The following is a 464893-nucleotide window of genomic DNA, read 5'->3' on the forward strand; positions in this document are numbered from 1 at the left end:
GGTTGGGGGAGTTTCTTGACATATTTCCTGAGAAGGGGAGTCCCCAGCTGGTGCCAGGAGCCCCTTCTTTCATGCATCTGGGGCTGCACTGCCTTAGCCTGAACTGTCCTCCCACCTCTCCAGAAGACAACAGAGGCTCTGAGGTGGGCTGGAATCAGCACAGGGGGCTTCAGTAAGGCACCCTGGAAGTTAAGGAGAAAGTCCCGCTGAGAAATGAGCTAGCTTCAGCACATTATAGGGACTCAATAAATATTTGTTGAATGAATAAAAGAATGAATTGTCTGCAAGCCCAGCCCAAGGGAGAGTCTGTAGATGCATTGCTTGTGGGGACTAAGGAAACACCCAAGGTCACTCAGAGTTGTCAGGGTGTACCTAGGGGCCTGAACATGACCGAAGAAAGCTGGAAGGCAAGCCACCCAAGCGTGTCCTGCCACCTGCTGAGGGCAGGTGGACACTTCCTCCAGCAGCCCTTCCCCAGGCCCCTGCGCTGGCTTAGCTGCCATGTGCCCATGGCTCCCTCTGCTTCACCACGGTAATAGTACACTGATCACGATGGATGGAAGTTATGCGTTCAATTGTCAGTCTTTCTCCAAAGACTGTGAACTCCATGAGGAGGGCAGGGAAACGCCTGTTTCGTTCACTTCCGTATGCTTACCACACAGCCGAGTGCCTGGCACTTAGTAGAAGCTCAATATAGATTCGTGGAATGGGTGAATGACTGTGTGGAATCTTCAAACAAAGTAGAACCAGAGGGCCAGAATTTGCCCATTCATCTCCAGCACTGTCCAGTGGCATGGGTAGCGTGACCTGTTCTAAACTATGAGTGGACAAGTTATCAGATTCCCCCTATAGCCAGGTGACAGTGGCCACCAAGATCAAACAACTAAGATCCCTTGCTTGGATACCATGCCTGCCAGGGAAACCTTTTGGTTGTACTTTGGTTCCTTCAGTGCAGAGAATGCACTGCCCAATTACTGGAGCATCTGGGGATGCCTGCAGGTACCTTTCTCTCTTTTAAATGACCCATGAACATTCTGGTCTACTGATTGGTCTAATGTGAGTTTTGTTCATGTGAATCAGTCTCCCCTGAGTCTGATTGACTTTTGATAATGACACTGGGTTTTCACACAGGTTATCTGGGTTAATTCCCATAGCAACCATGTGATGTAGGCATGTTACTCTCATTTTTCAGAGGAGGAAACAGGTTGACTAAAGTGAAATAACTCACCCAAGGTCACAAAGACCTGGATGGAAGAGGCAGGGATCTAATTTGGATATTATGGCTTCAAATCCTATGCTTAGTCCATATTATCACTTTAATCTTTGAACCTACAAAGTGAAGGATGGCAGTCACCTTATAAAACTCCACCTTTTAGACACTTTCAGCCTCCCCATCAGGTATATCTCCCAAGGTAACTTGGATGAAGATGGCAGAGGCCTCCAGAATATGTTCTGGGGCTGGGAACTTGTTCACTCTCCTCCCTAATCCTCCCTAATCCTTCTCCAACTGTCTCAGCAAAGTTCTGGGCAGGTAGATCTTGTATAATAGAGACAGAAAGCATAGATGAGCCACGAGGGTTCTCTGAAGTCACCAAGGGAGATAGGCAGGGCCCTCAGAGTCTGGGACAGTCATGGGAGGGAAGCCCAGGAAGGAGGAAGCCAGACCAGAGGCTGGAGAAGCAGAGGACAGGAGAGAGAGAGGCTGATGACTCAAAAGGGTATCTTGGATAGAATTAAACTATGGGACACAGTTAGGGCTGGTGGAGGGAAAACAAAGCTATGGAGAGATAGACAGACAGATGGCAGAAATGACAACACAGAGAAGAAGAGGCAGACTCAGAAACCAAGAGCAAGGGGCAAAGAGCACATCAACATCCTAGCAGCTCACAGTCTTGGTTTTTGTTAAATCATTGCCTGTTTTTCATGGTGAAGGCATTTAAGCATCAACCCTATACCTTTCTCTGGAGCGTATAGATTCTCCTTTGGTAACAACCTACTCCAGCCTCACCCCTAGAGTTGAAAACTGTATTCGTTCATCCATTCATTCATTCACTTAAAAACCACTATCCAGTGCCAGGATGCTGCCCTGGGGATACTGAGATCAATAAGGCCCAACCCCTGCCCTGAGAAGATCCCACTCTGGGGGGAAAGACAGGGAGGTGAAGAGACCATTGTCACATGGGAACACAGAGTGCCATGGCCATGCAGAGGAGGGGCTGAGGAGATGGGGTGGGGTTGGGAAAGGCTTTCCCCAGGAGAGGACATAGAAGGGACTATCACGTCCAGAGCCTGAGACCTGAGTTCTAAACTCCATGTGGCCACTCCCAGGAAGAAGTGGGATAGGGACAGTCCTGGAAGCACTATTTTTATAGGGAGAGTCCCAGCTTGTCCCCAAGAGTCTGACTCCCAACTCCATTCCAGGTTCTCTCCTTAAAGCCCATCCCTGAGTTCCCGTCTGACCAGAGCTCCAGCCCTATTCTTCAACACATCTTAGAGCGCGCGCGTGTACAAACACACATACACTCATACCAAACAGATTTTGGGGATTTACTGAGTTACGCAGATAAAGCCAAAGTATTGCTAAAGTTCCCTCCTGACACATGTCACCTTTGAGCTGGTCCAGTTAAGGAACAGCTAGTTTTCAGATTAGCAAACTGAGGCTAGACCCCAAGAAGGAGATGAATCCTGCCACATCTGGCCTTATCTGCACCTGCTGGCTTCTTGCACCTGTGTCCTGCATGGGGCCTGGGCCAAGGGTGTGGGCAGGATCATGTTTTGGGCAGAGCAGCCCAGTGGCTTAAGCAAACACCTCAAGGCTGGAGACAGAAAGATCTTCAGCACCTTGGCCTGCAGTGGCAGGATCTGACCTGGCCCTGTGGCTGCCAGTTTCCTGAGTGCACGGGATCTGGCCGGGCTGCAGAGATACCCAAGCAGAAGCCAGTTCTCACCTCTCTTCCCAGGGAAGCCAGGGGCTCAGTGCCCCAGCGATGAGCATCTTAGACCGGTCAGCAGACAGGGGAGGCGAGGTGAGTGGCAGTGACGCCAACCTGTGTTTGGGCTTTTAACTCAGAGAACCTGAGCTCCTGCCATGTGCCTGGCACTGTGCTAGGTACTGGTGACCAAGACCTATGAAAGCCAGTCCTCGGGAGGCTCAGACTCTGAAAAGAGTAGGCAGAGGGAGGCTTCCCAGAATACACACGGTCACAGGGCTGGGGGACAGCATTTTGGAAGGAACCTAAGGGTGGGCTCTGAAGGGTGGAGGGTAAGGACAGGAACTGTCTGGAGAAAGTCAGACCAGAGCTGGCCAAGACCCCCCAGCATCTGAGGCCAGAGGAACGGGAGTGTCGCTGAACCATAGAACTGGGAGAAGAAGAATGGGTCTTAGGGTTCTGAGTCACCTCCCTCATTCTACAGATGAGAGACCTGAGGCCCCAGAGACGGGAGGGACCTGCCCAAGGTCACCCAGAGAGGCAAGGTCAGAGCCAAGGCAGGACTCGACCCAGGACCCCAGCCTATCTCTCCAGCCTGGCCCTGAAGCCCGAACCAAGCTCTCTCTCCACAAAGCGGGTAGGAGATTACTTGGTGACCTCTCCCCCCTTCCTTCTCAGTATTGCTTGGTCACTCTCCAGAGACGCTGGATATCCAGAGTGCTGGCTGCAGAGGGACTGCCCTGCTCGTCGGGCACCAGCCACTTTGTTAAGGGAGAGGTTTGGGGGAAACAGGTCTACAGTGTCGGGCCTGGGAGCCCAGGGGATGCGGCTCCCAGCTGCACTGGTCCTGCAGCCTCCGCACGGAGATGATTCTGCTTAGAACCAGAAATTGGTGGACTGGGTGAAGGTGTTCAAGGCACTTCACGCTGCCCCGGGAATGCTGCAAACGAGGCTGGAGGTGAGGAGGGGGTGAGTTCCAGGCGATTCATGTTGACTGCAATTCTGGCTTCGGGCCCGTAAGCCAAGCACATATTAACCTGGTGTAGGGGCTGCCTCCAAGGGTGGGATATAGAGGAACTAAACCCCCAATTCTAGGAGAACTGAGATAGCTGGAGAAACATGGAATTGACAATCTTGGTTCCAGGGCTTTGCCCTAGCTCCAGGGTCTAGCTTGGGCAGCAAGAGAATTTGGTCAGAAGATGGAGTTCTGTTGACCTTGGAAAGTTATCGATAAAAATGATGCCTGCCCGTCTCCCCTTTCCTATCCCACATTCTCCAGGAGAGTAAAACTGGAAGGTATCTGTCACTCACCAGCCAATCCAGTCCTCCCAAATCTTCCTTCCCATCACCCCTGACCACACAGGCCTCTCTTCTCTAAGTGCTGACAGCTGTGCTCCCTGAACCCCAACCAGCCAAAGGTGAGGTGTTCTATGTCTTCTAGGTGTTGTCTCCCTAACAGCTCTTTTAAGTCAGTGACTGTGTCACATGTACTTGAGAAGCATCAGGACACAGTGGGAAGACCAAAGACTTTAGGCTGAGATCCTGACTCTGGGTTTGCTGGTCATGTGATCTCAGGCAACGTATTAACCTCTCTGAGGCTCAGTTTGTTCATCTGTAAAAGGGGACACATGGCAGAAAGGAAGTGCTTTTGTAAGGCAAGTTCCTTTCCTTCAGGCATGACCGCCCGGCCGTTCGCCCATCTCCATCATCTCTCCACCACCCACTGCTCTCAGCCCTTTGGCCACACCCCAGCCAGGTGACAACCTTTATCACCTTGGCACCATGAATGACCCTTGCTCCCTTGTCTCAAGAGCCAGGAGTGTTGAGCTCCTAATCACAGGCCTTGCCCTCCCAGTCTCCCAGGGATGCAGCCAAGTGGCAGAATAGGTTCAAGAAGGCTCTTCTCCCAGGTTGCTGTAACAGAGCGAAACCGTCAGGACATTTTCTGTACCTGGGCCTTGGAGCTCCCACCCCTGTGCCCCTCCTGCCTCTGGGAGGTGCCAAGTGGAGAGTGTGTGAGTGGGAATGTGGGTGTGTGTGTCCGTGATGTGGGTGTTTGTGTCTGTGATGTGGGTGTGTGTGTCCGTGATGTGGGGGCTGAACAAGAACAGGGATGCTTGCCTGAAAGGGAGTGGGACACCCTTGCTTTTGCTCCCTCCTCATCCCACACGTTCCCCAATGACCCTCTGCCTGTGGTGCTTTGCCTTGCCCTGCTGTAGCTGAGGGAGGGTGGGCTGGGGTGAGTCCCCTCACCCTCTGGGTCCTGGAGCCCTCCTGCCTAAGGAATAAACCAGACTCTCTAGGGCTGAATTGCACTCGGTGTGGGCAGCCCTTGCAAGAACAGAGTCTTGCAGCTGGGACTCCCCTCAGTTCATGTTGGAGAGAAGGGATGGTGGAGGAGAAGGTGTCTACTCTGAGTTTTTCCCCAGGGGCTGTGTTTGGGGGACAAGTCCAGAAAAGTATCCCCAAAGTAAGCCTCTTTTGCTGTGTTTTTTTCAACCCTCCAAGGTCAGGGCACCCAGCACCCTGATTCCTCCCTCTCCTTCCCCAGAACCACTCACAACAGGCTCAGGCAGAGGTAGGAGCATGGTCAGGGGTAGGTTTTCAGCCCTAAAGAAAGGGCTTGTCCATTCTGGGTGGGGGATTGGGACCAAGTCAGGGCTTCAGCCTGGGACACATTCGGGGTTTCTCAGCCTGGTCAGTCCTGACCAGCCTGAACCCCATTCTCCCTCTGGGAGTCAGGGGGGTGTGAGACGTTCATGGAGTTCCCTGAGAATGTGGCCCCAGTGTGACGGTGCAGGAGGGGACCAGGGGCCAGCCAGCTGGGACCTCAGCTGGGAGCACTTCTCTGGGTCTCCCAGCTTAACAGGCAGAGGTGGGTATGATGGAGGGTGGCTGAGTGGCTCTGGGGTCCAAGGCTCAAGCAGTACACATTGTTGCCCTGGAGTGCAGGGAACAGGCCACAGCATGAACGGGTTCTGTGGAATCCTCAGGACAACTCAGTTGGCTGGGGCTAGTTCCTGTCAGCCCTCCAGGGCTGCGCTCCGGCCTGGGCTGCTCACAGAGCCTCATTGTTCTCCAGGAGCCCCTTGAGCATTTAGCTTGTTTTGTCCTGCTGGTACATTCGTTGGCTGTGATTCCCACTGAAGACGTCTTCAGGGGCAGGGAGGGCGCCAGGCTTGCGGGCAGGACCTGGACTGCTCCACCGAGAAGGGAGCTCAGAGCAGTGGGGCCTCGTCGGCCTTCGATGTGACCCTTGGGGCTGTTTGCCAAGAGCAGCAGCAAGTCCGCCTGGATGTTCTGATGCCACTGCTGGCCCTGGCAAGGAGGCTGAGAGCAGACTCTGCCACCAGAGTGTCCTGGGATTGGCTCTGGCTCCCTAGGAATAAGCGGTGTGATTATGGGCAAGTTACAGAACCTCTCTGAGCTCTCAGTTTCCTCATCTTCAGAATGCGAGGAATAACAGCATGTACCTCAGAGTGATATCGGGAAGATTAAACAAGGTAACGCACGAAGTGCACTTAGCACAGGGTCTGGCAATTTCCAGAGGGCGCCCCCCCCCCCCCACCTTGTCCTTTCTCTTATACGCTGTCCCCATGCAGCTTGAAATGTTCTCCCTTCCCTTCTCAGTTCTCCAGGTCTTTCGGCTCAGACCACATCTCCTCCGTGAAGCCGGCCCTGTCTGCTCTGATTGCACTCACACTCCTGTAGTTCTCTCAGGTGATAACCGCAACGAGACACTTGACCACTTGACCAGGTGCTCTTAGGGATTTGGCTCTGATGGCTCACACGAGGCTACCTTCCTGGAGCGTAGGATTTGGGTGTTTTGCTTCTCTTGTGTCCTTCACAGACCAAAATCTACTAAGCCTATTAAAATGAGCGCTTACCTATTGACTGAGAGCCCATCCTGGGTCCTGCTCCAGGGCACTTATAGAAGAACCATCATTTATTGTGGTTTCAGCCTTGCTCTGTGAAGGTCCCAGGGTTCCAAAGAGGTGCTTCATTTGCAACCACACCCCACCAGCTGGTGAGCCCATAATACTGTGACTTACCCACATTTTGCCTGCTTGAACCCCCTCCCTCTGACTCAGGGCCTGAATCCCCTCCTGGGTTGCAGTTTCCTGTGGGTAGGCTTGGGAGTCTCCGGGGGTCTCTGGGTGGCTTTTTCTGCTCCAAACTCATCCCTGCTGTCTGTTGCCCCCTCACCATGGAGAGATGGCTCCTCCGGGGAGTTCTGCTCTGCGGCTTCCCGGAGCTCCTGCCTTCGAGGCTCCAGTGTCTCAGTGCACGCTGTGTCTGGCAGCCACTCCATGCGTCCCGCAGGAGCATGGGTGGTGGCTTCTCTCCAGTCTGTGTCACGTTGTGTTGGCCCAACCCTGGTGATGCCATGGTGCAGACTCTTAGCCCTCTACCACCAGAGCCAGCATTCCTGTGAGGCACACAGCAGCAAGCTGGGCTCCATTTCCCAGCCTCCCTCACAACGTGACTGAGCCCTCGCGGATGCAGCCTAGAATGAGGTGAGTGCCTTCCAGGTCTGGGCCTTAAGGTGCTGGGCGTGTCTTCTCCACGCTCTTTCCTCCACCAGCCATACTGGTGACCTAGCACCTACCATGCATGATGATAAAGGCCTGGCAAGTGGGGAAGGAACAGACGGAAGGGATCTGAGCTCATGAATGACCTCATGAAGCTGAGGGCTCCAGTAGCCTGCTCACCTTGAGACTGCTGTAGGAGAGAAGAACTCCTGTATTCTGCCATCCACTGTGCTGGGGTTCTCTCTCCACCACATGGCAGTTTAGTCTTTAACGTACACATAGGCCCCGAGTGTGATGAGAACACAGCCCCTTCAGCCTCTGCTTGGAGTCCCGCACCCTGTCTGTGTAAGGGCTGGATTGATCCCCAGGGCTTGGCTCAGAAGAGAGGATGTAGAGGCCCATTTCCTGGGTTCTCCTTCTCTGCCCCAGAGACTTGACCAAAGGAACTCTTCCTCTCCTGTAAATAGAGGACTGGAGGGCCTCTGATTCACCAGCTCATCAGACACACCCAGTCTCTGGATCCCAGTTTGGGGCAGCTGGGACTCCCAGCCCTGTGTTTCACCAACAGCAGAATCTTTTTTTCCCTTTCCCTTTCTCTCAATTATAGTTGATTTATAATGCTGTGTTAATTTCTGCTATACAGCAAAGTGATTCAGTTTTTTATATATATATATATATATATTCTTTTTTGTTTTCTTTTCCATTATGGTTTATCATAGGATATTGAATACAGTTCCCTGTGCTGTACAGTAGGACCTTGTTGTTTACCAATCCTATCTATAATAGTTTGCATTTGCTAATCCTAAACTCCCAATCCTTCCTTCCCCACCCCACCTCCCCCTTGGCAACCGTATGTCGGTTCTCTATGTCTCCAACAGCAGAATCTTTATAATTGATATCCCTAGTTAAGGAGAACCTCCTTGGACGAGGGCTCAGCCCTCCTGCTTGCCTCACCTCTGTCTCCTGCTTAGAATGAGAAGATGGGGGAGGGTTGGGAGTCTTTAGGGTCGAGAAAGAACCCTGTGGGTTGGTAGCTTCTAGTCTTGTAGTCTCCCTGGGACTAGCAAGTAGGTGAGAAATGGAGTTGTGTTACTAACTGAGATTAAGAAGAAATGGTGCTCGGGACTTCCCTGGTGGTGCAGTGGTTAAGAACCCGCCTGCCAATGCAGGGGACACGGGTTTGAGCCCTGGTCCAGGAAGATCCCACATGCCACGGAGCCACTAAGCCCATGAGCCACAACTACTGAGCCTGCACTCTAGAGCCTGCGAGCCACAACTACTGAGCCCATGTGCCACAACTACTGAAGCCCACGCGCCTAAAGCCTGTGCTCCGCAACAAGAGAAGCCACGGCAATGAGAAGCTCACAAACTGCAATGAAGAGTACCCCCCGTGTGTGGCACGCAAAGGTAACACATAGTGGAGTTCAAATTCAAATCCAAGCAGTCTGTCTTAGAAGTCAGTCCTCTAACTACTTCATAATATTAATTTGCTAATTATATTAGACTACAACATTCACAAGCAAGATAGGTATACACAAATGCCATATTTTGCTTGTTTTCCTTATCCTGTAAAATTATTACCATATGAATAATTAGTACCACCCTTTCTAATTTTCCTTCTAGTTTCCTCTAATTTTCTTTCTAATTTGTTCAAAATGAAACAAATGACAAATCAACTTATTTACAAAACAGAAACAGACTCACAGACATAGAAAACAAACTTATGGTTAGCAAAGGGGGAAGGGGAGGGGGAGGGATAAATTAGGAGTATGGGATTAATAGATACACACTGTACAGCACAGGGAACGATGTTCAGTGTCTTGTAATAACCTACGATGGAAAAGAATCTGAAGCTGCACACCTGAAACACAATATTGTAAATCAGCTATAGTTAAGTATAAAACAAAATAAAAAAATAAAGTGAGGTGCAGACATCAGGATCCATCTAGGCCAATACGTCAGTCAGCATCACATCATGAACAAGAGGTCAATATTTGTTGTAGTTATCTTTTTCTTTCGTGATAAGTTTTACACACAACGAAACGCACAAATCTCGTGTGCCAGAGATGAGTTCTGACAAACGCACATACCTGTGCAACTCAAATCCGTATCAAGCTGCAGCACATGGTGATGACTCCAGAAAGTCCCCTCAGGCCCCTTCCTAATAAGTACCACCCCCCCAAACCAAAACCAAACAACTCTTCTGATTTCTTTCTACCATAGATTAGTCTGGCCTTTCTGTAACTTTATTCACTAAATGAAATCATACAATAGGTACTCTTGGGAAGGCTTCTTTCCCTTAGCATAATGGGTCCTGCATTCTTTGTGAAACAGTCTGTTTTATACAAAGTCAGACTTTTTTCCTAACCACCAGAAAACAAGTCCCCAAATCTAATCTTCATTACCTGCAGGGACACCGTGTTTACAAAGGCATGATCAACATCTCAGCGCCCATTCTGTGTGTCCTTGAACGGCTAAAGGTGAATAGGGCTGCCCCCCACCCCCACCCCCTCCGGAGACCTGAGCGTGCGGTGGAGGGAGTGCAAGCTTTCTCAACCGCAGCCTCCTCCTGCGGCTGCGAAGGAGCTGCCCTGCCCTTTCGGGCACATCCACCCCTTACATCTTCCCACCCCAGGCACTGAGGACTCTGCCTTCTTCTCGTCCTCCCCCTCCTACCTAACCCACACCAGGAGGATCTGATAACCAGTCATTTACACTAGATAACTGATAGTCCGGTTACACTGTAACTGGACCGCCTTCCACCGAGGTGCTGCCTCTACCGGTATTGACTTGTTCCGACTTTTATCTCCGAATGGGGCCGACAGGCTCCCAGCCCTGTGCCTCTCCGACTTCCACCGAGGCTCCCTAAGGACAGGGAGTCCTGACCGCGTCCCCGCAGGGGCCGATGTGCTCAGTGGGCGCAGCGTCTTTAAATACATGCCAGAGATTTTTAGTCATTCTTAGAATTAATCACGGGTACAGCACGGAAACTCTGATGGGATACAGACAATGCTGTGATGGGAGAAAGATGCGCGGCGGGGCGCGGGGGCGGATTGATCTGTCGGGTGTCGGTTCCCGTCCTTCCCTGAGGGGAGGTGTGTCACTATCCAGAGCTGACATGTAAAAAATAGTCATACTAAATAAAGGTTTAAACATACTGAGAGACCTAAAGGCAGCTGCCAGAAGACTCAAAATAACAAAAGTTAGGAAAGGGGGGAGGGGGGACCCGAACAGGTTCAGGAGAAGTGTCAGGGAAGCATTGTGTGTTTCCTCAAAAGCTCATGTGAATGAGGCATCCCACTACCCCCTGTGTTGAGGTTTGTTTGTAATATGCGCCGCCCCACCCCGGCCCCCATCCCCGCCTAACACCCTGCAGAATCGCTGAGTAAACACAGGGCTCTGGGATCTGCCAGGTTTTCCCCTTGGCTTGCGTTCTCTGACTCCCCGACCCCTACCCCCAGGAGGCCCTGTGGTTGAGACTTGGGCAAAGGCGTTTCAGGCACTGGCGGGAAATGAGAAGTGGGATCCGAGGGACCCAGAAAACCACTCTAAGTCCATTCTCCTGGCCCTGAAGGGAAATTCAAGTTGGCCCTTTTATCAGGACGTTGGTTGTGGGAGAGTGTGCTAAGTGGGCTGGTCCCCTCTCTGCAAACCCCACTCCCATCCCCACCCCCTCCGCATCATAGCCTCTGCTTCTGGTGGGGGGGGGGGGGCTGAATGAGCTGTGGGAAATTTCTTTCTGAAACAAGTCCAGGTTCATCTCAGCATCAGGAGGTCACCAGGAAGGGACACAGAACTCCCTCCTCCCTCCAGTCCTTCCCTCTCAGACCTGGGCTCCCTTCCCCCTTCTGCCCTAACCCAGTGGTTCTTTCCCCCAGCCTCCACTCTCACTTTAACCACAGTTAGGTTTGTCCAACTTGGTTGTACTTTAGAACCACCCGGAGGGTTCAGAAAATAAATGTACAGATTCTTAGGCCTTGTTCCTAGATATTCAGAGTCTGGGGGGACATGGTCATGAGTATTTTGTAAACTATTCAAATACACAGCTAGGTAAGGGAAACCCCGCCTTACCCCTAATCTGCCCTTCTTCCCTCAATAGCCTCTCAAATATGTGTTTTGTCTCCTGGCACAAGTGATGTGATTTTGATCGGTAATGGATGATTTTTCACATCATCACTTCTAAAATCAAATATTCTCTGAAACATCCCTCTGTCTCCTGTGCTGCTTCCACCCTGATACTGAAACTTGTCATCTCTGTCATCAGCTGTGTCATTGAATAAGACATGTCTCTGTCTCCTGGAGCTGATCCTCATCTACTGAGGCTCTGAAGGCAGACCTCCCCTCAGGGGAGAGGGAGCAGTTCCACCCAGTTCTAACCAAAAGGGAAGTGATCATACTGGGGACTGGCTCTGAACCAAGCTCCTCCTCTGAACAGCTGACCTCTCTCATTCTTTTCTTGGGAGACTCTTCACAGTCCCCACTGGGAGGGGGGCATGGGTAAGGCACACCAACCCGTACCCCCCTGATCTGTCCCCAGGCATCCTCCCCCTTCTGAGCTCTTTAAGCAGGGGAACCAATAATACCAATTTGGTCTGAGATCTCTGCAGAGAAAATATGCACCACTAACAAACCTGCGTTAAGTTGCTGAGATCTAACCCGAGCCTAACCTTCCCAGGCATTTGTAGTAGGGGGGAAGAAAAAGGAGAAGCTATAGGAAGAGGATGAGCAGTACCTAAGCCTAAAATAAAATTCCAAACACCAGTGAAGGAGAGGTTATTCCGGACTGGAGACATTGTTGCAGCCCCTTCCTACAGACCCTGCTGAATGGATGAAGGAACTGTAAGTGTTTGTGTGTGTTTGAATGATATACCTGAGTTACAGCTTGCAATTTATTTCCTCCTTCTCTGGCAAAGGACAAATAGAGAAAGAGCCTACTAATACTGAGGGTGTTAAAAAAAAATGATGTCTATAGAAAACTCCTTTGAAAGGTCAGTAAGATCAAAAATATTTTTTTGTTGTAAATGACCTTGTTTAAAGAGCTTCAGGTATTTTGTCCTTCACTGGTCTAGCCCAGTTCCAGGCTAGGGAGTGAGGGAGTGAAACAGAGACAGGGGCCAAGAGAAACACCCCGATTAGGAGCCTAGAACCCCTCATGCTACCAGTGGAATCACCTCTCCGCCTGAGCTCAGCACGGCTCCCAGACTAAAGGAAAGTGGGAGCTTTAGCTGAGGGGCACCAGAGCCCCAGGGATCTGCTTGCTCCCTGGAGCTCTAGGTGGAATACATCAGCTCCAGCTGCCCTGAGCCTCCTCAGGAAAGGACTCACCCAGCTACTGAGCACTCCAGGTACTGCCTGCGGGCTAGAGTCAGACCCGCCGCTGTTCCAGGCCCTGGGGACTTTTGACAGCTCCCTGTAATTTCTTCTCCAATTTTACACTCCCCAAACACCGTGCTTTTTCAGATCTATCATACACAAAACATTCTTTCTTTGTGTGTTATTTTTTTCTGCTTATGAAAGTAATTCCTGCTCACTGTAAAAATTTCAAACAAAATGGTAATGTGCAAATAAGAAAGCAAAAGCCTCCATAATCTAATTTTCTGAGATAACCAGCCTTAGCAGTTGAGGATACACCCTTCCAGATCTTTCTCTAAGTGTACACAAACAGCTTACACACGCCATGCTATTTGTTTCCCCACACCTTTGCTCATGCTGTCTGCACCCTCTTCCTGGAATGCCCTTTCTTTTCTCTTGCCAGGCTTACCTTTACACACACTTCTGAATTCAGCCCACTTTCTCCATCTGTCATCCCCCACCCTGGACCAGGTGCCCCTCCCTGGGCTCCTAGAGCCCCTGCACAGCCTTATCAGAGCACCTACCACAGTGAATGGTCAAGTCCTTATTTATGTATCTGTCTCCCTCACTAGAATATAGGTTAATGGCCAAGAGGTGAGGACCAGGGAGGACCTCAGCCCCACTAGGAGCTCTGCTGACTGTCCTAGTCACTTGAGCATCCTCAGCGCCAGCACACTGCCTGGCACGTGCATGGCATTCAGTAGGTGTTTGTTGAATGAGCAAGTGAATGAATAAGTAGGTTCTGGGTCACAGCAGCTGTCCCTGCTATGGGACTTTTATGTACAGGTGGAGGACTACAGAGAGAGGCAACCACCCAAGAACAGAAGATCTCCATGTTGCCTGGTTCCAAGAGCTACCACTCACTAACTTACAGGGGCTCTGTAACTTTGGGGACGGTCTCCTCAGGATATTGTGAAGGTAAGACTTTAGGGAGTGAGGTTTCCTCCCACCTCCTATAATGGCCACTCTCCCACTCCCACTTAGGAGGCAAAGGGCCCTTTTCCCTTAAGCCCAATGAAACAAAAGCGTTCAGGTCTCTAATACAGCTTGCCATGAGGGGCTCCAAGGACAGAGCTCCAGACGTGTCAGTTGTGTGACCTTAGGCAGGTACCATAACTGCTCTGAGCCTCCTTCCACAACAGTAAAATTAGAAAGCTACTGATTATACCTACCTCACCGGTTAGAGGAGACTAAATAAAAGACAAATGTTAGAGTGCTTTGTACATTTCACAGCTCTTTAGCCTCTCTCCCTCCCAGTGGAGTTCCCAGTGAGACCAGAGTGCTAGGCAATCGGGACTTTTAGCTCTGTCCCTGTCTCCTGAGGTGACCTTGGGCCGGACACTCCTTGTTTCCTCAACTGTAAAGTGGAGGTGGGAGGGGCTGTGGGACCTGCTGGCCCCTAAGACTCCTTCCAGCTCTAACGTTCTGTGTGCTCTGAAAAGTGAAGTAAAGTAAAATGCCCCAGGTCCTCATAGCCGGTCCATTTGGCTGTAAGCACAAAGGTCTCTGCCAGCGGCCAGCACTACCAGGGAGGGTCTCTTTCTTTCTCCAAAACCCCCAAATAGGAATCGTGAACACTGATTGGCAGGCCACCAACTGGAATGCCCCCAGCCCTGAATTTCTGTGCTGGGCCACCCACCATGAGATCACCTGATACTATAAAATCCTCAGCTAGTTTCCAGGTCCCTAGAGAGGGAGTGATTTGGGGATGGTTTGTGTGATGTGTCTTTTATGACATTTGACTTCTTTGGAATCTGATCATTTAAGCTGGGATCAAACAGGCAAGTCGTAGAGTTTGCACCTGGGGAGCATGGGGTCTAGGTGGGGAGAGGAGACTGACAGGTGACCCTGATTTGGGGAGCAATAGAAGAACTCCTTGCAGGCTGGAGTTTGCAGGCTTTGGGAGATGCTTAGGGTTTGGGTGTGTACAGGGAAGGTGTGAGGGTGGTGTAGAGGGTAGGGTATCTGAGGAAGAGTGACGAGGCTGGGCTAGCTGAGGCTGAACAGGGGATGTCTAGTCAACAGAACGTGCATTTGACTGACCAAGCACTCATTTGATCCTCACAGGCACTCTGGAGGTGGGGATTATTAGTCCCACTTTACAGATGAAGAAACTGGGGCTCAGAAATGCCGGGAGGCTGCCCCAGCTCGCACCGCTAGTTAGCGGGCCAGGCCTCCCAACTCTAAATCCACCAGGCTGCCCAGAAGGCAGCTCCCCTCGGGTGCGGTGGGTTTGCACAGAGACTGACAGAATCAAGGGTGGATCGGGACTGTGGGACTGTGGTGAGGGTCCTGAGACCAATGGGGTGGAAGGGCGATGGTGGGGTGTTTGCTGCTCATCTGTGGGCTGGCGACCTGGAGGGGCAGTCAGGAAGCTCAGGAGCCTTGAGCTGGGCTGTCAGTTTCAGGGATCAGAATGACTCCAAAAGACAGAGAGGCAGAGACTGGAGGGATAACTGGACAGCCTTACAGGTCACCAAGGGGCCACTCACTCCGGGTGGAGGTAGGCCATTGCCCCATCCTCCCCCATCACCCAGCAACCAGACTTCATCAACGAGGCAGCCAGTCTCTGCCCCGTCGTTGCCCTGGGATGGAGGAAAACCTCTGTCACTGCAGAAGCTGCACAGCATTTCTTCTCCTCTGGGGGCTTTCCTGCTCCTCTCTCCTCTGGCTTCCTGATGCTCTGGGACCTGAGTTGGGGGCTGGTGCGAGAGGGTTTCCGTTTCCCAAGGTGGCCAGCTCCAAGATCCTGCTTCTGTTTGGCCCCCAGCTCGCCATCTGCCTCTTGCCTGGCATGGGCAGCAAGACTAGGTCTCTGCCTCCTTGTAGGAGCTGTCCACCTCTCATTCGACCCTTTGGTCTCCTGGGGAGATGGTCCATGAGCAGTATTCCTGGACCGTCAGCATCTGGGGGGCTTCCTAAAACGAAGCTGTTTGGGCGTCACCCTAGATCCTTGGAATCAGAATTTTTGAGGATGGGGCTTGGGACTCTGCATTCGAACAGGCTCTCTTGGGGGAGTTCTTAGGAATGGTAAAGGGAGAGAGCCGAGAGCCAGGGCATGCGATCATCACACTGTACCCTGCCAGGGAGGGACTCATCTCCCAGGATGCCGGGAAGGAGTCTGGGTTGGTGGCAGTTAGATAAGACCGGTTGAATGAGCAGAGTTTCAGAAACCCAGGCAGGGAGGCAATCCCCTGGCTGGAGGCCCTTGAAGCGGAAAATTGCTCTCACCTCCGGGTCCGTCCCCCCCGCACCCCAGGCTTCTTCACACAAGAGCTCTCTCCCTGGCAGAGCCCGCCAGGCACACTCAGGTTTGGGTCCAAGGAGGAAATTTGAGGAGGGCCTTGGAGATGGGCCAAGAGGAGAGCCAAGGAAGTGATGAAAGATATTTTTAGGATTACTTATTCCAGAGAAGGCTGAGGGGGCACCTTATCACCATCCAAGAACTTAGAGAGGCTTATTTATTAGACTCTTGACCCAGCAATCAGAGATTAAACGGCAGCTGAAAGGACTGAGGTGAGATGAGAGGAAGGGACCTGTGAGGTCCTGACACGGGTCCAGGAAGAGGCTGTGGAAGCTTCTATCCCGGTGTTTCCTGAGGACAGTTCATTCAGTCATTCCTCAGGTGTGTTTTGTTGTCTGCTGTATGCCTGGTGCTTGCTTAGCATAGGGGGAAGCCACGAGCAAGGACTTGTCCCCCTGAGCTGGAGGTCGAGTGGAGAGTCCCTTCTGTTTGGAAAGCCTTTCTCCTCGTGGAGCAAGCTTGCCCAGGGCAGACTCCTGGGTGGCGGTGCCCCATTCCCCGCCAACTACCCCCGTGCTCCTGCAGGGAAACATCTAGAGAGTTGACTGCTTGCCAGTTTTCAGGCATGCCGCCACATTTCCACAGGGGCCTCCTTCCATATGACTAAAGACCTGTCGGCAGGCTGAGCAGCCCAGGCTGCCCTCACCTCTGACAGTCCTGTTGGGGAAATCTCCTGTCTCAGAACCAGTGCCCCTGGGCCAACTTGCCAGGCCTGTCAGGTACCCTCCCTGAGCCCCTGCGGCTGCCAGAGTCACCTGGGCACTGCTGTCCACCGCTGGGCATCTGGGCTCCCAGACACCCCTGGTGAGTGATGGGCTCCATAGTTCAGCTTCCCTGGGGAGCCTGGTGAGATCAGGGGATTGCTTCTGCTTTGCTGTCCATCTCTCAATACATCAGCCATCCCACTATTTATTTTTCGAGGGTATCTATAGCCCAGCACTGCTAAGAGGGTGAGAGGGACACAGGAGAAACCTCTGTCGCTGACTCATAGGGTTGCCAGGGCTAATAGACATGAAGTAATGAGAGAATTTTATTCAAGTCCGAAACCACAAGGAAATGGGAGTAGAAACTTGGACACCTTAGGTCTTTGTCTAACTCCCTTTCCTGAATCACTGTTAACTTCTAGTAAGTTCCGGTTCCAGTGGAACCTCTCTAGGTTCTCCCTCTGTAAAAATGGGAGGGTGATCTCTGTGCTTCCTTGAAACAAAGTGAGGGTGTGTACGGGGACAGACAGGAACAATGGCTTGTGTTTATGGAGAGCTTGTGAGGTGCTGGAAGCAGTTCTCAATACTTTGTATAGTTAACTCAACTAAGCTTCTTAACAACAACCTTGTGAGGTAGCACTGTTATTATTTCTGTTTTACAGAGGAGGAAACTGAGGCAAAGAGAAATGAAGAACTTGCCCATTAAGTGGCTGGATTCAGCCCCTGGCCCGTCTGACCAGGCTTCTCACTTACAGTAACTGGGAGAGTGAAAGCAGGTAGAAAAGCAGGGCCAGCTGGCTTTCAGACTCCAGGGTTGCCTCCCGAGGTTCCCAAGAGGTGCACCTGCCACCTTCAGACCTGGAAGCAGGACCCCGTGTCTCCAACCCAGCACCTGTTCCTGGGTGACAGCTGGGTGCCAACCTGAAAAACTGCTCTGTTTCCTCTCGTGAGGCGGTCCCCTCACCCCGAGCCAAGGTCCTTCACATCCCTTCAAGTAACGCTCGTGTATCAACTCATTTGCCGTTTTCAGAGCATTCTCCCACTTCACCTTCCCAGTGTTATTCTTCCCATTTGCCAGATGAGGGGACTGAGGCTCTGGTGAGATCAGAGACTTGTACAGTGTCTCCTGGTTGGTGGACTCAGTCCAGTGCCCTTCACTAAATGGAGGAGTCTCCGTAGAAAGTACTGAGAGATTCTTGGTCCTTCCCTCCCCAGGCCCCTTTATGGGGCTAAAACACCATTTTAGTCAGAATTCTGAGGACTCAAGGACCAGGCATAGCCCACACTTGATTGAATTCACTCAATCATTCATTTATTCAGCCATATTTACTTGCCATGCTCTAAGAGCTGTGCCACATGAGGGCGCAATGATGAGCTGCCCTGGGGACCTCAGAGGTCTGGGTGATGGAGGGACAAGGGAAGCAGAGAGTGAGCAGGCAGTTATAATACCAGGTGCAAGTACTGAGGAAGGACACCTAAGTTTGGGAAGCAGGGATGGCTTCCTGGAGGAGGTGATGAGGCAAAATCTGAGGTGAGACCAGATGGATGAATAAAACTAGCCCCTGAAAATTAGGGTGGGGAGAGGGAGGGAAGAATGTTCCAGGCAGAGGTAAAGCATCTGGGAGGGCCCAATGGCAAAGGAGCGCATGGTGCACCTGCTATGTCCTCAGCTCCACCCGAGTGTCTCTCGCCCCAGATCTTTCCATTTCCCAACTGCCTGTGACCCCTTTCACCCCCAGAATGCCCAGCTCCCCACTTCCCCTCTGATGGGCAAGCCTGGGAGTGAGCACCATTGCGTCTGCCTGCCCACTGCCTTGCGCAGGGATGCCTGGTGTGAATGTGGATTATTTCCCTTTGGGGGTAACTGGAGAAGAAGCAGCAGGTGAGGCAGCGGGTATAGTATCGAGGAACATCCTGGCACTGGCTCTGTCCTGGAGACCCGTGGGAAGCCTTTGTCCCGATGGCCTGTAATGGGGTTTCAGGAGAGAGCTTCAATATTTGCAGCAAACAGTGGCACAAAGGATATGGAGGGCTGTTGTGGACTCTCCAAAGAGGAGCTAATCCTCAGGCAAGCCTCCTGGGCCAGAAGGGGTTCAAGTGCTGGGCGGGCTGCTGGGGGGTGTTGTCATTTATGAGCAATTGTAGGAGATAATAGCAGAGAGAGAGAGACAATCTCTATACAGATGGAGGGAGGTGGTGAGAGGCACTCCCCACAGGGAAAGAAGGGGACAGCACCTGTCCTGAAAGCTCAGGGCACAGGTGATACTCCCCCACCCCCACCCATCTGAGCTCTGTGCTTCCTCCAGGCGACCTGGGCTGCCCTGTCAGCTGTTCTTTGCCCAGGGGTCAGATGACTTTGGGGTGGGGGCTGTCAGCCAGGGCTCTCAGGCCTCTTTCTTCCCTTTCTTTCTCTCTAGCTCTCTCTCTGGGCCTCTTTTCGGTCCACTGCACATAGACAAGTCATTGCTTGGCTCCAGGGACCAAGGAAAGAAAACCAACTGTATTTGCATATCATTAGCATAAAGAAGCTCTATTTGCATAAGTCTGTTTTAAGCTCCTCCCTCCTTCAAAATTGCCCCATCATCTCTGAATATGGTACATAAATGTGCTGTCCAGCCACTAGGACAAGGGATGTCTTGGGGGCTGGGGGTTGGTAAAGGCTTTTTTCCTAGGTCCCTTCCAGGGATGCCTTGTGGCCTGAGTGGAGGGAAACAGAACCAAAGTAAGGCTTTGTGATGACCTAGAGGGGTGGGATAGGGAGGGTGGGAGGGAGGCTCAAGGGCGGGGGATATGGTGATATATGTATGCATATAGTTGATTCACTTTGTTGTACAGCAGAAACTAACACAACATTGTAAAGCAATTATACTCCAATGAAGATGTATTAAAAAAAAAAAGAAATCTGCAGTCTGGGAGTGCGAGAGGTTGGAAAACTCAAACCTGCAAGCTTTGCATCAGCACCGGGGGTTCTGCCAGGATCCCCTCACCCCAGACACCTCCAGGGGTACAAAGAGCTGAGATTGGAAATAGAGGAGGAAATGTGCCAGTACACTGATTTACATTACAATTCGCATAATCTTGTGTAATTTGCATGGGTGAGATTACTCAGTTGTCCAGAAATTTTCAAATTAGATCTTTTTGCTTCTTAAAATTCTTCCTTCTTGGAGTTTTCTTTCCTTTGCTTGTTGTCAGCTTCCTAAGATGTGGATCAGCTTCCTCTCCAGGAGGGAGAAGAGGACTGGGGAGGAGCATAGTAAAAGGGATGGGGTGGAGAAGACAGGCAGTGTAGACATCTGAACTGGAGAAAAGGGGTGGTGTAGACATCTGAGGCCTCTGCCAGGTCCCAGCAGTACCATCTCCCCTTTCTGTTGTCCCTACTCTGTGGGGATCTTCTTTCTACTCACAAATTCATGGGAGTAGAGCAGGGATGAGGCTGGGTTTGTCTGCCCATTTCCCAGAGGGCAGCCAAGGCTACACAATAAGAACCCAGAAGGCCTGACTCCCAGGCCACATTCTGGCCAAGACTGAACTGAATCTAGAAATCAACAGCCTTGCTCCTGGGGAGAAAGGGCTGGTTTTAAGAAGCATCCTCCTGACTGCTCCAGACAGCAGCAGATGGGTCCCCTCAGCCCTGGGGTTCTAGGCCACCTCTCTCTTCGGGGTAGGAAGGGAAAGGGGAAGAAACCTGATCCCTCTCACAGTGGCGCCCTGGAAATCTAGTGTTTTCCATTTACAGCCCATTATTAGTATACTGGATTGGCCAAAAAGCTCGTTTGGGTTTTCCCGTACGCTCTTACGAAAAACCTGAACAAACCTTTTGGCTAACCTGGTATATAAGATAAAGGAGGCTGAATTCTGCTGAAGCTCAGGCGAAGGGAAACACCTGCAAAAATCATTTGCTGAATGACTGTCCCTACTCCCTGCCTACGTCTGCCTTCCCTGACCTCTTCTCCCCTCTGTCTCTTGTCTTCTAAACATGTTTTTAAAAAAACATTGTTATAATTACTATTCACAAACTCCAATGCTATTTAAACTACTACTACTAATAATATCTCTTCTAAAACATAATCACATTCAGATCACATTACTCTTCTGCCTGGGAGCCTCTGTTAGTCCCCATGCTCCTTTCCACAGTCTATGAAGCCCTGCACGGTGCAGATCCAGCCTTCCTTTCTTACTTCACCTCTTACCACTGTCCCCTTTCTCATGACTCTTCAGGCCCCTGGCTGCCCTACAGCTTGGAGAACATTCCTAGCTCATTCACACCTCAGCTTCTTTTCTTTGTTGGCTCTTCCTCCAAGGTCTTCTGAAAGCCAGATTCTTTTTTTTTTTTTACATCTTTATTGGAGTATAATTGCTTTACAATGGTGTGTTAGCTTCTGCTTTATAACAAAGTGAATCAGTTATACATATACATATGTTCCCATATCTCTTCCCGCTTGTGTCTCCCTCCTTTTCATCGCTCAGGGCTCAGCTCTGCAGTCCTCTCCTCAGACAGGCCCTCCTTTGCCTCCCCATCTGGATAGGACTCCCAGAGTATCAAAGCTGTACCTCTCTTATTTATTTGATAACTTACCGGTTCTGTCTTCCATATGGGCAGATACCTCACCTGCCTCATCCATCTCCATGTCTCCAGCACATGCGTAAAGCACCTAGAACATTGCAGGTGCTCATTAAATATTTGCTGTGTGATGGATAATAACACCCAGTGACAGACTGGGGTTGGTGACAGATCATAGATTTGGAGTCAGAGAGATGCAAGTTCGCATCCTGGTTTTGTCACTCACTGGTGAATGGCCACGGGCAAGATACTCACCTCCCTGAGCCTCTGAGCCTCTTTCTGGGAACAGAGATAATAAGATATATTGAAGGTGAAGTGTGTGGCACTAGTAGGGGCTCATTAAATAGAGATTATTGATATGGATAATTACATCTTTGTTTCATACTTACTTTTCACATGAGTCTGTTCCTGCCCTCAAAAATTCAGTTTATTGAGAGACACAGTGACCTGCATGGCCAACTATGAAACAATGGTGAACATACTAAAACAGAGATATGAACCAAGTACCACAGGAACAGAGGAAATAACAACAAATTCCACAATCCCTGCATTGGAATAGCATTTTACAGTTTATGTACCATGTACACTTCTGTCAGTTATTTGATTGGCTCCTAGACTGTTGGAGTAGGCAAGGCCTCAGCAGCTCCATTTTACAATAAGAGATCAGAGGCTCAAAGAGATGACATCATTGGCCCATGGTCACACTATATCTCCTTGCCCTGCTATTTGTATTCCTCCAAAATTCATATGCTGAATCCTAACCCCCAAGTTGATGGTATTAGGAGGTGGACCCTTTGGGAGGTGATTAGGTCATGAGGGTGGAGCCTTCATGAATGGGATTAGTGCCCTTATAGAAGACACCCCAGAGAACAAGCTTGTCCCTTCCACCCTGTGAGGACACGGTAGGAAAGTGGCCATCTGCAACCCACAAGAGGGTCCTTAGCAGAACCTGACCATACTGGCCCCCTGGTCTTGGACTTTCAGCCTCGAGAACTGTGAGAAATAAATTTCTGTTGTTTATTAGCCACCTAGTCTAGTATTCTGTTACAATAGCCTGAACAGCCTCAGACACCCACTCTATCCTTCTTCCACTACACTCATTCCTCTGGACACCTTATGTGATTATCTTTGTATGTTCCATCTCCCAGGCTAGAATGCAAGCTCCATAACAGTCTGTTTTGTTCACTGCTCCATCCCTAGTTCCTAGAACAGTGCCTGACACATAGTAGTCACTCAGTAAATATGTATGGAATGAATGAATGGAAGATAGAAGAAAGAATTAGTGAAAGGCAGGTGTAGGCTTCAAACCTCTCAAGCAGGAGGCAGAATAGCTGGCTAAGAGCTCAGCTTCTGGAGCCTGACAGCCTGAGTTTAGATCTCAGCTTTGCCGCATACTAGTGTGCAACTTGGACAAGGGATTTAACCTCTCTGTGCCTCAGTTTCCCCATCTGTCTAATGGGGATGATAATATAACACCTAGTTCATAGGATTGTTGTGAGGACTAAATGAGTTAACATTCATAAAGTGCTCAGAACAGTGCCTGGTACATAAGAAGCCTCAAAATATATTTGGTAGCTTAAAAACAACCAACCAACGAAGGTATTTTGACTCCAAATCCAACATTCTCTCTCTACACCATGTTATGTAGAGCTGTATAGTTTCCAAATGACTAACATATTCATGATTTTATTTTATCTTTCTATCATTTTTCTATCCCTGTGAAACGACCAAGAAATAATGATATAATAATTTTTTTGGCTGTGCTGCAAGGCATGCAGGATCCTAGTTCCCCTACCAGGGAAACTGTGCCCCCTGCAACGGAAGCACAGGGTCTTAACCACTGGACCACCAGGGAAGTCCTCAAGAAATAATTATTGTCCCCATTTTACAGAGGAGAAAACTGAGGCTAGGCATAATGGCTCAAGACCACACAAAAGCTTGGTTAAAATAACCTTACTTCAAATCAATGATTCTGTCCATGATTCCACAGGTAACTAACTCTCTCCCCTAGATCTAGCCTGAAACAGGAAAAAAAATAAAATCAGAGACTGGCAGAGATTCTCAGAAGCCCTAAAAACATCAGTCTCTCCCATTTTCAGGATTTGGAAATCCACTTAATTTTTTCCAATCATGGGTTGTCGTATACAAAACAAATGTTGCTGAGACTTTAAGGGCAAGGAAATCTCCCACAGATTCAAGAGTGATGGATCCAAGGCTGCAAATGTCTGGGGAGCTCCCTGTTGACCAAAGGCCTCTCCTCCCCAAAAGCAGCTGTTATGGGCCCAAAACTGTGCCAGGTGCGTGGCATAGGGAGAATGCAGTGAGTTCTTCCCAAAGGTCCTCTCTTTGGTCCAGATTGGAGGGTGGAGACAGAATCTTCCTGGGGCTAAGCTTGTCAGCTGCCTGCTTTCAGATGCCCTGGGTAGGCATGAGGATTGGATTTTGTTTTAAGTGACCACAATGCTAACCAGGCAACTTGAGTCCCAGAAGTCACTGAGGGGAGAAGATGTGGAGGTACAAATAGGATGAATGAGTTTTTTGTTTGTTCTCTCACTTGTTTATTCATTGCATCCTCATTTATTGTGCCCTTAACCTACAATGGTGATCCCAGAATCCTACGTCTTTATTCACTTTATTATTTAAATAAGAGATTTAAACCAACACCCTTGCAATTCTTCCTGATCCAGTAATAACCACCATTTATTAAGCATCTACTACGAGCAGGCATAGCACATGCATAACCCTTCAAGGTAAGCATTATTATCCCCACATACAGATGAGACCGTGGAAGCTCTGAGAGGTCAGGTGACAGGCCCAAGGTCACACAGCTAAGAAAAGAAGGTCAGGATTCAAACCCAGGTGGGCCTGACGCCAAAGCTCAGGCTGTGGTTGAAATTTTAAAATTTGAATACTTGAGTCATTAAAAAGAATGCCTGTAACATACATCTAAGATGCAAGGTGTAATAATAAAATGACTGCCTGTGGCTCCACAACTCTATGGAGAAATAGAACATTCCCAGCATCGTCCAGGTGCCTTGTGTGTCTGGCCCCTATTGCATCCCTCTGCTTCCCCCCATTCCAACCCCCAATCAAGGTAACCACTGTCTAAATTTGGGGTCCATTAGTCCGTTGCTTGCATGCCTTTTGTTGCTTTGTGTTGTTTTACCACATGCATTTGTGATAAATAAGTATGAAGATAAACCGTTTAGTTTTGAACTTTACATAAACGGTTTACAGTATGTCTTCTATGGCTTGCTGTCTTCTATAAGCTTCTAAGATTCACCCAGTTGATATATGTGGCTTTATTTATTTCCACTGCTGTGAAATTCCATTGTTTGAATATACCACATTTTATATATCCAATTTCCTGTAGGATATCTAGGTTATTTCTAGTTTCTTTCTTTCTTTAAAAATTTTTTTGCTATTACAAACAATACTACAAAGAAAATTCTTTTTTTTAAATTGAAATATAGTTGGAACTTCCCTGTTGGTCCAGTGGTTAAGAATCCACCTTCCAATGCAGGAGATGTGGGTTCGATCCCTGGTTGGAAAACTAAGATTCCCCCATGCCGTGGGGCAGCTAAGCCCGCACACCGCAACTATTGAGCCCAGGTTCTCTGCAGCCTGCGTGCCACAACTAGAGAGAAGCCTGTGCGCCACAACTAGAGAGAAGCCTGCACTCCACAACGAAAGATCCCACGTGCTGCAACTAAGACCCGATGCAGACAAAAACAAAATGAATAAATAAATATTAAAAAAAATAAATTGACGTATAGTTGATTTACAATATTGTGTTAGTTTCAGGTGTACAGCAAAGTGATTTCGTTATATATGTGTATGTATATATCTATATCTATCTATCTATCTATATATATTATTCTTTTCCATTGTAGGTTATTACAAGATATTGAATGTAGTTCTCTGTGCTATACAGTAAACACTTGTTGTTTATCTATTTTATATATAGTCATATGTATCTGTTAATCCCATATTCTTAATTTATCCCTCCCCCTCCCCTTCCCTCTTTGGTAACCAGAAGTTTGTTTTCTATGTCTGTGAGTCTGTTTCTGTTTTGTAATTAAGTTCTCTTGTACTATTTTTTAGATTCCACATACAAGTGATATCATATAGTATTTGTTTTTCTCTGTCTGACTTACTTCACTTAGTATGATAATCTCTAATCCATCCATGTTGCTGCAGTTGGCATTATTTCACTCTTTTTTTAATGGCTGAGTAATATTCCATTGTATATATATACCACATCTTCTTTATCCATTCATCTGTTGATGGACACTTAGGTTGCTTCCATGTCTTGGCTATTGTAAATAGTGCTGTTATGAACTTTGGGGTGCATGTATCTTTTCCAATTATGTTTTTTACAGGATATATGCCCAGGAGTGGGATTGCTGGATCATATGGTAACTCTATTTCTAGTTTTTTAAGGATCCTCTATACTGTTCTCCATAACGGCTGCACCAATTTACATTCCCACCAACAATGTAAGAGGGTTCCTTTTTCTCCACACCCTCTCCAGCATTTATTATTTGTAGACTTCTTAATCATGGTCATTCTGACTGGAGTGAGGTGATACCTCATTGTAGTTTTGATTTGCATTTCTCTGATAATTAGTGATGTTGAGGATATTTTATGTGCCTGTTGGCCATATGTTATGTTATGTCCTCTTTGGAGAAATGTCCATTTAGGTCTTCTGCCCATGTTGTGATTGGGTCATTTGTTTTTTTGATATTGAGCTGTATGAACTGTTTGTATATTTTGGAAATTATGCCCTGTTGTCTCTTCATTTGCAAATATTTTCTCCCATTCCGTAGGTTGCCTTTTCATTTTGTTTATGGTTTCCTTTGCTGTGCAACAGCTTATAAGTTTGATTAGGTCCCATTTGTTTAGTTTTGCTTTTATGTCTTTTGCCTTGGGAGACTGACCTAAGAAAATATTGCTATGATTTATGTCAGAGAATGTTTGCCTATGTTCTCTCCTAGGAGCTTTATAGTGTCATGTCTTATATTTAAGTCTTTAAGCCATTTTGAGTTTATTTTTGTGTATGGTGTGAGGGAGTTTTGTAACTTCATTGATTTACATGTGGCTGTCCATCTTTCCCAGCACCACTTGCTGAAGAGACTGTCTTTTCTCCATTGTATATTCTTGCCTCCTTTGTCAAAGATTAGTTGACCATAGGTGTGTGGGTTTATTTCCAGGCTCCCTATTCTGTTCCATTGATCTATATGTGTTTTTGTGCCAATACCACGCTGTTTTGATTACTGTAACTTTGTAGTATTGTCTGAAGTCTGGGAGGGTTATGCCTCCAGCTTTGTTCTTTTTCCTCAGGATTGCTTTGGCAATTCTGGGTCTTTTGTGGTTCCATATAAGTTTGAGAATTATTTGTTCTAGTTCTGGGGAAATTGTCATGGATACTTCGATAGGGATCACATTAAATCTGTAGATTGCTTTGGGTAGTATAGTCATTTAAACTATATTAATTCTTCCAACACAAGAGCATGGGATACGCTCTTCCCATTTCACTGAATCTTTGTTGATTTCCTTTATCAATGTTTTATATATAGTTCTCAGCATATAAGTCTTTCACCTCCTTGGTTAGACTTATTCCTAAGAATTTTTTTTTTTATGCAATTTTAAACAGTATCTTTTTTTTTTTTTACTTTCTTTTTCTGACATTTCATTGCTAGTGTAAAGAAATGCCACAGATTTCTGTATATTAATCTTATATCCTGCTACCTTGCTGAATTCATTTATCAGTTTTAATAGTTTTTTGTGTGGAGTCTTTAGGGTTTTCTATATAGAGTATCATGTCATCTGCATATAATGAAAATTTTACCTCTTCCTTCTGATTTGGATATATCTTATTTCTTTTTCTTGTCTGATTGCTGTGGCTAGGACTTCAAATATTGTGTTGAATAGAAGTGGCGAGAGTGAGCAACATTATCTTGTTCCAGAATTTAGCAAGAAGGCTTTCAGCTTTTTACTGTTTAGTATTATGTTGACTGTGGGAGAAAATTCTTGATCATGACCTCTGGTGCACCAGCAAGGGTTGTGCATATGCAGGGTGGAATTGCAGGTTTGGAGGGCCTGTATGTGGTGCCTTACTCAATATATCCAAAAAAAATTGTACCAGTTTACTTTGGAGCCTATAAGCTAGAGTAGTGTCTTTCCAGGGGTCAGTGCTGGGTTTAGGAAAGGGGGTTCCAGGGTGTTGACAAACTGGTAAACCCTGAGATTAACCTTGGGAAATTCCTACCTCTAAGTGTGGTAATTCACAAAGGAGTGCACAGACTTGATAGTTTATCTCCAGAACTGAGCTTCTGATGTTGGAAATGATCGCTCAGTTACTAGTTAACATCCCAGGAGACAGGATCTCCAATAGGACACACGAGAACCAAGAGAACTTGAGATGATCTCACCACATCCCAGGGGACTTGGCATCTTGGCCAGAGCATGTGAGCTTGGAACATTTCTTAGTCGTGTACCCTCTGGTGGCAGAATCAAAGTTTGTCAGCCTTGGATTCAAGGCCATAGGATGGACTGACTGGAGGCAGCTAGGTCCTGGTTGGAGTTTTGCTTCTTTCCCTGCTTGTACTTTTTCCCACCAATATTAATTTTCCTTCTTTTAAATTATTGATTATGTAATAATTCAAAGAGTTCAAAATTCAAAGTATAAAATTATACAAGGAAGAGTCTTGCTCTCACTCTTGACTCCCACTTGCCCAGTCCCCCTCTGAAAGGTAATTGCTTTTATCCATTTTCCGTGCATCCTTCCAGAGTTTTCTTCATGTACAAGCAAAGATGAACATAAAATCTTATTTAAGCCTCCTGTTATGGAAGAGATAGCATATTATTCCCATGATTCTGCCATTGCCTTTTCACATAACAATGAATCTCAGCTATCTATTCCATGTCATTACATAGAACATTTTATTGTTATTAAAAAAATACCTATGCAGTATTCTATTCTATTCCACAGTATTTATTTATCATCCACTATGCACCAGTCTCTATGCTGAGTGCTGGGGTTAAAATGATTAATCAAAACAGGCCCACTTCAATAGAAGTTAATTTAAAAAAAAAACAAGCCCTGCCCTCAGGGACACTATAGTCTAAGGGCAAACAGACAAACAATTACGATAAAATACTGCAGGAGCTCTTCCTTCCAAAAATATTTCTCCAGTCCCAACCCTTGTCAGGCATTGCTCTGGGCATGAGGCAGACGGTGGTGAATAAAACCAATGAAAATCCCTGCCCCTAGTGGAGCTACTGTTCTGGCACTGTGATAAGGGGGGCTGGGGGGGCACATGGTGGGGTCCCTAACCTGGTCTTGGTATCAGGGAATCCTTACTGAAGGAAATGATGCTTTAGCTGATAACTAACAGCTAAGGAGGAATTGGCCTGGTGAAGGACCAGAGAGGGGCCAGAGTTCCCAACAGAGGTCCCCTGCCAGGCGGGGCGGGGAGGTGAGAGGCATCCCTGGGGACTGAGAGAAAGCCCTCCCTTTGCAGCGTCGAGAGAGACTGTGGCCAGAGCTGAGCCCTGACAAGCAGGCAGTGGCTGGCGGTGGTGGGCCCTTGTAGGTCACAAGAGGCACTTGTCCTGTGGAGGCCACTGCGATGGCTGCCACGAGGAGTGGTTAGGAAAGGGACAAGAGGGCAGGCAGGGGGCTCAAGGGGAGGGAAGTGTGGTTTAGGCAAGGCTTGCGATTGGCTGGACCCATTGGAGCAGAGGATGAGGGGAGAAGGAAATGAATTCAAGACAAGGACGAGGAGGTGTTGACAGGACATGGCGGGATGTGAGTGGCGGGAGAGGAAGCCTCAGTCTCCTCATCTGAAAAATGAGGCCAATGCCCTCCTCCGTGGGCTGTTGTGGGGGATTCACTGGTATGATGAGGGCTCTTGGCAGTGTTTCTGTCCCCTCACTGCCAGCACCCCTTCACCTGGTTTTTTGTTTGCTTCCCTCCAAGCCTATGAGCTTAGTTACAATTTTTCTGTACTTCAGCAAGGGAAAACTACTGTCTGATCTTCTAAGCCCTTGCTCCCCCCACGCCCCCAACAGGCATGCACAGAGTGCCCTGGTACAGGCCGCTGCCCTCTACTGGAACTAAACTTCCTGCCTTGCCAGCACACACTGCAGAGGGAGCCTCCAGGTGCGCACGCAGCAGGTCTGCTGTCGCAGCTGTGTCTGCCGTGCGCGGCAACTAGTTTTGGTGTTGTTGCCAGCGTGGCTGCTTTGAGGCTGCCCTTGGACTGTGCGCTCCTGGGAACAAGACCCCATTGTGGGCACCTGCCACGGGCCTGATTGTGGCATCTGCCTGTGGATGCTGCAGTGGGAGCCTCTGCTAAGCAAAGAGCAAATGCAGAAACAGCATTTCCCCAAATCCCCTTGGGCACTATGACGCCCAGTAGGGCCCGGCCAGGTTTATTTGGCGAGAAGATCTGGGTTTGTTTTTCTCCAAGCCGCATGGGCGTGTGCTGCCCAGAGCCCTGGCCTGGATTCTCTTGATTATTCACTAGCAGCCTGGAGCTGCCCCTCGGAGGAGGGCTGTAGTGGGTAGAGGAGCAGCCTGGTTGGAGCAGTCTTGTTAATCTAGGTCCTCTTCTCTGAAAGAATGCTGAGGACAGGGCCCTGGGACATGCTGCCCCACCCCTGCCCCCGCCAGGCTCTAGTGGGCTCCCTTTGGCCGGGAGTTGCAGCCCCACATCCTGCCTCTTTCTGCGAATACCTGCCCCTACTGGCTGGGAACCGAGGGTCAGTCTCAGACTCAGGAGTGGGGGAGGGGGTGTGGAGCGGCCCACAGTGTTTTGGCTCAGTTCCATTTGCCCTGGAGACTGGTCACTAGCATGTCCCCTAGTCTTGATAGGAGGGATGCTGTGGGCCTCAGGTCCCCACTCTCCACCCTGCATGTGAACATTCAGTCCTGGCTCCTGACTCTGGGGAAGATTCAGAATGCGTGGTTTGGGGCTGGTGTTGAATCTCCATGTGGCTTTTGCAAAGACAGAACCTTTTATCTCCAAGCGGCCCAGGTGGGCCTGGCCAGGGCTCTGTCATTCCGGAGGGCACTGAAAACATAGTGCTTACTCAGGCGCAGTTTCCTGGGTGTGTGCCCCCTGCGCTCAGAAGGACCCCACGTTTGGTTTAATGATCCAGTGTCACCGTCTCGGAACTCCTCGTGATTTTTGGCCAAGGGGTGGGGCATTTTCATTTTGGGTCCTGCCAATTACATCACTGTTCCTATTATACTCTTTGTTGTCTCTGTCTTCCCTTTTATTATCTTTTGAATTTTGAACTATGGGGATATTGAAAAAAAAAACTTTAAAAACTAAATACCACAAAAGATTAAAACGAAGAAAGACACACTTATTATTTGTTGTGCACGTTTAGAATGGTTCCTACGTCCATTGCAGCGCACGGGCTGCTGCATACACACCCACGCACCACACGTCCAATCCACAGTCCGACCGACTCCCAGGAGAGCCTGTGTGATGTGCAGGGTGCCACCCCCATGAAGGACACAGAGACAAAAGTGTGCTCCAGGCCACCTGCTCCTATGTCAGGTCCATGCTGCTGCCCAGGACAAGCAATTCTTACTTCACAGCTGGCTGGGAAGAAGGGGTTCCCCAGACTTTCTTACTGACTCCCACCTCATATCTTCAGTGTCAGATGACACTTGGAAGTCATAGGCTAACATCCCCAGCTCTGCTGGGAGCTCAGGGAAGAATACTTCTGTGTAGACAGGAGACTTCTGTGGTGGGCATGGACGTGGTCATGGGAGACCCTGCAGGGTCATCTTGCCTATTCCCTTCAGGTTGGGCTCTATCTGTGTTGTTTATCGCCAGAAGAAAAAGAAGATTATGGCTGTAGAGATTGCAGGGACAGAGACTCCATGGGCTTTCCAGGCCCCTCTTCTAGCATTTGTCACTGATGCAGATTTCTTGCCTGAATCACTGATGCTGCAGTTTTTGCTCGTCTCTCTGTAGGCTTAAGAAACTGGGATTTTCCTGCCCCACAAATCTCGAAGGGTTGGAAATGCCCAGAGCCCGAGAAGAAGCTGTGAGCATCTACACAGGAAATCTGCAGCTCTTCATGGGCCTGTGGAGCTTCCGCTTTCTGCTCTGCTGGAAGGAAAGGATCACTGCTGCCCTCTGTTGGTCAGTTGACAGAGACTCAAGGAGTCATCCAGAGGGCGGGGTCACCTTTGTTTTTCTCTGGGACAGCAGCTTTGAGTCCTCAGGTAAATTCACCTTTTCACTGTTCCTGGAACGCAAGTTTGTCCTCGACCTGGGGCCTTGGCCCTTGCTGCAACCTCTCCTCAGAATGTTCTTTGTCGAGTTCAGGTGGCAGCCCCTTTCTCATTCTCTAGCCTTTGAGTCAATGTCACCTCCCCAGGGAAGCCTTCATGGACTACTTTGTCTGAAACAGCACCCAACCCCACCCCCTGTCCCTCTCTATCCCATTACCTTGTTTCACTTTGTTCAAGCACTTACCTGCTATTTGAAAATACCTGTTTAAATTCTGTGTTTACTGCCTCTCTCCCTCGCCAGAATGTCAGATCCAGGAGAGCAAGGTTGGTTACATTTGTCACTGGACCTCAATGCATCGTACATAGTGGATACTCAAAAATACTTGTTGAAAGAATAGTAAATGTATCGCAACAAGAGCAACTGAGATTCAAGCAGAGGTTCTGGTCTTCAAAACCACACTGACGTGGGCAGGGCACATGCAACTCCCATTTGACAGATGAATAAGTTGAAGCTCAAAGAGAGTTATGGGAGTTGCCTGAGCACCAGCAGGGAGAAATGCACCAGTCCCCGGTGGGTTTTTCCTGCGCTCCCTCAGTCCTGCATTCTGGAGGGGACAAACAGGGGGTGTCCCAGGCCTGAACAGCTGCTGCCAGGGGTTGAGGTAGACCCTCACTCCCTGGCCCCGGTTACGAGGGAGCCTGAGCTGCACCCTTGTCCAAAGCTGTGCTGTGCCTCTTGGGGGTGGTGGTGGATGGGCTGAGGAAGGCCAGTCCATAGGAGAATATAACAGGACTGCAGAGAGAGCGGCCTGTCTGCAGAGATGTGCATTCTAGAGCAGGGGTGTGGCTGGGAAGGGAGTGTGGCAAGAAAGCTGGAGTCCGCGAGGGAATCGTGACTCTTCTGGGGTTTGGCTGTGACATCCGGAGTTTCATCCAGGCTCAAGGGCCCAGCCCCGGCCTCTCTACACTCAGCCTGAGGCAGGGCCGCCCTCTGGTTCTGGGTCCAGTGCAGATGCGAGGGATTCAGGGCTCTGGCCGCAGAGCCTGGACTGCCATCTGAGCTTGGGCGGGCAGTGGGGCTGGTGGGGGCCCAGGATGACCAGGCCCTGCGCGTGCTCTGTCCCTGGTTGTGCAGAGCGGGAGTCTGGAAAGTCAGCAGCAACTGCTCTTGGACTGGTCTTCTGGTGAGAGCTTGATGGAGTCTGTGAGGTAATTCTCCAAGACGCTTCGATACTGGAGAAGGAAAAGAGGAGTCAGCGTTCGCATCCTGGCAGGCAGAGCTCCACCTGCCCTCTATTTCTTTTTTTTTTCTTTTTTTTTTTTTTTTGCAGTATGCGGGCCTCTCACTGTTGTGGCCTCTCCCATCGTGGAGCACAGGCTCCGGACGCGCAGGCTCAGCGGCCATGGCTCATGGGCCCAGCCGCTCCGCGGCATGTGGGATCTTCCCGGACCGGGCCACGAACCTGCATCCCCTGCATCGGCAGGTGGACTCTCAACCACTGCGCCACCAGGGAAGCCCTTTGCTTCTTGTAGAGCCCCCATTTCTCACCCGCTCCCTGGTAGGGTGTCCGGGCCAGCAGAGCACCAGCTACCCTTAGTCAGCCGGGAGGATGGGCCTTGAGTAGCCCTCAGCAAATTCTTTGGAGCTATTAGAATTTTATTTGTTATATATATATTTTTTTTCATTAGGAAAGATTAGTGCTGGGGAGTCAGGGGCAGTGTCTCCCAATGAAAGCCTGTCCCTCTGGGGATGTCTCCACACCCCAGTTCCATCTTCCCCTCCGCGGGGGAGGATCCTAGCCCACTGCTGGCAGAGCCGGCCCAGCGCACCACAGGCCTTCCCCAGCCCCTCACCCTGAAAGAGCAGAGTCCTCCCCTGAGTTTCCTGAGGCTCCTTCCCCCAGCACTGCCCAGGTCTGCTGTGCGGGCTCGGGGCTGCACCGCCCGGGACGCCATCCAGTCCTCCAGCTGGCCCCATCTGCAGGGCCCACTCGCTCCACTGACACTCTGAGCCTCACAGGGAGAGATGAGGGGGAGTAAAGCATTGCTGTTTAAGTCCCTTTTTAAGCTGACTGATCCACTTCTCCCAGAAAGACAGGCTTTTGAAAAGATTCTCTTATTTTTTGTGTTTTCCTGGTCCCCCTCTCACCATAAACATCAAAGAGACCTTGCCTGGGATCAGGAACTCTCCCAGCTGGGTCTTTTGGACCCAGGGGGCAGGGCCTGTTGATTCATCACCCCTGAGTATGCCTCACCCTCACGTCCACAGAAGGCCCAGCTGGGATCATGAACAGAACCTGTGCCTTGTCCTCGATGCCAGGCTTTGGGAGGGAGAGTCTAAGCTGAGGGCTTTCTGAGCTGCTTTGCACTTTATTCGAGGAAAAAACAATGCTGCCTTTGAAGGTGTGAGAAACGCCCTCGTTCATTACACACCGGCAAAGCCTGAGGTCTTCATGCCCGCTCTCTTCACCCAATAAGAATCACATCCTCCCCAGGTCCAAGTCAGCCCTGAGCTCTTCCCATTTATGACATCATTTCACTCGATAATGGCATCATCTCCCTCCTCAGGTTTCCTGCAAACCTTCCAAGTCACTGGCAGTCCATTATTAGATTTCCTGTGTAATTCTTTTCTCCAGACCCCAGTCATCTTAGCAAGTATGTGCATGTCTAACTGTAAAGTAACACCATAGTGTCCTAATGGATCATTTCAGTGGGGATGTGACTGTGGGAGTCTGCCCCTCCAAGCCTGGTCACCTCATAGCCCTGACTTTAGATCCTACATCCTGAGGACCTCATAAAAGTCCTATAATTTCACTAAGCTTGCCTGCCTGTCAGCCTGCTTCCCTCCCGGATGTGGCAAGTGTGTCTTTCTCTAATTAATCCAAAAGGAACCGGCCTCCATGCTGCAGCTCACGCCGGGCCCCAGCAGGGATGGTATTGCCAACTTGGTAAGAGCAAAATCCCTTCATCCCAAATCCCCCAAAGCAGGTGGGTGTCCCTTCTTTGATTATGAGGGCATCCTTAATCATATTTTGGAATAACTAAATACCCTAATCCTTGAAAGTGGCCAGATTGGGAAACTAAAGTAACTAGCTACCTTCTCTCCTTTCAAAATGTAAACCGAGTACCTCTTCTGGTGCTCTACCTGTAAGCTGCTCTTTCCATCCAGAGCTCACTGCAGAACTCAGACATTCCAAGGAACCTCAAGGAACCCCAGATGCCATGTGCTCCATTGCCTCCTCCTCTTGTGACACTTTTGCTTTCCCCTCTCTTTTCTATCTTGGTCTATAGCATCACTAATCAATCATCCCTCCGTTTGCCAAGCTAGAAACCTCGGTATCAACCTCAACAGCTCCTGATTCCTTCTCTCCTACATTTGATCATCATCAATCCCTGACGGTTCTCCCTCCAAAGTCTCTTTAATCTACCCCGTCCTTGCCGTCTTCATCCTCTCATGCCTGGACCTTTCTGAATCACCCATCAAGCGCATCCTCCCTGCAGCATGAAACTTCCCTGCTGAAAGCCCTTAGCCATAGCTTTCATTTAAAAATAGCTACCTTTTATTTAATGCCTTCTCTGTGCTACCATATTATTTTATTTAGCCCTGGCAACAACCCCATGAGGAAGATACTATTACTTGTACTTTAAAGGGAAGGAAGTGATGGCTTAGGGGAGGCTGTATGACTTGTCAGGGACACAGTGAGTAAGAGGTAGAGCCAGGAAATAAGCCAGACCCACCTGGCTTCAGAGCCCAGCTCTTCCCACCCCAGGCTGCGGCTCCCTCCTTATTCTAGCAGCACCTCTCACATCTTCCTCTCCAAATACTCTGGGCTGGTGTGAATGAGCACATGACCTCCCTGGGAAGGAGGGGAGAGCTACTTGTAGGAAATGTCCTTGAAAACTCCTGTTTGATTTTAAAGTATAGATTTGGAAACTCCAGTTTCACCTTAAAAATCCGTGTGAGTTTTTACATTCAGTGCTCCAGTAATTATGTTCATTTTAGGGTGAAATGTTTCCCTTCCAGATTTATGAATAATAGAGACATTGCTGGAGGATGCGCCCTGCTGGCCTCCAGGCCCCTGTGTGCCCTGGGAGTCTGGTAGCGGGTCTAGAGGTCATGGGCCTACAGCATGAAGTCCAAGGTCTGGTTGGGGCTCACCAGGCCTTCATGGTCTGGTGCTGTTGGCATTGAGAGCCCCATCGCTCACTTCGGCCCAGCGGCCCCACTTCCCTCCATGCCACGGTTCTTCCTCTTACAGACGGAGCCCACAGTGGTCCCTCACGTGAGCCCTGTGGACTCACGCCTGGGCCTCTGCCATGCCCTTCTCTACGCCCTTCTGCGGCTCTTGCTTGTGCTTTCAACGGCCTACCGTGTCCCCCACGCAAACTGCATATGACCTTTCAACCTCCAACTCACACGTCACCTCTCTGGGCAGGCATCCTTGCCCGCCCTCGCCACCAGCACCTCTGAGTCACCTCGATGCCTTGGCCGTGTCCCCTCCCCGCCCCAGCCCATGGCACCTACCTCACTCCATGACAGTCTATCTGTTTTCTTTTTTCTTTTGTAAATCTATATGTTTTGTCTTTCCATTATGGCCTATTACAGGATATTGACTACAGTTCCCTGTGCCATACAATAGGACCTTGGTGTTTCTCCATTCTATATATACGAGTTTGCATCTGCTAGTCCCAAACTCGCAATCCTTCCCTCCCCTCCCCCCTCCCCCTTGGCAACCGCAAGCCTGTTCTCTCTGCATGACCTCCGGTTTTGGATGCCTTCCTCCTTTACCTGACCGTGGGGCCACTGAGGTCCACATCTCCAGCCCTAGCCTGACAACCCCAGAACGTTTATGGGATGGAATTATTTCCATCTTATGAGGAAATTGAGGCTCAGAGAAGTCATATGTCTTGCCCAGGGGTCCACTTGAAAGCATGAGGGCGGGATCAAACCCAGGTCAGTCCGACTGCGGGTATCACACCCGTGACCGCCAAACTTCTCATCGGTAAATTTCCCCCATCGTTGTGAGGGACTGACACGGGGTCGCCAATCCATTCTTTTGCCAAGTAAGGACAATGGAAAAAAAAAACAAGCAGACAAACTACCACCCACTCACATCACTGTGTCATAAAAGTGACACAGCAGGAAGGACATAGTTTCAAGAATGAAGGACACTCCTTCTCCAGAAAGGACAGTTGCTAACTACACACAGACACTGGCTGTGGGCTGAGGGAGCTTCCCCGTGACCGAGCACTTGGCAATCACTGCACTGTGTTTGTGGAGGATCAGTGATCACGTATCACGCCATGAGGTCAAACAGCATCCCTCACCTTCCAGGGACGGCATGAGCAGGCACACCTGTATCACCGACTGTGTGATAGAGCAGCACTTCTTGACCATGTGCTACAGATAGACACCCCTCTTCTCCCTTTTAACATGACACAGTGAGGGCTGGGGGCCAGGAGGGGAAGCATGAATAATAGCACATGGGGGCAAACTCTGAGATGCAGGCAACGGGGTGTAAGGGTGGCAAGCTCGAGCCCTCGCCCTGGACAGCTGCTAGGGGTGGCTGCTGTCCCTCTCCGTTGTGGACAACCCACAGGGCAGGGCCAGGCAGACCCGTGACAGCAGGCCCTTCCACAGAGGGGAGCCCTCCGACTACCCATCCTCATTCGCTCCTTTCCTCAATTCAGAATCACTGCCGTGATGAGCTTCTCCCCACTTCCAAGAAGCCCACCTTGATTGCATATGGCAGAATAATGAAACGTGCTGAGCCCCTCCCTGTGCAAATCTCTCACGGACCCTCTTCAGAGTTTCTGAACTCTATATCAGAATGGCATTAAAACCCTGCTAATACTTCCAGGTGACCTCCGATCTTCCTCTTCTCTCTCCCCCTTCTCTCCCCTGCAGTGTGGGCTGTGTGTCCCTCCTCTGGGGCCCCATCACCAGTCCTTGCCCACCATACAGTGCCTGCACTGCAGCCACTCCTGTGCCGATCTGTCTCCCTTATGAGAGCAAGGGACCTCGGAGCCCTGGACGGGACCTGACACACGTGACATACTCAACACATGCTTGTTGAGAGACTACACCAAGTGGTCTACATCTATCCATCATTTTGATTGGAGGATGTCAGCAACTCCTGCAGGCTTCCTTATTCCACTTGGACCAATACTTGGCACCTTGGGGCTTCTCCCCCGTCAGTGAGGACTGAACTAGAGCATTACTTCTCAAACTCTTACTAAATTAGAGTCTCCGGGGTGAGGTATCGAACTGTATTTTTTAGAAACTCCACAAATGGTAATCAGCCAGATTGAGGGACCACTGATGATGGAGTCTAAGGAAGCTTTATGCCTCTGGGATTCTGTGATTCCAGAATTGGAATACTGTTGAGCCCATTCAACAGCTGATTAATTAAGATGATGAGCAATCCTGTCCCACCCTCGTCCCTCCCAATATATACTTTTCTGGATGCTCCTGAGTTGCCCCATCCTAGGGGGCAGCTGGCAGCTGCCACTCACCCTTGACAGAGCCCGACTGGCCAGCATCTCGAAGGCTTGTACCACATTGATGTCATTCTTGGCACTGACTTCAAAATAGGGAATATCCTTCTCTTTACACCAGTCTTGGGCTACCTCCTGTGGCACCTGCATGAGGGGAAGAAATGATCACTGTTCCTGTGTCCCCATCTCCACCATCCCCACCATGATTATCACCATCATCACAGTCCCACCTTCCCCACCACCACTCTCATTTATTGAGAACCTTCCATGTGTCTGTAAGTTTACAGGTGTTATTATTATTTTTAAAATTAATTAGTTAATTAATTTATTTTTGGCTGCGTTGGGTCTTCGTTGCTGCGCGCAGGCTTTTCTCTAGTTGCAGCGAATGGGGGCTACTCTTCGTTGCGGTGTGTGGGCTTCTCACTGTGGTGGCTTCTCTCGTTGTGGAGGGCGGGCTCTAGGCACATGGGCTTCAGTAGTTGCGGCTCGCGGGCTCAGTAGTTGTGGTGCATGGGCTTAGTTGCTCCGTGGCATGTGGGATCTTCCTGGACCAGGGCTCGAGCCCATGTCCCCTGCATTGGCAGGCGGCTTCTTAACCACTGCGCCACCAGGGAAGCCCCACATGTTATTTTTTAACATAAGCCCATGAAGTAGCTATTGTTAGCTCCATTTTGCACATGAGGAGTCCAAGGACTGGAGTGTGTGGGGCTGAGCAGGGTTTGAATACAGGCCTGGAAGAATTAGAGCCCTCTGAACTATGCCATCTTCTTAAGGCCTACACTAGGAGCTTCTTCCTGCCATTGACTCCTTCCTCAGTCCCTTCAAAAGGAGGTGGACATAACAGACACTAGCCAGGGAGGGAGGACTTCCTTCTCCTGAGCTGGCTGACCAGGCCCATGCTGCTGGGCAGAGACTCAGGTCCCTGTTAACCCTTCTTCCTCAGGGTAGTCTTTGGAACAGTTGATAAGCTCCCACTCTGGGCCAGATACTAGGTTAGACATCTGATCATATTAACTCACTTAATCCTCTAACAACCTTGTGAAATGAGTCTTTTTAGCTTCACTTTATAGATAAGAACACTGAGCCTCAGAGAGGTTCAGCAGCTTGCCTCAGATCACACAGCTAAGGAAGGCAGAACTTGGATCCAGCCACAGCTCAGTGGTCCCATGGCATCTGCACTGCCCTCTTCAGGGCACTGCACAAGAATTCTGCTGGTCTGTCTCTCCCACCGGACTGCAGGTTTCTTGAACTCAGGGTCAGGACTTTTAGCTCTTGGCCTGGCACCATGAACCACTCAGTACAGGCTGAATGAATAAGGCTCTACCCAAATGCAAACGCCAACCACAGCTTGAGGATGTTACATTGGAGAATGCTCTGGCAGCCAGTGGGTTACTTCCAAAGACATTGGTTCCCGAGTTTAGTCTAATCAATTATTTTGGGGAAGAGGGAATGACCATATATTGATATTTGCTGTGCCTGATACTTTCTAACCATTATTTCACTTTAAGGGAGCCAAGGTTTTTCTCATGGAGAAAGAATCATTCTGCCACTTTCCTTGAACCCAGGGCAGCCAGGGGGAGATCTGAGACTGTTCCTTGTCACATTGTCTCCTGCAGGTTCTGGAAAGCCTAGCTTACTGGGATTCAAGGAACCATCACCGTCCCCCGTCTCTTTGGCCCTTGCTGTCCTGGCCTCAGCAGTGGCAGCAGGCCCCAGGGACTCATGGCTCTCTTTCACAAAGCCTCTGTTGTCCAGTGGCATTGCTCTGGTATTGTGAGGCTCGCTTCCTAAGACTGCAGGGTAGAAACTGGGGTAGCTAAGCAGCCTGCCCTTTGGGGAGCCCAGATGACACCTCTGGTCCCCCACACTCAGTCTCCCTGGAGCTGCTGCACTTCAGCAGAGCAGGGAGAGGGTCCAGGCCATGGTCTTGGCCTCTGATCTCTAAGATCCTCCTGCCTTTTGGGGCGAGGGGCCCCCGAACTGGCCACAACTGCTCTGTTCTGTGGAGCATAGACGTCCTTGATCTGGTGAACAACCAAGAAGCCTAACAGATCGGGGAAAATCCTGAACTATGTGGATGAAGAATCAAGGATGGCCAAGTTGCTGATTATTATTGTCCTTACTAGTAACACACAAATAAATAATCACTAGAAATTAACATGTTATAATAATACCCTGATGGCATCTTTGGAATCCCAAAGGTTTTGCATCTTTTAAAGTTCTTTAAAAGATCTTAGGGTGGGCTTCCCTGGTGGTGCAGTGGTTAAGAATCCAACTGCCAATGCAGGGGACACAGGTTCGATCCCTGGTCCAGGAAGATCCCACGTGCTGTGGAGTAACTAAGCCTGTGCGCCACAACTACTGAAGCCAGTGTGCCTAGAGCCCGTGCTCCGCAACAAGAGAAGACATGGCAATGAGAAGCCCGCGCACCGCAACGAAGAGTAGCCCCCGCTCGCCACGACTAGAGAAAGGCCACACGCAGCAATGAAGAGCCAATGCAGCCAAAAATAAATTTAAAGAAAGAAAGAAAAGGAAAAAAAGTTTAAAAAAAAGACTTTAGGGCAAGGACTGGACTTACCCTTCTTATTGCTCCCCCTTCTTTATATCCTACTGCCACCAGCTAATGAGCATTTTTCTGGGCACATCGTTGGTGCTCAGGAGTTGCAGTAAAAATGGAAGTAAATTGCAATGAAGTCAAGTGTCTCTGCTTCTCCAAGAGGCAGGGAGATTCTTCATATGCTATGGCATGAGAAGCTGAAGCTCAGACTGGTGCCCAAGGTCACCCAGAGACAAAGCTAGGAAGACAAGCCCACACCTACAGCCCGATGATCTCTCTGTCCCTTCTCAACCACTGACAGTGACTGGGCCTGCCCAGAGTCCGGTTATGACAGACGTTTTCTCTCACTTCTCCCCGATCATTCTCTGTCTGGTTTTTATGGAGTGATTAAATACACACTCTAGAATATCAGTTGAGATTGTGCTGCAAATTAACATTCCTTTTATATCCCTCACCTCTCCCACTCAACCTCAGAATGTCGCCCTGGGAAGAAAATGACCCACACAGCACTTTTCCCTTCCAATTCTAGTTACAGCTTCATGATTTTTAAAATCATCTTGTCTTCTTTTATTTATAAAATAACAGCTATTTATAATTTAGGCTCTGACTGTGGAAATAAACTCAGGGTGTCAGCCATGGGGACATGGGAAGTATGAAAATTTTGAAAGTGTTACTTCCATTGATTTTGTTTTGGCTGACAATATACTACTTTTTTTTTTTTTCGGTACGCGGGCCTCTCACTGTTGTGGCCTCTCCCGTTGCGGAGCACAGGCTCCGGACGCGCAGGCTCAGCAGCCATGGCTCACGGGCCCAGCCGCTCCGTGGCATGTGGGATCTTCCCAGACCGGGGCACGAACCCGTGTCCCCTGCATCAGCAGGTGGACTCAACCACTGAGCCACCAGGGAAGCCCTATACTACTTTTTAAAAATTAATTTATTTTTATTTTTGGCTGTTTTGGGTCTTTGTTGCTGTGCGTGGGCTTTCTCTAGTTGAGGTGAGCAGGGGCTACTCTTCTTTGTGGTGTGTGGGCTTCTCATTGTGGTTGCTTCTCTTGTTGCGGAGCACGGGCTCTAGGCGTGAGGGCTTCAGTAGTTGTGGCACGTGGGCTCAGTAGTTGTGGCTCGCGGGCTCTAGCACGCAGGCTCAGTAGTTGCGGTGCACGGGCTTAGTTGCTCCGTGGCATGTGGGATCTTCCCGGACCAGGGCTCCAACCTGTGTCCCCTGCATTGGCAGGTGGATTCTTAACCACTGCACCACCAGGGAAGTCCCGACAATATACTATTAACATTTTACTTTCCCTGTTACAATTTGGCTTGTTCATTAAAAGTCAGATGTTTGACAAAATTAGTCCACTTTGCAGACTTTTATTTATGATGCTTTTCCATCTCATATGCATTTAATTAATTAATTTGTTTGTTTGTTTGCCTTTGGCCACACCACATAGCATGTGAGATCTTAGTTCCCCAGTCAGGGATTGAATCTGTGCCCCCTGCAGTGGAAGCATGGAGTACTAACAACTGGACCGCCAGGGAATTCCCTAATGTGCATTTATTTTTGCGGTACGCGGGCCTCTCACTGTTGTGGCCTCTCCTGTTGCGGAGCACAGGCTCCAGATGTGCAGGCTCAGCGGCCATGGCTCACGGGCCCAGCCGCTCCGCGGCATGTGGGATCTTCCCAGACCGGGGCACGAACCCACGTCCCCTGCATCGGCAGGCGGACTCTCAACCACTGCGCCACCAGGGAAGCCCCTATTTATTATTTTTTCCTTTTTTCTTTTTCTTAACCTCTTTATTGGAGTATAATGCTTTACAATGGTGTGTTAGTTTCTGCTTTATAACAAAGTGAATCAGCTTTACATATACATATATCCCCATACTTCATATGCATTTAAAATGATCAATTGTGTGTGTTAAGATTAGTGTATGATACATCTTAAACCAATCAAAAATAACAAAGAAAACATAATCCCAATGTTATGAATCAGCAGTAAGTTAGAAACTGCCTGAGTGTAGAGCAAAGAATTCACGTCCTAGTGAATAAATTCCTTGCAGCATAGATGCTAGCAGAACTGTTCTTTCCAATAAACTAATTTTTTTTCACTTTTACCTTGTGTAGAAGGTGTAGGGGTTTTAAGAAAAATCTAAGTCAGTAATTTCTTTAAAATTATCCTGGTGAGGTATTGATTGATTGATTGTGGTAAAATATACATAAACATAAAATTTACCATTTTAACTATATTTAAGTGTACAGTTCAGTGGCATTAGTACATTCACATCTTTGTGTAACCATCACCACTGCTCATTTCCACAGCTTTTTCATCATCCCACATCTAGCATATATGTTTTAAATATTCATTTTCGTTTTGTTAAGTAGGAAGAGCTTCCCGATCTTCCCAGCCCACACCTTGGAGATATTAAATTAAGGAGGGTAACAGTCACTTCCATGTATTAAGATTGCCACGTGCTTTGTAGGCATCATTGCCTATAATCCTCATGAAATCTGAGTCTGGTCTCTATTTCACAAAGAAGCTGGAACTGGCCAAGGACACACACGAATTTGAGCCTGAATTTGAGCCCAGAGAAGGTGCCCCTTCCGGTGGCCCTTAGCTCTTATCCACTCAACCCTATGCAAGCGGGGAGCATCTCCAGCCTGGATCTCCAAGCCCAGGGTGTGCCTCTCAGCAACTGGCGGTGTCCCCTGCTGGGTCTGTGCCGTTTGAGGGCAGCCGCTTCCCAGCCTCACCTCTGGCTCCACGATCCTGGGTCTCTGGACTGAAGTCCCTCTGCTCTCCCCACTTCCAGTTCCTCCTCTCCACTTCCCTGTGCTCATTTCATGGCTGCGAGCACTTCCTTACCTCTGTTCCTCCTGCCTCCCTTCAAGCCCTTCCCTTGTCACCCTCTCCAGTGCGGGTTATTTCCACACCCTACTCAGTACAGACCCCAGAGACCTGGATGGGCTTGCCTGGGTCTTTGCTGCTTCTTTCAAACTTTTATTCTTCCTCTCTCTGCAGAACAAAGCTCATCTCCCTGCAGCTGGGATTGGACCCCCTCTACCCCTCTGAGTCGTCACCTATGCCTCCCATCCTGCCAGGTACCCCCTGGTTCACTGAACACTTGCAATCTCGTGAAGCTTCCTCTGCATGCAGCCCCCAACGCTCACGAGAGCCTCACACTTCCTTCCCCTGTAGCCGTCTTCACCTTCTCTCCACTCAGCCTCTCCTTCCCAGGCCCAGACCCAGGGCCTCCATTGTCTGGTCTCCTTTCCCCTCCCTCCTTCTGCCCTGTTCCTCAACCTCTGACAGCCTCCTGGTTCTTCAGCCTCTTCTTGTCTCTCCTCTTTCCTCCATGGGTTCTCAGTGAGTCCCCTTGCAGCTCTGTTCTTCAGCTGCTCTTGTCTGGAAAGACCTTCCATCAGGTCCCTGGCTTTTACCCCATGTACCACTGTTGCAGAAAAACACAACATAGACTCCACTTCAAACTCCTGGCCTCCTGAGCCCTTGGTGTCACCCATCAGTTCTGGTCTTTGTCCTTGACTAGCCCCTTCACCCGTTGCTCTGCCCATCAGCTCTGGTCTTTGTCCCTGACTAGCCCCTTCACCCGTTGCTCTGCCCATCAGCTCCGGTCTTTGTCCCTGACTAGCCCCTTCACCCGTTGCTCTGCCCATCAGCTCTGGTCTTTGTCCCTGACTAGCCCCTTCACCCGTTGCTCTGCCCATCAGTTCTGGTCTTTGTCCCTGACTAGCCCCTTCACCCGTTGCTCTGCCCATCAGCTCTGGTCTTTGTCCCTGACTAGCCCCTTCACCCGTTGCTCTGCCCATCAGTTCTGGTCTTTGTCCCTGACTAGCCCCTTCACCCGTTTCTCTGCAGAGTGACTGGCACAGCTTCACCATGATTCTTGAGACTCCTCCTGGGCTCCCTTCTCAACAGAAGATGGTGCCTCTTATTTCACTGAGGAAATGTCGGACTCTCAGTCTTGAACTCCCTTGACTGCCCACCCCACGACTTGCAGGTATGTGAAGCAAGATGTGAAATGGAAGCTTTGGCAGAGACACTACAGTGTGATCGATGCCAGGTATCTAGTTGGTTGGGAGACAGACCACCCCTGGGACCGTGCACATTTCCAAAGGTTCATGATCAAGAATCTGCTAGATGACTCTAACACCCCGGCATGGAATAAAAGGATTGAAAAGGAGGTTAGAAAGGATTTTTTTGGGGGGGCGGAGAGTTGTGTTGGGGGGACACCCCTCCCAAGAGGGAGACCATGTAAGGCCTCACCTCTGGCCAAAAGAGGCCACTTGGAAAGGTTAACATATGACCCCTGGAGCTTGGTGGCTACAGTGGATTGGTATCTGATTGCATCTGAGGGATTTAAGGCAAAAGGCAACAGGGCAGAGAGAGGACAGACTGCACTGAGAACGAATTACCCTTGGCCCTACAATGGAGCCAGAATGCATGGGTGTGCCTTATGAAAGAGAGGCAGGCTCCACAGAGAGCTAGCCAGCCTGGAGCTGTTGTAAACCCCATCAGGAAGAGTGTCTGCAGGAGGAGGGGACCCCATGGAGTGGAGGATGGCTCTTAAGCTCCTACATTAGGAGTTTAGGAAGAATATGCAAGACCCTTGTCAGGGGAGGTACAGTTAAATGTTCCCAGTGGAGGCTTCTTAGGACCCAAAGGAGTAACCCACCAAGAGACAGCTTGAAATACCTGTTGGGTCCGGAGAGCACAAACTATCTTAAGACAGTACCAGTCAAATAAGGGTGTTTTCGCTTCTCCTGACCTCTTATCCCTCTTTTTGCTTCATTCCTGATGGGGTCTGAAACCAAAATTATCCTGAGAAGGGGAGGAAGTGTGGACACATAAAGTTGGCAATGAGATGCCCCTCCTAGACCACAGTGTTCTCACTTGCAGCTGGCCCCAGTGGAAAGAAGAGAGACCTCTTGGCTGTGAATGAACTTAGGACTTTGATTCTTATTTGAGATTGGATATTTGTAATTAGAGAATTGACACTAAATTTGCAACCTGAAGTTACCATAGAATTGATGACTTCTAGATTTCTATTTCCAGCACAGACTTCTCCTTTGACGTTTCATTCTTATGTGTTCTAAAGCTTACTGGTCATTCCCAATTAGTTGTTCTCCAAGCTCCTCCAACTCAGCGTGTCAGAACCAAACTCCTCTCTCTCTCTGAACAAGAGGCTCTTCTTTATGGTGGTAATAGTTTAGTTGGAAGCACCACCGTCCATTCATCCACCCACCCATCCACCATTCCAAATGATGCCTCAGTTCTCCTATCACTTTTCTCCATTTGAACACTTGTGAAAATGTGGTTCAAATATGAACCCCATTTATTTTCTCTATTTGAAACACTAAGACAACTTGTTCAGATGCTCTTTTTGGTGTCCTTTGGGCTTTGTTTGGCACAAGAGCATCTTTTATAAATTGTCTACTTTTATTCTTTTCTCATTAGTAGGCAACGATGAACAGAGCTCTACTCAATGCCACTGCAGTGGTAAACACCTACATAAGTGTGGTCACCGCAGCCATGGAGCAAGCAGATCATTTGTCAAGTGGCTGGCCAGGTGATATAGAATATGCTTAAGCTAATAAGAAATAAATACTGTATTACTACTTCCCCAGAAAATTTGTAGTTTCAAGAATTCATAACTGCAGACCCCCTATCTGACCCTGGGTAGAAATACTGTTCTACAGGTTAATTCAAATCCCACCTGCCTACTTCTGATGCCTTCATTCTTCCATCCCCTGTCTCTAGACAAAATTGCCTTCGGCTCTCGGCTCACATCATTCTATTTCTTACCTTTGTTCTTGCTGTTTCTTCAGCCTGGAACCCATTTCCTTATAGGAAGCCCTTTCTATACTCTGGACTTAAGTAGATAGATGCCCTTTCACTGTGGTCCCCAAATATCCAAGGTGTATCTCTATGATTGCTTATGATTTATCTTATTGTATCATAAGTGTCTTTAAATTATCTGCATCCATTACTAGACTGTGAAATTCTTAAGGTAAGGACTCTGCCTGATTCAACTCTGTATGTGTGGGACTTAACTCAGTGCCTGGCATAGAGCCAGTCCTCACATGTTTGGTAAATGAATGAATGAATGAGTCAGCGGTACCTGTCGGTCTGCCAGATCGATCTTGTTCCCCAGCACCACCATGGGGTAGGACTGCTCCATTGGAATGGTTTTGGCCAGAACATCATCCCTCCAGGTTTCCAGGGCTTCAAAGGTCTCCAGGTCAGTGACATCAAAAGCCAGGATGCAGCCATCAGAGCCTTTGTAGAAGGTAGACACCATGGAGCGGAATCGCTCCTGTCCTCCTGTGTCCCAGATCTGGAGGGGAAGAACAGAGGCTCCATGGGGCTGTGATGAGTGGCTGAAGGTATGCCCAACGAGGTCACATCATGTCAAAGCTTCCTTTTCTGGGTAGGGGGCAGATAGCCCTGGCACAGGTGCACGAGGTCCTTTCACACATGGCCATCACACACCCTGTCACCCATGTACACTATAGAATCTCTGCAGTAATATTTAACATTCCAAGAGTACTTTCACATCTGAGTCCTCATTTTCCACCTGGGGCATCAGGACAGTCGTTGTTCTTCCACCTGATAGATTTGGACCTTGGGAGTGACTTGCCCAAGTCCACTTGGCAAGTTTTCCAGGGAACCTGAGCCTTAGGGTGGGGCCTCTTAATTCTGGATTAATGCTCTTCCTTCTAGATCAGGGATCAGTAAATTTTTCCGTAAAGGGACATATAGTAAATAACGTAGGCTTTGCAGACTATACACCGTCTGTTGCCACTACTCAATTCTGCTGTTGTACTGTGAAAGCAACTAAAGAGACCGTGAGTAAACAAATGGGCAGGGCTGTGTTCCAATAAAACTTTATTTTCAAAAGCAGATGGCAGACCAGATTTGGCCCATGAATTAAAGTTTTCTGATCTATGCTCTAGACTCTTCTAGCTCCTGGTGCACATTGCTGTGTGAGTGGCCGTCCAGGGAATGTGGGGTGATATTCAGGTGTGTATGTTGAAGAGGGAATGAGAGGACAGCTCACCTGTAGCTTCAAAGTTGTGTCATCCAGTATGATAATCTTGGAGAGGATGCTAGCTCCCAGTGTGGTCTGATAGTCCTCGTAAAATGTCTTGTGCACGAATCGGTGGAGGAGGGAAGTCTTTCCAACACTAAGGAAAAAACCCAGACACATGTGGAGACACACACACACACACACACACACACACACACACACACACATATCCATACCTTTCTCAACATCTTACCATGACCCTCTCACCACTGTCTCTCTCTGAGATTTTGAATTTCTAACATTTGCAGTTTGAGTAGCTTGCTAATACTAGGGAATGGACACAAGAAGCAGGGACCAAAGTGAGCAGAGAAGTTTGCAGAGAGCTGAGTGCCTCACAGCAAAGGTTCAGGTCTTTCCTGAATGTGGCAGGAGGTAGGAGGGCAGAGAGATGCTAAATGGCTTGCCTAATTCACACACCTAGTTACTGCAGAGTTAAGTGCAGAGCTGGGGTCAGAAACCAGGTAGCCTGACTCCCAGTCTCTTTCTCCCATCTCAGCTCCCTTCCCTGGGGTGGAATGCCCTCCCTGGTGCCACTCTGAATCAGAAAGGGACCCATGCAAGGTGGGAGCACATACAGGACGTCTCACTGTTCTTGGGTAGGGGCTTCTTCCCAACCCCCAGACCCCGAGCTGAACTTGGCTTACCCCAGGGCTCCGATGATGATGAGCTTGAGGTCCACCTTCTTCTGAGGATTCATGGAGGGGCTTCAGAGCCTGTAGGGAAACAGAAGTCATCTACATGCTGGCCAGAGTAACCCTGTGGCCATTGTCACTGGGGCTGGTCTCTACTTTCCCCTCGTCATGTGCAGAACTCTGTCCTGGGATCGGATGGGTTTGTTCTCCAAAAGAGGCGGATGACTCAGCAACCCTTACACACCCACCTCCTCACCCCCCCGGGGGTCTCTCTGAGGCTGGAAGGATGGTGGCCCCGCCCTGTAGGACAGGCACACCTCTTACCTTTCAGCTCTACCAACCCCGTGGAGCACCAAGGCTGGACTGGACTGAACAGAGGCCTCGCAGGCAGCCTGTGTTCCAAGCCTGGAGCCAGGGATGGAGGGAAGAGGAGATGGGGGTGGGACAAGGGGTCCATTGTTAGGACTGCTGAGAGGCTTTGGATGGAAGAGTGGCCTTCCTTCAGCCCGAGGTGTTGCTGCATTGGCAGAATCAAAAGGCTCTTCTCTAATGCAGCTGGTGGGGGTGTAACTGGTACATGTTTCTGGAAAGCTGCTTGGCAGTAAGTATTGAGAGCCTTAAACATGTCCCTGCCCTCCACTTCTAGGAATTTGTCCTAAAAACATAATCTGAAACGCAGGCAAAGCCTCTTGTTCAAGAATGTTCTTTCCCAGTGTCATTTATAAACATCCAACAATAAAGAAAAAAAAATCATGGCACACGATGAACTATTAAGCAGTCATTAAAATGGAGTTTGTGAGCATATTGTAATAACGTGGGAAAATGCTTACACCACAGGATCTAAATGAAAAACAGAAGACGCTAAACTGTACATACCATACCGCCCCCCCAAGCATTGAAATGAATTCCTACTTGCATGGAAAAAGATCTAGAAAGAAATATATAAAAAACATAAGTGGTTAATTCTGGGCGGTAGGAAACTATGATTTTAACTTTGTTCTCTATACTTTTTAGTACGTTCCAATTTTTTTTAACAACACACATGTAAAACATGTATTGTTCCTATAAGAGAAAAATACTTGTATGTCTGTTTTATACATATAAATTATATATGTATATCTATTGTGATTATTAACAAGATAAAGCAAAACTGTCTCAGGGAATTATGCTTAACTGGCTCCTTGGTTCTACCCTTACGCGCACACATATATATACTATTCCCAACTCCTGGGTCTTCTGACCTTGGATGCGGTAGATGCATTGAGTTAACCTTGATCTGACTCTGCCTGGTTGAGGTAGCAAAAGTTGGTCAGCTTGAACTTGCCTGGTACTGGGAAAAAGCTCTCAATTGGACGTCCTGAGGTTTTGGTTCTAATTCTCACTTTGCCACTGTGTGACCTTGGGCCAGTTACTTCCCCTCTTTGAGTCTTGGCTTTCCAACTAGAGGATGAGCCATCTGGGCCCCAAAGACCCAAGGCCCCTCCTGGTTGAAAAATGCTTTATCTACTGGAGTGTAACTGACTGGGCCACGAGAGCCTTGCCCAGGGCAAAAGACAAAGCAAATAGGAGCCCACTCCAGGGAGTCATCAGGGGAGAAAGAAAAGGGGGGAGTGATTACAGCAGAGAGAAAATGTCAAGTGCCCCGGCAGAGGCCCCAAGAAACTGCTGTGAGAATTCAGGGCTGGGGGAGAAGCTGCCAATCCAACTAGGCCCTGAGGAAATGACACAGGTAGTTGGGGGTGATATTTCCAAGGAGGAAATGAAATATCAAAGCTCTGGGAACAGGGGAGTGGAGAAGGTGGATGGTTTGCTTCAGGGAAGGGTGAGGCGAAGAGTGTGGAGAGAGAAAAGCCTAGAAAGGAAGCAAGATTAAGATGGGTCATGAATACAGACCAAGGATTCTGTCATTCATTTATTCATTCGTCAAACATTTCCCACACTTCAGACAGGCAGAGGAAGAGAATTCAAAGTATTAACAGGGGCTGGTATTTTGTAATGGGTGTCACCGCCCAGAAGGAAACCAGCCAAGGGAGAAGTGACTCAGAAGCTTCTGAAAGGCATGTGTCTCTAAGCATCAGTTACCAGTCGGGAAGGGGAGCAAGGGTGAGCTCTTTCCTAAAGGCTTGGGTACAACCCGCTAACTTAGCCTCAAAAGCCAATAGAGTGCCCTGGAAAGGGAGTCAGAACAAAAGGGAGGCAGGGGAAGTGGGAAGGGAACCAGCATTGGCTGAGCACCTGCAGGGGCTGCTCTGTAGGGCTTAGGAAATCATGAGCTATGAGATGAGTACAACGGGGGCTCAGAGAAGCCAAGTCACTCATAACTCACCTAAGGCCCCACAGGTAGTATACGGATGAGCTAATGTGTGAGTCAAAGGCCAGAGAAGGCTGCTCTGTGCCATGTTGCCCCCTGACGTCCTGAGTTTGAACCGTAGAATCTGTGTGCACAGGATCTAGGGCACTGGGCTCAGGTTTGGTGAACCCCAACAAAACCCTGGTAGAGCTGTAGGGGATCGAGAGAAAGGCAGCCAAAGGGACAAGAGCCACAGTGGAAGCCAAGGGAATGGGCTGCTGAACAGGAGCTGTCGTGTGTGGACTGACCACAGGGGTCAAAAGAGCATCCTGAGGCAGAGGGGAGCAGATTCACACGTTGCCATGCGGAGTTGTCAACGCTCACACTATAAGCTAAGGTTTACTCGCCTGGTGGTGTTGTAGAGCACTTTGCGAATATGCAAATAAACATATCATAGGGAGGTTAATAAATGGATACATTATTATACTACATTTAACACACATAGTACATTATTATAATGCATTTATGGCACTAATTAAGGGCTCAAGAAACGTTAGCACACAGAAATATCTTGTGGGATTGATACTACTCTTATCTCTGTTTTACCACTGAAGAAACAGGTGTTTAGAGAAGTTAAGTATGTAGTTCATCTCTAAAAGCACGGTCTGTAAGTGGCAGAACTGTGACTTGAATACAGGCCTGACTCCAGAGATCACGCTCTTAGCCGCTAGGTCCTATTTACCACCTTCTGTGAAACTAGAATGAGGATCACACACCCTGCCACTGGTGCCCCTGTCGGAGAGTCTTGGGGGCTGGATGGTTCGGGTTTGACATGGTGCAGCAGAGCTGGTGTGCGTATGAAGGGAAAGCTGGGGTTGAGGGCGGGGTAGGTGGAAAGTGCATGCGTATAACAGAGGATCGATATCCACTATGTGTAAAGCACTCTACAGACAATCAAAGACAACACAGAACATAAAAGCAGGCAAAGAATATGAATAAGTAACCAGTAGAGATCTTATAAATGATAAGTAGTAACCTTTGGGAGACACTTAAACTTACTAATTTTTAAGGACATGCAAAGTTAAAAAATACCACTTTTTTACCCACCAGAGTGGCAAAAATTCAAAAGATTGATGATAATATTTAGTGTTGACAAGTGGGTGGGGGAAAACTCTTGTTTACTGCTGATAGACTCTGAATTGGCACTGTCTTTTTTGGACAGCAGTTTGACAGTATCAAAATTTAATATGCATATACCCTAGATTCTAATTCTAGGAGTCTATCCAGCAGAAATACACATATGCTCAAACATACATTTTTACAGAGATAATTGCTGAAGAACATTGTAACCTAAGTGTCCATCAATAAAAGACCCTTGGCATAAATTATGATCCATACATACTCTGAAATACTAGGCAGTTTTTAAATGAGTGAAGTAATGAAGTGGAAAAATATGACAATTTAAGGGAAAAAAATCACTGAACATTTTGTATAGTATGATCCCAATTGTATAAAAACAACAACCCTGTGTGTGTGACTATATGTTTAATATTATATGTATGCTTGTCCTGCAATACATAGAAAGCTATGGATAGATACTAAATGATTAATAGGAGGTGGGGAAAGGTAGATTAGAGGCAAGGAGCTATTGTTTTATTCTATATATGCCTTGTGTTAAAATTTGTTACACAAGTCTAAGTTGTTATTGTAATTAAAAATATCGAATAGGGCTTCCTTGGTTTCTTAACAGCGGTTAAGAATCCGCCTGCCAATGTAGGGGACATGGGTTTGATTCCTGGTCCAGGAAGATCCCACATGCCACAGAGCAACTAAGCCCGTGAGCCACAACTACTGAAGCCCATGCGCCTAGAGCCCGTGCTCCGCAACAAGAGAGGTCACCGCAATGAGAAGCCCGTGCACCGCAACGAAGAGTAAACCCCGCTCGCCGCAACTAGAGAAAGACTGTGCACAGTAACGAAGACCCAATGTAGCCAAAAATAAATAAATAAATATTTTTTAAAAATAAAAAAAGCCTGGTGAGGATTTTTCAGTGTATGTGGCATGAACTCCAGTTTCCTAGCTTAAATTCCTGGAATTCCTCACTACGTCTAAAATATATACATATATATCAAATAAAGACAACATTTCTTTTTTTTTTTTTTTTTTTTTTGCAGTACGTGGGCCTCTCACTGTTGTGGCCTCTCCCGTTGCGGAGCACAGTCCCCGGATGCGCAGGCCCAGCGGCCATGGCTCACGGGCGCAGCCGCTCTGCGGCATGTGGGATCCTCCCAGACCGGGGCACGAACCCGTATCCCCTGCATCGGCAGGCGGACTCCCAACCACTGCGCCACCAGGGAAGCCCAACATTTCTTTATAAAGAGCAGGTGGAAGGATGGCAGCCCAAAGACATCTGAGTGTGACTTCCTGACAGGACAAGTCACTTTTGTGTCTGGGGCAGGAGAGAGAGGCTTCCTGGGACTCCGGAGTGATCATGAGTTTTGGAGTCAGAGTTTTCATCCCACCTCCATATATTTGTGACCTTGGGAGAGTTTCTTAACCTTGGTGAGTCTGTTCTCTTGTGGGTAAAATAGACATCACTCATGGCTGTGGCTGATTCTGCAGTGTGGCATGTGTCATGCTCTTAGAGCAAATTGGAAAGACCTGGTTAAACGGTTAAACACGGTGGGGGGCAGATACCTGATTTGTAGTGCCTGCTGCTTTCTGTGGTGTAAATACTCCCACCGTGGCTGATTTCAAGCTATCAGTGTGGATCATTCTCCAGTTCACTACAGAAGGACCCCAAAGTTCATCTAGTCCGACCTCCCCCCCAGTGCTTGAGCCACCTGCACCATATTCATGGAAAGATGGCCAGACTTGCCCCACAGAACTTGCCTCCACTAGGGGTGGATTTCTCCTGGAAGCCACAGAAAGAATGCTCAGTTCCTCTGCTACCTGCCAGCCCTCCTGAGATTTAAAGTCTTGGAGTTTTACTTGAGTCTTTTCTTCTCCAGATTCTTATAACTCACCTCAGCCTTTTCTCTGAGCCCCCTTCACACACCACTGCCCTAGTTCTTCCTCTGGCTGAGCCCTCAAAGTCTGCTGCCATGCAGATTCCCCTACACCCCGCCAGAAGGGCAGGGATTGGCTGGGGCTGTTATTTATAATAGCCTGTCTCTCTCTTCCCTTCTCCACCAGCTTGGTGTGTGTGGTTGACTCTGTTCCTTGCCATGCCTTCTCACAAGACATTCAGGATCAAGCAATTCCTGGCCAGGAAACAAAAACAGAATTGTCCCACTCTCCCAATGGATTTGCATGAAAACTGGTCATAAAATCAGGTACAACTCTAAGAGGAGATATTGGAGAAGAGCCAAGCTGGGTCTGTAAGGAATCACACACGAGACGGCCCACATATCGATGCTATATCAAGGTCGCTGGCATCTTACCATATCTAGCTGTCCACTGTCTGGACAGCAGGACATGTTCTATTGGGAAAAATGATTTTCCTCTTTGTTTCTATGCTTCTGCACTAGCAGGTTGGTTCAGTAGTAAATATGTGAGCCCTTTTGTTTGAAAAATAAAATAAAATAAAACAGCCTGGTCGTTGGTCCCAGGATAACTAGCAGCAAGAGGGTGACCAGGACTACATCACTGGCAATGGAGGGTGGCTTGAGGGTAGACACTGGATGGGCTCACCAGGGAACCACGTGCAGATTTCAGACTGTGGCTGAAGGTCTTTCTTGTATCATTTGGGCTCTGCCCTTGGCTGGGCTTTGGCAATGTCTGTACTTTTAAGCCTCCTTCCTCCCACTCAGCTGACTCAGATACTTTAAACCAGTGCATCCTCCTAGAGGCCAGACTGAGTCATCACCCGCCACTGTTAAATAACAGTGAAAAGCAGGTTTGCAATGCAAGGCCCCCCTTCAGCCGGCTCAGGTCTGAACAGAGCAGAGTCTGCCGGGGACTGTTCTCCACTGCACGTGGCTAACTCTTCTCCCCATCTTGCCTGGCAGGACTTCTAAGCCCTAGCCTTGCCCATCTGCCAAAGCTCAGTGTAGCTCAGTGCACAGGGAGTGAGAAAGATGGAGTTGATACCTCCCCAGGGCCCCCACCCCATGCAACACATTCTTTTTAAAGTCAGTCTTCTAAGAACTCTTGGACCTGCTGTGTTTTTACCTTCCCACTTTGCTTCTCTCTACCCTCCTGGCCCCAACCGGGACGCAGACACAACCTTCCGCCTAAAAGAGGTGTTGGGTGAGGTGTCATTTCTGCTGACGGGGGGAGGGATGAGAGGCAGTGAGCAGGGGGGCAGCTGAGATTTCTGAAGCAGGCAAAGCCTCCCCTCCTCAGACCATCTTACCCCACGTCACTGCCTCCCCTCTCTGCTCCCATGCTTTGGAAAATAACAAATGTATCCACCCTAAAACATAAATGGGATTTACAATCTTGAAGTAAGTTTGCCTTTGAAAAGAGGCTATCGGGGAGCATACGTCTTTATTGCCTCGCAGGAAGGCTTACAAGTCTGCCTCACCCACCCAAATCCTAGCAGGTTTAGACCTGCTCTCTCCGGGAAGTGTACCCACAGCCCTGGTTTCAGGAGGCTCAGCACTCCTGTTCTTTAAGTTCTCTGGGGGTATTAGTTCTATTTCCCCAAGTAGACTGTCAGTGCCCAGTGGGCAGGACAATCCCTCACACCTCTCAGTATCCCCCCAAAGAGTCTGACCCATGCCGGGAATACTGAGTCTTCAATAGTCATCTATCCATCCATCTTTCTGTCCATCCACCCATCCATTCATCTGTCCATCCGTCCATCAGTCTATCCATCCATCCAGCACATGGACTGCATGCCTACCACGCACTATGTAGGTCTGAGGATATAGGTAAGTTACTATCTCCATGTGACCTGTGGTGGGGGATTGATCTGTAAGTCCAAAGAAATTATTTTTATTAATATACAAAGCTAGCAACTATAGGACACTTTGCAGTTAAAAACATGCCATCATAGCCCAGTGGATTTCAGAGTCGGGAACAACTAGTTTGTGGCAAGCTGAGACTAACATCCGGGCCTGTCCAACGCTGTTCATTGGCTCCCCAAGCATCACAGAGGTGTGCTGAGAGGCGTAATTACAGTTTAGAACAAGAGGGACACTTTCCTACTCCAGGGGTTCCCCCTTCCCCGATGAGACCCTTGGGTTGACACGGTTCCATCCCAGAAGGTGCCCTGTCAAAGTGGTGAGGAGACTCTGGGTGCTAGCAGGACACAGCCCTGCTGAAGGGCTCCGGTCTCTGGTTGGCCCTTCTCTGACTGTGCCGGCAGCTGCATCGCTTTGCTGCTGACAGCCGGCCGTGCAGAGCCCCGAGCCGGGCCCCAACTCCCCTGGCTGGGCAGGGAGTCCTTTCTGCCTTGGCTCGCTGCCACCCCCTGGGAGTTACTCAGGCGTGGGTGTTCTTTGGGCTGGATCTAAACCCTGCAGCTGACAGATTCTAAGCCTCCCTTGCCTCCACTCCTCCCCACACCCCAAAACCCAAATACCTCTGGGGCTGCTGGAATAGACAGGAACCGAGCAAAGCTTCCAGGGCCCTTTCAGCCTCCGACGGCAGGCGGGGATTCCCTCTGGGTCGGGGTCTCCTCTTAGAGAGGCAGTCTCGGCCGGGTCAGAGGAAAAAGGCTTTGGGAGTAAAAAAGAGTTTGTTGAGGCTAAGCCACTTCCTTCTGAGTTTCCCTCCTCTCCCTCTCGTGCACAAACTTGGGAAAGCTGCAAAAGAGGCTGGGCTGGGGTGACCTCAGCCGTGTGGGTGGAGGGAGTGGGAGGGTGGGAAAGCCAGGCTTCCGAGCTGACTGGATTAGGGGCCCCTTGAGAATTTAGTTTACAGGGACTCTGGTCCTGGGGGCAGTGAGGCATAGGAGGCATGAGGGTGGGCCCTTGTGGGTCAGAGGGTCTGCAAGGTAACGTACCAGTGTGTGGGCACCATAAAAAGCCTCCGGCTGCTTTTAGGAACTTCTGCCTCTGTTGCTGGAAGCCGCCCAGGAAAGGGGCCCTTTTGTTGGTTGAATTATCAGACTTGCATGTGTAGTAGATTCCCTCCTGCCATCAGCCTGGTTGGGAGAGGCTCTAGTCCTCACACCTTGCCCTCACTTTAATACCGCACACACACAGCACATCTACACACACACACACAAACACACCACATCAACACACACACACACACACACACACACACACACAACCAGACTTGTGAGATGGGAGGCAAGTCCTGACATCTCCCTGTGCCTCTCAGATGAGAATGTGTGACCCAACCCGAAGTTCTTAGGAGACTACAGGAAGTTAAAATGTTAGTGTGAGGCAGATTTGAGCTGCCTGGAACTATGCCTTGGGTAACTATGGCTGGCGGATTAAACGGGAATAAAGTGAGTCTAGACACGGCCAGATGGATCTCTTTAAAGCTTATAATACATTTGATGCGCTCCTCCATTCCCACAGTCCTCCTGAGATGGGGTTTTTCCTCCTTGGAGTTCCATCCTTTAGTTTAATAATCCTCACCGTCAAAAAGTGCTTCCTTTTCTCCAATCTGAGTCTCTGACGCTGCTTCTTTGCTACTGTCTAGGTCTGTCTGGTCAGGTAGACTATACATTCCTCAAGGGTGGACTTAATATCCCTGAACCCACACTAGGCCACATGCAGTGCTAGATACAGGCCCTGGAGAGGAGTTTTTGGTGGAACAAAAGCTCCAGTTGAAGCTCATTTCTTTGTTTCACTAGCAAACATGCCTGGAGGGAGGGTGCAGTGATTTCCATGAAGTGTAGTATTGGACAGGATACTTTAATTTGGAAAAATTCTAGGACATATTCCACTTGGTTTACTTTGGAAAGGATGCCTCCATTCGCCCTCAGGACAACCACTGGTTTATGACAGCCAGTTTGCCCTTAATTTGGTGCCCTTTGGAATCCCCTGCCCCCCATTCTTCTGCTTTTCTGAGATCAGGTTTTAAATGAACGTGTGTGTGTGTGTGTGTGTGTGTGTGTGTGTGAGAGAGAGAGAGAGAGAGAGAGAGAGACAGAGACAGAGAGAGAGAGAGAGAGACAGAGAGAGACAGAGAGAGAGAGAGAGAGAGAGAGAGAGAGGGAGAGAGAGAGAGAGAGAGAGGGAGAGAGATGGGTATCTGTAGAGGTATAGAGGCACATTTGAGCCTCTTTCAGAGAACATGTAAATGTTACCATGGGCCCGATGGCTGCTGTGGGTGCTTTTGGGTAGGGGAAGTGAACTGTCCTCAGCTAGTCATTACAGCCTCTGAATATGGGACTGAAATTTATACTTTTAGGGGATGTTTGCAAACTACCCTTAACACCTTTGGAAGCCAAGTCACTAACCACCTTCAGGCTCTAGTCCCCACTTCCTCTGTCTGCATGGATCAAAAGTCAGCAACTTCCCTTCTCTTCCTCTGACACATGCTCCACTGGAAAATGGCGTCCAGCTTTACTCTGCAGGGGAGGCCCTGACACTGTGTTCATTGAAGTTCCTTCCTTTCTTCCCTCTTGCACACATCCATTCAATAATCTGAGTGTGTCAGACCCTTTGGGGGACACAAAATGGATACTTGTATTTTATCAGTGGAAATAAGACATGGTTCAAACTCACCTCTGGCCCTCACCACCGCCCTGCCAATGGTGCATTCTGAGCTGCCCTCAGTCTACCGCCTTGGGGGAGGTGCCTGTGTTTGCTGCAAATCTGTAGTCAGCTTGGAAACTCACCTCCTTGTATCTATTCCCCTTCTCTTTCTTCTCCACTTCCCTTTCCCCCTTTCTTACTTCCTTTGAATGGAACTTCCCAATAAAATGTTAAATATAAGCTTCTGACTCCGGCATTTAAAAAAAAATTTCCCCTTAAGGAAACAGGCCCAAGATAGGACTCCATAAATATTTGTTGGGTAAATGAATGAATTGTAGGACAAGAGGTCAGGCTAGATAGTGTAGGATGAGAAACAGAGATACAGGAGCTAATTTGAAAAGGTCATAAATTTACAGGTCATCTGCTTAGAGATGTTGACACAGGGGTTGTCTCCATTGGTTGCACTCAGCAGAGACACATCATCCCCGATGTGGGAGAGGGTAAGGAAATGGAGAGAGGAGAATGAGAGAGGGAGAAGAGGGCTGAGGCAGAACTCGAGACATACTCACATTTAAGAATCAGGAGAAAGGAAAGGATCCCAGCCAGAGGCCTGGTGAGGCAGAGACGACCAGTGTTCATTCAAGCCCCCTTACGCCGCCAGGCCACAGCTCGCTGCCATTTCCCACCCCCTATAGACAGGCATGGTCATGGACCACATTTTAGCAATGGACAGAATGGTGAACAAGACAGAGCCCCTGGTCCCATAGAGCTCAAGTCAAATGCATATAGAGAAGTGTCCCGCTGGTACTGGGCCTCTTTCAAACCTGGCCTGGGAAGACTTCTTATAGGAGCTGCCATACTCTATCCCTGTCCACAGGACAGTAGAATGACTCTGAGGTCCTAGGGGATGTGGGAACCACAAGGCAGACGGATCCCAGGGTTTTGAATCATCGACTCTTCACCTGGCCTCTCCATGAACGAGGAATACACTTTGATTGTGCTAAGGCACTGTGATTTGGGGGTTTCATTGTTATAGAAGCTAGTGTTATGTCATAACCTGGCAAGTGTTGAAAAGATGAGGGCAGATGTTGAAGCTGAGGAGAGGGGGCACACTATGGTCCTGAGGCCTGGACTTATAGCTCTAAACCCTGATGCGTTTTACACACCACAAATGTGTGGGGTGTTGGGTAAGTTCTCACATAGCTTCTCTCCCCTTACCATCCTCTTAAGCACAAGTTCTTCTTTTAAGGGTTTCCCAGCCAAAGTCACTGAGATATGCTTTGGGACTTTCCTTAGAGAAAAGAGCAGACTTCACAGTCCTGAGGCCACTGACTCTCACATGGGACAGTCATCCCAGCCCCCCTCTTACAGTGAGATGCACGTGCCAGAGTTCTTTAGCTGAGAACAGACACAGTAGGAAGGACAGAAGCAGGGTAGCCCTGCGACCTTGGCACTTGTGCCTGCCATGCACGGCTCAGCTCCAGGCGCCCCTCTGCCCTGTGGGGTCCCACTCAAGATTCCCATTCCCAGGAGAGAGAGTCTGACAGGTGTGACTTGAGGCCTGTGTCCTCCCCTGTAATGTCATGGGTGATGACGGGAACCCAGGAACCACCAGGAGAGGCCATAGGACTCAGAACAGGAGGGGAACAATTCCTCAAAGGAAGTGATGCCCGACACACAAAAACAGCAGCCTCCCCAGACTCCTTTGGCAAGGTCTTATCTCCATGTAGGAGCAGACATGAGGATGCTGTTTGAATCCTTTTGGGGGTCAGCAACCATTAACTTTTCAGCAGCTTATACATTTTTATTTTAACAAGTAAACATGATTAGGGGGACTGTTTAGAATCTACCTTTCATCCTTGCCTTTGAGATATCCTGAACTGGCAACTACCTGGGTGGGGGAGGAGGATGAATCAGAAGCAGTGGATTAGGAGCTGGGAGACATGAATTCTACCTTCATCTCTACTTTTTTTTTTTTTTTTTTGCGCTACGCGGGCCTCTCACTGTTGCGGCCTCTCCCGTTGCGGAGCACAGGCTCCGGACGCGCAGCCTCAGCGGGCATGGCTCACGGGCCCAGCCGCTCTGCGGCATGTGGGATCTTCCCGGACCGGGGCACGAACCCGTGTGCCCCGCATCAGCAGGCGGACTCTCAACCACTGCGCCACCAGGGAAGCCCCATCTCTACTTTTGAAAAATGGTTTCATTGTTTTATAACCCAATTTCCCCATCTACAAAACAGGGTAAGAAAACCTCCTCTGCCTAATTTACAGATTTGTTGTGAGGGAAAGAAGAGAAAAGAAAAGAAGAGAAAAGACAAGAAAAGAACAACAAAACACCGAAAACTCCTAAAAGGATTTTAAGAAGCCAAAAGTCAAATATAAGAGCAGTCAGTTAGCAGAGCATCTGTTACGGGTTAAATTGAGTTTCCCTAAAAGATAGGTTGAAGTCTGAACCCCTGTGCCTTAGAATGATCTTATTTGGAAATAGGGTGGCTGGATGTGCAATTAAAATTGAGATGAGTTCGTAGTGGGGTAGTATGGGGCTTTAATCTGATGTGACTGGTGTCCTTATAAGAGGGAAGAGTCACAGAGACAGAGACACACAGGGACGCATCATGGGATGACAGAGGCTGAGAGTGGAGTGATGCAGCTGCAAGCCGAGGAGTGCCGAGGATTCCAGCCAGAAGTCTGGAACAGGTGAGGAAAGTCTCTCCCCTACGATTTCAGAGGGAGCACGGCCTTGCTGACACATTGATCTGGGTCTTCTAGCCTCCAGAACTGTGAGACAATAGATTTCTGTTGTCTTAAGCCACTCAATTTGTGGTACTTGGTTATGGCAGCCCTAGGAAATGAATACAGCATCCTTTAACAACTCCCAGGGCACAGTGAAGCTTTGGCCAAACTTCTTGGTGCATCCCTGAGAGGTGGTGAGCTAGTATCAGACGTGGGACATGGGACACGGTCCTGGATTTCAGAGGTAATAACCACTGATGTGAAGGTCACAAAGAGTCAAGGTCAGTTGTGGAAAACCCAAAGCAGCTATTAGGGTTAAGTAGGTTTACACAGGCAGCAGGAGTTTAGTCCACACTGACTGAAAGCATCACTTCTGCCTTGAGGGACCAGAGTGCTCAGAGCAGAACTGGGTTCGGGCAGCCTTGGGACTGAGCCTGATTTCACTTCCTACAGATGTGATTGAAGCATCACTTTCATACTTCAGCCTCCACCACTCAGGCTCCTGGACCCCCAGGCTCTAGGTCAGCACATCAGGGTTGCTGCCCATGTCACCTTTGAAGAGAAAGTCTGCAGGGATGCCCTCTAAAGGTTGGCGCCCCGCCCTCACAGAGCTTGTGTTGTTGACCACTCCACTATGTTGCTTTTTTTTTTTTTTTTGCGGTACGCAGGCCTCTCACTGTTGTGGCCTCTCCCGTTGCGGAGCACAGGCTCCGGATGCGCAGGCTCAGCGGCCATGGCTCACGGGCCCAGCCGCTCCGTGGCATGTGGGATCTTCCCGATAGACTGAGGCACGAACCTGTGTCCCCTGCATCGGCAGGCAGACTCTCAACCACTGCGCCACCAGGGAAGCCCCACTATGCTGCTTTTGACTTAATTGCTTAAATATTGCTCTGAAAGCAATAATTTAGTTTAAAAAATGTGTATATATATAGGCAAAAAGAGAGTAAAAACAAAGCAAAAAAAGTGTGTGCATGTGTGTAGCTGTGAACTTCTTGGATCCTGATGCTTAGAGGGAAGGGGTGCTAACATTATGACCCAAGCGCTTCCATCCAGATAAGCTCAACTCTTCCCAAGAGCTCTGCAGGGAGAAAATCCCAGAGACACAAAGTAATTAGCCAAGGATGCCAGATTGGTGAGGGGTGGAGCACAGATGTGGATACAGGCTTAGGGTTAGGGTTAAGCCTGGTGTGTTTTCCACGACCTCTGCTGCCAGAAGTGACAGCCAGGGCTTGCCCCAGTTGTCTTGCAGGTCTTGGGGTGTCTCTCTTAGCACCTGGCACAGAACAAATATTTATTAAGAGAGGGTTTGATAAATAGATTGACACTGTGCTGAATGAGTTAGAAGAATGTACTGATGGGAAATCTACTGTTAAATGAGAAAAGAAAAAGGTTTCCTTACCAATAGCCATCTCTGATAACATATGCAAGGAAAAAGGTCTGCATAAGATAACTTCAGATTGATAGTAATGCTTATCTCTGAGGAGGAGGCTCATGGGGGACTTTCACATATTTTAGAGTAAGAAAAACGCTGAAGATATTTCCATTTTGAAAAGAGCAAAATTGAAAGGAAGGAAAAGAAAGACAAGTTGTTCCTAGTGGCAAAGGATGGTCCTTAGACCCAGATTCCCCATATCAGCTCACTTAGGATGGGCCCTGGTTCCCAAAGGTGAAAAGCATTTGTTCAGAGCCTCTCTCTCCCTCTCTCTTTCTCTCCAACCACACCCCTCCCATGTACTGTGAAATATTTTCATTTACAACAAACACATGAACACACGGCAAGGAACCAGAACTGTGGGAAAACGGGCCCAGAACATCTCTTTGTATTGAGGTCAAGTCAAAAGTTCACAGGAGCTAAATTGAAGGGACGCCCACTGGCTAAACGTGGGGTGATCTGAGCATTAAAAAATGGCAGGAAAGTTGAAACATACTCATTATTCTGAAAACTGGTAAATAAAGGGAAAGAAGCAGGTAATCTTGCCCTTCCTGTATGAGCTCTACCTCATAGTGGACAATAGTTAATGAAAGGGTTGTTTTTTATAGAAGAGTTCCAGCTAACAAATACAGGAGGAAAAATAGAATTAGAAAAATCCCTGTTTTCAGCCCCTAGTGTTAGTGTGGATCTAAGCGAGGATCATCAATGGCTGCTGAAACCTTTAGGTCAAACGCTGAAGGGAACGTTATCGTGGGTGGATGAGGCTGACAACTTGGGAACCCACCCATCAGTCCTAACGTTACAAATTGAGCGGCGCCCGGCATTATCTGTCCCCGATGGGACACAGTAGAGGTACCCAGCACCATTTATGAAGTGTTCCTTCCACGAAATAAGGCCTCTAGATCTAACTATCGTTTTATAGGAACAATGAACTCAGACAAACCTGTTACATGACAGCTCTGGATTTCAACCAGTGAAATTCAGAACGTGCAACTATGGATGAAAAGAGACATTTCAAACAAATGTACTTTGTGAACCTTGAATCCTGACACAAACAAGTCAACCATAAAAATGAACAAATAGGAAACATCTGAACACGGACAGCACATTTAAGAATACTGGTTTCTGGGGCTTCCCTGGTGGCGCAGTGGTTGAGAGTCCGCCTGCCGATGCAGGGGACACGGGTTCGTGCCCCGGTCCGGGAAGATCCCACATGCCGCGGAGCAGCTGGGCCCGTGAGCCATGGCTGCTGAGCCTGCGCGTCTGGAGCCTGTGCTTCGCAACGGGAGAGGCCACAACGGTGAGAGGCCCTCGTACAGCAAAAAAAAAAAAAAAAAAAAAAAAAAGAATACTGGTTTCCTACACAGGGAACTGTATTCAATATTCTGTGATAAATCATAATGGAAAAGAATATGAAAAAGAATATATATATATGTATAACTGAATCACTTTGTTGTACAGCAGAAATTAACACAACATTGTAAATCAACTATGCTTGAACAAAATTAACCAAAAAAAAAAAAAAAAAAAAAGAATACTGGTTTCCCTCACTATCTGAAAGTAGAAGTTTCCTATGAAACTATGCTAATGGACACACAAATTAAATCAAGATAAAGCTCAGATGCTCACAGATACAGTTCAAAGCTATGGAGGCTTGATGCCCAGATGCTGAGTGTAGTTCCCATGAAGGAGCTTGGTGGTACCACTCTCACTGCTTGGGTATGCCCTGCCTCTATAAAAGCTTGCTGTAAAACAAACACTGACTGCTTTTTTCGATTTCTGTCTTTTTTTCATAAGTGCAAAAATCCTCTTTGGATTCCTTTAGTTTAGGGAAAACAGGTACTAATGTAGGTCTTTCATAAAAGCAAACTGGTATAAAGTGAACTTTTGAAAAGCAGGGGATACCTGTATTAGAAGGGTTTATGGATAAATATTTGATGTGGTGATTTATGATGTGATGCTAAGAATTTTACTTCAAAATAATCCAGGTATGTGGGGCTGAAGAGAGGAGTAGCTGGTGAAACAGATAAAACAGGCCCTGCCATGTGTTGATGGGTTGTGGAAACTGAGTGGGGCTGCACAGGGATTTATTGTACTATAATTTTTACTTGTGCACATGTTTGGAAGTTTCCATAATAAAACATTAGCAAAAAGCGATAAAAAGTATGGGCATACAACTTAATTCTTCCATTATGATGTTGGTGGAGTTGGTGTGTATGTGGGTATATGAAGTATGTGTGTGAGTGTGTATGTGTGTGTTCTCATGCTCTGTTTCATTCTAATTTGGGTTGCAGCTCTGGAAAAACTGCATTCTATTGAAAAGAACTTTGACAGCTGTGGAGAATGTTCCAACCTAATAGGCCCAGGTGAATTTCCAGGGGGACTGGCACAGACACAAGGCCCCTGCTTAGGGGACTGCTGGGACCAGCCCCACATGGTTATTCCCATGGTCAAAGGCAGTAAAACTGTTTAATGATACATTGCTTAGGGTCCAGAAGGACCAAGCTGGAGGTTGGATGTCAGAATCTTGAAAGCCACTGATTAAGAACTTCATTCCATCCATGAATTTCTGGAATTGGAAAGAAGAATATAAATGACGTATAGGGAAAGAAGGAAGTAGTGCTGTCTAGAGGCTGTACTGTGTAGTAGTGGTAGCTATACCAAATGGCCTTGGACGGCCGCGTCACAATTTTGGCTGGTTGGTTCTTTCTTCCATTTCGTATACCTATACATGTTTACTCAAAAAAGTGTTTGCACAATTTCATATACGTGGGTCTTGGCTTCTAAGTTCTGCAATTTTGATAATTGTTCATCTGTTACACACCTCCACTCCTTACCACCATCTTAACGATTGGGAAAACTGAAACCTTGTTGCATGGCTGGAACAGCAAAAGGTTTGGCATTAGAAGATCTTGGCTTAAATTCTGGTTTCTTTAGTTTCTAGCAAAGCTCAACTTAATTTTTTAAGGGAGAGTATTTGCTCTGTAAGTGGCTAGCCACTGCTATTCTCCTGAGTTCTGGGAAGAATCATTCGAGTGGCTCCTTCAAGTTATAAGGCAAGTAGGTATCCCTTGATCCGTGAGAGGAGTATAACTGTCCCAACCTTATTTGGTTTGGTAAAGACTTGGGGTCTAACAGGCAGAAGTTGTCTTTCCAAAAACCATTTGAAATTTGAGGTTGCCGATGAGGGTTTGGGAAAATTCACTGAGAGCTTCAAGAGTCTTCCTGAGAGGAAGGTGACAAAAATGCAAAGTTATGACAGCATCCTTGATGGATTAAGGTGGCTCTGATTGAAAACCGCTAGCATAAAAGGACAATAGCACCATAATGGGTACAGGGAAGGGTGTGCATGTGAGCAGGGACTCACATAGTGTGAAGGGGAGAGAGTGTGGGGTGTTGGAGTGGGGAAAGGTGTATAGACTAATGAACTTAGCACAGTTGAAATGTGTAGCTTGTCCTCAGCATCATGTTCACAGTGGCAGCTCTACAATTCCTTTGTTGGAGGAGCTTAGGAGACTTGACATGAAGCTTGTGTTTTAAAGCAAAACATTTGTTTTCACTTGCATTGTCTGTTTATATTTGGTGGCTTTGGGAAGGGGTGAATGGAGATCAAGTTATGGGGGTAGGGAAAGCCCTCTGTCTACACCTTAGTGCTTCCATCCTGGTGCAGTCACCCTGATGCTGCAGGTGACTCTTGGGCAAAGTTGGTGTGTTAAAGTGTGTCGCCAAAGAAATGCGATATTGAAAATTTGGGATCATAGATTTCCAAAACACCTGGAAGTTCCCTTTCTACCTCACTCTCCAAACTTACCAATCGCCTGCAACAAGACATTTTCTTGTGTGAGGAGAATGTTAACTTGAATGTTAGAAGAGATATAACCTTATTCTGTATCCCCCTACCTCTAGCAGCTCATATCTTGAACCATTTAACTCTCTGAGTATCCTCATCTATCAAATGGGCTAATAATATCCCAATCTGACTTGGTGGTTGAAGAGATTAAGTTCTGTCAGTTGAAAAGTCCTACCTGACAATGTCAGAAAACCTCATTAAATGGCTTGTCCAAGGTTTGCTGCTGCTTCGTGGCAGAACAGGAAGTTAGAACCAGCCCAGTGGCGTTTCCGCCATCGGCAGTACCACCCCTCCCAAGGGGAATGCTTTCAGAGCTAGATAAGATGGGAGGAGGGCAAGGGGTAAAGGCACCCTGAGTACAGGCGACTGTTTGGAAAGGGGAAGTGGCAGCCGTGTGAGGATGGCCCTGTGACTTGCAGAATAAGGAAACAGTTCTCACCAGCAGGGTGTAGGCAGTTGGTTGGTTGGTGTGGGGGACCCCATTGATGGTGAAGGTGACATCCGGCAAGACACTGATGTTGACACACTCCAGAGTGTACAAAAATAGAACACAGAGGATCTATTCAGAGGCCTCCCAATTCCCCGTCCATGGGCTCTGCCCCAGTGGTCTGTGCAGTTGCTTGCTACCGCCTGGGGGGCCTGTGATGAGGGAGGTCCCTGGGTCCACAATGGCCTGCAGCCTTCGGAGAAGAACATCATGGTGCCTCCCACCTGGATTCTGAGGACAAAGGAAGCATCGTCAACTACTCCTACCTGTTCCTTCCCCTTTCTCCCCCTAAGCTTCCCTGGCACCCCAGCAGCTTTCACTCTCTGCTGGGTTCTCTAATCTGCTGAAGCACGTTAGTAATTTGCATTTTGGTCTCTCTTACCACATGAGTGTTTCTCTCTCTATATATATATATATTTTTTTTTTTTTTTGACTGAGATGCATAGCAGGAAATATATTTACTTCTTGACCCAGTACACACACACACATGCACACACACAGGCAGGAAATAAAAATTTCATGACACTGTACTTAACCTTAATATATGAAGTTCACTCTGATATTTTCTATTTTAGCTCATTTCATTAAAAAATGTAGGTCACGATCCCCTAAAATGATGTCGTGACCCATAAATGGGTAAATCCTTGCAGTCTGAAAAACCCTCAGTAGACAGTAAACATTGGAGCCTTTTTGGCTTTTGTATCTCTGTGCCTAGCACATGCCTGTCCCCTTGCAGGAACTTATCTTCAGCTGAATTGAAACTTGAATTACATTTCTTTGAATTCCTGCACTGTCTAGTACAGTGCTAGGTATGTGGCAGGAATCTAGTTCCACTTTCCCAGATTGCTCCGCCCCTCTGTGTGTGTGTGTGTGTGTGTGTGTGTGTAGACTCAATCAATGCCACCCCCTCCGTGAAACCCTTGAGGAGTTCTTCAGATAGAAGTGATCTTGCCCTTTCTGGTCTGGGCCACTTTGGTGGTCCATCTCATGGAGTACTGACCACCTTCTACTCTACATGGTAGAAGTTTGTGTATAGGTGTCATCTTCTGCAGTGATTTGTGAAGGCAAAATCTGAGTCCAATTCGCTTTTGCACCCCTGTGTCATTCAGCCCTTGCCTTACACGTTAATTAATGTTGAATGAGTAGTTGGCCGAGTGTTAGTATTTACTCTCTGTTGAATTGAAGATACACCACATGTACAAGAAAGGAAGCTGAGAGTTGGTACCATGTGTCTGCTGCCCCGTCCTGCCCCTCTGCTCAGCACCTCCATATTCTAGCCTCATGCAGCCAGCTCCCAGCATCCTCTCTCAGTGACCAGCAGTTTCATTCAGGTCAATTTAGTTAATCCAATTGCAGCTGAGCCTGTTATGAGTTCTTCCCTCATTCTGTAACTACTCTGTGGAGGATACTTACATGTCCACTGCAATCTGCCAGTAGACTTGTTTGGTGACTGAGACTCAATCTATGTTCCCAGAGAGATGGGAGTGGTCCTAACCTCTGAAAATCAGCTTGCTACCTGCACTACCTCCTGTGTCACTACATGGAAAGAAAGGCAGATTGTCAAGGAAGGGCCACTGGAAAACCTCAGGGGCGAGCCTCAGCCAGGCCCCTGCTTCTTGGTCTGGTCACTCACACCAACTACCTAGATAGACAGAAATATCAGCCTGCGTTTTGAGACCGGGGCTTCTGACTGCTGCAAGCTGATTAGACGGAGCCTCTTGGGCAAACAATAGAAACAACTCTGCTCAATGATTTGTGAATATCCTCCTGCTTCTTGGATAGAAGGGGTAAGGAGGTGAGAAACGGAGACCACAGATCTGATCAAGCAGAACTCATGCAGCACCAAGGCCAGGACCATCATGGGGTGTGCATTCACCACGCAACTTGAGGCACCCCCAAAGACTCCTTTGCCCCAAGTATCTTCTCCACTATTATGGTGGTGCCTGGAATTTCCACAGTATTCACTCTTCTGTGTTAGGCAAAGACGCTAATTGAACACGAAGTGACTTACTGGAGTTTGAATATTTATTAATATTGTGTTGATTTCTCAGAATATGTTCTGTCACCTAGCAGGATCCTGCAGAAATAGGACCTAAAACTGATTTGTTTTCAGGAGGAAAAGGATCAGAGAAAGACAAAACTTGGGGCCCTGTATGCAGGGCAGTAAAGGGGAAGGGAAGTGGATATCTGTGGGAATGCAAGGAAAACAGTTTTCAAGGCATGAGGGGGGAGGAGCTGATGTTTGTTGATGGCCTTTATGCAAGGCGCTGTGCTAGGAATTTTTCCTGCCTCATCTTATTCTCATGTCAGCCTAGTGTCCATTTGAGAAAAATGAGGCTCATGGAGATGAAGTAATGCAAGAGGGGGGATTTCTTTTTTTTTTTAATTAATTAATTTATTTTTGACTGTGTTGGGTCTTCATTGCTGCACGCAGGCTTTCTTTAGTTGTGGCGAGCGGGGGCTACTCTTTGTTCTGGTGCGCGGGCTTCTCATTGCAGTAGCTTCTCTTTGTTGTGGAACATGGGCTCTAGGCAAGCGGGCTTCAGTAGTTGCTGCACGTGGGCTCAGTAGTTGTGTCTTCCATGCTCTAGAGGGCAGACTCAGTAGTTGTGGCGCACGGGCTTAGTTGCTCTGCAGCATGTGGGATCTTCCTGGACCAGGGCTCGAACCCATGTCCCCTGCATTGCCAGGCGGATGCTTAACCACTGAGCCCCCAGGGAAGTCCCAAGAGGGGGGGATTTAAACCCAGGTCAGTCTGACTGCAAAGGCTTTGCTGTTTTCCACCACAATTCACATCTTTCCAGGCTGAAAGGGAGCAGGAAGCTCTGAAGGGAAGAAGCGAGGTGTCCAGACGCCTGCCCTCTTACTCACAGTTCCGTCCAGGCCTGGTCTCCACTGCAATCAGGCTGGAGAGGAAGCCATGTGATGGAGGAGATTCAAGGTTCTCCATGTGAGAGAGGAGAGCGAGAGAAATGCGCTTCTGCTGAAACAGGGTAAGCTCAGGCCAAGTTTCCTTGGGAAGGAGTCAGAGAGGTAAGAAATCTCCCTGACCCTCCCAGGACCCCAGGTAAACGTGTCCGAGGGCTGGTGAGTCTCATGACCTTTTCCAACCACAACATGCAATTTAAAAAATTGTATAATTGGCAAAGAACACATAAAATCGACCCTCTTAGCCATTTTTAAGTGTACAGTTCAGTAGTGTTAAGTATATTCACATGGTTGTGCAACCAATCCCCAGAGCCTTTTCATCCTATAAAATTGAAACTCTATACCCGTTCAATAACTTCCTGCTTGTTCCTTCCCCAGCCCCTGGCAGCCACCATTCTACTTTCTGTCTCTATGAATTCCACTGCTGTTAGAATTTTCTTCCTCTTTCAGGCTGAATAATTTTCTGTTGTATGCATATACTACATTTTGTTATTCCAGCCATTAATATGTAATTATTTTATCGTCAGCTAACATTTGAATTTTTTTCCCCCACCTCCTCTCACTAGAATTAAGCTTTTTGAGGGCAGGGACTGTCTTTCTTGTTCCATTGTGTTCCCAGTGCCTAGCAGCATGGTGAGCACATAATAGGGGCTTGATAAATATTTATTCACTGCATAAATGAATGTCCAGTCCCAGAGATTCTTTAATTACTCCAGTGTGGTATAGTTTACAAAGTCCTTTTTTCAACGACTTTGAGGCAAACCCCATTTTCTCAATATTCAGAGAGGGTAAGTGTTTTGCCCCAAATCACACAGCTGATACAAGACCAAGCAAGAGCTCCAACCCAGGTGTTGTGACTGCTAAGTCTAGACGTGTTGTTTCCCTATAGTCATAACCTTAACCTGGTGGGGCTGATGGGCCATTGTGTCGAACACTGGGGTCACCCTTTCAGCAGCCAAGCAGGGTTATCCCAGGCCCAGAATGCCATAAGACTCTGCATTCATAAAGGGCTGGTCAGTCTCTGTGACACTCTCTTCAAATTGCTGACCGACCTCAGTCAGTCCTTCTACCTAATGGTGGAGCCTGAAGGAAAATCACACAGATCTTTGGCAAACGGGCTCAGATTCTTGAAATCTTCTTCTCTCCTAAAGCTAATTCTTCCCCTACTCAATTTTCCTTGGTTAAAAGGATACAACAATTTTTGCCATGCTCCCATCCACTTAATTTTTTCTATGTAAACATTTTTTATTGAAGTATAATACAGAAATCACAAGTGTACAGTGTTTTCACAGACGTTACAACCCCATTGCCAGAAACCCCTTCAACTACCCTGCCAGTCATTGAGACTTTCCTCAAGAGTAACCCATCTCAAAAAAAAAGACAAAACAGCAAGATAACCCATCTCTTGGCTTTTAACAGCTTATACTGTTTTTGCCTATTTTTGAATTTTATATGAATGGAATCATATGGTATGAATTCTTTTTTATCTGGCTTTTGTCACTCAACATGATGTTATTGCATACTGTTGTAGAATTTTCATTGTCTTTAGTATTCCGTGGTATGAATATATCATCATTATTTATCCATTCTACCACTGATGGATATTTGGGGTGTCTCCTGTATTTGACTATTGCTAATAGAGCTGCTTGTACTTGTCTTTTGGTGAACATGTGTACTTATTACTGTTGGATATATGCCTAGGAGTAAAACTGCTAGATAATAGGGTTTGCAAGTGTTTTGCTTGAGTAAATACTGACAGTTTTCCAAAGTGATTGTATCAATTAACATTTCCAATATCAATGTTTTGAAAGGTCTAGTTGTTCCATATCCTCACCAATACCGGCTATTGCCTACCTTTTCCACTTTAGTCTTCTAGTGAATATGCAGTGGGCTACATTGAGGTTGTAATTTGTATTTCCAGATGACTAATAAAATTGGACATTTGGATATCCTCTTTTGTGAACTGGGTTATCTATAATTTTCTTATTGATTGGTAGGAGTTCTTTATTTATTCTGGAATAAAGTCCTTTGTTGGATATATGTACTACAAATATCTTCTCCCAGATTGTGACAGATATTTTTACTCTCTTAATGGTGCTTTCTGATGAACAGAAGATATGAATTTCAGTGTAGTCAAATCGATCAGTTTTCCCCCTTATAATTAGTAGTTTTTAAAAACTTGTTACAAAAATTTTTGCCTACCTTAAGGTCATGAAGACATCTTCCTACATTTTTTCTAAGAGCTTTATTGTTTTGCTTTTCACATTTATATATATCTACAATCTATTGGAAGTTTGATAATGTGTGAGTTAAGATCCATTTTTTCTTTATTAGAAGTCAGATTTATTGAGATATGATTTATACACAATAATTCACACTTTTAAGTGTACAGTTCAGTGATTTTTGAAACACAAATAGTTTCTGTTCGCTAATATTTTGCTTACAACTTTTGTGTCTACATTCATGAGAAAGAGACTGGTCTGTAATTTTCATTTCTTGTAATGTCCTTTTCAAGTTTGTTATTAAATTTATGCTGGTCTCATAAAATGAGTTATGAAGTGTCCCTTCTTTATCAATTATCTGGAAGAGTCTGTCTAAGATTGGTGCTATTTCTTCTTTAAATGTTTGAGGGAATTTACCAATGAGGCTACCTAGACCTGGAGTTTTCTTTGTGGAAAGGTTTTTAATAATAGAGTCGACGTTTAAATAGATACTGGAGTATCCATTCAATGTTAAATAGATATTGGAGTATTCATTTACTGTTAAATAGATATTGGAGTATTCATTCAATGTTTAAATAGATATTGGAGGGTTATATTTTCTAATTTTTTCTTGTGTCAGTTTTGACATGCTCTGTTTCTCAAGGCATTTGCCAATTTTAAAAACTTGTCAAATTTATCAAAATAAAATGATTCTTGATATCCTCTTATTATCATTTTAATGTCTGTAGCGTCTTTAGTAACATATTACTTTTTATTTCTAATATTGTTAAGTGTATTTTCTTGTTTTTTCTTGAACAGTTTTGCTAGAGGTTTACCAGTTTGATTAATCTTTGTAAAGAGTTCATTCCTGGCTTTGTTGATTTTCTCTATTGTATGACTTTTCTATTGTATGAATGTTCCACTCTTCTAGTTATTATTTCCTTCCTTCTACTTTCTTTGGGTTTGATTTGCTCTGCTTTGTGGTTCTCTTGTTTTTTAATTTGTTTGTTACTTGAAATAGTTGCTGAGACCATTGATTTTCAGCTTTTCTAATACTCACATTTCAGCCTGTAATTGTTTCTTGAAGGACTGCCTTAGGTGCACTCACAAATATTGACGTGTCATATCTTCATTATCTGTATCAGTCAAGGTTTTTAATAAGAGAAACAGAGTCATTAGGAGCTATATCTAGAAAGGATTATATTCTAGATATTTGACTCTATGCAATTGTAGGTCCTGGCTAACAGAGTACATTAGGATGTTGCTTCTGCCCTGGTGCTGCAGTGTCAAGTCTACAGTTTGGACAGTCAGCAAGGGAAGGCAGATGTCAAGTAGGAGAAGAAGGGTGAATTGAACCCTTAAGGTTGAAGGGGAACGGGAACCTGCACTGTTCTCTCACCGCCTCTAAGCCTCAGTGATGGGGGAGCCTGCAGCACAAGCTGACACTCTCTGTCACAGAGGCCACCACTGCTGTCACACATGCCAACACTTCCTAGCTCTGGAGTAGGAGGTAGGGGACCTGGATTAGGTCAGCTCTGCCATGACCAGCCAGCGATCTGGCAAGTCTCTTAACTGCTGCTGCGAGCTCTGCTTTCCGTCTCTGAAGCCCAAGAGGCAGATGGACTTGGAGCTTGGAGATAACTTGGGCCCTGCCTTGGGCTCCAAAAATGTTAAAAAGGACATCAAAAGGACTCGGGGACCAGCCCAGACCCTTGACCCCTGCCCCCAAGTGAACAAATCCTCTTTGGCATTTACCCACTTTCCAGGAATCCCTCCTCTTGACCTTTCATTGGGGAGAAAGTGTGAGCCAGAAGTGGCTGAAGTGGTGAGAATTCTGGTTAGCGCTGAGCCCTGCCGTGGTTTGCCCCTAATTGCCCATATGTGCCATCGGGACTGAAGATGGTCACTATGGAAACCTTACCCTGAGAGACTTCCTTCAGACCCTCCAGGCAAGCCCACTTCTATAGCACTGAGGCACAGAGAGGTTAAGTGACTGGCCCAAGAGCATGCACTTCACTCAGTGGCCAGGATAGGGACCCAGGCCTCCTGCCTTCCAGGCCAGTGATCTTTCTGCTACAGAATTACCATCATCATCACCATGATCCCTCCGTCCCCTCCCATCTTCCAGGCCAGTTAGTTCCCATATCCCCTTGCCTCTGTTTGTTGTGAGTGGAGGGTGTGGCTGGCTGACACGTGAGAAAAAGTTTGTTGGTCTGTGCAGCGGTGGCCACCCGGCCACTGACTAGATCAGAGACATCCTGGATGGTCTGCGAGGAGCTCCAGGCTCTGGCTGGATCTGGGAAGTTTGGCACAGATTAGAGGCAGGAACGTGGGAACGTTTGTCAGAACTAATGGGTCTGTTATCTCTGGAAACACCCGGAACCGCACCTGCCCCGGCTGCAGGTTTCTGATCCTCCCACGCTAGAACCAAATATTGTTGTGGACGATTTGAACACTTCCCCTAGGGAACAAGAGCCCTTGGGCACGTGGGTGATGGTGTGAGTTCGCATGTGTATGTATGTGTGTGTGTGTGTGTTCTTTACGAAAAGAGAGAGGGAAGAGCATTTGGGGTGAAATGGTACCATGTGGGCAAAAACAGGTCATAATACAGACAATGATCCGGTCTCTGCAGTCTGTCAGCACTGGGAGAGGGTCCTAGCGGGGGGAGAGAGAGAGAGAGAGAGAGAGAGAGACAGAGAGCGTGCAGCACCTCAGGCCTCACGGATGTGGATTGGAGGCTGCTTTGGAAGCAGAGGTTTTGGGTTACCAGAACATGTGAAAGCTGTTGAGGGTGACACTGTGCAGTCAACTTTTCTGGAGCTTCAGCTTCCAGAATGTAAATTAATAATAAGAGGCTGGTGGCTCAGCGCTCTGTGGCAATTGGCTTTAGCAGGGTTTGATAGTCCTGGAGACGGTGCGTCATTATGAGACATAAGCAGCACCTGCCCTCATGCTCAGCCGGCCCCTGACCACAGTGGGGCCAGCAACCCAGGATGCTCGTGGCCCTGGCTCTGCTGACATCAGCAGCTCAGCACGGACATGACCAACTGGAAAACGTCCCAACCTCGTTCTGCTCGATGTTGATGACTGGCGGGAAATATACTATGCGATGTGTAGTACAGCAGGAAGGGGGCCTGGATGGGGTGCCTGGACCCAGACTTGGCTCTGCCATTCACTCATATGACTTTGGATAGATCACTTTTCTCTAAATCCAGTTTCCTTGTCTGTAAAATGAAGAGGGTGGGTTGGGTGATACTACAAGGAACATGTTGGCGGCATAGGCTATGTGCCAGCCTCTGCCCTAAGGATCTTACAAGCATTAGCTCATTCAGTACTCACACCAGTCCTATCAGGTAAGTATTATTTTTAAGCCCATTTTACAGATGAGGTAACTGAATCACAGAGGGTTTAAGTAACTTGCATAATGTGCCATAACAAGGCTTCAAACCCAGGTTTTCCTGACTTTCAAGTTGATGGTCTGTACTAGATAATGTCTAGCGTTTGACATTCAAGAGTTTCTTCCTGGAAGAGAAAAACAGAGAGAGGATGGGAAGGAGGAGGAAAGGGGAAGAGAGGGAGAGAGACTAATTTCCTACATGGTGGAAATTTTGAGGCCTTTTAATTGTAAGAGAGAGGGGTGTGTGCAGGATGGAGTATGGTGGTAAGGAGCTGTGTGACGAGAAATCTTGTCATTGCTTACTTTTTGCAAGTGTTTCTGTTTCGTCTTCAAGGGACCTCTCAGCAGTATCATTATTGTATCGTTGACAGGTGCAAAAATTCTACCATGCATGCCTCTGCTTGTTACCCTCCCCCACTCAGACACTGAATTATGAAAATCAAAAGTTTATGGTGGTCGAACCATTTGTTTACTGCTATAAAGAGCATCTGGCACTGAATGTGTATTCTCTCCCATGGCTTGCTCTTCTTTTGTTTGGCAAAGCTTCTTGCTTTCACGCAGCTGGAAATAAGAAGGATCCAATGTCCCCAGCATCTCGCCATGTCAAGAATTCAATTAGTTTGAGTCATTTCCCAAACCGCTGTCAACTCCATTCTGGGAAATTGCCTTTCAGACCAGAAATTGTTGGGTGTATAGTCAGCAAAAGGCACAGGCGCGGGGGAAGTTTCCCACTGGAATATTGCATGTGCGTGTGCCTGTGCATGCGCGTGCACAGGTCCCTGTACTTATAAGCAGGAAGAGCAGATCATGTCTCAGATTTGCCAGAGAACAGGACACACACCAGCACCGCCAGCTTCTGTGCTTGTTACTGAGCCCAGACTTCAAAAGCAGGCAAAGCAGGGTTTGGATTTCAATGCTGCTACTTAGATGATTGTGTGACATTGGGGTAGTTTTGGAGTTTCAGACCCCTCTACTGTAGAAAAGGAAGAATGATTTCGTTGTTGGATGATGTGAGGATTCCAGGAGACCGTCCTTGGGGTGAGTGCTTTCTATGCGTCACCCAGCCCAGGGCTGGTACCCGGGCTAAACCATATGAACCGGGACAGGTACCCAACATTAACTAAATGCCATGCACTGCTCTAAGTGCTTTAAATATCTTCAGTCATGTAATCCTCTCAACCACCCCATAAGGTAAATAGTCCCAGAGAGATAAAGGAATTTGTCCAAGGCCATGCAGCTGGTAATGATGGAACCTGGCTTGAATCCAGGAAGTCTCACTATAGAGTCTGCGATCTTACACAACACTACTGTCTGGAGCATATGTGTATATTACTGTGCGTATTAACAGACTGAAATTCATTGTGAAGATCATCTACCCTTATGTGTATTGTAACTGTTGAAGAATGTTATCAAGGTTTCCACATGTCCTTAGTTTTTACTGTGTGATCAGGGGCTCAACCATTTAAAGTCTAGAAAATGAAAATTCTCCCTGATCCTTAGTTTCCTTATCTGTAAAATGGGAAAATGGGGATGTTAGGAAGATGAAATAAAAGCATTTGTGAAAATGCATGACACACAGTAAATGATCAATAAATACCTGCTAAAATTTTTATTATAAGGGAAGAGAGATTATGCTTAGGCAAACGTGACATAAATCTGATGCCTTCCTTTGTTATCTCCCTGGGTTTTCATTTTCGGATTTCTAATGACAGGGGCCTCACCTCGGCAGTACTCCTTTCTTGACTACTTTTATTTCCTCTACCAGGACTGGACTCTCTGAACCAGTTCCCATCCTGGAATTTCCCCAAGCACCCTCAGGGTAGGGTTTAGGCTGTAGCTAAATAGAATAAAGGCAGAATTTTAATCTCAGGGTCTTATTCGAAGTGAATTTGTCTCCACTCCTAAAAACTCTTACCTTGTTCCTGGTCCGTTAGATGTTTTGGAAACCCACAAGAGGAAAACACATATTAGAGATGCAATTAAGATGATGTCTAGGGCTTCCCTGGTGGCGCAGTGGTTGAGAGTCCGCCTGCCGATGCAGGAGACACAGGTTCGCGCCCCGGTCCGGGAGGATCTCACATGCCGCGGAGCGGCTGGGCCCATGAGCCATGGCCCCTGAGCCTGCGCGTCCGGAGCCTGTGCTCCGCAACGGGAGAGGACACAACAGTGAGAGGCCCGTGTACTGCAAAAAAAAAAAAAAAAAAAAAGATGATGTCTGTTCCATGGTCTTCATTTATGCCAGGTAAACTGTATTTGAACTACGTGCAGGCAGCTTTGTTTTAATCTGCTTGGCTACCTAGGTAGCTCCTTTAAAAATCTTATTGTTCAGATATTTAAGAGCCAAACTCGTTCCATTCCATTTAAAATGTTTTCATTTAGTCCTCCTCCTTTCCCCAGTTCCCTTCCTCTTATTCAATGAACTTTAAAACAAAAAATAAAACTGAGAACAGCACATGCATCTAGGAATTAAGAGTTTTGCCAGTGTTTCTTTGTGCTGTAAGCAAGCGAGCTTATTAGGTGTTATTTCCTTAATTTATGCCTGAAATCGAAAAGTATTTCTGACTTTCTCCATGGCCTGCTGTAACAAGTAGGAGTTTTTGGTTGTTTTTTTTTTTTTGCGGTACGCGGGCCTCTCACTGTTGTGGCCTCTCCCGTTGCGGAGCACAGGCTCCGGACGCGCAGGCTCAGCGACCATGGCTCATGGGCCCAGCCGTTCCGCGGCATGTGGGATCTTCCCGGACCGGGGCACGCACGCGCATCCGCTGCATCGGCAGGCGGACTCTCAACCACTGCGCCACCAGGGAAGCCCACAAGTAGGAGTTTTATACATAGATTACTTTCAGCATTGGGCACTGAATTAGGACTGTCCTCAAATCATTGCTTGGCCCTTCAAACAGCTTAGCTAAAAGGTGCTATTTTATTTAGTACTGCAAACTTCAAGTGATTCAAATATCTTGCTTTCTGAACGAAGATATATTTACAGTTCGTTCTGGGGGTTTTATGCCCAAGGAGGATTCTGCATTCCAGCATTAAATCCGCTTAATTTTAAAACTTTTATGAAAAGCAACAGCTGGAATATACTCCCAGTCTTAAAAATAAATGCCTGATTTAAAGCAAATAGGTTATGCTGAAGTATATAAAGTTTTATACTCTCTCAAAAATGGTATTATCTTTATTTGCTAGATTTTTAAAAGCTTTTAAGAGGGCTGTAACTGTTGCTGCTAGTATTTTGTTAGGGCTCTACCAGTATTTAGTTTTTACGTCATCCTAATGTATAGTTTCAAGTCTTACTAGACAATCTGAATTCCACTACATTTCTGTTTGGCTCCAACATTCCATTTAGCTTGACCAGTCTAATTTAAAATGTGTTTGTTGGAGGTCATTAATGTTACTTGTACAATGCTGTCATTATATGACATCCATACGAATTTTGGTGTATATCACATTGCATTCAATCTGCTGTAATTATGCTTAGAAATACTACAGTAACTAGATGCAGTGTGACTTTTTTCCATTAAGAGTAAGTCAGTGGCTTAAATGTCCTGCAAGGTGATATTTGCTAAAGTATCTAAACTTTTTTTGTTGTAACTGAATCATTTTTTAAAAATTTATAAAGCTGGAAATGATCAAATGCTGTTTTTTTCATTATCAACGGTGGTGTGTCGTTTTATGTATGTTCTTAATGCTTATGGACCCCTCCCAAAGTAGTTATTCAAAAAGAAAAAAAAAAGTTGTCTATTCCAGGACACCGAGATACTTGTCTGATCTTCCTTTGAGGTTTAGCAAGTTTCTTTTATCTGAGAGCCTCTAATTGGAGCTCCATCACTAAAGTCTTGGCAAACACCATTCATTTATCCACACAAAATCAGGACACCTAGTCTCATTGATCATATTTCAGAAACAAGAAACCCAAGGTCCTAAGGGAGCTCTTCCCTGAAAGGGCAAGATGCAAACTTAGGGAATGGAGGGCCTTCCGTACCAAACTCTCACATAGATGCGTCCACTGTGCTGTCCCCAGCCAGAGATGATAGTGGCTTGAAACGGACGGAGATGGAGTACTAGGAAAGAAGTGGAGATAGAACTCATAGGATGTGACACTGAATTGGATGGGGATGAAGGAAAGGAAGGATCTAGGATGACTCCTGGAATTTGTCCCACAGACACACTTAGTCCTGTGCAAAATGCTGCTAGTTCAAGGTTGTTGTTTTTTTTTTTTCCATTGAGAGTTGTTTGTGATAGGAAAGCTTGGGAATAAGCATCAAAAAGGGACTGTCTGAATAATTATGGTATATCTACTCAATGGAATGCTGTGGAACCAGAATAAAACAATGAAAAACTCCGAAGAAAAATCTCTAGTATATATCTTTGTGTTAAAAAATGTCTTAACAGTATGTACAGTATAGTACCATTGGTATATAATAAAAGGGGAAAAATACATCTAGTCCCATTTGCTTATATATGCAAAAATATCTCTGGAAGAGTACACCAAGAAGTTGGTAGCACTGGGTACTTTTGGGGAGGGGAACTAGGTGGGTGGGGGCAGCGTGAGAAGGAGTCTTGTCATTGTACATCATTTTGTATTTCTTGAATTTTGAATCATGTGACTATGTTACTTTCTTAGTTTTCTATTGCTGCTATAACAAATTACCACAAATGCAGTGGCTTAAAACAGCCCAAATTTATTATCATATAGTTTTGTATGTCAGAGGTTTGACCTGGGTTTCACTGGGTTAAAATCAAGGTGTTAGAAAGGTTGTGTTCCTTTCTGGAGGCTGTAGAGGAAAATCTGTTGCCTTACCTTTTCTAGCTTCTAGAGGCTGCCCATCTTCCTTGGCTCATGGCCAGCAATGTTGCATGTCTCCAATGTCCTTCCATAGTCATATCCCTCTGACCACAGCCAGAGGTCCTTTTTATTCTTTCCAGTTTTACTGAGATATAATCGACATACAGCACCGTATAAGTTTAAGGTGTACAGCACAATGATTTGACTTTCATACGTCATGAAATGATTACCACAGTAAGTTTAGTGAACATCCATCATATCATATAGATACAAAATTAAAGAAATAGAAAAAAATGTTTTCCTTGTGATGAGAACTCTTAGGATTTACTTACTCCTTAACTCCTTAACAACTTTCATGTGTAACATACAGCAGTGTTCGTTATATTTCTCATGTTGTACATTACACCCTAGTACTTATTTATCTTAGAGCTGGAAGTTTGTACCTTTTGACTGCCCTCATCCAATTCCCCCTCCAGCCACCCCTGTCTCTGGTAACCACAAATCTGATCTCTTTTTCTATCAGTTTGTTTGCTTGTTTTTGTAGTATAATTGACCTACAGCACGGTGCTAGTTCCTGTTACACAACATAGTGATTTGATATTTCTATACATTTCAAAATGATCACCACAATAAGTGTAGTTACCATTTGTCACCATACAAAGATATTACATTGTTATTGACTGTATTCCCCACACTGTACCTTTCATACCTGTGACTCATTTACCCTGCGACTGGAAATTTGTATCTCTTTATCTCCCTCACCTATTTCTCCTCTCCCCTTACCCATTCCCCTCTGGAAACCACCTGTTTGTTCTTTGTATCTATGACTCTGTTTCTATTTTATATTTGTTCATTTGTTTTGTTTTTTAGATTCCACATATAAGTGAAATCATACAGTATTTGTCTTTCTCTGACTTATTTCACTTAGCATAGTACCCTCTAGGTCCATCCATGTTGTTGCAAATGATTTCATTCTTGTTGAAATGTTGCAAAGTTTTCATTCTTTTTTATTGCTGAGTATATTTCATTGTATGTATACATACCACATCTTTTTTATACATTCATCTACTGATGGGCACTTAGGTTGCTTCCATATCCTGCTATTGTAAATAAAGCTGCAATGAACATAGGGGTGCATATATCTTTCTTAATTAGTGTTTTTGCTTTCTTTAGATAAATACCCAGGAGTGGAATCGATGGACTGTATGGTAGTTCTATTTTTAATTTTCTGAGGAATCTCCATACTGTTTTCCACATTGGCTGTCCCAATTTACATTCCTACCAACAGTGCACAAGCCTCCCCTTTTCTCCACATCCTCACCAACACTTGTTATTTGTTGTCTTTTTGATGATAGCGGTTCTGACAGGTGTGAGGTGACATCTCATCGTGGTTTTGATTTGCATTTCCCTAATGATTAGTGATGCTAAGCCAGCCAGAGATCCTTTTAAGCACTCCTGTGATTAGATTCAACCCTCCCAGACAATCCAGGATAATCTCTCCATCATAAGGTTCTTAATTTAACCCCACATGCAAAGTCCCTTTAGCCATGTAAGGTAACATTGGCAGATTTCAGGAATTTGAATATGGACATTTTTAAGGGCCATTATTCTGCCTATCATAATTACCTATTCCAAATATTTAAAAATGCAAAAAAGAAACAATTCCTAAACTTTTCGTTTGAGCTGTTGGAGGGGATAGTGGTGTCTTTTTCTGAGTACAGGATCAGGAGAGCAGAAACAAGTTGGGGGAGGTGGAGAATCAATGTCTTTTTTGCGGCATATTAATTTCGAGACGCTGGTAGCCTTTCCAGGGGTGATAATGAGGTTGACAGTTGAATTTATGCGTTTGGTGCTCTCATAGGATTTGTTGGGGCTGGAGATACAAATTTGCGAGATGTATAGAAGGTGGTTAAAGCCATGAAACTGGCCGAGAACTCCCAGGAGTGTGCTTGGATGGAGAAGAGTAGAGCCACAGGTGGGTGAAGGAGGAAGAAGGAGCAGATAGGGCTAAGAAGGAGCACAGGGATGATGCTGGAAAATACCACCTTACCCCCTCCCGGAGGCCTCCTCCCCGCTCCCTGGTTTATCTCCATCACCCTCCCGTGTCCATTTTGTTTGCAGGGATGAGCACAATCTGTAATTCTCTTTTTTTTTTTTTTTTTGAGGTACGCGGGCCTCTCGTTGTTGTGGCCTCTCCCGTTGCGGAGCACAGGCTCCGGACGCGCAGGCTCAGCGGCCATGGCTCACGGGCCCAGCCGCTCCGCGGTATGTGGGATCTTCCCGGACCGGGGCACGAACCCGCCTCCCCTGCATCGGCAGGCGGACTCTCAACCACTGCACCACCAGGGAAGCCCTGTAATTCTCTTTTATTGTTTGTTGATTGTGTGTCTCCCCCCACTGTCCTGCGAGCTTCAGGAGAGCAGGGCTCTGGCTGCCTGGATCACTGCTGTTTCTCCAGCACCTAACCCAGTGCTTGGCTCAGAGTAGGCACTCAATAAATATTTGTTGATTGAATGAGTGGATAAAAACAAACAAACCTAATCCATACATTTACCCCCAATCCATAAACAAAGAAGATGGCTCTAAAGTTTCAAAGTTAAGGAAAAAACAGTGCTGACCTTCTATATCCTCCACTGACTATTCCCCCTAGGTAGGCTTGCATAGCAGTTGTCTACAAGGTATGATTTTAAAATAACCAGGAAGATACCTCTGTTCCACCTGGTGTTGGCTTGCTTGAAATTCCACCATTGTCCACGTATTCCCTAGGGTAAGTCATTAGCTTCTTAGCATAGCACCTAGCACCCAGCAAGCACTCAATACATTTTAGCTATTCTTTTTATCTGGTCTTTTAGTGATGCAAATACCCCTGGAAAAGATGGCCAACTGAGTCATCATTAACTCCTTAGTAGGAATTAGTTTCTCAGCAGGAATAGTTAAGGAAGCACCTCAGGGTGGGAGCAGGGGTGGAATTGCAGAAAGGGAGAAAGGTTTCCAAAAAACCACTAGGGAATCTAAAGCAAATCTCAACTTGCGGTTTTGCTCAGGCCCACACCGACACAGCATGAAGATTGCTCCGCAAGCAGCGCCAGCCACTGGTGTTTCATTTCGGGGGGTGTGTTTCCCTCTGAGCCCAGCCAGGCAGTGGAGGAAATGAAGAGGCTCTCAAGGGAGGGGCAAGGGAAAGAGGCCAGCGTAGGGTGGTAGAGAGCAGGTGGTGAGAGCAGCTGCCTCTTCAGCATGGATGGCTTCTCCTGCTGCTGCTGCTTCTGGCCCAAGAGACAGGTAACCGGTTCAAGGAGGGCTGAGACTTTGCTTTCAGTTTCTTTCCTACTTGCCTGGAATCTGGGCTCAACAAGGATGAACTGGGTGCTATATAGCCTAAAGGGATTAGAGAACAAGACACCTCCCCCTTCCCTTAAACTGCTCCCTAGGGTGCTGTATGTCCCAAACCCCCAAATCAGATGCATAATCTGACAGCTGTTTATGTGGACAATGGGAAAGAATATTGTCCATGTGGTTAAGGTATGTCTAAGGCTCTTAGGAAAAGGATTGAGCTGCAGGTTTAGTGCCTAATGATAAGTATCTTGAGAACCTGCAGACAAACACATATTTTTGAATACAAATTTCCCCCATTTGTCCTAGATCCTAAACTAGACAGCAAGACCCTTGACGGCAGGAACCATGCTCTAGTCCTAGACCTCTTAACCCAGCACAGTGGCTGGCACATGGGCATTTGTCTACACCTGCGTGGTCCAATATGGTGAGCTCTTGAAAGGCGGCTAGTCTGAATTGAGATGTGCTGTAGGTGTAACGTGCATACTTATTTTGATGACTTAGTAAAAAAAACCCATAAAATATCTCATTCATAATTTTTATATGAGTACAAGTTGAAATGATCATATTTTGGATATATTGGGTTCAAAAAATATGTTATTAAGATGAATGCCATCTGTTTCTTTTTACTTTCTTTAATGTGGCTACTAGAACTTTTAGAATTACACACGTGGCTTGCATTATATTTCTGTTGGACGTCTCTGGTCTATCCTGCCCTGGCCTCCTTTCTCCCACCTTTTCCTGTTCTCCTCAACTCTCTAATCAGACTAGAGATGCCCTTCGTCCTGGACATCTAAAGCCCTCAGACTCTGTTATTGGCCAGAGTAGGATCTCCTGTGTATTTTTTATTTGTTAAGTTACTGATTACACTTTAGCAATGCTTTGTTCATGCATGTAGTCTGTAACCACCCCCTTTGTTCTAGGATAAAGGAATTCAGGTGGCAACAGATAGGAGGGGGACCAACTTTTATTAAGCACCAGGGCTACCAACTTCACAAATGTTAATCTCCTTTACATTTATTTTCATGACAGCTCTGTGTGGTGGGCATATTTACTTTTTCAGATAAATAAACTGAGGCTCAAAGGGCTCCTGTAAGTTGCCCAAGATTACCCACCTAGTAGGAGGTGCAGAGTCAGAACTTGAAACCTGGTGTGTTTCGCTCAAGAGCCAGTTCCCCACCCCCCCAACCCACCCACACCTCGACCAGTAGCACAGGCTTCATTTCTGCATCATTTGAAATGAGACTACAGGGGTTCCCCCATGCTTCTGTGGGTCCTGCCTGAACATGGAAGGGGCTCACTAACCCCTTGTGCAAGGAATGTGCCCAGGCCTGGGTCTCAGAACACCTGGGTGCGTCCTGGTCTTGGCGTGGCCCCTAACTTACTAAGTGGCTTAGGACAGGTAGCTTTCGCCTCTGTAAAACAAAGAGGACCTTCACGTCTGTGATCCCAGTTCTGACAGCTGGGGACACCGAATTATGCTGCCCTTGTCACTTCATCACTAATTGTTCACACCTGAAATTAGACGACTTTTTTCTATGTAAGATTTCTTTTCAACACTCTGAGAGCCTCTTACTTCCTCAAGTCCAAATTTGTGTTGAATATGCTGAAAACTAAATTCTAGACAAGGGGATCCACGTTGTGCGGGTGGGCAGAAACCTCAAGTTCGCTTTCAAGGATCAGGGGGCTTTTGATGTCCGCCCACACGGCAGGCACTTCCCAGAGGGGTTTCATGCTGGTGCGTGTCATGGGAATTTTGCTCTGGTATCATTGCTCTAATGACTAGAAATCCTCATTATCTGTTTAGCAGATCGGAGAGGAATGCCAATCTCTTCAAAACCTGCTTACTAATCCTCCCTGAAAAGCCGTTTTATGAGAGCGGCATGAAAGCTGGGACGCCCTGAGGAATGCTCTCTTTAGGCCTCTGACAGCAGCCTCTCTCCTTGTCAGAGCTGAATGGAAAGAGCAAATAAAGTCCAGCCTGGGGGCTCCTCCAGCTGCAGCTCTGATGCATCCACAGGAAGTTAAGCTCCCTAAGGCCACCCCCGCCCCCCAACTCAGGCCTTAAACCTTTTTATTCAATGCCCTCTGATTGCCGCCAAAGGCCTAGGAAGGCTAATTTTCCAAACGACTTGCTATTTCTTGTTCCCAGTCTCTGAAGGGTAAATTGAAGTGTCCTGAAGTAGTTAGTTCTTCTAAATGGATTTCAGGGTGAATATAATTTTTCTCTCTCCAACTTGGCAGAGCCCTAAATTAATTCACTGATAGTCTTTGAGACCTTGATGTTTGAAAAAAATGGGCCAGGGAATAAATCCTTCATCTAAACCCCTTTGAAACTTGGCTCTGGAGTTCCAAGGTGGGATGGGGAAAAGGGACAGAAAGAACTGCTAGTAAGGATTTCAAAACCTACTTCTTTCTTTTTTAAAATTTATTTAAAAAAATTTTTATACAGTTTTTAAAGGTTACTTTCCATTTACAGTTATTACAAAATATTGGCTCTAATCCCCGTGTTGTACAATATCTTTGAGCCCGTCTTACACCCAATAGTTTGTGCCTCCCACTCCCCTACCCTATCCTGCACCGCCCCCACTCTCTCCCCACTGGTAACCACTGGTTTGTTCTCTATATCTGTGAGTCTGCTTCTTTTTTGTTATATTCACTGGTTTGTTGAATTTTTTAGATTCCACATATAAGTGATATCATACAGTATTTGTCTTTCTCTGTCTGACTTATTTCACTTAGCATAATGGTTTCCAAGTCCAGCCATGCTTCTGCAAAGGCAAAATTTCGTTCTTTTTTATGTCCAAGTAGTATTCCACTGTATGTATATGTGTGTGTGTGTGTGTCTGTGTATCACATCTTCTTTACCCATTCATCTGCTGATGGACACTTAGGTTGCTTCCCTCTCCTGGCAATTGTAAATAAGGCTGCTGTGAACATTGGGGTGCATGTATCTTTTCGAAGTAGTAAAACCTATTTCTTTCTTAAATGTGATTATTAGCAACAAGTGACTATTATTCAACGCATTCCATGACTGCTAACTAGTCAGGGACCCTTGCCTAACATTGTGTGGCTGTAAATAAAATGAGGGAATGTTTTATATGAGCAAAAGTCCTGTTAATTTACTTCTGGAAAACAAACCACAAACTAGCTTTTTAAAAGATCTTTTCAGCGTGTTGACAATGGTGATGGTCAAGGCATTCTGCTACCTTCAAATTAAGTTTTTCTGTGAGAATCTGTAAGAAAAGACCACAAGTGGGTAACCTAAACTTGTAAGGCAGCAGCTTTGATGGGAAGAACAAGATAAAGATGTTTTTCAGTTTTGCTGAAGCTTGTTATTTGTACACCCCAAAAGACCACAACCTTCAGAGACAGGGAAAAAGCATCTGAAAAAACAAAGGCAAAAATGACAAAGCTTAATCTTAGCAAGGCTATAAGGGCACGTCATTACCCCAGGGAACAGTTTTACACTTTCAGAAACTGCAGAGGGAAATTGATGTGTGCTTTTAACTGGGTCAAGAGCCTTTTAAGGCAGGGAGCACACAGTAGGCACTCAATAAATGCCGAATAAATAGGACGTGGTGAGGGGTTGGCCCTTTGCTGACTTGTCATTCTCGGGCCCTCTTGCCTGCTCCTAAAGCTGCTGGAAGGGCTCTGTGTCCTCAGAGACAGAGAAGAAAGGAGTGGGGCACACACATGCCCATTCAGTGGCCCACAGAATGATGGGGCGACAGCCAAACACCTCTTCCTAAGGGCTCAGTGATGTCTCTATTTGGATGCATCTTGAAATCCTGACAGAGCAGGCTTGGCTGTAAGCTTGGCAGTACGCCCTTGGGTGTGCTGGGTGGGGGATGAAGATGAGGGAGGCAGTGAGAAGGGTGATGGAGAGCGGACATTGGCCATGAGGGTGATGCTGCAGGTGCTCCAGGGCCTTCAGAGGGGCCTGGTAGGATGCTGACACCCCGTCCCCAACAACACGTCAGGTGATGCAGCTAGTCCTTCCTCCAAGCTGCACAAATATAAAAAGAGCCAGGCGTGCCCCGGTCTGGGAGGATCCCACATGCCGCAGAGCGGCTGGGCCCGTGAGCCATGGCCGCTGAGCCTGCGCGTCCGGAGCCTGCGCTCCGCAACGGGAGAGGCCACAACAGTGAGAGCCAGTAAATCTGGCAGGAATGTCTGGAGGGTGATGGAGGGTGGAGGCCGGGAGGATCTGGGACTGGAACCTGAGTCCTCGCTCTGGCAGCAGATTCCTCCCAAGCCACCCACGGTGCTCTCCCTGGCTCCCTCCCTGGCTCCCTCTTTCACAGTGGCTCCTCCTCTGCATATGGCTTTGAATTTCAAAATGAGCTAAATATAAAGTGACTCCAGTGAGGCGCAGGCGCTGGGTGCACTAGATTAAGATGACATTTACTGAAATGTGTTTTAAAATAGATCCCAGGAAAATGGAGATGGTCTAACCCTTGCTCATCACATATCAAAATAGATTCCTGGAAGAAAAAACAGGTTCACTGCAAACTGCTTCACTGACCTACATTAGAAGTAGCAGACGTTACTAGAAAGAGGTCAGAGTGGCAAGATAAATTAGATCTCTGTTAGCTGCAAGGAGAGATGCTCCGTAAATAGAAGGGGAAAATTAGGGGTTGTGAAAAGAAGTTTTACTGTCAGGAGAATTTTTTGTTTTTCTCCTCCAGCTGCTGGGTTCACAGGCAGCTTCAGTTATGCCCAGGCTGCCTTTTGGCAATTCCATTTGCTTCTGCACACTTTGAAAGAACTATCTTCACTTTCCAAAGCTTCTGTTATCGTGGTACTGGAGGTCTTAGAGTTCTCAACCCACCCCCTCCCCCTCACTCTCCTAATTCCAATTCTCTCCTTTCATCATTAACCTCATGAGGGCCCCACGCACCGGAGAGTGGGAACAGCTCTCTCCCCTTCTATCTTTTCTCTCCTCTCCTCCCCACTTTCAGTACAATGTACGCTCACTGAAGAAAAATTAAAAAACGCAGAGGAGTAAGAAAGGAGACTATGAAAGTCACGAGGAATCTCACCACCCAGAGAAAATGATCATTGCCAATGATGTGGACGTGGAAAGATGGCCATAACATATTGCTAGGTGGGGAAATAAAGAATACACAGTGCATGCATGCAGACATGTACATATACAGTGTATTCATTTTAATGGAGAATATTTGACATTCTATTGTGTTATCTGCCTTTTGTTGACTCGACAGTATGATGTGAGCATCTTTCCCTATCAATAAATTTGTTTCCACAGATCACTTTAATGGTTAAATCTTATTCCACGTTATGGATATCCCACAACTGACACCACAATCCACCATCCCTAGGTTGTTTCTTCATCCCGAGGATGTTTCTTCACTGCTGCTCTTGTTAATGACTTGGCAGTCACCTGTCTTAACGTCCAAATCTCTGCACACTTCCTTGGCAATTTCCTCAGGATAAATTCCTCTAAGTGAATTTGCTGGGTCAGAGAAGTCTGGACATTTTCAGGGCTTTTTGATGCATACCACCAAGTTGTTCTTCACAAAGATTGTAACAACTTGCCTGCCTGACAGAACACTTGCCAAGGCTGAGCATTTTCATCCTTTTTTATTGTTTTGAAGATTTTTTGTTGTGGACCATTTTTTTAAAAGTCTTTGTTGAATTTGTTACAATATTGCTTCTGTTTTATGTTTTGATTCTTTGGTCGGAGGCATGTGGGATCTTAGCTCCCCGACCAGGGGACCCACACCCCCTGCATTGGAAGGCAAAGTCTTAACCACTGGACCGCCAGGGAAGTCCCTCATCCTTTTTTTTTTTTTTTTAAATGGTTTTAAATTGTTGCTTTAACTTTCTTTAATTATTAGTGAGATGGAACTTATTTAAAGATGTATGCATCTGGCCATTTGCATGCAGGTTTGTTCAAACATTTCTTGAGCATCAGCTAGGTGCTATGGCTGGGTTTACAGCAGTGTGCAATGATTGGTGAGTCAATGGCTCCTTTCGGGAAGGGTCTCAGTCTAGTGGGGAAGCCAGACAAAGTTACAGAAGATTTCAGCTGTGTGTGACAAGTGCTATGGTCTGAGATGTTGTGTGGGAGAGTCACCCAGCCTGGTAACCTTGAGGGGTGGGGAGTGGAGAAGGAAGACTTCCTGGAGGAGAGGACAGCTCAGTTTAGTCCTGATGGAAGAATAGGAGAAAGGGAAGGTGTCCAGGGGCCTATATACAGGCAAGGATGGACACAGCGTCTGGGGTAACTAAGAAGAGCAATTTGGTGGTAGCATCAAGTATAATAGGAACTACTAAGTGACAAGGCTGGAGGTGTGGGCAGCCAGATGGTGACAGGCTTCACATGCCTGTGTAAGGCCTTTGGACAATATTCTGGCAGTTGTTGGGAGACACTGACCCCTGGCAAGCAGATTTATGCACAATAATAATAATATGTGTGAGGCAACATGGTCCTAGAAGAGACCTGGATGCCTCACTGGCTGGCCTCTGCCCCAGTCACTTTATAACAAATCATGAGAAAGTGCAGGGTTTCTGCTGTCTCCTGTGGTAACTTTGTGGGAATAACAAAGAAGTGCCCCTTTCTCAAGAAAAGTCTTTTCAAGTTAGTAGATTATGTACTTCTCAGTAATAACAAAGCAAACAAAAGTTTATTCTCCATAAATTATATACACAAAATTATCGAATACAAAATAGTAGAAAATTAGTGTTTTTAGTCACAAACATTAGGAACGCAAAACCTCTGGAATATAACAATTTGTTGTAAGATAGTTTCAGTTGTAAAGTAATTTTCATGAAAACAAAAGTTTCTGTGGCAATGTCAATGCTTACTTGTTCCAATATCTTATTTTCCATAGAAATGGTCACTAGATTTGACACTCTTTCTTGTGATATCATGGGTGTTAAGTAGTTTTTAAATAATTTTAAATGTGAGAATCTACATTTTCCACTGGTGACTGATACTGCCAAGGTTATTGTATCCTGAGAGCTACCATGGTTTTAGTAAAATATGTCTAATATATTATCGATGCAAATATATTGATGCATTTCACATGAGTCAACTAGATTTTTCTTACATCAATGTCTCATCGTTATCACATTTCCTACCATGTTCCTCCATTTCAATCATGGTTTTTTTTTTTTTTTGCCATGCCACAAAGGCTTGTGGGATCTTAGTTCTCCGACCAGAGATAGAACCCATGCCCCCAGCAGTGGAATTGCAGAGTCCTAACTGCTGGATTGCCAGGGAGTTCCCTCAATTATGTATTTTTAATGGTTGTAGAAGTTCATATTTATCATAATTATTTTCAAATTACACATGTCATCTAGAATACTGCATCTTGTAAAGAGCTATTGCTGTTTCCAATATAGAAAAAAAATTGATTTTGATATTGATCTTTGTATTGTAAAAGGGCTGGTCCTGGGGTTCACAGTTAAAGTGAGTCTTCGCTTTCCTTTTTCTAATATTTTCTACTTTGGAGAAGGTGGCATCAATGTCAAAAGGCTACAATTTGTTTGGCATCAATAATATATATTTCATTAACTGTTTTATGAACCGGGTAAAACTTTGTGTTTTTTCAAAGTGCTTCTTTTTTTTATATTTTATTTATTTAAAATTTTTGGCTGCATCAGGTCTTTGTTGTGGCACGCAGGATCTTTCGTTGCGGCACGAGGGCTTCTCTCTAGTTGTGCCGTGCGGGCTCCAGAGTGCGTGGGCTCTGCAGTTTGTGGCATGCAGTCTCTCTCGTTGGGTGCGTGGGCTCAGTAGTTGTGGGGCATGGTCTTAGTTGCCCCGTGGCACGTGGGATCTTAGTTTCCCGACCAGGGATCAAAGCCGCGTCCCCTGCATTGGAAGGCAGATTCTTTACCACCGGAGCACCAGGAAAGTCCCTCAAAGTGCTTCTTAATCTGTAATGTTTTCAAATATATTGTGTACATTAACTTTTTTTTGGCTGTGTTGGGTCTTCATTGCTGCGCACGGGCTTTCTCTAGTTGCAGCGAGTGGGGACTCCTCTTCCTTGTGGTGGGCGGGCTTCTCATTGCTGTGGCTTCTCTTGTTGCAGAGCACGGGCTCTAGGTGCATGGGCTTCAGTAGTTGTGGTGCGTGGGCTCAGTAGTTGTGGCTCGCAGGCTCTAGAGCACAGGCTCAGTAATTATAGCACACGGGCTTAGTTGCTCCGTGGCATATGGGATCTTCCTGGATCAGGGCTTGAACCCGTGTCCCCTGCATTGGCAGACGGATTCTTTTCTTGTTTTGAATTTTATTTATTTATTTTATACAGCAGGTTCTTATTAGTTATCTATTTTATACATATTAGTGTATACATGTCAATCCCAATCTCCCAATTCATCACACCACCACCACCACCCCCTGCCGCTTTCCCCGCTTGGTGTCCATATGTTTGTTCTCTACATCTGTGTCTCAATTTCTGCCCTGAAAAACCGGTTCATCTGTACCATTTTTCTAGGTTCCACATATATGGCAGGCAGATTCTTAACCACTGCGCCACCAGGGAAGTTCCTGTACATTAACTTTTGATTTTTGCTTTTTTCATATTTATGTTGTCATAAATTTGTCATATGTTGTCATAAATTTTATGCCAAATTAGTGTTGAACAAATGTATTTTTAAAAATATTTTTTCAAAAGCATAGCTTTGGCTTGTGTTTTAGAATCTATATCTTTACTAATATCAATGATTTCTAAAAGACTTTTCCATACTGCCTCTAATTGAGTTTTTCCAGTCACACTGTTTTCAATTGACTTTTCCATCATTTATTTGACACTTGTCTCAAATTTATGTTTGATTACTCTGTTTTCAATACTCTCCAATGTTTCACTGAATTCCAACAGTTCTTGGATTATATAACAGGGTTTGGCAATGTCAAAAGAATTTTTTGCTATATTACTTTCTACTAGGTTTAAATAATGGGCGGGCTTAGAACTTTTGGGGTATCTTATGTTGAAATCCATTAAGTTTGTCATAAATTTTTTGTCATTGTTGTAACCCTGCCCCCTCAAATTGTTATTATGGCCTAGCTTCAGTGTTTTCTTGTTGGCGGTCTACTAAAAATCTACTAAAAATCTTCCTCCGGCTATAAAATTTACTGTGGAAAAAATTTCTTTAATGTTTTCATATTTGCATTTTGAAAATTTAAAAATCTAAAAATAACTGTTTCACATGGCTTACATCAAGAGATGTGCCGGGCTTCCCTGGTGTTGCAGTGGTTGAGAGTCCGCCTGCCGATGCAGGGGACACGGGTTCGTGCCCCGGTCTGGGAAGATCCCACATGCCGCGGAGCGGCTGGGCCCTTGAGCCATGGCCGCTGAGCCTGTGCGTCCGGAGCTTGTGCTCCCCAACGGGAGAGGCCACAACAGTGAGAGGCCCGCGTGCCGCAAAAAAAAAAAAAAAAAAGAAATGTGCCTTAGTTATTTAATTGTGTAACATTTAACATTTCTTACAATGTTCAAAACTATTTTGGTCAACAAATCTGCTATATTTTAATTATTCGAGTTTTGTTTTTCATTCACTAAATAATGTGTAATGTTATTTGGTGTTTGTATCCTGGATAAATGTTCTGCTTTATTGCTATTATTAATCTTCTATGATTTCTGCAAGTGGAGAAAAATCTCATTAGAATGCTCATACAGTATATGTATAACTGATTCACTTTGTTATAAAGCAGAAACTAACACACCATTGTAAAGCACTTATACTCCAATAAAGACGTAAAAAAAAAAAAAAGTACACATGCCATGTGGCCTCGGGAAGAGTTCATAATGTGACCCAAGAATAAAACAGCAAGTTAAGAGAACTGGTTTTAATTTAGAAGAGTGTCTTCAATTATCCACTTATATATATATATATATATATATATATATATATATATATATATATATATATATTTTTTTTTTACAGAGTAACTTTCTCTACCTTATTTCTAAGTACAAGAAAAGAGTATGGCATGTGATCCACAAAACCAGTATTGATACTATACTATCTGGAAAAGAAATGATAAAATGATGGTTTCAACACACACACACACACACACACACACACAAACGAATGCTCATACATTTTCTTGGATCATCCTCTGAATGCTAGATAATATCTTGCTAAAAGCATAATTGTGTTTATTATGTATTCAACAAGAGAATGTCAATATTTTCTTTATCATACAGAATCTGTTTTGCAGCATTAATAATTACATATTTTTCAAATCAGATTTGAAATTTGAATATATGATACTACTGTTAATGTTCATTTTAGATTCTTCATGATTACAAAAAATAATAGTGTTAAATGCTCTCAATCTTTGTGCTCTTTCTTATTTTCCAGTTGATTTTTTTCATTCTCAAATTGCTGGCAAAAGGTAGAATCCTTTGACTGAAGTGTAATAAGTAACCAGAACCTAGTGATTTTTTCCCTCACCATTTAGAAAAATTTGTGTCCGTTATATTGCCCTAAACTTCCAACCTGTGTTATCTTATGTAAAGTAAAAATTTCATACTTGACATGGGTAATTTTCAGCAAGAGTGCGCCTTTGTTTCACACTCAAACTACTTGGCCATATATTTGGGTTCTTTGCATTTTTTTCTAGTTTTCATTGAAATCTATCAGTCATGGTTGATGATGGAATGAAAACGTAAATTCACATCCTACTCACGTTTCTGTGACACATTCACTGAAACCTACGGCTCTGAACTTTTATTTTTATCTTTTTGGCATTTCACCTTTTCCTCCCCAAATTTATTCAACAATACAAAAGATGTTATTTCATTTCTTCTGTAGGCAGCTTTTCATTTTCTGTTTTTGGTTTGATATTTTTTTTCTTTCCAATATCATGGGAGCAATAACATATGAGCTTAGTATTTTATTTTAGAATGTGTAGCTTTAAAAAATATTATGTAGCAAGCTATGAAATGTAACTGCAGTTAATTTTTGTCATAAAGAAATTTCCTTTATACAGGGAGGAAAGAAATTTAATGGAATACTACTCAGCCAGAAAAAGAATGAAATCCTGCCTTTTGCAACAACACGAATGGACCTAGAGGGTATTATGCTAAGTGAGATACATCAGACAGAGAAAGACAAACACTGTATGGTTTCACTTATATGTGAAACCTAAAAAACAAAACAAATGAACAAACATAACAAAACAAAAATAGAGTCATAGATATAGAGGACAAATACATGGTTGTCAGAGGGGAGTGGGGTGAGGGAAGGAGAGAAATAGGTGAGAGAGATTAAGAGGTACAAACTTCCCGTTGCAAGGTAAATGAGTCACGGGAATGAAATGTACAGGGATTATGGTCAATAATTATGTAGTATCTTTGTATGGTGACAGAGGGTGACTAGACTTACTGTGATCATTTTGAAATGTATAGAAATATTGAATCACCATGTTGTGTAACAGGAACTAACATAGTGCTGTAAGTCAATTGCACTTCAAAAACAAACAAACTGATAGAAAAAGAGATCAGATTTATAGTTTCCAGAGACAGGGGTGGCTGGAGGGGGAATTGGATGAGGGCAGTCAAAAGGTACAAACTTCCAGCTCTAAGATAAATAAGTACTAGGGTGTAATGTACAACCTGAGAAATATAACGAACACTGCTGTATGTTACACATGAAAGTTGTTAAGGAGTTAAGGAGTAAGTAAATCCTAAGAGTTCTCATCACAAGGAAAACATTTTTTTCTGTTTCTTTAATTTTGTACCTATATGCGATGATGGATGTTCACTAAACTTACTAAACTTACTGTGGTAGTCATTTCATGACGTATGTAAGTCAAATCATTGTGCTGTACACCTTAAACGGTGCTGTATGTCGATTATATCTCAATAAAACTGAAAGAAAAAAATTCCTTTAACAACCGTAAACAGTAGCTCTCCTTTAATTCATTACATAACAATCTCTAATTTAGGAATATAAATAATTACTTTGTATATATGTAGTGATAAATGAACATCCATTACTACAAAAGTAAGTTATGTCATAATGAAAATCTGGTAGATTAAATTTGGAACTCTGAGCTACTGTTCAGGCAGACAATATGAATTATAGCACAAAATTTTAAATTTAGCCAATACACAAATACTTACAGAGGATTTTTAAAAATCTAGATAAAAATCAAAACAACAGTTGGAAAAGCAGCTCCTTGTTTGGAAACACTAGTCATTGTAGATGTTTTAAATTAACAATGTCTTCATCAACCTCATTCTGCTTTACTTACGAAGCAAATAAATGTTGACATTGTTAGAAAAAGTCTTTTTATTTCCATCTGTCAGAAAATTATCATAATAAATGGATTTTTGTTAGATAAGATATTTTATTGTTATTTTTCAGAAAATTATTGTAGTAAGAATATAAATCATCTACCTTTGGAATCAGTAGTCAAATAAAAATGTGGAAAAAATTCAAAATAATAACGATGTCTATGATGGGGATAGTCCCCTTGGATGTCATGCCCTTGAGCAATAAACAACCTGAACAACCCTCCTTGGCTACTCTAAACATTTCTGTGGCCATTACAGCTAATTAAGTGCTCCCATATACATAGAAACAGCCTGTGTAGGTAATGGAGGAAAGACTAAGGGATCCTGAGACCTGTGTTTGGATACTCATCATGAGGTTTGCTGTGACCTTGAGCAATTCACTCACCACTCCCTAGGGATCCTCTATCAGTTCATCTGCAAATGGGGATAAGTATGCCTAATCCTTCAAACTGCTACATGGAGGCCATGGGAGATGTTCCCAGTTCTGAGTAGTAAATGAAATCATGAGATGTGCATGGGGTTTCCATTTTGCACTTGATAAAATGTGCTTTCTTTAAAAATTGTATTGGGCTTCCCTGGTGGCACAGTGGTTGAGGGTCTGCCTGCCAATGCAGGGGACATGGGTTCGTGCCCCGGTCCGGGAGGATCCCACATGCCGCAGAGCAGCTGGGCCCGTGAGCCGTGGCCGCTGAGCCTGCGTGTCCGGAGCCTGTGCTCCACAACGGGAGAGCCCACAATGGTGAGAGGCCCGCGTACTGCAAAAATAAATAAATAAATAAATAAATTGTATTATGTTTTTCAAATCGAATGAAGTACATGTGCAGAGCCAGTAAAAGACAGTAATACCAATGAATTTGGAATCAGTTCCTGTTAAGTCACCTGTGGACAGCTGCTGGTTTCACATGTCCAGAGATGAGCTTCTGTAGGAGCGAGAGCCTGACATTCTGATTTTCTTAGGAAGCCAAATGTTAAGGCAATTGTTTGAAGCTTGCAGATAAGCCACCGTGCAAACTGAAAACCTAAAGGTGATCTTTACAGCAACCCCCAACCAATAAATGGCTCTGTAATAAACCTCAAGAGGACACAGAGTTTCTATTTTGAGAAATGAAATTTTGCAAAAACAAACAGAAAAGCAGTTAAAGTCCCAGAAATGGTGAGAATATTTACTTCAGAGGAAGCCAGGAGGAAATTTGGTTGAACATCCTCCCCGCTCTTTTCCTGATGGCCCCGCTTGATTACAACAGTACATTTGTGGCCAGCCTGGAAAAAAGGAGTGTGTCCAACCTTTCACTCACTCATTAAGCATTTACTGTGGGCCTGCTACATTCCAGGTACTGGCCTATGGGCTGGTATGAGTCAGATCAGGTGTGATCTCGGTCCACATGGGGCTCTTGAGGTCTCGTTTGTGAACTGTCTTCCCCACACCCTGTTTCCCCAGGTTCTGTCCCTCCTTCCTTCTGCCATCCTAGGTGACAGCTTCCCTTCATCCTCAGGTGTCCAGGATTCCTCCTCTTATGCGTGATTTCAGATGTTCACCGAGGGAAAAGTGACTGCATGTTCCAACTGCCCTATCTTTGCTCCTAGCACCCTGGTATGTCCAGAGTCTCAGCACTGCCTATAGAAAGGCTTCCTATCGTCCAGAATCAGCACAAATGCCACCTCCTCCATGCAGCCTTCCCTCATTGCCCAAGTTAGAAATGTTTTGTCTTTTGTTGGATGAATAGCCCTTTGTTGGTACATCATTTTAGCACTGACCACACATCTGCCTTTTCTTACAGCTGTTGGGGGTCAGTGGAGACCTTTTCTGCCAGATTGGACTGGAAGGACAGGGGATACCACTCTCCGAGCCCAGAGCTCATGTCTAATTCCTCTCTACCCCTGCAGCCTGCCTTATACTGCTGGATACATACCAAACACTAAAAACAATTTGGCTGGATTGGATTTTTTTCTTTGATTTTAGTTGCCCAGAATTAGCTTGATCAAACTCATCTGTTGGTGGCGCTCTGCCATCATGGGTTCATGCATAGCTCTTATGGTCTATATATTTAATATTTTTTGGTCTCCATACCTATTCCCCACCCCCTGCCCCCAACCACCCCACCCTGCCATTGATACACACTCTTGTTTTAATAAAATGCAACCTTCTAATGCATCTAAGTAACGATATTCGTGTAGGCTTGAACATTTGGCATTGTTTGGGATTGAACTTGCCGTTTGGCCAAGAGAATGAAACACTTCACTGGAGTTTTAGGCACCAGCAGCCAGGGTGGATTTGTTTGGGGGCAGGGCAGGTGACCCTTGGAATCCAAGGGGGAGGCAGTCAGCAGCTTGGTCTGGCACAGGATTTCTGCTTCCTCCCCCCGCTCCCTCCACCTCAGAACCTGTTCCCCCACATCCGGGCTCTGTCCTCTCTGGCAGAGCCTGTCTACAGCTGCCATGTTGCCAGCCAGGAGGCCCTAGAGAGTTCTCTCTTCCAAGAGATTACCTGTTCTCCTTGACATATACTGCCATTTGAGACGCCCATTTCTCTTTCTCCTGCGTCTTTTGGTTTGTGCTGCTTGATTACACCCTTGGTGAAGGGCCCCTCACCTACCCTGTGGTGAAGAAACTACTTAGCCCAGCAGTTCTCAAATTTTTTGGTCTCAGCGCCCCCTTATACTCTTAAAAATTATTAAGGAGGACTTCCCTAGTGGCGCGGTGGTTAAGAATCCGCCTGCCAACGCAGGGGACACGGGTTTGATCCCTGGTCCAGGAAGATCCCACATGCCGTGGAGCAACTAAGCCCTTGCATCACAACTACAGAGCCTGCGCTCTAGAGACCGTGAGCCACAACTGCTGAGCCCACGCATTGCAACTACTGAAGCCCGCATGCCTAGAGCCCATGCTCTGCAACAAAAGAAGCCACAGCAATGAGAAGCCCGTGCACCGCAACGAAGAGTAGCCCCGGCTTGCAGCAACTAGAGGCTGTCCGGGCGCAGCAACGAAGACACAACGCAGCCCAAAATAAATAAATTAATTAATTTTTAAAAATTATTAAGGAACCCAAAGAGCTATTGCTTATGTAGGCTATATCTATTTATATTTACCATATTAGGGATTAAAACTAAGACAATTTAAAGATATGTATTTAACTAATTTTTAAATGGTACTATAACTATTACATATTAATATAATTAACACGCTTTTATAAAAAATAACCATATTTTCCAAATCATGAAAAATTTAGTGAGAAGAAAGGTGCTGCTTTATGTTTTTGCCAATCTCCTTATTAATATCTGGCTTGATAAAAGAGAGCTAGATTCTCAGATCTGCTTCTGCATTCAGTCTTTTGCCATATCACACATCATGTAGCCTTTGGAAAACTCCACTGGACCTTGAGAAAGGCAGAGAGCGAAAATGGCAACTAGCATCTCAGCACTGTTATGAAAGAGTTTTGACCTCACCAAATCTCTGAAACGATCTCTGGAACCCCCAGGAGGTCCCTAGACCACACTTTGAGAACTGCCTGCCGCCTTAAAACATCGGTTTCTTGACGGCAAGGCCATTCCCTGTTCATCCTTATTTTAAGCAGACTATGGATTGGGACTCAGTAAATCTTGTTTGAAATATTGGAACTATCTGTGTCATTGAGAGTTATCCCACCCTCACAGTCACCCCGGCAAACACTCCACTTCATCAAGTGCTACTGCTGCGGATGGCATTTGGATTCTTACAGAAGGCAGCCTCCAGAGGTGATGCAATTCTGTCGAATACCCTCAGTGGTCTCAGATCTTTGTTCTTTTAGGAGCAGTTTGATGTTTGGAAATAGCCTAAGGCTATGTGGAGGGAAATCTTGTTAATTATTTGGGTAGTCAATTGGGTAGCACTACATTTTTGGAGTTCTAAAAAGTAACACTGACTTCTTAAAATTTGGATTGCAAAGCTACTTTAACAAGCATTCCCCTAATTCTACATGTATATTCACACATGTGCAAATGATGTTTGAATACGTTTAATAATTGCATCATCCTTTGAAGAGTAAAAATTAGAAACAAAATCTTAGTGCCCACAACTAGGAGACCAGTTCAATGAACCATGGGCATCCACGGAATAGAACACTTCGCAGCTGAAAAAAAGAATGAGAACGTTCTATACATATTGATTACAAATTAACTCTGAAGTATATTAAGTAAAAAGGGAAGAGACAGATCAATATATATAGTATGCTGTCATCCACAGGAAAAAAAAAAAACTGCATCATGTGTGTGTGTGTCTATATGCCTGTGTGTCTGTGTGTTTGCTCATGTATACGTAAGGTATACAGCAAACTGGGAATGCTGGTTGCCTCCAGGGAGAGGAACTAGCTGCTTGGGGTGAAGGGTAGAAAAGCAGCTTTTCAAGGATTATCCTTCTGTACCTTTTAAGTTTGAAACCATATGAATGTTACCTAATAACATAGAAACTTTTAGAAGCTGCAAACTGAAAAAATTATGACATTCCCTCCTTCTTCCAAAATTAAAAATAAAAACAATTCTTAACACTTACAAAGGCTGTACTCCATAAATGAGTTCTTAGAATTGCTTGAGCAATAGAATGATTATCAGAAAAAATACACAATGTACACAGGGGCATATGCAAAGAGGACGCTAGAAAAGGACGAGATACATTTGTGAAAAGAACTGGTCATTTTTATAGTCATGCCTTAATTTTTTCACCCTTGCCCTGTTTCACAAATAGGGAAACTGATTCCAGGGGGGCTTAATGACTCATCTATGTCATCTGGGCTCTGGGTTCCAACTCTCGCCTTGTTAGGGGATTTCCTGACAGTTCCTGCAAATCTCTGTGGGGATGTGGCAGTGAGTGGGGGACAGAGGATGATAGATCCTCTTTCATGTGGTCCTAAACACACCTCTCTCCTCACTTCCCACCCGAAACAGGGGCTGGAGGCCCAGGCAGGATACATGTGCCTCTGATGGTGGCTGGCAGGGCTACGTCAGCCTCACTCTCTTCCCCAGGGCTCCCCATGGGCCCAGGTGTAGCATCCTCCTCCAGGCTCTGCCAGGACATTGCTCTTGGTGTTCGGTTGGCATAATGCCTCTGTTTCCACAATTGGCACTTCCCAGATCAATTGTCACCTAATTGTCACACAATTTGGTTGGTTCAGATGACTGTGGGCTTTTGAAAATCGACTTCTCCTTCAAAGGATAAAGGTTTGTCATCAACTAAGGGATTCAAATCCTGTGGTGGAGACTCCCCACGGTTCTGACAGAACATGGTCAGGGTGCTCTGAAGGAGTTTTTGGCATATTTCATTCACTCAACTAGTGTATGTTGAACCTATTTGTTGGTGAGGCACTATTCTAGGCCCTGGGGATACAGTGATGAAAAGGTTTCTGTTCTTGTGGAGCTTACGTTCGTGTGATGAGAAACTGACAATAAACAAGCAAACAAATAGATGGTTGAGATAAATTCACATATTAATTAAGAGATCAGAGGGTGATGTGGCAGAGAGGTTGGGAAACCAACTTTGGACCGTGTGCTTGGGGAAGGCCAATCTGAAGATGACTTCTTTAAGAGGGAAATGCTATCTCAATGCCTTTTGAGGCCCTCCTTTCCAGCAGTGAGAGTCTAACATTCTCTGCACCCAACAGGTTCCCGTGGAGGGATGAAAGACAGGGAGGCGAAGAGAGGTTCCAGTTCCCTGGGCTTCCCAGTCTGCCGGCTGCTAAGTACCTCTGAGAAATTCTGCTTCCAGCTAACGAGGACCACCTATCCTGGGAACCTCGGTACATGGGACAAGAACCTCCTGGGTAGACCCCTTGGCAAGATGAATTGGACCAACTATAGGTTCCAGGATTCCAGAGCCAGTGGTGACGTCTTAGACAACACCACACAGTTGTTCAGCTTGGGTAAGATTAGCTGAAAGTGAGCCCTGGGCAAAGTGACTACTAATTACTGTTAAATAATTGTCTCACCATTTAGTTCTTTAAAAACCCTATGAATACTATGAATACTATGTATTGTTGAATACTATGTTGATATGTTGATATGTTGAATACTATTGTTGAATACTATGTCCATCTCACAGATGAGGAAAATGTGGCTCAAAGAGATTATGTGACTCTCTTAAGATCACACATTTAGAAGTACCTGAGACTGGGTGACGGGACCCTAAAGCTCAGGCTCTTTCATGATGTCATCCTTCATGCTTGTTCTCCTCACCCCCACCAACCCTCCTCTGCTTTTTTAGGGTAGGCTCTTGTCTTTCTGAGCCTAGGTGGACACCCTCATGCTGTCTGTCATCCTTGCTGAGAACAGGTGTGGCCTGTTCTCAGCAACCCCCAGCCAGCAACCCCCAGCCGGAGCCCCAGGCTCCTGTCTCATTGCTCCAGGCTTTTGGAGCACAAAACACCACAAAACACCAAGCCCTGTGACTTGGTACCTCATCTTGGGTAATTCCCTGCTGGTGCCATGGGCACTAGAAAGATCTGGTTTCCGAGTCCCCTCCCTACCCTTTGCCCAGAAGTTGGGCAGGAGCTGTTAAAGAAAAACTTAGTGAGGTCAGCTATCTTACTTGAAAGAAGGCAGAGAGGAAGTGAGCCACTGAGGTGCTTGACACAATTCCAACTGGCCTTAGTGCCCCAAGAGGCTGTAATTGGTACTTCCACTTTCAGATATTATGTATCATCAGTGGGTATTAAATTGCCCTAGTGATCCACTAGGTTCCCTCCACCCCACCCTAGCAGCAGTCTCTGCATTCGGGTGTCTGAGTAGCCAGCTCCCAAGGTGTGTCTGGAACGTGCCACCTGCTATAGGGGCTGAATCATTCACCTCCATTTTAAGAGGGAAGGAATAAGGAGAGGCCCGAGTGTAGGCAAGAGCGCTTCGGGTTTAGAATTGAAAACTCCAGTCCTGGCTCCAGCACTCAGCAGGGGCCAGTGGCTGACCCTAAAGATCTATACAGAAAGAGGGTTGGGTTAGAAATGTTTTAAGATTCCTTCTAACCCTGAGAATCCAGGGACAGACTGTGGCTGGATAGGGGGTGGGCTTGGGGTCTTCATCCCTTGATGTAGGAGAATTTTTTTCAGTGTGGATAATATCACCATCACCTCCTCACTTGAGCATGGGCAGGCTCTCACAGCTGCCACCTCTGCCTAGTTCCAGCCCAATTACCTGGTATCCTGACCATTCCTCACCCCCTCACATGCCCCTCCCTGGGGACGGATCACCTGTACCCTCCTGGTTGTCTTTTTTCTGGATATCTGGTAACCCTTACTCCTTTGTAAGAATGGCAGAACTCAAGAGTAAAATGATGGCACAATGGCAAAAAAGTGTAGTATTCATAAACACACAATTTAAAGTTGGAGAGATGATGGTTCAAGTCTGATTTCTGCCACTATCTAGCTCTATGACCTTGAGCAAGTCTGATCCCTGAGAGCTGGTTTCCTTACTGTAAGGTGGGAATAATAATTGTTCTTACCTTATTGCCTGTTTATGAAGCTTAAATAAGATAATGAATGTGCCTGGCATATATTAAGTCCCCAGTGTAAGGCAGCTAATATTACTGCTTAGGATCCTGTAGAGCTCATTTGTATATGTGTTGTCTTGGTCAGTTTAGGCTGCTATAACAAATTACTGTTTGACTGGGTGATTTATAAACAATAGACATTTATTTCTCATAGTTCTGGATGCCGAAAAGTCCAAGATTAAGGCACTGGCATATTCAGTGTCTGGTGAGAGCCCACTTCTTGTTCTTAGATGGCTGTCTTCTTGCTGTGTCATCACAGGTTGGAAGGGCATGAGGAGACCCTCTGGGGTCTTCTATAAAAGAAGTAATCCCATACATGAGGGCTCCACCCTCTTGACCTACTCACCTCCCAAAGACCCCGCCTCCAAATACCATCACCCTGGGATTAGGATTTAACATATGAATTTTGGCAGCACACAAACATTCAGTCTACAGCATGTGTTAAAAAATTACTCTCGGCTCTCACTCCCTCTTGTGAGAAGACCAGAATCACAACTAGCTGCTGGACAATCATCAACAGGAAGACACTGGAACTCACCAAAAAAGAAACCCCACATCCAAAGACAAAGGAGAAGCCACAATGAGATGGTAGGAGGGGCACAGTCACAGTAAAATCAAATCCCATAACTGGTGGGTGGGTGACTCACAGACTGGACAACACTTATATCACAGAAGTCCACCCACTGGAGTAAAGGTTCTGAGCCCCACGTCAGGCTTCCCAACCTGGGGGTCCGGCAATGGGAAGAGGAATTCCTAGAGAATCAGACTTTGAACCTAGCAGGAACTGACTGTAGGACTTCGACAGGACTGGGAGAAACAAAGACTCCACTCTTGGAGGGCACACACAAAGTAGTGTGCACATCAGGACCCAGGGGAAGAAGCAGTGACCCCAGGTGAGACTGAACCAGACCTACCGCTGGTGTTGGAGGGTCTCCTGCAGAGGTGGGGGGGGGCTGTGGCTCACTGTGGGGACAAGGCAGCAGAAGTTCTGGAAAGTACTTCTTGGTGTGAGCCCTCCCAGAGCCTGTCATTAGCCCCAACAAAGAGTCCAGGTAGGCTCCAGTGTTGGGTTGCTTCAGGCCAAACAACCAACAGGGAGGGAACCCAGCTCCACCCATCAACAGTCAAGCAGATTAAAGTTTTACTGAGCTCTGCCCACCAGAGCAACAGCCAGCTCTTCCCACTACCAGTCCCTCCCATCAGGAAGCTTGCACAAGCCTCTTAGATAGCCCCAACCACCAGAGGTCAGACAGCAGAAACAAGAAGAACTACAGTCCTGCAGCCTGTGGAACAAAAATCACATTCACAGAAAGATAGACAAGATGAAAAGGCAGAGGGTTATGTACCAGATGAAGGAACAAGATAAAACCCCAGAAAAACAACGAAATGAAGTGGAGATAGAAAATCTTCCAGAAAAAAAATTCAGAATAATGATAGTGACGATGATCCAGGACCACAGAAAAAGAATGGAGGCAAAGATCAAGAAGATGTAAGAAATGTTTAACAAAGACCTAGAAGAATTAAAGAAAAAACAAACAGATATGAACAATACAATAACTGAAATGAAAACTACACTAGAAGGAATCAATAGCAGAATAATTGAGGCAGAAGAATGGATAAGTGACCTGGAAGACAGAATGGTGGAATTCACTGCTGTGGAAGAGAATAAAGAAAAAAGAATGAAAAGAAATGAAGACAGTCTAAGAGACCTCTGGGACAACATTAAACGCAACAACGTTTGCATTATAGGGGTCCCAGAAGGAGAAGAGAGAGAGAAAGGACCAGAGAAAATATTTGAAGAGATTATAGTCGAAAACTTCCCTAACATGTGGAAGGAAATAGCCACCCAAGTCCAGGAAGCACAGTGAGTCCCATACAGGATAAACCCAAGGAGAAACACACCTAGACACATAGTAATCAAATTGGCAAAAATTAAAGACAAAGAAAAATTATTGAAAGCAGCAAGGGAAAAATGAAAAATAACGTACAAGGGAACTCCCATAAGTTTAACAGCTGATTTCTCAGCAGAAACTCTACAAGCCAAAAGGGAGTGGCATGATATACTTAAAGTGATGAAAGGGAAGAACACACAACCAAGATTACTCTACCCAGCAAGGATCTCATTCAGATTCGATGGAGAAATCAAAAGCTTTACAGAAAAGCAAAACTAAGAGAATTCAGCACCACCAAACCCACTCTACAACAAATGCTAAAGGAACTTCTCTAAGTGGGAAACACAAGAAAAGAAAAGGACCTACAAAAACAAACACAAAACAATTAAGAAAATGGTCATAGGAACATACATATCGATAATTACCTTAAACGTGAATGGATTAAATGCTCCAACCAAAAGACACAGACTTGTTGAATGGATACAAAAACAAGATCCACATATATGCTGTCTACAAGAGACCCACTTCAGACCTAGAGACACATACAGAATGAAAGTGAGAGGATGGAAAAAGATATTCCATGCAAATGGAAATCAAAAGAAAGCTGGAGTAGCAATACTCATATCAGATAAAATAGACTTTAAAATAAAGAATGTTACAAGAGACAAGGAAGGACATTACATAATGATCAAGGGATCAAACCAAGAAGAAGATATAACAATTATAAATATATACGCACCCAGCATAGGAGCACCTCAATACATAAGGCAACTGCTAATATCTCTAAAAGAGGAAATTGACAGTAACACAATAATAGTGGAGGACTTTTAACACCTCATTTACACCAATGGACAGATCATCCAAAATGAAAATAAATAAGGAAAGAGAAACTTCAAATGACACAATAGACCAGATAGATTTAATTGATATTTATAGGACATTCAATCCAAAAACAGCAGATTACACTTTCTTCTCAAGTGCGCATGGAACATTCTCCAGGATAGATCACATCTTGGGTCGCAAGTCAAGCCTCAATAAATTTAAGAAAATTGAAATCATATCAAGCATCTTTTCTGAGCACAATGCTATGAGATTAGAAATCAATTACAGGGAAAAAAATGTAAAAAACACAAACACATGGAGGCTAAACAATACATTACTAAATAACCAAGAGATCACTGAAGAAATCAAAGAGGAAATCAAAAAATACCTAGAGACAAATGACAATGAAAACACAACGAGCCAAAACTTTTGGGATGAAGCAAAAACAGTTCTAAGAGGGAAGTTTATAGCTATACAAGCCTACCTCAGGAAACAACAAAAATCTCAAATAAACAATCTAACCTTACACCTAAAGAAACTAGAGAAAGAAGAACAAACAAAACCCAAAGTTAGCAGAAGGAAAGAAATCATAAAGATCAGAGCAGAAATAAATGAAATAGAAACAAAGAAAACAATGGCAATGATCAATAAAACTAAAATCTGGTTCTTTGAGAAGATAAACAAAATTGCTAAACCATTAGCCAGACTCATCAAGAAAAAGAGAGAGGATTCAAATCAATAAAATTAGAAATGAAAAAGGAGAAGTTACAACAGACACTGCAGAAATACAAAGCAACCTAAGAGACTAGTACAAGCAACTCTATGCCAATAAAATGGACAACCTGGAAGAAATGGACAAATTCTTATAAAGGTATAACCTTCCAAGACTGAACCAGGAAGAAACAGAAAATAAGAACAGACCAATCACAAGGAATGAAATTGAAACTGTGATTAAAAATCTTCCAACAAACAAAAGTGCAGGACAAGATTGCTTCACAGGTGAATTCTATCAAACATTTAGAGAAGGGCTAACACCCAACCTTCTCAAACTCTTCCAAAAAATTTCAGAGGGAGGAACACTCCCAAACTCATTCTATGCGGCCACCATCACCCTGATACCAAAACCAGACAAAGATACTGCAAAAAAAGAAAATTACAGACCAATATCACTGATGAATATAGATGCAAAAATCCTCAACAAAATACTAGCTAACAGAATCCAACAGCACATAAAAAGGATCATACACCACGATCAAGTGGGATTTATCCCAGGGATGCAAGGATTCTTCAATATATGCAAATCGAACAATGTAATATACCATATTAACAAATTGAAGAATAAAAACCATATGATCATCTCAATAGATGCAGAAAAAGCTTTTGACAAAATTCAACACCATTTATGATAAAAACTCTCCAGAAAGTGGGCATAGAGGGAACCTACCTCAATATAATAAAGGCTATATACGACAAACCCACAGCAAACATCATTCTCAGTGGTGAAAAACTGAAAGCATTTCCTCTAAGATCAGGAACAAGACAAGATGTCCACTCTCACCCTTATTATTCAACATAGTTTTGGAAGTCCTAGACAAGGTAATCAGAGAAGAATAAGAAATAAAAGGAAAACAAATTGGAATACAAATACAAATTGGATACTATACATAGAGAATCCTAAAGGTGCCACCAGAAAACTATTAGAGCTAATCAATGAATTTGGTAAAGTTGCAGGATACAAAATTAATGCACAGAAATCTCTTGCATTCCTCTACACTAATGATGAAAAATCTGAAAGAGAAATTAAGGAAACACTCCCATTTCCTATTGCAACAAAAAGAATAAAATACTAGGAATAAACCTACCTAGGGAGACAAAAGACCTATATGCAGAATACTATAAGACACTGATGAAAGAAATTAAAGATGATACCAACAGATGGAGAGATATACCATGTTCTTGGATTGGAAGAATCAATATTGTGAAAATGACTATACTATCCAAAGCAATCTACAGATTCAATGCAATCCCTATCAAATCACCAATGGCATTTTTTATGGAACTAGAACAAATCATCTTAAAATTTGTATGGAGACACAAAAGACCCCGAATAGCCAAAGCAGTCTTGAGGGAAAAAAACGGAACTGGAGGAATCAGACTCCCTGACTTCAGACTATACTACAAAGCTACAGTAATCAAGACAATATGGTACTGGCACAAAAACAGAAACGTAGATCAATGGAACAAGATAGAAAGCCCAGAGGTAAACCCATGCACCTAAGGTCAACTAATCTAAGGCAAAGGAGGCAAAGATATACAATGGAGAAAAGACAGTCTCTGCAATAAGTGGTGCTGGGAAAACTGGACAGCTACGTGTAAAAGAATGAAATTAGAACACTCCCTAACACCATACACAAAAATAAACTCAAAATGGATTCAAGACCTAAATGAAAGACCAGACACTGTAAAACTCTTAGAGGAAAACATAGGAAGAACACTCTTTGACATAAATCACAGCAAGATCATTTTTGATCCACCTCCTAGAGTAATGGAAATAAAAACAAAAATAAACAAATGGGACCTAATGAAAGTTCAAAGCTTTTGCACAGCAAATGAAACCATAAACAAGACGAAAAGACAACCCTCAGAATGGGAAAAAATATTTGGAAACGAATCAATGGACAAAGGATCAATCTCCCAATTATATAAACAGCTCATGCAGCTCAATATTAAAGAAACAAATAACTTAATCCAAAAATGGGCAGAAGACCTAAATAGACATTTCTCCAAAGAAGACATACAGATGGCCAAGAGGCATATGAAAAGCTGCTCAACATCACTAATTATTAGAGAAATGCAAATCAAAACTACAATGAGGTATCCCCTCACACCACTTAGAATGGGCATCATCAGAAAATCTACAAACAACAAATGCTGGAGAGGCTGTGGAGAAAAGGGAACCCTCTTGCACTGTTGGTGGGAATGTAAATTGATACAGCCACTATGGAGAACAGTATGGAGGTTCCCTAAAAAACTGAAAATAGAATTGCCATATGATTCAGCAATCCCACTACTGGGCATATACCCAGAGAAAACCATAATTCAAAAAGATATATGCACTGCAATGTTCATTGCAGCACTATTTACAATAGCCAGGTCATGGAAGCAACCTAAATGCCCATCAACAGACGAATGGATAAAGAAGATGTGGTACATATATACAATGGAATATTACTCAGCCATAAAAAGGAATGAAATTGAGTCATTTGTTGAGACATGGATGGTTCTAGAGACTGTCATACAGAGTGAAGTAAGGCAGAAAGAGAAAAACAAATATCGTATATTAACGCATGTATGTGGAACCTAGAAAAATTGTACAGATGAACCGGTTTGCATGACAGAAGTTGAGACACAGATGTAGAGAAGAAAAGTATGGACACCAAGGGGGGAAAACTGCGGTAGGGTGGGGATGGTGGTGTGCTGAATTGGGTGATTAGGATTGACATGTATACACTGATGTGTATAAAACTGATGACTAATAAGAACCTGCAGTATAAAAAAACAAACAAACAAACAAACAAAAACAACTAATACTAAACTTTCTTTGGGTGATTTGTATGGAGATATGTTAATATAAATGTTTCAGACATTACATGAAATTTCTAAAAATCTTATATGTTCTGGTATAATGTTTTAAGTGATAATTCTAGTTATTACTTTAAAATGTATATCTCAGAAATAACTAATAAAACAAAACAAAAAGAACTTCTCTATCCCTTTCTGCAGAGAACATCACCACCCTGAAGACAGGCACTGGCCCTAAAGAACTCAGCAGGTGGGTGAGAGAAGGGCTGGCCCACGCAGGAGTATCAGGCATCTTGGAAGACGGTCTGCTTGGCCCCCATTTGTGGACTGGTGTGGGTGGGACCATGGCCATGGAGGTTGGGGCAGAGGAGAGAGGCTCAAAATGGGGGCAGGAGATGGTTGGCTATTGGGGATGTGGAAGCCCAGAGGTGAGAGAGCGCCCACAGAAGCGGGGAGGCCCCAGGGCAATTTTGTGGACGATCACTGCAGCCAGCCAGGGCAGCTGAAGCATCCTCATTGTCTTGTTTGCTTCCCTAAGCTTAGGCACAGCAGCCACAGCTGTTTCTAGCTCCATCGGTGTCATGGCCCTCATCTTGCTGCTGGTGGGGCTCCTGTCCATGACTCTGAAGAAATGGAGGCATGAGAGTGAGTTGAACGGCTGGCCCTGGAGCTGGGAACCAGGAAAGAGGAGAAACCAAGGGCAGAGGTGGGATGTCTTTCCTATGGGGCAGCCTTGGGGGAGGGTAGAAGAGGGCAGGCTATAGGGTCTGTTCTCTGGAGTTGCCAGGGACTCAGCACATAGCAACAAGATTTATTTATGGTACAAATTCTCTATGCTAAAAGCCATACATAAGCAATCTGTATAGACATGGTTTATATGCATCAACTAAAATAAATATAGATGCCAAGCTCATCTAAATACTAACCCAAATTATAAAGTATACCAACAGTGCTTACTCCCCCTGCCTCTTCCTGGGCACTTAGCTCAGTCTCAGAGGCCCAATGGGTTAAACGTGGTGGATTTTGCATTCTGAAGTCCAACCCGAAGCCCAGTAATCAATCAAGGAGAGATGGTTACTACCTCAACTCAGGCTGACTCTGAATTTATTAAGTTTTTGAGGACTATCTAAGAAACAACTGAAGCATCAGACCACCCTTCTCCACAAATCCTTGGTAAGGAAATAGTGGAGTCATAGAGGGGCTCCTGGTTATCTCTGCCAGGATTTCATGATGTTCCTAGGTAGACCCCATACAGGGGTGGTGGTGATAAGGCAGAGAACAGTCCTGAAAGAAATGTTCTTGAAAATCAAGGCAGATCTAGGGCTTGCTCAGCAAAAACCCAATGTTCCACGTGCTGTCTTATAGGGGCCCCAGTAGCTGGTTTTATCTTTGGAAGTGGCTGGTACCTCTAACCTGTGTCCTATCTCTAAAGGAGCTTTCCTGCCATGCTGATGCCATATATTCCAACGTGATCAACTTGGCCCCCAGGAAAGCGGACGACTTCGCTGTCTATGCCAACATGCCCCCTTTCGATCACCCCAGGAGGACATCACCAGACCAAGTGGAATATGCCTCCATTGTATTCCACTGATGGGAAGCCAGGGAGATGCTTCAGAGAGGAAAGTCAGACCTGTGCCCCAGCTAGATCCTGAAACGGCTTTTCCTTTAGATGTGTGTGTGTGTATGTGTGTGTGCGTGTGTGTGTGTTTAAAATGCATAAACCATATTCTGATGGAGGTAAATGACTGGGTATTTCTTCTAATTTATTGGAAACAAAGTGCAGTTATAATGGAAAGGAGTGACATCTGAGAGACAAGGGACACAATCATTCCAGCCATTTCTCTCCAGCCCTTTCTCGCCCTTGCCCTTCCTGAGGCAAGGGCTGAGGAGTGGGGCTCGCACCACTCAAGGACCAGCTTCTGTATTTCGTCTCTCTTGTTCTGCCCTGTCAGGAATTGACACCCTGTAGAGGTTAATTCATGAGTCACACTCACATCTGGAGATGTGAATGGCTGATTGCTGTGTCTATGTCTTCACAGCAGCTTTGCTGGACGATGTACCAAGTGTGGGGGGAGGAGGCATGGGAGAGCTGCAAGTACGTGTAAAGTCTTCTTCCTGAGGGAGTGAACGCAGAGAATGCGGGGCCACCCGGGACAGGAGCTGGGGAAGGATCACCCGGTGGAAGTGGGTACATGTCACCACCAACAAGTGTCTGCTCCGTGGGAACTTCGGAAGATGTCTGGAACTTTGCAACTGATTCATTCCTTCTTTCCTTCATTTAAAAACATGCATTAGGGCTTCCCTGGTGGCACAGTGGTTAAGAATCCGCCTGCCAAGGCAGGGGACACGGGTTCGAGCCCTGGTCCTGGACACATGCCGTGGAGCAACTAAGCCCGTGCACCACAACTACTGAGCCTGTGCTCTAGAGCCAGCGAGCCCCAACTACTGAGCCCGCATGCCACAACTACTGAGCCTGTGCTCTAGAGCCAGCGAGCCCCAACTACTGAGCCCGCGTGCCACAACTACTGAAGCCCGTGCACCTAGAGCCTGTGCTCTGCAACAAGAGAAGCCACTGCAGTGAGAAGCCTGCTCACCACAACAAAGAGTAGCCCCGCTTGCTGCAACTAGAGAAAGCCCGCGCGCAGCAACAAAGACCCAACGCAGCCAAAAATTTAAAAAAAATCCTAAAAAAATAAATAAATAAAACATGCATTAAACACCACCACATTCTAGACCCTGGGAATACAGCAGTGAATCCAACAGAGAAAACCTTATTCTCATGGAGCTTACCTTCTAGGAGGGGGGCAGTGAACAAATAAACAAGAAAGTACACAGACTGTCACATGGTAGCATGTGCTATGGACCAAAATAAAGCAAGTCCTGGAAGGTAGGGAAACACCAGGTGGGAGTGTGTTGCTATTTTGTATTAGATGGTCAGGTACAGGCTTGCTGACATTTGACCTGAAGGCAGTGAGAAAGTGAGACCTGAGGATAAATGGGGAAGAGCGTGTCAGGCAGAAGGGACAGCAAGTGCAAAGGCCCTGAGGTGGAATTATACTTTACATGGTCAAAGAATATCAAGGATGTTAGTGTGTCTGGAGTTGGCCGGGGTGGGGGCGGGGGCAGTATGGGGAGATGAGGTGTGTGCAACAAATCAGCGCCTGAGTTTGGGAATCAGTGGTCTAAGGCAGTGTTTCCCACGGCATACTCCATGCAGTGGGAGTACAGGGGCCCCTGGTCCTTTGGGGATCATGCCTCTGGCTGCACCACTCTCTCTACTCCCGCTGCTCACATTTGTTAATCTCCAGATATTCTCCTCATTTATAGGGGACTCCTGGTCTCCGCTCCACCCTAATCCTGTCATCACTCAAGGTTATTTCGTGGCAGTGTAGATGATCCTCCCTACCTTTGAGCTTAAAGTTTCCCAAAGTGTTTCTTCCAGTTATGAGAGATGTTAATGGATGTTGGGATGTAGAGAGTAGGTGAGATCTATGACCAGATAAGTTTGGGAAATGATGAATAAGTAAAGAGTAATGGAGAAAAATAATTTTTCATTTAAAACCAAACACGATAGAAGCCACTTCTGTCTTCGAAGGAGGGTATGCCATACTGGTTCACATCAGTAAGAAAACACATTCTTTATGGCTCCTTTCCACTCATAGAGACTGGAGAGGGGAGGAGGAAGTAGAAAGGAAACACAAAGATTTCTAAGCCTCTGCCCTGTTTTCTGTTGATACTGGGCAAGTCCAAGGGCAGAGAGCCCTCTGTTATAGCACAGATGTAGGGTGACCACACACCCTGGTTTGTTGGGGACTTTCCTGATATACAACTGTTGTCCCAGATAAACTATTATTAGGTCCACTTTCATTCTCAAAAGTGTCATAGTTTGGGTGATAAATTATGTGGTCACCCGTTAACAAGGCTTTGAAAGTGCAAAAGCAAGTCCAAGGCCAATAAGGAGCGGAGAGCAAAGTTGTTTTGTACAATAAAGTGAGAATAGAGTTGGGGTGGGGGTGGAGGAGGCTGCGGGGGAGACAACAAGGACGTTTTTGAGGGAAAAGGGGGCTAAAATCATGTAAAAGATTTCCACCACCACAAACCTCAGTAAAGCCCGCTGAACACACCAAGGTCTGGTGTGGGTATTTTGGGGAAGGGGACATCAGGGACAAGGGACTGAAATCCACATCTTGGTCAGCATAGAGCAGAAATAAGAGAGGAGTGGTAAGAGGTGCAATCTGAATGAGTTGCACAGTTCAGGGCGAGGATGAACTCAGAGCTGGAAGCAAACACAAGCACACAAACCCTCTGAAAATTCTCAGAAATCTCAGGGAGGGCACCAGAGTTTCCAGAGAACTTACAATTGGGATATTAACAATGGTCCTTAAATGGATACTGTGGCCTCAGCATATATCTGTGTGGAAAAATTTAAACAGGTTTCTTTATGGCGAGACTTCTCAGAGCCTCCGATATGTAATGTAATTTATGAATAGTATTCTTTAAACTCTCTTTTGTTTTCTTAGGGAGCATCCCATAGGACAGGAAGTAACCCTTGTAACGCCCTGTGGGAAGAGCTTGTTTACGGGGACACCTGCCCAGGCGGGACTGTCACAGGGAGACCCCAGCCTAACCCTGCTTCTGATTCAATCCAAGGAGGGTGCAGAATAGTCATTATTAGTCTTTTATGTGGCAAATGGGGTAGCTGTGCCCAGTCTGAAGCGAGGACACACCCTCTTCCAGCTTTGATCTGTACCCAACAGCCCCCAATTTTTAGTTAGCCAGCCAGAGACATCTCTCTGGGGCAGTAGCTCTCAGCTGGGAGCAATTTTGCTCCCCTTCCCAGATATCTGAAAATATATGGAGACTTTTTTTTTTTTTTTTTTTTTGCGGTACGCGGGCCTCTCACTGTTGTGGTCCCTCCCATTGCGGAGCATAGGCTCTGGATGTGCAGGCTCAGTGGCCATGGCTCACGGGCCCAGCCGCTCCGCGGCATGCGGGATCCTCCCAGACCGGGGCACGAACCCGTGTCCCCTGCATCGGCAGGCGGACTCTTAACTACTGTGCCACCAGGGAAGCCCCTGGAGATATTTTTGATTGTCACAATGGAGTGGCATGTGTGTGTGTGTGTGTGTGTGTGTGTGTGTGTGTGTGTGTGTGTGTGCTACTGGCATATGGGGGTAGAGGCTAGGGATGCTGTTAGACATTCTACAATGCACTGGAAAGCCCTCCCACAAAATAGAATTATCCTGCACAAAATGCTGCTGTCGAGAAGCCCTGCTCTAGGCTCTTCCTGGAGCTCATGCTCCGATACATAGCTAAGATGAAGATGTTGACCAGACTCTCCATGCCCCAAGCTTGGGACCCACAGTGATTTCAACAGAAGTAAAATGAGCACTAAATAATGATTTAAAAATCTCAGCAACTAGAAGGATGGATGGGCAGCCATCCCGATTTGCCCTGGACTGTCCTAGTTTTAGCACTGAGAGCGTTGAGTATTAGTATTGATGGGTTCCAGGAAACCCCTCAGGTCTGGGCTGCTAGCAGCTAGGACTCTCCACTTCTGCATTTAGCCTTTGTGGTTTTAGAGCAAACAGCTGCCCTTCTCAGTTAGGATGGGAGAATTCTGGGCCTTTACAGCTAAAGCAGAGGGCAAGTGAGTTATACACTCCAAGGAGGCCCAGGTCTTGGGCACTAAGACAAATCCCTCCAGCTCACCTGCAGAAGAAGCTGTCCACAACCCACTGGCCTGGCGGATGTAGCTGTCCTCCTTTCCTTGCTGCTCCTCCGCACCCATGGCTCCTGCCTTACATCACTCTCAGAGGAGCTGCTCAGTGCATTTTGCTGTATGAGTGAATGGGTGCTGCTCTTCTAAAGATTCTTGGGAAATTCTGTTAAATAGGCTGAGGAGCTTCTAGACATTTGGCCATGTGGTGGTTGCTGTTTCTCTTGGGAAAACATAATTCTGCAATGTTCTGAACACCCTCCAAGAAATGTATCTGTTTTAACAAGGGCAGGGATTTGGAACGTAAAACGCTTTGCAAAGTCCTGAGAAAAATCTCTCTGTGTGACTGGAAATGAGGTTCACTTGCTCCGTTAATGTTTCTTATTAGAGGATAGAAAAAGCCAGCTTCTCGGTGCCCAGCAGGGAGGAGTATTTCTGACAGTATTTGGAATTATGGTGCATGGTAATAACAAAAAGCAGACTGCCTTTAGTTGGTTTTATTATTTTTTAAATCCACTGCAGACAATGCACCCCTTGAGCGCCTGCTTCCAGGATGGACAGCTCCCACCGCCACCCGCCCTCCACCCAATCCATGCACCACTCTCTTGTCAGCTACCAGCCTTGGCCCTTCACTTACCTTGTACAACTTTGGCAAGTTAACTAATTTCTTTCAGTTCAGATTTTCTCATCTGTAAATGGAAATAATAAGTTCACAGATTATGGAAATAATCTGTGACTGCTTTGAAGATAGGCATTGTCTGATGATGTTATATGAAAATATTCTGTAAATTACAAGATGCTGTAGAAAAATGTGAAGAATTATTATCAACTGACATATGACAATTGATCATGTTACAAGGAGATATTTCTCTTGGATCAGTTGAATGGACTAGAACAGCAGGACGATTTTGCCATCATTAGAAGGGCGTGGCCACTATCAGTAACTTTTTTTTTTTTTTTTGAGAACCTGCCTCAAGTACTACGCAGCAACATCTCATAAACAGGAACTCAACAAATAAATAAATCACGTGGTCCTTAATTTTTCACTTCCTTAAGAGCCGATGATCTAAGGGGAGTTAAAGCAGACACAAAAAACAGTGGAAAAAAAATTTGTGTGCAAAGAAGGACAGCCCAGATAGAGAAAAGGATATACTGAATGTACAAAGGTCCAAACTTATGAAACTGATGAGTGTAGAGGGATGTCCCTCATTCCAAAAGGATTCTTGTCTTTATAAGTGGGTGTATTTCAGGCTTTGTATAAATAGTGCCCTCCTCTAATACACTCTGGGCATAGATGTTTAAAACTTGATTTACTGAATTCAACAATGTTCCCTGGAAACACCTAGCTGGAGCAATGTCGACTGCACAAGGAAAGTGGGGGGACAGCCAGAGGTCCCAGTAAGTTAGAAGGATGTTCCTTGAGACTTGGCACCTGGGCACTCCCACCCCACCTCCTGTGTCTTTGCCATGCCCTTGGGGTGTCCTTGGCAGGCTCCACCTGTCCCTCTGATATTGGAGCACGTCGGGGCTCTCTCCTGGCCCTTTGCCTTCTCACTCTACTCCCAAAGGCTTTAGTGCTTGCCGACGCCCCTGAAATCTACGTCTCCAACTGTAGACATCTGTAGACACACATCTAACTGCTTACTGGCCTTCACCTCTTGGGTGTATGACAGCAATAATAATGATAAATATTTTTGTAGTCGTAACTGTGTGTAAACACTTACATAGTCTTAACAGACCTATTTTAAGTGCCTCACATATAACTCAAATAAGCCTCACAGCAGCACTTGAGAAAGCTACTGTTATTCTTGTCTTCAAGAAATCGAGTCACAGAGAAGATAGGTAGCAGCAGAGTCAGTCTGGCTTCAGGGGCCCCGTCTTTAACCACTCTGTGGACTGGGCCCCTGTGTACTCACGCTCAACACATCGGGCACAGAAAGCATGCTGCAGCTCCCCCATTGCCCTCTCCCTCCCCACTGGCCACCCACTTGCCCTATCTGAAAATCTATGAGTCACTTTGCCATTCTCTACCTCCCACTTCCATTCCAAGTAATTCGATCACCAAATTCTATCACTTTTACACCTTGCGTATTTAAAAAATCTGTTTAATTGCCTCTGTCTCTCCCTCTAATCTGTTCTCTACGTTGCAACCAGAGGTTCTTCAAAAAACAAACTCTGAGTGGTCATTATCAGTTAACGTTTCTTTAGCTTATCAACGCACCTTCAATGGGTTCCAGGTGTCCATTGGATAAATCCTAACTTCTTAGCAGGGCCCACAATGCCCTCTGTGATCCCACCCATACGCACCCCCTCAGCCTCATCACTCCTCACTGCCCTCCCGCTCTCTCCCCTTTATCTTGGCTGGCTCTCAGTTTTCCAAATGCACTAGTTCTCTCTCTCCCCACTGAGATTTTACTCATGCTCTTTCTTCTGCCTGTAGCCCTCCCCTCACTCCCTAGGTCAGAGCTGAGTCCTTCTCTGATCAAAGACTATGATGAGTCCTTCTGCTATATGTTCCCTGACTCCCTTTAACTTTCCAGGAGACAGCATTCATCACACCTTAGTGTAATTTCTTGTCTGAAGTCTATGATCCCAATTGCATGGGGATAGGGATCAAGTCCATCTTCTTTACCTCTGGATCCCAAGTGCAGGGCCAGGTGCATTGTCAACTATCAAGAAGTATCTGTAACATGAATGAATGAATGGCAGAACAATTTGGAGGGAATAACATAGTGACCACAGTAGCAAAGCCCTTGCTATTTGATAGGATATCAGCTTTACTGAGGTAGAATTCACATACCATACAATTCACAATGCTATGGCTTTTAGTATATTTGTAGAGGTGTGCAACCATCATCACAATTTTAGAACATTTTCATCACCCCAGAAGAAACCCTGCGCTCATTAGCAGTCAGTCACCATTTCCTTCTATGTTATTTTAAAAAGATAATAAAGCCTAGTATTAGTAGCGTGTTTCACGTGGGTTAACAGAGCCCATATGGGCTCATTGAATCTTGAACAACTCTGTGAGGTGGGCATTTGACTGCATCTGTCAATGAGTTTTAACTTCAGTTTTTGGAGGAAGATCTTTTTTTTTTTTTGCGGTACGCGGGCCTCTCACTGTTGTGGCGTCTCCCATTGTGGACCACAGGCTCCGGACACGCAGGCTCAGCGGCCATGGCTCACGGGCCCAGCCGCTCCGCGGCATGTGGGATCTTCCCGGACCAGGGCACGAACCCGTGTCCCCTGCATCGGCAGGCGGACTCTCACTGTGCCACCCGGGAAGCCCTCCTTAGTCTTCTTGACACACCGTTTCTCCCCCTTAAAAATGGGGAGAGATAACTCATTCTCCTGCAGAAAGTAGCTATGTTTTCCGTGAGGCGTTGCATCCCACGAATGTTGGAGGCATTGTGCAAGGGGAGAAGGGCCTGGGAGGGATGCAGTCTTACGAAATGTGTAGGGTGTGGGAAGTGAATGTGAGTTATCGACCTCCATCAGCCGCTCCTTCTTCCACCACGTGATAAGCTATCAGAAATAGCTTCCTGTTGACATTACAGATGTTATAGCTTCATTTAGGGCTGTCAGCTCAAAGCAGAGAGAGGAGGACCATATCACATCGGGCTAGGCAGATGGAGGCTTGGATCTGGACCTCTCAAGAGGCACCAGCAGGAATCCATTGACAGTGACCTCTGGGAAGGAGCAGACTAAGTGCTTTTGTGAGCAAATCATCTCATCTTCAGCAAGTGTTTGCATATAGTTAGGCAGTGTGTGAGATGCGGGCATACCCCAGGCATGTATAAATAACAGCACTTTAATTCATTCACTCACTTACACATGCCACAAACACTGCTTGAGCACCTACTAGACGCAGGCAGAGTTCTGGTAACAAGGGACACAGTAGAGTAAGACACAGACTCTCGATTTAGAGCAGAGTTGTGGATGATTGAATCAAAATTACTTGCAATTGTTTATGAAGAAAATGTAGTCCAGAGAGGTCAAATGCCTCGGGGCTCCAGGTTACTGAGGTCCAAGTCAAGTGGACTTTCTATTATTGCAACACTGTCGTAGTAGAGTACACACATGGAGGACCCCAAATATGTCATGCTCAAAACTCCTTAACAACTACATGATATCGTGAGCCTTGAAGAGGCATCACAGAAGGTTCTAGTCCAAGAGTGGTCTACACAGAAGAGCAGAGCAGTGTGCGTGATACACAACCCTGGCTGCTGCCATATCTACCCCGGGTTCAGGTAAAAGGGTAATCAAGGTATTGGGTCAAAATTCTTGGCTTGATTCCTGTAGGTTAGCTGTAGCTAGAGTTAATAACTGAGAGAGGGGCTTCCCTGGTGGCACAGTGGTTGAGAGTCCACCTGCCGATGCAGGGGACACGGGTTCGTGCCCTGGTCTGGGAAGATCCCACATGCGGAGTGGCTGGGCCTGTGAGCCATGGCCGCTGGGCCTGCGTGTCCGGAGCCTGTGCTCCACAATGGGAGAGACCACAACAGTGAGAGGCCCGCGTACCGCAAAAAAAAACAAAACTGAGAGACTCTGGCAGAGTCGGGAGCAGCGAGGTGTATGTTGACAGTGTAAGGATGAACCTGGAGGGTGCTGAAAACTCAGTTAAGAAATCATTCTGTAGAGCTTCCAGGACCCCCATGCATTCCTCAACTTTGAGTAAGGGTGGCGCTTCCTGTTCTTAACATAGCTCTGCAAAGGAAAGAAGACTGTAGCTATAGACATATTTCCTCAGTGAACTGCTAATACACTGCAGGTCGGAAAACACTGAGCAGCGCTCAGCCCAAGGGGTGGATTTCTAACTTTAATTTAGAGAATAAAAATGTAAATAGCTACCACCTCTGGTTTACCAGAGAAAGGAGCTTCTGTTAAGTGCTTTGCCTATTTATTTGTATCATTTAACTTTAAAAAGCCTTATGAGATTTAAAAAAATTAGACATTTATTATTAACCTATGAAAAGACTGAGAACCAGAGAGGTTAAGTAACTTATCCCAAGTCAACCAGCTACCAAGTAGTACAGCCAGGTTTCAAACCTGAATATATCTGACTTGGGAGCCATTATTCTATGTTGGTTATCTTGTTGCGAGCAGGGAGGTGACATCACAGAGGCCTATAAAGTACTGTTTTCTTTGTTTTATCTCAGGATCATTTTATGCTCCTCCTGTTCTTTTTCACTCCCAAACTTAGGTTGTGGGGGTTTAGCCTGAGACACCCCCCAAAAGAGCCTGCAATTGACCTTCCTTCCCTTCCTTGGCACTGTCATACAAACTGCAACAGCCGTCTGAGGTTGGCCTCATTCAATGTTTAACGGTAAAGAAGTCCTTATAAAATTATCCTTGGGCCTTCCCTGGTGGCACAGTGGCTAAGAATCCGCCTGCCAATGCAGGGGACATGGGTTCGAGCCCTGGTCCAGGATGATCCCACATGCTGTGGAGCAACTAAGCCCGTGCGCCACAGCTACTGAGCCCACGAGCCGCAACTACTGAAGCCCACACACCTAGAGCCCGTGCTCCGCAACAAGAGAAGCCACCACAATGAGAAGCCCACGTGCTGCAATGAAGACTAGTCCCCACTCACAACTAGAGAAAGCCCGAGCACAGCAACAAAGACCCAACGCAGCCAAAAATAAATAAATAAAATTATTTAAAAAAAATTATCCTTGTCAGTTGCCATACGTCCCATATACACACTCATAATAATCTATGGTCGTATCACACACAGATTCAGAGATGAGGTGAGCTGGAAGGGACCTCTGCTAATACGTAGAGACCCACTTCTTCATTTTATAAAGGAAGATCATGAGTCCACCGGTGGGAAAGTGATTTGTCTGAGCTCATACGGCAAGTTAGTGCCAGAGCTGGGACTTGAACCCAGGCCTCTTGACTTCTCCTCCAGGGCTCTTTCCGCTGTACCGGGACGTGTGCATATTTGTGGAATTTAAACATTTGTTCACATGGAGGGAAAGAGACTACTAACCTCCATCGACGTAAACTGTCTGCATGGAGCAGTAGGGTAGAGCCCTGCCAAGAGAGACAGGAGGTGTTGTCTGTTGCTTCACCCCGCTCTACAAAACTGAGCTAGATTATTATCTTCTGAGCAGCATGCCCTCACCCTATTGGAAATGATGAAACATTGGCGACTGACCTTCAGTGACTGAGAAGCTTCCGGGTGGGGCTGGGGGGTGGTGAGGGAGATGTTTCCATCAGGACATCGCTGAAACACAGGCTGGGATCAGAACTTTCTCATGGTCCTGGGGGTAAGTATTGTCTGGGCACGTAGGATTTTAAATTAGTTTGAGGAGTGTGTGTCTGTTTGTGAACATGTATGTGTAGAAGTTTCAGAGGAGGTTCTCTGTTTATGTGTTAGAATGCCAGGGTGTGGAATTCAATTGCCATTGGCTTGGAGTGAACTTAAGGTTTGTCAGTGTGCACTTTATGGACATTAGTCTCTTGCTCCTGAGACCTGAGATCTGTCTTCTGTAGCAGCAGTGTCCTTCAGGGCTCTGGCTAGAAGGTAAATAAACTTTGGATGCAGACAGAACCAGATCCAAAGAACTTTGCTAAATGTTTGTAATCCTCAGTTTCCTCATCTGTAAAATGGGTATAAAACCAGCCACCTTTCAGTGTTGCTATGAGGATTACAGAAAATATACATTTAGTGCCCAGTCCAGTACTCCATCAATAGTAGCTATAAATTATTTACTCTTTTAAAGTCAACTGGGAACCAGATCCCAGAGAATATCTCCCTGTAGGAGTTTTTCCCTTAAGATTCATTCTGAGCTACAAAGAACTGGGATATGTGGAGGGAAGGGAACCAACCTGGCAGTTTAAAAATGTTATGAATGAGAATCAGAAAATGTACACTGTCAAAAAAAAAAGCCAGGCAAACATCTGGGCAAGGAAAAGCCAACAACAACAACAGCAAAATATAATAGCTGACTCTAACATAGAGCTTACTATGTCCCAGGAACTGTTAAGAGCATCACGTAGATTAATTCATTTAATCCTCACAACAACTCTGAAAATATAGGCGCTGTTCATAGCTTCTCTTTATGATTGAGGAAACTGAGGCACAAAGGTGTTGAGTGACTTGACTGAAGTCAGTGACAGAAAACTCTTCTAGAATACTTTAGCATAGAAGAGTGTTCTTAGAGCAGGCTTCTCTCCATTGTCCCTGCAGCCTGGGAGCTCAGAAGTGTAGACCAGGCACTCAAGGAAGACTTGGTTATTGGTCGACTCTGCTCTTGTTCGAGGCACTGACCCTGTGTGGGCTTCGGCAACCCTACTCAGTACAACGCCTTGAGTAGGATCAGCTGCGTAATCAGCAGGGCCCCGTACAAATGGACATCTTGGACCCCTTTTTAAAAATTATTAAGAATTTAAAGATGGCAACAGCAGAGCACTAAACCCATCATGGGGCCCTTCTGAGCATGAGGTCCTACTGGACTCCACAGGAGACATGCCCATAGCCCTGAGACCCAGTAATGAGGCAGGAACAGTGCTGGAAAGTTCCATGGTCTCACTTACCCCTCTTGACAAATTATGTGAGGGAGGCCTTTGGCTTTCTAATTAACAGAGGAGAAAATTGAGACTCAGGGACATCAAGTGCCCCCCACCAAGCTTAAACAGTGTTTATTATATGCAAACTGATTGAACTGCAATGAGTACAAAATGTTACAAAGTGCTTTTCCCCACACGTTGTCTCTAAATATTGTGCCAGGAATTGTGGAGCTAAAGTATGGACTAGACATGGTCCCAGCCACCAAAGCGCTCACAAACTGAGCATAATCTGAGGAAGGTGTTTAGTTTCTCTAAAATTTAGTTGGTCAATTCTATAAAATTTAGTTGGCCCCTCCAATTCACCTGGAGCTCTGCAGAACTAGCAAAATGACTCCTGAAGTTGCTTGCAATTCTTTGTCCTGCTGATTTAGTCTCGGTACTAAGTTTCATTCATCTCAGGTTATTGTAAAAATGCTTTCTCCCAAATCACCAAGTTGCATTCATCTCAAGTACTTACTTGGAAAAAATGCTTTCCGTCAAATTACTAGTTAGAAATTTTGGATGACTTATTTTCCTCCTAAAACATTGGCTGTGCCTGCACGTATAAATCCTTGTGACTGGAGATGTGGCTTAGCTGGTTGAGATTCAAAGTTGCTATTTCTGGTTAATTTGAGTCTTATCCTTTATGTCATTTTAGACTCATGAAATTCTCATGGAACAACAAAATGTCAGAACTAAATCTATTTATCTCACCCCTTTCAGTTTCTAGACAGGGAAACTGAGACTCAGAGAGAGGAAGCAAGGTGTCCAAGGTGGCTGAGTTTAGAAAGTTGCCGAGCTGGAATGTTGATCCAGGTTCTCATTTTATAGTCCAGATGCGTCCCAACTGCCTGGGGTGAGGCCCCTGCAATGGTGACCAGAGCTGAAGGAAATCCAGAGACAATTTCTCTGATACCCAGGACAGACGTGACACCCTAACCCTCTGTCGTCCTCTTCTCCGTAGTGTTTGTCAGACGCGATTTCCTCTCTTTTCACAGCTAGGTACTTGGACCTTCTCTGTCTCCTGGTGCGTGGACATGGTGACAGTCATAGGAGCAGGGACTGTTTAGGACCAAGGACCTCCCAGGACCATATAGCTTTGTTTATGGGTTGCTTATACCTCCCACCTGAAAATCATGTGTGAGCCCCTGTGGAAATGGGTGCATTTATAGAGGTAAGCCAATTTGGGGTTGAACGTCCTGTTCTGATGTGAGGATCACCCCTGTTGTGCACCTATATATGCCAGGCACTCGACTAAGCTTCTTAAATACTATGTGCAGTGTGGCGAAGGCTCTCGCTCCAAACAGCCTGGGTTTGAATTCTTTCTCCTGCATGGCGGATTAGGGCCTGGTTTTCTCATATGTAAAATGGGGACAGCAATATTATCTACCACATAAGGTTGTTATTTTGAGGCTTAAATGAGATAATTTATGCAAAATGTTTTGTATGATGCTGGCATAAAGTAAGCACAAAACATGTGTGAGTTAAAAAAATGAAACAGGTGACGTCCTCATTTTTCCCATAAAACACTGGGGCCTGACAAGAGAAAGCAAGTCACAGCTAAGGAAGGCCAGAGTTGGAATCCCCAGCCCAGTTCACCTGGCCACTAAGTCCCTGTTCCTCACCATTTTCCTGCCCTTACTTGTAATGTTGCCTGGCAGCATACTCAGCTTTCTCCCATATCATCTTATTCCCATGTGGTCAAATCTATAGTGAACTTTGTTGAAGACAATTAATTCCACTAAAACTGTCCCCTACAGCCAGGGTCGGCAGACACCTTTAGCTGGAGTGCTGTGCTCCCCACTCTTCACCCATCCATCACCCACTGTTCTTTGAATAATACCCTCTCAGTGAATCCTCTCTGAATATTCTATTGCATGGGGATCTCTTTTTCCTCTAAAACATTACGTACTATTGATAACATGCCTTCTGACAATTCATCATGCTTTGTTGTGGCATCTCTTGTATTTTTTGATTTTTTTTACACATTAATGTCTTGATTTTCCAAGTACAACATGAACTTTTGGAAGTTCAGGTAGCGTTCTCTCCTTCTCCGTGGCCATCAGGGTATTTCACCCAGGACCACACACATAGACCACTCCATAAATATTTGATTGACTGAAATTCAGACATTTAGCTGATTATGTCAATGTTATATTAATATGGTGAGATAGAATTTAGATGTAAATAAAATGTTTATGCAGATAAATTTGGTCTTATGCTAATTTAAGCTACTCAGAAATTCTAGACTTGTTTCCATACTCTTAAAATATTTTCCTGATTGGAAAAAATCATCCAGAACATTTCAGTACCTAGTTTTGTTAACATTTAGGTATATTTTCTTCCATTTCCTCGTTTTGAAAATAGATTCCCCAATTTAATTTTCATAAATGTATATTCATGAGAAAATTTATATTTGATACGCAAAATAATTATCAATGAGTTATTCTGGACTTGATTAACTGAATCAGGCGAATTGAGGCGTGGGGGTTATTAAACTAATAGACAAAAAAATTTTAATGACCTAGAGTTTTTTTTTTTTCTTTACAAATATTCATTCTTTTTATATTTACTTTTTACAGGGTTGTGATCATATTGTATACTGTATACTGTATATATATATATATATATATATATATATATATATACTGATAAAGTACAAGTTAAATATAACTGTCTTGTACTTTTTCACAGAAGACTCCTTCCTTAGATTAATTTTTCCTAAACATAATTTTAGGTGTATAATATTCCATCCTATACCTTTGCCCTAATTTATTTAATCTTTGTTTTTCAATCAGGTTGTTTTCCATTTTTCACTTTTATAATCCACAGTGGGTAGAACTACCTTGCAATAACACCTTTGATCTCATTCCAAATTGTTTGTTGAATTGTCTATTCCTCGCCTTTTACCAATTTATCATTTGGGGAGTGCTAGGATTTTTCTTAACAATTTTTGTAAAAACAAAACGTAAAATCTTTTAAAATTGTGTTGCACATACTTTCTCTAGTTTTTTTGTCTGTTTGCCTCTAAATTTTTAACATATTAAGTTTTAATATTTTAGAACCAAATCTATTTTTCTTGTATTGCTTTGTGATTTCTTCTGTTGCACATAAACTGAGAAAGTTTTCTCTCATCTGGGGATTTAATAAATATTATTGAATATGTGAATATCCAATCCTATTTCCTTCTAATTTTAATGTCTCAATTTAAAAATATTTACCTCCTTAATCCCTTTGTAATTTATTTTGTCATATCGTGTCTGAATCAAAGATATTTTCTTTTTCCCTATAGGTAGCTAATTCATTATCCTGTGTGCAAAATTTCTTAAATAACCCTTTCCTTTCCTCCCCCTGCTTCGTGAACCACTTTTATAATATATGTGTTATATGTAGTTATATTTTACAAGTCTACACTACTTTTAAAAAGTGGTATGTCTGGAACCCACTTTGTCACAATTCCTTTCCAAACAAGTTTCAACCCTTCTGGACTGTTATTATTTTTTCCCCAGATAAATTTTTGAATAATTTTGAGGTGTAGAAAATTCTCATTCTGATTTTGATTGGAATTATATTGGACCAATAAATCAATTTCAAAGTGATTTATATTTAGTCTTTTAGCTTCCCAATCTGAAACCCATGAGATGTCTTTCTTTCAAAGACTTTTTTAAAGTCTTTTAGATTTCTCAGTGAATTTCTAAAATTTTCTTCAAAATAATTCTTATATTTAAAATTATTCTTAGATATATCTGTTGCGATATTTGCTAAGGTTCCTGGCTCCCCCTGTCCCCAATTCCATTTTCTAACTGGTTGTTGCTAGAATAATAGCAATATTATTGCTATTAATGGCAATAATTACCAACAAAGAATGGCTGGTAATTTTAGAATATTTATCATGCCCTCAGGACTTTCCTGAGCAGTCTCATTAATTTCACTAGTTTTTCAATTGATTCTTTTGGGATTTCTAGGTATAAAATCACATCTTTTGCAAATAAGAATAAACTTGACTTTTCCTTGCTCCATTGCATCAGTTATTGGCTGAGGCTCCAGCGCCAGCCCGTCTGGGCACAAAGCCTCATTAACTCTTCTCATTATCTTGGCCAACGTACTTCTCTGTGTCTGAGTTTTGTCCTCTGTAAAATGGAAATAATAATAGTACCTACATCCTAAGGTGGTTGTGAGAATCAGATGAATTAATACATGTGAAAGTACGCAGAGAACATGGTCAATAAATATTCAGTATTATTATTATAGGTTGGAGAAACTTCCAGCTTCATTTAAAATATTTGATTTATCCATGTTGTATTTATAGTATATAAAAGGCAGCTCCTTGTAATGATTGAGGATTAGACTTTTGAGTCAAATGGGCTTGAGTTTAAAACTTGACTCTTGGGGCTTCCCTGGTGGCGCAGTGGTTGAGAGTCTGCCTGCCAGTGCAGGGGACACAGTTTTGAGCCCTGGTCTGGGAAGATCCCACATGCCGCAGAGCAACTAGGCCCGCGAGCCACAACTGCTGAGCCTGCGCGTCTAGAGCCTGTGCTCCGCAACGCAAGAGGCCGCGACAGTGAGAGGCCTGCAAACTGCGATGAAGAGTGGCCCCCGCTTGCTACAACTAGAGAAAGCTCTCGCACAGAAACAAAGACCCAGCACAGACAAAACTAAAATAAATTAATTAAAAAAACAAAAAAAAACAACACAAAAACCTTGACTCTTCCAGTGGAGGGACCAGGGTAAATTGGTCAACCTCTCCAAGCCTTGGTGTCCTCATCTAGGAAATGGCAATAACATCTGTTCTTGTAGAGCAAGAAGATAAATAAACCACATGGCAAATACTCAACGTTAGCTTTTATTATTGTAATTATTAATTTCCTGTATATCCCTGGAGTAACTTTTTTTAATTTTTAAAAAATCTTTTATTGGACTATAGTTGATTTACAATGTTGTGTTAGTTTCAGTTGTAGAGCAAAATGAATCAGCTATACATATACATATATCCACTCTTTTTTAGACTCTTTCCCCACATAGGTCATTACAGAGTATTGAGCAGAGTTCCCTGTGCTATACAGTAGGTCCTTATTAGTTATCTATTTTATATATAATAGTGTGGATGTGTCAATCCCAATCTCCCAGTTTACCCCTCCCCACCCCCTCCCATTCCCCACCAGTAACCATAAGTTTGTTTTCTACATCTGTGACTCTATTTGTTTTGTAAATAAGTTTATTTGTACCTTTTTGTTTTTTTAGATTCCACACATAAGTGATATTCTATGATATTTGTCTTTCTCTGCCTGACTTTCTTCACTCAGTATGACAATCTCTAGGTCCATCTATATTACTGAGAATGGCATTATTTCATTCTTTTTTATGGCTGAGTAACATTCCATTGTATATATATATATATACATATATATATATATATATATACCACATCTTCTTTATCCATTCCTGTCGATGGACATTTAGGTTGATTCCATGTCCTGGCTATTGTAAATAGTGCTGCAGTGAACATTGGGGTGCATGTATCTTTTCAAATTATGGTTTTCTCTGGGTATATGCCCAGGAGTGGGATTGCTGGATGATATGGTAGTTCTATTTTTAGTTTTTCAAGGAACCTCCATACTGTTCTCCCTATTGGCTGTACCAATTTACATTCCCACCAACAGTGTAGAAAGGTTCCCTTTTTCCACACCCTCTCCAGTGTTTATTGTTTGTAGATTTTTTGATGATGGCCATTCTGAGCCATGTGAGGTGATACCTCACTGCAGTTTTGATTTGCATTTCTGTAATAATTATTGATGTTTTCATGTGCTTTTTGGCCATCTTTATGTCTTCTTTGGAGAATTGTCTATTTAGATCTTCCACCCATTTTTTGATTGGGTTGTTTGTTTTTTTGATATTGAGCTGCATGAGCTATTTGTATATTTTGGAGATTAACCCTTTGTCAGTTGCTTCACTTGCAAATATTTTCTCCCATTCTCAGGTTTGTCTTTTCATTTTGTTTATGGTTTCCTTTGCTATGCAAAAGCTTTTAAGTTTAATTAGGTCCCATTTGCTTATTTTTGTTTTTATTTTCATTACTCTAGGAGGTGGATTGAAAAATATTTTGCTGCGATTTATGTCAAAGTGTGTTCTGCCTATGTTCTCCTCTAAGAGTTTTATAGTATCTGGCCTTACATTTAGGCCTTTAATCCATTTTGAGTTTATTTTTGTGTATGGTGTTAGGGAGTGTTTTAATTTCATTCTTTTACATGTGGCTGTCCAGTTTTCCCAGCACCACTTATTGAAAAGACTGTCTTTTCTCCATGTACATTCTTGCCTCCTATGTCATAGATCAGGTGACCATAGGTATGTGGGTTTATCTCTGGACTTTCTATCCTGTTCCATTGATCTATATTTTTGTTTTTGTGCCAGTAGCATACTGTTTTGATTACTGTAGCTTTGTATTATAGTTTGAAGTCAGGGAGCCTGAGTCCCCTGGAGTAACTTTTGATATAATATTATGTATTTACCTCTGTATTCATAAATGAGATGAGCCTGGAGAGTTTTCCCTTTTTTTTGGTGCCCTGTGCTCTTTAAAAATTTCAAATGACTCATTTGTAAAACTATCTGGACACAAATTTTGAGTACATAGTTTTTTGTGTGTGTGTGTGTGTTACGCGGGCCTCTCACTGTTGTGGCCTCTCCCGTTGCGGAGCACAGGCTCCGGACACACAGGCTCAGCAGCCATGGCTCACGGGCCTAGCTGCTCCATGGCATGTGGGATCTTCCCAGACCAGGGCACAAACCCGTGTCCCCTGCATCGGCAGGCAGACTCTCAACCACTGCGCCACCAGGGAAGCCCTGAGTACATAGTTTTTATAATGCTTTTAATTTCTAAATAATAATAGCTGCCATTTATAGGATGCTTATTACTTTGTGACAAAAGCTAGAATAACTGCTTCTCCTACTGCATCTTATTTCATTCACAGAAGTAGGTATCATTTATATTCATCTATCTAATCCTGAGAATTAGTTATTATTGCTCTCATCTTACAGGCAAGAAAACAGAGGCTTTGAGAGCTTAAATAAGTAGACCTAACTCATGCAGAGGATGAGCTGGGATGTGAACCCAAGCTGTCTGACTCCAAGTTCTCTGCCCCTAGCAGCTAGAGGGGAACTGAACTTGGATCCCAAATTGTTTTCTTGTTATTTTGCTTTGGTTTTAGTCTGTTTAAGTTTTCTGTGCCTTATGGAATCCGTTTTGCTAGTTATATTTTTCTAGGAAATCAATAATTTTATTGATATTTCACAAAAAGAAAATCTCAGGAGTCTCACAGTTTTTGACCCTCTCTGTTTCTGTGGTTATATTCATTATTAGTTTGGTGTATTTATGTTTCCTCCTTTTCTTGATTCTTCAAAACTGCATATTCAATTAGGGGAGAAAAGTCTAGTAATATGAAGGAGGCTGGTTGATATTATAAAATGGAAAGAAGTATTTTTTTCTTTCAAAATATTCCATTTCCATCCAGCTATGCTTCCCTTTCCCCTCCTCCAGTCTTTAAAGAACAGAATGCTGAGGGCTAGAAAGAGCCTTAGGAGTACTGTCAAGTGCTGGGCCTAGAAAGGACTTCTACCTGTCCCAGGTCACACAGTTGGCAAGTGACAGAGCCAGGAGGAGGAGCCTGGCTCTCATCTCCCCGTCTTGTTCTCTTATAGCTCAAATTCTTCATTTTAAAGACAATAAGCTGATGAACGCTGCCAAAAAATCTTTTTAAACTCTTCATAAAAAAAAAAACCTTTAAAGCTACTTAATTTTGAAAGATTGATCAAGTCAGCTTAGCAATATTGATTAGGATTACTTTAATCCATACGATTTTCACATAAATCATCTTCTCTTGTGCACTCTTCCCAGAATATATCTAACCAAAGAAAGCAGGCCTCAGACAGGAAAAGGTGTGCTTTTATTATTTCACCTCTTTTGTTATGCTGTACCTACTAGAAAGGCCACAAGAGAGCTCCTTTATCAGGAGAAGGGGAAACAAGAAAATGGAATTCAGCCCTATCTGGAAGGCTCAGGGTTTCCACCAGGTCTGAAGTAAACGGAAGAAATGTTCTTAGCCCTCCGCTCACGTGTGGTTTGGAGGCAGCTGGCAAGACACTGCATTAATGTGGGGCTGGGTATCCAAACCTGAAAGAGGGCAGGGCAGGACAGTCCCATCTTGATGATGGAATGAAGCGTACGAAACTCTCACATGGTCCAGGCATTTTTTCTGATCATAGTTACATCAAATTGCTCATTTCCCGGTTGTTTGGGGTGTGTGTGTGTGTGTGTGTGTGTGTGTGTGTGTGTGTGTGTGTGCACAAATGAGCAGATGTTTCTGCTGACTGTCTGATCAGCAATCTGCAATTAGACCCTGAGGAACAACCTGCTTATTGAGGTTACGGGCCATTAGCCACTTAAATAATGATATCTGTCATCATTTTCATACCTCATCCTGCCCAGATTTTATTTTCAAACTACTCAAAATGAATGCCTAAGTTTCCAAAAATAGACAGATCCAATTTTAATAGCTCAACCCTAGTCATCATCTTGGTGCAGTGTTTTAGGGTTGAATAATACGTAATAATTACTGAGTGCTTCCCACATGCCTGCTGTTGTATTTAGGTCTTTGTAGACATAACTCCCCAAGCCCACACAAGAACTCTGTGAGGTACATACTATCATTGTCCCTATTTTACAGGTACAGAAACTGAGACACTGAGAAGTTCAATAATTCACACCTAGAATGGAACAGAACTTGGATCTATATTGAGATCTGTTTGACTTTTATGCTATATATTGACACAGGTACTGTGTGTCATTTGGCTAGTAAGGTGCTCACAGTATATTAAAATGATAGAAGGAAGTATAGGCAACATAGTTTTGTATAAAGAGACAAAATAAGATATTGGTTGTTTTTTTTTTTAATTTATTTTTGGCTGCGTAGAGTCTTCGTTGCTGCGCGCGGGCTTTTCTCTTGTTGCAGCGAGCGGGGCCTACTCTTCGTTGCGGTGCGCGGGCTTCTCACTGCGGTGGGTTCTCTTGTTGCGGAGCACGGGCTCTAGGCACGTGGGCTCAGTAGTTGTGACTCGTATGCTCTAGAGCGCAGACTCAGCAGTTGTGGTGCACGGGCTTAGTTACTCCGTGGCATGTGGGATCTTCCCAGACCAGGCCTCGAACCCGTGTCCCCTGCATTGGCAGGCGGATTCTTAACCACTGCGCCACCAGGGAAGTCCAAGATATTGGTTTTAAAATAATGGAACATTTATATAATGCAGTGATTATCAACTGGGGGAAAAAGTGACTGCCTCGGGGACATTTGGAAATGTGTGGGGTCATTTTTGGTCATTTTAGTTGTTGCATTAACCTGTTACACCTGTTATTGGTGGTCCCCCAGGACACAATTCTAGACAACAAGGAACTGCCTGTCTCTGAATGTCAAGAGTACTAAAAAATACTAATAAAATGGAATAGTGGTAATCTTAAATGATGCAAAAAGCTGAAGGTGGTAAACTCAGATGCCTTCAGGGATCAATCAGGGACTGAAAAGTACATGGCCCTCCTCAGGGCATCCGCATACAAATCCTTAAAGCACATTATCAAACAAAGTCATCTAGGCATCAAATTTGGCCTGTGGGCCCCAGATTGAGGCTGTTTAATGAAGGTTTTCTGATCTGGAAATAAGTTTATGATCTATTAAGCAAAGAAGAAGAGCTCCTGGCAACCTCCAGCTGGTCAACACCCAGACCTGGAGAGGCAGTGGTGGCGAACCTCACAGCCTCCCTCCCCAGTTCCTGCCTCCCCTCTCTCCCAACTTGGTCCAGGTTTGATCTTGGATAGCCCCAGTGTGAGAACCACACACAGAAACAAAAATGTCAGGACAGGGCTTCCCTGGTGGCGCAGTGGTTGAGAGTCCGCCTGCTGATGCAGGGCACACGGGTTCGTGCCCCAGTCCGGGAAGATCCCACATGCCGCGGAGCAGCTGGGCACGTGAGCCATGGCCGCTGAGCCTGTGCGTCCGGAGCCTGTGCTCCGCAACAGGAGAGGCCGCAACAGTGAGAGGCCCGTGTACCGCAAAAAAAAAAAAAAAAGTCAGGACATTCCACACTGCCCTTATCACTTGGAAATGCTGACTGGGAAAATAAGCCTTACCAGCAATAAAAGCCTTTTCAATGTTTACCATCTGCAGGAGGACAATGGGCCTTCTTGCGGCCCCATCTCGTGCTGAGTAAACATCATTTCAAAGGCTTTGAAACCATCCTGGCTTTTTCTTGCAGTAAACTTCATATTCAGCACCATTTTTTTTTTGACAATAAAAAGCTTTTTTTAATTGAAGTATAGTTGATTTACAGTGTTGTGTTAGTTTCTGGTGCACAACAAAGTGATTCAGAATATATATATATATATTCTTTCTCATATTCTTTTCCATTATGGTTTATTCCAGGATGTTGAATACAGTTCCCTGTGCTATACACTAGGACCTTGTTGTTTATCTAGTTTATATATAGTAATTCGTATCTGTTAATCCCAAACTCCTAATTTATCCCTTTTCAGCACCATGTTGATGGCATTGATATGCTAATTTTAAAATAAACATATTCATGAGGGTGGAACAGCGTTCACAGTCCTAGGCCTAAAGCCCAATGAAGGCACGGAGGGTGTGGGTGAATGTGTGTGCATGTGTGTGTGTGTGACACTGGGCTTCTTCACAGAATCTCCCTCAGTGTGTTTGCTCTTGTTAGACCCCTTTGTGCTTCCAGCAGCAGGTAAGGCTCCCAGAGCAGAGATGAATGGTTGGAGGTGTAGGCTTGGATGTAGAGCTCAAATCCAGGCCTGGCTGTATGGCTTCAGACTCCTCCCTCAGCCCTCTAGACCTCACGTTGCTCCTTATAAAAGGAGGGTAGTGACATCTAGGTCACGGGATTGTGCGAATCAGGTAGGATGGCGGGTGTGCCGGGGGCTCAACCCTGTGGCGGGCAGCGAGCGAGTACCCACCGGTTGGCAGGTGCTAATATTGTTACTGCCTATTTTGTAGATTCAAAAACTGGAATCTGGGGAGAGGAAAGCAAACGACCCTCTAGCAGCCAAGACTGCCCAGGAGTCCTGACCCACTGCCTCGCCTCCGTGGGTCTCCAGGGCAGTCCCGCTCTTGGTGCTGCCTGGATACGAGGTACCCCCAGTGGTTCCATCCACGTCTCTTCCTGCTGCCCCTGAGAGAGCCCAAGCCCCTCTCGCGACCTGTGACAGCCCTGCGAGGAACTTGTCATGCTGACGGAGTGAGTGGCCCAGGAAGAGCCAGCCCAGGTTCCCATCAGGCTGATGGATGTAGCCAGCTTCTAAGTGTGCACATCACCCTCCCCGGCCCCTAAAGCCTTCCCATTTGAGAGGGAAGAGACCCAAGATGCACAGCAACACCCGCAGGCTGCCTCTGGCTTGGGGCAGGGATGGGTTTGCAGCTGTCTCGGTACCTCTGCAACCTCTAACCTGATTTCCTCGTTTCCCAACAGAGAAATGAAGGTCTGGCACGGAATAGTGATCGCAGTGGTGTCTCTGGTACTGCAGGCCTGCCTCCTCGCAGCCGTCAACTACCTGCTCAGCAGGCACATGGGTAACTGGCTCAACATCCTCTTCCCTCCCGGTTCCCCTCAGGGACCACTCCCGAGCCTGCAGCAAGATGAGCCCCCTTTGGAGCCCCCGAATATCGCTACTTGAGGAATCCCTGGCCAGATGCCCCTTCACCCCACCAACGTCTAAGCTGGTAATCCCCACCCTGACCCAACCTATCTGCGGTTGGGAATGATAGCTCAGAGTCTTTCCACTGCCCAGACAAGCTTCTGCCTAGAGACAAGCTGCTGCGATGCTCCTGAGGGTGCGCTCACTTAACCTGAGCCTGGTGAATTTCCTTCATCCCTGCCAAGGGACTTAATGTGAAGAAATGGCCTTGAATTACAACAGAAGGGCGAATGGTATGGTTAGACTAAGAAATTAGCTTAAATTCCTGAGCTGATTTGCAGTAGGAAAGTAGGACGCTCGGTCCAGGGAAGACATTACAATTAAGGAACATAAAACTGCTTTGGCTGTGCTAAGACAAGGAATTGGGCAAGATGGTGTATGTCTAAGCTACTCTAGTCAATCATTCATTCAATACAACAGGGAACAAAATAAAAATCCCTGCACTTATGGACCTTACATTCTATGGGTAACACAGACAGCGGACAAGTAAAATGTGTGGTAGGTTACGGTAAGTGCTAGGGAGAAAAAAAATGAAGCAAGGCAAGGAGATATGAATTGGATGGGGGTCAGCATCCCTGAGATGCTGACACTTGAGTCTAAACCTGAGGGAAGTGAGGAAGTGAGCCACACCTACAAAGGCCATAAGCCAGGAGAGTTTGTTCATAACAGCAGAAGCAAAGGGGCTGGGTGGCTGGAGCTGAGGTGGGGCAGGGAGAGGAAGGAGGAGTGAGGCCCAGAGGGCCTTCAGGCTGGGACTTTGGATTTTACTCCAAGTGAGGCGAGGGGCATTGCAGGGTTCTGAGCAGAGGAGTGCTGAGGTTTGAAGAGATCCCTCTGATCAATTTTCTCCAATGAGAGCTGTGCTCACGGATAGGATGAGCCTGACCTAGCGAACTTTCACTTTTGACTCTTGCCCTGTCCCTTCTAGCTAAGGAGAATGAGCGGATACTGAAAAGGGCCAAGCACAAGGTCCCCAGGCCCAGCCCTGCCCACTGCTGCCCGCCTGCTGCCAAGAAGACGAAGGAGCCTAGGGCAGAGAGAAGCACACCCGTGCCTAAGCCCCGTTACCCACGTGAGTACAGGGGTGGGGGGAGAACTTGTCACAAAGCTTATTCTGCTCTGTCTGGACTCCCGGGGAGCCTCCCTGCAGCAGCCCTAGTCTGTCCTACCCAAACCACTAGCCCGAGGATTCCTCACACCCTCCCCAGTACAGGCCAAGCCAGGCCCCCATTTTCAGAAGGTTGTTCATCCTATCCAGTGGGGCAGATTGCATTGGGTTTGTGTGGATCTAAGTTCTTCTCTAGCTTTGGTCACGTGTGAACGGCTGCCGCGGAGGACTGGGGGCTGTCTCTGCTCCTGTCTTTGTGATCTATGGCATCTTTTCTTCTGCCTGCCCGTTAGTGGTGGAGCCGAGATTTCAACTGCCTCTGTCTGCCCCCAGCCATGGAGTCTGGGCACTTTAATAAATCTGAGTCTTGGTGATGGCTCACATCTCTATCCCCCTCTGGCAAGTGAACCAACAGGGACATCACGTTCTCGTTTTCTCTCTCTTTCAGCTTGGGAGACCCACCAGGTCACTATTCACACAGTGGAAACTGCCGCTTCCACAGCAAGAGAGTCACTCACCAGAGATTGCTCTTTCCACTGCTTCATCTTTTGGTTGATTTGAGTTTGCTCCGTCCTTCTAAATTTTATCTTTTCAGTTGGAGAAATCTGGTTGTCAGCCTTCCTCGCCACCAAATTAAGGCCTCAATGCATGTGGAAATCGGAAGATGCCATTTGCATGAACTCACGGTCTCAATGGAAGGGGAGAGGCATGGGCCTCGCCACAACCCCTCATCCTGATGCTTCCCTGAAGCCTGGTCAGAATCAAAGATTCCATGGTTGGCAGGGACCTCAGAGATCATCGTCCAACCCTCTGTGTTACAGGGGACAAGACCAGGGCACAAAAAGGAATGTAACCTACCTGGCGTTAGTGACAGGTTTAGATTAGAAGCTGTGCCTGTGATTTCTGGGGCCAGAGCTCTTTGCCTTGGGCCACAGCGGCTCAGCATGCCCCGCCTACTCCCCTTCCAGCAGATAGCCCTTCCCAAGCACAGTCCAGCCTGGTGCGCTTGGTATTACTTTTAGGTTAAGCTGGACAAAGCAGCAGTGCCTGGACTCTTGGACATGTTCCTGATTATTTTGGGAGGCTCCCCCCTTTCTCTGTTCTATTCCTTTTTCCTCTTTGGGGGGCTCTGTATCTCTCTCCCCCACTCCTCTTTGAGTTCCTCGTTCTGTCTCTGTCTTCATCTCATTCTCCCTTCCATTGCCTCTATCCTCTCTTTACACCCTTTGGCTTTCTTTAGAAGAAGAACAGTTTCTATTTCACCCTAGATGACAGTGACACGTCCTCAGACAGCTCCGACAGCTCAGACAGCTCACCTTCCACCCACCAGGTAATGGACACTCGCAATGATCCGAGCCCTCCATATGCAGTCTGGGGTCACCGTGGCTCCAGAGACGGGAGTAAGGAAGGAGGTGCTTCTGGAGACATTACGTCATCCTTAGGTGAGGGTGGTTGGGCTTTCATTCCCAGGCCCGTATCAGCACAGAGCATCAAAACAAAGTGGGTCTGAGTGAGCTATAAAAATGAAGGTGCTAACGGGAAACCCCTTTCTCCCATGTCCCAGTCACTGACCAAGGTCCACTCTGAGTCCTGACCTCACTTGGATTAAGTCTCCACGTCTTTCTTCCTTAAACCCATTCATTCCCACAGGCACAAGGAGCAATATTCCTCATTGCCCTGACCCTGCTCTCAGACACAGCTACCTGGGACCCAGGTTCTTTCCCATCCAGCCTAGGGCAAGCCTCTTTGAGTGAGAGTTGAGTACCTCCTCCAAACATGGTAGGAATCTTGACCAAATTTCTTTGCTTTTTTCCCCTAAGGCCACCAAGGATGTGAACTACACACAAGTGGACTTTTCAGCTCCTGGAAGACGAAGAAATGACTCTGTCCTGGACTATGAGAACATAAAGGAAGCCACAGATTATGTCAATGTCAAACCAAAAAGCCACAAGCCCGGTTTCTGGACTTTTGTGAACACTGGTGTCTTTGAGCCAGTGGAATACAGCCAAGTGGCCATGTGAATTCTAGGCTTTTTAATGGGGCGTAGTCCCTTATGCATTCTTGCACTTATTTTGTAGGCGGACTAGTGTTTAGTTATTTTTTTTGACAAGGAAATAGGAGAAAAAGTATGCCTGTATGTCAGCAAGGAATATTCGGATTAGGAAGAACTTCCAGGTTAAGTATGAAAACACTGGCGCATATCAGTAGAGAAAGTGATGAAGTCTCTCTCCATAAAAAAATTTTTAAAGATTTTAAACAACTGTAGTAGAGTTCTGTTTGACAGTCTTATGATTAAATGCCTCTCTGAGCTATTTAATTATAGGTAATAAACAACTTCCTTAAAATTTTTAAATAAAACAGCAACCATAGGTTCCTCTTTTCCTCTGGCTTAACCTTGCATCCTGTTCTTTTATCAGTATTGTATCTTGCTGAGTAATCCTGCTCTGCCCTCAGAACGTTAAATAATGCATTTGGAAAGCTCACCGTTACTTAACCTTTGAATCTGCTGTTCTTAGGAAAGAAAGATGACAGAGTAGTAAATGCCAACTAGCATCACAATCTGTTATTCCAAAAAAACTTTCCAAATTCAATCCAATAAAAATCAATATCCATTCTTGGTTTGTGGTGGTGGTTGTTTTTACTTTTACTACCAATTAGTAGTAGAAGAACACTTTCTTAACTCGATTAAGAACAGCTTATCTGAAACCAGCTAATGGCATGATATTTAACTGTAAGGTCCCAGACGCAGTCCTCTTAAATCATGAACAAAGTAGGAATGTCCAAAAGCCTAACATTTCTTTACTATCTAACATTGCTCTAGAAATTCTAATCAGTGCAATAAAACAGTTAACAAAAATAAGGCTGTAACTATGGAAGAGGAGGATAAGTTTGTCATTGTTTACGATATGCTAGAGAATTAACTATGTTTTAAAATTAATAACATGCAGTTGGCAGTGACTAGATAAATATATAACTTATTTTCCCAACAGCTAATTAAGACACAAAATGAAAAAAAAGAATTGCTCACAATAACTAAGCAAACATCTCAAAAATGGAAACCCCATTATAAAGCAGAAACTAACACACCATTGTAAAGCAATTATACTCCAATAAAAATGCTTAAAAAAAAAATAAAAGGAAACCCTAGAAATACTCCTAGCCAAATTCAAACCCCAGATGAGTGGCATTCAGGTCTAGAGACCATTCATTAACTGTGCGCCGTCTGCTGGCTATAAATGACCTTTCTAGCCCTGGTACTGAGGGGGGTGGGGGGGAGGGGCAGGGGCAGCTTTCATCTTCCCAGGTTCCTCTTCCCCAAGATGACCTGAAGAGATGGTTTTGAGTTTCTGGGGCTGGAAACTTTTGACACATGTCCCTACACCTTTTAGCTACCACTGTTGTTCCTCTCCTACTATTGTTTGAGCATTTGTGTCCCCCCTCAAAGTTATATGCTGAAATCCTAATCCAAGGTAATGGTATTGGGAGATGGGGCCTTGGGAGGTTGTTGGATCATGACGGTGGCAACCTCCTGAATGAGATTAGTGCTCTTAGAAATCCACAGAGCTCCCTAGCGCCTTCCATCATGTGAGGATACAATGAGAGGTCTGCAACCCAGAAGAGGACACTCACCAACCATGCTGGCACCCTCCAAAACTATGAAAAGTAAATATCTGTTGTTTATAAGCAACCCAGTCTATGGTACTTTTTATGGAGCCGTAGGGACCAGGACATCTCCTTAGAAAGCTTTTCTTCTTTTTATTCTTCCAGTTTTACTGAGATATAATTGACTTACAGCACTGTATAAGTTTAAGGTGTACAGCACAATGATTTGACTTACATACGTCATGAAATGATTGCCACGATAAGTTCAGGGCACATCCATCGTCTTGTATAGACACAAAATTAAAGAAATAGAAAAAAATGTTTTCCCTTGTGAACTCTTTACTCTCTTAACAACTTTCACATAGAACATACAGCAGTGTGTGATAGATTTATCACGTAGTACATTGCATCCCTAGTACTTACTATCTTGTAACTGAAAGTCTGTACCTTTTGACTGCCTTTATCCAATTCCCCTCCCCCAACCCCCACCTCTGATACCACAAATCTGATCTCTTTTTCTATGAGTTTGTTTGTTTGTTTCTGTAGTATAATTGACCTATGCACTATGTTACTTCCTGTTACACAACATAGTGATTTGATATTTCTATACTTTCAAAATGATCACCCAGTCTAATCACCCTCTGTCACCATACAAAGATATTATGTATTATTCCCCACACTGTACTTTTCACAATTGCAACTCATTTATTTTGCAACTGGAAGTTTGTATCTCAATCTCCCTCACTTATTTCTCCCCTCCCCTCACCCCTTCTCCTCTGGCAATGATGTGTTTGTTCTCTGTATCTATTACTCTGTTTATGTTTTGTTATGTTTGTTCATTTGTTTTGTTTTTTAGATTCCACGTATAAGTGAAATCATACAGTATTTGCCTTTCTTTGTCTGACTTACTTCACTTAACAGAATACCCTCTAGGTCCATCCATGTTGTTGCAAACTGCAAGATTTCATTCTTTTTATGGCAGAAAAAGATATATGCACTCCTATGTTCATGGCAACATTATTTGCAGTAGCCAAGATATGAAAGCAACTTAAGAGCCCATCAATAGATGAATAAAGAAGAAGTGGCTATATATATACATATATACATGTATATATATATATACATGTATATATATTGTAAATGATATATCCAGTAAGGGAGATATCCATATATCTCCCTTACTGGATATATCATTTGCAAATTTCTTCTCCCATTCAGTTGACAGTCTTTTCATTGACAGTTTCCTTCATGGTACAAAAACTTTTTAGTTTGACATAGTCCCAATTGTTTACTTTTGCTTTTTTTCCCCTTGCCTGAGGTTACATATCCAAGAAAAATGTTACTAAGACCGATGTCAAAATGTGTACTGCCTATGTTTTCTTCTAGAAGTTTTATGGTTTCAGGCCTTGCGTTTAAGACTTTAGTCCACTTTGGGTTTATTTTTGTGCCTGGTGTGAGAAAGTAGTCCAATGTGATTCTTGTGCATGTAGCTGTGCTGTTTTCCCAACACCATTTATTGAAGAGGCTTTCCTTTCCCCATTTTATATTCTTGCATTTTTTGTCATAGGCTAACCCACACTTCATATAAGTGTGGGTTCATTTCTGGACTCTCTATTCCAGGGGTCCCCAACCCCCGGGCTGCAGACCAGTATGGCAGCCTGGTACCAGTCTGTGGCCTGTTAGGAACCAGGCCACACAGCAGGAGGTGAGCAGTGGGTGAGTGAGGAAGCTTCACCTGCTGCTCCCCATTGCTCGCATTACCACCTGAACCATCACTTGCATTACCATCTGAACCATTGCTCATATTACTGCCTCAAACATTGCCCTCATTGCTTGCATTACTGCATGAACCATCCTCCCACCCCGTCCATGGAAAAATTGTCTTCCATGAAACTGGTCCCTGGTGTCAAAAGGGTTGGGTACCGCTGTTCTATTCTTTTCCATTGATCTTTGTGTCTGCTTTTGTGAAAATACCACAGTTTTGATTACGGTAGCTTTGTATTATAGTTTGAAATCAGGGAGTGTGATACTTCCAGGTTTGTTCTTCTTCCTCAAGATTGTTTTGACTTTTCAGAGTCTTTGTGTTTCCATACAAATTTTAGAATTATTTGTTCTAGCTCTGTGAAAAATGCCATTGGTATTTTGATAGAGATGGCACTGAGTCTGTAGATGGCCTTGGGTAGTATGGTCATTTTAACAATATTATTTCTTTTTTTAAAAAAAATAAATTTATTTATTTAATTTTTGGCTGCGTTGGGTCTTTGTTACTGCATGCAGGCTTTCTCTAGTTGCAGCAAGCAGGGGCTACTCTTCGTTGCAGTGCGCAGACTTCTCACTGCGGTGGCTTCTCTTGTTGCGGAGCATGGGATCTAGGTGCACAGGCTTCAGTAGTTGTGGCGCACAGGCTTAGTTGCTCCATGGCATGTGGGGTCTTCCCGGACCAGGGCTCGAACTCATGTCCTCTGTATTGGCAGGCAGATTCTTAACCACTGCGCCCCCAGTGAAGTCCCTAACAATAGTATTTCTTTCAATCTATGAGCACAGTATATTTTTCCACCTGTTTGTGTCATCTTCAGTTTCTTTCATTAACGTCTTATAGTTTTCCAAGTACAGGTCTTTTACGTCCTTAGTTATATTTATTTCTAGATATTTTATTCTTTTTGATGCAATTGTAAATGGGATTATTTTCTTAATTTTTCTTTCTGATAGTTTGTTGTTAGTGTATAGAAATGCAACCAATTTCTGCATACTAATTTTGTATCCTGCAACTTTTCCAAATTCATTGATGAGCTCCAGTAGTTTTTTGGTGGCATCTTTAAGATTCCATGTGTAGTATCATGTCATCTGCAAACAGTGACAGTTTTACTTCTTCCTTTCCAATTTGGATTCCTTTTATTTCTTTTTCTGGTCTAATTGCTGTGTCTAGGACTTCCAATACTATGTTGGTTAGAAGTGTTGAGAGTGGGCATCCTTGTCTTGTTTCTGATCTTAGAGGAAATGCTTTCAGCTTTTCAGCATTGAGCATGATGTTGCTGTGGGCTTGTCATGTATGGTCTTCATTATGTTGAGGTATGTTCCTTCTATAACCACTTTGTTGAGAATTTTTGTCATAAAGGAATGTTAAATTTTGTCAAAAGCCTTTTCTATATCTATTGAGACCATCAAATGACTTTTATTCTTCAATTCATTAATGTGGTGTATCACATTGATTGATTTGTGGATATTGAAAAATCCTTGCATCCCTGAAATAAATTTCACTTGACCATGATGTGTGATCTTTCTAATGTATTGTTAGATTAGGTTTGCTAGCGTTTTATTGAGGAGTTTTTCATCTATGTCCATTGGTGATATTGGCCTGTAATTTACTTCTTTTGTGATATCTTTGTCTGGTTTTGGTATCAGAGTGTGCCTGGCCTTGTAGCATGAGTTTGGAAGCATTCCTTTCTCTGCGAATAATTTGAGAAGGCTAAGCATTAATTCTTCTATAAATGTTTAGTAGAATTCACTTGTGAAGATGTCTGGTCCTGGACTTTTGTTTGTTAGGAGTTTTTTAAATTGCTGATTCAATTTCATACTGGTGATTGGTCTGTTCATATTTTCTATTTCTTCTTGATTCAGTCATGGGAGAGTGTACGTCTCTAGGAATTTGTCCATTTCTTCTAGGTTGTCCATTTTATTAGCATATAGTTGTAGTAATCTCTTTTGATACTTTATATTGCTGTGGTGTCGTTTATAACTTCTTTTTTCATCTCTGATTTTATTTATTTGGGCCTTCTCTCTCTTTTTTCTTTACAAGTCTGGCTAAAGTTTTATCAGTTTTGTTGAAGCTTTTCTTAATGGGGAAAAAGAGATTCTACTCATTAGAGAGGCAGAATGAAGACTAACCACTACCAAAGTCAACAACAATGACACCGTCTTTGCAAACAGAAATAAAACTCTACTTTTTATTGATCTCTTTTTAAAAGAAAAAAAAAGAGAGAATTCAAGAGTGTGCTGAAGAGATTCAGATAAGTTACAGCACACCCAAGAGAGACTGGGCAGAGATACTGCTGAGACAGTTCCCACACCAGGAGAGGGGACAACTGCAGTAGCATGGACAGAGCACCTGCTTTCTGCAGAATTCTGGATAGGCCCTGGGAGTTAGGAGGATCAAACACAAAAATAAGACTTGAGCATGTGGATGGGGTCAAGGCATGTATGACCTAGTTGTGGGGACAGGCAAGAACATGTACAAAACAACATGTGACAAGGGAGAATTAACACAGAGCAATGAAACCAGAGCTCATCAATGTTTAAGTAGATTGGGTATAAGAATGTTAAGATCAGGTGGGCCTGATCAGAAAGAAACATCTCAGGGCTTCCCTGGTGGCGCAGTGGTTGGGAGTCTGCCTGCCGATGCAGGGGATGCGGGTTCGTGCCCCAGTCCAGGAAGATCCCACATGCCGCGGAGCGGCTGGGCCCGTGAGCCATGGCCAATGAGCCTGCGCTTCCGGAGCCTGTGCTCCGCAACGGGAGAGGCCACAACAGTGAGAGGCCCGCGTACCGCAAAAAAAAAAAAACTTTGAGCACAGAAAGAAACATCTCAGAGAGAGGTGGTTTCTGACCTCAGTTTAGGAAGAAGGATGGACCATTGATGGATGGGAGAAGAGGCAGAAGGAAAGGGAGCAGGCCTGACGCAATGGAGACACTCAATAAATTCTCCAGGGACTGACCTGAACTGAACTCAGAAGCAGTGATAATACTTGGGAGCAGGATGCTGATGTCAGAGAAAACACTGACCACCTGATTAAGGTCAATAGTGAACTTCTGCTATGGCTGGCTTCAAAAGTATGACGTTCATGGCAGATAAGTATATCATAGAAGTTAACGTTAGCACTCACCCCAGTTGCTTATAAGGGGAAGGCATTCCTGGCAGCTGCTGTTTAAGAATAGAGTTGAAAGTGTGACTCCAAGTGACTTACAGAGGTTTGACTGACCATCAGTGGTGCAGATGACTTAGATGACCTGATAAGTGAAGAGGAGGACTGAGTTCACATCCTAAGGAGCTTGGGCCCATACGCTGATGACTGGGGCCAGCTAACAATATGACCTGACCCTCATTGCTAGCCATGTTACTAGAAATAAAACGGCCTTTTGTTTGTGATACCTCTGTGAGCTTAAAGGGTTAGCTGCCTAAATCTGTATAAACGGTTGCCTGTACGAGTAGTCGCCATTGGAGGAGCACAGCTTCTGGTACAATGAAGTCACTCTCTCCCATGTTGTATGTCATCAGAACCTCCAGGGAAGAATCATGCTGCCCCACTCTGGGCTCCTCTGTGGATAAGGACTGGATAAAATCTCTCCAAACCTATCTTACACCTAGGTACCGATAAACTGATTTGCTACTGGCAACCAGTAGAAAGTTGATTACATGCCAGTGATGAACTGGGAATACACAGTAGACTAGAGTAAATGTGACCTGTCTTCCATGAATTTTTATTCTAAAGGAGCAAGCACCCAATGCTCACCATGGAACTGAAGCAGAATTCCATGAGGGACACTAACTTATTGGCCAGCAAGACGCACAGGGTGAGGAGGTATTTTATGCTCAACACCAGTGGGATATTTGCTCTCAGATCAGGACAGTCTTCCTGGTCCAGAGGGGTCGCAAGAGGCCTTCTTACCCAAGCCCCTGGCCTCTAAACTGAACACATTATAATTTCATCATTGAGGTCCCCTAGCTCTCTCATACACTCACCCTTTCAGGAAGGAATTTCTATATCAGGCCCTTTGCCTGCAGAAGAAACCTCTTGTTCTTTGCCCCTCCTTGCCAAATACATCCTCCATAAATTAGACGAAAAGAACTGCACGTCCAAGTATCTCAACAGAGCTGGTCAAATGAGAGATCAAGACTCTAGAACTTGAGGGAAAGGTAGTCTGGCATAAGAACTGGAAGACCCGTGTGACTTTCCCAGTAGGTCCCTGTGGGTCATTACTGTTTCAGACGCACTTTCAGCTCCACACTGCCACCGTGTGGCCCCAGGGCAAATCCCAGGTCACTCCTGTCTCCTTTTCCCTATTAAGTGAATGTAGGGGTACCAAGAAGGTGGCTCCCCGCCCCTCAACCTTGCCCTTGGCCCTGCCCTGTTCAAGGAGATCACAGTTTTATTTTAGCTCACATATCCCATTGTCATTGCCCACAGGAAACAAAGATGCCCAGAAATCTCCTGGTTATTAAGTAGTTGTATTGGTCAATTTCAACCACGTCTGGGTTCTGGACCCAGGAGTGAGTTGCTGTGGCCTAGGCTGAGGCTATAGCCCCTCGAGAGATAAAATACCTATTTACATACAAAACACAGAGCTATCTTTAAAATTACTGGCCTGTACCAAACAACATAAAAAGCCATTCTGAGAAATGCCCACAGTCAAGCGATTAACCTCCTCCCACCATCTTCTGCCCTGCCCACCCCCAGACCCCTGCTCCCACATGGGTTCCACGGGACTGAAGTACTGTATTTCACAGAGTCCACAGGACGGCATAAACATTTTACAAAATTGCTCAGCCCAGGGACAGTATCGCTCAGTTTTTCCTGGGGTGAGCTGTCAGAAATGAGGATGACCCAGAGAGCACGGGACCTCCTTCTTGCTTCCCACAAGGCCCACCTCCCTGGACCCTATCTGAGGCCCTGGTGCTGGCTCTGAATGCCTGTGAGAGCTTCCTACAGGGACGGCAAACGCCATCATTCATAGATCCAGACAGGATCTTGCCATCTCCTTCAGGAGCCTCCTAGAATAGGCTCCTGAAGCCCCCAGCCCAGTGTCCAGCTGTTCCCCATTGGCCTCATCATAAGACAGCACTAGCTTTCCGGAAAAGGTCAATTGCAGCCTTTCCATGGGAGGAAGAGGGAGGGCCCCAAACCACCACCACAAGTAAATGTGCCCTCATGCGATGCAAAGCTGGAAATATAATAGTGGGATTATGTGCTACTCTTTGCTAGAGAAGGCACAGAGCAGGCATGAAAGGGGCTCTAGTCAATCTTGATTCCAAGTCTCTTCTCGCCTCCCTACTGTAGAGTCTCCTGGGCCCAGTGCCCTGGAAGTCACCCACTGGATGCAATCCCGAGCCCGGCCACTATCTTCTCTAGCGTCAGTAGAGTGTTGTATAGTCTACAGCCTCACATTCGTGCCCTCCCAACAAGGCGGGCATTGTTATTTCTATTTAACAAATGAGGTGCCTGTTGCTCAGAGAGATTGGATAACTTGCCCAAGTTCAAACAGGTAGAAAAGAGGTGAGATCAGGACTCAAACCCAGGTTTGGGGGTACAAGGCCGGTGTCCCTTGTACCTCCCAGTCATCGTGATGAGCAAAGATTTACTTAGTACCTACTATGGGCACAAGGGTCAGGAACTGTGGTCTGAAGTGGAAGCAGAGGAAGGAGCAACTTCAATAGCTCACACTGGCATGGGAGGCTCCTCAGCCCAGCTCCATCAGGACAGATGGACAGGGAAGAAGTGGTTGGACGTCAGGGACTGACATTAGCAACAGGGTGCAGTGAGGAGAGACAGTGGGTTCCCACATCCACCTTGAGCCTTGGTCTCACTAGGGTCTGTGTCCCGCTCTCCACTTCTCTAGTATTGAAGGGCTGGGGTGCTTTGTTCACTCACAACACTCAGCTTAGGTTCTTTTCTTTTAAGGAAGCCTAATGAGACTTCTTAGAGCTAAGTGGCCTCTTAAAGAAGTGTATCCCCAAAGCCACAGTCACTCCTCAAAACTTCCCTAGGAGTGGAGGGCAGAGAGTGACTGCTCCCTGGAGTGCTCTCAGGAGCTCTTAATTAGATCAGCAATCCCTACATTAATAGGGGCTCACGTGTTTAGTATGGTTCAAGAGTTTACAAACCACCTACACACGCACAGTCCTATTTGACCCTCATAATGAAGAGAGCAAGGCCATTGGTGGTGGCATGGTGGTAGAACCAGGACCCAGTTCTCCTGACGTCAGCTGATGGTCTTTCCACCATCAAGACCATCGCTTTGAGTAGAACCAGAATCATGGTGGGGAGGTTATCCCATGGTATAAATCCCACTGCGGATAATGAGTGCGGGACAAAGCCCCAGATTCTACCTGCCAGGCTCTCTTGGCATCAGCATCACAGAACTGAGGGCAAAAGTGGACAGTATGGCCAAGGCAGGAACCAAAGTCACCAGAATTGAGTCAAAGGGCATAAGTGTCATTGTCATGAAAACACAGCAATTCTTCCAGAGCCTACTGGTTAGAACGTCCTTAGAGAATGCTTCTCCAGTCTTGCAAAGTCATGAAAGTTTCAAGCTGGGAAATGCCTTAGAGATCATCTCTGTTCTACAGGTGAGGAGCTGAGGCCCAGAGAGGGAGGTGACTTGCCCAGGGTCATACAGATACCCCACGGCAGAGCCGAGTTTCCAGTCCTGGGCTCCTGATTTGGTCACGGCAAGCATGTGATTCATGTGGAAGCTCTGAGGAGCCTCAAACAAATCCAGAGCCATGACTAAGTCACACTTTCTCAAAGGATGTCTCCTCTGTGCATCCCCAAGAGGCAGGAGCCATGTGGACCCCCTGAGGGGAGGAGGGAGAGCGACCAATCCCTGCTGCCTCCGAGGCTTCCTCCCACTCGGAATTTTATTGTGACCATTTTCATCTCCTCCCTTCCTCACTCTTTCTTCTCACTCTCACCCCCCGTTGGTCATTCCACTGAGAATATGCAATACTCTGCCCTGTCACCCACCCTAACTCTAAATGAGGTGCGTGGGGAGAAGAGAAGTAGCGTTTGCAGAGTTTTTACCAGTTACCAGGTGCTGTGCTAACCCTGCATTTCCCTTCGGTAGACAGGTGGGCATAGCAGGTGAAGTCCTCACACCTATTCACTTTCTTCATTAAGCAATCCTCTCTCCACCAAAAAAAACCCCCAAAAAACAAAAACTCAGGATGCAGACAGGGTCCTTCTCACAGGTTTTCACTCCTTCCCTCTCCTGGTTGAACTGGGATGCGCTAGTCAGGTTAGGATGGGACAAACAAGATAGGAGACCAGCCTCTGAGTCCCTGCTGCCTGTGGACCCCCAGACAGGACAGCCCTAGGCCTGTCAGATCTGGGGCACCACATCTACCGCACGTGTGCTTCCCAGACACCCTGTGAATATGGCAGGATCAGGGAAGCAGACAGTCTGATTCTCCCTGACTCCCAGCATGTGAGGTTGGGAGCAAACGACGGCAGCCGTGTAACCAAGAGGAGCAGCCATTCTGGCCTCCTCGCCCTGCCTCAAACTGGGCTCCCCTAACTCCAGCCCTGCGCTCCCAGCATTTACACCCAGTGCTGAGGTGGGTAGAGACCCTCGCCACACTCCGGGGAGTGTTCTCTAAAAGATGCTGGTCTCGGTGACGGTGTCCCTGTCCACCTGCTCTTCATCCTTCAGTGGGTCTTCGGGCCCCGGCCTCTGGCTGAGGGTGGGCAGGCCACTGGAGCGGGTCAGCAGCATGGCGCGGCGGTTGGATGGGCTGCCGCTGGAGAGCTGCCTGCACATCCTGGGCCCCGGCCCCCCGCAGCAGGCCAGACGGCCAAGGGAACGCGGCCACAGGTGGCCGTTGAAGCCCATGTAGATCCAGGGGTTGCAGCAGCTGCTGAGGTTGCCCAAAAGCATGGAGATGGTGAAAGACACATTGGTTGAATCTGCCGAGAGAGAAGCACAAGAATTTTAGACCTGGGAGAGATTCCCGGTCCCTACTGATCGGAGAAGGAAATTGAATCCCAGAGAGGACCTGGGACTCACGTGGGGCTCTGTAATTAGAAAGGAATACAGCTGGGGCATGAACCTGGGACTCCTGACTCCAGAGTCCTGCCTCACTGATTGATTTGTTCGTTTTGTACTACAGGGTGACGACAGGATCCGAGGCTTGCTCTGAGTTGACTTTAGAGGTGCAAACATAGTCTGGGACAGGACCAGCCCAAATAGGAGACACTGTCTTTGTTCCAAAACCTCGCTCTTGAATCCCCTAATGGATGTAGAGCTAGGATGAAGCAACTTCTGTAAAACATTCAGGAAAAGTAACCATGATTCTAGCCAGGTTCAGGCACACCTCCATCCCCACTTATGTCATAGATACGGGTGCACATTGCCTTCCGAATTCCGTCCTCCTTGACCCCTAGGGGTCAGTCCCAGTCATTCTGTCATTCAGTCAGTTTGCATGTGAGTATCAACTGTGCCAGGCCAGTGATAGGGACCTGGTAGGGCGATCAGTGGAGCCTGACAGTCCTACAGGTCCCATGATGTCATCTCCAACTGTGCACCTTCTAGGTACAGGGCATCCAGGCATCCCGTTGCAGACCAGTACTTGTTCTCTGTCATCAGAAATTACATCCAAAGAATGCACCATCCTTGGCGGGAGCTAATTTCTCTCCTGGGAAGTCAAAATGTGAGAGTTCAAAGACTCTGATAAGATTTCTTCCAGATACAATACTCTTCCTGAAAATGAAATGAAACTTCTCATGACAACAGGAAAGCTGGGGGATGGGCCCCGTCCTCCTGCTAGATGCACCACGGCTACAGTTATGGCGTGGGTTGCATACTGAGTTACCCTCCTCTTCAGTGGAGGCTGTAGCGTCACTGAGCACAATGCTTAAGCTAGAAGGAACCTTAGAGGCGGAGTCACCAAATACAACGTCAGAGCTGGAAGGAACCTTAACGGTTATGGCATAGACTTGAACCTAGGTCTTCCCTCCTCAAAGCAGCAATCCTGCACCCTGCCACCATTTCAACCAACAAACTGAAGGGCAAAGCTCAAGTGCCTGCTCTGTAAAGCACCATGAAATCTTCCGATACACAGATTCCTCATGCGCCTCTCCTGAGGGTATGCTCTCCAGTGCGGTACTCATAGCCCAAGAGAAGGGAAGATACAGGGTCAGAGTGTTTGAGAGAAGGCTTGAATCATAGAGTTAGGAAGCTGAAGACACCTGGGCCTGGATGGGCAGGTCTAGGGCACAGAAGTGAGGGCAAGGAGGGAGCACCTGTAAGCGGAGGAGACACCATCCTCAGCAACAAGCACAGCCTCCTTCAGGCTTGTCTCGGCTCTGGCCTGCTCCCCAGTTAACTTAATACCCAGGGGCTGCAGAAGACTTGGGAAGTTGCTTTGGCTAAGGGGTGGTATTCACCCTGTCTGCTCCATCGACATATATATGTAGTGCCCAGACTCGGCCAGAGACTTAGGGGTTCCAGAAGTTTCTTCACTTGGGAAGCATCTGTTTGATTTAGGCCTGTCTGAGCCAGGCCCGGTGCAGGGGCTGGAGATGGGCCCGGAGCATTGGAGTCTGCAGAGGCTTCACCTCTCAGCCCCCGAGGGCAGATCCACTACTAGTCCTGGCCAGCCGCTGCACTTCATTCTGACGGAAGCTCAGCTGACAGTCGGGGGCAGGGCCAAGGGCAAGGATACAGACAGCTTCTCACCAAAGACTCAGGGACAGGTGGCCAGGAGGCTAGTTTGCTGTGGAGGAAAACTGGGTGTACTGGAAAGTAAGTCTAAAGTAATGAATGTCAGCCGGACTCGAAGGTCCCAGAGGGCTTCCAGTTTTCTGAGCGAGCACATTTTCTGAGGGATACTTAGTTCCTGTACTTCATACTCAGTGAGGCTCTTGGTAAGCGGTAAGTCACTCTATACATGGGTCTCTGGGACAGGCTGATGATGACAGTGAGTACAGCAGGCGAGCAGGAAAGCCTGCACCGGCTGAACGGCAGGATCCCCATCTTCTTGGAGGTTCCTTGAGAAAGGGGTGAATGGCCTTCTCACCCCTGGTGACATCAGCTCAGCTGTGATTGTTGGGAAGAAAGCCCTGCCACGGTTAAAGCTTGGCCCATAAAGACCTTGATTCCATTCCTGGCTCCATCCCCTACTAAGCAGTGGCACTTCGGACCAGTTATTTCACCTCTCTGAGTCTCAGGTTACTCAGATGTAGAGAAGGTCACCCCGAAGTAGCACAAGGCCTGAATGTGCTTGGCACTAGAAAGCCCTCCTTCCTTCTATTCTGTGCTTGACTAGAGCACGGAGGTCCCTACAGGTGGTTAGGATTAATATGCTCATTGCTTTAAGGGTAATTTATAAAGTCTCTGGTCCAGACCGGTATCTGAAAGGTGGTTAAGAAGGGGTATGATGGGACCGTAAGAGTTCAGTACTGCCGTCACACTTCTCTCACAGAGTTGTGTTGACATCATGAACAGCCTTCCACTTACTTCATCTCTCCAGAAAAGCAAAGCAGTTGGCTTAAGTGTGTGCTAGGATGAGCAAAATGAGATTAGAAACAAAAGCACAGGGAAGGGGGACCACTCCCTAAGAGCTGGTAGGAAGTGGTAGCCAGGGTCTGCTGGCCAGTGAACCCTCTGGAAGCTTCCAGAGGAAACTGTGCACAGGGCTTCCCTAGGGCAGTCACATGCTGCACCCATTATATACCCCAAGCTGTGCATAAGATGTGATGTACTGCAGAGGACACAGTCACCCCTCTTCACAGACTTGTCCCCCACTCTTCTTAGGGGAGCAGGAACAGATGTCTTTGAATAGCTCTCTCCAACATTTTGGGTGCCCAGACACCGCATCTACCTTTCTGAGGACAAGTTCACCCCTAAATGGCCTGACCGTCTGGCAGTGTCTAAAACTTAGGAGGCTGCCATCTACCTCACTCCAAAAAATGACCAGAACAAGGCCTTCTATGTGCCAACCGGAACACAGTCCCATTTTGTTTTTCACGTAGGAGGAAGGGCCCTCTCCTCATCACTTTCAGAGCCAGGGTTATGGGGGTGCGGGGGGCGCAGGAGGATGTATTGAGGGAAAAAACAAGGAGGCACCAGGCTTGGGCTCTACTTTTCACTTTGCTGTGTGGCCTTGGGCAAGTCATGTTTCCTCTCTGAGCCTCTGCTTGCTCATTAGCAAGACAAAAGACAAAAGTGTTGAACTTGAAATTTCAGGGTTGTGCACCAAGCCCAATTCATTGAAAGTGGCTGTTGTAAAGGAGTTCAACGTCATATTTAGTTGCAGGGGGGAAGGGTGCCGAGAGACGTAGTTCATGAGCCACAAATTTCCATCCTGGATGGAATCATTTGAAAATCCCTTTCAAACATCTAGCAAACTACCAGTTGCTTGGCCAAATCTACTAATGGTCATATTTTTTTAGGGCCAAAGAGTATTTTAAAACGTTTACATTAGTTACCAAAATTTTAAAAGATGGAAATTCACGCCAAAGATACTCACATGGCGTCTTTTGGCCGGAGGGGAGTTGCAGCTGTCCCTTTTCACACGGGACAGGCGCCATCTTTCCTAGCTGCTCATTTGTTACCTATGTGGCCTGTGAGCCATTGTGACCCTGTCCTAATACTCTTGTCCTCTCCGCTCCGCATTTTTCCACCTCCTGCTCCCACATCACCCCTCACCAGACCACACACTTGCCTTCATCAGGGGCATTCTCGTCCCACACAGACCACATCTGGACGCTGAAGAAAGGCGCCCAGCAGGCGATGTAGGCCAGCACGATGACGAAGGTCATCTTCACCGTTCGGATCTTGGCCCGTGAGATGGTGTTGGTGCCGCTGACCCGGGATGGCAGCCCCCGTGTGGCTGCAGCTGGGGCAGAAGGAGGCGAGGGCCGGTTCCAAGTCCTCCAACCCCCTCCTTCTACCTTCCAGGCCCCGGTCTTGACTTTTAGGTTCTTACAGATTTCATGGCAGATGAGGCTGTAGCAGGCCGTGAGCATGGCCACAGGCAGGATGAAGATGGCCAGGGTGGTCCAGGTGATGTAGGCCCGTGGCCCCCAAGGAAAGCGGAAGTCTGCCCAGCAGTCCAGCACTCCAGAGCCCTGGATCACCTCTCGTAAAGAAAAAATGAAGACTTGAGGGAGGCTGAGGATGGCGGCCAGCAGCCAAGGAGCTGCAATGAGAGGGTAGGTGGACAGGCTGGGCTGCTGGAGGCTGCACAGGGGGTGACAAATGGCCAGGTAGCGGTCAAGTGTCATGGCCAGCAGCATGTAGGTGGAGGCGAACATGCTGAGCACCTGCAGGTACTTGATGGCCCGGCAGAGGGGGTCGGGGCCCTGGAAGCGGTAGGTGATGTCCCACAGCAGCTGGGGCAGCACCTGGAAGAGCGCCACACCCAGGTCCGTCAGGGCCAGGTGCAGCACAAACAGGTGCATGCGGGAGCGCTTGCGGCCTGCCTGTCCCACTGTCAGCAGCACAGTCAGGTTGCCCCCTGTCGCCAGCACCAGGACAGTGGCCAGGACGCCAATCTCCACCTTGGCCAGCTCCTCATCCCGGCCCAGCCAGGGTGTGGTGGCATTGGGGACGGAGAGGGTGCTCCCGGGGGCGGGGCTGGTGATCCAAGGAGGCCCAGGATCCATGGTGGAAGTTTGCTGGGAGGGAACGGGAGGAAGGAGAGGGATGGATGGAGCGTGTGAGTGTGAGTGGAGAGGTTGGTTGAATGAGATGGAGTGGGGAGGGGAAGTTTTAAGAAGGAAAAAAGGAGAAGGTTGGGGATGACAGGGAAAAGGCTGAAACTGGATGGCAATCGTTAAGAAGATGGGGATAGAGAGGACGATGGAGAATGAGATAAGGAAGGAGAAGATGCTGACCCCGGAGAGGGGAGGGGGAACCCAGGAGCCAAGGGAAGGAGGGGTCAGGGAGGCAAGGTGTCAGGAAAGGAAGAATGGATGAGGCTGTGCACGGTGAGGCCTCTGGAAGGGAAAGAAGGCTGGGGGAGCTGGCACCACTCCCAAATCCACCCCAAATCCACTCTCCCCAAACTTTTCTGGAAGCGGAAAGCGGATGTCCCTAAGCCTGCTTGGAGGCGCGCTCCCGGCCATCGGTGTCGCCCGCCGGCCTGGAAGCCCCAGCCGAGCCCACGCGCCCCGGCCGGCGTGCGGCGACCAGCGGCAGCTGGAGCGCAGCGGCTCGGCCGAGCGAGTTTTATGCTCTAGCGCAGCCCGAGCGCAGCGGCCCCTCGGTGCGCCGGTTGGCTCCTGCAGAGGAGGGGCGGAGTGACACCCACAGGAGGAAGGACCGAGAGCCTGGGTGGAGGGGTGGGGGTAGGTGTCGGGGGAGGGTCCTGGAGGAGGGACAGAGGGGGCGGTGGACCAGGGACAGGGAGCCAGAGAAGCGGACGACGCGAGCAAGCGCTCACCAGCCGGCGGGACCCACGGACCCTCAGACAGACAGATAACCTCATCTTGGCTCGCACCTGGAACCCCCGGACTGTCTACCAAGACAGGTGCACACCCCGGGGGACGGGTGGTGGCGACCCACCTATGTGGGGACTCCAAGGCTGCCTGCTCTGTTGGGTCCCCGTTAGCCCAGAAGGGTCCAAAATCTGCAGGGGTGGCCAGGTGGGCGAGGCAGGGCCCCAGACGGAGCCCTCGGCCCTTGGGGGTGACGTCCGACCACAGACTCTGGTGGAGACTTGGAGCCATAAAGGGAGGGAAGAAAATGCGAGGATGTGTTTGGAGAGGGGTCAGTGGTGGTGACGGGAGAAAGGTGGGGTGGGAGCAGTTAGACCTGGAGTCCTGGGGTTCAGGGGAAGGTTTAACCCCCAGCCTCACCCCCGGAGTCTTTCACCAGCAGTAGCCTCAAGGCAGTTAAGCACCCTGTGAGGTAGAAAACTGAGGCCGCAGACGTCACGTGACTTGCTCTAGAACTAGTAAAGCAGTAGAGGCAGGACTAGACCCAGCGCAGTGTGCTTTTCCCAGAGCAGCCTTGACTAACAGCCAGTGTGTGAGAGGCACTGGAGCAGTAAAAATAGACCCCCAGGGCCCAGAGGAAGCTTCCAACTCAGCGGAGAAAGTAGTGCGTGGTAGTGGTTGTGGAATTCACTTTGTTTTTAGTACATATAGGAGGTGGGTTGTTGGGACTCTGCAGAGCAGATTAGAAGTTCCTTAGGAGTGACAATAGCATCGTCTACAACCCTCAGAAAGGCCGCGACCCATCATCGTACCAGAGGTCCCCTTGTCTTGCCTTATAATCAAACCAGACCCCCATTTACAGTGTCATCCACCCACCCACACACCCAATTAACATCACTTTTTGAAGAGTCTCTGTCCTGAACAGACCACACATTCATCTCCACTTCATCCCACTCCACAGTTCAAACACTCACCATTTCTCACCTAAAATACCCTAGCATCCTCCTCTTGTGCTCTGCAGCCCAAGCCCCAACTTCTCAAGGATTTTGCTCTTTATGAATAATTATTTTAAGTCTCTACTGGATCACTCCCATCGGCAGGCAAACAAACTCTACTGCCGTGCATTTAAAAAACATATATATAACCCATGTCAGTCACTGGACCCCGAGCTCCAGCTGTTACAATCTCTTCCCCTTGACGGCAAAACTCAAAAGGGCTGTCGTTTCTTGATGTATTCATTTAAAATTATATATATTTAAACATATGTTTTAAAATGTTACATAAATGATATCATACTACATATACCATTCTGGAACTTGCTTTTTAAATTCTACTTTATTTTTGAGATCAGTCCATGATAATATATAGGTCTAGTTCATTCACATTCGAGTATGTGAATATAAAACATTTTATTTATTCAGTGTCCTATTTTTATAGTTTAGGTTATTTCCAGCGGGTTTTTTTTTCTTTCTTTTTTGCTATTTATTTTTGAATGCTGCAATGAACATTCTTATATATGTGTCTTTGTGTTTGTGTGTGAGAATTTCAGGTGTACATAGAGAAGTATATGCTTGATATCAATATTGTTGTGTCATACAATGTATGAATTTTCAATTAGATAGGACCATATCTTAAATCTTAAATATTTTATCTCTAAATTTGTTCTACTGATTTATCCTCCCCCCAGGTGCATTTGAGTTTCTCATCATCCTCACAGCCAGACTTTTTAATTTTCATCTATCTGATAGGTATAAAATAGCATCTCATGTTGCTTTTAGTTTCTATATCTCTGATTACTAATTATTTTGAGTATCTTGCCATGTATTTATTTACTGTTTGGATTTCCTCTTCTGTGAATTGTTTATATCCTCTGCACAATTTTTTATTAGGTGGTTTTTCTTATCAGTTTGTAGGAAAACTCTATATGTTCTGATATGAATCTTTTATGTATTCTGAGACGTTGCAGATATCTTCTCTAATCGGTCACTTATCTTTTAATTTTATTTATAGGGTCATTTGCTACAAAGAAAGTTTAAATTTTAATGAAATCAATATTTTCTTTTATCATTTCTGCTTTTTGTGTCTATCTCAAGAACAGAGATAGCCCGTATTTTTTTCTAACACTTTTAACATTTGTTTTTCACTATTTAGGTCTTTAATCCATTCAGAATTCATTTTTGTGTATCTGTGACGTAAGAATCTAACTTCGTTTTTTCCCCACATGACAAACTAATTACTCAATTTATTGAGTACTCCATCATTTCCCACTGGCAGCTGTATAATATATTGAGTTTCAAAATATGTATGGGGCTATTTCTGGGGTCTCTGGTCTGTTCCACTGTTTTTTCTATCCCTGCTCCAATATTTCACTGTTTTAGGCACTAAAGCTTTATAATAAACCTTAATATATAGTAAAAAATAAGCCTCCCTTTTGCTCTTATTTTCAAAATGGTTTTCACCAGTTTGAAATTGTGAAGTTTGGTATCAGTTTGTCTAGTTCCACAAAAATTTCTGTTGAGCTTTTGGTTAAAAGCATTGAATTTTGAGAATAATTTGAGGGAGAACTGACATATTTATGATTTTATTCAGATCTATTTTTCTGTCCTTCAATAATATTTTATACTTTTCTTCATAAATGTTTTCCAAACTTTTGATAGATTTATTCCCACATACCTAACAATTTCTGTTGTCATTATACATAGAATGTTTTTCCATCACATTTTCTAATAACTAATTAGTTATTGCCAGTATTTGGGAACAACATTGATTTTTGTAACTTGATCTTAAATTCAGCAGTCTTGCTGCACGCTCATATTAGTAAATTATTTTGGACTACCTATGCGTATAATATTGTCTGCAAACAGCAATCATTTTTTGTCTTTTATTCTGAATCTATTTTGCTCTTATTTCTTTTTCTTGTCTGAGTGTGATAGCTAAGACTCCACTACAGTGTTGAAGGGCAGGCAACATTGATTTCTGACTTTAGTGAAAGGGCTTCTAAAGTTTCACCATTAAGTATTATATTTGTGGTAGATCTTCTTCACTTTTTAATTTTTAAAATCTACTTAGTTTTTACATGCACGTAGTATAAAGAGTCAAATTATTCTATACTGGAGTTTTGATACTACCGCTAGAGGTAATAATTTTCAAATCCCTAGAGGTAATAATTTTCTTCCATTAAAATTTTTTATTAAAGAAAATTTTAATCATATACAAAAATAGAGAGAATAGCATAAGGAAACCCCATGTTTCCATCACTTAGCTTTAACAATTATCAATAGATAGCCAATTTTATTTTATCTACCTCTTCATTCACTTCCCCTCCACCCCAAAATTGTCTTGATGCAAATGTCAGACATCATATCATTTCATCAGTAAATACTTCAGATGTATTTCTAAAGAAATAGGATTCTTAAATATAACTATAATATAATCCCCAGACTATGAATAATTCACTAACATTATCAAATATTGATCAGCTTTCACAGTTCCTTGATTGTCTAATAAAAAATGGTTGAATTCCTTAAAATTTTTTAACAGTTTGAATCCAGATTCAAAAAAGGTTCATACGCTGGCACCAGTTAATGTGTCTCTTAAGTCTGTTTTTTTATAGATTCCATTTTCATCTTTTTGTTTCCTTTGTTCCCTGTAATTTTGTTTTTGTTATTTTATCCTGTAGTTTCCCACAATCTATATTTTGACCTTTGCATTGCTGGGAAGTTGTTTAATAAATTCCTCTGTTTACTGAGGACTGATAAGATTCTGGTTAGATTTTTTTTTTAGCAAGAGTACTTCATAGGTATTATTGGATGCTTCCATAAGGGATAAATAATGTCTGATTGTCTATATTTTTGTGATGTCAGCAGCCAGTAGGAGATCCATTGCATGGATCTATTAATTCATCAGGATTGCAAAATTATTATATTCTAATTCTATCATTCCTTCATTGCTTATTTAAATAATCCTATAAAGAGAATCTTCTCTTCATCAACTGTTTGGTCACCCTGAGGTACAGTTTGCACAGAAAAGACGAAATTAATGCTTAGTACTGTTCCATTATTAATAGTTTTCAAATAATGAATCGGTTCCCTGGAATTCTTCAAATCATCGATTTAAATATATTTAGTGTGTTGCAATCACTTAGAGTTATTATTTTGATCCTCAGATTGTCCCATTTTTGGTCAGTGGGAGCTTATTTAAGTTGGCACCTGAGTCCGTTTGTATTTGTGTTGTTCATTTGGCAATAAATATTAATCATTTTAATGTACATATCTTTTAATTGAGATATAATTCACATACCATAAAATGCACCTTTTTTATTGAATGAAAGATTCTTTAAATTCTGTAGTGCTTTACAATTTTCAAAAGTTTCACACGCATGATTTCATATAATTCCATAATAAACCCCCTTTTCACCCTACCCCTATACTTCCCCTGCCCCCTTCCCTCTCCCCACTGGTAACCACTAGTTTGTTCTCTATATCTGTGAGTCTGCTTCTTTTTTGTTTTATTCACTAGTTTGTTGTATTTTTTTAGATTCCACATATAAGTGGTATCACACAGTGTTTGTCTTTCTCTGACTTATTTGGCTTAGCCTAGTGCCCTCCAAGTCCATCCATGTTGCTGCAAATGGCGAGAGTTCGTTCTTTTTTCATGGCTGAGTAGTATTCCATTATATATATATAGACACGGGTTGCTTCCATACTTTGGCAATTGTAAATAATGCTGCTATGAATGTTGGGGTGCATCTATCTTTTTGAATGAGTGTACAGTTCAGTGGTTTTTAGTATAGTAAAATTGTTGTGCAACCATCATCAACATCTAATTCCAGAAGATTTTCATCACCCCCAAAAGAAACCCCATACCTGTCAGCAGTCACTCCCCATTCCTCTTCCCTCTCAGCCCCCAGCAGCCACTATTTGCTTTCTATCTCTATGGATTTTCCCATTCTGAACATTTTAGATAAATGAAATCATACAATATGTGGCCTTTGTGTCTGGCTTCTCTCTCTTAGCATAATGTTTTCAAGGTTCGTCCATGAACCTTGTATGTAGCATTACTTTATTCCTTTTTATGACTGAATAATATTCCATTGTATGAATATACCACATTTTATTTACCCATTCATCAGCCGATGGGCATTTAGTTTGTTTCCTCTTTTTGGCTACTATGAATAATAATGCTATGAACATTCATGTATAAGTTTTTGTGTGGACATATGTTGTCAGTTCTCTGGGGTATACACCTAGAAATGGAATTGCTGGGTCGTATTTGGTAACTCTGACTTTTTAAGGAACTGCTGAATCATTTTGTCTTGAGTCCTTTTGACAAAACCTTAGTTTTCTTTGATAGCTCTCTTACTTTCAGGTGTGACAAGGCATTTTTTTATATAAGTATCATACTGAACACATTTTTCTCCATTTGATTTTATTTTCACTTAACATATCCTGAAGATTTCTTCATAGGAGACTACAGAGATATTCCTCTTTTCTTTTCGCAGTTGCTTAGTACTCGGTTTGTAGAAGTACCATAGTTTATTCCTCCAATCCTCTTTGATGGGCATTTTGCTTGTATCCAGTCTTGCTGTTAAAAATAGTGCTGCAATAAATCGCCTTATATATATTTTTTCCCATATTTTGCGGTAGATGACTAGAAATTAGATTGCTGGTTATTAAAGTATTTGCACAAACAAGTTTGCTATATATTGTCAAATTCTCCTCTGTAGGGATTGAACCAACTTTCATTCCTATTGTAAAGTATGAGAGAGCCTGTTTCCCCATAGTCTTAACAGCAGTGTATTCTTAAATTTTGGATTTTTGCCAATCTAAGTTAAAAATAATATTCTCAGCATAGTTTTAATTTGCCTGTTTTTTATTATGAGTGAGGTTGAACATCTTAATGTTAAGAGCCATTCATATTTATTTTTCTAATAATTATTGATATGTCTCACCAATTTTTGTTGACCTTTTAATTCTCTCCCTTAGAAACTTTATATACTTTGGTAATTAACTTTTGTCTGACATTTAACTTGCATTTTTTTTTCACTTTGTCATTGATCTTTTTACGTGATTTGTGGTATTTCTTGACAGAGACAACCATTCTTAACTCATTTAGTATTTATTTGCTATTAACATCCATATTTCTAAATAACAAACATATACTATTACTTCTTAGTTTTCATTTTAAGCATTATTTATTGACCTTCCCTTTGAACATATGGTGCCCTTTCAACAGAGACCCACTGCTCACATGCATATTTCCTGTACCCCCATCTTCTCAATAGAGTAATGGGAATAGTAACTTGTGAGTCTCCATCTGAGACCGACTGTATGAACTGAAAGTTGAATCTTATGCAGTAATAAAGATTGGTAAAGCCTTTAGCCAAAATACTTAAAACTTTAAGAAAGACGTGATTCATCCTCAAGTAATTTAATCTAATCCTTTAGAAAGGATTTGCTTCCATGGATTTGAATGTTGGTTTCTACATTACTAACTAGTAGACTAAGATGCAGAGAAATAAAAATTGAAATTGTTAGATGCCACTTCAATTAAAGAAGAAAGAAGTGCTCTGTTTTCATATGTTCAGCTTGAGCACAGTGTTTTCAGGAATAGACCTAGTGTGAAAAATAAAATTTATTTACATGTTTATCAATAACTCTTCTCTTAACAATCTTCCATTTTGGCCAAAAGGGTGAACTCAAAATCCTTCCCCCATTATTATTGGCCAGTGAAGAATGGGGACTATGTGTCCTTCTTGTGCCACACCATGACCTGGGCAGAAGAAAGTACATAAGGGGGCTTCCCTGGTAGTGCAGGGAATTCACTTCACAGGGAATTGGTAGTGCCTGCCAATTCATGGGACACGGGTTCGAGCCCTGGTCCAGGAAGATCCCACATGCCACGGAGCAACTAAGCCCGTGTGCCACAACTACTGAGCCTGCGCTCTAGAGCCCACGAGCCACAACTACTGAAGCCCACGTGCCACAACTACTGAAGCCCATGCACCTAGAGCCCGTGCTCTGCAACAAGAGAAGCCACCGCAATGCGAAGTCTGCGCGCCGTGACAAAGAATAGCCCCTACTCACTGCAACTAGAGAAAGCCCGAGCGCAGCAACGAAGATCCAGTGCAGCCAAAAATAAATAAATTAAAATAAATAAAATTTTTAAAAAATCCCCAGAAAATAAAAATTAAAAAAAAGAAAAAAGAGGAAGTAGATAAGGGCATTTTTCTCCTTAGCCTCTGGGTGCCTAGCCTGCAGAGGCTTCTTCTTGGTTGGGACTCAGAACCCTCTCAGAGTGTTGAGTTACTTGCCAGAGCTGACACTTCAGAGAGATGCCTGGTTTCTTGTTGTCACACTTGTCATCCACCAGGTGCTGGCCTTTCTGTTTCCCTGAGTAACCCTTGATTCAGTGTCCCATAAAGGTCTTGATGGAGGAAGCAGTCTGGGGAAGATGGGCCATTATGGGGACTAATGCATCTTTTACAGCCTTGGTGTTGCCACTGTCTTCTGTTAAGTTGGTTTAACCCTGAGACTGCTGGAAAGCCAGTGGGGAAAAGAAGTTGATGTAGAGAATGGGAGGGTCAGCTGAACCAGTGTTGATCTCAGGGATTCTCCAAAAGTCTCCAGTTCCTCTCACCACAAAATATCTTGAAAAGTCCTAGAATGTTGGAGTTGAAATGGACTTGTACTTTGATTCGACCAAGAGGCTGAGGAGTGATGGAAAGGATCTCAGAGACCATCAAGTCCCATTCTCTCCTTTTCCAGAAGAAAGTCCAGCCCGAAAGCCAAAGATGAAAGTGAGGTTCTCAACACCACATAGATATCAAAGGTGAGAGCCTGACCAGGATCCAAATCTGTCCACGCGTTCTTTTCTCCATCGATCCCTCAGGACAGTGGTCCTCCACCCTGGCTGCACATGTGAATCTCCTGAACAAATTGTAAAATGCCCAGGCCTCACCCACAGAGAGTCTGATCCACTGCCATAAGGCAAAAGTTTCAGCACTGAAGCTGATAAAGCCAACTCAGTGCTTGACCCCTACTGGAAAGTCAATAAGCTTTTGTTGAATATTAATTCAGAATTTAATGAGCACAAACGAATAAATGAGTTATCCCCACCAGGTAACGTTGTTTTATTTCTCAACGTTATTGTAGACATTTAAAAATATTCACAGAAGTAGAGAGACTAGTATAATAATTTGTATAGTATCTAATTTGCCTTTGAATAGAGGTTTTCTGGAGAGTAGATCAGAGAAGTGACTCTAATGCTGCTGAGAATTCCCACAGCCCCACTAGGCCAGGGTCCAGTTACCTGTGTGCAGTATCTTTGGGTACCTCTCAGACCACATCCCCCTGAACCAGTGGCAGGTAGGGGAACCCAGTGTCCAGGCATCCAGGCGGCCAGAAACATAGCAGGCGGCTAAAGATTGGGGGCCCTTTATACAATATGCCTGTTCTGCAATCCTGGCCCCAGGGCAGACCTCAGCTCCAAGGGAGAAGAGGCAGAGTTAGTGCTAGATAGCGTCCCTATTGCTGGGGCTGTCTCCCACAGGTACTCGGCTCTCTGCCGTGGCGTTTTAGAACAGGAGGTGTTCCTGCTTTGCTCAGATAACTCTGCCTTTGACTCCCTTTGGGGCGCGGTTGAAACCTTCTCCATTGATTATCATCAGTTCATGAGAAAGTCTTAGTTTTTCTTTTAAGCTCATTGTGGCTATCAGAACTCTAATAAATTTCCTTGAAGTTTAATGAAATGAAAGCAGTGACTCACCAAAGATAAATGCATAGCACAGCTCTCTAGTTTCCGGGTAAGCTGGTCCCCAGCCAACTTAGTGGACTTGACCATTTGAGGCTAGGAGCCCTGGAGAGAGGGGCCCTGGGGCGGGGGCGGGGATGGGGCAGAAGTGGGGAGGGGCACAGCTGCCGAGCCCAAGAGTTGGGGAAGGTGGGGGACAGCTGCTGAATCCTGCTTCCTCCTCTAGTGCTCCCCCTTTCCCCAGAGTAGAGTCTCAAGTCTCATCATTAGCAGGCCCACGTACTTCCTCCCCCCGCACCAGCACCCCCCCACCCCCGCCCCATTCAGCTATGTGGGAGGAGGGAGTCCGGCTTTCAGGGATCTGCTCTTCTTTTCCTTTACTTCTTGCTACATTCTCCCTCCATGTTCCCAACACCCTCATGCTGTGCCCAGCAGCCCAGGAATCCCCGTGGCAAGTTTTATTGCCCAGGTTGGGTGGGTGGATATGTAGGTGACAGCCCATGTTAGAGACATTCCACTTTATTTCTCTTCTCATCCACACTTACCTATTCTGTGCCCCACTAATGGGGGAGGGGTGGCAGGGAGCTCATTTATCTATATTGCTAACACTTACATGTAGGCAGCATGAAATGACCAAGTATGTAATTTTTTCTTTTTCTTTTTCTTTTTTTTTTTTTTTTGTGGTACGCGGGCCTCTCACTGCTGTGGCCTCTCCCGTTGCGGAGCACAGGCTCCGGACGCGCAGGCTCAGTGGCCATGGCTCACGGGCCCAGCCGCTCCGCGGCATGTGGGATCTTCCCGGACCGCGGCACGAACCCGTGTGCCCCGCATCGGCAGGCGGACTCTCAACCACTGTGCCACCAGGGAAGCCCCAAGGTATCTATTATTCATCCCTGATGATAACAATATCCCCAGCTCTTACCATGGCTCTTGGCACATGGTGGGTGCTCAATAAATGTTTGTTGAAAGGATGGATGGAAGAAATGGAAAAGTCATTGGACCTAAAGTCAGGAAACCTACGTTTTCCTCCTGGTGCTGTTGGTAACTCAGTGTGCCTGTGATGAAGTCACCTCATCACCCTGGCCTCAGTTTCCTCTTATGTAAACTGAGGTGGTTGGATGGGTTGATCTCTAAATTTCCTGCCGTGCCTCTTTTATGGCTCTATGCTGGCACAATTCCTGACCCTAGCTGAGCTGTTAAGGCTAAATATTAAACCCCTCAGGAGATACGTTTAAAACAGACCTGAAAAATAGCATCTAATCCAAGGAGAAGCTCTAATTCTGAAAATTCAGAGCCAACGGGGCCAAGAAATTCAAAGTCATGGGTCAGATTAGTTTTATGGGGCCTGATTCTGAGCCAGAGTCCCAGTCAGCAGCGGGTATCAGTAACTGCCCCACAGAGGATGTCTGAACATCATGCAGTGCGACCAGGCTGCAGGATGTTGTGGGAACGAACACAAGGTGAGAGACTCATCCTGAGAGGCAGTGCTGTTCTGTGAGATGCCTCCCACACTGGCCCAGGTCCATGCCCTTCCCAAGGTTCATCTAAATTCACATCTGGTCTCTAACATATTTCTGCCTTCAGAATTGGGTGTCCTGACTGCCTCAATTCAAGGAATGTCATTGTAGAGCCATTAAGGACCAGTTTAAAATGGAATTGCTAATATACAACAGGGGCCTACTTATGGCACAGGGAATTATATTCAATATCTTGTAATAACCCATAATGGAAAAGAATCTGAAAAAGAATATATGTGTGCATATGTGTGTGTGTGTGTGTATATAACCAAATCACTTGGCTGTACACCTGAACACAACATTGTAAATCAACTGTACTTCAATAAAAAAAGTAGAATTGCCAGTCAGTTTCTACAGTGAAGGTTTAATGAAAAGAAGGAAGATACTCCAGACAAAGGATTACATAGGAGGGTGGATTAGAGTGAACCAGTATGTGGAGAGATGTACAGACTTGAGTTTGTTTGTTTGTTTGTTTTTAAATATCTACCTGGGTGCCATCATTATACATACATTATCTCAGATTCTCACTGCAACCCTGGAAAATAAACACCAAGTTATTATCCTTTTCTTTTTTTTCTCTCTCTCTTTTTTTTTTTTTTTTTTTTTTTTTTTGCTTTACGCGGGCCTCTCACTGTTGCGGCCTCTCCCGTTGTGGAGCACAGGCTCTGGACGCGCAGGCTCAGCGGCCATGGCTCACAGGCCTAGCTGCTCTGCGGCATGTGGGATCTTCCCGGACCGGGGCACAAACCTGTGTCCCCTGCATCGGCAGGCGGACTCTCAACCACTGCGCCACCAGGAAAGCCCTCTCTCTCTCTTAATGGTGAGGAAATTGAGATGATTCAGAGAGGTTAAGTGACCTACCCACACAGCCAGTAAGTGAGGGAACAGGATTCCAGATCTTTTCCAGAAAAGACTCCAGAACTCAATCTTCCTGCTCAAATATGCTGTTCTTATGTACTTGGAAGAGGTCACGTTATCCCCATTATCTACTTATACAAACAATAATACTAGTAACAGCTGATATTTACATACCCTTAGGAGTTGAAAAATTACCTTACATTATCTCATTTAATTCTCACCATAGTCCTTTCAGATGGGTATTTCAGTCCTATTTTTTAAGGAGAAGGATAGTGATGTTCAGAAGCGCTAATCACTAGGACAAGATCACCAGGACATAAAAATTGAGACAAGGGACAAAAACAAAAGCTCTCTGGAGTCCTCATAAGGAGTATAAAGGGATTCCGAGAGTAGAACTTGTGAAAATCACTGCTCTAAGCCAACCGTCTTCTCAACTTTGCATTTCTACCTCTTTTTTCCAGTCACACAGAATTGAAATTCAGGAATCGTAGACTCAGGAGCTTTAAACATGGAAGGACTCTCAACACTGGCTTCAAAGTGGAGCCTGGAAGTTCCTCAAAGGTGCCCCAGGGGCTGCCCTGGGGGGTGAAGGGAAGGTCAGGTTGGGAGTGGGGCTCCAAGGAAAATTGTAATTCATAAAACTGGCCCCGGAGTCTCTCACACAGAATTTGCCTTGGCTTAGGGAAAGACTTAACAAACCGCAGGGCGACAGAGGTAAGACACTGATGACATGATTTGGAAGGCAGCAAGGAAGAGATGGTTAAACCACTAGCATAAAAAAATAAGCCGGGATTTGGAAAGTAAAGAAAGGAGAGAGGAGGAGGAGGGAGAGAAGGCGGATATTGAAGTTGACGGCTCATGCTGAGTCGGCAGAAATGGCACCTGGGCTTTTTTCAGAACAGGGAAGTCTCCTTTTAGCTCTCTGCTTGTCTGCTGTATGCCTGTCCTCCCCGTGCCCTCTCCTTTCCCCTACACATAGCTGCCTGGTATGAGGACATTTGAGGGGATGGGGAGGGGACTGAGAAGAGGTTGCACCCTACATTTGGGTCAATGTTGAGGCAGAGAGGAAGGAGAAACCTGCAAGACGCAGAATGAGCACTTAGCAGAGCTAGACGATGGAGCCCAAGGTGACTAGGAGTAAGCAAGGGCTTGTGAACCTCATGCAGTGTGTGGGGCGGGGGCTCAGATGATCTCCTCTAGATCCTGAGGAGCAGGTGACTCGCTGCTACAAAAGCGTGTACCCCGAGCTGGGCTCCTGGACTCCAAACTCCCTTCAAATGATCCCACTTTTTCTACTGCCTGCTGATTTATCCCATAACACTGTTTACGGCTCTTGCCTGTGCATGTAGCCACACGGTTTCCTGCTTAGTACATCAAATCAAATTTCTTAAGCCTGGCCTCTCCCACCATCGTCCATGAATCTTCTGCTCTGGTCAGGCTGCTCTCCCCTCTCATCCACACTGCTGCCTCTGTCCCCACACCTTGGCTTTGTTTTTCCTCTCAGCTGAAAAATGCTGTCTGCCCCTCTAGACTTATCTGAATCCCACCAGCCTTCAAGGCTCCACCCCTCCACAGCTTCGAACAGCAGGGAAGTTTCTCCTGCCCAGTCTCAGGGCAGGTGAACTTGGTCTTGTTTGGAACTTGGAAATGCTCAATTTTCCATGCCTCCCTAATGAAGTTGTAAGTGTACCACTTGATGCAGAGATGTCTCACGTGTCTTAATTAACTGATGGCCACGTGTCCCAGGCTTTCTGAGACATATTCCATTTCTTGCAAAACTTATCTTAGATCGTGCCTTCTAATTTAGGGTTTAGAAAATACAGACTCTGTGCTGGCAGTGATGATTCAAAAAACATATGTAGCAAAGGACTCCATTGTAATACTCATTACAAATTTGGGCCTCGTGGGCTGACCTCGTGAATCGGTAGGCAGGAGGCTGTATTTGCTTCAGGCCTTCATGGAGCATTCATGACTAGACCCATTGGGGTTGATGGCTGTTCACAAGGCTTAGACCCTGAGATGATGGGGATCGATGACTCTCTCTCAACCTCCCAGACATTCACCCAGATGGAAAAGGAACTCATCAAAAGAGGAAAAGATGAGAGTCAGTGTGTGCGAGACACTCAGAGCAGCAAAGCGTGGTGAGCCCAGAAGCCAGCAGGGCTGGGATGCTCAGGAGAGGAATGCTTACGAACTGGAGGACCCCTGCCACCAGATGTGCTGGAGGACCCAGAGCAGAGGTCACTCTGGCTGGGGACCTTATAACAGATCCTAACACTGAGGCGTGCATAGTCAGAGTGACTATGGAGGTGGACAGAGAAGTGAGCACATCTACCTAGAGGCAGGAGCCAATCCCTGTCATGCAGGCCAAGTGGGTCAGTCCTGTGACAGGAGAGCCTTGGGGGAGGGGGAAGGGCTGAGAGGTGGAGGGAGTGGGGTATGGGGGGAGATGCCAAACCAGGGGCCTGGGAGCCACTCGGTGAACACGGGGAACCACAGACAGGGAACCTCCCCAGATGGCCAGAAGGACTACAGCTCAGAATCACAGGTGAGGAGGACACCTGAGACCAGCAGAGATTTCAAGCCTGGGATTACAATGATGTTGCTGATGGGTGGTCTGAGCGAGAGTTGTTTTCTGGGTTTTGTTTTGTTTTGTTTTTGTTTTTGAGATATGTAATATTGATCAATTAAATGGAATTTATGACCAAGAAAGTGTCAATTACCTTTAATAACTTATCTTTGGCTGGTAATGAGCTGAACAGATCACAGAGTCCCCAAGCACTTCAAGGCCTATTTGGGGGTAAGGTAAGGTCAGCCCGTGAGCACTTGGGATTGGAAGGGTCATTTCCTATGCCTTTAGGAAGAGCCTTTAGACTGAGTTTTCCTTCCCCCACCTTAGGCCCTTTCCCCTTCTGAAGCTTCATTACAAAAGTGCCCAGGGGTTGACTCTGGAATATATGGTGATCTTTTCATGCCCTGTATTTTTCCCAGCTGCCCTTGCTTGGGTCATGGTGATGTCACAGGAAGAAGGCAAACAGTTTCCTTATCTGCCAAATGGGGACACTTAATACCTACTTGCAGGTTATTGTGAAGATCAGTGATTGCCTGTGGGAGGTGCCTGGCGGAGCTTAGCACACAGTAAGTGGTCAATGAAGCGCATGTCGTATTACTTTTTACCCCTGCTGCTGTTCTCTGCTACTCCTCCTGGCCCTGGCTCCCTTTCTCTTTTTAGAAAGTGAGCATGAAGTTTGGAAATTAGGGCTTAAAATATATTTCCATTAGCCATAGCTTCTTTTGGCAGTCTGCTGTGGAGGGGTAAATGATAGTGTGGGCAGGCAGAGATGGAAAAGACTTTTTTTCAGTGACCTGAGCACCTGGGTTGTACACAGCCACCACTGACAGGACCATTTGCCTCCAAACCATCACCTTGATGATCCGCCGGGTGTGAAGTGAAAGCCATTTATAAGCACCTTCCTCCTCTTTTCTCCTCTGAATATTTTTAAAAATCACTTCACTGAGAAACTAATCAATGACATTCTACCAGAGGCTGGGGTGAAGGAAATGGGGAACTAAAATCTTTTCAGGGAAGATGAAGTATAGGTGCATTGATTTAAGAAGAACTAAACTCAATTTTTATCCATTTATTAGGTCCCTACCAGATCTAAAAGAGAACGCTTCTCAATTTTTAGTCTATAGACCCCCAGCACCACAGTCTCCTGGGGGTGCTTGTTTGGAAACAAAAGGCAGGTTCCTGACCTCACCCTAGTCCTACCAGATCCATCTTTGGTAGTAAGAATCAGGGAGTCACATTTTAAATAAGTTCCCCACCAAAGTTTGAGAATCACTACAACATAGGAAATATAAAGGAGTATAGTTTATATTTTTAGGCAGCTTACAATCTAGGTGGAAATGATAAAAAAGCAGGAAGCTGATATAATCACTGTGTGTTTTAGAAAGATTCTTCTGGCAACAGTGCACGGGATGGACTTAATTGGGAAACTGGAGATGGGAGATTTGTTCAGAGGTGTTGGCTGTAGCCTAGAGTGAGATAAGAGCTGGCGGTGCTGAAAAGGAGGGACAGATGCCACATGTCAACCTGCGTCACAGATGTGTGTGTGGTTTTTTTTTTTTAATTGCGGGCAGTCACCAATTCCTTTTGAAAGTTGGAAGGCCGTAGATGACAAACACATAAAAAGTATGAAATAGTGTGGAAAGAACTGATTCCATTTATGCCAGCAGAGGCCCAAGCACTATCTTGATTTGTTTCTGCCTATTTAATTTTTTTAAACCAACATTTTCTAAAAGATTTCATCATGGGATCCTTCAAAAATATAAAGCAGGGACTTCCCTAGCGGTCCAGTGGTTAGGACTCTGAGCTTCCACTGCAGGGGGTGTGGGTTTGATCCCTGGTCAGGGAACTAAGTTCCCACAAGCTGCACGGCAGGGCCAAATATAAATATAAAAATATATATAACAGAAGTTGCAAATTAACTGACTGACTGACTGACTGAATCTGTCCCTGACATGTTTTGTTTGTTTAGAGGAGCATGTTTTAAAACTTTGAATTGGTTGCCAATATTCTAAAAAAATCCGATAATTTCACCTAAAAATCCAGATTATGAAGTTTTCGTGAAAAACACTCAGATCTGGTAACCTTAGGACCTCATCCCCACAAGGCCACAGTAGCTGGGTCATTGTGAGAAGCGAGGCGCCCTCTCCAGTTTGCCAGAGTCCCCAGGACTCACCTCGTCCCCTCCCCCACTGAGCATCCCTTGCCACTTATCCTCACACCTGCGCTATTTTTTTCTTATAGTGAAGAGCGTTAAGAAGCATATTTATGCTCAAGTTCCTATTGAAATTGTTCTTTTATTCAGCCCGATTCACTACGCTACACACCTGCATTTAAGCTGGCAAGCCCTGCTATAACATCTATTCACATCCCACAGAACCAGACGAAGGAAAGAGCTGCCAGGCTGTGTTCCCCCCCCCCCCCCGCCCCCCGCCACCGCTCCTACCTCCACGTATTGGTGTAGAAATGCCAGAACCTACAGTACTTCAGAGAGCCTTGGGCTGGGGAGTTTCCCATTAAGTCACTTTGCCTCCCCCAGGATCTCAAGACAATCTCCAGAAAGCACAATTGACACAAATATGCATAAAGTTGTAATCTTTTGAGATGGAGTTATAGGTGGCTAACAAAAGAATAGGTGTTTAGTCAAGACTTACTTGGCTGTCCAGTGAGTGGTTATGACTCCGAGCTTCTGGGGCTTCCCTGGTGGCGCAGTGGTTAAGAATCTGCCTGCCAATGCAGGGGACACGGGTTCAAGCCCTGGTCCGGGAAGATCCCACATGCCGCGGAGCAACTAAGCCCATGTGCCACAACTACTGAAGCCCGTGCACCTAGAGCCTGTGCTCCGCAACAAGAGAAGCCACTGCACGGCAACGAAGAGTAGCCCCCACTAGCCGCAACTAGAGAAAGCCTGCGCATGGCAACGAAGACCCAATGAAGCCAAAAATAAATAAATTAAATAAATTAATTTTAAAAAAAGAAAGGAACAAGCTACTGATACATGCTATAGTGTGGATAAACTTCCAAAAAAAAATTAAAAAAAAAAAAGACTCCAAGCTTCCACTGCAGGGGGCATGGGTTCAATCCCTGGTCGGGGAGCTAAGATCTTGCATGCTGCGTGGCTCGGCCAAAAAAAAAGAATAGGTGTATAGAAAGAAGACATCTTGAGAAGAGTCTACTCAAGGGTATTCTAGGTGTAAAAATGTCCGAGGGGGCTCTTCCGTGGCCTCTTCTATAGCCTGAGTAACATCTCCCTCACAGTCACTCCCTTCCTTTGGGCTGATCCTGTGCTCTCCAAGCAGCCATCTGGTTATAAGTTCCATTCGGGAAATGTATGTCTTGGAAAGCAGGTGTGAATATTCTGGTCACTGGACAGCCATGCTCAAGCATTGCTCACTTGTAGATATGGAATACACGTTTCTTGTGAGATATGGTCAGCACAGGCCTATATCCCCCAGGACCTGAATTAATAAAACTGAGCTCCTGGTCGTGCAAAGCTGAGGACCAGAATATTGACAAACAGCAACCTCACCAAGCGACAGAGTCGCTGGCCAGCAAGCCACATGTCACCATTACAGGGACATAGATCTGTCCAGTCCCAGGGGCTCCAGCGTCTACAGTTGGAGACTAGTGGGTCTAAATTTCCTGGGCTGCAGGAGGTTTCTTGGTTCATTTGCTCCTGAGCTCTCACTGTCCCTGGGAGATGTTACTGGTCTCTGACCATGATTAGATCCTCACACTGTGCCTGACACACAGGAGCATTCTGTAAATGTTTGTGGGAAGAATTTCAAGAGGAAACATGTTAACAGAAGCCAGGTGACTGCCCGCCCTCCCAGCAGAGATACCTGAGGTGATTCTTGCTCTGCTTGGGAGGCTGTACTTCTCTCTCAGATTGCACAGCTTATCTTGCTAGGCTGACTGTGGCAGAGGGCAGAGCAAGGAGAAGCGAGAGCAGCGCTGGCATTCGGCCAGTGGGCTGTCTAAGGCAGGGCTCGGCAGCATTGCCCCAGCAGGCATCTCTCAGCTTCCTGGTAACGAGAGGCGCTCTCCTGGGATCCCTGGATACCCAGGAGAGGGAGAGGAGGTGGGGGAAGGAAGAAGGAACACGTTGATCAACTCTGTTTTCCTCTGAGGCAGCAGGTGGCAAGGTTAGAGCAGCGCACGGAGGGGATCCTGCCTACTCAGATAAGACAGGCAGGAGGGGCCCAACACAGGGGCCGGGGGGGGGGGGGGGAAGATGTGCATGGGGCGAGCCCTGCTCATAATGTTAAAAAGTGCTATACATCCTTTGCCCTTCAGTCTAGCTTGGTGTCCTGCCAGCCCCCCGTGAGTGGTGAGTGGAGAGGATGTAGCAGACTCCCACTCCCTGTGTGATCTCAGAGGAAAACTGCACCGATAGACCTACTCTTATGATGATGCCTAGGAGTCCTACAGTGTCAAGCTCTGCTCTTGCATCTTTCAGAAAGAATATTATAATGAACCCTATATAACCAATACCTTTAAAATATATATTTATTTATTTTTGGCTGTGTCAGGTCTTGGTTGTGGCACGCGGGCTTAGTTGCCCCGCAGCATGTAGGATCCTAGTTCCCCGACCAGGGATCGAACCCACATGCCCTGCACTGGAAGGCGGATTCTCAACCACTGGACCACCAGGGAAGTCGTCCCACCACCTTGATTTAATATTATTTTTCATTTTGCCATATTTGCTTCTTTTTAATGCAAATTCCAGACATCATGGGATATGAAGCTTTAAAAAATAAGGACATTTCCTCACATAACCATAATACCATTATCATACCTAACAAAACGAATACTCAGTCCATATTCATAATTTCCCCAGTTGTGTCAAGAATGAATTTGAAAAAGAAGAAAAAAAAAAGAAAAAAAAATTAAAAAAAAAATGAATTTGTATGGTTGGTTTGTTGGCATCGAAGCTTTTTAAATAGTGTTCCCACTAGCCTCAGGCTTCTGCACAAATATCTCAGAGACCAGCAACGGTGAGGCTGAGGGGGAAGGAGGCCTCCACCCCTGCTTCAGCCAGAGCAGGTTTTATTATTAGGAACAAAAAGAGTTTTCTGTTGAGAAAAAAAAAAGAAAAAGATTTGAAAATCATTTCCACAAGGCATTACTTCTCTCATATTTTTAAGGAAAATGTCTGGTGCTGTAACCGCCTTAAATCAAGGGGATAAGTTCCTAGTGGTGGGATAGCGGGAACCCAGGGTCGGGGGCAGGGGGAGTTGGCAGAGAGTCCAGTGGCTATTAAAGGAGAGATTTTAGCGTTTCCCTGGTGGCGCAGTGGTTGAGAGTCCGCCTGCCGATGCGGGGGACACGGGTTCGTGCCCTGGCCCGGGAGTATCCCACATGCCGCGGAGCCGCTGGGCCCGTGAGCCATATCCACTGAGCCTGAGTGTCCGGAGCCTGTGCTCCGCAACGGGAGAGGCCACAACAGTGAGAGGCCCGCGTACCTCAAAAAAAAAAAAAAGGAGAGATTTTATTCCCACTGGGCATGAACCTGGACTCACAGAGCAGACCTTGTCAGTACCTGGAGTACTTTGGGTCCACTTGGTAGCTTCTCCCTGGGGTGCTAACACATCTACCACTTTGCACTTTCCCTTTTTAGATCTCACTCTATGAAGCTCACCTAGTTCTTGCTCATTCGTAGGGCAACTTGGAACACTCTGAGGCCAAAGAAACTTGAAACCCTCCCCTGCTCAGTTTCTACTTTTGGCTTTCTTAGGTACTCTCTAAAGAACCGGATCTGGGAGCAATGGTCTTCCAAAATTCTAATTGTTACAGTTTGGCATTACAGAAGCAAGATTAAATACAAAGTATCAACAACACAGACCTAACAGTTGCAAAGCAAGAGGTCTTGAATCACAGATGCAACACATAGGCAATCTGACCCAGCAAGGGGCTGCAGCTATTGTTATAGCAGTCTAAAGAAGACAAGCCCAAATAATGAGTAGTCAGAGACTCCATGAAATGCTGATTTTTTTCAGGGAACCTCAATAATCACGGCTTTCAACAATAAACAGCTCAAGATCTTTCTCCTCCTTCAGGACATATGCCCAGATTAACCTGCCAAAATACTCAATTTGCTTTTGAGATTCTTGGAGTTATATTTCAAATGATGATATTTTTCTTATTGGGTCATTCCTGTTTTACTGCAGAATTGTAAGCTCCATAAAGATGATGACAATGTCCATTATATATATATATATATATATATATATATATATATATACACACACACACACACACACACACACACACACATCAATGAACACATGTTTATCCACTAATATGTAGATTATACACAAACAGTTTGGGCAGAGGAAAAATGGGGGAATATTTGAATTGAGTCATCTTGTCCCAACACCAATATTTTTGTAATTTCTCAGTAAGGGCTTATAAAACTCTAGTTTGCCTTTTATTTTTTAAATTTTTTGGCCATGATTCGTGGCTTTTGGGATCTTAGTTCCCTGACCAGGTATTGAACCCGGGCCCTGGCAGTGAAAGCGCCGAGTCCTAACCACTGGACTGCCAGGGAATTCCCAACCCTAGCTTACCTTTGAATCTAACTAATACTTATGAATATCTACCAAATACCTAGTTCTTTTTGGATACGAGATATGCATGAACTATGGCCCCTCCTCTGGGATGTTTGTGATTTAGTTGGTGACACAAATCTGCCCACAAGAAAGATTAAGTCACATAAGCGAGTATATACACTCTTGCCTCCTTCTATTCAAACATGGCCCTGCCTTCAACGTCCAATCAAATCTTCCCCTCACACTAAAGAGTCATCATTCATTCCAATACTCAACTAGCCTTTACTGAGGACCTACTGAGTGTCAACTGCAGTCAGTATTCAGGAACCAGAGATACCACAATGAATGAGACAGCCAAGGTTCTGATTCTAACACTTAAACAATCTTGAAAAGTTACTTAAATAACATAAACGTTACATATGTAGGTATGCTCTCTGCTAACAAAACAGCAAGCTCCTGAAAGATAGTGGCCATATCTTACATTCTTTTGTCTTCCCCTCACCAGCTCAAATCTGGACATGGAACTTATTGACTAAAGTTTGAAAGGCTGGGTTGTATGGAATTTTCAGTAAACATGAAAAGCTATAAATTGGTAGTAAAATCTTAACACAGGGAAATCTTAAAACACTGAGAACTCTTGCCTTCCCTTTGAAACTCATATCAAATGTCACCTTCTCCAGGATGCCTTCCCTCACTTACCCAGGCAGGCTTAGTCCCTCTCTCCTTTCTGAGTCCATACGACTTGGTGAAGACTGCCACAGATTAAAATAGAGCATGGTTACTGTAATGATTAGTTTACGTAAGTTTCCCCCAAGACAACCAGCTGGGGGTTTAAGGCAAGGGGTGGGGGTCCCTTAGCCTGCCCAGGGAGACAGCTCCTCCCTGTTTCTTGGATGGAGGGTTAGTAGAGGATACATATGACCAGCAGGCTTTTTTTTTCTGATAGGATGGCAGACATGCAAATAAACATTTGCATAATTACCACTCCCTGTAAATATATGACAGTCCTCCCTACTCTCTTTTTCCTGAGAATATAAGAATAAAGTGTTCTGGGAAGAGGAGAAAGGGAAAGGTAGCAGTCAAAGGGCACTAACTTTCAGTTATATAAGATGAATAAGTCCTGGAGATCCACTGGGTAGCACAGTGCCTGTAGTAAATGATGCTGTACTGTGTACTTAAACATTTGCTAACACGGTAGATTTTGTGTTGTGTTCTTAAAATACACACACAAACAAATAATAATAAATAAAAAGGGTGGGAGGAAACTTTCGGAAGAGATGGATGTGGCATAGAATGTACTGATGGTTTCATGGCTTCAACGAGTTATCTCCAAACTCATTAAGTTGTGTACTTAAATATGTACAGCTTTTTGTATGTCAATTATATCTTAATTAAAAAAATTTTTTTTGAAAGAATAAAGAGTTCTAGGCCTTTGTGAGAGGGAGATGGTCTAACCAGAGACTGCAGATTTGGAGGTTGGACTCACCCACCAGAATGAGACCAGGAGACTTGGGAGAGGGTTCACTCAGCATCGTCCAAAATGAGGAAGAGAGTAACATTCGGAATGTTGGCTGTCAGGAGAAGGGGGCAACATCTCAAAAGAATCCACTAGTAAGGGCCAGGGAAAAATTTCATCTGAGAAGGTAGTCACTGAGAAAGAGGGGTCTGGCAGCCACAGACAGTGGTTTAGCTGACAGGCCCAGTGAAAGGGAGGCTATGGCTGTGAGCTGAGGGTGGCATCTAATCTCAGGAGCTGGCAGTCAGAGATGAGACAGTGCCCAGAAGGATCAGAAGAAACAAAGCAAGACCCTGATTCCAGGAACTTCATTACCAGACAATTAACCCAGGCAGGAATTCAACCGTGAGGGACAAGGAGGGACCCAGACACTGCAATTGGAGAGGAGGGCGCTATGTTATAGGGGGTTTAGAGTGCAGCCTTGGAGTCGCATGGACAGGCCAGTCATTTACTAAACTTTCTAGGTCCCAATCTGCATCTGATAAGGTGAGGCTATTGAAAGGAATAAATAAAAATATGCACAAATAGGGCTTAGGACAGTGCCTGGAGCATAGCAGGTGCTAAAATAGTAATTGCAAGAGTAATGGTAATTGTGAAGGCTCACAGGAGTCAGTAGTGTAATAGTAGAGTAATAGTAGTAGCAGTGGTGCTGGTAATAATAATGAGAAACTAGTTAAGGGTCTCATTGATGGAATTGAGAGAGCTGGGAATTGGCATTGAACTTGAAGTCAGGACACCAGATTATAATCCTGTTTTTGTAGAATGCTAGATATGTGACCTTCTTCAAGTCAATCAACCTCTCTGATCCTCAGTTTCCTCTGCTGTCAAATGGAGGTGTTGACACTGGTTGTGCCCTCCTCCCAGAGTTCCTGTGAGGATTTCATCAGACCCCGGATCTGCCACCACCAACACAGTCCCTGCACCTAATAGAGGCTAGTAGATGAATGTGGCCTGAATCTGATGGTTAGGACTCACCAATGCTGACCTGAGGCTGAAACAAATGCTCTCACCTTTCCTTGCCTGAGAAGGTCCAGGGTTTGGGGCAGGTTGCACTTGCCAATGTTTAAGTGGTTTCAGATGAGGGACTGTGGTTTTGGGCTGGGGTGGAGGTCAGAGAATTAGGCAGGTCCTCGTTTTCCCCTTGGTCATAAGCCACCTCCAAATGATCCTGGCTGTGACCATTAGAAAGCTTAAACTCACTCTTGAAACCAGTCTTTGAGTTAAAAGGCACTTGTGGTTGTTTCTTTGACTTCCTTGGCCATTTAGGTTTTAAATTCATTCATACATGTTTGTTTGTGAGGAAGTCTGGAGTAGATGATGATCTGGGTTTGTGATTTTAACCTAAAGCCAAATTTCTGGGCTTTTTTGTAGCATACCCAGCTAACTGGAAAATTTGAAAGTAAATATGTTTTGAAGAGGAAAAAAAAGATAGAAGTCCCTGATACTCTCTGATGAGGCCTTTGCAACCTGCAAATAGTGTCATTGTTTTGTTGCCTATAAAAAACTGGACAGAAAGTTCTATTTTCATTTTCTTCCAAACTATTTATGTGACTAGGAAGGTGATAGTGGGTCTCTAAGAATATTTTCTTAACTGTCTTGGTGCCTCCTTTTGAAAAACAAAGCCAAATTTCCACATAGAGCACGCAGTGAGGGGGCTCTGAGTAAGGCCCAGCAGTGTTTGCTTTCTGCAGATATCTGAAGTGGGAGTCATGGAGACCAGGTTTATCTGGTGGCCTCATATGTATCCCCCAGGACGTAGGGGAGCCATCACATGGATATTGGAGTAAAGGCCACGAATGCGCTTATTACACTGTATTCATCTTCTCTGGTGGAGCTGGTGTCTGAGTTCAAAGAGTTCTAAAGAGACGGGGGACCACATGTCCTGGTTGCCAGGACTGAGGATTTCCAGTAAATCTGGGACAGTCTCCCAGTTATCTCTGATAGGGGCCACCTTACTAAAGATCATCCCTTTTTCCTACTGGTGATGCCCACAAAAGGAGACCATATGAGAAGAGGGGGGACAGCACAACCTTTTTTAATGCAGTGCCTGAATCAGAATCACCTGGAAGGCTCATTAAAAGCAGGTTACTGGGCCCCACCACCAGGGTTTCCCATTCAGTTCGTCTGAGTAGGACCAAAGAACTTGCATTTTTAACAAGTCCCCAGGTGGCACTGATGCTGCCCATCAGGGACTCTATTTAAGAGCCTCTGATCTAAAACACTGGAGTCTTAGCTACACATTGGAATCACCTGAGGATTTTATAAACCATACTGGTGGTTGGGTCTCACTCCCAGATGTTCTGATTTAATTTCTGTGTGGGGGGGGGAAATTGTTAATCCTCCCAGGTGATTCTAATATGTAACAAAGTTTGAGACCACTGCCCTAAAAGGCTCTGCTACCCATGAAGTGCTCTGACCTGAATTCATTTCCTGACACTCCTTCATTTGACATTTAACACATATTTGTAGAGCAACTACAATGTACCATGCACTGTGTCAGAGGCTGGTTGATGAAAACAGACATAATCCATCCTTCCAGGAGCTTACTATTTAGGGGGAAACATAGAATAAACAAGTAAATAAAAATATTGTACAATTAAAAATAAATTGGAGAATCAGAGCAGGGAGTTAGGTGTAAGAGAGAATAAGGGCATGCTGGGGGAGCGATCTGGGACAGAGAAGTCATTGAGGATGTCTCAAAGATGATGTTGAAGCTAAAACTTGAAAAATTGGGAGCCAGCCGGGCTGAGTGTGGGGAGAGGATGCTGGTTACCAGAGTCAAGGTGGCTGAGCTTGCATCTCCATTGTGCCCTGTGTGGGCCAATACACCGGATATTAAGTAACACACATCAGTTTAACACCTCCCACCTCTTCTCTGAGCTGACTTGGTCTGGAGGCTGTTCTAATGAGGGGCCGGCTTTGCAGTTCCCTGCTAGATGAGCTAGAGGTTCCAGTGCTGCTGGCCAAGCAGGGACATCCAAAGCCAGGCCCTGTGGCCCAGGGACTCGGGAGTCCCAGGTGCACGGCCATCTGCAGGGGCCCTTTGCATTATGTGGAGATTTTTAATCTATTGCCCAGATGGAGGGTTGGATTACGTTTTCCTGGAAGGTAACCAGAGACCCGAGGAGGGAGGGTGGCAGTGGGGACAATCTTTGGAAAACCCTGTCCTGAGAGAGCAGGTGCTGATGTCCTCAGGGCAGGAGAAGGGGACCATCTCTTGATGCACACATAAACTCTTTGTCACTGGAAAATAATTGCAGAATACATTTGAGCCAAAACTAATCCCTTCTAACGAGTAAATGAATATGCCTCATGCAGGCTTGCATAGCCAAGAACTTTCACCTTGTCCTAAACTGCATGCAAAGGAGGAGAGAAGGCAGGCCTTGCTTCACAGTTTCATAGTCAGGGAAACAGAGACTCAGAGGAGAGGGGACTGCCTTAGGCTTCACGGATGGGGAGATGGGATGGATGCCAAAGCTCCCATTTGCCATCCTATCCTAGTCCCCAGTATTCTGCCAACCCTGGGGCTAGCTCTGGGAGCAAGGACTTTGTTCCAGGGGTGCAGCTTGCCTTGGGCCTAAGGAAAGCAGAATAGGGGTGAGATGAGCGAAAATGGGCCTGATAAATGGGTCCCAATCGTGTACTCAATAAGCATTTACTGAGGGTACCGGGCTAGGGGCTGGGAACAGGAGAGATCCCACCCCAGACAAGGGAAAGAGAAAGAGTCACTACTTGGGCACAAGGACAATATTTTACTTATCTCTGTATTACTAATGCCGGTCACATAGTAGAGCCTCAACACATGGTTATTGAAAGAAATGACAAAGACTTACTGAATTCACTGAAGTAGCCCTGACTGTCAGTAGGCAGGGCTGTTTTTCAAACACAGTAAAGTGTTTCCTTGACAGAGGACACTGCATAGGAGATTCCTGGGAAGAAAGACACCAAGTAGAATGGGTGAGATGATGAAGGTTTGGTGAGAAAAAAAATGAGGAGAGATGATATCACTTACATGTGGAATCTAAAAAGCTGATACAAATGAACTTATTTACAAAACAGAAATAGATTCACAGACATAGAAAACAAACTTATGGTTGCCAAAGAGGAAAGGGGTGGGCAAGGGATAAATTAGGAGTTTGGGATTAACATATACACACTACTATATATAAAACAGATAACCAACAAGGACCTACTGTATGGCACAGGGAACTATACTCAATATCTTGTAATAACCTATAAGGAAAAAGAATCTGAAAAAGAGTATATATATCTGAATCACATTGCTGTACACCTGAAACTAACACAACATTGTAAATCAACTATACTTCAATTTAAAAAACAAACAAATGAGCCACACACACACACGCACACACACAAAGAAACTATTTTGTGACTGCAGGCAAGTTCTGTTCATTAAATGAATAAGTTTTTTTAAAAAATGATGTGAGAATCAAAGCAAACAAAATAAGGAAAAAGAAAGAAATGTAGAGACTTGGTGAAGAAAATCTAGAGAAGAAAAGAAATGGAATCAGACATACTACATGTTCTGGGGTCAACAGGATTTCAGGGTTATAAAAGCCTAAACACTATATTAGGTAGATGGAAGAGAGGAACTGGGCACCCATAAGTGTGTGAAAGACCCATCTACCATAGCTGGAAATAAATAATGTCTAAAATTGAAAAATCAAGACAAAGTTCTAGATGTTTATCTTTCAGATATATGAAGGGCAAAGAGTTCAAAGTGGTTGCCCTTGAAGGAAAGGACAGGAGATACTCTAAAGAGTTCCTCCACCCCTAGGTTAGTCCACCAACCCTAATACTCTCCTCTGTTCACACCCAGGCGGCAACCAGATCTGAACCCCTCGCAACCAACCCCATCCAAACAGAAAGAAGAGGCTCAGACAAGAGCTATAAAGTGGAGAAAAAGGACAGGCCTTTGAATAGAGAGGGATCTTGAGGTACCCCAGGCAGCTGCAAGGCTAACTTCCAAAGTCAAGATCTTTTAAGATGGTATTTGATTTTCTGGGTTGAAAGGGAAACTTCAACCAAATAAAAAATACCTTCCTTGGGCAACAGCTGAAATAATGGAGGAAACCACAGGAGGGAGGACAGGTCAGGGTAGGATCAAAGCTAGTCTTCTTGTTGCTCCTTGCTCAGATGGCCCATTTTGCCCCTGTTTGAGCTTCACACAGCTTAAAGACAAGGGGAAGAGGACCTTAATAGAGAAATCACAAAATAGATGCAGAGAACAGAATGCCAGGGTTGGTCTGGTCTCAGCGACCATCTAGTCTGACTCTCTCTTTGCCTGAACTGGGGGGTGGTGAAGTTCAGTGCAGTTGGACGCAGAGGCAGACAGGGCAGAGTCTGACTCTTACTAGTTCTCTTTTCTCTCACTACACCACTAGGGAGAGAGGCAACATAAGCAGAACTCATTCTATACAATGAACACTGGTTGGAAAGCAGGAGACCTAGATTTCAGCCCCCAAGCTAGTGAAAACCAGTTGTTTAAACTTGGGGAAAATCACTTAACTGTGAGCCTGAATTGTCTCATTTGTGGTCTAGATGACATTCCATGAGGTTCTGGTTTCACCCCCAGAAAGCTGAGTTCCAAGCTTGGAGAGAGATATTTTACTCTCATGCCATGCCCAGAAGGTTCAATTCCATATCTAGTAGACCAAAGAATACACATAGAAGCCCAGATTCCACAATCAGAGAGCCAGGTTCTATGCCTGGAGAGGTAAGATCTACACCAGGACACATTTTCTAAGCCTAAAGTCAGATTGTTTAGGCCAAGTTCCATGTTTATAGGGCCAGGCTTCACTTGGAGGACCAGATTATATGCACGATAAGGCAGAATTCACACCTATGAGAGCTAAATCAATGCCTCAAAGTCCAGATTTCATAGATAGAGTGCCTGGGAGACCAGATCTCATGAGTGTAGAACCAACTTCTATGACTCAAATACTAGGTTCCATGTCTGTAGTTTCATGTTCCATACTTATTAGGCCATTTTCCATGACTGGATATTGATTTCCACACATAGAGCGTCAGATTCCAAGCTTGTAGATTAAGATTTTACATATGGAGTACCAAGTTCCATGCTGGTAGGGGAAGGTTTGGTTTTCTTGAGGAGCAAATTTCTATTATTGAAATTCCAGGTTTCAAGTCTAGAGTTACAAATCCCACGCTTGTAAGGACATGCTCCATACTTGGAGGTTGAGTTTCTATACATGGGGTGCCAGTTTCCATGTTTGTAGGGCCAGGTTCAGTTCTGGGAGAATGCCAGGTTCCATGCTTATAGGGATGGATATCATATGGAGGACCTAACTGAATGCCTATAAAGGTAGAATTCACATGTAGAATACCAAAATAATGCCTGAAAGTCCAGATTTCATACATGGAGAACCAGGTTCCATGCTGGTCATGCCATCTTCCATGATTAGTGCTTGAGATTCTATACATGTAATGTCAAATTCCTTGATTTATGGTCAGGTTCCATGCTTGAGTATTGAGGTAGCCCCCTCAGACAGAAGTGGAAAGGCCAATACCATTCTGGGTAGGGATGCCACTGCCACTGGAGATGAGGAGACCTCTTCCACTGGCAAAAAACAAAAACAAAAACCTCAGAATTTAGGGGCTCAATGTCCCCAGCTTCATAAGGGTCTTTCCGTAAGTTTCTATTCCAACTTATACAATCCCATATCTTCCCAACCAATGCCTTCACTTTAACAGCAGATACCCTGCAAGACTGGGAGTTCAACTTGTACTATAATTCAGCCAGTCTCAGGATGAAGTTTTGTGTTTTCAGCAATTTCACTCTTGTGGCTACAGGAGATAAGGATCTCTTTCAGAGCACATATTGAAGCTCTTAGGTCATTTATATGGTGCTTGAGCTGGGAATTGGAATCTGTGAGCTCATCTTTTCTTTCACTACTCTGTGCAGCAACATTAAGAATGCCAACCAATGTCATTATATTCATTAGTTTTCCAAAAGTGTTCAAAAATATTATAAACACCACATCAACAGAAGAAAAGACAAAAACCACATGATCATCTCAATAGATGCAGAAAAACCACTTGATAAAATTCAACATCCATTCATGAGAGAAAAAAAAACCTCTCACCAAAGTGGATATAGAGAGAACACATCTCAACATAACAAAAGCCATTTATGACAAACCCACAGCCAACCTAATACTCAACAGTGAAAAGTTAAAAGCCTTCCCATCTAAATTCTGGAATGAGGTGAGGATGCCCACTCTCACCATTTCTATTCAATACAGTATTGGAAGTCCTAGTCACAACAATCAGACAAGAAAAAGAAATAAAAGGTATCCAAATTGGAAGAGAAGAGGTAAAGTTGTCATTATATGCAGATAACATGATACTCTTTGTATAAAACCCTAAAGACTCCACATAAAAACTATTAGAACTGATAAATGAATTCAGCAAGGTAGCAGGATACAAATTAACATAGAAATCGGTTGCATTTCTTTACACTAACAATGAAATATCAGAAAGAGAAAAAAAATTTTAATCCCATTTAAAATCACATCAAAAAAGATAAAATACCTAGAAATAAACTTAATCAAGGAGATGAAAGACTTACACACTGAGAGCATTGGTAAAGGAAATTGAAGATGAGTCAAAGAAATAGAAAGATAGTGTATGCTCTTGGATTGGAAGAATTAATACTGTTAAGATCTACAAAGCAATCTACAGATTTAATGTGATCCCTATCAAATTATCCATGACATTTTTCACAGAACTAGAACAAATAATCCTAATATGGAATCCTAATAATCCTATATGGAACCACAAAAGACCCAGAATTGCCAAAGCAATTCTGAGGAAAAAGACCAAAGCTGGAGACATAACCCTCACAGACTTCAGAAAATACTATAAAGCTACAGTAATCAAAACAGCATGGTATTGGCACAAAGGCAGACATATAGATCAGTGCAGCAGAATGGAGAGCCCAGAAATAAACCCACACACAGTCAATTAATCTTCGACAAAAGAGGCAAGAATATACAGTGGGGAAAAGACAGTCTCTTCAGCAAGTGGTGTTGGGAAAGCTGAACAGTCACATGTAAGTCAATGAAGTTAGAACACTCCCTCATACCATACACAAAAATAAACTCAAAATGGTTTAAAGATTTAAATATGAGACATGACACTATAAAATTCCTAGAAGATAATGTAGGCAAAACATTCTCTGACATAAACTGTAGCAAGATTTTCTTAGGTCAGTCTCCCAAGGCAAAAGAAATAAATGCAAAAATAAACAAATAGGACCTAATTAAACTGATAAGCTTTTGCACAGCAAAGGAAACCATAAACAAAATGAAAAGACAACATACCTAATGGGAGAAAATATTTGCAAATGATGCGACAAACAAGGGATTAATTTCCAAAGTATACAAACAGCTCATACAACTCAATAAAAATACAAAAAAAACCCCAGTCAAAAAATGGGCAGAAGACCTAAATAGACCAATAGGTCTCCAAAGAAGACCTACAGATGGCCAACAGGCACATGAAAACATGTTCCACATCACTAATTATTAGAGAACTGCAAATCAAAACTACAATGAGGTATCACCTCACACTGGTCAGAATGGCCATTATCAAAAAGTCTACAAATAATAAATGCTGGGAAGGATGTAGGGAAAAGGAAACCCTCCTACACTATTGGTGGGAATGAAAATTGGTGCAGCCACTGTGGAGAACAGTTTGGAGGTTCCTTAAAAAACTAAAAATAAAGTTACCATATGATCCAGGAATCCCACTCCTGGGCATGTATTCAGAAAAAATGAAAACTCTAATTTGAAACGATACATGCACCCCAATGTTCAGAGCACCCCAAGTTACAGTAGCCAAGACTTGGAGGCAAGCTAAGTGTCCATCAACAGATGAATGGATAAAAAAGATGTGATATATATATATATATATATATATATATATATAAAATGAAATATTATTCAGCCATAAAACAGAATGAAATATTGCCATTTGCAGCAACATGGATGGACCTAGAGATTATCATACTAAGTGAAGTAAGTCAGACAGAGAAAGACAAATATATGATATCACTTATATGTGGAATCTAAAAAAAATGATACAAATGAACTTATTTATAAAACAGAAATAGACTCACAGAAAACAACTTATGGTTATCAAAAGGGAAAGGGGAGGGATAAATTAAGAATATGGGATTAACAGATACACACTACTATATATAAAATAAACAACAAGGACCTACTGTATAGCACAGGGAACTATATTCAATATCTTGTAATGACCTATAATGGAAAAGAATCTGAAAAAGAATACATATATATATATATATATATATACACATACATATACACATATGTATAACTGAATCACTTTGCTGTACACCTGAAATTAACACAATATTGTAAATAAATTATATTTCAATAAAATTGAAAAAAGTGTCATATACAGAGTCATCCAGCTCCTTGCTTCTTATAAGTGGTTAATTATATTCCCTGCAGATATTTTGCGTATCTCTATAAACAGTTCACACTGTGGACTATCAGTACTCTATTTACTACAGGAAATAGTCATTAGTGTTTTAAATCTAATCAGATTAGAGAGTCAATTCCAGAAATCCCAGAACCAGTTCAGAAAGTTCATCCTTAAAATTCTGTTTCTCTAGAACACACTTGGTTCCAAACTCTGTATTAGTCAGGTTCTCCAGAGAAACAGAAGCAGAAAATAGAATCCTATCAGATATACATATATATGATAGATGTATATAAGGAGATTTATTATGAGGAATTGGCTGAGGCAGTTAGGGAGGTTGAGAAGTCCCATGATCTGCCATCTGCAATTTAGAGACCCAAGAAAGTCAGAGGTATAATTCAATCTGAGTCTGAAGGCCCGAGAAGCAAGGAGCCAATGGCATAAATTTCAATCTGAGGACAAGAGAAGAGATGAGAAGTCCCAGTTCAAGTAGTGAGCTGGGGGTAAAGGGATGACTTCCTCCTTCCTCCACTTTTTGTTATATTCAGGCCCTCAGCGGATTGGATGATGCCCACCCACATTAGGGAGGGAAATCTGCTTTACTAAATTCATGGATTCAAATGCTAATCTCATCTGGAAACACACTCACAGATACACTCAGAAATAATGTTTTATCTGGGCACCCCAAGGCCAGACAAAGTAACACATAAAATTAACCATCACAGGTTCCATACACATTGTGCCAAATTCAGTGCTAATAGTGCAGGTTCCATGCTCAGAGACTGAGACTCCATACTTGACAAGTTAAGATTCAAGGACTAGGTGGTCAGGTTCAATACCTGGTGGGTTAGATGACATTCAAGTTCTAACTAAATGCCACAGAAGGCCAGGTTATAAGCTAGGAGGGAAAGATATCACACAGTTTAGTAATTCATGGCATGCCTGAAGGCCTAATTCCATGTCTACATGGCCTGAATGCACACATAGGAGCACTGGTTCTGTACCTAGTGTGCCAGGTTACATGCCTGGTAGGCCAGTTTTTATGCATGGAGAATCAAACTTTATGACTGAAATGCCAGGTTCCATATCTGGAGTTCCAGCCTCCAGGCGTGTATGGACATGTTCCATGTTTGGACATTGAAATTTCATACATGGAGTGCGAGGTTCCATACCTGTAGAGCTGATCTCCATGCTTGAAGGTTGAGATTCCACATATGGAATGCCAGGTTCCAGTTTTGTGAATGGAGGGTCAAATAATTACTTTGAGATTTGCTTTTCCACATTCAGAAGTCCAGTTTTTTCACATTTTAAGCCAAGTTACTTATTTGGAGAACCAGATTCTACTTCTACAGATCAGTTCTTATGAATGTAAGACCTTATATCCTACCTAAAATTCTAGGTTCCATACTTGGAATTCAAGATTTCATGCCAAGGTGACTAAGTTCCATGTTCAGCGTGCCAGATGACATGGCTTGAGGTTCAGGTTCCAACCTAGAAGGCCAGGTTACAAACTTGGAAAGAGAGATTTCACACAGGCTTCCATGAAATGACTGTTTTGCCTAATTCCATGCCTAAAGCATCAGGATCCACACATAAAAGTAGAGGTTCCAACCCTAGAGTGCCAGATCTTATGACTAGAGAGGTAGGCTCACACCTGAAAGAGTCTTCATGGATGGAATGCAGAATCCATGTTGGAGGGCCAGGTTCCATGTTTGAAGGGCACATTCTATACCAGGAGGGCAATTATTCATGCTTAGATGTCTAGGTTCCATGCCAGTAGGGTTGGGTCTTAAGGACCACCACAATATATGACTGGAAAGACACACTTCACCTCTAGAACACATAAATTAATACTTGAAATTCCAGATTTCATACATGGAGTGCTATGTCTCATGCTTTGGGAGCCAATTCCATGCTTAGAGATTGAGATTCCTTTCATGGAATGTCAAGTTCTACAATTACAGCACCAGGTTCCATTTTGGGATATTCTGATTCTGTACACAGAGTGCCAACTTCCATGCCTGGGTGACCAGGTTCCACGTCTTAGGCAGCCAACTCCTATGACTGAAACACCAGATTTAATGTCTGCAGTGCCAGGTTCCACACTTATTAAGCCACATTCCATACTGGAAGACTGAGATTCCACCCATTGTGTGCTATTCCATTCCTGTAAGTTTAGATTCCATGCTTAGTGATAGAGATTCCTGTGTGAGGTGCCAGGATCTGTGTTTGTAGGGCCAGGATCCATTCTGGAAAGTGAGATTACATACATGGAGCACCAGATTCCATGCTTGGATATTGGAATCCCATATTAGTCATATTTTATGCCTGGAGAGGCAGGATTCACAACTGGAGAGATATTCCATGTTTGGGGACTTGAATTCCATAGTTGGAAAGCCATGTTCCATGTTTGAAGGGACACATTTTATACCTGTTTTACAAGTTTTCATGCTTAGAGAACTAGGTTCTATGCTGGGAGGTCCAAGTCCCTTTCCTGTTCAGTGCATTATCATGTGGAGGATCAGATTATATGCTTGGAAAGGTAACATTAACACCTGGGCTTCCATGGTGGCACAGTGGTTGAGAGTCCGCCTGCCGATGCAGGGGACGCGGGTTCGTGCCCCGGTCCGGGAGGATCCCACATGCCGCGGAGCGGCTGGGCCCGTGAGCCATGGCCGCTGAGCCTGCACGTCTGGAGCCTGTGCTCCACAATGTGAGAGGCCACAACAGTGAGAGGCCCACGTACCGCAAAAAAAAAAAAAAAAAAAATTAACACGTAGGAGACCTAAATCAATGCCTGAAAGTCCATATTTCATATAGGAGTGTCAAGTTCTATGCTTAGAGATTGAGATTCCATACATGGATTTTCAGTTTCCAACCTTGGAGAACAGTTTCCATGTCGTAGATTTTTAAGAGAATCAATTCCTGATTTCCTAAATTCTGAAAGTACTCTTTCTTAAAATTAATCTGCCTTATAGCACGTCTGAAGTCAAGGTGTCATACTGGCCCACATTTTCCATCTCCTCTTTCAGAATTGCTATTCTCCATTTTATTAAAAATGAATGAATGAATGAATGACTAGTACTCTTGCTGCACTTAATTATGGTGCATTGTACCGGGCTGAAATAACCTCCAGGGTGGTAATGGGCAATTCGATATTTTGTAGTTAGGGAAGCCTTCTTTATTCAAGACACTGTAATCCTACACTAGAGCTGTGTGTCTTTTTCTATCTTACCCGTATTTCTGATAAGGGTGAAATACAGTATAGGAACAAGGTGGTTTGGGATGTCCTGAATTCATGTATATCGCAGGGTGAAGTGGCAGGAGTGATGGCAAATTTTGTTCAGTGATCTTCCATCCCCTGGTTATTGTCGAAGAAAACACTATTATTATGGAAGAGTTCTGTGAGATCAAAGCAGAGAGGATCAAGATATTAAGCTTAGCAGAGCCATTTCATCTAGGCAACAAACTCATGGCAAAGCAAGACTATGACTTATTCACCCTCCCTCCTTCCCTCTCTCCTTTCCTCCCTCCATCCTTTCTTCCCTTCCTTCCTTTCATTCTTCTGTCTTCCTATGCAGCTTCAAATTAAGATATCAAAACTTGTAAAATTTATGTTGGAGAATAGCAGTATGCTACAAAACTTCACCTACATTCACTCACATCTCATGAGAATTTTGCATTATTTCAAAGAGAAGATAAGTCTCAGGTTTATTTCCAACAGATCAACATTAGATCTTCAAGCTAGGAAAAGATATTAACAGTAAGTAGAGCCACTCCATATTTCCTTAAACATTCATTCAAACTTGTAGAAGAAACATTTCATTCATTTTGGCCAAAAGATTATTGATATCATAAACCCATATTCTGTTTTTACTGGGGTGCAATCTCCTGCTGTTCCTCATTAACTACTATTCCACTGGTTTAGTCATTCATATTATGCGCTCACTAGATTTAGATTAACTTAATGGAAATATATTGTCAACCCAACTGTAAATAATGCACTTAAAATCATAATTACTATATCTTTTGTAAGCACTGCACTTACCAGTAGCTCAATCCCTTCTTTTCCTTTTGCTATGTATTTCCACAATGTAATTTAAGCTGCAGTCTCAATGGAACATTTACCTATGTAGAACAAAATGTTCCTAAAATAAATAAAAGTATATAAAGCAATAAAGTATTGTAATGACCTGAACATTTTAGAAAACCAGCTTCATTAAATTTATTTTGGAAGTACATAAATTAAAATGTTTAAAGATCATTATATTAAAGGATATTAGGTCATTTGCATAATAAAGTATGTAATAACAATATGATTTTAAATACAAATATTTTGTTTAAATCAGCACGTGATCAAGGATTGCATTATAATATTCATTTTACTATAATCTTTACTATAACATTGAGATAATTTTCTGCTTTTCCCCATTAACAAATAATGCAGGCTCCTTGATTTACTTTAAATTAATAGCATGAAAAAGAATGATTAGTTAACAAATAAGTCTTAAAAAGACATGTTCTATAGTGTTTGGTTTGGGGTTTGCATTCTAAAACAGACATTGAAGTTCAAGGCTTGATGTTTTATTCTTTCATTCGACCTTTGAGAAATGGATTTACTTTTACAGATTTTTTTTTCAAAACAAACAACTTTTCACTGAAGTATAGTTGATTTACAATATTGTGTCAGTTTCAGGTGTACAGCAAAGTGATTCAGGTATATATATATATATATATATATATATTCAAGATTTTGGATTTTTTTTAGATTCCACATATAAGTGATATCATGTATTTGTCTTTCACTGTCTGACTTACTTCACTTAATATGATAATCTCTAGGTCCAACCATGTTGCTGCAAATGGCATTATTTCATTATTTTTTATAGCTGAGTAATATTGCATTGTGTATATATACCACATCTTGTTTGTCCATTCATCTGTCAATGGACATTTATGCTGCTTCCATGTCTTGGCTATTACAGAGTGCTGCTATGAATATCGGGGTGCATGTATCTTTTCAAATTAGAGTTTTCGTCTTTTCCAACTATATTCCCAGGAGTAGGATTACTGGATCACACGGTAATTCTTTTTTAGTTTTTTCAGAAACCTCCATACTGTTCTCCATAGTGGCTGGCTGCACCAATTTACATTCCTACCAACAGTGATGGAGGATTTCCTTTTCTCTATATCCTTTCCAGCATTTATTATTTGTAGTCTTTTTGATGATGGTCGTTCTGACCAGTGTGAGGTGATACCTCATTGTAGCTTTGATTTGCATTTCTCTAATAATTAGCAATGTTGAGCATCTTTTCATGCGTCTGTTGGCCATCTGTAGGTCTTCTTTGGAGAAATGCCTATTTAGGTCCCCACTTTTTGACTTTTTTTTTTTTTTTTTTTTTGACATTGATATTTACAGAATTTTTAAAAGTGAAGTAGTTGCCAATCCCACTTTAAGGATGGTAGCCCCTGTGACAACATGATAAATCTCTCGGGCCATCATGAGCCACTAGATTAGGAAACATTGCTTTACTCTTCTCTGGGAAGTACTTGAATCTCAACTTCCTGCGGCTTCCTGAATCAGCTTGTGACACAGTCACAACTGGAATGAAAATAACTAATCCCAGACTTGCCCTGCTGCCTGAGGTCCAGCTAGTCCGTCAACCCCTCTACCTCATCTTTGCCTGCTTGCTGTTGAAACCATATTACATGCTTGAGCTGGTTGCTGAATAGATGCGCGGGGCCATTTTGAGTGGCAGGCTTCCAAATTTACAAAACAAAACAAAACAAAGCATAAAACTGACCCAAACCAAGAAATTAGAGGACTCTTCAGAGCCAGAAATACACAGTGGCTCCAGAGCACCCGCAGTGTGGAACTGGAACCCTAGACCTCTGTGCTGCAGGGTCAAGGGCAGAGGGGCTCAGGTGGACCCTATAACAGCCTATTCCATTTGGCTTTTCACTTACTGGGAATGAAGACTCTCTACACCCACAACATGCTATTTGCCAAAAAGTGCTTATAAATAGCAGCCTGAAACCTTTTATCTTATTTGTTCATTTAGAAACAAAACAGTCAGAACCTTATCTTTACTTAATGCATGTGGTATTCCGGTTGTAACCAGTGACCTTTTAGTTAAAGAAAGTGATAGTAGCTTTTGCTTTCAACCAACTCATAAAATGGAGACGAGGGCATAGATTAAATACTAAACTAGGGACCTAATCCCTTAACAGCCCTGTAAGAGTCAGAAGTGAAGGCTCCTTCTACTGAGTAGACACCTCTTTGGGGTGATGAATGGACACATGTTAGCAAGGATCCCACCTTAACTACCACTTCTCCTCAAGAAGTCCCCAATCCAGAGCAGCCAGTGCCTGTGATGTAGATGGTGCCTAGAGAGGCTGAGAGCATGTCACTGGCTTCACTCACCAAGTCGGGTGCCGAGTGTGGGGCCATCTGCCATGTGGTGGGACATGGGCCCCGTGTCCCCATCATGCCCTAAATCTGCCACACTCAGAGCCCGTCAGCAGCTCTAAGACACGCAAGGGATATCTGCCCCTCCTCCCCCTTCTAGCAATATAGTTGGGGAGATTGGAAGGTACCAAATAATTGTTCTTCCAAAATTTATACTCACTGGGACCTCCCAGGCCACTCCACCCATGGCCTTACTTATTATTATTATCACCCATCGACACTTTTGCTTAGATGCTTTAACAGTTGCCTTCCTCCATTCAGGCCTCAGACCCCTTTGAGAATCCGATGAAAACTCTGACCCCTCTCAGCTAAAAATCACACAGGCACAATAAGCACCCCATTTTATATGTAATATACAACCCTGTGAAGCTCATCTATAGCTTTCGGCTCTCATCCTAATCCTTTCTAAACTGTTCTCCATATTGCTGCCAGGACAAACTTGAAAAAAAAAGTGGGCTTCTGGGCTTCCCTGGTGGCGCAGTGGTTGAGAGTCCGCCTGCCGATGCAGGGGACACGGGTTCGTGCCCCGGTGCGGGAAGATCCCACATGCCGCGGAGCGGCTGGGCCCGTGAGCCATGACCACTGAGCCTGGACGTCCGGAGCCTGTGCTCCGCAACGGGAGAGGCCACAACAGTGAGAGGCCTGCGTACCGCAAAAAAAAAAAAAAAAAAAAAAAGAAAAAGTGGGCTTCTAAGTACCATCAGGGAAAACTCCAAGCTCCCTAGCATGATGCTGACCCCTTCCACACACTTCTCACATCCCCTCGACCCACTATTTTACTCCAGCCTTTGCTGCAGCAACTAGCTGTATGCACATGTGACCCTACCCCAGCCCTCCTCAGCTGTCCATCCCTCGCTTCTGTCCCAGGCCTTCTCCAACAATGTTGTCGTGTGGGATAACTGGGAACCTGCCCAACTACCCTGTGCGTGTGAGACTGGAAGTACGAGGGAATTATCACCCCTGGGATAACAACTCTTGTCCAAGGAGGGCCAGGAACTGGTAGATAAACACCCCCTCTTTCAGTTCTCAGGCAGACAGCTCTGATCCTTGTGGGATCAAGGCCCAGTGGCTTTCAGGGGAGGCCGGCTCCATACATGCCCTCAGATTGATTTTCCCTCCTTTCCTGTTTTACCTTTTCAGTTTCTCACTCCAGTTCCTTGGGAACATCACAAGATAGACCACCTAAACACCAACCCTTTTTCAGGCTCTGCTCTTGGGGAGAACCCAGGCCCAGAGATGGCATGAAAGGTCCTTCATGATGTGGCCCCTCACCGCCTTTCAAATCTCATCTTCCGCGGCTCCAAGCATCCCACAGTAATTGTGCATTCTCCCATTGTGCGGAGCTTCCTACACCTCAGCTGAGACGTGCCACTGCTCCTCCTCGGGATGAATTAGTCCTTGTCCTTCAAGTTATAGCTTCTGTCACCTCTTCCAAGAAACGTCCATAAGCCTCTCCCCACTTTGTGTTACCTGCCCTTCCTTCGGGGTGCTGTAAATGTCCACGCTGTGCTGTAAACATCCATCTGCCCATCTACTTCTCTCATTGGACTGAGAGCTCCGGAGGCAGAGCCAGTGGGTTTTCTCTGTTTATCCTTCTCAAGCCTAGGACAGTGTCTGGGACTCAGAATTGGAACTGAGTCATTATTTGTTGGCTGACAGATTGAAAGAATGGTGTATGAGATTTCTGAGACGAGCTTGGGGCAGGCAATATTTGGGTCTTTATGATATCTGGGCCCGAATGAATCCAAGAGGAACGTCCAGGCAGGTTGCATGCCCCTGGGGACTGCAGAGATGGGTCCCAGTCTGACTGGCCAGTGTGCAGGGCAGGCCTCTTTTACAGGACAGCTGGTAAAAACCTGGTCTGGGTATTTTTTCCCTACTGGGCCTCCTGGGACTTTGCATGTCCTACCGTGCGAAGCTGATCTCAACACAGAATCTGTCAATGCTGTGTCCTTTTCAGGTCCTGCTTCATAAAAAATTCAAGAAGTCATTTCTTCAGGTTTTCCTTAACAGGAGCCCATTCGGGAGCCAACTTTGAAAGGTTGCAATGGTGCAGGACATTTGGCTTCTTTCCCATTTATTTGCTGGACGCCTTTGGGCGAGTTCCCTGAACTCTCTGGGCTTCAGTGTCCCCATGTGCATGTAAGCCAAATGTTCCTGGGCCTCCCACGCCCATGGACGCCAGTGAGGCCACGTTAACATCAATGCTAGATTGTGTTGACCACCTGGTCTCCAGCAGCACAGCTGCATGATCTTAGGCTGTTCCATCTCCCCTGTTATTTCTGAGGCTGATGGGAAGTCTGTCACAGGTGCTTGTGTTCTGCTGACAAGCTATCTGTGGAGGATCCCTGGCCACCGTCTCTGCTACCATGGCTGAGATCTGATTTAAATAACAAAAAGTTTATGCGGAACTTTTCTATTGACAGAGCTTCAGTCAGATCACTCTTATGATGTATTTTCAAGGGATAAGAACTTTTAGGTAGAAAACATAAAAACCTAGACATAAAGAAGAGGCCTAAATATACAAGCACAGCATATTCAGACGAGGGCTTTTGAACAAGACCTCATCTTTGCCAAAGTTGTTTCTGGCTTAAGAACAGCAGGTGGCAGCAGAATCAAGCTTTTTCACAGCAAGAAGCTTCTGGAGCTTCAGATGGTTCTCAGAGGAGGAGAGAAGCAGCTTTTAGTAAAAATCTTTCATCTAAAAATCTAAACTCAGCTGAAGAACGAAAACAAAACAGAGTGAGGAGCCAGCGCCATTAGCCTCAGCCACTAAAGATCAGGATGTCGTTCCTTGGCTGCCATCCACACAGCCACATCTTGTCCTTCCAAGGAATCCTGAGATTGCCATGGACAGTGGCCTGGAAAGGAACCTGGGGTCTGTTTCTCCTTGAATAGGGTTCCTGTCCTGATAGTGCCCTTGTCAGATGTTATAGCTGGTTCACCAGGAAACAGGCTCTGGTCAGGGATGGGCTCCCTGGAGAGGTCAGCCCAAATTCAGAACAAATTTATGCATGAAAAAGGGGTTTTTTAAAAAGGAGATCTTGGATGTAATAAAAAGAAGTACATTACTGCTATGTGCTATAACACAGATGAACCTCAAAAACATCATGCTAAGTGAAAGAATACAGTCACGAATGCATGATACCATTTATAGGAAATGTCCAGAATAGGCAAATCGAGGGACAGAAAATAGATTAGTGGTTGTCTAGGGCTGGGGAGGTGGTGATTGAGGAGTGACTGTTAATGAGTACAAGGTTTCTTTTGGGGTGACAAAAATGTTCCAAAATTAGATTCTGGTGATGGTTGCATAGCTCTAGAGATATACTAAAAACTACTGAATTGTGCACTTTAAATGGGTGAACTTTATGGTATGTAAATTATCTCAAAACTGTTTTAAAAAGAGAGAAAAGGGAAAGTATACTTTGATCGCTAATATATTTCAAGTGAAAATAAACCTCAGATAACTATTCTGAGCAGAGAAACCGAGACAGACGCAGACGGGGAGAGAAAAAGACTCTGCAGCTGCCACAGAAAAGAATTGGAGGTTGGTTAGAAATACGACTCCGGTTCATTGGTGGATTTTACTTTTCGTTTAGATGCTGATGTGATAATGGTACAATATGCTTCCTGCTTCAGTAATACACTTTCTATTCCTAAGGACTGCAAATACTTCCTCACCTTAAAGAGTGACTGGATGACGGGGGTGGCCATCTTACTGTTTTAAAGGATGAAGCTCTTCCTGGAATAGGCCAGTAGAAATAGCAAAACTCTGAAGTCACACAGGCCTGCTTTCAAATCCAAGATCCTCCTCTTATTAGCTATGAGGTGTCGGTTCCTTTTCCATATCCACATCTCAAGGTTGAGTAAGAATGATTTAACACGAAATATGAAAGTGCCTAGCCTATAATAAACGTGGAATTTATGTTATTTTCCTAGAATGTCCAGCCTCACTGGCAAGAAGACTCTTTCTCTTAAAACCAAGCTGTGTCATGCTTTCCTGTTGCTCCTATGGCTTTAAGTCTCTGAAGGTCTTCTCTACTGGCCCCCAGTAACCCCCCAAGTCCATTTTCCATTGACAACCTTATTATCACTTTTTACAGCAATGGAAACTCCCTGAGAATGGAAAATTAGTCAATGACAATACTGTATTGGGAAGCATCTGAGTAGGAGGGAACCCCTCTCCCTGGCTACCTAAAACACAAGACTAGTCAGTAATATATGTCTATAATATAACCCTGGATACCAATGGTGCAATGGAAACTCTGCCCCCACCAGAACAATAGTGTTTATATTAGAGAATTTGAGGTGTTATAATCAGAAGGATTTCTAGAAACTACGGAATATTGGGATAAAATGTCAACACTTTAGTCAAGATTTTACTTAAAATCTATGCAAGTTTTTAACTCCATAGGCATCCTAGTAGCTTTGGGGGAAACTTACACTCTGTTCATAGTGTAATGGATGAGAAAATGGGCTAAGGAGGCTGCCTTGTTTCAAAGCTTGGCTCTGCCTCCTGTGAAACCAGGGCATCGACTTATCCTCTCGGGGCTTGTTTCCTCACACATCAATTGAGGGAATAATAGTATCTATTTTATAAGGCTATATGAGGATTCTGTACGTTAATGTAACATGCTTAGAACAGTGCTTGGCACGTAATAAGCATCAATAAATCCATCAATTCAACAAATGTTTATTGGGACTTGCCTGGCGATCCAGTGGTTAAGACTCCATGCTCTCACTGCCAGGGCCCGGGTTCAATCCCTGGTTGGGGAACTAAGATCCCACAAGGTGTGGCAAAAAATAAATTAATTAAATTTAAAAACAAAAATACCCCACAAATGTTTATTGAATATAGTTGTGGCTCAATATGTGACACTGTTTTATGCTGGGAATACTAAAGTCAATAAAACAGAATAAGTCCCTGTCCTCACGGAGCTTACTTCCCGGTGGGAAGAGGCAAATAACAACAAAAAACACATACATACACACACATGAATTGTGTCCTCTTACCCCATTCCTCTCCCCCAAGTCATATGTTGAAGCCCTAATGCCCCCCACCCCCTGCCCACCAAGGCAATGGTATTTGGAGGTAGAGCCTTTGGGATGTAATTAGGGTCAGATGAGGTCATGAAAGTGGGGCTTTCATGATGGGATCAGTGCTGTTATGAAAAGAGAGACACCGGAGCGCTCTCTCTGCCATGTGAGGACACAGTGAGAAGGTGGCCATATACAAGCCAGGAAGAGAGCCCTCACCAGGAACCAAATCTGCCAGCACCTTGATCTTGGACTTCAAGCCTCCAGAACTGTGAGAAAGAAATGTCTGTTATTCAACCACCTAATTCATGTTGTTTGGTTATAGCAGCCTGAGCAGACTAAAACAGTTTGTTTGTAAATACATATTTGAAATAGGAGCCCTGAATAGGCACAGAGCTGGTTTTACCGATGGAAAGAGCCTCATACTAAACTATGGTGGGGAGCTTGCATTCCCATTTTAGCGATGATACCCACTCTCCACAGAGTAGCCGTGGAAAAGTCACTTGATGACTCTTATCTTAGATGTCTGCATCTATTAAATGATGAACTAGATGATCCCTGAAATGTTTGGTTCTGCCCATCTTATGGTTAGAATAGCAATTCACACATAAGTATGCTAATACTTAGGGTGGCAGAGAGGGTGATTTAGAGTAGACACTGATTATCTCGATTGCACTTTTCAAATGGAAGATTAATTAAATCCTAAATTTGGATTTGGCTTCCTAGTTAGCAATGTTTCCTTCCTGGAAAAGAAATAGCATGTGTCAAAGAGAGCAGCTCCTTTGGATAACTTTTTTCCTTCTTCCCTGGTTTCTTGTGAGCTCTGACTGTGCAGTTCTCTGGGAGCCTCTTCCTTCCCAGATAACAGCTGAGACAACAGAGCTTATGGTTTTCTTGACGTTCCTTTGATAAATGGCTAACATCTCATTGATCCATTCTCATTTCACCCGTTACTTGTACAGAAAAACTGTAGAGAGTGTAACAGCACAGGAGAATAATTTTTAAATTTTTCAGACATTTTGTAAGATCTGATTTTTCTGCTTCTCTCACCTCTGAATGATTTCACTGGGGTACCTTGAATGTAAAAGATTTCTTCAAGTTCTTTTGTTCTTGGATCCTCCAATTCTCTGAGGAAGTGGCAGCCTCTAGAAATGCATCTAAGGGGCCTCCCTGGTGGAGCAGTGGTTAAGAATCTGCCTGCCAATGCAGGGGACATGGGTGCAAGCCCTGGTCCAGGAAGATCCCACATGTTAGTGGAGCAACTAAGCCCTTGCGCCCCAACTACTGAACCTGTGCTCTAGAGCCTGTGCTCCACAACGAGAGAAGCCACCACAGTGAGAAGCCCGTGCACCCCAAAGAAGAGTAGCCCCCGCTCGCCGCAACTAGAGAAAGCCCACGCACAGCAACGAAGATCCAATGCAGCCAAAAATAGTAAATTAAAAAAAAAAAGAAATGCATCTAAGGAAAGATCATATCACTTCCATTTTTTGACCCCTGGGCACCTTCCACTACCAAATACACTAAAGAAAACAAGAGTCTTCTCCTGTTAGCTCTGGTGCAGTGGAATTGAGGGACAACCACAAAGAAATCAGAGTATATCCTATAACGGAGATGTCAGGCAGCTTGTGATGGCAGAAATATTGTTTTTCCTGGTGATGAGACTGGAAGGATCTTCATAAACCAGCGGATGTATCATTTTCATTTCTGAAAGTCCATTTTATAATAGATTATTTCTCAAAATGGAAAAAAATGAGATTTTTGAAATATTTTAAAAAATGCTCAATTTCGCTCTCAAGATAAAAACAAATAAAAATTACAAGAGGATACTTAGCAGATTGACAAAAATTTTAAATAATCTCTTCTGTTGGCATTTTCATGTAAAGGTATTAGGAGTGTAATTTGCTGAACAGAAGACAACTTGACAATATCTATTAAATTTTGTAGTGCACAAAGATTAGAGTAGTAATTACTTAGATCCAGTAATTTCACTTCTAGGAATTTATCCCACAGATCTTCCAGACATGTGCTCAAAGATGTAAGTATAAAGATAATTATTGCAGAATTATTTGTGAGAGAAAAAAAAAAAAAGAAAGAAAGAAACTTAGAGGTCCATGAAGAAGCCTGGGTAAATAAGTTAGTAAGCTAGAGTATATCTATATAATGAGATACTATTAAAGAATAATCTACATGATGTACTGCTAGGGGAGAAAAGCATACAGAAACATGTAGGTAATCCCATTTGTTTAATATTCAGAAACAAGTGACACAGGTGGCATCTGGGGAGGGAAATTAGAAAACAGTTTTTCTTTTATACCCTTACTTTTCATTGTATACTTTTTTTAACATTTAGATTTTGTACCATTTGTGTGTATATTTTAAAAAGTAATTAAAATTTCAACACCCACAATAGTGACACACAAAAAACTCTATGGGAAATAGCTTACACACATTGAATTTTGCTATATGTCAGGCACTGTTTTTTTTTTTAAACACTTTACATGTATTATTTGATTGAATTCAACCAGGACCTTGTAAGGTGATTACTATTATTATCACCATTTCACAGAGTGGGAAAATTGTGGTAGAGAAAGACTGAATAGGATTCACATCTAATCAGTGACAGAGCTGAGATTTGAACCCAGGCACCTTTGTTCTAAGACCAGAGTCTTAGCCACCATGTTCTACTGCTCCTATGCAATCTCAGACTTCCATGACAAACCCTTAATTATACTGTAGCCAATACAAAACTCAGAAAACAAACTCAGATAAGCAAGGACGTTTATATTTTCTTTGAGTCAACTTAAAACGGATTCTGAGTCCCCATCCAGCTTTATTGGGAGAGAATATAATCTTAGTCATTATTGGGGCTCCCCCCTCCAAGGGTTGTGCAAGGTCCTGGGATCTTGCCTGGTAGAGACCCTGACAGTTGTCAGCCAACCCTGGTCACCGCGGAGATGTCCACTGACCCATTTCAAGACTCTCCAGCCACAACGTGTAGTCTTACCCACTCCCACCTCTACATTTCAAGCTTCTTCATATTCTTGGGAGGTTTTCTCCTTCCCTTTTCCTGCTGCCTTCAAAGGCATGGAGAATGCTCTCTTCAATGAACTCAGGTTTTATCTAAAGACAGCGAGATCATTCTGCAAAAAATCTCTAAGGTGAGAAACTACTAAGGGCCTATCTAACTTGCTTAGATCAAAGGGGAAGAGAAAATATAGGAAGAAAACAGAGAAATTCATATTTCAATAAATTATCCTGCCACAGAATCATAGCCACGGAAAACAGGATAATTTTGGATTTGGAATTTACCTCCATCATTTCATCCGCAAGTGTTTGGACTTGTGTGGTTCTGGAATGATGACTATAATATATAAACAAAACCATGTCTTCCACTGGTAGATGTGGACTGAGACACAAGACATTTAACCCCTGCAATTTGAATGCAAAGGCATACGGAGTATGCTTTGCAAAAGGGACAAAAATCTGATGGGGGACTGGGGATAGTCCTCTTTTATACCTTAAAAGTCCTTAAATAAATATCAGTCAAGTTCCTGGCCCCTGCTCAGCTAACCAACAACCCATAAGTGCAGAAAAAAAGGCAAGATTGGAATCTAAGGAAGGAAGTGTTAATCCAAGGGCCTGGAATCAAAGAGAACATATTCAAATAGAAACCAGGTTGATACCAGAACTTTAGGAGGGTTATCGCAGGCAGGAAAAAGATGCATGATCTAAGCATAGGATTTTTGGACTACGGGAGCCTGGGTAAGAGGTCTGCCCCAAATTCCATCTGCCACCAAAGAAAGCAGAAAGGAAATGTGCAAAGTGAGCCAAGCCATGGGGAAAGAGTCCAAGTCGGGTGTGCCTCCTGTGTGTTTAGTAATCGTGTCCAACTCAGCAAAGCTGAGTTTCTTTCTTCTTTGGACTACTATCCATTTTAATGAGCAAGGAACATTTGATCTGAAGCAGTTTCAGAGACCCAAATTTCCCCCAGCCTTTGTCTAAGTTTTGTAGAGGAAAAGGAATAGCTGCAAATTTGCTTGTGAGCGCTCCCGGTCAGCTAATTCCTGGTCCTTTGCTCCACCTAGTGGATTTCCATGCTGGAGAGACTGAAAAGAAACCAGAAGAGAAAGGTGTACTTTTGCTGATCAATCTGGACTTCAGTCATTTTCTTTAAAGACAATACCCTGTTCCACCCCAATCTGTCTTTGTTCAGATTGAGTGAGCTCTTTGATTTATTTCCATTAAAGCCAAATGTGTAGCTGTGAGTCAGCAGAATCTAAAGCATTCCTTTTCTCTGTTCTTAACATATAAATAGCATTATATGATCAGGAGACTCATATCAGCACAGAAAAGCATATTCCACTCATAATTATATCCTCTGATGGCCAAACTCAATCAAACCTTGACAGGGCCATTTCATTAAATAATGGCCTGCCTACTTGTTAACCCCCAGGAGGCTTCTTTGAGCAATAATTGGTTAGTCTTAGGACCTTTTCAGGAAGTTTCACATTCAATTATAAAAACAGATGAAAACATTACAAAGTACAGCAAAGCTAAGAATTTCAGGTACAAAGGGATTCAGAGCTGATTCTTACACAAAATCAATATGTGGAGGTAAAGATTAGTATCACTGTGGGTTTAAGCCATTAGAATATACAAAATAAATTCAACAATCTATATTTATTTGCTAGCTGATTGTGCCTCTGTTGGTCATCAGCCTTAAAATCAATCAAATAATTATTCTTTACCCCTTATTACTAGTTGATATTTAATTGCTGTTATAGGTTGAATTGTGTTCCCCAAATATTTATATGTTAAAGTCCTAACCCCCAGCATCTCAGAATGTGACCTTATTTGGAGAAAGGGTCTTCAAAGAGGTCATCAAATTAAAATGAGGCCATTTGGGTGGGCCCTAATCCAATATGACTGGTGTCCTTTACAAAGGGGAAATTTGGAGACAGACATATGTAAAGGAGGAACACCATGTGAAGATAAAGATGGCCATCTACAAGCCAAGGAGAGAGGCCGGGAACAGAGACCCTTCTCTCACAGCCCTCAGAAGCAACCAACCCTCCCAGAATCTTGATTTCTGACCTCTAGCCTCCAGAACTGTGAGATAATAAATGTATGTTATTTTAGCCACCCACTTGTGGTACTTTGTTACGGCAGCCCTAGCAAACTAACACAATTTCCTCTGGCAAATGAATAAGAATCTCTGCAAAAATGAAATTAATCCATAGAATGCTAGAGTTGGAAGGGAATCTCAGAAAACAACTTGCTCAGTCCCCTTGTTTTAAAATAAGATGCCTAAGGTCACACAGCAAGTTGGTGACTTTGTCACCCTCTTAGCTCAGCCTTTGGTCCTTCCATGTCTCTCCTAATCTGCTGGATATTTCAAAGATGGTGGCAAAATCAGCCTATGATGGTGATTAGATCCAAGACTTTGTTGGAAAGAATTTCCTTGGGGACAACATGCAAGCATAGACCCTTTCTAAGTATTTGCTAATGAAAGCACATGCTAAATAGGAGAATTAATTGCTGGTTGCATGCCAGCCAGAAGATTGATACCCGGTGGAACAGTGAGACAGGTAACTTGACCTTTGGCTGGACTGATAGGATCCATCATCCTTCCAGACAGGCACTTGGCTGTGGTAAAGGTCTAGCTCTGGCTGGAGGGTTGCCCCCATCCCACAGAGGATGATTCACCAGAGTGACTTAATCATCTATCAGTCAGAAGCTCAGTTTCATGTGAGTGGGGTGGGGGCTGGGGAAACAGAGTCTGGCTTCACGGTGGGTGTGGAGACTTGTTATGATAGTAAGCACACTGTTGATTAAAGTACATGACACAAGTAATTGCCAGAGATCCCAAACCAGCTATCACCTAGGATTATGGAGATCTGATCTAATCTGAGACAGAAAGCCCAGTTTCGACTCCGCTGCAGAAACCTTTGAAAAGTGTCCAGGAGTAATTGGCATTTAATCAATGCAATCATTATCCAAGCACATGGCTCCTGCAGCTTCAGGCCCCCTTGCAACCACTGAACTGCAAAAGGGAGAATATATCCGTTTAATTTCACCACCAACAACATTTGATTTACAGTTCCAGATGAGGTCCAAGTGGAAATATATTCACATTTTTATATTTGAGAAACACAGTAAGAATTCAGTCTTGCATCAATGGTATGGTATAAACAGTGATGGGCATTTTCCCCTTACAGAGGCCTGATCAGCATTAATTTTGATAGACAGGAGAGTAAAACTACAGCAGGCTGCTAAGCATTTGTTTTTCATTTAATCTTCTCTAAACCTTCCATGAAACATGGGGAAGAATATGACTGCTCTTCTCTCCCAGAGATATGGAAGGAGTGTATGCTACTTATAATTAGGAGACAAATAAATATTGACTTTGCTTTTGGTTTTGCTTCATAAAGTGTTATCATTGGGCATCAAGTTAGGTATTTAAAGGAGAACATACTTCTCTTGAGACACTATTTGCAGGCCTATATCCCCTCTCCTTTTCCAGGCAGGAGTTCTTAGTTTACTTTCACCCACCCTGTAAAGGGCAACTAGAAAAAAAAGAGAAGGCCAAACTTTCCCTGTCAGCATCTCACAATTCTTTTCTGTAGGATCCATAAGAGGAAGTGGGGAGGGAAAAAGAAGTATTCTTGAATTTAAGGACCTATAAAATGTTTTCTTAGATCGATAGTAAAAAATTTCATTGTTTTTCGAAGGGTACTCCCAAATTACCCACTTCAGAATGACCTAAAGAGCTTGTCAACAATGTAGATTGCCAGGCCTCCTTATGTGTTCTGCATCAGAAGTGATGACGGGGGCTTCCCTGGTGGCGCAGTGGTTGAGAGTCTGCCTGCCGATGCAGGGGACGCAGGTTCGTGCCCCGGTCTGGGAAGATCCCACATGCCGCAGAGCGGCTGGGCCCGTGAGCCATGGCCGCTGAGCCTGCGCGTCCGGAGCCTGTGTTCCACAATGGGAGAGGCCACAACAGTGAGAGGCCTGCGTACCGCAAAAAAAAAAAAAAAAAAAAAAAAAGAATTGATGACGGTAGGGACCCGGAATCTACATGGTTAACAAGTGTCTCCAGAGATCCCAATATACACTAAAAATGGATTCTACTCATCTTCCCTATGTCTCAACATTGCTGTTCCAAGTTTAAGTCTCTTCTCTGTCTACACTTACTCCCTCCATAGCATCAAGTCTCATGCCTTTAAATGTTTTTATAGGTAAATAGCTCTCAAATTTATATCTGCAGCCCACACCTCTTCCCCCAAACACCAGAAGCCTATATCTAACTGCCTGATTGATATCTAATAGTCATATTAAAAATAAAACTCTAGCTTTCTCTCTGAATTTGTTCTTCCTCATCTCAGTAATTGAGATCACAAAACCTTGGAGTCATTCTTGATTCCGTCCTTCATATCTTCCTCACTTTCTCTCATACTCACTTCCAGTCTGTCAGAGTCCTGTGAGCTCTTTCAAATACCTCCCAAATCTTCCTCTGTTCCATAGGCTACTACAGCAGCCTGCTGTTTGGTCTCTCTGCTTGTTTTCTGTATCAGTCAGAGTTCAGTTGCAGATAACAGAAGCCATTCTAGTTATCTGAAGCAGAAAGGGATTTAATACAGTTGTAGTAGATTCATGTTACAAAAATCCTTCCCATCCCACATACCTTTTTGCAATGTGACTTTGCCACAACTCCCCAAAAGAAATGGAGTCTATATTTCTTTTCCTTTAAATCTGGGCTAGCCCTCTGATTAACTTTGACCAATAAAATGAGGCAGCAATGATGTTGTGTGACCCCCAGACCTAACCATAAGAGGCTTTTGCAGCTTCCATTTTCACCCTCTTGGAAGGCAGCCTTCATATAAAGCAGCTTAGGCTAAATTACTGAATGATGAGAGTCCACATGAAGAGAGAGGGCTCAGACTTTCAGGGATCCCCGCCAAGATCCCAGACATGTAAAGGAGGCCATCTAGGACCTTCCAGCCTAGCAGAGCTGACAGCTAAATACCACTGCATATGTGAGCCCAGGTGATATCAGCAGAAGAAGCACCCAACCAACTTATGTTTAGGGGGTGTTCATTACACAGCAAAGGTAACTGAAATGTCAGTGAAGTTAGGGCTTGCAAAACCTTTGAAGGGCTGTAGGGGCATGCTTTAGGCTAGGCCTCTAGGAATGACTCCCAGAATAATACTGCAGAACTGGCCTGCCAAGGGAACTACTACTTCTGCCATAATCTAAGGGTCAGGAAGCCACCAACCACTTTTTAGTTCCAGAAACACATCACCTTAGCCATGATCTGGGCATCAGCGAGTTGTTACAAGATCTGCTGGCTGCAGATCTATACCACAGTCATTTTACATTAGCAAAATGAATGACTAATGTGCCTTTTCCCCACTTAAGTAAGTTCTGAATTCAAGATGTGTGCAAGTACAGGTATGAAATTAAGCACAGAATCCGTTTGGTATTCTAGACTACTTTGTGTGACTCACAAAAATATTTTAATAATAAATCTTTAAGAAAGACCTCTCTAATAGGTTTAGAGAAACAGAAAAAAAAAGACTTGTGCAAGTGCATATGACTGGCAAAAAGTAAATTTTGTTTGAATCTCTAGCTGCAAGAGAGTCTTGGAAATGTAATTTTTAGTTTTTTAGCCTATGTGCTGCTGAAAGGCACAAAAGGATTTTTAAAAACGTTTTGTACACTGTTATAGCACCTAATATAATGCCTGCACATAAGTGATGGTCATTAAATATTTGTTAAATGACTGAACTAAAATTTGATAAAGGAGAGGCATGATTGAGAGATGATTGTCTCTAGTTAGCCTGGAGTATGACATTCGGTTTGCCTAAACCCCTGTTTCTGTCATTCCTTTTCCTGAATATATCCTGGAGTATCAAGAAAGATCTATAATTCAAGAATTTTTTTCAGTCTACTATTTGCCATCTTTACTATCACTGTGCAACCATCTTGAGTCAAACACACTGGGTTTTTTCTTGTGTAATACATTTTCATTAAAAAGGTGAATTTGGGAGGATGGAAAGAAGTTTTTGAAGGGCGAGCTCTTTAGTCTTTCCTGCTTCCCATGGCTTTGGCCGCCATCTCTCTTTGAGGACTTGTTCTTCAGGATACTGACAGCTTGATTTCTCTGGGTAACATCATGCAAAGGAAATTAGCTCAGTATGTCTTCTACTGAATTCCATCTGTAGTTCAATGTTTTAACGTATTTATGAACAAGGCTACAGAGCAATTTTGATAAGACAATGTTCCAGTCTCTGAGAATAGTTTTCCCCAAAAAGTGTTTTTAAAAATACCACTGAACAGCCTGGAAATCCACCCCCACATGAGCAATCTCCAGAAAACTTTTCAGGTGTCACAGCCATAATAGCTGGTGGTTCCTTGGGTATAAAATTTGGTTCCTTTTGGTGGTTCCTAAAAGGTGGTTCCTTTGGGTATAAAAATTATGACAAGGATAAGAGACAAAAAGCAAACTGTTTTGATATTCTGGGTACAGCTTTCCCCAAGTGAATCATTCCCATATGCCTACTCTTACCATGGGCCCCTTTCCAGAGGAAGTGGGTTGTGTGAATGGAGGTGTAGAGAGGCATTCTGGTGGGCAAACTTCGATGGTGTCCATATTTGGCAGATCCAATTAATCTTTAGATATTTGTCAACCCACTCTTCTACGAGTCTCAAAAGGCAAAATTTGACTATGGATTTGATACCTGTTTTCACTCCTCTCATAATAAACACTTAATCTTGTTATGAAGATTCAGTAGTGCTCATTTGAGGCAAGACAGCTTCTGAAATTCCATAGTAATAGATTTTAAATACAAGCTTGTAAGGAAGGCTGAGACTAGAGCAGTTTGCAAAAGGTGGTCATTTAATTCACTTTTCTATTATGAAATATTTGAGACATACAAAAAGTTTAAAGAACAGGTATTTACTCTCTAGTGAAATGTTGTCGCTTGTAAGATAAAAATCTGGACTAGTAAAAAAGACTTTGTTTCCAGATAGAAACGCAGCAAAGCTGGAAATTAAGAGTTTTGCATAGATTTATTTTTTCCTTTCTTTCTAGTTATAAGATTAGCATTTTTTATCATTTACAGGCACACCAAGTCTCCCTTACTGAAAAGGGAGATGCTGTTGTCACCATCTTAATTTAAATAAAAAATCTACCAAGGGAAAGATGTGTACAGGAAGATCCCTGATGGAAAACTTGACTTTATTTGGATAGAAGACAACCACTTTAAAAAATAAAAAGGAAACATAGTCATTAAGCTAATTAATTCTGGCTTTTCCAAATCTTAGAGGGGTGCCATTTACTAGCTGTGTGACATTGGGCAAGTTTTTTAATGTCTCTGTACCTTGTTTCCTGAACTGTATGGTGAGGATAACAATAGGATCTACCTCTTAGGGTCGTTAAGTGTGAAATGCGTACAGTAAGTGCTTAATAAATGTTAGTTCACTTTCTTCTTCTTCCTCAACAAAATGTTAGCTCCACATGAGAGCAGGGACTTTGCCTGATTTTGTTCTGTATCCTCAGCTTCTATTTTGCCCACAGTAGGCATTCAATAAATATTTGTTGAATGGATTAATTGATGAAAGTAGCTAGTTTTGAGGCTAAAAGTGAAAGAGAATTTGTCCTAAGTTTTATAGCTAGTGAGGGAAAAACAGACCTCAGGTTTAAGATAGGTTAGGGAGGTAGGGAAAAACCCCTAAACTAAGATGAGAAGACCAAGATTTAAGTTTAAATTCTTCTAACTCTCTGGGTGTTGATACCAAGGTTTTCTTTCTCGATTTGTAAAATGTAACTCCGAAGGTTATTCTGAGGATTAAATTAAAGTGTGTATGAATGCTCCCAATAAAATATATAGGGATATACAACACATGGTATTATTAATTTTTATCTCAGTAAGTTTATCCATTGGATGACAATCAAATGATTCTATGAGAGTCTTGGAAGAAAGAATCTTTAGCTAAAGATTTAAGTACTAAAAATATTCAACCCCAGAGGTACCACAGACATAGACTAATTTTTTCCATCTGTGCAGTTTAGGGTAGATTTGGCATACACTCAATACCAGGCAAGAAAGAAACTGGTTTAGGCTGCTTTTAAAGTTTTAAAAAAAGGCAGAAAAAGAAACTATTTCCTCTTATAAGCATGAATGTTAGAATAGAGAAAGCCTTCATCAAGTAATTCACCACTGAAGCAAGCATATTTAATCCACATCCTCTCCTACCTTTTCCCACTCCCCATTTTTGTTCTAATTATTAGTCATTTTATATATCATGATTTATGTATTATGTTGGCTTCCCCGTCACCAAAGAAAAGTAAAATAGGTTATTCTTTATCAGCCACATGTGACTCAGAGGTCAAAAGGGCAGTTCTTTGTAGGGTAAACTTCCTAGATTAGCAGTATTTAAAGACCTGGTTTTCAGAGCCAGGGATTACTCAGAATATTATGGCTTTAAGATTATACCCCACCCAAGATACCTCACCAGAGCCTGAGTCTGAGGCTGAGAAACTGACTTGAGGAAAAAGATAAAAGAGCAAAAAAAGCCATAGTGGGTGAGCTGATGACTCACCGCCCCTTCCTTGAACTTCAGGAATGACAAGATGGAAGAGGGGAAGAAAGGCAGTGCCCCACTGCAGGCCAGAAAGACAAGAAATTTCAAGAAAGACAAGAAATTCAGGGAACTTAAAAACTTATATATGTTCTTAGGGTAAAGGCAACAAATATAATTTCCATGGTCAAGTTACTGAGTGCATCAAAGAAAGGAAACTAGGAACACTAAATTATTTTTTACCATCAGCACTATCACCCTAAACCTGATCATTTTATTCCCCTGATTAAAAACCTCAATAACTCTACATTGCTACTGGATCAAGTCTAAACTTACCATGGCATAGAATAGTCTTCATAACATGATCCCAACTTTCCTTATCACCTTCATCTTCTAATTAATTCTTATTACATATCTTGGAAGGTATAGGGGACCACTTATAATTTACTAAATAAACCAGATACTTTAAAACTCCAGTCCACTTGTTTACACTATTCTCTCTGCTCAGAACTCTCATCCCAGCTGGCAAGCCCCTAACGGACTTCAAAGCCTGTCTCAAGTATGATTTCTTCTCTGTAGCTTTCTTAACTTCTGTTCTCTCCTACTACTTAGAATGATTGTTCTTTTGTCTACCCAGTCATTAAACTGGAAGCATCCCACTCACTAAGTAGACTCATAGGGTTCTATCCTCTCCCAAACTTACTGAATTCTCTATATGGGCAGTCGTGAGCCTGTCATTGTGCAATTCTTGGCACACCATAGGAGCATAATATAGTTTTGCTGAATTGAGTCAAATATTAGAAGACCAAAGCATAAATAGATTTTCTAGGCCTGGGAATTATGTTAGGACTAGAAAGTGTATGCTAAATCCACATATGAGATTTTGCTTTTGCTCTTACCAGAGAGCGTGTAATTTACTTTTATTAAAAAAAGTGTCATGAATGTATTTCTCTAGATAAAACATTATTAATCCATTTTTGGCTTAGAACTGGCCTTCCCATAACCCAGTTAACCAAAAGGTAGCTGAGTAATTTGAAATACTCTCCAGCTGGGGTGGGATCACATTTGGGGTTTGCTTCAATCAGTGAACCTCTGTCTCGTTTTGCTCTTCAAAGAGCTGCTCAGTCAACCATAGCATTTGAAGGCCTGAGCAGAACGGAAACCAGACGAACTCTGTTGAATTCCAAACTTGCCACATTGCCTACTCTAGCATTAAACTCTTCTTCTCTAACTCAACAAGTTAACTGAAGAAGTATATAATGTAGTATCAATTTATTTTTTATCTTATCCATTATGCCACCTTGTTCCAGAGTCTTTAGGAGAGTTTAAAGAAAAAAAAAACCCAAATCCAAACCAAATTGTTCCACACTCATCCCTTTGGTTCTTTTGGTGACCTTCTGTCAGTTTTGTTAGTCAGGGTGAAAGAGTTTTGGAAAAGTTTTCCAGTACTAGTAACAGCATTTCCTGAAGCATCTTTTATCTTTCATCTTTCATCTTTATGCAGCAAATGATCCTGTCAGTGCCCACAGGTCAGTTTTACCCTAAGATCCGGTGAGTTTGTTCAACCTTAAAATCAGTCACTGAGGCCCTCACCTAGAGCACATAACAAGGTAGTTGTTACCCAGCATGTGTCCCAGCTAAATAAAATCATAGCTGATTCATGTCTGAAGGTGCTCAGGGGGTACAGCATAATGATTAAGAACAGGAGCTCTGGAGTCAGTCTGTCTGTCTGAATCAGGCCACGCCTCTGACTGGTTATGTGACTTTAGACAAGCTTCTTAACCTCTTTATGCCTCACCTGTCTTATCAGTAAAAAAGAAATAATAATGATACCTACCTCTCATGGGTTCCTTGTGTGGAATAAGTGAATTAAATGTGTAAAGCACTTACTGGTACATGGTAAGCATGCAATAAATGTTACCTCTTATCCTCTATACTTTTATGTTTTTAGGTAAGAAAAGTGGGTACAATAAGAAATATTTTTCTCTATATTTTTAGGTAAGAAAAGTGGCTAAACTTAAAAATTGAAGGAAGGCTGATCATCTTTAGAACAAAACTTTATTTACAAAACTGTAACTTGGTCTGTTTTGGTATTACTATTGACAAAATGCTTTTGGCTAAAATATTAGTTAAGGTGATACACTGATTTTTAGCTTTTCATAAAACAAGAATCCAACACTATCCCAGTTTCTTATTCCTGTGTGGCTCTGAATGCAGATAAACAAAACAAAACAAAATTTAAAAAAACCTTCTTCATAATGTACAATGGCTTAAGCAAACCACTTCTTTAAATTTTTTCTATTTAAGGGTTAGGACTGAGACTACTCATCTAAAATTTGCTATTCACAGAAAAAGCCCTGGAGAATGAGAAAACTTAACGATGGAGGTTATCTGGCTTTCATAATACAATATCCATATGACTTTAGAAGAATGTAAATAAATAATATTAGTAAACAGTATATATTGATAATTTCCTGGCAAATTCATTTATCTAACATCATGCTGAGGAATCAAGAGGATTTCTCCATACATTCACAAAGTCTTGTTCCATATTAACATAGTTATCACCAATATAACATATGATAACCAGTACCCATGGAAACCTAATAGCCTATTTTTACAAAGTCCCTGTTAAGCTTTAATTCCCAGCTGTGCTTCACACATATATACATGCTTATATGCATGGTTATGTGCATAGATTTATGCATGGATATAAGCATGGTGATATATGTGTGGATACTAATGCCCCTTATTCAAATGTAAAATTAACAGCATCTGGCATCTAGCTGTAAGAAAACCGCAAACCGTCCCCAGATTGGGAGAGAGTTGAGTGACACATGAAAGATTCTTCTACTATCGGAATTTAAGAGTACACCTATACTGGGAAGAGGGATGGAGAGAGGAAGGGTAGAAGTAGAAGCAGAAGTAGAAGAAAAGGACTGCATTGGTTCAATAAACTCAGGTAATTAATTTGAGACAGAAAATAAATAAATCAACAAATGTCCTATTTTTGTTTTCCAAAAAGATAAATCACTGGCAAATCCTTACTAACAATTTTTGAATTGGTCCATTAATATATTTTTTACATAGGAAAAAGTTTAAATATTATATATATTATAATTCTATTCATCTAATACACTCCTCTGCTGAGATATCTGACATGTCTTCATCTGTACTCTCTTCTACCTCTGGCAAGTTGCCCCAAAGTAGGAAGTTTACACCTGAAAAGAAAAGCTCATAAAATTATTTGGTGCTGACTACTGTTACAACTCACAACACGATATATAAAACCTTATATGTTAACATTCTTACATCAAATCACAGTGTTAGCAGTTAAGAGAAAAGCTATTAAAGAATGAACCACAAATAACATGATCGATACCTAGATATTAAAATTATCCAACATCTAGAATACAATCATTCTTTAAACACTTTTAATTAAGGGCTTGAACTCTAGAATCTTGGAATTCAAAAAGGTCTCAGGAGTCCATTTCCTCAAACCTTGCCTCCAGCTACATTATGCCATAATCACTCTACACTGAGAATTTTCAAATCTATTTTAATGATTTTTTTTTTTTTTTTTTTTTTTTTTTGCAGTACGCGGGCCTCTCACTGTCGTGGCCTCTCCCGTTGTGGAGCACAGGCTCTGGACGCGCAGGCCCAGAGGCCATGGTTCACGGGCCCAGCCGCTCCGCGGCATGTGGGATCTTCCCGGACCGGGGCACAAACACGTGTCCCCTGCATCGGCAGGCGGACTCTCAACCACTGCGCCACCAGGAAGACCTATTTTAATGATTTTTAAGAATGGAGATCTCATAACATCTTTTTAGATTACATTTCTCTTGGAGGGAGCATGGGAAAGGCCTGAATAAGTCTCCTCATCTCCTCAACAAGTATGGAAGTCACTGGTGCCTTTCTTCTGGTTAAAAAAAGCAGGGTTTTGGAGCCAGTTATAATATGAACAGTAATCCTTGATATACATGGGTTTTAGGCTAGAGGCTGTCAAGGTAAAACTATAAACTTTAGGACCAGGTTGTAGCTGTCAGTACAATAAACAAAACGACAGTCTAAAGCCTCATTATGAAAGAACAGTCAAATATCATATTAAAGAATCCAGCACTGGTATACGATACAAGTCCACATATATGGTAGGGGATAATAAGATGGTTTATTATGGGCATGTCCTATATTATAACTTGAAAGCACTGAATTGAAAAAAAATACCATTATTAATTGACCTCTTGGAGAGCCAATAAGAAAGCAACTCTCAAGCTGTCCAGTTGTCAGTGTGGGCACAGGGAAGACTCAGCAACTCTGGGCATCCACTCCACACATACTAAGATAGTGGTCATGTGGTAGAATAGAATGAGCCAGGGTTTGGAGATTTGGTTTGAATCCAGTTTCCACCACTAACAGTACACCATGGATGTTTTTTACTACTTTTACTACAAATGTATATAACCACAAGCAATATATATTATTGTTTTGTGTATATAAATTTTTTATAGTATGCTATTATATGTATCTCTTCTAATTTGCTTTTTTCATTCAACATTGTTTTTGAGATTTGCCTGTCCATATGTGTAGATTTAGCTCATTTCTTATTTCTGTTGGGCATTCCATTCTGTGAATTAAAAACAAAAAAACAATATATATCTTAAATATGGCCCATCACTTGTCCTTTCCTCTAACTGCCTATTTTGCACAGGTGCCCAAGGAGACATGTATAAGGATGCACACTGTTACATTATTAAAATAGCAGAAACAATGAACTGTCTCTCTTGGGTGAGATACTGGAGTTTAATCAGGCAAGAAATTAGCATCTATTTGATGCATATTGATGTCTATCATATTATTTTCTGTAATTTTTTTGTATGTTTGAATTGTTTTCAATAAAAAAACACTTCTTTTCCCCGGAGAATGGATGATGTTCTGCTTTTGAAGAGATGACAGGATAGAAAGGAATCACTAGGCAGAAATCTAAGGGAGAATTAGAACCCATAAAGGTGAATGGAGAGCTGAAGACAACTTTCCTTTGAGGGCATTTGCCAGTCCCACGGAATCTGAACTGAGGTTTCCCAAGCCTCCACAGGAGAGTCTCAGAAAATCAGGTCTACACATGAAGGCTAACCTAGAACATAGACTTCCTGGGGCCCTTTCAGTCTAAACATTATAGAATTTTATAAAGCTTGTGTACGTATTACTTTGATGCTGCTGATTCAGGTGATTCAAGTACAGTTCCAATGCCATGAGAATTCCTGTTTTATACGAAGCATCTAGAAAAATCTTCCTCCAAATCATAATATTAGGGTTACAAAGGAGAAGTTTGATATTCTTGGAGTCGATACTCAGAGACATGAGTGGCTCGGCACAATTGGTTCAAAGGAGAAAAAATAAACTAAGAGACTGGATCTGACAGAAGCAGCACCTTCCTTTCTCTGTTAAGAAGGGAGGAAGGAAATCCTGTGATACATCTGTTTCTCATGGATTAGATTCAGTGCAAATGGAAGAATGCTGGGCTTTTATCTTTGAAAAATTGACCAATATTAAAAAGTAAATCAAAATTGAAAAACCTCCGCCCTGTGTTTTGAATTCTATGAAGCAGGAAAAATAGTATCAAAGCAGAAACTTCCTTTAATGTGTCCCAGGAGCAACACAAATATAAGACCGGAGGCCTAAATTAGGAAGCTATATCTCACTTAGGGGGGTTCAGATAAGTCCTTGCTCAAAAATGGCCTTCTTAACATACTAGAGTATTAAATTAAGGCCTCCAAATGATGGGTTGAAAGCCACAACTGAACGCCAGGTGATTAAAAAAAAAAGTTAGAGTCTATAAAAACCCAAGCATAATTGGGGGGTTTAAAGACACTGACAATCTAGCTTACAACTCATGATCTCTTAGTCTGTGAAGGCAAATCATACTTCAAAAAAAGAAGTATATTTTAAGTTCTGAAGAAGACTAAGACATACATTTAAAAACCTGAGAATGTTAGTGCCAACTTGGATTGTCAAGTTCTTTAAACTTGTTCTGTATACTAAAGTTCTGTAAACTTTAGTTCCCTAAAAAAGTCCCACTAAAAGTCAACTTTGTATTAAAGTCAACTTCGTATTCTGTGTAAGCAGATATTAGACATTGAGAACATGTGTCCTATAACAAAACTGAAAGGCTCCAGACAATATAAAATGTATTATGTAAATATCTTTTAAGAATAGGTTGTGTATTTTTCTACTAAATAATCAGTAAAACATACTGGTATTAAATATTTCCCTTGTCTGAAATTTCATCATAATTAATTAATATAGATGTCAAAATGGCTATTTTTATCCTGAAGCAACATTACCAACTACAGAGGTTACCTAGTTTTCCTTCCTCCCAGCTCCCCATGACCCTAGCCTCCCCTCCTCCCTTTTCTTACACACACACACACACACATACACACACACAGACCCATACACACAATTGACTGTCAAATCTAAATTCTTCCAAAATTCACTGGAGCCATATTATATATCAAGGCAGAAATTTAGAGCAATTAAAATATTAATTTTAAAAGGCCAAGAAATCCAGCCAAGTTTGAGGCTCCTAAATACGATGATGGAAATAGAAATGCAATGAATTTTGGCTAGTAGTTTCTGTAAGTAAATGTTTGGGATAAAAGGATCGAAGTTTCACTCTAGTGGATCCAACCCAGGTGAGAAAGTCTCAGAGGGGATCCTGAAATGATCTATGGAAGGTTCACTCAAGTCTTGGTAGACAAAAGTTAGAGGAATATCTGAGTCTGTTGTTTCTTACCAGTAGAGTCTAGTCTGTTAATACCATAAACTGCCTGGCTGTGAAACATCCAAAAGTGTCCATTGTTGCAGGAAAGAAGGCAGGAACAACATGGAACAATCACATGATAACCTACAATGTTCCCACTAAAAAGAGAAAGTAAATATTATTAGATACAAGGTAATATCTGACCATGTAAGCATTTTTATGTGCTAATGTAAACAGACAGACCATATAAAGATCTCATTTTCTCCTAACAACCTCCATTGCTGGGATTTTTGGGATGGGAGTTACTCTGATAATGGTTACAGTTCTACTGCCACGTGGGAAAATAGTCTTTAAGTGAAAGAAGAGTGACATATTCTCTGTTTCTTTGCTAGTATTGTTTATGCATTCCCCCTTCGGAAGCTAGTTTCTAAGTGCCATAAGGTTGTGATTTGTCCAAAATTGATGGGCTGTATAGACAAAATACATTAAATAAACTCAGACCTGTGGATAAAAGGTTTTTGCTCTCCCCAGGACTGTGGCAAGTTGGGTTCTTATATGTTTCAGGTCCATGCCAGCACCTAAAAACTGTTTCAACAGATGGAGGAGTAGGAAGACAGCATGAGCCCATGAAAACCGAACACAAGCTGGCTGATCTAATTTTAGTCTCAGTGTTTTTGAAGGAATTCAGAAATGAAGCAAATCCATAGCTTCTAGAGAAAGTTGCAAAAGTTTTTACTGTCTCCAGGGTTATCCTTCTGATTAGAAATAACTCACTCTTCCATAGGTTTTTTTCCTATCTGGTCACTATTAAATAGAATGAATATACAGGGAACATTTTAGCTAGAAGTTTTTTTGTTTTTGTTTTTAATGACCACATGAACTGCTTACACCTTGAGTTGTAAAAATTCCTGTTTATAGCTTGTTCCTCCCCTGTGAGATGTGAGTCAGTCATTTTTGTGAGGCCCTACAAAAAATACTATAAAAGGTACCAGCCCACCTAAAACATGTCTTCTAATCATAATCGGCTTGAAAGGCAAACAAATGAAATCAAAAGATGTTCTTGGATTAGGACTGACAGTTATTTATAAGGCTATATTGTAAGACTAAATTCTACGGCTTTAATTACCACCTGTATTCATTCATTCATTCACTCATTCAGCTAATGTTTACAGAGCATCTGCTATGTGTCAGGTACTGTTCTAGGTGCTAGGAATAAAGTCCTTGTTCTCATGGAGCTTTCTAGTAGGGACACCTCAGATCATTTTGCTCCCTTGTTAAAACTCCTTCAATAGCTTTCCACTGGTCAAAAATGAAAACCCAAAGACCCTTCCTACCAAAGTTTAGATCTGTGCTATCCAAAACATGGCTATTAAGTACTTGAAATTTGGCTAGCCTGAATTGAAATGTGCTGGAAGTATAAAAATACACTAAATTTCAAAGACTATGAATAAAAAATAAGAATGTAAAATATTTCATGAATAATTTTTTATGTTGGTTATATGTTAAAATGACAATTTTTTGAATCTATTAGATTAAGTAAAATATACAATTAAAATTAATTTCACCTGTTTCTTTTCACTTTGTAAAATGCAGTTACTCGAGATTTTTAAATTACATATGTGGCTTGCACACATCTATCGGATGGCGCTGCTCTAGATTATCTGGGTTCTGACTGCATCACTAATCTACCCATACTACTCTCACCTGATGTTCACAATCTCTCAGCCACACTGGCCATTGTCTTTTCTATTCCTTGAACGTGTTCTTCTTTGCCTTGGGTTCTCTGCCCTGGCTGTTCCCTCTGCCTAGAACATTCTTCCTCTGGCTCCTCCCTGTCTCATCCTTTAGGATTCAACTCCAGTGTTACCTTCTCATGAGGAGGCTTCCCTGACCATGCTATCTAACATAGCTCTTATCATTCTCTCAAGCTCTATTATTCTCTGTCATTTATTATTATTATTTCCTTTGGAGTACTTCCCACCCTATTCAAGATCTTATTTATTTAAATATCTTACTGATCGATTGTCTTCCTACTGGAATATAATGTCCAAAGGTCTATGACTTTGTCTTCTTTATTGCCGGATTTCCAGCCTCTATAACAATGACTCGCACATGGTGGGACCTCTGACTTGTACTTTATAGTTTACCAAGCCTTTTAACATTCGTAATTCACTTGATCTTTACAACAACTCTGTAAGGTAAACACAAAAGATATTTTAATTTCTATCTTAAGAAGATACCTATCTATCTTAAGAAGATACCTGTCTTCTTAAGATATAAATTAAATAAGGAAACAGAGTTTCAGAGGTTTAGAGATTTAAGAAGTTTACTCAAGATAACAAGAGAATAAGGGTAGGGCCAGGCAGGGCTCAAGCCTGATTTTTATGACTGTAAATCCAAGTGTTTTTGGGTTTTTTTTTCCCTCTAAACTACATTGTCATTTTCTGAAAGTTAAAGCAGATATTTGCTAATGCACTTTGAAAAATTGTAAAATCACATACAAAGGTAAAGTGTCATAAGACCCTTTTGAAAAACAGTTCTAAGTAACAAATGGTTTTTCAACGGTTCATTGCATGGGTGATAAACAGTGCTCGATGCAGCCCACTGAACCCTTCTCTGTGCTTCGGTGTCAACATCCATCTCCCAAACCCAGGGCTATTTGGAATATTGCCACACATTACCATTTTAAACATGCGATGTCCTTCAGTTTACATTTGCAAATTTCAGTGAAATAGCATCTTCCAATGAAGTCCACTGCACTGGAGAGGGAAAAGTATAGAGATAGTCAAATGTATTGTTAAAAAAATGTTGTGCAAAACACATAACATAAAATTTACTAATTTAACCATTTTTAAGTGGACAGTTCGTAAGTGTTAAGTGTATTCATATTTTTTGTGCAACAAATCTACAGGTCTTTTTCATCTTGCAAAACTGAAAGTCTATGCCCATTAAATAACAACTCCCCATTTCCCTCTTCCCGCAGCCCCTGGCAACCACTACTTTCTGTTTCTATGAATCTGACTACTTTAGATACCACAGATAAGTGGAATAATACAGTATTTGTCTTTTTGTGACTGGCTTATTTCACTTAGCATAATGTCCTCAAGGTCCATCCATGTTATAGCATGTGACAGGCAGGATATCATTCCTTTTAAAGGCTGGATAATATTTCATTACATGCATGTATCACATTTTGTTTATTCATTCATTTGTTGATAGACATTTGGGCTGCTTCTACCTCTTGGTTATTGTGAATAATGCTGCTAAGAACATGGGTGTGCAAATATTTCTTCTAGATCTTGCATTAAATTCTTTTCGATATATATTCAAAAGTGGTATTGCTGGATCATATGGTAATTCTATTTTCAATTTTTTGAGGAACCGCCACGCTATTTTCCATAGTAGTGGTACCATTTTACATTCCCACCGACAGTGCCCAGGGTTCCATTTTTCCATACCCTTGCCACAAAATGTACTTTTGATTATGATTTAGCATGAATTTTGTAGACTCAAAGAGCTGCAAAAGACCCTAAAAGAAACTGTAAGAGAAAGTTAGTATATTTTGTAAGGGTAAGTTAATATTTGTGAGCTCACTATAAATATGACAAACCTTCTATTCAAAAAATCTTATGTGTTCATTGATTCATATACATCTTAGCACATTAATCCATCACTATTGTAACCCCTACATGGAAGAGAAGACAAGAGGAAAGACCTGATTGTACTCCAGACTCTGGTCTAACCTTTAACAATTCACATATCTGAGCTCTCCTTATGACTATTTTATACTTACCATAGCTATTGCAAAGACGAATGGGTTAATATTTAAAACTGTTGTTTCCGTATGTGCTACTAAAAAGAAAAGGCACTAGACAATAAATCATAGAAACTTTGCAGTAGTAGGTTCTAGATTTATTGTCTAGTGCTTTTTCTTTTTGCAACACATACACACGCACAGAGGTACTTATAATAGCCCATTTATCTTTGCAATAAATGAGGGCCTTTGGCTTTGCCATTAGGCATGACTACACTTAAACCAATGAAGATAAGATTTCAAGGGAGGAAGAGTCCACAGCTTTGAGTATATTTAATTTTTTAAAAAGTTTCTATCATTATCATGAAATTCATTTTAAAGTAGTCTGATTATTAGTGTGCCTTCTCTGGCTCTGTGTCCAAAGAACAGCTGTCCATGTGCATTTTGGATAATTTCTCTTTCACTTTAATGATAAAGTTTCAATAAAGAGCAAAATCTTGAAAAGCATGTAAAGGCACATATATGTTGACTATAGAAAGAGAAAGTACCTTTTAGAGCTAGAAAAAGGTACATTTGAGTCAAATAAAATGGCTATTTTTCCAAATGGAAGCAAATTCTTAAGGACTCTACACCTAAAAGTGGGTAGTGACTGAAAACAGAATTTAAAAGGATTTGAGTATGCAAACCAATGCATAATATCTAAAATAAGCTTTATGGGTGACAGGGATTATTTGAGGGCTAAGTCCTGTTTCATCCCATAAAAATATATATGTCTCTCTCATTCAGAAAGAGAGAGACAGGGAGATGATAAGAAAAGAATACTGAATTAGGTGGACAATGGATCTGAATCAGCATGCCAATTGCAAAAAAATTCGTAGAAAGCTGGGGAATGTTTTTTTGGAGTAAAACTTTAGGAACAAACATCAAAAACACTTAAATGACCTCTCTTCTCCAACAGTACCGAAAATCTTGCTTGAATTACCTACCGTCTCAGTCATGGACTTGATCCAGTAAGAGGAAGGTCTGTCAGGGCACGGTAGCCAGGGATTCAACTGAAGGGACCACATGACTATAACTGAACTAGAAGCATTACATCAGGACTGACCACTCTGGCTAAACCACAGAGTTTGTCCAGACAGTCTGCCCCCTTAGTTAAACTCCAGGGGGATCATCAGACTGCTGGGAGTGGCTGGAACACCAAAATGATAACCTCCTTGTTGACTCCCAGAGGTTCAAGCCATACACTTTCCCCATCTAGTTAAAGGCTACCGTTGCCCGCCACTAGCATGACTTACTTGGTAGGAGGGATGTCTGTAGAGAAAAGGTCTATTTCAGTGTCAGCCAGCAAAACAGCCTTCATTCCCCTAGAGCTGAGCACTTGTTTACAGAATTTGCAACACAGGATGGACACGCGCCGGTCATTGAAACTACAGCTGCTCGTAGACATGGCGTCCGGGGAAGGATGAGGTGTGGGATTTTGAAAATAGAGCAATACCCTCCCTAGTTTGATTCTCCCAGGCGAAAAATCAAATTGCGAGGCCTCGATCTTTTCTAAGCCCGGAAATTGAGAAGGAAATGAGTTCTTTTCTGTTTTCCCGTGGGAGGGTAAAAGTAGTATTTATTGAGTAGAAACCGGGGAGAAGCAGCAACCTTGGCTTTCTCTTTAACTTTCGGGGAAGGGAGAGGAGTTTGAAGTGGGGAGGAGGCAGGCTTCAAGGTGCCTCGGGAACTTCTCTAGTTTTCCCTTTATCCAGTCTGAAGGATCCTCTACTCTTTAGCTCCTGCTCCTTTTGCAATTCCCTTAGCTTCTCCCGTACAGGCTCTTTTATTTAAAGCTTCCCCCTTAAGCCCCTCCCTCGGAGCGCTCCAATTCCTCTCTCGGATCGCGGACTAAGCGTCCCTACCCACGCGTCCTCTTTGGAAATCTTTCTCCTCTCCCCAGGACTCAGAAATCCCCTCAGCTTTTCCCACCGGGCAATCCCGGGTGTTCCTTAATCCTCCCGCGACCCTTCTCCGCTCTGCTCTTTCGCGGGCCGCCCGCTTCACTTCTCTCCTGGCAGTCCCCAGCCCTCAGCGTGCGGACTCTCGCGTCGTTCCTCTCGCGACTCCCTCCCCTCAGCTTTCCCTCGTGCCCCGCGCCGTTCCCTCAAGTCTTTCCCGAGCTGCCGCTCCAGAGGTCGCGGTGGTGCTGGTGGGGCGGGACAGAGGTCGCTTTGGGGTCTCCGTCGGCGTTGGTGTCTCTGCCACTGAACACGTCGTTTTTCGCTCCCTCTTCCACTCTCTGCCTTTCCAACCGGCTGTCAGTTTGAATTGCCAGCGCTGCGCACCCATTGGGAGAACCAGAGTTCGCCCACGTCCCGCATTGGAAGGCTCGGGAGCCTGCCCCTGACGAGATTTTAGTGGCCAGGAGATCTACGCCCCGCCCCAGTAACGGTGCCTAGATAAATTCGGCTTGCTGGTTGGCCGAGCTTGGCCCCTCCTCCGATCTCATTGGTCAGCTCCGGGAGGTTTGGGCGAAACCTACTCCCGCCCCAGTGAAAGCGGCAAGGCACGCCCTTCGCGCTTCTCATTGGAAGACGTTCTACAGTCCCCGCCGTTCTCTACTCTGTATTGGCTAAAATTCTCCGCAACGCCCCTCCTCACTACCCCGGTCCAATTGGTCGTGCCTTCTCTCAGAAGTATGTGTTTGGCTGTTGGTTCTATCTTAATCCCGCCCATCAGTTCTACTTTGGGGTTCGGCAACCCGGGGAGGAGCTTACTCTGTGACCACGCCTCGGTTGTGCTAGTCACACCTCCAAGTTTCGCCAGCCCCTCCTCCTCATTCCTAGCCTCTTGGGATCACCTATTCCTATTGGCTACAGGCCCCATCGGTCGATAGAAAGTGGGCGGTGATTGGCAAGGGGGTGGGCTCTGCTTCCCGGCGGGGTCCTGCGGAGTTGGCGGAGGCTCCTCAGGGGACTGGGGGACCGATCTGCGTAGACGCGGGTGGCGGGGAAGAGAGGGGAGGAGAGCTCTGAGTGGGAAGCGGAGCCGGGGGCCTGGGACCCGTCGCGTCAGAGCCAGGTAAAGGCTCCTTCCCTCTCCCCTTTCTTCTTCCCCGCCGCGGAGCTGGAGCCCTGACTGAACAAATCCGGGCAGAGGCGGGAAGGAGAGGGCGCGGATGCTGCTTTCGGCGTCGCCTTAGCGTTGCCGCCCGAAATCCCTCAGACCGCCTCCCTCCTGACCCACTCCCAATCTCCCAGTACAGCCCAAATACTTCTTTAGGACTGCATCTCCGCCCTTTACCGTACTGCCTGGGACTCTGCCTTGGCTCACATGCCGCCGCGCAGTCTGCACCCAGCCCCCTCCCCAAGTCCTCTGCACACTGGCAGCCTTGGTCCACCTTCGGGCAACCGTCGTTGGCATCACCCGTAACCATCGGCTGCTCTCTTTCTCTGTCTCCAAGTCCTGGCAGACAGTCGGGTTACAGCCCTGGACCCAGAAGGATGGGTGTTCCGCACTGCTTCCGGGGCTCTTCCCCTGCCCCAGCCCCCGGCCCGCCCGGAATGGCTCCTCTTCACGCACTCCCGCTCCCAGACCTATATCTGGGTCCCCAAAGTTGCTAATATCCTAGTACTCCATGTAACATCGCGGCCCACGATAGTCTCCTAACTTCCCCCTCACCCCCAAGGTAATCCTCCCTTTGCCCTCTCCTCGCCTATCAAGCGTGTGCAGAAGCTCCAGTTATCCCCGGTTCCCGTGCAGCCTCAGGACCCCACCTCTCACCCCCCTCCCCGCTTCCTGCCTGTCTGAACCACCACGCCGCTCCTGCTCCCTGTTTCTCCCTCGGTGCGGCCCTTTCTCCAGGCGCGGGAAGTGGGAGATCCCGGCGCGGAAAGGGAAAGGGGCGGCCAAGGAGGGAGGGTCGCCGCTGCGGCGCGTCCGGGAGCGAGACGCCCGGCTCTGCACTCCCATCCCAGTCCCTCCCACCTCCTGGGCCTGGGTTGGAGCGGGATCTCCTCGGGTACCTCCTGGTGCGAGGAGTCGGGACTGCGACCCTCAACGACCTTCCCCCAACCCCCAGCCGGGGATTGGGTGCGGTATCTGGGATCTCTGGGCTTGGGTGACCAATTGGGGATGGCCTGAGAGGCGGTGGCTGCTTTCCTCCACCCCCCCCGCCCCCCACCCCCCGCCTTCCCGGTTTTCCCGACTCCGACCCTCGCCTCTAACCCGTTTCCTGCTTCTGCCGACCACATTGTTTTCCTGGATGTGTCCCGTGCCGAGCAGGCTTTTTCCTGCAGATCACTCCCCCCTCACCCCCCAACATTTTGCTGCCAAGAGAAGCTAGCAACCAAAAACAAAACAACTGGGAGGAGGGGCGCAGGGGAAGAAAAGTTGTGCCCGGGTGGCTTGTCCCTCCCTGGCTTTGATCCCCTTTTAAGTCAAAGGGAGTTGCCCCAGCCGGGGGTCGGGGGCCGTATCAGAGGCAGGGCCAGGAGGGTTCCCTCCGGAAGCCGCTGCCCAGCGCTGGCAAGGTTCGGGAGGTCGCCGAGGTGCCGCAGTCCCCGCCCGGAGCCCCGCGTTCCCGCCGCTAGTCCCCACCCCAAGCCCTCGAAGGCGGCTGCTCCAAAGTGTTTTCTTTCAGCCTTAAAACAAAATCCGGAGGGAGCTTCCTTCCTCCCCACCTCGCTGCGCCGGGCTCTGCGGGCCGGGCGGCGTTTGGCTGAGATGAATGGGCCCAGGCCAGGCTGGAAACGGCTTCCCTTACCCCACCCCCGCATCGATTAGGATCTGCGCTGGGGCTGATCGCCCCCTCCTCTTTTCCCTGAATTTACAGGCAAGTGAACCGGAGCAAACGACTTCCGATCCAGTCTGCGCTGCTGCGGCTCCCGTTTGGGATTTGATTTGCAGCATCTTCGAGGCTGTGCAACAAAAAACCGCGAAGCACGCCCAGCCCTCCCCCGGCACCCCGATACGCACCCACTCCCTCCCGGGGACCCAGCTGGGCGAGTCCACATCCCCGCGCCCCCCACACCATGTTGTGCGGAAGGACTTCCACTCCCCGCCTGTGTCGTTGATGTCAGACCCCAGGCCAGCCTCCGGGCGCTGCAGTTCTCCCGGCTAATGCTGAGGCTGCGGCTTGGGCTCTAGCACAGGAACCAACCGCCGCCGCGCCGGCCCCAGCGCCCACCGTCTGCATGTGTCCGCCGTAGCCGCCTGCCCAGCCCGCAGCCCGCGCTCCCCGGAGCGCTGGAGACCACCGCGGGGGGCCCCTTCTGCCTTTTGGAGAAGCGATCTTGGAGGTATTGATTTCGGTGGTTGGATTTTTCCCGTGGATTTATCAATTCACAATTCGAATTTGGAAGAAAGAAGGAAAACATGACGTCTCCAGCCAAATTCAAAAAGGATAAGGAGATTATAGCAGAGTACGATACTCAGGTCAAAGGTAAGGGCTTTGAAAAATAACATAATGCATATTCTCTGTAGACCATTGAGACATGGATTTCCACCCTGATTTGCAAGATGTTCATTTCTTTGGGTGGAGCAGGTGGGGGCAGGCTGACCCCAGAGGTGGTTTCATATGTGGGTCTGAGCCTCCGAGGGATTGGCCATGCCAGGGGCCACAGGCTCTGGAAAGGAATTTTCGGAGCGGGCTGTAGATTTATCTGTAGGGCTGGCCATTATTTTGGCAGTCCTTTTCCCCTAGCTAAATAGGATGGGGGGAGGGGCAGGAGGTTCTTGGAGAGAGAAAGGCGGCAATTTGCCTCTGGGTGTCTGGGTCAGGTTTCCTTGAAGGACAACTGAAATCTGACAGGTGTTTGGGAATTTATTTCAGAGGTTGAAGAGGAGTCCAGGCAGAGAAAGGCAACCTTGAGTAGGTGTACCATTTGGAGAGCCGTGGGAGACGTGGGTTTTTTTTCTGATGCACTATATCAAAACATGACACTCGCTATGGCATCAGGCACAGAAAGTCTGTGGCCACCTTGGGTGCACCTTGTACCTGCCTGGTCTCTGGTTGTCTGCATTCAGAGATCAGAGAACAGAAAGAATAAGGTCACTCACACCCGGTCTCCGCCCTCACCTAAACCTGAATGGAGTTGGGTTGTTGCTGGGTGGTGCTGAGTCTGGAGAATGGGAAGACATAATTGTTTAACCCTTCTGTGTTGTCCTCTGCTCCAGAATACATGCTTTTAAAGGCCTGCTTACCTCTCTGCAAAAATATGAGGGGTAAAGCAAAATGTGGACCTAGAGAAAGCAAGTGACCTGCTAGCACATCTAGTCCACTGCCTGACTTGGTGCATGAATCAAAACCCCTTCCCAGATACCTTTTTAAACCAGCAATTCCCATAGAAGGGGTTCCCGCCTGTTAAAGAGCCCCAGCATATGGTTATGCAAGGCACCGTCCCTTCTTGGCCAGTCACTGGAAAGAGCCATGTGGCTCTAGCCCACTGAGACTTCAGCTGGGTAGTGGGAGAGGTGGGTGGCCTTGAATGTTACACCACATGGTTGGAGCTCTGGGTTTTCCTTTGTTTCGGAGTACAGAGGGAGGGGCCCCTCCTTCTTTCCCTGCACCAATGTGAGAAGACCTTTTCCTATCATAGAGGACTTGGGAAGGGCCATGCCTCCCCTCTAATGATTGCCGGGGGTGTGAGTAGGGCTAGAGTTTGAAATGGGCAGCTGCTTTATCTCTTGGAAGGTTGGAAGGTAGTTTGAAGTCCCCACTGTGCCTGTAGGATCTTTTTAATGTCATCAGGTTGGTCAGTGCTGGAGGTGCCCTGAGGGACCTTCTATCCACTGGGCTGCAAATATTGGTGGGTTTATTACAGAGATGGGGGAGTTGACTGATGGATAGCTTCAGTTGAACTGGGATTGGGAGAGGTGTGGTTGTGAGGTATAATTGAGGTCTTGGCCTCTTGTCACTGTTCATAATCCGGGCCTCTTTTTGTAAACAATAAGCCACTGGCCTCAGTGTCCTGTCCAGATGCACTGCAGTTTGCTGCTGGAATTCCCCCCTGCAGTTTTAACCAGATATGTCATTCTTTTTTTTTTTTTTTTTTTAATACATCCTATTCTTAACTGTTGCCATAGGGAGCGTTAATAACTTTGACTCTCCCAGATTTCTCTCCAGAAGCATGCCATTTGACTAAGGTGCAAAGTGAATTTACATGTTTATTTTTTGGAAGGTTCGGGACTGATAGGTATTAATAGAACTGTATCTGCTGATTCTGTATTGGTGAAGGATTTCTCACAAGTGTCTCAATTAAATACTTTGTGTATTTACAAACATTACTCATTGAGATGATGTAATGCAGTTGACTATTTGGGGTTTGTCTTTACCCTTGCCACAAGTAGGGGACTCTTTTGCTTTGCACTGATATCTTTTCATTAACACTATTTAGGATCATAGAATTTTATAGGTGGCCGAGCATGATGTCTTACTCAGAGAAGGTGCCCAATGAATGCTTAAGAGACTAATTTGAATGGTTTAGTCCCTCATTTACAGCTGAGGCAAGTATAGAGAAATAAAGAGGCTTGTCCAAGGTCACACAGCTAGGTGGTGGTAGATCTGAAACTAGAAGCAGGTTACTGACTCCCAATTCTCTATTCTATTCTATTCATAATTATTATGAAACATCATTTGACCAGAGTAGGGGAAAAAAAACTTAAGAAGCCAAAGTCTGACAATGGATAATAGTAGTAACAGTGATAATAATAGATTCCATTTTGGGTGGTCATTATGTTCCAGCCTGTCCCAAGTGCTTTATAAGAATTGTCTCATTTAATCTTCACTTAAAATGTGGAGGTGAATATTCATCCTCTATTCACTGCATGAAGAAACTGATGCTTAGAGAGGATAAAGAAGCCCTCCCAAGGTCACACAGCCAAACCACAGCAGGTGGACTCCACTTCTTTATTCATCAACTAGTTACTGAGTGCCTTCAGTGGGTTCTGGGGACTGATGATGTAGCAGTGAACAAGAAAAAGTCCTCTCCCTCATGAAGCTTGCATTCTAGAGTCTGTGTTCTCCATGGAAGATCATAGAACTTGGAGACAAAGGACCCGGGTTCTGGGTTGGCTCTGCTCCCCTACTAGCTGGAAGCCCTTGGACAGATTTATGATGTTTCAGCTTTTTATGTGTTGTGTGGGACTCATAGTGCTGCCAGTCTTACTTCTCTTATAGATGCCAAGATAAAAAAGAAAATTGCTTTTTTGGTCTGGTGGTTAAGAGCGCAAGTTTTTGAGTCAAAGGGATCCAGGTTTAAATCTCAGCGCTGTCACTCGCTTGCCTCGCTCCTTGGGCAGGTTACCTGACTTGTCCAAGCCTCGGGATCCTAACCTGGAAAATAGGCAACATAATATGTGTTTCCTAAGGTCATTGTGAGGATTCAATGAGATAGTATATCAAAATCATTTAGCACAGTATCTGGCACTTATAAATGCTCAATAATAGTAAGGTCTGCTGAAATGGGATGACCATTAAGGCCGCATTGCCTTTTTACTCCCAAAGTGCCAGTTATAATGATAGGAAACAAGTCTAGGATGAAACTTGAGTTCTAGCTTAAGTTCCTCCAGTAGTAGTGAAAGGTATCTTGGTTCAGTCACTTAAACCCTCTGGAACTCAGTTTCCCATTCTGTAAAATGAACAGGTAAACTGTCTAATTGTTGACTGCTGTTGTTCTATATGTCTCTGACCAGAGTCCTGGGTCTTGCTTTTCAGTCAGAATGGTTTGAATCAAGGGGACCCTTAATGGACTTTGGGGGACCCTGTCTATCCTGTGGTTTTGGGTCCCCTTAAACCACCTGCTTGCATGTGCCCTGAGGGACTTCTGAGACTGCAGCCCCAACCCTACACCAGTGTGGTTTTATGAAGGGCGTGACTCCTTAGCCTGCCTTGCAGCCGACTTCTTAAAAACCATCATTGTTTCTGGTTTGTGGGTGTTCAGATTCCTTTGAAAGTTCATGCCTTTCAATCTCTGACTCGAAAGTAATAATACTCTTCGTATTTGTACATGGCTCAATTTACAAAGTGCTTCATATACATTAATATTGGCAAATTCTTGACAGACTCATGGTCAGGTTCATGGTCATAACCTGAGGCCTTTTGGCCTCTAGTTAGTTAGCTTCTTTTGGGATTGGAGCAGCAAAAGGTGGTAAGGTGCAGGGCATAACCATCACAAGAGGTGATAATCTAGCTGGCATTTGGATGAGTTCACATCACAGCAAACCCTCCCAGCTATTGTCCTGACTTTGTTTAAGGCTCCCTTTCCTGTACCCTCTCCACACCTTGAGTTTTTACTGTCCCCCAGAAAACTTGAGATTGACAGTTAATGCAAATATTCTAGGAGGAATCATCTGAAACAGAGTGGCACTGTGTGCTGAGCCGTCAAATTCTCTTTCCTGAGAACATTAGGGGTCTTGTCTTTTTTTTTTTTTTAAATGTCTTAGAAGAACAGTGTGTGAGCACCACAGAGCTGAGAAGTGAAATTTTGTAATTTCCATCTGGAGCATTTTGATAGAAAAGCCTTTGCCTGGAACAGTTTAACCCTTTCAGGACCCTTTCAGAGCAGGAGATGAAATTTAAAACTTTAGACATATTGTGTGTGCACACACACTTCCCCGGGGAGGTGTGAGCGGTTCTTCACTCCTGCCAATAAAGGTCTTCTCCGAAGCTTCTTTCCTCCCAGCCCCCATTCCTCAAGGGAGCTTTAAATATAATCAGTTTGTGAAAAGCTGCAGTAAAACATCTCGTCGGAATCCCCAAGCAGATGCTATCATTTTCCTGCGAGATGATTGAAGGCACCTCTTCCTTTGCTCAGGGAAAATAGGAACTCTAAGTAAGGTGAGCTCCTGGAAGAAAATGAAGCTCTTGGAAAAATTAAAGTACTGTACTCTGTATCTCCAAGTTAAAAGGCCCTGGAGGAAGGTGGTGGGCAAGGAGCTGGGGATGCTGTGTGCTGTGCAAAGTCGCAATGGTTAGAAACAAGGTTTGTGAGGGGTCCTTAACTTTTCCAATTTCAGGCATTCTCTTGGGGAATGGGAACAGAAATTTCCTTTGGAGGAGCTCATCTGGTAATTATGCACCACACAGGTTGACGGCCCAGACAAGCCCTAATCATTTCTCTGTTTTGAAGTTTACAGGGTCTGACCTGGCCCTGATATGTAGGGTCCACACCCTTTAAAATCAGCAGGTGCTTAGCCCCTGACTCCTAAACTCCCACTGTTCACTCTAGATAAACGTGGGCTGCTGGTGGCACCTGTAGGGGTCTCCTTCCAGAAGAGAGGTTTTCTTCATGGGAATTGTGATTATTTTAGACCCTAGACCTCTGAGGGCTTTGTTAGGAAAATATGATGTCATGTTGTAGGGAAAAAGAAGTTGATATTTAGATTTCTACTGATAATACAATTCAAGTGAATAGTTTTAACTGGTCAGCTACAGAATTGGCCTTTTGGGGAATCTGGGTGAGTTACCTTCAAAGTTGTTTGATTTAAAAATAAGTAATGAGAGCACTTAAAAATGTCTTTGAAAATTACAAAATAACACCTTTACTGATTTTACAATAATATGTAGGAACTCTCATCTCTCTCTCTCTTTAATTGTGGTAAAATACACATAACATAAAATTTACCACCTTAAGCATTCTTAAGTGTACAGTTCAGTGGCATTAATTACATTCACATTGTTGTGTAACCATCACCACCACCTTTCCACAGAACTCTTCATTTTGCAGAGTTGAAACTCTGTACCCATTAAACAATAACTGCCCCCTGCCCACATTTGACAACTCTAGGTACCTCATATAAGTGGAATCATACAGTAGCTGTCCTTTTGTGACTGGCTTATTTCACTTAGCATAATGTCTTAAACGTTCATCCAGGATCTGTAGCATGTGTCAGAATTTCCTTCCTTTTTAAGGACATTATATGTATAATCCACGTTTTGTTTATCCGTTCATCCATCCATAGACACTTGGGTTGTTTCTACCTTTTGATTATTGCAAATAATGCTGCCATGAACATAGGTATATTCCTATTTTTTTTAAATGCCCTCTACACCAAAGTTTTACAGGCCTGTGTATACATTTCTATATAATCACCTGTCCTCATTAAATTTTTAGAATTAACCTTTAAATATACATATTTTCATATTATGAGTATATATTTATGTTGGTAGTATAAGTATTGTGTATTAATTTTATACCTTTTAATAATTACGTGAATGACTAAACTTTTATTGTTTTTTTTTTTTTTTTTTTTTGTGGTACGCGGGCCTCTCACTGTTGTGGCCTCTCCCGTTGCGGAGCACAGGCTCCAGACGCGCAGGCTCAGCAGCCGTGGCTCACGGGCCTAGCCGCTCCGCGGCATGTGGGATCTTCCCAGGCTGGGGCACGAACCCATGTCCCCTGCATCGGCAGGCATACTCTCAACCACTGCGCCACCAGGGAAGCCCCTTTTATTGTATTTTTAACAGCTTTACTGAGGTTTAATTGACATATAATAAACCTCACTCTTTTGAGGTATACATTTGATAAGTTTTGGCATGTTGTCTACCTATGAAAACATCACAATCAAGATAAGTGAATGAAACCATCACAAAGTTTCTTCATCATAATGTGTTAATAAATGAGTAAGATAATACTGCATTATAGAAATGACATTAGGTTAAAAATAAATAAGTAAAAGCCAGATATTATCAAGTTTTAAATAATGATCCAAGCCACCTAGATTGGTCCCTGGAAAATTTATTTAACCTTAGTAAATAAAAATAAACAATCTCCCAGGGAAGTTGTGTTAATAATTGTGTCTCAGCTAGTACCATGTTTAGGAGAGAGGATACAGGATAGGGGAAGAAAGAAAAGAAAAAAATCTTGGATAAGTTACAAGTTGAAGAATGACAGTATCTATTTTCCTATAGTCTTTGCTTGAACTAGTCCCCTGAGCCTCAGGCCTCTTCTGAACCTGGTCACAAGTGAGCCAGATGCCAAGGGTAGGGGCTGGGGGCTTCCATGGGAGATCTGCTCAGAGTGTTATGAATGTGGCTTCTTTCCTCTAATGATTGATTCCCTATCATCTGTTGAATAGAGACCACCTTTCCAAGGTGAATATTACTTGGTCTTCAATCTGGCTGCAACCTATCATGTCAACCATACTTTTTCATTTTACTTTAAAAGGACTGGAGGCCTATCTGCACTATTTGACATTCTTTATTTTTTTTGGTCACACCACGTGGCTTGTGGGATCTTAGTTCCCCAATCAGGGATTGAACCTGGTCCCTCAGCAGTGAAAGTGCGGAGTCCTAACCACTGGACCACCAGAGAATTCCCTATTTGCCATTCTTTAGACACATATACTATTAACTAATATTTTGCTGTTTGTTTGGGGCTTAATGTACTAAGCATTATGCTAAATACTCTACATAAATTATTTCATAATTCTTACACCAGTTCTAGGGGGAATATACTGTTATTATCCCATTTTGCTGATGAAGAAAGTGAGGTGTAGGAGATTCAGCAACTCACCCAGAGGCTGCAGCTAGTGAATGAACAGGAATTAGAACCTCGGCCATCATCAGAGTCTAAGTTCTGAGCACTGTTCATGGAATACCTCTTTCTCCCTGCTCAGCCCCACATCTCCACCTACTGAGATCTCACCCTTCTAGTAAAGCTCAACTTTTCTGGGATGCCTTCCTTGGTCGCACTGATCAGAAATGACCCTTCTCTCTAGTTCATTCACGTAGCGCTATGGCATTGATCTTGTACTGCCTTAGATTTTAAATATTTGTCTTTTAGTCTTCTCTCTACTGCTAGACTTCTGGTAGGAATGGTTTGAGGTTGTGTAGTGCAGTGCAATGTGAAGAGCGTAGGCTTTGGAAGTAGCTCTCAGTTGGAATCTTGTCAGTATCACCTCCTTGCTGTATATCCTTGCTCACTCAACTTCTCTTCTGTGACACAGAGATAAGACCAACCTTTCTGGTTTATTGTGAATGTGTGTAAAATGCTAGCTCCATCATGTATGGTAAGTATTAAATGCTAAATAAGTAACTCTTACTATGGGGGGGCCCCTTCAGATAGTAAACATGTCTAGAATAGTGTTGTAGCCTAAATGGTGGCTCTTAGTAAATATATACTGGCTGTAATGATGAATGCATAAATGAATGACCTGGACTACTAAAAATAATTTTTTTAGAAGTAGTTTCTTAATTTGATCTTGATAATATATCTTGCATAATACCACCAAAGTGATTTTTTTAAAAACCAGACTTATTGTTCTGCTAAGGTCATAGCATAGACTGTTTACATCCATCACTTCCCAATTACCTTGATCACATTTTTTACCACTAGAAGGCTAAACTGCCTCTCGTTCCCTTACTGCATTATGTTATTTCATGCTTCATGCTTTATCCATGCTGTCTTCTGTTTGGAATGGGTCCTTTTCCTTGAACCTGGAAAACTTATCCTTTAAAACCTAGCTCAGATGTCACCACCTCCAGGAAGTGTTCCCTGCTTATCCCTACTCTCTGCATAGTGACCCTGTGCAAGATGCCAAGCAGGATTCCTTAGCATCTCTGCACTGGGTTACTCAGCCCACCCTCAGCATCTCCTCAGCAGTGTCTTTGTGCTTATTTTTTATATTGCACTCATCATATTACATTGTAATCTCTTCATTTACACCTCATTATTTATAACTAGCTGAGTACCTGGGGGACGGAATTGTCTTTTATTCATTTCCATGCGTCCAGCTTCTGGCATGGAAATGAATAAATACTTATAAATTGAATGTGAACCTTTTCTGAGTTGAGGTTGGATTTGACAGTGCCAGGATTGCCTTGCTTCTGCATTTCTCCTCCTACTCCAATAACAAGACTTCTCCTTATGTTAATGTTATTGAAATTCAAAGTAGATTAAGCATTGTGAATATTATCATCATACAGGGACAAGTACAAACTATGTAGCGCTGTGGAGGTTCCCCAGTGGGGTTAAGTTTTTCCTTATTTACTACCCCCTCTGCCCCTTTAGAATCATTGCCCTAGAGCTATACTTGAGTTCTTCAATCATGTCTTTCCTTAAAATTCAAGGAAAATATTAACTCTGAAATTTGAAAGAGTTTAAAACAAAAGTAAGATTTTTCTGTAATTGAAGCAAAACACATTCTACATTTGTCCAGGATTTATTCATCATTTAAAACAGATATTCCAGGTCTAAATTTGAGAACGTTTAGGTCTATTTTGACCAGGAGTTAAAACAGAATTGACCTGAAGAAGAACTGCTGGGATACTTTTTCGAGGCATGGTTTTGGAGAGAGCTATTGCCTTATTAGAAGCAGCTGCATGGTCTGTGGTAAAAGGGGAAGAAAGGTCCAAAGTGACCAACAGAAAAACTCTCCCCGCTGGTTTTTCTAGTCATTTGGTATTAAGTAGCCTTGACTTTATTTATATATTGTGAAAGAAGGGTTCTGAACTTGAAATATACATTCATGAGGAAGGAAGAGCAGCTGGGAAGTGCACCTCCTCCATTTCTGTGAGTATTTTAGGATGCCATCTGTTAGGGGGAAGGCAGAGCCTTTTTTTTTTTTTTTTTTTTTTTTAACCTTTTCTTCTAAAAATGCACTAATCAGTGGGCAGGTGACCCAAAAGGCATCATGAAAGTTGGGACCTTGTCTTTGCTGCCTGAGCCCAGATTCTGCCTTTCAAATCATAGTAGGGTCTGAGTGCTCACTCTGGAGAAGGTGACCTCACCAGCCATGGGCTCCACAGGAAGACAAAGCACAGAAAACAAAGGGATCCAGGAGCGTGAGCTGGCCAAGACATGATATGCCAGGAGCTTTAAGAAATACATCCTGTTTCTGAAGAGTTGGCACCAATTTCTCCAAACGTTGAAACCCCTTGGAGATCTGCTCCTCTTTCCCACTAGTCTTTTTCTTGTGTTTATTTATTTATTTTAGGGGGGTGAGGGTAATTGGGCCAGATCTTGTCAGATGAGTAAGCTGCTCTTTGGGAAAGCATCTTGACTGAGATATCTATTTTGGAGCAATACTTCTTTGGGGCCATAACAAACTGAACTACAGGGCAGCATGGTTCCCTGGGAAAGAATGCTGGATTTGGAGTCAGAAAGCCTTGGTTCTAGTTTGGCTTTGCCATTTACAACTGTGATTTTGGGGGTAACTCACCTCAGGTCTCAAAATTCCTTGTTTGTTTCCTCATCTGTAAAATCGGGACAACAGTTCTTGGCCCTGGCTAATGGTGATGGTGATTATGGCGAAGATGGCTAGCATTTAGTGAGTACTTCTTATGTCTAAATTGTGTTTGAAGTGCTTTACGTGTAGTCTTAAATCATGAATCTCCCAACAGCCCTATGAGGTAGCTACTATTATTATCCCCAGTTGACAGATGAGAAACAGGGAGGTTAAATAACTTACTCCAAAGCACGCAGCTAGTAAGTGATGAAGGCAGAGTGGGAAACCAGGCCCACTCAACACTGTTGTGAGGCTCCAATGAAATAATTCATTAGAAATGCCTTCGAAACTATGAAATGCTGTGGACATTTAGTTGATTGTTCTCATTCCCTAGTATCTTGATGCGAAAAGGAGTTCTAAATGCAGTGTTCTAAATGTCTTCCTAGTATATACCTATTTGATCTGCCTACACCTTGGTTTTCTCATCTAGGAAAGTGGGGTTAAATTAGAAAATTTCTAAGGCCCGCCCCAGCTTTCATGGTTCATTAGTTTTGCTTATTTAAGATATTGAAGGTAACAGTTTTGCCCCTATTTAGCAGGCACACTTGTAAGTACAAAACCTGTTGTATTCTCTGAATGACACTCTCCCCAGCCCCAGGGCTTGCCATGTCTCTGTGGCTGCTGCACACATGGAGCGTGGACCCCTGTGGTGGCACAGTGGCAGCTGCTCTGGAGAGCATCTGAAGTGACACTGGGTTAGGTGTCACGATCTGATAGAAAGGTGAGCCTCACAGCTGGAGAAATTGAGGTGAGGGATAGTTACTTGATTGACCTAGAGGCGGACTTGTGACTGGGTTACCAGGGACAATAAATGCTTTAATCAGGATAAATATATTAAACCTAGGACTTCCAGTAAGCTCAGAGACTTACAGAGTGAGAAAATTCTCTCCTGATACTGGTGTATATGGTTTTCCTCATCAATGGTCATGGGCCAGAGGTGGAACTTGTGTAACGCTGGGTATTATAGAAATTTATGTTGTGTGCAGAACTTGAATTTAAAAGAGAAAGAAAATGGAAGTTGGGTGATTGTCTTAAATTACAATTATAGAATAAGGAAGTAGGAGGTTTTTAATCCCTGACATCTGGTCTGGGACAAACTGGGTGGAGGTGGCATGGATGTGGAACTGTGTAGGGTTAATCTAGACATCTGGGCTGTGGGGTAAGGGACTTCAGCCTCTCCCAGGATGTAAGATGGCCTCTTGCCTCTTATATTCCTCTCCATATGTTAGGCCCTTTGTCAACTAAGGGATTTCTTTGTGGATTGTGATGAGGTATGCTGTAACATGGAGTGGAAGTGTTTCCACGTTTGTGTTTGTTTTCTTTCCACCTAATGAATAGGCTAACAGTCTGTCGTTTTAAAAATGAGTACCATTAATAATGATGACAGGGCTTCCCTGGTGGCGCAGTGGTTGAGAGTCCGCCTGCCGATGCAGGGGACGCGGGTTCGTGCCCCGGTCCGGGAAGATCCCACATGCCGCGGAGCGGCTGGACCCGTGAGCCATGGCCGCTGAGCCTGTGCATCTGGAGCCTGTGCTCCGCAACGGGAGAGGCCACAACAGTGAGAGGCCCGCGTACCGCAAAAAAAAAGAAAAAAAATGATGACAGCTCATATTTTTATCAGTACAGCATTTAAAAAATATCATTCACAGGGAGGGAAGGAGGGCTGTAGGGCCATGGAGGACTAGCTATGGCATGTTGGACAAGTCCTTCCACTTTTGGGATTCTCAGCTTCTCAGCTAGAAAGTAGAAAGATGGATTACTAGTTCCTTGCTTCGTCATTTTTAGGACATACGATCCAAAATGGTTATCTTCAAGTGAGTTGACACATAGAGTTTACATGTTCATAATTGTCCTAAGAGAAGGCTAGAAACCACAGAACAGATACTGTAGGTTCTTCCTACTCATCTCTCCTACTCCTGGTTTAAGATTTCATCTTTTTTTAAATTTTATTTAATTTATTGGAGTATAGTTGATTCACAATGTTGTGTTAGTTTCAGGTGTACAGCAAAGTGATTCAGTTATACATATATATATATTCATTCTTTTTCAGATTCTTTTCTCATAGGTTATTACAGAATACTGAGTAGAGTTCCCTGTGCTATACAGTAGGTCCTTGTTGATTATCTATTTTATATATAGTACTGTGTATATGTTAATCCCAAACTCCTAATTTATTCCTCCCTACCACGTTTCCCCTTTGGTGACCATGAGTTTGTTTTCGAAATCTGTGAGTCTGTTGCTGTTTAGTAAATAAGTTCATTTATATCATTTTTTAAAATTAGATTCCACATGTTAAAGTTTTCATCTTCTTTATTTTTTTTTGCGGTTCGCGGGCCTCTCACTGTTGTGGTCTCTCCTGTTGCGGAGCACAGGCTCTGGACGTGCAGGCTCAGCGTCCATTGCTCACGGGCCCAGCCGCTCCTCGGCATGTGGGATCTTCCCAGACCGGGGCACAAACCCATGTCCCCTGCATTGGCAGGCGGACTCTCAACCACTGCGCCACCAGGGAAGCCCTAAGTTTTCATCTTTAAATGATATTAATAGGCTTAGTGTTTTAGATGTCCTTGGAGTCAGTTGTGCTGTATCTCTTGATCTCTCTTATTTATTCAGTGATTTGTGGTGATGTAAGTTATCTCAATGCTTTGCTGTCAGCAGTTTTAAACAAACGTTGAAGCATTTTGCATAGATGATATCTGTTGATTTGATTAATGAGATTCTTGATCTGGATATTTCAAGACCAGTGACAATACAATTTTACAACACCTAGTACTCTTTAAAACTACAGTAGTGTTCCCACTGCCAAAGCCTGAAATCGATCGATACCAGTTAGTTCTTTCTGACAGTACATGTGTGCATGTGAGTTTTCTTTCCCTCTTGGGCCAGGGAGCAGGACTGCCAGTCCAGAAATGCTAGCTCTTCTGGATTCAGCAGCAAAAAGAGTTAATCATTATCCAGGCAGAGACAAACCTCCCAAGTTTTTAAACTTCCATTACCTAAAGTCTTCTTGTTCCTCACAGAAGACGAGGCACTCCTGAGCACAAGCTTGCGCGTGCACATATACGCGCACACACACACTCTCTTACAAAACTTAATGTAAAATGATCTCATGTTTATGAGAGCTGGAATTGCTTGTGTTCTGCAGGCTCAGTGGGCATGATGTGAAAGCAGGGCTATTTGGCCTGTGGAGATTGCAGATAAGACCATGATATGTAATTGAATAAGAATTTGAAAAATTATACGATAACATTAGGAGCAGCAAAGCACTCGCTTGTGCTTTTTTTTTTTTTTTTAATGCTCGAGAACTATTTGGAGGAGTTAAGGAGCTGCTAGCATTGTTTTCGGGGTGTGGGAACCCCCTCCCGCCCCATGAGCCAAATCTGTTTGCCCAGAGTGTGAGGTCTCTGAGAGATTCTAACAGATCATTTAGTATATTCTTCTGCCCCCGGCAATTCTTCAGTCTAATCATGTCAGGAAAAGGGCTGTCAGCTAACCTTTAAAATCTTTTCCGGAAGGGTACACTGTAGCCTACCTTTCCATCTTGTTCCAGTGACCCAAACTATAAATGGTCAATTCTTTCATTTGCGGAGCTTGAAACAGGATAAAAAAGGAGGCCTGATGAACTGAACTCATGTTTTTGCTACTGCCGCCACTCCCTCTGTACAGACCTTTGCTTCATCTGGGTTTTCAGTGGCTCAGGGAAGGAGGAGGTAATTGATGAAACTTTCAGGGCATTGCCTCATGGCTGCTGGGGTGTTCTTCTTCCCAGTATTCTCCCCTCCCCACTGCCACCAGTTTTGGTTCATCTGGTATTGAACAAGGAAATCATGAGCTAATTTCAATCCAGCACCCATTTATTGAACACCTACTATGTGCTTGTTATGTACTGGGTTGTGGGCATCTAGAGGTACATAACAAGGTTTTGGGTTTCAAGGAGCTACAGCCTATTAAAAGGAATGGACAGGTTACACAAATACAGTGACAGGACCACAGTGGAGGGATATAGAAGGCCCAGAAGGGAGAGAATAGTCTGACAATGAGTAACATTGATGAGGCTGGTGGAGGAGGAGGATTGTGATTGCCTCCTGGTATTAATAGAGCACTTGACAGTCTGAGAAGTGTCTTTCCATACTTTATCTCATTTAACCTATGACTGGCACGACAACAGGGCAGTGTGATTTCAGGCAGTTTTGGTTTTTGTTTTCTGGGCTTTTTGGAAATCTTTTATTTTGAAATAATTACACATTCACATGCAATCGTCAGAAGTAATACAGAGAGCTTGCACATACCCTTTACTTAGTTTTCCCCCAATGGTTAACATCATGCAAAACTATAGTACAGTATCACAACCAGGACACTGACACTGATAGAGTCAAACTGCTGAACGGTGCCATCACTAAAGGGGTCCCTCATGTTGACGTGTTATAGTCCTGTCTCCCCCTTCACCTCATCTCACCTCCCTTAGTCCTTATTCCTTAACTCCTGGAAACACTAATCTGTTCCCCATGGCTATAATCTTGTCATTTCAAGACTGTTAATGTACATGGCATCATATAGTATCCAGCCTTTTAGGATTGGCTTTTTTTCACTCAGCATAATTATCTGGTGATCCATCCAGGTTGTTGTGTGTATCGCTAGCTGATTCCTTTTTATTGCTGAATAGCATTCCATTGTATGGATGTACCACAGTTTGTTCACCATTTACCCATTGAAGGACAGCTGGGTTGTTTCCAGTTTTTGGCTGTTAAGAATAAAGCTGCTGTGAACACTCATGTACAGATTTTTGTGTGAACAGGTGTTTTTTAAAAAATGGAGGTAATTTTTTTAAAATGGAAAGATTGTAGATTAGAAGGTGGAAAATCTAGGTTTTGTTATTCACTAGGAAGTGATGTATATATTTTCCTAAAACTGATCACTTAACTTCTTGAGTCTCAATTTCCTCATCAAAAAAATGGCATAATATATGTTCTGCCTACATGCCAGAGTTGTATAGATAAGCTGAGATAATATATGGTAACAAACATTATAAACTCTAATAAAATATAAACATTTCTAAGTAGGACAAGATACCACCTCACTGTGTTTTCTGGGAGAACTGAGCTGGAAACGTACCCGGAGCAGTTCTTGAACTGCAGTCTAGAAACAGCTCTTTTAGGTGGCCTTTCTTTTTCTTAATATTGACATGTGGGTGTTTCTTATATATTCTGGATACTTATCTTTTGTTGGTGATATGGGTTGCAAATACCTTCTCCCAAAGTTGGCTTAACTTTTCACTTTTTATTGGATTCTTTGATGTATAGGAAATTTTAAATTTTAATATACTCAAATCTGTCTAGCTTTTCCTTTATCGTTTGGGCTTATTTTAGAATGCACATACACACAACCTTTCCTATCCTGAAATCATAAGGATATTCTCCTATGTGTTCTTTTAAATGTTTTCAAGTTTTGCTTCTCACAAATCTGACTTGAATAAATGCGGAATTTATTTTTGTGAATGGTGTGAGGTAGGGCTCTAACTTTATTTTATATTCCTTATGGCTAACCATTTGTTCTGATTTCATTTGTTGAAAGGGGCCATCTTTTCCCCCATTGATTTATAATGTCATGTTAGGACGTGTATTGAATTTCCACATATTTGTGGGCAAGATGAGCTTGCCTTCATGCTGTAGTGGTGTTAACACTCTTGCCATCTGGAATGTGCCACAGGGGCTGTTGATGCAGAGTTGCATGTCTCCCTCCTGAGGTAGGCAGCGGTAAGCTGTCACCATGGCTCCAACCAGAACAGCTCTGCTTTTATATTTGCTATATTGGGTGTCCACCTCAGATTTTATTTGATGAGCTTCTTACACTTAAAATCTTTTTTGGAAAGGTTTTAAAACTATAGTAGTAGCAAATTATGTGTTGGAAAGTGTTTCAGAGATAACCAGGGGTCTTCTCTCTTGTTTTGAGTTGGATTTCAAGGGTCAGCCATGCAGAAGTCAGGACCTAGCCAAATAAATACATGACTTTGTGATTGTCAGTAACCCTGAACTTATCACTTATGCCACCAATAATTAATATATAGTTTCCATGAGAGATTTTTAGAGCTGTCTAGAATTTAGTGGGCATCCTCTACAATCGCATAAACCAGTGGAGAAAAATTGCCAACGTATACAAAGAGTAATAAAAAAAAAATTTAACCAACAGCAATACAAGAAATGACATCAGCCAGTGGATGACTAGAAATGAGTAGTGTTGATAAGAACTTGAGGAATTCAGAGATGGGAGAGGTGTGGGCCAGAATGAATAAGACCTTGACTTACGGAGTAGGATTTGGCTAACTGGAGGGTAGGAGGAAAGAACAGAGGCCGTGTGTGCACTTCCCTTGGTGGTGTTCCCACAGCCCCCACCATGCTCACCCCTCCGGCATCACTTCCTACACCGTAATACAATGATGGTTCTATCCACCCTCACCCCACCCCGTGCCCCTTCCCGCAGATACACTCTCCCTACCAGAAAGGCGCTTGTGAGCTCTTTGAGGGTGGGCAGCCTTTCACCTTCACATTCCCAGCATCCAGCAGCATGTTGGCATGTGGTAGGCACCCAAAAAATGTTTGCTGAGTGAGTGAGTGAGTAGACCCTGGCTAGAGCAGAGGAGTTAAGAGACAGGGGAGTAGGATGGGGCTGGATGGATTTTGATGATCTTGAAGATCAGCCAGAGTCTGACTCTGTGCTGCCGCGGTCAGAACAATAGAGGCCGTCTGGGTTGAAGAGTGGGGCCATGCAGTCCGGTTTCAGAGACACTCTGGTTGCTCTGGACTGGGAAGGGAGGCGCGCTCCTGCCCACACAGTGTAGACCAGTCTGTGCCCGGCCCGGAAGTGGGCGCTGTGAATATGTTGTTAAATATGACCAGTTCTTAGTGCCACCGATGAGGGGAGTGTGATTCTCCATTTACTGAACTATCAACTATCAACTGTGCTCAGACAGATGATCTAAGGTGACAGGTGACCTGGGGTGGGGTGGTGACTGAGGCCCAGGTCTGTTGGGCTCCAAACCCTGCTTGTTCTTTTACCCTTAGTACCATGTTTGTCCACATTATAGTCAGAGACGCTACTAAGGTAGGAAAATGGGCTACAGAGATAGGAGCCAGGGCCGAAGTAAGAGTCAGGAATGCCTGAGGTTTCTAGCTTGGGAGACAGAGAGGACAATGGTGGCGATGTCAGAAATAGTCATAGGGAAGTCGGGGCGCCGCGCTTGCCGAGAGAGGGAGCAGGGAGCGTTATTCTAGACATCCTGAGTTTGAGGTGACAGTTCCATTCAAGCAGGAATTGCATCAGGCAAGTGACAGTGCCATCCCTTCCCCACTCCTGCCACCCCACTTTCATTAAATCTGTCATTGTCCTTTCTTCTAAATTGGGAATGTTGCAGAGAAACCGTGAAATAGATGGCACCTCACTCCCATGCCAAATACCTGACCTCATTTGCAGCTTCTTTACATTTCAGTCTGAGAAATGTTCTCCCTTGAAGGGGGACTTACTGTTTGTGTTCAGGAATTAATAGCATTTTCTTTCCCCAGTCCCTGTAGGGGATAAGCACAGCTAAACAAGGAAAGGAAAAACTTGAGCTCCTAGCTGCCCTGTTCTCTGATAAACCTCTCTCCAGCCAGAGATTCTGTTAGAGGCCCCTTTTGAGGGTCAACCTGTGAATTAAAGAAAAGTCAAGTCAAACCCCACCACCACCCTCCACCACTGGAGCTCTCAGGGGTTGACAAGGAGCTGGCAAAGGAACAAGTTATTTTAAAAGCATCCCAAGAGAGTGTGGGAGAGGCTGAGTTCAGCGCTACTTGACTGGGTGGTGCCTGGGCTGTTTCAAGGTGTGGGAGCAGAAGTGGCTAATTGTCCTAATTTGAATAACTTTTCGATGGTGAATTAGAGGTCTTGAATGGAGATTGTGATGTGGAATTTGTTGAGAGAGAAGATCAGACTAAAGCTATTTATGGGAAAACATATTTTCGATATTGGCAGTTGGACGGAGTGGATTCCATCATCACCTCCAAAGGCTTTGAATTCTTAGTGTTATTTCTATTTTGAGCAGAATGGCCTGTGATTGCTTGTCATCCAATGTGCTGGATACAAGGAGACTGTAGGAATTATTATAATCTCCTTTTCTAAAAAAAATTCTGAGTAACAAAGATTATCCACAGTTGGCTTGGGAATTTTAAGCAACCAGATTTTAAGCAATTTGGTAGGAAAAAAAAACACCCAAATGGAGGTTTGAAGGCTTGCACACCAGTCCCAGCTTTGACCCTTAACTACATTAACTACACGGCCCTGGGTAAATGCCTAACCTCTCCTGGCCTCAGCTTCTTCAGATATAAGATGACCATGTAATAAGCATACCTAGGGGTTGCTGTGTTGATTAAATAATATAATGCTTGTGCATCTGCTTTGTAAATTACACAGTCCAAACAAGTATACATTAAGATTTTATTTGCTGTGACAGAAAATGGTGGATGGTCTCCTGGAGTTTGTTTTAAGGAGACTTGACCTGTGTAACATTGACTGAGGATGTTTGTTAAAGTGAATCACCCGTTGCCTTCTGGGCCATAATTGAAACGACATGCCGTCTTACAGTGAACCTCTTGTGTACCGCCCCAAGTTTAGGTTTGTTCTTACACAATTTGGGTGAGATTTATGTGCACACCCATTCTTCCCCATAAGAACAAAACAACGACTTGCGCAGGGCAGACATCAAGATAGTGACTTAGCAGACAAATAAATATGTGATTAATAATGTAGATTTGGCCTAATATTAGTGTGGGCCTCTGTGTACAGATGGGTAAATGATAAACAGCAAGTCTGCCAACTAGAGCGTGTTGGGGAACCTATTGGCTTCTGTCTGTGCTTGAAGTATACTATGCTGATGCTGTACTTGGTGTTTAACTAAATACATTCATACCAGTTGCATTACTTTGCACTTATTTATGTGTACATCTTTCTCACCTACTAAACTGTGAGCTCCTTGAAGGCAGGGACTGTCCCTGTTTATGTTTGTTTTTCTGGCATCTAGTGTGGCGCTTTGGCACACAGTAAATGTTTATTGTTTTACTGGATTAATGAATGAACGAAACTCTTGGCACTTTTATTCAGTTAAAAGGATTTTTGTGGAAGGTGTAGATGTGTGATTATTTGTGTTGTCATCTGCTAATTTTATAGATGTCTCGACTGGAGACCCTCACTGGGGAGGAGAGACCCATATTTATGCAAAGCTGGGTTGTGGCAGTTGCCGCCTCCTCCTTCATCTGCCTGCAGCCAAGGTGCCTTGGCCTGATGGTGCAGTGGTGAGCACTGACTCTACACTGGCCTGTGGTCTCTTAATAGAATAATGGCCTCCCTCAGCCCCTATCCCCTTTGCCTTCTGTCTGCCTCAGGCAGTCTTCCTCATGCACATGGTTGTCTTCATCACACTTCTTCCTTCCCTTCTCTTTTCCAGTGCTTATCCATTATCAAGGAAATCTTTCCAAACCCTTCTTGCTGATGGTGTATTCTTCTTCATGAGTTAGAGCCCAAACTGAACACCATCCTCCAACATACCTTAATCATGGCAGATGAACTGGAAAAGCACTAGTGATGAACCTGAAAGGAGAAAAGCCCCTCCACAAGGCTCACAGTGAAATGAAAGCAATAAAGCACCAGTGCTGTCAATGTTGAAAGTCTCTAAAAGTGCCCCTAAGCCTCCTTTGGAATCCCTAAAAGTTTCCATTTACCTCCTCATCTTTCTCAGGCATCAGTCTAAAAACAGCAAAGCAAACAAAACCCTCCACAGCCTATTTCTTATTCTGTTTTGCACCAGTGGAAAGAGAATGGGATTTGGAGTCGGTAGGCCAGTGTTAGGGTCCTATTGCCACTTAGTAGCTCTGTGACTTTGAAGAAGTTTCTAGGCTTTCTGTGCCTCCATTTCCTCAACTGTTGACAACATCACCATGTTCTACCAAATATCACCTATCCACAGAGTCATGGTGAAGTTTATGTGTATGAAAAACTCTTTGTAGCTAACAAAGCACCATATACATGTCAGGTATTTCTATTGTTACACTGTTCTTTCTATATCATGTTTCATTTGCACATACTGGATATTTCAGTTACGCTGTGGGCTGAGTCAGTTTTCTACCAGCCTGAGAACTGAAACTCTATCGCATGCCTTTTATGGGGAAATGTGTTTGTACTTCAAACACAAACTTACAAATAATCTTGTTATGCGACATACTCTTGGTAAATTAATTGAGAGCTGTCTCTACATTGTTAGGTGTGTATGATAGGAACTCTATTTTATACTTCTTTTGTACCTGCCCCTGATGTTTTGCATAGTGCTGGGCATTTAAGATATACTGTTGTTGATAGCTTGAAAAGCAATCTTTTTAAAAAAAATTTTTTTAACTTAAAAAAATATTTATTTTTTTATTTGGCTGCATTGGGTCTTTGTTGCTGTGCGTGGGCTTTCTCTAGTTGCAGCGAGCGGGGGCTACTCTTCGTGCGGTGCGTAGGCTTCGCACGGGCTCTAGGTGTGTGGGCTTCAGTAGTTGTGGCGCACAGGCTTAGCTGCTCTGCAGCATGTGGGATCTTCCCGGAACAGAGATCGAACCCGTGTCCTCTGCATTGGCAGGCAGATTCTTAACCACTGCGCCACCAGGGAAGTCCTGAAAAGCAATCTTAATCATGACCTAGAATCATTCTTATTTAGCAGCAATTTCAGTGTCTTGACTTAATATAAAACTAATTTATTTTGGAGCCAAGAATGGGAAATTGGAGGACCTTCTGCTGTATCTATTTTGGCCTTGCAAACTCCAAAGTTGGATACATTTGAGTAAAGAAAATCAAATCTACTTGCAAAAACATTGTCCAAAAGAATGACATATGTCTGCCAGTTCCTTAGTATGATTTTTTTTTCTTTTTTTTTTAAGATGACATTCTTTCTTAACTAGCCAAGGGAACCATTTCCCAACTTCTTATCTTGTTGGGGGTGTTTCTGAAAAATATACCAAGTGTGAGAACCTGTAAGCATGGAGTTTATTAATCTGCTTAAAACCAGTTTTCCTTCAATTAGGTGCTCTTTAATGTCAACCATTGTACTTTTGTCTGTAGGAAACAACTCAAGTTTAGTCCTGTCCTGCTCAAGTTTCGTCTACAGTACAGTTGGACTGGGCTGTAACTCAAGCAGTTTCTTAAGTCCAACTGTAAGCAGTTGAGGGGTAGGGTTGAAAAAGAAAGGCTATTGAATACGCTGCTCAAGAGGGTTTAGAGAAAAGAATAGAATACTTTTTTAAGGAAGGGTATGGGGTGGGGGTGGCGGTGGGGCTGCTTCTGAGTGGAGGAAGAAGGCTGGACCATAGCATCTTGCAGTCTTAGTTCTGTTTCGGAAGCTTCCTCAATTTGTGCCAAAGTTGTGTAATGACATTCACTACTGTTGAAGGTCTTCTTGGTTTGATTTGGTTTCACTGTTCTGAGGTTCCCTTTGTCTTATCTTGTGAGCATATCTCAGCGAATACTTAAATCATCAATGACTCTTTTGGCCATTTTCATTATCTGCCAAACTAAAACCTGGGTGTGGTGGAAACCTGTGCAGGCCTGCTTGGCTGGGCTGCACCTAAGCACCTGAGTAGCTCCTAGCATCTTAGCTGTCAAAAGGCCACTGAATAAACAGCCTGATTTTAATAGGAGACCGGATCACTGCAGATCCTTGAAAAGGAGACAGAAGGCTAGTCAAGGGTGGCTCTCTTCAACCTGAAGGACTCTTCAGCAATTAACACCTTGCCTCTCTTTTTTAGGCAATGTCTTTTTTTTTTTTTTTCCCTCAGAGACTGTATTTGGGTTTGTTTTTTTTTTTCTTTCAGGATTTCTATAGCTTCTTTCTTTCAGAGACTCAAAGTGCTTTTAGTTCTGTCATCTGATTTATTCTCTGTAGGAGCAGGAATTAGGGGTTGATGGAGGTGAAGTGGTACATCACTTACTGGGCTGTGGAGTCCATGTTCCACGGGCAGTTACAATAGGAGTTCTTCTAGTTACTTGTTGCCCTATATATATATATATATATATATATATATATATATATACACACACACACACACACACACACACACACACACACACACGGACATATATACACACACACACATATATACATCTTACCTTATTTTAAACAAAATGGATGACTGTCACAGTTTAGTGTCTCCTAAAAGAGAATTTTACATCTTAGTAATTTTCTGTGTTTTAAATATCTAACTTATGCCTCATAAGGAGAAAGAAGAAAGGAAGAAAGAGAAAAAGAAAGGGAGAAAGAGAGAAGGAAAGAAAGGAAAGACTTTTCTACTTTTGACATGAGTTGTTGAACTTATTTGTCCCTTGGTAAGCTGATCAGTTGCCACTTGGGTTGAGAGAAAGATGTTCAATCAGTGTTTCTGCTACATTGGCATGCTTTGTAATGGAAATGAAAACGACAGCATGTTTTTGTCAGTTTAAATAAATAGGTTTCCTTTAGATTGATGCTAGAGTTGGTATTAGAGGTAGCTCTCAGCCTATGAGCGCTGATGATTAATTATGGAAATGCCGAACGGAGGCACTTGATTTTACCTCAGCGTCTTATTTCCCTGTTAGTGAAGTGTGTGCCAGCGTTGGCATTTCTTGTGAGTACAGGAGTGAACCAGGACACCGTCTCTGTGGGGCCTACCAGAGAGCCTTACCCTGTCTTTAAAGCCTTCAATTTGATTTCTTTAAAAGATATTCATTCATTCATTCATTCATTCATCCATGCACTCAACATGTGGTGATGCATGTCCACTATGTACCGGGCTGTGGTCTGGTGCTAGAGACAGTTACCAACAAGACAGAGCAACTGTCTGCTTTCATGGAGCTGTAGTCTTAGTGGGAGAAATGTACAGTAAAAAGATAAATGGATCAATTAATAGGGTAATGATAGGTAGTTGAGTATTCTGAAGGAAATAGAGAAATCAGGTGGTGCGGGAGTTCCCTGGTTGCCTAGTGGTTAGGATTCTGGGCTTTCACTGCTGTGGCCCAGGTTCAATCCCTGGTCGGGGAACTGAAATCCTGCAAGCTATGCGGCACGGCCAAAAAATAAAAATAAAAATAAATCAGGTGGTGGATTCAAGAGTGGCTGGCAGGGATCAGTGTGGGAGGAGCTTACTTAACCCATGTGTGGTCAGGGAAGGCCTCTTGGAGGTGACTCCTGAAGATCTGGGGGCAAGGGAACAGCAGATGCTAAGGTCTGAAGGTGCTTGTTTGAGGAATAGAAGGAAGGTCTGTGCAGCCAGAGGTACAGAGCAGATGGGAGATGGATGTGGAGTGAGGTGGACTAGGCAGGCAGGGTCAGACCACACGGCCTGGAGAGCACGGTCAGGACTATGCATTGATTCCAGTGGGTGCAGTGGGAGGCCACTGGAGGGCAGCCGCAGGGGAGTAGAATGTCTGATTTATATATTTATTTTTAAGATCACGCTGCTTGCTGAGTGGAAAACAGACGTTAGCTGGTAAAAAGTGGAAGCAAGGGTATTAATTGGACTCTTGGCAGTAATCAAGTGAGAGATGTTGGTGGCTTTGACTAGGTGAAAAGTAGACAACTGTGAGACTTGTTTTCTCTCTCCACCAGGTGAAACTAGAATGAATGGTATTCTTTTTTGTTTAATGTGTATATATATATATATTCTTAAAAAATTTTTTTTCCATTATAGTTTATTATAAGATATTGAAGATATCTTGTGCTATACAGTGCTGTACATTTACTATGCTTGTGTATACTTGTGCTATACATTTACTATGCTTGTTGTTTGTCTATTTTATATATGGTAGTGTGCATCTGTTAACCCATATTCCCAATTTATCCCTCCCCTTCCCCCTTCCCGTTTGGTAACCGTAAGTTTGTTTTCTATGTCTATGAGTCCGTTTCTGTTTTGTTAATAAGTTCATTTGTACTACTTTTTAGATTGCACATATAAGTGATATCATATGGTATTTGTCTTTCTCTTTCTGACTTACTTATTTAATATGATAACCTGTAGGTCCATCCATGTTGCTGCAAATGGCATTATTTCATTCTTTTTTTAATGGTTGAGTAATAGTCCACTGTGTATATATACCTCATCTTCTTTATCCCAGAGTGAATGGTATTCTCAAGATGGATTTAAAAGGAGCATTTGCAAGGATGAGTGGAAGGACTGTATGTGGAGCTCTGATTCCCATTTATGCAGGGTGGATAACACACCTTTCTACAGGACAGCATTGCCATTTACAGCCCAGGCTCTGTAGGATGATATGGCAGGCCTGCAGATAAGACCTACAACTCTGCAGGCCCACTTGAACTTCTTTGTAAACCCACTTGAACTTATCTGGAACAGTTTCAAGCTTTAGTTCTCTGTTTGCCTGAGGCTGGGCAGAAAACCGTCTATTGGGTGTGATTCGGGGGCTGTTGTCAAGGTCCCTTGTGGGGGGATGGGCTGAAGATGTCTCTTCCACTATTAGCTTTACCTGTTTACAATGGCCTCTTCCCTCACATTACTCAAAAGTGCTATTTGTGTATTTATACTTGAGTGTGAGATTGCATTTGTTTCCTATGAGAGGTTTTGATAAGGGTCTAAGCCTACTAGATGCCAAATTAGGGAAGGAGAGCCTCTCAGGGGAAAGTGACCATGTACATGTGGCCAGAACTAGAAGGTTGTGGCACCTGCAATTGAACCTACTTAACAATTTTGCTTAGGGAATTCCCTGGTGGTCCAGTGGTTAGGACTCAGAGCTTTCACTGTCTGAGGGCACGGGTTCAATCCCTGGTCGAGGAACTAAGATCCCGCAAGCCATGTGGCGCGGCCAAAGACAAAACAAAAAACCAGTTTTGCTTAGCCTTGAACTCTTGCCCTCTCAGAGAATTAGTTTTCTAATTTTGGTAATGAAGAAGTTGGATTCGATGATCTCAGTCCCTTTTAGCTAATTTTAGCAGGGGAGTTTGTACCTAACCGCCCAGGCTTCCGAGTTTTTCCCCTTTAGTCCTTCTGTGAGAAGATCCTGCATTTTCTTTCCTTTTCCTCTGCCTGAAAGGGTGCTCTGTGGCCACGGGTAAATGCCAACTCACTAGTTTCCCCAGGAAGGGGAGTGTGCATGCTTCCAGAATGGTATCTGCCATGGTGTCTGCATTCTGGTCGGATGGCCATGCTCAGTAGCTGTACTCCATGTTGGGAGCTTATCTGTGGGAACCAGAAAGGCCCACACGCCCATAGTAAGTGACCTTTACATAGCGAAGAGGTGGGCGAGCAGAAAGAATACTCAGGTCAAGGTTTTCCGGAGGGAAGATTTTTGAACCATCAGCTATTAATTAGAACAGAATTTCCCTCCGCATCTGAAGATCATCAGGAAATATATATAGCAAGGAGGTCCCAAATGCCGGGAAGCAAACATAATTACAGTTACCTCATAACGGCTTAGCATTTTGTGCCTTTTGAAATTGGTTCACATATATAATGTCATGTGACCTTAAAATCCTGTGAGGTAAGCAGGGCAGAAATTATTAACCTCATTTAACAGATGGGAAAAGTGAAGCATTAGGTAGGTAAGTGACTTGTCCAAGGTCTCACATTTAATACAGGTGAATTAGAATTTAGAATGCAGAATTTTCTTTTTAAAACAACTTTATTGAGGTGTGATTTATATACTTGAAAATGCACCCACTTAAAACCTAGAGTTCAGTGAGTTTTGACAAGTGTATACACTTGTGTAACCGCAGTTGTAACATGCTGAGCATTTCTGTATCCCCTCAAATTCTCTCCTGTTCCTTTTGCATTAATTAATCCCCCCTCCAAGATCTTTTGATGTCTAATCCAGTGCTCTCTTCATTGCCCCATACTCCGATTTGACAGCCTTTTTAGCTCTATCCTGCTGCAGAGAATACAGGCTGGTAGCCAGCCAGCCTCATCGCGTTGAGTTATGAGAGTGGATGGGAAGCCAGTAGATTGGTTACTCCAGTGTTGGTTCCTCCTTCCCAGGCTACAGAAAGTTTGTGTGGGTTCTCCTCTCAGGAGAGCTTGAAGAACAGGACACCCACTCACCTGCCTGTACTGGCTTCCCTGTAGTCTGCAGAGGGGAGCCGGAGGTGATGGGGTGATGGAGGAGACGACCTCTAGGGGATGCCTGACTCCCGGATCGTCTGCTCAGTCTCCTCCATGGAAACCAGCTCTCTGCTGCTTAGTTGCAGTTCCCTAAGGCCTTAAACAATCCGAATCCCATATCTGATGAATGAATCCCCAACGGTGTTGAAGATCCCAGCTCTGAAAAATGAGCAAACCCTGAATTTCATAGTTATGTAGGGCGGGTCTGGGAGAGAACTCTCCCTTTGCACCTGAGCTAGGTTCTGAGGAGAGACACTTCCCGATATGCTGTTCCCAAGTCCCGGATTTTGACCAGAATGTCTGGCACATTCCAGAGGGTTCGGATGTCTGGCCAGGTTGCTGTGTAGCATCCAGCAAAGGAAGAGAAGGGGCCTGCCCCTTTTCATAGCCGGCATTGCCCCCAGACCAGCAAGATAGAAGATGGTGTCCTACCTAGCTGAAACCCTAGAGCGGCCACAGGGGGTGACCCAGAATGCAGTCTCTGCTTTTCTAAGGTGACATTGCTCTCATTTCACCACCCAGTTGGGGGACAGCCTGTGTTCTATTAGCAATGATGATAATCCCTTCCTTTCATTTGTTTTGGGCTGCGTGAGTTTATAGGGCCCTTTTCTATCCATTATCTCCTTGTTCTTCTCAATAAGTCTAGTCCCTTCTGTGAGGGTAAAAGCCCTGTCTCATCTGACTAGGACAGCTGCAAGGACAGAACAGACTCAGATTTCTCCTCTGCAAAGGCTCATCTTAAAATCTAGGGCCCTACGGTATTGATTTTCTTCTAGTTATCTTTGCAAATTTCTCTGGCTTTGCTGAAGGGGGAAAAAGTCACCAGGCTGCATGCTTGAGCTTCAGGTTTCTCCGTAGCTGGTAACCCTGCCAGAAAAAAATTCTTGTTTAAAGAACTGAGCCTCAGGCACTGTTTTTTGCCTTGTATGCCCTTAAATGTCTAGCTCTCAACAGCTGGTGGCCATCCCTCGCCTCCATCTTTAGTTTGCTGTTGACCTCAGCTCGGTGAGTCCCTGGTGTTGACTCCTTGACCTTGCTGCCCTCCTGCAGGGGGCTCCTGTACCATATGGGCTTAGAAAACAGTGGGCTTCCTGTGTTTTGTCTACCAGCAAAGCTGGGTACCCAAAGGCCCCTGTGACAACGCCATGTGGCTGACTCCAGTGTGCTGTGAGAAGACAGTGTTAGAACAAAGACTTAGTTGAGAGCCCCAAGTGTGTACATTTGATGTGGTTGCACAGAGATTGGGTCAAAGGTCAGCTCACATCTGCAGAGAGAGGGACAACTCCAATTTTGCAGAGGTTACAGGCCGTAGTGATGCTGTTTCTTGCATATCCCATTGGAGTTAGCTTTCTAAAGGTCCATGAAGGTTTCATTCCTTTTCATGCCCCAAGAGAGCTTTCCATAGCAATGAAAGAAATGCAGGAAATGGGTAGGATTTCAGATGGCCAAAGAAGGTTGCCAAGAAAAGAAAAGTGTCTTTTAAAGGAAAATTTTTTGGAGATGCTCTGTGGGTGCTGCTGTTCACCTGGGGAGACGTTGGATTTATTTGACAATTCCCATCTTCCACTTAGGCTTCATGTATACACTCGTTTGGGAACTAGGGAGGGGAATAATACCCTCCCCAAGGATCTGTGGCTGAGTGCGTTGTCCCCAGGACCAAACGGAGCTGTCGCAGCTGACAAACAAATTGGCTGAGCTCTCCCCAAAGAGCTCAGAGCTGTGTGGTTATTTCCTGTCTTTTTCCCCTTGTATTTTCCTCCTTGCAGTTTGAATTTTCCCTATCCACAGGAAGTCTCAGGTACCTAACCCCCAGCTTTCCCCAGGCCCAGATGGACTGCTGCCTCTCTCCTTTTTCCCTCATCAGCCTAATCACTTCTTCGTAGACTCTCTTGGAGGAAAGAAGGGTTTTGTTCACCCGCCTCTTGGAAGGGCTGCACCCTACCAAGACAGATGGCGGCCTAGCCTATTTTTATCTGTCTCCAGGGAAGAAGATTCTGCAGCCTATTTTGAAACCTGTTCCACTGATTGACAGCTCTCAAATTAGGAATTTCTTGCTGATATCTGACTTAAAATTCGACAGCTGTCATTGAAACTCATTTCCTTTTCTTCCTTTGGAAGGAGAGAGATCCTCGAGGTCATTGGGGCCGACCCCTAATGAAGGAAATGAGACCCACAGATTTCCTGACTCCAGATTGAAATGGAAAATAATTCCTCATCCTCTCATTGAGGATCCCATCAGTTTGGGGATATGCCTTTGAAAGCACACGTTTGGGTGCCATTGTGTGAGAATCAATTTAATTTTCTGGGGGAAAACATGTGATTCTGGAGTGGGAATGGAAGATGTAAAATGCAAGGCATTAACTGCCTTACTCTATTTTGTTTCTAGTGAGAAAGTTAAATGATGCTTATAGAATTACCTTGCCTCTGTTGGCAGAGAAAATAAAAATAAACTCAGCTCTCAATATACAAAGGCTTCCCCAGTTCGTTTCCCTCCTCTCGTACCAATCCCGTGTCTTTAAAGAAAAAAAAAGCGTTGGTATTTTTCTCTCCTCCATCAATGGGATCCTCCATACGTTAAATATGTGTTTTAAAAATATTGTCAGGAGACTGAAACTCTGCTGAAGGCTCCCTTTTGCCTCGGCTTTCTGCTCCTGCAGACTTCTTTTGACATGAGGCCCCGTGCTGCTTTCCCTTGACAGATTGCATCTTGATGGCATAAAGCTCTGGTGGAAAGCTAATGATGTCGGTTCAGTTTCAGTGCCTGGAATCTTGTTATGTGCGATAGAAATCCAGCGTTCTATGCAAATTAACAGAAATGTATTAGACGGACTATCAAGGGGTCCTGGGAAGAGTTCTCACTCCTCCTCGATAGTTAGTACTTGTGTCTTTTCTCAATAAAACATCACCTGAGACATTTCTTCTTGCAGAGATGGCATCACGTGCCAAGACCTGTGACCAAAGCTGAGGTGGCATCTGGGGCATCCTTCATCTCTTGGTCCATGCTTCAGGCTACGAGTAGTCAGTGTGCAGCTCATGCTTACAAGGGTTAGCATCTCAGTCTCTGGAAATTTGGCTAAAATTCCATGCACTTTGTCTGTTTGAGAGATGTTTAATGGGTCTATTTTATAAAATCCCAGGTCAACCTTCTATGCTACCAGGTTACATTGGACCGAGGGAATATAAACTCATTTTGCTATTGGCCTAAGAAAAACAGGCAGGTGTAGTGGGGACACTTTCTTATCTGGGCAACTGGACCAGTAGTTGGTCAGTCAGTCCCAAAAGTCAGTTACAGCAGAGAATCTTTAAAAAAAAAAAAGATACCGTCCCTAAACATTTTATTTAAACTTCAAAATAAATAAACGTACATATATTCACAAATCTTTTGATGTGGACCAGGGCTTTTTCTTAGAGTGAGGTTCTCCTAAGTAGAATTCTGTTGACTTTCTTTCATAAACTGCACACTTAACACATTGTCTGTGATTTCCAGTTTGTCTCTTTAAGTAAAGTGAGTTCTTCAATACACTTGAGAAATAAAATGCATAATGTTTCTAGATTTTTTTAGTTCCACCAATACAATTTTTTACCGTTGTCTTGCCCACACCTAATTCATTGGCAGTTTTTTTTAGCAACTTGTCTTTATCAAGTTTTTCCAAAGCATTCAATTTATTTTTCATAGAAACACCTTTTTTACTCATATTTAATCACTTTATATAATACATAATTAAAATAATATCTGTTATGAACAGACTACTGACCCTGGGGAAGCACCCAGCCTGGCTGATGGGGCAGAAGGGAGCAGATACACAAGAAAAAGGCCTACTACTAACAACCAGCCAGTGTAGTGTAGAGAGCAGTTGAAGTATGTCACATAAGCTGGCAAGTTGGTTAAGAGAGCATCGTCTGTATATATCTCTCCTTTTTGCATCCATTGCTTGATATATGGAATTTTATCTTAGCACCTATAATCGTAATTCCTCTATTAGACTATAAGCTTAGGGAGGACAGGGCCCAGGTCTTATTTATCTGTATATCTCTAGTTGCCTAATATAATGCCTGGCCCATAGTAGATGCTTAAAAGTGTAAATTGTCTGATTGATTCTACATGTGTGTGTGTATGTGTATCTACACACACATATTTAGTGTAGTGCTGTACACATAGTTGGTGCCAGACAGCTCTTTCTCAATAAATGGATCTATATGTGTATCACTGCACATAATGTACTCAAAATTCAAATAACAACCTTTAGAATGTCTATTGTTCAGATTTTTTTTAGCACTTGTTCCTTCTGTTTGCAGGAGAGACTGAAATTGACTGTGGAACGTTTACCCTCGGGTTAGAATGACATGTCTTTTAGGAAGGTATTTTCTTTCTTTTTTAAATTAATTTATTAATTTATTTTTTGGCTGTGTTGGGTCTTCATTGCTGCGTGCGGGCTTCAGTAGTTGCGGTGCGTGGGCTCCGTAGTTGTGGCACAGGGGCTGTAGAGCGCAGCAGGCTCAGTAGTTGTGGTGCACGGGCTTAGTTGCTCTGTGACACGTGGGATCTTCCTGGACCAGGGCTCGAACCCATGTCCCCTGCATTGGGGCGGATTCTTAACCGCCTCACCACCAGGGAAGTCCCTAGGAAGGTATTTTCTTAATAATAGCTATACTTCATTCTTAGAATAATAAAAATAATATTAATAATAATTAGTATTTACTGAGTACTTACTATGTGTCAGGCACTGTGCTAAATGTATATTATCTCAGTTAATCGCCACAACCCTGAAAGGAGACACAACAAAGAATGTTGTGTTATTATTCCTACTTACAGATGAGGGACGTTTGGAAGGCCTAATCTAGGAGCAGTTGAGTGATGAGTACCGTTTGTTTTCAGAGTGCTGCTTCTTATATGAGGGGTTTGGTCCCTCTAGGTGGGGTGAAAGGAATTCTTGAATCTAAAGAGAAGGCCTAGAGGGAGAAGCTGTACTTGCTTTTGGCTTTCTGGGAGCCAGAGTAGGCACTCTCTGGACTCCAGCGAATAAAAAGGATCCTTGTGACTGCGCGTTGCTCAGAGTGTTTGAACGGCTCCTGGCAGGTGGTAAGGAAAAGCCAAGGTGGCACTGAGAACAAGCTACTGCAGGACATTGGATCCTGCCTGTCACTTCCCTCCCAGGCCTTTCACTTGTCGGCGGGCTCTTCTGAACTCCTTCTGCTCCGCTGGTCTGGGTGTGTGGGAACAAGCTGCTTGCAGGCCAATACAAACAGCAGTGTGGGTCCCGGGAGCCTGGGCTGGGAGCTGGGCAGAGGGTGGAAGGGCTCGATTTTGGAGCAGTGATGATGGAAGTAATTTTCCCAGCTGTTGGCATGAGATTGCTTCTGAGCTGAATTTAAGAGAGAGGTAGGATCTTTGGTCTATCTACACTTTTGGGACCCAGCAGATATCACAAACCTCGTCTTCACAGATGACAGAAATGAATCTTAAAAAGTGCTAGTCCGTGGGCCTGTTGGTCAGGAGGGTGAGAACAGCAACAGCAGCAACAAACAAACAAAACGCCCATGGACTGGCAAACAGAATTTCTTCTCAAGGCTACGTCTGAATGTTGGACTCATCCGTTTTTTGTAGGTTGGAAGGAGACAGCATTCAGAGTCCACCTTCTCTAGTCCCCCTTTTCAAAGGAAAAGCTGTAACTGATTTTGTGGTTGACTTTAAATTAATATAAAGACACCTTGGCCCGGAACTTAAATGAAAGGGTTCTTGATGTACTTTTCAGCCAAAGGGCTTTTATGCTGCTGTGTGGCCATCTTTTTTCTACTTGTCTGCAGCAATTACAATTTTTGACAGTTGTCTTGACAAGAGTGTAGATTTTATTTGAGGAGGGTGATTTCATTTATTAGCAAGGTTGACTTCATGTTAGAATGAATTCTCTAGATCCTTCTTGGATTACTTTATGTTCCTTGACAAGAAAGCTGTTGACTACCTTGAGTTTTATTCTGAGCTGGATAAAGTTGTCCACCTCAGGAATTCTAGAGTAGGGAGAGAATTTTGTGTGATGTGGGTCCTGTCTCTGGAAAGTGCTGTGCCCATCACGGTGGAAGGCTTCTCCAGTTTGGCCTTAAACCCGCGAAGCTGGTTCTCTGAAACGCCAGCATCCTAGCCATGCATGCAAGCAGAAATTGTTCATACCTGGGCCATATTTGGATGTCACTCTTCTTCAGTTTCATATCCAGTTTCCGCTTTCCTGAGACAGAATGAAGTCAAATAGCCCTCACAAAACCACTGGCCTTAAAAGCTCCCCCAAACATAATCCTTACAAGAGCCTTGAGAGGTGGTATCATTATCCCCATTTTACAGAGAGGAAGCTGAGGCTCAGAGAAATTAAGTAACATGCCCAAGGTCATGTAGATCCTAGGAACTGAGATCTAGGATTCCAAAGTCTGACTCAAAGGCTATGCTTTTCCCACAGGGCTTCTGAACTTGACCTCAACCCTTTGCCGTTTATGTTGCCTTTTGCACTCCTTGGAAATAAATGAACTAAAATGGGTGTGAGGGAGAAAAAGAGAAATCTAACTGTGAGCTTTCAGATAGGTGCTTGTGGGGGACCCTCACTGTCAGAGAGGAGCAGCCAGCCCTGTCATTTTCGTTTATGTGGACAGACTTCTTTCTCCTCTGCTGATGGCCACTGGGTAGAAATAAGGATGCTGCACAGAGGAGAGAAGCTAAATGTAGTTTCCTGTGATTTACATAATAAAATTAGAATCTCCCCAATGGCCCTTTCCTGTCTGCTGGTGGCCATGATGGACTGCACCACCCTGGGGACAGCTTCACTTATGGGCCTCCCTGGGGTCATCAGGCCCACAAAGGGTCTTGGGATCAAATGTACAGTTAAATTGATGAGATCAATTCATTAGGATAAAGACTTCCTCTACTTCCAAAGCAGTGCGGTGCTCAGGCCAGTCTCTCTCCTTTCGAAGTAAAATGTATAGATAAAAGATTTCATATTGGGAAGAGCTCTGTGCTGCCCTTTTTTCAGAGCTTTCATTATTTGAAGCAACGGAAAGACTTCCTGTGCCTACATCAAAATATTCAACTTTGAAAGATGAATTGTTTTGACGTTAGTTTGCTACCTGCTGTTTATTTTAGAAATGATTTTTCTATAGATTTAAAAGGTGACCCAAGTGACTTTTTTAAGTCTGGGAGGAGTTTTATAGACATTTTGTGTGTGTGTGTGTGTGTGTGTGTGTGTGTGTGTGTGTGTGTGTGTTTTACCTCCTTCAACTCTGACCACCTGGCAGTCAGTCTAATGTCTTCCCTCATCTTGATCCTTTAATTCAACATTTAATTACCTATTTTGGTGCACATATGAATTCGATATTTTTTTTCTTTTTCTGAACTCATAAAAGGCATTCTAGCCCCCAGAGGAAGTAATACTCCCCCTCCCACCCCAGTGAATACTCTTTTCCTAAAGACAAATAGAAAGTGGTTTGGGTTTGTCCCCTTTGCTTTAGTTGATAAAACATCTTTCACTTCCTTTGTTGCTGATAGTCTTGAACTTATAAAGTAAGGAAAATCAATTGAAATCAAAAGATATTAAATTGAGAGAGAAAATGATGCTGCCATACTCCCAGCTAGAGGCAGGCTTTTTAATCCATAATTTCAGACTCATTTGATTATAAAGTATAGTGACCCCTCTATTTTTTTTTTTTTCTTCTGGTTTTCTTTCTAGTTCTATAATCAGGAGTCTGCTATTCTCTTTCTAGGGCTATAATTAGTAGTCTGGTCTAAGACATAAGAACCTTAAAGTTCTTAACAGGAGCACTGCTTACTCGCCTCATTTTATAGAGAGGCCACTCAGCCTCTATGCGTCATTCAGTTATTCAACAAACATTGGGCACTGACTATGTGTAAGAACTGTGCTAGATGCCAGGGGTCAAAGACAAAGAGAACATGCTTCCTGCTTCCGAGCGCATCATCTGATCGTGAAGCCCACATACAAACAACCAGGCAAATTCAATGTGAGAAATGTTGTAATCAAGCTACACTCACAGTTCTGATTTTGTACTTGTCTGTAGAGTAGCAGTTTCTATTCTGTGTTCCATTTACCTGTTTACTTGCTTGTTCCTCTGTGAGCTCTTGAGGGCCAGAAATGGATAATGGATGTGGATATGAGTATGGATATGGAACAGATGAGGGAAAGGTCTGTTACCAATGCCAGGCCTGTCTTACAAGGGGTGCCGTAGCTTTTAACCTTCCTGCAAAATGTTTTAACTCCTAAAGACTGATAGGAAATGGTCTTGGGTGGAGCCACCTGGGAAATAATGGATTTTGCATTCTTGCTTATTGCAAAATGTCCGATTTGCTTTTTAGGATTCTCTTAGGTTAAATCATATGAAATCATCATTTTGTAGGTAATTTCACATGGTCCAACCTAATAAAAAGAGGCCAATTTTACAGCCTTCTGGTCTTCTTTAGGTTTAAGACAGGCACAGAGGTGAGGTTCTGGGCAGCTATAGTGCATCCTAAACACTGCCACCAGTTTCCCAGCTCGGAGTATGAGCCTCTATTTGGAGCTTCAGAGAGGGAGGGAGCTTGTGCCCCAACTGTTCCTGTGACACTCAGCTCTGGAGTGGAATTCCTCCGGGGAGTGCCTTTTTGTAGACTGGACAGGGAATAAAGCTGCTGCTCTGTGCCCATTTTAAAGTATTTTTGTTTACCTTGGAGAACGTACAAGAACAGGGTTTCATGCATATATAAGAGAGAACAGCAAGTGAAAAGGATGTGTACACAGTGGCATGAATGGGGAGCTATTCTTAGCTGGGACTCTAACCTAGAGAAGAACAGGAAACACGATGCTTCTGAATGTGGACTCCGGCTGCCCCAGGCTAGAGCCAAGGGGCTTTGAGTCATAGAGAAACTCATGGTAGCTGCTAGTGTCCTCCAGACCTTCCTCTTTCGGTAAAAAATTTTACAGTCGTGTGTCTCACACTGAGATAGAGGAGGGAATGGCTTTCTCTTTTAACGGATCTGGAGAGAAAGTAGAGAAAGGCTTGGGAAGTGGGCCTCCTACCTGTGCTACTTCTTCCATAGGAACGATCCACATCTATGTGGTAGATGGAGTAGCTCCTCTCACTCTGAGTGGTTTAGCTTCTGAGAAAGAGAGGGTTGCCTTGGCTGCCTGGATTAAACCTTCTTCAGAAACTTGTGTTCTTTGGTTTGTTGTTCAATCTCTCACATTGGGGTCAAACCTGATTTGCCTTTGTAAGACCAATACTAGAAATGCCTGATGTATGTTATAGCCACAGTGGATGCCAGCCATTTTCTTGTCACCCAGTGACTGCTAATTGATTTGAATATATCAGGGTCTGGAAGCTGGACCAATCATCCAGCTTCCCTATCTGAGGGTGTGATTGATAGGAGGAATGTTTCCAGGTAGCATTTTCCTGGATTAGGATAGTGATGGTGTTAGCCAGGATCTGTGTTGTCACTGTCATTACCACTGAATGATCTTTATTATGAACGTTCTTAGACCGGGTGTAGGAAGGTGATACACCTGTATGTTTATTGTCTAATATTGACAATCGCTCCAAGTCAACATTTACAAGAGCATGTCTTTAGTCAGAACCCTATATGAGATGGGATTTCTTCAAGGAGGGCCTGAAATTGTGGCATTACAATTTACAGACTCTCTAAAAGGGATAGGGCCTGTATAGAAACCATTCCACTTCCTCATTTCTCTAAATGGAAAAAAAATCTCATTTCCTTTCTTTCTTTCTTACTCAGAACGCTAAGTCCATTCAGCTACCCCAAAAGTTATTATAGGCAGGTCACCCCTCTTAGAAGAAAGAAAAAATTTTCTTCCTTTAGAGTGGTACATGGGAACCTCAGAGTCGCCTTTTACCTCTTTCCTGATATGATTAAGATTTGTGCGAAATGAGTGTAGGGAAAACATTGGCTATAGACCTGACAAGTGGTTCACAGCTTGTTCCTGTTTGTGGTAAGTCTGTGCTTTGACTATGTGAGGTCCCCATATTTTCCAGTTGTCACACTATATCACTGCTACAAGTTAGCCTCCTTAGGTAAGGCAAGTGCCAGTTAGCATCATCTGTTGGGGAGGAGGAGGGGAGAGAACAGAACTGTAAGCTTCTCCATTAAAGTGGTGAACATGTCGGTGCCAGGTCTTGGAGACCTGACTTGAAAAAGCATGGAGGTTACTGCCAAGAGCCCCTGTGGATCCGTAGACCTCACCATCTTAGTGCTGAGTTTGATGAGTCACACAGCCTTCAGGTAAAGTCATTCCCAAGGGGTTGAGAGAATGTGCCCCTCTTGGTTTGGATTGTGTCACATTTACTTTTTCTGGCTTATATCTGCTACTGACTTTTTTTTTTTTTTGCGGTACACGGGCCTCTCACTGTTGTGGCCTCTCCCGTTGCGGAGCACAGGCTCCGGACACGCAGGCTCAGCGGCCATGGCTCACGGGCCCAGCCGCTCCGCGGCATGTGGGATCTTTCCGGACCGGGGCACAAACCCGCGTCCCCTGCATTGGCAGGCAGACTCTCAACCACTGCGCCACCAGGGAAGCTCATCTGCTACTGAATTTTTTTGCATGATTTCTTCCCCGCAACTGCTGTTGATAATTTACGTGACACCAAAAATTCCAGTGAAGGTAGCTTTCTCTAAATGCTGTGGAAGCAAGAGGGCAGAGAATTAATTGATCTTGCCCCTGATCTAACAAATCGCGATCAGTTCTGTTGAACTTGGTCAGGCCTGGTCACTTAGGGTGTGTTCTGGGAAATGTGAGGTCTGACATGAGGTATGTACAAGAGAGGCTGGACAGGGAAATGGCTTCACAAAATAAAATAAAATATTCATATTGATGCGATCCCAAAGAACTTGCCTTTTGGTTTCGTGATGGCAAGGTGCTGGATCGTCTTCTGTGTGGATCACAATATGTGAAGCCAGCTGAAGTGAAGGGGTGTCTATACAGGAGAAATGATGAGTTGAAGTTTTATCAGAGGCTGAAGATCTTCCTGTTGATCTCTAGCAAAAGTTCCTCTGATGTGGAATTTCTCTGTTTTGTGCAGCTAATTGGAATTATAGTCTGGTTTCTGTCCCTAAAGACACTGATGTTGGGCTTGGATTGCCTAATTCTCTTTGCTCATCAAATTGATGACATCAGTAGTAAGGCATGAGATCTAATGTCTAAACATTAGTTTGGTTTTGGATGATAGGTTCCTTGGGTTCTTAAGTTAGCAGAGAGAAACCAAGAGAGGCAGTATGGTGTAACTAGAAACAAACAAAACCACAAACAACCAGCTTTAGTGTCAGAGAGACCTGGATTCGGATCCTGACTGTGCCATGTATAAGCTGTGTCGCTTTGAGCACATCATTTAATCTCCTAGAACCTTAGTCTTCTCACTGTAAAATGTGAGCAGAATAACTGCCTACCTTGTGGGGAGGTTGTGAGGTTAGAAGGTGGAATGCCCAGGAAGGGCCTGGCATGTGGAGGCACACATCAGCTTCAGCTGTTTCTGTTATTAGCAATGGACTTAGCAATGTACGCATCTGTCCCTCCATGCTTCCCACTTTTCCATTTGTAAAATGAACTTGACATTTCCTACTCAGTGGTTGACAGGGAGCCAAGTGAGCTATCTGAGCTGGTGAGGATGGATCCTGGGTCCAAAATTGGGGTTCTACAAGTTGCGCTGTCTGTATAAGTTGTAGAACTATATTAAAAACATACCCTGCTTGTTTCCTCTTCTTGGTCTCCCATTCAGAGCAGGGCTCGCTGGCTTTGTGCTTTAAATAGTCCTCAGATGGTGACTTGAATAGTAGATGAACACAATCCTTGTGAATCCATTTGCCTTGTGCTTGGGAATTCTAAGACCACAATCGCTGGAATAGAAAGCCTCTAACCTGACATCCCACTGGAGCCACGTGTGCCTGCTAATGGGTTTCTTTGGGAAGCTGGGACAAAGGGCTGGGTCTGCTTCTGTCGTTGAGTAGGCCAGGTAGGGGGCAGTCCATGAAAAGCCAGTCACCTAATCGTCTGCAGTTTATGAGTCTGGCTTACCTGGGGATGTCCACATTATGATCCAATTAAAGTTCAGCCTGTTTACTCTGCTCCAGTTGAGGGGTTATAGGAGAATAAAGGCAGATAAGATATTTATGGCTGAACCCTTTCCTGTTTCTTTTTTTTTCTCTAGATCTGTGATTAAAGGATTAATAGCACTTGTTATTTATTGAGCAGAGCCCTGGGAGGGAGGAGGGCTTTGGCACTTATTTTGCTCCTTCTAAGAGCCCAGGGCTGTGCCAGCAGCATTTCGCATCTTACTTCATTTATTCCTCATTATTTTTAGCCCCATAATACAGAGGGTCAGGACTTACCCAGGGGACATGGTCATGGGCCTTCTACTATTTCATACCTTGCATGCCATCTCTCCTAATAGATAGGCAACAATGTGGTCATGTCTGGAAGATCCTGGTGATTTAAAAGCATCACTGAATGTTCATTAAACATCTGAATGTAGTTATTATATATGTGAGAATGGGTTCACCATAGAGCTCCTGACATTATCTTCAGAGAGGCTGGCCCTGACCCTGAGTTTGGCATTTTATGCAGTATTTTGGTTGCCCGACTCTGGAGCCATGATGCTGGGAGCCTCCATAGTGTGGGGGTGTTTCTAAGAGCAGACATTGCCCTCTGCTCGTGGAGTGTCTTTCTCTGGGAACTCTGGAGCTCCCAGAGACAAGATCTCAGCTTCATAACATCCCTGTCGAAAAGGGGGGAGGGGGTCTGAAATCATTTGCTCTCCTTTACAGCAAGTGGGAGATTCAGGCACAGATGGGAGACAGAGGCACAGAAGTTAAATAATTAGTCTAAGGTCACATCAAATGATTTCCAACTCAGCTGGCAAATCCATCTAGGACTTGGTCTCCCAAATGTTGCAGCTTCCCTTACAGTGTAATCTGGTCTCCACCACTTTGCATGGCTTATCTTTCTTCCTCCTTTTTCTCATTTGGTAAATAAGATGTTTCTTGCACCTACTTCCTGATTAACGATGGGCTTTTTTAAATTTAGCCCTTCAAGATGATCAATGACTTTACCTAGAAAACTGCTGCCAGAATGTGGTGTATAAAAACATACCTTTGTTGTGATTTCTTCCTGATGCTGAATTTTCTGCCCCTATATTTTGCACACTGTCAGTTTCTGTGGGTTTTAAGAACCTTGGGACTCTCAAGGGTAACCTTGACAGAGAAGCTGCTGTAGTTGAGAATTGTCGCGTTTTTCAGAGCAGTGCTCTTGGTGGTGGGGGGCTCCTAGAAATTCCTGCCCTGAACTTCGCAGAGGAAGGGCAGCACGTTCAAGGATAGCCTTGTCCTGCAGGAAGAGTACAGATTTGGCTTGTGTTATTTCTTGTTTCTTCTAATAATGTTGTTACTTATAATGGTACCTTTCTAGTTACCCTCATGACTCAATATTCATTAAAACATATGAGAGTACTCATGAAATGTTTCTCCCTGTATTTTATTTTATTTTATTTTATTTTTTTTGCGGTACGCGGGCCTCTCACTGTTGCGACCTCTCCTGTTGCGGAGCACAGGCTCCGGACGTGCAGGCTCAGCGGCTGTGGCTCACGGGCCCAGCCGCTCCGCAGCATGTGGGATCTTCCCTGACCGGGGCACGAACCCGTGTCCTCTGCATCGGCAGGTGGACTCTCAACCACTGTGCCACCAGGGAAGCCCTCTCCCTGTATTTTAGATGGGAGCTGTGAGGTGGTGTGATTACATATGGCCTCTTAGGAAAATGGCTGAGTTGTTCAGATTCTCAGCTACATTATGTGATGTTTTTGGTCAGCTTCACTACTTACCACTGCAGAGTTATAAAGGGGAACTTTTTACAAAAAGAGATAGATTCACCCAGGGGAGGGGATCCTTTGTTAGTAAAATAGGTCTAATGCCAAATGCTTTTTGTTTCCTGAAGACCTATCCAACTGCAGATCTTCTGGCTTCATAATATATTCAGTTCACAGTTACTCATTCAACATTTTCTGTATACCCATTCTGTGTCAGGTACCACGTTGGACATTGAATGACAGAGATGGACAAACTCCTAAATCTTAAGATGTTACGGTAGATGTTGGAATTTAGTGTCATTTAGCTTCATTAGATTCTGCAGTAGTTCCAAGATTTCCCAAGATCCTGTCCCACAGTGTCCTGTTTACTTTAGAGTGTGTCATTCTCTGCTGTCCTCCATTCCCCCCCACCTCCCCCAACTGCTGCTACCCTGGGCCTAGCTGCCATCACCTCTCACCTGGACTATCTCAGCAGCCTCCTAACTGGTCTCCCTGCCTCCACTCTTGCCTCTTTCAGTCAACTCTCAACACAACAACTACAGCAATCTTTTAAAAATGGAATTCAGATCATGTTACTCTGTTCAAACCCACCAGTGGTTTTTCCATTCTGTGCATGGTTGGGCCCCCACTGTCTGCTTGACCTTGCCTTCTACTGTTCTCCCCCTGGGACTCCTCTTCACCAATATTGGGTTCATGGTGTTTGCTTTAACATGTCAGCCATCCTGGGCATAGTCCTGTCTTAAGGCTCTGTTCTTCTCTCTACCTGGAACATTCTTCCCCTGGGATCTGCATAGCACACTGCCTTAGATCTCCTCAAAAGTTACCTTATCAGCAGGTCCTTCCTGACCACTCTCTATAAAAGGTACCCCCACCTTGTACTTCCCATTTGATTAGTGTCTGATTCCTCTTTCCCCTCACTAGAATATGAGCTCCATGAGCGAAGGGATTTTGCCTGTTTTGTTCATGGCTATAGCCCTAATATGTAGAAGATGCTCAGTGAATACCTGTTGGCCAGACTTCCCTGGTGGCGCAGTGGTTAAGAATCCGCCTGCCAATGCAGGGGACATGGGTTCGAGCCCTGGTCCGGGAAGATCCCACATGCTGTGGAGCAACTAAGCCAATGTGCTACAACTACTGAACCTGCACTCTAGAGCCTGTGAGCCTCAACTACTGAGCCTGCGTGCCACAACTGCTGAAGCCCACGCGCCTAGAGCCTGTGTTCTGCAACAAGAGAAGCCATTGCAAATGAGAAGCCTGCACACTGCAACAAAGAGTAGTCCTGGCTCGCCACAACTAGAGAGAAAGCCCGCACGCAGCAACAAAGACCCAACGCAGCCAAGATAAATAAATAAACAAATAAATAAATTTAAGAAAATGAAAATACTTGTTGGCTGAATGAACGAATCAGCCTATTGCTGAATCACTCAGTGAATATCCTCTGTAGAAGGGGCTCTTGGACAAGTGGTGCACATCTCTTGGATGGCGGGTGTGGGGATAACGTGGTCAGATTGGCTCTGCCTATGTGGAATAGAGTTCTTCTTAGCATCATCCCAACTGGCTCCTATTGGGTTGAAGCCTTCAGTGTTAGCCTTGTTAGTATCACTTTTTAGTTGTAAAGTCAGAGGATGTTAAGATTGGAAGGGATCTGGGACACCATTAGGTCTACTTCTCTCTTACTGATGTGAGAATAAGAGTCTAAAGAAAGTGGGTGAGTTACCCAGAGTCATAAAGCTGGTTAGGGTTAACCTGAAATTAGGCCTCTGACATCTGGTTCCATAGTCTTCACTACATCTAGTCTCCTCTGGCTGAGAGAGTTCATGGACTTTCAGATTTGACAATTTCTCTCCAGACTCCAAACAGGAGCTTTTATCTGGACTTTCTGGGTGAGTATAGATGGATGATGACCCTGTAATATGTGGAAAAATCCCAAAGACTGACCAGTGTGAATGGGAACTACTCCAGATGTGCCAGGAGCACCACAGGCAGGCTCGCTCTTCCGTTGGCAGGAGCTGCATAGGGTGGAAAGGAAACCAGAATCAAGGTCCTTTGCCGCTCCAGTTATTTTATTACATGTCACAGTCAGAATGTGTCTTCCATTTAAATTCAGAGTTTTTGATGAATGGCCAGACCAGCTGCAAGCCCTTTAGGCCAGAAACCTTGATCTCACCAACTGTTCATTTTCTCGATGGACTTCCTTATTTCAGGCGTTTGTGTCTAGCCGGCCTATTGTGGACTTGTCAGAGGGGTGTAGAGCCCTCTCTTTGCGACAGTCAGTTCCCCCCATGCAGCATGTGTCCTAAAGCTGGCCTGCCTCCATCCTCTTTTTAAGTGTGTGTGTGTGGTCTTTTGTTAAGCAGGATGAAGTGAGAGAGGACCCTCGAAGAGAGAAAAACTCCTTCAGCATTTGCTAGAACGTGTTTGTGAGCTGACCGAGCTGTAATTGGGATGGCAGAAAAAAGGCTTAAATTTATTAATTTCCTGTCAGCTGTTTTGTCATATAAGGTGCCCCGATTTTAGAAGGCACTTTGATCATACATGAAGAATGTGTTGTATTAATTCTACTCTCGGTGGCCTCTTTGACCATACCTATCAAACATGCAAAAAGCCCATGTTTTTGCTGCTTCTAGTTTTGCTCAAGCAAAGGTTCTAGACTTTCTTAATTTATTTCAGCATATTTCCAGTTTAGATATAAAATGTACTCTGGGGATGCTGACTTCCAGGTAGCCATTTTGGGGGTCAAAGGAAGTTAAGAATCCTAAGTACAGTAGCCATATTAGCTAAAAAAGCTTCATTTTGGCTTGGCTGCAAATTTTATTTTAGCTTAGTTTTCTTACTTTAGGTGGGCAAAATAATAAAGGGCAGCAGGTTTAGAGCTGTGCCCTAAGACACTCAGCAAAACAATAAGACCTAGAATTAGGAATCAGGAGTGACTCTGTTTACAGATTATTTCTTTTCAGGCTGGGCTAGTGGAGTTTCTGAGCACCACTGAATTCTCCCTTCTACATCTTCAGATTTTGTAAGGTTATGTTTTAGCCCTTTGGGGTCAGATCCGGGTCACCGTCACTCATGGGAGCCCTTGGTCTGGACAAGATGGACCTTGAGTAGTTGAGTTCACACAACTAGGGCAGTGAGAGGGTCTCTCCTCTTGATTATTGTACATTTTCTTACCAAAGAGCTAGAGGAGCAATCTCAAGGTCAGGGGAACTCACCCTGATGTCTTGGGTTGTTTGGGATTATGCTGGATTCTGACCTGGGTTCTGTCATCAAATACAGAATGCTCTGATCCTTAGGGGCAGAGGTAACTCTTAAGCCTTTGGGTTCAATAACCAGGAAATGGAATTCTTACCCATTCTTGTTTTTTGTGCTAGAAGTTATTACTTTGAGATTTGAACCTGCCTCTTTTTTTCTTTCTCTCTCTCTCTCTTTTTTTTTTTCAGTAGCAGTTTGAAATTGGCTGTTCATTCAGACAAAAGCAAAAGGATGTTTACCCAGCCTGGGAAATAAATGTGAACCTACGTAGTCTTTTCCCAGCTTTTTTTTGCTCTTTTGGTAGCATGTTAATTGTATTTTCTCTAGTAACCTTCCCCCTCCCACCCCCCCGTTCTTTTGGCAGCCATTATTACTTGAATTGGAAGAGCAGGTGAAGAGCTGTTTTTAGGACTCTCTGGAAGAGTACAGTACAGATGACAGTCTCAGCTAATGGTAACCAGAGCCAGGGAGCTGGGGTCAGCCTGAGCTGGAATCAGTCAAATTAGCACAGCACTGACTCTGAGTGGCAGAAATACAAGTGACCACAGAGTGTTAAACACATCTGGAAGAGGAGTCTGACATCATCCCCGGCATCTGTGGGGAATACACAGAGCCTGTAGACCCATTCCTCTTTGACCCTATAAAGATTCTTTAAAAAGTAATGCCCCTGAGTGGTTTTCTGGCCAGCTCGCCTGCTCATTTATCTTGGAGGAGATGGAAGGAGACAACCAGCTTGTGAGGCTCCTCGGGCCCCAGAGGCAGATGGATTCCGCATTTGAAAGTGCTGAAGCTAAGAGACTGGGTCTTAGGGGGCCCTGAACGGTCTGCTTTTCCTCTACTCATTGTCCCTACAAAACTTTTCCTGGCAGCCGGCATTGCTGTTTAGACGGTTTGTTCTCTGCTTGCTGTTTAAGTTGTTTGGCAGTGGTGTGTCAGGATGCGGGTTTTCTGAATGCTTTCCCAGCTGGTTACTTGAGTGGCGGTTAGGGCGGGGCGTTCCGAGCTGCTGAGGCCAGTCTTCTGTCTGGACACTCTCAACTGGACCAGTGGGAGAACGTCATCTTCATTCTGCTGCCTCTGGTGCTGTTGTGGGTGGCTCTTGAGATGCGGCTAGGGTGAGTTGGGGGAGTGATAGGTCTTTTTTTGTTTCTTTCTTGTTGGTGAAGGAGTCCAGACTACAGGAGTCAATGTGACTTTTACCATTATTCTATGCATAATTCTCTGCTAGCCGTTGCCCCCTTCCTCAGCCTATAATTTCCCCAGCTCCTCTTGGTTGAATTTATTTAAGGGCTCCATTTTCAAAAGCAGGTTCCTTTTTTAGTTCCTGAGCCAATTATGACTGAAAAGTAAGTTCTATAAGCAGCCTCAGGTCCACCACCTTGTAAACCGTGCTGCCAACTGGACCTGGGATCTGGGATTCTAGATCAAGGGCTGGGTACCATGACGCCCCTCTTAACTCCCCACATCCCTCTAGTTGGCTCAGCCCATTAGGGCTAAAATTGCCACTCGTATCCTGGTCTCTCTTAGAGGCAGAGACCTTGCCTAAACCCCAAGCTGCTTGACTCAAGTTCTGAATTGCTCTTTTTTTGGTGGTGGTGGTGGTGGCGGGGAGAGGGTTCAAATATACACACAAGAAATTTAATGAATCTCCATTTACCCAGCACCCAGATAAAACAGTTATCCCCATTTTGCCAAATTGTTTTCATCTTCCCCAGACCCCTTAAACATTTACTGTTATACAGGAAAGGCTGAATAATTACTTAACTCCCCACCCCATCTACCTTTTAAAATTGCTTTTCAGCATAATGAGTTAGTGACCTAGTAATTTCCAGTGGTGACCAACAATTTTTTTTGTTTTCTTAAAATGTTATTATGAACTCACATTTATTATGTTATCGATGTGCTTCAACCCATTGCATTCATTATTCATTCGTTGTTTTGGATGCTCACATTGTCTCATCTTAGGTCAGTGGACATCCCTTCAAGTTCATCCCATGTTCTTTGGACATGACCCCATTGAACTTTGATAGCTTCCTTGCTTTCTGGCACAAGATGTTCCAAGCTGTATATCCTGCACCAGATGTAGAATCAGCCATTTCTCCCGGGGGCCTTGATTTCTTTTGGTAGAGAACACAGTCTGGGCTCTAGGGCTAAATTACTTTTGTCAACTCTCAACCTTCTCCTCGGGGACTATAGCCTGCTCCCCTGCTCGTAGCCAGTGTGAAGTTCTTGCTGGGAATCAACAGATCGATAGTCACCCATTGTGGAGTTCTTCCTCACTCTGGTAAGGATTCATCTCTGAGAATCTGGTGTTCTATCCCCTGGTTTTGACACTTTTGCTTCAATCACCCTGAATTTGGCTAGTGCTATGTATGCTGTGCCTTGGACTGCCAAGCTATTCTCACTGGGGCCAACATCCCAGGCTAGAATAGTTGCCCCAGCCCATGCCTAATACCCTGTAAGCAAGATTCTATCGGGGCTCAGCTTAACTTCTGCCCCTGTGGGCCTTGTGTTCCACCCGTTCCCAGCATTCCATTCATCTGAAACTCTCCCTTTCCTCATCAAAATCTTATCGGGTCTTTAAAGATTTACTGCTGCTTCTTGGGTGCTGAAGAACCAGCTCAGGTGTTTCTGTTTCAGTCTGAGAACCTATAGGTCTGTCTCATGAGGTGAGTGTCAACCCGGCTGGGATTAGGCAGAATCGGGGCGGGGGTTAGAGGGTGCTGTTCGCACAGCACATACCTGGCTGACTTATTTTCAACTTTTTCTTTACTCTTGTAATCCGTGCATTTCAGCACCTTCTAAGTGGCGTTTGGTAGGTTATCCTGTTGATTTTCAGCCAGGGAGTAGGATGTTCTGGCTCTGTACCATTGGCAAAGGGATTTGAGGATAGGTAATGGGCTACAGTTTTGTTAAATGGGACAGTATGAGGAGATGGCCTTGTAAAGAAGCTGGGCAGTGGGGCCCATTTGAACAGTTGGTTCTTGGCTCCCATACTGGCAGATCCTTGACAGGAATTTTGAATGGTTCCAAATCTAACAGATCGCTTGTACTTAACTTTAGAGGAAAGTCAATTAGTTCTCAAGGTTGACTGTGTACCTTGAATGCAGTTTTGTGAATCTCTGGAGGTTCTGTGTATAAGGTTTACCCATTCTGTTATTTTAGTTTTGCTTGTTTACATGGAGACCATAAATGTTGGAGAGAAGCAGACATTAGGATTGAGAAACCCCGGAGCCCTGTTCCCTCCCATCCCCTACTTGGGTTCTGCAACGGGACCCATTGGTGAGTAGTAAGGAGCTAGGCTCAAAATGAAGTAAGCCCAGATCTAGCTCTGCTTCGTGCTTGCTCTAGTCCTCAGTCAAATTTACTTCAAGCAACTCAGAGTAGCATGTGGAGTGGTCATTCAGGACTGCAGTAACTTGCACTTCATTATATCCGGTGGGAGACTCAGTAATTTATAGCCTATCATATCTGGAGTCTGGAGATGGCTTTGCTGAAGCAGATTCTATTACATTAGAAGAGAACCTAGCTGGCTGCGTCTAAGACCCGAAGCTTTTAGATGCTAAGTAAGGAGGCCATATGAAGGGAACAGAATGACTCTGGAACTCAATCCCCCACCTGAGAAAGACAGTAATAACATTCTGGGTTGGCCTCTTTTCATTTCCCTTTGATTCTGAGTAATAAATTCCCTCCCTACTTCCCAGATGAACAATTTGGGAGCCTGTATTACCTCGAAAGACCCTGTTCTCGCACCCATCAGATTGCATTAGGTGAAAACTCCTTGGCCTTAATGAATGTTGAAGGATTTCAAAGGGCTAATGGAAATTCTTCTAGAAGTAACAATTTCCATTCTATTGCTAAGACAGTTCTGCAGAAATTCCCCAAACGTCTTCGGTTATTTTATAAAGTAAAACAGCCAGCATTGGGTTTTCTTTGCTAATAGATGACAGAGAGAATGCGGACATTTGGAATTCATGGAGACTCCCTGAGTTGCATTTTAGCTCAGGTGTTATGTCACCTTTCCTAACCCTTTTACCAGAGCTGCTCACAGGAAAACAGCATAGATAGATTTGCTTTACTTCTCTCTTTGCCTCCTCCTACCATTCTTTTAGAAAACGGTGGGTGGCTGCCTGCCAGGTAGAATCTGGATGACAAAATCCAAGACTAGATTCAGAATTGTAAGCATAACCCCTGCCCAGGTTGCTTACAAAGAAAGAAAAGGAAGAGTTTTGTACAACATCTTGCTTCATTGGCTTTAAATATGGTATTTATTGAGTTATCACATTTTAATTTAGCCTTGTACTAGTTGCTGTGCCCCTTTTGATTGATCGATTTCATTCTACATTTATGGAGCGCCTACAGAGTTCCTGGCACTCTGCTGGGGCACCTGAAATGAAAAGATGAACAAGACATGGTCCTTGCCACCTGGAGCTCACAGTCTAATGGGAAAGCATCAGAAGGTACAAGAAGAGCCATAGTAGTCTTGCCACATACTTTACATGTGTATCCTAAAGCCAGTTGGGAACCATGGGATTATTTTAAGCAGGGGAGTGACATGATTCAGTTTATATTTTAGAAAGATCACTAGTGACAGTGAGGATAAAGTGATTTCGAGGGGGTGAGGCTGGAGGCAATAACAGTTCAGACAATAGATGTTTATCGAGCCCCTGCTTAGTCCTAGGTGTAGTTCTAGGTGCTGGGAACCTAGGGGTGAACAAATCAGACAGTCTCTGCCCTCAGGGAGCCTATATTCTAGTGGTGGTGTGAGGTCGTGTAGACAGACAATATGAATGATATTTTTCAGATGGTGATAAGTAATTCGAAGAAAATAAATAAATGGAAGCTAGAATGAGCATCAGGGTAGGTGCTGACCTATTGGGGTAGTTAGTGAGAACCTCTCTGAGGAGGTGACATTGGAGCTGAGGCAGCTACAGGAAGATGTGAGGAAGAGTGGTCCTGATGGGATGAACAGCAAGGGCAGGGACCCTGAGATGGGAACATATTGGCACAGTGTTTGAGGGCCATAAGGAAGGTCTGGGGGGCTGGAGCATAGAAGGAAGGGCAAGTGGTACTGAGGTGAGGTTGGAGGGCCTTGTGGGCCATGGGAAGGAATTCAGATTCATTCCAGTGGAGTGAGAAGCACTACAATTAATTAAGTCAGAGATTGGCAAACTATGGCCCTTGGGTCAAATCTGGCCTGCTGCCTGTTTTCATAAATAAAGCATATTGGAACACAATCACGGCCATTGGTTTACAAATTGCCTATGGCTGTTTTTACATTACAAGAGCAAAGCTGAGTAGTTGTGACAGAGAACATATGGCCCAGAAGCCTTAAATATTTACTAACTGGCCTTTTATAGAAAAAGTTTGCTGACCTCTGAATTAAATGATCTATTTAAGTTTTGAGAAGACACTCTGGGTGCTATGTAGAGAATGAATGGTAGGAGAAAGAGTATATCTGAATAGGTCAGATAAGAAATTACTAGATGTTGAACACCAGAAGGCAGAGGTCATTCTGCTTTTATTTTGTTTAAAAGCACCTAGCTCTTATCTGTCCTCTCTAAATATTGTTGAATGAATGACGAGGTACAGATTAAGGCAGTGACAGTGCAAATATAAAGGAAGCAAGGCTTTGAGAGATATATAGGAGGTTAAAAAATCAGTACAGCTCCTTGCTGATGAGTGGATAGACGTAGGGGCAAGGCAGAAGGAGTGCAGGATACCCTTCAGCTTTCTGGGTTAGGTATCTTGGTGCATGGCACTGCCATTAACTGAGGCAGGGAGAGTGGATAGAAAGGGCATATGTTGCCAGGGAGAAGGACATGGGGCACCCAGGACATCCAGGTAATGATGTCCAAAAGATAGTTGAAAGAGGTCTGGAGCTCAGTGGCATGAGACTCCACTGGTGGTGACAGGTATGTTGGAGTCACTAGCTAATGCAGGCTCTCCCAAGAAGAGGAGGGCAGAACTAGAGCTCAGGGCATTTATTTCCTCTACAGACTTGGATCTAGAGAAGAGGCAAAGCTACAGTAGCTGTCTGGACGGCTTGCATCCGTTCGTCTGGTCGTCTCGTGACTACAGGATATGTTTTCTGTGGAGACTGGCAGGCTCCCATGAGGGCTTGCCTAACTCACTCTCCTGGATGCCAACCTCTTTCCCTTAAGTGGGGTGACTGGGGCAGCCCTGGGGGCTCTTCCTTCCCAGACTCCCTGCTAACACGGGAACATGTGGCCTTTTAACTCTGCAGTTGATTCGTGTCTGCATTTATCTTGTTGAGGATCTGGATAGGTAGGAAGGTCTTAGCTGGCCTAGGAGTTTTGTTAAGGCAAGAACTCTCTGACATCAGGGTTAGACAATTGTTTGAATTTTATTCATTTTGGTGCCAATCCTCTTAATCCACAAAGCTAGATAAACCCCTGATGTGCCCCTCTATTTCTCCCTTCTTCTTGTTTGGGGCAGGGAAACCACAGAAGTGATTTATAAAAAAGCACTTGTATTGAAAGTGGCCTTAAGATAGTTGTAATCCTAGACTTGGATGTAAATCTCCCCTCTTCACAAAAGTCTATTATGAAAACCCAAGAATAAAATCACAATTGTGAAAAGAGGAAGGCCACTCTCTACCCGGTTCTACCCACAACCCCGTTTTTAGCATAGTGTCACGTTTCTGTTGTTTTTGCACATTTTAGAAGGCTGAGTTAACCCAGTCTTAAGTATAATGTTCAGATTTTTATGGGCCCTCATGTTTTATCGGTTTCTCCTTCCCTAAGGAGACAGTCAAGTAATATTACTCCTCTCACCTAAATTATTACTGCCCTGAGGTTAGTGACTCCAAGCAGGCCCAGGTAAGAAGTCTGAAGCCTGGTTATTTGACCCCAAAGTGGAGGCAATAGAGCCTTCTAACCCTTATTGCCAAATTAATAGGTAGTAAATATAAATTAAAGACATGGAAAGTTATTTTTAAATGTATATGTTGAGAAAAATCACTTCCATCTCAGCTCTGGTCCGCCCAAGAGACCCCCCTGCCCCTTATTACATGCCACTCAGTAGTTTCTTATATATCAGTACAGTATTTCTTTATGTAAATACAAGCAAATAGGAGTATATATCCTTATTTCCCTCCTATTCTTTTGTACAAAAGGCAACAAGTTATTATTTTATTTTATTGTTCTTTGTTGTCATGGAATTTTTTTTTATTGAAGTATAGTTGATTTACAATGTTGTGTTAATTTCTGCTGTACAGCAAGGTGACTCAGTTATACATATATATATACATTCTTTTTCATATTCTTTTCCATTATGGTTTATCCCAGGACATTGAATATAGTTCCCTGTGCTATACAGTAGGACCTTGTTGTCCATACATTCTATATGTAATAGTTTGCATTTACTAACCCCAAACTCCCATTCCATCCCTCCGCTCGCCTTGGCAACCACAAGTCTGTTCTCTATGTCTGTGTGTCTGTTTCTGCTTCGTAGATAGGTTCATTTGTGTCATATTTTAGATTCCACGTATGAGTGATATCATATGGTATTTGTCTTTCTCTTTCTGACTTACTTCACTTAGTATGATAATCTCTAGTTGCATCCATGTTGCTGCAAATGGCATTATTTCATTCTTTTTAATGGCTGAGTAATAGTCCATTTATATATGTACCACATCTTCTTTATCCATTCATCTGTCCAAGGACATTTAGGTTGTTTCCATGCCCTGACTACTGTGAATAGTGCTGCTATGAACATAGGGGTGCATGTATCTTTTTGAATTATAGTTTTGTCCAGATATATGCCTGAGGGTGGGATTGCTGGATCATATAGTAATTCTATTTTTAGTTTTCTGAAGAACCTCCATACTGTTTTCCATAGTGGCTGCATCAGTTTACATTCCCACCAACAGTAGGGGGGTTCCTTTTTCTCCAAACCTTCTCCAACATTTGTTATTTGTAGATTTTTTCATGATGAAGGCAGCATGTTTTATAATCCATTCTGTAACTTGCTTTCTGTCCTTAACAGTGTGTCTCAGGGATCTTTCCATGTTGGTACAGAAGGAGCTTCCTCATTCTCTTCTCAGAGCTGCATAGTATTCCACTGTGTGGATGGCCACCTCCTAGTTTACTGAACCAGTCCCTTAGAAATGGACGCTTGCATTGTTTCCAGTGTGTGCTGTTACAGGCACTACCTCAGTGAACAAAGGCAGCCTTTTAAAGGATTACACAGCACTGCATGTGCTACTTAAAATGAGATTTTTATTTCTCATTCTTAGAACACCGGTTGGTTTTATTGGTTGATAAATTCCCAATTACTGGTATTCATGAGTGAGACATTGATGACGGACCGACATCCCTTCCTAACCCTAAAATCATTAGTATGACTGCTCCATGGAGGCATACTGCTTTATCTCAGGTTTATTTTAATAATAAAACCTTGGGAAATTTTAATAATGAAACCTACTTAAGGCCTTTTGCTCAAGAAGTCTGAATCACTGATCAGTGCAATTACTGCTGTGGCGGTAGAGCAATTTAACAGGATAATAGCGAATAAGATAAATTACTCTGTGGATTGTTAATGGATTGATACGCAGAAGTATGCAAGGGAAGGTGGGGTGGGGGAGGAGCGCTTTCTGAATTTCAGTGCATTGCTTTACAAAATAGGGAACTGGGCCATTGTAACCATTACTACTTGGGATGAGTCATTCCGTACCAACCTCTGGGGCTCTGTGGTGGGTAGAGCATCCTGTTTATTATAGACAACAAATTGAGTTAATTCTCTTGTTTGTGTGCCTCTGTGGAGTTTCTAGGTGACTTGCTAATTATCTTATTTGCAATATTCCCCTTTCTGCTAAGGAATTAGTATCTTTGGTGTGAAAATAAGGAGGCAGACCCATTTTACAAATAACTGCTGGCCAGGGGAATAACAGTTTCTGCCAGGTGAGTGGTTAAAAAAAGGCAGACTGGAAAAATAACTGTGGGGCGGTAAGTGTTCGGCTCTTATTTACAAGGCCAACATAGTCTGCCTGTGTGTTGGGTGTGGGGGAGGGGACGGATCAGTTAAGAAGTAAGTACAGTGCTTGCTTTGTGTGTCCCTCAATTTGTGTTTAGGGGAGAAGAGTGGGGATTTGGGTCACATGGGGGAGAGGGGCTTTCAGAGGAACCAAAGGAAGCAAATCCAGGAGACTTGGCTGCAGTTCCACCCTTATGGACATTCCTTGGCACCTGGTCACATTGTGGAGGCCTTAACATCTTTGGGGTATTGATCTTGTACCTTCATTCTCAGTACAAAACACTTAACACCCATTATCTGGTTCATGCCCACCAAAGCCCTTGGAGTAGGAGACAGCAGAAGAATGAGGCCTTTTCTTTCTCAGTGGTTCATCAGCATTAACACACCTTAAAGTGCCGTTGGATTTGGAGTAGTGTTGTGTTAATATTAAAGCAAACTAAACTGTCTTGGAATGTAGAAAGTCCTTTTGGAAAAAGGAGCAGGGGTAGAGCTGAGAGAACCAGACAGGTAAGGATGCTCCTCTGAGCTGGAGAAGGGCTGAGCCCAGGGAAGATGCCTCAGAGACAGTCTGGTCAGAGAATTTTGTGTTCAAATCCTAGTATGCCCTTTGGCTAAATTATATAACCTTTGTTTCATAATTATTTTCATGTGTAAAATAAGGAGAATGATATCTACTGTGCAGAACTTTAAAAAAAATGATTAAATGAGATAATAGATACAAGTAGGCTCTAATAGGTGGGGGCTGCTACTAGTATTAGCAGAGAGTCTTCTAAAGGGGCTCTTTTATAGATTTGGAGAGAAGGAAGTTACTTTCTCTTGCATGAGGAGACTTCTGGCAGTAAATCAAGAGGGCTGCCTTTAAGACTGGGAAACATATTGACAGTTGGGAGGAAGGTGTTAGTTACCATGGCAACTTGGGAATTCATTTGGAGAGAGAGTTGTGACTAGAGGTTATCTCACTGTGAGAGTCTGACTGGTGGAGATAAAAAAAGGCCCGTCTAGCAGGAATGAAATCATGCTTTATATTGGCAGGAAATACCAAAAGACGAGCTCTAGGGAAAGTTCTGTACGTGGGTCAGAACGTTGTGTGGGCCTTCCGCGGTAATGGGGTAGGGGGTGTCTTTGTGGGTTTAAATGCTGCTGCCAGTTTACTGCTTTTGTTCACAGGTATTACTTGGATTAAAAAAAAAAATCTATGAATGGGATTTCAGTGAGGTTTTTTTTTTTTTGTCATCTGAAAACATGACATCAAATTGTTACACCTTTTCCTGCTGTTGGTTATCAGTCCCCAAGAAGGGGGAACTTTCAGTTACAAAGAGCATGAGTACCGAGTGCATCTTAATCATTTAGTTTGTTCCTGAGGTAAATGACATGATGAATACAGGTATTTCCTCTTGATTGAGCAATTAAGACATATTTTCTTTTTATAAAGGCTTTTCCGGTAATATCAGTCGATAACTGATTGTGAAAAGCTTTTTGATATGATGTATGTAATGTCCATTGTTAGTTTGATTCTTTAGTACATCTGTTACCTTCTTCTATTTGCAACCTTGCCCAGACACAGAGGAATGGACCCAATGAACCCCCTTACAACAGCATGAGTCTAGGTGTGCTATTTAATTCTCCATAGGCTTCCAGTGCTCATATCCACTTTTCTTTTTCCCTTTGAAGTTAGATGTGGCCGTGTGACTTGCTTTGGCCAGCAAATGTGGCCATACATGGTATTTCTGAGCAGAAGTAATTGTCAGTATGAGACAAAGCAGTGTTCTTTTTTCCTGCCTCAGTGATATGAAAATTTGTGACCAGGTAGAGCCTCTGTCAGTCTGGGTCCTTGAACTACAGCAATGGACATATTCTCCCCTTTTAATTCATGTTGGACACACAATATAAGCAAGAAACGACCTTTTGTTGTGTCAAGCCACTGAGATTTGGGGGATGTTTGTTACACAGCAGAACCCAGCCCATCACCACTGCTTCAGTATTTACTTAACGTGTATTTTTTGAGTATTTGCTACAGGCTGGGCACTATTAGGTTGGGATATAACAGTGAACAAGACAGACAAACCTCTTCCTTCATGGAGCTTACATTCTATGAGGGAAACAGACAATAAATAAGTAAACAAATGAATAAAGATAATTACAAGTTGAGATAGATGCTATGAAAGAAAATAAATGAGGTCATGTGATAGACAAGTCTCCAGAGAGCAAAGATGTCATGAGAAGGAAATGGGAACCCCCCCCACCCCCCACCCCCCGCCAGAGCTCTTGTTAATGTTCTTTAATAGTTCCTGATATTCTTAAGACTCTGGGTGCTTCCAGAGTAGTTTCAATTGCCATGGAAAAAAAATAACACTAAAAGAGAGAAATTTGTCGTATTACTCTGTAGCATTGTGACAAAATTAAATAGCTAGTATATTCCAAAATAAAATGACAGCCAAGAGTGATATCAGTTTGCTTTTCATCTTTGAAAACTCATTAGTATCCCACTGGGTTTACTGGGAGATGAAATCTGAGTTTTGTTTATGTGTTGTGTTAAGTCTCTCACAGAGAGCACCCATTTTCAGCAGTCAGACTGTCCCGATGTGACATCTGGTTGCTTGGTGGACACTGGTCCAGTTTAGTAGTGTTAACCTGGCTCTTATCCTGAGGAGAAGTAGAACAGAGATGGATGCATATTCCTTATATCTTACCTAATACAATTTTGAAAGAAAATAGGATGATGAAATATTTCCTTAAAATTTCCATAAATGTCCCCAGTGAAAGTTTTGAGACTGGTTATAGTTTTTCTGAAAGAAGCATAGGGATAGAGCTCAGGTCTGGTTGTTGAGGGACATTGGTTCCATTGCCACCTGGCAGCGATTTATTTTATGTGACCATAGGACTGGAAGAAATCTCTTGGTACAAGAGTGGGCAACACCTATTCTGCTTTGGTGTGAAGAAGTGAGAAAAGTGGTGCTTGGGTGTTGTAATGGGGAAGGAGAGCTTTGTCTGCTTTTCTTTTCTCTCTTTTCTTTGGGACAAACCAAAGCAATCAGAAAGGAGGAAGGTCAGGAGAGGAGGCATGTTTAAATGACAGTTAAAAGAACGATTCATTAAACGACTGGGCATTAGGTGAGTATGGACTGCTGGATTCTATGAGCTAATTCAGAAAAATGCTTTTGCAATCTCAATGCAAAGGAATCCAGAGGGTTGTGCATGGTGACGTTTGCCCTTCATCAGTCAAACTAGTCTTATGATCATCCTCAGAGGTAGACTGAGAATCTCTAAGCTGGACCCCAGACCTGTTTTTTTCCATCTTGAATATTTCAGTCATCTCACATTGGCATATGCTCTGAAAATCCCATCTGGGTGAAACTTCAGGGAAGTAGAAAAAAATGGATAAAAGTAAGAACTACCCTGCATCCTTGCAAATATATGGGTATGTTGGTGCAGTGTAAATTTCTGTGCCAGGACACATGCCAACAATTTAATGATGTGTATAGCAAAGCCCTTTGTTAGCCCCATTCAGAAATCCTAAAATGAGTTGCAAGGCTGAAAGTATTGAAGCCTAAGGCCAAAAACAACTATCATGTTACCTAGGGTCTCATGAATAATTCAGCTGAGTTTAATGCTTTTTCCATGGTGAAAATAAAGATGAAATATTTGACATAATGTAGGCAAATTATACCCCCTTTTGGTGGGGGGATTGGTTATGAGGAATGTGAGGAAGGGTGGGGAAGATTAAGGAATCTTTTCATATTTCTTTTAACTAAATATATAGAATCTCTCAACAGTCCATCTCTAAATAAGTAAATATATAAAAATTCAAGTTGGAAGTTTAAAGATGTTTCCTTTGAATGCATATTGATAGCTGAAGTTTTGGGTTGGGCTTGAGAAACACTCCAAGAATTGCCCCGAAAGTCATAGAAGGGTGGTCAGAGAAATACCAAAAAGGAAGGAATGTCTGATATTCTTGGTGATACACAAGCCAAGGAGTGTTGGTCTGTTTTAGGAAAATAATAATAAAATTATAGTCCTTGGTCATGAACAAAAAGAGCTTAGAGATGTTTTTGAAAGTTGTGTGCAAATTGAATTACTGTAAATCAAATAATAATTTAAAGGTATTAGGAAAACATTATAACAAGACCTGATAGACTATTGGAATTATTTTTCATAAAGTGAACATATTTCCTTCTCTCCAACCTAATTTTTAAATCTAGGATTTAGTATGTTGCTTTAACTTAAACTGGGACCTTTGCTACCTAGGGGATAAAGCTCTGGACATTCTGTATCTTCAGACTCTGGTTCTTATCTCCTAAATAGGTAAATTCCCCTAATTTTTTCTACTTTTCTCCTAATAAGACAAGTAAGTTAATAGACTCTAAGAATGTTCAAGCTGGAAGGAACTTAGAGATCATCTAGTTCAAGTCACTCATTTGACAGAAACTGAGGCCTGGAGAGGTTATGTGGCTTGTCCATAGTCTCCTGTTACAAAAGAGAAGGTGACTTATTATGAATAGGGCAAAAAGAACCCAAAGGAAGAAAATTCTTATATATTAAAGACTATTTGGAAAGAGAAATAGACCTGGCTTGTGTGGCACATTTCTTTGATGCTCCATGCTTTTTATTGCTTGAAATACGATGTGATGCCTGGAAATTTAGTTGCCATTTTGTGATACAAAGTGCCATGCTAATCACTAAAGAATAACAAATGGAGCCCTGAATCCCTGATGACATCATTAAGTTACTCACCAGCTCTGCACTTCCAGCCTCCAGGCTTCTTCATTGGAGCGCTTCTGCATATCATGGACAAGGTAATTCCACATAGAACAACAAATAGGACAGAATTTTAAAAATCTGTTTGAAGTCATGGAGAGCCAACAAAGCAGTAAGACATTATGGGGTCAAGATCCTGGAGAAGAGGAAAACTCAGAGTGGCCCTGGAGCAACTTTTCTTCTAGGGACATCTGGAAGATGCAGCTAAGAGGCTGGAAGCCTAACAGAACTTTTACTTCTCGGGCTAGGAGTAAAAAATTGTATTCAGGGGCTTTCCTGGTGGCACAGTGGTTGAGAGTCCGCCTGCCGATGCAGGGGACACGGGTTTGTGCCCCGGTCTGGGAAGATCCCACATGCCGCGGAGCAGCTAGGCCCATGAGCCATGGCCGCTGAGCCTGCGCGTCCAGAGCCTGTGCTCCGCAATGGGAGAGGCCACAACAGTGAGAGGCCCACGTACCGCAAAAAAAAAAAAAAAAAATTGTATTCAGGACCTGCCAAGGAGAGTGGGCTCTAGTAAATATCTTGAGCTTTGGGTTGATACTCTGAAGGGCTGAATTTTAGAATTAAGCATGAACTAGAAATTGACTAGCCCTCCCAGGCACTGAGGCCCAGCTTCATACCCTCTAACTGCCTAATTGGATTAAGGATCCTGATTGGATGTCTGTGCCTTAAATTATTTCTATAATTTTTTCTTATAAAATATTCAGTAGACAATAAAAAACAAGCAGATATATAAGGTAATTTGAAAATATGATTTGAAAGCAAGAGAAATAACAGACGATAGAAACATTCACAGAGGATACAAATATTGGAGCTATCAGACATGGATTAAAAAATAGCTTTGCAGGGCTTCCCTGGTGGCGCAGTGGTTGAGAGTACGCCACCGATGCAGGGGACACGGGTTTGTTCCCCGGTCCCGGAGGATCCCGCGTGCCTTGGAGCGGCTGGGCCCGTGGGCCATGGCCGCTGAGCCTGCGCGTCCAGAGCCTGTGCTCTGCAACGGGAGAGGCCACAACAGTGAGAGGCCCGCGTACTGCAAAGAAAAACCAAAAAACCAAAAAAACCAACCAAAAAAATAGCTTTGCAAAATATGTTTAAGAGTAAGAAAAAGATTTGATGATTTTGACAGAGATCTGAAAGCTATAAACAGGATAAAATGACAAATATCAAACTAAAAAATGTAATAAATGAAAGTAAGAATGTATTGAATGGGTCTCATGTAGTTGAAAAAAGAATTAGTAAACTAGTGATATACTAGAAGAAAATAGCCAAAGGAAGCATGGAGACCAAAATTCTCATTTTAATATAAAAAGACACTAGAGGTATAGGGAGCCACATGTGGAAAACATCTAACATGCTAGTAATTGGAGGCCCAGAAGGAGAGGCAGAGAGACCAGGATAAAAGCAATATTTAAAGGGATAATGTGGAGTCGTTCTCCAAAACTACAAAATATTCAAACTATACATTCAAGGGGCTTCCCTAGTGGCGCAGTGGTTGAGAGTCTGCCTGCCAATGCAGGGGACATGGGTTCGTGCCCCGGTCCGGGAGGATCCCACATGCCACAGAGCGGCTGGGCCCGTGATCCATGGCTGCTGAGCCTGCGCGTCCAGAGCCTGTGCTCCGCAGCTGGAGAGGCCACAGCAGTGAGAGGCCCGTGTACCGCAAAAACAAACAAAACAAACAAAAAAAACTCTACATTCAAGAAGCTCTTTGAAGCATGCAGAATAAATTAAGAAAAGCACACTTTGGGCACATCATGGTAAAACTGCCTAAGAAACAAAGACAAAAAGAAAATCTTAAGAGGAACCAAAGGAAAAAAAAGACCTATTCAATGGATACTCAATAGGACTGACAGCTGAACTTTCAATTGGGGAAAGAAAAAAATAGGAAGCCTGAAAAAAATGGATTAATATCTTCAAAGTGTTCATGGAATATAATTAAAGATAGACAAAAGCAAAGGTAGAGATAAGAACAGAATAATAATAGAATAATGTGTGTAAATTATACATATATTCTGACAAATAGAAATAAACCAAATAAAAATGAGGAGAAGAGAAGGGACGTAGAAGACATTACTATTGTCACAGAGTTAATAGGTAGGAGTCCAAGGATTCATTAAAGCTGTAAAGCAAATAGTAAGAGACTAAGTAAGGAGAAAAGGGGGCTATGGACACTACAAAAAGTATTAGTATAAAGATAACCACTAGAACGAAAATACCTACCCTCCCAAATAGGAAAAAAAGACTATAAAATGAATATAGCATAGTAGAAACAGTAAAAATGGTGTAAAACAATATAAACACAATAAATTTGTGTTGTACTCACACAGAGGAATACTACTGCAGTTATTGATAAGAATATATGAAGTAGAAGTACCTGTAACAACATGGATAAATCTCATAATCATGCTGTTGAACAAAAGAGGCAGAAAACAAGAGTACATGGTATATGATTCCATTTAAAAATTTTTATTCCATTTTTATTTCAGATTTATTGGCATATAATTGACATGAAAAATTGTAAAATACTTAAAGTCTATATTATGGTGATTTGATACAAGTTTACATGGTGACCACCCCCCCCCACCCCCCATCTAGTTAATTAACACATTCATCATCTCACATCTTTATCCTTTTTGGAGGCCGGTGGGGGGATGAGAACATTTCAGTTCTACTCTCTTACCAAATTTCGATTATACAGTTTATACAATACAGTGACATAAATGATTACTCTCACCATAGATTCATTCTGCCTGTTCTAAATTTCATATAACATATAATGTTACATATGTAATATGTTACATGGAATATGAACTTCATATATGATATGTGAAGTTTCTATATATGTAATATATTATGTATGTGCAATATATAATATAAAAATAATATATGAAGCTTAAGAGCAGGCAGAAGGAATCTATGGTGATAGTGATCAGGATCTTGGTCCTCCTTTGGGGAGTGTAATGACTAGAAAGCTGTGCAAAAGAGGTTGTGGAGCCCTAGGGCACTGTTTTTCCATCTGAGTGTGAGTTGTGTGGTTTTGTTCCCTTTGTGGAAATTCTTTAAGCTGGATATTTGAGTTGTGTCCTTTTCTATATGTATGTTACATTTTAATAAAAGGCCTACATTTGAAAATATAAACTGTTTATAAATAAAAGACAAAGTGTAGGGTCAAGTCTCATGCAATATTGAACTTAGTCACTGGAGAGAATGATTTTAAATTCCAATTTATATGAACACTGTCTCTAGGCTATTGAAGCCATTTCCTTTTCCATATGATGTGTCAAGGTTGCTCCCTAGATTTGTTTTTGCCATATCCAAATTAAAAATAGAATCTAGAAAAACAGGATAGAGAATTCAGAAGCAGATCTAAATACACACAGGCATTTAGCATAGATTAAATGTGGAATTTCATATTGGTGGGATGGGAGAGAGGAATGGATTTTTCAATAACTGGTTTTGAGACAACCGGGTAGCCATTTAGAAAAAATTTTTTATTGGATCCCTATCTTCTTTATATGAAAGTAAATTTTAGATGGACTAAAAATATACATGGAAAAAAAGAAACCATAAAAATACTAAAAGAAAACATGGGAGAATACTTTTTAAAACCATGGACTATAATCTAAGCATGATTCAGAAAATTCAGAAGCTATTTGAGAAAAGATTGATAAATTAAAAAAATATATAAAGTCAAAAGAATAAACTGGGAAGAATATTTGCAACCCATGACAAAGGGCTAATTTCTTTTATAGATAAAGTGCTCACAGTCAACAAAATGTGAAAAGAGGTCAGAATCCAAAAGAAAAAATGAGCAAAGATACTACCAAATGTAAAATAGATAGCTAGTGGGAAGCAGCCGCACAGCACAGGGAGATCAGCTCGGTGCTTTGTGACCACCTAGAGGGGTGGGATAGGGAAGGTGGGAGGGAGATACAAGAGGGAGGAGATATGGGGACATATGTATATGTATAGCTGATTCACTTTGTTATAAAGCAGAAACTAACACACCATTGTAAAGCAATTAATTATACTCCAATAATAATAAAAAAAAAGAACATGAACTGTTCCTTCAAACAAACAAAAAGCCAGAAAGACGTTGCAACATACAATGCAGGAAAAAATGCCCAGATCTCACTCATAATAGGGAAATACAAATTAAATTATAGCTACAGCACGTTATCATTTTTCACATATTAGAAAAAAAAATTGCTAATACATTGCGTTCTCAGGGTACAAGGTAGCAGGCACTTATACTCTGTTGGTTGGGTGGTATCTGAAAGAATTTAAAATACGTATATCCTTTGACATAGCAATTCCCTTCTTAGACTTTATTCTATAGATATTCTCATATCTGCATTTAGAATGACATTGTTTATGGTGGCAAAAACTTGGAAACAATGACAAGGATCATCAAAAGGGGACTAGTTGAATAAATAAAAGTACAACCATCCAGTGGAGTGCTAATGTGAAAAATCTCCAGGATATACTGTTAAATGAAAAAAACTTGGTAGAGAGTCAAGGGGGAGGGGAGTATACACAGATGTTTGTATACACATAGAATCTATCTGGAAGGATATACAAGAAAATATTAACAGTGTTTCTTTAGAGGTATAGAATTTTAAAGCAGGGTCAGGGATAGGAGGGAAACATCTCATTGTTTACTGTTTTGCACTGTTTCTACTGTTGGAAAGTGTTTCCCCAGGTGATTGTTATACCCCTTTAGGAAAACATAAGACAAAACAAAACAAAACAAGACAAAACTGCTTCTACTGTCCACAATAATTCTTAGCAAAGATGCTGTTTGCATTTTGGGTGTATCTCTGTCCCTTTGGACTAAATGCCAGTAGCACTTCTCCAAACATTCTGGTGACCAAAAAATACCCCTGTAGATTTGTGAGCACCCAGGGTGTGGGGTGGGGGACTGCTGTTTGAGTTAAGAATCTACCTTCTCTTCAGGGTTTCTCAGTTCCCAGGTTCTGCTACACTAGCAGGGTCTTACCACGGGCTGCTGTAGACCTTTGCCTGGAGAGGAACCTAAATAAACTTCCCTTCTATAATTCTGGGTTTTTAGCCAGTAATGGTAGACGTTGACCAGGGTCAGTGACTGGTTAGCGAGCTCTAACTAGGCAGCATTGCACCTTTGCTGGGGAGAGACATAGCCCTCAGGCTTTGGTAAAAATGGCCAAGAGTTCAGGAAGGAGGATTTTGGTTCCCTTCTCTTAAAAGGCATGGAGGATTGGTTGTATCCTGATAGGACTGGTCCATTTTTCTGGGGTGTGCTTTTTAGCTTTTTTTTTGTAATGACAAAATCCTCCTGTACTATTCTCTGCCAGCAGAGTTTTCTGAGATGGAAGGCAACAAATGTTTCTGTTGAAAATTGGCAACTGTCTCTCCCCTCACTGTGGTGTGCGCTTCCTCCAAGCCTGGGCCCACGTAGCACTGAATTAACATTAGAAGCCTCTCTCAGGAGTCTCGTGACGAAGAACCCATCAGGCCTTAGTGTTCCTGGAGGCCACGAGGAGAGCAGAGATGGAGGGGGAGCTGAGAGCTCTCTACCACCGGGGTGGGGGGACGGTGCTCCTGACTTGTCTGCTTGGCAGTGGCCAAGAGCTGTTTCTGACCCTCCTGAAACAGGAGGCAAGCTTTTAAGACATTAGAGAAACGCTAAGCCTTTAGGAGTCTTTAGTCTAGCAGTCTTTAGTCTTTACAACATGACACACCCAGGGGTAAAAACATCAAGGTAGAAATCTGTCTTCTTAGAACATACCCAGAAATAGTGATTCTCTATTTTGAGTCTTTTCTTGGGCAGCACACTAACCAGGTGCCTTCTGTTATAAATTCGGTTTTCTCTAAATGTGCACACTAAATCATAGGAAATTCCCACCCTTTCCCAACCCCTTAGCTTTTCTCCTTTTTTAAAAAAACTGGATTTTCTCTCTCTCAGCCTCCCATCTCCTGCTTCCCTCCCCCCATGGGGCCCCCCCAGGGACTGTCTCAGAGCATTCTGGATAGTGCTTATACTGATTTTCCAAAACATTTTATTCCTAATTAGGAGAGCAACATGTTTATTCCTCTTTTCTAATTAGGAGAGCAACATGTTTATCATAGACAATTTGTAAAATACAGGAGAGCAAAATAAAGAAAATAATTATCAAGAGAGACTTTTAACCTTTTCTTTTACACTGTCATTTTCTCTCCATCTTTGAAGCCACAAACTCCTTCGCTCCACTTTTTGCATCTCTGAGGGTCTGGGATTTGGCACACAGAGGGTCAGAGACTTGTAACCTTGCGCTATAAGGGTACCCGAAAACAGCAGGCGGCCCTAGCTTGGCTTTAAAGCCTTGCAGAATGGGAGAAGGCAGTGCATCTCTGGAGGACATTTGGCTTTGGTCACCTGCCAAGGAGGGTGGTTTCTGGGAGGAAGGACAGGAGTGGTGTGTAACTAGACTCTGCAGGAGTTTTTCCTCCCTATACCTGGTCAGCTTTTGCTCTTGGACAGGGGAAGAAGATATCTGAGGATGTGTGTTTTCTACCAAAATTCGAGCTCTGTCACCTTGGCTTTCCTCTGTGTTCTTGCGTTTTGAGGGTGGAACCTCTTTGTTGTGAAATACAGATTGTTCATGCTGTTGGATTTTTCAGCGAAGAATTGGGACCCAGAGAATCCTTTTGCCTGAAGGCTTTGGACTTGTGCTTGTTCCTGGCGGATAATGACAGTAGGAATAAGTGGCAGAGAGGGCTGATATCACTTCAGTTGCAGACTGACCCAGACCCTGGAGCAACCCCTATTGAGGAGAGCAATGTGAAAGCTCAAAAGAGACTGTCCTTGTTTTGATGACCCTCAGAGTTCAGGCTTCTGGGGAGACTTTTCATTTTCACAAAAACCCTTCTGAAGTTGAGAGATGAGAATTTATGAGCTGTTCCAATTGATGGCGTTTTTTGTGATATCAGATATGTGTTTCTATGAAGACAATTGGAGGTCGGGCTTGGGAAGGTAGACATCGTGTGGCAGGGAGCTTTGCAGAATTCCCTTGCTCCCAGTTTCTATGATTTTTTCCCCCCACCCTTTTACCCAGTCAATTCTGATACCCCAGTATCTTTTCCTTTATCCCAGATCAAGAGGTACTTTTATTCCTTATTCTCTCTGAAAATTCTGTAGTTTTCAGAACAGGATAGAGGAAAAGGAGAGAAACAGGCTTATAAATGGCTCTGGAAGTTTAAAAAAAATCTCGGTGAATGACTGCCCTTGAAGATTGTAAGAATATGATGTAAAGATTCTTTCTACCACCCTTCTTGCCAGACGACTCATCAAGAAACATGTATGTGTTCCTCGTTGTTGCTGGCAACCCCCTGAGTTCTCCCTGCTTCTGCCTTGCCTACTTGACTTTCTTCTTTGTCCACTCTGGGGATGGGGGTGGCAAGTAGGTACAGAGAAACCGTTAAGAGTGACCTGGAGGTAGGTGCAAGTTCTTTCTTGTCTATCCCTAACCAAAGGCCTCTACTAGGTTTGCCCAAAAGTCCCCTCCTGGAGCCTGAATAGGAGCCTGCTGTGCTGTAGACTGATCAGGACTCTGACCCATAATTTTTTGTCTTCTCCACAGAGCATAGTAAGAGCGCAATAAAGAGTTGTTACATGGAAGTGGTTTGAATTAAATAGGATTTGTATGTAATTTTATATTCAGTCTGTTCCTAGTCTGAGTTACTTTTCAAAAATTATATATTGCTGCTCTGAAGATTGTCATTTCCTGAATTTTCCTTTCTTTGTTTCTTTTCACCCACTTGCTTCCATTGTTCCAAATTTAGGCATACTGGAAGTGAGACTAGGTGGGTGTGAAAATAACTTTGTTCAGTCAGGGGAAGGTAGGGGAGATGGATTACTAAAACCATCAAAATCTTTTGTTTAAGTTTTAGGATCAGAAAGTGGAAACTGTGGTAGAGCAGAAAGGACCAAAGTGACAGTAATACCTTGCTTTGCTTTAAGTCCCAGTTTGCCTTAGATCATCCATCTGCAGCGTGGTGGTGGCAGGCCTTCCAGAGTCCTTGGGTTTAATGCCCACAGAGAACAGCTCCTGTGGGGTGGGGCAGTCTTCCCCGGACCTTGTACACCTACCGCAGCCCTTTTCTCCTCCCTTTTTAGCATTTGGCGCTGGGTTTCCCATGTCCATTCCCCACACCCCTCACTCCATGAAAGTGAGGTAAATAAAGCCATTAGCTTTTTGTCTGCCCTGCTTTTCATCACTTTGCCAAGGCAGCAGCAAGTGCAATCCCAGTCCCTTTCAACCCCTTCTATGTGGGTGTTAGACTGAGTGTTTAACTTCTCCTTCTTTATGAAAATGCACATTAGCTATTCAGAGACTTAATCTCCTAATGATTTGTGTATGTTGGTAGAAAGGAAATGCCATCATCCCTGGCTGGTACACTAAGATGTTCCTTTTGGTACACTGATGGCAGGATTTCAAAAGTGAAGGACCATTTAATTTAATTTTGCACATGGCAGGAGGTACTGCAGGAAGCTTGGTTACAATATGCCCCCTTCAGGGAGAGTGGCTTCAGTAAATTCAGGTTGCCTGAGGGGCTTAGATGTGAGGAATCTAACCCTCTGCCTTCTTTCTCCCCCTCCTTCATCATAAAATGTGTTTTTCTTTGGTGGGGGGGTGGGGAGGGAGAGTAAAGAAAATTGCCTGGCTTGAAAAGCCAGTGACTGATGTGAGATTGCCTTTTGCAGCGATGCTGCTCTAGGCATATGGATTATGATCAGCTACAGATTAACCTCTTCCCTCTTTAATTGTTTTATGGCCTCATCCTTCTGAAATTGCCCCCTTGTGGCCTGAAATCCTTTCTGGGGTTTTCCTTAGGCTGGGGACTGTGCTTGCTGGTGGGAAATACATCTACCCGTCTCCTCCTCAGTGACACGGAGGAGGAGACCAATGGGGAAGCTTCTTTGAACTTTCCTTATTTTATTTTTAGGCTGGTAACTTCCCACAGAGAAGCAGGCTCAGGATCCTGAATTGTTATTGCACAGCGGCTGGATATTTGCTGCTGAGTTCTGTTAAATTTCAGGATTGGAAATCTAGGCTGTTGGCTTTTAAGCCCGCCCCCCAAATGTTCACATATCACCCTTGGGGCCAGTAGACACACCCAAAGTCTTGGTGGTTTTCACAGTCTGGCATCTTCATAAATCATTCTAGAGGGAGCTATAGGCATTCAGAGACTTGACAAAAACATCTTCCTAAAACTTCTGTTTGTTCCTTCTCTGGTTAAAGGTAAATAGAAATGGCTCATGGATAAGTTGTGAACTTTTAAAAGTTTCTGATTTTCTGTAAACCTCTCTCCTTTCTTGGCTCTTTTCTCCTTTTGTGGTGGCTGTCATTCTCACCTGCAGAAAAGTATTATTCTGTAAAAACAGAGGAGGGTCTGATAGTATTAATTTTATACTGTTGGTTTGACCATTATCCTTTAGTGTAAATGAACATTTGTATTTCAGTCATTCATCTCCATCTGTGAATAGAAGGCCCTGTTCTTGTGTCAGCCATCACCAAGTAGGTGAAGAAAGAGCTATATTCTATACTATACATTTATTCATCCCTTTATTTACTCACTCATCTATTCATTCGACAGTTATTTTGTTGATCGTCTGTCAGGTACCTGATCCTACTCTAGGTGTGTGGTTTATATCAGTTAATAAAACAAAGATCTCTGTGAGTTAACATTCCAGTGGGGCAAGATGGAGATAAATAATAAACATGATGGATATGTAAATTACTTAGCATTTAGAAGGTCAGAAGTACAGTAAAGAGGATCAGGGTAGTGAGGTCTGGTTGCATTTTAAAACAGGGAGTGGCAAGCCTTTAGGTGAGGCCTTATAAAGTAGGTCACTTTTTTTTTTTAATTATTATTTATTTATTTATTTTATTTTTGGCTGTGTTGGGTCTTCGTTTCTGTGCGAGGGCTTTCTCCAGTTGCAGCGAGCGGGGGACACTCCTCATCACGGTGCGCGGGCCTCTCACTATCGTGGCCTCTCTTGTTGTGGAGCACAGGCTCCAGACGCGCAGGCTCAGTGGTTGTGGTTCACGGGTCCAGTCGCTCCGCGGCATATGTGGGATCCCCCCAGACCAGGGCTCGAACCCTTGTCCCCTGTATCGGCAGGCAGATTCTCAACCACTGCGCCACCAGGGAAGCCCAAGTAGGTCACATTTGTGCTAAGATTTGTGCAAAGATTTGGAGGAGGGGAGGGTGTCAGTGGATACTAGGGGAAGGAAGAGCATTCCAGGCAGGGGAAACAGCCAATGCAAAGGCCCTGAGGCAGGGTCAGAGGCCCAAGTGTGCTTGGTGTATTTGAGGAATAGCATGGAGGCCTCTGTGTCTAAAGCAGAGGTGGTTTGGTGGGATGGGGAGGAGTAGGAGATGAGGTCTGAGAGGAGCGGCTATAGGGTCTATAGGGGAAGATGATGTTTGATCATGTCATGCCATGTAGGCCATTGGCTTTTACTCTGTAATTATGTGTATATCTCTATCTATACATCTATATACATAAGCACATCACACTAGGTACCATCGGGTCTTATAGTTTTGTATCTCTCCCATCTTCTTAACTCTGTAAGGTCTGTCTTTAGGAACTGAGGGTGGGAGGGAGGTTGATTATGAGGGAGAATGTAGAGAAACTTATCCCAAAGCCTTACTAGAGACCTGAACCTGGGCTTTTTGAGACTTGGTCCTTTGGTAAGGTTCCTCCCATCCACCCTTCCCTGCCACACAGAACAGGAAGTCCATATATTTTTCTTAACCCAGCATCTCCCCTTCTTCTGCTTAAGAATTCTTCTGCTTCAAGAATGATTTTTGGCATATTTGGCATAAATATGCTTCAGAGAGCATCCTGAAACACTTTTCTATGCCACCAACACAATACTTTCTAATTCTGGAAAGGAACTTTCCAATAACGTTTAAATGGAGAAATAGACGTGAAAGCCCTTTGAAACTCAAACTCCAGGAAGAGATGGTCAGGCTGCATCACTAGAGAGCCTGCATTACCCACCTTCATAACCAGAAAACCACAGCCAGAGCAATACCCTTGGACAGGAGTTCTCTCTTGGTTGGATATTGGGCATATCTGGATCCAGTCCAGCCCTGACTTTTTTTTTATCAGTACCTAGTCCCTGTGTTTCTTTGTGCTAAGAAGTCCGGTGGTGGCATAGTTTTCCACGGGTGGATGTGGAATGGTTTATTCTAGATGAGAATTTCATCTTGTGTACCTGATTTTCTATTTGTTTTGTTTTCAAGAGCTGTTGTGTTACTGCCTAAAGTCTCCAAACGTATTTTGAAAACACTGACAAAAGCCCTGTCTGCAGACTAGTGTTTTCTGACTGCAGAAAAATTGACTTTGCCAAGCAGGTCATGAAACCAATTTTATCACCCACTCACCAGGTTTGTTTTTTTTTTTTTTTTTTTAGCTGCATTGGGTCTTTGTTGCTGCACGCGGGCTTTCTCTAGTTGCAGCGAGCGGGGGCTACTCTTCTTTGGGGTGCATGGGCTTCTCATTGCGGTGTCTTCTCTTGTTGCGGAGCACAGGCTCTAGGTACCCGGGCTTCAGTAGTTGCAGTGTGTGAGCTCAGTAGTTGTGGCTTGTGGGCTCTAGAGTGCAGGCTCAGTAGTTGTGGCTCATGGGCTTAGTTGCTCCGCAGCCTGTGGGATCTTCCCGGACCAGGGATTGAACCTGTGTCCCCTGCCTTGGCAGGTGGATTCTTAACCACTGCGCCACCAGGGAAGTCTCTCACCAGCTTTTTGAAAATGTAAATGGAATAGTAGTAAAAAAAGGATAGAAAATATCAAAGTGCATTGGATGTAAAAAGGATAAATATTGCATCAGGTTTTTTTAGGGGGGTGTGTGTGTGTGTTTGTGTATATGTATACTGGGGCACAGCGTAACATGTATTGCTCATTATGGGTCACGGTCAAAACAGTTAAAACACTATCTTAGATTGTCCAAATGTTGTATTTGCTTATTATGGGACTGGTGAGGATAGAAGAGAAGTGAATGCCTTGGAAGGTCTGTGAGATAAATGTAGAAGTTGGAGTGACAGTTTTTAGTTAGAAAAACAACCCAGATTGGGTTTGTTACTCTTCTATGACGGTAGAAGTTATTGTGCTAGAACATAATGCTGTTCAGGTCAACAGGAACTAAGCTGGCTGTTTCTGTCTGCACAAAGAGTTGTGCAATTTCCAGTGGGAACTCCCTCTGGAAATGGAGAGGGAAGGGGAAGGAAGAGTGGAGAAAGAGGCAATTAGGCAGAAATCTTCATTGTGAGTCTAGCTGACCCAGGATCTGCACGTAGTTAACTCTGAGGCTTTGTTGGAATCTGCCAAAGATACACTGTGGAAGACACGGAAAGCACAACTCATTTCTATTTATTTCGGCTCAACATTTATGCCAGCCTCGCACTAGGTGCTGGGATGTAACAGTGAATAAGACATGGTCTTGGATTTCTGGCGCTCCTAGCCTGGCAGGGAAAACAGATATAAATTGCTTATTACTGTACATTGTGCTGAGTGTCATAATAGAAAGTGTGTATAAACTGGTCTTATGAATTAGAGGAACTGTGCTCTCAGCCTTTCATTCTGAGAAATGTGCCATTTAATAAAAAAGAACTAAAATAGGGTTTTTTGTTTTTTGTTTTCTAAAAGTTGGGGAAGTGACTCTATTGGAAAGGAAAATGAAATTTCTAAGCACATTGGGTTCATCTAGTCAGGCTACTGTGTTATTTCATGTCCTTTACTCTAAATGTATTTTAATGTCTTAAAAAATATTTTTAAAAACATTTTTTGGCATAATCCCTGCCCAGAAAGTCTGGAGACACATAAAATAATGTAAAACGATTTTCTAGAATGTCCTTTAAAAATCCCGACAAAACAATAGGAACTTGAGCGCGTTTCTGATGCAACCCACAGCACGGTGCTTTTACTTTCTCTTTGATCTTTAAAGTCAGTAATAACTTTTGGGGACATGTAAAGTCATGACTAATTCAACAAAAGAAATAGCAATGCAAGTCACAGATCTAGAACCTGGGTCTCCCAAATGCAGGCTAATTTACTCCTGTCAGCTTCATTTGGACCAAGCCTATCCCATGACTATGGAACAGACAGAATCAAGAGCTGAGTTTTAATGTCTTTTCTTTAGTTTTTATTTTATTTATTTCAGTATTTTTTTAATCGTCAGCTGACTTTGCTCTGAATTTTGTTCCCGCTGACAAATCTGAATAAACCCATCTATGGGTTTGAACAGTGGAGTATTTTTTCAGAGGTGTGAAATGATTGGAAAGCCTTTTAACTGTACATTCTGAAGCATTTACTTCTTCTTGTCTCTGGGATTGAATAAAAGCAGCTGGTAAAATCCTTTCCACTTAATTGTTCAAGACATGGCCTTCAAAGTGTGTGAAGTGGGTAGGCAGAGGATAAATACTTATCACAGTTTCTCAGATGAGGAAAGTGAAACCCAGAGACCTAAATCTTCTGACTCATGCAGATACCCTGCTGCTGCCTCTAATATCTAAATGGTGGCACTGATCTACTCACAAGATCGGTGCATGTGGTTGTTTTTTTGGCTAATATTTGGAAGCACTAGGCTTTTTGTGTTTTGTGGGGTATTTGCATTTTGCTTTATTTGGAATATTCAGGTTGAGGGAGTCATTATAAGAAGAGTCTCAAAAACCTTAAACCCTCTGAAAATAAAAAGTCTCACATTTCACTTCTACTTTGGCTCTCAGTTGGAGTGGAACACTTATGTCATTAAAAACACTGTAGTTTGCTTATCTAATTTCTACTCCATGTGTTAATGGCTTCCCACTGCTCTTAGGAAAAATTCCATTCTTCTTCAGACTATTTGTAGTACTCTCCAGGGCTTGATCCCTGCCTCTCTTTTTAATCAGTCTCTCTCTTTTTTTCTTCACCCTCTCACTTAAACTCTGTGCTTCAGCTAATCTGAATTTCTTAGATTTTTTTCAATTCCTTGCACATGGCTTCCTTTCTCTTGCCTCTGGACCTTTGAACATGCTGTTCCCTGTGGGCTGGAGCACTTTTCCTGCCCTCTTCCTCTGGCTCACTCTGATCCTCCAAGACCTCTGAGAGCCCCTTGCTGAGCCCTAGACCAGTTTGGTCTTATCTACTGTATATTCCTACAACACCCTCTTTTCTCCTCATTCTGGGCTCATCACACTGCAGGAACTTTTATAGTCTTTCTCTGGTAGATTAGTTTCCTTGGGAAGGCAGGCACAGGGTCAAGAGAAAAGAAGTTCCTTAAAATTACTGGGGTCTGATCAAAAAGTTTTTTATATTAGGCTGGCATTTTGTAACATTTTAGAATTTATGAACTCCTTTCAGAGTAATATAATTTTGTAAACCCCCTCAAGAATTTAAAAGATAATGTTGTCACTTTTATAAACTATGATAAAGAAGTGAATTTAGGTAAAATGTTTTCTTTTATATCAACATTATTAAAATTATATTATAGTGTACAGTTTATTTTAAAATAGACTTAAAATTTTAATAGCCTCCATTATATATCAAGATAATTTTTCTTTTCTCAGTTAGCAAGTGATATGCACTATTTAATTTATTTAAATAAATTATGGAAGAGTGTGATTTATCAAAATAAATTTAAAGATAAAATATTGTGCTTAATTTGGGACCAACTTCATTAAAATGTAGTTGGAAATTTAATGACTTGCTAATATATATTTTTTTTAAATAAGAGAAACAGTGTTTGGTTTGCACTCTTAAAAAATGACTTCTTCTTAAATGTAATTTTAAAGTTTTGTTTTTAAACTGTGCGTTACCACAGATGGTTTCAACTACATATCTTACAGGGAATAACACATTGTAGGTATGGAATGCCTTTCTTCTAACATTTGAAAAGTCAATTTGGTTATGGTTATTCCTATGTCTTGTGTCTTTAACAATGGATTCATAAGATTGAATCACATGAATGCTACATAGTGACCTGGTGAAGACCTTCTTGATGTGAACTGGATGACTTGATACTTATACTTCTAATTGACAATTGCATTTCATCATTTGTATTCTTAGGCTTCTTGTTTTCAACCCATAGTCCACTATGATTATAAATTTTATGATATGTGGCAAAGAATTAAAACGATGAAAAACTGTAGAACGCTCAAAACCACCTTGGCCTAAATGGAGGTTGCCAGGGACTGGAGGGAAGGGAGAATGGGGAGTTAGTCTTTAATGCATATAGAGTTTCAGTTGGTGAAGATGAAAAAGTTCTGGAGATGGATGATGGTGATGGTTGCACAACAATGTACTTAATGCCGCATTAGAACTGGACACTTAAAAATGGTTAACATGGACTTCCTTGGTGGCGCAGTGGTTGAGAGTCCGCCTGCTGATGCAGGGGACACGGGTTCGTGCCCCGGTCCGGGAGGATCCCACATGCCGCGGAGCAGCTGGGCCCGTGAGCCATGACCGCTGAGCCTGCGCTTCCAGAGCCTGTGCTCCGCAACGGGAGAGGCCACAACAGTGAGAGGCCTGCGTACAGCAAAAAAAAAAAAAATGGTTAACATGGTAAATTTTATATTAAGTATATTTTACCACAATAAAAAATCACCTTGGCCTAATTAATGACGTTTAACTTGTCGCCACTAACCATTGTGCACACTCGTGTGATATACAGAGGCTCTAAACTTTCTAGTTTTAAAGGGAAAACAATTAGATTATTGATTTAAAAAAAATGAAGTTGCTGCTCTGACTGCCATTAGTCATGTGAAGACCCTAGAACACATGTGTCAACTGCTTGGGATTCGCAGTCTACTGCTTGGTCAACAGCCTTAGAAAAATGTAGGTGGACGTATTAGGAGACCAGGGTTTGAATCCTATTTGGGGTAGGTAACTTCTGCGGTATGTCCCATAATGCCAGATCCCTAGTCCACATTTCCAGAGTGGACGGGCTATTGCTGCTCTCTTCCTCATCATGAAAAGAGCAGAAAATGCAGGGAACACTGGAGGTGAGGATATAAGGGAGAGACACTGAAAACGTGGCCTAGCTTTGTGTGCTGTTCATGCCTTGTATTTGCCATTGGGCCTTACTCATCAGTGACAAGGGGTTGGTCCTATGTTCTCTCCACTTTCCCCGGGGCCTCTTGGGGGCGGAAGAAGCAGGTCACTCCACTTGCTGAATGACACTGCTGGGTGTCGCTGTGGGTTGGTTGGAGGGACAGGAACTTTTCCTGGTGGTATGTGTGTCAGGGGGGCTCACAGGGACCTTTTAAATTCTTCTCACTGGCCTCTGTGATTCTGTGACACTGGTTATTACATGTTCAGAAGTGTCAGCTTATTTGAAAGTGATACGTTTATTTTCTATGTAAGTATTACTGAAGGCCATCATACTTTCGTTTGCAGGATGCTAACAGACTCTGGCATCTAGATTATGGTAGCAATATTGAAAAAATATTATAGTGGGAAGTGATATTTAGGAAAACCTTACCAATTTTCATTCTCACTTGGGAGGCTTGTCTTTGCACTCTTTGGTCAGTCCTGGGCAATTAAAACTTTTGTTCCAGTAAAGTTTCCTCCTAAAAAGTTTCATCAATTATGAAAAATGCCCTGTGAGCATTACACTGTGAACTCTTTTGTGGCTATCATAAATAATGGGGCAAAAACACTTGTCAAAATATAGCAGAGCTGATTAGATAATACATCTCTCCTTTGATTTTTGATTGGTTTCCTGTTTTAATTTTTAATGGAATAGCTGTCGCTTCCTTATAAAATAGGAAATGCTCATTAAAAAATATGCAAAACTGAAAAGTACAAAGAAGTCAGCAATAAATTGTTCCAACTTCTATTACACCAAAAGAGTTCTATGTTCATTCATTCAATGAGTATATGTTGAGTGCTTTCTATGTGTGAAGCACTATGACACCAGGGATCAAGTCCCTGCTGTCGTGAGGCTTATGTTCTGGTGGGAGGGTAAGATGATAAATACATAACTAAGTAGATTTATAAGTGTCATAAAGAAAAATAAAATGGGGTAAAGGCATAGAGAGAGTCAGGGCCTCTTTCAAATGGAGTGGCCGCAAGGTTGCTCTGAGAAGGCAACATCTGGGCAAAGAATTGAGTGAAGTGAGGGAGCTAACCTTGTGAATGTTGGGGGGAAGTGTGCTTCAAGCCGAGGGAAAGTATATGCAAAGGCCCTGAGGTGGGAGTGTGCTTGGCATGTTCTGTGAACAGACAGGCCAGTGTGGCTGGAGACCAGTGAGTAAGGTGAACATAACAGATAGACTGGAGAGATAGCCAGGGGTTAGGCCATGTAAGGGTTTAGAAAGCCTGCAGCTTTTTTCTACAGTGTGAAGCTGCTGGAGGATGATGAGCAGGGAATAGACTGTAGGGGAGTGAGGGTGGCGGCAGCAGGAACAGTTAGGAAGCTACCACAGTGATTCAGAACAAAATGATGCTGAGTTGGACTAAGTTGGGAATGGTAGAGGGGATAAGAAGTGGTTTAATTCTGGTTGAATTTTGAAGGTAGAGTGAACAGGATTTGCTCATGAATTGGATTGGGAGTTTGAAAGAGAAGAATCAATAATAAATCTTAAGGTTTTTGGCCTGGCAGGTGGTGTCATTACTAAGACAGGGAACATGGGGATCAGGGTGTGTATCAAGAACTCAGGTTTGGGCATGTTAAGTTCTAAGTATCTGTTAGCCATCCAAGGGGAAATGTTAAGTCAGTTATAGGAGCCAGGAATTCAGGGAGGGGTCCAGACTGGAGATATAGATTTGGCAGTCACCAGGGACAGAACCAGAAGAGATCTACTGGGAAGCAAGTAGAGATGGAAAAGAAGCCCTAGATGGAACCCTGGGGTGTCAGCAGTTGGAGGTTGGGAGAGAGGAGGAAGGTCCAGTGAAGGAGACTGAGAATGTGTGTCCAGGGGCATATCAGTAGAGGGTGTTGTCCCGGGGCCAGAGGGTGATCCCCTCTGTCCAATTCTGGTGGTGGTGGAGGAAGCTGGGTCTCGAGAATTGTCTGTGTTTGGCAACATGGAGATCGTTACTGCCCACTGCGAGAATGGAAGAAGCAAGAGCCTGATTACAGTGGGCTAAAGAGAAAAAGGGAAGAATGGAAGTAGAGGTTGGGAGTATGGACAACCATTCTGAGTTTTATTGTAAAGAGAGGGCAAGATGAAAAAGTAGCTGAGGAGGAAGGGGGAGAGCAAGGAGACTGTGTTTCCTTGTGGGGGAATATAACATGTTTGTTTGCTTATGGGAATGATCCGGCAGAGAGGGGAAAAGGATGATACAGAATATGAGTGTATAACTTTAGGAGCAAGGGCCTTGAGTGAGCAAGAAGGTGTGGGTTCTAGTGTGCAGGTGGAAAGATTAACCTAGGCTAGGAGCTGAGACAGGGAGGGCTGTGAGGGGAGGTGGGGGTGGTGGATTTGGTGCCAGGCATGTGGACTTTCTCTTCCAGTGCACACTTTCGGTGCATGGAAACAGAATGGTGGCTGGAGAGAGTGAAATAATTTTATAAGATTGGCATTATGCCATATGTGCTTTAAAAATAAAAACAATTGAATTTAATTTTACTTGAATCTAACATAAGAAAAAAAACTGAAGTGAAAGTAAAGAAACTGGTGAACTTCAGATAAATGTTTCTTCTCCACAAAAGATTGTAGTCCTTTAAGTTCTCTCTAACGTGAAGAAAATGATTGTGAAAATCATTAGGAGGCTGAAGTCATTGCTGATATTTTAAACTACATTTTTAGCTAAATCTTCACTTTTTGACAAGACTGGCTGATCCCTTGCCTGGAAAGATTAGGTGATTCATTTTCTTGCCCTTCCTTGTACCTCTCTTTCCCATCTCCCAGTTTTTGTAGCTTATCTGGCTTTATTTCCTTGGCAGTGTTCCTAACGTTTACATTCTGACCTGAACTCTCCCGTTTTGGGGGTCTTTTCTTTTACTGCTTCTTTGTTCCTGTAGTTTTGTTTTGATTGAGCTACTGGGTTCAGGATTTCTGTCTCTCAGGAGGGGTTCATGGGTCTATATTAGGCTGAGATCTTTCAAGTTGGCGAATGGCTGAGCCTTTTTCACACTTGAACTTGAGGTGACTCAGCTTGCCATAAATTCTTGGATCACAGAGGCTCTCCCTTAGAATCATTTTAGAATGTGGCTTCATTTACTTCAGGCCTCAAATGTTGCCTGGAACAATCTGGAAAAATCTGAGACCATCCTGATTTCTGCCCCCCTACTTTGTTAGACAATTTGCTTTTTCTCCATTGATTCTTAAATAATTCTTTCTTTATCCTTGAAGTTCAAAAATTTAAACAGTATCTGTCTTGATGTTGATTATTTTATGTACATTTCCTGGTATGTAGTGTCCCTATTCTACCCACAGATTTAGTCCATCCATTTTAAGGAAATTAATTGCTATGTATTATATCTCTGGGTATTCTTTCTATTTTGTTGATCTTCCTTTGCCTTTACTATGAGTCTTTTTTTTAACATGCCATTAATTGGATTCTTTTTTTTAAAATAAATTTTATTTATTTATTTATTTTATTTTTGGCTGTGTTGTGTCTTCATTGCTGCACGCGGGCTTTCTCTAGTTGCGGCGAGCGGGGGCTACTCTTCGTTTCAGTGCGCAGGCTCCTCATTGCGGTGGCTTCTCTTGTTGCAGAGCATGGGCTCTAATCATGCGGGCTTCAGTAGTTGTGGCACGTGGGCTCAGTAGTTTTGGCTAACGGACTCTGGAGCACAGGCTCAGTAGTTGTGGCGCATTGGCTTAGTTGCTCCGTGGCATGTGGGATCTTCCCGGACCAGGGCTCGAACCCGTGTCCCCTGCAATGGCAGGTGGATTCTTAACCACTGTGCCACCAGGGAAGCCCTATTAATTGGATTCTTTTTTTTTTTTTTAACATCTTTATTGGGGTATAATTGCTTTACAATGGTGTGTTAGTTTCTGCTTTATAACAAAGTGAATCAGTTATACATATACATATGTTCCCATATCTCTTCCCTCTTGCGTCTCCCTCCCTCCACCCTCCCTATCCCACCCCTCCAGGCGGTCACAAAGCACTGAGCCGATATCCCTGTGCCATGCGGCTGCTTCCCACTAGCTATCTACCTTACGTTTGTTAGTGTGTATATGTCCATGACTCTCTTGCCCGGTCACAGCTCACCCTTCCCCCTCCCCATATCCTCAAGTCCGTTCTCCAGTAGGTCTGTGTCTTTATTCCTGTCTTACCCCTAGGTTCTTCATGACATTTTTTTTTCTTCTTAAATTCCATATATATGTGTTAGCATACGGTATTTATCTTTTTCTTTCTGACTTACTTCACTCTGTATGACAGACTCTAGGTCTATCCACCTCATTACAAATAGCTCAATTTCATTTCTTTTTATGGCTGAGTAATATTCCATTGTATATATGTGCCACATCTTCTTTATCCATTCATCCGATGATGGGCACTTAGGTTGTTTCCATTTCCGGGCTATTGTAAATAGAGCTGCAATGAACATTTTGGTACATGACTCTTTTTGAATTTTGGTTTCCTCAGGGTATATGCCCAGTAGTGGGATTGCTGGGTCATATGGTAGTTCTGTTTGTAGTTTTTTAGGGAACCTCCATACTGTTCTCCATAGTGGCTGAACCAATTCACAGTCCCACCAGCAGTGCAAGAGTGTTCCCTTTTCTCCACACCCTCTCCAGTATTTATTGTTTCTAGATTTTTTGATGATGGCCATTCTGACTGGTGTGAGATGATATCTCATTGTAGTTTTGATTTACATTTCTCTAATGATTAATGATGTTGAGCATTCTTTCATGTGTTTGTTGCCAGTCTGTATATCTTCTTTGGAGAAATGTCTATTTAGGTCTTCTGCCCATTTTTGGATTGGGTTGTTTGTTTTTTTGTTATTGAGCTGCATGAGCTGCTTGTAAATTTTGGAGATTAATCCTTTGTCAGTTGCTTCATTTGCAAATATTTTCTCCCATTCTGAGGGTTGTCTTTTGGTCTTGTTTATGGTTTCCTTTGCTGTGCAAAAGCTTTGAAGTTTCATTAGGTCCCATTTGTTTATTTTTGTTTTTATTTCCATTACTCTAGGAGGTGGGTCAGAAAGGATCTTGCTGTGATTTATGTCATAGAGTGTTCTGGCTATGTTTTCCTCTAAGAGTTTGATAGTTTCTGGCCTTACATTTAGGTCTTTAATCCATTTTGAGCTTATTTTTGTGTATGGTGTTAGGGAGTGATCTAATCTCATACTTTTACATGTATCTGTCCAGTTTCCCCAGCACCACTTATTGAAGAGGCTGTCCTTTCTCCACTGTACATTCCTGCCACCTTTATCAAAGATAAGGTGTCCATATGTGCGTGGGTTTATCTCTGGGCTTTCTATCCTGTTCCATTGATCTATCTTTCTGTTTTTGTGCCAGTACCATACTGTCTTGATTACTGTAGCTTTGTAGTATAGTCTGAAGTCAGGGAGCCTGATTCCTCCAGCTCCTTTTTTCGTTCTCAAGATTGCTTTGGCTATTCGGGGTCTTTTGTGTTTCCATACAAATTGTGAAATTTTTTGTTCTAATTCTGTGAAAAATGCCCATGGTAGTTTGATAGGGATTGCATTGAATCTGTAGATTGCTTTGGGTAGTAGAGTCATTTTCACAATGTTGATTCTTCCAATCCAAGAACATGGTATATCTCTCCATCTATTTGTATCATCTTTAATTTCTTTCATCAGTGTCTTAAAAACCTTTAATTTTGAAAAATTTCAGACATACGCAAAAATAGGGAGAATAGTGTTATGAACTTCCATATCCCCATCATCCTGCTTCGAAAATCCTCAGTTCATGGCCAGTCTTGTTTTATTCATATCCACTCCCCACCCCCACCGCCCCACCCCCCGTCACTCCCCTCCATCACTTTGAAGCAAATACCAGACATTATTCATCCTTGAATATTTCAGTATTTATCTCTAGGAGATAAGAACTCTTTTTCTTTCAACTTAACCATTAAGAAGTTTCATCTATTCTGTTTATAATCCATTTGTTAAATATGTAATGACATTGCCTTTGTGTTAGATCAGCAGCTTTTTTGCTCTGAAGGTGTGATGGGTTATCATAGTTGCTGGACCTCAAAATCAGGAAGACAAAACTCAAAGGACAAGCTGGAGAATTCTCCCTGATACACAGTGGTGACACACTGGATTGGGCAACAGTAGCAGGAGTTGCATAGACAGGAAGTATCCGTTGGTTCCTTGGTGTTCTCTGAATTTCTAGTGTTCATGTGAAATGTGGAAGGAATGGGAGGAGGACCCGGAATGTACAGTTTCTTTTCAAGCAAGAAGTGAAACTTAAGCCCTTTCTGATTTAGTAATGACCATGAAGAAGGAGCTGAGTGGTTTGAAGACTCTCTTCTAGTTCTGCCTTTGGTGGCCATGTGTTTTATTCCATAGCTTTTTTAATTTTCAGGTCAAGACCTTCTACTAGGTCATGAAATCAAATTAGTGGGCCACAACAAGCATTTAAAATGTAAAAAAACAGACTTTATGGAATATGTATTGTTTCATAAAATTGTGTTTCCTGTGTGTGTATGTTGGCTTATAAGAGTTAGGAAGCCACTAATTTATTCTATTCAATTCCTATCACTTCCTATACCTTCTTGTCTAGAAAGTTAAAGGATTAAAGAGCCCATGAGACAGATTTGATTTATGTATTTAACCAAAGCATATATGGTATTTTCAATGTACCAGGAACTATTCTAATTACTTTACAAATGTTAACTCAAAAACTCTAAGAGGTAGGTACTATTATTAATGAACTTTGACACATAGAGACATTGAGGCACAGAGAAGTTAAGTAATTTGTCCAGGGTCACACAGCTAGTAAGTGATGGAGCTGGCATTTTGAGCCCAAACACTCTGTTTTCCAGTTATAGGCAGGCACGTCATATACAATCAATAGTGATCGTAGATGCCACTTACTAAATACTTTCTTTGTGCCAAGGAGGCTCAGAGAAAGTTGAATGGTAACTCAGATTTTGCTCTGCTGCCTCTCCAGTTGATAGCATCTCTAGGTGGGCATGGACTTTTTGCTACTATTTCCTTCAAGAAGAAATGATATAAAGGTGTTTTCCCACTCCACCGCAACACAAATACTTAAATACTCAAAGTTAAGGCAGTAAGAATGAGGACTTTTGTGTGATAAGCTGAAGAAATTCAGGGATCCCAATCAGTATTGCCAGCTAGAACTATAGGATTCCAGTATGAAAGGCAACTAAATGAGTCCATATCTCAGTTTCATTAAAAAAAATATAGAAGAGTGAGTAAGAGCCCTGTTTTAGAATTGAACACATCTAGGTTCAGATCCTGTCGTGATCTGAAACTGTCTTGGTGACTTCAGGCAATTAACTAATCTCTCTGAACCTCAGTGGTCCCTATCTGTGAAGTGGGTGGAATCATGATTGACTTTTAATAGAATCTTACTAGGTACCCGGCATATAGTAAACACTTTACCTATTTTATCTATGTTATCTCTTCTATGCTTTACAACAATCCACTGGTGTGGCTGCTGTTACAAACTGTATTTTATAGATAATGAAACAGACTTAGAGAGATTAAGTGTCTTATTCAAGGATACACAACTAGCATGTGGCAGAGCTAGAATTAAAGCCAGGTCTTTCTGAGTGCAATGTCTTGGCTCTTAACCATTCTGCTTTATTGCAAACTTATCCCACTGGGATGTTTTGAGGATTAAATGAGATAACATACCTTTACACTTAAATGGTGACTCAACTTTCTATGAGTCACATAGAAAGTATTTAATAAATGGCATCTGTGATCACTGTTGATTGTATACCTACCCATAACTTTTGTAGAGACACTTTACGTGTTCATAGAAAACAAACTGTAGTCAACTAAATCAGTTCTTAGAACCAACCAATCACTTCACAAATATGTTGAGTCCTTGAAAAATAACTGTTAGTTAGCTATTCTCAACACTCTGCTAAGCAGATACTTTCGTTGGGATATAAGTTTCATCAAAGAAAAGATGATCTATCCAGCATCTAGAACAGTGCCTGGCCCATGGTAATTGTCTTAGTCTGGGTTCCCTAGAATTAGAGCTCTAGAGGCAAAAGCTTACACTTTATTTGTGAGAGCCATCACAGGGAAGCAGGAATGAGGAGAAAAGGGAAGCGAGAAAGGGAGGGAGGGAGGGAGAACAAATATAAGGGACTGCTTAGAGGCTGGCCACAGCTTCATGACAGGCTGATCATTTGGTCTTGTGGGACATCTTCAGAGAAAATATGTGAAGCTACTACATCTCTGAATGGTCCCCTGGGGAAAGGAGGGAGAAGATTTCATTTGCCATCCCCCATCCCCTCTTACTCAGGGGTTGATGTCCTAGAGCTTCAATTCCCCTGTGCTTCTTCATGGCCTGGCTGGTGGCTGAGCAGGTCCCTCCAAATCCCATGCCGCAGTGGCGACAGGGAAACCCTGGGGTGGGAATTGAGAGGTGTGTAGCACAGGCACAAGGCAAGGGGCTGTCAGGGCGGCCCACCAGCATGAAGGACTGGAACAGTCATAGCAACTGGAGCAGTACAGGCTGACCCAGCCTATCAGCAAGGTGGTTGTGTTCATCTTGGGTGATGCATAGCAGGCTCTCAATAATGATCGCCCAAGTTAATAAACTCGTTGCCCTGCTGTTTTCTTTAAGTCATTTGCAGTTATTGACACCTTGATACATCTCTTTCCATTCTCACTCTAGTTTCCTATCTCCTCTTCTTTTGCTTTCCACCTAAATGAGGGTGTCCCCAGGCTTAGGCCTACTTCTCTTTCATTCTCCATGCTTTCTATGGGCAGCTGCATTCGCTTTCATGGTTAACTTCATACTCCCATCTACTTGCTGATGGCTCGCAAATGTCTCCCTCCAGACTTGACCTCTCCTGAGAACTCCAGACTGGAGAACAAAACTGCATTTTCCAATAGGAAGTTCTACAGGCACTTCAAAGGCCGAGTGAATCTCCTGGTCTTCTGTAGTCATCTTTGTCCCTTTTCCCAACAACTAATAGGGGCTTGGTCCATGCTGGTGGAACTAAATCTGAAATGATGTGCCAATACTGTAGGCCAAGCTGGGTCCTACAGAAAATGAAGTAAATCCTCCAGAGCCAGCTCTCTAGGAATTTAGGGTGTGGATTTTAGGATTGATCTGCTTTGTTTTCCATTCAGTTGCGCTGGAGCCTTGAGCAGCATACAGTTTACCGTTGTCCATTACTATAGTGGACATGTTGAAATTGACACTTAGTCTTTTCAGGAGTTGAGTTCAGGGAAGTCCTTGGCTTTTTGACTCCTCTTGTGCTGTCCTTCTGCTTTTCAAGACCCTTACCTTGCTTTGTCCACAGTTTACAGATCCCTTTGGAACAGTGCATCTGATCTGCTCATCGAGCATGTGCACTCTTTCTTGCTTTTCCACCCCCCTCTTTCTCTACATGCTCTTCTGAATAAACCTTCAAATCACTGTGCTGTACTCACACAGGCTCCTGGGCTTGATCTGCCCATTTCTGCCTCCTCACCTTTGCCCTAGTAATCACAGCGCTCCTTCCTCTATAACCCTTACACCTCTTTAAATCCTCCCCAGTTTCAGGCCTGAAGACTAACTCAGGCTGATCCTGGTTTATACTGATCTCCTCTCTGAACGTAATCTGGGACCATTATTTTGGCACTTAGCACACACAATCCTATACAGTTGAATGCTTTTGCATTTAGTCTCCTTTTTTTCCCCAATTGGATTATAAGCTCCTTGAAAGCAAGACAATGTCTTATATTTTCTTGTGTGTTCCAATGATTTGTCACTCAGATCTTTGCACAGAGATGGTATGAGACGAATATATGCTAGATTTGTTGGTTGGCTATCATGGTCCTTGGGAATTCACTTCCACTTTGTCTCTAGCAATCAATCAGGGGCATCAGACTAGGTAACATTTCCCAGAGGAGCCGTTGGTCATCTCATTCCAGATCTTTAGTTTGTAGTACAAGTTAATTCTAGACTTTGGACCTCAGGAATTCTGTTTCTTAAACATCTCAGGCAAGGCCTAGGAGGTAAAATTACTACTTTGGCATTTGATGTGGCAGCTTGTTCATTTGGGAGCCTTTTGTCTTTGACTTTCTATTGAGTCACTTAAAAGAACCAAGGCGGCCTGCCAAGAGCAGTCCTGATGATTAAAGTTCATTGAGATATTCCCCTTCACACCCTCCCGTCTCATGGGCTTTATGAGGCTGCTTTCTGTGTCTTCACTTGGGGACTCAACAGTTAATAAATGGACGTCCTTCGGAAACTCTTAAGGCCATTTTTCTCCTCCTTCCCCCTGGCTGGTTTCTCTTTGTCTCCAAAGCTGCATGCATTGTTCTTAGGTAGTGTGGAGTTAATGCGAGGGGAGGAAAGGTTCTTTCTTTCATAACTTTGGGGAAATCTACTGCACAGGGCAGACAGTTTTGAAGATGGCCAAACTTAAAGTTCGACACAAAGAACTATAGTAAAAGGAAAGCCGGAGAGGCTAGCACTCCAGTTGCCACCACCCCTCCTTCCTCCCACCAAGGTAACTGTCTTACCTTTGAACCCAACAATCTCTCTTACATGTCCAGTTTGCTCACCACTGTATAGGAGGGGATAGCTTGGACTCACTAGCTTTAGGATCAGTGGCTCTAAAGTATGTATTATTACTAGTGATTAGTGTTAGTATGTGTGGGGATTTTCCACTCATGGAATTCTCCTATTCTTTTTGACCTCTGTACTACTTCAGCCTGGATTGCTCATTAACGGTCACTCCATCTCTTAATTTAGAAGGCCTAGGAACCCATCCAGCAGACCTCCTCCACTCTGATCTTCCTTCAACTCTGTTCCTATCATGACACAAACTTTCACCAGCTCCATTTCTGGCCTCTTGAAATCCAAACTACCCTGTTAGCCTTTGGAGCTGCTCCTCTCTGTGCACCCTTATCTCTGACCTACCCTTACGTTGCCTTTTGTTCTGGTGAGGCCAGCCTCCTCACTATTTCATAAAGAGGCCGCGCTCAAACATTCCCATCTCTCCGCTTATGTTTTCCCTTCTTCTGGAAGATTGTCCCCTCACCCTTCCATTTACTGAAATTTTACCCATCCTCAGAATACTAGTTCAGATGTCTCTTTCCTCCCATTTTCCCTCTTTATCCTCTCCTTCCTTCCACAAATTTCAAGCCCTACTATATGCCAGGTATTGTTTTGGGTCTAGGAGTATGTTGTGAGCCAAACAAACAATTTCTCCGTCTCAAGTTTAGTCTTTCTCAAGAAGCCTTATTTTAGCAATGTTAGTCCCCACTGCTTTGAGTCCTTAAGACTTTTACTTGTAATATTTCTTCTCAGTTTCATTCTTGCAGTATACTATAATAAAGATTTATATATTTAATTATATATCTTGCATAATTATGTAATAGGTAAATAATTATGTATTTTTTGAAAATGTATTATATATTTTGATCATGTTTTCACAATTAGATTGTAAGTTCCTTGACGACAGGGACCTTTATGCTTCTGAATACTTGAGAATTCCCTACTTAGTCCACTAGGAATCCTTTGTTTGCAAGAGACCAAAACCCCAATGCAAATTATTTTAAGCAAAAACGGAATGAGTTGGCTTGTATGCTGGAAAGGGGCAGGGATAGGGCTGGCATCTGGCCATGATTGATCCAGGGGCTCAAGTTTCCTTTTCCCATACCTCAGCTCTGCTTCCTCTAGGTTGGCTCCATTCCACTCGTGGTGGCAAGATGGTAGCACTGTCTCAGACTGACATTGTCCCCAGGTCTTGTAGCTCCTAAACAGGGCCTGGAGGTAACATCTACCATCTTTGGAGAGGCCGGAGGTGGAATCAGCTTTGTCAAAAGCACTAAGAGTCGGGGAGGATATGGATGCAAGGAAGGGAAAACAATAAGTATGTCACATCCACATATTCTGGAAGCTTAGTAGCTATTTGTTGATTGATTGTTTGGATTAACTCATGTTTGTTTCTATGCTATATTCAATAGGGTAAAGTAACGAGGAAAACGGCCACCGATCACACTCTTTGAAGGAGAATATTTGCTGTTTTCTAGTTTGCTAAGAGTAACTTGATGGCTTTTATTGGCATACTGACTACTGAGATAAGTAATAATGTCAGTCACTGAAAGATGTGGTATAGGAAGTTGATTGAGGGTGATACGTGTCTTCCTTCTCTCTGCTGTCACGACACTGTGTGCATACCTCATTTATTTATATTATTGTTTCACTGTGTTTGTTGTAGGTTTTTTACTTGTCTCTTCCTGACTGCTCTGCTAACATTGACAGAGGACTTTGTCTTTGTACTCTGAGAGCACCTGGAAGGTGCTCAAATAAATATTTGTGACAAGAGTAAGTAAGAAAGAACTTTGGCTTAGGAACCCAGTGACCCGGGTTCCAGGCCTAGATCGGAAGCTTAATAGCTGTGTGATCTCCAGAAATTCCTTCCCCTTCTCTGGGCTCTGGTTCGGTTGTCCAAGAAAAAATGTAAAGGCCTTCCCATTACTGAGTTTGTAGAAAGGCAAACCTGCAGGTAAAGAGTCAGACTTGGCAAGGTATTCCAGCATTCTGTTTCCCAGGGAATAGTTCTGAGAGGAGCCGATGACCGTTGTGATAAGAGGTCTTGGTAAGAGATATGGAGGGTAGAGCCTGGTGAAAGCCTCAATTGTCTTCTTATATAACACTTGCTGGAAAGGTACTAGGAATTCATATTCCTGAGATGGCTGAGGTGACATCATGTGTTTGTGAAAGGCTAAAAGCAGGAGAGGCAGATTTTGTGGAAAAAGACCGGCATCAGGCCTGGTTCCCAGTGGGGAACCCAGGCTGACCTCATGCTCAACGGGCTCTGAGCACAACCTGTGGGAGTGGCAGCTCTTGTCCCCTAGGTGCCAGCACGTCAAGGAGGAGGGAAGGACGGAAGGACGTGCCTGTGTTGATCTCCTGAAAGATTACATCTTTCTCCCGGCCTCCCCCCAACCCCCATTTTCTCCTCAGAGGTAAGGGATTCATAGGAGGGGGTTCCATGTGACTTAATCAGACAGAATTCCTAAAAAAGGAGATGAATTTTGAAAGAGGGAAAGAAAGGGGTTAATATCTTTGGATTGGAAGCAGTGAGCTGAACAGAATCCCCAGTACTCTGCTGACTGATGAATTTCCTGGGTGTTCTCTGAAGTGAGGACAGTTTCTAGAGGACTGTGTCACCTGCACTGGCAGGTGTTATATAATTTTAGAGTCTCCATGATTGTCGCTGTGGCAGGGCCCTGTTTTTGTTAAATGATCAGTATCCTGTTAGGTCTAGTTTTTCTTTGAATTTCATCCGTTTTGTGACCCTTCAGCTTCTTTCTAAAAAGGAGATGAGCCTCCTTCTAACTCCCAGGACAGGTGTAGTTAGGATCTCAGCTATGGCCAAGCATGGACAAGGAGTCAGCATATCCTGGGGGGAGCTCTTCTGGATGTGTGTGCTGAGCCTGCATTTGAACTCATACATAAAAACATTCCTTGCCAGGTTTTGATCTGACACCCTTCAGAAATGGTGGAATGGTGATCTGCCAGTGGAGTTCAATGTTCTGGACAAGCTTCCTGTCCTGAGGGACAGCTTCTAAGATTTGCTTTAAGAATATTCAATGCAGGGCTTCCCTGGTGGCGCAGTGGTTGCGAGTCCACCTGCCGATGTAGGGGACATGGGTTCGTGCCCGGGTCCGGGAAGATCCCACATGCCGCGGAGCGGCTAGGCCCGTGACCCATGGCCGCTGGGCCTGCGCGTCTGGAGCCTGTGCTCCGCAACGGGAGAGGCCACAACAGTGAGAGGCCCACGTACTGCAAAAAAAAAAAAAAAAAAAAAAAATTCAATGCAGAACTGAAATTCAGCCCATACAAGTGGAGAAATGGAAACCAAGAATTCCTTCCTCCTTTTGGTGCCTGTTTGCTGGACCATTTTCCCCTTAGTTGGCAGGATGGCACTCAGCAGGACATGCTGTTTTGGTGGGGTTCAATTTTTGTAATGAGATGTAATTCACATACCATAAAATTTACCCCTTTGAAGTGTACAATTCAGTGGGTTTTTTGTTTTTGTATATTCACAAGATTGTGCAACCATCGTCACGGTCTAGTTCCAGAACAGTGGAGTTACATTTTGACTTGAATCTTTGAATGAAATGCTAACCAAAGGTTAACTCTGATTTTCAAGAAACTTGTTCTAGAACTTTGGCCCCTTTTGCAAGGGAAGCTGCAGTTTGTATTCAAGTGTCATTTTTATAAAACATAATAGAAAAAGAGTCAGAGGACATGGAAATGTTCTTAGGCTTGTTGCCTAATATCTTTTGCCTGCTACTGATGATTTTTAAATCTTTGGTCTTTAGGTGGGGGCTTAATACCATGGCTATCTATAATAAAGAATATTTGAAGCAAAAGTAATGAGACTGTCTTTGCTTTCTTTTCCTTCCTCTTCTTGTCAAGCCATGCTTCATTAGGGCAGGGCTTGGGCCTGTTTTGTCCTCTGTTGCCATCACCTAGCACAGGGTCTGTTATACAGTAGGGGCACAGTAAAGATTTGCTGAATAAATGGGCTGTGTGAGGTGCCCAGGGGAGGTCATTTTTGGCATGTATCACTCCAGGTCATTCATGGTGACCTTTGTACTTTGGCTTTCTGGATGGCCATGAAATACATTTATAGCCCTGAGATATAGCTGCATGTAGAACGTGAGAACTTGACTTCTTCAGTGTAGTTCTAGGGACAGAACCTACAAAGATCCCATCATCCCCAGCTCCCAGGAACTCTCATCCAACTATAAACTGAATTTGCAAAGACTTCTTGGGTTGATGTGGTGAAGCACTGTGGGTGGTATGATTGTGTGTCTTTGCGTGTATACACGTGTGCACGTGCATTCTGGCCTAAGCACACGATGGAACTGTGTGGATGGAACTGTGAGGAATTCCTCCATGTTTTTATAAATTGCCCCTTTCTTCTTTCTGCCCTTGTAGTTTATTGGTCGGCCAGGGTACAGAGGGGCCTCCAGCCTGGGCACATGGCCCAGGCGTGCTGGCGTTCAGTGGCCTATTGTTTCCTGCCCCTCATATGCATGGACAGAGGACTGGGGCTGGCACAGCTGCCTTCTTGGGGACCATTGTTTGTCTTTGCAGCAAAAGCAGCAGCAGCAAAAGCCTGGACAGAGCACATTTTGCCCTGGACAGAGCAGCCATTCTGTCTTGGAGCTGCAGGCCTGGAGATGGGGGTAGTTGGAGTCTCCCTTAAGTGCCTGTGCAGAGGCTCTGAGGGTGGGAGCCAGGGCGGCATCTCCTTCCATGGGGAGGGGTGGGGGAGGGGAGATGCTCAGTGGAGCCGCATAACTGATTAACCACAGTGGCAGGTGGTATCTCTTAGCAGAGACTCTCCTTTTCCTGGATTGGGGTGGGGATATCGCATTCTCACTTCCTTCAAAGCTGCCCTGTAGAGGAGATCTAGAAAGCAGGAAGGGATCCAGCCCAGTTGTGGACTAGTCGAAACATGGGCTAGTTAGTGAGTCACCGGGCTACTTCAAACTTGACTCTGGGGGCCTGAGTCACCACCTCATCTGGAAGGTGGGGAAGGGGACATTCCAGGGTTTGGAGCGAGAGAAAATGTGATTCCCCCAGAAATACCTCAGAGACCCCAGACTCTTGTTCGTTTCTCTTGTTTCCCTGCCCCACTGACAACCTCTTTGACAAATCAAGGCAAACCTTCATTTGGCTTCAACCCCACTTGCACCTAATTGTATGAGCCTTTGGTAAATTACTTGTCATACTTCAGTTTTCTCATCTGTGCAATCAGGACAACTGGGGATACCAATTATGGCCTAGTAATAAAGGTTAAATGAGGTGATGTGTGTAAAGGTGTTCAGTAAGCACGTGCTCCCTTTCCTTCAGGGGCCCGGAGGGGATGCCTGAGGTTGGGGTGCACTTTGGGTAATGCTGCCCATTTGTTGAGACACCTAAGGAGGTCAGGGTGGAATTGCATGCTGGCTGGATGCACGTTGGGGCTTCTTAGATTAATTCACGTGTCTTAAAGGCCTCCTATGAAGTGCTTGTTCCTCAGACAGGACAACCCTGGAGCGGTCTACCTCTGGAAACTTATGGGTATTGTGGGAATTTGCTTAGCCTCCTCTTTTTATGGCGAAGGTGGGCATCATCCATCCTCCTGTGCTCCCTTTCTGCTCCACTAGTTAGAGAGTTTATTGAGGCAAAGTCTTAAATGAATTACAAGTGACTCAGAGAGGGCTGACAGCCCCTTGCTATCCACATCCTCTTGCACATCTGTTACTGACTGGGTACCTGGAAAGCCTTTTCACCCTAAGATGCCCTGATTCTTATTTTTTTTTATTTTTATTTTTTTGTGGTACGCGGGCCTCTCAGTGCTGTGGCCTCTCCCGTTGCGGAGCACAGGCTCCGGACGCACAGGCTCAGCGTCCATGGCTCGCAGGCCTAGCTGCTCCGCGGCACGTGGGATCTTCCCGGACTGGGGCATGAACCTGTGTCCGCTTCATCGGCAGGCGGACTCTCAACCACTGTGCCACCAGGGAAGCCCCCTGATTCTTATTTAATGGACAAGTTGTAAGTAATATCAATGAGCATTGTGAATGTCCTCTCCACCCACAGTCTGCCTACCCAGTGGCTACTACTACTAGCTACTACTTCTATCTATCAAAGATAGAAAGAGGACAGATGCCTCGAGGAATAGTCTCGGCAAGGGCTGTTGCCTTTAAGAGGCCCAGAAATCCCTGGCAGGAACCAGATGCCTGGCATGCCCTCTACAGATCTTCCCCCCCCAACACCCCTGTAATCAGACTCCAAAAAAACACAGAACAAGAGAGCTTTGATGAGGTAGGCGGCTTTTCTGCGCAGCCTTCTGTCTGCTTGAAACAATCCTCCGGTGCTCAGTTTCAGTTCAGGTGAGGTTACTGCAGGCCTGGTTGGCATTGGTGGTTGGCACGGGAGGAGGCAGGGAGCCGAAGAGGGTGAGAACTACACTCACAGATCACCTGAGATCACCCATAAAGGACCAGATACTTGTGGTACATCCTGATATCTGTAAAAACAAACAAAAATGAAGATGGGGGTGGATGATGGGCCCGAAGCTACTCCAAGGCGAAGCCAAATGTACCATTTGCCCATCCCTCATTGCTTCATAAAAGGAGTGGTTGGCAGAATTTTCAACATCATAGCTTTGTTCCTGGATTTGCGTCTGATTTATCTGCAGCTCAGATGAAAACTCTAGATTCCACACCCCCACCCTATGCATTACAGAGCATAGACTGAAAGCACTGTTACAACTCTACTGTTGGGGAATGAATTTAGAGCATGCAGAGGAAAGGCATAATAATACAGGTGCTCTTTTTCCCTGGGATTGGAGTTACTGTCACATCCTAAGCTATTGGAGCTGAGCAGGCTTGTGGGGGTGTGGGGAAGAAAGGGATGAAAGAAGTGACTCCACTGTGACTCTAATGGGGATTGGGACATAACTTCAGCAGGATACACACTGCAGGCCTTGCAGTCTGGCTTTGGCAAGCTGCTTCCTGCGGGTGCCAGGTCTCTTGTCAGTAACGAATGCAGTATTGCATCTGAGGCAGATCTGGTGGTATCTGGAGCTGCCATTGCTGCAGTTCCAGAGAGGGTGTTTGCTAACCCTGTACGAGCATTCTGGCCAGCCAGAAAGCTGCCAAGCGAGAGCTTAACCAGAAATATTTCTAGCTTTGACACAGCAGAGGCTCTGAGCATCCGTGAGGATGAAGCATCAGAGATATGAGTGATATTTGTTGGTGAAAATATCAGCTTCTTGAAGATTGATTACATTCAGTGGTATTGGAAACTATGGAATCCGATTGACAGTTAATGGTTTGCATGCCTAGAGGTCTGGGTGCTTGTTTCATTCTTGACTGCCACTATTCGCCCTTGGGCAGAGCCCTTTCTATCTCCACTAAAATATCCTGACCTCTCCCCCTACTTCATGAAGATGTGGAAAAACAGTTTGAAATAATGGGAGAAAGTATAAAAAGTAGGACTTTGGGCTCTGAAGTGAAGCTGTTTGGGTTTGAATCCCGGCACCACCACCTAATAGCTTGACTTCTTTTTAAGAGTCAGTTTTCTCATCTTTAAAATAGGGATGAAAGTAGTACTAACCTAATAGGATGGTTGGGAGATAATTCATTTGGTTCCCTGCCAGAAGGGAGCCTACATTCTGACACTGCTGGAAGCACAATAAATTGCTCATTAAGGGGTAGCTCTGAGTATTATTATGTCTGATAAGCAGTTTCTTTTAAATGATTTAGCAGATCCCTGGTTTCAGTGTTCTTTAAGGGTCTGAAAAGAGTTGGTGAGTTTTGGTGGTGCCTTGTATCACATTTTAAAAATTAAAGCCTTTAAGTTCCCCATAGCACAGGGAACAACTAAATGGAAGGGGTAAATGTTGGTGTTATGGTTTTTTCCAGGGATCTCTGTCTGACTGCCTCACCTCGCTTTCATTGCAGAGATCCGTGCTCAGCTCACAGAGCAGATGAAATGCCTGGACCAGCAGTGTGAGCTCCGGGTGCAGCTGTTGCAGGACCTCCAGGACTTCTTCCGGAAGAAGGCTGAGATCGAGATGGACTACTCCCGCAACCTGGAGAAGCTGGCAGAGCGCTTCCTGGCCAAGACGCGAAGCACCAAGGACCAGCAGTTCAAGTAGGGATGCTGTGGCTGTTACTTTTAGAGACCTTGAGAATGGGGTCCAGGATGGAGGGAGGCAGGGTGTGCCACCTCCATCGAATTGTATTTATGAAGCAGGTGACCTAGTGATTTCAAATTGGCTGAGGGTTGAGAGCCCTCAAGGACTTCTCCTTTTCCAGATCAGTCTTACATTCAGTTCGATATCTTGGAGAGATCAGAATAGATGATGAACCATGCTTATAATAACAGCAAACGCCTTTAAAGCTCTTCCTATATGCCAAGCATGGTTCTAAGGGCTTTTACATATTTGTTAATTCACTTAATCTTCACAACTCCATATGTTAGTTATTGTTATATCCCCAACATACAGATGAGGAAACTGAGTCATAAAGTGATTAAGGAACTTGCCTAAGGTCTCTCTCTCTCTCTCTTTCTCTCTCTCTCACACACACACACACCCCTAATAAATAAATAGCAGAATAGCAGAGCTGAAATCCAAACCCAGGCAATCTGGCTCCAGAGTCTGTGTTCTTAACCATTTCACCAAACTGTCTTTAACTGGAAGAAATGAATGTTGTAGCCATAAATATAAGTCGCTGTGCAGACAGTTGCTAAAGCCTATTCCTTCTACATTTGCAGTATTTTATACAACTGGCCCCTTCACTTTGTTCTCACTGCCATTGCACTAGTTTAGATCATCATCATCTTTGCCTGAGTGATTGCAATACTTACTGTATCATCTTTAGCAGAGGTTCTCAATCCTGGCCACACATTAGAATTCCCTGGAGAACTTTTTAAAAATACTGAAATCTGGGCCCCACTCCAGATCAATTAAACCAGAATCTCTGGGAGTAAGGCCTGGGTAACAGTGTGGTGTAGAAGCTTCCCAGATGATTCTAACGAACGACCAGCGTTGCGGACAACAGTCTTCAGCTTCTCCCCATTCCAATCTGCCTGATCCATTATTATCAGATTTAGTCTTCCTGGAACACCCTGGGGATCAGGCAGTCTCTCTGTGCAATGGCCCCCCGATGTCTGTGTTCTTGTTACTGAAGATGTGGTCTCCCAAGATCAGCACCGCCGGGGTTTTGGAGATGCAGAATCTCAGGTCCCACTCCCAGTCTGCTGTAACAAGATCCTCAGGTTGCTGTTGAGAAGTGTTGCTCTGTTCACAAAGGTGTACACTCCTTGGCTTGGTCTTCAAGCCCCTCTACATCTGGCCCGACCAGCTTTCCAACCTTATTTCCTGTTTCTGTTCTGCTATACTGCAGCCAAACAGAACACTAACTCCACTGGGCCTTTGCTTATCCTGTTATATGAACTTTTGTGCCCATTCTTCACATCTCTGCAAGTTGAAGCCATACCCATGTTTTAAGACTGAATGCAGATGCAACCTGTTTTAAGAAACTTTCCAGATTCTCCCAGGAGGAAGAATGTTCTCCCTCTTCTAAATTCTTACAGCAGTTCTTTTTTTTTTTGTTGTTCTTTTATTAGGACATTCAGAACTATCTGCCTTATATTATCTTCCCTCAGTGGACTGTCTAAGCTTTTCTGATTCATTGTTCAGTCTCCCACAGTGCCTAGTGTAATATATAATAGATGCTCACTAAATATTATTGGATGAGTAAATGAATGAGTGAATTTAAGAATTAATGCCAAGTGTATCTTATTTCCCTGTTTTCTATTTTTGTTTATCGCCCTAATAATTTGGGACACAACTTATCCTTTACAAGCCAGCTCTGAGCAATGAATAAGTAAGGAGAACATATGACACTTTCAATAGAAGCCAGAAAGAGAATTTCCTCCAGATGTTTTGTCCTCCGAGTCCCTTATCTTTTGCAAGTCCTGTTCTCTTTATGATAAGCAATCCTGAGAGACTAAAATGTTATTTTAGTATATGATAAATGAAGATCAGTGGGGGAATTGTTTGCTTTAGAAAAATTATTCAAAGTTGGATTTATTCTCTTGATAAACTCCTCCTAACTTTAAAATAGCATTTGATTTTTAGTACTATATTATATTCTCAGCTTAAGGACACATTTACTACAAATTAAGGTACAGATATACTGAACTGCTCTAAGATCACATACAAGAAATAGGGTGTTTTCTCCAAGACTGGGAGAATTGATTTCCCTTCTGATAAAGTTGGTACCTGACTTCATTTTTCCCAGACGACAAGTGAGTATTTCTTGAGAGCCAGCTATGTGCTCTGTGTTGTACAGGTATTGGAAGATACAAGACAGGTTTATTGTGTGTATCCATAGGGAGCCATATCTGGTTGGGGAGAAAAGATTTTTAATATAGGAAGCAATTAGAGGATAAAGCAATAATGGTCTCATTAAGAGATCATTGGTTTTATGTAGAATATAGATGTGATAAGAGGTCAGTGATAAATCATCAGAGACAGATAAAGGATGTGGAGTAGTCAGATTAGTCCTTAAAGGTAGATTTGTGTAGGAGAGAATAGCATGTGCAAGAGAGAGGAAGCAGGAGTGTTTGGTGGCGAGGGGTAAAGGGGCTAGTGAGGGATCCAGCTTTATTACAGGAGGTTCGTATGCATTCATTCAACAAATGTCCATTGTGCATTCCTTGAACTCCTTCAGACCAGACATTGTACCCTGGGATATAACAATGAACAAGCACCGTCTTCCACATGGCACTTATAACAGAATGAGGAAACAGGCACTGAACACATCACATAGTTAGATGAGTTGAGGTAAGTGTTGCGGAACAAAAGAACAAAGGGCTACAAGCACTCATAGAGGAGCCTTTGCCACTCCTTTGCTGTCACTTTATGGCTAGGTTACTTTAATAGTTTCTTGTCGGATCTTATCCTGAGCAGCAATCTATTGATACTTATTCAACAGACCCCTTTTAAATGCCTACTGGGTACTGTGTTCTGGGCTGATTTCTTCAGAGACTGAGATAAGCTCTGGAATCTTGGCTAACAGGGAAAAGAGACGTGTAAACAATATAATGTAAAAAGGACTTTAACAGAGGTATGAGCAAAATATTACGAGAACACAGGTATTTCCCAAAGCAGTGGAAAATAGGGTTTAGATAAGTAGACACCAAATAACGGTTCTTTGACAGGCAAGCAGGGTAGTTCAAATTTGATGTGGCAGCATGGTAGAGAGCCCTCTGGGTTCTTGTGTGGGGAAGGAGACATGAGGAAAGATGGTAGAAGAATGAATTTTTATGCCAGAGAAGGCCAAGATAGAGGCTTTGGGGGGATAATCCATGTACGATGTGAGAGCAAAAAAGAATAGAGAAGAAGGCATATATTCAAGAAGTATTCAAGAAACTGAAGAGGACTGGGTAACTGATTGGGTAAAGAACTGTAATGGTCAGAGGTGACCCAGTGTCTCTAGCCTGGTGTCCTGGAAGAACTGGGGCATCTATGATAGAAGTGGGGCTGTTGAGGGAAGACCTGGTTTGAATGGTGAGCCTGCTCTGGGCATGTTGGGTTTGGGGCAGTGGGAGGGCTGTCCAGTGGAGATGTACTATTGAGGTAAGAGGTGAGGTAAAAAGTGACTATGGGGGCTTCCCTGGTGGCACAGTGGTTGAAAGTCCTCCTGCTGATGCAGGGGACACGGGTTTGTGCCCCGGTCTGGGAAGATCCCACATGCCACGGAGCGGCTGGGCCCGTGAGCCATGGCCGCTGAGCCTGCGCGTCCGGAGCCTGTGCTCCGCAACGGGAGAGGCTACAGCAGTGAGAGGCCTGCGTACCGCAAAAAAAAAAAGTGACTATGGAAGATATGAAACTATATGAACTCAGGGAAGAGAAAGAGAAGGACAGAGAGCTAAACCCGGGACCCAAGGCTTGGGCACACCCAATTTTAGGGAGTAGTAAATGTTAATTACCAGAAGTAAAAGTTACCAGGGGAGGATGGGGGAGGGAAGGCAGAGGGGAACAAAGGAGGGAGAGGTGATTTTTTTTAAGCACTTAAAAGGATGGAAGGTATGTAGGATAGTGTTGTCTTATGGAACTAGCAGGCTTTCAAGTAGAAGATCTGTAAAAGTTAATCCCGCAATTTCTTATTGATATTCTCCCATTATAAGGCATTGTGAGAGGCAAAGATAACTAAAATGAGTCCCAAACCCAAGAGTTTTCAATCTGTTAGAGTGCAACATGAAATTGCTGATTTTTGGAAGACACAAAATGTCACATAGTGACAAATTCATGTGGTACAGCCTAATAGAAGAGGCAATGAGACATACATACAAGTGCATGTAACACAGGCAAGATGCTGAGAAACTCAGTAAGGGAGTCCAGGCAACATCCTACTTTCATACATAATTTATTCCTTACAAAGTACAGGAGTTTTACATGGAGTAGGTGGGTTCTATTACTATAAGTATATATGTGAAATTCTGAATTACACCTCACCTGTTGAACTTTGAGCATTTGTCTTTCATTTTCTTCTTTTTGCCACAATTAAACCCATGGTCTGCTTGCATAAGTCCAGGGAACATCTGAGGAATTAAGGTGACTGATGATTTCTAACCTTGTCTTGTTCATCCAGGGATGAGACTCTACTTCTCAATGTAACACAAGCAGCAGCACTTGCATTTTTCCACTTTCCACTCATCTCTGTGCTGTAAAACGGAACCAAGTATTCTGATTTTTGCATGTACAAGTGTTACTGTACAGAGACAACCACGATGCTGAAACGGAGCTGGCCCTTGGCAGACAGCACCACCAGGCCACGCTTGAAACATTTGTTAGCAACTGAAAATTGACATTTTTGGCCTAGGAAAGGCTTTTTAGGCATGTCTGTTTTAGGTTTGGCAGACCCAAATATTTGGGTCTTTAATAGACCCAAATAATAGTATCTTACATGAGATGGAGGTTGATTTTTCTCTCGTGTAATCGTCTGGGTGTTAGCCATCCAGACCCCTGTGTCAGGGTCCTTATTTCATCCCTAGAGTGTTGCGCTTGTTCTGTATGACCCAAGATGGCTCAGACCACCATGTCCCCATTCCAGCCAGCGGGAAAAGCAAAAGGGCCAGGGGCAGGTACATCCTTACCCTTTAAAGGTACAGTGTGGAAGTGGCACATACATCTCTTCAGCTCACATCTGACTGGCATGGTTCTACTGAGCTGCAAAGGAGGCTGGGAAATGTAGTTATTATTCTAATGACCAGAAAGTAGAGTTTCTATTAATATAGATGGAGGGGAAAGATAGTGGGGGACAATTAACAGCCTCTACCACACTGTATGTGATATACGAGCAGGCAGATGTATGAAAGACCATTCTGCTCATCCACTTTGTAAAGTGCCATAAATGCACAGAGAAGACTGGGCTTTACGGAGGTGAGGTTCAGTGGATGGGAAATGGAAACACAAAAGTGCCAATGCAAGGTATTGGTTTTATAAGCTTAATTCAATTGAAACGATGCAGAAGTTGTAGAAGGAGGGTAAAAAGATGGGGAACGAAGCATTTTAGGCAGAGAGAACAGTGTTGATAAAGGCATAGAGCTGGGAAAAACAAAACTGGTAGGTAACTCATCTGTTTTACTAAAGAACAGGAGTAATAAACGTGATAGTGATGTAAGTCTGGAAAAGTTGGTAGGGACCAGATTACAGTGGTCCGTGAATGCCAGGTGATAAGAGTTTGAGCTTTATTCTGTAAGCATGGGGGACCCACTGATAGTTTTGGAGCATAATTATGGATGGCTGCGATTTGGAAAGGTAACTATGGCAACAGTGCATAAGATCAGCTGGAGCAGAGGGACTGGAGGGAGGAAACCTGTTAGGAAGGGATGGCAGTGAGCCTAAGGTTAATGGGGGCCGAGACTGAAGTCATGCCCTGGGAACTAGAAAGGATGGGTCAAACATGAGGGCAAGAAGCAATTAAAGTCAAAGAAGCTGGGACAGAGGAAGGGCTATGAGTTTTCTGGGTTTCTGGAGTGGCAATTGTATTTTCATTCAGCCGGAGAAGTGTAGCCTCGATTTCGCTGACTCCAGGGCTGGTCGCTAGAATAGTTTATTCTCTGCCCAGAGCATCTCAGCAGGCACTCGTCACCTCCCCCAGAGCTGTAGCAGCTGTTGGCCCAGCAATGCCATGAATTTGTCTCCCTGTGCTGCCAGGAGAGCAGCTGCCAGCAGGAGCCCTGGACAGACACATCTCAGGGACATGGAAACTATTCAACTTGGGATGGGGTAGGTTAGCCAGGGCTGAAATTGGTCTACATGACTTGTCCCACCCTTTTCCAGGCCAGTTTCTCAACCTGGCTAGATTTCAGCCCCTCATACTGGGGTAGGTTGGGTATTTTAACTTATAGTCTTAAGTGACCGCATTTAGGGACCAACGTTGCTGAAGTGCTGTTTTCATCTTCTCTTGGACAACTTCTTACCCTGGAAGCCATTACCCTGTCACTCTTTGGCTTGGCTTCCTATTCTGCTTTTCTCCTGCTTACCTTTTGTCCTCTCCCACACGGGCTCAGTGCAGACACCTTCACTAAATCTCACACAACTCTGACTCCATTGCAAAGTCTGACCCTGCAGTCCACTCCCCCTCCTTCTCTCCCCCCTATAGATAGAAGTATAGTGATTATTTCTATCTATCTTATTCTACTTTGTTTAAGATAGGTTATATGGCTTCCTCCATCCCTTTGAATTGTGGGAGGACCCTATTAATGTCTGAAATTCTATCTGCCTGGTTTGATTAAGAGCAGAGATATTATGAGAGGGTAGGAAGTCTTCCTAGGGAAGATGTTCTTGCATTTTCTTTGGCTCCTTGAAGAGTCTAAATGTATTCCTGTTTGTTGCTAAGCCTTTGATTGCCTCTTTTAAGTGGAATCTGTGTTAATATTGCCCAGCAGGACTCTAATTGATAATGTGTTGGCTGGGGGTTTTTTTGTGTTTTTTTTTGCACAGACTTGCTGTAAATTACCTTTCAGTCATAGCTCATTTGGTTTTGATCTCCTACTTTTAATAGCTCAGTTCTATCTTTTATTTTGAGGTAGGGTTATGGTTTTGTTTTTTTTTTTTTCTTTTCCTGTTGAGTTTTAGAGGAATACTCCTGCAATGCTATCCCGCTGTGTTCCTTACAAAGACCTTATGGTACTTTATAACCCACTGCCAACATCTTGTCTTTCTTCCAGCTTTTCCTTCTCCTCAACAACAAATATTTGTTGAACATTTTTAAGGTATTAGTCTAGCCTCTTAGAGGAGAGAGATTCAAAGTAGAAGTAGTGGTTCTTTCCCACATGACTTTATAATCTAATCAGGGACAAATTATGCCTGAACATAATAACACAGATATTCATTGTAGGGCAATATGGGGTAGGTACCAAGTGCGTGCTACAGAAGGCATGATGCACAGTTGGTAGGTCAGGAGACTTTCAAGATGGGGAATGGGATTTGAACCAGACCTTGAAAATGGCTAGGATTTTGACACGTGGAGAGAGAGGGAGGGGAAAGATGCTACAGCCAGGAGGAAAGTACAAAGCACTTTTGGGGTACAGTGAGTAGACTGGTTTGGTTGGGGTAATGAGTGTATATGGAGGAACTGGACAAAAGTAGATAGGACCATATCATGGCGAGCCCTGACTCTTGAATAAGATTTGGCTTTCTGCTGTGGACACTGGAAACCACTGAAGGTAGGAACACCAAGTGTCCAAGCTGAGATTGTGAACTCTACTTAAGGAAGATTAACCTTATCCTTAATGGTGATGGTTTGCTAATTCACAAGGAACTTGAGACAGTGAAACCAGTTGTCACAGTAAGTAATAAGGATCTAAATTAGGGTGGGAGGGTAGGGATGGAAAGGATCGAAATCGATTCTTCAGTCCATTTAGCAAGCATGTATCGTGCTCTTACCATGTGCCACGCACATGCCAGGCAGACAGATACTGCCCCCTGCACTCCTGGAGCTTACGGTCTAGAGACAGATGGAAAACAGCTGGTACGGGAAGACTACAGGAATTACTGACTGATGGGATTTGTTTATTTATTTTTTTGGCTGCGTTGGGTCTTCGTTGCTGCACGCGGGCTTTTTCTAATTGTGGCGAGTGGGGGCTACTCTTTGTTGCGGTGCGCGGGCTTCTTGTTGCAGAGCATGGGCTCTAGGCGCACAGGCTTCAGTAGTTGTGGCACGCAGGCTCAGTAGTTGTGGCTCGTGGGCTCTAGAGTGCAGGCTCAGTAGTTGTGGCGCACAGGCTTAGTTGCTCTGCGGCATGTGGGATCTTCCCGGACCAGGGATCAAACCCATGTCCCCCGCATTGGCAGGCGGATTCTTAACCACTGCACCACCAGGGTAGTCCCGACAGATGGGATTTGGGTTTCAAGTAATCTTGGCAACACAAAAGAAAGAGGGCTGTGAAGTTTCTTTTGGACTTGGGTGACTGGTAAATTAATGGTGCCTTTAATAGAAATACCAAAGTTAGGAGAAGGAGCTGTTTTTGAAGGTCTGGAATATGAGAAATTTGGTGTTTGGTTGTTAAGTTTAAGACATCAGAAGGATATTGAAGCTGAAGTATCTGTAATTGACAGAAAATGAATAGCTGTATTCAGGGCTAAAGATCTGGACCATATTCAGAGCTAATGTGTGGGTTGTTGGTAGAGAGTGGGGCAAGTTCATAGAGAGATAATGGTTGAGGCTGTGGAAATGTTTGATTTCCAACAGTAAAGGTTTTAGGAGTTAAAAGAGGGGACGATTCTTTGTATTGTCTGTGGTACTCAGATTGCAAAGGGTGAAAAGGGATTTAAGAGATATATTTATGTGTGTATTCATTCAGCACACATTTGGGGGACCTACTTATATACAGACATTGATCTAGGTACTGGGGATAGGAATAAGACACTATTCTATTCTCACTAACATTAAATTAGCAGTATATTAAGGAAATACACATGGAAAGTAAATCTGCTTATTTGCCTGATTATGAGTGTGGAACTTATTGGAAGGGATGTGAGGGAGGGAGCGGCACTCAGGTATCCCAAGAATCTGGTAGATGTTCGACCTGCAATACTCCTTTCAGTGGGAGGTTAGGTACACAGTTAATTAAAGAGAAATTCTTGTAGTGTCCATGTTCTTGGCCTTGGGCCCAGTGTTTGAATGTGCACAGTCTCTGCAGTTACATCACCTATTGCTGATGGATTTCTCCTCTGGAGTTGAGTTCACAGTTGTTCATCAGCCTCACAGGACAGCATTGGGTTGAAAAACAGAGTCAGCTGGCCATGGAGAATGTTATAGCTGTGATTGCAAATCAGAAAAGAGTGGAGGACCAGAAAGTTCCTCTTTGAATATGGGGTGATTTTGAGGAGGGAAGTAGGAGGAAGCCTGAAGCTGCCAGAAGGAAGAACCCCTTACTTCCTGGGACCAGTGTGTCACTCATTCATTTTGGACGTATTTGGGAGTTGTTTGTTCCTTCAGGGAAGGTTTTGCCGAGAATTAGCATCTGGTGTTGAGCAAAGGTTGGCTTCCTTTTGCCATGGCTCAAGCTGACTTTATTTAGAAACTAACAAAAGGTCTGTTGGTGAGTTTTTCACTGGCCCAGTCCATATAGAACTTTCAGTGGTGGTTGGGTCCTTTTTGGAAGAGTTGGGAGGTCTCCTCTCATGTGGACAAAAGAGGATAGAAGCAACACAGGCACTTTGGGGGATCAGCAAGACAGAGTGGTGGCCTGTCTTTTGAACAGAGAAAGAATTCATTTGAAAGCTCTTTGGGAGTCTTTACAGCTTAGCAGAAAAAGCTGAGAGCTTTAATCCAGACAAATTTGGATCTTCCGCTTACAGCTGTGTGACCTTGACCAAGTCACTTAACCCCTTTTCGCTTCAGTTTTCTCATCCTTGAAATGTGGAGAGTAATGCCTACCTTGAAGAGTTGTTCTAAAGATTAGATATAATATATGTAAAGCACTAGCTGAGTGCCTATAACTTACTAGATGCTCAAAAAATGGTAGCCGATCTAATTATCATCACCACAGAAGGAATATAGCTGTGATTGTCAAGATCACAGACTCTGGAACCAGATTTTCTGGGCTCTGATCTTGGATTTTCTACTTACTAGCTGTGTGATTTTACAAGAAAGTTGTTAGTTGCCTCAGTTTCCTCATCTGTAAATTGTGGATAATAATAGTGTCTACCTCATGGAGTTGTTATGCTGATTAAACAAATTTTAATATATGTGAAGCCCTGAGACAGTGCTTGACCTAGAGTAAATGTAAGTAGCAGTGACAATTTTTCTTGTCCTCAGGAGTTGGGACCAAACATAGCTATACCAGGTAAAACACTAGTAGATTAGATTCACCATTTATTCCCTGCACACAGTTAAGCGTTCTTAAGCCTGGCCCTAGGTAATAGTATGTCAGTCTCCATTCACTTCAGCGACCCCCATGGGCCCTCCCGAATGACAGACTCTTCCTGCCTCTTGATTTTTATGATATGGCTACATTGGGAGGAAATACGCAATTCAGTGACTCTATATAATTGTATGTCCAGTTCTTATAAAAACTCAGCAGTTGTATGTTTTGTCCTATACGGTGTCTTATTCACAAGGTGTCATGAACTACCTTGAAGCAGGTCATTAACCCTGGCGTGTTATTTTTAGATCCAGGCTCATAATCGTCAAGAGGAAATTTGTCTTACAATCACCCTCGGATGTCCTTGTCCTCACGGAGGTAGTAGTTAGCACTAATTGCCAGGTCATTAAAGATGCAGTGTTGAGACCCACAGGTCCCAACCGCGCCCCAGGGGAATAAAAGACCGCCAGCGCTGTTCAGCCTCCTGAGCGGCCACCGTCACGACCAGCAGGCCAGGGCAGCACAAATCTCAGTCATGAGCATAACAGACTGTGGTTTACAGGGTTGTCTGTCTCATGAGGCCACACAGAGGCTTACAAGCTTCTGCATAAATGGCTTCATATCATCCTTTTAGGGCAGGGAATGATAGAGGGCAGGTCGGGAGCAAAACATGCTTTTATGCACAGTTGGGAGGATGTTGGAGGCTGGGGCATTCCTGTGTCTTGCTGGCTGTGCCGTCAGAATGTCACCAGGACACACCTTGGGCTTTCAGCTTGCCAGGGGCACAGCCCTGGTGATCATGTCCCTTAACAACAGTGCTGGGCTCAGGGAACTTTTAGTATTCATTTCCTGGGCTCTTGTAAGTCCATAATAATTCCACAGTAGACACAGGAAGCAGTGTGCGGCAAGTTCTTTAATTTTCAGAAATTCATAGCCAATTAAGTGAATTGACTTGGATCCAGTTCTTTTTTAAAGGCAAAAGCCATGTCATCTTTATTGGGAGCTGACTGTGTTAAGTGGGAGGGTTTACAAGATAAGAAGAAAAGACAGTCTCTGCCATAAGGACGCTCATAATTGATATGGGGAAAAATCAGACAGGCTGGGAGAGAATAATAAGCACACATGTGCGCATGGGCACACGAATCTAAAAATAGGACCCCGCGTAAAGCAGGTTTCAGTAGTCACCGGGAAGGGAGGGAAGGTGGAGGGCTCGGGAGGCACTCGTGCTTGGCTCAGCCAGGGAGAGGTAAAGGATAGCAGTTATGTTCTCAATTAGATTTGGTCCCAAGTTAATTGAAGTAAAGACTTTAATATCTAACTTCTGTGCTGTACTGAGGTATCATGCTGTGAAGAGAAAGAGAGTCATGTGGGAAGAGCTCAGTGTTAATGAAGGATTTAGGGAGAATAAGAAAAAAGTAGGGTTTGGGTTTTTCAGAGTTGAAATCCTTTCTAGAGTCTCCTGCCCTTATACACCTCCACCGATCATTGGATCATTGCCCCTCGGGTTTTAATTCAGGGAAGATTGATGAGCACAGCTCTGCTTCCTAACATATTTTGGGTACAGCTAGTTAAAGAATCAGGATTAGAAAATGAATCGAACAAACTAGGATTATCTTCAACGGGAGGATGCTGAGCTGTTGTTTGCCGATTTCTGCTTAAGCAGTTGGGACAGGGCATCCTTGCGTGGAATTCAGACATCCCTCCCTGGCAGCCTCTGTGTTAAAAGTAGAGGTTGCAGAACAAGTCTGGCAGCTCTCAGCCTGAACCCTTGTAAACAACAGATGTTCGTAACTAAGTTCTGGGGGTGGGGGTGGGGGTTTCTGTTGATGCTTGAAATTCTTTGAATTTACAGGCAGCATCTCGAGGATTTAGCAAAAGGAGGAAGTTGTACAGAATCCATGCCGCAGCGTACAGGTGGAAATGATGCCTCAAACATTTCCTTTGGAAGACAAAAAGCACAGGCATTGAGTGGACTCTGAATAGAAAGCAAATAAACCCAGGAAGGCAGGCACAATTAAGAAAGGTTCAGTTTCTTAGGTTTATTGACTTTCTGCCCTTCTCCCCGCCTGTGCCCCGCCCCCCTCGCCTTTTTGTACATGGACTAGATTTGTCAGCCACCTCCTTGCTTCTGTTTTCTCCGGTCCTGCGTGGAAATGTGTGCCCTTCCCTATCACTGAGTTCTACATATACATGCGTGCACACGCTCAGGCAGGTGTGCGGCACATTCTTCCATTAGCACCTCCTGAAGCCATTCAGGTGCTTCTAGTATACGGATTAAATGGTATTGTTAGGGGCTTTGTCTTAGATGCTAACCTGATTCTTGCACATTCTCAGTGTTGGTTTTGCCAGGTCTCCTTTACATCATTAACTGGAAGTGAATGAAGGTAATGTGGCTTATAAAGAATTCAGTGATGCCTCTTTTTTTTTTGTCCTCACCCTACTCCCGGCCCCCAGATACACATACTGAGTTTCCAGACGGCTGATGGATGATTAGGAAACCTACTTTACAGCATAGTTCAGGGAAGCCATATGGAAAAAATATATATAATACAAAAAATATATATATAATGTAAAAGTGATTTATCAGATCTGGACCCGTTTTTGAGCCATTCTAGCCAGAAAGAATTGGTTTGAAAATCTTGGATAAGGTTTCTTGCTTATTATTTTGGGGGCTGAGAACATCCTTGTGCTATTATTTCTTCTGAAAAACAAGTCCACTCCTGGCCCTCTTGTGAATTAGCATAGAAAGTTTTGGTGAACACCAATCCTACTATGCAAGGTTCACTTATTCTTTCAGCAAACATTTATTCAGCACTTATTCTAGAGCTGTTCTAGGAATTAAATATGCACAGAAGACTAACCCAGTATTCTAGCTTATAGAAGTTACCAGTTAACGTGAAACATTTAAGGTTGTATATATAGGCGTGTGTGAATGTGTGTGTCCTGACAGATATAGAGTTCAAGACTGAGGAGCCAGAATTGTAGAGGGACCTTTTTAGTCACCTGTATTACATGTGATTCAGTAATAGACACTCGGCTGCATCTTCATCATCAACAGGTTCTGGCAGGTGCTGGGGTCACGAAGATTTATAGGACCCAGCCTCTGCCCTCAGGAGGCTCGTTGTGTCATGTGGAAGACAGAAGGTTTATACGAAGAAAGATAACACAAAGTAGCATATATTTACTGCCAAAGGAAAGAAAGATGGGAGAACTGATACACTTTTCATCCAGAATGGGATCTTTAATTTTTTTTTGGACATAATTTTAGACTTACAGAAAAATTGCAATAGGTCAGAGAATTTCTGTATACCATTTACCCAACTTGTCCAAAAATGTTAACATATTAACATTTGCTTTATATTTCTCTTTCTTTCTCTCCATATACAACTCATGCACATACATATTTTGTTTTTATGAAACACTTGAGCATAAGTTACAGACATGATACTCCTTTAATCCTACACACTTTAATGTGTATTTACGAAAAATAAGGTTGTTCTCTGACCCAATGGTAGTATAGTTATCAAAATCAGGGTGTACATATTGACACAATAATGTTATATAATCTACAGACATTCAGATCTACCATTTGTTTCAAATATTTTCTTTTTGGCAAAACAAAGTCCAACATTATGCATTTCATTCAGTTGTCTCTTTAGTTTCCTTTAATGCGGAAAGATTTCTAGGTCTTTCTTTGTATTTCATGACATTGACATTTTGGGGGAGCATTCAGCCCAGCTATTTTGTAGAATATTCTCTAATTTGATACTTCTGTTAATGTCTAACATTTCTTTATTCAGGTTATGTACTTTGGGCAGGAATACCGTAGAAGGCATGTTGTATTCTTCTCAATATACCATGTGAGGAGGCACTTGTCAATGATTTGTCCCATTTGAGACCAAGTAAATATCATGTTATTCTTCAAACCTTATACCCACTAGTTTTAGCATCTATTGATGATTCTTGCTTGAATCAGTTATTACTATGATGGTTACCAAATGGTAATTTTTCTAGTTTCCATCATTCCTTCTACATTTATTGGTTGGGATTCTACTGTAAGGAAGAGGTTTCCATCTCCCTCCATATTTGTCTGGTGGTTTGTTTGTTTATATCAATGTGGACTCATGGATTCTGATTTTATTCAGTAGTTTATAATCTTTTAACATCTTTATTTTAATGCTCATATTGTCCCAGATTTGGCTAGTAGAGTCCCTGCAGGCTGGTTCCTGTGTCCTTTTGATATGTCCCCATCATTCTTTGAGTACTTCTTATACTTCCTGGCGCAACAAGATGTTCTAGGTACATCTTGTATTTTCCTTGTTTCACCTCTGGAGCCATTTCTTCAAAGAGCCCTGGTTTCTTTTAGTGAGGAATGGTATTTAGAAACCATGGGTGCTAGGTGTGCTCTTTGTTACTGGAGTACCATTGTTTATAGTCCCCGTCAGCAGACAGAGGTAGTAAATAGATGTATGTATGTGTACACACATTTACCCACATACTTCTATATCAATTTCTCTATCTGTCTGTGTGTTATCTATATTGAAGCCTATGAGTTCACATCGATATCTTCAATTCCAACCAAATACTACATGTTTTATTCTATTTTCTCCCCTTTCCATATTTGTGACTCTGTTCTCTGAACACTGAGAAACCTGGTACCCATTATCCATAATGTATTTATTTAATTGCTCATTCCTAGAGTATACACAGAGTTTCAGAATTGCTAACCCATGCTCTGAAGCAGGCATGACTACTACTAACTAGATTTCAATACTGGTTTGAAATTTTTTTGTTTTTGTTTTTAGCCTTGAGGACCAAAACACAGTGTTCAAAAGTCCAGACAAAGCATACACTGAGGACCATCCTGTGGACACCCCCCACCCCCCATCCCTGGGCCTGCTGTGACTCTGGGAAAGCCATTTTATGGATTGGGACCCTTGCTGCTTTCTCCTAAGACTACTCCTCTCCTGTTCTCCCTAGCGTTCTCCGTGATCACCTCCGTTGCATTTAGGGAACCAAGAATCTAGCTTTCATCTCAGTTCTAGGCTGTGATTGTGAGGACTGTTTATCAGTAGTTCAGGTAATATGCTTGATGTAGGACCTTTGGATGAGCTCCATCTGGTCCCTCAGAGGTGAAGCCTCAGGGCACTGCTCATTGACACATGAACTTGTAGAATTTTCAGTCCTGTTTGCTAACTCCCAGTTCTGATGGGCCTGCTGCTTCTCCTCCTTGGCCTTCTTCACTCAGATGCCCTGGCCTCTCTAATAGCTCTTTTGCATCATCTCTGACCTGGACATTTTCTCCTCTCTGTCTGGGGATGGCTTCCAGATTCCCCTTCCTCTGCCCCATTTAACCCTCTTTCCACACACTCATTTTATTTCTCTCCTTCCTCCAGACACATATAACATGGTCAGCGCTGCTGATTCCAGCTGTTCTGAATCTTGCCTACAGCTTAAGTTCAAAAACAGATGGACCCAAAGCATCCTAGATGCTGTGCCAGTATCCACCACATGAAAACAAATTACTGAAAAGCATCAGGGAATTTTAGAATAGTTTTGAGGTTTGACTCTCTGTCTTCTCAGTGGTCCTCCCTGCCCGCTCCCCCATCTCCCCCTGCCCCCTCCCATGTTATATCTTGCCACCCTTCCATCTCTTCTCCATATGCCTCGTTTGGCAAGGGCTGGTTTCTAAAACCTTAGCCCCTGTGTTCACCCTCTCTATATGCATATAGCTCTAACCATTGGAATGAGACTGTGTTGACAATCAGGCTGGGTTGTTGCTCTTTTTCTAATTGTTTTTGCCCTCTTTGAATCTTCCATCAAGGACTAAGGAATTTCTGTCCTTTTGGTCATGTAGAGAAAGTGAGGCTGCGTCTCTCTGTCTTTAAATGTGGGTATTGACAGGTCAGAGAAGTCGCTAACTTGGGAATAAAGTATATGTTCCTCTAATGACCTTATCAATAGGGGTGCACAATGGTGCCAGTCCCACAGGCTGCCCCTGCGTATTCTAGACAGGGAGCGTGTTCCTCAAGTAGCAGTGACATTGTGCCCACACCGTCGCTTTCAGAATCCTTATTCTTGGAATTTGCCATCAGCTTTCTCCTAGTGTTCTGTAGAACATTGTTTAACTTCAACATTTCTAGTCACCCTAAACATAAGGGGAAGGGAGTCAGCATGGTGGGGCCACATATCTTAGAGGTGCATCTTGCAGACACTGGCTGTCGTTTACAGAGCATCAGGAGAAAGCTGTTGGCATAGTCCAGTAATATCAGGCATCTACTGTGACCAGAGTATTAGACCCTGTAGGAAATGTCCCCAAGAGAAGTCCTCAGGGACCCCTGACTCATGCAAAGTAAGATGTGTATGTACATAACATCCTCCTCCCTCCCTCCCTCCCTCTATCCCTCACTCCCTCCCTTCTTTCCTTTCTCCCTCTTTCTCTCCCTTCTTTGGAGGTGAATACTTTGAAGAAATCCTCAGATTCTCAAAAGGGTCTGGGGTGTGTAATCACCCCCCCAAAATATCTTATATTGCAAGCTGGAATACAGACATATGTATATTTTAAAATAAATAACTAACAACAACATTTTTGTAAAACAAAACCTAGGTATCTTTGCTCTGTGTGATGTACTCTGATATTTTCCACTTTGTTCTGTGTTATTCTGTTCCACTGTTTTCTGTTTCATTTTCTGAAAAATGCTAGCTGGCGACCCGCTAAGTTGACTTTTTTTAACCCCACTAATGGGTTGTATCCCCCAGTTTGAAAAACATTGCTTTTAAGAACATTGGTTCTTAAAATTTTGGTGTGCATAAAATAACCTGGGATGGGTATTTAAAATGCAGACTCTTGAGCATCACTCCACTTGTAGCAAATCAGAATCTCTGGCAAGAGGGGCACAGGAATCCAGATTTTAAACAAGCACTACAGGTGATTCTGATGCAAGGTGAGTTGGGGTCCTGAACACTCACACTTAGAGAAACTACTCTCTTATGGACTTAGGAGCGTGGCTGCTCAAGGCTTCAGGTCACACACTTGCCTGGAGATGGTAGATATTAGTGAGAATCATCTGAATCCAGACTGAGAATTTTCCCCTTACAGAGTGATCCTGGTCACCCACACTCATTCCTGGACCTTGCTGTCCTTTGATCGTCCTCTTTGCCTGATATCTATTATGGCCCTCATGAAGGCAGAGAGGGAGTTAACTGAGGCCACAGAATAGGGAGCGAAGGAACTGAAGGGTCATTTTACAGAGTGGCTGGGGTGTGGCTCAGCCCTCCAGTAGGTGACCACAGCCAATCCCAAATTAGAATTGGGTGGGATTCAAAACTACTTTTCCTATTCACTTGCCTTTCATGTGTAACCACATGCAGTGTGTCAACATGCTTCCCGGCGCCATTAGGCACCAGCAGTTTTGCTCTCTCTGGGTTCATGGACCCTTGGTATTCCTGTTATGTGTTGTCTTAGAATAGCTCTGTGCTCTGGGGCTTGGGCAGCTGAGCATTGCTCATTAACTCTTTCAGCACCAGTGCTTCATAGATGCTAAGAGCATCTTAGTTGAAATAGAGCAACAACCACAATAAAATAAGAAAATGATTGCTAGTCAAGACACCTGGTTCCTTGCCTTGTTCTGCCATTATCTCTGTGACTCCAGGCTCCCTGAGCCTCAGTTTCCTCACTTAGAAAATGACAAGTTTGTTCTAGACTCTAGACCATCTTGAAAGGCCCTTCTATCTCTGAAATACCAGGATACTATTTTTTTAATTAATAAATTATATTTATTTTTGGCTGTGTTGGGTCTTTGTTGCTGTGCGTGGGCTTTCTCTAGTTGCCACGAGTGGGGTCTACTCTTCGTTGCGGTGCGCAGGCTTCTCATTGCAGTGGCTTCTCTTGTTGCAGAGCACGGGCTCTAGGGCGCACAGGCTTCAGTAGTTGTGGCACATGGGCTCAGTAGTTGTGGCTCGCGGGCTCTAGAGCGCAGGCTCAGTAGTTGTGGCACACAGGCTTAGTTGCTCCACGGCATGTGGGATCTTCCCAGACCAGGGCTCGAACCCGTGTCCCCTGCATTGGCAGGCAGATTCTTAACCACTGCACCACCAGGGAAGCCCAGGATTCTGTTTTTTATACCCTCTGGTGTTTCTCTTTGCACTTTAAAAATCTTCCCTTTAAAGCCTCTCCTAGGTCTCCTCTCCACAGGAGATTCACTGAGGTTGGGAATTTCCAGAGAACCAGATGATAAATTAATAGCAACAACATGTTTTCCTATTTAGTGCACGGACAAAGTATGAAATTGATAAAGCAAGTTCATTGCAACTTGGGTAATAAGGCCTGGGAATTTGGGGACATGTTTGTCTTTTCAGACATGACTCTAGCTACTTTGTTTTGTGTGTGTAAATACATTGTATGGACTGCCAAGTAATAACATAGCTATAACAATAATAACACATGATGACGATACTGATATGTAGGCGTAGAACATTTTAGTGTTTATGATTTTTTTGTTATGGACATTACCTCATGTGATTTGATCTTCATAATAGCCATGTGAGTTGGGCAGGGCAGGTCTGCTGTCCCCATTTATTTTTTTTTAAGTAGATGAAGAAATGTTGAGGTCCAGAGTGCATCTGTGACTTATCCAAGATTACCTGGCCAGCAAGTGGCAGAATTAAGACTAGACTATAGGTCGTAAGCATGGTTCAGAGTGCTTTCCACAGAATACCACCTTGCTGAGATGGGGTATCATTGTTCATCCAGAGTCCTTATAGACCAGTAGAACTCAGTAACCGACTAACCTGGAAATCGACCAAGGCGTCTTTTACTCCACCCATCCCTTTAAAATTTTGCCAGCAAAGTGTCGGCATGGTTAATAATATGCTGTAATTTACAGCACACAAACCAGTGGGTGAACAAATTCAGTCACTCAGCAGCCTCCCAGATTCATGCTGCAGTAGTTGATTAGGCAAGATTAATGGAGGCTGAAGATATTAACTATTCATTAAATGAATTGTCTTACTGTGCTCTACATTTAACAGGATTTCTGTGGCTGTGATATCTGTCATTAGTGGATAATGATTAACTACCCACCCATTGTTGGTGATAGACGTTCATCGAGTATTCCAAACTATCCCCTGTCCTCAAGAGGCTTCCTTCCAGTAAGCAAGATAAATATCAAAATAACACATGAGAACTGATGATGACGCAGGCCGCAGACCTGATGACTATTTAGACTTCATTCCATGTAGCTCTGTAGTTTCACAGAACCAAATCATTTTACTTTATTTCTCCTTTCTCATTGTTATCATGAGCCAAGTAAGGAAACATATTGTCTCATTAACAGGTATTCTGGAGGGAGAGGTCTGAATCTTAGGGATACCCTTTCTTCTCAAGTGGCTTGTTGGTACTTGACATGCTAAAGGACCATTTGCCAGGCAAGAGGAGTTACTGGCTGTAGATCAAGCTTCTCCACTCTTGCCTGGTGCCTGAGAGATGCCTGCTCCCAAGGTAGTGGTTACTGCTTTGAAGATGTGTGTGGATTTCTGAGTGACATCATTCTAGTTTGGCACAAACAGGTATTTATTTTTCTAGAATGAACTACCAGGAGTAAGCCAAACTGTCTGTCTCAGTCATCTCCCAAAATTTCATTCATTAAAAAAATCTGCTAACACATCTGCATGTATTTTTTTTTCTCTGTATGTTTGTCATGTGCTATAATTACTTATGGGGTTTCTGGTGACATCTTAATTAACTACAGAAGAAAAAACTGAAGATATAACTGTAGAGTTGTTTGCGGGTTATTCTATGGAATATGTGGATCTAACTTAATGTAGATGGTTATAAAATCTTTTTAAACTGAGAAACATATATGACTTTTTTGTTCCTTGGTTGTCAATCATATGTCTTTTGCTCTTGCTATGATATTTCATTTTAATTAAGTGAATTAGTCAGCTCAGACTTTTGAAAGATCACAGCCTATTTGGGGGGGGTGGTTGACAGGGGAAATTTTAATACATAAGTAAATTTCTAGGCCCTTAGTTCTATGGATCATATTGGCATAGTTTTTGTTCTCCAGCATTTTGGTTGTACCCAGAGTACACAAGGAGGGTTTAGTAACCTCTTTGTTTGTACCTCCCTATAGTTCTGAGAATGCTAGTGGCAGGACACGGGATATAAATGAAGGGAAGGACCCAGGTCTGCGGAAGCCATGAATGGGCTGGTGGGAAGGTAGATCTTCTAAGTCAGCCAAATCAGGGTTTCATGATGGGCCATCCAAGCCAGTGTACACTCAAACATCAAGACTGGGGTAGGATGTGGGTTATAGCTGATCGACAGTTTAGGAGCAGGAAAGTCATATCTTGGATCCAGGAGGTCTGTAAACATGGGAGAAGCAGGTCAGAAGCAAGAATTTTGCTCCTTTTAACCCTCGTGCCCAGAACAGTGCCTGGCACATAGTGGTGCTCAATCAGTATTTGTTGAATGAATGAACGAAATAAGACTTTAGAGATCGGGGACTCAGAGAAGAAGGCTGGACAATAAGCTGTCAGAAATCTAGGCAAGAAATTGGGATGGAAAAGCTTCAAATCTTGTGTCGACCCTGGCCCCCCGCACCCATCAAACCAAGTCTCTTCTCACGGGGTCCACAGAGCTGTCTTGAGTGAGCCTCTAACCTTCTCTCGCCATGAACATGGGATGGGGTGGGGGGTGCTTGAAGGGCAGGCCAAGTCTCTCACCTGACATAAATTGATGGAGATATTTCCATTTCGCTTCTACAATGGCTCAGATTTGGGAACCACTCCCAGTTCTCTGACCTGACTCAGAGGAACCTTGGCCCTACAATCATTCAGGAAATAGTCATTAAGATGTCAGACACGTGCTAGTCCAGTTCTCAACTTCAAAGCAGATTCCTAAGCTCCCGGATCTTGAATATGCCATTATCCCAAGGGTGTGGCTGGGCTCCTTGGAACTAATCCAGAGCCACAAGAATTCCATTTCCATACAGCTCTTCCCCCAAATCTGATTATAGGGGACAGTTTAGACTATTTTGAGTAAGGTGGGTACACCACTGCTTGAATCCTTTCTAATCATCTGTCTAGGCTGCTGAAGACAATCTGTGGTATTAACTTGTCCCTGAAAATTTGAAAGCTGGTTTCTCCATACATAGAATATACATTTTTTTTGCCTTCGGCCCTTTTTTCTTTCTGTCTCTGAACTCTCCTACTCTGATCTCATTGCTGGCAAAACTGAAGCTGTAGCTGTGATAAGCCCAGGGAAGTGTGCCTGCCCCCTCCCTGCCTGCCCGCCTGCCTATCTTTGAAAGATACCTCCAGGCTGCCACTGTACCACTGGGTCACACAACCAGCAGCAACTATTATAGGCAGAATCTTTTTCAAGTCAGTTCTCACCTTGGTGATTTTTTTCTCCTCCTTCTTTTAACACCTTCCCCAGCAAATCCCATCCATCCTCTGGCTTATCTGGGTCAGCAAGGGTCTGATTTTATGCATGGCACTGTCAAGCCATAAATCCGCTGCAGCTTTGCCTCTCTATCCAGCCAGTCTGCTTCTGTCAGCATCAGCAAAATGCATAATAGAAAAAGTAAGCCAGAAAGGCTAATAACACTCATCTGAATAAAGTAATCTCTTTGGCTGCCTCAGTTCACTTCATTTTAATCAAGGTACCAGGCAGGAATTTAGGTTTAAAAATCTAGCCTCCTCCTTGTCACTAGTTTCCTGTCCAACTATCACTAAATGATCCCTTTTATTTTTTTTATCCTCCTCATAGTTGGGTACTCAATAATCTATATTGAATGATGTATTTGTTTAACTCATCTGGGTGTTTGTATACCCTCACATGTATGTCTGTTTTTAAAAGTGAGAAACCACATTCTTCTTAGATGTATTGACATTTGCCATCTTTATATACAGACTGACAGGTCTGATAGGAATGTTGGGAAAGGGGGCTCGGTGGAAGCTGCAGAAGCATCTAGGGTTCTGGCAATCTGGGCTCCCTTTGGCTTCTTTCCTGTCTACCTCAGCACAGCTTCCTGTGTGGAACGCAGGACTGATCCTTCCACCTTGCCCCTTGGCAGAAGGACAGTGGAAGATTAAATTCTGCTCTCCTGTTGGTATCTCCCTCATGTCTTCCCAGAGACTTACAGCTGCTTGGTTAATTGCCTGTTGCTGCGGTCTGATCCCAACCATTATTTGCTGAGGGCTGTGCATTTGCAGCAGGCTGAGCTCTTGGCCCTGACCCAGGGCCGGGTGAGGAGCATGTTGGAAATTGATGAATGCTGAATCCTAGTTTGTTTGGAAATAAAAATAATAATATTTCTTCACATTTGTATAGTGCTTTACATTTGAGCCACACAACAGCCCCATGAGGTGGGCGAGTCAGAGACCATTGGCCCAAAAGGAAACGTACCTCAGTAGAACAATGCAGAAGCTCAAGCCATCCGGTAATGCCAGGCTTGTGTCATGCAGCCCATCTGCAGAGCTGTGAACATAGTCATCATTAATTAAATGGCACCTTAGGCCAGGAGAGCGTGCAGGATTTTACAGTCATGCTTTGAAGATCTTTGGGGAGCTAGATGTACAACAACAGGACATGTGTCCATTTTATAGATGAGACAACTGAAACTGAACAGAGGGGATATGGAAAAAAGGGAAGTGTTCTGTCAAGGCCAACTTGGACCTTTATGGAGTTAGCTCTTCACCTTAGGTATTTTATTATTTATTTATTTATTTAGCGGTACGCGGGCCTCTCACTGTTGCGGCCTCTCCTGTTGCGGAGCGCAGGCTCCGGACGCGCAGGCTCAGCGGCCATGGCTCACGGGCCCAGCCACTCCGCGGCATGTGGGATCTTCCCGGACCGGGGCACGAACCCCTGTCCCCTGCATCAGCAGGCGGACTCTCAACCACGGCGCCACCAGGGAAGCCCTGGGTTTAGCTCTTTTAGATCATTTACAATGATCATTCTGTGGATGCATAGTTGGCTCATGACTTTCTGAGCCTCCTTTTTCTCCTGGTTTTGTTTTTTTTTTTTTTTGACTCCAGAGTCATTCCCTCTCAATTACAGTATTACGTTTTCTTGATCTTCCTCCTGAAAAAATGTTTAAGTAATAAAAATACTTCTGGATATTTTGTCTGCTTTTTAGGGATTAGTGTTTGAGGAGGTTTGCAGCTGTTCAGCACATGCCTAAGGGATGCAGACCCTTTTCTTTAAATGCCTAAGTATCACACAACCTAAGACTCCGTGGGTGGGGGAAGTAAGGAAACTGTACAAACAAATGATAGATGGAAAAGATATAAAGACAAATTTCAATCTCCTGACCAAACGAAGCTCTCTTGGCTCTAGCAGCCCCAAATAAAATCAGGCTGCAAAGCTGCTGAAGCAGGAAACCGCTCTCGCAGAACCTTAATTTGCTCCCTATGAAATCACGTCTCGTTGACTTGCTCATTTTCCAGCCTGAAGTGTGTTTCGCCTTTGTTCACGGTGGCTGGGAAAATTGCCTCTACAGTGGAATTGTGTTCCCCTCCTACTGCATGCCCCACACCTCTCCTTCCCCACCACTATCCCAAAATAAATAAATGAATTAATTAAGACACCTCCATTGGAAGGAGAAATAAGTCTGAGAAAGCATACAAACTCAAAGAGCCCAAAATATTGTATGAAAGCTACAGTAATCGTAAAAAACTGGGAAACCCTGGGAGAAACAGACAACAGAGTCTAGTACTTTTTTTTAGGGCCATAGACTCCTTTTTTAAAATAAAAATCTTACATAGAACTCCCATATATGCAACAGATCAAAGCAGTGTTTCATAGGTGTAAATCTACTTTTAAAGTGCCAATTTATAAAGAGTACTTATTACAGAGTTAATCAGTAGAAACAATGAGGCTGGGTTTATGAACCCAGATTATGAATCAGAGTTGCAGTTTTATATCAGTTTCAGCATCCAAGTTATTTCAGGTTCTGGTTTGGGTTGCTCGATATCAAGAAATCCCGACTCACGCAGACTAGTTGTCATAATCTTGAGATAGTTTTAAACTGATTTAGATGCTTGAAAAAGAAGGGTGTTTTCTGTTTTAAAGTTGAATCACTGACATTACCCAGAAGCTATTCCTATTCTCCTTCATCAATATTAATTGGATAAATGGAAATGTATAATAAGCTTTACAACAACTGATAATGAAATGAGATGATATTGAGCGTGTATATCCTTACTACCCAACTGTGGTCTACCATGAACTCAGCATAGGCCCCTAAGCCTTCTGTGGCACGTAATTGAACTTGGCCACTGTGTCTCAAATCATGTGCTCACCTGAACAGCTTTACTCAAGGAGGCACACAGGTTGAATTCAAAACTAAACCTGTGCAGAGCAGCATACATTCTAATCGATAGCACGTTTTCCAGCAGTCTGGATACATGCATTGATTCTTTATTCCAAAGCTTGCATATAACAAAGCTCACCTCAGCAGCCCATGAGACATTGTGGTGGTATCTACTGCAGGGAAACTGGGTCCTGCGTCCTTTACATATTTCAGTGGGGGTTGTTCATTTGAATGGGTATATTACAGTTGTTTGAAACTGAAATATGATTCTCTGTAACTCCAGCATTTCTCAGAACACATTTTAAAGCTTCTGCTCCCTGAAACTAATAATGGCTGTCCCACCACATGCGGTAAGAATGGAAATAAATACATGTGGTAAAAGTTTTTGTAGCACCTTAGAAATTTTTAGTAAATATATATTTATGAATGTTAAGTGATAAGGCATTTTAAAAGAGTCCCACTTCTGCCCATCCTTCTTATTAACTCATCTTTGTTTACTCAAGGGTCCCCTTGGTATTTATGCTCTGCATCATCTTGCATGGTATTGAACTGGTTCTGCCTCTCCTGCCTCACTTGTGATCTGTGATGTACATTGGTGAGCTAGGAGGCCCCTTGTTCATACCTTTAACCTTTTGTTATATTATAGGTCTTTCTTTGTCTCCCACACTGTACTGTGACATCAGCACTTTTATAACCACTAAAGCTCCTACTACTGTACTTTGTTCATTTAAGATACAAGTGTTTATACATTTATAAAATTGAATTGTAGTATGTTTTTATGTGTGTAAAGCACTCTAGGAGAAGAACAAAGAGGCACCACCAACCCACATTCATCTGCAAGAAACAGATTGAAACCATTTGTAAAGTTAAGGTCATGGGAGATCTGCCCTTTTAAAAAGCAAGTGTAATTGCCTGGTATATCCCATGCTTACTGAGGACATGGATATCTTGCCACCCCCCCAAAATTAGATTACTTAGGATTTTGTAACTGAGACTGATTTGGAATCAGTTTGAAAGTTTTCTTGCAGTGGGAATATCAAATATTGCTGAATGCTTCTGCTCAGGTCTCACCATTTTGAGTTTAGGATTGTTTCCTATTTACCTTTTTTTTTCCCCAGATGCTAGAAATTTTGAAAGGAGCGGAATAATTACATGTATCTCTCTCTCTTAGCTAGTATATATTTTTAATTTCCATAGAAATCTTTTAATTTCCCTAGAAAGGTAAGTGGATACAATTGTTCCCACAGTGGTCAGCACATACATGTTAGGGATTTTGACCACAGAAGTGTGGTGCCTGGGGCAGTGGGTCGGGGAGGAGTGCAGTTATAGAGCAGTTTCAATTTGGACTCTAATATTCATTCATTTGAAACAGCCTGTTGGTGCTGGTCAGACAGATATTTTGATTTAATGGTGTGTTCAGAAGCCAGAATAGGTGTGGCGGGATTATTTGTTAATAGTTACCTTACGACTGAACTGAAAGAGCCCTTCTAAGTTGAATTCCATGCTCTACAAGTCACAGGTGCCTGGCAGCAGGAAGGGAAGTGGTGCAGACTTGCTAACCAAGCCACTCTCAGCTCACTTTCTTTGCATTAAGAGTGTGTCTGTAGGGAGGGGAGAGGGGAAACGGGAACAAACTGGTTGTGATACTTTGCAGTGATTACAAGCATTCTCTTTTCAATTACAGGGCTTGTTCTTGAATGCCAGCATTGCCACTTTTTAGCTATGTGATCTTGAACAAGATATTTAACCTTTCTTAGTCCAACTTTCCTCATCTGCTGAATGTGGTTGATAACCCCCACTTCATCAAGTTTTGTAGAGTTCAAGTTAAACAACATGAGTATAGGGCCCAGCCATGGGCCAAGAATACAGTAAGCGCTTGATAAATAACCCCTACCTTCTGTTTCTCTCCTTTAAGAAGTCCAACTTGCAGATGTAAAACTTTGTGTTGCTTAAATTAGTGCTGTGAGCTGATTATGTAAGTAATCAATAATTCTTTTGGATCACAGCGATTTCAGTAGAAATGAACATCTAGGTTTGGTGCTTTACTGTTCCACTCAGGTTGTAGACATCTTTGGAACGCATGTGTTCAGATACGGTTTATGCTCTTGGTTGTATGGGACATAGAAAATGGCTCAATCAATGAAATCTAACCTCTGTAGATGCGTTCTGTGAGGCTGAAGAGTTTTCGGTGACCTTTTTATGGCAAATGCCTCCACAGTTGTCTTCATTGAATCCTATGAGAGATGAATGTGTGGGGATTTATTTAGTCTGTAGTGTAGATTTTTGTCTAGAGACTAACTTTTCCCTCTAATCCTAAAAAAAACCCAAATGATTTAGTGGTTGAAGTCATGGAATTTGGAGTTAGACCTCCTAGAATCATTCTAGTCAGCACAGAACTGTGGTTCTGGTCCCTGACTCCCTCTTACTGTCTCTGTGACTCCTTACTAGCTGTGGGCAAGTGACAACCTCTCTGAGTGGTTTTTTTTTTAATCAGTAAAATGGAGATAATAGTAGTAGTTCTTTTCTGACAACAAAATGATGGAGCTTAGATGAGATAATGCATATAAAGATGTTACCAAGTTTCTAGAACATAATAGATGCTCAACAGATAATCCTGCTTCTTCTAATCCTCTTTCCCTCTTCCTCTCTCCTCCTTCCCCTTTTTATTATTCTTATTTTCTCCCTTTTTCCTCCACTGAGTTTTTAGAAAAAGAGAAAACTAGAGGTGCAATTTCAGGAAAGACATCTTTATTTCTGGTTGGGCTCTGATTGCTGTGATTTTGTGACATGGACTGTAGTCATAGATGTTGGCCCTGCCTGCTTACCAACACTGATTTTTTTTTTTTTCCTTGCTGTTTCTCGCAGGAAGGATCAAAATGTTCTCTCTCCAGTCAACTGCTGGAATCTCCTCTTAAACCAGGTGAAGCGGGAGAGCAGGGACCACACCACCCTGAGTGACATCTACCTGAATAATATCATTCCTCGATTTGTCCAAGTCAGCGAGGACTCAGGAAGACTCTTTAAAAAGGTAAATAGCTATTTCTAGTCAAAGACACAGTCTTGTAAATAAAAGAAAGAATATCTTATTGGCCCACTTAAAAGGCTTTCCATGGGTCTTGCCCTGCCATGTACTTATGGAGAAAAAATTTGAATTGGCTTTTTTTCTTCCTTTCTGAGTTGAATTTATAGTAGCCCTGAGAAAGTAACCATTTGCAAGGTACAACCCCAGGACTGGCACCATAATAATTTGCGTATATTAATAATGACTGTGTTTGGTTGATTTCCTAAGTGGTTTGTGAAGCTGTTGAGATGTGGAAACCTTCTGTGTCATTTCATGATTTATTCTTCTAGTTCATTTAGAAAATCCATGTATGTTTATGTTTTTGGTTTAGTTCTCTTTCCAAGTTCTCATCTTGGCCAAGGTGAACTCATGAATTTGGTTATTCTTATCATGGCGTATCTTTGTCTTTGGGTCCCTGAATGCTTTCTTCCTCTTTTTTTTTTTTTTTTTTTGGTACCCCAGGTGGAATTCAAACCCATCCCTGAATGCTTTCTGAAGCTCAGTTGTTTGTCACAAATCCTTGGGTGTATGTCGAAAAATTTGACTAAGGAAAAACTCAAAATTTATTGTGATAATCTTAAGAAATTTATACCAAATTCACCTTACCTGTCAGTAGTGGAACTAGCCTTTTGGAAACCCAAGAAGCTCTTTTCTAAGCTATCTCAACCTGAGCTCTTAATGGAGTCATTTATTTATGACTTTTGGTTACAAATGGTGGCAAAAGCCCCAACCATTGTACATGATATACCATGTCCAACATTCAAGCTCTGACATCCCCAGAAGACTTTTTAGAAGGTGAATAATCTTCCCATAATTGGTATGTAAAAAGAGGATATATAGAGGGCTATCATTGATTTCATATATAGGGAATTCACTGGTTCGCAGTTGACAAAATCCAGTGTTAAAATTTGATGCTGGGAGAGAATGGACTTCAGTAAATAGGACTGTGGTCGATAGTAGCCTTAGTTCTTCGTCAGTTTTCTAATTCTTAACATTAGGAAGTATACAGATCTCAGTACGTCTGGAATTAGAACACAATTTCTTCTGTTTATACCAGCATGAAAAAAGAACTGCTTTAGAATCGTCCATCTACATAGTTGCATCTGTGAAGGGGCTTTCCCTGTGTCTTACAGACAGGATATTAAGGGTACAATCATCTCAGAATGAAAAGAAGGAAGAGAAAGATAACTCCTTGCAGGGCTCACTAGCTATTTTTAGTGGCCCGGCTGTGCTCTCGTTGGGGCCATACTTGGTTTAGGGGTGAGGGTACTTTTCACCGTGTCCTCATGCTTCCCAGCATCTGCTCTAGCTTGCTTTTCATTAACTTGAATCATTCTGCAACACTTGGTGATGCTGTATGTGACTAAAATTAATGACTATAGTTAATAATACTGTATTGAATACTGGAACTATGCTAAGAGAGTAGATTTCAGGGGCTCTTTTCACACACACAAAAAAGGTAACTATGTGAGGACATGATATATTAATTATCTTGACTGTAGTAATCATTTCACTGTGTATGTGTGTATCAACTCATCTTGTTGTACACCTGAAATATATACCATCTTTATTTTTAAAAAACATATTTTTAAACCTATTTAGGTGGAACCTTGACAGTGATCAGATACCACTTCTCTACGATCTTGACAGCCACTTAGACTATCTTGAGAAGAAAAGGGGTTGATGGATAGTTCCCTCCTCCATTTTCTCTGTTCATCTAAGAAAAACTTTTATGAGACATTTTCAGCTATCTAGACTTCACCCAATCTCTCAGCTCCCTTTTCTCCCAGCTTCAGAAAGTTAGAGAAGAACCAAGCAGAGAGAGTTTTATAACCCCTCCAGATCTCAGAGATGTTTATGCCAAAGGCAGCCAGCTATCAAAGACATGTTCCTGGTTCCTCAAATGCCATTCACATTTCACAGAAAGCCTAAGTGCATGGCATGTATATAAGACATGGTGTATATCCCTACCCACTCATGAATGATATTCCTAGCTGTGGTCTAAGCATTGACCTCCTTAAGCCGTGCATGTCTATGCTGAGGGTGTAAGGAAGGATTTCTAATTAATCACAGGACTGTTTATATATTACATTTCATTGAAGAAAAGTGCATGTATCATAGGCTTACAGCTAAATGCATTTTTACAAACTGAGCACACCTGGTAACCATCTCCCAGATCAAGAAACAGAATATTTCAGTACCCCCAGAAGTCCCCTCATGCTCCCTTCTAGTCACTGGGGTGTTGGGAGGGGTGGTCCCAACACCCAAGGACAACATCAGTCCAGGCTGTCCACAACAGAGATTAGTTTTCTTTGGTTTCATACTTTATATAAATAGAATCATGCAGTGTGTACTCTTTTGTGTCTGGTTTCTCTCATTCATTATTGTATTTGTGAGATTTGTTCATATGGTTGTATGTTGTTACGGATCATAGGACTTTCTCTTGATCATTATAACTTTTCATCAGTTAAATTATAGCTGATTAGAGATATCCGTAGGATTGTCGAATAGCCAATGTTTACTATCCCACAGGGTTAATAACCTCTTTTTTCTCTCCCCTGGTGTCCAATGTACGCAGAGAACTCTAAGGTAGAAGCTGGCTTGGCTGATTGTAAGAATAGGTTAATTCTTTTTGGCTGGGAGAGAGGCTCTCTGCTTTCTAGTAATGGACAAAGAAGCATTTTCTCTCCATACCTTAAATTTTCAGTCTCTTTTGTTTAGAGTATGTTGCACATGAAGAATTAGAATCCCACTGGTTGAGCTATAATAATCGGGTAAGAGAACTGAGGAATGTCCCTGGTCACCCTGGAAGTTATGTGAAGCTTTCTGGGGCTTACGTTATACTATTAGAGCAGAGCCCTTCTCTAAGGGACCCTTTCCCTTCTGCTCAGCTTTGCCAGTAACTCTGAAACTCTGGACAATTACCTCTCTTTTTTATGCCTCAGTCCCCTCAAGTTTAAGGAAAAGTATTTGGGCTCTACGACCTCCATGCTACCTTAGAAACCGAATACACTGTAATTGTGTGATGACAAAGGCATCCTACACTGAGGGCTTCCTTCCAGTTGTTGGATGACCTTTGTTAAATTGTGATAGGTAAGCTACAGTCCCCAAGATAAGAGTGAACAAAAGTGGGTCTGCGTATGGAGAGGGGGCTAGCTTAAGCAATGGAAGACCACATTTCTTAAAGAATGAAGCATTGTTTCAGATTCTATTATCTATGATGGCCAGCAACCAAGAGACACCACACTGAAATCCAAATATATAAAATAAATATACCTCTTATTTTACCTGTAAATTTGGTTCCAGTAGCAAAAGGAAAACCCATATTTCTCTGGAGACACAGGCTTCCGAAAAGATACCTTTGTTTCTGGTTCAGCTATGGACACCTGTGAAAATTTACCTGCGTTTTAGTGAACTTGAACCTGCTTGTCACTGGCAAAAATCACGGGTTTTCTTCCTTAAAAAATATTTTTTTTAATCTATAAAAGTTAATGATCCTTTGGCAAAGGCTATAATCATCAAAACCAAAATTTTTAGAACCCTTATGTGCCAGGTAATATCTTAGGCACTTTGTATACATTATCTTATTCAATCCTTACAATAAGGTGGTTATTACTATTATCCTTATTTTATGGAGGAAGAAACTGAGGCTTAGAGAGATTAAGCAAAAAAAAAAAGTGAGACTAGTATATTTGAATACAGTCATCTGGCTCTAGAACCCAAGGTTTTCCACCTAGGTGTTCTATTAGGCCTCTCTAGGTGTTGTATGCAGAGTAGAGAGTACTCTGGATTTTCTTGCTCTTTTTCATTGAATTCAGATATTTCACTTAGTTACAGAATTAACCTAATCTTTTCTTTAGCACACAACCCTTCAAAGAGTCTGCAGGTGTTAAACATCAACATTGGGTTGTTTCTCCTACCTGGTGTCTGGGCAAGCAGCTGGAAGTTGAGAATGAAATAGGGCAGCATGTTTTTCTCCCCAGGGGCAGAATCTCTAGTAAGAGGGAAACAAAGACTCATTAAATATGAGAACTGACCAAAAATCGGGCTCACAGCTAACTCAGCTAATTTGGGGATGTCAGGGTGGCTGCACAATTGGCCCTTCTATGCTACTGAACCCCCTTAAGGGATGCTTCCTGCTGGCCCTCTGGTTTGTGGTTATGTCTGCTGGGACATATTTTACATGTTGCATGAAGCCCTGGTAGAGACTCCTTTAGCTAAATATAACATCTAGAGAAAGTAACCTCCCGTCCACAGCTTAGAAACAGGCCCACTTTGTCTAGGACTCCAGGGAAAATTGTGCCTGTTTGGTGCTCCTGACATCTCCTTTCATGCAATGAAAGCTCAGTCTGTCTAACCCCTGTTGGAACCAAGGTCTGGGGAAATATTATTGCTGCCACCTTCATTTGTTTAATGTGGTGACTTCAAAAATGGGGGCCAAATACTGCCGACTCTGACTCCCAGCTCCATCTCGTCTCTGTGAAAGGCATGTTCTAAAGAATCCCACCAAGAATAGAAATCATTCTTCTCACTTTCTCAGTTTAAATTGAAATAAACTTGGGTGTGCTTTTTCCCACCGGGGAGAAGACAGTCCTGTCCTCTCCTCCTTTCACTTAGCTGGGATACCCTAAAAGTACCTCCAACCTGGCTTTTCAAGTCACTGTTTCTAGCCCTTAACAGCTGCTCACACTTAGGCTTGGAAACCAGTCAATTCAGACAGTCCTAAGACTCTGAATTGCATTCTTCTTTTTATGGTATTTCAGGTAACTGTACTCCTGTTTTACCTTTATTACCCTAAGGTTCTATGGCAGAAAGTCAGGTTAAATTGAGAAAGCTAGGTCAGATTCCCAACAGACCAGTAGTTCTCAACTTCTTCTTTGCAAGAGAGTCACTTGGGAAGTTCTTAAAAAAAAATCTTTGTGACCTTGAAGAGACAAAGATTTCTTAGGATATAGAAAGCATGAACTATAAAAGAAAAATAAAAGGTAAAATGGACTTCATCAATTCTTGGACTTTTGCTCTTGGAAAGACATTGTTAAGAAAATGAAAGATAAGCCACAGACTGGGAGAATATATTTGCAATACATAGAACTCAATAATAAGATGACAGAATACAGACATTTTTTTAAATAGGCAAAAGGTTTTAATAGACACATCACTAAAGAAGATATATATAAATGGCCAATAAGCTCATGAAAAGATGCTCAATATCATTAATCATCAGGGAAATGCAAATTAAAACTATATGGAGATATGCAATATACTCACTAGAATGGTTACAATTAAAAAGACTGACAATACCAACTGTTCGGATGGATGGAATTCTCATATGTTGCTGGTGAAAATGTAAAATGGGACAACTGCTCTGGAAAATAGTTTCGCAGTTTCTTATGAAGTTAAATACGTACTTACCATATAACCCATCAGTTCCACGTCTAGGTATTTATCCAAGAGAAATAAAAGTATATATCTACACAAAGACTTGTACCTGAATATTCATAATAGCTTTGTTGTAGGCTGAATAATGGTCCCACCCCAAAGATGTCCCTGTCCTAATCCCTAGAACCTGTGAATGTTTACTTTATCCATAAGTCTTTACACATATGATGAATTTGAGGATCTTAGGATGGGGATTTTATGCTTCGTTACCTAAGTGGGCCCTAAATGCAGTTACTAGTGTCCTTGTAAAAGGGAGGTGGAGGGAGATTACAGACAAAAGAGAAGGCCAGCCATGTGAGAGAAGCAGAGGGAAGCAAAGTCACAGAGAGAAGATGCTGGGCCACTGGCTTTGAAGATGGAGCCAAGGAATGCAGCTCTAGATGCTAGGAAAGGCAAGGAAACAGATTCTTCCTGAGAGGCTTCTAATGGAACTCAGCCCTGCTGATATCTTGGTTTTGGCCCAGTGAACTTGCTTTTGGACTTCTGACCTCCAGAACTATAAGACAATAAATGTGTGTTGTTTCAAGCCACCAAATTTGCAAAAATGTGTTATGGCTACCATAGGAAATGAATGGTAGTTAGTTTTGGCTATTTATTTATAATAATCCATCAACAGATAGGTAAGCATATTGTGGAAAATCATATTGTGTTACATCCATATATGACCACTACTCAGCAATAGAAAGAAACGAAATGCTGATGGATACAATAATGTAGATGAACTCACAAAACATTATACTGATAAAAAGAAGCCAGACACAATGAGTACATTCTGTATGATTCCATTTATATGAAATTTTATAAAAGATAACCCTAATCTATAGTGATAGAAAGTAAATTAGTGATTGCCTTGGGGCCAGAGTGGGGATGGAGGTTGACTGCCAAGGGACACAAGGGAACTGGGGGTTATGGAAATGTCATACAGTGTTCATTATGGTGGTGGTTACATAAGTGTGTGCATTTGTCACAATGTATCATAGTATATACGCAAAATGTATACGTTTTATTGTATGTAAATTATGCCTCAATAAAGTTGATTTAAAAGATAATTAAAAAAATACCGTGCCAAGGCCCCACCTCAGGGCAATTGAATCATGTTCTCTGGGATAGGGCCCAGCTGATCCTTTCATATAGTCAGGGTTGAGAATCACTGCTGTAGATACTCTGGTTTCCATCTTGGGGAAACCCGAGAGCACAGCGGTACATCTGAAGCCATAAGATCCCATCTGTCTGTCTGTGAGCCATGTTTTCCCCTGTTACAGACAGTGTTGAAGCATCTAGGTCAGTTTGTCAAGGCAACCCATTATAGTTTCCCCGCTTTATTCTTGGAGGGTGAAAGAGGGTGAATCTGGCATCAGGTAAATAGTTCACACTTCAAGAATTAAGAAATGCAAGAAGGGTGCTGAGGAAGAAACATAAGAGGTTCAATTAATAGTTTTCTGCAGGGCCCTGAGGTGTTAATGTCCTTTTCCCAGGAGATCAGTCACAAGAGAATTGACATGACCAGTCAGATTTCCTTTGGCACCAAGGAAATGGCTCTGGCAGTAAAAGAAGATAAACGCGATTTGAAACTAAAAGCAGTACTTTTTGCCTACCTACCCATTTATCCCCTTTGGATAGGATTTCCTATGGAGTCTTTGAGTCCAGCTGTTTGGCATATGTGAGGGGAGAGGATGATGATTCTGCAGGGAGGCGTGTTCTATGGTGGTGTTGTCGTAACTGAGAAAAGGAGAGGAAATGACTCACGATGATGGTAGAGTTGAATGTCCCTGGTAGGTACCGTAGATTGAATCAATGGAGAGAGAATGGATTTCCAGAGTCTGTGCTCTGCCCTCTTGAGAAAGGGTTTAACTTGGAGATATCTCTGGGAGAAAGAGTAGATGATTGATTTATCCCTTCATCTCTTCTCCAGCCTACCCTACTCCCCCTCCCCCATGGATCTCAGTATCTGATATTGATTGAATTTCCTCCATGTTATAACATGGTCACTAACAGTGTTGTGTGGTGCTTTATAGACAGCTGTTCCAGTTGCCTAATTTATCTTGTTGATAGCAAAACTCTGTTCCAGTTAATTGAGCTTTATTCTCTCATATCTGTTGGAGAGATCCCCTTTGGAAAAAAGAATAGGATGTGAAGCTGAGCTTATTTGTGTAGGGGATGGAAGGCTGCCAGCTACTTCAAAGGCATCTCTGCTGATAAGGGTCGTCAGGTTTGCGCCAAATCCAACACTGAGGGGAGCTTTGCAGCTAGTGCTGTTTGTGGCGTTTTAGCTTTGGTTTCTGTGACACTAGGTCAGCAGCATCTGTATCCTGCCCCTTGGGGCTTCTCTCTGGGTGGTCCAGGCTTTTTTTGGACTTAGGAAGATTCAGCTAAGAGGGAATGTGTGTATCAAAGATGCCTGCTGTCTTTGGCTTAGGTTAGTTTATACCTTTGTCTCTTTGGTGTTTCAGTCCTCAGGTATCTATCTGCCATTTCTGAAAGAGCACAAGGTGCTATATTCAGAACATTCAAAGATATAATGGTACTTTGATCTTTATAAATCAAGGGATGATTAAGAGTATCAGAAGAACAATTTTAAAATATGGAGTATGGAAAAGAGAGGTGCAGTGGACAGAAAACAAGTGTCCACATACAACCTTGTACCTATTTGAGTACTACCCTAAACTAGAAAATCATGTAGTCAATAAGTATTTTAGTGAAAACTATATATACAAAATAAAACATCATTTTCAATTAAACTATATATACAGCATTATGCTAGGTGCTAAAAAGCACTTAAAATCAAATTGAGGAGTAAGGTTTGCCCCCATTGAGCTTAAGGCTTTTCAGTCCACTTTTTAGTCCATTTAAATCTCCCAAAACTTTTGGTGGGAGGATGATAATAATAATACTAATAAGTAACAAGCTTTCCTCAAATGCTTACTATAAAATATTATATACTGTAACAGAAAATAACTGTATTTTCTCTAGTCTTTTCATGTATTTTGCAAGTTTTTTTTCCCTTAACTTTTTACATAAGTGTAAGGTAGTTAGAGAGAGTGCACATATTATAAAGTTCAATGTATTTTTACAAATGGAAACAAGTATGTAATTATCACCCAGATAAAGAAAAGAATGTTACCAGTATCCCATAAGTCCCCTCTTTTGCCCCCTTCCATTCGTTATCCCCTAAAAGCCACTATCCTGACTTCTAACAGTATAAGTATTTGCTGATTTTGAAAAAAAAAAATTATATAAATGGAATTACATAATATTCTTTCAACAATTTAAATATGGCATTTTTTTTCTTCCCTGATTTTCACTGTTTCTTATGAGAAGTCAGCTATGATTCTTATTGTTATTCCCCTGGATGTAATGTTTTGGGGACTTGGGGGGCTTCTTTTAATATTTTTTCTTTATCTTTGCTTTTCAGCAGTTTGACTGTAATGAGTCTAAGTGTGATGTTCATTTTTTTTTTAATTTGCTTGGATAAGTACAATATCTAAATAGTGAGGATCCATGGATAGTGGTTTTTCCTCATTTGGGAAAAATTATGGCAAATATTTTTTCTGTCCTGTTCTGTCTTCTTGCTTTGACTCCAATTGCACATTTGTTAGACTGCTTGATACAGTCCCATAGGTCACTGAGGCAAGCTCTTTTTTTCCCCTGTGTGCTTCAGTTTAGATGATTTCTAAAATTGACCAATCCTCATTCGTTGTATCTAATCTGCTATTAACAGCATCCAATTAATTTTTTATTTCAGATTTTATATTTTTTAGCTTTATGATTTCCATCTGGTTTTTTTTTTTTTTTTACAGTTTCCATATAACTCCTGAAATTTCCCTTCTCTTCAGCCATTATTTTTATTTATTTATTTATTTTGCGGTATGCGGGCCTCTCACTGTTGTGGCCTCTCCCTTTGTGGAGCACAGGCTCCAGACGCGCAGGCCCAGCAGCCATGGCTCACGGGCCCAGTCGCTCTGTGGCATGTGGGATCTTCCCGGACCAGGGCACAAACACACGTCCCCTGCATTGGCAGGCGGACTCCCAACCACTGCACCACCAGGGAAGCCCCCAGCCATCATTTTTAAAACATATTTGGCAACTATTTAAAAATTCTTGTCTGCTGATTTCAACATCTACATCATCCGTGGTTCTGTTTCTATTTATTGATTTTTCTCTTGACCACGGGTCACATTTCTTTATTTTTTCACATCTACTAACTTTTTATGACATATTAGACATTGTAGGTGTCATTACTGAGACTCTAGATGTGTTTATCATCCTTTGAAGAGTGTTAAGTTTTGTTCTAATAGGCAATTAAAATACTGGTTGATCACCTTGAGCTTGTGGAAAATTGGTTTTATGCTTTGTTAAAATGGGTCTATTTTGGTTTTGTCCTTAGTCCTGGAACATATTCTATACACATAAGGTATGACTGTTCTGGGGTTTCCATGGAAAGCCCAGGATGCTTATCAAGCCCTCTAACTTGGCAGGCTTTGAACTCCAAATTCCATCTCCCCTATAGTGGGCAGCAGCTAGGATGACCAGCAGTCCCAGTTTGCCTGGGGATGAGGAGGATGTTCCTGGGACATGAGACTTTCAGTTTTATTTGTTCTACTGTTGATGACACTTGGATAAGTTTCCAGTTTGAGGCTGCTATAAACGTTATATTAGAAGGTTATTCTTCCCACTGCATAGCTGAAAAAAATTAAAGCTTACATTAGTAAAATACTCTTTTGTAAGACCAAGAAGAGGTGACATTGGAATTTGAACTCCCAGGCTCTTTCTACAGCATCACCCTGCCACCCGTGTTTCAGGGTTCATAGATGGTATCCTTAAAATATAGTTACTGCCAAATCAGATTGTTGAACAAGGTCACAGTCTGAGCTTTAAGGATAATGAATTCAAAACCTGCTTTTCTCTCTCCCTGCTTCCCTCTTCCTCTCCCCTTGTCTCCCTCTCCCTTTTCTCTACCTCTCCTTCTCCCCTTCTCTTTTTTCCTCTCTCCTCCCCCTGGCTCTCTATTCTTTTGAATAACCTTGTAAAATTTTATAGCACATGTGCACTGTAGAAATTAGAAAATATAAGAAGCAAAAATATGATAATAAAAAACCAGATTATATTACATATGCTATTTTATAATCTGTTATTTTAGTCAAGATTTCTACTTTTCCATTTCAGTAAACTTTCATCTCATCTGATACCCAGGCCATGTAAACATTTCCCTAATTGTCCTAAAAATGTCCTTGACAACTGGTTTTTCCAATCTAGTATCTAATATACACTGGTTTTATGTCCCTTAAGTCTCCTTTAATCTAGCACTGTTCCTTTTCCATGACACTGATTTGTTGCATAGATGAGGCCAGTTGTCCTACAGATTTTCCCTCCTAGATTTGTCTACTAGATTCCTTGTTTTGTTGTTTAACTTCTTCCTGTATCCTGTCTTTTCTGTAAATTAGAAGGTGGTTCTAAAGGCCAAATGTATTCACGTTATATATTTTCGACTAGAAGACAGAATAGGAGACACTGGATTCTTCATGTTGCATCACATCAGGAAATAAACCCACCAATAATGATGCCAATATTGACCCTCCAGATTAGGGTGGTGACAGTCTGAACCCTTTATTTTACAGTTACATTTTTTTCTCACATGATAAAAAAGCCTATTGTATTGTAGTATGTATGGTGCTATCACACAAATTTTGGGTGCCAATTCAGTTGTCCATCTGATATTTTTAACATCAATTGATAATTCTAGACAAGTTACTTTTTACCATCTCTGTATTTCTTATACTTGACTATAAGATACCTCTCTGAGAAAAGATTATTAATACAACTCATCAGGCACCGTGAAAAGAGACAGTAGTTTGTAAAAACATATTACTCCCAGGAGAAACTACAATAATGGTGTGAAAGCTGACTAGGTATCAATTGTTTATTATAAGATTCACAGCAGGGCTTCCCTGGTGGTGCAGTGGTTGAGAGTCCGCCTGCCGATGCAGGGGACATGGGTTCGTGCCCCGGTCCAGGAAGATCCCACATGCCGCAGAGCGGCTGGGCCCACGAGCCACGGCCACTGGGCCTGCGCGTCCGGAGCATGTGCTCCGCAACGGGAGAGGCCACAGCAGTGAGAGGCCTGCGTACCGCAAAAGAACAAAAAGATTCACAGCAATAATAAAAATAATAATTGTAACTAATACTAAATGAGTGCTAACCATGTTAGGGACTATGCTACGTACTTTACATATATTAACTTATTTAATCATCACAACAACGCTTTAAGATGGGTACTGGCTTTATCATCTCCATTTATAGATAAGGACATGGACAGAGGGGTTCAGCAGTTGATTGAAGGTTGTACATCTAGTTGGTAGCAGAATTGGGACTTGTAGCTAGATGGCCCCCTTCCCCTGCATCATCTCTTCACATCACTGTGCTCTGCTCCCTCACATGTAGAAAGGTGGTAGTCATCATATTGGGAAGCTAAAGGGCCAGTGCTTATGCAAGGAATTAATGACTTGTGCATTCTGCAGTAATACATTTAGGTGCTCTGCCAGGCCATGACTTCCCTTGTGCTGTTCTGATTGAGCTTCTTGCCCACCTTGTCTAGAGAGAGTAGACAGCTTTGATTTCTGCCTCCCTTCTTGCAGGACTGGCTTCTTTGGATTCTCCTATTTGTCTTTGTCAGGAGTTTTCCTTTGAATTTCTCCCTGCTTGCCTGAGCATGATTTTTAATTAAAATGTGAAAAAAAAATTAAATTCTCCTTCTTTTGAGATAACATCTTCAGTTTTTCCATTCTCTTCTTCTTTCCTTAAGGTACTGGACTTTGTCTATCTTATGGTTTTTCTACCTGATCCTGCCCAGCTCTTAGCCTTTTTGTTTTTTTGTCTTTCCTTCTTTGACTCTGTGCCCCACAAATCATTTGGGTCTCTGTCCAGCTTTTCCTAGTATTTACCCAACATGAAATTTTCAGTTATCAGCTAATTTTTATTGTCTGCACTAATTCTTGTCTTTGAGAGTCCATAGGAAATTCCTCATGTCTCAAGAGCTCTCGGAATCATCCTCTTGTTGAGCTAAGTAGTTATTGTTAAGGCCCAGGGACCTGAGAAGCAAAATTTTCTGTCATTATTTTCTGTTTCCTTTGATTTGGAAGCAAACAAAAAACGCTTTAGCTTACTTTCTTTTTTCCAGTCATAAAAGTAATACATATTCTTCCAAGACATTGTGAGGAAAAAAAAAAACCCCAAACAGGGCTTCCCTGGTGGCGCAGTGGTTGAGAGTCTGCCTGCCGATGCAGGGGATGCAGGTTCGTGCCCCGGTCTGGGAAGATCCCACATGCCGCGGAGCGGCTGGGCCCATGAGCCATGGCCGCTGAGCCTGTGCGTCCGGAGCCTGTGCTCCGCAACGGGAGAGGCCACAACAGTGAGAGGCCCGGTACCACAAAAAAAAAAAAAAAAAACCCAAACAAACAAAAAAAAGAAAATAATGATTACTTAGAATTAGTATTAACATTTTGGTGTATTTCCTTCCAATCTTTTTTTCTTTGCACATTTTTCTTTAGAAAATTAAGATTATATTATATATTAAGTTTTGTGCAATTTATTTCATTTACCATTTTAAGTGAACATTTTCCCCATGTCATTGCATCCTCTTTAAAAACATTGTTTTTAATGATTAGACAGCATTCTATATGCTAGTTATCCCACAGTTCATTCCTACATTCTTTACGGTTCTTTGGCTGTGCTCTCTTGACTGTCTGCTGGAACATGTTCTGGTACGACCAGAAACAATCCAGAATCTCATTGGTATCTTCTTGGAAGTCACTTGTTTGTAGGAACGTTGGGTGACCTGTGCTTTCATTTGGAAGTACCCTACTTCCACTTGATATAAGGCAAGGAGAGAGGGTTTCCCCTCTTCTTCCTCTTCTGTCTTCCTCATTGTCTCCAAGTTCAGCTGGGAGTCTAGACCTCAGACCTATGGCTGACCTGGGCCCTGGCTGGTTCAGTGGAGTTCTTTTCACTACAGTAGGTTTCAGTTTTCTCATCTTTACACTGGAGAATATTACTCATACTCTCACTTTTCCTTCCCAGAATGTCACAGGAATCAGTAAAACCTGGGAAGAAAGTGCCCTGCAATTATCAAAATGCCAAGAGATAAAAAATGTTGATGAGGATATGGAGAACAGGAACCCCTCCCTATACACTGTTGGTGAGAATGTGAATTGGTATACAGGCATTATGGAAAAGAGCATGGCACGTCCTCAAAAAATTAAAAATTGAACTACCTTATGATCCAGCAATTCCACTCCTGAAGGAATTGAAATCAAATCCAAAGGAATTAAAATCAGCACCTGAAAAGGTATCTGCACTCCCATGTTCATGGCAGCATTATTCACAATAGCCAAGATATGAAACAACCTACATGTCCTTTGACAGATGAATGGAAAAAGAAAGTGTGGTGTATATATATATATATATATATATATATATATGTATGTATATATATATCTATATACACAATAGGATATTATTCAACCATACAAAGAAGGAAATCCTGCCATTTGTGACAACATGGATAAATGGGAGGGCATTATGCTAAGTGAAATAAGCCAGGCAGATAAAGGCAAATACTGTATGGTATCACTTATATATGGAATCTTTTAAAAAAAGCCAATTTCATGGAAACAGAGAGTAGAACGGTGGTCACCAGGGGCCGAGAGAGAAATGGGGTGATGTAGGTTAAAGCGCACAAATTTCTAGTTATAAGAACAAGTTCTGAGGATCTAATGTACAGCATACAGTTAATAATATAGCATGTGTACTTGAAAGTTGCTGGGAGTAGATCTTAAGCATTCTCACCACATACACACAAAGAGTTAACTGTGTGAGGTGATAGATGTGCTAATTATCTTGATCTTGGTAATCATTCTACAATGTATATATCAAATCATCACATTGTATACTTGAAATATATAGTTATGTTTGTTAATTATTCCTCAATAAAGTTAAGAAAGAAAGAAAGTGCTCTGCAGAGATTTGGTTATGTTCATGTAGAAGAGTGTGGCCCTCGTGCCTTCTCCCTGCTAGGGTGGTCATTGCCTCTCTAAGCTAATCTTTTTTAGCATTGTGTTATCATATAGGTAGCAAGGAAACACAGAAGGCAAACTGGGAGATCCCGTCTGTAGCTTTAATCGTCTCTTCTCCAAAGCCAAGATAATCCAATCCTTCTGCCCACATAAGCATCGCATCCTTTCCTGCCCTGCCTCTTCCCATGACCTTGTTTTCCTTTTGATATTCATTTTGAGGGTGGAGAGTAGAAAAAACTTCTCTTTTTGCAGCTCTGTGAGTCAGTGCCTTTCTGTGTCCTTGAGTTCTCAGGCAGGAAAACTGCAGAGCCCACCTGATTCTTCTTTCAGAGACACTTTAAAAAGAGAGAGAGAGAGCCCTGCTTTATTGAAATCCAGGAGCACAAGTACCACTACCAGTTCATTCAGTTCAGTTTAATAAATATTATTTGATTGTCTTTAATTGCTTGGTATTCAACTTGGCACTATAAAAGGGCTGCAGAACAAGCTTAAAATATGGTTCAAGTTCTTAGATGTCTTACGTTTCAGTTGGTTAGACAGGCCATAGACTCCAGAAGCAGGTTAAAACTTAAGACACCAATTTAATGAGTGGTACAGATAATTAGTTGTCTATAGGGGTTTGGAAAAGGCACAGATTCATGAGAGGTGAGCCAGGTAAGTGTCATATGGGGGAAAGAATTGGGCTGATGTTCTTTTAATTATATGCTGCCAGGATTCTTAATTATCTATCCATGTCTTATCTTCTGGAAATATCTTTTGAATATTTCCATATTACCTGGTGCCAACTTCCTCTCCTGCCTCTTTGTCCCCATTAGAGATGCCACCCATGAGACCAGTCTGACAGCAGCAGAGACTTTCTGTTGGCCAGCAATAGGGGAAAGATGTGGGATGAGGTTGGAGCCTGAGTGTGGAGGGCTTTGAATGCCACCTCAAGGAGTTCAAGCTACTGGTCAAAAAGAGCCATTGACCATTTTAGGTAGGGCAGTGAAATATCGAAAACCATGGTCTCCAGTGGCATTGGTGGCAATGTTCAGTGTGGTTTAGGGTGGAAGAAGCTATTTGGGAGCCCACTACAATAATCCAGCAGGTAATAGAACCCAGTTCTTGGGTAATGGCAATGGAAACTGAAAGAATGGGATTTATTAAGAGACATAGCAAAGAAGTTGGAAGGTAGTACCGAGTGACCTGATACGATGTGGAAGGAGGTAAATGCTAGAGAGGATCAAAATTCATTTGGTCATTCAACAAACATTTACAGTGTGCTTCCCACATTCCAGGCACTGTGGTAGGCACTGTAATACAGCAGATAACAAAAACAGAAAAAGTCCTCGCCTGCATGGAGCTTATATTCTAGTCTGAGAAACAGGCAGTGTACAAATAAACCAGTAAATATATATTAGATGATGACAAAATAAAGTAGGGTAAAGAGGATGGGGGTCCTGGGGACATTGCTGTTTTATATAGGGTGGTCAGGGAAAGCTTCATTGATAAATTGGCATTTGAACTGATTCTTGGAGGAAATGAGGGATCTCGCTATTTAGCTCTCTGAGGAAAGTATTCCAGGCAGAGGAAACAGCATGTCTAAGGACATGAGATGGGAGTGTGCTTATCTGATTAGAGAAACAGCAAACGGCCTCACGCACAGTAGACAAGAGAAAGAGTGGTAGGTGATGTGGCTGGGGATCGGGGGGCAGGCTGCCTCAGGCAGGGCCTTGGAGGCCAGTGGAGAGCCACACTGGGATTTGGAACAGAGGAATGATACAGTCTGACTCTTGTTGAAATAGGATTGTTCTGGCTGCTGGGTTAAGAGAAGACTGAACGAGGAGCAAGGCAGGAGCAGAACAGGGAGACCAGTTAAGGAGGCTCCTATAAATAATTCAGGCAGGAGATGATGGTGGTAGAGATGATGGTGGAACAGAGTGGTAGATGTGGAGATCGTGAGATGTGGTCAGAGTCTGAGATGTATTTTGAAGATGGAGCATTTGCTGCTGAATTGAATGTGGTATGTGGGGAAAAGAGGAGTCAAAGATGACTCCAAGCATTTTGGCCTGATCAATTGGAAGTTAGAGTTGCCATTTATTGGGGAAAGTATGTGGAAGAGCCACTGGTTGTAGTCCAGCCCTTTAATTATTAGTGAAGAATCTGAGAGTCAGGAAGAAGTGACTTGCCTTAGGTCACCCCGTGAGGTAGTAGCAGAGGTGGGACCAAACTACCAGGTCAATACCACACTTTCTGAGTTCAGTTTTAGACGTGGCAAAGTGAGAAAGTTCAGTGAGGGTTAAGGCTGGAAGGGAAATTTGGAAATTAACCGCATAAAACTGACAGTTGAAGGCATGAGAGTGAGAATTCGGAGGAAGGGGCAGTTGAGGCCTAGAGAGAGGATTTTGAGGAGCCAGCAAAGAGGAGAGAAGAGCAAATTAAAATGGGCAGAAGGAAAATGAGAATAACATGGTTCCGAGAACCTAAGTAAGAAGAAGAGGAAGCAATGGTGGGTACTTTAAAGGGATCGGGAAGAATGGGATCTGAGCAGATGTCATTCGATTTGGGTTTCGGAATCTTGGGAAACTATGGCGTCCTCAACAAAGTCTCCACTCAGATTTTACGCACTTTTCTTATCCTTTCAGCTAATAGTGAGAAGGAGTACAGTAGCATAAGCCTGAGACAGGGGATTTTTTAAAAAGTCCTTCCAACTCTAGCGTTACGTTCTTGTGAGTCTTACAGAAGAGTTTGACCTTCCCAGACTTCTGTGTGCCCTGCGGTAAACTGAAGGAGAAAGCATTCCCTCTTGCCCACTTGCTCCTGGAGGTGTTATAAAGATAACGGCGGAAAATGATATGAACCTGCTTTGGAAGAGAAATGGTACATAAATCAAGATTTCTTTTCTAGCTGATGTTAACAAGTTTTTAATTTGAAAGCAATCTTGATAGAGGTATAAAAAAACTTTACATTAGGGATACATCCCTTTATATTAGGGATACACTGATAAAATTTATATTCCTCTTTGAAACAACATAAAATGTTTCAGTTATCATTTGGATTTAAATCTTGCTTGATTCCTAGGTCCATTAGACTCATATCAAATCCTGCCTGGGCTTTTAAATGTGATTTAATTTCAGTGACCCTTGCCCCCAAGGCCACACAGGTCTTTCAAGCATTCATAGGTTAGCATGAGTCCAACACAGGGTGAGGTTTTCCGTGCTGAGTTCTGAGCAGTCTGTCTGTTTTAGAGCTGCAGGCTGAAGCCCCAGTGGAGTTTAATTTTGTCCTTCCAGTCCCCTTCACATAACAGTGTATGAAGAGCAGGAATGGAAATTAATTGTACCTGCTGGCATCATTAAAGTTTTCAGTGCATATCCTCTCCTGGGCCAGGAAGATTAAAAAGGGTGTTGTAATCAGAGCAGATGATTTCTGACATCTGATGATTTCTGAGGGATGGGCTTCCTCCCCAGGTTCGATGTAAGGATGTGATGCTTGTGTGTTGCCTCTGGCCTGATACCACATAGCTTGGGGCTATGCAGAGTCTCTGCCTCAGCCTCCCACCAGCCCTGGAGGAAAGCCAGGCTCCTGCTCTCTCTGGATCATAGGCCTCTTAGGTAGAAAACTAGTCCTTCTCACTGAAGACTGGCCTATTCCAGCTGTCCATTCTTGACTGCAGGATGCAGTCAGGTGTCTTGGGTAGGTCAGGCCTGAGAGCCAGTCACATCTTGTTCAGGTGTAACCTGAATGAAGTAAGGAATTGTGCTGCTCCCTGGTGATTCAGTTCGTTTCAACAAGTGTTTATTAAATGCTTTCCCCAAGCGCCACGCTAGGCCCAGACACTTTTGCCTGCGTGCGTGCTGCAGTATTTTCTTGGTTTGGAGGAGAGAGGCCTCTGTTGTAGTTTACGAATCAAAGAAGACCCTGATCTGGGAGTGAGGGTCTTTTCCCAGCTTTCACACTGACTCACAGTGTGACCTCACTTTTTAATCTTTCTAAGACTTGGTTTTCTAATCTGCTAAAATAAGGGTTTGGAGTCATCTTTCTAAGATTTCTTCCTGAAATTCTGTAATGAAGTGTGGGAATTTTTAGGAAAGTGGTAAACCGTTAGAGAGTTCTAAGTGAAGACAATATGTTTGCACAACAAATAGTGTTTGAGTTCTGACTCTATGTGGCCCTTTGCTAGGGATTGGGAAGATGGCATGGCGAGGTTCCTGACCTAAGAGCAGAGTCTAGTGGGAGAAACAGATCCACAAGTGAACCATGATAGTACAGCATAATAATGGGTTCCTCATGGAGGAAAGCATGAGCTGAGGTTTGCCTTACCAAGTTGTGTGAGTCTTAGTGGGGGAGAGAGAGGGGGGTGTGGTGGTGAATAGGGATTCCTGGGAGATGAGACAAGCAAATAGTGTCCTGGAATTAATAGGTGCTATGGGTGAGGATGGCTGAGCACAGAACCCTTGTAGGAGATGGCAAGTGATGAAGCGGAAGAATCAGGCCGGCCTTGCATGCCTCACTAAAGAGCTTAGAGTCTGAAGCCAGCAAAGGGGAAGCCTCATAATGTTATTGTGGTTTTTGCTTTTTTTTTAACTTTTCATTTGGAAAATAACTTCAGACTTAGAGAAAAGTTGCAAAAGCAGTACAAAAATTCCTGTATACCCTTCACCAAAATGTTAAAATCTCTTATAACTACAGTACAATGATCAAAATCAGGAAATTAACACTGATCCAATACTATTGCCTAATGTACTGGTCTAGATCAAATTTTACCAGTTGCCCCACTCATGTCCAGTTTCTGGTTCAGCGGCCAGGTTAGGATCACACATTGTGCTAAGTTTTACTGTCTCCCTAGTCCCCTCTAATCACTGACATTTCCTCTGTCGTCCTTTGTCTTTCATGACTGACACTTTTGAAGAGTGCTGGCCAGTTATTTTGTTGAATGTCCCTCAGTTTTGGTTTGTCTGCTATTTCCTCATGATTAGATCTGATTAAGCGGGTTTTGGCACGAACACCACAGAAGTGATACTGCGTATTTAATCAGGAGCCGCTTCCCGTTGATTTTTTCCATTACTAGTGGTGATCATTCTGATTGCTTGGTTAAGGTAGGTTTCTGCCAGATTGTTTTACTGTAAGTTACTTTCTTTCCCTTTGCACTTCAAATAACTTGTGAAAAGAATCTTTGAGACAATGTAAATATCCTATTTCTCCTCATCTTTGCCCACTACTTATTAGCATCTATAAATGCTTCTTAACTGAAACAATCCCAGTAACGGGTTTTACCAAGGGAGTACCATGGACAGATTTGCCTTTTAGAAAGATTACGCTGAAATGTTTGGATGTGAGAGAGTTTAGAAAAGCAAGAACAGTTATAATAAAACTATCTTGATAGTTGATGTAAGAGATGATGGGGTCCTGAATTAAGGCAGTGGGAGGAGGCATGGAGAAGATGGGGGAGAGACATTCCAGCTGTATTTGGAATCAGAGTGTGCAGGGCTTACATTTTGGGCTATAGATTTAAATGCTGGAAAAATTTTGAAATAGGAAAAAAACAATCACATTTTCTCTAGATTATCTCTATATAACCACTGGGTTACTCTTGTAAGAACTAGAGTAGCTAACTTTATTAAATATATTGTACATCTCATTAAATGAAGTTTCACAAGGTGTTGCTTCTCCTCTTGGACAGCTCTTAGACCAAATACCTTTTGTTCAACCCAGAGCCGTTTCTAATCTCCAGTGCAGATGTGCTCACCGTTCGGTTATAGAATATGGTAAACTGAGATATTGTTCTCCATATCCCAGCGGCTGCTTCCACTGGCCCTTTTCCCAAATTTCTGCCACTTGTTAGCTTAGCTGGTATCCTCTCTTTGCCGTAACATAAAAGCCAGGGCTATAGGCCGTAGTCATGATTTGACAGTATCAGGGAAGCATTTCTTATCAGTTTTTCCAGAAAATAGAGAAAATATGCAAGTCAGCAAAAAGAGGTGGGGGGAGGGTAGAGGCTTAGTTCTTACCTTAAGCTGCTTGGAGAAGCTGTTTGTTTACTAGAGGGTAGTGAACTTTTTTATCACAGCTTTGCAAGGGTGCTGAAAATCATTTTAGTTTTTCATGCCTGGGAGGTTAATTGGGTTTGTAGAATTACATGGGAATTTGGGGATTAGTCTAAGCATTTAGGGTTATTCCTGATCCCAGGCCAATTGCTTACTTGATCTAGGCAAGAGGAGATAGAATTGAGCTCAAGCTTCTTTTTCCTCCAAAAGCTGTGGAGGATACACCCCTCTTGTAATCTAGAGTCCTGCTTGCTAGGTTTCTGAAAATGCTCTCATGGGTTGTGAAACAATAGCCCTTTGACTATATTTCTGTCCATGGTGATGTGAGCTGATTAAACTGGCAAGCAGATAATGGAGGGGAATTGGTTATATGTCCCCAGCGGGAGGTCATGACGAAATGGATCTGTGGTTGACGAGAAGAATTTCAACACATATCCAAATCAGTTCCTCAGATAGGTTGTCTGAGATCCCCAGGCCTGCCTCCTGCCTTCCTTGAATCTGACTCCTGGCGCACAAGACTCAGGCTTCAGAGGCTCAGCTGGGCATCCACAAATCAACTCAGGAAAGTGGTGCTGAGCAGTGAGGTTCTTTCGGGGAGATACCACAGCATAGGAAAAGAACATCAGACTAGGAATCAGGTAACCTGGGCAGGGACCCAGGGCTCCAGATGGGTTCCTTGTTTATTTTTCTTACTAGTTTAATTACCTACCACAATTTCGAGATTCACTTCTGGCTGTGGTCTAGAGGAGCAGCTAAGAAAGGCACATCTGAATTAAAATCTGGTTTGTAGGTAAGGCAATTGAAGTTTTCAAATTTTGCAAAATTATGGATGAGTGGAGTGGAGACTAGGAGAGAAAGAGCAGGCAACGAGCTGCTCTTTTCTAGTTCTGCATTCTAGAAACAGTGCTGATGAGTAAATCCTATCCTTTATTTTAATCCTATCATCTCTATTTTTCCTTTGTTTTTTGTTTGGCTTTCCTTCTCTCTTCCTTTCTTCCTTCCTTTCTTTCTTCCTTCCTTCCTCCCTCCCTCCCTCTCTCTCTTTCTTTCTTTCTTTCTTTCTTTTTTTCTTTCATTTCTTTCTTTTTTTTCTCTCCTGATTGCCTGTGTACTTGCCTAAGAAATATTTCTCAACCTTACTAGAATATTTAGGGTTAATTAAAAATTATAAGAGTATGTCACAAACCTAGTGCACTCTTTAAGCCTAGTGTTTACACAAAAGGTTGGCATGCTCTGGCTTGGAGACCCTGACCCCATCTCCTCGACTTGCTGGTTTCAACTCTACATATTTTGCTTCAAAACCCTAATGCCACAAAGAATGCGGAACTGACGAGTCCTCCCCATCTACGAGCTAGGACATCTTGATTAAATTAGTGTCAAGGGGGGTGGAGAGAAAGGCACAGTGACACAAAGGGCGTTTTGAGGAGCCCTGTAGAGCCTGTGGAGAATGAATGTTCTCGTTAAATATGGCCATGACCTGCAGCTCCACGCATACCAGAGACACAGCTCAATTGTCCCCAGGAGTTGGGGGGTGGGGATGATCGGGGGAGAGGACAGCCTGGCATGGAAAGACAGAAATGCGGGAAGGCCCGTTGTTGCTTTCTTTCTGCTATAACTTCAGCAATTGATTCTTTGATCACAATCCTTGTTTTTGGAATGGATCAAAAAGTGGTTTCCTTTCCCCTGGGTGTTTGAACCTTCCCTCTGCTCCTCTCTTCTCCTCTGGGTACTAAGGGAACTCCTGAAAGCACCCATTGTCTTAAGCCTCTTTCCACTCCCTTCCTTGGGGCTCCCCAAGTAGATTGCTGCCTGAACTCTGTAGAGCAGTGCCCCCAAGACAGTGCTCGCCCTTGTCATTTACCCCCATCCTCATCCTATTCATCCTGAAGTCCCAAGACCAAAGCAAAGAACAGATGAACTGTTCAGGGCTTGCATAGAGCCACTGCATTGGTGGGAATGCAGCAATCGGTCACCCCTTGGCTCGATTCTGTCTGCACGATGGCCAGGGTGCTTTACGAGATATGCGTTTGCCATTTGCCCTTTGAACTGCCAGCCATACAAATACAGTGAATGGATTTAAAGCTCATTAAGTTTTGGATTCCCTCCTTGTAACCATAATATCATAGCAGCTAATTTTTTTTTTTTTTTTTTTTACCTGTACGCGGGCTTCTCACTGTTGTGGCCTCTCCCGTTGCGGAGCACAGGCTCCGGACGCGCAGGCTCAGCGGCCATGGCTCACGGGCCCAGCCGCTCCGCGGCATGTGGGATCTTCCCGGACCGGGGCACGAACCCGTGTCCCCTGCATCGACAGGCGGACTCTCAACCACTGCGCCACCAGGGAAGCCCATAGCAGCTAATTTTTATGGCTGACATATATAATTCTCTTTTTAACAGATAGGATCATAACCTTTTATACATATACCTGAGGATTTAAAAACTGATGCATCAAGGATATTCTTTTGTACTGTCCCTCTCTTTCTTGCTATGAAAGCTTACAGCCCTTCATCCTCTCATGTTCACTTAATAAATAATTATTGGGTGCTTACTATATGCAAGGCATTGTGCAAGATGAGGAAAATACAAATCTGACAAAATAGCATTGAACAGGAATTTGTGGGTTCAAATTCTAACTCTGCCATTTCATAGCTCTTCCCATGGACAAATAACCACTGCAAGATTTAGTATCTATAAGATGGAGATAATAACAAATACCTCATAGAGTTATTACAAAGATTAAATAAGGTTATGCCTATAAATGGTTAACTCACACTAAGCACTAGGTAAATGTAAGCTACAATTAACTCTTTTTATTAATTACTAATTGCAAGAAATAGTCCAGATCCTTCAGAAGCTTATGCTATAGTTGAAAGGGAAGAAGACATTTGCATAAATAGCTTTAATCAAGGCATTGTAGATATCATGTGTCCAATAAATGGCACTGATAATAATTGCTAGAGAATATGGGACAGGCAGTAAAGGAGGAGTCATATTCAGCTTGGTTGTTGAAGGAAGGCCTGTGAACCAATGTGTATCAGCAAAAACTTCATTCCTACATTTGTGATAGATATCACCAATCAATCATGGAACTCTTCTGTTTTTCAGTTTTTAAATTTGAAATATAGGTATAGAAAAGTATGTAAAATATATGGGTATAGTAACTGAGTAATAATAAAGCAAACACCAAAGTAACTAACCACACAGGTCAATACATAATCTTATCAGCACCTCAAAAGTCCCTGCTATATTCCCCAGTCACAGCTCTCTCTATTCCTCCCCACTATCCTAACTTTGTGATAATTATTTTCTTGCTTTTCTTAAATTATAGCCTCTAGGTATTCACCTTTAAACAGCATAATTTAATTTTGCCTGTTTCTGAACTTTACATACGTGGAATTATACTGTATGCATCCCTTTGTGTCTTGCTACTTTTGCTTGCCACAGTTTGTGAGAGTCATCCATTCTGTTGCATATAACTGTACCTTGTTTATTTTCATTGCTGTAGGGTTCCATTTATGAATTCACCACAATTTACTTATCCATTTTGTTATCAATGGGCATTTAGGTTGTTTTCAGTTGGGACTAATGCAAACTATGCTTTGGTGAACATTCTTGTATGTGCATACTGGTGTACATATGCTCAGATTTCTAGGGTGCATACCAAGTAGTGGAACTGCTGGTTTAAAAAATAGGCATATCTTCTTTTTTATAATGCTAAACTATTTCCCAAAGTAGTTATTAGTAACTTTCACCCCCGCCAGCAATGTATGAGAGTTTCATTCTTCTACATCCTTGCCAATGTTTAGTATGGTCAGATTTTTAACTTTAGCTGTAGTTTTACTTTTAATTTTAGCTATTGTCATATTGGTTTTAATTTACAACAATCTGATAACTAATGAGTTTGAGGGCCTTTTCTTATTTTTACTGACCATTTAAATATATTCTTTTACGAAGTGCCTATCTGGAATATTAATCCTTTTATTGGTTATATAGCTAGACATATATTTTCCTACACTAGGTCTTGTCTTTTCCTTTTCATATTTTCTACTGGTTAGTAAAAGTTCTTCATGTTAATGTAGTTACATTCGTTTTTCTTTATGGTTAGTGCTTTTTCTGCCATATTTAAGAAAGCCTTTCCTGCCCTAAGGTCTTGAAGATATTCCATTGTATTATCTTCTTATAGTTTTGTCTTTCACATTATAGTCTTTAAGCCATCTCCACGAAATCAATTTTTATATATAATGTGAGGTAGGACACAACTTAATTTTTTGAAAAGTAGACATGCAATTTCCATATCACCATTGATTGAAAATTATATCCCCGCCCACACACACACTCAGTTTTCTTTTAAGAATATATATTGAAGATTTATCCTGTGCCAGCTACAGTAAATGCTTTACATACAGTAAGTAGACAGGTGAAATTTGAAAATGAAAATGATTTCATAATTAGAGATGGAAAAGTGAGCAGTTCATGAGTGTGGAGGGGGAGTTAGAGTGGAAGGACATTCCGTATGGAAAGAACAGATTTCAGGACAAAAGAGAGCGCAGGAATGTGTGAGGACTCTTCAGAGGGTGGTGAGTAAAATAGTTTGGCTAAACCAGAGTATTTATGAGGAGCGCACTTGGGAACCAAGGAAGATTTATTCATAGGAAAATGATATAATAGAGCTGCTATTTCAGAAAGACTGGGCCTCTAATCCAGGGGCAGGGTAATAAGGGCCCACAATGTGGTAGCAGTGGCAGGAGGAATGGAAAGGAGACAGATGTTACATATATCGTAAAGGAAAAATCAGCAGCATATGGCCACTTATTGGAGAATTAGAAGTCAATGATTACTTTTTTCTGTTTTTATTCTCGTGTCACTTAAGAAAGGCCGGTGTGCTGTTAAGGAATTCAGGAATTCCTTTTCATAGTTGGTGGAGCTATTTTCACATATGTCCCAGGAACTAGATGGCCAAACCTCTTCAAGCCCCAAATGGCCCCGTATGAGACTTTTATATGTGCTCATTTTCAGAACTTCATGGGGAGTTCCTCCATTTGGTGGACTTCGGGTTACCAGAGAATGCCTGAGATTTAAATCTGGATTCTCAATCACTACAGCTAATTTCAAATATGCCCTTTATATGAGGTGGATTCATCCCTCTCCTATCCTTTGATGGATCGTGGTTTTTGAAAAGCCTCTAAGGAAGTAATGAAGAACCATATTTAAAACCTCAAGCTTGCTTCTCTCTTGTTTTACCAGAGTATTTTGGTTACCATATCCTAGGAAATGAACAACTTTAAAACATAAATGTGGTAAGCCTTCACTTTCACCAGTATCCATTCTTTCTTTCATACAAAGCATACTTATTAGGTATCCAACATTGCACTGGACCTGGTGAGGGCTACACATAAAGATAATGTCTGTCTTCAAAGTTTAAACTTGGAGTTTTGCTACTAGAAATGGCAGTTTAGGTAACTCAGACTAGCCCTTCTGCTTCTTTGAAGCTGCTTTTGCCTAAGAGGTATCTGTTATTCTAGAAGAGAAGCCAAGCAGAGCTTTTAATAGCCTTATAGGGCTAACAGGACAAAAATTGGAATTCAGGCTGAGGAAGGGGAGCCCTGGTAAACTTCCTCAGGCTTTGGAACCCCACAGGGATATAATTTAGTAGTAACAGTGAACCAGAAACAGACTTTAGCAGGCTCACAGGGACTGAAACCTAGCTTCAAATTATCTTAATCTCTAATTGGATTAAGTTGATCTAAGATATCTAGTGGCTATAAGCAAATTTAAATCCTCTCTAGTGGACAATGCTGTCATCCTAGGCCTAATATCTCTCATTGTTTTGTATATGCAATGCTACTAAGAAAAACAATAGACCTACAGGAGGTCCATATAATGGTTATCAGACAAACTTTAAATTAACTATGTTTATGAAAACAAATAATAACAAAAAACTGGAAAGTTATAAAAAAGAATCAAACAACTCAAAATAGGTTGAAGGTATAAATGTAAGAGCTAAAACTTTTAGAAGAAAACGTAGGCATAAATCTTTGTGACCTGGGATTAGGTAATGGTTTTTTAGATATGACACCAAACATAAACACCAAAAGGAAAAAGTACATAAATTTAAGTTTATCAAAATTATAAACTTTTGTGCTTCAAAGGACACTATCAAAAAAATGAAAAGACAACCTATAGAATGGGAAAAAATATTTTCAAATCATGTGTCTGATAAGGATCTAGTATCCAGAATATATAAAGAACTCTTACAACTCAACAGTAAAGAGAGAAACAACCCAATCTTTAAAAAGGCAAAAAGCTTGCATAGACATTTCTCCAAAGAAGGTATACAAATGGCCAAGAGGCACATGAAAAGATGATCAACATTGTTAGTCATTAGGGAACTGTAAGTCAAAACCACAATGAAATCCCACTTCACACCCACCAGGATGGCTATAATTCAAAAATAAAAATAAGAAAAGAATAAGTGTTGGCAACGATGTGGAGAAATTGGAACCCTCATACATTGCTGGTGGGATTGTAAAATGGTGCAGATGCTATGAAAAACAGATTGGCAATTCCTCAAAAACTTAAGCCAAACTTATGCAAAAACTTAAGCATAGAGTTACCCTATGACCAAGCAATTCCACTCCTAGATGTATACTCAAGATATCTGAAAACATGCCCACACAGAAACTTGTACATGAATGTTCATAACAGAATTATTCATAATAAGCAGTTGATGAACATTTGGAAACAATCCAAATGTTCATCAACTAATTAACAGGTAAACAAACTGTGGTGTATCCATACAATGGAATAGTACTCAGCCATAAAAAGGAAGAAAGTACTGATATGTGCTACAACATAGATGAACCTTAAAAACACATATTATATGATTCTATTTATAGGAAATATCCAGAATGGGCAAATCCATAGAGACAGAAAGTAGCTTAATGGTTGCCAGGAGTTGGAGGAAGGGCTCAGGTGAGAGCCTTCTCTTTTTGGTGATGAAATGTTCCGGAATTAAATAGTGGTGACTGTTGCACAACCTTGTGAATATACTAAAACCACTGAATCATACACTTTAAAATGGTGAATTTGGGCTTCCCTGGTGGCACAGTGGTTGAGAGTCCGCCTGCTGATGCAGGGGACGTGGGTTCGTGCCCCGGTCCGGGAGGATCCCACATGCTACAGAGCGGCTGGGCCCGTGAGCCATGACTGCTGAGCCTGCGCGTCCGGAGCCTGTGCTATGCAGAGGGAGAGGCCACAGCAATGAGAGGCCCGCGTACCGCAAAAAAATAAAATAAAATTTTAAAAAAAGGTGAATTTATGGTATGTGAGTTTTATCTCAGTGTTAAAAACAAGAAGAATCAAACAGAAATTTTAGTGCTGAAAAATATAGTAACTAAAATAAAGAGCTCAATGTGGATTAAATAGCAGGTTAGACAGAGCTGACTAAAGAATCAATGAATTGGGGACTTCACTGGTGGTCCAGTGGTAAAGAATCCACCTAACAATGCAGGGGGCGTGGGTTTGATCCCTGGTCAGGGAACTAGGATCCCACAGGCTGCAGGCACCCACGCATCACAACTACTGAGCTTGCACACCTCAACTAGAGAGCCTGTGTGCTGCAAACTACACAGCCCACACACTCTGGAACCTGCGCACCACAACTAGAGAAGAGAAAACCTGCATGCCACAACCAGAGAAGAGAAAACCTGCATGCCACAACTAGAGAGAAGCCCACGCACCGTAATGAAAGATCCCACATGCCTCAACCAAGATCCCGCATGCCGCAACTAAGACCCGACGCAGCCAAAAAATATATAAATAATAAATAAATTTTTTTAAAAAGAAAAGAATTAATGAATTGGAAGATAGGTCAGAAAAAAATGCATACGGAAGCTTAGAAAGAGAAAAAGGATGGAAAATACCAAAATCAAAACAAAACAAAAAAAGAGCATAGGAGACTTGTGGGATATGGTAAATAGGCCTAATATGCATACATTTGAAGTTCTGGAAGAAGAGAACAGAGAGAATGGGGTAGAAGCAATATTTGAAGAGATAAAAGCTATGAGTTGTCCCAACCTAAGAAGGGACATCAAGTCACAGATTGAAGAAGGATTATGAACCCCAAGCAGGATAAATACAAAGAAAATTACATGTAGGCACATTAGAGTAAAGTTGCTGAAGACTATGACAGAGAGAAATCTTAAAAACAGCCAAAGGGGGGAAAAAGGCATATTACCTTCAAAGGAGAGATAGCAAAGCTGACAGCTGACTTCACAACGGAAACAATAAAAGAAAAGAGACAGCAGAGTGATGCTGAAAGAAATAACCTTCAAAAATGAAGGTGAACTAGACAGTTTCAGACAAGAAAAATCGAATATAACTTATCGTCAGCAGAACTTGCACTAAAAGAAATACTGAATGGTATTCTTTAGGCAGAAATAAAATGAATCCCAGATAGAAGCTTGGAGATGCAGGAAAAAGTGAAGAGAAACAAAAAGTATACATCTAAATGAATACTGACTTTAAAAAAATAATTTATTGCAGGGTTTTAAACATACATAAAATTAATGTAAGTGGCAACAATAGAATCTGTGCCCAGACAGAGATGGGGAAATAGGTTTAAAGGTATTGTCCTGGAAGTGGTAAGAGTATTAATTTATATTAGACTTTGGCAAGTCAAGGATGTATGTTATAATTTAGGGTTATCACTAAAGAAACAGTATCTCAACCAATCTAAGAGAGGGGGAAACTTGATAAATAAAAACTAGCCAAAAGATGGTAAGAAAGATTCTGTTAAAGAGAAAACTATAGGAATATAGAACACAGCAGTGGCTTCCAGGGATTAAGGGTAGAGGAGAGTTTGACAATAAAGGGGCAGCATGAGTGAATTTTTTGTGGGTGATGGAACTGTTCTATGTCTTAACTGTGGTGGTGGTTACCCACTTTGTACATTTGTGTACAGAGAATAAACCAAGAGTGACTTTTACTGAATTTTTTTAATTAGAAGGAAAAAAGAAGGTAAAAAATGAGAGAAAATAGAACAAATAGCATACAGCTGGTTGGTGGATTTAAACCTAAATGTATCAGTAATTACAATGACTGTAAATAGACTCATGCAGAATTAAAAAACAGATTTTAAACAAACAAAACTGAAACATGAAAAGCCGCACCTTAAATATAAGGATATAGACAGAGTTAAATATAAGGATATAGAAAGAGTTAAAGCAAAATGATGGGAAAACATAGTTCTGATAAAATCAGACAAGATAGATTTTAATGCAAAAAGTATTATTAGAGATAAAGAAGGATATTTCATAATAATTAAAGATTCAAGTTACCGGGAAGAATTAATAATGTGAACTTAAAACATATAAATCAAAAATGGATGGAATTAAAAGGAGAAATAGACAAATCATCAACCCCAGTGGGAGGTTTAATACACCTGACTTAGTGAATAATCAAATAGACAAAACACACACACACACACACAAAATCCGTAAAGATAAAGAAGATTTGAAAAACAATGAACAAACCTGGCCTAAATGACATATATGGGCCCTATGCCTGGCAACTGCAGTCAGATACACGTTCTATTGGTGGACCTGGAAAATTTATAAAGCCTGAAGTGAAGAGGAAAAATTGAAGCACTTAGAGCTGGGGAATGGAAATCGTCAGTTCCAAACTCTGGACATCCTCCTTCTCACAATTCACTGATTTTTCACTGGGGATGAGGGAAGGTGCCCTTCTCCAAGGACGTAGTTTTTTTAACTGTCCGTAGCCTGATGGGAGTGGCTGCGCATGTGGACACAGTGTGGACAAAGACGAAAGGGTACAGACCACCACTGTCACTGAAGAAAGCTGTCCAGACTCAGAGCTCCACCCCAGCCCTAAGGAAATGCATTCTAATCTTCTGCCAGTGAAGAACTCTATTTATCTCCCAGAGTTGGCTTTTTTGCTCCTCTCCGGTCCAACTCTGGCACCTGAAGTATCAAGATGCTCTTTCCATAATTAAACCCTCTGCTCCTCCTTTTCTCTGGAAGGTGGGATTCTAAGACAACTCCAAAAGTAGAACTAACTACACAGATCCCTCAATGAACTGACTTTGCTGCCAGGTTCCTCTTTAAAGTATCTAATCAGCGATTTTCCCAGCACCCCAGGCATTTCCTGTATGGGTGCTGCTGACTATTTTACTTCCTACCAGGCCGCCTCCCATGCCGTGTTCATGCTGCCAGCTTTCAGATGAGCTTTATTAACTCCTATGCTTCCAGCCTCCTCGCAGTCAACTGGGAGCCACAGGGGTATTCTTCCCATCACCCAGCTCCTGGAATTCCTTACTGTAGACGGGCATATGCTTACATCCACCATATCATTCTGGCTTTTTTTTTTTTTTTCTTTCTTGCCCAGTTCCAACCCATTGATTATTTTTCCTCTAGAGTCCATTTTACAGCTGCTGAGAGATTTGTGCTCTCATGTTGCCTGTTTGTCTTTGTGTCTTTTGTCCCCTGTGTCCCAGTCTACCCAAGGATGCCATGGTCATCAAGACACCATTTCTATGCCTTTAGTGTCCTGACTGGGAGATGGGGTGATCACTCATCTTCAATACGACCTCAAGAAATCCTTTGGCACTGGAGATCAGGGCCTAAAGACATTATTACACTCCCACTGAAATCATTATCCAGAAGAGTTAAAGATGGAAATTTGCCAAGAGAAGCATCATAGTGGTGGTTTAAAAATGAAGCCTCAGACTTGATTGTCTCCTTTTAAGGGATGTTGCTTTCAGCTTATTTTTTAGTATTAGAATAGGCCATTCCAAGAGATTGAAACAACTATGGGGGGGACATTCAGATTCTTATAGGTCTTTGTTTTAGACTCTGCCATCTGAGGTCTTGGGAGAGCAGAGGACCTTCAGCCTCTTCCTGTCCCCCTACCCCCACCCCACCCCTGCCCTAGTCCAGTGGGACTCAGCCTTGTCCGAATCATATGTTTCCCTGACAAGAGGCTCTGGTCAGTTGTAACAGAGCATAGTAAGCGTCCACAGGAGGTAGAAATTGAATCCATAGCGTTCACTGTCATGGCAAAGAATAGATTTTCTCCCAGGGCCCACTAGCATTACTGTGGGTTATTAAGTCTGACTACTCATACATTCCAGAACTTCTGGGAAAGCCTTAAGGAAATCGCTTTCAGAAACAAGTGCCCTAGAGGAGAAAGCTCTTGGATTTCATTAAACCAGAACTTAGTAATGGGCATTCTTTGTCTTCTCTGACCTAGACAGTAGGGAGATCCTACCTTTGGACATTTAATTTATGACCCCAATTGAACCAAGTCCCAGTTGTGCATCTGAGAAGGATCTTTCCTGTTTAATCTACCTAGAGAGATAGAAAGTAAATCTATTCTTTTTATTTTGCTTCTACAGCCACTGCCCCACACCCCCCGCCAATTTCTTCCTTTTTGCTAAATACCTACCCTTCCCCCTTAGGAACACTTCATATTTCTTACAGAGTTATTATTACTTTGGTTCTTACTGAAACTGGGGAGGGGAATAGATTGTGCATCAGCAGCATGAAGAAAACCAAAGATTCTTCTTCCCTGTGGTTGATAGAGCCCCTCCACTGGAGGGATTTAGCTGCAGTTCTGCCTGGGGATTAGCTTCTGGGAGCCTTCCCAATTCCACATATCATGATCATTATATGTTTTGGGGGTACATCAGGAGGCAGCACATTGGTGGAAAAGAGCTTTCAAGTGGGTGTTAAGAGGGCTGGATTCTAATATTAATAATAGCTAACAGGGGCTTCCCTGGTGGCACAGTGGTTGAGAGTCCACCTGCCAATGCAGGGGACACGGGTTCGTGCCCCGGTCCAGGAAGATCCCACATGCCGTGGAGCGGCTGGGCCCGTGAGCCACGGCTGCTCAGCCTGCGCGTCCAGAGCCTGTGCTCCGCAACAGGAGAGGCCACAACAGTGAGAGGCCCGCGTACCGCAAAAAATAAATAAATAAATAATAAATAAAAAATATTGTTAACATTTATTGAGCATACTAAGTGCTAGATTCTACCTTAATCACTTTACATGGATTATCTCATTATTATCCTATTTTACAGATGCAGAAGCTGAGGCATAAAGTGGTTAAACAATTTACCCAAGGTGATACAAATGGGAAGTAGAAGCAGGAGTCAAACCCTGCTCTAGTGCCTGCATGTTTCACCCTCTTTGAATACTGCATGTGGTCCCAGAGAGGATACTGGATAACTGTGTGACCCCAGAAAAGTCATTTCAACTTTTTGGGCTCATCTGTGAACTGTAACCTGAGAGAGTTCACGTGGATAACTTCTGATGGAGTTTCCACTTTCAGTAATCTACGTGAAGTAAACGCAGCTATATTGTTTTATTCTTGTGATTATGTGAAAGCATAATGTTTAAGTCTAAAAGTTTACCTAATTGATTCAATAACTGGTTACCTTACTGGCTGCTGTGTACAAAGCAGTGGGCTGGGCACTTAAGAAATATGGTTTTAAAAGTTATAATCTGTCGCTTTCATTAGTTTTAGATGGTTTCATATTTTAGTAGCTTTGGGATTTTTTTAGATTAAGTTTTTTAGATAATTAAACAGGAATCTAATTGAGAAACCAGTTGTGTTTCAAAAGACAAATTCTGAGACGGGTATTGGGTCTCAGACTGTGTCAGGTTTCTGACATTTTCTTTTATTCTCTTAAAATATGACTCTTGTTACTGAGAGAATTTAACTACACCCATTCACTTCTGAGTGAAGGAGCACCTGGTGAGTTTTTTAGTTTGTATGGTTCTGAGAAGCTCAAGAGACTCTTTAAAAATGAAATGTGACTGCTTTGGGAGTCACTTATACTGAAGCAGTATCTTTACAACCTGAAATATCTGTTAGAAACTTAGAAAGGCAAATTCAAAGAAGGGATTTGCTATGTAATAGCAAGATTTTTTTGTAATCATGTTTCTGGCAAGCTAGATTCAATATCTAGCTTGCTCTGGAGTTAAGTGTGGAAACCTCTTGGCTGAGATAGAAACAAATTCATCTTGAACTAGAAAACTAACTTAAGAAATTCCATTTCTAGTAATGCTTTTGAGACTGGAATAGTTGCATTCTGATAGGCTCAGATATCAGCTTAATGTCCATCTTTCTCAGTAGACTGTAAACTTTTAAACTGTTTTGTATACTACTATATTTCCAGTTAAACCACAAGTACTTGACACATAATAGGTGTTCTATAAATATTTGCCAATGGACTCTTTATTGATCACTCCTTAAAAATACAGCATTTCCGCCTTTGCCAGGATCTAGTAATTGAACCTGCTTCAAAACATGCAGTTAGCCACCTTGAGAGCCAAGTTACTTAGCACTTGTCTTGGTTGGTGGGCTTCAGTCCTCAATCCACTATTTTCTTTACCAATGCCCCAAGTAGTGTGTCCAGTATTTTTAAACCTGTGTATAATGACTCATTGATTAGTTGTAAAATGAATTTAGTGAATTATGACTAACATTAAAAAAATTGAAGAGGAGAAAAGAATAGGAAAAATCAGAATGCACTGCACATAAAAAGTACCTTTACTGTAGACACACACGTTATACTGGATTACAATTTTTAAAATGTATTTTTTGAAATCCTGTTCTACCCTATCTTCAGAAGGTAAAAGCACTTCAGGTGTCTATTTCATGGCAGCTCCCAGCCTACCTCTCTATAAGTGTCTTGCAATTCAGTATATTTGTATTTTATGCTACCATGGGCTCCCCAGAGCATAACCAGAGCACAGTCTTGCTAGAGCCACCATGTGCTATCTTAATCAATGAGTGAAAGCTGAATAGAAAGAGTCCCCCCGCATAGATACAAGTATTGTGGCCATAGGGAAATCTAGAAATCACTCCTGAGCTCTGACCCGCAGGATCACCACACCCTGCACCCTCACGGCTGCATCCTGTACCACCTATTTTGATGGGCTGAGGAGGGGTCAGACACAGTGCCCACCATCACCTAGCACTAGCCCTGCTGCCACACAGCCACTCCTTTTAGCCCTGTCCTCCCCACCAAAAGTATTTCAGGCAAAGCTCCAGCTCTTGAAACTTGGCCACTTTGAAGTGGTGAGCCAGCGCCCCTGAAACTGTCACCCTACATCTGGTGGCACTTCTCCGGCTGTCAGAGCTTCGTATAGGGTCCATGTCTCTTTCCTCTGAAACCTGTAAATGTAAATTCAATTTTACATTTTTTTAGGTCTTTTTAACAGTTGGTCTCAGAAGTATCTTTGGGGTAGGGAAGGGGGTGTAGCACTGGTGGAGGGAGATATATGCCCTTGAAAATTGGATTCCTTTTTGGAAATCTGCTGACACCGGCTAATCGGCAGAGAACTAAATGATCCTACTGTTTCTACCTGCTGACGGGCTCAGCCTTGGGACAGGGCTGAAATTAGCTCTCACCACATGGCAGAGACATGACTTCCTCTTTTTTTTTTTTTCATACAAATAAGGGGTAATTTTGTCCCCTTCAGATAATAGAGCTTTGTAGTATAGATGGCCAGTAAACAACAGCCCCTCCTCCCCAACTTGGAAAGCATACTAGTGCTGAGCTAAGTACCTAGAGAATCAGGTAGTAGGTAATCTCCCTGACGAGCACTGGTTTGAAAACCCTTTCATCATCAGTGTTCTTTGGGAAATGCTCATAGACAAACCCATCCAAGCTCAGGAAATGCATTGCTCCAAAGTTGAGTGACCAGTGTCCGGCAGCCCAGACCACAGAACCTCATGTGTCCTTACGTTTCTGCTGCTGCATCCTTTTTGTGAGTGAGGAGGTTTCAGGACTTGATGGTCTTTGGGAAGTGAGGCTGTGTGTTTCGGTTCTGTTGGCCAGTGCTGTTATCTGTTGGAAAAGGAGGATTCCCTGCCCATTTTGTAAGCACACAGCTGGCAGGTCTGTTACAATCTCACTGCCTTGCAATCAGCCCCGCCCCGGCAGCAGGCAGAGTGGGGGCCTGTGAAACACACTGGCCAGACAGTTGTGGTGAGTTTCAAAATAAAAGCTCCCTCCTGAGCACACCATGGCACTTCCTATCCCAGAGAACCAGCATTCACTGTGCCACATCTCTGGTCTAAATTTAGGCATCTCTTCTTCTTCTTCTTTTTTTTTTTTTCCAGGCAAAGATTACTATGCGAACATTTAAGAGAAAAATTTTGCCCAAAGTAATTTTTTCCCTCGACTTCTATTTGGTTTCCTGCAATGTTTAGATGACTCATTCTCTTCCAAGAAATTTTAAAGAAAAGAGATGCAGGCTATATGATAGGGCACAAAGACTGCTCTGTAAATTCTCTTTCTCTTTTCTGCCTAGAAATCCCTTAGCTTTTTTTTTTTTTTTTTTTTTCCCCCCGGTACGCGGGCCTCTCATTGTTGTGGCCTCTCCCGTTGCGGAGCACAGGCTCCGGACGCGCAGGCTCAGCGGCCATGGCTCACGGGCCCAGCCACTCCGCGGCATGTGGGATCATTGCCGGACCGGGGCACAAACCCGTGTCCCCTGCATCGGCAGGCGGACTCTCAACCACTGCGCCACCAGGGAAGCCCCCTTGCTGTTTGTTATAGGAAACGGAAAGGCTCCACAGTCTGCATTGTCATGGACTCGGCCTCATCAGGTCCTGTTGTTCCCAGGAATAAATGTCTTCCTTGTCTTTGGGTGGGTCCCCCTTGTAGCGTCCCAGCTCTGACAACTGCTCCACAGCAGCCGCCAGCACAGAAGCCCTTCTGGGATCGCTGGGGCCACGCTTGCCCCCAGAGGCACACAGTTAAGGTTTCTGAAATAGAGAACGGTGGCGTTTTATCGTCTGCGCAAGGAGAGGTACAGGCTATTTCCTGCCTCTCTCCTCGAGTCAGAATTTCTCCCAATTGCTGGGGACTTTATCATAACTGTAACCTGGCTAACAGCACGTGTGTTCCCAGCCCAGCCCGCAGCCAGAGGGAGAGTAAGTCAGAATCACTTCAGCAGCCTGTTCAAATAAACAGGGATAATAGTTGAGTCGGTCCTTTTCCAACTAATCAGTACACGAAAGGAAACATCTGCCCGGGCTTAATTGGTTATGCTTTTTCTCCCCCTCTCCTTCCCACCTCCTCTGGGGACTAGGTTATTTAAGTCATGGGTAAGCAGCAGGGTAGAGGAATGGGAGTTTTCTCCTGTAACCTCTGCCATCTAAACACCAGGAGGTGTAAGAGAGGCTGGGAGGCTGGCAGGGGGAGTTGGCCTGGAGGCAGGAGGGCAGGGTGTTTGGAAATGATACTCATGGTCACTTCCTGGCCTTGTTGCTGATCTGTGGCTGGTTGGTGAGTCATTTTGCCTCACTTCAACTCCTTGGGCCTCTGCTGCTTCAATGGAGCTCAGCTCTCCTCACAATGGGAGGGAGAGGTTGGTATGTGAGATCCTGGAAAAAGACGTTTCCTCTTACGGCTTCTTCCAGCGGTTGAGGGCATTGAATGAGAGTCATTTGGGAATAGTAAATTTAAGGCTAGCAAGATACTCCTGAAGCCATCCATTTGGTAGAGCATCTTTTTTTTTTTTTTAATTTTATTTATTTATTTTTGGCTGTGTTGGGTCTTCATTTCTGTGCGTGGGCTTTCTTCTAGTTGCGGCAAGCAGGGGCCACTCTTCATCGTGATGCACAGGCCTCTCACTGTCGCGGCCTCTCTTGTTGCGGAGCACAAGCTCCAGACGTGCAGTTTCAGTAGTTGTGGCTCATGGGCCTAGTTGCTCCGCGGCATGTGGGATCTTCCCAGACCAGGGCTCAAACCTGTGTCCCCTGCATTGGCAGGCAGACTCTCAACCACTGTGCCACCGGGGAAGCCCTGTAGAGCATCTTGGTCCCTAAGGAGAACGTGCTGATTATCTTGTGCTCTGTTGAGGAAGGCCAACCCCCCGTACACTGAAGTGGGGGTGTTGGAATCTAATGTGGACTCAAGAAGCCAGGCAAAGGATGGCAAAGAATTATAGAATGGCAGAGGTTGGAAAAGACCTTAGGAACGTTTAAGCCAAAGACTTTCATTTTATGGAAAAGAAAACAGAGGTCCAGAGAGATGGACCAGGTTGTCCAAAGCTATTTTCCTGATAGTGGAGGAGCTGGAAATAGAAGAGTCTTGTGATTGCCAATTCAGGGCTCCCTCCATCCCTCTCCACACTACCAGGTGTAAAAATGCATGTCTGCTCACAACAAAGGTCACACATATGTTACATTCCATAATTAATTCCTTAATAGAAAAATGGCAAAGCATAAAGGAAGAGTGAAAATGACTGCTAAACATGTAAAAAAAAGTTTAGGCTCACTAGAATTAAAAGACTGCAAATTAAAAGAGGATACCATATCAAATTTTCAAGACAAAAAAAAGTAAAAAACATTCTTATATGCTTCTATTGGTATTTTAAATGGGTACAGTTTTTTCCAAGGGCAATTTAATGGTATAAGTTAGCAGTCTTTGACTCAGCAATGTTACTTCTAGGGGAAAATAATGACAGGTGTGTGCATAGATTATATACAAAGTAATTAAATACAGCATGTTTTAGTACAAAAAATAGTAAGCAAAGTAAATGTCCAAGAATATAGGAACTACATCAATATAATCTATTATAATACTATAGAAGAATAATATGTAGGGAAATATTCACAACATATGTCTAAGTGGATAAGTTACAGTGTGTATAATGCAATCCCAATTCCATAAAAATTGTAGAGAGAAATATGTATAACAAAGTCTAGAGTGGTGATTTCTTAGCGGTAGGAATTAAGGGTTGCTTTTTCTTTTTTGAGGTTTTCTACAGTTTTCTTATTTATTACAATAAACGTATATTCCTTTTGTAATCAAAAAAATATTTTTAAAGTCATATATCTTAAAAAAAAAAAGCAAGATCTTAAATTATTATGTTTCTGACATGCAGGACATCTTCCTTTCTTTGCCTGGGAGCTGAGCTGTACCAGGGGGTAGGTAGTATTATACCTTCTGTTAGAAGGGCATTGTTGGTATCTGATTTTTAGTAGGAAAGAACTAAAAGGAGCTGGCAGAAGATAAAACAAAGGTTTCCCCTCTCAGTGACCCAGTGATGCCAATCAGTTTTATGTCCTGCTCTCGTGGGCTTGGCATAAAACACTCAGCATCAAAGGCGTGACTCATTTCCTTCCTGCTTCCTTATTCTTCTCTACTTCTACCCTTTTCCCCATGTAGTTAGATGCCAGCCCTGGGCGGCAGCAGCGAAGAACCTGAGAGCCACCACTCCTTAAGATTAATCTGTTGGAGGCCCCTTAACGTATATCATCAGTATCAACATTAGCAACCAGTCATGTTTGAGGTACCACTGCCCGGGGAGTTTGAGGTAGAAATAAAGCAAGTAAGAGGTATAAATTCTTCTTGCTTGGAGGCTCCTATTTAGTCAGGTGCTTGGAAGTCCTTGGATGTTTACATACGCATGCCTATCTCACCCTATTTCACATCTTACTTTCCTCCACAATTCTCAGGAAAGCCTGACTGCAAGGATTCAAGAAAGCTCGTCCCACCTAACAACTGTTGCCAAGTGGGTTGTGGCTTTCAGGCCTGCTCTTCGGGGACCGACTGAAAAATCAAAGGCTACAAGCCATTTTCCCTCCACGCGATTTCCTTTGCTAGGCTCTAGAAGGGGCACGTTTCATTTTATTAAAACTCTTTTAGTAATCTGACCATAATTTGGTCTGATCAGAGTGGTTATCTGATTTGCTGGGTTAAATAATGGGCCTTAATTGAGTCTGTGTTATTTGTAGAGCCTGTGCTGCCCTTGCCTTTGTTGCCCCCTCCTCCCTCCTTCTGTTTCCCAATTAACCTTCATTCCTTTTTCTTTGCAGAGTAAAGAAGTCGGCCAGCAGCTCCAAGATGATTTGATGAAGGTCCTGAATGAGCTCTACTCGGTAAATCAGCTGGGTTGCTTGGCTCTGTCACAAGCAGAGGGAAGCAGCATTTGGCAGCTTGTGGCCATACTCACGTCAGCAACAGAACTGAGCTGAGGTTGAGGACAGTGCATGGTCCCCGCTAGGGATGACTTCACCCATCTCTTTTTTCACACTCTTATTTTCAAACTGGAATGAGCCCAAAGACACTTTCTCAAAATAAGATCTCTCTTCAGCTGTGCAAGCTAACGCTGGCTTCTTTGGGGGCATCATCACCAGAGACCAGCCAAGGCCTAGGTCACCAGCACAACTGACCCTCATTAACAGCAAACCAGGGACCCCCGAACCTAATGGCAAGGAGCATAGCTTGCATTGCTCCATGAATGATACTCGCCCTATTGGACAGGACCTGTTGTTCAAAGTTTTGCATCAGTTCTTGGATTGATCTCCTGGTTTGAGACTAGAATGAGTGCTCTTACAGGGACGCAGAGTCCTAAATGCCCTTAACATAAGGGACCAATTCAGGCAGAGAGAGCTTTGTATCGACTCCCTGGGGCTTTATAAAGGCCACACCTCCACTAGTGAAGGGCCAGGCTTTGGGTTTGGAGAAGAAAACACAATTTGTTCTGAAGTGACTGGCACTTCAGGCACATGATGCCTGTGGCTGATGCGCGTTTCTTCATGCACTGGGAGATGGTGGGGGCTGTTTCTCCCCCAGCCGTGTTTCGTTAATTATAATTAAAACAAACACGCACACCTAGGAAATGCCTGCTGCCCTATAGGGAATATTACTATTGTGCAGCTAAAGCCTTTCAGGGCCCCCTTCTCCAGCTGGGCTGTGCCAGGCCTTTGTGTCATTCTCCAGGATTGCCCCATCCTGTTTTGGAGGTGAAATTGATTTCCTGTGTTTACTTGCTTATTCACTGCATTTTTTCTTTTTTTCTTTCTTTCTTTCTTTTTTTCTTTCTTTCTTTCTTCCTTTCTCTCTCTCTCTCTCCCTCCCTCCCTCTCTCTCTCTCTCTCTCTCTCTCTCCCTCCCTCCCTCCCTCCCTCCCTCCCTTCCTTCCTTTCTTTCTTTCTTTTTTTAAATTTACAGGAAGACAGGCAGTGGCAACATGTATCACAGGCATTTGGGATCAGAGAATTCCGTGTTCTTGATCCAAAAGCCTAGGTGTGGCCACTTTGTCATGGCAACTGTTAAGCAAGTAAATAGGGTAGGGTGGCCATCAGCTTTGTCTCCAGTGATGCTCAGTTTGTTTGCAATTTCTACTCTGTGACTCTTCTGCTCTGAAGCCAAGTAGATAGATGGTTCCCTTTGGTTCAGTTCCCAAGTTTTCATTTCTTTCAAATGAAGTTAAGGCTGTTTAAAAATAGGAGCATGTTGACGTGAACCTTTTTCAGACTGGATGAGTTTCCTGAACACTCTGGTCTTTTAAATGCTTTACTTCTGCTCTTTATTTATTTTTAGAGCATCTTCTAGGCACGAAGAAGAGCTACTACTCCTTTCTCCTGGCAAATAATTCACTAAGATAGAAAATAACGCATGTAGTCATTATATGAATCCTTTTGTTTTCCCATAAGCATCTTGGGCCTCTGCTGTTGCCCTCTCTGGGGACGAGTCGGGTGGGTTATCAGCAAACTGCAAACCAGTATAAATCCAGTGTGCCACGTCTGCAGTGGGATTTGAGGCAGCAGAGGAAGAGCAGCATCTAGAGATCTGTTAGCTTTCCTCTGAATTCTAGGTCTCCTAATATGCTGATTTTTTTAAACAAAAATAAATAAGTGAAAAGGCATAATATGTGTTGGAGTGAGAAAAAACCTTGGAACTCACTGCTCTAAGGAGGGCCGAGCTGGCACCTTGGGCTATAGTCTTCAGGCCATCTGAAGTTGCCCAGGACTTCACTGGCCACCGTGAGGCCATAGTCCACGCAGAGCATAAAGTCTTCCCATTAGTGTGCAAACCAAGAATTGGCTGGGCTTGGTGTCCCCTTTCATTAGGTGAATTAGTACACACTCTTAGAATCTATCCAAGGCCCAAACAAAAATTTGACATTTTCCTCTAGTAGGCAATGGGAAGAGAAAAAAGAGTAGAGAACACTGGAAAGTTCCAGAGAAGGAAGAACAGTCTGGGGCAGTGATTCTCAAGCAGGGGGATTTTTTCATGCAGGGGGACACTTGGAAATGTCTGCAGATGTTTGTAACTGTCACAGCTGAAGCAGAGGGTGCTGGAGGTCAGGGTGCAACTGAAATCTTATCATGCACAGGACAGCCCTCACAACAAAGAACTGTCTGGCTTAAAATGTCAGTAGTACTAAGATTGACAACCCTGGTCTAATGACTAGAGTCTCCTGAATTAGGCAACCCAGATTCTACCCAGTCTCCACCAGCTATATGATCTTGGGGGATGCTCCCGACCTCTGTTGAGCCCACTCTCCACATACTCCATGTGCTGGTGTCTCCATTTCCTTGGGAGTGGGGAGTTTGGGGGAGTCATGCTTCATGAAATATCAGACTATAGTTAAGGGTCAGATGAGTTTGCAGATTCTATAGGCCATTAGAAAGTTCAGAGAATAGAATGATGAGTTGTTTCTTCTGGAGGGTGAGATAAGTATAGGACTAGTCTGAGAAAGGCACCATGGCATTAGGGTGACTGACTATCTTGTTTTACCTGGAACTGAAGGCCTTCCTGGGACATGAGACTTTCAGTGCTGAGCCTAGGAAAGTCCTGAGTAAGCCAGGATGATCGGTCACCCTATATAGGACAGTGGTTTCATCAAGTAGGTACTTGGGACTATTGTATGCTAGCTTTGAGGAGATACTTGCTGTATATACTCTCTCTGTGTCTCTGCCTCTCTCAGAGGAGTTAGGAAGGGAACAAGGGAGGACTTCTTTCTTTTTTTTTTAAAATAAATTTATTTTATTTATTTATTTTTGGCTGCGTTGGGTCTTTGTTGTTGCATGTGGGCTTTCTCTAGTTGCGGCGAGCAGGGGCTACTCTTCGTTGCGGTGCGTGGGCTTCTCACTGAGGTGGCTTCTCTTGTTGCAGAGCATGGTCTCTAGGGCACGTGGGCTTCAGTAGTTGTGGCGCACGGACTCAGTAGTTGTGGCTCGTGGGCTCTAGAGTGCAGACTCAGTAGTTGTGGCACACGGGCTTAGGTGCTCAGTGGCATGTGGGATCCTCCTGGACCAGGGCTCAAACCCGTGTCCCCTGCATTGGCAGGCACATTCTTAACCACTGCGCCACCAGGGAGGCCCGGGAGGACTTCTTATAAGGAACTTTCCCCTTATTTGATCTTCAGTAAGGGCCTCTATAAGCAATAGAAGGTTATTCGTGGGCATGGGATAAAGGAAATCAAGGATGCAAAGACCCACCGTATTCAGTGCTCTTCTTACCTTGTATCTGCCCTTAATGCCCACAAATACCTCTTTTTGGGAGACTGATCACCTACGGGTTGATAATTTAGGTATTTTTGAACCTTGATGATCCAAGGGGCAGGACCCAGGTGTTCCCAAATAAAGATGCCTTTGGGCGAGAGGCCCAGACTCTCACCATAAGGGGCCAGCTGCCTCTCTGTACCTTCCTTTTATCTGCCTGAAAGGCCTTTGATTTTCCTGACTTGGCACTCTGTGCCAGGGGCCGCTTGCCACAGCTGCTCCTAGAGAGCAATCCCAGTGAGCATTCTCCTCCACGTGCTTTTGACCCCCTAATGGGCTGGCTAGTTTACAGGCCATGGCATAAGTGGTTTTCATTTTCTGACTGATGAATCAGGAATGCCTTTGAAGTCAGAGCACACTGCTTCCCAAAGAACTCCAGAATTCTCTGCCTCAGTTATACTCAGAGGCTGTATCTGGAAAAGCCCAGCAAGGTCCCATAGAAAGGATTGAAGGTGGGGGCACTGAGCCACGTGGACTGGCTGAGTAGGAAGAGCCAAGGAAGCCCTAGAATTGAGAAAGAAAGAAAAGGTGTTGGGACACTGGAGCTGTTGTTGCCCCAGAGGTTTCAAGCTTCTGTCCTCCCGTGAATATATGTCCCCTTGATTTGGTGCAGCAGCTGTCTGCAGAGCCACTTCAGACTGGAATTTAGCACCTGCTCCCCTGAAACAATGTCAGTTAATAGTCCCCCCACTCTGCCTGCCTGTTTGTCTTCAGCACTCGGCACTAAGGATACAAAGACACGTAAGAGATGTCCCTGAATTCAAGGCATTAGTTTTAATAGAAGAGACAGAAAAGCAAAGCAGTAAGTGAAATACGAGGTGATGAATCTTTCACATGTCTACACAGAAGAAGGGCATGAAGTCAGGCTCCTTGGAGAGATATTTGAATTGAGTCTTAATCACCAAGAGCTCTTTTATTGTTCTCTAAATATTCCTTTTTTGCTGCATCCTGCTCTTGTTTCATGATGCAATGTCTTTTCATTTCTCATTGATCTCTCTGGGGATATTACTGATGGATTATTTTTGAAGTTTTCTTCTTACTGTGTACTTTCTGTTAACTCTCAGTTGTTTGCTTTGGTCTTAGTCTTTCACATTAGATATTTTCCTTAAATGTTAAGTAATTTTTGCTGCCTGCTCATATTTTAAAGTGAGACATTAAAAATCTGCTTGGAAGTTCTGTGTCAACTGTGGTCTTTACTGTAGGGTGATCTGACTGGACTGTGTCCATGGGGAAGCCCTGATATCAGTATTTGTAGATCTTTTATATCAGATGGGCAAATTCCTCAGATAAGGCTCTTCTGATCTCCTGCCTATGTCTGGGGGCTGAGTCATGAAGAGGCCTGGCCATCTCAACATTCAGTGTAGAATTTTCCTATTTTAAGTTCAGTACCCCTATCCTCAGCTGAGCCTGGTGTCCCCAAGCCATAGAAAATAAACCTCTAGTCTTCACCACAGAGGGGGAGGGGATGGGGTCTGGGAGTCTAACTGTTCTCAGGTGCTCAGTAGTTTCTCTTGTTTTTAGCTCCACCTTCATCCCACTGCCACCGACTCCTCTCAGGGCTTCTGTGATTTACTGGTTGCTTCTTGCCTCTCCCTACTTTTGGTTTAGGATTCAGTAGGTCAGTTACTACTTGCCTCTCCCCTTTTCATCTTCTGCTTTCATTCTTTTTGTTTTTCTCAGTTTATACCTAAAAAATAATAATAGAAAAACTCTTTTTCTATTATTCTAGTGTGGCTTGGGGAAGGAGCAGAGCTAAAGGCATGAATTCAATATTTAGTTTTTCAAAGTAGAGTGAATTCCTTTGTAGAACTGCAAATTTAGACTTCTGAGTTTTTCCCCTAGTTTGTTTTGCCTCACTATATATATTTCTCCAACTCCTATCTTGACTTCCCTATTTCTCTACTTGTTTTGACATCAATTACTCAAGCTTCAGCCTCAGGATACCTAGTTTTCCCTTGAATTGAAAGACACTAGTTATACTTCTATATTTGCAAAGAGGAGAGATTCAGTGTCATTAAGTCATTTGGGCAACCACATTTATTGTAAAACTACCACTGTGTATATATTTCTTAACTGTGATGCAGAAAGGAAAACACAAAAGAAGTGGTGCTTACCCTTAGGAATTTATAGTTTCTTAGATGAGGTAGTGTTTTACTCTTTTAAAGCAAGTTCTTTAAGTTCTTTAGGGGAATTCTTTAAAGGAGTAATATAAATTGTTGATGTTTATTACTTCATTTATTGTCCTGTTGACACTATTCCTTTGACCCCTTTTTTTTGTCTCTCATGTTCATTCAGAGTGTTTCTTCTTTATTTATTATGCATCTTCATGGAATAAAAAATCACTTTCTTAAAATCAATTCACTTTTATAACTGTTCACTCAAACTTTTGAATCCCTTGGTCACATTCAGGTCAAAAGAGAAAAAGGAGCCTCCTATCTGCCCTTCTTCTGCCAGGATAACAGATGCATCTTTCTTGCTTTTTAGTCAATCTGGAAAGACTGAATTACTTAGGAAGGTTTTTAATGCTGTCAGTTGTTAAATATTACTCCTCCTGTGTACAGAATATACAGAGTAGGTCTTATACTTATAGGAAATGATGTCAGGTTCAGAATAAGGTGAAGCTGATTTAAAACATTCTGCATCGAAAATGAGACATTATTTAAAGTCTAAAGTACTTTGATTTTGTCAGTGTCCCAGTATTCTTTACTCTTTCCTCCACCTCCAGCTAAGAGAGGAACATACCCACAAAATCCCTCTAACCCAGGATTTCTCAGCCTCAGAACCATGGGCATTTGGGGCCAGATAATGTTGTGACAGTCAAAAATGTCTCCAGGCGTTGGTCCTCCGGGGGCCAAATTAGCCCCCATTTGAGCCTACTGCTCTAACTCACATTTATAAACGAAACCAGATTCTCTTTTTAAGCCTCTCTTGACTAAATTTAGCCTTTCCTCCCAACTAATCCAGCCATAGACGTAGGCAGAGGAGAGACACTGGTGCTTAGTGGCTAAGAATGTGGACTTTGGTCTGACAATCCTGGGTTTGAATCCTGATTCTGATTCATTTACTAGCTGTGTGACCTTGGGTATGATAGTTAATCTCTTTGAGTCTCAGCTTCCTCATCTTTATATTGTTTATTTTTTAATTTATTTTTTGCTCTGTTGGGTCTTTGTTGCTGCACATGGGCTTTCTCTACCTGTGGCGAGTGGGGCTCCTCTTCGTTGCAGTGCACGGGCTTCTCATTGCGGTGGCTTCTCTTGTTGCGGAGCACGGGCTCTAGGTGCGCGGGCTTCAGTAGTTGTGGCTCGCGGGCTCTGGAGCGCAGGCTCAGTAGTTGTGGCGCACGGGGTTAGTTGCTCCGCGGCATGTGGGATCTTCCTGGACCAGGGCTCGAACCTGTGTCCCCTGCATCGGCAGGTGGATTCTTAACCACTGCGCCACCAGAGGAGTCCCTCGGCTTCCTCATCTTTAAAAGTGGAAATAATAGCATGTCCTTCGGACTTGTTGTGAACATTAAATGAGGTGACATACATAAGACCCCTGACACACAGTGTGTACTGATAGAGATTATTATTAGTATTACACCCTGGCTCTCCTCTGTTGTTCAGTCACTCCCCACCCCGCCACACACACACATATACACCCCAACCCCTACACTGTCTAATTCTCCCTCTCATGGAATCAAAATGTCAGCGCTCTTGAACTTCAGCTTCCTTGGTTTGTTATCAAGCATTTTTAATTTCCAGATAGAAGAAGAGGCTCCCTGTGTGGAAACAGAGAGCTCCAGCAGGAAGGAGCAGGCACCTGGTGGCTGGAAGTAGTATGTTTGGGAGGAAATGAATGTAGGTCCCAGGCTTTCCAGCCTCCTCATTAGGAAAAGGGACTAGACTCCCAGACAGTTGCTTTGAAGGAAAATTTGAAAATTGTGACCTCTCCGTTGATACTACTTCCTTCCTGTGGCAACTCCAGTTTCATTTGATGTGGATTTTGTTCCTTCTTAGGCTCTTACCTGAAATTTCCTGCAGGTTTACCGTCTTCCTGGGGTTGTTGTCTAGATCACAGGATTGCTACAAGAATGAAATGAGAAAATGTGTGTGTAGCACTTGGCACACAGCCAGGAACATACTACGTGCTCAGTAAATGGTAGCTGCCCTTGTTCTTGCTGCTGCTGTGAGAGAGGCTGTTTGATCTGGATAAAGCTGACAGACAGATCCCTAGGACGTGAGGCCAGTAGAAAGCGGGTTTGCAGCTCTTCCTCTTCCCCATTTTATATGAAAGTCCCCAAAGTATAGGCTACTCCACAGGCTGTGCTGCCCTCTTCAGGGTCCCAAACAGCCCAGGAAGGCTTTGCTCCTGGGGTCTGAGTGGTGGTGTTTCCCATCTTAGTCTTGTGAGATGACTAACTGATGGAAATTACTTGGACAATATAAAATAGAAATGCTTATAAATGTTAATAAATAGAAGTAAATGATCACGGGTGGAAGACGTAAAATCATTTTAATAATAAGACATGTCGGCTCAGTTCAAATACTGCTTTCCTGTGCTTTGGAGTGGTCTTTCATATAGAAAGTTTGCTGAACCAAACCGTATGAATTTTGCCCTTAAGGATATGAGGATATTGCTTCATGGGGGAGAGGTCCAGCTGAGTCTCTTAGCCTGTAAAACAGAGAATTGACCCCATTGGCTTGACCTCTAGGGGTGGGGGTGGGCGGTGTCTTACAGGTCATGAAGACATATCACATGTACAATGCCGACAGCATCAGTGCTCAGAGCAAGCTAAAGGAGGCGGAGAAGCAGGAGGAGAAGCAAATTGGAAAATCCGTAAAGCAGGAGGACCGGCAGACCCCACGCTCCCCTGACTCCACATCCAACGTCCGCATTGAGGAGAAGCATGTCCGGAGGAGCTCAGTGAAGAAGATCGAGAAGATGAAGGAGAAGGTGTGTAGGCTCTGGCAACTGTAGGGGCTGGGGAGGAACATTCTGGAAGTCAGGACCTATGGGAATTTTCCAGTAAGCCCTGTGGAGAGCAGAACAAGGAAGCTCTGGGTTCCTTTAGTGCCTAATGACCTTGCTGTCTGCCCTAGAAGAAATCCTAGGTATTGGAAGAACTTGGGCATCTGTAGCAGACAAACAAGAAACAGTAGTTGCCTTTCCTAAGCCTGGGAGGGGAACCGTAGGGTTTGGCTTCAGATGTCAGGTGTTCAGAGGCAGATATAGTGACACCTCCTTCAGGGTCGCGGTGTAAGGATGGAGAATGGAATTTACAGATAGAACCAAAGTGGGACACGCATCTAAAGTAGGGAGCCTCATTAACCTTTCCTGGATTGATCTACATTATACCCTTGAATGTCATTAAACAGAATTAGAACCCAATTTAAGGCATATGCGCATAGGGAGTAGCAGCACAATTGTGGTTCTCGAATGTGCTGTACTTTCATCTTTTAGAGAACAATCTCCCCTCTTTAAAAAAGAAAAAAAAAAGTAAAATTGAACTTTTGTTTCCTTTTCAGCGCCAAGCCAAGTATACAGAGAATAAGCTGAAGGCCATTAAAGCCCGGAATGAGTACTTACTGGCTTTGGAAGCAACCAATGCATCTGTCTTCAAGTACTACATCCATGACCTGTCTGACCTTATTGATGTAAGTGCTTAAAGCCAAGGGTACAAGGGCGCCTCTTTCCTGGATTCGAAGATCTGGTCAGGAGTCCCCCAGTTCTGTTACTCAGGCATCTTAAAGCATTTTGAGAACAATTATGAAGATGGTAGCCATGATCCCTTGCCATGTACCAGTTACCAGGTAAAGCACTTCATAATTTTTTTCATTCAGTCCTCACTGGAATCCTGGAAGGAAGGCATTATTACCTCCACTGTTACAGATTAAAGTTCAGAGAGTTTAGATGACTTACTCAGAGTCAGCTAATAAGTGACAGAGGGAAAATTGGTACCTAGGTCTGATTTCTAAACCCAGGCTCACAACCACTGTGCACTTCTGTCTCCTAGGAAATATTACCTTAGATCAGGTACTTGCCCATAGAAGTGAGTGACAAGAGCTAAAGTGTTAGAATGTCATACCTTATATTTATATAGCACTTAATATTTCTCAATATTATCTCATTTGATTGTCTTGTCACCCTTTGGGATCAATATTACTATCTCCAATTTGTAGATAAGGAATCTAGGTAGGAGTCAAAAGGGTTCCTGCCCAAAGTTAAACTGCAAATTAGAGTCCTGGTCAGGAAGGTATCCAGATGCCTCTGACATGTGACCCATACTTCTCGCTGTGGCACAAATATGATGAGAGAAGCAGGATATGAGGCTCATGTGTTTTGCATGGGGCAGGCACAAGGGATAAGTGTTTTGTCTTTGGCCTTATGGGTCAGACTTGGCCTTGTTTCTCCTGCTGCTTCTCCTCACACCTTATAGTTAAGTCTTGCAGTTGATCTCACCTGCAAACTCCTGTCTGGCCCAGTTCTGAGCCAGCCCTGACTGCAGCTGCGTAAGTACACACCCTTCCTCACCTCTCTCTCCTGTCATCAAAGTGAGGGGCCTGGAGCCAGCATAAGCATCCCAGGGCTTCAGGCAGACCCTGGCCAGTCTCCTCTCGAGGCCTGATATTTGCCTCTGGCTGTCAGCAAGCAGCAGCTGGGTTTTGCAAGCCTCTGGCCAGACCTCACATACTTGCCTGTCTACCTTGGTTTCTCCGTGAATGAACCTGCCACACTTCACAATGTCATGTGTGGTTCTGGTCTAAGATTCACCATTGCGTAACTAGCTGGGTGATCCCGGGGCTTGTCGTGGAACTGGTTTGGAACTCTGCTTTGTCTCCCCTCCACCCTCTGGCAAACTGAAGAATTGGGCTAGATCATTGGGTACTTAAATCTGGCCTCACATTGGAGCTGATTGGAGAAAGTTTCTAAAATACAGATTTATGTCTCCCTTCAGCCAGGGCTTTTTGAGTCAGTAGATTTCAGCCCCTTAATGCCCCGGGTGTCATTGTCTTGCTGGGGAAGTGGAGCCCTGATCCCTGTTCAGGCCCTGCTTTGTTCTCTCTGCTTGTTGATGCCAATCTGAACACTGTCCTTCAATGGAGGTCAGGACCCTAGACAGTATCCTTTCTCCTCCTCAGGGGAACAGCTCCTCACTGTTGGGAGAGAGGCCTGTTCTCAGCATGAGGAAGAGAATCACTTCTTTCTTGTGCTCAATTTCTACTATTTATCTCACATTCGATAAAAAAGTCAGCCTGGGCGGTCCGCCACACCTCTGCTACTGGTTTGTCCTTTTCTCTTTCTTTTGCCCCCAGGGTAGGTTTCGTTACCCTTTCACCAAAACCCTGACCTCAGGGGAAGAGAGGGGCTACTGCTAAGTCAGTCACAGAGCCTCCATCAGATGTGAGTGGGTATTTTAAAATCAGTCCAAGAAGCAAGCTATTTTGCTTCTTATTCTCATCATTTAAAAAAAAAAAGAAGTTTGTTAAGAGCCTGTCTTCACAGGGTGCTGTGTGAGGTGCCATGAAAAAGCAGTCAGCCAGCCTCCGTGCTGCTCAGCCAGGGCATGGGTCTAGGTCACTATGAGCAAGTCCAGGCTGGCAGCATTCCAGGCCACACGGATAGTAAAGTTGCTCTTGTTTTATTTTGTTTGTTTGTTGTTTTCCTGAGGTGAAATTAATTACTCTTTTTTTAAAAAAAGCTTACATTATTCTGCTCTACAAATGTTCCTTAAGTATTACTTGGGATGAACCTATGTGCTCAGCAGCATCAGGGGTACAAAAAGAATAAAGTAGTTCTTACCCTAGAGGTATTCACAGACATACAGACAAATCATTTCTATGTAACTGGCTAATTGCAGCACCGGGGCTAAGCACAGGGGGCCCTAGGACAGTGTTTTTTCAAACCGTAGGTCATGATCCATTAGAGGAGTCATGAAATAATTTTTATGGGTTTGATTTATTAGTTTTTTTAATGAATAAACTATGCTAGGATAGAATAGACTACAACAGAATGGGAACGAAAATATCAGGGTGCATCATACTAGTAAGGTTAAGTTTTATTCGGTGAAACTATTGTGTTGGGGTGCGTGTGTGTGTGTGTGTGTGTGAGAGAGAGAGAGAGAGAGAGAGAGAGAGAGAGAGAGAGACAATATAAGATGTATTTGTTACTAAGTTGGAGGTCAAAAATGTTTGAGAGCCACTGCACTAAGAACAGAGGAATGTCTTTTAGTCTCTATAAGCTCCATGAGGGCAGGAACCAAGTCTCCTCTTTATCTTAATACATACATACATAAGTATAGGGCTTACTGAGTAGCTGAGCACATAATCTGTTTATTGAAGGAAGAAAGGAATAGAAGGAGGAAGAAGATGATTTCCTAAGCCAAGATTTTTTTCCTTTTTATGCCTTTCAACACTGTTCTCATTGAGATCTAATTTGCATACAGTGACTGAACTTAAGTGTTAAATTGCAAATTGTGGAGTATCCTATACCCTTTTAACTTACATCTCTATCAAGATGTAGAATACTTCCATCACCTCAGAAAGTTCCAATCAATCCCGCACCCTGAGGCAACCACTGTTCTGTTTTCTTTCACTGTGAGTTAGTTTTGCCTGTTGTAGAACTTCACAAAGATGGGATTTTTATATAGTATATATGTTTTTATATCTGGTTTCATTTGCCCAGCATGATGTTTTTGAGCTGCATCCATGTTATTACATGTATCAGTTAGTTTCTTGCTTTTTCTTGCCGATCTGTTGCCATAAAAATGGCCAAAAGGATGCTTTGGCCATGAGCCAACAGTTAGAGCAGGAGTGAGTGGGGAGCCCGGGTCCCTTGACATTCTGATCTCGCCAGTATCCAGAACTTGCTTTAAGATGTGGGATGAATCTTGTGCCAGTCCATTGCCATCTGTTACGGACACCATTCTGCCTCCTTCCTGGCGGTGTCGAAGCTCAGTGTGTGGTAAGACATCGAGGATAAGTGAAAGAAGTGATTTTTGTCGATGTCAGTCCATTGACACAAGGACTAGCCCTTGACTTCTTTTTATTATATAGTATAAGATTTAATCTCAGATTTTAGGAATCTACATGAGGCATCTGACACACACCAGGAAAACCAAAGATATTCTGAAGTGACTTGAGATAGTCTAAGAACCACAGGCTCCTTGGAATGTGCTTCTCTCCCCCAAGAGCAGATGGAGGAATGAAGAACCGGGCATTGTCCTCATGGAGTGTTGTGAGTGCTGTGTGCGGGGGCAGAGAATCTGTGACACCATGTGCACCCAAGTCAGACAGGAGGGAACCCAGCTTTCTCAATAGGACATTTTATTAAGGGCAATTATTTCTTGCTTCCATAGAAGTTTGAAGTGGGTGTTTCCTTTCTAGGCCTTCTCTAGAGTCTCTGGGTGAGACTATCAGCTGGTAAAGGGTTAATGAGCTGTCAGTTGAAGTCATCACACATCTAGAAGGGCTATCATTAAGTTCTTATAAAAATTTGATTTCCCCTGAATTTTCATCAAACATTTATATAACCCAGAAATGGCCAGGGGAGCCCGGCATGGCCACAGAACTCATCAGAAGCCATGGAAAGCATACTTTGTCCCCATTGTGAGCAAAATAATGTGCTGCTTCTACACACTGGGATTCTACCGGGAACAGGGATGAAATATTCAAATCTTGTTTATCTAACCTTGCGAGAAGTTGCTTCTTTTGAAGCCTCAGTTTCTGGCTCTTGCCCTTTCAGATATGTGGAGAGCCAAGGCTCTGGAAAACCTATTCTGAATCTCCCTGGTTGGCTGGAGGCATAGAGGAGCCGGAGGGCACATTGTGAGTCAGACCCCCACGCGCTGACACAGAGAAGCTACAGAGCAGTTATATAATAGAGACAGTGGACTGGCCCAAGAAAGTTCCATGTCTTCCAAAGGCCATCCAGACTGAGTAAAACAAGAGGCTTCAGTGGCCGCATCTGCCCACTTGACTTAGATCAGTATTCAGCCTAAGTAGATTATTTCCTGGGAGGCTAGAATCTGTATTCCTGGCATCAATCAATCAACTGATGTTTATTAAATGCCTACTATGAGCAAGGCCTTATGGTGAGGGATGCAAAGAAGGAACAAGACACTGGCCAAGCCCTCTTGCCTTCTGTTGGGGCAATGTGAAATGGCGAGTCACAGAATGAGGGAGTGTCATTCTGTGTCACATGAGGGCTGCAGAAGAATGTTGCTCTGAGTGGAGGCCAAGGTCAATATATGCCAGAGTTGCAGGGCTGGCTGGCTTCCTAGGGGCTAAGAATTTGATTTGAATCTTGAAGATTGGGTCAGTTCCCAGGTGAAAAGAGTGAGAAACATTTTAGGAGGAGAGAATGCTGGGAGCTGAAAGTGGATTTGGAGATATTGGCGATTGGTGTTTGTTTAAGTGTCTGCATGGTGCCAGATATGTTTAAATGTGTATCAGCCACACAACAACCTCTGAGGCTGGCATTATCCCCATGTGGGGCTCAGAGAGGTTAAGTAGCTTGCTTACAGTCATACAGCTGATTTGAGGCCTATGGTTTTCTAATACTTGACCCTGAACAAAGTATATCGTTGGATTAGAACAGAAGAGTCTGAAGAAGAAAATAGAGGGAGATGATGTTAGACGGTCAGACTGAAGACAACTTACGCTTTGTTCTGGCTATTGACCTTGCTTAACTTCACTGAACCTCAGCTTTCTAGTCCGGAAAATTAAAATAATACCAACCTCACTGGCGTTACTATGCAGATTAAAATGTAGAATATAAATAAAGCTCTTAGCACACTGGCATATATATAGTAAGCACACTTAGTAAACGGAGGCATTTTTTAAAATTTATTTTAAAATATTTATTTGCTTTTAAATTATATTTAATTTTGTTTATTTTTTCGCTGCGCACGGGCTTTCTCTAGTGGTGGCGAGAGGGGGCTACTCTTTGTTGCGGTGCACGGGCTTCTCATTGCAGTGGCTTCTCTTGTTGCAGAGCATGGGCTCTAGGTGCACGGGCTTCAGTAGTTGCAGCACGTGGGCTCAGTAGTTGTGGTGCATGGGCTTAGTTGCTCTGCGACATGTGGGATCTTCCCGGCCCAGGGATCGAACCCGTGTCCCCTGCATTGGCAGGCAGATTCTTAACCACTGTGCCACCAGGGAAGTCCGTGGAGGCATTTTTAAATTTCCCAACTGAGGAAGGTGGACGGTACTTTGGAAGAAAAATGAGAGCTATTATAGGTTCTTCAGCAAGGAGTAGGCATAACAAAAACCATATTTGAGGACAGTGAAGCAAACAGCACTGTAAGACGGTAAGAGTATGAATTAGGGTAGAGGGAGTGAGAATGGAGAGGAAAGGGGAGTTACCAAAAATATGTAAAGGTTACGAAGACTGCCTCCCTCTAATTCTCTTCTGCCCTGAAAAGCTCCCCCCACCCCCACGTACCTGCTCAGCCCTGTGGGCAGCATTACTTCTGTTCATCAGACTTACAGGCATGGAGTTCATCATCAGGGTCTACACAGAGCTAGTCAAGAAGGTTTACAGGTTCAAGGGAAGCTTGGCTAGACCAGCAGCATCTCCCAGAGGAGGAAGTGCCCCTGCACGTGCAGCCTCCTAATCAGCCGCTTTTGTCTAGCTTCCCTCCCAACTGAATTTAATGTCTTTCCATCCTCCGCCTCTAGTTAAGCTGTAAATGCTGTTCTTCCGCACAGCCAGGCACCTGCCAGGGCCCACTGGCACTGAATCCAGAGCCCAGCCCGACAGGCACTCTGTCACAGAGCTTCTTGTTAGATGCTGGGAGGAGGAGGCACATCACATGCTTTTTCTTCCCCAATAGTGGCTGGTCCCAATGTGATCATGAAGAGGGGGAAAGGCTGGGGGAAGAGTTAAGTTAATGCCTGCTTATGGAATGAAATGGCAATCAGGCAGATGGTCTTACTCTATCCATAGATTCTTCTCTGATAATTCTTCTCAAGTTCTGAATCTCAAACCTGTTTAAGCAATAGAGGGGATAAAAGATGGCCAAGGAATTTGGATCTCTGGGTCCTTTGGGAGGGATGGGGAATATTGTCATAGAGTTACAGAATGCCATTGCTGAAGAGGGCCTCAGGGATTATATTTAGTCCAAGTATTTTCAGACTTTTTCTCTAGCAGAAGACTTCTTTCTCAAACCAGGCCTTACATAGAATCCCAATATATTAAATAGAAAACAAGAGCAGAGCTGGTTTGGTTGAAGCAGGGGTAGGAGGCTCCAAGTCCTGCTAGTTGGGCTGCCCTGTTACCCCCTTCTCAAGGGCAGCCTGAGCACAGAACCATAGAGCTCTGGGCTACAGCTTGAAAACCACTGACCTGGCCAAATCTGTTCATTTTACAGTTGAGGAAACGGGTTCAGGGATGTGGAGTGGCTTTTTCAAGGTTGCTTGACTTCCAGTGTTTTTTTTATACTATTGCCTCTTTCATAGCACTTTTTTTTCCCATGTTACTTCAATCAGGATCCTTTAGCTGATGTGAATTTTCCCAGTAAGGCTTATGTTTAGAAATTTTTGATCTCATAAATGCTGTCAAGCAGGAGCTTTAGTACAGAAATCCCAATCTACAACAAGTAAGGCCTGTCCTAGAACGTTGGGAGTTTGCCAGAGGCGGGGGTTGACGACCAGTAGGGTCAGCGCCCCCCCCCCCAACCCCCCCACACACACATTCTTTTCTTCTCTCACCTGGAGTTCTCTTGCACCACCTCTGATTTCTGAACCTGAATGCTGAAATGGCCTGGCTTGATTGGTATATGGTGACTAAATCACAGTAGCCCTGAGGCAGTGGCAGGCTATATTTTTATGTTGAATTTTGCTACAGTGGTATCCCCAGAGGAACCTGAAAATAGAAGAATATTCTCCTTAACTTCCAACTGTTTTATGTTTACTGAAGAGCATGATTACATAATTTCATTTTGTCCCAATGAGTCCTCTTCATTCCACCCACCTCACAGTCCTCTAAGGAGTCCTCCATATCAAACTAGGAGTCAAGAACTGAGAAATATCACCCAGATCGTGGAGGGTCAGCCCTCTTCCGGCTGCACAGCTAGTCTTGTTGACAGAATCAGATCTGCCCTGGGGGCCACCCTCCCCCTCTGCCAAGCCCTGGGGCTGTCCATGGTTTGCTCACGTGCCTTCTCCGTTCCACAGCAGTGCTGTGACTTAGGCTACCACGCCAGCCTGAACCGCGCGCTACGCACCTTCCTTTCTGCTGAGTCGAATCTGGAACAGTCAAAGCACGAGGGTCTGGACGCCATCGAGAATGCTGTAGAAAACCTCGATGCCACCAGTGACAAGCAGCGCCTCATGGAGATGTACAACAATGTCTTCTGTCCACCTATGAAGTTTGAGTTCCAGCCACACATGGGGGACATGGTGAGACCCTCTTCCCACCCGCACGTACCCAAGGGGCTTGAGCTCACTTGTGTCTAGATTTACTGCACTCAAGCCATGTTATTCGGGGGAAGACGAGGCCTGGGTCTGGCGTCATGTCCAGTGGGTGAAGCCCTTTCCAGCCATTCAGCAAACAGCTCCTGGGTGCCTGCCATCCACTAGGCTTGACCGTAGACAAGGGGGATTAGAGCCCTCAGGCAGCTTACAGTCAGCTGAGTTGAGAGTTAGAAATATGCACAGGGAGGGGCATCCAGAGGGACCAGCAGGATCAGAGGAGGTGAAAAACAGCCAGCGTGTTCTAAAAGCTACTAACAGTTCAGTATGGCAAAAGGGAAGGAGAGAGGTGGAGGCCTCCAAGTGGTGAGGCTGAAAGAAGTGAGAGCTGAGTTGGGGCCAGATACTAAAGACTTCTGATGGGGACGGAGGGCTAAGCAGGGTGATGACGTGATCTTTTGTCACTCAGCAGAGTTCTGAAGGATCTAATTTTCTTGGGTTTAGAAGACTGTGATAAAAGGTATAGTTTTGCCTGGGTATTGAACAAAAAAAGAATGGGTACCTACAGAAAGGACAGGAGCCAAGATGTCAACCCTAAGAATGGCTATCCAGGCAGCAGTGCACAAACATGGGGGCCCTGTTTATGACTTTTCACCTCCGATGACTAAAACAAGAAGGGCCTAAATAAACCGAAGTGAGAGGAGTGAGAAGCTCTTTGGTTTTCATTACTGTGAACCTTGTCGTTTCTCTTCTGGTGGTTGTACATACAAATCAAAGTGAATCTTATTGCTGGGGTAGGAGCCACCATTTGACCTGTGGGTTAAATCAGGAGGAGGATGTATAGGCTTACATAATAGAAAAGCTCAAGATGGGTCTTCAGGCATGGTTGGGTTTAAGAGTGGGAATTTTATCAAGACGTAGTTTTTCTCTTTCTGCTTCACATCCTGTGTGTTGGCTCTATTCTCAAACAGGCTTTTATCCCGTGGGGGCAAGGTGACTATATTTCCAGCCTTATCTCCTTGTAGATTGAAATCCAGCAGAAGGAGTATCTGCTTCCCTCCTAGAAGCCCCCACAAAAGTCTCATTGTGTCTCCTTGGTCCTGATTGGGTGACGTGCCTATCCCCAGTCACTGTGGCTGGTATCTGCAGTCGGCTGATTGGCTTATGTGGAGGTCACACACTGCATCCCCGAGTTGGGGAGAGCCCCATCCAAAGCACATGGCCTGAGTTGTGAGTGGAATGTTCCCCGCAAAGGACAGTCAGTCCAAAGTTATCAGAAGAAGGAGGAATGAATGCTGGGTGATGGAAAAACAACAATGCCCTTTCAACAAGGGAGTGGTGCTTCCGTTAAGATTAGCATCCAGATGTTTTTTAGAAAACCGTCCTCCAGAATGACAACTGTTATACTGTAACCAGCGGATTTGCTCTCATCAATAGGCCACCATGGAGAGTGGGACATTTCTATCCTAAAGACAAAAACGTGGAGATGATTTCTTTCCTCCTCTCCTTCTTGGGGAAAACCAGGCCATTTACAGTTTGTTTCCATTGCTGTGGCTTAGGAAATGCAGCATCTGAACAGATGGGGAAGTGAGATGTGCAATTAGAATACGAGGGTGTATTGGTGTGTCACCAAGCCCCAGGAAGCCCCATTCCTCACCTGCCCTGGCTTCTGGTCAAACTTGCCTTCCAAGTCCCTTCTCCAGCTGCCACAGAGATTCCTTCCCAAATAGCGGTGGAACTTGGGGACCAGCTGAGTGGAGTGATACATTTTCTGGTGTTGACTGAGATGCCTTCTAAGCCAAATAGCTTGTCTCCATAAAGGGGGATTCCAAATGCTGGGTGCTCAGGCCCCCTCCTAGCCCTGTCAGAGCCTCATTTCCATACTCCAGAGCACAGCTGGAATGCATTACCTTGCACCCCGATAGAGGACCACTGCCAAAGCATGCATCAGCAGCCCTGCTGCTTCTTAAAGAAACTAGCATGGAGGTGGTTTTCCCTCCATGATTCCTCCCTGCTACGTCGAAGTTACTTTAAAAATCAATAGTTCAGTCTTCTGCCCAGGGCCTCCCTTTGTGTGATATAGCTGATCAGTGGCTGGGCCAGGCAGGGGCCAGGGCCAGTCCTAGATCTTGCAAAGGTTTTGCATTCCAGCCTAGCCTTCATGTGAGTGGAAAAGCAGCCATCTATCCCCAGTCATTGAGGGCTGTCTGTAGACGGTGGAGGCAACAAGAGGGAGCTGCCTGGAAGTCCTTGAACTAGGGCCAAAGTTCGGATGGCATTTTGAGCGGAAGCCCTGAAATTGGCCAAGGCCCGACACTGATTGGTGTTCTGGGGCACTCAGCGCATGAATTGATGCCAAGCACTCTCAGATGTACTAGGAGGAGGCGCTTGGCTCTACCCTTGGTGCCCCCAGAGACTTGTGGGGCTCTGAATGCCTGACCAGTGACATCAGGCAGCCAGAGAGTTTCACTACTGGCACTAACCCATCCTGGCCACTGAGCTTTCTCCATTGTGTCTGCTTATCCAAGAGCCAGAATGAAGTCAGCTCGCTTCAGATCTGAGAGCTGGCTCAGGCCAGCCTCTCAGCTGGGGGAGGAGGTCAAGTCAGTTGAGAGCTTAAAAGCCAATGGAGGAAAAGGTCAAGTCCCAGCCCCCTCCATTTGAAGAGAGGTTTTGTCTTTTCAGGCAAGAGAATGGTCTTGGGCATGTGAATGTGCCCACTGCTGGGGAAGGAGGAGGCCAGTTCTATCCAGATGTCTCTTTGCAGACGAGAGGCTAAAGGACACGTGGTGGCAAGGTGACAGGAGCTGCCTCCACGTGGTCCCGCCTCCCAATCTGCTAGCCTTCTGTTCCTCATCTGTCATCCTGGGGATTGTGGGTGACCTCACACCTATGCCATTGCCATGGGCCCATCAGGAGACAGTGGCTCAGCCATCCCCTCACACAGGGGGAAGCTTGTTGACAGCGATCCTTGGGGGGAAGGGCAGACTTCTCTCCCACACAGATCTGGTGAAGATCTGGAGTAAAACGATGGCTTTTTGAAAATGCCAAGTTCCACAAGATTCCGTGCCCTCTGGGGCCCTCTAGCAAAGCCCGTGGACTTGTTCCTGGCTTCACGCTTTCTCTCATTGAGTCAGAGCTCTCATGCACGGCCCAGATTTATAAACACATGCTGGCTGCCAACAGCGGCATGTTAGCCTCCTGACCCACTTCTCTCCTGCTTTCACTCTGGTGTACAGCAGGGAATGAAGGAGGGGCCAGTGAGGTGGCCACTTGGACCTCTGGCAGGAAGTCCTCACTGTGCCAAAGCTTTGTGTATCTGGAGCTGGGCTGCCTAAGGCACTCTTCTCTGCCCTAACTCCAGCTTCCTTGGAGCCGAAGGCCCTGTATAGACCTGCGTCTGCCAAACACTAGGCTGGAGGTGGGCTACAAAGAGAGAGAGAGATCTTTCCAAACAGGTTCCATTGCTCATTCCTTTCTTGTGCTATTTGGTCCTGGAAGAGGTCTACACACTTTGGCTTTGGATTTTGTCTTAACATAAAATTTGCGAGCTTTACAGCTTGAATATAAGTAGTTTTATTAACAGTAATGGGACTCTGACAAAAGAACTGTGTCCCCTTCCTGACCTAGTATTGCTCTCTTTTGGCAGGCTTCCCAGCTCTGTGCCCAGCAGCCCGTCCAGAGTGAGCTGGTACAGAGATGCCAACAACTACAATCTCGCTTATCCACCCTGAAGATTGAGAACGAAGAGGTGAGACTCAGAACCACCCTCTGAGTTTCCCTGTCAAACCTCTTGCTGCTGCCCGTCTGGGAGCAGGTGGACGGAGCCATGCAGAGAATGTCCGGGCTGCTGCAAACATTTCGTAGCCAAATGTAGGCTTGGATTTTCCCCTTCTGCTACATCCTGCCCTTGAACTCCAGGAAGTTGCTCTTGCATTGCCAAAGGTTGAGCTCTATTTTGAGCTTTTGCAAAATGCTTTTTCCCCCCCTTTGCACATTTAATCAAAATGGCACTTGGCAGCTGTGTGAACAATATTGTGTCTCTGAAACCACCCCCTCATGCCTGGCTTTTTCCAGCATTTTCAAACAAACAGAGGCCTTTGACTTTGACACTTCAAATATCTCCATCCTCTTAGAAAAGGGTGACTTTCTTCTGGGCCCAACGTATTGGCTTTCAACAACCAGTTAAAAGGGCAGTATGATTAATTATCAGCTCCTTTCTTTTGAGCTCATGTGACTTCTCACCTGGCATGTCAGTAAGTCTGACTTTCCCCGGTAAGATCAGGAAAGCCTGGGGATGGGTCACTTAGTTTGCACGTGGGCAAACAGGTTCATTCATTTGTTGAAGGTCGGGAAACAGAACCTGGGGCATTGCGGGACCAGCCCCATCATACATTTTTAAACAGCTCTTTGTATGATGGGGTTGGTTTGGATTTGTTTCATCCTCTCTCCCTTAGCACGTCCAGCATAATGAAGAGCTAATCTTTTTTTAAATTTTTTTTTTTTTTGCGGTACACGGGCCTCTCACCGTTGTGGCCTCTCCCGCTGCAGAGAACAGGCTCCAGATGTGCAGGCTCAGCAGCCACGGCTCACGGGCCCAGCCGCTCCGCGGCATGTGGGATCCTCCTGGACTGGGGCACGAACCCGTGTCCCCTGCATCGGCAGGCGGACCCTCAACCACTGCACCACCAGGGAAGCCCACGAAGAGCTAATCTTAAATTTAAAAAGTGAACATTAAATAGCTGGGTCAAGCATGTAGCGTGAAGGGAGTAGTGGTTTTAGGTCCTCACTGGAGAGAGTAGGGTCCGTGTGATATTTATCACTCACTTAGCACCGTCCAATGGGAAGCAGACCCGCACGCTCTGACAGTCCCCTCCCTCCTTCCTCAGCCCACTTCTCTCCCACTTCTCCAAGCTTCTCCATCACCTCTTGTTTTGCAGCCTGCCCCTCATGCATTATGTTGGTCCTTATCATGGCAGGTAAAGAAGACAATGGAGGCCACTCTGCAGACCATCCAGGACATTGTGACCGTCGAGGATTTTGATGTGTCCGATTGCTTCCAGTACAGCAACTCTATGGAATCCGTCAAGTCCACCGTCTCAGAAACCTTCATGAGCAAACCCAGCATTGCCAAGAGGAGAGCCAACCAGCAAGAGACAGAGCAGTTCTATTTCACGGTGAGGGGGTTCAGTGGCCTTTAAAGATCATCTTTAGGCACTGCAGCACACACAGGCCATTTGGATCCCAGCGTCCTTGTCAAGTGTCTGCAGGATATCTTATCCAGTGTCTTGCAGGATATCAAGTCTTTGAATATCTTGACTTGAATCTGGGCATGTTCAGAGACCACCCCTACACTTAAAGACACAAATATACACAAGTTGTATATCTAACAGGGACCCCCCCCCAAGAGAAAGGATGGCCCCAAGTACACTACCAAGAATATTTTCTTTTTGAAGACTTTTTTAACCAGCTAGTAAGCTTTTGTTTGAAAGTTTCCTTCTCATCCCTAGGGGTCGTGAAAGGGGGACTGCATCTCTTGGTTCTTGAGAACTACGTCGAAATATTTTGGCTAACACACGTCTTGTTTTTAAAGTCCATAATCTTTCCTAGTTGATATGATATGATATTACTTTATAATTTAAAGTGGGAAATTATTTTTCATAATTATGGCTGAAATTCAAAGGGACAGGTAATGTGTAGCATTGTTGGTTTGCATAGAATTCTAAAACATTATATTTTGTTATTCATGCATCTCCCAGTCCTCTTTTAGACAGATGAACCCAATTTTTTTTAAGTAGTGTTAACAGTCCTTTGGAAGGTTGCTGGCTGGTCTTTGGTGCTACTTTTTAATAATTAAGTTATTTTGAGCTTGCCAAGTAGGATTTATTGCCTGAACTAAAATGTATTTCCTAATCTTCTGACGACTAAGAAGAAATTAAGTTTGCAGATGTGAGAGGAAATATAGCCAGTGAATATGCATACTGATTCTGAATGAGAGGAATTAACTTGTTTTTCAGTCAAGAAACACAATCTGCATGTAGTAAATTGAATTTTTCCTCCAACTGGAAACATTTGTTTAATTCTTCTTTGAACACTGCCCTTTCTCCATTAAGAACACTAGTGATTTGCTATCTCCTTCAAAGAAGAAATCTGTTTTTTCATGTAATTAAGCTCAGAATTCTTCAAAAAAATTTTTTTTAAGTCCTGGAGAAGACGGTTGAGAGGGAGTGATTTAACAGTATTATTCTTTTAAAATAACTTTTTTTTTCTTGTAATACAAAACAAAACATGCTTATTATATAGAATCTGGAAGTAAAAAGAAACTAAAAATCAGCCATAATCCCAATAACCTAGAAATAATAGTGTTAGAATATATTCTCTTCCAGGCTTTTTTCTATGCGTGCACACAGATGTGAGCGTATATTTATAATTTTATTATAAAAAATGGGATACTGCTGTACATATTGTTTTATAATCTGCTTTCATTTAACAGATGATTAATATTTTCCTAAGTCATTTAATTATAACATTCTTTAATACATTTATGAGTAAAATACTAAAATCTATACAGAGAAAGAATGGAATGACATTTTGGCTCATTCATTCATTTTTGTAAAATACATAGCACATTGCCTGTTTTGTAGCGAGTGCTCCAAATTGCTGAAAATTTATTATCTCCATCATCACTATTAATTTATTCATTGAATATTATTAAATTGTTTATTGATCATTTATTAAGGATCTACTATGTACCAGACACTGTGCTATATAAGCTGGGAATGCTAAGAATATAAAATGAAGAGGAGAATGATGGAATTAGGCCTATGAAGGGAAAACTTTCTTTTTTACTGAGTGTAAACAATTACAATACAATTACAATAGGTTGATTTGGGTAATTAAAAAAAATAAATGTAAAAAATGTTAAGTGCATACATGCACATGTGCATGAACGGCAATCAGGATAAATGGAGTTAGGGAAATATTACATACAAAGTAATTTCTGTGCTGATCAGTCAATGAGTGAATCAAGAGGAGGAAGGCATTCGTTGAGGCAAGAGCAGCATGTGCAAAAGCATGAAGGCATGAAAAACCTGGGACAGACATGAAGAAAACTTCCTGTCTGTAGTGAGGGCTACGTACCTCCCCAAAATTCTTTATCTCAGGAGGTTGCTAAATACTCGAGAGGCTTTTGGGATTGTCTGGCTGGTCTGTCTGGACTGCTTAGATATAACGCTACTTAAATGACCCAATCTTGTTACATTGCAGAACAAGATTAAATAAGAATTTTGGACATAAAAATCTGTATTTAAGACTGTCAGAAATTACTTTTTGGCTTTAAGCGAAGCTATAACATTTGTATTCAAAATTGACCTTTAGTAAGAGCAGGAATGACCATATTCCAACTGGTGACCTCCCAGATCCCACCCATCCTTTCACCTCTGTCTGAATACACTGATGTCCTCTAACTCACTTCCTGTCTTTTGTGGCCATAATGCTACTTATCACAATTGTGTGCAAATTTCCTTGGCTAACAGGAAGGTTCTTTTGTCTGGGCTTGTCTAGTAACAGATTTACAAGAGAGTTCATCATTTTTGTGATTGGTGTTTGGAACGCGTCAGATAGTTCATGATAAAAAGACTTTTGGGAGGTGGCAAAATGGACATTCAAGAAAAGGGGGCGTGCATGTTCCCCAGGACAGCTGCAGGTGCTTGCGGAACCCTACAAAGCCAACACAACTGCAGATGTGCTTTTCTTAGTCTTTTGTCTCCACAAACGTTGCCCATGTGTTTCCCTGTGCCCTTCAAAGACATCAGAGTAGCACGTCCTAGAAGCTGCCTTCTTTTGGAAGATTGGGAAGAGGTCCCTTGTCATGGCTTTCTCTCCTGGTAGTGTGCCTAGTGACCCAGACGGCTGCTAGGAAAGCTTTCTGACCACTCTCGGCTGTCATCAGATTCATCTGCCCAGATGACATCTATTGGAAATTTGAAGCATGACCTACAAAGGTCAGTCGTTTGCAAGAGTCCCAGGAAAATAATCATGGAATTTTAAAGCTTGAAGTGTTTTTAAAAAATCATCTAACCAAACCTTCTCATTTGAAAGATTTTTTTTTAAAAAAACTGAAAAAACAAACAAAAAATCCAAAAAGTATGGGTAGCTTGTTTAAAGTCCTCAGCAAGAGCTGAAACCAGAACTCTGATCTTCTGGTCTCTGGTCTCAGGACACAGGCCTTCTCTATGCCCTGCTGAGGAAGCTGAGGTGAGGGGAAGGCTCAGGAACAGCTCAGCTTTCTGCCCTTCTTTGCTCTAAGTGAGAAGACATTTTCTGACCTCCTTGGCTTTGTATCACTTGTCTTCTATAACAAACAATCCAGCACTGTCTACCTTTTTCCCATTGCCTTTTTTATTTTAAGTGTTAAAAAAGATGCAAAGATTTCAAAAGAGAATACAGAAAAATGTCAAGCCTCTACCCATCCCCAACTCCCACTTCCCCTCCCCTCTGGCAGTGATTGAAACCAGTTTCTTCTGTGTCCTTCCAGAGGTATTCTGTGTGGAGACAACCACTGATGTACCCTTTAATATAATATTATTACATTAGAAATGTAAGGAAATAAAATAAATAGAAATACAAATAGAAGTATACCATCCATACTGTTCTTCACTTTGCTTCTTTCACTTAATTTATTTTGGGTATTATCTTCACATTAGTCCAAAAGATCTGCCTCCTTTTGTAATGGCTGCAAGAACATCATTGTATGGATGGATGTTCCATCATTTATTTAACCAATTCCCTGCTCATAGGCAGTAATGCTCACTGTTTTTAGCCAAGTACTGTCAAACCCTTATAGGTATTTCCTTGTATGGGGTTTGGAGTATGGGGTTCTTGAATGGGGGATGAAATGGTGGAAGGAGGGCTTATAGCTGATAAAATAAACAAAGCTAAACTGCCTGAATTCGGGAGGACAGATTCGGGTAAGGTAAGAGGTTGGAGAGGAGCCAGTTCTTTGGCTATTGAATGGACAGTGCTCTAAGACTGCTAGACTTGGTGAGGTCCAAGACCTTTTTTTATCTTGGTATTCTCCAAGAATAAACAGATACTTGATAAATGTGTGCTAAGCAGGTACAAATGCATGAATGCCCCTGCCCTGTCAATTAAAGTGGGGAGATATGCTCCTGTTGAAATGTTTGCTCTATTATGTATTCTGTCTGACAGCTGTTTCCTGCTTTAAAAATTGATGGGGAGGAGGGGAAGTGTCAGCGTGCTTGGTTGGTGGGGAAGCAGCCACAGCAATGACATCTGTGTATCTCTGTGCACGGGGCTGGCTAGGCATAGCTCACTCCTCCCACCCACCCCACCTTCTGGCAGCAGTGGATACTTATGGCCTTGGGTTCACAGATTAAATTCAAGGCCTAGGCAAGGTCCGTGAGTTTTACACCACCATGGAAAGAATGTATTTAAAGAGAAGAGGTATTTTAAAATTAAATTTGAAAACCATTCTTGTGCCTCAAACTTTTTTTTTTTTCAGGCCAGAAACCTGCTTTGATTGAGCTTTCTTAAGTATTAGCACAAAGCAAAGAAGTTTAGAGAAGGACTGTTTTTTGGTTGAGCAGGTGATTCTGTATAAGGAACACTTCTGAGCACCTGCTAGTTGCCAGTCCTTGTGTTAACAATCACAGTCATGCTTGTTATCTTATTTCATCTTTAACACCCTTGTGAAAAAAGATATCATCCCCATTTTTCAGATGGGGAAACTAAGATTCTGGGAGTTAAGTGACTTGCCCAAGGTTGGAAGAGTTAGTAAGTGGTAGGACTAGAATATACCAACTCAGACTTCTCCGTTTTACTGCAACTGAAATGTCTGTCAGGGAGGGCAGGCTCATAAAGAAAAATTATTATACTAATCCTTTTCAATAAATAAAACTCATCACTGACAATTAATACCCAATTAGGAATTATTTAGAAAGAAATCAGTGAGATCGTAAAAACTGAATTTAAGGTTTACAATGGCACAACCCAAAACCACCCAATAGACTCCTGCCTCCCTTCCTACTTTTGGAAAAAATTCTCAGTTTTGATAATATTGCGTGTAAAATGGAGTAGGGGCATATGGGGGTGTGGCAGTCAGACTGTGTTTTAGGAATTTGGTTTCATTTTGGTGATCTGGAATAGACCATGATCCATTCCTTTTTCCTCCACTGAGGAAAACTCCAGGTAATCACTTTACCTTTAGGTGTTTCTGGAGAGGAGCATGGTACAGGGAGTGGAATGAAAGAAAATTAATTACCTAATACTGGGACATGGTTTAAATAAGGAAAGTGACCCTTATTGCCCAAGGAAGGATTTTGAGATTACACATGAACAGTTCTTTTCCTAGCCCCCTGGCCTCCAGAAATCATTGAAAAGCTACCTATTCCTCCCTTGTCGTCAGCTGTCTCAGCTCCCTGTGCTGTGTGTCTGGACAGCAGCAGCTGAAGCCTTCTAACTAAGCTCCTCCCAGGAAAGCCCAGGTTACTTCTCCCAGTTTACCTCTCATAGAGATGAGCGTGGATTTATGGGCGGGACAGGGAAGTGATAAATGACATGCCTGCGAATAGGATGCTTTTACCCTCCCATACCCGGGCTCACCTAGACGGAAAACTTCCAACCACTGTTTCCACTATTAGGCAGGCAGGTCATACCTTGACACAGTTTTTGATCCTTCAGGATTTAGTGGAACCCGAAATGTTAATTCATCATACCTCTTTATCAGATTGTTATTTATTTTAATGGTTCACTGAGTGACAGCCAGAGTTAACTAGTGAACTGTGAACATGAATGAAAAAGATGATTTCCAGAATCACAAGTATACACGAGTGAGAGGAAGGAATTTGCATCCATCTCCTTTCAGAATTTTGGCTGTTTTCTGAGCACTCTGGTCTTGTTTTAAGGGTTACAGTGTGTCTGGGTGAATTTTCCCTCATTAGACACCTTTAGAGTCTCCTTGGGATAACCTTCCGAATAGGGGGCTCTCCCAGTTCAGATGTTAGCAGTGGATGTCTCCTGAAGGTGTTTCGCCTCTGGGCCCTGAAGTACTGTTCCAAGCCTCACAGTTAGGCATTGGTTGGGGATTAGGATGTCACCCAGGGAAGACTGACAGCAGGTGAGCTGGCAGCTGGAGCAGATGGGATGGGGAAGGTGACGACAGAGCCTATTTTCATGCAGATGTTCTCATGCAAAAGCACAAAGGAGCAGAGGGAACAGGTCGTGAGGAGAGCAGCAGAAATGGTTTGTCATAGGGCTTGTTTTTTGTTTGTCTTCTATTTAATTTAGAGAGTAGGGGCATACTTGGGGGCGTGGTATGTAACTGCTGAGGAAGGTTCTATCCAGAGGAGAGTGAGACTGTTCATTTATTTACTCATTTTCACACACTTATTGAGTGTCTACTATCTTCTGGGCACAGTACTATAAGCATCAGGGATGCAAAGAATAGTGAATGCCACAGTCTCTGACCATAGAGAGGATACCATTTGGAGGGAAAGACGTAGGAGCAGCAAAGCCTCCATGACAGGGCTGGGTGAAAAATGCTGTCAGAGATTTGCGAAGCTCCACACAGGAGCATCTGGGTGAACAACGGAGGGCCTCCAAAGGCCTGGATCCAGGATCCACCGCCACTTACTGGCTTGTGTTGATCAGCAATGCCCCCTTCCCCTTCTCATCCCCTTCCCCTTCTCATCCGTAATCAGGAAATAACATGTCTCCCCTATGTGCTGTACAGAGTTAGTGTGAGAGTCAAATACATGCTAAAGTACTCTAAAAATTCTTACATTGCTACACATATGTAAAGAATCAATACTAGGAAGTTTTGTTCTGCTTCTCTCCTTCTGCTCTGTACCATAATGGATCAAGCACGTTATCATAACGATTAAAAGCACACAGTGTATTTTCAAACTGCATATGTGGATACTGGTTCCACCACTCACTAATCGTTTGACCTAGAGCCACTTATTGAATCTCTCCAAATCTCAGTACCTTCATCCATAAAATGGGGATAATGATAATCATAGTTCATAGAGTTGTCTTGGAGATTTAATGGGAAACATAGTCTCTCGCTGAGCAGACCAGGGTTGAGAGAGGTCAAATCACGAAGTACAGCACAGCAATCATATTTTGACTGTTAGAGCAGATGGGATCGCATTTCCATAAACCTCATCTTGTGTTTGGAACCGCCAGTATGTGTGTATACAAGTGGAGGGTGGCAGCCCCTGTCTCTGTGTGCTCAGAAATCCCAAGCTTTCCACAAAGACTCTGCACAAGAGAGGAGGAAGCGATTGAAATGATGAAAATATGGCTCAGACAGAGATGCGCTGAATGCTGTGCTTGCAGCCCAGGCAGGGGCTGAGCCTTGACATTGCTCCTGGGGTGAAGGAATGCACCCTGGGAGGGGCCGGGCAGGGCTGGATGTCAGTGGAGGTGATGAGCCGCAGGTGTGTATCCTTCACACCAAGAAGGCGGGGCTCAGTGAGTCCCTCCACGCCCTGCTTTTCTTCCGAGGAGCTGAAAGAGATGGATGAGGGGCCCGAGGAGATAGCTTCTTATGGTGGCTGACGCGGAGCTCCCAGGAAGACATAGAGCAGGATACTAATCCACCAGGAAAATCAGCAGATGCTCACATGCTCAGGGCCTTAAAAAAATAAAAAATGGACCCGGTGGAAATTGGGTCAGAAACCAAAAGCCCTCTTAGAAAGTGAATTGTACAGCTGAGCGTTTGTGATTTTTTTTTTTTTTTTTTTTCCTTCAGGACTGATTGTTCTTTATCCTCCTCCCTTACAGAAAATGAAGGAGTACCTGGAGGGCAGGAACCTCATCACCAAGCTACAAGCCAAGCACGACCTTCTCCAGAAAACCCTGGGAGAGAGTGAGTGTGGGCTCTGCTGGAGATTTGGCAGTGAGGGAAGGCCGAGCCCTGGGCCCAAGTGCTGAGCACACGCCTCCATCCTCAGTCTGGTTATATGAATGCATTGCTTTTCCTCGCTCGTTTGATGTGGAAGCACACGCCCCAAATGACCGCTTGAGTAATGGGGAAGGGCCAATGCTTAATGAAGCACTAATGTGCATCATCTATTTGTTTAAATGGAGCGTGCCTGCTCTCCACCCAGCCCCACTCCTGCGCCTCCTCTGCCACTACTGAGGCCAAGGAGCTGGTGGGTTCTTTACTGTCCAGACACTTTGGGAAAACTCTCAGCTCCTCTTGTAGCAGGACCGAGGCTGAAGCAAGAAGGTGGGGAGCTGTGAGGTGAGCTACACAGCTGCTCTGAGGAGAAAAGAGGAGAGGATTCTCAAGGGCAGGGTTGATGGGCGGACTGCAGCTGTCTGTAGCTTCAAGGTGGGGCAGAGGTTTTCTTCTGCTTTGAAGGGTCCTGGTGCTAAGAGGCAGCCCTCTCCCTGCTTTGGCCAGGCTGAAGCTGTGGTGCTGAATCGACTATCTGGTCTCATAGGATGATTTTAACCAGACCCTGGAAAGTAGCAAGGCAGAAGACCGGACTGGCACTCTGGACTTTCTCTCCTCAGCTGTCAAACAGAAGGCAGGGGTTGAAAGAGAAGCTTCCCTGGGGTTTTTGGCACCTTGCCCAGGTCTCCTGCCCAGCTCTCAGCATCCTATGATTAATGGGATTCCCAAGTTGGGGACACCTCTGAAGGCCCTGCCCCTCCTCCCTCCCCCACTGATCTCCTCACTTAAAGATAGGGAGGGGGAGGCTACTGGTGTTCTAACACCAGTGAAAGGCAAAACCTGCACCCACAGAGGTCTAACATTCTCAAATAAATTCTTCAGACCAACTGCAGAATCTAGGGAAGTATACAGCACTCACTGGCTCAATGGCCCCAGAAATCAGAGCCTCCTACCCGCCCTTCTTACCCTGTTCTCCTGCCCTGAACGATTCCCCCAGATGATTAATTCTTTGTCTTTGAACGATTCCCCCAGATGATTAATTCTTTGTCTTTTCTATCTCTAATGTCTTTGATCTTGTGATTTTTAAGGCATTTTCTTTTATGTGAAGAAAGCCTGTTAAGTAACTTCTGTTGTCTTCCCTCCGCAACACCCAGGGGACTCGGGCTGAACAGGTCTAGGCATTGAGATACAAAGTTTGCTTATAGAAGATCTTTACTCTTGAGTTATCAGATTGCTCCGTGGGGACTCGGAGAAAGAAAAGCCCAGAACTATTTGAAGCAAGTTATAACTGTGATTTCTTTTTGCCAGGATAATCTAAGCATGACCCATAAGTGAGATGGGAAACAGGGTGGGGGGGAGAGAGAGAGAGAGAGAGAGAGAGTGTGTGTGTGTGTGTGTGTGTGTGTGTGTGTGTGTGTGTTTGCAACACACATACATGCACCAAGTGTGCTACTATGAAGGGGTGAAGGTTGGTGACTGTTCATCAGTGCTGCAAATTGCCTTCATCTATAGATGACAAGTTCTAGCAATAATGAAAAATATAGGTCTTCCTGTGTGCAAGTCATCGTGTCCCTGCCTTCTGTATGTATTTGTCACTAATGCAAGAGCCCCTTGTTTCTTGCCACAGAGGGATAATTGATGTGTATGAATATTCCAGAATGGAAATGGGACAGATGTTAGAAATAATGGCTCTGAATAATATTTTTGCAGACGAAAGCTGAGCCTTTGGTAAGAGAGGCTGATGGGGTGGGGGAGGTGTTGCTCAAGATGAGCTGAACTGTAATCAACAATTAGCAACCTTTAAAGGCAAGAAAAAGCCCTGCCCTCCCCCCCTCCCCCCCAACCTTGGCCCTTGGAGTCGCCTTTCCAGGCAACTGGATGAGGAGCTTGGGAGCCAATCTCTCCTTCCCCGGCTCAGCGCCTGCTTACCCTTTCCCTGGTTTATCTAATACGGTCTAATACAGACCAAGCTGGGTTAACTGTGGACCCAAAAACAGCAACACAGATTACATAATAGCCCAAGTGCACATGCATATTTTTAAAAAACATAAGAATACTTCAGATGAGCATTAAGATTTTCAATTCCATTTTTTAAGACTGTGTATGATCCATCCAGCTTAGTATTAGGGCCCACTGTTGGGTTGAGAACCACAGTCTAAAAGCAGTAGCAGCATTTTAAATATTTTTCCCTTGTCATTTCAGCCCAGCGTAATGGAAGTGAGAATTTAGTATGAATCTAAAACGAGAATTTCGATGTATGCTTCCTCCTCTCCCCAAATAACTATTCCTTCCTTCTTCCCCTTCCACCCTCAACTGTGTGTGTGTGTGTGTGTGTATGTGTGTGTGTGTGTGTGTGTGTGTGTGTGTGTGTGTGTGTGTGTGTGTGTGTGTGTTCACAGCCTGAAGGGCAAGCAGGTTCATCCCTCCCTCCCCAGCACACATAGAAGAGAAGCTGAATTTCATCTCTGGGAAAGCTTCTAATAATTTGTTCTCTAAGATATGCTCTGCCTTGCTATTTTTCCCCCACATCCACCCGTTTTCCCACTGGGAAGCAGAGTTGGCAATCCTAAGGTTTCAGGATACCAGCAGCCCTGGGCTGGGAACAAGCATCAGAAACGAGGCCCAGAAAGAGGACCTGGGTGCTCTCTTCTTTTTTGCATGGAAGGCTAGTCACACGTGATCCTCGGGGCTCCCTGGGGAGCTGGGCAGACACAGTCATTCCTGGGAGCAAGTCTCCCCCTTTCACCCCGTCTGCTTCAACATGTGCTTTTTGCCTTTGTCTTTCCAACAGGTCAGCGGACAGATTGCAGTCTGGCCAGGTAGGTGTGGCCTGAGACAGCCCTGGGAAGGGATGAAGAGAGGCCGGAGGGGTAGAGCCATCCCAACCTGGGAAAGAGCCAAGGAATTGAGTTGTAGAGGTGTTGGATGACTTTGCAAAGGGGTGGCCTAGGGCAGGGGTGGCTTCCATCCCTTTACCTTGCTGACCCCATCTGGCCTCAAATGGAAATGGGATTTGCTGAGCAGAATTAAGTGAAGAGAGTTACCGTTTGCCAAAATAGTCCCAGAGACCCCCCCAAAACCACTGCGTTGCACGGAAAAGAAATGTTCGACGCTGGAGGATCCTGGTAACCTAACCTTAGCTTTTAGACTTCAACATGTGGGTTTTGGGAGGTCTCTGACCTAGAGAACGAGGATCAGAAGATAGCATTTGACCTGAAATTTTTTTTACACGTGGAAAAGATGACAGCCTCTAATTAGCGAGTGTCGCTTGATAATGAAATATTACATTGCATTGCTTGCCAACAGCATTGGTAGACATCCTCGCCTGATGTACAAGTATGCAGCCCTCCCAATCTTTCCCCACCTTCCCCGCCCTCCCCCACCCCAGCCAAATATTTTCTCTCTCAGTCACGGAGCTGCTATGAGAAAACTCGTGAGTTGGCGGCGAGCAAGGCATTCATTCAGCCGACGGTTCTCAGATGCCTAAAAATGTGCTGATTTAACTGGGGAAAGAGCTTTAACGGGCCGGACTCCTTAGAGACCCTGCGTTAGCCCATTATATAAACCACTTATATCTGGCGACACACACACACACAATAGTCATGAGGCCATTTACAATTATAGGCTCATTACTTAAAAATAGCTTCATTTGGCTTTCATCGTTTTGTCATTGTGGATCACAATAAAGATCCCATTAATATACTAGTCTTGTTGACTGGAGGGAACCAGGATAATGGAATTCTGTAGAATATACCTTCCTGGTGCTAAAGTCTTAGTGTAATTTCACCTAAAGTGCCATAACTGCAGAAGGCTCTATGGGGGTGAAAAGAGCTGAGCTGAATTCCCTTATGCTGTGTTATTCACTGTGTGACCTTGGGCTGCTCTTTTCCCCTCTCTGAACTCCAGTTTCCTCATCCATAAGACAAGATAGAGAGGAACTTCCCTGGCAGTCCAGTGGTTAAGACTCCATGCTTCCACTGGAGGGGGCATGGGTTCAGTCCCTGTGAGGGGACCTAAGATCCCACAAGCTGTGCAACGTGGCCAAAAAAAAAGACAAGACAGAGCAATCACCTAGATCCAAGGAGCTCTAGGATTCCAAAGAGGTCCTTAAGAAGAGCCTCGTGGAAGTGGCAGAAGGTGCCCAGCAGCTGGGCTCTGGTCCCTACCTCCTTCCCTCACTCAAAGAGGCATCACTGCTCTCCTTGCTTGGGTATTATTGTCTGAGTCAGATTCCCTTGGAGAAAAAGCTTCCAAGGCTAAACACAGCTTGAAAAGCATTGACCTATGGAATCGCCAAGGTTCCTTCCAGTCTGGACACTACTGTCTAAATTCCGGGAAAATCGCTCCTTATCTTTTCCCTAAGGATTTATTTCCAAGAGAAAGAAAACCATAGCTTCCTTTGGTGTTTACTAGTGTCTCCTTGCAAATGGAGAAATCTTCCTGTTGTCTGACCTATATATATTTTACTGCAAATTGAACCAATTCCCTCCTATTCTACTTTTGAATGGTGGCAGACATTAAAACCAGAGACCTCTAAGCTTTTGTGAAAAGCGCTTTATTGGGCTTCATTTGGAAGGTAACTTATCAAGTCTCTTAGCCACTTCTGGGACTGAGCTGATTAATGTGGTTTGTTTCATTAACTACCTCACAGATTGTTTTTAATCTCATTTTCTCTTTTCCCTCCCTGTTGCTGGATTCAACCACAGGCGTAGCTCAACTGTGAGGAAACAGGTAAGGTGCCCAGCAAGAGGCAGGCTTGTCTGGCGTAAAATGGTTAGATCCCAGATATTTATGGAACTCCAGTGTGGATGGGACAGACACTTTTCTGACTTCATGCTTACATTTGGAATGTACCATTTAGTCATAGTATGTTTAATATTACGGCAACTTCATCAAATTAGTGAGGGGGGCGGGGACTCGTTCCTCTCCTCTCTAGTCGTTTATGCTCTTACATGCTAGAGGTCTGGTTTGACTGTGGCAGAACTATCTTTGGTGCTACTTCTCTAGGAGACCGTGAAAGAGGCCTCACACTTCATACATGGGTACCAATATGACAGTAACTCACAGCATCTAATCACCTAGACCAAGTTTGCAGGTTTTTGTTTGTTTCTGGTGGCATGGTCATCTTAGATGTATTTCTAAGACATACTAAAAATGTAAAGATAAGTCTGGTCTAGGAATGATAAGCAAGAGACATTGAGCTCTGCAATTATGTGCATTATCTTCAGAGTTGTATTCAAATCTGACACTGAGCTGTAAGCAACTAGCTCTCATGACCCACCTTAGGAGGGATCTTAGCTCGGCATGGGCAGTCCACATCAGTGGATAATCTAAACAGCACTTATGCTTGTTTAAAAAAAATTTAATTGACGGGTTTTTTTCTTTTCTTTTTGCAGTTGCAAATTGGACTTCCTAATTATACTTTATGGCAAATACTAAAATGGTTTTGTATCCCCTAAGCTCATACCAGCTATGCAGCAGGCAGTTAGCAGAGAGGGGGTGGAGAGAGCTCAGAAATGTCTTTGTGTCTACTCAGGGGAAAGCTGATCCAGGCTTTAAAAAATCATTTTGGGTAATTCACAGTGGCTGTAGCCACAGGGAGTTAATGGAATGGAGAGGGCACATGGTTTCTGCGATGGCGGTAGCCCCTGCAGGGTCTTCAGCTGATCTCACTGCTTCAGCGGGCTGGGCAGTCCAGCTGGGGAAGTTGATAACATAGCCCGCACTTGTCTTAGCTTTGCTGTCACTAATTTTTTTCCCTTCTCTATTTTGGATCTTCTTTTAATGAGAACACCATCAGATGCAATTACACATTTTTTAAATTATAAAGATGTCATTGCAGTTCTCTTTCCTCTCTTCCTCTTCTTTGTTTCTGCTTCCCCTTTCTTTCATAATTTCAGTTAAAACTAGAGAGGAATGGTGTGCCTCCCCGGGATCATTTATTACATTTAAAATTAATAGGTGGATATCTTAAAGAGGGAGCAATGTTTTTAATCCCACCCCCCTTCGAAAATAAGAACAGAATTGACCTTGAAGTTTGTTCCTTTCAGTTCCTGGGCTGAAATTGAGCCTCCTACATATAGATGGAACCTGAGTGCAACCACTCTGGCTGCAGGAGTGCCAAAGGCCACGGTTTGGCAGGTGACATGTGTCCCTGGTTGGGCTCATAATCAGAAAAGAACTGCACTCATCTGGTTTTCATCCTGCTGTGCCTAGGCAGTTGCAAGCAAAGCATATTTGCCAGGTGCTAGATTTGTGTAAGAGTTCCAGCATGCACCAGAAACCCCAATCAAGTAAAGACCTTGTTTTCATTCACTTTTTTTCCAGCAGCTCAAATCTAATGGTGGATCAGTGAAGAGTTTTTCTAAGATAGTCAGAAAGGTAAATAGTGAGTAATTTGGAAGAGGAGTAATCATGTATACATAACCAGGAAATAAAATTTGTTTGGTTGTTTATGGCAAATCAGCCAAACAAGAGGAAGAGCTGTGTAACTTTTGCTTTTGAGTCTACCCAATGCGTTCCAATCATTTTTGACCCTAGCAAAGCCTAGGTTCAGACCATCTGACTTTTCTTCAAAAAGAGATGCCTCAACTTCTGCTTCCAAGCATTGCCTGCTCCCGTCAAGCCCAGAATTTCCTCATTCCTATTACTTCCGTATCTTCTTTGCTGGCCCATCTTTCTCTGTTCCTCGAAATGTAAGCATTTCCCCAAGGCTTGGTCCTCTTTTGACTTCCCTCCATATTCTTTCCCTTGTCACTTGTGTTGCCTTGGATGATTCTGTCTCTTTTCTCTCCTTCCCAGAGCGTCCACTTGTTCTGTAACGTTGTCGTTCTGAGTCTTTGGATCTAACTCCTAACTGATGGGCAGGACGTTGATGCTCAAGAGTTGCGGTGGCAACTCCTACCCTCAGCATCCATCTCCTCACCTTCCCACCACGTTTTCGGTTCCTTAGCACCTCCCCTTACTTCTCGACTCTTATGGAGACCCTCTATTCTTCACAATCCCTGAAGCCCCACATCTTATCTTTGATGCCTCTGTTTTCCTTATTACCCACATCTAATCAGGGGTCAAGACTTGTATTTTCTCCCTGGTGAAAACGTAAACCTAACAAATGTAACAACGGTCAGTACCTGGCAAAAATCCTAACTCTCTCACGTGTGAGAAATTATGCCAAACAATGGCATATTTAGACATTATCTAGCCACCTTCTTGATTGCTTTCCGCTGCAGATCACTGGACCCCTGCTTTACTCTCTCTTCCAAGTTATGTTTGCTACTTTTCTCCCTCCACTTTTGGTTTAAAGTTCCTTTAATCTGATTGAATGGGGATTTGACTCGATCGTCCTTCAAGGGCCCTTCCAACCCTGGGGTTAAATGACCAAAAATATTATGAACAAAAGAATTAAACTGACATGGATTCTAACACTGGAGGAGGGAAGGAGAGAGGAAGAAAGGGAGAGACAGACACTGAATAAGAACACACATAGACACTGCTCGGTCAGTTGTATGCAAGATCTATGGTGAAGTGAGGGTCTTCACCAGGGCACGTCCTGGGGAAATGGATTCACTCGGAGCTCAGAAACATTACAAGGAGAGAGTCAGAGCCCTCATGACTTTTTGTCCTTGTAATGTCCTTTGTCCTTTGTTTTCACTGGACTCTGACTTAAGCTCCACTGGAGCATTGGGGACTAGGAAAATACTCCTCTGCAGTAGGACAGGTCATCTCTGGCCCACTCTTGTCTGCCACAAATTATCCTCTGGGCCACTTCTGGTAACCATGAACATGCAGGTTAATGTCTTTGATGCTTTACTTTCTGCAACCCTGCATGCTTCCCTTTAGCTATCATTGATATTCCTTTTACCACAAGTTGAGGCAGAATTTTGCACTCACGTAACTTATTGAAACCATAACCCGTGAGCTTCCCAACCTCCTTCCCTCTGGGTCTTAGGACCAGAAAAACTTTACAAACCCTCATATCACTGTCCTCATTATCACTGCTACTACTGTTTGTAAATGAAAAGTATAATAACAATGTTTGTAAACATAAAAAGATCTCCAAAAAATTAAGTTTGGGTTTTTTTTTTTATAGTGGAACCCAGTTTCTTCATTAATGTAAGGAAGAGCTGAAAAAGATTCTTCCTCTGAGACCAGCCTAGACTGACTGGTAGAATTTACTGATGGCAACAAGAAGGCAGACACTGGCTACTGAAGCTGGAGAGCTGGAGGAAGCAGACGGGTCTGGGGGTCATGAGACGAGCATTTGGGTCTCTGAGACCCTCCTGACTCCAGCTGCACTTTGGTACACAGTACGTCCTCTGGCAGCATCCTGGCTTTCCAGCAAGCTCAGGAGCTGGAGGCCACGCCAGCTCTTCTCTCAGCCTGGCATCTTCATGAGACCCAGCTGCTTCCCTATTAGTGGCCAAACCGCCAGCTACAGTTGAAAATTTAGAGCCGGGGGAGAGGCACAAACCAACCTGTGAAATGGGCAGAAGCCACAGGACCCATCCTACTGGAGAGCCCAGTCTCTGTCCTGAACATCTAAAGCCCTTTCTAACTAGGACTAAGGTCACTCTGCCTGGTCCCTTCCTTCCCTGTAACTGAGTGGTTGTGCATTTAGATGCACTAGAAAACCCTGCTGGTTTTCAGTAATATTTGGTATTCACACCTGACTATGTTTGCCAAGCTCCTAGGACACAGTATGGGTGGCAGTGAGATGCTCAGTCTCAGGGGGAGACTGCCTGGGTTTGAATCCTGGCTCTTCTACTTAGCAGCTGGGTCACCATAAGCAGCTATTTCACCTTGCTAAGCCTTCATTTCCTCACTTGTCAAATGAGGATAATAATAATACACATCCCATAGGGTTGTTACCAGGACCAATCCATCTAAAGCACTTAATATATGACCCAACACCTCTATAAATTCTTTTGTAAATGGTAAGCACTGTGTTCATGTGCCAATAGGAACTATTACTCTCCTCACCACCAATCCCCCTCCCCAGTTGGTACATACCAAATTAAGGCCAAAAGAAGTTAAATAAATGGCAGGATTGTAGAGCAAAAATGGCAGAGCAAAGATTGATATCTGGGAGGCCTGCTGCTTAAGTTAGTACCAATTAGTTTCCACTATTTCCAAGAGTTAGGTTTTTTTCTTTCTTGCCTTTTATGCCAAACAAACCCCCTCTCTGCTGCTCCCATTGATTCATTCTGCTACCTTCCACTGATATTAATTGAGCACCTGCTATGTGAGAGCATCATGGCCAGAGATGGACACCAAGAATTAACATAGGATCTGCCCTGTGGAACTCGAGCTACAATGGTGACAAATGCAAACAAATATTCATACCCACACAATTAAGTCACAGTCAGGCTGTGAAGGCCAAGTACAAGGTGCTGAGACCCTGTAGACAGGGGCTCTGATCTCATCTGGGGAGTCTGGGAAAGCATCCCTGGGGGTGGGGGTCCAGGGTGAGGGGAGCATTCCGGCAGCTCACGCAAAGCCATGAGCAAAGGAGGACTTACTGAGGAGCAGAAGGAGACAAAACTGGAGGCTAAGACAGGACCCCAGACACGCAAGGCTGCGTACAGAAAGTAACGAGGAGTCCTTGAAAGAGCTTAGCCTAGAGAGTAAACGATGGAATGCGCACTTTTAAAGATCACCTAACCAATATGAGGGAAGAAAAACTGGTTTGGAGGACGACAGGGATGGGAATGGAGATACTGGTGGATTGGACTGGGTTGGTGGCAGTAGAGATGGAGAGAAATAAATGGATTTAGGAGGCAAACTTGACAGAATATATGTATGTATTGATTGATTGTATGGCTGCGGGGTGGGGGGGACCGTGGGATAAAAATGATCAGTTTCATATAGGACGCACTGAATTTAAGACGTTGGTATGAGGCGTTCCAAGTAGATGGTTGTGCGTGTGCTTTGGAGCGTGGAGGCCAGGCTGGATGCTTCTTGTGGACCAGCCACTGATCCAGCTGAGACAAGTTCCACGTGGTTCTGGCTCCTTTTCTCTGACCCTGGGCTGTCTCTCTTTGAAGATTCTAATGTTGTGTTTCTTTGGCTTTTTAGGATTCCAGCCAGGCAATTCCTTTGGTGGTAGAAAGCTGTATCCGGTTTATCAGCAGACACGGTAAGCAGGATTACAGCCTTGCCCATATTTGTGCAAGAACTGGGAAGAACTTCCAGGAATTCTTTATAGAGTAAGAATAGAGATTGACTTCCCATCCTGACATTCTCCAAAGAGGAATAAAATCTTATTTGTTCACATAATGTTTGCTACTTCAGAATGGCCACACCTAGACATTGAGAGAAAAATATCGTGTATTTTTGACCCCCAGGTGCCTGAGCCACTTACCACACTCCCTTTTCTAGCTTAGAGTGAGTTTTTGTTTGTTTGTTTGTTTGTTTTTTGCGGTACGCGGGCCTCTCACTGTTGTGGCCTCTCCCGTTGCGGAGCACAGGCTCCAGACGCACAGGCTTAGCAGCCATGGCTCACAGGCCCAGCCGCTCCGCAGCATGTGGGATCTTCCCGGACTGCAGGCGGACTCTCAACCACTGCGCCACCAGGGAAGCCCATAGAGTGAGTTTTAAATTATAGCTGTTATGTAAGTCTAGCTGGTCCAATGTGGTGACGCTAGTTTCACCATTACTCACCGTCTTTGCCCATGTTGGTATCTCCCACTGCATAGCCTCGACCTTTGTTGTCACATTGGCTTTCTGCAGCAGACTGCTTTGAAAACAAGCTCCTTTTACAATATTGCGTTGACTCCTGGTAATATTCAGTTTTTGTTCTGGTTTGGTCTCACTGTTTAGGACATCTCCAGAGCTCAGTTAGTAGCTACTCTTAAGGTTGTAGCCAACATTTGAGAGTCTGGCAGGGCTGGCTCCTTCTCAGCTAAGTCACGCTGTCTTCTGCTTGGATGACGCTGAATCTCATAAATCCATTCCTCACCAGCTCCTAGGCTGGTTGGACAGAATTTAGGGAAAGAGGTGAATTGAGTCTTCCAAGTGTAAGAGTGTTTAGAAAACACAGATATCTGAGTAAGCACCATGAAGATTTCTAGGAACTGGGCATCAGAAATTGTTCTTAGATGTTATCCTGCCTAGTTATAAGAAAAGTGACAGAATGACCTTCTTGGTGCTAAGGAGGTATGTAGATGATCACTGATCTCAATTCAGAAGTAGCCGTTCTCTCCCTTCCTCTCCTTCCTCCCAATAAACTGGGGCATTGCTTGGGTTTATTTTTGGAATAATAATTGCGTTAGCATGTTTACAACTTATGCCATTCCAATCAGCTACAAATTTTTCATTGTATCTCCATCCACCAGAAGTAACAGCATTGTACAGCACTATTGAACAGTCAGTAAATATTTATCAAGCCCCTGATCGGTGCTGAGCACCATGCATTGCCAAATAGGAAAACAAAAACAGGGGTAACCCTGTCTTTACCTGGTTTTAAGACGCAGTTGGGAGAAAATAAATAAGCAAGTAAAAAGTTAAATAAAAAGAGATAAGCTGTAGTAATTTGGAATAGCAGTATAAGAAATTTCACAAGATGGTAATGATTAATAGTCAAGCAGTTGGCAAAGATAAGTCCAAACTGAGTTCCGGGGAGGAAGAATTATCTGTGCCTAAAGGACAATAGGAACAAGAGAGTCTGAACTCGGATTCTCTCATCCATACATTCTGTTCATTCATTCATTCAGCAAGCACACATCTTCCTATTATAGGGTTATATCCTGATCAACCCATCGTAAGTTGAAAATATCTAAAGTCAAAAATGCATTTCATACACCTAACCTGCAAGTCTTATACACAAACATGTATAGCTTAGCCTAGCCTACCTTAAACGTGCTTAGGACACTTATATTAGCCTACGGTTGGGTAAAATCATCTAACATAAAGTCAGTTTTATAATAAAGTGTTGAATGTCTCATGTAATTTATTGAATACTGAGTGAAAAACAGAGTGGTTATCTGGGTACAGAATGATTGTAAGTGTATCGTCTGTTTACCCTCGTGTTTGCATGGCTGGCTGGGAGCTGCAGCCCATGACTGCTGCCCAGCATCACGAGAGAGTACTATACCACGTATCAATAGCCCAGGAAAGATCAAAATTCCAAGTACAGATTCTACTGAATGTGTATCGCTTTTGTACCATCGTAAAGTCGAAAAGTCTTAAGTCAAACCATTGTAAGTTGAGGACCGTCTGTGTGTATATTGATTGCTCATTGTGTACCAAGAAAAAGTTCCTGTGTTCATGAACCTTACATTCTACTAAAGGACCAATAAATAGATGATCAGTTGATAAATTAATATATATCAGGTGTTGGTGAGTGTCATGAAGAAAAATAAAGCAAGGTGAGGAGATGGAGAATGGAGAGGGGATACTGTTCTAGGTGGATTGTTCAGGGAAACTCTTAGGTCACCCAAGAAGGTGACATTTGCCATCCTGAAGGAAGTCAGGGAGTGAGCCACATGGGTATCTGGGGAAGAGTGTTCTGGGGAGAGAAAACATCACATGCAGAGATCCTTGGCATATGCAAGGACCAGCACGCAGGATGCCAGTGCGGCTGGAGCAGAGTGAGTGGAGAAGAGAGTGGCAGGAGATGAAGCCAGAGGCCAGACTCTTAGAGTTTTGTCGACTAAGGTAGGTGTTTGGAATTTATTCTAAGTGAGTGGGATGCTGTTGGAGAATTTATGAACAGGGAGTGATCTTTCTAAAGGATTCCAGGCTGCTGTGTAGAGATAAGACCATAGGAGGAAATAGACTGCTGCAGTAGCCCAGGGAAGACATGGCATAGGGTGTCAGCCGTGGAGTTGTTGAGAAGTGGATGCGTTCTGGATATCGTGGCTTGAATGTACCTGTCCCTGCCCCTGTACAGGCACAGTACATGAGGAGACCAAAACTTAGCATATTTCTGTGGTAAGGCTCTGGGGAAACAGGTATGCTCACATATTGCTGATGGGAATGCAAACCCATACAACCCTTTTGGAGGGGAATTTGGCAACATCTAACAAAACTACATATGCACTAATCTGATCCAGCTGTCCTTCTAGGAATTTACCATGAAGATAACACCTCCAAAATATGAAAGTACATTTGCACAAGTTATTTATTGCAGCCTCATTTGTAATTGCAAAATATTAGAAACAAAACAACCTAAATGCCATACATGGAAGAATAGATGAATAAACTATGGTATATGCACACAGTGGGAGACTATGCAGCTGCAAAAAAGAATGAGGAAGATGTCCATGAAATGATCTGGTGAGGTTGCCAGGATATATTGTCAAGTGGAAAAAAGCAAAGGGCAAAAGAGTATCTATAGCATGCTGCCTTTCATGTAAGAAAGAAGAGGGTATAAGAATATACATGTGCCTTGTCACTTCTGCAAGAAGAAATACAGGAAGGATGAATCCAGAAACTAATATTTGACTGGTTATTTACATGAACGGGTCAAAAAAGTGAAAAGAATGGGGGAATGAGAAATGGGAGAAGAGTGACATTTCTCTGAGTATTCCTTTTTGTGTAATTTTGACTTTTAGAACTACATGGGTGTTTTCCATACTCAAAAGATAAATAAACAAATATATAAAACAAGGATGTGGGTAAAACTCCAAATGGAATACAAAAGGTAACAAATAAACCTAACTGTATTACAGACGAATAACATAGGCACACTGAGATGAGGAAGAAAATAATCTAAGTTTCTTTGAAAAACAGTATTTTGATTATATACTATAAGTCTAACAACAAAAAGAACTGTAAAATAATGCAGAGTAGTCGATAATTGTTTTTATCACAGGGTGGTGAGCCAGCAATTCTGAAGCCATTTTATGTGTAAATATTATAAGATGAAGCAAATAAATATATTGTTGATTTAAAGAAGAAAAAAAACCTTAGTCTATAGTAGCTGTTCAAAAAATATTTGTTCAGGGAATCCCCTGGTGTCCAGTGGTTAGGACTCCACGCTTCCACGACAGCGGGCAGAGGTCCAATCCCTGGTCAGGGAACTAAGATCCCAAAAGCCATGTGGTATGTCCAAAAAAAAAAAATTGTTCAGCAAATTGAATTTTTTCCCCCAGATAGGGACTTAAGGTATTCCTGAGCTCCCTAAAGATGATGGATAAAATGTTTGTATATGTGCATTTAATGGGGATAGGGTCCATAAATTTTGTCAGCCCCCAAAACATCTGTGGCCCACCAACTGCCAAAATTTGCACATCATTGCTATCTTCATGTTCCCTTGGAGGTAGATGTTCTAGTCCCCATTATATAGATGAGAAAGCTGAGGCTCACGTGTAAATGGTGGGTCCGGGTGATCCAGGAAGACTTAAACGAAGAGAAGGGATGTGAGGAACAACTGAGACGCAATCAGGATGGAAAAACCCCACCATTTCCATGAGGAAGGGAGCAGAGACACGTGAGCAAGAGGTGGTGGAGTGGCAATCATTTCAAGACTTCTCTAGCAGAGCAACTCTGGGCAACAGCTGGATCCAGCACAAAATGGACAGTTTTGTGCCGTTTCCAAATAACTTACCCAAGTCTGATTGGCTTTATACTTTTATGTTAGTGAGCACTAAGGAAAAATGAGAAAGGTCATACATGTGTCGGCTTGGTTATGTGAGGCCTTACCTGCGTTATAATAAAAGGCCAAGTGCTTTTCTCCTTCACTTTCTGGAAACCGACCGTTTATTAATGTCCCTACTTTCAGAATCATCAGATTAGACACTCTAAAGATTCTATCTGTTGAGAAAGAGCACATGTTGGCCCTTCTAAAGCCTCGGTTCTCGAGGGGAAATGGAAACCAGACAGAAAGGGACCTCGGTGTGCCTCAGGCCTGCTGCCTGGTTTCCAATAAGCTCTCCTCTGATTTCTTCTTGTTCTGGGCCCGTGGGCCAAATTGGCTTGTCCTGGATGTCTAATCTACCAAAAAGTACTGAGATGATCCTCTCTCAGCAAACTGTTGGCTGCACGCATGAGACTGAGTAGCCTGGTCCCTGAGATGACAGTTCCTTATATTATACTGTGTTTCTGACAAGTCGCTGAGTAGGTGACTGTTTCTGTGAGAAACCTGCTGTTTACATTCTTTGTTTATACGGCATTACCTGGCTGTTACACCCCACTGGTGACTAATATGGTAGTTACATTGGGGTCTTAACATTGCCTGCCATTCTGTGAGGGATATTCTGGAGATTCCCCTAGAGGAACAGACAACTTAAGCCCTATTACAAGCCCGGTAATTAAATTCCCCCTGCTTACTTCTTACTATTGCTACAGTTGGATTCGGGATTCAGTCCTGGCCTGTGTGGTTTACTGCAAAGGTCTAGCTGGTAGAATCCAGTCACCACCACCACACGACCCCATCAAGAGGGGAGTCCTAAAACAGTGGACAAAATGTAGCATTATTCTATTTTGTTTTCCAAATAAGAAATTTGTTTGAGATTCAAAAATGTTGATGGATCGTGCTGTAACAGAGGGACTTTGACAAAATGCCCAAGTTTGAGCCACGGTGCTCTTGAGAAAAACTGGACAGGCCTGATATGATAAAAGATGCTAGCTCAGTCCAGCCCCTGGGCTCATGCTTCCTGGATCCCTCCCCAGTTCTGAGTTGCATGTGGGGTGCTCTCTGTGAGCCGTATCCACCGTCAGGCTGACAAATGGGATCCCCCACCCTCTGCGCTTTCCCTCCAATAGGACTCACAAGCCTGGCATTGAGGAAGGAGTACATGATTGCAGTCAGAAGGCCTGGGCCCCTGGATCTGGTTCTTATCACCTGTATAACCTAATGCTGGTCATCCCTTATCAATCCCCTCACCTAGAAAATGGGCTTGCTGGTAACCCCTGCTTTATGTGGCTATAAGCACAAAAGCAATCACCACACATGCATTAACTTTCTATTATTATTTTTACCCTAACAAACTTCAAAAAGACATCGTTTTCATGCACATTATTCTAGTGTGGCATTGATGCTGTTGCCTTTAGAGTCAAACTGCAGTCAAGGACCAGTGGCTGGCACAGTGCCTGCAATGCTGTCTGTTGACTGATCACTTGTCTTTTCATGTCCTCCCTTTTTCTTTCTTTCTCTTTTTTTTTAAATTTTACATTGGAATATAGTTGATTTACAATGTTGTGTTAGTTTCAGGTGTACAGCAAAGTGATTCAGTTATACATATACATGTATCCATTCTTTTTCAGATTCTTTTCCCATATAGGTTATTACAGAATATTGAGTAGAGTTCCCTGTGCTGTATAGTAGGTCCTTGCTGATTATCTATTTTATATATAGTAGTGTGTATATGTTGATTCCCAACCTCCTAATTTATCCCTCCCCGCCATCTTTCCCCTTTGGTAACCATAAATTTGTATTCGAAGTCTGTGAGTCTGTTTCTGTTTTGTACATAAGTTTGTATCTTTTTACTTTTTAGGTTTTTAAAAATATTTATTTTATTTATTTTTTGGCTGCATTGGGTCTCAGTGCGGCACACAGGGTCTTTGTTGAGGCGTGCAGGATCTTTCCCTGCGGCGCGGGCTTCTCTCTAGTTGTGGTGTGCGGGCTCCAGGGCACGTAGGCTCTAGTTTGTGGCATGTGGGCTCTCTCGCTGAGGCGTGCGGGCTCAGTAGTTGTGGCATGCGGGCTTAGTTGCCCCACGGCATGTGGGATCTTAGTTCCCCGACCAGGGATCGAACCTGCGTCCCCTGTATTGGAAGGCTGATTCTTTACCACTGGGCCACCAGGGAAGTCCCTGTATCATTTTTTTAGATTCCACATATAAGTGATATCATATGATATTTGTCTTTCTCTGTCTGACTTAACTTTACTTAACATGATAATCTCTAATTCCATCCATGTTTCTGCAAATGGCATAATTTCATTCTTTTTTATGGCTGAGTAATATTCCCTTGTATATATGTACCACATCTTCTTTATCCGTTCATCTGTCAATGGACGTTTAAGTTGCTTCCATGTCCTGGCCATTGTAAATTGGGGGTCCCCAACCCACAGGCCGCAGACCGGTACCAGTCCACGGCCTGTTAGGAACTGGGCCGCACAGCAGGAGGTGAGCAGCGGGCGGGCAAGCGAAGCTTCATCTGCCGCTCCCCATTGCTCCCCATCGCTCGCATTACCGCCTGAACCATTCTGCCCACCCCCACCCACCATCCATGGAAAAATTGTCTTCCACAAAACTGGTCCCTGGTGCCAAAGAGGTTGGGGACCGCTGTTGTAAATAATGCTGCAATGAACATTGGGGTGCATGCCTCTTCTCGAATTATGGCTTTCTCCAGATATATGCCCAGGAGTGGGATTGCTGGATCATATGGTAATTCTATTTTTAGTTTTTTAAGGAACCTCCGTACCATTCTCCATAGTGGTTGTACCAATTTATGTCCTCCCTTTTTCATAAGTAGTGAAAAAGCATTGTCCTCTAGAACAGCCGAACAGTGTTAGAACAGCTAAAGCACAAAGTATGATCTCAGACCCTATGAAACTCTGGCGGAGTGTAATGGCTTGCCTGCCATGCCCCCAAATCTCATCCCTGACCCTTAGGGATAAGCAGGTGCCAGGAATCACTTCCCTACTTTGCAGCTGGGGACAGAGAAGCAAAGGCTGGAGAAGGAGCCTGCCTCATTGACTCTGTCAGAATCAGAAATGGTGTAGACATCTCTTCCCTTAAGTCTCTGACTCGGTGCTTTCTTTAGGCCAATGCCTCATATTCATTCCAGTGACTTTTCCACCATCCTTGTATAGGCTTTCTCCTCTGGCCTGAAGAAGAGAGACAGGATGCTTAAATACACACTGGCTGAGGGAGACAGAATTTGCTTTTTTGTCCCCTTGATCACTTTTCCCTGTCTTTCTAGGACTACAGCATGAGGGAATCTTCCGAGTGTCAGGATCGCAGGTGGAAGTGAATGACATCAAAAACGCCTTTGAGAGAGGTGAGGAAACAGCCTGAAAGATAAGACCAAATGTTTGCCAGCCCCCCAGGATACTAGCTCCACGCTTTCTCTCTGAGAGGTACCCAGAGGTTAGCAAGCCAGTTTGCCTCCGTCTTCAGCCCAGCACCTTCTCTCTTGTAGACATCCCCCCACCCCTACCCAGATATGCAGGGAGGTGCCAGGGTACATCCCAGTTTCCTCCTTCTCAGCCCCATTCATCCTGCCCCTCTCCTCCAGATGATCTACCCAAACCCAAGAAGCTAACTGTGATATCTGGGCAGTTTATGGCTGTATCCAGAACCCTTGGTGGCAGAGCGAATGCACCTGTTCATCTTAGCCCATTTATTATCTTGTGGGCTATTAAGGTAATGGACAAGCTTTGGCAATTTCCGTCACTGAAATGGATATATATAGTTTCAATTTGAGGTTGGTCCTATCATTAAATCTAATTACATCTGATATGAAATTTTCCATAGGGAACTCCAGTATGATTGTTCTCCTGTAAGTAGGTGTGCTTTGTTACAGGCCAAGAGGAGAGAGAGCTAATCAGAGGGGCTGGCCTCCCTGGCCTCATTTCCCTCCCCTAGGGGCTCAGTCCCAGCCTGGTTTCATGATCTCATGAGAGAGCCAATTGCTGTGTCCCATCCCCAGCCCAGAGGGAATGTCCCTGAACCAGTCTGGCACAAACAAATTTATGTAATGGACTTTTGTGCCCCTCCTCTGGCCCCGGGGCCCCTGAGCCTAAGCAGTCTTTGCTTTTGCTGGTCCCTGGTTGCCGTACTCATGGCCAACATGCTGGGCAGAAAGCTGATGGACTGTGATGAAGATTTGAATAGGCCACTCCTTCCCCTTCACCTCTGCTTCATCCTGTTTGTTTTTACCTCTCTCACTCTCTCTTTCCTTTTTGGGGGGATTGCTTATCCTTAGGAGAGGACCCCCTGGCTGGAGACCAGAATGACCATGACATGGACTCCATAGCTGGCGTCCTGAAGCTTTACTTCCGGGGGCTGGAACACCCTCTCTTCCCCAAGGACATCTTCCATGACCTAATGGCCTGCGTCAGTAAGTATCATCCTGGCCTCAGATTGGCTTCTGGGCCAGAGCACCTCATAGCAACAGATAACAAATTTCCACAGGGTCTTTTTTTCTCATAAGCTTTCCAGAAATGTTTTCCTTTTTTCCTTTTCCTCGGTGAAGTTTCTCTTCCTTGTTGTCACTCCTTTATCCCCTAGTAGGGGAGGAAAAAGAATGACTTCAGGAAGAGTCTAGATCACAAGTCAGAACTCCTGGCTTTTTTCTTTCTGATTCACTTTAAACTCTGTTGCTTCGCTGGGCTTTATCTTTCTTCATTAAAATACATTTATGTTCATATATAAGACACAGTCCTTTTCAGCTATTAGAAGCTCATATATTAGTGCTTGTGCTTTTCATGATACAAAGGGAGAATACATAAGTGTTACAAATATTTCCTGCTTGTTGCTTTAAATATGGCATGACTTACCTGTGAGATGTGTTAATATGTGTTCTTCTAGGAATAAAAGCCTCTGCACATTTAAAAGTAGTGATATGATGTTTTCTCAGAGAGAGATAGTCCCTACTTGATCTTTAGATAAAGCAGGTATCTTAGAGGTTCTCTGCCTCTTACTCTAAAATTTAGGGCTTGAAAAGCTATTCCTGGCCATTTAGTTTAGATCATTATACTGGACCCCCCTCTCATTTGTTGTCCACGGAAACTTGGATTAGTATTAGGTCATTCTGGAAGCAGACGCCGTTGAAATGGTGGCTTCAGAGGCTGGAGGAGGCAATGCCTTTGAAATGGAGAAAAATTTTTCTTCCCAGATCAACCAAGGTCTTCATCCCCCACCGCCCACCCCCGAGTTTCCAGTTTGATTCCTGAGCACTGTTCCTCTCTGTTATTCTGAGAGAGGGACCCAGAGCACTCAGGAAGCTAGCTCTCTCGTTTTATTGGTTTACTCACTATCTGTGGGAGTCCTAGTGGAAATGTGTTCTGTGGGTGACTGAATATATGCATCCCTCCTACCTTCATGTCTTTTTCCAGGGCTGGGCCTAGGTGGAATACCCTAAGTGGTTGGGGGTTGCCAGGACAGTACAAGAGACCTTAGCTGCCCAATCCTCCCCTTGAGATCTGCTCCCGATCTAGTACCTCCCATTTCTTTTTCATGGAGAGACTCTCCTAGAAAATGATAATATCCACATGGCACACCGTGAAAGTGGGGAGGCGGGCCATGAGGGAAGCACAGGCCTAGGGCCATACCTGGAATTAATCAGTCCACAGCACAAGTGTCAGGAAAGTTCTCTGGTTTTCTCCCCAGATATCACTGCTTACACAGGGGCCTGCCATTTCTTGCCTCTGGCCACATTCTCCTCATCCCCACTGCAGATAAGGGAGGGGGGAAGATAAGCCAGACTTGTCCAGGGGATGAGGTGATGCACGTGTGGAGTGGGCAGGACAGGACCTGCGCAGCCCCTCCCTCTCCCCACATGTAGGCCCTCCAAGGCTGGGTGTCGAGCAGTCACAGCAGTTTCTGGTCAGCTCCTTGCCTGTGGTATTGTAATAAGGGGGTGATAGATGCTCTGGGGAGCATCTCCAACCCCTTCTGTGCCCAAGGAGCATACATCTTAAGTCCTGACCCGCAGAAGGTTCTGGAGCCTGCATGCCCCATCACAACAGCCCCACCCCAAGGAGCCACAGAGATGGAGCTCCTTACACTGGCCCAGTGCTGTGTGGACTTGACCGGCTGCTCTCCATATTGCACCCGCTGCTAGTCAGAGCCTTCTGACCACTATTTCCTGGGATCTCAGTTACAGTGGAGGGTAACGCATGGCTTTTTTCTTTCAGCAATGGACAACCTGCAGGAGAGAGCTCTGCACATCCGGAAGGTCCTCCTGGTCCTGCCCAAAACCACTCTGATTATCATGAGATACCTCTTTGCCTTCCTCAACCAGTGAGTAGACTTTCCAGGGAGCAACTGATTGGGCCTTAGCTTCGGTCACTGGAAGTTTACGTAGGGACCTATGCTGATTCCTCCAGCCCAACAGATACTTACTGAACACCTGCTGTGTGCTGGGCACGGTCATAAGATGTAAGAATACATTGTGAAATAAGAGACAAAAACCTGGATACCATTTAGCTCATGTTCCGGCAGAGGACACAGACAATTACAGAAACATGAGGTAGTAATAAGTGCTTAGAAGAATAAGGAAGTGTAAGTTAAGGGATCGGGGCAGAGGTGAAAGAGGGAGAGACACTGCAGAGGGGCCTTCAGCAAAGGCCTCTCTGGGGAGACGGTGTGTAAGCAGCAGCCTAAATGAAGTGAAAGAAGGAGCCACGGGATGGTCAAGGTCATCAAGCCCCAAAGTCATGGCAACAATGAGTTTAGATTTGAAGAAGCCATTGGAAAGTTTTAAGCAGAAGAATGTTGTGATCTGATTTTTTAATATATTTTTAAAATCTGCTTCATGGAGAAGTTACCATAGAGTAATGTGGAGAGAAGCGGGAGAGACCTCACCAGAGGTTATTGTGCAGTTTCGGTCGGGAGTGGTGGTGGCTTAGACCAGAGAGGGAATGGTGGAGGGTGATGAGGGGTCAGGTGTAGGATCTATTTGGAATACAGCTTTGATAGGACCTGCTGACGGGTAGGATATAGAATGTGAGGAAAGAGAAAAATTCTACATTTTTGACATGAGCAGCAGGGAAGCCGTGATGCCATTTGTGGAGCTGGGGAAGACAAGATGTGGAAGAAGCAATCAGGACAAGGTGTTGATGTGGCCATGTTAACTTGAGGTACCCGTTAGCCCTCCAGGTGGAGAGTCTAAGTAGGCAGCTGAACATAGGAACTGGATGCTCAGGGAAGAAACCTGGAGCAGAGATACAGTGTGAGGTCATTGTGTACTGATGGTATTTAGCTGGTCAGCCAGGGACTGAGTGTAGCTAGAAGAGAGGTCTGAGGATCAGAGGGGCCTTGGGCTTAGCCAGAGTATTTCTCCCTGTCTAAGTAGTGTGTCCTCGCCCAGGGCAGGCATGGAGGGCAGCAAAGGCAACGAGCAAGGACATGCTTCTCCCCTTAGGCACCTCTGTCTTTCCACGTTGCTTTCACTGCAGCATCTCCCTCAACAGCCTAGGCCAAAGTCTATCAGTGGGCAACCCGAGGGCCAGATAAGGCCTATAGATGTGTTCCCTGTAAGTCCACTCTGTCTTGAAAACATTGAACCATTTAAATATTGGGAGATTTTACTTTTTAAAAAAATCTAGATTTCTAGCTTCTCTTGAAAAAATCACTAGGTCTAGCAGCATTGGATCTGCACGCCCACGCGGCCGCAGTTCCCTGTGGAGTACGGGCTGCTGCCTAGATGAGGCGGTCAGGCGCCCCCAGTTCACCACAGTCCCCAGCTCTCCCCGAAACTCCCCGATGCTGAGGCTGAATTCAGTTGCCGTTATCATCTCTCTGGCTTTATGGTTTTTCATTGAGTGGGGAAACATTTCTTTAGATCCATGAATCTATTTTTTTAAAAAAGGGAAAACAAAAAGTAGACCAAGGGGCTAGGGTGTTTTAGCTCATATTGCTTTGTGAAAATGAAGACTCTTCCTAGTGGGTTGGTCCCTACTTCAAAGAAATACAAGTTCAGAGGCCGTCTCAGCCTCTGCTTACAGACCAGAGTCAGCCTGACCTTGAGGCATCTGGGCTAGCAGCCCCCGCCCGAGACCTTTCAGGGGCAACCACACTGTCCTCTAGCCCTGTTGCTGGCCCTGCAGAGTGACAGAGGGTCCTGGCCCAGCAGCCTGCTGCTTCCACGTGGCTGTGTCTGCACCATTCATTAGCCAAGCCCTGACTCAGCACCACAACTGCCTTTAGTTGAGAACCCCTCATGACTCACACAGGGTTTCACATGCTGCCCGTTTTAGGCAGACGGAAACTCTGGTAATGACTCTCAAGCCAGTCGGTCCCCTCAGGGCCACCAGGCCTTGTCTCCCCTCATTGACCGATACCTGCCCTCAAAGAGCCTAGTCTGCTCCCGCAGAGCGAGGAACATGTCGGTCGTGGGTAAACAGGCAGGGGAGCAGGCAGGTCCTGGGGTGACTGTGTGTGTAAGCACAATGGCCTCATCCTGCCCACATTTTCCTCCTGCTAAGTGGAGGGGTGAGGGAGTTTGCGGGTGGGGAGAAACGGTAGAGGAAGCATCATAAGAGCTGGAGAGGGTGGCCACTGTCGAAGGAAACATGGAAAACTGCACCCATTCAAATGATGACTTTTGTTTTGTTTCACTTCTTTTTCTGGTTAAAAAATGATTAACTTGCTTATCAAAGTCTTTCATTGAAAAGATGCAGCATTAATAACCACAGTGTTTCCTAAAATAATAAATGGAGTGCAGGACACAGGCGATAGAGAAGACCACCTGCCTGCACAGGAAGGTGACAGGTGATAAGTATGCAGACTGGGCCCAGTCTGGAAACTCTCCTTGGGCCCAGACTTTTAGGACCCCTCTCCTTTGCTGTTACATGTCCTGACAGTGTGTACTTTATTTCTGGCTATTGTCTTTTTTGGGGTTGTACACATCCTCCATCTCAAGGAACCCCCAGAACTGAGATATATGTATGGAACTCCTTACACAGTGCACCAGTGCTGTGTGGACTTGACCTGGTTCCACATATATCTATATAGCTAGTGTTCAATCCACTCCATGAACCTTGGGTACATGCCTGTCCAGTAGGCCTTGTTAATTGTTAATTATTAATGTTATCCTTTCTTAGCATCTGCATTGATGATCAATTGCTGTGTAATAAATTACCCTAAAACTTAGCAACTTCAAAACAATAAGCATTTATTTTTATGTCACAGTTTCTGTGGATCAGGAATCTAGGTGCAGCTTAGCTGGGGCCTCTGGCTCCAGGTTTCTTGAGGTTGCAGTGAGTGTACTGGGGGCAGGGCTGTAGTTTCTTCTGAAGGCTCGACTGGGAAAGGATCCACGTGGTGTTGGCAGGATTCAGTCCCTTGCAGGTTGTTGGACTGAGGGCCTCCTTTCCTGGCTGGCTGTTGGTCAGAGGCCTCCATCAGTTCTGCACCACATGGGCTTCACCATAGAGCTGCTCGTGACATGGCAGCTGGCTTTGCTCCAAGCAAGTGAGTGACAGAGTGCCCAAGAGAGCAGCCAGTCTTTGTAACCTAATCTCAGAAGTTACGTCCCATCACTTCTTCCATACTCCATTCACTAGAAGTGAGTCACTAAATCTAGCCCACACACAAAGGGAGAGAACTACACAAGGGCATGAATACCAGTAGGCAGGGACCATAGGGTTCATTTTAGAGGCTGCCGGCCACAGCATCTGTACTACTCAGTGGGTTTTCACCCTGAAACAAAGTGCAGGTAGCTCCCCCTCACTGCCGCTGACTCTGCTGCTTGCCTTTTGAAACCTGATTTCTTCAGATGTCAAACAATATAGACTTTTAGTCTCTTGCTAATCAAGAGAGGTCCATAGACCAGCAGCATCAGCATCATCAGGGAGATTGTTAGAAATGCAGAATCTCAGTTCCTCCCCCACCCCACCCCCAATGACCCATGAATCAGAATCTGTATTTTGACAAAATCCCCTGATGAGTCATAGGCACGTGAAGGTCCGAGAAGCATCACTCTGCATCCTCAAATATTGCTCCATAATCTGAAAGAGGGAATTGGTGGTGCTTCTTTCACTGTTAAGGCACCTCAGCAGCTCTCCAGAAAAGCTGAGTCTTCCTCCAAACTTCACCATCTCAAGTGCCTCCCAGTTTGGAAAGATTCTGTCTGTGCTGCTTTTCTGACTTTCACAAGGAGTGTTTTAGCTTCTGTATGAAAATGGACAAGTAGAATTGTGGCTGGATTGTCCTAGAGACTCACAGATGCTCATGTATTTATTCACTTATTTATTTAACATGCATTTATTAAGCATTTACTGTGTGCTAGGCCCTGTTTCAGTTGCTGGATATCTAAGATTGCACCAAACAGTCAAGGTCTCTGCCCTCATGGAGCCTACATAGCACATAGAACTGGAGGAAGACAGGCAAAACTGATAAGAACACATGTCATGGGACTTCCCTGGTGGCACAGTGGTTAAGAATCCACCTGCCAATGCAGGGGACACGGGTTCAAGCCCTGGTCCGGGAAGACCCCTCATGCCATGGAGCAACTAAGCCCATGAGCCACAACTACTGAGTCTGTGCTCTGGAGCCCGCGAGCCACAACTACTGAGCCCACATGCCACAACTACTGAAGCCCACACGCCTAGAGCCCGTGCTCTGCAAGAAGAGAAACCAACGCAATGAGAAGCCCACTCACCACAACAAAGAGTAGCCCCTGCTCACCGCAACTAGAGAAAGCCTGCACACAGCAGTGAAGACCCAACACAGCCAAAAAGAAAGAAATTAATTAAAAAAAAAAAGAGGCTTCCCTGGTGGCGCAGAGGTTGAGAGTCCGCCTGCCGATGCAGGGGACACGGGTTCGTGCCCCGGTCTGGGAGGATCCCACATGCCGCGGAGCAGCTGGGCCTGTGAGCCATGGCCGCTGAGGCTGCAAGTCCGGAGCCTGTGCTCCACAACGGGAGAGGCCACAGCAGTGAGAGGCCTGCGTACCGCAAAAAAACAAAAAAAAAAAAAAAAAAAGAAGAACATATGTCATATGTCAGAGGATAAGGGCTGTGGAGAAAATTAAAGCATGTTACGGGGGTGCTTCCCTGGTGGTGCAGTGGTTAAGAATCTGCCTGCCAATACAGGGGACATGGGTTCGAGCCCTGGTCCATGAAGATCCCACATGCCACGGAGCAACTAAGCCCGTGTGCCACAACTACTGAGCCTGAGCTCTAGAGCCCATGAGCCACAACTACCGAAGCCCACGTGCCTAGAGCCTGTGCTCCACAACAAAAAAAGCCACCGCAATGAGAAGCCTGCATACCGCAAGGAAAAGTAGCCCCTGCTCACCACAATTAGAGAAAGCTGGTGTGGCAGCAACGAAGACCCAAAGCAGCCAAAAATAAACAAATAAATAAATAAAGCATGTTAGGGGACTGGAGAGTGTAAGGGGTGGGTGTGAGGGTTCCCTCTTTAATATACAGTGGTCAGGGACACCTCACTGAGCAGCTGACAGTGGGCAGTGGTGTAGGAGGAGGACCAAGAGGGAACGGTGTCCCAGAAGCCGCATAATGTGTTTCAAGGAGGGTGTGATAACTGGGATAACATGATGACAGGTCAGCTAAGAAAAGGACTGAGAACTGATTTAGCGGCATAGATGTCACTAGTGACCTTGATGGGCATTGTCTTGGTGGAGGAGGAGGGGCAAAATCCTGATGGTGTCAGTTCAAGCGAGAAGGGGTGCTGATGCTGGATAAACAAAATGTGGTAGATCCATACAGTGGGGTCGTATTCAGCTAAATGCTACTGGACCGTACACTTTAAAATGGTCAAAATGGTAAATTTTCTGTTGTGTGTATTTTACCACGATAGAGGGGTTGGGGGGCTGCACGGGAAGAGAGTAGGTGTGTGAATCTGCTAGGGCTGCCCCAACAAAATACCATAGACTGGGTGGCTTAAACAACAGAAATTTGTTTTCTCACAGTTCTGAAGTCTGGGAGTGCAAGATCAAGATGCCAGCAGGGTTGGTTTCTGGGGAGACCTGTCTCCTTGGCTTGTAGACAACCACCTCACTGCGTCCTCACGTGGCCTTTCTTCTGTGCACACACTGGGAGACAGAGCTCTGCTCTCTTTTCCTCTCCTTATAAGGACACCAGTACTCTAGGGTTTGGGCCCCACCCATATGACCTCATTTAACCTTAATTACCTCCTTAAAGGGCCTGTCTCCAAATACAGTCATTACAGTTAAGTTAGGGCTTCAACATATGAATTGGGGGGCAGGGAGGACACAATTCAGTCCATAACAGAACCGGTAAAGAAGAACCAGAGAATCAGAGACAACTCTCAAAGAATTTTATTATAAAGAGAAGAGAATGGGACAGTAATTCAGCATGGATACGGACTTAAGAGAGAATATTGTTTTTAAGATGGGTGGTATTGCTGTACATTGGCATGCTAGTGGGGGTGACCCCATAGAGAAGAACTGATGATGGAGGAGAGAGCAAGGTAATTGCTGGAGTGCTATTCTTGAGGAGGTGAGAGGGAGGAAGGCAAGTCAGTTAATAGATGTGGGACCATGGAAGTTGGGGAGAGGGGGCTTTATAGGCAAGGGGAGTGAGGGAGTGCCTTTGAAGGGCCATCAGGAAGAGTCAGCCACAATTACCTTCTACTTCTTATCTCTTAAGGAGCCTTTTGGGAAAGTCTGTTAAACCATGGATTTACAGATTCTCAACCCCACGTTTTGCCTGGGGCCATGGTGAATAATACAATTCCTCTTCATCCCTTTCAAACCTGAAATCAACCCTGATGCATAATATCTTACCCATGGTCTGTTGGGTGTTGCCAAATCAAACCCCTGGAGGCCGTGAAGTTGAAGGTTTTTAATGGAAGTGTCATATGTTTAAAACAGTGTGTTCAAAGCTTCGTGCTCTCCCTGAGGATTTAAGGTTTTGATTTGGGGATGCAGAGCCCTCAGCTTGTTAGATTATGCCTGTCAGGAGAAGAAGACGGTGGACACCTGTAAGTCAATTACTGCCAAACGTCAGCGGCCCTGCTTTTCCCTGACTGGATCAAAGGTCCTGTGCCGGGCTTCCCTGGTGGCGCAGTGGTTGAGAGTCCGCCTGCCGATGCAGGGGACGCGGGTTCGTGCTCCGGTCAGGGAGGATCCCACATGCCACGGAGCGGCTGGGCCCGTGAGCCACGGCCGCTGAGCCTGTGGGTCCGGAGCCTGTGCTCCGCGACGGGAGAGGCCACAGCAGTGAGAGGCCCGCGTACCGCAAAAAAAAAAAAAGGTCCTATGTCAAGAAGCAAACAGGACATTAAAATGACAGAAAATATTTCTTAAACATCACCTATGTGCCAGGCACAGTGCTAAGTGCTTTGCACATATTACCTCGTTTAGTCTTCAGCCCATCAAGGGGGCACATAATTGCCCCCATTTTATGAAGAAACTAGGGAACTAGTACAAAACGATGGTAAGCAATGGAGCTGGGACTCAAAAACAGGTCTGCTTGACTCTAAAATTCTTGGGATGTTTTGTTTTTCTTTTTAAATGTAATCAGAGATACAAATGTGCATCGTGTTTTTTAAACACCTTTATTGGAGTATAATTGCTTTACAATGTTGTGTTAGTTTCTGCTTATAACAAGGTGAATCAGCTATATGTATACATATATCCCCATATCCCCTCCCTCTTGCGTTTCCCTCCCACCCTCCCTATCCCACCCCTATAGGTGGTCACAAAGCACCGAGCTGATCTCCCTGTGCTACGCTGCTGCTTCCCACTAGCTATCTATTTTACATCTGGGAGTGTATATATGTCAATACAACTCTCTCAGTTCGTCCCAGCTTCCCCTTCCCACTCCCCGTGTCCTCAAGTCCATTCTCTACGTCTGCATCTTTATTCCTGTCCTGCTCCTAGGTTCTTCAGAACCAACAAATGTGCATCATTTAAAAGTAAAAAGTCCAGAAAAATGCATGATGAAAAACAGTTTTCCCACGCCAATCCTGATTTTCTCATTCCCCCCAAAACCCACTACCCTGGACCTTTTTAAGGTGCTCAAAAGAGGATGAGTTCAAATCAATTAGGAAAGTTCACTCGTGTTATGGACAGAACCTAAAGAAATATAGTACAGTTCTTAGAGGAGATGGCATGTGTAGAAGTCGATACCAAAAAATATTTTTTTTAAAGAGGGAGCTGTTACTAGTATTATCCATTTTAGATATTTCTTCAAAAATAAAAATCCAGTATTTGAGGTCTTATACTAGGTACAGCCATCAGAGTCTTCAAGGATTATTAGCACCATTATATTATATACAGAATTGTGTGCATTTGTTATGTGCTCATATATGAATTTCCCTGGGGAGAGAATCCTTAGTTTTTGTCAAATTATTGAAGGAGCCTGTGTCCCTCAAGTAGTTAAGCACCATGGCTTTACCCCCAGAACTTAGGTGTTCCAGTAGATTGGAAGAGAAAGAAGGATCTTGGTCTGTATTTTAATGGGAGTAAGAAATGGACCTGGACCCATGAGAAGTGGACCCCAGTGCACAAACACAGGTCCTCTCCGGCCCTGGTCATTGTAGCCACCTAGGAGTTGAGCAGTCCTTGCCTTAGAAGGCCGGGCAAGATTCCTCTTCTCTCAGTGACCTTAGACTGGGACCCTCAGGTCTAGAGTTTATCTCCCTTTGACCACCAGGCTCCCCAGAAACTACTGCTTTCCTTGCATGTTACCAAAACATTGTCAGATCACACTAAAGAAACGGGCCTCCTCCTGCTTGTCCCTCCACGACTCGAGGAACCAGCCAGCCTGGGATGGGCTACAATTTTAGCCCTGTGGCACCTCATGCCTCCGTTGTCCCTGCTAAGGTTCCCAAGCTAATTATCTCTCCTGTCTCTCTCCAGTTTTTATTTGACCAAGAAGTAGACTTGGAAACATCTACCAGCTTTTTCTGAATTTCTGCTCTCTTTTAACTCAGGAGCCAGAGAAGGATTATAAAATTAAATCTTTAAAACCTCCTATGAAGCAGTCCGGCCACTGAGATCCATCAACGCACCCATCTCAGGCCTCCCTGCATCTGACCGGGTCCTACAGAGCAGTGGTCCTCAGCCATGACAGTCATTTGTCACTGTCCCACTTCATTGTCCCACTTCACATGTTCTGCAGTGATTCTGTGGGGGGACCGGGGACGTATCTGAATCTTCAGTGAAGGAGAGAATCATTGAGATAGAGACCAGCTTGGTCATTTGAGTCTGGATGCTGGATACACTAGCAGTCAACTCTGCTCAGTTCTGAAGAACAGCTACTCAGATGAAGACAGCTGAGTCCCAGGCCTCTGGCTCAGCACCACGGCTTTGGTATCCTCTCAAGATCTGTCAGAATCCAGATGCCCACAAGGGAGGCAGAACCCCGTAGCAGAGCTCACATTTCTGCAGACTCCTAGGGGCGGGTTACATCCAGAGCTAGCCCAGCCTTCAGTGCCTGGACAGACAGACCAGTGGGCACTCACCACTGAAGGGCTTGGGTCCTTGGCCAGGGTTGGAGGTATGGCTGGAGCAGCTGCTGGCTGGAAAGGGGGAGTTCCTGGAATAAAATACCCAATAATGAAGTCAGACTGCGTCCAGGGGAAGCCTGAGCAGGAGCTGAGCTACATGCTGACCTTTTCCTGAATAAATCCTGAATGTAATAGTGGAGGAGGATATTATGAAAATGGAAAACAATTGCATTAGCTACTCCAGGAAGAAATTCACGGGCTTGATGGAATACAAAAGCTAATTGGTTGGCTATTTTTTTAAATAAGTCTAGAGCTTAGAATGGAATATCCCTAATAATTTGATTATTTTGCCATTCAAGAAGGTACACCACGCACAATGCCTGCGTCTTCTGACCGTGTCATTACCAGGGCAGCCCGAGGGGCTCCGTCTGTTCTGTCGGCTTAGTGGGTTGGTCTGTGGGAGCGTATCCAGCTCTGCAGAGTGGTGTGTCCGCAAGGCAGGGTGGATTTGGTGGATATGGTCTAGGGTTGGGGTGGGGATTGGGGGGTAAGTAGGATTTGAACAGGGAGCTAGAGAAAGAGGAGGGGCGAGATCTGCAAGGAGGGACCTCCACTTGGCCCTCCCTTGGCTCCTGAATAGTGTCCTGGTGGTCATTCTCTTCTCCCCCTACCGGCTTTCTAGAAGGGCTCTGACGCCCAGAAAAGCAGGGGGCCGTCTGTGCTGCTTCTGTTCTTGCTCCTGGCAGCGCATCCTGTGACTGTGTTTTCTGGGCATTCATGCGAGTGCTTTTCAGCTTGCCCCCTTTTCCTTCTCCTCCAGTTTGTCACAGTTCAGTGAAGAGAACATGATGGACCCCTACAACCTCGCCATCTGCTTCGGGCCCTCGCTGATGTCAGTACCTGAGGGCCATGACCAGGTGTCCTGCCAAGCCCACGTGAATGAGCTGATCAAAACCATCATCATCCAGCACGAGAACATCTTCCCAAACCCTAGGGAGCTGGAGGGCCCCATCTACAGCAGAGGAGGGAGCACGGAGGATTACTGGTAGGGGGCTCAGGGTCGGAGGAGGGGAAATGTCACCAACACGCACTGGCGTGGGGGCCAGATGGCCAAGCGAGACCGAGGGAAACACCCAGATCCTCCCCACCTCCCACTCCGAGGCACTTCAAGCTGCCAGGATCGGGGGTTGCTGTAGGCAGGGCCCCACCTCGACCCAAACTACTCAGTGCCACTTCAGGCTGCCTCCCTTTTTACGAGTTCTGAGTGATGAGAGACCATTCTGAAAGATAACGACAGCAATAACAGGAACGTTAATGATCTCCGGGAAAGGAAATTTGATCAGATTGTACGCAGAACTGCCGTTCATCAGGCAGCGGTGTCTCTCTGGCTCCTGCTCGGAGCTGGCTATTGTGAGAAGAACAGTCCTGCGTCCCAGGGAATTTCTGTCTTATTGGGAAGATTTCAGTTATGAAGCGTAATTTCCTGACTGTGAGTTTATACAATGATAATTTAGTAATGATCTCAGACATTTGTGATGAGAAAGTGGGGTAAGGTCCATTTTCGGCAGGTTAGGCCCAGTGCCCCACTGAAGCAGGTTCGTCATGACTTCACCTGGAAACAGAGATATAAAAGGAATCCCTAGGGCACATCTTTACTAGACCCTTACAAATAACAGATTTCCATTTTATAGATTTCCATTTTATAGATTAAGTCATTGCAATCTAGAGAGGCCAGGGACGATCTTTGAGGCCACCCCAGTGGTGGGGATCCCAGCCCTGACCCCTTGACTGTCAGTGCAGGGTACCACCCACTGCCCCACACTGCCCCCATCGTGCCAATTACAGGGTCATTTTCCCAGTAAACGCAAAGACAACTGCCTCTCTCTTTTACTCCCTAACATCCCTTACCTCTTCCTCCTCCTCCCTTTCCCTTCTTCCCCTAAACAGTGTTTCAGCCTGGGCTGAAAGCATAAGCCAGCCCAAATCGGATTCCATCTGAATTCAACATCTGGAAGCAATTCAGCCAGCCCCATTGCTATGGACTGAGGTAGGGGAGGACAGGGGAGGTTGCTTACTTAATGAGAGGCCAGTCAGTCCATGCTTCTCCGTGATCCCCACAGAAGGAGCCTCCAGCCCAAGGAGTGAGGAAAATGCTATTCATGTGTCTGTGAACATAAAAGTACCACTGACATCGCTGAGTTCGGTCTTCTCTGCTGTCCTGTAGATCCCGGCATCTGAGGCTGAGCTGGAGAAATCTAGGCTCACCAGCTCGGAGAGAAAGCTTCCGGTCACTGACAGATGGCTGGTGGGGACTAGGGATGTTGTTCGAGTCTCAGCCTACTGGCTGGTGGGCTCCAGGGAGCTGTCCTTGTGCATGTGACTTGGAGAGTTGGTTTCCCTTGCATGAGTGTTGAAAAGCTGTGGAATAGTGTTCCCGATTCCAGCTTCACCTGCCTTCTCACATATCAAACCGCTACAGGCTCTGGACCCATTCCAGGACCAGAGCCCCACCTCACGGCCCGGTTCAGCAGGGCCCTGGTAGGGCTCACCGGGCACAGATGGGAGGGCACCTACCTCTCAGTTCTGCCCAAGGTCTTCTCCCAGCACAACACCACCCCCCCCCCAGCCCCATTGGTTGTGCATCTGCCATTTATTAGCAGCCTCTGGGAAAACCACAAGATTAGTCAGGGCCTGTTACTACCACAGACTGGCTGGGAGGCCAGAAGCACCCCAGGATCAAGAGTAAATGACCTTGGGTAGGAGGGACCATCTGACTGCTGGGTTCATAGCCACTCAGAAGGCTCCCAGCCTGTCCATCAGAAGAGAGAGAAGTGCCAGCAAAGTGAGCTAAGATGGATGAAGGAGGGGAGGGAGGGGTGGCAAAGGGGAAGTCAGAGCCCAAGTATACTGGAGATGGGCCAGGAGACCAGAACAGCCAGGAAGAGGGAGCACCAAGGCCGCTTGGCCTCCCCGCAGCCCCACTGCACCACGCTTACCAGCCCTGAAACCGGAACCCAATTTTCCAGAACTGCCTGTGGTGTAGCATGCTGGGCTGCTTCTGAGACCACAGGTGTTAGGTAGGCTGGGGTGTGCGTGTGGAGTGAGAGAAGCATAGCATTTCAGGGCTAGAAGGGACCTTCTAAAGCATCAGCTTGTCTTTACCTTAGAGCAGTGGTTTTCAAAGTGGGGTCCCTGGACCAACGGCACCTGCCTTACACAGGCTGATTAGGAATGCAAGTGCCCCGACTCCACCCAGACCTAGTGAATCAGAAACTCTGGGAGTAGGTGAGGCAGTCTCTTTTTAACAAGCAGTCCAGGGCTCCGTGAAATTTGGGAGCTGCCGCCTTAGTGGACGGCCAAAGAAATGAACTCAGAGGTCTGGGGAAAAGTGAGCCTTAGCCCTGCACACCCCTGGGGTCCCAAGGGTTTCCAGAATGTCACCAAACTCATTCAGAGGGTTTTGAGGCCCAGAAAACAGTGAGAAAGTGTGCCCATATTTTCTGATAAAGAGGAATCCCTGTTGATGTTCTCCCATAATGTTCTCTGGGGTCTGGAGATCCTCCTTGGAACTGCCTTGCTTCACACGGGGTGAGTTCTAAATTAGTCCCCTGGTCTTTGAGGAACTTTCTAGGAGCGAAGGACCCATCCGCTGAGGAGGGAGAGGCTGTATGCTCAAAGGTAGAAACTGAAGCCAGGATGTGGGGTTGAGGGGTGATGGTGCTTCCATAGAACTGCCTGGAAAGTCTCACTTGTTACTATCTACCACCAGAGGAAGAAACTTTAGAAATGAACAGAGTTTTTCTCTACTTTTCAGGAAGTCAGAACTTCCTGGTGCCCCTCCCCATGCGCTCTGAAGTCCAAGAGATCAGGAGTAGAAATGACTTTTCCTAATAATTTCCCTGCTCATTCTCGATTCTCCACCCTGGGTAATTTGAGGCTCCATGAATTCTGTCAAGAACTTGACCCAGCTCTCATCCGCTGCCCTCTTGCAGCGTCCAGCCCACAGCAGACTTTCTTCCCCTGCTTGTGTTTCCCACTCATTTCTATGACTCACCTCCTACTTTCTCACCAGTACTAAACCACAAAGCAGCCAGAGCCATCAAGCAAGATGAGAAAGAAGGAAAGAAAGAACTGCTTATTAATCACTCCCTCTTATTTCATTGAATCCTAACACAACTCTGTGAGATACATAGACCATTATCCTCTATTCGTAGATTAGGTATCTGAGGCTGAAAGAGATTAAGTAATTGCCCAGGGTCGCACAGCTACCAGGTGTCAGAGCTGGTATTTGGATCCAGTTGTATCCGATGCTAAAGCCCGGTGTTTCCCTTCCACCATGCTCCCTCCAGGAACTAATTCACCTAGAGAAATAGCCCTTGAGGAGCTAAGTTGTTCCGTATTTTCGAAAAGATTTATAAGTTCAAATGGGGTTCCTCTTGTCTCAAGATGTTGTAAGTCCCATGTAGTCTCGAGTAGTTTTTGTAGCGGGAGCTAGCCTAGAGAATCCCGAGAGCCTTACATTTCATTATAAGCATCTGTCTGGAGTATGTGATCAGGATCTAGAGAGTCTAGGATAGATCCCATGTCCAAGGAAGCTGTGTGAAAGAGAAGACAAGAATTTTGTAAGCAAGTGCTGAGGTCCCAGTTACTCTTGGTTCTGTTGCAGTGACAGCCCTCACGGAGAGACTACCTCGGCTGAAGACTCAACCCAGGATGTGGCCGCAGAGCACCACACAAGTGATGACGGTACGAGGCCCCACTTGGAGTCAGTGGGACTGTGGGGTGGTGAAGCAGAAAGGAGAGATTATATATCCTGTGCTCCTGATGACCCTTCCTGTCCAGCAGTCCCCTCAAGATGAGCAGGGAGCTCTCCCGCCTCCCAGCTTCATTCCTTCCCTTTCTTGGAGAGACAGCCCACCTTCTCAAATAGAGTGGTCTCTGTATTAAACCAGAGGTGAAGCGCTAGACCTTAGCCCTTCATCCTTCACCCTTCTCGCCCCACCTCACTGCGCCTCATCCACCTCCCAGCTCTTTGTCTCATCTGGCTGTCTCACCAGCATACTGTCAGTCCCTTGTCATGGCCCAGACTCCTGCCAGGTAGCTGGAGACCAAAGGGAAGGAGAGCTCATCTGAAAAACAGAGGGCCCAGGGAATAGTGAAGCTGGGTGCCAAGAACCCGGCAGAAGCAAGCCAGAGGGGGATGGGAATCAGGATGCAGAAACCACATGCTCTCACGCCTGCCGACTGGAAAATTTGACCCTTTCCAAAGCACAGACATGCGCTGCGCAGCCTGGCGTGTGTGCGTCGAGAGCTGGAATGCGCAGCTGTCGTCCGTGGGCCTCGGCGGTGCCCATGATTTATTAGGGTCTGTCCAGCCAGCACATTCCCCCTCCTGCCAACAGTTCTACACCTCCATTTCTGGATCGCTTGGGCTCTGGAAGTCTCAGCAGCTGACAAGGGGCCTCAGAATTTTCTGGGCACAAGAACAAAATGGCACAGGCTGCAGTGTTCCCTGCTCCCTGCCTTGCTATGAATTCTGCAATCCTAGGCCAGCGTTTAAAGGAGAAAAAGAAATTAGGATTGCTGATTTGGCTCTTAAGGTCAGATGGATCAATATGATAATTTACCACACAATAGGAAGGGATTTGGTGAACCAGGGAAATTCGTATTTGATTAGAGCCTACGTGTGCCCAGCACTGCTAGAGGCTGTATATGTCTTATCTCTTAATCCCTAGTGAAATTGATATAGCTGCTATTTAATAGTTAAGAAAACTGAGGCCAGAGAGGTCGAGTGACAAACCCGCAGCTGTATGGAACTGACATTGGGATATTTAGACAGGCCCCCTGTAGTGAAGTCCCCAGCCCTGCCCATTCAGGAGCAGACCCACCTGCCCTGGCTGTCTAGGCATAGTCTTGTTTGTAAGTAGCCTTTCTCTCCACTACTCAGAATATCTGATTTTAACCCTGGGTTCCTGATTTGTGGGAGCCTTCTTTTTGCTCTCTGACCTCTACCTGCAGCCCAGAACAGATAATGACAACGATGACAGTAATAACAGTAGCTGACACATATGTAGCACTTACTGTGGGCCCACACAGTTCTGAGCACTTTTACAAATTGTTATTTGTTGACTCCTTATACCAACTTCCTAAAAAAGGCACTATTATTATCCTCATTTTATAGATGAGGAAACAGAAGCGTACACAAAAGTAAAAATACATTGCCTTTGCACACCCCTTTTAATTTTTCAAATCACTTACATGTGCATTTTTCCATGTATTGACCGCAACATATATTTCCATATTTTGCTCGTTGGAAAGTTGATTGGGCAAGTTATTTTCTCTTTATAGCAACTAAAAGCTCATGTTCTAGTAGGGAGAGTGGATAATGTAAATAAATTATTCAAAGTACAATATGTTAAGTGTTCTAAATTAATGGAGTTATTTTATAGTCAGAAAGGAAGTAATGCTTACAAGTACAGTATGGCATAAAGAGCTATGGGAACACCAAGGAAGTTACTAGAGGAAGCAGGTGATGTTTGAGTTGTGATTCAATGTGTTTCATCAGGCAGGTGACAGAGAGAGGGATTCCAGGTGGAGGGAACAGCATAAGCAAAGGCAAGGAAGGGCATACAAGTGCTTTCAGGGGTTTGCACAGTCTGCATGGGAATACCTGCTTTATAGATCATCCGTGACTTATTTTCACACTAGGTTATCTTCCCACCACTGTAAGTTCAGCTAACTGGGCTCTTCTACCCAGTTTCCTGAGTCTGTGAGTCCCAACAGCATGTGTTTCCTTCTTTTCCACCCCTCTCAGAGTGTGAGCCCATCGAGGCCATTGCCAAGTTTGACTACGTGGGCCGGACAGCCCGAGAGCTGTCCTTCAAGAAGGGGGCATCCCTGCTGCTCTACCAGCGGGCTTCCGACGACTGGTGGGAAGGCCGGCACAATGGCATCGACGGACTCATCCCCCATCAGTACATCGTGGTCCAAGACACGTACGTTAGGCCCCCTGCACCTTTAGGGGTCCCTGGCCTCACTGTGGGAGTGAGACTTTATTTCTGGAGCCCAGGAGGATGAGGGAGACCAACCCCTAGGGGGCGCCGACACAGTCCTGAAGTGTCGCGGTTCCTTTGAAGGGCCCCCAGACTCAGAGACTGAGTGGAGAATTGTTTTTTCATCTCTCCACTCTCTACTCCCCCGCCAATCACATCTCCACCACCCTCCCCCCCCCCCCAGTCATTCTAAAAACTTGCCAGCCAGCACTCATCCACATTTATACCTGATGAGTGATAATGAGTGGTTATTATTTGACCACTTATATTTCCTTTCTGGAAAGATCAGGTTGGGAAAACATTTTGATTTCTCTGTCTTTTTTTTTAAACAACCTGATGGCGCTTTTCCACTTGCAAATGAAAATGTTGAGTTCATTTTCTAGTAGAAATCTAGCTTAAGCAGCCTTGTGGAAATAACCCAGTTCATTTAACCCAGATGAGGTTGACTTGGAGAAAGACAGGGGAGAGGAGGGGAAAGGATGTCGGGGAACAAAGGGAACATGGACTGGTTCCAGAGAGACTTCATCACACGGGCTGTAGGTTGGTTCCTGCTCTTTGAAGCAATGTCTTTGCATCAGGAAGGCTTTTCCCCGTGGCCCCTCAAATCTGCCTCCCTGCCCCATTGCCCTGCCTCTGACCCCGACTCCCTCCCCTTGGATACGATGCTGTCAGTGTTTTTAGTCCTTCCCTTAATATTATTTTTTAAAGGTTGATATCCTGAATGAGTCTGCACCCTCCCAGCCTCTCCCCAGCTCGTTCTGCGGGGAAATCCTCCCTCTGTTGATAACATCGCATACCTGGTGGCCATCTGTGCGTGGACCCTCCCAAATTTAGCATTATGACTTCACTCCAGGACCGAGAGAAGATGAATTGTGGGGGAGAAGGGGCTTTCTTTGTCATCAGTAGCCAGAGGGGCCGGGAGAGCCGTGGAGAGACCCGGGACCGGCTTGGACGCTCTAAGCAGGGCTAGATGCGCTACGACAGTGTGGCAGTGTCCTGCCTCAACTGCCTCATCTCCAGAGCCACGGCAGAGCTGACTGCCCTTGCCCAGCTGTGCTCGGGACCTGAGCACATAAACGGCCACCTGGACCTCCTGCAGGAGGTGGCCCCGGCACAGCTGCCCCGGGAAAGCAGCGAGGGGTAGAAGGCAGACACCTCGAATCCAGGAGTCCCCTAGCCCAGCTTTCGGAGGATCCGAGGACCCCGCAGAACTCAGCAGGATTATTTATCTTTATTTAAATGACCCTCCAAAGGCCCGTAGCTTTCCTTGCCTCCGCTCCCAGAGCCCAGCCAGGTGTCGCTGCTGCCTCAGAACCATTGTGGGGTCGCGTGTGTGTCGGGGGGGCCATCTTGCCGATTTAACACTGCTTTTTGTGTTGTTGTTGTTTTCCCCTCCTCCCTGCCTGCCTGCCCCTTCTCCCCCAGCGAGGACGGTGTCGTGGAGAGGTCCAGCCCCAAGTCTGAGATTGAGGTCATTTCTGAGCCACCTGAAGAAAAGGTGACAGCCAGAGCGGGGGCCAGCTGTCCCAGTGGGGGTCATGTAGCCGATATTTATCTTGCAAACATCAACAAGTAAGCTCTGCTTTTCATTTTCTGCTCCCCTGAATGACTTGCGACACCCCGCCTCACCCTCTGGCCTAACCGCCCTCTCCATCCCTGTGCTGCATCCCCCCACTTCCCGGCCCGACAGCTTGCATGTGCTCGTGGCTGCTCCAAGGTGGACAGGGCCAAGGAAGCATCCACAGGCCTCGTCAGCAGGCCCAGGTCTCCGGCTAGCGGCCGTCACGCTAAGGACGGGTGTGCCCCTCTGTCCCTGCAGCGTCTGTCCGCTCAGACCTTCCTGGCCATCTGACTGCTGAAAATTTGGCCAAAGCTGTAGTCACTTCACGTAACTTGGTTTTGTACTGTTTCTCAGAGGTGCCTTCTCTTTTCCAATTCTGACTCAAATAATAATCTTTGATGTCTTCCTTGGCCCTTGTCTGTCCAAAGATCCAAAGTCTCGTGCATCTTCTACCAGGTTCATGTCACCCTAGATGGTTTATTTAGATATCACATGTCTGTTTCTCCCTCATCCTGCATTCGCTCCCCTGGAGGAAAGGCGACCACTACCCCCACCAGCCCCCACAAGGAAAGCTTTGTCCTGAGCTCTTTCTTCACTGTCTAACCCCCCAGCTCCCTTTTCTCTTGCCCTTTCACACCAGTGGAAATAATTTGCCATTTTTTCCCCCTATTGCTTTGGCCCTGTGTATTATCCTTCCCTGTTAGTCCCTTTGCAGATTCCCACTTCTGTCCAGCAGGCTCGTAACTGTGCCCCCCAGCTTTCACAGTGGCTGTTAGCAACATCCTGGGGTTTTAACTCCACCCACACCCGATCTGGCCGTCTAGAGGGATTCCACGCCTGTGTGCTGCTGCCTCCCCTAGAGACATTCAGGTTATTGGAGAACTAATCTCATCTCAAGGGGCCAGACACCAAGCCCCAAAGCCTACAGACCTCTTTCCGCCAGACCCTGAACCTTGGCCCAGTGCCAGCAGGATGACAAGCCCCAGGGCGCTCCCGATGAATATGGATTGGAGATGATGTACAGTTTTTATTCCCCTCTGGCTTTGGAGGAATGAAATGATTTGCACATTGAAAACCTGTTAACCGTAGCCTCTGGACACTGAAACTGGAAGGAGAATAAAAGATGCTTGTTGTTTTTAAACTGCACCAGGTCGCCCAGATCTCTTGGCTTTTTTCCAACCAGACGGTAGCAGGGGGAGTGTTTGGGGCACATGGTTCTTTTCCATCTCTTTCACCCTCTACTTAGTAAAGTAGCTGATTCAGCGCACTTGGTCAGTGTAGTCACAATTTCAGTCAGACCGGGTAAGAAAGATCGAGGATTTAATTTATTTCCCTCCAGCATAGTGTGCCCTGTTGGGGGGGCCAGCTAGTAAAAAGTTAACTGTGGGCTAATGACATTTTCTTCATTATTTACAAGTCTACGTTAATTGTAAGCCTATAATCATAAGGTTGTAAGCCTGTAATTAACCCAGAAACCAAGGCGAGGTTGGTGGAGAGAGAGTTAGCTAATTAGTCGGGTACAGATTTTTAAGCCATCATGTATTTGTTGCCATTTGTACAAAGGAATTGTAGAGAGTAATACCTTGGATACTCAAAAGATGAACCTCTGGTAGAAAGTCAAGGCGGTTCCCGTGAACTCCTTGGCTGGTGGTATCAAGATGGGGTCTTGGAGGATGTGGTCTGCCTAGACGCCAGCTGGTCCGTGGGGGAGCAGCCGCCCCCCGGGATGTCTTGCCCTTAGGACTGATCGGCCTTCGAGCCACGCCTCCTGCCCCACACAGCTCTCCTCCCGAGCTCCTTCTCTCTCCTGAGTACCCTGGGTTCTCTTCCACCCCTGGACCTTCACATCTGCTGTCTTCTCACCTGGTCGACTCCTCTCCCTTCGAGACTCAGTCCGAAAATTTCTTTTTAGGGAAGCCTTTCTGACACCCCTGAATTCCTCAGGGCTGAGTTAGGTGCCCTTATTCCGTATTCCCGAGGCAATCTCAGGACACAAGCTGCGCTTGGATCTCCCACCAGGCTGAGCTCCTTGAAACCAGGAACTCTGTCTTCCTCCCTCTATATCCCTGGGGCCTGGCCCACACCAGCCACTCCATAAATCTGCCTCATTAGCAGTTTGGGCCTTGTAAGTCAGCCCTCCTCACAAGAAGGAAAAAGGAAATCAGCAAGGAGTTATTAGGGTGCGGCCTCTCAGTTCAATTCCACACATTTACTGAGCGCCTCCTGTTGTGCCAGGTACGCCTGCCGCTTATTCAGGGACGAATAAGGTGATCCCTGGCCTCGGAGCTCACAGTCGGGCAAGGTGAATGCCACAGAGACAAGTCACTAAAAAGTGGTTCCATAGATGCACTGAAGGAGCAGAAGGGGGAGTGAAGTCTGCCTGCCCATGGGGGAGGGAGGTCAGGGAAGAATTTGCAGAAGAGGAAAAGTCATTTCAACTGGACCTTATAAGACTCTGCGAACATCCTTTATCCACTGGAGAGTGGCTGACCCCCAAGGCTAAAGCTGCCGAGCAGGCAGCCTCACGGAGTGGCTGCTGTGTGCCAAATCCCGAACCGGGCCCCGGGCGCGTATGATGAGGAAGACCTCCGCAGTGGCCCTGCCCCAAGGACCAGCTCCTTATCTTCAGGTTCTACCCCTTCCCTTCTTCCGTCCTCAACTCCCACCTCAGCCTCAGTGGCCCTTAGTATATTCAAGTTCAGAGCTGCCATCCCAAACCAGAAGTGTCATTGCCTCTTAGATTAGGTCCTATAGTATCTGATTCCAAGAGATAATGAAATTATTCAGCAGTGGGCAACACCCATATGAATAAGATTCTGTCAGACCATTTCATCTGAGAGCTTTAGTGGTCTGAAACAGATCGACTCAGAGCCAGGGTTCAGCCCAGTGCTGGGTGACTTAGGGTCACGTAGATGTATTTCCACCCTAGAAAATGCACAAATGTGACCCAAACTCTGCAGCATTGCAGCCTCTTGAAAAATATTCTGTTCCATATCTGCAGAATAAGCAGCAACAGCCTCTTGCCAAAGCCCAAAATAATTAGTCTTGTCAGTGGACTAAGAAACATGCTAAAATTTGGAAAAGTCAACTCTCCTCTTACCAGCAATTCCCTACCTCCTTGGTGATGGTGAGACTTTTTCTCCTACCTGGGGTCTGGGGCCTGCTTTCTGTGCAGAGCAGGTAACGGAGGGTACCTTTTCATGAATCTGTCTCCCATTAGAAACTTTTGCTTAATCAGACATTTTTCCTGACAGCACCTTACATCTTGAGAACTCAAAGCCCACGACCACCAAGTAAGTATCTATTTCTCCTTTGCCCAGGTCGGGGGTGGCAGGGAGACAAAGACATGGAGAAAGCAAGGGAAGGTGACACAGGAGAGGACATGCTCTGTGTCCTCTCCTTCCAGAAGTCCCTGGGTACCAACATCTGCCCCTCTCTCACTCATCCTAGCTTCCTCGGAGCCAGGGCTCCCTGATCAAACCGCCCTTTCTGTTTGTCATTGAAGGCAAAGGAAGCGGCCAGAATCTGGGAGCATCCGGAAAACATTTCGGAGCGACGGCCATGGGCTGAGCAGTTCCCTGACTGATTCCGCCTCCCCGGGGGTAGGGGCAAGCTGCCGCCCATCTTCCCAGCCCATCCTGAGCCAGAGTCTCCCCAAGGAAGGGCCAGATAAGTGTTCCATCAGTGGGCATGGGAGTCTCAACTCCATCAGCCGTCACTCATCCCTGAAGAATCGGCTGGACAGTCCACAGATCCGGAAGACGGTGACAGCAGGCAGGTCAAAAAGCTTCAATAACCACCGGCCCATGGACCCTGAGGTCATTGCACAGGTAACTGGGGGCTCTTGGACAAATAGCTACTGCAAGTCTACACTTGTCACTGCTGCTTAGTGCAGCCCATGCTCATTATGACGGCACTTGAAAGAGAACGGTACCTTATACACTGAGTTCAGGGACTGTTAGACATCTAGACCCGATAAGATGGCTTTCCAAGAAATTTGCCGATCCCTCTCTCCCCAAAAAGAACTTGAAGACAAAATAAAAGAAAGCAGGCTTCTTGCTCATATATGGGCTATTTGCAAGCCTGTTGTAATTTTTAAAGCCAGTAGTTACAGATTGAGTGTTTCTGATAGACTCCATTCAGCCCAATTTTGAGTCTTGAGACCCTGGTAGATTTCAGTGAAGCTGCCCGAGTGGTGAGGCTCAGAGGTAGTTCTGGCCACATTTTCATATCAGTGTGCCATTCCCATCATCCCTGAGGCTAATCTCTGGTCCCTAGTGATAGATCAATGATCACTCAACAATCTGCTCCTGGTTGTGAAGGCCCCAAATTACTCTGCCACTGCGCACTCCGGTCCCAGAAAGGTTTCCAGCCCAAGCCTCCAGAGGCAGTGGAGATGAGCTCCCTTGCTTGCTACAGGGTCTTCCTTCCATGTATGCATCACACTGACGAGTCTCTGTTTTCCATGAAATATTAGAGATCCAACCCCACCTCTAAAAATACGACTCTCGGGGCCACTCCAAGCAGTTCACTCAGACGTCTCTCCCAACTCTATAATTTTCATTAGACCAGGTAGGAACTAAAGGCTCATCGTTGCCCTTTTATGTCTCAACTGAGTTGAGATTCTCCTCACCCCGACTTCCAGGGTAGAGGCTGGGTGTGGCCTCTGTTGGCTTAATCGCAGTGCTCTGCTTAGGGATGGTGTACCTGGCAAGCACAGTATTAAGCTACAGGCCCGAGATGTCTTGCTTTACTAGCCTTCTGTTTCTGTGCCTCTCCTTAAGCTCTTGGCTGCAATCTGCCTTGCACCACGGGAATCCTCCCAGCTCCCTCTTTGGCCAGGTGTTAGGAACGTCGGAATAGCTACATAACTGGGACAGACTCTAGCTGCAGAGCGGGACTGAGGAGGGAGATGGAGTTCTTTCTGCACAATTTTAAGGTTTGAGAACATCAGAGGGATGAGTGAACTTGAACCACTCTCAGCAGAAAGCATGGATTACCCTGTAGGGCAAAGAAGCCTTAACCAGGGGCCTTTGCTTGAAACATGCAGTCTTTCCACGTGAGTTTAATCCCAAGGGAGGAGCCCTGCGGTGGTTTGGGAGTGCTAGACACAGTGTGTGGAGAGGTGGGGAGGGATCTGGGAGGTCTCCCTGGGAGGCAGCTGGCTGCATACAAAGGGTCTTTGGTTCTGCCTTGAGCCCCTGAGCTAAGCCTGCTGTTTCCTAAGACCTGGAGTATTCCACTGTGAAACTCAATGGAGATTCACCTATGTGGGCTCTGGCTCCCCCTCCTGGTCACTCCTTGGTCCCCTCTTATGGTGATGGGTGGAAGGAAATGGCTTCATCAAGATGAGCACTCTGGATGGGGTGGAGCGGGGGCAGGGGTGGGGGGGTGTCCTGATGGATCCTCAGGGCCAGGGCTCTTGAACCTTCCCTCAGTCCTTGAGGAGGAAGGACTAACCCTCTTAACCTTTGGCCTTTAAAGTCCAAGATAACAAAGATCATACTTCATCTGTACCACTTTTTAAAAAAATTGTTTATTATGTACAGTTTCAAACAAACGTAGAATATGAATCCCATGTACTCATGACCAAACTCCTGGCCACCCTTAGTTCATCCACCTTTCCTGTCCCTGCTGGATTACATGTCATCTCATCCATAGATACATCCGTGCGTGTGTCTAAAACCTGAGGGCTCTATTTAAAAAGCATCTCAACCACTCTGTCTAAAGGGTAAAAAAAAAACCCTCATGAGAACGAAAGTCCTTTTGCCCCCCTTCCCTCCCATTCTGAACATCCAGATGTTCAAAGATTTTGGCCAAATAAAATCATCTGGACATCTCCTTACAGTCGGTTTCTCCATGATTTGGCCCAGGTTGTTGAAATAGGACCCTGGGGGCTTCTCCCTACGTGAGCCTCACTCTCTCCTTTCTCCTGTCCGCAGGATATTGAGGCGACCATGAACTCTGCCCTGAACGAGCTGCGGGAGCTAGAACGGCAGAGCAGCGTCAAGCACACCCCGGACGTGGTTCTGGACACCTTGGAGCCCCTCAAGACCTCCCCTGTGGTGGCCCCCACATCGGAGCCCTCCAGTCCCCTGCACACTCAGCTACTCAAGGACCCTGAGCCCACCTTCCAGCGTAGCGCCAGCACTGCTGGGGACATCGCCTGCGCCTTCCGGCCTGTCAAGTCTGTCAAGATGGCGGCCCCAGTCAAGCCGCCAGCCACACGGCCCAAGCCCACTGTCTTCCCCAAAACAAATGCCACTAGCCCCGGTGTCAACTCCTCTGCCTCCCCACAGTCCACTGACAAGTCTTGTACTGTCTGAGGGATGTAATTTAATTGTTCTAGACAAGGGGACTGGAGGGACTGACTGTTATTAAAATCTTCCTATTTAACTAGCTTGGGGACTTCAGTTGAAAATTAGGTTCTAAGTTGTTCTTGCAGGAATTAGCCTCCCCATCACCCAAAACCTTGAGAATGAAGCCCTCGTTATCGCCCAGCCCTCCCCCACCCTTCCCGCTACCTTCTGCTTCCCCCCGTTGTTGTAATCCAGCCAGCTACAGTACATACTGTTCTTAGGTTAGCCGGAGATAGGTTTTTCCATTATCAGGTCACTGTGAAATCTGGCAAGGCGAGTCACAGGGCCGTGGGCTGAAGTCTCAGTCCCCTCAGACACAAGGGATGCCTAACCAGATGGTTGGCTGCTGACGGCCAGCTCTTAGTGGCATCTTGTTTTGGGTACTGATTATAGAGAATCATATACAGTTCATTCTCTGTTTTACACACACACACACACACAACTTTTTCTAGTCTCTGGCATGTGTAGCCTCTCCTGGTCCTAGATAGACTGGTCTCTTTGTAAGCTATTGTGGCAGTTCACACAGGAGCCACCAGGGGTCTCTGTTTCCGTTACAAATCTCAACTCTGTCTGGGCCAGAGAACCTAGCCTTTGACTCTCTCCACCGTGTGAAATTTAGCAGGATGGGACTCAATCCTGTAAACTGTTTGGGGTTGGGGGCTTTCTCTCTGTCTTCTTTCTATTGGTGTGAATTGATCATTGGTGTTTGCTTTTGCTCTCCTCCATTCTCTGGAACTACAACCCAATCTTCTTACAGAACTTCTAAAGTTTTTCTGAATGTATAGACATTTCTCGGGTTCCTATCTTTGTCTCTGATGTACCGTTTTCCATTTAAGACATTTTCCTGTATAAGACAGTTTTATAGTTGGTTGCTTTTAGGGTAAAGAGGCTTAAGACAGTTTTATTGTGTTTTTGGCAGGTTTGGAAAAGGTAAGAAATGGGTCCTTCCTCCCACTTTTTTGGGTACTTAAGACATAAAATTCATAATCCTATTAAAAATTAAATTCAGCTTTGCTAATCCTAAAATTGTTCCCAAATGAAAATGTATTCTAAGTTTATCCCCTAGTTGGGTTATTCCACAAGGCCTCTCTTCAGGGACCAGCGGGGGCTTAGGGAGCTCTAGTTAGATTAAAGAGAGACATTGCTCCTTAAAACTGGTCTTCACGGGCTTCCCTGGTGGCGCAGTGGTTGGGAGTCCCTGCCAATGCAGGGAACACGGGTTCGTGCCCCGGTCCGGGGGTTCCCACATGCTGCGGAGCGGCTGGGCCCGTGAGCCATGGCCGCTGAGCCTGCGCGTCCGGAGCCTGTGCTCCGCAACGGGAGAGGCCACAACAGTGAGAGGACCGCGTACTGCAAAAAAAAAAAACAAAACTGGTCTTCATTTATCCAGACAAGCACAACTAAGAGAACTCTTCGCCCCACGGGCTTTAAAGTCTTTCCAAGGCCCGAATCTAAGAAAATCAAAAATTGGATGCTGAATATTTTGGCCTTCCTTCGGCTATTTTTCTGGTTCACCTCCAAAAAGCAAAAATAATCCCCTTGTCTGCTTTAATTTGCTTTCCAAATCTGGTGCCCATGGTCCCAGCTCCCCTAACATCATGCTATCCCAGGAGGACCAGGGCTGGGGACAGTCAAACCCCAGGCTCATGGGTCTCAGACAACTACTTGAGTTAAAGCTGAAACTCATTCCTCTTCTCTGTTTTCTGGTTTTAAAGCTGTGCTTTTTGCCTTATTTTCCACAGTTTAGGAGAGAGAGCGGGTTGCCGTTCAGATAGGAAAATCTGAATTTTCTTATCTTTGGCCCAGAAAATGCTCTTCAGACCAACATTTTGAAGTTGGTAGTTGGCTCTATTGAAAGCGGTAGGATTTTCCTCCTTTTGTGTGAAGGAAAAGAGAAGCTTTGTAGGAAGTTGCTAGTTAGAAAAGTCGCCTGCAACACCAGGAAAACCATCCCAAGAGCCAGGAGGGAGAGATGAAGAACTCCTTCAGTGCGTGTGTCAACCTGTGAGAGGCAACCCACAGTCCTCCGCATTCTTGGCTTTTGTTGATCTGTTTAGTGGCCTGTCCTTGTCTGTCACCTGGACTTACACAGGTCCTGAGCCAATAGGGGCCTTTCATACCCAAGGATCTGTTTCCTTGCTGGAAATGAAACCCTACCCTTCACTTGACATTCCTTTTGATCCAACTGGTCAAAATTGGTGCCCATACCTGCCCTTTTCCTCTTTTTCCGGCACATCCTTCTCTAAGAAAGGAAAGGCAAAGCTCCTTAATGACAACACCTTGGGCCTGTTCTGTTGCTCCTGCCTTGTTTCTCTTTCAGCCCTGTACATGACTTGCATTCACCATCCCCTCGGTCAGTGTCCATCTGCTGATTTGCATCATGAACTGGACAGTGTGTGAGAGGTCACCTGCTACCCCCGCTCTGGGAGCCGAGTTGTCTTCCCCTCTCTGGTGCTCCTGAAACCTGTGAGATGGTCCTGTCCAGAGGACTAGGAACCCTAGGAGGAGAGTCCTTCTCGGCAGAGCTCCTTGCAATCAACTGGAATCGAGGTTGCACACTGTGATTTTTACACCGAAAAGCCAAACGGAGCTGGCCACCCAGGGCCTAGGGAGACCAGTCTTCCTCGGATATGCTTCCTAAACCAGCATGATGCTTCGAAGAACCCCAATCTGCCCCTGGAGGCACGGATCCTTTTCCCGGTGTGGACTCTGATGGTCAATCTTTGGGAAGCAGAGGTGGGGCGGGGCTACCAGCATCCCAATTTGGAAAAGAGAGGAGTTTGCAGCCAGCAGCCTGTAAACTGGAAACACTGGTCTCAGCCAACCTCCTCAGGGTGCCCTGGTTTCTCCCCAAAGAGATGAGAGATGATGCCAGCAACAGGATGAACAGACCACTGGAAGGGCTGGTGTATATGTACTTCACGTTCAGAAGAGAAGTTAGATCTTCCAGGGAATTGCAATTTTGTGGCGTCTGACTTGTATGTCACGTTTGTGTAAAATGGTATATTCTTTAAAATAGTGTTGATAACTGGAATATTGTATGTATGCTTGGAGATGCTTTGTGTGAACCTAAGACTGTCACTCAACAGATGTTGGATTGGGGAAAATCCAAAGCACAACTTCGAAATAAAATACGTTTTTAGGTTTCGATGCTGCAGTTTATATCCTTTCTCCACTCCCTGAGATCTCCAATCCAGGAGTCCCGCTGCCCAGGAGGGATTTTGATTCGTCTGTGGTTACGGAGCCCTGCCTGGCAACAGAAGGAGAGTTGGGGTGACCTCAGGAGCCAACCATCTTCTCCCTCCCCCAGCAAGACAACAGCAGAGGTGCATTTAGAATGTGGATTCCTCCCCCACCCCAGCATTTTCCTTTAGCCCATGTGTGGAACCTAAGGGATTGTGTAGCAAGTCTTCCCGCTCACCATTGGGCAGTCTGTTGCCATGAGAACCATTTCCTCCACAGAATCCACCTCCCCTGTTTTCAGTGAGGACTGTTCTCATTTCTGTCACTAGTCAGACTTCCCCATTTGCAGGAACGGAGCCTGTGCAGTTGCTTGGAAGCTTTGTCAGCCACAACTGAGGGTGACTGAAGGTTTTAGTTCCTCCACAACCAAAGCCCTGGGTCATTCTGCCCTTGGCAGCCCCCTGCCTCTGGAAGAAGAGCTTACCCATGTGTTTGTGCTGTGGGTGTTGAGTACGGGGGTGGGGTGGGAGCATACCGAAAACGCTTTCTCTCCCTTAGATTTTGATTCTAGCAGATCATATATTCAAGGGTGAAGTTATTCAAAGGTGATCGTTTGAAATGCATCCTGGAGCCCCTAGGGCCCACACTTATGTTTCGTGGGCTTATTCTAATACCAGAGGCCCCTGGGGTGGATCAAATCTCTCATGCCCAATGTTCAATGGTAATACAAGGAATCCTACCCCAGACACGTTACATCCTCTCCTTAGGTTTGCCATTGCCATCTGTTATTTGTATATTTTTTATTCGACTTTCTCATGCCCTTCTAATGTGTCATCTTTTCTCCCTCCCTCACTTTATGGTAGAGCTCCAGCTTGATCTTCTCTTGCTGGTCCCTTGGTCTTAGCTAAGTCAAAGCTGAGGCTGTTCTGCCGCCCTGTGCTGTGGAATGAAGGTGACGAGCTGTGAGATGGAGCTAGTGCTTAAGCTGTGAACAGAGGACCCAAAATCCTTTTCAGAGAGTCCTAAGGCAAAGGCGGGCTATCCTTTCGGGGTACTCTTAACTCATCTCATATATTCTGATGGGAGCTTGACGGAAACCAGTGACACTCAAAACAGACCCATTCAATCCAGATAGAAACCAAAAAAGGAGACCGGGTGGGTCTGAATTTAGGAAACGGTCTTTATGATGATCTAACCTAAATGTTTCTATCCATAGGCATATAAAGCTTCCTTTTACTCAGGAGTTAGAAACCCTGGCATATTACGTATGCCAAAGACTCATTCGTTAGTCAGTTTAAGCCTGACCGTGTGCCAAGCACTGTCATATAGTATTGAACAGAGGAACAGATAATGGAGCTTTCTGGTTTCAGGGAGAACAGATAAATAAGCAAAATAGTGTTACTCTAAAAATGAAGCCATATAATAAGGTAGTGAATGCCTGGGGGAAGAGGTAGTACAGTTAGTTAAGAATTCTGCTTGGCCTGGTAAAGTTGAGATGACTATTACATATCCAAGTGGAAATATCAAGTAAACTCTTGGATATATGAATATGGAGTTTTGGGACAGATCATACCCGAAAACAAATTTAGGAGCTATTGCATTATAGATGTATTCAAACTATGAGATCCCCAGGAAGAATATACAAATGGGAAAAAAGAGAAGGTCCCAATAATTAGAAATCCAGTGGATAAGAAGCCAGCAAAGAGGGCAGACGGAGTGAGTGACAGAGGTAGGTGTCTGGGAGAGTCACAGAACCCGGAGAAGGAAATGTTTCAACAAGGAGGATCGGCTGGCAAATGCCCGTGGGGTAAGATGAGGCCAGTGAAGAAAGGTCACCCTTGTCAATAGCACTTGCCCTACAGGGGAAATGAGCTGACTGGAGTGAGTTGGGCAGCACGTGGGAAGGGGGAGTCAAACTCCTGGCAGCTCATTCAAAGGCTTTGCTTTGAATGGGGAGCATCAAAAGGGGTCAAGGGCCCAGGTTTCTCTTTTTACAATGGACAATATTGAGGCATGTTTTCTCAAGGGCAGGACCCAGTAGAATGAGGGTGAGATCACAGAGCATAGATGCAAGGGCCAGCAAAGGCTAGAGAGGAGGCGCTTCCTCACTTCCTCCATCTCAGGGGAGGGAAGGCAGGCAGTGGATGTGGGGCGAGAAGATGAGGGAGTTCCTTCTTGATTGCTTCTTTTATTTCAGCGGAATTAATTGCAAATCCTTTAGCTGAGAGCGTGGGAGGGAATGGTGAGTAGGAGGTTTGAAGGGTTAAGAGAATGAGTGAAATGCTCACTTTCCCATACCAAGAAAGACAGAACACAGTGGCCTGGTGCTGCACCCACTGCATCTCTTCCCGCTGCCTGGGGGTGGTGCCAGGTCTGGCTGCAGTGTCTGTTCCTCCTTCCGCACCCAAAGCTCCTGGCCAGAGCTGACCTGTGAAGGGGGCAAGGAGCAAGGTTCCAAGACCTCAACACTCAGCCCTTCAAAAATGCCTGGGCACGCTGAGTACACACTGCCCACCTCTTCCACACACCCACTGGCCCTTGTCCTTCTCTCCCCTCTTCTTTAAGGCACTGGACAGGTGAGGCAGCTGTGACAAACAGGCTCAAGCCACGTAGGGGCAGAAAAGGCACCTAGTATTTATTCAGGACCTACTGGGTAGCAGGCACTGCATCTCATTTTGGTTTTGCACCAAGTCAATGAGAAAGGTTGAGTGACTTTCTCAAGTCAAGACTCAGACCTCTGACTGTAAAGCCCTGCCCTTCCTAGGACACCACTTGGCCTCCCTCTGGAGAAGGCAGATGTGAGCTTTCTCCCTGAGAGCTGCCATCAAAGACCGCCCCCCACCCCTCCCCGTGCCTCTGGTCCTAGCGCTACCTCTGAATTGTCACTTCTATTTCTATGAGTCCTCAGAGCCACTCAGGAAAATGCGGTGAGGCCTCTTATAGGCGTCCTCTTCCCCTCAGGAGCCTGCCAGGCTCCTGTACCTCCTCAGATGAAACAACGGACACGCTGCCCAGCTCGGGCCAGCAGCTCAAAACCACAGGCAAGACATTCATTCCTTTTGTCCACACAGAGGATGTGACCTCACAGAGGATGCCCAGCGAAACTTGGTCTGTCACCACACAGCAGCTCACTGCCCACCTTGTACTTCTGAGCCTGTGCATGTGTTCCCACGACCTGGGATGCCATACCTCCGACCCCCTCTTCTCTGCCCAACTCCCCTCCCTCCAAAGTCTGGTTGAGTATCTTTTGTTCTTGCAAGCCCTTCTTGGTCATCAGCTGCCCCTCCCTGCTGCAGTCCCCCTCTACCGGGCTCACAGAATCACTCCCTGCTGAAGTATATATCTCATAGCATTCACCATGCTGTCCTGAACCCCGGCTCCTGGAGGAGGGGGTGACTAGGTCTCCCCTTTGTGTCTTCGGCACACAGTGCCTGCTTCCTAGTAAATGCTGGACACACAGTCATTGCACTCCAGGGCGCTGAAGACTCTGGGAAAGAGAGCGGGCTTGATGCAGAGAGAGCAGAGTAGGGATGCTGGTGAGGACCAGGTAGGTTCGTCGGTGTGGTGGGGGGAACAAGTAGAGCTTTAGCCATAGGCTGGGTTAATGTTGAACATCCCACTGGCTTAAAACAACAAAGGTTGGGGGCTTCCCTGGTGGCG

The 464893-nt window shown here is 44.1% G+C and overlaps 5 protein-coding genes and 1 pseudogene across 10 annotated transcripts; 3 read left to right on the plus strand and 3 right to left on the minus strand.

Moving 5' to 3' along the window:
- Positions 1-32796: 32796 nt before the first annotated feature.
- RAB7B (RAB7B, member RAS oncogene family) lies at positions 32797-48494 on the minus strand (the record flags this gene model as incomplete). 2 transcript variants are annotated; one of them, XM_082856344.1, is made up of 5 exons in its annotated part: positions 32797-32877; positions 38161-38286; positions 46829-47044; positions 47768-47894; positions 48442-48494. In XM_082856344.1, 5 exons carry the CDS (start codon positions 48492-48494, stop codon positions 32797-32799), a joined length of 603 nt encoding a protein of 200 aa, XP_082712470.1. The 2 variants fall into 2 exon arrangements, with proteins under 2 accessions (XP_082712470.1, XP_082712471.1); XM_082856345.1 differs by lacking the exon at positions 38161-38286.
- Positions 48495-53946: 5452 nt separating this feature from the next.
- Positions 53947-54103, plus strand: LOC309957873 (large ribosomal subunit protein eL39-like; annotated as a pseudogene). Its single transcript has one exon. The product of its transcript is annotated as a large ribosomal subunit protein eL39-like (transcript).
- Positions 54104-134349: 80246 nt separating this feature from the next.
- RHEX (regulator of hemoglobinization and erythroid cell expansion) lies at positions 134350-137700 on the plus strand (the record flags this gene model as incomplete). Its single annotated transcript, XM_082832326.1, has 4 exons — positions 134350-134446; positions 135500-135643; positions 136948-137009; positions 137500-137700. The coding sequence occupies 4 exons, from the start codon at positions 134350-134352 to the stop codon at positions 137698-137700; spliced, it is 504 nt and encodes a 167-aa protein (XP_082688452.1).
- A 10223-nt stretch (positions 137701-147923) lies between these two features.
- On the minus strand, positions 147924-153660 carry AVPR1B (arginine vasopressin receptor 1B; the record flags this gene model as incomplete). The annotated part of the gene is made up of 3 exons (XM_082858251.1): positions 147924-148145; positions 148660-148959; positions 152712-153660. 3 exons carry the CDS (start codon positions 153658-153660, stop codon positions 148096-148098), a joined length of 1299 nt encoding a protein of 432 aa, XP_082714377.1. The 3' UTR covers positions 147924-148095.
- Positions 153661-211904: 58244 nt separating this feature from the next.
- Positions 211905-222697, minus strand: FAM72A (family with sequence similarity 72 member A; the record flags this gene model as incomplete). 3 transcript variants are annotated; one of them, XM_082832597.1, is made up of 4 exons in its annotated part: positions 211905-211999; positions 215572-215696; positions 218220-218297; positions 222549-222697. In XM_082832597.1, 4 exons carry the CDS (start codon positions 222695-222697, stop codon positions 211905-211907), a joined length of 447 nt encoding a protein of 148 aa, XP_082688723.1. The 3 variants fall into 3 exon arrangements, with proteins under 3 accessions (XP_082688723.1, XP_082688722.1, XP_082688724.1); XM_082832596.1 differs by lacking the exon at positions 222549-222697 and adding an exon at positions 220588-220739; XM_082832598.1 differs by lacking the exons at positions 215572-215696; positions 222549-222697 and adding an exon at positions 220588-220739 and having other exon boundaries at positions 211945-211999.
- Positions 222698-224608: 1911 nt separating this feature from the next.
- SRGAP2 (SLIT-ROBO Rho GTPase activating protein 2) lies at positions 224609-458017 on the plus strand (the record flags this gene model as incomplete). 2 transcript variants are annotated; one of them, XM_082833746.1, is made up of 22 exons in its annotated part: positions 224609-224717; positions 316031-316223; positions 343646-343808; positions 383230-383292; positions 391426-391641; positions 392214-392342; positions 399864-400088; positions 403750-403851; positions 405080-405277; positions 412908-412992; positions 415817-415844; positions 417732-417756; positions 423100-423160; positions 430894-430971; positions 431899-432033; positions 433832-433937; positions 443899-444123; positions 447745-447824; positions 449893-450073; positions 451556-451702; positions 455197-455521; positions 457634-458017. In XM_082833746.1, exons 1-22 carry the CDS (start codon positions 224651-224653, stop codon positions 458015-458017), a joined length of 3216 nt encoding a protein of 1071 aa, XP_082689872.1. In that variant the 5' UTR covers positions 224609-224650. The 2 variants fall into 2 exon arrangements, with proteins under 2 accessions (XP_082689872.1, XP_082689873.1); XM_082833747.1 differs by having other exon boundaries at positions 399867-400088.
- Positions 458018-464893: the final 6876 nt, after the last annotated feature.

This window comes from Leucopleurus acutus, assembly GCF_964270905.1.
Source record: "Leucopleurus acutus genome assembly, chromosome: 2".
NCBI classification, from domain to species: Eukaryota; Metazoa; Chordata; class Mammalia; order Artiodactyla; family Delphinidae; genus Leucopleurus; species Leucopleurus acutus.